The 474,314-nt window shown below is 34.7% G+C and overlaps 1 protein-coding gene across 1 annotated transcript; it reads right to left on the reverse strand.

Moving 5' to 3' along the window:
- Positions 1-39,691: 39,691 nt before the first annotated feature.
- On the reverse strand, positions 39,692-451,552 carry Prp8 (pre-mRNA processing factor 8). Its single transcript, XM_090407427.1, has 41 exons — positions 451,428-451,552; positions 439,580-439,853; positions 423,758-423,926; positions 404,574-404,738; positions 387,932-388,147; positions 376,131-376,343; positions 362,674-362,799; positions 349,602-349,707; positions 338,267-338,457; positions 320,018-320,137; positions 309,748-309,937; positions 303,531-303,785; positions 298,584-298,793; positions 285,215-285,331; positions 278,620-278,826; positions 267,513-267,676; positions 249,656-249,782; positions 247,122-247,314; positions 239,329-239,516; positions 238,917-239,155; positions 224,674-224,820; positions 224,345-224,555; positions 216,533-216,649; positions 209,947-210,194; positions 194,448-194,627; positions 188,398-188,533; positions 180,496-180,665; positions 171,535-171,664; positions 146,624-146,770; positions 146,137-146,297; positions 143,136-143,327; positions 130,455-130,692; positions 123,983-124,111; positions 112,313-112,426; positions 109,941-110,114; positions 95,836-96,029; positions 76,652-76,843; positions 64,860-65,049; positions 62,186-62,466; positions 47,514-47,716; positions 39,692-40,342 (listed from the first exon to the last, which is right to left on the reverse strand). Exons 2-41 carry the CDS (start codon positions 439,824-439,826, stop codon positions 40,188-40,190), a joined length of 7,152 nt encoding a protein of 2,383 aa, XP_090263553.1. The 5' UTR covers positions 439,827-439,853; positions 451,428-451,552; the 3' UTR covers positions 39,692-40,187.
- Positions 451,553-474,314: the final 22,762 nt, after the last annotated feature.

Consider the following 474,314-nt stretch of genomic DNA (forward strand, 5'->3'; position numbering starts at 1 on the left):
TCAGATACATCATATACCACTTGGAGTTCAATGTTCGTGACACCACAAAGAGAGTTCCGAAGCCAAACCAGGAAAAACAGGACCACACCATCACACTGCCACCTCCGAATTTCATAGTTAGGGTTACACGCTCTGGTAAACGACGTCACCGGGCATCCGCCATCCTCACACCCATCCATCTGCTCGTTAGAAGGTGTAGCGTGATTCGCTCCATAACACACCTTTCCAAGCTTCCACGCACCGCTGTATACGCTCTTTACACCACTGAAGACGACGCTGCATGTTGGTTCGGGTAATGTGGGACTTGCATATTGAAGTTCAAACAAATGAAACCCCATGTGGTGAGCTTTGGTTCTGAATGTTTTTGTGCAGAACTACGCATTCAGCGTGTCAGCTGAAGAATTGCAGTTTTTACATATTATCCTTCGTAGTACCCTACAGTCACATTCGGTGAGTGTAGTGGGTTGTCCACACACTTACAATTGAGTGTTGCTTACACTTGCAGTTTGTGTGTGAGTGTGTGTGTCATTTCTCCTAGATGGAGAGAGCTGACCCTAGAGGTAGCGCAACACCAGGCAAATGTAGCAAAGGATTTTTGGGGATAGGTATCAGATATTAAACTGATATTTGGAAGGCTGTAAAATGTTTGGAGCTAGCTTGCTCCAACTTTGCTGTGAGTTACCTGCTATTGTACAATCTCATTGCCCTTGGGATATCGCTTGTGTGCTGAGTCGAGAACTGAAATGTACTTTGTTCTGGGTTGCGGTCAGAAAAGTTGAAAAAACACTGCCCTAAAGGTTGATTTTCATCAATAGAAAATACTAAGTTTTAATGGTAGTCATTCTAGGGCAGAAGTGGATTCCAATTTTTTTGCTTGTTTGTTTTTGTTTTTTGTCAAGATCATCTTACTTGCGTTAGAGAAAAAAATATGTGAACACAGAAAGAAAACATCTCACAGATAACGCAATAGGGACGATGACTAATTTATATTGGTTTAGAAAATTGGTATAGAAAAAAAAATTAAAACGCTATTATAAATAAAAGCTGATAACACAAAATCTGCTCTTTGAAAGAAATAACATACGAATTTATTATTTTTAATTCTGAGCACCTGATCTATTGCTTGTTATTACTACACAAAATCATAACCTTTCATAAGAAAGTTTCCTGGTAATCAAATTTTCGAATCTTCTTTCATTAAGTGACGTATGTTGTTCTCCAAGAATAACCAAAACACAAATTCTTCTCCTCCATTGATTCGATACTGAAGGTACAAGTGAAAAAAATCTAAACAAACATACCATCCTCGCCATTAATTACGACACACTTTCGGAGTCCTAAGCAGCTGTCTCTGTCAATAAAGATTTTCTTGCATACTTTTCCCATTTCTGAGTCGAGATAAGTCTTTACATCAACTAAATCATTTAAAACCTGCGTGTTTTTTGCAAGATCGTCCTTCAACAGCTTAATTCTATCTCTTACTTGAGCTTCTTCGTCCAGAAGGCTGAATAAAAAAAAAAAAAAAGGTCAAATTTATTAGTTAAATAATTAGCACTTAACATGCATGCATTGCTTTTTCATCAGATAATAAGAAATAAAAATATGAAAGGAGGAAAGTAAAGTAATATAAAGTAAGCACTTTTTTTTACGATTTTATGTGATTTAATTTTATACTCGTAGTATATACTATACAGTTTATATTATAGTATATATTACTTTTTCAATAAAGGAAAAAGTAAGCTTCGCATTTTGTTTTAAAGCATATATGGATTAAAATAAAAAGAAAATTTGGACGAGTTCACTGCCTCGAATAACACTAGATCATTTGAAAAGAAGGATAATAGATTTTATTTCTAAAACGCTAATATCCAAAAACTTTCATTCTTACTAGATGTCGCTGTATGTCTTTGGAAACATTGCTTGGTTATCCCAACCTAAAAACTTAATTTCGCTATCTCTGTTTATATCTGCCGGTTCAATTAAAACGGCTGTTCTCTTATAGCACGAACAAACGAAGAAGTATGCAGGATCCTTACAAAATTCACTGATCAGTGCACGCTTTCGTCTTAAATTTTTATTTGTGAAACAGACGCATGCGTCAGTGATGAACCAAGATGTGGATTATTTCAAATTTCATAAAAACAGATGATAGCGCTGTGTGCAGTGAGTAATTCATTCTTATTTATAAAGACAAATATACGATCTATCTTTATTACTGAAGATGAACGCGTAAACTCAGACTGCTCAGAACGCAAACTCGAACATCGGAATTGTGAGCATATTTTGTACCAAAAAAAAAAAGAAAGAAAGAAAAAAGAAGTCTGCCCCCATCCCAACACACAAAAACATGCGTCAATGGAGTCTGTTCAGTTTTCTTTTTTTTTTTCGATTTAATGACAGAGATTCCCCGTGAATTCCGAGCAACACTACATAAATCCGCAAGAACAGTCTAGGAGCGACATACAGGATCATGCTTAACAACTAAGAAACGTCCCATAACAGTATCTGTCAGTGGTTATAGGAAAAGTAAGTGTTTGCTCATCTCCATTACAGTTCAAACCTAGTTCCCTCTGAATTTTATCTCTTCTGCTACTGCCAGAAAATGGTTTTCCTACCGCTAAATCATGGTACTATGGTGTGGACGTAATTTTACAATATAAATGTGGATTCATTCTTCAGAAGATGGAATTTCATATGTAAGTTTAATAATTTTTTGAATAAATACCTTTTCAGAATAAAATATTAGCTTGCTATACAAATAGTTCTCATAATATATAGTAAAGAAGAAGAAATATATGAGAAAGTCTGTTCTCTTACATAACTAAGACAATAGAGGAAATAGATAATGACTATTAAAAATTAAACTGTTTCAATTCAATCTCGGCTGTGCACAAAAATTATACGATTTCTTCCTTTTTTGACACATGTCTGGCTAAACAATTGTAAATCCTATTTCTTTGCCATCAATTTAAAATCCAAGAGTGGGCAAAATATTCTGCTTGAAAGAGATTGGATCACAGTTTTAATACTGAAACAGTCAATTCAGCAGTTGAATGATATCTTCAAATTAGGAAGATCACCAATTAGAAATGCTAGCGAAGAAACACGTAATGAAATGTAAAGGTCAGCAATTATGTGTTACACACTATTCGTAACAGGCCTACGTTCGCTTGGTGTGTAAGTGCTTTTCGCTCCCCAACATGTACTAGGTTCGAAGCCTAATGTGAGATGAATGTTTGTTAAGATCTTTAGGTGGTAGATGAATTGTATCATCCGGTATGAGACCATCTCCCCGCATATTGGAGCCTGAAGCAACTTGAAAATAAAGTACCATGCTTGTTCTCTTGGGCAGGATTCTCATATAAACGATTATGTAACCTACAATCCACTCGTGCTATAGCATATGAACATGTGATTGAACATATGAATATTTTTATGTGATTGGGATTCACACAAAAATCACTCTTTTCAGACAGAAATCTCAAACAAATACTCCAGTAAAGTCAGTGAAAATAAAGTACCATGAATTATTATTAGAGTGGTGATGAACTGCCGTATCGAAATCATATGAACCATAGTGAAGCTTTATGTAAAAGTAGATGCCAATCAAAGAGTGTTTGTTTACATAATTCCGATTTCTAATAATTCAAAGGATGTTAATTTTTTTTCATTGTCTCCTTTACATAGAACTTCACTCTGTTCACAGATGTTCCCAGTTATGCTCAACTTACTTTTGATAAGGATTATCGTTGATATGTTCTTGAGCAGGCCTGTAAGTCATTCTTTGTAGTCTCCACAGAATCAGTTGAAGACGATGTTCCTGAATGCTAAGATCTCTCTCTAATGAAGTAAGCCTATCTTGAGATGCAGTTCGATTACTTATTGCCTAATACAAATAAGAATATTATTATTAAATGTTCGTAAACCATCAAGTCATTTGAAAACGATGAATAAATTAAACAAAATGAATGGCAGTCGTAGGAAACGAAAATGAAGGTATGGCAAATGGCATTATATGGAAGTTAGAGATTTTTAATGGACAATTGAAAATTGTACTATATGGACTTTAGTTGCCTTTGTGCAAAAGGAAAGAAACTTACTATATTCTTAGGAATATTTGAAATTGCTTCGTTAGTAAGAATACTAATAAAGATGCACTTACAATAGCCAATTCCTTTCGGATCTTCTCTTGATAAAATTCATCCCTTTGAACTTCTTCGGCGAAAGCGTTGTTTGTCCGACACCAGGCTGCTGCTAAACTTGAAGCATTCGCTGCCATTTGGTTTTCTGCGTGGCGACAACAGTCCTTGCAATTTCTTCGCAATTCTCTGGAGTTGTCCATTCTATGGCTAACACCTGCTTCCCATTGTTCTGGTGTCCTGTGGAACATCAATATACAAGTGCATTATATGAAAAAGAGATCATACTAATAATTTTTAAGCAAGTAAAGTATTTTAATATAGCATTCTTATATAGTATAAATTCCAATATATATTGTGAATTACATCTAAGAATAAATTCTAATAAATTTTGCAATATAGTAAAATATACCTAATAAATAACCAATAATGTACACTTCGGGACGATATTTGAATTTCAGTAATATTAGAATTATCAAAGTTTCCTCCTATGTTTTATATTTTGTTTTTATTCCTATTATGTGATAAATACATACAGCATTATTTTGAAAACTATTCTTACTCTGGACTGAGAGGTTTGTCAATTTTTTTGTCTTCAGGGAAATACGGGAACGAGAGGAGAATTTCATGATGTTGGCAGCTCTTCTGGACTGTTAAATTCAGAGTTTTACCTTCTGCATCACTCATCAACGAATTACGAGTATCCTGGAGATATCTAAAATAGAAATTAAGATCATGAAACGAAAAATACATACTTAATTTTTTATTGTTTTTGAAATATATTAAAAATTGGTTGTATTCATTTTTTCTTCCTGTAGAGTATTTCATAATATTAACAGCGAACATGACTCTAAACCTTCGTAAAAATTGTCTATGTTACATTAAACCCCGTTAAGACGTTTCAAGGCAAATTTATTCGTCTGGCTTCAGATCCCCATTGCTTGTATATCGAATGGCAATCATCCACATGGTAAGCGGGATATGTAGCTTACTGAATACCGATTTTTCTAACATTACGCCCAGGCTCGTTCCGTACCGGGGTGCAATGAACCCGGGCGGCACAATTTTTTCGTCTTACTTAACCCATACAAATAAGGTTTTTTTACTATTTGTGTTTTTTCTTTATTTTAATATACATTCCTCTTAATGTGCAGTATAATAAAATGATTCGTAACGTGTTATTGTACCGAAGTACAATAACACGTTACGAATAGCTTTTAATTTTTAATGGAGGGTAGACACAAAAATTTTGCACTCAGGCGGCGCAAAAACCCACGGAACGGCCCTGATTACGCTGTATGTAAATCCCATTAGTTGTACCATAATTGAATTGTTGTACTCCTGAATTGTAATCAAGGGTAAACATGTTTTCACAGATTGTTTACTTCCGTAATAGAAGTTCCGAAAAATTGCTGTATGGGTAGGGAAATAAAAATGTATATCAGAAATTATGTTGGTTGGTTTTGGTTTTCATTGCTTCTCTGCAAATTATGTTGTACTTTATGCTAACTGTGTTTTGTAGCATTAACAGTCAGAATTTATTATTTTTGTAACACAAGTAGCATTCTTTTAAAAAAAGGAAAAAAAAACGTACAACCAAAGAAGTTCGAATTTTCGGTGGTAGATGATTTTTATTTCTCGGTGTGAGACAATCGTCCTGCTTATTGAATGCCTAAAATGACTTAGGAAAAAAATGCTATGTTTGGTTATCTAGAGAAGAATTCCTGGATTTCTAGCCTTTACCTCTTATCATACTAATATGTTGTAGATTTACACCTTGTCGTTAAGATTGTCAAAAAGTTGCCGATCTCTATTCTTCTAGGACAGAGATTAGTAGCGGTTAAGACAGTGAATGCAACCAATCTGAATCCTCTACGAGAATACTTCTAATTGAATCCAGTATATTCTTTCCTCTAATTTAGAATATTTTTATTGGGGTTGGTTACCATTAAGCTCAAAGCAACTAGGTCCAATGATTTGATTGCACAAGTTCTCTTCAGCTGAACCAAACTTATGAATATCATTATTACACTGTAATAATGATATTCATCCTTCCAGCGTAGGAAGCGAAATTGACCTTTCCATTAGAAATACCTGTGTTCAAATTTTATCTATGACGTAAGGAACTAAACTGAATAATAATTAGCCGGTCCTATCTGGATACTCACTTCGAGTGATGGTGGACAGCTTCTTATCTTCTATCAATGCAACTAATTCTGGTATTTCACAAGGAACTATTCTTTTGGCCACCCTTTTCCTTCCTTCTATAACTAAACGATCTACTCCAGCTGACTGCCATTCCAGCACGCAGTTTTGCTGATGACAGCACTTTGCTCTCCTCCTATTCGCTTGTTAAACCTTGCTAAGCACAAAAGAGGCAATTAACGATCATAATATACTGGTTATACATAGCTCCAGAATAATACCGCTCTGTTAATTCGAAAATAATAAACCAGATTTTTATTTTAGATGATAGAATGTTGAAAAGAAGCTTGATGTCTCCTGTGATATAAAAAAAAAATCCGTGAATACGTTTCATATTTTTATTTCTTTCTTTCTGTTAGAAGAAAAAAGCATGACAAGACAAGACAAGTGTGTGTGTGTGTGTGTGTGTGTGTGTGTGTGTGTGTGTGTGTGTGTGTGTGTGTGTGTGTGTGTGTGTGTGTGTGTGTGTGTGTGTGTGTGTGTGTGTGTGTGTGTGTGTGTGTGTGTGTGTGTGTAAACATAGCAATCAGTTTTCTACAATACACGTAACAATACAGACGTCTAAATTCTATCCAATAAATCAACAAAAGTAAATACCTCTGACGCTCTCTAAGCTGCTCAGCAAATGCTCGCATGTCATCCTTGTTGTTGGTTATAACAGACGTTTCCTATCAAGAAAAATTCGTCATGCTTAATGAAATTGAGATGTGTCTTTCGCAGTGAAATAAAGATTTTTCAATTTAAATGATAGAATTAAAACGCAAGTCTTGTTAGAAAGAAAGTATTGTTTTGGAAATATATGATAAATTTAGGAAAACACAGTCGCTGTGTTTTCAATCTTCGTTATCGTCAGTTCTGCTGTTACTTAAATCTATATCTCATCAAACATTATGATTATGCAGATAAACCAAATGAACAGCTCACTAAGAAAGTGGAGTTTCTGATGTCAAATATAATTTGGTATCTTTTCTGAAATTAAACTGACGAGAATCAGCACTAATCAATTTGGCAGAGTTGGCGCCCCGAGTGAAAATCATCGACTGCATTAAAAAAAAAAAAATTGCTGCTGAGAAATGGGAGAATATTTTCGCTGTACTATATTATGTATTAGTACAAAGTATTCCACATGCTGGACTGCAGGCCAAAAGGTGGATCTATGCCATATTAAAAGCATATATACATAATAATTCATTATTCAAAAAATGTCCTTGTTTTCCAGTATTTTTCGAAACATAATCAATATCCTAAATAGATAGAAATAAGGATAGCATTCTTCTTCTTCTTGATGGTACAGGCAACTCACTTCTTGGGAATCGAAAACATTAGAAGATAAGCGATACATAACCGAAAAGTGGACTTTGCTTTGCGTATACATATTATATTAAAATACACCTAGATTCATACCTGTGTGTGTGTGCATTTAAGTAACTGTTGTTTTCATCCAAAGTTAAAATATATATATATTTTTAATCTGTCTATTTCAGGCTGCTATAAACATTTTCATTTAAGTGCGAATCATAAATAACTATCTATGATTTAATAAAAGTACTCTTGTTTTAATTATATTCTTCTGGCTGCTTTTTTAATCTTTTATGACAAATAAAAGTTAGTAATCCAATCACAATGCAATTGGCGACTGTAACGGTCAGATAATCTAGAAGTTCTGTTCTTGTGGATAAATACAGTACTTTTTTTTTTCAATGCGGTTTTAGGACTGCACTGAGCAGAGACTTATACTAGATAATGATATTCATCCACCACCTAAGCGAAACATTTCTTGGAACAGCGGTTCGGTTCTCCCTTCCTTCCTTCGCAGCAAGAAACGAAAATATTTTAATGGGATATTTCATATTATTTTCATCTGCTTAGAATTTTTTTTTAATCCTTAACTCTTGTTACAACGCATTCTCGAAGTTTAACTCTTATATTTATCTCAAGATGAAATGAAGTCCAAATGACACAGTGTCCTTCATATGATACATTGGGATGAAATGTTTACGCTGAAGTCATTCTGGCTGGCAGAATTAAGAAAAGTTCCTGAAGTTAAAGTTGTCAGAAACTGATTGTAATATCCACTATTTTGAAGGGTTTTTTTTTTCAGTCATATGATAAGACTGAAAGAGAGAGAGAGAAATAAGATATTTGCTTCACAAACGATTCCTTCTCTTTAGGTGAGCTTAGCAAATGTGTAACATTTTCTTTTTGTCTGTCAGTCCGTAAATACATCAAACTCAGCTTTGACTAGTCGGAAATTAATAAAGTTAGTATTCAAAAAGATAGTATCCTACCTAAATTTGTCGTTAGAAATCGGTTTTAGTTTAAATCGAACCAGTTTTTAATGGAAAAAATCAGAAAAAAAACACCAATTCAGAATAGTCCAAAACAAAGCCCTAGATCCAGTTGTTGTGATAATAATAAACATGATTATAATAGAACGTTATTAAAAATGTACCTCTTTTATGGTCCGATCATTCCTACACTTATTCGTAAACATTCTCGATACCAACTCTCGGAGAAAGAGGTGATCTTATGTTACCAAATGACATACACTTCGATTTCCAATCAGCATAGAATTTCTATAGAAGAGAGCACCATGCACACTGGAATAATTGCCAATTAAGCGAGTGCTTATGCAGAATGCTTCTGATAATGAGGAAGTTATCATTTTCGCTCAGAATGTCAATGTCACATCCGGAGCAGCGATAGAATCAGACACATAGTATTACACATAAGAAACGAAGTTTCTAGTGGTCAATATTGAAACGTAGCGGGGAATTATACTAGCATGCAGAAGCGTAGGAACGCTATGGCATTGGTACAGTTGCCAAGTCTGTCGGTGTCAGAGGGGCGCCAGTGACAGGATATTTTATTTTACACTTATCGAAATTATAACAGCAAAAAAATAAAAAAATAAAACACTAAACCATCGTAATGCTATCAGTTTCGACAAGTTCATATTCTTAAACTAACCTGCCATAAGAAATATGAATATTTTATCAAAGCTTCAAATTTCATGCCTATTATTTAATATTATCTTTGAATCGTGTATTTTAGGTGATACACTCATGGCAATGATTGAGAAAACGCTGGCCTTCATGTTTTCACTTTTGAAAGTATTAATATTTTAAAACTTATTTTAATTTCATGTTATTAATGAAAAAATATTACCTCTTCCAGCAATTTATTCACTTTATCTTGAGGACCTTCGTTTTCCTCAATCTGCCCTCTAAGAGACAAGCACTCCTTGGATATCGAAAGCGGACGGTCTAAGTACTGATTGACTTTAAGAACATACCTTAGGCAGCTAGTAACAAGCTGGAATTCGTCATAGAGCCTGGGACGAAGAGGAAATAAATAAGAAAACCATTACTACAATGAAATATAAGGTAAGAAGGAATATTAAGAATATGGCAATCAATTCTTCATATGCGTTTTAATACAACAGAGGGATTAAAGTTTATGCTTTGATTCATTTAGCATTAAAAAAGTAATCTCACACCACGATTAGCACGGTTGTGATATGCTAATAGGATTATATGAACGCTATTAACTTTTTTCAGATTTTCTGGAATGAATCTTAAATTTAGAAATTTAAAAATAATAATAATGAACAAGGGTGCTTGTGATTTCAATGTGTTCATATGTTTCAGTATTATCTCTAGAGTTTAGTTTGTGCTTCAATGAATACCCAGAACCACCGTAGCTTAGTCGGTAAAGAAGATGCCCTTTGGTTGGAAAGATGTAGGTTAAAATCATGTCGGGAGTGTGAGTAGTAGTTATAATAAATTATGAATTATACTTATGAATATTTATAAGAGTTGAGTTAGCCTGTCAAATATGTAGATCACACTTTTTCATTTTGAAAAACAGGGTGGTTAATCTGAGAATATAACAGCGTGAACATATTGGAAAGTACATAAAAAAAAAAAATTGACACACAGTAGTGTTATGAATATTTTTCAAAGATACAAACGAAAAGTGAATACATATTAAAGGTTGGTAGAAGAAAATATACAATTTTCTTCTGTCAACGTTAGAGGAAACAACAACATGTTGTAATTTCGACGTGATAGATGATTTTCCTTGCTCGGTGTGAGACTACATGACTACTATATAATGTGGTTTAAAATATTTACATTTTAAGCCACGTTTGGTCTCTAGAGTAGGATTTTCAAATGATCTAACCTTGAGCCTACCCATGTTGCTAATCTCATCTTTAAATGATAATTTCATTAATGAAATTATCATTTTAAAACAATCTTACCTTAAAATGCAGGCTCCAAGAGCTTACATGCTGAAAGTGCTAAGTTGCACAGAAAACTTAATGCAGGAAGGAGGCCGAAAAATCATAGTTAACTGCAAACACAAACGTGGTTACGATTAATATTATAAATAAGTATTAGTTTATTATTGAGTTTTACTAATTAGAACTACTACTATTCTTGCAATATTAAAATGAAGTATCAATTTTGCTTTTGAATTTTGAAGAAGGTGAGGCCATTCCTTTATATGTTCATTTCTCTTGCGCGTTTTTTTTTTTTAACCTTACCTGGGCAGGCGAGTTAATTCTTTAAAATTCACTTGCCTATGAAGTCTAGAAGAGTTCAAATTCCATCTGATATTGGGGGATCATGTAGTTTTTATTTTATTTTATTTATTTTTTAGACATGTCTAAAGAAGTCGATCTTACACTAACACGGCAGGGACTTTCTGTAACTGGGTAAAAACCAATAATATGAACTAGCTAAATTATCATCCAATAAGGATTCTTCTTAGTCAAGTAAATTGGGGGGGGGGGTGATTGTAGTGACACTCTCTGATAGCAATATCAAGTATTTGGAAATCCCAAACACGAATTGTGTTATATGACCAGTAAGTTTGCAAGCACGAGGAAGCCGATTCTTCTAGTATTGCATATTTTGTCCTGCTTACTTCAAAACGAGTGATTTTCTTGACTTGTATTGCGTCACGTGTCTGCTTATTGGAACTGTCAGTACATTGTCAAGTATTCTACAAATAGATAAATTAATCAGAGCGATGAAATTCATCTACTATGATAAAATTCTATAAGCAGTATTCATTAGACTGAAATGCATACCTTTGAATCTCATCCTTTAAATTCATCTGCCAAAAACTAACTTTCTGGTCTCGTTCGGCATGGGCCTCACGAATGAAATGCTCCCCTCGCTTGTTTCCATCATAGCACCACTTCCTGGCATTGATAGCATCGTCTTTAGCCCAGGCTGCGTTCAAAAATACTTCATTCCTTGCACCAAGATCTGATGGAGTGGAGGAAAAAAATAGTGAAATCAATTTCTGCAGATCGCAACAATCAGATAATTTTGAAAATAAAAAATTACATAAAGAACTTAATCTGAGGAGTGATAACAACATTCAAAATTCATGTGTATATTATTATAATTGCTCAGATCCACAAAAATTATATCAGTGTGTGCAATCTTTTTCTGTAAAGAAACTAAGAACCTGATTCATTGGATGCATTTTTTGCACGATGTATAAATGCTTGTTGTGCTTGAGGTGGACGAATTTTAATAATTTGTGATATTAAAAAAAAAAAAATTTTTCGAGATATTTCAACTTTGGTTTAATTTTTACATTTTTTTTTTTTTTTTTAAACGATCGAGGATATAAACTGTTCAGATCAGTGCCGAGTGAATAATATCGCTGCTCTATAACCATGATTAGCTCTAGAGAAGAGTTCCCATATTATTTTATACTTAACACATGATAGGTTTATAATCTTGCATCTGTGTGATTCGCATCCAAAAAAAAAAAGAAAAAAAAAAAGGCGTGACGGTGCTCGTGCAGAGACCCCTTCTCACCTTCTGCCTGAAGATTGCAAATGGAAGATCAGCTGTTTCTTGTGTGAAGGCGATGTGCTATCATGTTTTTAGCTCACTGCCTTGGCTGTAATGAAGAACTATCTGTGGATTTGGTAGCTAAATGTATTTGGATAAGGTTCAAGTATTCATTTTCTGTGTGCAAACAGCCAGAGCCACACGTACGACTTGCAGCTTCCCTAGACCAATGGACCATTTTTTTTTTATTCACAAGACATTACAGGTGAATGTACAAAAAAAAATTCCAGTTTCATCACAGAAAATACATGTTTTTTATAATCCTGCTTATATTTGTATCATATTGCAGGAGCGGGAAGAACGTTGTGCCACATTCTCCATTGAATGTTAGTATCAGGTTCGCTGGCTCTATTATGCAAATCTTGTTCATATTGGTAAAGTGTAAATCTTACATACATTATCAGCTTTTATAAAAAGATAGTCACCAGGTTTTCTACCATTGGAGGTCGGAGTCCTTCGTTTATAGTATCAGACACAGCCATCTGAAATGCAGATTTCAATATCTATTTTTTCGGCTTGATTTCTGAATTCCAAGTTAGTGAGTAATTCTGGAAAGTGTTATGTGAGGCTCCAAGAAAAATTGTCACTCAAAAATCTCAAGTCTATGCAGGAAAGAAAATCTGTCAATTGTGATGAGATTTCTTAGCATCATGCTGAGGATCTCCGTAGCGCATTTAGTTTAGATGAGCCGTTTAGTTGGAAAGACCCAGGTTCGAATCTCATCTATGAAGGAACATTTATTGGTGTTTTTGAACTAATGGTGAGTTAGCATTTACATCGTGTTTCGGAAGATGAGCTCCATAAGGATCTCAGAAAGAGTAGCTGTCTTTACTATGTGCTGCATGTTTAGATTCTTCCATCTTCTAGGTCCTAAAAGATGGAAGAATCTAAACGTGCAGCACGTATTAATTGTGGAGAGAGAGAGAGTTCTAGTGGCGGAGACGAAGATATATTCAGCGGTACGTTTATGTGCCCTTTCCTGTTGTTGGGTATCGAGGAAGAAACTAGTACAAAACGTTGTTATTCTTATGGTTATGAAATTTTGGTGTCCTAATTTAAAAGAAAGACTTAGCTTGGAGTAAGAAAATCAGTTTGTTTGGTTCCATATGAATCGATAAATCGTCTCCTGTAATTTGTTGTGTAAATTGCTCTGGGGAAGTAAGAATCTTTAATCTGTGCCAAAGGATACTGGCCGCTATTGATTGATAATTATTATCCCCTCCCCCTCTCTTCTGGATGCAGAGGATCGTACTGCAGCCTAATTTCCTAGTAACTGCTTAAAGCATTGAATTAGTATATCCCAGTTCTAATTCACATAAGAAAGTATGTTTCTGAGTGAATTCCCGTGCAGACCATTGACCAGCACAAGGTGTCCGTTCGGCTTCTTAATTTGCCACACCACAATTCTGTAGTTTAATGTGTGTTTAGTTTGGCTCCTGAAGCTGCTGGATGGAAACTGCTGTTTCTTGTGTTGGAGAAATCTTCCTCTTGGCAAACTATAAATAAAATCATTATCATCATACGCTGTCAGGATTATAGCTTGGTGAGAAAGACTAGGACAGGTTGTCCTAAGCAACATAATTACGAGATACAAAAAAGTTCTATCGCAGTTGTGTAAAGGGGATCAAAGAGGACAATTGTGTTCTATACCTCAGTTGTATGGTATAGGTATAATGGGCCTGCTGTTTATTTTTATGCAGAATGAGCGTTAGAATATAACATTTCAATGGCTTGAATGGTGCCATGACCAAAACCGAAGGCTTTCAAGCAGCTGTTAAGAAAATGTGTTCAGTGTAGTTGAAAGTATTTTCTTAGTTTAGTGTTGTAACGTCCATGGCTCCACTGTTATTTTTATATATATATTTATCAGCCCCCTTATGATGCGAAGGATTTGAGTCCGTTAGCAATGACTTTTGATATTATTTTACAGTCGCTTATAATGGAAATGGGTCTCCAGTTTCCAAGGTTCGTAAGATCACCTTCCTTTGGGTTATGCGTGACGACAGATGTCATATTGGACGAAAGGCCATCGCTAGTTGCTTCGGCATACATTTTGTAGAGAATAGGTTCAAGTTGCTCCCAGAAAGATTCGAAAATTCAGTAGTAAATTTTCGAATCTTTCTATGCCAAAAGATTCGTTTAATATCAAGATGGGAAGCTTTCTTTGATTCTGCATCGATGATGAGTATCTTTTCACATTGAGAGAATTATTGAGTGCATCGATGGATGTTGCATTGGCTTTATATAGGTTATTGTAGTATGAAGGAGGATTTTGATGCAATCTTCTCTAATGCTCCACTAGCTGTTATTATATCAGAAATATTGGTGGACATTTTTTTTAAAATTAGTTTGCTTTGCAGTGGCGTATAAACGAAACTGTTACCACAAAGGGAGTTTAACTATAAATTTGTCAACAGCAATGTGGCTAGGTTTTTAGCATTAGCTAGGGGGAAATGCATTTTTACCCAACATTGGAAGTATTAAACGTATTTTTATTATTTCTCCTTTAAATTGTATTTGATATATTTAAGATTTCTGAACTAATCGCTGGAGGTCACATGCTAACATAAACAATGCATGTTATACATAGTTCTGCATTTGTTTTTCGATGGTGTATTCACCATTACTTCTAGCAAACGAATACGTTAGAATAAATTACAAGAATTTCCTGTTTGTTTACTTACCATCACCAAACTGCGGAACTAATTTTGATTCATGGGTATACGGTACCACTTCGTCATGCCTGTTTACACCAGGAATCTGCTGAACATATGCTGGTTCAGAAAAATCCCTTGTTTTTATCATAGTCTTTATCCTTGAAAGCCTATTGATTTATGAAATGACAATAATAAAAATATGAATTAAAATGACAATACAAAAACAATTGTAGTCTCTCTCTCTCTCTCTCTCTCTCTCTCTCTCTCTCTCTCTCTCTCTCTCTCTCTCTCTCCTCTATGTATGTATGCATGTGAGTGTATGCAGGCTCCATAGCTCAGTCGGTAATAACAATGTCCTTTGGTTGGAAAACATATTTGAAATCCAGTGTAGAACGCGAAGAACTTTTATAAGGACCTTGTGAGACTGGCTAACTGGAGATGAGTTATCCAGTTATCCACAAGCAATTTAAACAAAACATTCCAATGAACATGAGACTGACCACCTTATTCTAATAAATTAAGGTTTTGGAAACCAACGACACTTGATAGGCCATGGGTTTCAAAGGCCAGAAAGAATTAAAAGAATCTCATAAGCAAGAATAGCCCTAAAAATGCGTTCACCATTAAACAAGCACCATCCACTTTATTGCTACCAAGTTTTATTAATTAGTCTTGCTTGTATAGTGTAGTGTTTAAAGTTGATTTATCCAACAATTTATAGTGTTAAAATATTCCCATTCACATTCGTTTTATAATCATTAACGTACTATATTAAACAACAGTTCATATTGTTTGATAGAGAGTTGTGCATTTATCAATTATTTTCAATTGGCAAGGCTGGAATAAGTGTTAACAGAGTATGAAATCGCAAGTTTGCAAGGACAACAACGTGAAATTGAAGACGATGCAGAGAACGAGATGAACGATGTATTTTATGGGAAAACAAAAGTGTGTCGAAAGTAAGACAGCTGAGCAAATAGAACTTCGAAAACTGAACTTGTTCAGATTGTAACTTCGGAACAGAATGAACATCTTGAACAGAACAAGCTGCTAAATTCTAAGTTTGGCTGGATTAAAAATTAAGGACAAGCCAACTAATGCTATAAGGGCTGCACATTATGTCTTTATTTGTGTTTATTCTCTGGCTAGTTTGGGATGAAAAGCCAAAATTTCCAGCAGAAAAAACCTGCCACTTCCGTATGGTATCGGCCAACTCACTGTCAATTCAGAAATTCGATTCATCGTTTCGCTAAATTCAACCGCCGCCGGAATGGGAGAAAACGTCAATAAATACATTATCTAACAGACTCTCGGCCAACCAGGACGGCATCCTTACCCAGTGCCAGCTCTAGAGGTTCTGGCGCCCCGATGCAATTTTAAGTTGAGCGTCAGTTACTTTTTTACTTTTTTTAAAATTTTAAAACATTTTTTAAAATGCACTTAAATTTAAAGGTTAAAAAATCAAAACAGATATTTTTGTGTAAAAAAATGTGTATTTTAAAAAATACATATATTAACCTCCCAACTGGCGTCTATATACGTTCAGCAAAATATGGATACGATGCATGCTATATGTTGAAAGAAGATGGATAATGAGTGCAATTTAGCCGCGATCAATTTGCCTATAGCAAGAAATGCAGTTCTTTGTTCTATGCTGGGTAACTGGGTGTTTTAGTTATATTGGATACATTTTTTGTGATAATTTTTGTCAAATCCCTTAGTCGACAATACGTTTTCTTCTCGAAGAACTTAACTGAAGATAATTATATGAAAAAAAAAAAAAAACGGGTTGTCGACGTTCCAGATTGTTATTTTTATTTTTGTTCAAAATCAAAATTTGTAAAATACTTCACAGATTGCCTGAAGGACGCGCTTTCACGACTTTGCTTTGTAGTTAATAATATGAAAATCTTTAATCATATCAAATGTGAAGCGTACATACTGTGAAAGGTATGAAATACGAAATTAGAAGTAGATATTTATTTATAATTCAGTTACTATGAGAGGTGGTGGTGGCAGGGGGAAGCGTGTGTGTGTGTGGGGGGGGATTAATTAGAATACTTCAAGACAAACAAAATTTTAATCAATTCCGTATAGGATTATATATACTGTATGTATATATATATATATATATATATATATATATATATATATATATTGTGTGTGTGTGTGTGTGTGTGTGTGTGTGTGTGTGTGTGTGTGTGTGTGTAATAGGTTAAAATAAAAAGTGATGATAGGTAAAATAAATTTTGCTCGATAGCGGTTTTTTTTTTTTTTTTTTTTTTTCTTTCTGGAATATTTTAAAACAATTGTTTAACGCAAGCGCGGAAATGAGCGCGCAAATAATTTCCACAATATTTTCTGTAACATATCTTCCAAAATGAATATATACGCGTATATCTCTATCTTGGAAACAACCACAATGTTGACTTGAAATTTCCTAATGAAGGAAACTTCAGGTAACACAGGTTCAGTCTTCCAGGTCATAAACGATACAAATCAGCTACTGTTAGTCATTCTCATTATTTCCGATATTCAGTTGACAAAAATAGCAAGAAAATAATCACATGCAATTTCTTTTCAAAAAACACACAAAGAAAGTACATTATAAATCACACTTCATTCTGAAATCTCCACTGAGTGGAGATTTCAGAAAATATTATGTATTTTTCTTCTTACTATTCTTATCATCATCATTAGCTGGCATTTTATTTTAGTATAAAGAAGAAATCACCGCATATTTGGAAAAGACATTTATTGCTAGTTTAGATAGGTGGCAAAGTAGCTATACTTTGTCTACAATTTTAAACTAGAATTGTATGAGTATGTTCCCAAAGTGATTTATGTTTGTAACAATTGCCTTGTGAACGGTTTTGAAAATAAATTATTTCAAACATCAGCAGGATGAATAGGTGGGTCCTCTCCCCCCCCCCCCCAAAAAAAAAGCTGAACGCTTATGCAACACATATGCGCCTATTTTTATTTTTTTTAATTCAAATATTTCTTTCTTAAATAACTGAATAAGTTTTCGATAATAAAAGTGAAATTTTCATTATTATTATGACATAAATATTTAGACTGTAAAAGAAATATCGGTATTTTATTTAGGATATGATTGGAAACAAAACAAGACATTGCTGATGTATTATGCACTGCTGCTTGAGGCTCATTAGTGTGACTTCTAAAGAAGTGGTCTTTCTTTCTCAGTAGCACTGAGAGTAATCTAGGCTTTTAGACTTTACCTCCAGCTGAGAATATTATTGTTCAGTATTTCTAAGACAAAAGTTGTTTCCACAACAGCAGTAAAAGTCGTCATATTTGGAATTTTTAAAGCAAAAAATTAACACTACTGAACATTCTTTTTTGTTGCATACATGTAAACATTTTCATTTGGTGAAAATATAGAATAGAATTTCTAATTAAGAATTTCTAAGTCAACAGACAGCTAAACAAATGACTGTAGATTGCAAACAAATAGTCCGGAATTAGAAGTATCTGCATCGGCGGATACAATGATATTATTGGCTTACTTCTTTTATCAAACGGTAAAATGAAGTAATAGATATTGAATACTGTCTGTGGAAACTTTCAAACCAGTAGAAAATTAGATAGACTAGTTATTTACAATTCAATTCCAGGAGTTCCATTCTGAAATTAAAAAAATAAAATAAAATAAAAGCTATTGAACAAAAATTTGGTAAGACAAAAAATGAAAATAAATATTTAAAGAAATGCTTAAATTTTTCTTTGATTTGTAAAGCCTTAGATTACATTTTGAATATACTTACCTCGGTGTGAATTAACTACACATTCACTCTGTGTTTAGCAATCAACAATTTGATGATTTACAAACAATGCCCAAATGTAATAGAGGTTAAGCCCGATACACGTGCACGCCTCACGTCCTAACTGGCGAATGCTCACCGCATGTAAAAAAAAAAAAAAGAAAGTCGGTAGTGAAGGGCGTCCCTATAACGTGACACCCAGGCGAACGCCCGTCTTGTCTAGTGCTTCTGCTAGCTCTATACCACACACATAGCGAGAAACAACTTGCAGCTTTTGCTAAATGTTATTAAAACTCGCAGTATTTATTACAATATATTTAATGTATATCCATATTTAATAAACGCTAATATTAAAATGCTTTTTTTTATTTATTTTTTCTACTCATTTCAGCGCCCCTTGAAGAAGACGCCCCGATGCGACGCATCGTTCGCTTCTTATGTTTTGCCGGCCCTATCCTTATCGACACCAAGCTGTACAGCGAGTATCCTGTGATTATTCGGCTGTCATCGGCAATAATTTCCCTAACTTTCGCACATTTTCATTTGTCCGTACAGAAACTGGCCGTCCACAGCGTAGTTCATCCTCCAAGAACTCCCTCCCCCTCTTTAACACGTTCATTGCCAATCGCGCGATATCGCGTGATGCGAGTTCTCATCGGGCGGCCGATCACGTGTTATCGCGTGGATGTCGCTAACTAAATAAAAAAAAAATTAAAAAAAAAATTGGCCATCACACGAAATTCCAATTTTCGGCTTGGCAATGAACGATATCGCGCGATCACGCGATGCGAGTCCTCACCAAACGGCCGATCACGCGTTATCGCGTGGACGTTGCTAACTATAAAAAAAATAATAAAAATTTGGCCACCACACACGAAATTCCAATTTTCAGCTTGGCAATGAAAGTGTTAAACGCGGAACACCTGTGCACGGCTCTGAGAGTCATCGCCGCAAACACTTCTGTAGCAGTTTCCCCTAATTTACAGTAAAATTTTATCACAACTTTTGGCTCCATGACGCAACTTCTGACACGCTCCACACCTTTAGTTTGAAGGTTGCCACAAGAAAACTGCTGCATCACCTGACTCGAAAGTTGTAGCTGCGATTACAACACACTCTAGCAGTCAAAACTGTAAACATTTGTTACTTTTTATTCAAAGAACTGTCCTGTAAAAAATCAATCTCTCATTACTTAAAGGACACACACACAATATATATATATATATATATATATATATATATATATATATATATATATATATATATATATATATATATAAGTCATAATTAGCTAAAGATATATTTAAAGTACAGCTCATAATTTTCAATTTAACTTTCATACAGGATAAATAAGATTAATGTCGATCAGTTACCGAGTAGAAAGCCGCCGCCACCACTAAGCTCGAATTCAAAATTTCGTGGAACCATAGATTTGTATAAATCTATGTAAATATACTCGTAAATCATAAATAGAATTAAGAACTTCCTTGCCCACAGTAGTGTGATTAGGATTTTTGGTCTCTTAGTAACAAATTTTTGACGAACACTTTGAAACCTTGAGAATTTGTATTCAGTCCACTCAGCCTTGGTAAGATAGAAGAAACTAATTGTCTACATGCGCGACAATGTTCTTCGCCGAAGATAATTATGAAAATATAAAATGAGGAACTGTTTGCGATCACGATAAACGTGGTCAAGAGAAATTCCTTCAAAATAATGTAATTTAAAAAAAAACAAAACAAAACATGTAGGTATCCTGTATCGACATGCAGATACATCCCTCCCCCTTATTTTTGCAGTATTTCAGTACGTTAACATTCACGGTTTATTTAATTAACATATAAATAGTCATGATTGATCTTTTTTTGTGTGCACGCGCGCGTGTGTGTGTATTGCGTTTAGAGGGCTTATTTAAAATTCATCTGTAGTGATATTTAAAGAATGAGAAACACTAACTGCATTGCTACTCTAAAGATATAACATACAAAGCACCTTTGATTTATCTGTGTCTAATTTAAAAAAAAAAAATCTTGACGTGTGTGATAGGTTAATGCAGACAAAAGTTAACAAATGAATTATTTATTCTTTCCGTGCGTTTTATAATTTGTAACATGTAAAGAATTGTTTTTATTTAATTTTATTTGTGAAATTATATTCTCAAGTCAGCCTCATATATTCTCAAATGACCGCGATCACCATAAACATGTTCAGGAGACATTTCTTCAAAATACTGTAATTTATAAAACGGGACGAGTTTGTTTTCCTGTACCTACATGCATTCTCTCTCTCTCTCTCTCTCTCTCTTATTTTTGCAATTCTTCAGTACGTCAGTATCATATAGCGCCAGTGGCGTAGCTAGAGCTTTTGCCGCCTGGGGCGGTCCCTGAGTTTGTCCCCCTATCAATACTCACCAAAAATACTACAAAAAGTCAAAAACGTATATGGAAATGAATTAAAGCACTGTGTTTATTTTTGAAGTAAAACTTTAATTTCAGTATTCTAAAATGTTAGTTTTCTTGCTTTTCTGTTAGCAAAATCGTCGATGACATTGCGAAGTCTATTTCATAGTAATATAGGAAATTCTTAATCAGTTTTATTTAGAAAAACTCCTCTCACAACTAGCAACACTTACAGCAATTGTGAGAAAAATTCGCAGTAGTATTACAATATTTGGAACTGAGTTCTCGAGACTGTATTTTAGAATTAACTGCAAAAGTTCAAAAAGGTTCAAAGTGCCACCGGGAGCGGGCCTCCTCCCCCCCCCCCCCAGCTACGCCACTGTATAGCACATTTGATACAGTGGGTAGCCTAATGGATAACTTCTTAATCACATTGCATCATGGGTATTTGTGAATATCTTTAAGTGATACACGAATTTCATCGCTCCATAAGATTACTAACTTGCTTATTACGGGCTTGAAAATGTTCCATGTTTGTCTCTAGAGCAGGGTTACTTTATTTTTTTATTGGATTAGGTGACAAATGATTTTTATCGTCCAGTAAGTGATCTAGGTTCAAATCTCATCGAAGAAACAAAGAATCTTTGTGGAATGAAAAACACTCCCCCCCCCCCCTCCTCTATGAGACAAGTTAACTCACCTTTATTTGAAAACCCCTGTTAAAGATTCTTCGTTTCTTAGATGAGATTTGAACCTAGTTCACTTACTGGACAATAAAAGTCATTTGTCACCTAATCAAGTGGAGATGGAAATATTTCTTATAATATCAAATTAGAAAATTATTATTTCGATCCAAGAAGATCATGGTTTAAAAATACGTTAGTGCTTAGTTGAATATTATGCTGACGTGAGAGAACCACATATTATATTAGTGAACAGAGGAGCATTTTTCTCTCTGACTCAGTTCAGTTGATTCTAGAGTTATCTCTCTTTGGCGGAGAAAAAGATCTATCCTAGCTAGGGTGGCTATATAATTTATCATCCAAACTGGAATATTTTTGCAAGAGAAGGGAAAGAAGGGACTGTTAAAATGTATAATATTTTGAAATATTTATTGATTGACCGAAATATTGGTTTGATTATATTGGTGGACCTATAAAATAGTTCTATTAAAAACTATTTTCAAAACGAAAATTATTTCTAAAGAAAATAAAAACAGCGTATATCTGTGTACATTAAAGCAAAATAAAAAAAATCATTATACTGATTAAAGGTTAAAAAATAACATAAGTCGAATATTTATTATTGGTAAATAGTCACATACTTTAATCTTTTTTTTTTTTTTTTTGCAATTATAGTTAATCACATTGCATCATGGGTATTTGTGAATATCTTTAAGTGATACATGAACTTCATCAACCGCGCGGTTAGCCTAGTGGCTTTGCGCTTCGCAACCATATGCCTGGGGAAGGAGTGTCCCAGGTTCGATTCCCGTTGTAGACGTGATAGACGGAATTTGAGGATCTTCCTCAGGCATAGCCAAGTTAGCCGGGCTTGGGCGCGGTCAGTAGGGTTTTTTCCGCCAGTTTATCTGGCGTTTTTCATCCCGCAAACCGGCCCCGTGAACATACGCCTCTATAGTCAAAAATATATCCCCCCCCCACCAGCGGCAGACCAGGCGACGGGTCGGTTGGGAGTAGTACTAACAAGAAGTCGCATCTAAAAGTAACACGCGGACCCTGCATAGGAAGCGGGAATAACGCGTAAAAGAAGATACATGAATTTCATCGCTCCACGAGATTACTAGCTTGCTAGAAGGGATTTTCATATATATATTTATATATACATTGACCTAATTGAGAAGTATTGAGCATATCTGTTTCTAAAACCGTGGCATGTATTTTTCTGATGAATGTATTTTTTTCAATATGATTTTATTATTTTTAATTTTTTCATAAAATTACCTGAAATCTTCAAATTTGAATTTAATCATTAACAAATTTGAAATTGTTGACACTTTCAATTGACTCTTCTCTTGTGATAATATTTTAATCGAGAAAATTACAAATGCTGAGGTACCTGGTGAGCTCAGGGAAAAATCTACTAAATGAAGAATATTCTGAATTATATAATTTTTTTGTTGTTGCATTGAAATGTATAAATAATAATAAAAAAAAAACACTGGACACATGATAAACCGGACGTATGGTCACCCCTAATCATAGCTTGTTTGCACACATAAGAGTATTCAAATGAATACCTGGAGATTTTATCCCTAATAATTTCCAAAACGTTACGGACGAAATAATGTTGCTTATTTTCTTCATGGAATGAAAATGCGCTGGAGGATTTTGTTTTATACATATGTCTTGATATATATATATATATATATGCATTTATTTCTTCACCCTATGCATTTATATATATATATATATATATATATATATATATATATATATATATATATATATATATATATATATATATATATATATATATATATATATATATATATATATATATATATATAAATGCATAGGGTGAATCTTATTGATCGAAATAGTTACTTATCACAAATTTCGTACAGTCTCTGGTCTTAAAATATTTCCGAAGTTGTAAAAAATATACACAAAAATTATCACTATGAAAACGCTTGGAAAAAATTTTTAATTTTGAACCTGTATAAGCATTGCAAAAGAGATGAAGCTGTCTGATTTGTATTTACAATTTATATTTATATATATATATATATATATATATACATTGACCGTCAAGCATGTCAGTTCATTAGTATAATAGCCTCCTTCGTACAACTTCGTTTAGGAAACCAGTATGATATAGTTATAAATATATTAAATAGCTTTCTAAAAGGTATCTGATTATGATTCCACGACTGAATCACAATAGCTTTATTACCGAAGCTTCTACTATTTGCGAAAGATTCAATATTAATTTGTTGATATATATTTATTTATATATCACTTTGTTTAAACTACCTTACCTTTGTTTTTATGTCATAGTAATTACTATAAAAAATTCGCTTTCTTTGTCTACCTGAAACCGAATCACTTGAAACCTATGAAATTCGTCTTCGGTTATCAACCACTTGTATTTCACGAGCGTGCTCGTTACTTAGCAACAACATGAAGGCAAGTTTCCCATGCGAGAAAAAGAGGGCGTGGCATGTCTTTCATATATCTGATATTCACAACGCTCATGGCTAAAATATTTCATTTAATTGCATTATGAAACGAGATAACACTTTTACTTCGGCTTTAAATTACAAACAAGGTAAGAATTTTTTAAAAAGGCTAATATCCACAGATATATTAAAAAGTATATCTATTATCTATCTATCTCTCTCTCTCTCTTTCAAAACAATCGATATCCAGAGACATGCACCATTGGTTTTTTTAATGAACACGCCATCATTTTATTTTTTAAAGACAACTGATGGTGGCGAGAAGAATAACAATTCCTGTCGTTAAATTTTATGCTTAAGCATATAAAATATATAATATAATAGCACTTGGTCTTGGAAACTTTATAGTTTTATTTCTTCTCATTTAATTCAAAACTTTAATTAAATGACTTTAGATATAAATAATTTTTAACAAAATCTTTCATCAGGTTTCAAAGTTCAAGTTTCAAATCATATAACTTTGCTGTTTTATCGCAGTTATAGAATAGAATTAGATAACATAATTTATCAGAGGGGGATTTGTGAGCAACGGAGAGGGCGATACAGACTTTAGGTATATACGATTAACATATGTATAGAGCGCCTCCGTAGCGCAATTGGAAGAACGACGGTACATTGCGCCCTTCGATTGGAATAGGCCTAAGTTCGATTCTCGTCGCGACGGGAGGAATCTTTATCTGGTCGATTTCAATCGAAGGTGAGTTAGCCGATCTCATACGGAGGTAGCAGGGTTTTTTCTCCCGGAAACTCGGGTTTTTCATCCCGCATACATACAAATCGGCCCTTCAGAACACACGCAATTTACAGACAAAAATTACTAGTTGTGGTGGTGTTGGAGGTGGGCGGTAGATGGCGTTGATGGAGATGATTCGTAGTAGAGGTTAGGTGTAGAGACAGTTGTAGGTGTCCTCCCGCGATGAGTCTTCGGACTCCTTGGAGGTATCAGGAATAATAATAATAATAATAATAATATATTACACGGCCAAATTGAAATGATAGGGAAGGGATTTGATAAACACTTTATATTTTAATGCATTTTTAATATAATTAAATGCATCAATGTATTGAAACGCAAATAAATTGCTTTCTGTTTTGTCAAGAGATCACAGTATTATTTTGTTCAGATTTTTGAGAGGAGGATTCCCCTATCTTTTGAATGACATAACTGCTATAACTATTTTCAAGTGAAAGCGAGTCAGCAAGTCTCATATGGAGGCTGTGTGGTTTTTTCCGTTCTGGAAACTCGTGTTCTTCGTCACGCAACCTACTCCACGTGCGTTCAGGACATCAAAATGGAATTTTGATGTCCTAACTGAAAATATGAACCGTGTTCAGTAATGTTTATTTGCTCTGCTAATTTTCCACATAACTTCAAGTCATCCATATACAGCAGATAAGAAATTTTTTTTAGCATTTTCAGTAATTCCATATCCGAGTTTTGATTTCTTAAAAATTGGATAAAGATATCAAAGAAATGTTGAAGAATAATGGTGACAGAATAATCACCTTGAAAAATTCCACATCTAATATAATGCTAATATCTCCGGATGGAGTCAAATGTTTTCTTGCAGTCTATCCATGGCCTTTTGTTCAATCGGATAAGTCTCAGTATCAGATAAGTGATATGTAGAGTTTGCTATGACTTCAGTGAATAGCTTAAACGTAGTTCAACGTAGGCATGTTATCGGACGATTACTTGGGTCCGCACTCTTATCCCCATTTTTCATGAAAAGAAATGCACGCCCTGATATCAATGAGTCCGATAACAACAAATAATTAAATTGTTCTGCCATTTGATCATGTAGACCAGCACTTCCCAAATTGTAGGCCGCGGCCCCCTTGGGGGACGTAGGTTTTGTTGAGGGGGGCCGATAATGAAAACAAATTTAAAATGTTTTAAGACTAAGTTGATTTTTTTTATTTTAAAAGAAACGTATTTAACTTTTATTATTTATTATTTCTTTTTTGTTATTTTTTATATTTCAATGGAAAAATTCACACATTGGTGTTGGTTCACAAACTTTGCTTCCTGCGTATTTTGGCGCTTAATGAATATTAGTAAATATTGCTTATTCATATGCTTAATTTCAAAGCAGTGGTTAATTGTATTTACTTCGAAAGCTCTCCAGGGAAGCTCCAAATCTTCCTGTCCCTTTCATCACGCGTTCGTAATCAGGGACTGTTGATATTGACTTTATATACATATCAAAACTCATTTTATATTATCACTGTCATCCGAGCTAGTTTTCTGTTACCAATAAAAGTTTCGCATATACTTCACACATGAAAAAAAGCTTAAACAAGTTCAAGTGGGGAGATAGTAACTCGCTTGCAGTGGTAAACAACATGCCCTCCCTAACAACCACACAGCCACTATACTGCAGACACAATAAAAACAAGTACTTTTATTATGCCAGTGAATAAGGTATGAGCAGTCTGTGTAATATATTTCTCAACAAATAGTGCAATTAGAGACAACTGGGATAAAAACACACTAATTAATGAATCGCATGTCCCCTCGTACAGAAACTATGCTATATAGACTGAAACAAAACCATATGTTGCATGGGCAAACAAAGTATCTAACTAAAAACTATTGTTATTAATTAGATGTGTGTGAGTTCGATTTCCCAAGGCAGCAATAAAATTGAACCGAACGTGTTAAAATTGTAAACGTGTTAAAATTCATAAAAGTGTTAAAACTAAGTTATATATATATATATATATATATATATATATATATAAAATGAATATTATGGCAGTTTCACATATGGAATTCGATTGAAGAGAGTTAGCATTTTAACTCACAGAACACAGAACGATACTGTTTTAATGGGTGAAGCATAAATGCTTTTCATATTCCCCTCCATCTGAAAAGGAAAGTTCTTTGGGTGGAGAATTATTCAGCTTTAAGCTCGCCCTGAAAGGGCAGTGAGATTAACTGTGTTCAGCTGAGCATAAAATTGATTTGGGTCTCTTATATTTGTAGAAATATGCTTTATTATAGTCTGAAGCTTGCTTTATCAGTTTGTTCGGATGATTAATTGTCTTGATGAAGAACATTTCAGCTAGGTCATGAAGGAGAGATGTGATGTAGGGAACGTTGACGTCTCTATGAATTTGGGAGTTTCTGATAAACCCCAGAGCATCCAAACTCATTCTCAGACATTTGTTCTGTATTCTCTGCAGCTTTTGAATATTTGTTTTCGAAGTATGACTCCACGCAGGAGATGCGTAAGTTGTGACTGGGCGAATTACCATCTTGTATATGAGCAATTTGTTCTGAATATCGAATTTACTTTTTCTGTTGACCATGGGGTAGAGCTGCACTATTACTTTAGATGTCTTTGAACTTATGTGTTCTATATGATTGGTGAATTGTAGTTTTTTATCCAGAATTACTCTGAGATATTTGACTGTATTCTGCCATGGGATTTTAACATAGTAAATGTATATCTTCGTTGATTTGAGGCTTTTTTCTAGTGAACAGTATGGCTGAGCTCTTCTATGGATTGGACTAGATTCTCCAGTCCATCAATCATTTTTCTAATGTGTGAATACTGTTTCGGAGTCTCTTGATAGCTAGTTTGGGGCTGAGAGAGCTTGCTAATAATGCACTGTCATCAGCATATAATGCAGTGATTGTTGAGTTTGGGTTTTGAGGGATATCAGCAATATGGATAGAAAACAGCAAGGGGGGGGCCAAGAGCGAGCCCTGCGGCACTCCCGCCAGAACCTTGCATCTGGTTGATACAGTTTCATTTATTTTGACTTGCATGTATCTGTCTCTGAGGTAAGAGTGAATTATTTTAATTAGGTTAGTAGGCATATTGAATGTGATGAGCTTGTAGAGAAGATTCTGATGTCACACCATATCATAAGCCTTTGCAGCATCTAAAAAGACTGCAGCTGAATGAAGGCTCGAGTTGAAGCCTTCGGAGATGTATTCGATCAGCCTGTGGATCTGCTGAACGGTGGAGTGGTTTTTTCTGAATCCAAATTGCTCATTTGAGATTATACATAGTTGGTCCGTTTGCGATTGAAGCCTAGTAAGGACTACTTTTTCTGCGATCTTTCCAAGGTTAGACAGAAGACTGATAGGTCAGCAGCTTTCAGCGAGTTGGGCGTTTTTCCCCATCTTTTTGACTAGTGTGACATCTGCTACTTTCCATGTTAAAGGGAAATACTGGCATCTGAGGATGGCATTAATTATGTTGACTAGATGTACAATGGCTTTTCTGGGGAGTAGTTTAATTATTTTGTTTGTAATTCCATCTGAACCTGGAGCTTTATTGTTGTTCAGGTGGGTTATATTGTTGTTCAGGTGGGTTATAATGTTTATAACTTCTGTTGGAGAAGTGGGTGTGAGAGGTTCTAGGTCATATTTTTGTTGTGTTATGGCCTGCCTAACTCGGCAGTGAATCTTGTAGATGAGATTGATGTTCAAATTTTCATATGAGGGGTTGCATTGAGTGTCCAAGCTGTCAGCCAGAGCCTCTGCCTTTTCCTTGTCAGTATGAGCTATTCCTTTCGTGGTTTGAATTGGAGGTAAAAATTGTCTTTTAGTGCGGAAGGTTCTCAGAAACTTCCATATGGAGTTGTCTTCTGGGTTTAATCTCGTCAGCTTAGATTCCCAGTCTTGGTTTTGATATTTTTGGAGGGCTTCACGGACTTGTCTGTTTAATTTATTCAAATTTGCTTTATCTTGAGGGGCTCTTGTGTTATGATATCTCTTTCTGGTTTTGTTTTTCAGGCTAATTAAATCCATGATTTCCTCGGAGATCCGACCACTAGGGTGAAAGACTGTAGTTTGGGTAATTGACTTTATTGCATTTTTGATTTGACTGGTAAAGTTGTTTGCAGCCATTTCTATCTCTCCTTTACTGTGAACAGTAGGTACTGGGCCAATATAGAGAGTTTGTCCCAAGATATAAAAGAGTGGGGAGGGGAGAATTGTTCTTGTGTACCAAGTTGAAGCAGAATAGGGTTGTGATCGGACGAAAGTTCATTTATTGTTTCCAGCTGATATTGGTATCTGATGTTTTTGAAGACGACTATGTCTAGTACATCTGAACTTCCAGTTGAGCTGTGAAGGGTGGGCTCTGTGGGTCTAGTTACAATTCTTTGATTGTTGAGCTATGCCAGGCTGTATGTTTGGTAATCGTAAAGTTTGGTAATCACCAGCCATGATGATGGAGGCTGTGAAGCCGAGAATGGAGTCCAAGTCAGATACCAGCAATGGAATGCTGGGTGAGTTATATACAGCATAGATTTTGATATTGCCAGCATTGTTTGTATGAACTTCAATGCCTGTTATTTCTAGGTTCTTGGTTTTGGGATTGGTCAGAACATTGTAGCTTAGGTAGTTTTTAATGTATATATAGCTGTTCCTCCTCTGCTGCTGGTGAGTCTATCTGTTTTATACATAGTATAGTATAGTTCCGTAATTTGGGATTATTAGCTGGCCTGAGATGTGTTTCATTTACTAGTATTATGTCATTATGTCAGGATTATGCCTGTGAGAGAACTCTTGTAGTTCTAGAATTTTGTTATTGAGTCCGTTGGCATTCCATGCAGTGATCATGAGAGAGTTGGGATGGAATTTTCTTTTATTCATTGTTGAGGGCTATCAGAATTGAGTGGGTACCTTGTAGGAATTTTTCGTGGAGGATGGCGAAGGATTCGTCATACTGAATTCTTGTAACATGGTAGCTAGTGAGGCAGTTAGTACTAATGTTAGATTTGAGCCTATATGGTCATGAGATGGAGTAGCCTTTTTTCGTGCTGCCTCTGCATAAGTTTTAGGCATTTGTTTCCTTTCTTGAGTTGTTGAGCTAGAGATAGTTTGAACTAGGGTGTGACTAGCACGGTTGTCTTGAGCATGCTGAAATGTTTTGGAAGGGTAGTTTTTCCTAACCCTTGGTTATTTGGGTGTGTGATGCATCCTTTGTAGTTTGCAGGGTGAGGTCCTCCGCAATTGGTGCATTTAGCTGGAGTAGATCTTGGTTTTGTACACATGACGGTCTGGTGGCCCTTGCCACATTTTAAACACTCGTAATTTGCCTTGCAAGGTTTTTGGGAATGGCCAAACCTTTGGCACTGCCCAGCTGTCGACTTCTTCCTTAGTGGTTCAGTAGAAATTCTGAGGCCATATATCGTTATCACTTCTTAAATCTCTTTCTGTGTCTTATCAATTTCTACGAGTACCAGTGGCATTGGCCGTTTATCTGCCAATGCCACTGGTACAACAGCGAAAGTGAGCAGGAAGCTCACTTTCGCTGTTGTACCAGTGGCATTGGCGAAAGTGGCCAACAGCGAAAGTGAGCTTCCTGCTCACTTTCGCTGTTGTTAGGCTCCGAATCATAAGATCAGTGGTGATTTCTTCACAGGTGATACCCTCGGTCACTCCTCAAAGCACCACCTCGAGATTCTTCTCACTGGGTAAAGCAAAAGTGTGATATGGAAGACTCTTGTTATCCATTAATCTTGTCAGCTGTCTATAGTCAGTGACTAAGGCTGGCTGGATTTTCACTCCTTCATCTTGATTTTTAGCCCAGGAAAATGCAATTTTGTGTTCCCTAAGGGCTGTTGTGACAGTGGTCCATTTGTCCTTGTCCCTTAGTATTACTGGTGGAATCTTTTCGGTGTTCCTTGAGACTTCTAATGTTGGTATGTCTTCATCCATCTGGTCTTCTATGGTTCTTCTTTTGTTAGAGTGCTCCCCTTGAGAGATGATTTGACAGGGGGATTTTGGTGACAGAGCAGCAATGAGTTCCTCTCGTTAGATCTCATTCTCCTCCTCCTCTCCATCCTGATCATTACAGTGAATATATTCTTTTATGAATCCTGGCCAGTCAGATTCTAACTTGCTTATTATTAGTTTGGGTACCTCTAGAGACTGCTCCTTGTTAAGGATCTGGATCTGATCTTTGATGTTGTCCATGTCAAATTGGCGATTTCCTGCCAGCAGAAATTGGTTAATAGCAGTATAATAATCCCGGAGGGCCAGGAGCCTGCCAGCAAAGTATCCTGTAGACCTAGACAGACTACTAGCAGTGTATAATCCCGCAGGGCTTGAAGCCTGCCAGCAAATGTCCTGTAGACTGAGTTGGTCTACTAGCAAAGTCATCTTAGAACCTACTAATTGGGGAAAAGGAATATCAATATCTCACTTGGCCACAGTTTAGAAACCTACCTCCCTATAAAACCTTAATACCACCACTGGTCCTCATTGCGGGTGGGGCCTGCCGGCCATTTGACCTCTTGCACATTTCGTCCAGAGGGGGAGACAGTAGGAATCACACTGTGTTGGCACCAGTGCAATGTGAGATTACTGAGAAACCTTGTATGCAATGTAATAAGGCTCAGCCTAAAGTAACACGTCCGTTCTCATCAAAATCGCCGAGTCCTTCGCATTTCAACTCAATTGTCAGCTATGCTTTTATCTTTCGGTTGCACGATCTTTTGTTAATACCGCACCAATCATATGCATGCTTGAATAACCTGCCTTTGCTGTCGGTTTCGCGTTAGGCTTAATTACCGTAAAGGGAGAAAAGTCACAAAAGAGAAATGTTCCTGGTCCGGGGATTCCCTTATTCAGGTAATATTCACTAATTTCATGTTGTGAGTCTGTGGTGTGCCAGTATCGGTAAGTGGTGCTATTATTTGATCTGTTCCACGTTAAAAAATTAACCCTGAGATGGATAAGTGGCTGACAAGAAATAAAAAAAAAAATCCCACGAACAATCAGAAGCAGGCTCAAAAAAAAGGAAAGTATTTAATATTTTACCAGAACAGCCCGCATCGTCTTCAGAGGCAAAAAATGTAATATATATGCATTTGATTTTTGCGATATTCCCTGTGTATGTTTTGTATTGAATATAAATACAATAAATATAATAATATATCTCTCTATGACGATTTTTTTTCGAGGGGGGGGCCTGAAATATTTTAATTTTTGCAAAGGGGGCCCTGACATCCAGAAGTTTGGGAAGCACTGATGTAGACTACATGTAATTCGTCTGTGCCTAGGGCACTCATTTTTTTTGGTTTGTTTTTAAAAAAAAAAATTGTGCACTGACCATTTTTTCAATAATAACGAAACTTTGCATTTGCTTTTTGATTTTATTTCTTTAATCAATGAGGCATTTTTGTTATGTTCCATAGGATTGTCTGAAATTTATTTGCATTTATTTTCTGCATTTGTATTTCCCTGAAGAGATTGAAAGAAGTGATGTTGGTTCAGTCAAAATTGAATATTTTGTAAATATTGGTTGATTCAGAAGCCTGTGCAACTCAGTTGAAGTGGCGTTTCCACTCCGCGACGCTTGACCTCAGTAAGAAAGATCTAGTTTATACACACACACACACACACTAAGGGGGTTACGCATCTCAGAAAAAAAAATATATATTAGGGAGAACTCCGCCCCCCCCCCCGAGTTCCAGACTGGTAAGCCGGTAAGACAAAAAGCGTTTCAAATTTTGGCGCTTATCTTTTTATATAATTAGAATAGATAGAGAATATATATATATATATATATATATATATATTATATATATATATATATATATATATATATATATTAGGCGTTAGCGTTCAGTCTCCAAAAAGTTAGGGCTAAAACGTCCGTCCTCTCCTATTCCCTTTAAGGGAATCAAAGGCGTTAGCGTTTTGTTTATTGGTTGATTCTTTTTTTCATCTATATTTTGATTTTCTGTGCAGTCACATAATTATAAATTCTTTGCTTTGGCGCTACTGTAACGTCAGCAACTTTTTTGTTGGTCAAAGCATGTATTTGTAAGTTTATGATGAAGTTGCTCAGATCAGCTCGAAGTTCGTTGACTTTTCGTTCCAAACGGGTTTTCCATGGTGTAGATTGCTCACCTTCAGCTCTTGAGGTTTACAACCAAGCTTCACTGTAACGTTAAGAACTCATTTGTTTCCTTTAAATTTTTAGTTGTTTTTATTACTGCATCATCTAAAAGGAGATGATTTAGCCTAGCTTTATGGAGAGTTTTTTACCATTAAAAATGGTGGTAATCTTTTATGGTCATATGTTTCAATAGGCCAACTTCATTTCTGTCAAAGATGTGTTGTCAGCTTGATCACTAGGTTGAAGTTAAATATGGCTATCTTTTGTTGATTTATTTTTACTGGAGCTGTTGATTTATTATGTAACTATTGAAACTCAAGTTCAGTAAATATTTTTGAATATAACATTTTTTTGGACCATAAGTCTGTTCTGTTATTTCAGATTCTAGGAACTTTTCTTTCTAAATCATGTGCACATGCTTTCTAAAACCCCATTTTTCTGGCATTGATTCGTAAAACTATTTCATGACTCCCCATTTTCATTTATAATCCATTTTTACATTTGGTTTCTTCCAGTCACTTTTTCAGATTCCTCCCTAGTTGCCCAGCAAGGTGAGCTGGGTCCTGTAGCCTACTTATCATCTGATGTCCAGGATCCCCATCTGACCAAAGCGACAATTAATCCAGTATGGATTTCTACTTACTTTTCACCATAAAGATCGGATGCATCTGAACTGGAGCATTGAGTGAGGTCAAGGGATGTTCTCCCATAACAGTTCAGGACCTCATTACATGCCTAAAGGAAGAGTAATTCAAAATTCCCATTGATCGCTATTGGTGTTCAATTGTGAAAAGTATGTCCTTTAGGACTGCTAGTCATTGCAGCAAAAGGAGGTCCTATATCTTATCTTACGGTGGCACAATGGTTGTTTGTTCCTCACACTATGGTGTCTGTTGACTTCTTTCCAAGCAGTGTAGATGTGCAATCTGACACCACATGGAATCTATGCCAAACCACATGTGCTTTAATATGGGCTAAAAGATGTCCAACATGGTATTAAATAAGTTTCTAATTCAGTGGCCAGTATGTGTACAATCATCATGAATTCCACCTAATTTCTAAATTATGTCTTGTGCTACAGTAACATTTTTATGCTTCTCTATTATTAAAGGATTAATCAGCTTATCCTAGAATTAAGGTTGTGGCCACAAAACCTATCAGAACCACTGATGATGATAGAGTATTTATTTTTTTTTTTTTTTCAGATATCTTTTTCAGCAGAGCTTCCACAGCCCAGTTGGTAATGATTGTACCCTTTGGATGGAAAGCCTAAAGTTCAATTCTTTATAGGACATGAAGAATCTTTATAAGTGAAGGTGAGTCAGCCAAACTCATAAGTGGCAAATTTCTCCTTCTGGAAACTAAGGTTTTTCATCTTACAAAACAAGCAAACTGACCAGAGAATGCACACAATTTTACAGACAAAACTATGACCAATAGTAATATCTACCCTATACATATAAAATAAGCATTTTTGGTTCAGCTTCTTAATATATATATATATTTAATAGTAATTAATAATAATTTGGTATGGGTAGTGTAATTATTTTTATATAAAAAATTTGAGGAAAATAATACATTTTTTAAATAGAAAGATATTAAACGTTGCGCTATTTTTATATAATACATTTTTTAATAAAAAAAATATTAAATTAAACGTTGCACTATTTTTATAGATATATAAGACAAAGCTAATATTGAACAAAAATAGTGCAACAACAAGGCGAGTCAGGAGTAGTGCAAGAAAGGGCAACTCGCGGCAAAGGTGGAGCAAGCTCCGAGCATCTGATCCCAAAATAACCAGCCCGGAACTTGGGGGGGGGGGGACCCTTTCGCGTTTTCAAAATTCGAGTCATCAGAATTCAAGAACAGGCCTACCGGAACTCGGGTGTTGGGGAGGGGGGGGGGGAGGAACCGCCCTTTCTAGTCTTCAAAATTCAAGAACTGGTCTACTAGTCGAGAACTCGGAATCTCCCTTTCGGGTTTTCAAAAATCGAGGGGTTGGGCGCCAGGGAGGGGCCCTACCCCTCGAATTCAAGGAGAGCCGGCCTACAGTCCAGAACTCGGGGCCCATGCCAGGGGGAAGACCCCCCCCTTTAAGTCTTCAAAATTCAAGAACTGGCCTACCAGTCCGGAACACGGGGGTTTGGGCACCCTAGGTGCCAGGGGGACATAGCCCACCTAGTGTGTGTGTGTGTGTGTGTGTGTGTGTGTGTATATATATATATATATATACAGGGTGTTCGGGATAAATTTGACATATTTATAATTAATTATATTTTTCCATAAGTTACATGTATTAACACACACTTCTCTTCATTTAAAAGTTTGGACCCTTCTTCATTCATATACAAGATGTCAGAAAGGATGGATAGCTGGAACCCACCTGAATCATGGAAGAGAATAACTTGTATCATGATGATTCGTGCCCGCCATCAAAATAAGGATATTACGACTGCTGCCCAATGCTCCCTGAATACAGTAAAAACAATCAGGCATGAACTAGAGACTTGCAATGGTGACTACGAGGATGTAGCAAGAAGAAAGATCCCTAGCAGACGATCTGATTGCGTTCGTACAGCAGAATTCCTCGCAAATCTGCAGGAACAGGTGTTGAAGAACCCTGGCATTGGAATTCGGGCTTTGTTCGTGGAGTTGCTAACTGTAGTCAAGCCCTGGATAACAAGGGTAGCCAATGGTAGGCCGTATGTATGGCAGCAGGATTCGGCCCCTTGCCACACCTCTGGGAAAAGTCAAAAATGGTTGTCTGAAAATTTCTACGACTTCACCAGTCCAAATGTTTGGCCTCCAAACTCCCCAGACCTTAACCCCATGGATTATTTTGTATGGGGCGCAGTTGAAAAAGACACCAATCGCACTTCCAGTAATACAAAAGCCCAGTTAATGGATAAAATTAAAACAGTTTTTGCGGCCCTTCCCAGGGAGACTGTAGCATCAGCTTGTTCGAGGTTCCGAAGCAGAATTGAAGCTGTGATCGATGCTAATGGTGGTTATTTTGAGTAAATCTTGTTGATAGTATTGTAATTAACTCTGCCTGTAATGTTTTTTTGTCAATTCATTAAATTTAATAGATACAAAGAAGATTTTCTTTTTCCTTACGAAACTGTCAAATTTATCCCGAACACCCTGTATATTAATTTAATAAGATGGTGCAATACATACCTATGTGGCCCTCATTGTATCTTCTTCTTTGGCCTCTTTCCATCCACTACTGGATATTGCTCCTTAACTTTCCACCTGTTTACCTTTAGATCATGTCTACATTCTATGTCAAAGCTTTATAACATCATTCCTCTATCCTGGTTTTTGCAACCTTTCCTTCTCTTGGTATCCACTCAGTGCTTAATTTTTTATATATATGTTAAGCAGCTAACATGGCTAGCCCATCTCCATTTATGTGTTTTACAATATCATCTACTCTAGTTATCTATTATTTCTAATTCTATTCCTTTTTTGTTATGTGGAGCATTTTTCCCTGCACATCTTCAATCTAAACTCCATCCATCTACCATCACAAATAATTCATTTTGTTTGTAAATTGCACATGTAATAGGGCTGCATAAGATTAAAAATACAAGGCTCTGGGAGAAAAATCCTGCTATATTTATGATATTGAATAACTGAAAAAGCCCATATTGAGACTCCTCTCATCATGATGAGAATCAAACTCAGATGTTTTCCAATCAAAGATCACAATGTCCTATTCTTCCAAATGCACTTTAATGATTTAGCCAGTCACCAACAATTTCAATCTGCTAATTTTATCTGAATTTGTCATCAATTTTTAGTTATGCTAATTTTTAATTTTTAAACCTTTTTTTTTTTCATGCTGTCAAAGTCATTTAGCACTGCTGAGCTGCTTTTTTTTTATTTTTTGCTAACAGAATAGTGTCATTTGCAAAATGTGAATGGTTTAGAATTCCAGTGATGTTAATTCGTTTTCCCATGACACATTCCTAAAGCCTTCTCATGTAATAGGAAACAATGTTTATATCAATTAGTATAACAGAACAAAGATTTTTGGATAATGTACAACCATATTGAACAAATAGGCTTCAGATGAAGAATCTGTAACAACAGATTTTATCCACACTTTAACCAAGTAATAGATATCCTTGCCTCACTCCTCTCCCAAAGTCAAATTTGTTTCCCTGATATTCTAACTTTACACAGGCTGTTGCATTCTGATATACTTCTGGGATGGCCTGTTGTTGTAAGCTGCTTATTTCTTACTGATATAAAATATCAAAGGCTTTCTCAAATTCACACACATTAAATATGCAGGAGGAGGATATTAATTTTCTTTCTTTCTTTCTTTCTTTTTTTTTTTTTTTTTTTGTATTACTGGGGTAATAGCATAGATATCAATGGCTGCAGAGACTTATTTCAAAGTCTGCTTGTTCATATGGCTGTGCATTATCCAAAAATCTTGATTCTATTTAAAATAGTAGATATAAAAGTTTGTATAATCATTATAAGCTGATTGGCCGACTGCTGATAATAACATATTGCTGTGCTTTATATATATATATAACAAGATGATCAGTGATTTATGCCACGCCTGCAGAATTTTTTCTATCCTTAAAGTATCACTGAACATATTCAGTATGCCCTTATGAAACTCCTGATTTTATCTGTTCTGTGAAGATATCGTTCTCCAGGACTTGCAAAGAATGCAATTGTGTAAATCATTTAACTCTGTGTTAAAAGATCAAATAACAGTTCCAAACATATCATGATAACTTTACTAGAATACCAAGAGAATACATGACCTGTATACTTAGTTTCTATATACAGAAACCAAGCATATAGGTCAAAGTAAAACAAAATGTTCTGTATACTTCAAAGAGATGAAAATGGAAATATTTTTCCAAATAAGGCATGGAAATAGTTAACTAATTCATGTCACTTTCACTTGATTCATGCAGGAGCTATATAACAACATGAGGTTACACCAATCCGATGTGGCCTCATGCAACGTTCTTTCCTCAGATCTCTGAACTCCAGCCTATGTAATTTCAATTAAATTTAATTAATTTTAATTTTTATTTTATGTTTTTAAATGGCAATCCCAATTACAGGATGAAAAAAAAAGTATGTGTGTGGAGGCAGAGAAATATTCCTTTTGTCAGCCTATAGTATGGGCTCATCAGCTTCTAAGAGACCCCACCCCCCAACTATGTTAAATGGTTTGGGAATTGTGTTTTTTTTCCCCTTAGGAACATGAAATAAGCCTTCAGCTTTTCCCCCCTCACTAGCAATAACCTCACTTCAATATAAAATAAACTAATAAGATACTGCTATACAGACCTGACACCTTTTTCAAGCCATTTCAGACTTCCAGTTAAAAGAATGGTGGTCTGGCACTGAGCAATGAATATCATCTATCACCTAAAGGCATTCACAAACAATGCAACAGAACCCACAGTTGGTTAGAGAGTTGGACACTATTCACTTGGACAACAAAGGTGCTAGCATATAACATTTATGTTAATATTATAAAGATTAATCATGTTCTCTTATACTAGAAAAAGTATCTGAAAGTTATTTCAAATAAAATGAGTATAATTCATAGATAAACTTGTGAAAGAAAAACTTTTGAAAACAATCAAAGTTAAGCAGAGACTTGTTTTCAGAGTTAACCTGGTTGTTAATTATAGTAAAATTGATAGTCTGAAAACATGCATTAAAACTTATCATTTCTGATTAGTTTTGATATATGCTTTTATTAACAACCGAGTTAACTCTAAAAAGTTAACTTAGAAATTAAGAATAAGCATTAATTTGTTTTTAATGCTTTCTTCTTTATTTCTAAAAAGTAAAATGCATATGGACCTTGCCTTCAAAGGTAGAGTGAAGTTAGGTCTAGCTAACAATGATATGAGCATAGATAAAATGTAGCAGAAGTAAAGCCATATATTACACAAAATGAAAAATATTGCTATATAAAAATATTTAACGAATTTAATGAAGCCTTTATGAAAATTCTTTAATAAAGTGACTGTGTGTCTATTTGTAGAGATTTTTCGAAATGACATGCAATCAACAAAAGACTCCTGAAATAGCCATTTTTTACAGCTGCATATTCATATCATTACTGCAGCCATCTCTTATTATATATATATGATCTGAAAAATTTGGTTGCTACTACTATAAAACATTACCAAAATGAACTATTAAAACCATATTTTTCTAGTATGTATGCTTTCTTATGGCAGTTCAGCTATAGTTCGATGTCCAATGTTGAAAGGCCATCCTAGAGCCTCCTTTGACACTTCGTGAATCCCCTGCGGATCACCATGGAAATGGCTGGGGGCAGGACCTCTCTCCATCACTAGTAGTGTGCTCCTGATCTCAGGGTATCATCCCTCCTGGACTTCTATTTACTCAGCTATGTATTTTTCTGGTAAATGTGGGTTATCAATTTATATTAAAATTTAATATCGCGCATTCCTAAAGAAGTATATTTCGAGATGAAATAATTTTGTGGCTACAGTACACAAAGCATATGTAACATTTCTGAAGCGTATACCAACACAAAATTAAAGAAGTTTATTTTTATTCCTTTAATAATAAATTTATTAATTTTTACAGCTCAATGAAAAACAATGTATATATTTACAGAGATCATTATTACACTGGTATACATTTTATACCAACACTCATTTCCACATACAATACAATAAAATTATATATAAAAACAGGACATAAAACCATATACTAATCGATTAAAAAAAAGCTAACAGTGATCATGAATTTAATTTGAAATTACCGTACTTTGCATTAAAAACTGAGCAAAGAGTATACTTGTGTACAGATATATTATTAGATAATACATACATAAAACTATACGCTGTACAAAAACACTTTATTAAAGTGTACAAAATATGCCTCAGAGAAAGGAGGTATTAAGCTACCTCAGTATTCACAAGGATGTCACAGGCAAATGCTGTAACGAAAAAGTAGTCGGTATCTGTTCATTCTACTTTTACAAATTCTCTTCTCTAATTTTTTAAATGCTAAATGTTCACTGATAATGATCCTCTCTATCAGCACCTACTCCTTCACTATCTTCAAGATTGCTAAAATTAAGAAAATGGGATGGACGATGAACTTCATGGTAAAATTCCTTTGGATTTGCTAAATGAAGGTCGTATTTCATTCCAGGTTCATGCCGAACACCTTGAATATTGCAAAAACAAAATAAATTTTTATTTTAATAAATCGCTGCCTGACATAACAAAATGAGATATAAGCAAAGTAGAAACAAATCAGTGAAAATGCCCAGATATCATATGCTCCTTATGACATTGCTAATCAATGCAGGATAAGAAAGATAATACTAAAATTTTTTAAAATTATAATATAACAAAGAAATTAACTTTGTTGTTTCTTAATATCATAAGATAATTTTTAACTTTGCACTACATAACACAGTTGGAATGCTTTTCAGCTGGTATTGATTTCTAAGTCTGCAAATTATAAACTTAATACAGAAAACAACAATGCATCACTATACATAACAAATATTCAAGCATTTCACACAGCCTAGTTCCTAGATTTCGAGCTCGTGCTTCACGAAACAAATCAATAAAAGATTTTATTCTTGATTCCTTATTTTTTTTGGTCATATGTATGCAGACGTACTATGGCTCCTCACAATACACATTATTTTGGGATGCAGCAGAAATCAGAATGATGTTTACCTCCAGGCTATAATGGCACAAACACATCTCTGGCTTCTGCTGCAACATACAAACTCGGTGATATCATACATTCCAGATCAGTGGTTTTAACTTTTTTTGTTGCACCTAACAAGGCAATCATTGTTGTGAAGAATCAGCACACTGAACATTTTGATAACACTACATGAGAGTGAAAAGACTCATGCATACGCAGCTGCTTTTTTGTCAGATTTTTTGTGATTTCAAGGTCTAAAATATTTTGAGGTTAGTGAGTACATATAGACAAGTCTTAATTATTCTGTTTAAATTTGCTTAAATTGATTTTAAAATTTTATTGAAAAATCAATAAAACTTTAAAATTAAACTCAAATTTAATATGGATTTTTTTTTAATTAAATGAAAAAAGTGAATGATAAGTCAGTGACAGAAAGCAACAACCACAAAACACGAACAAAAACTAACCACCAGGGGTTCTTTGAAACTGTTTTTAAAAATGGAAGACGTTTATTTTGTGCATATCCCCTTCCCCGATATTATGTTGTCCCACACACTGGGCATACTGGTTCACGGAATATTATTTTCCAGAAAATTCATTGTGTGGTAACGTATCCTTTGTAGATGAAAAGACAGAAAACAGTTTCTGAGTTGGTTTAAAGATAGGATACTGAAATTCTTTTCACATTGGATTGTAGCCTGGTCAATCAATGATAACTATCAGAAACTTTCTGAATGGTAGTTTCATTGTAACCGTTAGACATCAGAGTGCTTTTAATTTGAATCATCCAACAAAATGGAATCAGAAGAGCAGATTGTATGAACCTCTGTGTATAAGCCTTTTGATAATACCTATCGTCTATGATGAATGTATTTCCCAGTAGAGGTTGGTTTTTGATAAACTGGAAATTCAACATGATCCGTAGGATTTTGAATTATAAAGGTATCTAAAAAGAAATAGATGGTTGTTGGATTCAGGTTGAATAGTGAACTTGATATGGGAGTAAAAAGAGTATTTTTTCCAGGAATTGAAACAATTTTGCCTCCCAGCCGAATCAGATCACAAAGACACCATCAATGAAACAAAGTCATATACAAGGTTCAGGGAAAATGACATGGATGAGTGTAGATGCTCCATAAAATAATCAGCTAAGGCAGATGAAATAGGACTACCCATCACTGTTCCTTTGATTTGTTTGAATAACTTGTTCCACCATGTAAAGAACAGCCTGCATTGATAATGAATTTAAGTTTACAATGTCTTCAGGAAAATGAAACTGTAAAATTGAAGTGTCTCTTGTAGTGGGATGTTGATGAAAAGGGAGACTACATCAAACAAAAGTACAATTTCATTATCAAATAGACACAGATCGTCAATTTTCTCTTCAAAGGTAAGGCTATTTTTAATGTAAGAACTAGTGTGGCCAGTGAGGTTTCAAAGAAGATGGGACAGATCGAGATGGAGTCTGGATTCGAGGTTATACTGCAAGTCACAAGTGTTCTACAGAAAGCTAAGTCTGTGTATGAAAAGAAACTGGCTTTGCTAGTTAAAGACAACCCAAAAGAATTCTATCATTATACTGCAAGTAAAACAAAGAATGAATTTGAAAGAATACCTCTACTGAATGTAGATGATATGTGGATGACTGATGCAGAAGTGATTATTAACTAATGAGCAGCCATTATTCTAAAAGCTATCAACCTGGTATATGCAACATTGAATTCACTGCTATCTCTTCACATATGGTAAACTCGTGGATGAGGAGTACTAGAGCTGTTGCACAAACTGAATACGAATTCTGCAATAGGAACTGATGGGATATCAGCCCAGATACTAAAAGAGTGTTCAACTAAACTGGCTATTCCCTTGACCAGGATATATAATTTGATTCTCAGAACAGGGAAGATTGCTGTTGGATGTTGTGTGTGTGCAAGTAGCACAAATGAATTCGAGAACAGGCATGAGAGCTGGTGCAAATAGTTTGACCTCCCTTGATGAGTTCATCAAGGGAGGTCAAACTGGCCAATCAGGAACTCATCAAGGGAGGTCAAAGACCTCCCTTGATGAGTTCCTGACTCCCTGGAGGCCTCTCTTAATAGATGTTTTGCAAGATAAGTGGAAGAGCCAGGAGAGCATACAGATGTGGTGAATGAGCATAATGAATTCGTAACTTTTCAACAGTAGTGGAATCCCAAGATTGTACATTGTACAATAATCTATTTAATTTTTTGATCTAACTCCTTGTCGGATCCCTGCTAATTACACTGTAGGTTAACCAATCCCTCAGTAAGATAATAATTTTATGACTTATACTCTGTTATGTCCATTACAACAGTAGCATTACCATTGTCAGCCTTTGTGATGAAAATATTGGTGTTTTGACATAGGGGGTGAGAAGCTTGTACTTCTGAGTAGGGTACATCCACCTCAAAGAAGGTGGTTTTACTTTGTATAATGTTTGCGCAACTTCGAATTGTAATTTATTAGCTTCATACATAGGTAACTCTCTGATGCCTTTTCCCACATGCACCATAATATCTAAATAAGATACACATTCAGGAGACAAAGCAAATAACAGACCTTTAAATAGAACATTTAGTGACTGACCTGTTCGTTAAATCACAGTTCGACTCAGGCAATGGTTGAATATTATGGAGGTTTCTTCATTCTGTTAGTATTTTGCTGTCCTCAGCCTAGTGAGTGCACTTCAAACTTGTGAATCATTCTATGATTATGATTTAAGTGTACTCGCCTGGCTAAAGACAGTGAAATACTAAAAATTAATTCAAATTGGTCTTGAATTAATTTTTAAAGTGTTTTCAAGCTCAAGGAGCTGAGCATTATCTGAAACTGTTTCATTTCATATATTTGATTTATTAATAGAGCCTTATAGTTTTTTTCGATAAAATTATTCATGCAGAACATAATTTGATGGTATCCTTGATTTTTTTTTTACAAAATTAGGAATATGAGCAGTTCAACAACAACACGTACAAAACATGTCTTATGTAAACAAGCTTTCAAATGCAGCTTACTGAAGCCTCTAACTGATATTCTTCACCAGTAAGACATTTTAAGAGCCAATATATTTCATCCAATGTAACATGGACATTGTCAGGGAGAACTACAGCAACTACATGCATCATAAAAATGAGTTCACATAAAGTAAAATTAATATCTTACTAAGAGATAGATCAACCTACATAGTGATTAGCAGGGACCCAGTAAAGAGTAAATCAATAAATTAAATAAATTATTGGACAATGTAAAATATTTGGATGCTACTATTTATAAGTTATGAATTCATTGTGTCCATCAATCTGTTATTAATATGAACTTTACAGAGACTATAATCTATACAGTAATATGAACTTTACAGAGACTATAATCTGTAGTCTCTGTAAAGTTAATAATAATATATATATATTTTTTAAATTTAATTTTAGGTAAATTGCAGAAACTTTTATATTTGTTCCTTTAAACTCTAACAGTGTAATCCTGTCAACCCAACTGTGAATAAGACAAGCCAGTATGCACATGCTACTTGACTCATTCTTATGATTCATAAGAATGTTTTGAATGTAGATGCCTCAGATCCATAAGTTAAAATTGGTTCGAGCACTGTCTTATATACAACTAGTGTATCATTTTGGCCAATTTATTTCTTACTTGATATAAATTTATTCCATTGGCCCCTGATATACAAATTGTGCTTATTCTTATCTTTTTCCATATTTAATTTGTCATCTTTTCTAAAGATTGCAACAAAACAGCTGTAATGTTTTATAGGTTTCCCATTCAGGATACAGCTGATGTCTTCAGTGTTCCTGCTTATTTTTAGTCTTTTTATTGCTAATATTCATACCTAAATTGGTTTTTGCAGTAATTCAGTTTAGGGAATGTAGACTGTACTAGATTTATTTTGGAGAATAACATCTGTATTTAACTGGAGATATTCATCAGCTGATTTGGATAATATTCCCAATTAAACTCTGTACCTTATGTCTTTAATTTAATCAATGGATTATGATAGCATAATATATCAAACATGCTGGCTAGGCTAGGTTACATTTAAACAATTCCCCCCACCCCACCCATGCTGTTTTTCATCAGTGAACCAGGGGCAAACAACAATAACCACTGGATCAATTTTAAAGGAATTCAACATAAGCACCATTAGAGGTAAGGCATGAATAATAAAAGAAGTGAACTACCAGAAGAATTAGAAATTTATCATGTGAACATAATTGGAATTACTGAAATAAAGGACTTCTTCTTCTACGCGTTATTCCCGCTTCCCATGCAGGGTCTGCGTGTTACTTTAGATGCGACTTGTTAGTACTACTCCCAACTGACCCATCACCTGGTCTGCCACTGGGGGAGGATATATTTTTGACTGTAGAGGCATATGTTCATGGGGCCGGTTTGCCTGTTTGCAGGATGAAAAACGCCAGATAAACTGGCGGAAAAAACCCTACTGACCGCGCCCAAGACCGGCTAACTTGGCTATGCCTGAGGAAGATCCTCAAATTCCTCACGTCTACAACGGGAATCGAACCTGGGACACTCCTTCCTCAGGCATATGGTTGCGAAGCACAAAGCCACTAGGCTAACCGCATGGTCCGCTGAAATAAAGGACTAAAACAGGTAATATACATCTAAATAATAAGTATAGAAAAATTTCTTCAGGAAACAGTGAGCAGAGTAAAGAATTATAGTGCCCAAGACTAAGCATGAATTAAATACTTGATATTATATAATTTCAAGTAGAGCAATACAGGCAACTTTTAAAATGAGAAATTGTAGAGTAAGACTTATTTGTGTTATGGATTTTAAAACAAATAGTTGAAAATGATGGGATCTGTGTTTATGTTTTGTAAATCTGGAAGAGCATATTGTAAGATGTCAAAAGAATATTACAATTATATGTTGTCAATGGGACATTATACTGAGCAATATAGAGTTTGTGCTGTACGTTGGCAGTTAGAAGTGAAGGAGGTATAGGAAGATGGTTTGGTGTCAAATTAAGTGTCATGCAATGCTGCATGCTATTGGCCACTGGTAGTCAACTATATAGCATTAAGCCTAATAATGAAGGTAAAGATATTAAACTCAGTTCTTGTTCTCAATCACTTGAAGCAGGTATGTTATACTCCTCACTCAATTCAATTAAGACTAATCATACTGTTAGCAATAAAAGGAAATTATGAAAATAGGAACAAATAAAAATTTTCATTTCACCTATTTATATGTAAATCTTAGCCAAGAGGACGAACTAAATATGAAACATATAACATAATCAAATCATGATGGGGTAGCTAGCTGAATACATTTATCTAATCTTTAAAGGTACCTGTGGCATAAATGTAATTTAACATACTTTGGACAAACAGGCCATTCTGTGGAAGAAAGAATGAATGAACATCAATATTATATCAAATACATGAAACCTCAAAAGTCTGGTTTGGCACAACATAATATTGACACTAAACACAATATTCAGTAGGATAAAGCTCATCTTCTCCATAGATGCAAGTTTAAATATGAATGCATCAAATGATTATCACTCTCTCCAAAAGTTTGGAAGATTCTTATCTTATGTAACCATCAAAGAAATAGTTTTTAAGAATGATTTAATAATATTTTATTAATATTAATTTCTAGCACGCGATAACAGTTTTTAATTGGTAATCCACCGACTATTATGAACTTTGAATTGCTTGTTGTCTACATTGATGATGTACTGTTAATTTCAGTACGAAATATTTGTACCTTTATTTCATTAATTAATTAATTATTTCATTATTACATTAATTTCGTTAATTACTATGGTTATCGTGTAATTTATTATTTATGAATACATTTATACAGAATAAGAGAGAAAGTCAAAAGACAAAATTAATGATATGCAGAACAGCACTCAAACTTATTTTAAATTATGAACAAGAAATAAAATAGGCGATCAAAGATGACCACTGACATGAAGGTTCAAATAGAAAATGAATGGATAGAATCAATGGCAGAATCATATTAAAATGAAGATTTGACAGGCACTTGTGATTATCAGCATCAAAAATGTGTGCATAGAGGTGATCCAAGATGATACTTAAAAAATAAATAAATAAAAAGAGTAAAGGTTATCATAGGAAGTCTGATGCCAGAATGGTAGAAGAGCAAAGAAAGATCAAGATTTAAGCAGACTGATGCAGTTAATAACGTTTTTGAAGAACATAACAGATTCCTTTGGAAGTAAACTGCTGTAATAACTTAAAGCTTACATTATTACTCACCACCTATCATAGAACTCAGATATCAATCAATATATTTAAAGAAATGATGATTATCATAGAATACAGAGAAGTGTATTTAATTACCATACTAGCATTAAAAACTTTTACTACAATTTATGCTCATTACAGCATGCATGCTTGTTATGTCAAACCACTAAAATCTCCAAACCAGCCCTATGGCATTAATTTCATGCTATAGAATATTTACATTCATTAAAGTAAGAGTTGGCTATATAATCATTAAAATGTCTATTATAAAAGTTTCCATTTCACTTAATTTTGTGAGATCAAGACATATTTAAAACAATTCAAATAAATCATAAAATAAATAAATAAATAAAACCCAGTGGATTAATAACAGTAACTTCTTGCTGGATACATACCCATGAAATTATAATTCCACGATCCCTGAGCAGGTACCATAAAAAATCCCAAGAAACGATCTGACAATAGCATTTGAACTCTTTCATAATGTGATGGTAGATAACCCTTGGGATTATTACCTCTGTCAGTATTCTGCCTGCCCCAGTCATAACCACTGGGTGTAAGTTTGTATGCAGTGAGTGAACATGATCCAGGTGTAAAGCTGAAAAAAAATAAATAAATAAAAAAATAAAAAAAATCAAATATTCATGAAAGCTTTACCTTCAAACATCACAGTTCAATTAATAGAAATGAGTTTTCACGAACAAAATAAGTTTATCACAAAACATTAATTATTTGATTAAACAGGTTGAGTTTAATAACAGTAAATTATAATTAATTTAACACCAATTTCTCTATATACCAAACAAGGGAGGAAATTCCAAACAAAGAATTAATTTGATTGATGGAGAACTTTTCTGAAGACAGCTGCCAATTTGACTTAGAAAGGACTCAGAGAAAATGAAGACAGGTAAGCACTGCCAGTGTAAAAAAACATCAATGAAAGAAAGAACAAACATAGGAATTAAAGAGATACACTGTCAACATTACTGGTGTTCCTGAGATAAAGAAGAAGACAAAAACAGTTAAGATTAAGGATGAGCCAAATATTCAGGCTTTGGCTGAATCTGTAGAAAGATTTGGTATTTGGCAGAAAAATTCCTGTTATATGAAATGCAACTAATCAAAAAACTCTTCCCCTTATCTTGCCTGACTGCATACAAAAACTTGTCATAATCATTTATAGGCATTTTCACTTTATTTTATATTATTATTATTTCATGACACCTCCAAGGGGTTCAAAGACTCATCGAGGGAGGACACCTACTCTACAACTCTCCGTCTCCACCACTATATCAAACCTCTACTACCATTATCCTCTCCATCAATGCCATCTACTGTTCCCCACCACCACTAGTATTTTTTGTCTGTAAATTGCATGTGTCCTGAAGGGTCGATTTGTCTGTATGCAGGATGAAAAACCCAAGTTTCTGGGAGATAAAACCCTGCTACCTCTGTATGAGATCAGCTAACTCACCTTCAATTGAAAAAATCCATATAAAGATTCCTCTCTTCACAACGAGAATCAAACTTAGGCCTTTTCCAATCGAAGGGCGCAACGTATACCATCATTCTTCCAACTGCACTACAGAGGTGCTTACACAGTCAAAAGTTGTTTATATTATGAAGTATTAAAATTTGTCTTAAAATATTGAAAAACAGTACAGTTTTGGCCATGAATGATAAAGCAATATTTGAAAGTTCTATTTATATGCATATTCAAAATTTGAAAAATGTAAAATATACAAACAAAATATCTAGATGATAAAAAAAATTTAAAAAAATACACGTGTGTGTGTGTTATGTTCCATCGAGTCGTTTCCGACTTCTGGTGACTCCACGAACATATACTCTCCATTCCGATCTGTCCCTGACCATGTCTTTCAGAACCTCCAAGCACACTCCATCCACCCATCTAATTCTTGGTCTTCCTCTTCTTCTGCTTCCATTAATTTAGCAAGCATCATCATCTTCTCCAGACTGTCATTTGCCCGCATAATATGTCTGAAGTATGACAATTTTTGCTTGATGATCATAGCTTCAACAATTTGCAACAGCTGCAAAAGTCATTTTAAATGAACCAGATGAAAACTTTCCCCCTGCTCAAAGGGCTTCTAAGCCCCTTTCTTTCAGTGTTACATGGTGATCAGCATTTATTTTAGAAATTATGGACTTTACAACCGTGTTATAAATAACTATTTTAATTTCCCGAAGTTTCGACCTTCATATTAAGGTAATCATCTGGAGTATACACAAATATACAAGGACAAGCTGAGTTACATTTCACACAGTATGCTAAATAGACAATGATTTGATCAATGGTTATTCTACTGGCATGCCCTCTAGTGAAAATATAATATATATATATATATATATATATAAAATACAAATAAAATTAAAAAAATAATTAATTAGAAACTACATCGAAGCTATATTCTATTTAAGATAACATCAGAGAAACATTCCTTCACATAGATAGTTTTCTTTCGGCAACAATGATATCCTAATTTAACATGACAATTGTTATATTACATTTAAGATTCTGGATTATCTACCGTCCTATTAATAGTTAGGTCTTAGGGAGAAAGGTTCCGTGGATAGGATATGTGCCTTTCATATGCTTGGGATTTTTAGACCATCATTTTATTGTTAAGATTAGAGTGGTTGATAAGAATCTCACAGGCTTCCTTAAATTTATGTTCATACCATGTTTTAGTGTGATGTAAACAGTTCACAATTGAGATTGAAAAGCAGAACACACTTCCATTTCTAGATACACTCACATGTCTTTCTTTTGGCAGTCTTTCTTTCACTGTTTACCTGAAATTGACACATACAGGCCAATACATACACAAACTCCTTCCACCACCCAACACAAAAACTAGGTGTCATTCTACGGTTCCTCTAGTGTTCACTCAGAAATAAGAATCTGGAATAGCTCAGACACCAGAAAGTCTTGGCCTGATGGGATCCTTTCAAATGCACTAAGAACTTGTGCTCCAGAATTAACACCTATCCTACATTGCCTTTTCAATCTTTCCAGTGCAAGCAGCATCTGCCCTACATACAGCATGGAAGCAAATCTATATTCAGCTAATTCAAAGTGGGCAGTTCAATCTCCAGCAGTAGCCAATCAAACACAGCTGACCCATATCTATCACTAATTAGAGGTGGCCATCAATGAAGAGACCAGCAAAAAAGTGCTGCCATCTCTTTGTACCAAACTCTAACAGGATATGTTACTGTCTGAAATAATGTGGGTTCTACAGATGATTTTCTTGAATTTATGGGACAAAAAAACCTGCTCCCCCTGTGAAAGAGATTGATTAACTCGGGAACCAGTCAAAGAAAGGCTTAGAAAAAATTCCTCCAGTTGGTGACCAGATTTGAATTATAAGTCTATCTTCGGTCAGCCTAGCACAGAGGATGCAAGAGCTACTTGGGAAAAGGAAGGAGCAGACATGGTATTCAACACACTAAACATGAAGAATGAACTTGTTAAATGGCAGCAGGTTTCTAGCAGGATAACGTAAACAAATTTCAAAATAGCCAATAAGACTTACTTATGCCAATATAGCTTTTTTTTTTTTTTTTTTTTTTTTTTTGTATATTCAAACAAAGCAAAAAAGAGTTTGCAAGTGGAGTAACTTATTGACTAGATTAGATGTATATGGAAAGATGACTTCATTCCTCCATATATAAGTAGGGAGGAATGACTTCATATCACCCTGATATCCCATTATGCACAGCACACTTCCTTTCAGATATGTTTCCATGCATTATGGAATAACCAGGACAATCTCATTGAGACTAGGCCACCTGTATATGGATGGAATCTGATTTCCCTCCATATACAGGTTGGTCTAGTCTGAAGTTACTTCAAGCTTTTGTTTGATCATGATTAGGCAAAGAATAAAAACAAGAATATAATTTCTAATCAAGTATAATTTATTTGTACCTATGGTTTCACAGAAGAATTTCCTAAGGAAGAAGAAAATTGTTTAATTTATTTGAGAGGGCAGCTGACAAAGGAAAAGCACACACTTGTTAGAGATTTAAACAGTAGAGTAGTAAATAAATAGCAGATATATAAAAAAGGTTTTAGGAAAATGCGGAGAAAGGAATAAAAACTAATAACAATCGTGAGTATCTGAAAGATTATGTGAACACATTACTATTACCATGTTCCAACATAAGATGTACATAACAGCACATAGAGAGAACACAAAGTCTTGTTGATTATGATATCAATATATTCATAGAGGATACAAAAGTATACAGGGGATTTGAAATAAAAAATCTTATGATATTCATTTTTATCATGAAAACATTTGATGATCAACAATTAGTTTTGAAGGATAAAAAGAAAGATCACCATAAAAAGAAAAATGTATGACAGTTTTAAAAATAATAACAACAAAACCAAAGAAAATATTGACTAATTCAGTAAAAAAAGGTATGTGCTAAAACTGTCTTTCATGATGAACACAAGTAAGTCAAGGAAATGGAAAAATCATATGAAAAATCAGTCAGTGCATGAAAAAAGTCATGAGAAGACTTTGGAAAGAATATAGAAGAGAAATAATAAAAGTGGCAAAATGTACCAGAGACTAATGAAAAAAAGTTTAGAAATGGGAAAAAGGAATCAGACAAATATGGTGACAAACAGTGAAGATATTCTGGACTGGAATAATTACTTTGCAAGACTTGTTAAATGGCATAAACAAGCAACTGAACAGTGATAGAAAATATTCAAGAAGATATAATCAGGAGTATATAATCAATACTTGAAGTAGGAAAATTCCATTAAAAACCTAAAATGTGACAACTGAAGATGATATTTGAACGGAAATGCTCAAACATGGAGGTATCTGCTTAATTCAGAAGGCCTGGTTAGAAGTTCTAAAAAACAATGTAAAAATTACAGAGAAATTTCGATTTTGTGTGTGTTTCCGATGAGATTTATGCATGTTTGAGAATAAACTAACAAAGATTTAAGTAGAGAAAACAAGGAAGAATAAGCTAGATTCAGTCCAAACTATGGTTATCAGGATTAATATTTTTACCTTAAGAAAAACAGATGAGAAATCATGGGAATATAACCAAGATCTATATGTAAGTTTTGTAGGTCTGTAAGTCAATAATATAATTAATTTCGTATGAAAATAAGTAATAGAAGGATAAATATTATGAAAACAGACAGGAATATGGAAAATGTCAACGGTACTCTCATTGGAGACTCTAAGGAACAAGTAAATACTTAAGCACAGTTTTCAGTGAAGACAGAAAGCTAAATATGCAAAAACAAAAAAATACAGAATAAACACAGTTGTTATGGCAATATGGAATAAGAGAAAAAATCAGCCAAAACACTAAACTAGTAGTATATAAAACAGTGTTTAAATCAATTTTACTTATGAATCTGATAACTGGGGTTACAAAAAAAAAAAAAAAAAAAAAAAGGCTAGTCATCACAGTAAATTAAAGATGTCAAGATATTATATTTTTGGTTTAATCCTTTACCAAGTGTAAACAAACAAAGTTTGCACATGAACTCACTCCATGACTGGGCTAACTTGTATACAGAGGCTAATGACTTCACATCAATTGCCTCAGTATCCCAAATATGATCTCTGCATTACTTCAACCTTGGTATCATTTCAGGCTCTGGCTCCCACTAATGAAACCTCAGCAAAGGTCGAAACTAGTCTGGGTAGTGGCTCTTTCTATAATGCATAGCATTATACACGTCTCTAAGGATATATACATCGCATTATGGGCTACTAAAATAACTGATGTGAAGTCATTAGCCTCTATATACAAGTAGCCCAGTCGAGAAGTGACTTCATGTGCAAACTTTGTTTGCTTCTACTTTGATAAAGGATTAAACCAAGAATATAATTTCTTATAATAATAATAAAATTTTCACATTTGGCGTCCGTAGACGCTGTATGGTCACTGCCATACCTCACATGGTTTTGGCAATGATGTCTTCTGCTAGAATAAGTGGTAGGGTTGCAGATTCCCTTTCCACACAAAGTTTGTAGGACAATCACAAACACCCATGGCCACAGCGGGATTCAAACCTACAGCCTCTTGGCTGAAGAGCGGACACGCTAACCACTTGGCCAACCAGGCCAGCTATATAATTTCTTGGCATCTTTAATTTATAGTACAGCCAAGTGAAAAAAAACTTTAAAAATAGTAATCAAATTGGAACGAATGGCAGAATCATATCAAAAGTGAATATATTAGAAAGGCATATGACACTATTAGCTTTCAAGAATATGAATCAAAGCTAAATCAAGATGGTATAGATACAAACAGAATGAGAGAAGAAAGGTTAATAAAGCAGGTATTTGATGCAATTCAGAGGAAGAACAAATCCAGGTGAACTGATATACTTACCAGTAACTCGGATGAAACTGAAATTTACTTTTGAAAACATTGGAGACTTCACAAATAACAGACTAATTTAGAAGAAAATTGTGATATCATACTATTAATACTGTAAAAGTAATTATGCACTATCGTGGTGTCCTATATACTCATGAAGGATACATATCATGAATTGATGATAATACCATATGTTCACATTACCAAAACATCTTGGAGCATCATCAGCAGTTCACAGCAGCCTGCTAGGAATGCAATTAAAGTATGTTAACCTATTAAGGTTCGCATATCTGAACCTATTAAGATATGCGACCATATCTTAAGTTCACATATGCATTGTTGGAATTGAAATTGTTGGGCAGTTGAGTTCAGTATGGGCTAGCAAACACTGTGTGTGTGTGTGGGGGGGTGATAATCGCAAGCTGAGTAAAACACATTTGGTAATGACTCCTAGATAAATTTGACATTTATTAATGAATATGTCAAAATATTTTGTATTACTAATGAAATAATGATACCAGAGGTCAGAAGCATAAAATTTTCCTTTGAATGTTATGAAGTGGAAGTGTTACATTAGTTCTTTGGACAAACTACAACTGAATGTATAGGTGTATTCTGAAAAAGTGTTTATATCCTCTAGAGATCAGTTCCCTGATGTGTGGCTCTGCATTATATTGGAAATAAAGCACCTTTGAAGTTGCATTACAGTACTAATCATTAAATAATGGATAAAACAATATCACATCAATATAATGTTATGGCCTGGCCAGTCTATCTAACTAATCCCTTAGCACACGGCTAACTCCATAGTAGCTGAAAATAAGCTCAAAACTAATTTTATATTTATTTTCTGTTATGAAACTCTCAAAACTGAAGCAATTGTAAGAGTAGGGTATCACATGATTTTAGCTAATTATGAAATTCCATACAAAATCAACACCAAGATCCATGCTATGATTGCCATTAAAGAACACACATTTATAAATAATGTCTGTAATGGTGAATTATCAGAGACAATATCATTAAAGGGGTGCTTAAGGGTCAAAGCTGTATAACTGAGAGGAGACCTCCACATAGCTATTAAGGGAATGCGGAGCACTGACCAGGGCTTCTGATCTAATGTCCAATCCCCACCTTCTCATGGTGCACCCTGTTAGACATCCAGGTTGTTCATTATCCAGATAGATACCTGAATACTGAATGAACGAGGATGGGCTGGCAATTTGGGATTTAGTTTATTGGCTTAAACTACACCTGTACCCCCCCCCCCCTTGAGCGTACATGGCATGAATTTGATGATGATGGCTTAAACTACAATATAAGATTATAAGATGATGGCACAACATGACAGAATTTCATGCCTGATTACACAAGGCCCCTTTATTTAATCGGGCATGAAAACAGGGAACCAGAGAAAAGTCAGCTACCGGAGCAAATCCTAACACACGTAAACTCAACATCACCAGAGTTCAAGATTGGTACTATCAACACAAGAATCCTAAATGTCAAAAAAATCGAGCTAGCTGAGGAAATGAATAAGTACCAAATCGCCATAATAGGAGTGACTGAAACAAAAAAACACAAAAAAAGGTTAGATCTTTCTGAGCAATAAACACAAAATTTTATCTTCAGGCAATGAAAATCAGGCAAAAGATTTTGTAGCCTTATATTCAACACAAGGCTAATCTTCTTGAATGGCAGGCAATATCAAGTAGAGAGATCATCATCAAATTCCTGCCATGTACCCTCAAGGGGTGAACAGGATATGATAGTACTACATGAAAAATTTACATCATTACTAACTTACTATCTACAATTTTCCTCCAAATCAGTCTATTACTTGTTAAGACTCCAGCATTATCAGATCTTATATTTCTATTGTCTAAGGCACTTTCTACAGTATCAATCCACCTATATCTTGGTGTTCCTCTGGGTCGTTATCCTGCCAACCTGGCAGAGACCATCTGTTTTGCTAATCTTTCCTCGTCCATTCTATTTAAGTGACCATACCACCTGAGATTAGCTCTGCTAACGCATTCCTGGATGCTGACTATGTCAAGTTTATCCTAATATCCCTGTATTTAATATGATATTGCCATTGATGCCATCTGTTCATGGTTCTCATCTTTCTCAGGACTCTCGTATCTGCAGTCTCTAGTCTTTGGTCAAGTGTTTTACTTCTTACCAAGCTCTCACATCCATAAGTTAAAACTGGTTTGAACACTGTCTTGTATATAGCTAATTTAGTGTTCCGACTAATTTCTCTCTTATTCCATATGAATTTATTCAATTGACTTCCTACCATACTAGCTTTGTTGATTCTGTTGCCTATTTCTATATTTAATTTATCATCTTCACTAAAAATTGTGTCTAAGTAGCTGAAATGTTTTACTTGTTCCACAGGTTCTCCGTTCACAACACAGTTGATATTTCAACACTTCTACCCATTTTCATTGTCTTTGCCTTTTTATTGCTGACCTTCTTACCATATCTATTACAACAATTATTCAATTTAGTCAGGGAATCTTGCAAACTTGTAGCGGATTTATTTAGAAGTATAATATCGTCCGAATAAAGATGAGCTGACATTAACAGCTCCAATTCTGATATCATGTTTAATACCACTTTCCTTCATAATGTGATCCATATAGATAATGCATTACAGAGGGGATAATGTACATCCTTGTCTCAAACCAGATTTAACATTAAACCATCTTCCTGTACTTCCTTCAATTCTAACTGCTGACTTACAACTCAAATAGAGACTTATTATTGTCTCTATTTGAGTTGTAAGTCAGTCTTGATATAATGCCCCATTGACACAATATAACTGTAGCATATTGAATAGCTTCTCTCTTGGTACCTTGTCACATGCCTTTTCCAGATCGACAAAACTTAAATACAGATCTTTGTTGTATTCCCATGCTTTCTCAACTATTTGTTGTAAAGTGAAGATGTAATCCTGACAGCCACTATTTGGCCTGAATCCAGTTTGTTCTTCACCAAGCTTTTTTTCCACAATTCTTCTCAACCGTTTCTCTAGTATACTTGCATAAATCTTGCCAGGAACACTCAGTAGGGAAATCATCATGCGTATCAAGGATTTAGGCCTAGCATGGCCTGTTCCGGCCTTAGAAGTCATCGTTGAATCTTTTAAGAGGACGTCATGGTTTTCTTTTTCCTAATGGCTTAAAGAGGTATTTCCCCAGTAGGGAAATACCACTGCAATTCTTACATTCTGCTTTATTTCCCTTTTTGTATATGGGTTACTATTAGAGCTCTACTCCAATCATCAGAAATTCGTCCCTCTGCCCAGGCCTTGATATAATGCCCCATTGACACAATATAACTGTAGCATATTGAATAGCTTCTCTCTTGGTACCTTGTCACATGCCTTTTCCAGATCGACAAAACTTAAATACAGATCTTTGTTGTATTCCCATGCTTTCTCAACTATTTGTTGTAAAGTGAAGATCTGGTGAAGAATGAGCAGAAATGGTGAAGTATGCAGCCACTGTAAGACTTTTATACCACCATACTTCACCATTTATGCTCGAATATCATCTACTCCTGCTGCCTTTCCACATGTCAAGCCTTTGATGGCTTTTTGTACTTGAAGTATGGATATGTATTTCTGACTATATGCCTTGAGTGTTTTTTACCACTGTGCTATCACTGCTTGTTTCATCTAGCAATTTTTCGAAGTAATTACTCCATATTTCAAGGATATCTTTTTCTAGAGTTTTCATATCACCTTTATCATCTCTAATTCCTTTTACAGCACTCTTTCCTCCATTTCTGAGCCTCTTCAACAATATTTCCAGAATATTTTGCCACCTTCTTAATATTTATTTTCTATGTTCTTGCCAAAGTCCTCCCATGACTTTTGTTTAGCTAGTTTTACAGTGTTTAGCTTTCTTACATTTGTCTCTGTATTCTCTAAGAGCACAAGCTGACTTATTTGCCAGTAACTTTTGATATGCTTTCTTCTTTTCCTTCACTGCCTCTTTAACTTCCTGTGTCCACCATGGAGTTCTAATTTTTCTATCCTTACAGACAACCTCACCATGACTCCCTGGCTGAATCAATCAGGGTTTTCTTCAAGGTTTGTGACTGAATCTCCAAGGTTTGGTTCTTGTTCTCAAACTCTTTCATTTTTTCTTCAATAATCTTTGTGTATACATGTTATTCTTTTCAATATGAAATTCAATTTTATCCTGCTCAAGACTAAATAGTGATCACTTCCAATTTCAAATTCTCTGTACACGCTGGTGTTCTGCACCAGGGAGAAAACATCACTATCAACAATAACATAGTCAATGAGACTTTTCTTATTCCTTGCCTCTTCTCTCCATGTGAATTTGTGCACATTTTTATGTTGGAACATGGTGTTAGTAATAACCAGTCCATGTTCTGAGCAGAAATCCAACAGGTAATTGCCATTATTATTAGCTTTGCTCTTTTCTCCAAATTTTCCCAAAATATTTTTGTGTCTCACAATCATTTCCTACTCTGCTATTTAGATTCCCGACAAGGAAAAACTTTTCCTTCTTCATTGTGTCAGTTGCTTTCTCGGAAGCATCAAAAAATTCCTCCACTTCTACCTTAGTAGAACCTTGGGACCATAGGCACAAAAAGTCTCATTGTCCGATTCCCCAATCTCCTATTTGCCCACATCCCTCCACTTGAGTCTGTCTGCCATTCAAGAAGATTAGTCTAGTATTTAGTGTTGAATACTATGGCTACTCCTTCTTTTCCTTGATTGTCATTAATATAACATTTTGTATTTATTGCTCGGAAAGATCTCACCAGTTTTTATCTTTTTTGTTTCAGTCACCCCTATTATGTCGATCTGGTACTTATCTAATTCCTCAGTTAGCTCCATTTCTTTTACATTCAGGCTTCTTATGTTAATACCGATGTTTAATTCTGGTGATGTTGAGTTGGGGTGTGCTTTCAGATTTGTTCCAGTAGCTGACTTTTCGCTGTTCGCCCTGGCGAAAACAACGGGGGCCTTGTTTTACAGATCGTCCGTCCAGCCGGCATGACATTTTGTCATGGTGTGCCATCATTTTGTATATTGATTTAAGTCAATAAGAATACAATTTGGTCGGCTAAATCCCAAATTGCCAGCCCATCCTCATTATTTCAGTATCCAGGTAGATACCCAACAGAGTGCGCCACGAGAAGGTGAGGATTCAACAATAGGTCAGAAGCCCTGGTCAGTTCTCTGCATTCCTTTAAAGGCTATGTGCAGGTCTCCTCTTAGTTATACAACTTTGACCCTTAAGCACCCCTGGTAGGAAGTTAACGGAATAATTTATATGGAATAAGAGAGAAATTAGTTAAAACACTAAATTAGCTGTATACAAGACTGTCTTCAAAGCAATTTTAATTTATGGCTCTGAGAGCTGAGTTAGAAACAAAACAATTGACCAAAGACTAGAGACATGAACAGATGGCATCAATGGCAATATCATATTAAAAACGAGGATATTAGAAAAGAACTTGACATTGTTAGCATCCAGGAATATGTTAGCAGAGCTAATCTCAGGCAGTATTCTCACTTAAACAAAATGGGAGAGGAAAGATTAACAAAACAAGTGTTCTCTGCCAGGTTGGCAGGAAAGAGATACAGAGGAAGACCAAGATATAGGCAGATTGATAAAGTACAAGGGTGGTCTGAAAAGTTCTGAGCCTCAACCATAGGTGGCAACACTATCGGCAAGATTCCCCCCCCCCCTCTAAGTTGATACATCTGTCATAAGCATCCATGTAAAATTGCAAGTCATTCAATCAAGTAATTTGTTTTATACAGCTGTCTGAAGCAAAAGTCTTGTCTGTATCTGCTGAAATGGATAAAATTGAGTATCGTGCAGTTATAAAATTCTTTGTAAAAGAAGGTTTAACACCAAAAGAAATTCATTTGAAGTTCATAACAGTTTATGGACACTCTTTTCCTTCATTTTTGACAATTAACAAATGGGCTGCCGAGGTTAAACATGGCTGTACCAGCCTTGAAGATGATCCATGTGTAGGAAGTCCACAAAATGTAACACCACCAGAAATCATTAATCAAAGGCACGATATGGTATTGGATGACCAGTAAGTCAAAATGCGTGAAATTGCTGAGATTATAGGCATTTCAAAAGAACATGTAGGATATATTTTGGATTAAGAATCAAATGAAAAAGCTTTGTGCAAGATAGGTGCCATGCTTGCTCACAGCAGATCAAAAACGCACTTGATGAAAATCTCTGAACAGTGTTTGGGGCGTTTTAACAAGAATAAAAGTGATTTTGTGCATCGATTTATGAATGAGATTTATGGATGACACTTGGATTCACCATCACACACCAGAATCAAAACAGCAGACAGAAGTCGGTTGTTCAGCACCAAAGTCAGTTACATCACAGGAAAGGTCATGGAATCGGTGTTTTGGGATGCTAAAAACACTTTGTTTATTGATTATCTTGAAAAGGGGAAAGCATTAACCGGGAAATATTATTCCGATCTTTTAACCAGACTAGACGAAAAAATTTGTGAGAAGACCCAGTTTGCAGAAGAAAAAATTCAGCTTTCATCAGGACAATGCACCTGCCCACAAAGGTGTTTTGGTAATGGGAAAATTAAGGGATCTGCACTATGAGTTGCTGGAACATCCATCCTATTCCCCAGATTTGGCTCCCTCTGACTTCTATCTCTTCCCAAAACTCTTACTTGCTGGTCAGTGTTTTTCTTCGAATCAAGAGGTGATTGCAGCTCTATTTTGCAGATCTTACTGAGAACCACTATATAGGGACAGGATAATGGTGCCATAAAGTATAAAGTTTTCATAACCTATTGAGAATACAGACCAATAAGTTTAATAATGGTGCCATAAAGTATAAAGTTTTCATAACCTATTGAGAATACTTTAGACTTTTGGATGTTATTCTGCAGACCAATAAGTTTAACCTGTGCCTCTAAGTACACCGAGATGTTTTTGTGCATTTGTTGGCTCCGTATCAATAAGTACAACATCGCCAGCAGAGCTAAGATCAGTTATTTTCATCTTGTGGGTGGATGTTCTAATGTTAAAACCAAGATCTTCTGTGTTGATGGTCCGGAAGATGTAGTCTAAGCATACCAAAAACAAATAAGGTGTAAATACATCACCTTGCAGTACTCCTGTTATTACTGGAAAGGATTCAGATGTTTTTGTTTTAAAGATTACTGGAGCATTATAATCTTTATAAGCTGAGGTTGCTTGATGATTTTTGAGGGTAGACATAGAAGCTGAGTATTTTAAACATTGCTTCTCTATTAATGGAGTCAAAGGTTTTTTTGAAGTCTATAAAGGTTAAAGTGAGTGGTTCATTATCCTTTTTCATTTACAGAAAACCACATATAGGAAGGTATTTACATAAGCAATCACATACCATCTATTCCAACAGTATGGAATCCTCAAAACATACACAGAGCAAGGGGTATTTGTTCAAATGCCACAGCCCTTGAAACTGAGCTCAGGGCCCTTTGCAACACCTTTTAGCCACCAAATTCAACCCTTATAAAATAGATAAAACACTGCAAGCATTTCCTCCCCTCTCTTTCCAACAACCAACACACAAGATCACAGCAAAACAATTCTCATTCATTATATTCAGGGCACGTCAGAAAAGGTAGCCAAGGTTCTCCACAAATATAATCTCCATGCCACTTTCAAACCACTCATTCAACTAGCTACCTTCATTCATTCTCTTAAGGCTCAACTTTATCCTCCTGCACATCTTGGAATGTATACAAGTTCCCTGTTTGCAGCTTAACTTATGTTCAAGAGACTAGTAGAATGGTTAATATCCATTTTGTTCTTCAAAATGATCGTGGATGTAACAAAAATTACATCCACGATCACCTATAAGACAAGTTATGACTGCCAAAACATGTTCAAGATATTCCATCACATGGGATTAAATGGAAGAAGAAGACAGCTTTGCTAGACAAACGTCTCTAGGTCTGAAAGATTATTTTTTAAAATAATTGTTGGCATAATTGTTGCAATTGAGAGTGCCTCATAGCCAATTATCATTGGCTATGAGGCACTCTCAATTGCAACAATTATGCCTGCGTTAATTTGCCAAAGATCTGGAAGACAGTCAACTCGACTTCTCCAAATGAACTTCGTGGTTATTTGACCCTTGAAAGGCATCTTGTCAGGACTTGTTTGTTTTTCCAGTTACAATTTAAAGTGTTTCTTCAACTATCTAGTCGAGTGCTATGTGGTTATAGTTGTAATTTGTGTTCTGAAGAAGCCCGTTAGAAAACTAAAGAAATATTAGCAAGTTCAATAAATAATTATATATTTTTTTTTTCTCCTGGTGCTATTTATGCCATGAAGCACTGCTATAAATAACCAACTCTTTAAACATAAGCATACACCTAAAGTATATTCTTCACCAGCTGAAACTCAAACATTTTATGTTTTACTGTGATATTACAATATAATCAGAATCATGCCAGTTAATGCACTGCAAACAAAGCTATTACTGTTTTTCTTTCAGGAAGCAGGACTAATTTAAAAAGTTTGAATATTCAACTAAATTTTTATATCAATAAAAATTTTTTTTGTTTTAATGTAAAAGTGCTTATTATTATTACTATTATTATATTTTTTCAAAAAATAAACTTTAATTACCTGCATGTGATTACTATTGTTTTTTCTCCATCCCAACTAGAATTCTCAACCATTACTTTAGCATGAGTTGTGACATCTTGGGGTGATAACTGTGGCAATTCATTAGGTTGAGTATGAACCCAACCAAGTGGTTCCATTTCAACCAGGTAGTCATGCTGTGGTAAAATATTAGGTAGATGAACTGTTTGGTGAGTTCCCCATTGTGGTGGCATAACAATGCAACGTATTTCCTTTACTTGAGGGTTATCAGAAGGACTGACACCATACAAGTATCCTGCAATCTAGAGAAAACAGTTATGTCACCACTATATAACTACATTTATCAAAACTATGTAAAAATAAAATGATTTCTCAATTATCCAATACTCAAATAACCAAATCTTCAGTTGACTCCAGCAACAATGACATAACTGCACATTCACAGTTATCTAAAGCTCAATCAACTCACTAATCCATTTCTTAATGCAACTGGATAACTGTGAGATCACTATATATATAACATACAAAAAATATGGTGAATTTTTAGTTTGAAATGAAGGCATTAATCAAAAGATACCTCAATCAAAATTCATAAAAGTTATATAAGTTTTTATATTAATGTCCCAAGAGCAATGCTTGAGAATGCATTTTCATACTCTGGTTTGAGCACAAAACAACTGAGAAAGATTTGGAAAAGAAAACAGAGAATTTTTTTGTGGGGGAGAGGGATATAAATAAATATCAACAAATAACACATGAAATGATTAGAAAGAATTCCATATACTTATCAGTTAAGAACTGCAGGATATATAGGAGGATAATATAATGTTAACTCAAGTGTAAGGAAAGGTATTTGCACATCTCTACTGTAATTTATAATCTCTATAGACCACATTTTTAAGGAACGTGATTTTAAACCTAAGATTCAAATTGAGGATATTAAGCTTAGTTATTTACATTGTGAAGATACCATTATCCTTTTAAATAAATCTCCTGAACGTCTTCAAGTTCTTTTAGCCAAAACTAACTAACTGCTGTGACGAAGCTGGCATGAAAATTGTCAATGAAATAAGGCTGATAGCCTTACTTACAAAACTAACAGTCTACCAGACAGCATTCAAGCCAATTTTACATACTGATCAGAGATGTGACCAAAGGGTTTTGAGGAAAATTAAGTGAAGAGGTGACATCAATAGCAGAATTATACTAAAAATGAAGACATCAAAGAAGTACTTGACATAAATGATATTCAAGAATACATAAATAAGCAAAACAAATATTTGAAACAAAAATGGTAGGAAGGAGATCCAATTGAAGACCAAGATAAAGACTGAATGCAGTTAGGAGGGCTTAGAAGACAGATAAGTAAAAGTTCTGGCAAATATTTATAAAGAGTGCTACGCATCCAGCCATTGAATTAGAAACTTTTATTTAATACTGCGTTGGACCTCCTTTAGCCTGAATTACAGAACATATGTGGTTTGGCATAGATTCCACAAGGTGTTGGATTGAATCAATGTCGACAAAATACCAGGTATTCACCAGACAGTCCTTTAAATGGCTCAGATTTTATGGAAGAGGACTTTGCTCCAAAATCTGTTTTTCTGACATGTCTCAATGGGGGGGTTTCAGTCTGGACTTTGTGGTGGTCAGGGAAGATGGTGGGAGTCACTTTTGTGTTCAGTGAACCACAGTTGAACAATTCTTGTGTGATGGACAGTAACACTGTTGTCCAAGAAACAACTGCCAGCTGCTGGATAAAAAGTCAAAATTGCAGGATGGACTTGATCGGCAACAATGTTCAGATATTCCTTGGAGGACACCTGACCTTCCAGTAACATCAGGCAACCCATTACATATCAACACCATGAACATACCCCACACCATGATACCACTTCCAGAATCATGAGTTGTGCTTACCGGCCAAATGGGTTCATTGCTTTGTGGGAGCTCCCGACAAACTCTTCCTACCATTGGCATAGAACAAGGCACACCATGACTTGTTGGACAAGATGACTTATTTTCCAATCTTCAGCAAAGAACTGAATTTCTGCAAAGAACCGGAAAATTCACTACAGGTGAACTTTCAAGTTCTTTGCAGAAATCAGTGGTTTCCGTATAGGTATGCAACTGCAAATATTGATCCTCTTCAATTCCCTGAGGTTCAGTGAGATATATAGGTCAGGAAGAGCCCTCTTTAAAGGCTTCAGTTCAATTGCTACACACAGGAAGTTCTGTTTATCCATACAAGCTTTCTCAGATGACAGTGATCTCATTCTTAACAGACTCTCTTAAGATCACAGTTACACTTCTTAGACAAGCAATACAAGTTATTTTTCTACTGATTAAACATCCGGGATATCTCACCTTTTGAGAAACCACTCAGCTCTACTATTTAAAATTGTGGCTCCACCCATAATAAGCCCTTTATCAAACTCCAAAAGATCCTTTGTTTTTCTCATTGTAATCAACCTTTTGATGATTACTGACCAGCAACATTCTTAAATAGTTGCCAAGAACATGTGGTGATGCATATGACCAAGTATTTTGCATATATGCTGCATAAGTGACATTTATCTAAATCTGCATAAAGGTTTCTAATTCAGTGGCCAGTATGTGTATAATATAATAGGCACTCTTTAGCTTTAAAACCATAAATTAACATGCTTTAGTTTTAAATTTACTATTTGCTTACCTGTGTTCGCAGATCTGAAATAATAATAAACTTTTTCAAGATATTTTTGGGAAGAATGTAGGTATATCCTGTTTCTTTTATGTCATCAGAAGACACATAAATATGATTGGTACGCAAGTGAAGATTCGTTGCAGAAATAGCACGAACTCGCCATTCTGTCCTTGATGAAAAGGTCTGTGTCTCATAGTTACTGAAAAGATTTTAATCATCATTAATTCTAGGATATAACTACTTTATACCAATGCATAATGCTAGAGAACAATATTAAAAGAATCATATTAAATTTATCTGGTCATCTCATAGGTGTTTTCCCCATTTTTGAGAGTAAATATATGTCTACATAAAATCAAGTTTTAATCTTGTATAGATTTACTTTTCTTCTCCATGACCTTCTGTTACCTTTCCACAGGCATTTCAATTTCATGTTTATAAAGTTTCTTTGGGTTTGATGCAAATGAAAGCCAAAGGAACTTTACTGGTCTAGTTAGTTGAGTGGGTTTGGAATCCCACTGGGTGTATGGATGTTTCTGAATGTGTCCAGTAGATGAATTTCATCATGCAGTGTGAAATAAACAAAACTATTTTGATTATTGGAGGCTTGAAAAAAGTAATGTGTTTGGTTTCTAGAAGATGGATAACAGATATATACAAAAGATTAAACCTATATACTATACGTTTAGTCTTTTATGAGTTGGGATTCACATAAAAATAAAATAAAACAGTGTGGCTGGAGCACTTTTCACTGCTTCAAACCAGTATGGTTTTGAACACTTATGAACAGGGAAGATGGTGCAATGTGTAGGTGTAATGAAAAGCAGTTTCTTATTGGTGAGAGAAAGAAGTTTTACTACAGTACTTAAATGTTGAGATTTCTGTTATCACTTTTGAAAAAAAAAAAAAGCCCACTGAAAATGATATAAAATACTTCTCATCTACTGTAATACAATGATTCAAACATAACATATTACTTTCACTAGAATGTAGGGAAATTCAAATATCAGTCTGATCTCTAAGATTGACTAGTGACAACAACGGAGAACATTCTTTCAAAGTTTTGAGACTTTTCCCCATAGCAACAGCAAGAACAAATAAACAACAAAATAGCTTACGATAAGCTTCTGAACAAAACTACAAACATTCAGACAAAGCATACTGAATTAAATTTTATAAACAAATACTTTGAAAAATTCTATATTCTCATCTCATCTTCCTTTTCCCTCTTTTACCTTGCGGTGTCGAGGGTTTATTAATCATCGGACCTCAAACTGTTCACAGGATAAGGTGTATCCTATGTCCGTAGCCCTAAGCCCCGGTGTATCCTATGTCTGTAGTGTTGAGTTCTCAAGGCTTGTTTGCTGCTTTGCGGGATGAAAAACCCCAGTTTTTTTGCGTTCAAAATATTTCTTTATAAAATTAAATTATGCTTTAACTGAATATTTGGTACTTTGGTCAAATTGCAGAATAAAAAAATAAAAAAAAATTAAAAAACACATGGAATAATACTTCACCTAATCATGTAACCAAATGAAAATAAATAAATGTATACATATAGAAACTTTGAAAGTTTTAAAACTGACCAGAGAGTTTATGAGAATATAATCTTCAGCATCAGAGTTGCCTTAGCTTGCAGTACTTAAAAGACAAGAGTGCTGTCGAGATGTCTGTATATTCACTTTTAATTCTTTTAAGGTTTCACTGGCCTGACAGCTGTTTTAACTATTGGTTCTCATCAGGCAGAAACCTCAAAATGACAAGAACCTTCATTGAGTACCAAGGCAATTCTGTTTCAGAGAATTGTATTTTTCATAAGTGAACAGCAATTGATGCTTAGCACATACACGTCAGGCAATTATAGATCTCTCACCATTACCCTAACTACCTGAGAAAGTAAGAGAAAACATTGTGCCCCATGGATATTTCATGCTTGGGTTTCAGCAGATGTGTTATGTAGCATGCTGGTTCTTTAATTGTAACCAAGTCTGCACAGAAGGGGTGGGGGGTGGGGGGGACAATGTATCTGTTTTAGGATATATTAGAAAACAATAATGAAGGAGAATGCTATATTTGGTTAGCATATTTTAATTACTCAAAAGGTATGTGAACATGTTTTGCTATAAAATATACATGTACCTGTAATATTTCCTATTATAGTATCTTATATAAGACAAATATATGCCTCTCATCTTTGTAGTCTAATATTTTATTATGCACCCAACTAGAAATCACTCATGAACTTAACTGTCTGACATAGTTTAGTTACAGCATTGACTGAGTTTTTGTTTTCATTTCCACTTGCAAGTTTTTTGAATTTGGTAAATCTGAAACCTAAGACTGCATCATCATCATCAAATTCCTGCTGTGTACCCTCAAGGGGTATACAGCATATGATAGTACTACATGAAAAAAATTACATCTTCACTAACTTCCTATCTACAATTTTCCTCCAAATCAGTCTTACTTGTCAAGACTCCAACATCATCAGATATTATATTTCTATCGTCTAAGGCACTTTGTACAATATCAATCCACTTATATCTTGGTCTTCTTCTCGGTCGTTATGCTGCCAACCTGGTAGAGAATACTTGTTTTGCTAATCTTTCTTCGCCCATTCTGTTTAAGTGACCATACTACCTGAGATTAGCTCTGCTAACGCATTCCTGGACGTTGACAATGTCAAGTTCTTTCCTAATATCCTCATTTTTAATATGATATTGCCATTGACGCCATCTGTTCATGCCTATAATCTATCTCAGGACTCTCATATCTGCGGTCTCTAGTCTTTGGTCAAGTGTTTTACTTCTGACCCAACTCTCAGATCCATAAGTTAAAACTGGTTTGAACACTGTCTTGTAAACAGCTAATTTAGTGTTCCGACTAATTTCTCTCTTATTCCATATGAATTTATTCAATTGACTTCCTACCATACCATACCAGCTTTGTTGATTCTGTTGTCTATTTCTATATTTAATTTATCATCTTCACTAAAAGTCGTGCCTAAGTAGCTGAAATGTTTTACTTGTTCCACAGGCTCTCCATTCACAACACAGTTGACAATTTCAATAATTCTGCCTATTTTCATTATCTTTGTCTTTTTATTGCTGACTTTCTTACCATATCTATTACAACAGCTATTCAATTTAGTCAGAGAATCTTGCAGACTTGTAGCGGATTTATTTAGAAGTATAACATCATCCGCATAAAGCAAAGAGCTGACATTAACAACTCCAATTTTGATATCATGTTTAATACCACTTTCCTTCATAATGTGATCCATATAGATAATGAATAACAGAGGGGCTAATGTACATCCTTGTCTCACACCAGATTTAACATTAAACCATCTTCCTGTGCTTCCTTCAATTCTAACTGCTGACTTACAACTCAAATAACGACTAAGTATTGCTTGATATAATGCCCCATTGACACAATATAACTGTAGCGTATTGAATAGCTTCTCTCTTGGCACCTTGATTTTGTCTTTTGTCTTGATTTTGTCTATTTCCAAATAGACAAAACTTAAATACAGATCTTTGTTATATTCCTATGATTTCTCCACTATTTGTCGTAAAGTGACGATCTGATCCTGACAGCCTCTATTTTGCCTGAATCTGGCTTGTTCTTCACCAAGCTTTTCTATCACAATTTTTCTCAACCATTTCTCAAGTATACTTGCATAGATCTTGCCAGGAACACTCAGTAGGGAAATACCTCTGTAATTCTCGCATTCAGTTTTATTTCCCTTTTTACATATGGGTACTATGAGAGCTCTACTCCAATCATCGGGAATTCATCCCTCTGTCCAGGCTTTCTGAACTATGCAGTGCAGTCACTGTAAGATTCTTATACAACCATACTTCAGCATTTCTGGTCGAATATCATCTACTCCTGCTGCCTTTCCACATTTCAAGCCTTTGATGGCTTTTTCTACTTCAAGTATGGATATGTATTCCTGACTGCATGCCTGGTCAGTGTTTCTTACCACTGTGCTGTCATCACTGCTTGTTTCATTTAGCAGTTTTTCAAAGTAATTACTCCATACTTCAAGGATATCTTTTTCTCCCGTTTTCATGTCGCCTTTATCATCTCTGACTCGTTTTAAAGCACTCTTTCCCCCATTCCTAAGCTTCTTCAATAACCTCCAGAATATTTTGCCACCATCTTGATATTTATTTTCTATATTCTTGCCAAAGTCCTCCCATGACTTTTGTTTAGCTAGTTTTACACAGTGTTTAGCATTCTTGCATTTGTCTCCGTATTCTCTAAGAGCACAAGCTGACTTGTTTGCCAGGAACTTTTATATGCTTTTTTCTTTTCCTTCACTGCCTCTTTAAATTCCTGTGTCCACGAGGGAGTTCTGATTTTTTTTATCCTTGCAGACAACCTCACCATATGCCTCTCTGGCAGAATCAATCAATGTTTTCTTCAGAGTTTGCCACTGAATCTCCAAGGTTTGATTCCTGTTCTAAAACTCTTTCATTTTTTCTTCAATAATCTTTGTGTATTTTAGTCCACAGCTCACATCTGAGAGCTGCTCAACTTTTATTCGCTTTAAAACTTTCTTACATGCCATTCTTTTCAATATGAAATTCAATTTTATCCTGCTCAAGACTAAATAGTGATCACTTCCAATTTCAAATCCTCTGTACACTCTGGTGTCCTGCACCAGGGAGAAAACATTACCATCAACAATAACACAGTCAATGAGACTTTTGTTATTCCTTGTCTCCTCTCTCCATGTGAATTTGTGCACATTTTTATGTTGGAACATGGTGTTAGTAATAACCAGTCCATATCTCACATGGACTGGTTTTTGTATGTCTCACAATCATTTCCTACTCTGCTATTTAGATCCTCAACAAGGACCAACTTTTCCTTTTTCATTGTGTCAGTTGCTTTTTCTAAAGCCTCAAAAAAATTCCTCCACTTCTACCTTAGTAGAACCTTCTGTGGGACCATAGGAACAAATAAATAAGTCTCATTGTCCAGTTCCCCATTCTCATATTTGCCCACATTACTCTACTTGAGACTGACTGCCATTCAAGAAGATTAACCTTGTATTTTGTGTTGAATACTATGGGTACTCCTCCTTTTCCTTGATTGTCATTGCCTGAATATAACATTTTGATTGGTGTTTCATAAATATTGTACTGTTACAACTTGTGCACAGGCACATACTGCTCAGAGAATTGCACAAACCTGGTTCCATTGGCGCCGCTGTGAGTAGCCAACATTCGTTTATATAGTTGTATGGGTTAACATGCAGTGGTGAGATTATGAGAACTATGTAGCTGTAATAGCACTTCACAAGGTTGGAATGCAGTCACCCATTATTTTCAACATGCTAAAAACGCTTGGGATGAGTAGGGCGTTTGTGTACCGGACTACTAACTGTTATAACGATACAGAAAACATATCTGACTACCAAAGAGTAGGTTAATCATGCTACATTAAGGATGGAACAGCTTGTGAGGTTTGCGATGGCATGCTTCTGCTGTAATCCTGTGCAAACACAGAACGTGATGTCGTGAGAAATGAAAGTTTTGCAGAGAATGATGTTGTGTATTAACTGATAATCTGGGGATGAGAACCTATCGTCATTCTCTGAGACACTTCCTAACAGGGAAATTTTATTACCCTCTGGCACAAACTTATGTGCCAGAGGGTAATAAAATCAAAAGCACTATGCTGGCAGTATGTGAACAACAGACACAGAGATATCCTCTTCACAGACGAATAGATTTTCATCACTGAAGAGTCATTAAGTACAAAATGATCAGGTATATGCCCTAGATGGTCACATAGCACCCAGGATTCAGAAAGGTTATCACCCAGCATCAGTGATAGTTTGGTGGTGGGGTATCCAAGTTGCATTTCTGCAAGCAGGTGGTCCCCACCAAAGTGTATCAAGACCTTGAACATAAGGTGTCAGTAGTGTGAAGGTTGATTTAGAGCAAGCAGTCGCAGTATTTCCATTGGATGCTGTGCATGCCGCCATCAATATGTGGCCTCAAGGACTCTAGCCATGCGTGAAGACAGAAGAGGGACATTTCGAAGACTGGGTGCTGATGTATGCAGATTATATGTGTGGCTTATATGTGCTGAAAGCAGCAAATAAGTTATTGATAAGTTAAAGGTTCATAAGCTGTTTAAGTTGTAACAGTATTTATGACTAGACTAGTATATGGATTGTTGGCAGAGTTCATGTTATTTAAATAGTGTGAGCCAAGACAACTCAGATTTTGGTCTTGGTCTCATAAGCTTACTGATAAATTTTCAAAACTTCACTTTCTTTCAACATTTGGCTATAAAAATGTAGATGGATCAATAATTTCCTTCATTTTGATATAGTAAAACTATCATTTAATTTCAGAGAAAACATTGTATTTAAAAAGCAATGCCGCATAAAATGAGAAAAACATATTGCACTTGTTTCTTCAAATAACAAAAATATTAATAGAACTTTATTATTGTTTTGTATTTGGTCACTTAACATTAAAACTGAGATTTTTTCTTTTGGTTTATTAGTTGACCATAATTAATAAAAGATACACACAAATTGTCAACAAGTTTCACCAGCTATTCTATCTGGCTTCTTCAGGACAAGTATTACATACAATAACGTTTACTAGTAAAAAAAGAAGAATGGAGTAACACGGTCAAATCAATTTGTCTTGGTCTTTCAACATCAGAGTTGCTCTCAAACCTGTCAAAACTATACACCACATTTTAAGATCACCTAAAGACATTAATGCCTTCTTCAAATATGCAGGTGTATACAACATCCCATGTTCCTGTGGATTAAATTACATAGGCCAAACATCAAGAAGCCTGGAAATTTGAGAAAAAAAAAAAAAAATAGGGGATGTGAACAACAACAACAATAGAACAGACACTTCAGGATTAGCCCATCACTTCTTGATCTCTCACCACACCATCGATTGGGATAACAGCTCTATGCCTTATATAGAAGAGGTTTTTGATGTAGAAACTTCAAAGAAGCCGCAGTTGTACTCCGTTTGGGAGAAAATCTAAACAGAAATCAAGAAATGATTCTGAAAGACATCTAGAAAAGCCTAATAAATTCACTTAGCTTACCGAAATTTCATTTCAATGATGAAATTCCGGTAAAAACTACACAACGTACTCAATAAACAATGACTGAGACACCACGCTCATGATGTTATGCGTCAGTTTTAATTTTAATTGATTTGACTGTTTACTCCATTCTTCTTCTTGTTTACTAGTAAATGTTATTGTACCATCATACTTGCCCTGAAGAAGCCAGACAGAATAGCTGGTGAAACTTGTTGACAATTTGTGTATATCTTTTATTAATTATGGTCAACTAATAAACTCAGTATTAATAGAACTTATTTTAAATTGTGGATTTAATAATGAAAATGAATTTGTGATAAATTACAACGTAGGAAAATTAATTTCTCAGCATTCTTTGTCTTTTAGCATATGTCTGGTTTCTTCGTAAACATTTCTGACTTCTGAAAAAAAAACCTTTAAGTTATACGCTGGCAGTTAGAGTCAAAAGAAATTTTCTGAGAAATTGTAATAACACAGAATAAGTTTACTCATTCTGTGTTAGCCTTGGAAACCCTTCTATTTGAATGGTTGTGCAAGATAAGTGGAGGTTTTTCCCATTATGTCACATATAACAGGAATTTTTATGCTTCAACTGAAGCCAAATATCTGAAAAACACACTAAGGTGGCCAAATACTGAAGCAAAACCAAATATTCAGTGCATTCCTAGATGAAAGCCATAATTATTAATTGTTTTATCAATTATTTTTGTATTATAACTGTGAGAGATGTAAGTAGCTCTGATAAATGACAATTCATTATTTAAAAGAGAATGATTCTGGCAGAAAGGCTTTATATGTTGGTTATTTATAACTATTATTTTTGAGGAAATTATAATGTTTACTGATTATTAATTGCAATAACTTTAATTAATACTTCCAATATTTCAGCAAAGTTAAATTGCCGTCATCAGAGATCATAGAACAGTGATGTGTGCACAAAGGCATTAACACTGGGTAAATGAGGCTGAAAAGAGGTAACCAAAACTGGGCCTAGAGTCCTAAATGGTATCCTCTAGTGGCTACATTGGAAAGTCTTGCCTGTTGGAGCTGAAGATCTGAGGATGAGTGATTACCAAATATGGGCAGTTTCATGTACCCAAATTTGCTGAGGTTTGGAAAGTTTCTAAGGGCTGAAGCAAATTCAAGGAATAGCGCTCTCTTATTGCTACAGTGGAGTAGGGTGGCTCTAGCATATCTTGTGGTGGGTGTCCAAAGCATGGTCAAGTACAGAGTGACCATAATTGTGGAACGGATGTGGTCCATATATTTGGAAATTCTGATACTGGATGTCCTGCTTGTCTGGCTGTAGGATAATTTGCAACTGCAAGAACATAGTAAATATCTGGCAGTTCAAGGGAATACGTGGCTGGTCTTTGATAGAGTAGACAAAGGATGCCAATTTTTTTTGGATGCATCCCAGATATGTGGAATGATGATAGATTTTGCACAATCTGTTCTGAAAGGGGGAGAGAAAGATTGCATTATGGAGGTTTAATATTTTTTGGATTTGGTGGGAACTGTAGCCATCAGATAAGAAAATGTTGAGAGATGTGGTCAAGTTCAGTAGTTAGCACATCATTATCAGAACTGATTAAATTTGCCTTGTTATATAAATTTTTATAATCCCATATTATTGGGGGGGGGGAATGCATCTACTACTAAGTGTGAGTTTTCTGTAAAGAAGAATGCCATGGATTCATCAGGCTGGCATGATATTAGGGTGCCTAGGAGGGGAAGACTGCTGTTGTTTTCCTTTACTAAAGAGAAATAGATCACAAGATGTTCATTGTTTAGATGTGTTAAGAAAATATTGACAGTATCATGTGATGAAATGGAGAACACATCATCTACATAACATACCCAAACAGTGACTTTATTGGGGGGGGGGGGGTTGGACCATTTACAACTGCAGGACCAACTTTGGCTGCCTTTCTTTAGCCTCATTTATCCACTGTCAGTGCCTATATGCAAATATCATCCCTAATGATGGTAATTTGACTTTGCCGAAATACAAGGTAGGTTCCAAAAGTTTCTGGTCTGACATACTAAATTCATGCCAATTTTAAAAACATCGTGCATGACAGATAGCATCATCTATGAGAGAGCTTAAGTGTACCAGTTTCAACTTTCTACCTGCATCATTCAGTTGGAGGTACTCATTTGACTAATATGTGACTGTAACGTTAATAATTGAGTACCATGCTGTGATAAAGTTTTTCACCAAAGAAGGGCTTTCTCCAAGTGCTATCAAACAGCAATTGGATGATGTTTATAGGAAAGTTACTCCTTCATATTCCATGATGAAGGAATGGGCAAAACAGTTTTGCCTAGGAAGAGAGCATCGAAGATGATCCTCCCGTGGAAGTGATGACTGAAGAAAATATCTCTTGCTGAGGAGGAACTGCTCCATGACAGACAGCTGAAGCTCAAAGAAATATCAGCAATGTTGGGACTTTTTATAACAACCAACTTTTGCATCATTCATGAGAAGCTTCACACAACAAAGGTCAGTGCAATGTGTGGGCCCTGACTTCTCTCTTTAATTCAGAAGGAGAATCATGTGACTTGTTCCCACAAATTTTTAGAGCTTTGCCAAGGGAATCAGAGAGAAGTGTTGAAATCCATTGTCACCGGGGATGAAACCATGATCCTTGATTACGATCCTCTTTCTAAAAGGGAATCAATGGAGCACTGCCGAGAAAAGCCAAGGTCACTCCACCCAAAAAGATCATGGAAACAATCTTTTGGGATTGTCAGGGAATTCTCTTGATTGACTTCAAGGGAAAGGAATACCACTGTGAATGCAGAATGTTATGTTTCACTCCTGCACAAACTGCATGATGACATAAAGGAGAAAAGATGAGGAATGCTGAGTCATAGTGCTCGCCTGCTTCATGACAATGCTCCAGTCCATACGGTTATTGTTGAGAAGGTGGCAGTGAAGGACTGTGGCATCCAGGAGATTGAACACCCAACCTACAGCCCAGATCTTAGCACCTCCTCTCAAAACTGAAGAACGACCTTTGAGAAAGAAAATTTGCAGATGATAATGAGGTGAAAGATGAAGTTCTAGGCCATTTTGAAGACAAAAGTACAGACTATTTTTTCAAGGGCATCTTTGAATGTCAATTCAAAGATGTGAAAAGTGTTAGAGCGAGATTATGTCGAAAAGTGACACAGTTGTTTTCTTTCTATCACCTCTAAAAGTTAGTCAGGGCAGAAACTTATGGAACCACCCTTGTATCACAAGTATTAATTAAAGCTATTATAATTAATATTCAGTATATGTTGTAATTTCCTCAAAAATAAAAATTATAAAAAAATCAGTAGAAACAATGAGTTTTGTAAACTAAAGTTTTAATCATACCTCATATTTCTGACAGTGGTGATGATGTGAAGCTGCATTAATATATTTACTATGAGTTGGTTTTCTGTATAATGAGATTTGCAGACTGACTGCCATTAGGATGATGTATAATGAGAACATCCAGAAAAGTAAGACAGATGTTATCTTCTACTTCCAGTGTAAATTTAATTCTTGGTTGTACTGAATTAATTTTCTGAAGAAATTCATGGAAAATGGACAAGGAAGAGTTCCACACAGCAAAAATGTATACCAGACATCTATCTGGTACATATTTGTACCAGACAGATGTCTTAGGTGAAAAAAGATTGAGAATATATTGTTCAAATTGTTCTATAAAATAAATTAACCCATTTATCCATCTTGTTTCAAATAATTAATAATTATGGCCTTCATCTTAATCCTCCTGAAAATGAAGTTTTTGTCCTGTCCTAAACTAAATTCTTTCCTAGTCTCTCCAAAAGACAAATACCTTCCTCCTTCTCTCTCTTTCTTATCCAGGAATTTACAGGATTCCTTGTTCTTGTGGTTTTTGTTACAAATACACCACCAATTTTCTGGCAATGGATGGCTGGCATCTCCCTTAATCTGGACAAAATTATGAGTGTGTCCTTGAAATTCCTGCGACAACCAAGCAAAGTCATCTGTGGCTGACTATTTCACTGGGCCACCATAGACTGTGTTGCCTGTGCACACACACACACTTACTTAATTATTTACACCTGCACTTCATGATGACTCAGAGGGATTCTTTACTTATTTTGTTTATATTTAACTGTAGCTAGGGCTTTTAGGCAAAAGTCAGTTCACAACTGTGGTGATAGTGTTAAGCATGAGTTCATATCTGCTTATACTGCATCATTTATACTAATGCCTTTCATTTAATAACTCAATTCACACATAATTTACATTTAATATTCAAGTTTCAGGCAGTTCATGATGTTTTAGAGATGTGCAAAAGTTTTAATTTGTGGGTCAGATGTACTGATCAATTATTATTATGTGACCTCCATCCGTCCAGCAAAAAGGCTAATCTGGCAAGATTCTGGAACCAACAGTGCGGGGGGGGGGGGGGGGAATCGGTTGTGTAACTATTACGGGGATGAGTCTTTTAGCTCAGATTTTCCAGGAGGAACATCAAGAGTATATTTTACTTAATTCTGGCTTATGACAAGGTATGATGGACATTGTTGGTTGGTGTGGACTTCACACGAGTCTTCAGACTCTATTAAGATATCCATGTAATAATAATAATTCCACACTAATGATTATGGTATTAAGATAGAAATTTAAAATGAAAATTACAGAAATCAAACAAAGTAAATGTTCTTACCTTGTAGTAGAGGTTATTATTTCATCTCCATGCTTATTTACAGTTCGAGTCGTTGTGGCTGTCAGTTGAGATTGTTCCTTTGTCTGCTTTTCAATTTCTGCTATTTGTTGTCTTTGAGCAGAAGGTGCAGAGATTTCCATTCCCAGTATGATATCTCTGATTTCTGACTGAGTGAGAGAAGCTACATTTACACTGAAATAAAGCAACATCAGTGAGAAGCAGAACTAACAAAATAATATAATAATACATAAATAAGTACAGATAGCTACTGGGAGAGAAAAAGCTATTTTATTCACCTTGTACAACTTCACATGGACTACTGTAATGCAGATATGCTATCCTGAGTTTGGAAGAGATTTAAAAAAAAAAAAAAAAAAGCTGCAGAAAGGGTGAAGAGAAGAGTAAGAGATTGGAATTATGGAATATAAATGAGGACATGAGAATATGTGAACAGAAAACATGAAAGAATAATGGAGAAAGGACAAGGAGGTATCCACAGAAATTAAATGTGCTAGATTTTTCTCTTACAGTGCAGTGAGTGAGTGGAACAGTTAACATTGAAGTAGTGAGTGCATTCAGTGTGAATGTACTTAGAGAATGTATGACAGCTGGTGTGGGTGATCTATGGCCTTCCCCAATGAGTCATTGACTGTCTGTAAGTCTCAGATGATGATCATAATGATGATAATATCCTTGTGTTAAGGCTTAAATATTGGAGGTTTAATGGAATATTGACAACACTAAGAAAGGATTAAAAACTAATTTTAATATATAGTAGATGCCACTGATGTTCCATGCTACAAATTATCAAAACAGCTGGCAAACTCTCTTACCCTCCCCCACCACTGGTCTTTCCACATCCTATATAAAACACTACCCATTTTAAAACTTCAACTGAAAATCTAACTTTAAATAATGGCAGATACATTTACAAAATTTACAGACAGACAGAGAAATGCTATGGGTTCTTCCTCCTCTCACTTGCCAATTTTTACATGAAAAACTTTGAAAAATGAGCCACAAACTCAATTCCTCTCAAACCTTCTATCTGGCTAAGATATCTAGATGTATTCTCTATTTGGCCTCATGGCCCAGACACATTAGACTCCTTCTGTCACTCAATAGTCTACATCTCCAGTTTATGATGGAAAAAGAAAACAACATTTTACCCTTCCTGGACACTTTAGTGACATGCCTTCCAAATGGTAACCTCTCCACTGTATACAGAAAACCCACTCATACAGGCAGATACATTCACAAACCCTCCTACTACCACCCCTCTCAACAATCTGGAATTATTAAAATTAACCAAGAGCCTACAATTTTTGTTCCAGTGGAACCTCTCAACAGAACTCAGTCACATACACAACACCTCCTTACCCAATGGCTAAGTTTGCATAGAATTAAAAATAATAATAATAATCAATTCCCCCCTGCCTCCCAATCTGCAGCTATCCCTTCAGAAGAATTTCAGAAATGTCATCACATCCCTACATCCAGAATACATCAGAAAAATAGTCAAGCCATTCAAAAAATACAGCCTCTGCATAAGTTTAAAGCCTCACTGGAAACTTGCTACCCTTATCTGTTTGACTAAAGATCAGACATCCTCTCTAAGTGCTTGGAGTATATAAACATGTTGCTGCAAGTTGGCATACTATGGACAGACAGATAGATCACCCACCATCTATTTAGATGAACACAAAACTTACATCTGCAATCATGACTATGGTCAGTCTGGTCTAGCAGACCATGTATTGGATGCAACTCACAGGATCTTCTGGAGGAAAACAACCACGCTTCATCATAGTAAACTTAAAAAAGAAACTCTTTTTGGAAAAATTAATCCTCAAAGGTTACAATTTACAATTGGGCATCTCCTTAACAACAATGAACTTATGTGGTGAAGTACTGTATTCATTAAATAGAGAGATGTGGTATGTTTAAACAGAAGAATATTAAAACTTAATGAAAAACTGAAATTTTATTTAAAAAATGGAAAATAATCATTAAAGGTTAAGATGAGTGAATGACTAAGAAAGCAGTTAGCTTTAAATTAAACTTTTAGTCCAACTTAGCATACATTTACTTCAGAAGAAAATACTAAAAATCACATTAGCTTCAATGGAAGCTGCAACAAATAACTGATAATAAAACATTAGACGGTACTTAAATTGTGTGAAAATTAACAATTTTAGTAAGACATTTGTAGCTAACATATTTTACTCTTGGTTAAAAATCACATCTTAATTAAGTGACATTCTAAATAACATATTTATATAAAAAATGAGAATCAGCTTTATTCTAACATTTAGTCTAAACAAAATGAAGTTCCTGCATGTGAGTAACTCAGTCAATTTGTGAGTGACTCAAAATCCAAGGAGTACTTGCAAATTCCATGACCTTAAAACTATCATGGCTACCTGCAATACAATTCAACATAAGCAGTAGTTGCCCAACATTGTTTTACAGTACAACTTCAAACATACCAATACTACTTTTCTTTTTCCATTCAAACTAACTATTCTGTTGAATAGTCTTCCCCACCAACTACAAAATTCAACTCTTCAAATAACAGTATGTTCCAGCTCGCCTAATTTTTCAGTTTTAATGGAATCCATGACACACCAACTTCATGGAAAATTAGCAAACAAATATTTCATACTTAAAATAACGGTATGTTATCAGTGTGTGAAACCAGCAAGCAATTAAAAGAAAGACATAACACAAGGCAAATACATAAATACAAATACAATTCCCAATAACTAACGACTTCTGATATTTACACAGGATAAGAATCGGCAATATTTTCAGGATGGATGCAAACATTCTGCTTTAAATTTTGATAACAGATTCTCTGAACTTTCTTTCGAAAACCCATTTTTATTTAAATGTGCTGCTTCTTGTGGAGAAATGACACACTGTTCCAGGGGATACCGATCATTTGATCTCAATACTGTGTTGTATGAGATCTGACTTTTGTGGTTTAAGGTACATATATAGTACTGATGCTCACTAATCTTTTTTCCACTGAACAGTCTGTTTGTCCAAAGAATGTTAATTACAATTGCAAAGAATCTAGTAAAAACAGCCAGAGACCATGTTGACAGTTGGTCTTTTGTAGTTCGTAAGAGATTAGAAATTTTGTTGATTGGAAAATAATATGTGTGGGTATCAGATGAAATTACAAGATCTTACTGTTAGATTCAAAAATGCTTGAAATGTATGGGATCAGAACCCTGCATTCTATTGGCAAATCTTTTGGAGTAGAAATGCAAGGATGTTTTATATGTTGAATGTGATAAGGATTATAGCCATTTAAATTTAATTCCATTAATGATCTGATTAGTGTTGCCAAATGAAAATTACTAAAAACAGCTAAATCTTAAAAAAAAGAGCTAAAAAGGAGTTAAAAATAAAAATTATAGTTAAAAATATAAATAAAAATAAAAATTGAAGCTAAAATTTTAAAATTTTAGCTTCAAATTTTTAATAAAGCTGATACTTTTAAGTTACTTACTTTATTCAAGTTGAAGTGATGCTTGCATATCAGTGGCTAAATACATCTTCCATGTGGTCTTCTGTGCTTAATTCGCCCACTTTTTCACTTAGATTTTCAGCTTTATTATATGTGGCCATCGTTCCAATATTACTCAGTATAGATGCTGGTAAATGATAGTCTGTACAATACTTGTTATGCCTGAGGCCCTACTTCACTGACAAAATAGCTGTCAGCATTGGCAATTCCATTTTGTTTCTTAATTTAGTTTTAACTACATTCATGGAACTAAAAATTCGTTCAATTTCCGCATTAGAATTTGGCAGTATTAATAAATTTATTGCACACTGAGCAATTTCTTTAAATGGATTCATTCCAGATGCATCGTTATATTCTTGTACTTCAGTCCAGAATAGCCCAGTGTTTTCTATATTTGTCCATTTATTTAAGTGGATAGTATTGTACTGGTATTTAGCAGCAGCAACATCTTTTTCTGTTTTCAGCATTATTTCTAAGATAGGAGTAACAGGTTCTTTTATGTGTTTTAGGGTATTGTCAACAGAAAAAGAAGACATCATTCTTAAAATATTCAAGTTTTCAGGCAACCTTTGCTTAAGCTGTTTGAAGAGACCAAGAAGAAACTGTCTTCCTCTACTTCTAAGATTTCGCTCATCATTTTGCATTATTTTCTTTTGGATCACCAACTCTGAAATGTTTCTTTCAAATCTGTAACCAAGATTTGGATTGGGATCCAAATAGTCATCAATCTCTGACTCTAGAGGGTCAACTGTGGATGATGGTAGCACTAATATATTAGCAATAGAGCGAATCAAACGAGAAAAGTCTTCGAATAATTTCATCTTATCTGCACTGTTATATTCGAAAATTTTGTTAACTTGCCGAACTTGAACAGGATGCAAAAATAAAAGGTACAACAGATCACTTTCATCTTTGTACATCTCCCACAAAATTTGAGCTTTGTAATATTTCTCAGTCACACTCACGACTTCGAAGTGAGTTTTTAATTCCAACCACTGGCTGAGAATTCTGTCTACTGCAGGTTCAATGGAGAGTCACCTTGTTGCACAATTGTTTACAATTTTCAGAGGAGCATCATTTTCGTTGATAGTTTGATACAGCTCTTTGTATGCTGCTTGTCTTGAAGAAGAATGAATGTGAAACCACTTATACGTTTCGGCAACTAAAAATTCTAATTCTCTTGGGAGAGATTCTGCACTAGTGCGAGACATTGCCAATTGTAGTGAATGGCATATGCATCTAATTAAAATTAAGGAGAGAATATATGCCTTCAGTTGTTTATAAATGCCATTATTGACACCCACCATAACACTGATGTTGTCTGTACCAATTGCACTGAGATTTTTAATGTCCAGTTTCTTGGCCAAGAGCTCTTTTTTCAGTGCAGCCACAATACTACTAGCGTCACACTTTTCTAGAACCACCATACTCAGAAATGTATGCATAATTTTGTTGAATGTCTTGCTATATTAAATGATGGCCATTCCTAAAATCTTATTCACTGTGATATCATTCGATTCGTCAATTAGCATGCTGAAAGTTTCATCTCCGATGTCCGCAATTAGATCTTCAAAATTCTCACTTAGAACATTCTTTACAATTGCAGAGCACTTAGTTCAGTGCATTTTTACCTTTGGCATAATTTGACTGTCTGGGATGATATTTTTGCAAAGATCTACTAGATGATCGCAACTGTTGAACGATGAGTGACAACAAAAAAATAATGCTAACCTACCTTCAAAGTTCGGGGTCTCATCAGACTTTTTATAATACAAGCATATTTGTAATAGGAACAGCTTTATATGGAATTGCAGCAAGATGTTTCTTAGTTTCACTATGCTTTACAAGCTGACAATATTTAGCAGCTATATCACATCTGCAAAACTTACAGTTTCCTTTTGTAGCGTCACCAAGAACTTCACACAACCATTTACTAAACATTCCCATTTGCAACCACTCTCTCCTAAATTTTTGCTTGTAAGCTTGATTTTTCTCTTTGCTCATTTTTGAAGAAGAGTATACAACTCTTTACTGCAACAAATTACGATCAGTCTTTGAAAACTTCCCACTCGCTATCATAACTACCAACCAGAACACTGTGCAAAGACTAACTTGTAGCTGTGCTATCAACTTTAAGGCGACAAAATGACAGACTGTTGGGCCACGTGACTGACTGCCATTATCATGCATTTGAAAAGTGTATGATGCTTGCACCAAACGTACAATACAATTCCTTATGAAATGCAAACATCTTGAAAACTTTTAAAACAATTTCTTTAACAGTAAGTTAAAATAACAACTAAAAAGAGCTGAAACTAGTTCTGAAGGAGCTAGATTTGGAGCTAGGTGCTAGATTAAAATTTTTGGAGCTAGGGAAGAAATAAAAGAGCTAGATCTAGCTCCAAAAGAGCTAAATTGTCAACACTGGATCTGATTATGAGAAGCTACTATTGTAAGGATGCAAGATAAGAAAGGGAGAAGAACAAATATTATGTGCTCTCTGTTAGTTAAGGATTTGACAACTGATTTTCTGGGATGCATGATGTGCAGAACTTTCATGTATATGTATCTGCCAATGAAAGTAAGTTTCTAATAACCTGTATTACCTTGCCACCCAGTGTATATCAGATAAGCGGGATGTCTAAGAAGGGTACACATCCAGAACTCTTCTTCACATAAAATAAACTGAATACAGAGACGTAGACTGCTGATTTTATATAGGAAGGTGTGACAGAAATACAAGATCTGACAATGTTGGAGTCCCGACAGGCAACAGACCGATTTGGAGGAAAATTGTAGACAGGAGGCCTATAATGATGTAACCTTCCATGTAGCACCATCACATCCTGCACAACCCTGAGGGCATATATCAGGAATTTGATGATGATGTGGTATCCCTAGATGCCACCAGTTGGAAGGCCTTCTCCTGAAAAGGCATCTGCAGTTACAAAGAAAGACCAAATTTTCTGGCCTTTTTATGTAAATCCCACACAGAAGAAGGCATATTATATCCTTAGTACCCACAGTACTACTGTGCATTTAGTACTGTGGGTATTAAGGATATAATATGCCTTTTCTCAAAAAGACAGATTCAAATCTGTTTAGAATGTAAAGAACCTTAACAAGGGCTTTTCAACTGAAGGAGATTTAGCAAGTATCATACAAAAGCAGCAAAGTTTCCCCTCGTAGAAACTCATCTCAATAAGAGACTATGCAGACAGGATAAACTATTCTAACACTGTCCTGATTAGGTTTCTATGAAAACTGAATTAAACAGGATTACTTCATTCAATGACCTCATAAGTAGCAACCTCAAGATAACTTCCAACATCATTTTAATAATGAGGCCAAATAGCAAATACATCATCTACATAGGAGACCTAGCAGGAAGGTAGGACATGAATGGTAGAAAACAAAGTATCTTCTAGATGGCTTCAAAAGAAAGCTCCCCATGTACCTTCAAGTCTGTTTATAAATCTTATTTTTCCAGATAAAATATGCCAATTATAACATAAATTCACTTATCTTCACAATATCTAGAGGGTAATCTTTGTCTAGACAGCAAAATGTACCAGCAATAGGATCTTTCCATCTATAAATGCACATATCAGACACATTGGATCATTTGCAAGAACCTACACATTTTCTAAAAGAGATCAAATATATTTCGTTACAAGCTGTTGATATTTTGGTCAGCTTGTAAAGGAATGTTCCATTCCATTAGCTGATGCCATTTTCCTATGGATGTTGTGAAGATAATTTGAATTTTTATTACTATAAGGATATTTTAACTAGAAAAATAAGATCTATAAACAGACTGAGTGTATGGCCATGGAGAGCCCCCTATCCCACCTTTAGATAATTATTATTTACACTATTTAGAGCAGTGTTTCCCAACATGTGGTATGCAAAGGTGTTTAGGGTGTACAAGTCACTGCTTTTTTAAAAATTTTGATTACTTTTTTTTTTTTTTGTCTCTGTATTGTTGTAGATAAGTGCATGTCTATTCTATAATTAATTTTTCAATAACTAAAAAATATAAAAGAGGTTATAAACAGTGACCTCCATCAGGGGCCTCATCTGGTTAATAGAATGATAGCATTCGAACTGTATGGTTCACATTATTTGCATTAATAGTTTAAATTCAAATAGTACAAAACATGTGGTTGAAGTGTGATGTGCAACCCAATTTATGACTAAAAATAACAAATATAGAAAGGGATTTCACCAAACTACCTTCTTCCTAACAGAAACGATTTCTGTTAGGAAGAAGTTAGTTTAAATTTAAATTCAAATTGTATAATTTTTATTTCTATTGCATGTATATTGGATTCGCATAACTGAAAATGTATTAAATAATATTAAAAATGATTTCAGATGTTTAATTTATTATAATGCTAATGATAAAAAAATAAATACCTTCTCCCAAAATAAATAACTTCTACCAAACTGCCTTTGCCTGAGATGGGGAATGCTGGTGTTACTAACATTTTAAAAGGGGTAATTGGGTACTGAATATTTGTGAAATATTGATCTAGAGAATACTTGGTTTTCCACCATTTATGTCTAACCCTCCTGCTGGAAGTGCTACATAGATGATACATTTGCCAACTGGCCACCATCATACTTCAAATCCAGTTTTCATTTATGTATTCAGTTCATTATGAAAAGAGTTCCAGGTGTTTACTCTTCTTTGACATCCTACATTTACTCAAGAAACTTCTAGTAGCATGCTAACCAGTGTTTATCAGAAACCTACCTTCACTGTCAGATATATATTAAAGTTTGGAGCATCATACCTACTAGAAAATGAGTTGCCAAATACTTAACAGAGAGAACATAATATTTGTTCTTCTCCTTCATCCTTATAACAGAAACTTCTTATAATCAGTGCAGTAATGGAATCGAATGAATGGCTACAACCCTCATCACATTTAACAGATAACACACTCTTACAATTTCATACCAAAACATACTGCAAATAGAATGCAGGGTTTTGATCCTATACATTTCAGGCATTTTTGAATCTTTCACCTGATACTCTCATATTTTCTAATCTCATCATCAACAACAGATTTTTTCAGTCCACTGCTGGATAAACGCCTCTCTACACTACTTCCATTTAGGACAATGTTGTGCATTTCTTCACCATAAATATCCACAACATCTTATCGTCTCATCTTACCACTGGTCTACCTGTTATGACACTTGTCATAAACTGTATAATCTGAGTAAGTGTCACGTCAACCACAAAAAAAATTTGTAACATTGTAATAGCCACCTGTGGCTGTTACAATGCTGATACCAACTCACGTGTTTTGGAAGCGACACCATGGACAAACTGCAACTGGTGCAGGGTCAGGCACAGACATTATATTCTTCTTCTTCAGCTTCATTCCAACTCAGCACTGCAGCAAATCAACTACCTCTACTCAGTTATGTCCAAGGTCATTTTCTCCTCTAATCCAAGGTCTTGGAGGTCCCCTCTGAAGTTGTTCAGCCATCATTTAGGTTTCCCCTTACTTATTTGGTCTGCTGGCTTCATCTCCAATACTTTCCTTCCCACGTAGCTTTTATCTCACCACATAATGTGACAAAACCACCTAATCTTTCCAGATGCTTGGGTTACCTTCATTGTTCCCCTGATTAGTGAGTTTTTGATTTTGTCCAATCTTGTTACACCACTTGCAAGTCTCAGCACTGTCATTTCAGCTATGTCCATTCTCTTGGTCATCTGCTGGGTCTCACTGCTATAAATCAGTGCAGACCTTACTACCATTTTGTAGTTCTTTCCTTTTAACTTGCTGGACACTTTTGTATCACACAAGATACCTAAAACCTGCTTTCCAGTTTAACTACCCTGATTGGATCCTCCTATTGACCAGGTATCCATCACTTTGGACACATGATCCTAGATATGTGAACTTAGACACTTGTGGCATGCCTGTGCCCTTGAATGTTATACTTTCTGCTGCTTGAATAAATACATGTACTCTATTTCTACTGATCTTCTAACACTGTTTTCCAAAGCTTTCCTCCATCATTCAAGTCTTTCTTCTACTTCCTGCTCAGGCTTTGTGCAAATCACTACATTGTTGTCCAGAATGGTTCAGTTCTTACTGTCTCTGTAACCACATCCAAGAGTATAACAAATAAGAAGGGACTCAAAGCTGACACCTGATGATCACAGATTTTTACTGGGAGTGCCTCAGTAGTTCCTGCTCAACATCTCACCCTTGTTTTTCCATCATCATATACGTCTTGTACCAGATGGACATACTTCTCTGGAATCATTTTTTATTTCATGCTTCTCCATATCTCTTTCTTGGGACTCTATCAAAGGCTTTTTTGAAATCAATGAAGACCAAACAAATTCGTGTTACTCTCACAGTACCTTTCTATGAGTTGTCTCAGAGTAAAGATGGCATCGATTGTTCTCCAACAAGGCATAAACCCAGACTGCTCTTCGTTAATTGACACCAAGTCTTGAAAATTCTTCTCAATTACCCTTTTCCATACCATCACAATGTGACTCATGAGTTTAATTCCTCTGTAGTTGCTATAGGAATGAATATCACCTTTGTTCTTATATACTGGAACCGATATACTCTCTCGTTCTCCATTCCCCTGGCATTTTCTCAGTTTCAATGATTCTGTTAGAAGCATCCGTTAAGAGAGTCATGCCCAATTCACCTAGTCACTTCCATACTTCTACACGGATGTTATCAGATCCCATTGCATTTTCATCTTTCTCAGTGCTTCCTCTACATTCATTCTTATGTTAGGAATTGGCCCCATGACCAGATCTTCTCCCTCCTTTTGTATATCCCTACTTATTCCATTCATTAATTTCTCAAAATGCACATAACATTATATATATGTGTGTGTGTGTGTGTGTGTGTGTGTGTGTGTGTGTGTGTGTGTGTGTGTGTGTGTGTGTGTGTGTATTGGAGGGGGGTGGAGAAGGAAACTGGAAAATGGAAAAACAACCATCATGAATTTTACACAAATATATTTGAGAAAAGATTGTGGGTATTGCAATATTTTAATAAATGCCAGTGTTTTTTGTTTTTTTTCCCCTTCATCTAGAGGATTAATACCTGGGAATAGGATTATATGGATATTATCATACTCCAAATTCATTTAATCTGAAATTAGCAATTTTTGGTCCTTTGAGCTTTGATTAAACTAGGATCAAATGTATGTGATAAATATTATCACAGATGACAAAAAAACTTGCTCAGAGATATTTAGATATATTTCTAAAAACTGGAATCAATGTTTAGGTTGTACTCTGTTAAAGAAGTTTGCAATGATGAAAAATTAGTGCCAAGTTTTATAAAATAATTATTATAAATGCACACAAAAATTTTCACATATCACTTTTTCTGTATCTCTTTGTTTCAATAATGCTTTATATTGAACATTCATTTCACTTTTTAACATATAGTTAAAGATAATTTCTGTTAATACTCTCCCAGATAATTTACCTATCCTTCTATCACGTGAAATGAAATGAAAGCAGCAATTATTGCCTGCAACTGCATTTATGGAATCAAAACAGTTCATATTTCAAATAATCAATTAAATCAGCAGACCAGCACATGCCATTTTCTTGATATCATTCTACTGCTGAACTGAATATAACTGACAATAAGCACTTCAATAGATCTTTGAAGTGTGTTATTCTGCAATGGGTGAATTCCAAAATGATAAATATTATAAAACAGATGTGCTACTATAACAAAATGAAATGTCAAAATTTCAAATGTAAATTAAAAGCAGTATGCAGTGCAAGTACACACTTAAAAACAAGTGGAATTCCTCCTCAAATATAAAATTGCACAAATGATAACTCCCCTTCTTTTTGTGTGTGTGTGTGTGTGTAAATGCTGCACTCAAATATAACAAGTTAGCAATTATTTTTTAAATTGTTGCTTAAAATAAAGCAGTACATATATCATGTGTGAATGTTAATCTTAAAATTAAGTTACAAGTAAGCATGGGCTATATTTGACAGCATCATTTGTATGATGAACATTTATGATTCAGAACAGAAACAAGGCCCATAAGTCTTACATAAAACCAGTTTTTCTACTGGAAACATTATATAAAAAATGGTTGAAATTCTGATTCATCCATCAACCCTAAAATAGGAAAAACTGTTTCACACTAGTCAGTCTATGAAGTCTGGAGTTAAAGCCAATATATAATATCTAGTTTAGTCATAAATACTGTTACAACTTTAACAGCACACAAACCTTTATCTATCAGTAAATCCATTACAGCTTTCAGCACATGCAAATCACATGTATAATATAGGCAGACTGCAAACAAGGGTATACTAAAGAACATGAAGGTAGATTATTATGTCTGTACACGAATGCTGAGTATCAGAAACAAAGGGGGTGAGTTTGTTGCCTTAGTCAATATGTTGCGACCTCAGATTGTAGGAAATAGTAAGACCTGGCTATCAGAATCAGACCTATTAACTGGTATCGAGTGTCATGGATCAGTATTTTTAGGAAGGATAGAGTGGATAGGAGAGGAGGGGGCATGCTGCTAATGATATTGGATGACTTAAATCCAGTTAGAGTTGAGACCTATGAATGTAGTAATACTACTAACAATATTTCAAGTGGCAGTGAGTTTGAAGCCATCTGGTGTGAGGTGGAATCTAATAAGACAAATTACACAGTGGGGTGTTGTTACAGACCTGGTGGATCGGATGCTGGTGATGAAGAAATGCATCACAAAATAGAAAAGGTGAGCATGAAAAGAGCAATCATAATGGGAGACTTTAATTATACAAATATTGATTGGATAGCAGTAGAATCTCATGAGAAGAATGAAAATGCATTTATTGAGCAGTTGCAGGACAACTTCCTCACGCAGCATATGACAGAAGGAACTCTAGATCAAAGAATGCTAGATTTGATTATAGCGTCAGAGGGCATTTTAGTTAAAGACGTAACTATTCTGCCTCCAGTTGGTGACAGTGATCATGTGGTACTTACTTGGGAAGTGAGTACCGCATGTTCGCTTCAGAAATGGGTTGACAGTGAATCTCTACTTTGCAATGAACAACATGGGTTTACTAAGGGAAGGTCACGTTTTAGCAACTTGCTCACATTCTATGACAATGTTACCATTGAACTAGACAAGGGAAATGGATATACCATGATACTTTTGGATTTTGCTAAGACTTTTGACAGAATACAACATGATAGACTGCTGCATAAATTGGAGAAAATGGGTTTGGGTTATACAACATTAGCATGGATAAGAGGATGGCTGACTGACAGATATCAAAGAGTGGTATACGGGGGATCTGAGTCTGCAAGGTTTAAGGTAACAAGTGGTGTACCACAAGGATCAGTGCTTGGTCCACTGTTATTCAATCTGTACATTAATGATATTGGGAAGGATTTGACAAGCGACATACAGTTATTTGCTGATGATGCAAAGATAGGCAGGGTAATCATGAATGCTGCTGATATGCAGTCCTTGCAGAATGATTTGAATAAGCTAGAATTGTGGGCATGGGAAAATGGGTGTCAGTTCAATGTCAATAAATGTAAAGTCATTCACTTCAGCATGATTACCAATCCAATGTCGTATTATATTGGTGGGATTAGGCTAGAAGAAACTGATGAGGCTAGAGATCTTGGAGTGTTAATAGATAGGAAGTTCAAGTTCAAGGGCCATGTGGCAAAGATTGAAAATACAACTCAAAAGATAATTGCAATGCTCAAACGAATATTCACATGTAAAGATAAGGATGTTATTTTACCTCTTTACAAGGCCTTGATAAGACCTCACTTGGACTATTGTGTGCAGGTCTGGTCTCCTGGTTTCCGATGTGATTCTGATATATTGGAAAGAGTACAAAGTCAAGTGTTAAAAATGATATCAGGATTGTGGAATACTGATTATGAAGACACATTGAGAATTTGTAGATTGCAGACACTAGCAAACAGGAGAAAGAGGCATGATATGATTGACACTTACAAACTGCTGAAAGGGTCAGTCATACAGGATTTCAACTGATGGGATTTTTCAATTTATGGAGGGTGAGGAAAGGACGAGAGGGCATCCTTGGAAGCTGCGAATGAAGGCTGCCAAGGAGAGTGTAAGGGCTAGATTTTTCTCTCAGAGGGTGGTGCCTGATTGGAATGGATTGCCATTGGATGTAGTGAGTTCAAGCAGTGTGAATGAATTCAAGAATAAGTATGATAGCTGGTGTGTGTAGTATGTAGCCTCCCTCGATGAGTCTCTGACTCCCTGGAGGTCTCTCTTAATAATAATGTGCACATAGCAGCACTCAATGTTCAAAATGTCTCCCTTTTGCCTTAACACATGCCCAAAGTCTGTGAAGCCACATATTGAATGGTGGCATGCACAACATCCAATGGACTGCTCACTCCAAATTGACCTTCGATGCTAGGTTGTAGTATCTTGCATGCTACTTTCTCAAGCTCTGACCACCATTTGAACTGCAATGGATTCAGGTTGGAACTTCCAGGCAGCCAATCAGATGGTGATATGTGGTTTGGCACGTTTGCCTCCAACCCCTGAAGACCACCACCCTTTTCTAGCAGAAATGCAACTTTGCTATGCCCCCCCCTCCCAAACCATCACTGACACAAAGTGATCATCTAACTGAATTCTGGGTGCTATGGCACATGCTGTGTGACCATCTAGAGCATGATTAAATGACTCAATGGTTAAAATCTCATCTGTGAAGAGGATATCTGTGTCTGTTATTCACATCCCAGCAGAAAAGTACCTTTCACTTTATCACTCTCTGCTGCATAAGTTATGTTGGGAAGTGTTCAGTAGAATGACGATAGGCTCTCGCCCTCAGTTAGTGCACATGACATCATTCTCAGCAGCGTTCATCTCTCATGGCATCACTTTCTGCATTCTCACAGGATTACAGATTCAATTTCAGACCTCTCCTTGGCAGTCAGATACATCTTCTCTATCGCTATAATGATTAATAGTCCAATATATAAACATCCTACTGATCCCAAGTATTTTTAGCATGTTGAAAATAACAGGTGACCACATTCCAACCTTGCGAAGTGCTATTACAGCTACATAGTTCTCATAACCTTCACCACTGAATGTTAACCCGTACAGCTAGAAAACTCTCTTTCTACTGATAAACATGCAAATGTCAGCTGGCACAGTGACACTAACAGAACCGGGCTCAGGCAATTCTGTGGGCAGTGTGTGAGTATGCAGAAGTTGTAACAGCATTTGTGGCAAGACTGTATAATCTGAACAGCTAAGTCCCAAACTACCATCCCATCCTAAATCTACAGTATTCAAGTGGATACATTACAATGGAGTATATTGGATGTTAGATTAGCAAGCTGAATCTGATCTCTGCATTTCTTACAAGCTATGTGACGGAATTCTTCTAATTATCCAGCATCTAGCTTCAACCGTTAAGCGATTTCTAATTGTTGATGGGAAGCTAATAATTTAACTCTAATGATATAGTACTATTATAGTATTCCATATATTCCTTTAGATTGCATATCAGGAAATGGTGGTGGTGGTGACTAAATATAGACTATGTCAGCATAACAAACATAAGGAATAATTTATGTGTTTCCATGAAGCTTAATCAAAATGGTTCAATTAAAAGACAATTTACCGAATCGCAATTCATCGAAAAAGCAATTTGTAAAACTACAGTTTATCACACGACAATTCAATGCAAATGCAATTGATTGAAAAAACGATTTACTGATAATTTTGTGATGAATTTTTTCATAAATCATTGAATGATGAGTTTTCTTGAAAACTATTATTTTAAAGTGTATAGTAAGAATACCTATCACCCAAGATGTAGACAAAATATGTAGGCAGTCAATGAGATGTTATAATTATTTGTTGTTTTTTACAGCATTATTCTGTAAGCATACCTGCTACTTCATTGTATAGATAGTGAAGTATCTTTAGGGAAAAAAGTTCGTTCTGTCCTAATTTTTTCAACAACAACAATGATCAGATTGAAATCAAAACTAACAATTAATATAGGTGTTAACTATAAAATTTCATTAAATTTCATCCAGCTAGATTGTAATTATTAATATCATTTTGAAATTTCTTTACCAAAATTTTCTAATAAAAGTGATCCTGTTGGAACTAAAACTGAACCGCACAGAATTCTTGTGCATTTCACAAATTCTGACGTTTGCACATATTCCACTAAATCAGAGAGTCATTGCAATATAAAATGTCGACAGGTTGACCCTTTGTGGCCATGAATACAGTTGAACTGAAAACTGGAATTTTTGTAAAAGTTTCAAATATCAAATCAGAGTAAAATTCATCTCATATAACTGGTGTGTGTGTGTGCACATGAGCACGTCACATATTAATACTTGAATCCTGTGCATGACGCAAAGAATTTTTATCAGTCATCTTCAACTGAAGGTGAGTCATCTGGTGTTCCCAGTTATCTGGAAATGGCACAGTTTTACTCCAGGAAACTTGGGTATTTCATCCTGCAAACCGGTCCCCATGAGCACACATATATAATTCATTTTTTGATGACATAAAACACTTACTGGGTAAGGAAGACAATGGGAAACCATCTTGTTCTTTAATTATTTCCTAGTAAAATAGCATTGCTACCCCACCAACCATTCAGTTGAGAAGAGAGATTGGAAAAGGAGGAATAATAATTATAATAATAATTAAGATATTTTACCAGATTGTGTAAAACACACATAAAATAAAGAAATGCATACTGACTGAAAGGAATATCCCTAAAAAATGCCACATGTCTACATAACATATATAAATAAAGGGAATATCATGCTAAGCTTCAATTATACCACTTCCAGTTAATCCAATTAAAACTGCAGTTCTTTTTGATAAATATACTTCACTTAACATGTCTTATAATTCATTTTAGGATGAACAGTTCATTTGATGATTTGTAGTTTTGTCAAATTGTGATTTTTTGATGAATTGTTGGTTTCCGATAAGATATTTTACAAAATCTTTTCCAGATTGTGTAAAACACACATAAAATAAAGAAATGCATACTGACTGAAAGGAATATCTCTAAAAAAATGCCACATGGCTACATAACATATATAAATAAAGGAAATATCATGATAAGCTTCAATTATACCACTTCCAGTTAATCCAATTAAAACTGCATTTCTTTTTGATAAATACACTTCACTTAACATGTCTTATAATTCATTTTAGGATGAGCAGTTCATTTGGTGATTTGCAGTTTTGGCAAATTGTGATTTTTTGATGAATTGCTGTTTTGATTAACTGTTTTTCGATTAATTGTTTTCAATGAATGTTCTGGATACCAATTTATGTAGATACAGCTGGGAAGAAATAATAATGGAATGCATTAATGTGCATTTACGTGGGCTGTTCAATGACTAATTTTACTGTGGCAAAACCACTCATCACAATATTAATTTCTGTGGAATAAAGAAATGTTGTTGTCTGTATTAACACAAGAGGCTGATAGATGGCGCATATGGAAATGTGCCAGATGTGCCAGAGTGTCACGTGACTAACCGCAAGCTTGTTTCGGCGAGGCTATGAGGCGTGACCAGTCGTCGAAATGGAAGCATCCTTGGAACGGTGTTATGCGATTAAATTTTGTGTGCGTTTGCAAAAATCGGCATCGGACACTTTAAACATGATACACGAAGCTTTCTACGATGAAGCAATGTCGAGGGCAAGTATTTTTCGCTGGCATAAAACTTTTAAGGAAGGCAAAATATGGAAGATCTTGAACGTGAGGGAAGACCTTCAACGTCCATCACAGAGACAATGATCAACACAGCAGCGATTATCATCAAGCATGTCAAAAGGAAGCATCCATTGCTGAAGAATGGCTTCTTATTGCACCACGATAATGCAAGGCCACATATTGCTGGTTGTGTAGAGGACGTTTTGCAGAAGAACAACACAGATATCCTACCACATCCTCCATACAGTCCTGATCTCGCACTGTGCGATTTCTGGCTGTTTCCTCAGCTCAAGAAACCACTAAGAGGTCGCAATTTCGAAAGCAACAAAGCATGTGTAAAAGCTGCGGAGGCTGTTTTGAAAGAACTCTCAAAAAACGGACTTTCATGTGTTTAAGAAGTGGACGCAACGTTGGGACAAATGCATCGCATCTCACGGTAGTTACTTCGAAAAAGACCATGTAAATGATGACGATTAAAGGTAATCTGTTTTCTGTATAAATATAGTCTTATTACTTATTGAACAGCCTATGTATATAAATACAATTGGTTTTGCCCACATTCCTATGTTGGTTTCACTATTATGAAAATATTCAGAATCCTCAAAGAAGAGAACATTTAAATATTATTCACTTCCTTTAATTATAATCCCTATTTGGGCCTGTCAAACTTAAGCATAGTACCTAAAATATTCTAAAGTTTATCAATTGTGGTGAGATTTTAATTCTTCACATGACTAAAAGATGGAAATATGTACTCAGCAAAACTATTAAAGAGCATGTAAGAGATAGAGTATTAGACTTGAGGCCCCATCTCTCAATGTACATTCTCCTCAATTAGCCCAAATGATGTCTTAGCCAAAAGATGAGTGTTCTGAACTCCTGTTAGAAGTTTAATGGAGTGAAAAAAACAGCACAAGAATTAAAAATAATATTTAGTTTTCCAATATTTCACCTCAGTCAGAGACATGTACAGTACAATATGAACCTTATAAACATACACACAACTAAGTCAAACATGTGGATGAAAGAGTAGAGTAGGGTACCCTCTTTGGGCACCTATTGTGACTTAGGATGTAAATTGGGATATTGAAGTATTAGTGTTTCCCATATTTTGGGAAGTTTTATGCAACCATATTTATTGAAATTAGGCTGGTTTTTGAGAGTAGCTGAAGATTCTAAAAATAGTGTTTTTCTTCTAAATTTGTTGCCATGGAGCATTAAACATTATTTTCAATGCTTTCTCGGTGCAGTTTTACTCCATTAAGCATCTAACATGAGTTCCTCTAAGCACTTAAGCTTTAACACATAAATGTTTCTCAAATCCTGCACCGATGCTACTGTATAACACAGAGAAATCTGAGTCCGCATAAGATCATGATCAAATCAGAGTTTTAAACATAAATCCAAGTTATAATCTTTCTGAGTGCTACAAAGCTATGCTGCAACTACTCTGCAAGATATAGACCACACACCCATATACAATGGTACATGCATGAGGACTATTTTAAATTATCGAAATCCAGTATACCATCATCATCATCAAATTCTTGCCATGTACCCTCAAGGAGTGTACATCCAGTATACCACATGTGTTAATTTTTTATTAAAGAATTAACAACTGGCTGCATTTATATAAACATATATTGGTAAATTCTACCTTTTAGTTATGCACTATTGGTTGCAATTGTCTTAAAAAAAGAATACTTGATATTTCCTTTGGATCCTGATAGAATTAAAAAAAAAAGTGTGCAGTTAGATTTAAGAAACCAACAAATCGGTATAAAAACTAAAGCTTTTTAAGTAAAAGATTTTCCTTATTTATATGTGCAAAACACAATGGAAATTTAAATGTCATATATTAAAGCATAAAATTTGCTTAGCACAAATATTTGTCCTTACTTGTTTTTTTTACCATAATCGGCCAAAATCAAGTCTTTAAGTTGAACTTCTACTTTAATCCATTCTTCATCAGTCAAAGTGGGCCAGATGTGATGAGGCTCAGTGACTGTTGTCTTGTCAGGCTTCAAGACTACTTTTGTGCGCTCATTATTTACATGGAGTGCCCTGAGAATAAGAATTAATCGAGAAAATGCCTAGGGGAGAAAGACATGATGTACAGTATTGTTCTCTTACATAATCAACACATTATAATCCTATTAGAAAGGACTACTATGAAATACAGTCAATAAAAGTAAACGGAAGTAAATGTTTATCTATGAATCAAAATTTTGAAGTAGAAAATATTGTCAGTACTCCTTATGCTCAATTCTTTGATAAAATTTTATTATAAGCATATGTGTGCATGCACGCACGTGCACACACACGCACACACACACAGCAACAGAAGATTATTTTTCACACAAAGCAGAAATTTTAGTTTTCATTCAGGGTACAGCATTTTCATTAGAAGATTTTTTTTTACAACTTCTTTGTTAATAAAAAAAAATAATTAAACAGTCATTTACTAAAGCATTGCTTTATGCAAAAGAGAAAATAAACACTTTAAAATGGATTATTAGGTCAAAAAATGTAATAAAAAACATAAAGCACTACTTTGCACATCATCAAAATCCTGATACATACCCTAAAAGGACGTGTCAGGATACTATGATTTTTTTTAATGGAGATGGGGAACCCATCCACAAGAGGTTGGTCAAAGTATAATATAACATACTGGCACCATGGATAGGCAAAAAGGAACGTTCACATTTACCTTGAAGAGCTGTGGATTGTATGCCATGGGAATACGCATAATATGGCTGACTATTATAGAGGGCAAGGATTGAAAGGGGTGAATGAAGAGTTGGAGAAATTTGTTCTGTGAGTTAGGAGGTGCATTGTGAGGGAGTGTTAATTAGTTGCTGCATGTTTTTGGAACAGATTTGTATAAAGTTAGAAGCTGTTAGAGTTTAAGTAATGCCTTGAATGAAACAGAAACCTAATTTTTTGGAAGCAGAGGAGACAAAATTTATAGCACGTTTGTACCAAGAAAGATGAGGTTAGTGTTATTCCAGGAAGATAAATCTCATCATGCACTGTGTTATCAAAAGTAAGGCTGGAAGAAGGTTTTTTTTTTTTTTTTTTGGGGGGGGGGGGGAGATAAGGCAGAGCAGTGTTTTACTAGTATCTACAAGATTATCCAAACCCCACTTTTTTGACGAAGGTGGTGATTTATGCATTGTCAGGTTTGTCAAATGAAAAGGAGGAACGTAATGTGCTGGGTTGCTAGTCTGTTGGTATAAAGCAGAGGAGACAATATTTATAGCATGTTTGCACCAATTAGCCAAAACACTAAAGCAGCAGTATACAAGACAGTGTTCGAACTTCATCTGAGAAGTTAGGTTTATCAATAAAACAATATCAGAGATCATTTACATATAGAAGCAAAATAGGGTGGGCAAGAGAACAGAGCCTTGTGGGATCCCTGCATTGGTTGTACTTAAACAGGAAACCCTTCATCTTCATACAAAGCAAGTGTCCAGTCAAAAAGCTGGTAGTTCTACAGTAGAAGTTAGTGACCAGACCCCAGTCAAAACACTTGGAGATATCAAGGGTAACCACTTGGGATTTGCCAAACTTTTCCATGTCCAGATACAAATGAGTGCGTAGATTGCCAGTGATGGAATCCATACTGGTGATCATTTATCAGTTGGGAGTCTTTAAAGTAGAGTAGTAGTTGAGTACTGAGTTACTACAGAGAACTAGAATAAGATAAAGAACTAGGGTAAGATGATAATATAATATGATTTTTAGGATTCAAGAATATCATGCTGACATTCTTGAATGCTAACAATATTACATTCCTTCCAAATATCATTTTTAATGTGATTTTGATATTATGGCCACTGCACACTCCACTAATTTTTCTCAAAAGTTATATCTGAAGTCTTGAGTCTCTGATTAATGTTTTATTGATAAACCTAACTTCTCAGATGAGGTTTGAACACTGTCTTGTATACTGCTGCTTTAGTGTTTTGGCTAATTGCTTTCTTATTCTATAAGAAATAATTTAACTGGCTCCCAATCAAACCAGCTTTGCTTGTTATAATGACAGTTTCTACATTTAATTTGCCATCTTCACTAAAAATCGTGTCTAAGCAGTTGAAATACTTTTCTGTGTCTGTTACTGAGAATGTAGTTGCCGCCTTGTAGCAAAAGGCACTGTGTAATGTGAAGTTTATGCAGTTTAGGTGGATGGTGGATTCCTAACATAACCCCACTGCTAGCTACGGTTATGTTAGGAATAGTAATTCCAGTTAAATGACTGGAATTACCATTGGGAGCCAGTTTGATTAATTCTTATAGAATAAGGAAGCAATTAGCCAAAACACTAAAGCAGCAGTAGACTGCAGGTAATGGTTCACGTTGTTTATTGTTGTTTAAGCCACAAACGTTGGTAAAGTGGATACTGAAACTTATTTTGTTGTAAGGGTTTTTCTGATTTGTTTTTGGTTGTATTTTTGTTCTTCATGATTTTTTTATAATTATTTTTTGTGGGAGAATTTAACCCTTTTTCTTTGAGTAGTAATCCATCATATAAGGGGAAGAACAGATAATAAAGAATACAGGCATGCTATGAGAGGTGGCAGACCTGCAACCATACCATCAACACATATAAAACCCGGTCTGTGCATGTGGTTTCTAACAAGGGGGAAACCTCAACAGTTTCCCAACCTCAACAGTCCCCCCTCCCCCTGCAATCACTGTACTTGGTCTCCTTCAATCATGAACTAGAAGAGTATGCAGCAGTAGCAGGATTTAGCACTAGCTGATCAGGAAGTCTCTGGATTCATTACTAACCAGCTTGTTCCTGTGCATTAAGCAGTGGCAAGCACGTGGAGGGTTGGGCTCATGCAGTGCAACATGCCGAGGGTATCACTCACTGCATGTGAAAAGAGAGAAGGATAGATAAAAACCAGAACCGTTTCTCTAACAACCAAATGTGGCTGCAGGCCACTTTAGGCCTCCAATAAACAAGGTGCTAGCATTTGTATATAGTGACTGTTGACTCTACATCAATTACCTTAGTATCCATAATACAAAGCACTTCCTTTCAGATGTGTATATTGCTATGCATTAAAGGAAGAGTCACTACCCCGACCAGTTTTGAACTTCAGAGGTCTCATCAGTGGAAGTTCAAAAGACTTAAAAAGATACAAAGGCTTAATTAATGCAGAAGTCATATATTTTCTATATACTAGTGGCCAAAGGATGTATTACCGTATACACATCCAGAAAGAAGTGTAATTTGCATTATGGGATACTAAGGTAATTGATATGAAGTCAATAACCTCTCTATATAAGTAGATATTCCAAGCACAAACTGTGTTTGCTTACACTTGGATAAAGGATTAAACAAGAATATAATTTTCTGTTAAGTATAATTTACTTTGTAACCAAGAGGAAATAACTTTATATACATCTCTCATCCAAAGTATTTTAATAACAAGGCAATACTGTATGTTTTTATAAGTGACGAATGATTTCCTTTCGATATTCAATCATCTATTTAAATTGCCAAAACACTAACCAAGTTCATCTCTTATGGAAATGCTATTATTGATCTCAAACTCAAGTATTTAACTCAATTGAAAGAACTTCAATCGTTCATTATTATAGCTGAAGTTAGTAACTAATTCAAGTATACTCAAAAATTAATTTAACAAAACAAGTCATTATACTGCAAATTATAAATATTAAGTCACTCTCACACACTTTCTTTCAAATTGAGTTTTTGTAGATAGTTACTGTAAATAACTGATTTATTCAATTAATTTTTGGGTGTACTTGAAGTGGTTCAATTTCAGTGAGCTGAAGTAAAAATTTAATTCACAATAACAAAAATATAGACCAAGATCAATCCATCCGTTGCACTTCAACAGATAGTTCTCTGAGTAGATTCGGCACATCAGGTAAGTTATATCAAAGGCCTATATTGCATTCTCAGTTCAAAGTTCATTAGTAGTCATCCATTCCACTTTCAATATGAGACTGGAGAATTTAACTGAGGAAACAAAATAGTCCTACCTTCCAGTATTTGAGAATATTCAAACAAACAGTGCTTCCATTGAAAATGAAGAATGTGAGTTCTTGCAAAACATAATGGAAGTACATATGAGTTTTTTCTGTTCAAATCACCAATGACAATAGGAATTATCACCTGTTCTTTTATTCCACCTGAACAAATCCCTCTAAGAACCTTGAAAATATCAGCATATATCAGTTGCCATTAACAGACAATGTTCATGTACTTCTTAAATAAAACCTCAATTTTATTCTTTAAATTTATGGAAATTCTGGCTCCATATTATTACATAACTTCAAATTTTCTTCTCTCTCTCTACTATTCATTCTACACTATCCTTTTCTCTCTCAGGTCTCCAGTTATTTTTTTTTAGCATTCTCTGCTATTAACCAAACAAATATATGATGTCATACAGGTTGCATCGTTCATAACCAGGTTCTTTTCTGTAAGTTTGGAGATATCTACATGTGTCTTTGTTCAGAGGTATATATCTTCCAAAAACCTCACTGAAATATTATTATTCACACTTCTCTTCAGTATTTTCTTGGAGCTATGCACCTAGAACTCCTCAACACACTAAGAAAATTTAACTGCTCTGCTACGATGCTAACAATGTAAGTTACCTTAATCAATTACATAATGCTGTAATGCTCTGAATATTTCCTTATACACTGTGTCGACCACTTTTACATTATCAATATTTTACAAAACATACATACATCATAACAAAATATTTATAGGTAATTAAAACAATGAATATTGTACTTTAATTATTTAAGAAATACACAATACACCTTTTGACTACTTGTATATGGAAAATATATGACTTCTGCATTAATTCAGCTTTAGTATCTTTATGGGTCTGGCCCCCACCGATGAGAACTCAACAAGTTTGAACATGGTCTGAGCATACTGACTTCCCTTAATGCATAGTAATGTACACATCTATGAAAGGAAGTGTTCTTTGCATTGCAGGATAGATACCTGATATGAAGACAACAACTTGAAGAAATTTTGAGTTCAAACTTTCTTCACTTAAATGTGGATAGAGGATTAAACAAGAATATAATTTCTTGTTAAATATAATTTACTTTGTAACCAAGTGAACTTTCTAAAACCCTGTCATGTGCTTTTACAGATCTCTCAGGATTACTCAATTCTCTCTCTCACTCTTCAAGAAGTGAGAATTTGATCTTGACCTTATATGACAATTCAGCTGTTGTGGTTTCCCATGTTTTTCTTCCATAATTTTTCTTATGTTTACATAAATATTATCAAAAATACTCAGTAGGTAAATTCTTCTATAATTCTTGTTTTGTTTTCTTTTTTAAAGACAAATACTATGAGAGATCTATCCAATCACCCAGAATTTGACTTTTCAGAAGATGAAATCCACCTCCTTGCATAATTCAGTATGCATAATTCTGTATTTTTTTTTTTAATCACTGGTCTTTCATTGCTTATCTAATTTAACAAATTTTCAGAGAAATAACTACTGCAGACATCAAGAATTTCCTTATCTTCTGATTTTATGTCACCTTTATCATCTCATTAATTCTATGATTGTCTCTGTCCTCTATTTTTAAGATTGTTTCAAGAGGATCCACAACATTTTGTCACCATCATGATATTTACTTTTGTATTCTGACTTAAGATCTCCCATGATTTGTGTTTAGTTACCTGACTTAGCTTTCTTACAATTTTCTCTATATTTTCTCAGAGCATCTAATGACTTACTTCCCGGGAACTTAAGATATATCATTTTCTTTTTGAAAGAATGTCTTCTTGGATCCACCACTCAATTTGGATTTTCCCATCACTGCATGCAACCCAGGCTGCATCAATCAATATTTCATTGATTGATTCAGTAAGTTTCCCAGATTTGGTTCTTGTTTTATGAAAGTGATTTTTTCTTGAAAACTATTTGTATATGGGGGGGGGGTGCTTAAGGGTCAAAGCTATATAACTGAGAGGAGAGCTCCACATAGCCTTCAAATGAATGTGGAGAACTGACCTGGACTTCTGACATATTGTCAAATCCTCTCATGGTGTACCTTGTTAGGTATCAACCTGGGTAATGAATGAACAAGGATGGGTTGGCAATTTGGGATTCAGCTCTCCAAACTGTATTCTTATTGGCTTAAACCAAAATATAAAATGCTGGTACAACATGATAGAATTTCATGCCGACTGGGGCATTGCCTAGTTAAAGAAGGCTCCATTATTTTTGCCAGGGAACCAGGGCAAACAGCGAAAGTCAGCTACTGGAACAAATCCTAAAACACACCCCAACTGAACATTACCAGAGTTCAAGATCAGTACTATCAACATAAGAAGCTTGAATGGCAAAGAAATGGAACTAGATGAGGAATTGAATAAGTACCATACCGACATAATAGGGGTGACTGGAACAAAAAACACAAAAACTGGTGAGATCTTTCTGATCAAGAAATACAAAATGCTATATTCAGGCAATGATAATCAAGAAAAAGAAGGAGTAGCTATAGTATTCAACACTAAATATGAGGCTAATTTCCTTGAATGGCAGGCAATATCAAGTAGTGATGTGGGCAACTATCAGGATGGGGAAATGGACAATGAAACTTATTTGTGCCTATAGTCCTGCAGAAGGTTTTACTAAGGTAGAAGAGGAGGAATTTTTTCAGGCTTTAGAGAAAGAAACTGACACAATGAAAAAGGAAAAGTTGGTCCTTGTTGGGGATCTAAATAGCAGAGTAGGCAATGATTGTCAGACATACAAAAATATTTTGGAAAACTTTCAAGAAATACCAGTTGGATTTCTAGTCAGCACATGAAGTGCTTATCACTAAAACCATGTTCCAACATAAAAATGTGTCCAAATTCACATGGAGAGAACAGGCAAGGAATAAGGAAAGTCTCATTGACTATGTTATTGTTCATAGTGATCTTTTCTCACTGGAGAAGGACACCAGTGTACAGAGGATTTGAAATCGAAAGTGATCACCATTTAGTCTTGAGCAGGATAAAATGAAATTTCTGAAAAGCAGAACATGTAGAAAAATTTTAAAGCAAATAAAAGTTCAGCAGCTCTAAGATGTGGACCGTAGACTAAAATACACAAACATTATTCAAGAAAAAATGAAAGAATTTGATAACAGGAAACAAACCTTGGAGATTAAGTAGAAAATCCTGAAGAAAACATTGATTAATTCAGCCAGAGAAGCATGTGGTGAGGTTGTCTACAAGAATAGAAAAATTAGAACTCTATGGTGTAGACAGGAAGTTAAAGAGGCAGTGAAGGAAAAGATAGCATATTGAAAGTTCCTGGTGAAGTCAGTCAGTTTGTGCTCTTAGAGAATACAGAGACAAGTGTAAAAAAGCTAAACACTATATAAAACTAGCTAAATAAAAGTAATGGGAAGACTTTGGTAAGAACATAGAAAATAAACATCAAAGCGGTGGCAAGATATTCTCGAGGTTGTTGAAAAATCTCAAAAATGGAGGAAAGAGTGCTTTAAAAGAAATTAGAGATGATAAATGTGAAATGAAATCTGCAGAAAAAAATATCCTTGATGTATTGGAGTAATTACTTTGAAAAATTGCTAAATGAAACAAGTATCGATGACAGCACAGTGGTAAAAAACACTCAATAGGCATGCAATCAGGAATACATATTCATTCTTGAAGTAGATAAAGCCATCAAAAGCCTGAAATGTGTAAAGGCACCAGGAATAGATGATATTCGACCAGAAATGCTCAAGTATGGAGGTATAAAAGTCTTAACAGTGGCCACACTTGCATAGTTCAGAAGGCCTGAACAGAAGGATGAATTCCAGATGATTGGAGTGAGTTCTCATAATATCCATATACATCATCATCATGAATATCAAGCATTTAGGCCTAGCATGGCATGTTTCGGCTTTAGAAGTCATCGTTAAATCGTTTAAGAGGACGTCCTGGTTTTCTTTTTCCTAATGGCTTGTACTTTAAGGCTTGTTTTGGTAATCTTTCTGTTTTCATTCTTTGAACATTTTCCATCCATATACAAAAAGGAAAATAAAACTGAATGTGAGAATTACAGAGGTATTTCTCTACTGAGTTCCTTGTAAGATTTATGCAAGTATACCTGAGAAATGGTTGAGAAGGATTGTGGAAGGGAAGCTTAGTGAAAAGCAAGCTGGATTCAGGCCAAATAGAGGCTGTCAGGATCAGATTTTAACTTTACAACAAATAATTCAGAAATCATGGGAATATAACAAAGATCTGTATTTAAGTTTTGTTGATCTCGAAAAGGCATATGACAATGTGCCAAGAGAGAAGCTATTCAAAACACTACAGTTGTATGGTGACAACGGAGCATTATCAAGCAATACTTAGGATGTACGTTACAAGGATGTACATTATTCCCTCTGTTATTCATTATCTATATGGATCACATTATGAAGGAAAGTGGTATTAAACCTGATATCAAAATTGGAAATATTAATCTCAGTTCTTTACTTTATGCAGATGATGTTATACTTCTAAATAAATCTGCTACAAGTCTGCAAGATACCCTGACTAAATTGAATAACTGTTGTAATAGTTATTGTATAAGGTCAGCAATAAGAAGGCAAAGACAATGAAAATAGGCAGAAACATTGAAAATATCAACTGCATCCTGAATGGATAACAAAACATTTTAGTTACTTAGTCAAGATGGTAATCAAATATGGAAATAGACAACAGAATCAACAAAGATGGTATGGTAGAAAGTCAACTGAATAAATTTATATGGAATAAAAGAGAAATTAATCAAAGCTAAATTAGTTGTATACAACACTTGACCAAAGACTAGAGATTGCAGATATGAGTCCTGAGAAAGATTACGGGCATGAACAGATGGCATCAATGGCAATATCTTATTAAAAATGAGGATATCAAGAAAGACATTGTTAGTATCCAGAAATGTTAGCAGTGCTAATCTCAGGTGGTGTGGTCACTTAAACAGAATAACAGAGAGAAGATTAGCAAAACAAGTGTTCTCTGCCAGGTTGGCAGGATAAAGACTCAGAGGAGGAAGATCACGATATAGGTGGAGATACAGTAAAAAAGGTGCCTTAAAATGTAGAAATATAAGATCTGATAATGTTGGAGTCTTGACAGGTAACAGATTGATTTGGGGGAAAATTATAGATAGGAAGTTAGTGGTGATGAAAGTTTTTCATGTAGTACTATCATATCCTGTACATCCATCCCTTGAGGGTACACGTCAGAAATTTTATGATGACTGATTAAATATTTGTATATTTGAGTCTACACTTCACTTCTGAAAGTTGCTCAACTATTTCTTTTTAGAACCTCCAGCAAAGAGAAAGTGCCCAGTTTCCAATCCACTGCATGGCTTCATTTTTATCCTGTTTAAAAGTAAATGATCATTTCCCATTTGAAATCCCCTGTATACAGTGTCCTAAACCAGTCTTCATATCACTATCAAGAATGACATAGTCAATGAGAGTGTGATTAGTACTGAATGCTATAAATTTTCTTCTTCCTTTCCCTGATCAATACTGACTGAATACATCATCTGACAGTTATGGTTTAGCTATACATCACCCATTTTATCATTATTATTATTATACAGGTATCTTCATGGGGTCAGATGAATCATTTGCAGGAGACCCATTATTCACATAATTCACCACCCTCCAAGTAAAATATCTGGTCCTGACATTCTTGCTAACCATACTCTTACACAATTTCCATGGTGATCCCTCCTTCTCTTCCTGCCTGCCAGTGTCAATCCTATAAAACCTCTTGAATAACATGTTTCTATCATGTTTCGTTTTTTGCCTATCGACTAGTTTCTGAAGCCCACACACCTTCAATCTATTCTCATAGGGAACATTTCACAGACCTGCAAAATCTTTGTTACTCAGCTTTGCATCTTCTCTACCACTTCTTCCATTCCTACTGAATCCAGATGACCAGATCTACAAGTGGTAGTCCAAATGTAGCCTTATTAAAGCTTTAGAAAGGGGAACAATAAGTGCCTAATCCCTACTTGTCAATATGTTCTTCAATCAAGTAATCTGATGGGCTGGTTTGGCTACCTTTGCAATATGCCATCTCAACTTCAATTTCCTGGTCTCATCAGTTTCTTGCAATTCATTTCCATCAATATAGTACAGAGCTTGTGATCCCTTGCTAAAGTGCATAACCTTACACTTGGCCAGATTAAACTGGCAGCCATTTACTTTTGTCCATAGTGCTAGTTTATTTAAGTTGTCCTGCAGATCTCTACATCCCTTCCCAGTTTAGCATCGTCAGCAAACAACTGACTATTTCTGTCAAATCTTTTCCTATATTAGTGATATACAAATTAAACAACAGAGAACCTAGTACTGAGTCCTGTAATACAACCTTAGTTATCTGCCTTTTTCTGGACTCAACTTATCCATAAACCACTCTTTAATATGTGTCCATCAGCCACTCTCTAATCCAAATTCCAGCAATATCAGTGAGTAACCTTTATCCAACTTGACTGTCAATTATAACAAGCAGGCAAATTACTAAAGCAAAATATACTTTTCACAAAACCATGTTGCCCCTTATTTGTTACTTCTGTCTTGGGCCCTCCTTTATACAGTAGAGTATTGTGTCCTCTTACCACTTCATTAGCACTTTCTGAGTACTCAGATTTAAATTAAACAGCTTAATCATAGAACCTTAATGCATTAAGGTTCTACAATATTCAAAGCACCTCCAATTCATCAACCTCCATTCTCCCATCAGTGAATGTCACACCTGGCAATACTATGATGAAGAGATCAAGATATCTCTGGATGACTGGAATAGAGACATACTGGCAGGCAGCCCAAGAAGTTAAGATATGCTGATAACACAGTACTAATAACAAAAAATAAAAATGGCACGAATCATAAACAAACCCCTTGAAAGCACAGAATGAATGGCATAGATTGGCGTACAGACTCAAGATTAATGTCAATAAAACAAAGAGTTGATGATTCTAGATAGGAGTTATATCGGAAAATACTTCAGGACTGCTTATTAGCATAGATAAAGTTAATCAATTTATCTATTTGAACTCACTGATCTCTACCAATGGAAGTCATATGGAGGAAGTAAGTTTTCAAATGCCAATACAACACAACCTGTGTTGTATTTATTTATTTATTCTTATGGCAAAAGAAATACAGAAAAGCTACAGGTCAATGTTCAGTCTGGAAAGCCAATCCAAGTCCTCACCTGTTAGCATTTTGACTAATCCCTCTTATGGCATATAAATTTATTCAGCTGACTTCCTACCATATCAGCTTTGCAAATTAATGAGAGGCAGAAGGGCCTATAGCAAATAAATGCTGCATGTGAGCAGGGGTCAGGAGCAGTGTATATATTCTGTCAATATTCTCCTTAAACCATTTCATCTCACCAAAAAAATTTGGTGGGATGAAAAGCCCGAGTTTCTGGGAGGGAAACCCTACACCTCCATATGAGACTGGCTAACCTCCTTTTGAAAAGCCCTCATAAAGGTTTATTGTAATCAAGATTGTGTTCAAACCTAGGGCTTTCCAACCAAAGTGCTGACTTCCATAGCTTAGTCAACACTGACTAAGCTATGGAGACCTTCAGCAAAGCAGAGAGAAAATACTGATGCATACACCATTAGCAGGAATGGAAGTAGAGAGTAAATTGCACAGAAAAACGGTGTTTGCACAATAACTATTTCCTCTAAGAATGAAAGGAAACTTTTACAGAATGCATAAAGCACAATTCTGGGGGGGAGAGGGGGAGTAGTAAACATTAGAAATTAACATTTGTAAATACAATAATTTTAATCAACTTTCATCACCAAGAAAAAATTTTCTAAATTTATTATAATGCCTTTAAAATGTAATTTACTCCAAAAAGCAGCAAAATTTTTCCATTACAGGGCAATGGAAAAAATCTTGCAATGTTTAAATTGGAATTTTTGGAATACATCATCATCAAATTCCTGCCATGTATCCTCAAGGGGTGTACAGGATATGATAGTACTACATGAAAAAACTACATCATTACTAACTTCCTATCTACAATTTTCCTCCAAATCAGTCTGTTACTTGTCAAGACTCCAACATTATCAGATATTATATTTCTATCATCCAAGGCACTTTGTACTGTATCCATCAACCAATATCTTGGTCTTCCTCTGGGTCGTTTTGCTGCCAACCTGGCAGAGAAGAATTGTTTTGCTAATCTTTCTCGCCCATTCTGTTTAAGTGACCATACCACCTGAGATTAGCTCTGCTAACGCATTCCTGGATGCTGACAATATCAAGTTCTTTCCTAATATCCTCGTTATTAATATGATATTGCCATTGATGCAATCTGTTCACGCCTCTAATCTTTCTCAGGACTCTCATATCTGCGGTCTCTAGTCTTTGGTCAAGTGTTTTACTTCTGACCCAGCTCTCAAATCCATAAGTTTGAACACTGTCTTGTATACAGCTAATTTAGTGTTCTGGCTAATTTCTCTCTTATTCCATATGAATTTATTCAATTGACTTCCCACCATACCAGCTTTGCCGATTCTGTTGTCTATTTCTATATTTAATTTACCTATTACAGAAGGTAAATTTACAAAACAAAATTTACCTATTACAAATACAAAAGCATAATGGTCTAAATGCTTTCCTTTAAAAAACTAGGAATATCAAATAATTACATAAAATTTCATAAATTGCATTTCCAAGCACACGTTTCCCATATCACAGATCGTTCTTGGAGGTGTTTGCATTTACTTCCAGTAACAGTTTCATCTTTTCACTTGTTTAAAATCTTAAAAAGTGCATTTATCTATGAAATCAGTATAGTTTAGTTGATGACATTAACAAAATAACAGACATAAATAAGTGAGTTATATTTTATCCAAAATTGCACTTAACTTGATATTGTTGCTATATGAGAATCATATAGAGTAGACCCTCACTATAGCAATCTCCTAGGAACCACAAGAATTGTTAAAATGGATGATCTATAACGAATTTCTCTAACACAGCACTGTACTTATTAGCCAGAACTTCTAGTAGTTTACTATAGTGAATGGGCTACTGTATCTATGAACCAGACTTATTTTATAAAATACTGTAATTAAAATTATAATATTATTTCATAAATGTCATATCCTGAAACATTATTTTTCAGTTTGTTTGAGACCAAATATTTAAATTTCAATCCATTTAACTGCCTGTTGAAAGAAGCATATTGCTGCTTTCATATGTTTCCTTTATTTTTTAATGCTGAATTTAGCTTCTATGAAGCTCATGCAATTAATGCCTCTTCTCCTTTTTTTTTTTTTTTTTGTATGTTTTACATTTAATTTCTTTATTTCATATTGTATCTTTTTTAGAGCAGTCTCTATAGTTCTAGTTCATTCACTAATTGGGGCTTTTTTCCCTAAACTGAGATTTTTCATCCTGCAAAATAGTCAAAACTGACCAAAGAATCCACACAAATGATAGAGCAAACTATACAGATAGGATTAATCATATTAACAAAGCATTAATTATTTAGGAAGGCAAGTTATTTGACAGTGACAGGTGACTGAGTTTAACTGTAAAGAAGAAAAAAATCCTTTAGAGCACCAAGATCCCATTTAAAAATTAGTCATGCATACACTATTAGTCCCTAAAATTAACGGAATTTAGTCTTTCCAGATGTTTTTTTTAATCTAATAAATCTATTTACTTTTTTATATATATCTGACTCACACATAAAAGGTCACCAGACCTGGAGGAGAATATCAGTACCATGTGTGTGGATAGTGGTATAGTATTTATTTATTTATTAGATGATATAACTTAATAAGTATCCACTTTAATGTTATAAAGGAAATGAAATTATTTGTTATTAGATCCAGTAAAATTTCAAATGTATTTTTCTTACTAGTCTAATCATTTAAATTACATACTAAAAAAATCTCTTTCTTTATTACCTATAAGCAGAAAACACTTACTGTATAGGATGAAATAGTCTTCAACCAATCATCATAGAGATTGAAAAGAACCATTTGAGGTTCGGTAGCTTTCAGTATGAGATCTCCAAATTTTTCAACTTTTAGACAAGCCTGGAATGGTAGCTGTAATTCACTACCCTTTATGACAATATTTGGGAAGTCCAACAAGTGTACCTAAAACAATTACTAGTTATGGTCACATTTTCAAATAATATAAAACATTATATGCATATATTTATGCAATTTATTTATATATATCATACATACAGCCAATTATAACTATAGCAAATCACTGAAAAACTCCACAGCATTAATATATTCTCTGGAGTAATTTTATGCTCGGCAGCAATCTATTCTTTTCACCATCATATCTGATGTGAACAGTTAACTATATATCTGTTAAAGTGAAAATATGTAAGTCATTTTAAAACACTACTGACTGCATAGAATTTGCTAAAAATTGGAGGTTAGGTGGCCGTGCTCTTGTTGAAGAGATGTCAGTTAAAAGCATTTTTTTTATAGTCAGGTTGAAAACTATATCAACTACATACTATGGATGAGGGGAATTGAGATGCTGATATTCATGCGCCATTGATTGGACAACAAATCCAGTGACTAGGTACCATCTATATCAGGATCCTCTATATTATAAGCTCCTAATCCAGGGTCACTCTCCAAAGCCCAACCCAGCATCCACGTCATGAAGGGTAGAAGCAGCATAAAGTAGAGGATTGCTTTGTAAGGTGAAGCACGGTGGGGACTTCGTGTGCCTAGGGCCAATATAGTAGCAACGAAGGCTTACAGAGAACCTTGATGGCAAAGATGTTTGGAGTGCAACGACATCTGTTTCATCATTGGCAAAAGAAGTCATATATCAACAGCAATGTGAAGCAACTGGCACACTGGTTATTGCAGGCATCAAAGAGATTGGGGCCTCACCACATTATTATCCTATAGTTGAACCATGGAGAAGCAGAAATATCTCACAAGCTATGCTCTGGAAGTTGGAACCTCTGCAACATCCCAAGCTGTAAATAATTACAAGGAAAAAGACACTGAAACTATGAGTAAAATGAGCACTGCAAATGCACTCCATGATGAAGTCAATTTAAATCCAAAAGGAAGGTCGGCATCTCTGATATTTCTCATTTGAAAACAAGAAACAGTTTTGAAAATTGGAACTTGGAATGTGAGAACATTATATAAACTAGGGAATTTGGACAACCTTATACAGGAAATGAAAAGATTAAAGTTGATGTGATGGGAATTAGTGAAACCAGAAGGCCTAACTTAGAAAAACTAAATAAATATGGCTTTTTATGTGTATATTCTGGCAGAGGGAAGCAAGAATATGGAGTGGGTTTCATGTACAAGAAAGGCATCTTTAAATCTGTAATAGGGCTGTGACACCTAAATGAAAGAATCATTCTTATTAAAGTAGTTGCAAAGCCTTTTATCATCATAATTATTCAGCTTTACACTCCTACGATGACTCACAATGATGATGAAATTTTATAACAGCATACAAAAATCTATAGAATATGTTAAATCAAATGAAATCCTCATAGTGATGGGTGACTTGAATGTAAAGGTTGGAGAAGGGGAAGAAAATTCGGTTGTTGGAAAGTTTGGATTGGGTGAAAGAAATGAAAGAGGTGAAAGATTTGATACACTTCTGCATTCAAAACCAACATATAACAAATACTTTTTTCAACATCCAAAGCACAGACTATATACTTGGGCAAACCCTGATAACTCTATAAGAAATCAAATAGATTTTATAATGACAAATAATAAATACAAAAATAATGCAACCATCAAAACATACCCAGGTGCTGATATAAATTTAGAACATAACGTGCCTACTTTAAAGATTACACTAATAAAAAATAAAAAAAATCTAAAAACAATCATACTGAAAAACTTGACAGCTCTGAATATACCTGACAACATAATGGTGTTTAGCTCATAAATGAGGAAAAATTAGATAATGTAGGATATAAAACAGAAGACAATATACTTAGCAACACAGGAGAAATTGAAAAAAGATGGTCAAAATTTAGAATCAATATTAGAATTAATGAATAAAAGACAAAAAGAAAAATACACAACAGTATAAAATACATACTCAGTCAAATGATAAATAATGAATGCAGGAAAGCTAAAGACAAGTGGCTAAATTAAAAATGATTTTATTTTTTTCAAAGCTGCCAGAATATACATTTTTGTATCTTATTGCAATTACAGTATTATCTTCTATGAAAATTATATTCAAAATTCCAATATATTTGAATATAATACTATGAGTATTATATTCAAATGCATAAGTAATTACTGCATTCCAAAATCAAATTCATTATAATTAATCCTACCTCCAAAGGATCAAGCATTCCTTTTCTCGTAACAATGATTTGTTTTGGCTGTTCTTCTACAGGAAGTGAGCGAATTAAAGCTGCAACTTCTTCTGCAGTCTTCCATTTAGCTAGCTGCAAATAAAAGTTATTTATAGTTATTTAATATTCAAGAGTTAATAAAAAATAAATGAATAAAAACTTTTGAGTATAAGATAAATGAGGAAAAAAACACTAAATAACAAAGAAAATAAATAAATAGAATGATTAATAGAATAAATAAATAGAAAATAAATAGAATGATTTGTCATTCTATAGGTCATTGAAAAAGCTTAGAAATGGAGTAAAAGTATTGTACAAGGAATCAGTTGACAAAGGTGACATGAGAACTAAAGATATTCTAGATATCTGCAGTAATTACCCTGAAAGATTGCTAGAGACAACAAGCAGTGACAGCACAGTGATAGAAAACATTCAAGAGGAACATTCAGATCACATATCAATACTTGAAGTAGAAAGCCATCAAAAGTCTGAAAGTTTTAAAAACCTATAAATGCATAATTCAGATGCTTAGTCAGAAGATCAAATTTCAGATGATTGGAATAGAGCTTTCCTAGCTTCCATCTATAAAAAGAAAAAAGAATGTGAAAATTACAGAGGAGTTTCCTATTGAGAGTTCCAGATAAGATTTACTCAAGCATACAAGGGTGGTCTGAAAAATTCTCGTCCTCGACCATAGATAGCAATACTATCGGCAAGATTTTTTTTTTTCTAAGTTGGTACGTCATAAGCATTCATGTGAAATTTCAAGGCCATTCTATCAAGTAGTTTGTTTTATACAGCTGTCTGAAGCAAAAAAAAATACAGCTATCTGCATCCCTTGAAATGGATAAAATTGAGCATTGTATGGTTTTAAATTCTTTGTAAAAGAAGGTTTAATGCCAAAAGAAATTCATTTGAAGTTCATAAAAGTTTATGGGCACTCTTCTCCTTCCTTTTTGACAATTAAGAAATAGGCTGCTAAGTTTAAACATGGCTGTACAACCTTAAAGATAATCCATGTGAAGGACGTCCAAAAAGTGTAACGACCAGAAATCATTGATCAAATGCACAATATGATATTGGATGACAGGCGAGTCAAAGTGCATGAAATTGCTGAGACTATAGGCATTTCAAAAGAATGTGTAGGATGTATTTTGCATGAAGAATTGCAAATGAAAAGCTTTGTGCAAGATGGGTGCCGCACTTGCTCACAGCAGATCAAAAACGCACTTGCACGAAAATCTCTGAACAGTGCTTGGAGCATTTTAACAAGAATAAAACTGATTTTGTACATTGATTTATTACTATGGATGAGACTGGATTCACCATTACACACCAGAATCCAAACAGCAGTCAACACAGTGGACAGAAGCTGGTTGTTTAGCACCAAAGAAGACAAAGTTGGTTCCATCAGCAGAAAAGGTTGTGGCATTGGTTTTTTTGGATGCTTAAGGCATTTTGTTTATTAATTATCTTGAAAAGGATAAAACAATAACTGGGGAATATTATTCTGATCTTTTAACCAGACTAGACGAAAAAATTCATGAGAAAAGACCTGGTTTGCAGAAGAAAAAAAATCATCTTTCATCAGGACAATGCACCTGCCCACAAAGGTATTTTGGCAATGGGAAAATTAAGGGATCTACACTATGAATTGTTGGAACATCCACCCTAATCCCCAGATTTGGCTCTCTCTGACTTCTATCTCTTCCCAAAACTAAAACTCTTCCTCGCTGGGCAGCATTTTCCTTCGAATCAAGAGGTGATTGCAGCTGTAGAGGGGTATTTTGCAGATCTTACTGAGAACCACTACAGGGATGGGATAATGGTGCTGGAGCATCGCTGGAATAAACGTGCTAGTCTTAAGGGAGAGTATGTTGAAAAATAAAAATAATTTTGAAATTATAAATTCGTTTTTTCATTGTTAGGCTGAGAACTTTTCAGACCACCCTTGTACTTGAGAAGTAACTCAGAAAAATTGTGGAAAAGCAACTTGGAGAAGAACAAGCTGTAGTCATGAAAAATAGCAGTTGTTAGATTAAGATTTTCACTTTACAACAAAAAGTTCAGAAACTGAGGTAACAGGGCAGAAAGAAAACAGCTATATAGAGAAAATTTGAACATTAATACAGAGCAACCATATCCACTTTTATTCATTATCTATTTGGATCACATTTGAAAGAAATGTGCCATTAAACTGATTATCAGAATCAAAGATAATCAAACTTAGTTCTATGGTTTATGCAGATGATGTGCTACTGAACAAATCTAGTGCACATCTCTAAGGCTCTCAAACTAAATTACATTACAATTTTGGCATGAAAATCAGCAATAAGAAGAAACTAAAAAAATTGGTAGGCACATGGTAAACTTCAGCTGCATTCTCAATGTAGAATCCATAGAACAAGTAATAACACTTCGGTTATTTACACACAAATTTTAGTAAAGATGGGAAATTAAATATAGAAATAGACAGCAGGATAGAAAGGCTGGTATGGCAGGAAGTTGAATGAATAATTTTATGTGCAAAAAGTGAGAAAAAAATTAGCCAAAATACTAAACAAGTAGTATACAAGACCACATCAAGCTACTTTCAAGTAATGAATTCAAGAGTTGGAGTAGAAATAAAGAACCTGATCAAAGACTAGAGACCATAGATACGAGAGTTCTGAGAAAAATTAGTGAAGTGAACAGATTGAATCCAGAGGTATAAAAGTTTTATAAGTATTTCTCATGATTGAATTCCAGGTGATTGGACTAGAACTCTCATAGAACCAGTCTTAAAAAAAAAAAGAAAAAAGAAAGAAATAAAACAATGTGAGAATTACAGAAGAATTTCTGTGTTGAAATAATTTCTGTTTCATAATACTTGAAAGAAGGCTAAGAAGAATTGTAGAAATGGAAGCTAGGAGAAGAGCAACCTAGATTCAGGTCAAATAGAGATGAATAAGATCAGATCTTAACTTTAAAAAATGAATTCTTGAAATCATGGGAATATAACAAAGACGTGTCTCTAAATTCTGTAGATCCCCACTCCCCAAAAAAAGCAAATAATACCAACAGAAAGACAGTTTTAAACCGCTATAATTATATCGTATAAATGGGACAACATATTGACTATTGTTTTTATGTTTTCCACTTAGAAAATTAGTGTTTTGTAGTATACTAGTGTATATTTTAGTGTTGTTCGGTGTATTTGGTATTTTATCACATATTTTTATTAGATATTTCAATATTTAATATACGTTTGAAATGGCGCCAAAAAAGGGCAAGAAATGAAATGCTAAAAAAAGCACCGCAGGCAAGAACAAGGTTAGCCCTGCTCACGAGGTTATTGAGGAGGTTAAGGAAAATGAACTAACCTCCAAAATTGCGAAGTTGAAGCAGATCATCAGAGAGACAACGTGGGAATTGCCAAAAGTTGAGAGGCGTTTAAATGAACAGAGGGAGAAAAAGAAAATTAAACAAGAAAATAAGAAACAACAAAGCAAGGAAACAGGTAAGTCAGGAAATAACGGAAATCAGGTAAGTGATGTTAGTAAAAAGAAAGAAGTTATTTAGTATGGTGACTCTATAATAAAACGTTATAGATGAGCGAGTTATAACATCAAGTTTTCCTGGAGCGAAAATTAAGAATATAAAAGGAAGCAATTTAAAAGCAGAAAAGAAAAGTAAACAAAATCATAGTAGTAGGTAAGAACGATTTAACTGGCGATAAGTTCAGTATGAGAGATGACATGAAAGGGTTGTTGGAAGAGACGAGAGTGAAGAGTGAGAAAGTGAAAATCATTAGTATTTTACCTCGTTATGATAAAAATGAATTAAGAAGAAGGGCCATGATGGCAAATGATTCGATGTGTGGAGTGAGCTTGATGGAAGATGGGATATGTATAAGAGGGACGGCCTACACCTGAATGCGTTTGGTATCAGGAGTCTAGAAAAACTAATAACTGGTATGAGACCTAACACAGAGAGTCAGGGAAACTAAAATTATAAAGGGAGGAATGGTGTGAATGTGAGTGTAAGAGCAAACAATGTTATATAACTGGGTTAATGACAGGAATGGGCTTTGTCACAAAAATGTTGACGAGGAGAGAACGAGTTCAGGTTTGTGTTCGTCCGGTTCAGAACCATCATATGTGTGCAAAGATGTCTACACACGTAAGGCATTAGAGAATAATAGAGATCTGCAATTTGTCCAACTGTGTCAGGCACACTGCAGACAAGACAATACAAAAGAACAAACAGTAGATTATTATGTCTGTATATGAATGCTAGGAGTATCAGTAACAAAGGGATAGAGTTTGTTGCCTTAGTCAATATGTTGCGACCTCAGATTATAGGTATTAGTGAGACCAGGCTATCAGAATCAGACCTGCTAACTGGTATCGGGTGTCAAGGGTACAGTATTGTTAAGAAGGATAGAGAGGATAGCAGAGGAGGAGCATGCTGCTAATGATATCAGATGACTTGAATCTGGTTAGAGTTGAGACCTATGATTGTAGTACTACTATTCAGGGCCGGCGGAAGCGGGCCTGCAATGCAGGCAGATGCCACTACAAGGTGGGTGCCGTTTCGAAGTGTTAGTATGAAGTTTCATTCTTTCTTTAAATTTTTGTAAATGAATTAAGTAATAATAATTAGGTAAGTCAATATAATTGCTGCAAATTTACATATTCTGCATAAAAATAGATCAGATTTTCTCCGACTAAGATTGTCATGAACGCGCCTTCTTAGGCAGCAAGTGCACTGCTTCGCTCGGTTAAGAGAGAATGCAACGACCCTATCCCGTAATGTATTTTCTACAGAACTTAGAGTCTCATTCTGCTGAAGCACTAGTAGTCGTTTGGCTCAGTTCAACCAGTGCAGAGCATGCAGAACTCTGTGAAATCATCATGTCGCCAATGTAAGTAATTCTAACAATTCTAACCAGGTGTAGGATTGACAACTATAATGGCCTGTTTCACTGGGATGGTTTCTATGTTGAAATGAAAACAATAAAATTCAGTTACATTTGCTCTGGTTATTGTTGATAAGTAGAATATATCAATTAATACATAATTACTATATTATTATATATATAGATAATTTCATTAATATCAAAACTAGGAAACTTAAATTTTAATTAATAAAATGTTTTCAAGAACAAATGTGTAATTTAATTTCTTTCTTCTAAATTCTTTCCACATGATTATGGCAAAAATAAAAATAAATAAATAAATATCACCATTTGTTTGAGGGCACCCATTTCAGCTTTGCAGGCGGGTGGCATCCAGCATAGCATCTGCCCTGCTACTACTAACAATATTTCATTATGTGGCAGTGAGTTTGAAGCCATCTGGTGTGAGGTGAAATCTAACAAGACTAATTACATAGTGAGGTGTTGTTACAGCCTGGTGGATAGGTTGCTAGTGATGAAGAAATGCATCACCAAATAGAAAAGATGAGCATGAAAAAGATGAGTAATCATAATGGGAACTTTAATTATCCAAATATTGATTGGGTAGCAGTAGAATTTCATGAGAAGAATAAAAATGCATTTGTTGAGCTGTTGCAGGACAACTTCCTCAAGCAGCATGTGACAGAAGGAACTGAGGGCAGAGAGTATTAGATTTGATTATAGTGTCAGAGGGCATTTCAGTTAAAGATTTAACTATTCTGCCTCCAGCTGGTGACAGTGATCATGCAGTACTCACTTGGGAAATGACTAAGTTTATGAATGTTCCATTCAGAAAAGGTTACATGCTGAACCACAAAGCAGGAAATTATGACCAGCTGAGGAGTATACTGAGTTCAGTGGAATGGGATTGGTTGCTGGATGAAAAGAATATCGACTGTGCATGGGAAGCATTTAAACAACACTTGAATGCGATATCAGATGTGTCCTGAGAGTTTGAAGAATAAATAAAGTAGGAGTCAAATGGATGTGTAATCTTATTAAGCAAGAGATTCGTAAGAAAAGGACAATGTGGAAGGAATACCGTGTGCATGAGGATGACAACCGCTATAAACGTTACAAACAGCAGGCTAGAATAGTCACAACTGTTGTAAGGAAAGCTAAGCCTGAGTATGAAAAGAAACTGGCTCTGTGTACTAAAGACAACCCACAAGAATTCTATCGATATGCTGCAAGTAAAAAAAATTCTTTCATACTTGCAGCATATCGATATGCTGCAAGTATGAAAGAATAACTCTTCTTAATCCTGATGGCATGAGGGTTACAGATGCAGAAGAGATTGTTCAGTTAACGAGTGCCCATTTTGTTAAAAGCGATCAACCTGCTGTACACAACATTGAGCTCACTGTTACCTCTTCACTTGATGAAGAAACGCAGGTGTATAAGGATGAGGTATTAGCACTGCTGCACAAACCGAATAAGAATTCAGTAATAGGGACTGATGGGATATCAGCATGTGTGCTAAAAGAGTGCTCAGTTGAATTGCCCATTCCTTTGACCAGGCTGTTTAATATGAGTCTCAGAACAGGGAAGATTATGCAGGAATGAAAGGAATGGATGGTAATTCCATTGCACAAGGGTGGTGCAAAGACCGACGTATCCAACTATCGACCAATTACTATCTCAAGAGTGATGGTGAAGATTTTGGAAAAATTGGTTAGGACTCGCATTCAGAAATGGGTTGACAGTGAATCTCTACTTTGCAATGCGCAACATGGGTTTACTAAGGGAATGTCATGTTTTAGCAACTTGTTCACATTCTATAACAATGTTGCCATTGAACTAGACAAGGGGAATGGATACACCATGATACAGGGTGGCCATAAATTAACTATCCCTCTTTGGAGGTATCTGTAGCTAAAACTAATACACAGAATGAGACCACATTTTATATTGAGACTTTTGAAGGCATGGGGAGATGAGTTTCATGAAAAAAAGATTTCGTACCAAAAGCCGCCGATAGGGGAAATTTTGGCACTTGCAGAGCTGAAAGCAGTCAAATATTTGCAGTAAATGGAGGTAAAAGGGATTATGCAAATTTTATTGTGCATACATCACAGCAGCACCACCAATTCCACTTAAAAAGGGATTGGGAACATTCAGGCAGTTATTGGAATGACTGATGAATTGTGCTCAATATGCATCCTACCTTGCCTCAGCATGCTTGTTAAGTTGTTTTACCTTAAACAATGCAATGCCATAGCGGCCTTTCGGGAATTTAGAATGGAATAGAAGGCTACCTCTGTACAGGTCCTACATCAGCTGTAGCACTGAGAGCTATGATTAAGAAGTTTGAAGAAACTGGATCACTAGGAGTTAGACCTGGCAGAGGAAGAAAGCAGTGCAAGAAGAGGTAACAAACCTTGCAACTTTGGTGTTCGACGACACAGGGACCAATACTAGTCCAAGTGCTCGTGACATAGCTCGCAAACTTGATATGGCTTATGGTACAGTCTGGAAAATCTTAAGGGAAATGCTTCGCTTCTATCTGTATACGTTCAGTCATGTGCAAGCACTAACTACCGCAGATTATGATAAGCACATGACCTTCGCACTAAAGCGAAGAATGAGTGACACGGCTGTCGCTTACACTGTCGAAATGTTATTATTCCATTTTATCAACCTTTAATGTAATTATCTGCTTGTTTTTGGCTCTGCCAGCACCAAAATTTCCCCTATTGGCGACTTTTGGTACTAAATCTTTTTTTTGCGGAAATCATCTCCCCATACCTTCAAAAGTCTCAATATAAAATTTGGTCTCATATCGTTCATTGGTTTTAGCTACAGATGCCTCCAAAGAGGGACAGTTATTTTATGGCCACCCTGTACTTTTGGATTTTGCTACGGCTTTTGACAGAATACAGCATGGTAGACTTGCATAAATTGGGGAATATGGGTTTGGATTATAGAATATTAGCATGGATAAGAGGATGGCTGACTGACAGATATCAAAAAGTGGTATATGGAGGATGTGAGTCTGCAATGTTTAAGGTAACAAGTGGTGTACCACAAGGATCAGTCCTTGGTCCACTGTTATTTAATCTGTACATTAATGATATTGGGAAGGATTTGACAGGCAACATAAGCTAATTGCTGATGATGCAAAGATAGGGTAATCAGGAATGGTGCTGATATGCAGTACTTGCAGAATGATTTGAATAGGATGGAAATATGGGCATGGGAAAATGGATATCAGTAAATGTAAAGTCCTTCACTTCGGCATGATTAGATATCCAATGTCATATTATATTGGTGGGATTAGGCTAGAAGAAACTGATGAGGCTAGAATTCTTGGAGTGTTAATAGGAAGTTGTAATTCAGGATTCATATGGGAAAGATTGAAAATACAACTCAAAAGATAATTACAATACTGAAACAAATGTTTGCATGTAAAGATAAGGATGTTATTTTGCCTCTTTACAAGGCCTTGATAAGACCTCACTTGTAATATATGCGCAGGTCTGGTCTTCGTTGTGATTCTGATATTATATTAGAGAGAGTACAAAGGAGATTACATAAAAAATGATATGAGGATTGTGGAATACTGATTATGAAGGGATTGAGAATTTGTAGACTCTAGATACTAGCAAACAGGAGAAAGTGTGGAGATACGATTGAGACTTACAAACTTCTGAAAGGGCCATACAGAATTTCAATTGATGGAATTTTTCAATTTATAGAGGGTGGGGAAAGGATAAGAGGGCATCCTTTTAAGCTGAGAATGAAAGCCGCTTAGAAGGGGTGAGGACTAGATTTTTCTCTCAGAGGGTGTTGCATGATTGGAATGGATTGCTATTGGGTGAGGCATGTGCAAGCAGTGTAAATGAATTCAAGAATAACTATGATAGCTGGTGTGTGTAGTATATGGTCTCCCTTGATGAGACTGACTCCCTAGAGGTCTCTCTTAATAATAATAATATCAAGTAACATGTGGTCTATATTTGAGTAATAAGTCTGCAGTTAGAAATGAATGAGGTACAGGAGTGAATATGGTATTAAACCAGGTATGAGAGATGGGCGCACATCATCTCCACTGTTATTCATTGAATATCAATATAGATTACATTGTGAAGAAAGTGACATTAAACCTATATCAAAATTACAGGTGTTAATCTTGGCCCTTTATGCAGATGATATTACAATCCTAACAAATATGGTACAAGTCTGTAGGATTCAATAATTAAATTGAATAACCGCTCTCATAATTTTGCTATTAAAATTAGCAATGATTTTTTATATCAAACATTAACTGAATAAAGAATCTGCAAAGCAAGTAAAACATATCAGCTATATAGGCATGTTATAATGAGGATGGTAAATTAAATAAGGAAATAGAACAACAGAATTAGCAATGGTATGGTTGAAATCAAATGAATAACTTTATATGGAATAATCATCATTATCACAAAATTCCTGATATGTACTCTCATGGAGCATACAGGATATTCTGATAATAATTATGTAACTTTTTCATGTCATAACTAAGTTCCCATCAACAATTTTGCTCCAAAATTAATTTGTTATCTGTCAAGACTCCAATATTATCAGATTTTATGTTTCTTTCTTCTAAGGCACTTCTTACTGTATTAATCCAACTAGATCTTGGTCTTCCTCAGGGTCATTTCCTGACATCCTGACAGAGAACAATCATTTTGCTAATCTTTCCTGTCAACATTAGGTTTAAGTGAACATACCATCTGAGACTAGCTGTTTTTTATTATAATTTTTTTTTAAATCTGGTCCACACACACGAAAGGCTACAAATCCTATAGCACACTAGTGCCATGTGTGTCTGTTCACATTTTGCTTGAACAGCTGCGGGTTGTAATATTTGTGGAAGGCAGAGTTGGGAATAGATGTTAACACATTCCTGAATGCTAACAATGTCAAGTTCTTTCCTAATATCCTTATTTTTAATATAAACACTGCCACTGATACTACCTGTTCACTTCTTAATCTTTCTCAGAATTGTCATATCTGGTCTTCAGCTTTTGATGAAGTATTTTATTTCTAACCTAGCTCTCAGATCCGTATATTTAAATTGGTTGGAACACTATCTTGTATAGCAAGTTTAGTGTATGACACATTTCTCTCTTCTTCCATACAAATTTATTCAGTTAACTTCCTAACATATTACCTCAGCTAATTCTACTGTCTATTTCCAAATTTCATTTTCTATCTTCATTAATTGTGTCTAAATAGCTGAAATGTTTTCAGCTATGGAGAGCTTATAGAACCTTGTTCTACATGTTCTCTATTTAGGATGCAGTTGATGTTTTCAGTGTTTCTGCCTGTTTTCATTCCTGATTTTTTATACAAAATTTATTACAGCAAATACTCAATTTAGTCCCGAATTCAATTTATTCAGAGTATAACATCATCTGCATAAAGAGCCAAGATTAACATCTTGGTATGGTCACCAATTTTGATATCAGGTTTAATGCCACTTTCCTTCATAATATGATCCATATAGATATTATTCATCATCTAAATGGATCATATTACCATATATGGAGTTAATGCACCCTTGTCTCGAATCTGATTTAACATCAAACCCTTTTTCTGTACCTGCTTCAATTTAACTGCTGACTTATGACTCAAATATAGACAATGTATTGCTTGATATAATGTCCCATTTACACCAGATAATTGCATTGCTTGAATAGCTTTTCTCTTGGCAATGTATTTTCCATATCTATAAGATTTAGAATCAGGTCCTTGTTATATTACCATGATTTCTCGACTATTTTCTTGGAGCAGAAATCTGATCATGACAACCTCCATTTAGATGAATCTAGCTTGTTCTTCTCCAAGCTTTCCTTCCACAATTTCTCTTAGCCAAAAAAAAAAAAAAAGCACATTTCAATCAGTAGGTTCTTATGAGAATCAGGTTTTCTGTATAACTGTGGTACACAAGAAAACTTAACAATTCACAATAATAGCCTCTTCATTATTTAAAATATTCACAAATAATTTAGGCATAGTTTCTGGAAAAATTCCCATGCTACTCCTCTTAAACACTATTATTATAATTACGGCTATTATAGCCTGTTTTTGTTTAGGAGTGTCCCTTATTTTAAATACATTGGCTATTATTACTCAAAAAACGAGTGTATATATATATATATATATAGTAGAATAAAAGAGGTGAATAAAAGAGATTTTGCCTATTTTTCTTTAGGAGTAGCCCCCTTTTTTTTATGATGTCATTGGCTTTTTACTCAATTTTTAGGATACTGTTTTAAAGACAGAGATACATGAAGAATCGTATCTGTCTTTTAATTGTAGATTAGTTATATCTGTGTTGTTTTTTTATTGGTCTACACCCAAGACAAAAAAACTAAGCAGACACTTTTCCCATAGGCTCTGAAGACGACACTCAGTTGAAATGGTTCACATTTCAACTCCCACTGTTACTCCCACCCCTAATTAGATTATGTTGAAAAATAAAAATTATTTTGAAATTACAATTTTTTTTTTTTCATTGTTAGGCTAAGAACTTTTGAGACCACCCTCATATATATAGGTTGACACACACACACACACACACACACACACACACACACACACACACACACACACACACACACACACACACACACACACACACACACTTATATTTCATGTTAATTATCAGATGTGGGAAGGGCAAAAATATATATATGAAATTTAAAAAAAAAAAAATTGCTTACCTGTCCAAGACGTTTCTGACCAGCCCATACCGATGTGTGGATAATTTTTAGAAATAACTGACCGGTTCTGGGATTGAAAATGAAGATGGCACCATTGATAGGTTTAGTAGTCAGGTTACCTTCAAATGTCTAAATAGTAAAAAAAAAAAAAAAAAAAAAAAAAAAAAAAAAAAAAAAAAAAAAAAAACTATTAATGTGAAATACAGCAATATAAAGTGTCAAATTTTTAGAAATTTTAATAATTATTGAAAACATTCAACCATAGGAAGTGTGTATATGCTTATTTTATTACAACTTGGTTATAAGTTATAAATTTATTCTTGTATCTCTGTTCATATGCTGAATGTTTTATTTAATTATTCTATATAAAAAATACCAGGTAAAAAAATCAAATCAATTTCAATCAATTACTTCATATACTGGATATATATAAAATATAGTTTTTTAAACAAGTTCAGCACTATTTAAGGGCCAATATCTAACTCTAAAAATACAGATAAACAGAAGAAATTAGCTTCCATCATGAACACACATGATATTCTGATTACTGGATTATAAGGAGTGAATCTGTATAACTTGGTAAAGCATGATCATTGATATCAGTGCTTTACTGAGATTTCACACATCCTATAGCTTCATCTTTGTGATTCAGCATACTATATGATTCTGATCATGTTGGGTTGAACAATAACTAAAGCATTATCTGCTTGGTTTTCTAATGCCGAGCCACTCTGTCAAATATAATTTACCACATATGCAGTTGATTTCTGTTGATTCTTATGAGATCTTAGTGGCACTTGCAATTTTAAAACTAATTTAAAGGTGACTTATGTCTGCTCTATTCATATTATGCTTATCTTTGCAGTATGAAAAGTAACAGCTCCAGCAAAAGAAATGACAACTGCACCACAAGTGGTTTTAGTGCTATCAGCTATTTCTCTTCTCTTTTTTGGGGGGAGTGGTGGTACAAGGAATCATATAAGTAGCATCCTGTGTACATAGGCTTTCAGGTTTATATCCAAAGCTATTAGACTGATTTTTCAATCAGAACATCTAATGGACAATCCATTATATAATCCTCCAAATCTTGAGGTGTCACATAATAATAGTAATTATCAATTTCTATTTCTATTTAAACTGGAATTTGAAGTGTATTTAACTTGAGGTAACAAAAAAGGTTGTTTAAGCCTTTAAGTCTTCAAATCTGTAGGGTTCAGATTAAAATTTGTGGGTTTTAGGAAAACTTCATATGCAGGGCTAACAAGAAGAGACTAAAGGTCAATCAATACTTTTATTTATACATTGTGTTTCGCCAGGGAACCAGGGTGAACAGCGAAAAGTCAGCTACTGGAACAAATCTGAAAATGCACCCCAACTCAAAATCACCAGAGTTAAAGAGTGGTACTATCAACATAAGAAGCCTGAATGGCAAAGAAATGGAGCAAGCTGAGGAATTAGATAAGTACCAGATCGACATAATAGGGGTGACTGAAACAAAAAAGACAAAAACTGGTGAGATCTTTCTGAGCAATAAATACAAAATGTTATATTCAGGCAATGACAATCAAGGAAAAGAAGGAGTATCCATAGTATTCAACACTAAATATGAGGCTAATCTTCTTGAATGGCAGGCAGTCTCAAGTAGAGTGATGTGGGCAAATATCAGAATGGAGGAACTGGACAATGACTTATTTGTGCCTATGGTCCCACAGAAGGTTCTACTAAAGTAGAAGTGAAGGAATTTTTTGAGTCTTTAGAGAAAGCAACTGACACAATGAAAAAGGAAAAGTTGGTCTTTGTTGGGGATCTAAATACCAGAGTATGAAATTATTTTGAGACATACAAAAATATTTTGGGAAAATTTGGAGAAAAGAGCAAAGCTAATAATAATGGCAAATAGCTGTTGGATTTCTGCTCAGGACATGGACTGGTTATTACCAACACCATGGTCCAACATAAAAATATGCACAAATTCACATGGAGAGAAGAGGCAAGGAATAAGAAAAGTCTCATTGACTATGTTATTGTTGATAGTGATGTTTTCTCTCTGGTGCAGAACACCAGCGTGTACAGAGAATTTGAAATTGGAAGTGATCACTATTTAGTCTTGAGCAGGATAAAATTGAAATTCATATTGAAAAGAATAGCATGTAAGAAAGTTTTAAAGGAAATAAAAGTTGAGCAGCTCTCAGATGTGAACTGTAGACTAAAATACACAAAGATTATTGAAGAAAAAATGAAAGAGTTTTAGAACAGGAATCAAACCTTGGAGATTCAGTGGCAAACTCTGAAGAAAACATTGATTGATTCTGCCAGAGAGACATGTGGTGAGGTTGTCTGCAAGGATAAAAAAATCAGAACTCCCTGGTGGACACAGGAAGTTAAAGAGGTAGTGAAGGAAAAGAAGAAAGCATATCAAAAGTTCCTGGCAAATAAGTCAGCTTGTGCTCTTAGAGAATACAGAGACAAATGTAAGAAAGCTAAACACTTTGTAAACTAGCTAAACAAAAGTCATGGGAGGACTTTGGCAAGAACATAGAAAATAAATATCAAGAAATTGGCAAAATATTCTGGAGGTTGTTGAAGAAGCTTAGAAATGGAGGAAAGAGCGCTATAAAAGGAGTCTGAGATGATAAAGTTAACATGAAAACGGGAGAAAAAGATATCCTTGAAGTATGGAGTAATTACTTCAAAAAATTGCTAAATGAAATAAGCAGTGACAGCATAGTGGCAAAACAGGCATACAGTCAGGAATACATACTCGAAGTAGAAAAAGCCATCAAAGGCTTGAAATGTGGAAAGGCAGCAGGAGTAGATGATATTCGACCAGAAATGCTGAAGTATGGTTATAAAAGTCTTACACTGGCTGCACTGCATAGTTCAGAAGGCCTGGACAGAGAGGCAAATTCCCGATGATTGGAGTAGAGCTCTCATAGTACCCATATATAAAAAGGGAAATAAAACTGAATGTTTTATAGGTATTTCCCTACTGAGTGTTCCTGGTAAGATTTATGCCAGTATACTTGAGAAATGGTTGAGAAGAATTGTGGAAGAAAAGCTTGGTGAAGAACAAGCTGGATTCAGGCCAAATAGAGGCTGTCAGGATCAGATCTTCACTTTACGACAAATAATTGAGAAATAATGGGAATATAACAAAGATCTGTATTTAAGTTTTGTTGATCTGAAAAATGCATATGACAAGGTGCCAAGAGAGAAGCTATTCAATACGCTACAGTTATATGGTGTCAACGGGGCATTATATCAAGCAATACTTAGTCTTTATTTGAGTTGTAAGTTAGCAGTTAGAATTGAAGGAAGTAAGTACAGGAAGATGGTTTAATGTTAAATCTGGTGTCAGACAAGTATGTGCATTATCCCCTCTGTTATTCATTATCTATATGGACACATTATGAAGGAGAGTGGTATTAAAATTGGAGATGTTAATGTCAGCATTTGCTTTATGCATATGATGTTATACTTCTAAATAAATCTGCTACAAGTTTGCAAGATTCCCTAACTAAATTGAATAACTGTTGTTGTAATACATATGGTATGAAGGTCGGCAATAAAAAGACAAAGACAATGAAAACAGTCAGCAGGGAAAGTTCTTGCCATTGTCTTTTAGGATATGGATGGTGTAATCCTTACCTTACCTCAAGAAATGAATTATTCCTTCAGAGCTGCTGTAACATGAAACTGTTACAGCAGCTCTGAAGGAATTGAAGGAGGTACTGAAGGAAAATCGGTTCAAGAAACTAAGCAGAGGCGTGTTGCTTTTGCAGGACAATGCACCTGCTTATGAAATCCAACAGACAATATACGACTTGGGATTTCAATATCTACCTCAAACACCATATTCACCAGGACTGGCCACAGGGTCAACCCTAGAAATTTTGTCGCCACGTGCAGTAGCATATTTTTCCGCCCCTTCCCCTTAAAAAAAAAATTCTTTTAATGACGTCTTAAAAGCCATGATATTAATCTAGGCTTCAGCATCTCTGATCATAAATTCTAAATAGCAGCATTAGCTAATAAAAATTCATACGTTAATGAAAAAGGATCAAGCTATATTTTTTTACAGAAAGAGAGAGAGATTTCCTCTTAATGTGCAGTATAATAAAATGATTCGAAACGTGTTATTGTACTTCGGGATCTTTTAATTTTTAAGGGGGGGGGGGGGGGGGGGCACAAAAATTTTGCACTCAGGCGGCGCAAACCCACAGAACGGCCCTGAAGATCAGTCACTAAGAGTTGTGTAGATTCTAGTTAATTGTTAAGAAAAGTTAATTGCTCTCCACATGTTTACTTGTGGCACCAAATAATGAATGAATGATTCCAAGAAAAAAAAAAGTTTCTTTTCCAGGCATTAAAAAATACACAGCTTATATATTTACAAATGAATTGTAAGAATAAATTGCCGGTAGACAGTGTCATTTCCTGATCATGTTATCAGGAAATGAAAGTTTATGCTAAGAAAGAAGATATATATATATATATATATATATATATACAGGGTGTTCGGGATAAATTTGACATATTTATAATTAATTATATTTTTCCGTAAGTTACATGTATTAACACACACTTCTCTTCATTTAAAAGTTTGGACCCTTCTTCATTCATATACAAGATGTCAGAAAGGATGGATAGCTGGAACCCACCTGAATCATGGAAGAGAATAACTTGTATCATGATAATTCGTGCCCGCCATCATAATAAGGATATTACGACTGCTGCCCAATGCTCCCTGAATACAGTAAAAACAATCAGGCATGAACTAGAGACTTGCAATGGTGACTACGAGGATGTAGCAAGAAGAAAGATCCCTAGCAGACGATCTGATTGCGTTCGTACAGCAGAATTCCTCGCAAATCTGCAGGAACAGGTGTTGAAGAACCCTGGCATTGGAATTCGGGCTTTGTTCGTGGAGTTGCTAACTGTAGTCAAGCCCTGGATAACAAGGGTAGCCAATGGTAGGCCGTATGTATGGCAGCAGGATTCGGCCCCTTGCCACACCTCTGGGAAAAGTCAAAAATGGTTGTCTGAAAATTTCTACGACTTCACCAGTCCAAATGTTTGGCCTCCAAACTCCCCAGACCTTAACCCCATGGATTATTTTGTATGGGGCGCAGTTGAAAAAGACACCAATCGCACTTCCAGTAATACAAAAGCCCAGTTAATGGATAAAATTAAAACAGTTTTTGCGGCCCTTCCCAGGGAGACTGTAGCATCAGCTTGTTCGAGGTTCCGAAGCAGAATTGAAGCTGTGATCGATGCTAATGGTGGTTATTTTGAGTAAATCTTGTTGATAGTATTGTAATTAACTCTGCCTGTAATGTTTTTTTGTCAATTCATTAAATTTAATAGATACAAAGAAGATTTTCTTTTTCCTTACGAAACTGTCAAATTTATCCCGAACACCCTGTAGGTTCTATTATGGTAATGGCAATGATGTATTCTGATCATTATGCATTACTCTTCAAATAATGTATAATGTGTCTAGAAATGACCAGGTTGTCTACTTTAGTAAGATTTCTGCTATAATGCAAATTTTCATTTTTTGAATTAAATCCCTAAACTACTGCTTTCATTTTATCTGAAACTAATTAGATCAGTACTCGATATATCAGTATTAGATCAGTACTAGATAGCTACAAGAAGAAAAACATCTTCAGAAAGGTACAGAATGTATATTTTATGTTGCTCCCACACAAGAGAGGGTGCAAGGCATGTTAGCAAATAAATGTTACACATGGGCTAGGATGGATACAGGTAGTCACTGATTTTACAAGTTAATTTGTTCCTAAGATGTGTTCATAAAGTAGGAATTTATTTCCAATAGATGTAATGTTTAAAACAGGGGTTATGTTCTTAACAATTGAATTTGAGCACAGTGATGTTAAATAAGTCAAGAAACAATTGTTTAATACTTTAAACTACTGTTAATAGTTTAAATAAATAAAGTCATATTTAAATAGTTAAATGTAACAAATAATTTAAATATGTACAATAGAACACACAACTGAACTCTTCACACTGTTTTATGTGATGTTAAGTGAAATGCTCTAAATCTGTCTGGACAAACAAGTGCACGAACAGCAGCACCATATTGTATAGCTATGTACTTGGTTTGAAATGCCATATGTATGAATGTTTAGCAGTTATTTATTACAAATAAATGACATTTTTGATTTTGTTAATACTTGATATTAGAAAAAATAACTCAAATCTGGAAACTATTCAAGAGCAAGAACTGCCTGTATATGAAGCAAATCAGTGAAAATGAATGGAATTACAAAAGTATTATGGCTTAAATCATTTTGCATAATTTATTTCCCTCTCCAATTTATAAAAGAAACAAAAAATCTTCATTAAAAAAATAAAAATAAAAATATATCTGATTATGAGACCAATGGTAAAACTATAAGGAACTGTAAAACATTAATCACAAAAAAAAAAAAAAAATCCTTACCTTATGTATTGTAACGCGATACACATTTGTATCATCAACAAACCAAATAATCTGATTTGAAAACAGTTCACCGTAGTTTTGAGAAGAAAGGTATGGTTCTGTTGGTTCAGAAGAGTACAGCTGGAGACCTTTACGTATTCGTTCTCTCAACACATAGAGTGCAGGATTTGCTTTCATGATTTTTGCCATAGCTTGTTGAATCAGAGGTTTGCATCCTGGAAACCAGTTACCATATGCACTGAAAATAAAAAGGGAATATAAATGTCTCTCAGTTGTCTCAAATATTAATGCAATAACCAACTAAGAGCTATTATTATTAAAATAAGCAAATAGGGTATACATTTTTAATTGCGTTAGTTATTTGTGCTGGTGACCATTTAATAGAATTTTCATTGACATGTTCCCTGAACATAGTTCAAGGACAATGAATGTACATAGTAATCACAATGTTCAATGTAGTACATGATAAGGGGTTGGTGTGTGTGTGTGGGGGGGGGGATATATGTCATTACCTAATGAATGGAAACATTACCTGAGTGGATATTTAGAGGAGAAAGTTAATTTAGTTAATTCATTAGTTAATCATTATCTAAGGATAATGATTAACTAATGAATTTATTTAGCCATTAAATTATTACACCAATGTTTCACTTAGTCACCAAGACATCATCATGGGTACAAAGAAATATACCAAGCACATGTGCACCAGCAGGAAAGCAAACATAGAGTGAGTAAAATGCAGGATCTTACAGTCCTAAACTGGCATCTGTTATAGGTATGGTGATGGAATCTTGCTGAAAGTCTCAAGATGATTTGGTAATGTAAGGCTGCCAAATTTGTTTAGTTTGAAAAATATAATACTGTGGTAGATTTCTAGACACTGTCTCTCAAATTTATATCTGTTTCTGTATAAAAGGTAAGTTCTCCCCCATTGAATCCAATGATCTGTATCCATGGCATGGTCTGCCACCCCAGAATGGTTGAAATGCAGTTAGTTTCTGTGGTCTTCTAGATGAATATCGGCTGTTCTTCCTGTTTTTCTATAAAATGTCAATTTGCAGGAGCAAGAGATGCTGTAGACAATAGGATGATCAAGAGAACAGAAAGGATAAGTGAATCTAATTTTTGGTCTATTAATATTATACTTTATAATATACATGCAATTTTTTTAAGGTGTCCTAAATATAAAGGATGATAATGGAATTTTTGTGCTATGGATTTCTGGAGGATTGGGTTTAGGAGGATAGCAGAGAGTTCTGAAAAATTTGTAAATGGGGAAGCCATTGTCTTAAAAAAAGTGTCTTGGATGAGAGTGATTTCAGTAGAGCTAGTGTGATCACAACAAATGATTTATTTGCTAAGAATTTAACAACACCATACTGCTGGAAGAGGTGGTTGTTCTGTCAGAGATGATGGATTAAATGTACCATTCATTGTGTAGGTTTTTATAAACAGAAACAGATAAGAACTTGTTAGACAGCCAGATGATCAAAGTGTCAAGAAGGTGCAGACAGTTACTGCTTTCCTTTTCAATGATAAAAGATCCTCAGGTGTTTGCTGTTTGGGTGTGCTAAAAATGTTTCCAACATATTCCAGGATGTGGCGAAATAGAGAACACTTCACCTATGTAGCACAGTCATATAGTGGGTTTGAGAGGGACATTAGTAAAGAGGGAGGCTATATCAAAACTGACGAGCAAGACTTGCAAAGAAAAAAAACTGATCCTATGCAGAATTATGCCAAAATCAGATTATTTTTCTAAGAAGGTAACGATAACACTATGGTAGAACTAGATCATTCTAAATGTAATAAAAAATGTCACTCTTACTCAGAGATCAGCCTATGTATTGCTTAAATGATGATCCTACCCAAACATATAACAAGGCACTCCTTTACACAGCATTGCATCCTGGGATTTCTGAAACTATCCAAAAACAAACTATATAATCCAAGGCCTCCCCAGATTTATGAATTATCAAAAATACACAAACTGAATTATGTCCTTGAGACCCAGAGTGGGCAATACTGCTTCCCCTACTTATAAGACAATCAAACACAGCCCAACAGCTTTCTCTCATTAAGGCACACTTTTTCCTGTGTTAAAACTCCATGCATTTTATATCTTGATTTTCAGATATTATCCTCAAAGAGACATGTGGGCAATACTATGAGTATTACCCATATGATATTATGAGTAGTTCTGATATAGCCTCTGCATTCACTAATGTACCCATAAAAGAAACTCCAAAATTAATTTAGATTCTCTTTCTCCCTCACATATCAGCCTTGTTCACTTTTACAATACACTCTGGTTATTTTACTTTTCAAGGAAAAACCTACAAGCAGATTGAAGGCATAACTATATCCCACTAATATTTTCATGCAACATTTTGAAAATACAGCTCTAAACTACAACCAATCAAACCAACAATATGGCTGGAGTATGTTGATAATATTTTTAGAATACTTCAACAGCCAAGAATCTGCTTCACTATCCACCCACACTGGAAAGTACATCCATCACCTTTGTCACATCACCACACCTCTGAGCAGAAGTGTCATCAAAAACCTAAAAGCTAGAAAAACTGCTCTGACTACATTAGCCTGCCGACTGAAATCATCACATCCAGGACACTTTAAAAAGCTAATGACCTCCTCCTTTCACAAAATCATCAGAACTCTTTGCCTATCCTCCAAATCCAACTTCCTGCACACCAAAATCTGCTGCCATCCTTTACAGCCAAAGCACCTCATAAAAAATTGCATGCATTCTAAAACGATATAACAAAGACTTCTTTCAAGCTATACCAAAAATTAGCTACCCTTGCCTCTCCAAAAGATCCCCAATCTGGTGTCTACAGCATCTCTTCCTTCTGAAAACTAAAATACTTTGGACAAACTGGAAGAAGAAGAATATCCATCTGGAAGAAGATGGAAGCTAGGTTCATTATTTGCAATACAGCCATTCTGGGTTGGCAGACCATGCCATGGATACAGATCAAAGAATTCAATGAAAAAAAAAAACAAAAAAACTCCTAATGTAGTACTGTGTTGAATTGTAGAAATAGTATTTCTACAATTCACATTTTCCAAATCTAAAAAAGGTTAATTCAAAAACAAAGACAGGTATGCTGCCCATTTGGTGGAAATCTGAGGAATGTACCATCAAGACCAATTTTGACTTTCAAATTTTCAACTATAATAATTAACTCATAACTTATTTTAATGATATTACAATACAATACAATTGATGAAAGTACACAGTACTTTCATCAATTCCACTGCCTAAGTTACTAGAAATGCTAAAGTATTTTAAGTCAGCAATAATTTGCAAATTTGCCACTATCCACCAGAATAATAGATAATTTTCACCATTCCTCCCAAAACTCTCTACCTTTTCAAATCTAGTTTTTCCCTCCAAACCTCAAAACCAACTAAATTATAAAAAAGTAACTATAGTGACAGCATGCTATTCTGTGCAAGACACTAATCAACACTTCACACTCCTCCAATAACATAATGCAATTCAGATCTGATTGCATCTGATTACAAACTTAAATAAATTGCTTATAAGGTTAAATGCTATATTATGCTTAGCACACATTTGAATTATCAAGTGTGCTGAGCATAAAAACTACTATTTTTATATTCACTGTCATCAATAAGAAGGATCAATGAAAAAGAGAGAGGCTAGCAGAGGAATTAGGGAAATAACATATAGTTGGAGGTAGTGAGATGACAAAAAAAAAGGTGACATTCCTACAATAAGATGTTATATTCAGAGTAAAACAGAAATCCGCAATAGTAAGGTGAAGTTATATGATTCAAAAGCTACAGGATGACAGACAAGCTGATTCTTGATGGACACCTGAATAGTGGATTAGAATGAATTTTAGTCATACAGAGAAATGTCTGCAATTCTGGGAAAAAAGAGCAATGGTAATAATAATGGTTAAGTACATATTTCTATTCTGGAAGCAGACTAATTATTGCTAATATATATATACACATATAAATTCAAATCTGAGAGTCACAACATCACTTCTGCATTTGAGACATGTACTTTAACTACTTTACTTTCACACTAAAGTACACAGTACTTTCATCACATGATTTTCACACTAGCTCAAAATTTTCTTGCTTCCTGCAATCTAACTATCCAAATTGTGAGATCATCTTCATGTTGATGGCATCAAAATGATGTGCACCACCACTTACAGATATCCAGACTCGACAGGCAAAACCATTGTTTGTTTCAGCTGCTACACTCAGCATGATTTCTTGTCAGCAGGGTCACAATATCATTTATGCATTTGTGACATCTAATATCTAACATCACATGATTTTCTCTGGCTCAAAATTTTCTTATTTCCTTCTGTTGCTTGTATCCTGTCTTAATCATTGCCAACTAATAATTCAGACCTCTTTAAATATTTATCTCTGAAGCAGCTTAATTTTCTGCACTCTAACTATCCAAATAGCCAGGTCATCTTCAAGATGATGACCATAACATTTCACAAGTCAAAGTTTGCCCTTTATCAATTCCACTGCCTAAGTTACTAGAAATGCTAAAGTATTTTAAGTCAGCAATAATTTGCAAATTTGCCACTATCCACCAGAATAATAGATAATTTTCACCATCCTCCCAAAACTCTCTACCTTTTCAAATCTAGTTTTTCCCTCCAAGTTTTTTATGTTGGACCCATACATGAGAGATTGGTTGATCAACCTATAGTATGTTAGTACCATATATGGGTAGTGGGTTGGGAAAGGAGAAACTTGTTTACATTTGACTTAAAAGTCTGTATATTGTATTCCTTGGGAAATACATCAGGGGAAAGACTGTTCCACAGTACAGCAGTAGCAAGGATGAAGGAGAAGGAAAAGAAACCTGTTCTGGGGATTTCAAGGTGTACTGTGAAAGGATGTTGGGTGGCAGCTGTATGTGTTCCAATGGGCTTAGTACTGAGTGGGAAATCATTGATGCTATATCAGATGAACATTTGCCATGGAAATATTTGTGAAATACAAAAATTGCAGAGACCAAACATCTATGTGAAAATGAGGAGAGTGAGTTGGTAAGAGATGAGTCATTTATTAACCTAATTGCTCTCCTCTGTATTGGGTCAAGCATTTTTAGGGAGCTTTTAGGAGCCCCACTCCAAATGCGAGAGGGGTATTCGATAACTGGGAAGACTTGTGACTTGTATAAGGTTAACAGCTGTTTAGAGGCAAAGTAATGTCTTGATCGAAAGAGAAATCCTAGTTTTTTGGAAGCCGAGGATGCAATGGTTGTGATGTGTTCATGCGAGGAGAGGCCTGATGTCAGAGTAATTCGAAGAAGAGAAATCTCTTAGTGTCTGGAAATTTGAGTGTTATCAAAAATAATATTGGAGGAAAATTGTTCCTTTGTGAGAAATAAAACAGAACTGGGTTTTACTAGCATTGAAGTTGACGAGGCTATCTAAGCCCATTGAAGGATGGCTTGGAGAAAAGAATTGAAGGCAGTGGTGGTTGATGTTCTGTAGGTTGAAGTGAGTTGTGTAGAGCAGCATTTTTCAAATTTTTCCTTGGAACACTTCACAAATCATGAAATTTTTAACGGAACATCCTGGTTAGAGTCGCAGCATTTAAAACTATTCCAGGCTCATATTAATATTAATTTTGATAAATTTTCACTGAACACGTATTCACTTTCTGCAGAACACTGGTGTTCCGCTAAACACACAATTTTTGAAACTCTGGTGTAGAGTAAGGTTTGTCAAATGACAGGGAGGAGTGCAATGTGCTGTCATCTGCAAAACTGTGTATTGGATTGGAGGTCAACTGAAGTAGGTCATTGATATACAGAAGGAAGACGATTGGTGAGAAAACAGAACCTTGCGGAACCCCAGCATTAGTTGGATGGTGAAAGGATAGGGAACCGTCTACCATCATGCATAGTGTGCATCCAGATAGAAAGTTGGCAAGCCAACTACAGAAGTCACAAGATAGCCCAAATGATCGAAGTTTGCTTAGTAAGTCTTTGTACCAGAAGTGTTGTTGCCCTGGGGAGGAAATGAGCGCTAGATTGTGGTCAGAATTACCCAGGGGGCTCACTATATTCACTGCATATTTGGAAGGGTCATTGGTAAGGAAGAGATTTAGGATATTTGGGGAGAGTTTCAGGTTATCTGATATTCTGGTTGGCATGTGAACAATTTGTGTAAGGTTATTAGTGATTGCAATCACTAACAACCTTACAACTAACACTAACAACTTGCAATCACTAACTATGTTGGTGATTGAAGTTGCAGCCTGCAAGATCCATACAAATGGTATTCTGGTTGGCATGTGAACAATTTGTGTAAGGTTATTAGTGATTGCAATCACTAACAACCTTACAACTAACACTAACAGCTTGCAACCACTAACTATGTTAGTGATTGAAGTTGCAGCCTGCAAGATCTGTACAACTGGAGGAGGAAAGCCAGTTGGTGTTATGGACATTAAAATCTCCTAGCAGGATAATTTCGCTGTTAGGAAAGTAGGACTGGAGAAAATCAATTTTTAAGGAGAGAAAATTAAAGAGCTCAGAGGAGTGGTTGGTGGCATTAGGAGAGCGATAGAGACAGCAGATGAATTTGACTGAGTGGGGAAGGGATATTTTTAACCAAAGAAGGCCAAAATTGGGCGATTCTAGGTTAGGTGCTCTCTGGCAGGTTATGTCAGAGTAGATATACATGCAGGCGCCACCCATGGGCAGAAAGAAGCTAAACAGTGTGTAGTTTGGAAGGTTGAGATGGATAGTGCTGGGGGAGAGGGGGAGATTTGAGTTTCTGCTAAAAAGAGCAAGTGGGGTTTGGTGGACTGCAGATAGTAGTGAACACTATTTAGGTTGGAGTTAAGGCCATGGATGTTGGTGATGTGGATATGCAAGGTTCTGTGAGGCATGTATTTCACCATAAGGGTCTTGCACATTTCCTATGCAGTGCCTGCATACATGTCTCCTTGGTGGCATCACTTGATTTTTGCACTAGTTTGGCTTGTTTGTAGTCTATGATCCAACTGTATTCTCTATTTTGGCATTTTCTTCAAGTTGTCTTTGAAGTTGGCATTTTTGTTCCCTCTGTGTAAATATTAAGTCAGGTTGAACAAACATGTGTGAACGGGGGCAAGTGTCCTTTAACTTGTTGTTTATTGCCATTATTAATTTGGAGGAGCGTATCGGTGTGTCACAGGTCACTTTCAGGAGATATGGAAAGTTCGTTCCATCCTTTCTTTTGTTTATGGGATCGAAGTTGCATTCTTCTGCTAATTTGCTGATGTCTTCTTTTAATGATTTACCGTTTTCCGTTGGAAAGTTCAGGATAACAATGTTAAGTCTCTTGTTTTCGGCCTCAATCGACTCAGGTACTGTTGATGCTATTAGGTTGCAGGGTTCATCAGTGGGCAAGGGTGCACTTGTAATCAGGCGCTGGTTGTCGAGTATCTCGAGCTTAGTTTCCAGCATTTGGATTTTGGAAGAGAAAGTTTCAATCATAGTATTAAGGTGTTGTTCGACGCATTTGCCTAAATTCAGTAGCTGTTTTACAGAAGGAAGGCACATTGAACAGAAGAAAGGCTGGTTGAGATCGATAAAAAGGTGCACTGATTCATCTATTTTTGCGCAGGAAGCATGTTGCCAGTGGCAATAGAAATAGCATAATATACCTTTTTTTTTTTCCAGTAACTTTGGTTTTACAACTGAGGCACTTCATATTGTAATTTGGTTTGTTGGCGATCGACAGCGATACTGATGAGACTCGAGATTCTCTTTCATTGTTGGCCTTTGTTGTCATCATCTTTATTCCATACGGTAGGCACAGCAGGCGCTTTCACGTGGTTGTTTAATAATTGTAAAGAGAACTGATTTGATCGACTATGGGTACTTACAAGTTGTGCAGAAATAATCGGCTCCTTAGTACTCTGATAGTTTTCCATTTACTGATTATTTTGCATGAAAAACACTTGCAATAAAAATAAAATGTGGGAGAACAATTTAACGTAGCTTATTCACAGACACCACCAATTGGAAAGTATACTGCGAAGATCAGGTTTACAGGCTATAATTTCATCCAAGTTTCATTTACCATTTTGTCCCATCCCCTTAAGCACTACAATAATAGTCATCGTCAAATTCCTAACATGAACCTTCCTATCTGCATTTCTCTAATTCAATCTGTTACCTATCAAGACTCCAACATTATAAGATCTTATATTTCTGTCTTCTAATGCAGTTTTTACTGCATTAATCCACCTATATCTTGGTCATCCTCTAGGTCTTTTTCCTGCCAACCTGGCAGAGAACACTTGTTTTGCTAATCTTTCCTCTCCCATTCTCTTTAAGTGACCATATCACCTGAGATTAACTCTGCTAATATATTCCTGGATGCTAACAATATCAATTTCTTTCCTAATATCCTCGTTTTTAATATATTGCCACCTGTTCGTGTCCCCAATCTTTCTTAGAACTCTCATATCTGTGGTCTCTAGTCTTTCAAATGTTTTATTTCTAACCCAGCTCTCAGATCCATAAGTTAAAATTGGTTTGAACACTAATGTATATAGCTAATTTAGTATTTTTACTAATTTTTCTCTTATTCCATATAAATTTATTCAGTTGACTTCCTACTATACTGGCTTTGTTGATTCTGTTGTCCATTTCCATATTTAACTTACCATCTTCACTAAACATTTTGACTAAGTAGTGGAAATATTTTACTTGTTTTATAGATTCTCCATTTAGGATGCAGCTGATATTTTCAATGTTTCTGTCTTTTTTCATTGTCTTTGTCTTGTTATTGCTGATTTTCATACCGAATTTATTACAAGAGCTATTCAATTTAGTCAGGGAATCTTGTAGACTTGTACTGGATTTATTTAAAAGTATAACATCATCTGCATTAAGTAAAGAGCTGAGATTAAGATCTCCAATTTTGATATCAGGTTAAATATCGCTTTCCTTCATAATGTGATCCATATAGATTATGAATAACAGAGGGGATAATGTACATCATTGTCTAACACCAGATTTAACATTAAACCATCTTCCTGTGCTTCCTTCAATTCTAACTGCTGACTTACAACTCAAATAAAGACTAAGTACAGCTCGATATAATGTACTATTGACACCATATAACTGTAGCGTTTTGAATAACTTCTCTCTTGACACATTGTCATATGCCTTTTCCAGATCTACAAAACTTAAATACAGATCTTTGTTATTTTCCCATGATTTCTCAACTATTTGTCGTAAAGTGAAAATATGATCCTGACAGCCTCTATAAGGCCTGAATCTAGGTTGTTCTTCACCAAGCCTCTCTTCCACAATCTTTCTTAAGTCTTCTTCTATTGCATCAGTCTAAATACTGGTAACACAGCAGCATTTCCTTCCATTCTTCTCTTCTGTTTGCTTTCCTCTTTATTTTGTAGTATGTTTTTAATCCACTGCTTTGTTTTATTTGATCAAAGTATCTTTTCTTTGGCCTTCCTTTTTCTCTTTTTTCTTTGATTTTGCCTTCTATTATTCTTCTTGTCAGACTTTCATGTCCTAAGATATGTCCAATCCACCTGTCTCTTCTTGTTATTAATGATTTTATCAGTGTTGTGGGTTCATTTACTTCCTTAAGCACTTCTTCATTAGATTTTTTGTCTGTCCATTTTATCTTTTGCATTCATCTCCAACACCACATTTCAAATGCATCCAGTCTTCTAATATCTCCTGTTCCCGTTGTTCATGTTTTGTTGCCATAAAGTGCTATACTCCATATATAAGTTTTTTTCCTTAGTTTTAGACTTAAGTTTCCTTTTAATACCTTTTCCATTTTATTGAATTGTTTTTTTGCTATGCCTATTCTTATCTTTATGTCTTCTTATGATCTTCCTTGCTCATTTATTGTACTCCCTAGGTACTTGTTTTATCTCTTTCCCATTTAATTTTCTTTATGATCTTTGGTTTCTTTCTTGGCAGTAGAATTTGGGTTTCTTCAAAATTTATTTTCATGTGGTATTTATTAAATATTTCATCTATTGTTTTGATTAACTTTTTTAGTCTTCTTCTGCTTTTTGCTATGAATGCAATATCATCTGCAAATCTGAGGCAAAATATTTCTTCTCCACCAATCTTTATGCCACTGCTTGTATTTTCTTTAACTTCTCTGATGGCATTTTCAATATATATGTTGAAGAGAAAGGGTGATAATATGCACCCTTGTGTTACTCCACATCTAATATGTACAGTTTCTTCCTTATTATTTGTTCTTATGTATTGCATATGTCCTACATATATCTGTTTCATTACTCTTCTATCATTATAGTCAATGTGACTTTTCTTCATAATATTCCACATCGTCTTCCAATTAACTTTGTCAAATGCTTTTTCTAAATCCATAAAGCATATATACGTTTTTTGGTTTAGCTCTATTCTTTTTTTGACTATAGTTCTCAGGCTTAGTATTTTCTCTTGTTCTTTTTCCTTTCATGAATCCATATTGGTCTTCCTCTAGTTGTGAATCTTATTTTATGTATTTGGTTTTGTATTATTTTTAATAGATTTTTGCTAATGTGTGTAATTAGGGTATTGTTTTGTGTTGGTTATATTGCAGAGCATTTGCTTTCTTGGGGATTGGTATTACAGGGATTTCATGAAGTTTCTCAAGTATACTTGTATAAATCTTACCAGGAACACTCAGTAGAGAAACACCTCTGTAATTCTCACGTTCAGTTTTTTATTTCCCTTTTTATAGATAAGTAATATGAGAGCTCCACTCCAATCACCTGGAATTCAGCCCTCTGTCCAGGCATTCTGAACTATGCCAAACAGCCACAGTAAGATTTTTATTCCTCTACTTGAGCATTTCTGATCGAATATCATCTACTCCAGCTGCCTTTCCACATTTCATGTTTTTGAAGGCTTTTTCTACTTTAAGTATGGATATGAATTCCTGATTGCATGCCTCCTTAGTGTTTTTTACCACAGTGCTGTCACTGATTGTTTCATTTAGCAATTTTTCAAAGTAATTAATCTATATATCAAGGATATCTTTTTCTCCAGTTTTCATATCACCTTTATCATCTTTAATTCCTTTTAAAGACATCTTTAATAATAACAGAACATGACGTCACTTCTTTCAAAATGTTTCAGAATAATGAAGTTATCATTTTTTTTTTTTATAAATTTTAATAATTATTCAAATTTGGTAGTTCTGTGGCACTCAGTTAATTATATATTAACAAATGAAGATACCATACAGATCTCTAATAGTACCCATCTATATAAAAAAAAAAAAAATAAATAAAATAAAAAAAAAAAAAAAAACTGAATGTGAGAATTACAGAGGAACTTTCCTACTTAGCATTTCTGTTAAGATCCATGCAAATATACTTGAGAAATAGCTAAGAAATATAGAGAAGGGAACCTTGGAGAAGAACAAGCTGGATTCCAGATCAAATTTCACTTTAAGACAAACAGTGGAGAAGTCATGGAACTATAACAAGGACCTGCTTTAAGTTTCATAGATATGGAAGCAGCATATGATAAGGTGTCAAGAGAAAAGCTATTCAAAATGTTACAGTTATATGGTGTAAATGGGACATCATCAAGCAATATTTAATCTATATTTAAGCTGAAAATCAGTAGTTAGAAGTGAAGGAGGTACAGACAGATGGTTTGATAAATAGTGCGTGAGCCAAGGATATACATTATCTTTCATATCATTCATGATCTATATGGGTCACAATATGAAGGAAAGTGGCATTAAAACTTATATCAAAATTTGCAGAAGGTTATCTCAGCTTTTTACTTTATGCAGATGATGTTAAACGTCTAAATGAATCCAGTACAAGTCTGCAGGATCTCCTAACCAAAATGAATAACTACTGTGATAAATTTGGTATAAAAATTAGCAATAAAAAGACAGACAATGAACATAAAAAGAAACACTGAAAAATCCAACAGCATTCTGAATAAAGAACCTATAGAACAACTAAAACATTTCAGCTATTTAGGCATATTTTTTAGTGATTATGGCAAATTAAATATGGAAATAGACAATAGAATTACCCAACCTGGTGGAGTAGGAAGTTAACTTAATAAATTTATGTGGAATAAGAAAGAAATCAATCAAAACACTCAACTAGCTGAATACAAGACAGTGTTCAAACCATTTTTAACTTATAAATCTGAGAGCTGGGTTAGAAATAAAACAGTTAATAAAAGACTGGAGATCACAGTTGTAAGAGTTCTGAAAAAGATTAGGGGTGGACAGATGACATCAGTAAAAGTATCATATTAGAAATGATATTAGTGTTAAACTCTGATTTCCAAGTAAACCATTCCCCAAAGTCAGAGTTGTTAATCAGAAGTGATGCTAAAAGATTATTTACTAATGTACATGTAAACTCTGTAAATATCCACTTAAACTTGTATTTGTAAATTGTAACTTAATATTAGTCTTGACAGATAACAGATTAATTTGGAGGAAAACTGTCAATAGGAAATTAGTAATGATGTAACTTTTTCATGTAGCACTATCAAAATATCCTGTAGACCACCTGAGGTATATGTCAGAAATTTGATGATAGTGAAGTGTACAACACAAACAACTATTTCTATTCTAATTAACACTAATAGCAAAGATAAAGAGACATAATTATAATTACCTGTGGAGGTTATAAGCCAGATCAATTGCAATCAGTACACCAGTTGGTGATGGATAAATACTCATATTGTCTGTAGTATAATCAAGAAATTTTGCACGTGCATATCTCTCAATGTCATGAGAATCATAATCACCCCAGCGGAGTTGAACATCAATCCAGAATTTTTGTGTGGTTGTTCCATCCATTGTATCTCTATATAAAAGCAAGTCAATTGCAAAACATTTATTACATTTGAATTGATTTCATCTTTTGCAATAAAATGTAAAAACTAAAATCAAAAAGAGTACAGGAAAACCTCTCTTAACGGGAATTCGATAAGCGCAATAATCAGCGCAATTGAGTGAAATGATACCATTTCCCACTTTAAGTGAGTGATTAATCAGTTTTTTTAACGTTAAATGAAATTTTTTGTAGCCAACCTGCAGCGAGGCTCATTAAGAGACAATGTTGGGAGTCATTAAAAGACATGATAGTGATACGATTGTGGGAGACCTAAGATACAGTGAGCCCACAGTTTAGACTACCATTTTCTGTATATAAGACGCCCCCATGTACAAAACGAACCCTACTTTGTCAAACCCAAAATTAAGAAATCAATATTTTAAATATCTCCACTGTCTAATCATACACTCAGTAAGAGGAGGTCCAAACTGTCTCTCTGAAGCTTTATTTCCATGTTCTTTTGTGTAATTGATGATTTTGAACTTGAATTTTGAAGAATGTAAAAAATCTTTTTTTATTTTCGGACATTTTTATGGGCTAATGCTAAAACAAAATATTATTAATGCATTAACTTACCCCGCCAACGAGTTGCAGCTTTCAGAGTTCTGATTGATTTATTCAGAATCAGCCGTTAATGATGTTAATCGACAGAGTTAACAAAGGCTAGTGATTGGCGGAAGCTTGTTCGCAGAGACAAGGTACCGGCAGTTTTGCCATGGCAACCACGGGTCTCTCCCCTCCCTCCAGTGCATAAGATGATCCCCAATTTTTGGTTTAAAATTGGGGATCATCTTATAGATGATCGATATATGGAATATAAATGAACGATATATGGAATAAGAGCAAAGAATACAAAGAACAAGGGAAAAGTTGCCATTGCTTCTTTAAGCATACAAATTACCCGACATAGAAGAATTTAATGATCGAGATGGAGGGTCTTCTATCACTCTGGATTGTGGATTATAACCAAAAAAGAATGCCTCTTACTACAGGGAATATTCAGGCAAAAGTTCTCGATATTTTTACCTCATTGAAAGAGACCAAATTTCAAGAGGAATGTAAAAGCTTTACTGAGAGTTTAGGATGGTTTGACCGTTTTAAAAAGCAAACTGGATTGCATAACATAAGAATAATTGGGAAATCAGCTAGTGCAGATAAAGATTCTGTAGCCAAGTTTCCAGAAGAATTATAAAGCATAATTAAGGAGGGTAATTATGACGATCAGCAAATATTCAACATCGACGAAATTGGTCACTTTTGGAAGTGCGTGTCAACAAAAACTTTTCTAGCTAAAACTGAAGTATCTTGACCAGGATACAAGGTATCTAAAGATCGTCTTACGTTTTTATTTGGAGGCAATGCAGAAGGTGACTTTAAACTCAAGCCTATTTTAGTTTATTGTGTGCAAAATCCAAGATCTAACATTATTGAAGAAATCAGCACAATTAGAAAAGAACTTGGATATAATGAATTGGGTAATGCACATGTGGGAAACTTGCTCAATTCACATTCAGAACAGTTAAGTGAGAATGATCTCCTTCAACTAGAAGAATAGTGTGCATATGAAGAAGATGAGGAGTGCGAACAAGAAGAGAATGTTACAACTAAGAAGTTAACTGCAAAAGAGCTTGAGCTAGTTTTCAATCACATTGAGAATGAAATTTTGTTTGATGCTGATCATGATATGGAATCAAGCTTTGAAATCCACCAAATTCTTTATAAAGCAATCGCCAGCTAATTGCATGATAAGATGAAAAAGTCGAGCACGATTCAAACATCTTTACTTAATTTTTTTGTAAAAAATTGGCTCAATCAAATGTTTAGACATTAAATAAAAATTTAAGCAATTGATTTTTATTAATCTTGATGATTTTTATACTCTAATATAGCTTATACAGTAATTTTCTTTCTAAATTTATGCTAACCAATGGATGAATTATAATAATTCCTATTGTTTATTGTATGTGCTTAACAGGATTTTGTTTAGCCTGCATTAATTGGATGGATTAATCACATTAATTAATGGATTAATTAATCGCATTAAGTGAGGTTTTCCTATATACATTTAAGGGATAGGCTGTAGAAGTTAGTACATATTTTCATATAAATTAAAAATCAACCAGTCATTTGATGAGTCCCCCCCACCATTACAGAAAGAATATCTCTTGGGTATGCTGATCAAAGCTTCATTATTCAGTCCCTCTATTTGCAATCTTAGAAAGAACTTTCCTTAATGTATATTTTTCAAATTTTTGTCTTACATATCTAATTTAAATAGGTGATTCTTTCAAACCTTCAACTCAGCCATAGTTCAAATATACTACTGTTAAACAACATTTTATGTTTGAGATGAGCATAAAAAATAAATAAATAGTATTTTTTGGCATTTTCAAGAAAATCCATATAGATATAAAAATGTATTGAAGATGACAAAGCTACTAAGTGGGAGAAAGAGTTCAAGTAATGATAAATTTGTTCTCACTGACAATGACAAGTTTGTAACACTGTTATTGTGGACTGAACTGATTAAATTCCTTGATTTTGTGCCCTTTGCAAAATATGAAAATGGAGAACTGTACCTATGTATAAAACAGTTTATCTTATATCTGAGAGATCCCCCACAAATTTGATCAGAAAAACATCAACATACAGACTGCAACTGAAAAAGTTTTCTTAATCCATTAAAGATGCAACATTACTGTTAGGCAACGATACAACCAACACATTAAGAATACTTATTTATCATTAATGACTAAGTATATATTAAAACAAAACTCACTTTGAATCTGCTAAAAGTGATGGTCTAGAAACATTCCATTTATATGCTGCAAAAAGTAATATATCAGCACAGGAACTATTCATCTTGTAAGACTTGCGAGGATGGATGGTTTCCTTCTGTACTGTTTCAATTTCTAACGCATCCAATTCTTGATCAAATACCTTATATTTTTTAAAGAGGAAAAATAATACACTATTAAGTTCCAACACAATTTTTAGCTATTTGAAGCTACTAACAGATGACAGAACAGCCAAATATTCAATGCTAATCTAATATTTACTGATAAAATTGGTTTTAAGGTACTGCGTTGGTAAAGGAGGATTTAATATTTCTTTACTGCACTAAAACTATTACAAAATTATTAAATAAAAATTAACCATTTTTATTTAGTTCTTTAATTACACAATGTCAATGTTGCACTTTTAACAAACACCTTAGAAATAGGCAAGCAAAAGTTTCCTGTTTAAAATAATTATGAAATTTTTACCTGACAGAGATCCATTACAATGCTCTCATGAATCTTCTGCCATAAGTGAGCTCTGAAAATCTGGATGAGAGATATCTTCAGGGTAGGAATTTTTCCATGCATAAAGATGCCAGTGAGATCAAGCTGTACTTGGAAACCAACATACACCTATATAAATGATAAATAAAAATAACAAAAATTAAAATTAACACCAGGTAGAGATAATACACATTGTGTACGTTAAATAATGAGACAAAATTTATATAAAAATAAAGAGCAAATATATAAAAAGCAAAGAGCAAATAAAAGATGAATCGTTTATTTATTTTCAATATAATTTCCATTTAACTCAATACAACATTTAGATTATTCATTGCAAATTTCAAAACACTGCTTGTGGGCATCTAAAGGTATGTAAAGAAATCTAGTAAGATTTCTAAAAAGGTGCAGGAACTAGGATATATATATTTTCCCCTTCCCCAAAAGTGTCTTTCTTCCTATGATTAGTTTCAGAGTCAGCTAGCCAAGTCCTTTCTTTCTTTCTAATCCCCCTATCCCCAATGGCTCAATCTTTCAATATTTTACACTACACAGGAATTTATCGCCTTCACCCTTTTTAAATACTGATCCTGTACAAAAGAGATAGAAGAACATATAACATAGCAGTGTCACGTGCAGAGTGTGGCAAGGATAAAAGGGAGGGAAAAATCTAACATTTTCTTGAGGAGTTGGAGGTTTCAGGAACGCTTCATGAGGAAGGTAGTTCCAAAGGAGAGAAGTAGATTGAATAAAACAGAAAGATGAGAAGCAGAGTTTGGTGTATTTGCAATTGTACTGAAAAGAGATGTTGGACAGTTGTTGCTTTTCTCTTAACAGACCCAAAAAATGAAAGTGGAGAACGAGTAGAAGTACATGTAAAAAAAAGACAGCTGCAAGAGTTTATCTGTGAAATAAAGATCAAACAAAGTTAATGAGAGGGATGACCTATCAGCTATACTCTGCTCTGAAAATTCTCCCTAAGAATTTTTAGGGAGATTGTAGATGCAGAACTCAAACATGCAAACAGTATTCTAAGAGTGGATTTGGGATTTATAGAGTAAGTAGCTGGATGGGTAAAAAGTAGCATCTTTAGCAGAAAAAAATGTCTAGTTTTCTGAAGCTGAGGAAGATACTGATGTGATATGTTTATGCTAAGAGAAGTAAGAGGTAAATGTCAGTTGAGGTCCTTTTAATGGGAGAAAAGGCAAGGCTGTATTTTGGTGGCATTGAAGGTGACCAGATTGCCATACCCCTCCCCACCCAATTGAAGGATAGTGTGGAGATCTATGTTTAAGGCACTGACTGAAGGTGATTTTTAAGCCTTGAATGCAGTGGCAGCTTGTACATAAGCACTGCAACACAGCAGCATCCCCAACGAAAAACAAAAAAAATTAAATTTTTTGCATTTATAAATAATAACAATGCTTATAACTATATATATGCAATACAACATGTGAAGGGTACAACTTATATTTTGACATTGACTGAATAGTTAATAATTGGAATTGCTTGATTAACCATTTCGTAATCTAAAGTACCAAAGTACTTTAGATTATGAAACAAATGCACTGTGATCTAACGCAGCGTCGGAATTATCACGTTTGGCCAGTTGCAGTTAAACTCTCCGATATTAGTTTGTACCTGTCACTGCATGTAACAAGTGAATCCGACACTGCTCATTGAGAAGTTTCACTACAGATAAATTGTGTGCTTGCGTGGTTTATTTCTGTGAGATATGAAACTTTTGTTATTGGTCTGTGTTCATGGCGAGGGCGAAATATTTTTGGTAAATCTTATTTTATTTTCTTCTGTTAAAATAACATATATAATTATTTATTTATTATAGATACAAGGCTGAATTATAAGAAGTGTCACTGTTGAAAATATGAAAAGAATTATATTTTCTCAATTATCATTACATGAAACCAATTCACTGCAATCTAACGCAGTGTAGGAATTATCATGTTCGGTCAGCTGCGGCTAGACTCGCAGATATTCGTTTGCACATTTGTCACTGCATGTAACAAGTGAACCGACACTGCTCGTTGAGAAGTGTCACTACAAATAAATTGTATGCTTGAGCATGTTATTTCTGTGAGGTACGAAACTTTAATTATTGGTGTGTATTCGTGGTGAGGGTGAAATATTTTTGGTATGTCAAAATACCAAAAATAAATCTTATTTTATTCTGTTAAAATAACATATGATTATTTATTTATTATAGATACAAGGCTGAATTAATGAATTATGAAATGATTATGAAATTGTGAATTATGAAAAAATGAATTATTTTTCTTATATGGATGTGTACAATGCACAGCAATATACACATCCGTATGAAAATGTGCTTTGCATTATAGGATACTAAGGTAACTGATATGAATTGAAGTCAACAGCCTCTATACAAGTCTATGTACAAATAATAGCCCAGTCGTGAACATACTTCACATGTAAACTTCATTTGCTTACACTTTGATACAGGATTAAACAAGACAAGTATAATTTACTTTATAACTAAGAAAAAAACTATTACTTAAATTAAGGGGATATTAAATCCCACATAGTTTTAAAACCGAATAAGAAACTCGAAGATTGGAATCTGAGAGTTTCTTGCTGAATGTAGTAAACTATAAAGTATCGGCGACACTAGCGTTAGCCAATGCAAGTGATCCTAGTACGTAGTACAATACCAGGGCAACTCGTTGCAAAGGTGGAGGAAGTTCAGATCACTATTCTTAGGTATTTTCCATAATTTAAAGACACATTTCCTAGGAAATGTATGCTGTTATTACATTATGGAGGGAGGTCATAATGTCGCCCGGTATTGTACTACGTACTAGGATCACTTGCATTGGCTAACGCTAGTGTCGCCGATACTTTATAGTTTACTATATTCAGCAAGAAACTCTCGGATTCCAATCTTTGAGTTTCTTATTCGGTTTTAAAACTATGTGGGATTTAATATCCCCTTAATTTAAGTAATGTTTTCATTGCCGAAATGAAGCTTATCAGCTCTTTATACTTAAGTAAGAAAAAAACTTTTTACAATATTGGACATTATAGGAAGGAATGGTAAAAACCACATTAAAATAAGAATGGACTAAGGTCAGTTGACTTTGTCCAATTCAATAATTTGAAAACAGCAAATTCCTTTTATAGGCATCATCATCATCAAATTCCTGACATTTACACTCAGGGGGTGTACAGGATATGATAGTACTACATGAAAAATTTACATCATTACTAACTTCCTATCTACAATTTTCCTCCAAATCAATTGTCAGATCTTATACTTCTATCTTCTAAGGCACTTTTTGCTGTATCAATCCACCTATATATTGGTCTTACTCTGGATCTTTTCCCTACCAACCTGGCAGAGGACACTTGTTTTGCTAATCTTTCCTCTCCCATTCTGTTTAAGTGACCATACCACGTGAGATTAGCTCTGCTAACACATTCCAGGATGCTAACGTCAAGTTCTTTCCTAATATTATTATTCTGCGACACCTCCAAGGAGTCCAACTCATCAGAGGAGGGCACCTATTCCACAACTCTCTGTCTCCATCATCTACACTAATGCCATCTACCATCACTAGTATTTTTGGTCTGTAAATTGCATGTGTACTAAAGGCCTAATGGTCTTTATGTATGAAAAACCCGAGTTTAAGGGAGAAAAAAAATCCTGCTACCTCCATATAAGATCAGCTAAATCACCTTCAACTGAAAAATTTCCATATAAAGATCCTCTCATCATGACGAGAATCGAACTTAGGCTTTTTCCAATTGTAGGGCGTAACTTACCATCATTCTTCCAATTGTGCTACGGAGGCGCCATTTCCAGAAATAACCAGAATATATTTCTTGAATGGAAATCTTTCTTATACATGACTTCAGTTCGCTTGTGATGTTTTCGTCAGCATTCTATGTATCACCAGTTGTACTCATGTAGTGTGTAAAGATCAGTCTAATTTCTCTATTCTTGTTTTTAATATGATATTGCCACTGATGCCATCTGTTCACATCCCTAATCTTCTCAGGACTTTCATATCTGCAGTCTCTAGTCTTTAGTCAAGTGTTTCACTTCTTCTAACTCAACTCTCAGATCAATAAGTTAAAATTGGTTTCAACACTGTCTTGTATACAGCTAATTTAGTGTTTCGACTAATTTCTCTCTTATTCTATATGCATTTATTCAGCTAACTTCCTACCATACCTGCTTTGTTGATTCTGTTGTCTATTTCCATATTTAATTTACCATCTTCACAAAAAATCATGCCTAAGTAGCTGAAATGTTTTACTTGTTCTATACAAGTTCTCCATTCACAATGCAGTTGATATTTTCATTGTCTTTGTCTTTTTAATGCTGACCTTCATACCATATCTATTACAACAGCTATTCAATTTAGTCAGGGAATCATGCAGACTTGTATCGGATTTATTTAGTAGTATAACATCATTTGCATAAAGCAAAGATCTGGCATTAACATCTCCAATTTTGATATCAGGTTTAATACCACTTTATTTCATAATGTAATCCATATAGATAATGAATAAGAGAGGGGATAACGTACATCCTTGTCTCACACCAGATTTAATATTAAACCATCTTCCTATACTTCTTTCAATTCTAACTGCTGATTTACAACTCAAATAAAGACTAAGTATTGCTTGATGTAATGCCCCATTAACACCATACAACTGGAGCGTTTTGAATAGCTTCTCTCTTGGCACATTGTCATATGCCTTTTCCAGATCTATAAAACTTAAATACAGATCTTTGTTATTCCCATGATTTCTCCACTATTTGTCATAAAGTGAAGATCTGGTTCTGACAGGTTCTATTTGTCCTGAATCCAGCTTGTTCTTCACCAAGCTTTTCTTTCACAATCCTTCTCATCCGTTTCTCGAGTATATAGGCATAAATCTTACCAGGAACACTCAGTAGAAAAATATACATCTGTAATTCTCATATTCAGTTTTATTTCACTTTTTATATATGAGTACTATGAGAGCTGTACTCCAATCATCTGAAATTCGTCCCTCTGTCGAGACCTTCTGAACTATACAGTTCACCCACTGTAAGCCTTTTATTCCTCCATATTTAAGCATTTCTGGTCGAATATCATCTACTCCAGATGCCTTTCCACATTTCAGGCTTTTGATGGCTTTTTCTACTTCAAGTATGGATATGTATTCCTGATTGCATGCCTGGTCAATGTTTTTTACCACTGTGCTGTCACTGATTGTTTCATTTTATTTGGTGGGAAGAAGTGGCCTTAAATCTGTAACTCAATACATAACAGGAAATTTAAAAAGAATAAAAAATTAAAACCTAATAACATATGCCAGAGTTTACATTTGGATATAGATAATTATACAGTTATTGGAAACATGTCAATACCTCCAAAACGGCGGAAGATGAAAATAAATAAAAACAGCAGAAAATATACAGTTATTGGAAACATGTCAATACCTCCAAAATGGCAGAAGATGAAAATAAATAAAAACAACAGAAAATATATTTAAAATAAAATTCTTACAAGAAGAAAATATTAGAAAACTGTATAAAGAAAAATCAAAACATATTTACTAGAGATAGTGGTCAATGAAAACACTAAAATAGAATAGAATAGAAGAATAGGTGCAATATAATAAGGAAAGTCGCCAGTGTTAGTCTAGGGGGGGGAAGAAAAATGGCAGAAAATGGGCATTAGAAACTGGAATGAACATAAAGAAAAAATGTTCAAATTTACAGAGATGACTAAAATGTACAGAGTTCAAATTACAGAGATGCCTAAGTCCATTAGATTCCAGATACAAAATAATATTGAAAAAGAAAATAAATAACTGTATTAGAAAAACAACATTAGTAGAAGGACAAAATGGATTTAGAAAGGGTTGCACATACGCTGCTTCAATTTTCACTTTAAAACAGCTAATAAAAAAATCCTATTCACAGATTCAAAAAGCCTTTGCTCTAGCAAAAAGAAACAAATGCTAGTTAAAACTATATTATCTTCACAACTGATAAAAACAACTGGCAATATATATATATATATGAAAATATATATAATAGCAGTAAAATCCACGTAGGTAGAAACAGCGAAGAAGTGCAGGGATTCAACTTGCCTCCAGTCCTTTTTAATATATATATTAATGAGATATTAAAAGAATGGCAATGTGTAAATAACAGGAATACAATTAGAACTATTGACTAAATATGTTATTATATGGATAATAAAATCTTAAATACTAAAAGAAAAGATGAACTACAATTAGCTCTATACAACCTGAACAAGATTGTTACCAAATATGGCATGAGAATATCTTCTGATAATATAAAACTTATTGCTTTTAAAGAATGAGTCATTAAGAAGTAAAACAGTTCTAAATAACAAACCAATTGAATATGTCAACAATTTTAATTATCCTGGCTCTAATATAAGCTATATTAAATAAACAGACCCAAAACATATAATATATTCACATTAATATATTATAAGCATGATTAATGATATATTTAAACAAAATTTATACAAAGAAATACAGATTAAGAATATTCAATTTTAGCTAAACCTGTTATATTACATGGAAGTGAAACATGGATGATGGAAAAATAGACCAACAAAGAATAATATCAGCAGAAATAAAATGTCGAAGAACAGCAGGTTACACTACACTAGAGGAAAAATATACTACAAGACTACAGAAAAACTACAACAAGAACTAACTTTGCAAATAGTTAATCATAGGAACAAAATGGATTCTACATGTGAATCTCTTACAAGCGATTGGTTGAAAGAGAATCTATACTATGTAGGAACAGCATGGGTTTACTGGGGGGGGGGGGGGTCTTGTTTGAGTAACTTGTTCACATTTTATAATAATAATAATCTTTTGACAGAATTGAGCATGATAAGTTGTTGCATAAATTGGAGGATATGGATAGCCCTAACAAGAATGGGATAAGATTCCCTGGGCCTGCAATTTTTAAGAGTCCAGGCTTAAGTTTTTTCCTGCTTTTTTTTCCACTTCTGAGGGCCTGGTAAGTTCTTTTCTCCAGGTGCAGCATCAGTTGTCCATGCCTCTTGATATGGGATTGGATTATAAACTAACAGTTTTGGATATAGCCACCTATCCTCTTATCCAAAGTGGTGTATAAGGGAATGTGAGTGGTCTGCAAGATTTAAGGTGACCAGTGGTTTAGCACACCAGGGATCAAGTCCTTGTTATCATTGCTTTAAATTAATGACATTGGGAAGAGTTCAACAGGAGAGATACATCTAATTGCTGATGATGCAAAGACATGCAGGGTAATTAAGAAAGCAACTGATATGCAGTACTTGCATAATGTTTTGAGTAAGCTGGGAATTGTGGGCATTTGAAAATGACTATCAGTTCAATGTCAGTACATGTAGTTATGCATGTGTAATGAGATATCTAGTGCTGTATTATATTGGTGGGATTATGCTAGAAGAAACTGACCAACTTAGGGATCTTGAAGTTTTAGTAGACAGGAAGTTGAGGTTAGTGGGCTATATAGCAAAGGTGTAAATACAGCTAATGTAAATACAGGGGATGCTTAAGGGTCAAAGCTGTATAACTGAGAGGAGACCTCCACATAGCCTTTAAAGGAATGCAGAGAACCGACCAGGGCTTCTGATCTAATGTCCAATCCTCACCTTCTCGTGGTGCACCCTGATGGGAATCTAACCCTGGATAATGGGGATGGGCTGGCAATTTGGGATTTAGCCGACCAAATTGTTTTCTTATTGGCTTAAACCAAAATACAAAATGATGGCACATGATAAAATTTCATACTGGCTGGGGCACCATCCAGTTAAACGAGGCCACGTTGTTTTTGGCAGAGAACAAAGGCAAACAGCGAAAAGCCAGCTACTAGAACAAATCTGAAAACACACCCAAACTCAGCATCACCAGAGTTAAAGATCGGTACTATCAACATAAGAAACTTGAATGGCAAAGAAATGGTGCTAGCTGAGGAATTAGATAAGTACCAGATCGACATAATAGGGATGGCTGAAACGGTATCTGGAGAGTTCATCGAAAAACAGTTTACCAAAAGACAATTAATCGAAAAAGCAATTCACCGAAAGACAATTCCCCGATGAGCAGTTAATCGAAAAGACAATTCATCGAACGCAACTGATCAAAAAACAACAATTCTTCGAAAATACAGTTCACCGAAAAATGAATTATAAGGCGTGTGGGCGAAGATGTGTGTGCAATTTTTTTTTTTTTTTTTGTTTGTTTTGGATTATTTTGAGAGGTATATATCTTTTTATTATCCTACTATTTATCCTGCTTCGTTCGGAAAGCGATTTTTTGGCGGGGCATACTGGTTGCAGTGAATGATATCCACTGAGGCGGATATAGTAGAGATGTTAAAAGAACATTTCATAAAGGGATTTCATCCTCGTGAAATTTTTTAGCTTATATTCTAACCGTTGATGAAACATGGCTTCGTCACTATGACCCAGAGGACAAACAACAGTCAATGGAGTGGAGACACAAAGGTTCTCCATGGCCAAAGAAGTTTCGAACCAAACAGTCAGCAGGGAAAGTTCTTGCCATTGTCTTTTAGGATATGGATGGTGTAATCCTTACCTTACCTCAAGAAATGAATTATTCCTTCAGAGCTGCTGTAACATGAAACTGTTACAGCAGCTCTGAAGGAATTGAAGGAGGTACTGAAGGAAAATCGGTTCAAGAAACTAAGCAGAGGCGTGTTGCTTTTGCAGGACAATGCACCTGCTTATGAAATCCAACAGACAATATACGACTTGGGATTTCAATATCTACCTCAAACACCATATTCACCAGGACTGGCCACAGGGTCAACCCTAGAAATTTTGTCGCCACGTGCAGTAGCATATTTTTCCGCCCCTTCCCCTTAAAAAAAAAATTCTTTTAATGACGTCTTAAAAGCCATGATATTAATCTAGGCTTCAGCATCTCTGATCATAAATTCTAAATAGCAGCATTAGCAAATAAAAATTCATACGTTAATGAAAAAGGATCAAGCTATATTTTTTACAGAAAGAGAGAGAGATTTCCTCTTAATGTGCAGTATAATAAAATGATTCGAAACGTGTTATTGTACTTCGGGATCTTTTAATTTTTAAATGAACTAGAGACTTGCAATGGTGACTACGAGGATGTAGCAAGAAGAAAGATCCCTAGCAGACGATCTGATTGCGTTCGTACAGCAGAATTCCTCGCAAATCTGCAGGAACAAGTGTTGAAGAACCCTGGCATTGGAATTCGGGCTTTGTTCGTGGAGTTGCTAACTGTAGTCAAGCCCTGGATAACAAGGGTAGCCAATGGTAGGCCGTATGTATGGCAGCAGGATTCGGCCCCTTGCCACACCTCTGGGAAAAGTCAAAAATGGTTGTCTGAAAATTTCTACGACTTCACCAGTCCAAATGTTTGGCCTCCAAACTCCCCAGACCTTAACCCCATGGATTATTTTGTATGGGGCGCAGTTGAAAAAGACACCAATCGCACTTCCAGTAATACAAAAGCCCAGTTAATGGATAAAATTAAAACAGTTTTTGCGGCCCTTCCCAGGGAGACTGTAGCATCAGCTTGTTCGAGGTTCCGAAGCAGAATTGAAGCTGTGATCGATGCTAATGGTGGTTATTTTGAGTAAATCTTGTTGATAGTATTGTAATTAACTCTGCCTGTAATGTTTTTTTGTCAATTCATTAAATTTAATAGATACAAAGAAGATTTTCTTTTTCCTTACGAAACTGTCAAATTTATCCCGAACACCCTGTATATATATATATATATATATTCAATATACTGAGTAATTTTATATTAACTTGGTTTTAATCCTATTTCCCAAGTAAGCAAACAGACAAGAAAGTCAAGTTTGCGCCTGTAAGCAGTGCAAGTCCAAGGCAACTCTTGGTAGTGTCAGTCGAGGCAACTCGTGGTAAAGGTGGATAAAGCTCTGATCACTTTTCTTAGTATACTTTATTAGTATATTACTTTTTATTAGTTATTATTTAGTTATATATTATTATATATATATATATATATATACATATATACATATATATATATATATATATATATATATATATATAATATATTATATATTAGTTAGTTATTAGTATAATACACACTAAGAAAAGTGATCATAACTTTATCCACCTTTACCAAGAGTTGCCTCGACTGGCCCTACTAAGAGTTGTCTTGGACTTGCACTACTTGCAGGCGCAAACTTGACTTTTTTGTCCGTTTGCTTACTTAGGAAATAGGATTAAAACCAAGTTTATATAAAATTATTTGGTATCTTGAATACATAATATACCCAAGTTAAAAAACGTTATATATATATATATATATATATATAGTTCTGTAGTAGGCAAGTTTACATTACTGAAATACATTAACTCAATTAAGAAAGGAATATTAGCGACATTTTTTTACATACAGAAAGGAAAGCATTCACTACGAAATTTCTTCACGTACCATGATGCACGGATGTCAAAAATAGACTGGAAGTATAAATGGTTGTAATCTTTTTTTTTTATACTAAATTTAAAAAATGAAAATAAATATCAATATTTCTTAGGCAACCAAAACGAAACGAGAGAGAGGGTTCGCTATGAAATAGTAAATTGACGGAAAGAAGAATAAACATCGATATCGCCCTACCTAAATAAACTCAAAGAGACCACACATAAAAATCAGAATTACATTAGTTGGGATGTCTTTCTAAATATAAAAAATGAATTCATTTACGGCGCCATACCATTTCTGCAGAAAATGTTGTGATATTTTCAGCTATTTTGCCTAGTTAAAGTTATGTTTGCAGCTTAGCATCATTCTACATGTCTAGAAAGAGTGATATCTAATGTTAAGGGAAAAAACAATAAATTGATAATTTCGACTGACTGCACAGGAGCCCCAAACTATCACAAGAAAGTGCAGTTTCTGTGGACATCTGACCTACGGTTCAAATCTTTGAACGATAGTTGTTTCAAATGTCGAAGCATACGTGTGTGTGTGTGTGTGGTGTTTTCGTTTTCTTCCCAACAGTAACCCTACCAGGAGGTTATTTATTGTTTATCGTATGGCAATCTACATAAAGTTATAAAAGTACATTTACAAAAATGGGTATTGATATGTAAAAAGTAAAAAAAAAAAAAAAAAAAAAAAGTGTAAATGATAAATAATTACAGTAAAACAGGCAGTTACACGTTTGACGGACAAAGCACTTATAAGTTAAGATCATGTTCTCTGATCCAGTCTATAGAAGGCGGTTCGCCTCTAGGAAGTCGCTCCTTTGACCTGTATATTCGCGAAGACTGCACTCAATGCAAATATGATGGATTGATTGGTTCTGGTGTCCACAGTCACACTCCAGTGAGGGAATTTTCCTCCACTTGTACAGAAATCTTGCACATCTTCTATTGCATACGAATCCTGTTCAGTGTTATCCATGTCTTTCCAATTCCACACCCGGGATACAGGGGCACGCCGGCCATATGTGCAATGTGTGCGACGCACACATGCACTAGGATAGTAAAGGCGCCAAAGAGGAGGAAATATTTAAAAAAAAAAAAAACGTTTTTTTAAAGTGATTTTTTTATTGGAGGGGAGGATAGGGGCACCAACTAAAGTTTTGCACACAGGCGCCAGGCACTACTGCTCGCCCCTGCCGGGATGTTGAGGCAGCAACTATCAAACTAAATTTTGAGTTGGGCATTAGTATTTATGCTCCACACTCGTTTCCATTAATTTTTAGTATTTTAATTAATCATTCTCAGATGTTTATCTTCACGAAGAGGGGGGGGGGGGCTTTCTTGATTTCAATCTGTTAAGCTATAGTTCTGATATGTCATTATGTATAGGCAATACAGTATTTCTGAGTACTTTGTCATATTCTCGTGACAGAGCATCACTTCTTAGATTTGGTGGTATTATGTTGCTTAGCATTGTAAGCCAATAAATAGGAGTTGTTTTAATGGTTCCAGATATAATTCGCATGGTGCTGTTAAGCTGACCGTCAATTATCAATGGTCGTATAGCTCCTGTATATATTGTTTTCAGCGCTCATCGGCCTAATCCCTCAATCTCAATTTTCCATCTCTTGTTACTCCTAGGTATTTTAGCTGACTGGCTACCTCGAGAACTTCGACCTTTGGAAAGACTGTTATGGGTTGTTTTGATTATTTGAGACAGATGTGGAGTATTTTAGTCCAGCGCTTCCCAAACTGTGGGTGTGGCCCCCTTGGGAGCCATTAGTTTTGTTGAGAAGTCTCAGATATAAGTTGTATTGTGCTGTTAAGCTGACCGTCAATTATAACTGACGGTCAGCTTAATTGTTTATTTATGAATAATTGTTTATATATGAATAATTATTCACTTAAAAGTGAATAATTATTCATGTTGCGGAAAAGGTAGATAATAGATAATATATTATTCATAAACTGTTATTTGTGTTTCTTTCTGGTTTATCTTTTAAAAGTTCTTATATTATCACATTTTTGAAATCAATGGCTGAAATCAACAGTTTCATCATTGAATATAAAGTTGCATCGTAAACGAAGAATTTAAAGAATTTTTGTAGAACGCACTTAGAACTTTTACTAGATAGCTACAAGCATCACAGTTTTCCATAGTGTCAATAGTAATGGGAAACCTAGAGCATGCCGCCTTTCCACAATTAAGAAAGAAATGTAATCAAAAATTATGAAATTAGCTCAGATTGAAATTTTAATGAGATACAACTACATATCCTATTCTCTGCAGTTAAAAGAAATCGTAGGGAGAACGCTGAAGTTATCACAAAGATATTTAATATTTAATATATTTAACATTTAATTTCATTTCCATCTCCTAATGGGGTATTAGGGTTGAAGTTATTTCCATTGTCGAAGTTCCTTCAGAATTCAGAATTTTTGTAGAATACACTTAGAGCTTTCACTAGAAAGCTACAAGCATCACAGATTCCATAGTGTGGCCCATATATTTATTTATTTATTTATTCTATCAAAAGCAAGCAGGCCAGAAGAACATATTTAATATTCACTTAGACATTACACAGTCATCGAAGCCTTAGTCCATTCGGCCGAAGCATATTTATGCCGCAGATATTTGCATATGGAAAGTCATTAGTGTGAAACCCATAAAATTCAAATGAACAAACTACACATATGGCATCCTCGAAAACATTTAGTTGACAATTAGGAATATACCCTAAGATAGCAGTTTGAGAGCGATCAACCACAAACAAAACAAGAAACCAAAAAAAATCACATCACGAAGCTGCAGACAAAAACTCAAAATAATTAACACAAACAGAAATCTTGAATGTTTTATTTAACGCGATGGATTTCACATCCGTTTGTATCTTATAGCTTGATTTGATTTTTAATAATTTGTAAAATTATTAAAACTACTACACTTTCAACTTGTGAACTACACTTTCCAGTTGTCATGGCGGATAATCAACAGCTTATAATATAATATATATAACACAGTATAATTATATGTAATATAATATAATAATATATATGTGAAAAGTTTTTTTAACTTGGGTATATACTATGTTAAAGATAAGATACCAAGCAATTTTCTAAACTCTGTTTTAATCCTTTTTCGCAAGTGAGCATACAGACAGATAAGTGAAGTTTGCGCCTGAGGTATTTTCAATTATGAGGCAACTCGTCGTAAAGGTGAAGTATGCTCTGATCACTTTCCCTTAGTATCTCCCCTAATGATAATAATCCTCTACTGACCACATGCAATAATCCAAAACCATAAAGCGAATTGGTATACAAATGCAGTGTTTTAAATGAGTAAATTAAAATGAATAAATAAATAAGGATGCACTAACAAAGATTATCGGAAACGAAAAGACGACTAGATTTCAGAAAAATAGGTAATAAAAAGAAGTATAGAAAACAACAAAAACGACTGTCTTCAGTTTACAATGTAGAGTAATAATACTTAAGAAACTTGCAGTGTTATGTTTTGAATAGTATTCTAAAATAAATGCACATTATCGCAAAAATTGAAATGTAACATAATGTATAATATAATAAGTATAATAATATATATATATGACATATGTCACTGAATAATTGTATTTCGTTACTAATTCTCATATGATTAATTTATTATCAGTATATGAAAGTTGCTGGTAATTGCAATTACATATGGAAAATAATGGAAATATAAAAGTAGGGCAAGTTTATTACATTATACATATAAAAGCAAGAGAAAATGCATCACTACCAGCCTAAGTGTAAATAAGTCAGGTAAACTGAATGAAAATGGAAAAGTTATTTGGAAGAAAAAAAAAGTTCAGCAAAATCAGATAACATACATATAAACTATATGATCCATTTACAGTGTAATATCACTGAAAATCAGTCCACGCGGTTAACCTCGTGGCTATGCGCTTCGCAATCGTACTCCTGGGGAAGGAGTGTCCTAGGTTCGATTCCCATCAATGACGTGAGGAGCTTAAGGATCTGCCATAGCCAAGTTAGCCGGTCTTGGGAGTGAACAGCAGGGTTTTTTCCACCAGTTTATCTGGAGTTTTTTATCCCGCAAGCAGGCAAACCGGTCCAGTGAACATACACGGATTACAGTCAGGAATACTGACCCAGCCATAGGTCTGATTCATCAGCTGTTCTGGAGCCCGGATAAAATTCTGGGGGGAATGAGATGGTACCGTACCTCCCCATAAAGGGGACTTACGACCGTGTATCATCATACGATTATTATTATTACTGAAAATCAATTAGTTTCAATACTTGGTAAATAAATTTGTTGACAAAAATGATAAATTTGTTGGTAATAGGAATTTTTATCTACAATATTGGTCTTAGCATAAAGATGATAACTAAAATATTTAAATAACATAAATAATATTTAAGATGCACATGCAAAAATCTTGTCTAATTTTAGTTCTTGGCTAATTCTCTACAAATGATATGTGAATGTATACTTGTAAATTCATAGTAAACAGTTATGTAAATTGCATAAAAATGAAAAAAAAAAAAAAAATAGAACAATTTCGGCTTACAGTAGAGGTCAATTTTTTTTTTTGCATATTCTTAAATAGTTTAAACACTTCTGCATTGGGCAGGAATGAAGTCTGTTGACTTGGAAGGTAAGATACAAATTGAAGTACAGGTAACTCTTGTATAACGCGGATGTTAGGTTCCACAAAAATACCGCGTTATATAAATCGCGTTATGCGAGACTCAAATCACATAGAAAAAGTAGGTTTAGGTTCCCAAGTCGTTTTTTTTTTTTTTTTTTTTTTTTTAAGATTATATAAACAATGACATATTCAGGTAATTCATGCAAGTTAAGAAAACATAAAAACTATGCAACAAATACATAGTAAAAAATTATAAATTGTATGTATACTTCATAGATGTTCTTTATTTATATGTATGCAATAGTTCTTATTGCATACTTCGGTTGGTTTAGTTATGAATTCAAGAAGTCAGTAATAAGACCTTGCTTACCACTATGCTACAATTTTTTATTAAGTTCATAATACGGAACTAAACAAATATCCAATTGTCTCGTAAATTTTCTTCATTGAGAGATCATTATCCATAAAATAACTTTCTTGCCAAGTCTAATCCTATTGCTAATTTCTTTAAACTGAATTCTTTAACGGACTCATCACAATCATAATCTTTGGCAGAACTTTCCCTGCCATTTGGTTCGACGTCATCTATTAATTGTACCAGTTCCTCCTCGTTTAATCCCCCCCCCCCCCCAAACCGGGCAGGACGTCTATAGACGTCCAGATAAATCTGGATAAGATGAATGCTATCTGTTGAAGTTATAAGAAGTGCAGTTCGGTCAGCATGTCCATTAGAAGGTGTGATAAACCCTCCCGCTGAAGAGAAGAGTTAATTGGATTATCTCAAGCTCATAGCTGCATCTCAGTTGTCTATAACAAGGAATGCAGTTCCTCGTTCTATGCTGGGTAACTGAATCCTAGTTATATTGGATAAACTAAAAATATAGAAATTATTTTTATTTTCTCTTTTTATTGTACAAATCAATTTTAATGCCTGGACAAAATAAAGGTTCTTGCATAGTTTCTTCATTTAAATATCGCCTTACCTTGGAACACTAATTTCATTTTTATTTATTTTTATTTTTTTGCTAATTTTTTCTAATCGCTTACTCCACAAAACATTTTCTTTGTTCTCGAAAAAAATTAATTCACAATAATTATTTTAAATATTTGAATTATTTTTGAAAAAAAAAACAGGCTGCGGAGGTTCAAGATTATGTTATATTTTTGTTCAAAATCATGTTTCGAAGAATACTTCACAGATTTCCTGAAGGACCTGCTTGAGCGACTCTGTTTTATAGAGAATAAAATGAAATTCTTTAATCATATCACTAATTTTTTTTCTTTATTTTCTTTATATTGTAATCTTCTTGGTTTTCCTGTATAATTGGTCATTACAAAATGAAATTAACGGTTATGATTTAAATTGATATGTATGCATTTTCTGCTAGTTCAGATATACTAATTGTATCAGATGTGTTATAGTGGCAAAAATAGTAAGAAAATAATCATTTACACTTTCCTTCCAAAACACAAAGAAAGGACATTGTAAATTCACTCAATGAAAAAGAAAATACTACATATTTTTCTTGTGTTATCTGCTTTTTTTTTCTTGTAGTAGAAAGAAGAAATCGCTGCCCATAAGATGGTAGAATAAAAGAGGGCAAAAATCTGTAGATTGATTACATTATAACTAATAGAGATATGTCAGAAAAAATTATTTATGTAAGAGTTCTAACATCAGCAGATTTATATCTGCTGATGTTAGAACATCAGCAGATGTTATTACTCTTGTATAAATGTTATTACTCCTGTATAAATATTTTTTTCTTCCAGTTTAGATACACGGCATTGTTGAAGTAGCTAAACATTTGCTACTATTTACACTAAAATGAATGGACATGTTTCCCCAAGTGATTTACGTTTGTAACAGTTGTCTTGCGAAATTTATAAAATAAATTCTCTGAAATATCTGCAGATTGAATAAGTCTATAATCCCCCCTGTTCCACCAAAAAATAAGATTATGCATATGTTCCTTTTCTCTCAAAAACAATTCAAATCTTCTTTTTCAAGATAATTTAAAGAAATAATTTATAATTTTTCGATAATAAAAATGAAACTGATCATTACAAATTAAGAACTTATTTTAGCATAAATACTGTATCAGCCTGTGAAAGAAATGTCTATATTTATTTCTATGTTAGGATGTCTACTAATCAACAATTGAAAACAAAACACGACATTCTTGATCTAATTCGCACTACAGCTTGAGGCACTTTAGTGTCCCTTCTGGCTAAGTGTCCTCTCTTTTCTTTCTCAATAGCACCCAGAGTAATCTAAGCCTTTACCCTTTTCCTCCAGCTAAGAGGATTACTATCAAATATTTCTAAGACGTAGTATTTCTAAGACGTAGATTACTTCAGAAATAGCAACCAGCATCAGAAGTAGAAGTAAAAATATTTAGATTATTTTAAGAAAAAGAAACAAAAATCTGAAATTTCTACAGAACTTTCTTTTGTGTGGTATGCATATAAGCAGTTTTACACGTTGAAAATATAGCATAGTGTTTCTAAAATTTCAAATAATTTCAGCAGACAGTAGAACAGCTGATTTAAGATGGCAAAGAAAGATTACAGAATTAGAATCTTCATGGTACAACAATATTATTCTCTTATTTCTTTTGTCAAAATGGAGTAATAGATTTTGAATACTATCTGGAAACTTTTTCAAACCTGTAGAAATTAAGAATGGTTATGTAATTGAATTGCAGGAGAAAATAAGGAGGGGGGACATAAGCATTAGAAATTCTTCTAAATAAGCATAAATTTTGAATCATTCTCTATATGATATCCTCCATATTATATTTTCAACATATCTACGGTGGTTACGCACTGGATATTATCGTATCCAGTGCGTAACCCTAAATAAACTGAATAAATGCTGTATTAAATTTGGTATGAAAATCAACAATAAAAAGACGAAATGTGAACTGCGTCCTGAATGGAGAACTTACAGAAGAAGCATAATATTTCAGCTATTTAGGCACAATTTTTAGTAAAGTTGGCAAATTTAAAATTTTAAATATGGAAATAGACAACAGAATTAGCAAAGCTGGTATGGTAAGAAGGAAAAAGAACAAAGTTTCATGGAATTAGAGAAATTATTCAAAACACTAAAACTAGCTGTATACAAGACAGTGTTCGAACCAGTTTTAAAAAATTATGGATCTGAAAGCTGGTTTAGAAAGAAAAAAAAAACACTATCAAAGTCTAGAGACTGCAGATATTAGAGAGAAAGATTAGGAGCGTGAATAGAGGACATCAATGGCAATATCATATTAAAAACAACGATATGAGGAAAGAACTCAACATTCTAGCATTGAACAATTTGTTAATCTCAATACATTAGGTTTTAGTTTATTTTATTTATTTATTTTTTACTGTCAGCAGCTCTTATGTCTTATCAATAATAGAATATATCTCAAAAATGCTAATATTTTGTTGTAAATCAACCTCTTATAACACACACAAGTATTCATTTTTACTCAGGAATTGATAAATTTTTACTACTTCTGTTTTGTCCGAAGACTACAATGAAAATGTCCATGTACCATTAAAGAAACTTTCACTTCAACAGATGCTATAATGCAGAAGCCAGAAAACAGGTGGTTTTGTTTAACACTGAATACAGTAAAAAGACCATTTATGTATTGTGATAGCAAATAAGTTTGTTCAGTTTATGCGTTAGTAAAAGTTTACGCCTTTACGAAATTTATCTTCACTGCAGTTACTTTTCATATCGGTATCAATGCAATATCATTTCAATTTTCTAGCGAATAACATTTTCAGCGAATTTTTTCTGCAATCAATAGTTCGCGAGATGAATTTTTCTGATTTTTCCTCGTGATGAATTGTTCGGTCACGAACAATTCATATGTAAAAATCAGAAAAAGTAATCATTTGGGAAAATAACTCTTTTACTTAATTATTTATACACGAATATAAATATATGCAAAAGAAGAAATCCATCGGAATCAAATCGGGACTGCGCGGTGGCCACAAGCAGTGGGATACGCGCAGTCGCCATAATGTGGAGTTGCTCCATCATGCTGGAAAATGAGGCCCTACACATTCTCAATCTGGGAAACACAAATTTCTCTAGCATATTTAGGTATGCCACTCTCGTAGTCGTCTCCTCATGGAAAAAATGGCTCAACAATGCGATTATGCACGATCGCATTGTTGAGCCATTTTTTCGAACCAACTCGAAAATTCCAAAACAGAAAAATCAACTTTAAGAAACATCTCATCTCTGGAAAATGGAAGACTATAAAAAAACTTGGCGTGAATGTATAAAAAAAAAGTCCTCCATCCTAAACTTATTTTCTACAAAACTGCAGAAACTGAGAAGAGAAAAATTCTACAGCTCATTTAATGAAACTGCTGAAAAAGACGTCAGCATCCTACGTTTATTAAGGATGTCAAGTGCCTTTATCAGGGCGTTTAACCTGAAGGTGAGTTAGCCTGTCTCATACGAGGATGGAAGGTTTTTCCTCTGAAATTATTTCTTTGTTTTTTTCTTGCCGAAAAACAAGCGAACCGAATAGGAAAAACACACAGTGATTTAAGGCCAGTTGCTTCTTCCTTAATTCAAAACAGCTCAACCCAATTCCAATTTCCTTTAGCACTGTGTTTTCTAACTGTGATCTGCCGACCACTAGCATCCTTCAAAAGTCGAATAAGACTTCCAACTGCTGCTCATCTAAATATAACACTAGATGAATATGCTTCTAAAAGGTTTATAGGTTTGTTTTTTAAGACTCTTTATTCATCATTCCTTATTTTATTATTTTCCTTTCCTAGAGAATATTTTAACCTTTTATTTATTTATTTATTATTATTTTTTTTTTTTTTTTAACAAACTGCACCCATCACCTCCTCAAAACCCAGAAATATACCCACACATATACTCATTAGTATTCTTAGCCTATTCCTTCCCTTATTAACTGCAATTACTTGCTTTCAGGGTAATTCGCGAGATAAGTGCATGTGGCACTCCTGTCGTTGAGGAATAACAGAAACAGGAGTGAATAAGTGAAACGTGATTGAAAAATCTTCAGGAATGAATTTTTTTCAAGTTTTCCAATATTTTTACTCTGAATTCCTGTATATTTTATTATTATATTGTGAAAAATATTTACATCAAAGAATCAATTTATTATTATTATTAGTAGTAGTAGTAGTAATATTAATGATTAATACTATTTTCCCTCATCATCCTCAATATAATGATTGTTGGTATAGCAATGCTGCTTTACTAAGGAATAATTACAGAACAATATGGATTCTTATTGTCTTTCTTGTCCGATTTGCCTATTTCCAGGAGGAAAAGCCTAGTCAGTTAATCCTACTAACTTACGTTCAGTAAATTTATTTATTTATTACATTTATTAATGAAAACATTTTATTTGGATTCCGTATTTGAAACTTTTACAAAAAAATGTCGAACCATTCCAGTTTTCAGTTCAGCTATATTCGGGGCGACAAAGAAAAATGTCGAAATTATGTATTACAATAACTTGCTGACTTAGCAGAAGTTTTCAGTACAAGAAGCTGAATGCATGGTTCAGTTTTAGTTCATAATGGATCACTTTTATCATGACATTTCCGTAAAGAAGTTCCGAAATGATATTAGCAACTCTGCTCTGGCTGGATGAAATTAACGAAATTTTTAATTTCAATCGACTATACTTATTGTGCCAAAATTTGGTAGAACGAATTTCTTAGCCTATTCCTCCCCTTATTAACTGCAATTACATGTTTTCGAGGTTATTCGGGAGATAAGTGCATGTGGTACTCCTGTCTTCACTACAGATAAATCGCTAACTGTACAATGAAGCAGGATGTACACTTACATTAAATGCTCTAAAATGCAAGAAAATAATTATTACGCTTCAATGACCGCTTCCATATGTTGTCTGTATCATGAGTAACGTTCCACATTGTTACTGACCATTTTCTAAACAATAGTTTGCAAGAAAAATGACTTTTCGGTGAATTATGAAAGAATTCATCGAAAAATTTTCGGTGAATTGTTTTTTCGACGAATTGCATTTTCGACGAATTGTCGTTCGAGGAATTGGTCATTCGATGAATTGCATTTTCGACGAATTGCCATTCGTTAAATTGTCGTTCGGCGAATTGCTTTTTCGATGAATTGCTGTTCGAGGAATTGCATTCGGTGAATTGTCTTTCGATTAACTGTTTTTTGATGAATTTGCCTGTAACCGGCTGAAACAAAAGACAAAAATTGGTGAGATTGTTCCGAACAATAAATACATAATGTTATATTCAGGCGATGACAATCAAGGAAAAGAAGGAGTAGCCATAGTATTCAACACTAAACACGAGGCTAATCTTCTTGAATGGCAGGCAGTCTCAGGTAGAGTGATGTGGACAAATATGAGAACCGGGAACATGAGAATGAGACTTATTTGTGCAGAAGGTTCTATTAAGGTAGAAGTGGAGAAATTTTTTCAGGCTTTAGAGAAAGCAACTGACACAATGAAAAAGGAAAAGTTGGTCCTTGTTGGGGATCTAAACAGCAGAGTAGGAAGTGATTGTCAGACATACAAAAATATTTTGGGGAAATTTGGAGAAAACAGCAAAGCTAATAATAATGGCAAATACCTGTTGGATTTCTGCTCAGAACATGGACTGGTTATTACTAACACCATGTTCCAACATAAAAATGTGCACAAATTCACATGGAGAGAAGAGGCAAGGAATAAGAAAAATCTCATTGACTATGTTATTGTTGATAGTGATGTTTTCTCCCTGTTGCAGGATATCAGAGTGTACAGAGGATTTGCCATTGGAAGTGATCACTATTTAGTCTTGAGCAGGATAAAATTGAATTTCATATTGAAAAGAATAACATATAAGAAAGTTTTAAAGCAAATAAAAGTTGAGCAGCTCTCAGGTGTGAACTGTAGACTAAAATAAACAAAGATTATTGAAGAAAAAATGAAAGAATTTGAGAACAGGAACCAAACCTTGGAGATTGAGTGGCAAGCCTTTAAGAAAACTCTGATTGATTCAGCCAGAGAGGCATGTGGTGAGGTTGTCTGCAAGAATAGAAAAATCAGAACTCCATGGTGGACACAGGAAGTTAAAGAGGCAGTGAAGGAAAAGAAGAAAGCATATCAAAAGTTCATGGCAAATAAGTAGGCTTGTGCTCTTAGAGAATACAGAGACAAATGTAAGAAAGCTGTTTAGCTTTCTTACATTTGTATTTAGCTAGTTTTACACTGTGTAAAACTAGCTAAATAAAAGTCATGGGAGGACTTTGGAAAGAACATAGAAAATAAATACCAAGAAGGCTGCAAAATATTCTGGAGTTTGTTGAAGAAGCTTAGAAATGAAGGAAAGCGTGCTGTACAAGGAGTTACAGATGATAAAGTTAACATGAAAATGGGAGAAAAAGATATACCTGAAGTATGGAGTAATTACTTCGAAAAATTGCTAAATGAAACAAGCAGTAAGTGATAGCACAGAGGTAAAAAAATACTCAACAGGCATACAGTCAGGAATACATATCCATACTTGAAGTAGAAAAAGCCATCGAAGGCTTGAAATGTGGAAAGAAATGCTGAAGTATGGTGGTATAAAAGTCTTAGAGTGGCTGCACTGCATAGTTCAGAAGGCCTGGACAGAGGGATGAATTTCTGATGATTGGAGTAGAGCTCTCATAGTACCCATATATAAAAAGGGAAAAACTGAAAGTGAGAATTATAGAGGTATTTCCCTACTGAGTGTTCCTGGTAAGATTTATGCCAGTATACTTGAGAAATGGTTGAGAAGAATTGTGGAAGAAAAGCTTGGTAAAGAACAAGCTGGATTCAGACCAAATAGAGGCTGTCATGACTAGATCTTCACTTTATGACAAATAGTTGAGAAAGCATCGGAATATAACAAACATCTGTATTTAAGTTTTGTCTATCTGGAAAAGGCATACGACAAGGTGCCAAGAGAGAAGCTATTCAATACGCTACAGTTATATGATGTCAATGGGGCATTATATCATGCAATACTTAGTCTCTATTTGAGTTGTAAGTCAGCAGTTAGAATTGAAGGAAGTACACTATCCCCTCTGTTATTCATTATCTATATGGACACATTATGAAGGAGTGGTATTAAAATTGGAGATGTTAATGACAGCTCTTTGATTTATGCATATGATGTTATACTTCTAAATAAATCCGGTACAAGTCTGCAAGATTCCCTAACTAAATTGAATAACTGTTGTAATAGATATGGTATGAAGGTCAGTAATAAAATGACAAAGACAACGAAAATGAGCAGAATCGTTGAAAATGTCAACTGTGTCGTGAATTAAATAAGGAAATAGACAACAGAATCAACAAAGCTGATATGGTAGGAAGTCAATTGAATAAATTCATATGGAATAAGAGAGAAATTAGTCAGAACACAAAATTAGCTGTATACAAGACAGTGTTCAAACCAGTTTTAACTTATGGATCTGATAGCATCCAGGAATGTGTTAGCAGAGCTAATCTCAGGTGGTATGGTCACTTAAAAAGAATGGGCGAGGAAAGATTTGCAAAACAAGTGTTCTCTGCTGGGTGGGCAGGAAAATGACCCAGAGTAAGACCAAGATATAGGTGGATTGATACGGTACAAAGTGGCTTAGACGATAGAAATATAAGATCTGATAATGTTGGAGTCTTGAGAAGTAACAGACTGATTTGGAGGAAAATTGTAGATAGGAAATTAATAATGATGTAAATTTTTCATGCAGTACTATCATATCCTATACACCCCTTGAGGTACATGGCAGGAATTTGATGATGATGATGTAAATACAACTCAGAGGATAATTGCAATGCTGAAATGAACATTAATGTGTAATTATAAGGAAGTCATTTTGTCTCTTTACAAGTCTTTCATATGACCTCATGTGGACTGTTGTGCACAGATTTGGTCTCAGGTTTCCAAGGTTATATAGACATGGTGGAGAGGATGCACAGGGGAGTGTTAAAGACTGTTGGAATGTAGATTATGAGGAGAGATGGAGAATTTGTGGACTGCAGACACTAACAAAACAGGAGAAAGAGGAATGATATGATAGTATGTTAATAATATGTCTGTCTAGCAATCTGTTAACATTCTATTCACATTAAACACCCAACCTGCAATTTCTTACCAACTTTTCCAAAATCTTCACCACCACTCCAAAGATACTGATAGGTCAAAATTTAGACAGATCTATCTTTGCATCATCCTTGTGCAAGGCCTTTCCCATTGCAGGAGAGTTGGGTCTACTTCTCCCATGGTGACCCACTCCATCTTGAGAGTGTGTTTACATATTTGTCTGGATGAATGTATGAAGGTGAAAGACAATCACAAACATCCATGCCCTAGGTGGGATTCGAACCTGCAACCTCTTGGCTGGAGAGTGGATGTGCTAACCACCTGGCCGGCACAATGGAATCATCACACATTTTTACCACTCCTGTGAAATATTCCTTGTGCTGAGACTCAAATTATACAGCCAGGTCAGATGAACACTCTTTTAGCATCCAGGTTGATATCTCCATCACTCCCTACTTTCAAATATATACCCTACATACCTTATCTGAGTTTCTTCCCGTCTTATATGCATATCTTTGGTTGTTTTTTTTTCTGTAATCATGTAATCAAGTCTGAATTCATAGAAAAAAAAGGAAGAATAGTTATGAACACATAGAAGTTATAAACAGTTAAAATGCCAAGTACTTACATTTGCTCTATTGATAGTGGGTGACCACCATAATGTAAATCGCCGATTGGGAATCTGATTAAGACCCGATCTCTGTGCATTTGTCAATTTCTTGTATTTCATGGACTCTTCAAATCCACTAGCTTTCTCCCTATAAACACAAAGGATATTATTATGATCTTTAGAAATGTACAGAAAATATCCACACGTCTGCAAGAATAGCCAGAAAAAAAAAGCTCAATCATAGTATGCGGTATTTTTTGCTTTATTAACTAAAAATTCAACTAATTACATTCCATGTATTGCTTTTATTACACAGAATTCCAGAAAATTTAGAAAAATATTATGCTTAGTTAAGCCATAGCAAAGGAAATTTTATGTATTCAATACTATCCAGAATAAAACACTTGAAATCAAACTGCAGTCAACATTCTAATGAACTCACTTATAATAAAGTCCCTAAATGGCATTTTGCTATTTGAAATGAATTCATAATAATGTTTTACAGTATAAACAACAACAACAAAGAAAGGAAAAAATATATTTATTAATCTACCCAACATTTCACATTGGTTTTCTAACCAGCATCATCAGAGCACCCATTATAACTGTGATAGGCACACAGAACTAAACTACATAACTGAGGAAAACTATTTAAATTGTACCTGACAACAGAACTAATGTCCTTACATGTCATCCTCTATTGGTCAGATAATCACAAAGTTAATTTAGAGAAGTCAAGCTATCAGGATTTAAAATGACAGCCACCCAAATCTTTAGTAGTTTATTATTGTGTGCCTATCACATTTATTAAATAAATATTTTTTCCCATAGTGATGTTTCATAATAATGTTCATAAAACATTATTATGAAACATCAACGACACCTAAGTTTAATTAAAATGAAAAGCCAATCTTGAGTTTCACTTACTGGCTATATAACAACATAGGATTTTTATCCCTTTGACACCTAAGTCTTTCTATAAATATTCTAAATGAAATTTGCTATAGCATACCTTTCACCTTTGCAGCTATTATTTGGTTCACTGTAGTAAGAGTTGACTATAACCATTTAGGCAAAATGAAGAATAATTATATATAAATGTTTAGATATCCTGTTTAGAAATTCCTTCAGATTAAATGAGAATTACCAAGTAAGAAAAATAAAGATCTGGAGAGTAAAATTTCCAGATTCTCTAATTTTTTAATTTAACATTTAATGATAGATACACATTTGTCTTCTTCCAGTATCAGTTTGAATCACTCCTAATTTACAACCTCAATATCTGCCCTTTGACTATTTTGAATGTCTTTCCATGGGAGATGAATTTAACTGTCAGGTATGAGACTACCTCCCGGCTTATTGGAGTCTGAATTGGATGGAAAAAGTCCCATCTTAGGTATCTACAGTTGGCTTTTTCAATCCATGATAATAATGTACTACTTTTTATGAGTGGACTTAACAAAAGTTTTCCCTCCTTAGTCCAGCTAACTGAATGTAATCTCATCAATATAGCTAAGAAGATAGTCTTTCACTTGTATCTTAAGTTTTTCAAGAAGCTACATCTTCAACTGTCAGGTATATCTGAATAAATATGACAAATTTTTTCTTCACCTCAATTTTCTGCCCATTTACAGTACTGATGTACTATAGGCTAAACAACTCACATGTATGCCATATTGCAGGGGTGGCCAACTATGTGTCCTTTTGGAGCCAAAATAATTCCAGTAAGACTTAGAAAAGTCAAAACTTTGACTAATACAATAGTATGGGAGTAAGTAAGTGTGTGCATGGCGAGGTGGGTGGTAGGGATGCAGAAGCTATGCCTGCCCGCCACAACACATTAGTTAAACTTCAAGTGCTCATCTATCGGTATCGTTCAAGATATTGTTGCATGAGGTCCATTGACAGTGCTTGTTATCGCTGAACTCTTTTTCAAGTGCTTAGAAATGTCACATAAAAACATAAATATGAAGAGGAACACAGAAGTTTTAGGCCAGAGTGGGAAGAGGAATTTCATTTTGTGAAACGAAAAAGTAAACCAATTGTGTAATAAGCCAAATAACACTTACTCAATTCAAAGCAAGCAATCTCAAAAGTCATTATGACATGCATTACAGTAATTTTAGTAAAGAATTTCCTCTTGGCTCTGATCTGAGGATAACTAAACATTCAACTTTGAAAGAACAACTCAATGGTGAGAGTAAATTTATGTCCGTGTAAATTGATGACCAAATAATTTCAGTTTTTGATCTGGATAATAAAAATAACTACTCAAACTGATTGAACAGTTGCCAGTCTTGGCATAAATTGAATGGAGAATTTCCATTATCAGTGCTGATATTGTAAATAACCAACACCATATTTTGAAAAACTGTACTGCATTTAGTCTGACTGGAGGAATCTATAGATGTTCAGGACAAACCACAACAGCTACATTTGTCTGTTTTGTATCTCATGACCTGAACATCAAGGAAAAGCTATTGGACTTGATAGCGCTGAAAGATACAACATGTGGCTATGACATCAAAGAAGCTCTCGATGTTGTACTTACAAAAGCTTCGGTATCGTGCAAAAAATCATCAGCATTGCAACCGATGATGCTCCTGCTATGAGGGATAAAACTAAAGGGCTCGTGGGGCTCCTTGAGCATGATGAACCATATCCTGCTTTCCTACCTGTACAATGCATTATTCACAAGGAACATCTAGTTGTCAAGTGTTTTAAATTTGAATACGCAATGGAAGTACAGTCATCTCTTGACTTACGTCCGCTCGAAGATACGTCCGTGATCCCATAATGGGATAAATAACATTTTCGACTATACTTTCAAACAAGATGCAAGCAAGCGTAAAGTAAAAAGGCTTTCATTTAGCAACAATGCAGAGGCAGCAGCACATTCAGCAGCAACCTCCCTCGGTAGTCGGCAAGCAGCTTCAACAGTTCCTCTGTTGATTTTGTGTTTCAAAAATAGGTTATCTGTGTATTTATCGTTAAATATTTCGCTATATTTTGTGCAACATGGTCGCTACACACCCAATTAAGAAACTTAGTGAAGAATCACAGAAAAAAGCAAGCAATCAATCTTGAAATGAAGTTGCAAGTTCAACGACAAGGTCCTATCAATGATTGGAAAACCTACTTCCATCATGCATAGAGGACCTGAATCAAAAACGCATGACCGTAACCACTTAGCACTTCAACATGTTGAAGGAGAAAGGAGAGCCCGATTACTACGAACTCAATGCTTCTTCCGGTTGGTTCATGAGATTCAAGCAGCGTTTTGCACTGCATAATGTGAAAATATATGGTGAATATGCAAGTTACGATGAGAAGGCTGCCAAGGAGTTTGTGGAGAAACTGGATAAAATTATTATGGAGGAAAATTATTTGCCATAGCAAATATTTAACATGGATGAGACCTCCTTGTTTTATAAAATAAAATGCCCAAGCAGACAATTAACCCACAAAAAGCTAAAATCTATGCCTGGTTTCAAAGCTCTTAAAGACCATGTTACAATTCTGTTAGGGGTAATGTGGCTGGATATAAACTGAAACTATTTGTGATATGGCACAGTGAGAATCCACAAGCTTTCAAAAACATTAGGAAGCATACTCTTCCAATTCATTAGCAGAGATGTAAGAAGCTGCGGATGACTCAAAAATTGTTTGGGGATGCTTAATCAACTGTAATGCGAGTGAAATGGAAAGCTATTGTGTGAAAGAAAATGTAGAATTTAAACTGTTATTAATTCTAGATAATGCTCCAGGTCACCTGTCTTATATCGGTGATCTACACTAAATTCAAGGTCATGTTTCTCCCTTCAAAGGCTACTTCACTGATCCAACCGACGGATCAGAAAGTTCTAGTAGTGTTTAAGGTTTATTATCTATGGAGAACTTTTTCACAAGCCATTTCTTTTTCACAAACGACCAGACTCCCATGCAATTTTGGAAAGCGTTCAATATTTATCATGCTATTAAAAATATTGCTGTGGCTTGGAATGAAGTGACCTCTCAGTGTATGAGTGACATATTGAAAAAGACATTAAAAAGGTTTGTGCACAATTTCGGAAGTTTTTCTAAATTGAATGAAAAAATAGTGGACCTAGCAAATGATAACGACATAATTCAACTCATAGAAAGTGCCCCTGAAGAACTGACCAACGAAGAATTGGTTGAACTGGAGGAACAGCGAGAAAAAGAAGAGGTGAAAGAGAAACATGAGGTAGTTAAACAATTCACAGTAAAGGGTCTTGCAGAAATGTTTCTCTGCAGTTAGAGATGTTCTCAAAATGGCTGAAGACATGAACCCAAATGTTGAATGCTAATTATTAGTAGGAAAAAAATACACGATGTGTTTCCTTGCTATAAAGAAATTTATGATGAAAAGAAGAAGAGGAATAAGCAAAGCACATTGGACAATTACATTAAAAAAAAATCAAAGGTTACACCAGAAGAGTCGCAGCCTGGTGTGATTGTGGAAGAAGATTTGAATATTCTCCTGTTTTATAGTGGCAGTAATGCACAGTACAGTTTTATAAAGTTTAAAAAATTACAATGACAGCATACTTATTACGGTTAAGTCCCCAACCCCCTATAACTCTGTTGATTTAATGTATCGACTTAGTTCCTGCCAGATGGAATGGAACCTCGACATAAGTCAAGGGATGACTAGTTCTAAGAATTGTCAATTTCATTCATTCAAGTGCTAAAACATACAGAATTTCAAAGCTTTCTAGATGAGTTGAATTGTGATGAGATTCCTAATGAAGTATCGTGGTTTTGCTTAGTAGAGTGGCTCTCATTTAGCAATGTATTAAACAAGTTTTTTTTGTTGTTGTTGTTAGACCCAATCAAACAGTTTCTTAGAGAAGGAGAAAATTTTCCCTCATCTTGAAGACATTCAGTGGTTGTTGCACATGGCATTTTTCACTAATGTTTTCTATCTACAGATATTAAATGCATCACTTCAAGAGAAAGAAAAATTAATAATTAATCTCGCACAGACTGTGCTTAAGCTTCCAAAGCAAACTGCATTTTTTCCAGAGAGACTAAGAAAATAAAACTTATACATGAATAACTAACTCTTATTTAGAAGTATTGGTCAAGTGTTAATAAACTATTTAAGTTTATTAAATAGAAGTCGGCTTCTTCATATCAAATATGAAGAAGCCGACAGCAATAGCTGGCGAAACTAGTTTTGCCGGCTTCTTCAGGGTACATAAGGTAGGCAAAGTAAATTACAAGCTAAACGTTAACTGACAATTCTAATTCAATAACAAAATAGTACTGAGCATGAAACAATACACGTGTCGCGGATACCTGATTTACTTGTTGAGAAACATTTTGTAGTTGCACTGAAGTTCATTTCATGTGTGTTTAGTGATCTGATTAAGGTCTTCCACATATCAGGTAGGATTAAACCTTGGTTCCTATTGAGGTTTTTTGTGGAACAAGTGACTGTAGCTGCTTCTTTGAAGATTCTGGAACGGTAGTTTTCTTCTATATAAGGCATATAACTTTTATTCCTTTCAATAATGTGGTTGGTTGTAGAGAAGTGGGAAGAAAGGCCAGATATATCTTGTCTGTTGTTTCTTACATAACCGATGCGTTCCCTTTGTCTCATTTCCCAACGACCTACTCTTAAATGGCTACCCTAGAAGACTCGTCAACAAGATTCTCTTCTCTGACATACCACAAAGACAACGTGATGTCACCCAATATATCACCACTATAACTATTCCATATGTTGGTACCATTTCCAAAAAACTGGCTCTCCTCCTAAAACCACACAATATTAGAGTGACCTTCAAGTCAGTTGAAACTATTCAGAAATTTCTAAGATCACCGAAAGACTTCAATCCTTTCTAAAAGTATGCAGGAGTTTACAACATCCCTTGTTCCTGTGGTCTTAGTTACATTGGTCATATGTCTAGAAGCTTCGAAATGAGACAAAAGGAACACATAGGTTATGTAAGAAACAACAGACAAGATATATCTGGTCTTTCTCCCCACTTCTCTACAACCAACCACATTATTGAATGGAATAAAAGTTATATGCCTTATATAGAAGAAAACTACCATTCCAGAATCTTCAAAGAAGCAGCTACAGTCGCTCGTTCCACAAAAAAATTCAACAGGAACCGAGGTTTAATCCTACTTAATATATGGAACACCTTAATCAGATCACTAAACACACATGAAATGAACTTCAGTGACAACTACAAAATGTTTCTCAACAAGTAAATCGTGTATCAGCGACATGTGTATTGTTTCACGCTCAGTACTATTTTGTTATTGAATTAGAATTGTCAGTTAACATCTAGCTTGTAATTTACTTTGCCTACCTTATTGTACCGTGAAGAAGCCGATAGCAATAGCCGGCGAAACTAGTTGGTGATTAAATAGTTTATTAACACTTGACCAATACTTCTAAATAAGAGTTAGTTATTCATTAATCTCAGTGGTCAAGAATTATAAATTTCAAAATTTATACATGTCTGCAAGGAGAGCTGCTTTGCATTATGGAAGATACTAAGGCAAAAGATGAGAACTTAAACCACCTTTACCACGAGTTGCCCCAGTCCTGAAAATACTTCAGGCGCAAACTTTGTTTGCTTACACTTGGATAAAGGATTAAACCAAATATATAATTGGTAGCATAGCCAAGCGAGAAAACTTCCATCAACTTATCTAATCCAGAGAATTTTAATAATAAGGTGTGACATCTTTTGGCAACTGGTATAGGTAAATATGACTTCTCCATTACTTCCAACCTAGTATCACCACCTCTGGGTCTGGCTCCCACTGATGAGACCTCAATAAAGGTCGAAACTGGTCTGGGTAGTGGCCCTTCCTTTAATGTATAGCATTAAGGGGCATTATGGGAGATATTAAGGCAAGTGATGAGAACTTATACCACCTTTACCACGAGTTGCCCTAGTCCTGAAAGTACTTCAGGCACAAACTTTGTTTGCTAACGCTTGGATAAAGGATAAAACCCAATACATAATTAGTAGCATAGCCAAGTGAAAACACTTCCATAAACTTATCTCTAATCCAGAGAATTTTAATAATAGGGTGTGACACCCTTTGGCAACTGGTATAGGTAAATATGACTTCTCCATTACTCTCACCTTAGTATCACCACCTCTGGGTCCGGCTTCCACTGATGAGACCTCAATAAAGGTTGAAACCGGTCTGGGTAGTGGCCCTTCCCTTAATGCATAGCATTATACAAGTCTGCAAGGAGATATGCTTTGCATTATGGGAGATACTAAGGCAAGTGATGAGAGCTTATACCACCTTTACCACGAGTTGCCTCAGTCCTGAAAGTACTTCAAAACTTTGTTTGCCTACACTTGGATAAAGGATAAAACCCAATATATAATTAAAACTTTCATTCACTTTGTTTGTCTGAAGAAAATACTGACAAATTCACCAGAGTGGAATTAGAAATGAGATCATATGTTAGCAAATTAAACGACCTGGCCAAAGAACTCAACAACCTATTTTGCGGCCTTTGAGAACTTAAGCCAACGTTCACTTTTTTGGAAAATCCTTTCCTCATGAACATGCTTGCGCATGGTGATGGATGTTGCAGCTGCAGAACTGGAGTGTTTGGAATTTGAGGATGAAGAACTGAAGCTAGTGAAGCAATGTGGGTGTTGAGTTTTGGAAGCAAGTTCCGAACCAATAGTATCCAACACTTAAGCAATGTGCCAGGAAACTGATCTTCATTTTTGGGACCACATATTTCCACGTATTTCTGTGAAGTGCTATATTTGACTCTTAAATTAATTAAATCTAAATATAGATTTGTTTTAAATGATGAACATTTGAATGAGCTAGTAAGAACTGTTTTGACTAATTACACACCTAATTTTAAGGGGCTAAGAAAATGGATACAAGGAAGGTCTCTACTAGTAAATAAGTAACTAAAATTACTGTTTCAACTTTAAAATTATTCTAATCGTTCAAAGTAAACCAAATTTTAAGAGGCTAAGAAAATAGATACAAGGAAGGCCTCTACTAGTAAATAAGTAACTAAAATTATGTTTCAACTTTAAAATTATTTTAATCATTCAAAATAAACCTCATTTAATGTGTTTCAAATTAAACTTTTTTTATTGTAGTAATTTTTATTAATCCTGTTTTTCTCTCCCTCTTCTCTCTTTTTTTTTTTTTATTTTTGTCTCCTCTTCTCTTTTAATTTTTTTCCTAGTAGAGCGTGATGAGCCGCATAACACGTGGATGCAAGCTGCATGCAGCTCGTGAACCATGTTGCAGCCACCCCTGATATATGGGAATACTTGAAGGGGGAAAAACTTTACAAGTTGGGATCTGACTTTTGTGCAATATTTGACAAATTGCAACTATACACAATGTAGTGAATAAGAAGTTTTCAGTCTGTAGGGCAGGAATAACAAATTCAACCTTTTGGCTTCCAAAATCACTGAATTTAATACTTTTCCCCTCTTCTTCTCCAGGGGTTATATTAAAGATAGTGATGTACAGACAAAATGAAGTAGATAGTGAAAATACTAAAACATCACTACATCTGTGTTGGGGCTAAAACTGATTAAAAAAATGTTAATAGATAAATGTCGACATTTACTTATTAACATGACCTTTTAGAGCATCTCTTCGTTTGACTGTATTATTTATTCTAATATGATAGTTTTGAAAATACAGACTCCTAACCAATATGAATTAATGGGCAGTCCATATTTAATTAATTTACACACTATAGAGATGACATTTTCAATGTTCAAAATCCAGATTACTTTGGTTGCATATTCAAATTCCAAAGAAATAACTTTAAAAATTATTTTATTAGAAACTCATGATTTTTTTCTTGTAGTTTTCAATACACACAGGTCAGACCATTTGTTTGAGTTTATTAAAAGTTAATTATATGCAAGTATAGATGGGGGAAGGGAAATGAAAAGAAGAATTTAAAGCTGTATTCAAACTTACCAAAATAGACCTTCCCAGGTAGGAAAATAAGTGCCTTTGAATAACGTGTGTTCTAGAATTCCTTCAACACCACCTAGTGCCTGAATCATGTCTGTTCTGTAATTATTCAGGTTCCAAAGTTTTCCATCATGACGCTGGTGAGTCCACCAAAATGGATTTTGCTTTAATACCTGTATTAAAGAAAATGTAATGCTATTAAATCAGAATTAGAAATAATAAATGAAGGACTTTAACATAAATGCAGTCATGTATGAGCATATATATATATATATATACACACATATAAAACAAAAGAACTATATGCAACTCTCTTTGTACTGTATGTTATACTATAACACCAAATCAAGAATGTAGTCTCATTTGAATGTTTATAGATCTTGCTTAAAAAGTCATAATCATCTTTTATGACCCACAAACACAGATATTTCTTAAAATGAAATAATTGTGAAATCTAGAAATACAACAATGATAAAGTGATATTTTCCCTGTGAAATGGATTTAATGATTAAGTGCCTTCATGACTTTCAGAAAAATTTGCAATTGGTTGCACATATGCTGCATACTATTTCGTGAGTGCGCGCGTGAGCACACGCACACACAGCAGGAGATGACAAAGAAATGGAGCTAAATGAGGAATTGGATAAGTACCAGATCGACATAATAGGGCTGACTGAAACAAAAAAGAAAAACTGAGATCTTTCTAAGCAACAAATACAAAATGCTATACTCAGACAATAATAATTAAGGAGTAGCTATAGTATTCAACACTAAATATGAGGCTACTCTTCTTAATTGGCAGACAGTATCAAGTAGAGTGATGTGGGCAAATATCAGAATGGAAAGTTGCACAAAGAGACTTATTTGTGCCTATGGTCCCACAGAAGGTCCTACTAAGGTAGAAGTGGAAGAATTGAGGCTTTAGAGAAAGCAACTGACACAATGAAAAAGAAAAGTTGGTTCTTGTTGGAGATCTAAATAGCAGAGTAGGAGATGATTGTTAGACATACAAAAATATTTGGGGAAAATTTTGAGAAAAGAGCAAAGCTAATAATAATGGCAAATACGTGCAGGATTTCTACTCAGGATATGGACTGGTTATTACTAACACAATATTCCAACATAAAAATGTGCATAAATTCACATGGGGAGAAGAGACAAGGAATAAGAAAACTCTCATCGACTATGTTATTGTTGATAGTGATGTTTTTTTCACTGGTGCAGGACACTAAAGTGTACAGAGAATTTGAAATTGGAGGTGATCACTATTTAGTCTTGAGAAAGATAAAATTGAATTTCATATTGAAAAGAATAACATGTAAGAAAGTTTTAAAGTGAACAAAAGTTGAGCAGATCTCGTATGAATTGTAAACTAAAATAAACAAATATTATTGAAGAAAAAACGAAAGAGTTTGATAACAGGAACCAAACCTTGGAGATTCAGCGGCAAGCCCTGAAGAAAACATTGATTGATTCAGCCAGAGAGGCATGCGGTGAGGTTGTCTGCAAGGATAGAAAAATCAGAACTCCATGGTGCACATTGGAAGTTAAAGAGGCAGTGAAGGAAAAGAAGTAAGCATATCAAAAGTTCCTGGCAAATAAGTCAACTTGAGCTCTTAGAGAATACAGAGACAAATGTAAGAAAGCTAAACAAAAGTCATGGGGAAACTTTGGTAAGAACATAGAAAATAATATCAAGAAGTCAGCAAGATATTCTGGAGGTTGTTGAAGAAGCTCGGAAATGGAAGAAAGAGTGCTGTAAAAGGAATTAGAGATGGTAAATGTGACATGAAAACTGGAGAAAAAGATGTCCTTAATGAATGGAGTAATTACTTTGAAAAAGTGATAAATGAAACAAAAGTGACAGCACAGTGATAAAAAACACTCAACAGGCATGAATCAGGAACACATATCAATAATTGAAGTTGAAAAAGCCATCAAAATCCTGAAATGTGGAAAGGCAGCAGGAGTAGATGATATTTGACCAGAAATGCTCAAGTATGGAGTTAAAGTTTTGCAGTGGCTGCGCTGCATATTTCAGAAGGCCTGGAGAGAGGGACGAATTCCAGATGATTGGAGTAGAACTCTCATAGTACCCATATAAAAAAGTGAAATAAAACTGAATGTGAGAATTACAGAAGTATTTCCCTACTGAGTCTTCCTAGTAATTACAGTATGAAGGTGTCATACTGTAAATGGTCGAAAAGGATTGTGGAAGGGAAGATTGGTGAAGAACAAGCTGGATTCAGACCAAATAGAGGCTGCCAGGATCAGATTTTCACTCATGGGAATATAACAAAGATCTGTACTTAAGTGTTGCAGACCTGCAAAAGGCATCTGAGAGGTGCCAAGAGAAAAGCTGTTCAAAACTTTACAGGTATATGGTGTTGATGGGGCATTATAACAAGCAATACTTAGCCTTTGAGTTGCAAGTCAGCAGATAGAATTGAAGGAAGTACAGGAAGATGGTTTGATGTTAAATCTGGTATTAGACAAGGATGTACATTATCCCTCTGTTATTCATAATCCATATGGATCACATTATGAAGGAAAGCAGTACTAAACCTGATATCAAAATTGGAGATGTTAATCTCAGCTCTTTACTTTATGCTATATGACGATGTTATACTTTTAAATAAATCCAGTACAAGTCTGCAAGATTCCCCGCAGACTATTTAAAAATTTTAATTAAATCTAAAACTTAGACTAATTTGAATAACTGTTGTAATAAATTTGGAATGAAAATCAGCAATAGCAAGACAAATACAATGAAAATAGACAAAAACATTGAAAATATCAACTGCATCCTGAATGGATAACCTATAGAACAAGTAAAACATTTCAGCTACTTAGGCATGATTTTTAGTGAAGATGGTAAATGAAATATGGAAATCGATAACAGAATGAACAAAGCTGGTGTGGTAGGAAGTCTACTGAATAAATTTATATAGCATAAGAGAGAAATTACTCAAAACACTAAATTAGCTGTATACAAGACAGTGTTCAAACCAATTTTAACTTATGGATCTGAGAGCCAGGAAAGAAAAAAAGCACTTGACCAAAGACTTGAGACCACAGATATGAGAGTTCTGAGAAAGATTAAGGGCATGAACAGATGTCATCAATGGCACCTTGTTTTCAATATCATATTAAAAACGAGGATATTAGGAAAGAACTTGACATTTTTAGTAGAGCTGATCTCAGATGGTATGATCACTTAACCAGAATGGGAAAGGAAAGAAGTGTTCTTTGCCAGGTTTGCAGGAAAAAGACTCAGAGAAAGACTAAGATATAGGTGAATAGTACATTAAAAAGTGTCTTAGAAGACAGAAATATAAAATCTGATCATATTGGAGTCTTGACAGATAACAGATTGATTTGGAGGAAAATTGTTGATAGGAAGTTAGTAACGATGTAAGTTCTTCATGTAGTACTATCATAATATCCTGTAACATCTCATCATCAAATTCCTGACGTGTACCCTTGAGGGTACATGTCAGGAATTTGATGATGTTATTTAGTACAGAAAATGAAATTTCAGAAGAAGTCATATGATTTCATCAACATGAAATTTTATAAAAGAAACATATCACAAAGAGGAATCCCATTTAGTGTATTTCAAAAAATCAAAATTAGCACATAACAGAGAATAAATATCCTGTAAGATAATTTTGTAGGTCACACAGGCTTTAATACCCATTCTTTCATACTTGCAGTAAAACTCAAATATAAAAAGGAAACTTCAATTTTGGAAAGACTGCAGGTTTGATTCCTATTATTGGTTAAAAACAAATAATGAAATAATGAATTGTATAACGATAAAAATCAATCAGGACATATTTACATATGTTTAAAAATAACATAAATTAAAAATAATTTACATTATTTCTGCGTAGTCCAGAAACCCTGTCTCTGAACATGGCACATTTTCGAGCCATTTCAAGTGTCTGATCAAGAAGGGTGGTAGTCTCACAACGTTATGAAATTCATCTCCCACCTAAAGACAATCACAAATATCCATGCCCACAGCACAGATATTTGGAGATACTTTAACCACTTGGCCAACCAGGCTGTCATTTGCTGATAATGTGAATTATGGGAAGGTGACGGGGCATATCTTATAATGCAGAATTCCTGCAGGCTGATTTGAACAGACTGGTTCTTTGGGAAAATGATAATGAACATCGTTTCAATGTTAGTAAGTGCAAGGTATATGCATTCTGAATTCAGGACATTACAGATTAAGTATTACATTAATTGGAATTTGCTACAAGTGGTTGATGAAGCCAGAGACCTTTAACAATCAGGTCAGATAACTGGATTATCTAAGATGAATTTAATGAGTTGGTATATAAGAAGTCTTTAGACAGCATGCTTACTGAAACCATTTTGTAAAAATAAGGTTTTGAAAAATAAGAATCATCATCTCATTAGTAATGAGGAAGAATCTTGTTCCCAGTGTTGCAATTATGCACAATTTTTGAGGTCTGTAATTATGAAATCTCTGTCATGTCAGTCCATCAATATGGGTTAGTTTGAAAGAAAAAAACGTGAAGCTGAGGTGTTCAAGGAACTCAAAAAGTAATAACTGCCAGTGGCTCCAGATTAAAAAAAAATGTCAATATACTTTTCCACATCATTTTAGATTTGCGATGGTATTCTTCCCAAACTTTTTTTTTTAAAAATATTTGTAAGGATTTGCTAAAACAAGAAAAAGAGGACTGCTCATAACTAGCCTTGAGTTTTGTTTATATAAGGAATCATTGTAAATATACCCAAATGAGATACAGTGTTTTAGAAATACCATAATTTTCTTGAAAATTTATCAGCTGAGGCAACAGTTGAAAAAAAAAAAAAAAAGTTGTATCAAACTGACTGAAATGTATATCTGTTCATCAAAAATGATGTTGCTGATGGTAGAGTTGAAGTATTCCAAGTTTTTAATGAAACACAGCAACTGTTCAGGCATTTTGGTAGTTTAGCTAGCTGTTTTGCAAGATGATATGTAAGGAGAGTCTTATACCTTTAACTATTGGGCAGAGAGTAATGCCTTTGTGAATTTTAGTAGCCCTGTACAGGAATGAGAGAAGAGGGAAGAAATTAGAGTGCAAGGCTAGTATCTCTGATGAATATATAAGTAGTTTTTAGTACATTCTTGGTGTGATTTTCAAACTCTCTAGTAGTAACATGATTTAGTATAGTGTATGTATCCATTTTAAGGAGTTGTCTGATTTTGTTGTCATACTCCTCTGTATTGAGAATAACTGTAGCAGTGCCATTATCTTTTGGAACGTTACCTATTTTTTGTTTTTTAACCTTCTTAGGGCAGCTCTTTCTAGAGGCATAAGATCGTTTGCTGAAGTTCTGCATTTTTCACTGCAAGAACAAATTTAAAATGGGCCAAAGAAACTTCTTGTGGAGTTAAGAAAGAAATAGTGCATTCAATTTTAAAAGTAGTTCTTTTGGTACTTTTTTCTGGGAGACAAACTGCAAGATTGAGATCTTTGCTAAGAACAAGTTGCTCTCCTGTAGATAACACATATTTTGACTGTTAAAATGATTTTTTCCTATGAAAACAAAAAAAAAAAAAAAAAAAACTGATCACAAGGTTTTTTAAGATGTGTATTTACTCAGCTTTTAAGATATTAAACTTTTTAATAAGGCTGGCTTAATTTTATTCATAAATTCTATCCACTTGTATGTTAAACATATACAGTTGCATTCTGCCATAAAGTATCATCTAATCTATTTTCAATATCATCCACCAGATTGTTTCCAGTCTTTTAGTTTACTAAGGGATTTTGTGTTCATTCAATAGTGCTATTTTTGTTTTATCATAAATTCTTGAAGCTCTTGGGGTGTAAAACTTCTTTTTAAAATTAATGAATTCAGGAATAATTCCGGAATCCTTACATTGTCTTAGGAATAATAACCTGTTGACACCTTTTGCAATCTTGTGTCTAGCTCTCCAATGTTCTATGTAGTCTACACTCAGTATAGTATAGTTGAACGTATATCTTGCCAGTACATGGATAAATATATGACAATTTAAAGGGAATAGATCATTAGAAGCACAGAAATAACTAGTTTATTCAGAGACAGAATGTTTTGTATTAATTAAATAAGATGTTTTCAGGTGTATGAAAGAAAATCAATGGATAGACAAACAGCAAAAGATTAGTAAGGTGACTACAACTAACAGAATTATGTAGGATTCTAATAGCTTTAAATTATATGTGAACACAAATTTATTGTACACGTGAATGTTCTCATTTGAGTCTCTGACTAGTAAAGCTAGAAGGCATTCAGATAAATTAATAAATTTATTAATAAATCTGGAGGCCTGGATTGGAAAAATAGAGGAATTATGGTAAATGGAATGAATTAATCACCAATGATTTTTTGATGACATTGGTATTTTAGGAAACTCTGCAGAAGAACTTCAACAAATGATCAATGAATTGGTTTCTAGAGCAGGGTTTTTAGATCATGGAAAATAAAATTTTAAATATATGTAAAAAATTTTAAAAAATATATATAACCTACATAATCACTGATCACTTTCAAAACTTGACAAGTTTCTTAGTGCATACATCAGATTATACAGTTAACCTGTAACTCTGAGAAATTCGAAAGAGATGGAGTCGTATACTCCATCTCTTTCGAAATACATATATCAATAAAGGGAATCATTGAATCATTCTCTCTGTGCTTTTTTTGTTGCAATAATAATTCTTAATTGTCATAAACCACATTTCTTTCTTCTTTTTCAGTAATATTAACCAATATACGGGAAATAACATACATTTTTGTTAAATTTAAGAGTTAAGCATAGTAAAGTCATTTTTAACATCTGTACTGTACTCTAAATTAAAGGTGCCCGAAAATTATATTCTTGTTTAATCCTTTATCCAAGTGTAAGCAAACAAAGTTTGCACAAGAAGTATTCCATAATGCAAAGCACACATCTTTTCAGATGTGTGATGTGTTCTTTGCATTATGGGATACTAAGACAATTAATGTGAAGTCATTAGCTTCTATATACAAGTAGCCTAGTCTTGAAGACGCTTCTTGTGCACACTTTGTATGCTTACATTTGGATATATAACCAAATATATAATGTATAACCAAATAAAAAAACTTTCAACAATGTACTGTATTTTGCTCATTGCAGATTTAAACAATACATTTCATGTCTTTTTGTGGGGGGGGGGGGGGACAAACTGTAAAATTTTATCTATATCAATGCTTAAATATATTTTCAAGCTTATAATCTCCCAATATTGAATAGATCTTAATCATTTGCAATTCCATGTTTTCTACACTCAATAATTCATTGTATCTCCTTAATGTCCAAAACATTTCTCATGGAAAAATGTCTATGAACAGTACCACAGAGAGACCATAAACTTGTAATGATTCTTTTTTTAATGTATAATAATAATGAATTTTGTTTTTGGTAAATTAAATTTTTATTTATATGAAATGATAAGTTTAAAATGAAGTTTACATAAGAAAGAAGTGAAATTAGAATTGTATTTATATTTGAAAAGTCATTTTAAAAAGATCACTTGTATCCAGTAATACGTTAAAATTTCAATTTTAACGTATTACTGGATACAAGTGATCATTATTAGAATGCAGAAATAAACTGCTTGAATATCATGAATTACTGATTACAAATTAATTGGCACAAATACTGATAATTTTTATCTTGTCTGTGTTTTATTTTTAAATACCTGAGAATTATTATAAGATTGATTACAAGAGTGATAACATAGCTAAAGCAAATTCAGAAATCTTCAAAATTAAAAATTAATTATATATCTATCTTAAATTCAAACAAATAAGACTGCTAATACACATAAAAGAATCATACAATCATGGCCTATATTCTTAAATTACCTGATATTGCTTAAAGTCAGTTCGCACTCTCCAACCTTTGTCATATGCTAACGTGTGCCTATCCTTCTGAAACAATGTGTTGATACGTGGAATTCCACGATCCCAACTATCTTCAAGATCTTCGAGTGTTAGCCGCCTAAAATTATAGAATCGAATGAAATATATTTATACAGTCACTTCATCTGAAAATAGCAAAATATAATTTGGAAAAGTGTGGGGGGGGGGGAGTAAACAGTAAAATTTCAATTTTAACGTATTACTGGATACAAGTGATCATTATTAGAATGCAGAATTAAACTGCTTGAATATCATGAATTACTGATTATATTTAAATAGATTTTATTAATCAAAATACCTGTATGAAAATACAAAAAAAGTAATATAACACAAGTAGTTAAAGTCAAACAGATAGTTCATGGTTTTTCAAAGAAAAAAATTGCTCTGGAGGAGGTTAATTTAACAACTAAATTTGAAAATGAAAGTAATTAGGAAAATATTTATTTGAAAATAAATAGAAAATGTATAGGTAGGCTTGAATTCTCGGCTAGTGTAAGTAAACTATAGTAGTATCATATGCTAGCATATTTACAATTTTTGGAATTCCTATATCAATGATAGTTTATCAATCCCACACTTATGTGGACCTGATAAACTTTTTGTGATTTAGGAATCAATCCCATAGAGGGAGAAAATAGGCATCTAGTGGTTCCACATTGACTTCACATTAATTACCTTAATATTCCATAATACATAACTTCTTTTGGATGTGTAGATATTTACGCATTATGAGAAAGTCACTACCCAGTTTTGACAAGACACTGAAGATATTGAATCAATGCACAAGTCACATTTTCCATATACAAGTAGCAAAACGGTATATCACCATATTATTAAAATACTCTGGATCAGATTTAATTAAAGAAAAGTTTTTTTCCTACTTGGTTACAAAGTAAACTATACTTCACTAGAAATTATATCCCTGTTTTGAGTAGTGCCCCTTCTCTATATAATGCATAGCAATACACATATCTAAAACAGTGTTGTGCATCATGGGATACCAATGCAACTGATGAGAAGTCATGAGATTCTACATATCAGTAGCCCAGTCCAGTGATGGCAAACCTTTCAGGCTCGGCATGTCAAAAATTCAGAAAATGCTTTGACTGCTGTTTTTAAGGGTGCTAAAAGTTTCTGGTATTTGGTTCCAAGCATTCAAAATTTTTTGTTTGTACTGGCACTCTTCATTCTGCAGGTGATTTCTTTCCAGATCCTCAAGTTGAGACCTCAGGTCAACAAACACTTGAATCCAGATGCTGGCCTAGAACTCTGCTAGCTGTAGCTTTAATCCTTCAATTTGTAGCGATTGGAAATCATTTAATTCCATAGTAGTGTATACTACCACATCCGGATACTTTGTCTGTTCTAAACTGATTAAATCTAATCATTTATTGAGTTTAAAATGAGCTGGTACTTTATATGCAAAGGCTCCATTTCATTTTGCACACCTGAGCTGACCTCCTCGAAATGCTTTTTTTGTCCCCACATTTCGTTTAAAAATTTGAAGTTTAGTTTCAAAGACTTTTATGTATCTAAATGTAACATCAATACTTTTTCCAAAACCTTGTAACCTTAAAAAGTTCATTTCATTCATATGAAGTGAAAGGTCTGTAAAAAAAAACATCAGTGTGCTGATCTCCATGCACAATCTCTGAGCTGAAGAAACTGTTCCAAATTTTTATTCTCAACACACCTTAATTTCTTCATAGCACTCCACAAATCTTCCAAAGACTTTTCCTCAGTTTAACCACCTCACATTGTTGTGCATCAGCAGTCCACTGTAAGTTGATTCAACATCATGCAATAGAGCAGAAAATTCTCGCCTATGAAAGGGTCGGTCGAGCAACTATTAAATTCACTCTTTTGTTACAAATGTCATTATATCATGTAGTTCTGTGAATCCTGCCTTGGCACACAACACCTCCAGGTTGTTAATGCAATGAAATGGCACAACTAGATATCCAATAGCTCCCATAAACATTTTCACAAATCTGACCTTTTTTCCCACTTTGATGTCCCATCTGTTGTTACAGACACGACTTTAGACATATCAATGCTTAGGCCATGGAGCATTTTTAGAAAATGCATATTTCATTCCCTGATATACTTATTGGCACTGTTTCTAGCTTTACCAGCTCCTCTCTCATTATTGTCTGATCATTGAAAAATCTAGCAATGACAGCCAACCGAGCCAATGAGGTGACATCAGTAGTTTTGTCAAGACAAATCAAAAAATATTTACAATTATTTAAGTCTCCTTTTAATTGATGTTGTACATTGGAGATCATTGTCATCACTCTGTCTTTAATGGTATTCCTGCTGACTGTTAAATCAGCAATATGCTTAATAATAGCATCTTTATTTTGCATATCTTGAAACAAAAAAGGTGCACATTTCAGAAGAATTTCTTTAATAAATTCTCCTTCACTAAGGGCCTTTCCATACTCAGTTTCCATGCTAATAAAAATATACCATAATGGGGCTAGAAAATTAAAGAAATTTCACAAGAAATTGAACTGGAACAAATAATTCAATGCACTTTGAGTTTATCTTCAACAATTTCTCTTGTTCTCCTCAAAGCATGTTAGCATAAATTTTACCTGGAACACAGAGGGAAATTCTCAAATTTTACACTTTGAAAGGACTCAATGCAGAAGCTTGCTTCCTACACTGGCAGTTGTTTTTTCTGGTTCCTCTGGTCTATCACTTGATCTCAGGGTATTATTAATCTCATTCAACTCATGCATTGATGACCATGGAAATTACCTTTACATAAAACACTGTATGATTTAGTACCCTTACAACAAAAAGATATCAAAAAAAAAAAAAAAAAAAACTTGATCAACTTGGACACCAAAGAGATTAGTCTTAATGGTCCAACAAAGGATCATCAGGACCAGATCTCCAAAACCAACATTCACCTTTATCACTTCTACACTATATAACAGAGCCTCAGTAGCTAAGATATAGACAAGCCCTTTGGGTGGAAAGGCCCAGGTTTGAATCCTGTCTATGACGTATCAAGCTTTTCAATCAAATAGTGAGTTAATTGGTCTTATGCAGAGGTTGGGAGGCTCCCCCTCCTCCCTCCAAAAGGAAATGGAGGGGGAGTTGAATTAATGCAGTGCCGGGATTTTCTTCTGCTGCATTCCCTAAGGGCATAGATCTGTAGATCAGTAACCACACGGATCTACAGTCACAAATATGCCCTTAGGGGATGCAGCAAAAGAGAATTGTGGCATTGCATTAATTCATCCTGACACCTAATAAGGAGACTCTATTCATCCTAAGGCGACAGATCAGTTTTAAGAAGACACTATATTATTATATCTAAGTGGCAACGACTCCACAGAATGGAAGCAAGTCCATATTCAACCGATTCCAAAAAAAGGGGAGATTAAGCACTTCCTATCAATGATTGACCTATTGTTTTTGCTTTAGTGCTGCAACAGTAAACTTCAACTAATCAGTGGCTACCAATATAGATTCTGCTGGTCAAGATTGACAACAAATCTCAATATCTACATCACTATCTCTGAACATGTGATATGGAGAGGTCTGGAGAAACCAAAATGTTGCACTCAACATTTCCAATGCATCTGATAGGGTTTGGCACCATGGGCTTCTCAGCAAACATGTGGTCTGCATCCCACCCTTTGTAAGTGGATTGCAATTTCTCTCTTGGATCATTCACTGCATTTAATGGTGAACGATGCTTTACTAATTTCCTACTAATGCAGGTGTTCTTCAGGACCCTGTTATTTCAACCATTCTTTTCCTTACATATATCACTTTCTCTCACTAACCACAAACTATCCACAGTTCTGACAATGATGGCAGTCTTCATTCCTCCTACCCATACAACACACCTTACAGTGTTCAAGCATTTCAAGTCATCTATAATCAGTGACCTAAATTCTGACTCCACACACTCTACACCACAACCACCCTTCAATGTTGTGATGACAACCTAGTCATCTCCAAAGTTTCCAATAATGCTCAGATTTCTCTTCCCAGATTACACACCTAGTCTTTCATGGTACAAACACATCACTCATGTAGCATCTTCAGCTTTACAAAACTTGGCACTTAGTTTTCATCCACTTTTTTGATTTAAGATATTTTTCATATGTCCAGCTACTAACTCTGCGCAAATCCCAAATTTGTCCAAAGATGGGATATACTGCTCTTACATATGGAACAGTGCATCGAAAACTTTTATAAACATTCTTGATGCTATCCAGAAGAAGATCCACTACCTTGGGAAAATTATGAGAATTCTCCAGTATTCTGGTTAACAGATGGATAATTTGTGTTACATCACTGCTAACACCAAACACTTCCCATCATCCGAGACTTCTGGTTTCTTACCAAAGCGACTGGCCATAACTATTGTCCAACCATGTTCCCATTGTACATTGGTGGTTCTACGATTCTATTGCATCAACATCATCCATGGAAAAAATATTCTCCAGCTTCATACTTGTTCTCAAATGTCTGAGGAAAATTTTTTTCCAAATGTTGGTGTGAAACCACCACTCTTTACTAGAGGCTTGAAGTGGCATGAAAAAGTACCGTATTCACTTTTTCCAGGGGTTTCCAGATTTTTTTAATTAAAAAAAAAGTAAACAATTTTTTTTATTAAAAAATAAAAAACAGTACTAATGTACTCTAGCTTATCTTATGTGGGTGAATCATAAAAAAAATTAAATACAAGGTTTTGCATTATCAATTAGAAAACAACTATTTTATTTGAAAATCCATCATGAAGTAATAATATATATATATATTTTTTAAAGACAAGGCTTTATAAACTCAAAAAGCTATACAAGCTCATCCAGTACAGGCTTTTACAAACATTCATGCCCACAGTGCGACTCAAACCCACAACCTGTTGTTTGAAGAGAGAGCAGGTGTACTCCACTCGGCCAACTAGGCCAGTAAAACTATATAAGCAAAATCGCAGCAGAAAGTGCTTAGCAACTACTGAGTAAGGTTATATATATATAATGTTATAATATATAATTTTACTGTATATATATATATATATATATATATATATACACACACACACACACACACACACACACACACACACACACACACACACACACACACACACACACACACACACAGTAAAACCCCGTTTTTACGTTTTCCTGCCATTTACATTGGTCCCATCTTAATGCCTATTCTAACGATATATATTGTTTACCTGCCATTAATAACTTGATGTGGACGTTATTTCCCGTGATTTGCATTTTTTCTCAGGTGGCAATACTGATTTTCGAATTGATTTCTGCGGAAATCTGCGCATCTCTATTCCCAGGTGGCATTGCTTTCGGCTGTAGTTTCGCTTCCGCCATCAGGTGACCTGCACGGTTGCAGCAGTAATGTAGTGATACCGTGATTTTTCAATCACAGTATGAATTGATATTGCAGAATTTCTGCTATGTAATTTAGCATGTGAAAGTTGCTTTCCAGTTGCAGTGATGGATTATCCATATTAGTAACATGGAGAAAAAAGGCAGAAAATGTATTTCGGTAGAAGAAAAGATGGCAATTCTGCAACATGTAGATTGGATGCCGGAACATGTGTGCATTCAGCAAAAGATCTTGGACTCTCCGTGTCAACTTTGAATACGATAGTAAAAAAAAAAAAAAAAACAGGTCAAGTATTGAACTCAATTCAAAGCAATCTGGTGCTAAAAAAGTAATAAAATAAAATAATAAAAATAAAAAAATATTTTATAAATAGATAAATGTAAGTAATTGTAAATTCATTTATTTTCGGTTATTAAATTTTGTAATCGAGTAGGTACTCACATACTAGCAGTAAGTCATCTTTTTTAATGTTTTTTTTTTTTTTTTTTTTTACATTTCCTGCTACTTACACTTTTTTTTCCCATCAGTCCCCTGAAAAGTGTAAAAAAGGGGTTTTACTGTGTGTGTGTATATATATATATATATATATATATTTAAAAACATAATACCTATTTTGTGCTAAAGCCTCTTGTCTCTTCAGAGCATACTCAGCCCATACTCTTTGAGAATCAATGAACTCACTCTCCCATGGCTGTATGTATCGATACAAGTTGGGGATCACTTGGTCTTCATCATGACTCATACCAGAACGAAAATGGGTAATGCCCACATCTGTCTGCTTAGACCACCTAAATGAAAGTAAAAAGATTGCATTTCACATGAATTTTTACATACTATTTAAGCCATGTAACAAATAATTCTATCTTTCACCACAATTTTTAATAATATTACATTAAAAAATAAAACATTTTTTGACTGCATTAATTCTCAATTTCCATGGAATATTCTCTTGTCCTCTTCCCACCCACCATGATATTAAAAATTCCATTTACTGGTATCGTATATGAACTTTAAGTTTGTAGGACTATCATTCACCACAAATTCTCAATCTGTCCCATAACCTACATCAAACAGTCCCGATATAATGTAATTTTTAACACTCCTTTGCACTCTTTCCACTGTATCTGCATCACCTTGGAAAACAGATGTGTGCACAATAACAGATGACATTGTATCAAATCCTTGTGAAGAGGGAAAATGACTACCTTATCCTTACATTTTAATGTTCATTTCAGCACGGTAATTACCCTCTGAACTGTAGTTGTACCTTAAACCTGGCTATTCATTCTGATGTGTCATGGATGTAGAGGATGGTGATGGCATTTCTAAAATCCTTCTGAAGGGATTTCAGAAGAATCCTTCTGAAAACTCAAAGGAAATTAATTTTTCAAAGTTCGTGAACACTTCAGGAACAGTAGCCTATCTATCTTGCCTGAGTATCCCAGTTTTAAATGCTGACAATGACAGTTTTTAACACTTCAGTAACAGTGGCCTATTCATCTTGCCTGAGTACCCCAATTTTAAATGCTGACAATGTCAGTGTTTAACAATGGGATAATCAGGGAAGATACATAGGCCACTGTTCTCGAAGAGTCCACAAGCTTGGAGTCGCAGCCTTTTGTAGAAACATATTTCATAAATGATGTCTTAATTGGGGTAGATATCCATTGGGATCAACTTGGATTTTCCTAGTGTGTATTTGGCATGATGGAGTGTTTATTATTGTGAAAAGCACTGGGTATACTGTTTGTGGCTTGTGTATATATAGGGAAGGGAACAGTATTTTGGTTGTTTCTCTGCAGGTTGGATTCATCAAAGCATTTTTGATTTGTGCATGGTTTTGAAGGAGTAGTCTCTCCTTTGAAAGAGTGAAGCACTGTTATTTCATGTTGGGGATTTCAGGGGTTGGTTGAGTAATGCATTATGAAACTGATACCCATGGTTTTACTAAAAATAAAGAGCCAAAAGGATTCACTTTGGCGATGCAAAATTATATAAATTAAGTGGATATTAAATCTAATATCATTTCAAAGCCAAATACAGAAACTATAAAAGTTCTGTGTGAAAATTTGACCAGAGAACTTGCTGGAATACACTCGACGTCATACTACGAGTTGCCCTAGCTGAACCTTATAGGAAGCATGAACACTCAAAGTGCCCGTATATTTGCCTCCTATCAAAATGGACCATTAGGAGGTGAATATACAGGCACTTTGAGTGTTCATGCTTCCTATAGGCTTGGGCAACTCATAGTATGGCAGCAAGTGTATTCCAGCAGGCTTTCTGCTTCATTTTTGCATGAAACTTTTATAGCTTCTGTGTTCGGCTTTGAAATGATGTTAGATTTAATATCCACTTAATTTTGCATCGCTGAAGTGAAGCCTTTTGGCTCTTTATTTTAATAAATACTTTATGCACTGGCTGAGAATTCGCTTACAGAAAATACAACTCTTCAACACTTCGAGTTCCTTAGTACTGAGAGTTTTTGCTCTCTTAGGATTCTGCCTGGTCTCTGACGAAAACCAATGAGTGTGAAACAGCTGTCAGACCAATGAAACCTTATCAAAATGGACCAATAGGAAGCGAATATACAGGTTTATTAGATTTAATATCCACTTGATTTATATGATACCCATGATATCATATAAATTAAGCTTCTTCCGCTTTACACAGCAAAAGTAGTAGTTGTTTAGAAGTAGCTGGAAGTTGTTCACACTGATTTTAGGATGGCCTTTTTGGGAAGGGGTAAAACAATTCAGAATAGCAGAGCAGAGGTTATATCATTCTAACAAGAAACTTGGATAATGAAAGAGCATATTTATTTTATGGATTTGATATTCGAGGATACATAGTGGTTGGTAGACGAATTTAGTGCTGTAAAGTTGTTGATTTTTATCTGTTTTTCCTTAGAAAATTAGTGTTTTGTAGTATACTAGGGTAGAGTTTAGTATTTTATCATATATTTTTATTAAGACATTTTAATATTCAGTCATCATCATCATCAAATTCCTGCCATGTACTCTCAAGGGGTGTACATGATATGATAGTACTACATGAAAAATTTACACATTACTAACTTCCTATCTACAATTTTCCTCCAAATTAGTAAGTTACTTGTCAAGACTCCAACATTATCAGCTCTTATATTTCTATCGTCTAAGGCACTTTGTACTGTATCAATCCACCTATATCTTGGTCTTCCTCTGGGTTGTTTTCCAGCCAACCTGGCAGAGAACACTTGTTTTGCTAATCTTTCCTTGCCCATCCTGTTTAAGTGACCATACCACCTGAGATTAGATCTGCTAACGAACTCCTGGATGCTGACAATGTCATGTTCTTTCCTAATAACCTCATTTTTAATAAGATATTGCCATTCATGCCATCTGTTCACGCCTCTAATCTTTCTCAGGACTCTCATATCTGCGGTTTCTAGTCTTTGTTCAAGTGTTTTACTTCTGACCCAGCTTTCAGATCCATAAGTTAAAATTGGTTTGAACACTGACTTGTATACAGCTAATTTAGTGTTCCGAGTAATTTCTCTCTTATTCCATATGAATTTATTCAATTGACTGCCTACCATACCAGCTTTGTTAATTCTGCTATCTATTTCCATATTTAATTAACCATCTTCAGTAAAAATCATGCCTAAGTAGCTCAAATGTTTTACTTGTTCCACAGGTTCCCCATTCACAACACAGTTGATATTTTCAACAATTCTACCTATTTTCATTGTCTTTTTAATGCTGAACTTCATACCATATCTATTACAACAGTTATTCAATTTAGTCAGGGAATCTTGCAAACTTGTAGCGGATTTATTTAGAAGTATAACATCGTCCGCATAAAGCAAAGAGCTGACATTAACATCTCAAATTCTGATATCATGTTTAATACCACTTTCCTTCATAATGTGATCCATATAGATAATGAATAACACAGGGGATAATGTATATCCTTGTCTCACACCAAATTTAACATTAAACCATCTTCCTATACTTCCTTCAATTCTAACTGCTGACTTACAACTCAAATAAAGACTAAGTATTGCTTGATATAATGCCCCATTGACACCATATAATTGTAGTGTATTGAATAGCTTCTCTCTTGGCACTTTGTCATATGCCTTTTCCAGATCGACAAAACTCAAATGCAGATCTTTGTTATATTCCCATGCTTTCTCAACTGTTTGTTGCAAAGTGAAGATCTGATCCTCACAGCCTCTATTTGGCCTGAATCCAGCTTGTTCTTCACCAAGCTTTTCTTTAACAACTCTTCTCAACGGTTGAGAAGAATTGTTTGTCGCAATTCTTCGACATTTTTATTCAGTTTCATTTCACTTTTTATATATGGGTACTATTAGAGCTCTACTCCAATCATTGGGAATTTGTCCCACTGTGCAGGCTTTCTGAACTATGCAGTGCAGCCACTGTAAGACTTTTATAACACCATACTTCAGCATTTCTGGTCGAATATCATCTACTCCTGCTGCCTCTCAAGTCTTTGATGGCTTTTTCTACTTCAAGTATTGATATGTATACCTGACTGTGTGCCTGTTGAGTGTTTTTTACCACTGTGCTATCACTACTTGTTTCATTTAGCAATTTTTTGAAGTAATTACCCCATACTTCAGGTATATCTTTTTCTCCTGTTTTCATGTCACCTTTATCATCTCTAACTCCTTTTACAGCACTCTTTCCTCCATTCTTCTTCAACAACCTCCAGAATATCGTATCACCTTCTTGATATTTATTTTCTATGACTCCTCCCATGACTTTTGTTTAGCTAGTTTTACACAGTGTTTCGCTTTCTTACATTTGTCTCCTGTATTCTCTAAGAGCAAAAGCTGACTTATTTGCCAGGAACTTTTGATATGCTTTCTTCTTCTCCTTCACTGCCTCTTTAACTTCCTGTGTCCACCATGGAGTTCTGATTTTTGTATCCTTGCAGACAACCTCACTCCATGCTTCTCTGGCTGAATTAATCAGGGTTTTCTTCAAGGTTTGGTTTCTGTTCTCAAACTCTTTCATTTTTTCTTCAATAATCTTTGTGTTAGTCTAGAGTTCACATTCGCTTTAAAACTTTCTTACATGTTATTCTTTTCAATATGAAATTCAATTTTATCCTGCTCAAGACTAAATAGTGATCACTTCCAATTTCAAATCCTCTTTACACTCTGGTGTCCTGCACCAGGGAGAAAACATCACTATCAACAATAACATAGTCAATGAGACTTTTCTTATTCCTTGCCTCTTCTCTCCATGTGAATTTGTGCACATTTTTCACCATACGTTTAAAATGACGCCTAAAAAGGGCAAGAACGGTAATGCTAAAAAAAGCACCGCAGGCGAGAACAAGAAGGTTAGCCCTGCCAACAAGGTTATTGAGCACATGGAGGAGGTTAATGAAAATGAATGAACTGCCAAAATAGTGAAGTTGAAGCAGATCATCAGAGAGACGCGGGAATTGCAAAAAGTTGAGAGACTTTTAAACGAGCACAGGGAGAAAAAGAAAAATGAACAGGAAAACAAGAAACAACAAAGCAAGGAAACGGGTAAGTCAAAAAATAATGAAAATCAGGTAAGTGACTTGTTAGTAAAAAGAAAGAAATTATTTGGTATGGTGAAAACATGCTATAGATGAGAGAGTTATAACATCGAGTTTTCCTGGTGCGAAAATTAAAAATATAACTCAAGTAATTTAAAAACAGAAAAGAAAAGCAAATAAAATGGTAGTTGTAGTAGGTACGAACAATTTAACTGGTGATAAGTTAAGTATGAGAGAGGACAAGAAAAGGGTTGTTGGAAGAGGCGAGAGTGAAGAGTGAGTAAGTGAAAATCATTAGTATTTTACCTCGCTATGATAAAAATGAATAAAAAAGAAGGGCTATGATGGCAAACGATTCAATGCGTAGGCAATGTAGAAGGAATGGATGAGAGTTTTTGGATGTGTGGAGTGAGTTTGAGGGAAGATTGGATTTGTATAAGCAGGATGGCTACACCTGAATGTGTTTGGTATTAGGAGTCTGGAAAAACTAATAACTGGGATGAGACCTAACACAGAGAGCAGGGAAACTAAATCATAAAGGGAGGAATAATGTGAATGTGAGTGTAAGAGCAAAATGGCATATATCTGTGTTAATGATGGGAATGTTGACGAGGTGAAAACGATTTCGGGTTTGTATTCATCCAGTTAGGACTAATCATATGTGTGCAAAGATGTCTACACGTGTAAAGCATTAGAAAAGAATAGAGATCTGCAAGTTGTCCAATTAGGTCAGGCAGGCTGCAAACAAGGGTATACTAAAGAACATGAAGGTAGATTATTATGTCTGTACACAATTGCTAGGAGTTTCAGAAACAAAGGGGTAGAGTTTGTTGCCTTAGTCAATATGTTGCGACCTCAGATTGTATGAATTAGTGAAACCTGGCTATCAGAATCAGACCTATTAACTGGTATCGAGTATCATGGGTACAGTATTTTTAGGAAGGATAGAGTGGATAGGAGAGGAGGGGTGAGCTGCTAATGTTATTGGATAACTTAAATCCAGTTAGAGTTCAGACTTATGAATGTAGTAATACTACTAACAATATTTCAAGTGGCAGTGAGTTTGAAGCCATCTGGCGTGAGGTGGAATCTAATAAGACAAATTACACAGTGGGGTGTTGTTACAGACCTGGTGAATCGGATGCTGGTGATGAAGAAATGCATCACCAAATAGAAAAGGTGAGCGCGAAAAGAGTAATCATAATGGGAGACTTTATACAAATATTGATTGGGTAGCAGTAGAATCTCATGAGAAGAATGAAAATGCATTTATTGAGCTGTTGTGGGACAACTTCCTCACACTGCATGTGACAGAAGGAACTCGGGGTCAAAGAGTGCTAGTTTTGATTATAGTGTCAGAGGGCATTTCAGTTAAAGTGTAACTATTCTGCCTCCAGTTGGTGACAGTGATCATGCGCGGTACTCACTTGGGAAGTGACTAAGTTTATAATGTTCTATTCAGAAAAGGTTACATGTTGAACTACAAAGCAGGAAATTATGACCAACTGAAGAGTATACCGAGTTCGGTGGAATGGGATCGGATGCTGGATGGAAAGGATATCAACAGTATATGGGAAGCATTGAAACAATATTTAAATGATGTGATATCAGAATGTGTCCTGAGAGTTCGAAGAATAAATAGAGTAGGAGTCAAATGGATGTCTGATCTTATTAAGCAAGAGATTCGTTAGAAAAGGACGATGTGGAAGGAATACCGTTTGCATAAGGATGACGTCCGTTATGAACGTTATAAGCAGCAGGCTAGAATTGTCACAACTGTTGTATGGAAAGCATAGTCTGATTATAACAAGAAAATGGCACTGCGTGCTAAAGACAACCCACAAGATTTCTATCGATATGCTGCAAGTAAAAGAAAGAATGAATATGAAAGAATAACTCTTCTAAATCCAGATGGAGTGAGGGTTACTGATGCAGAATAGGTTGTTCAAAGTTAATGAGTGCCCATTTCGTTAAAAGCTATCAACCTAGTGAACGCAACATTTAGTTCATTGTTACCTCTTCACTAGATGAAGAAATGCAGATGCGTGAAGCCGAGGTATTAGAGCTGTTGCACAAACTGAATAAGAATTCAGGAATAGGGACCAATGGAATATCCGCATGTGTGCTAAATGAGTGTTCAGCTGAATTGATCATTCCTTTGACCAGGATGTTTAATATCAGTCTCAGAACAGGAAAGATTCTGCAGGAATGGAAGGAATGTATGGTAATTCCATTGCATAAGGTGATGCAAAGACCGATGTATCAAACTATCGACCAATTAGTTTCTCAGGAGCGAAGATGGTGAAGATTTTAGAAAAATTAGTTAGGGCCCGCATTCAGAAATGGGTTGACAGTGAATCTCTACTTTGCAATGAACAAAATGGGTTTACTAAGGGAAGGTCATGTTTTAGCAAAATATTAGCATTGAACTAGACAAGGGGAATGGATACACCATGATACTTTTGGATTTTGCTAAGGCTTTTGACAGAATAAAACATAACAAACTGCTGCATAAATTAGAGAAAATGGGTTTGGTTTATACAACATTAGCATGGATAAGAGGATGGCTGTCTGACAGATATCAAAAAGTGGTATACGAGAGATCTGAGTCTGCAAGGTTTAAGGTAACAAGTGGTGTACCACAAGGATCAGTGCTTGGTCCACTGTTATTCAATCTGTACATTAATGATATTGGGAAGGATTTGACAAGCGACATACAGTTATTTGCTGATGATGCAAAGATAGGCAGGGTAATCATGAATGCTGCTGATATGCAGTCCTTGCAGAATGATTTGAATAAGCTGGAATTGTGGGCATGGGAATGTGGGTATCAGTTCAATGTCGGTAAATGTAAAGTCATTCACTTCAGCATGATTACCAATCCAATGTCGTATTATATTGGTGGGATTAGGCTAGAAAAAACTAATGAGGCTAGGGATCTTGGAGTGTTAATAGACAGGAAGTTGAAGTTCAAGGGCCATGTGGCAAAGATTGAAAATACAACTCAAAAGATAATTGCAATGCTCAAACGAATATTCACATGTAAAGATAAGGATGTTATTTTACCTCTTTACAAGGCCTTGATAAGACCTCACTTGGACTATTGTGTGCAGGTCTGGCCTCCTGGTTTCTGATGTGATTCTGATATATTGGAGAGAGAGTACAAAGGAGAGTGTTAAAAATAATATCAGGATTGTAGAATACTGATTATGAAGACAGGTTGAGAATTTGTAGATTGCAGACACTAGCAAACAGAAGAAAGAGGGGTGATATGATTGAGACTTACAAACTGCTGAAAGGGTCATACACGATTTCAATTGATGAGATTTTTCAATTTATAGAGGGTGGGGAAAGGACAAGAGGGCATCCTTGGAAGTTGAGAATGAAGGCTGCCAATAAGAGTGTAAGGGCTAGATTTTTCTCTCAGAGGGTGGTGCGTGATTGGAATGGATTGCCATTGGATTGCGAGTACAAGCAGCGTGAATGAATTCAAGAATAAGTATGATAGCTGGTGTGTGTGTAACATGTGGCCACCCTTGATGAGTCTATGACTACCTGGAGGTCTCTCTTAATAATAATAATAATAATTTTAAAGAAATTTCCATTTAGCAGTGAGTTTGAAGCCATCTGATGTGAGATGGATTCTAAGAAGATAAGTGCATAGTACGTGTGTTCCAGACCTAGTGGATCAGTTGCTGGTGACAATGATATACCAAATCAACTTGATGAATGCTAAATTTACCAGCAATCATGGGTGATTGGGTAGCAGTGAAATCTCATCAGAAGAATGAAACCAAATTTATTGAGATACTGTGAAACTATTTCCTCGAGCATCATTTGACAAAAGGAACTCAAGGTCAAAGAGTGTTAGATATGATTATAGTGCCAGGTGGAGAGTTTCAGTTGGAGTTGACTGTTTTGCCTCCATTTGGTGACAGTAATCATGCTGTACTGACCTGGGAAGTGGCTAAGTAAATGATGTTCCATTTAGAAAAGGTTACATGCATAACTATAAAGTAGAACATTATGACCAACTGAGGAGTATGCTAGGTTCTCTCCTATGTTACTGGTTTCTAGATGGGAAGAATATCTGCAGTGGATGGAAAACATAAAATACATGCTTTCCATGTATTGCAAATATCATTATCAATATTGGAATGTGTCCTTAAAGTTTGAAGAATTATAATAAGGTAGTTGATTAATAGGGCATGTGCAGTAAGATAATAAGCAAGAAATTTTTAAAGGAAAGATGATATGGAAAGAATATTGTTTGCAAAAGATTGATGTCAGCTATGTCTAAAGCTACATCAAACTATGTCAGCTACGTCAAAAGCCTAGCAAAGAATGGACTTTGCTAGGCTTTCGTTATTGGATTATAAACTGTTAGCTTGGATAAGAGGATGGCTGGCTGACATATCAAAAGTAGTGTATAGAAGGGGTAACGATTTAAGATGACTAGTGGTGTACTTTAGGGATCAGTCCTTGGTCCATTATTATTCAGTCTTTACATTAATGACATTGCGAAGGATTTGGTATGTGGCATACAGCTGTTTGATAATGATGCAAAGATAGGCAGAGTAATCAGGAATGTAGCTATGCAATAATCGCAGGTTGAACCTAATAGGCTGTAATTGTAGGTGTGTGAAATGGCTATGAGTTCAGTGTTAGTAAATGTAAAATTATGCTCTTTGGTATAAACTATGATAACCAGTGGCATATTGGTGGGATTATGCTAGAAGAAACTGATCAGGCTAAGGGATCTTGGAGTTTTAGTAGGTGGGAAGTCGAGGTTCATGAATAAACATTTCATCTTCTGACATCCTCACCAGTCTGGACAAACTAATGTTCCTGCTCATGGTGTTTACCGTTATTGGAGATCTCTTTCCACTGCCCATCATTATTTGACCACTGCCTCTGATCCAATTTCTTTCAGTGGAATAATGTTTTTATAAACAACAGTTTGAATTAGCAATGGGTAGTCCTTATCTCCTCCATCAGCTGATCTCTTTGTGGAGAATTTTGAAAAATGTTTTCTGTTAACCCATCTTGAAATCAGCCATGATGGTGATATGTTGATATTTCTTCACTCTCTGAATTCATTTAAACTTACAACTAATTTCATAATTTCATATCAGAACTAGAGAAGATGGCAATTTTCCTTTTCATGATGTCCTTATCATAAAGAAACCTGATAATGATGTCACTTTGGAGGTATAATGTTAGCCTCCATACATTGGGATGCTATCTTCATGCTTCATCCCTTCACCATTCTTCTCAAAGGCTAGGTGTTATCCAAACTCTCAAGAATCAAGCAGTTTCTATTTTGCAAAATGAAGATCAACTTAAGATAGAACACAAAGCCCTTTCTGATTTATTTGTTCTTAATGGATATTCTGAAACAGTTAACCAGATTTTATTTTCAAACCAGCCCTCTATCCATAATCAGAACATCCAGTGCAGATATTTGATTGCCATTGGCAATCTAGTTTGCTGCTCTTTTCAAAGAACATAACATCAGATTCACTCTCAAGCAGACTCCGACCAGTTACAGAATTCTCAGATCTCCTAAGAACAACACCCCTTTTACAAATTTGGGATTCTATGGGATATATACCAACAAATTCAGGAATCTATGGCATATACCATGATAGTGGTTTTGTCACGTACAGTAGTCACACCATGATGAATAAGATGGAATATGCTGGAGACATTGAGCACCAAAGAAAGGATAGATCTAGTCACACCTTACTTCAACTACTAGACATATAGTAGAGTAGACTGGGATATTTCCACAGTGCAATATTTAGAAGAAAATTTTTACTTTAGACACTTCTCAAAGAATATGTTAGTTATCCATTCACACAGGTCTCTTCACAGAAACTAAGTACTTGTACTGAATGACATCTGGAAATATCTCCTTACATCTTTTAACATGTTAGGTTTCAATTTTTCCCAACAATTATCTTCAATCTTAACTGAATGACAGCTGACACATACCATGCAAGTCTGCATTCTCATTAGGATGAATTTACTCATTTCCATGGCAACAATTTTCTTTAGTATCAAATAACTTTGTAGTTATTTTTTATATGCAATTTTACTTTTTAAAATCCCTAAAGAGCCACCAGTTGAGTGTGGGTGAAACTAGTTCAAAGATTTTAAATTTACAATGACGAATAATAGTAATCACAAAAACTTTCTTGTCCTAATTTCTTTAGTCATAAAAAACTCAATTCTAAAGTCAGTGCACTGTCTTAGGAACCATTATCTATAAATAATTGAATTATTTAATTTAAATTAAAGAATTAAATATTAATTTTACTTTGAGTCCTCATATTATGTAAAGGCTACACAACTATTTTTCAATAAAAATTACAGGTAGGCCTTGATCAGTGTGAATTCCATAAAGTGGTAGCTTTATTTGAATTTGCACTATCAGCTAATGCTGTTTATTCCCTTATAGGAGTAGGCAAGGCCTTTATACCCTATCTAGCTTTTGGAGACTGAGTGGGCAGTTCAATTTCCACTGGTAGCCAATCAGACATGGGCCAGCTATCTCCGATAGCTGGCCCATGTCAACAGCCACTGATGAAGAGGCTTGCAAACAAGTGCTGCCATCTCTTGGTACCTAACCCTAACAAGATATTCTTGTAGAAAGGCTTATATGCTGGTTAAACATGATAATTAATACTTAAGGAATTGACAGCGTACACTAGAAATATAAATTAAATCAACATTAATATATACTTTCCGATATTTCGGCAACGTCATGTTGCCATCTTCATGAGAACTTAAGATAAAGACACGTGCACGCAAGTACTACATAACAGCAAATGAGAAACGAAGTGAGGAAGCTACCGTTTTCCTAATGTCCTGATGGTGCTCCCTGGCGGGCTATGTTAGGTGTTCTTGGCCTTTGGGCTGAAGTCCTTCTGATGTATGTTTCCCAAATTTGGGGACATCGCATGCATACAAATTTGTTGAGGTTTGGCATGTTCCTAAGGGCTGAGGCTGATTCCATGAATAGTCTTTCATATTTGAACTTGCTGCGGTGTATTACTGTGGCTTTCTTCCACCTTATTCTGTGGCGAGTATCCAGAGCATGGTCTGCAAGCCCAGAGTGGCTGTACTGGTGAAATCGGATGTAGTCCTTGTGACCTGAGATTCTGATATTTGCTGTCCTGCCTGTTTGGCCAAAGGAGGACAATTTACAGCTGCAAGGGACCTGGTATACACCAGGTAGGTCTAGGGGAAGTGGTTAGTCTTTAGTGGAGCGGATAAGGAATGCCAATTTTCTATATGGTCTGTAACAAGTGGTCAAGTCATATTTTTTTAGGATTTTGTTGATTTTTTCTGAGGTGCCTCGGATGTAGGGAATGGTGATGGATTTAGAGTAATCTTTTTTGTGAGGGGGGGGGAGGGGGGATATCTGGTTTCAGTATTTTTTGGATTTTTTGGATTTTTTTTTGGGGGGGGGGGTAGCCATTGACTGAGAAAGTGTTAAGGATGTGATTTAGTTCAGTGGTTAGGGCTTAATCATTTGAACAGATTAGTTTAGCCCTGTTGAATAGTGTCTTAATAACTCCAGATTGTTGTGGGGGGGAGATTGTTAGTGAATGTATCTGCCTGTATGGCTGGGTTTTCTAAAAACTGAGAAAACCAAGGTATCATCAGGTTGGCAGGTGACTAGTGTGTCTAGGAAGGGGATGCTATTGTTTTCCTCTTTTTCCAGGGTGAACTTGATTCTAGGATGTTGGTTGTTTAAGTTGTGTTAGGAAGGAAAGGAGTGCATCCGGGCCATGTGGCCAAATAGAGTACACATCATCAACGTAGCGAAGCCATATGGTAAGTTTTTATGGGGCAGAGTTTAAGACTTTCTCTTCAAAAGTCTCCATAAAGAAGTTGGCCAAGGGTGAGGAAAGTGGTGGACCCATGGCTGTCCCCTCTATCTGTTTGTAGAATTTTTCCTGCCAAACGAAATAGCCTGAGTTCATTGTGAACTGAAACAGGGCTGAGATATCGGGAGGAAATTTACAAACTTACAAACTAGCTAAATATTTAGCCAAAGTGCTCTCACATTATACTGGCAACACACCATCACACATAAAAAACTCAGCCCACTTCAAAGCCAGTATAGAAAACCTTACACTCCAACATAATGACATAATGGTCAGTTTTGCTGTCTCCTCCTTATTCACAAATGACCCCCTCAAAGAAACCGTAGAGCTAATCCAAGCTAAATTTCCTCTGGATATCTCTTAATTCTTTAATTTAAATTAAATGCACTATTCTAAGTTATAATTATATGTAAAATGTGGTAATTGGTTCCAGCTGGAAGGAAATAGACAATGAAAAAATTTAAACATAAGGTTTTATATATGTTTATTAACAAAATATTGCAGTAAAGGATAAAAATAATATATTTAAATTTATTGTTAGCAAAGTCACAGAGCAGTTATTAAAATATATATATGTCATTCCTAAAGGGAAGCTTATGCTGAAAACATCTTGTCTTTTAAAATATTTTAGCAATTGTTTTTGCTTTCTTAGAAATGTAAATTCTGGAATGCATCCTTTTAAAGAATCTGATCAGTGTATCCACCAACTTCAATTATGTTTTAAAACATCAGGATATTTAGATGTTGCATGCTTATTTGCACTTGCCACCTCACAGATAATTTTAACATTATGTAGCTGAACTCTATTTCTAAATCAATCAAGCCAACCAACACTTGCACTAAACGTTTTTTCTAATTCATTTTTTTTCTTTCAGTCTCTTAAACAAATTTAAACCTTTTGTCTGAATGGCTGCTCTGCTAAGGATATTACATTTTTGATTTCAATCCTCAATCCATATAACTAAAATACACTATTTTTTATCATTGTAACACTTCTATTCTTTGCAGATGTTTACAAAGACCACAAAAAGATGATACAACTTTATCTTTTTCTTTCAACTTCCCTGCATGTTTTAAAATATTTCATACCACAGATTTGGGCATTCCAACATCTCATCCCTTTAAAATAGGATTTTAAAATTGCTACAACCACTTTCATGTCATTCAGTAACATCAAATTTTTTTCTCTAATGTAATAATGAGCCTCTTCTTTTTGGGGATTATAGTAATTTAATCTGAAGGAATCTTTCTTTTGTCTAATTTGTTAGAGGCTTCTTAAAACGATTATCTTGAAAACTAACGTGCAATCTGAATTTTGGTTTGCATTAAACATAATTGGTATTACTGTACAATTTGCACTAAATTGAACATCGCATCTTTCAAACTCGCATTAATAATGACCTATGCTCTGTTCCACCTTAAGATTACAACAGGCTCACCACATGGAAGAGGCATATTCCTCCATGCTCAAAGATATAGATGTCACTATGCAATTACATCCTCTCATTTTACGAAGGCCAATGCATGTTTATGTTTTATGTACCCAAAGCCGAGATCCTCCAACATCTGATAAAGCATCATTCTTGATATTTGTGGCAGATCAGGGTCATTGTTGATTTCAACAATCAGCTTGCTCAGTGTGGGCTGCTCATTTCTGAGGGAGAAAAAAAAAAAAAGAAAAAGAAAAAGAAAAGCATGAATTTTTTGGCTAATAGCACACTGAATGAAGTCATCTTGTCATCAAGTGCTTTGCATTGGATTGGTTGAGTTCAAGTCCTCGTAATGCCCACTTTTTGGGTGTTGTCTTCGATAAAGGCTCAGCTTTCACAGTAAAGATAGTTCTCACCGAAAAAACAGTCAGCTCATTCACCATTGCTCCTTGGTCTTGCAAGGGTGTGAAGTTCTCAGTTTCACATAAACATTCATCAAAATTTGCTTTGACTGACTTGTCAATATTTTTCCCATTAGAATTTCACAAAAATAAAAAATATCTGGAATCACAATCAAAGTACCTGTCTTGTCTGAATGTTGTTTGTTCTGATTCTGTTCTAAATAGTGCCATGTGATCGGTCAAAACAATCAGCCACTTTATTTAGCTATTCATTTACTTTTGTAGTTTTTTAAAGTAGTACTCATTTTTTAAACATTCTGTTTAATTTAAAAAAGTTTAAGGCTAAAAACTTTATCAAAAAGATATTTTCATTTAAATTTTAAATTAGCAAATTGGACTTTATAAGAATATGATTTTAAACTAATTTTGGAATATTAATTCTAACTTTTGTTAGAATAAGACTAGATCAGTATTAATTCTCAAAACTTTTTTGATCATGGGATATCAAAGAATTTTTGAGAAGTAATATGCTTCACGTCTTTTGGCACAAAATGACGAAACAAATCTTTACACAAGTTGACTAGAATTTAAAAAAGAACATTCTTATGTTATACAGAGTATGCAAGGACACATGATTTGAATTAAATATTTCGCCTTATTTTTTTTTATTTTTTTTTTTTTAAACACACAAAAGTTCAGTATTTAAAACCAAAGATCAAGGCAATGAGACCAGTGCATTTTGTGTTGATTAATCGTATGTGTTCACTGGTTAGTTTGCTGTTTTGGGGATATGAAGAAATCATTTAATCAATTTCACATATATTAAGAACTTACCTCAAATCTGACTGGGGAATAAGAACATGTCCCATCGAAAGCATTCCAAGGCCTCCCAATTCTTTAGGAGTATAAAACACGACTGGTGGGAAACGACTAGGCATTTTTGAGTTAAGCCCAATTTTTATACGCGTTTGAATCTTATTTTCACATTTCACTAATAAGTCCAACAGCTCTTGAGTATTCACTACAGCTTCACGGAAATAGGTCATCAAACCAATAAGAGCTGTGTTCCACTTATTCACAATCTGAAAACAGAAAAGAAATAATTGAAATTGCATAATACTTGTCAGAATAAGACTAGATCAGTATTAATTCTCAAAACTGCTTTGATCATGGGATTTCAAGTGTATATATCATTTAAGTCAAAATGAAGGTTGAGTGAACTTTCTTAAAAAGTTCACTTCTAATTTTTTTTCAAATATTTTATTTTTTGTTCAAAATATCTGCATGTTAAAGGTTGGAAAACCTACAGCATAATCAGTGCTATGTACAGGCAGTCAATCCCTAATAACAATCATTTATTTATTCTCAATATTAAAATTTTATCTCTACATATCTCTAAAGCATTTCTATTTCTTCCTTACATATTAGGCTCAATGTCCTCTGAAAGCCAAATAACTTGACTTCTTTGAAACCTAATTAATATACTGACAAAGTCGTTAATCTTATATGTATGTATGCATACTGTGTCATGGCTAAGAATAGAATGTGTTCTGGCTAATTTTCTTGTTTTGTGGGATGAAAAACCCAAGTTTCCAGGAGAAAAATCCTACCACCTCTTTATGAGACTGGGTAACTCACCTCAATTGAAAAGCCTTGATTCAGAGAGAGAATTCAAATACACGTCTTTCCAAATAAAGGGTATCATCAAACCAACTAAGCTATAGAAGCACGTTTTCCAAACAATGCATTAATAATCTAAATAATACCATACTCCAATTGGTAACTGTAGCAAAATGTATGCACATTTTTCTCTATATGTGGCAGATGAGTGGTGTTCACTGACAGGCTGCTTAACTGACACTTGAAAGATACTGTTTGTTCAAAGTCAGAGTAGAAGTTCCTTAGTCATTGTGATAATATGCTATAAACTTATCTTTTGAGGGTGGAATAACAAGAGAAAAAAGTAACCGCTTACAATTAATTTAGTGAGATTCTAATTTCACTAAAAATTCTACAGCTGAGAAACTTTTGTTACTCTGTAACACACCTATTAATGAGCAAATCTTCACATAAGTCCACGGGGTTAGCCTAGTGGCTATGTGCATCGCAACCATATGCCTGAGGAAGAAGTGTCCCAGGTTCAATTCCCATCGGTGATGTGAGGAGCTGAAGGACCTTTCTCAGCCATAGCCAAGTTAGCCAGTCTTGGGTGTGGACAGCAGGGTTTTTTCCCCAGTTTATCCTGGGGGTTTTCATCCCGCAAAGCAGGCAAACCAGCCTTGAGAACTCAACACTACAGGACATAGGATACACCGGGGCATAGGCCTGACCACCTTATCCTGTGAATGGTTTGAAGTCGGATGATTAATAACCCCCCGACACCGCAAGGTAAAAGAGGATATAAAGAAGATAAGATCTTCACATAAGCCAATAAGGAATGAAGGGAACCAAATGGGGGTGTATGACCAAATATCCAATATTCACTTTCCTATAATGACATTATCAGTAGTTATCAACTAGTACTAACCAAATGAGGATGCCTGGCAATTCAGAACTTAGCTCAACACAATCAAAAATCATGCCACTGAGGACATCTTTGACAAACTAGACTTACATTATTTCTTCATGAAACTAGAACAGAAAGTGAAAAATCAGCTACCTCCCAGAGCAACACAATAAAATTGAAAAGAAGTAGAGCTAGTAGAAGTATCAAAGAAATACCAGGATGACATAAGTGTTACCAAGACAAAGCAGATGAAACATGTGAAATCTTTCTAAATAATTAACATTATTAAGCATTGTTGCTAAAACAATAATTACAGGAGGAAAAGAAATCCTAAATATATTTCAAATTTAGTCAAATGTTTGCTTAGAAATATTAAAAAGTGGTTAGCAAATTCTGAAGATATCTGTTGTCAAGAGGCAGATACCATGTTACCAGCTAATTCTCTTCTCATACACATAAGTGACCCCCTCCCCCTCCTGAAGTCAAACCATATTCATTGTTTTGCTGAAGATGGCACTCTCCATTCCTCCTACTTATACAATAAACCTAGCAATGCTTTAACATCCTGAACCTCAAGATCATCTACAACAGTGCCCTAACCAATGTTTGCCATACCATTTTTCAATGGGATGAATGACAACCTGGATATAACTTTCAATGCTTCCAAAACGTAACAGTCTTTTACTCAGAAAAGAGATGTTTCATAACACTCAGCTCAACAATCTGGACATCTCCCTGAAACCTTTAGACAGAGACTTATCTTTGGCTTTTCCTGGTAAAAACACATCATTTCTAAAGTAGCTTCCGCCCTCCCCAAAACTTTTTTTTTAATCCAATGGCAATCCATTCCAATCACACCACCCTATGAGAAAAATCTAACCCTCACTCCCTTCTTAGCAGAATTTATTCTCAACTTCCAAGGATGCCCTCTTGTCCTGCCCCCAATCTCCATAAAATAAAAAATTCCTTCAACTGAAATCCTGTAGGATTACAAACAAGTTGCAATGAAAAACTAACCAGCCAGGAGAATGTGAATTACTTAACCAGGATTAATAGGTATGTGTGCATTTTTCTACATGCACTTCTTGGAGTACATCTGGAATTATACTTTTTTATAGTATTTTTATAGTATAGAATGATATTTTTTTTCTGTAGCTCAATAGAAGTGGCGTTTGCACTCTATGATGCTTGACCGCACAAAGAAAATGGTAGATGGCTAAGTCTGTATATTAAATTTCAGTTTATTATTGACTCATTCAGCCTCAGTTATTACTATAACAAACCTATAAGTTCAAGTCTAGTCGCTGACTGGAGGAACATTTTCCAAGGCTTTTTTCGACTGGTTCCCGAGTTAGTCAATCTCTGGCAAGGGTAAGCGGGTTTTTTCTCCCGGAAACACAACAAAATTGGCTGTCAAACCCACACTATTTTCAGACATTAAAAAAATATTGTGTTAAGGACCACGAGATGGCGGCACTTGTTAGGTGACTTCACTGCATACCGATTAATTAGTGATAGCCTTGGACCAACTATCTCTGATTGACTACCATTATACCATTTTAGTATACTATTTTTTTTTTTTAACTTATTGTGTTTGCATGATTTTTGGCCTTAGGGAATTGTTACTAACTTTATTAATTGAAATTTTTGAATCTTCCCATCTTTGAACACAATGGCAGTTCTCACAAGGTCAACCATGCAGGTGTCAACTGGTGCCACCAGGTGAGCATCACAAAAATTAAGTGCTGGTAAACTAGATTTTTCAAGAATGGTTCAATGTCATGAGTGTAATATGTACACGTGGTGTAATGTGAGAGATGTGTTTGTGGAGAGACTGAGCGGAAGACGAGAAGAATGCGGATTTGTAGGAAGGGCAATATTTTGTTAGACTATGAATTAACGAATGTGAAACAAACTGACGGAATGAAAGAAACAGAACAAAAGATGTGATACATAAGGAGTGAAAGAACACAAGAATGTAGTGAAAGTTAAGTGATAAGGGAGCAAAAGGAGGAAACAGAGAAGTCCTATTATAGGCACTATTTAGGACTTTAAGCCTACTTTCAGTTGACATGCCTTAGCTTCATTACTTGGTGTAGTGCTTGAGTGCACACAGGCATATAATAAGAAGTGCCTATGTGCACATCTTATTATATTGTTCCCAAATGATGGCAATTGGAATTGGCTGAAATAGTGGAAATATTAAATTTATTTTAGTTAATATATTGGTCTAAGTTATAATTTCCTTAAAAAATACAGTTATGAATAGCCAATGTATAAGCCTTACCAGCAGAAATCCCAAATCAGCTCAACCTTAGAGTACAGCTCTTACATTTGCAGTGGTGTACCAAACACCTCTCTCTCTCTGTGTAAAAATTGTTGATCTGTCCAAAAAGCGGATAGTTTTGGGCTAACTGACAACTTCCTGCCTCACAGATTCTCTCCAGCCAATGTCTTACAAATGGTCTGTTTCCACACTGTCCTTTCTACAGATACTTCCATGGGTGCAGTTTGGCAGAACTGACATCCATCATCCCACTTAATTTCTGCTAAATCTACAAAAACACTGGCTACAGTTGTCCAATATCCATTTACGTTCAAATGCTAATCCAACAAATGTGCTACTCCATGACTTCCACCTCTTCAAAAAACAGATTCCATCTCTTTCTCTCTCAACTCACATCCACATATGCATCATCGATTTGCTAAAACTCCAAACACCCAAAAGCTACTATCCCTTTCACTTTTGGTTACATTAGATCACAATACATATGTGGCTATTATAAACAAAATTTATAAAAAAACCAAACAACTTATTAGTATCTAATTAAACAAGATGAGAGAGATTCATAAACTACAAGAAGCTTTAAATGCTGAGAATGCAACTGTTTCAGTTGGTTGTAGAAAATTCTCTAGCTAGATGGCATAAAGAGACTGGGCAAGATAACAGATATCACATAAACAGAATACCCAGTTTATTAAATACACTATCTGCCAATAACTGTCTGGATACCTTAGCAATTTACAATTGATACCAGCAGACAAACCCTAATTTCAGTTATGTCCATCTTTGGGTTTGATCACCTCCTGCACCCTTTCAGGGAGGATTTCTGCCAATGTATGGCAGATATCAGGTGGAATTTGTCTCCATTCCTCCATCAAAGCAGAACTGAGTTCAGGGACAGATTGAGGACATGCCACTCTGGACCTCAATAGCTGCTTGAGGTCCAGAGCAGCAGTCCCACAGGTGTTCGATGAAGTTGAGGTCAAGACTATGCAAAGCCAAGGCAGTTGTTTAATGCCCACCTCAACAGCTGCATCTTTGTGGCATGGGGCATTGTTGTCTTGAACATGAGTCTGTTCCATAAAAAATCCACAGTGTATGCAGCACCTGATTATTTAGAATATCAAGGTACTGAGCTGCCTTCATTGAACCATGGACAACGACCAGTGATTCCACTTCAAACCAGTTGAATGCACCCCACACCATTACTCCTACACCACCAAACTTTACTGTGGATACAACACACACTGTGGTAACAAGCGTTCACCAGGCTGCCTCCACACCCTGCCATCAGACTGGAAACAGGTGAACCTTGATTCATTGCTCAAAAGTACCGTTTTCCACTGGTCAACTGTCCAGTTCACACACTCTTTGCATCAGGCCAGATGAGCCACCTTGTTCGTTGTTGTGATGTTCGGTTTGTGTGTGCCACTGCTCTTCCATGAAAATTCAATAAACGGAGTTCTTTTCATACAGTATTAGTGCTCATCATGGCGCTCTGGAACTCATCACAGATGGTCTTTGCCGATTGTAACTGCTTTTTGTGTTTCTATTGGATGATTTCTTGCACTAGTGATGACAGAATATCTCCATTTATTGATCACATCGCCAACCGTTGATTTTGGATGCTCCAGTCGAGTAGCAATGGCATGTGTGGACAAGCCACCAATGTAACAGCCCACGCTGACACCTCTCTCGAAGTTACTCAGTTCACATCATGTGACAACTCCCCCCCTCACAGATTCTCTCCAGCCAATGTTTCACAAATGGTCTGTTTCCACACTGTCCTTTTTACAGACGTATCTGTAGAAAGGACAGTGTTGTAGAAAGATACTTCTGTAGAAAGGACAGTTGAATACAGGTGCCATACCACCTGTATTCAACTGCTACGATGAAATACTGCTTCCTACTATCTGTACTTTAGTTTTTATATTATTAACAAACTTGGAATGATCCATAACTTCAAATAACAGATGTGTTCAGACATTTATTGGTAGATAGCATACATACCCATAATCTATCATTTCAAAGACAGTATTAAATGTCTATAATGGGCCAGCCTGGTTCGCCTAGTAGCAAGCATATCCACTCTCCAACCAAGAAGTTGTAGGTTTAAATTCTTAATGTGAGCAGAGATGGATGTTTATGATTGTCTTTAGGTAGATAAACTTTATGATGTGGTGGAAGATCACCACAACCAGCCTGCTTACTGGAAACCTGAAATAGTTTGAAAAAGTTTCATGTTTGATCTCTAGATCATGGTTTCTGGATAACGTGAAAAATAAAAATTACATAAAATTAATAAAAACAGAAAATCTTCATCTCATTTGCATTAATATACTAGATTACAACCTTTCATTGGTGAGAGTTGCATATATATTTATGATACACTTAATAAGGCCAGTACACAGCACATGTATGTATGCAAAAGTGTGTGAGTGAAGTTCAGTGTGAACTTCACTCAGTTTAGTTCACATTAAATTCATAAACATTATAATGTTTACGAACTTAATAAAACTGCAGTTCATGTGATAAGACAGGGTAAGTCATTAAACATGCAATGAATGAAAATTTTCTTGAAAGAAACTATTAAAATTATACTAATACATCCAGAAAATAATAAAAATCACCTTTGTAAAAGTTGTTGAACCAGAAGCCATCAAGATTTGCCTAACTCGATTATGGAATCTCTGCATAGATTCATCATCAACTCTGAGAAAACACTGTGCAGTTCTTTCTTTGGTAACCTTAAAAAAAAGTAATAAATTAATAAATTAATATATATATATATATATATATATATATATATAATCATAGTCAATTTCCTGATATGTACCCTCAAGGGGCGTTCAGGCTATTATGACAGGAAATTATTATTAATTTCTATCAATAATTTTCCTCCAAATCAGTCTATTACTTGTCAGCACTCCAATAATGTCATTTCTAACATTTTGTGCTTCTAGGGCATTTCTGACTGAATCAATCTACCTAAACTTTGGCCTTCATGTGGGTCTCTTTCAGGCCATCTTGGCATGAAGCACCTGTTTTGTTAACATTTTCTCACCCATTCTATTTAAGTGACCATATCATATCACATTAAATTAGTTCTGTAAAGTGAAAATCTATCTTGACAACCTCTATTTGGCCTGAACCCAGCTTGTTCTTCTCCAACTTTCTCATCCACAATCATTCTCAACTCTTTTCAAGTATGCTTGCATAAATCTTACCTGGAACACTTAGTAGAAAAATTCCTCTGTAATTCTCACATTCAGCTCTATTTCCTTTTATGGGAATAAGAGTTCTACTCCAATCATCTGGAATTCGACCTTCTGATCAGGCCCTCTGAATTATGCAATGTAGCTACTGCAAAACATTTTTACCTCCATCATACTTAAGCATTTCTGGTTGAAAATCATCTACTTCAGCTGCCTAAAATACACACACACACACACACATGTATACAAAATATGATTGAATATAGATTTCATTGGTATACAGGTGTAAGGAATTATTTATGTGAATAATGACTGAAGGAAACAAATATAGTTTAAATATAGTTAAACTTACATAGTTTATAAACTATTTACTATTCTATAGCAGGTATTATTGACATCATACGGATTTAAATGTTCTGACACCTCCCCCCCACCACCACCAGTAACGTTTAGTAAAAAACAAACTATTTTACCAAGGGAAAAGACTGCTTGATAAGCAGTGTTCCCTCCTTCCTTGATAACTTAGGTTTTCTGAGAACAATAAAAGTTAAATGGAGACCTTGGCTGTTGTTATATTTCCAAGATAAAAAAAAGTTGAAAGTAAAATTCTAGCTACTGTATTATGAAATTACTATAAAATATACCTTATTTTAATCTGAATTAAACTTGTTCGTATTTTCTCTTACAAATGTAGCTGATTGGTGGGTTATGTTGCCACTGCCACTCTCCAACTAATAGATTGTCAGCTCAAAACCCACAGTGGACAACAATGTTTATAAATGTCTAGGTGGCAGATGAATTTCTTGCTGGTGTGAGACTGCCACTTTGTTTATTACAGATCTGATGTGACTTAAAAAATAAAAGCTCCGTGTTTGGTCTCCAGAACTTGGTTTCATCAAAATATGCTTACCTAAATCTTTTCTGAAACACTCAGACAAATTCTTCTATAATTCTCATTTTTCACAAACTGGTAAAATGAAAGCAATATTCCAGACATCTAGCATACACCTTTGCTGATCATGCTTACATTGCATTCAATACATAACTTGGCCACTGTAAAACTTTTACTAATCCATATTTAAGCACATTTCAGGTAATATATTATCTACACCAGCTGCATTTCTACATTTCACACTTCTAATTGCATTTTTTCCCATCTACCACCAGTATTTAAAAGTATAGTGAACTTAATATCCCCCGGATATTTGCTATTACAGTTCTATTGCTAATATAATATTTTTTAACGTAACTACTCCAAACAACCAGAATATCTTATTTTATACCAGCCTTAGTCAAGTGGATAACATCGTTAGGTTTATGATTCCAAGCTTTCATAATACCATTATCATAGTAGGTGAATAAATTCCATTTATGTCCTGCCATGCAATCTTTCCTACTTCCAACATAGCATATATTATTATGTTATGTTGGACGTTCTGCCATAACATAATAATTACTCGACCTGAACTCATCATGCTAATTTGCTGATGCATGTCTTCCATTTTCCATGTGCCAGGAGGATACGCGGAAGATGTGGAAGACATCTTCCACATCAGCTGTATATCTTGTCCTACTAGCCTCTGTTGTACATCAGATTTCTTCAAGTGAATTGTCTTCCACCTCCCTGATGATCAACTACTTTTTCTGGCTGCAATTCATCTGCTATCATTAGCATTACCTCTCCTCCAGTCCTATTCCTTTCATCTTTTCTGAAAATATTATAACTCTCACTTCTGATTCCTGTAACAACATCTGCTGTCAGTCAAGTCTAACTAATGTTCATAACCTTTGGCAAGATTGTACTAACCAATACCAAAAACTCCACTAAGTGCTATTGAAGAATTGCAACTAAACAACATTAAGATTAACCCTAAACTTGCAACCAATAAGAATACCTCTGGCTCTTTGATGCCATCTATTTCTCAGTGTTCTCATTCATTCCTTTAACTCTCTCTCCCTTTGAGAATAACTGCACAGTTAGAAATGGCTTGCACACCATAAATTGTTCATTTCCGCATTTACTTAAATTTTATCATATTTAAGAATTCAGATGGAAGAAATACTGTTGTTCATAAATTTTGTTTAAAAAAAAAAAAAATACACACACTAATTACAGATGATTATTTCTTTTCTTCATGATTTCTATAATCATCTATTACACAAGAGTTTAATTTTTTCATCCATATGATCTTTGCCATTTTATCCCACAATACTTTAAGCTTTTATTTCTTATATTCATCCACTTTAAATATTTTGAATGTTCTGTTTGTTCTTTACCTCAGCATTTTAACTAACTTTTTACTTCATTGATATTATACAAATTTCTATCTATATTCAATATCTATATCCTATATGTGTGCAAAAGAAAAGAGAAATTGCATTGCTCTTCATTTCATCTTAAAAGGTATAATGTCTTATTTCTTAATTTATATTAATCTAAGAATTTAAGAGTACGATATGCTTTATTCATATCATGATAAGGTAACAGATAATGAGGATAACCACGTAATGGTGTTCCTTAATCCATCAAGCTTGCCCTTATAAACATACTTCATCGTAGATGGGATTTGAACCCAGGTCTTTCCAACAAAAGAACAGTCAATGCTGACTGAGCTAAGCAGAAATGGGCAAGATGATATGATCCTTTATGGAGGATGACATGGCATAGGATAGTTCTTGATTTAACAATTGACTTATATTTTACTACAAAATGACAACAAGGTGAACAAGGAAAATGGATATGTACCGTGATATTTTACACTCGATGAGGATGAAAATTAGGCTGGTGATGTAGTCATTTGAGAAATGCAGTTGAAAAACAAAAGGCAACAAAGTCAGTGTGTGTGTGGTCTTCTAGCTGGTTTTTTCTAGCATCAACTTTGTGGTATGAAGATACAAGCTTCACAAAGAGGAAATCCTTGCTACTGCCATACATGACTGGATAATTCAACTTCTGTTGAAAATACCTTATAAAGGTTCTTTGCATCCTAGATCGAATTTGGATCTAACCAAAGGGCATTTTCAATTGCAAATAAACTCCAAAGGATCAACATGATGTCTTCGCAGCACTTAAGCCTCTACATACTGCAGATCCCTTAATTTTCCCATTGCCAAAACATCTTTGTGGGCAGGTGCATTGTGTTGATGAAAGATGATTTTTCCTTCTCCAAACCAGGGTCTTTCTCATTAATTTTTTCATCTAGTTTGGTTAAAAGATTGGAATAATATTCCCTAGTTATTGTTTTACCCTTTCTAAGATAATTAATAAACAAAATGCCTTTAGCATCTCAAACACTGATGCTATGACCTTTCCTGCTGATGAAATAGACTTTGTCTTCTTTGGCGCTGAACAACCAGATTCTGTCCACTGTTTTGACCGCTTTTTGGATTCTGGTGGGTGTGTAATGGTGAATCCAAGTCTCATCCATAGTAATAAATCAATGCACAAAATCAGTTTTATTCTTGTTAAAAAGCTCTAAGCACTGTTCGGAGATTTTCATGCAAGTGCATTTTTGATCTGCTGTGAGCAAGCGTGGCACCCATCTTGCACAAAGCTTTTTCATTTGCAATTCTTCATGCAAAATATATCCTACATGTTCTTTTGAAATGCCTATAGTCTCAGCAATCACACATATTTTGACTCGCTGGTAATCCAATACCATATCATGCACTTGATCAATGATTTCTGGTATTGTTACACTTTTTGGATGTCCTTCACGTGGATCATCTTCAAGGATGGTACGGCCATGTTTAAACATGGTAACCCATTTCTTAATTGTCAAAAACGAAGGAGAAGAGTGCCCATAAACTGTTATGAACTTCAAATGAATTTCTTTTGGCATTAGCCCTTCTTCTACAAAGAATTTCATAACTGCACGATACTCAATTTTATCCTTTCAAGGGATACAAACACTTTTGCTTCAGGCAGCTGTATAAAACAAACTACTTGATAGAATGACTTGCAATTTCACATGGATGATTATGACAGATGTATCAACTTAGAAAAAAAAAAAAATCTTGCCGATAGTGTTGCCATCTATGGTTGAGACTGAGAAATTTTCAGCCCACCTTCGTACCTAAACCCACAGCTGTATTTGCTTTCAGATTCTGCAATATCCTAAGTTCCTCCAATATATCAACATTGTTTTTCCTCTTTGTAAGGAATGCTTTGATAAGACTAGATCTTTGAAACTGTTCTCAGATATGATCATCTAGCTTTTCAGAAGGATAAGAAGATGATGGGAGAAGGATCCAGAGGAAAATGACTGAGATGATATTTAGTCCATGGAATGTCAATTATGCGGATGAATTGGGGGGAATGCAGGCTTCACAGTTAGGCAGCTACATGAATGAAAAGGAATAAGACATAAATGCATAAAGCAGTAAGTGCTACTATAGAGATGAAGGGAGAGTTTTCAATATTTGGTATGTTGAAAAGCAGGGTAGGGAACTATTCCTCAAAGCTTTGAATAAGCGTGCATCTAGGCTTTTCTCGGAGTGAATGGAATGCTTGTAAATTGATAAATATTTTTGAGCAAATGAGCTCCAGAAACTGCATCCCATATGCTATACAGACTTAGGAGCTCGCCTACAATGAATCCACAAAGGTTCCTGATCAATAAAAAGTGTATAACATCCAAGTGGCCACTATTTGATAGTCTAGATGTCATTTTGCTTCTCACAAATATGTCATTAAGCAAAGCTATTATAGATTACATTTTCTGGGCAGACGCCTTTAAATGGAAGAATAAGATCTTCAAAGAGAAATATGGCTTAACCATAGGATCCTCACTGTGGCTATATATTATATAAAACTTTGAAAAGGCCATTCTAGACCATTAAAACCAAATGTATGCTAGTGCAGTAATGCCATCTTGAGTGCTGAACATATGACTTGAAAGAACAAAATAACTGTGTATCACTCTTGAAATTATGGCATAACAGATTAACATGGAGGAATATTGTTGATTGGAAGTTAGTAATGGTGTAACTTTTTCATGTAGTACTATCATAATTATCCTGTATGCTCCCCACTCCCCGGATACATATCATGAATTTGATGATGAATGGGTGACAGGTATAATGAGATAAAAATACTAACAAAGTTTGCCAATGAAAATTTATAGGAAGTCAAAACTCATAAAATACATTGTTCGTATGCTTCATAGATAGCAATAAACACAACCATGTTCAAATATGAAATGAGAACATTTAATGTTATTGCAAAAAGGGAAAAAATAAAGGAAAACAAAGAGTTGGACTGCTTCTTCAGAGAGTTAAGAATGAACAGTACTACAAATGATTTTCATAAAAACACCATACAGATTACTGAAATAATGTGGGATTTAATATCCCCTTAATTTATATAACCATACAGATTGTTCTCAACAAGAACAGTCACTTTTTTTTTGTAACAAATGCACCGTTGTAAGTCCACAGGCCCATGGTATTTAAAACATTTATTTCCAGGGTCCTCCGAGAACATTACAGGTTAATGATATTCAAACCTGTCTAGAAATTGAAGTCCCTATCATGCTCCCAAAGGATCCGCATCATTTCAAAAATAATTTTGGTATTTAAAATAGTGTTCATGCAAAAAATGCCTATACTGGATAGACTAGACTGGATACTCGCTTGAAACCTGAGCCAGTGAGCACATCAGCAATGCTGAATATGTGCAGTCAGAAATAGAACACAGTATTAGAACAGAGTATAATTTAGCATTTATTGACTTTGAAAAAGCATTTGGCAGAGTTAAAAGAAACATATTATTTAACATATTAAAAGAAAGACAAATACCAAATAATATCCTAAAAGCTGTCACAAATATATATGAAAATAATCAAATACAAATAAGATTAAATCATGAGCTATCATATACAAGAGAGATAAACCAAGGGGTCCAACAGGGATGTCCCCTCTCAGCAACTCTTTTTAATATCTACTTAAATGAAATAATAATAAAATGGAGTAAAAATTTACATCAAGGAATTAAACTTTCACCTTAAACACTCTCCTCTTTGCAGACGACCAAATAATAATTACAAATTCTGAAGATAACTTACAGAAAGCTATTTTAAATCTAAATGAGATATCCAAAGATTATGGTATGATAATATCAACAGAAAAATCAAAAACTATGGCCTTTAAAGGACAAGATCCAGCAAGAACTAAAATAGTATTAGATAATAAGATCTTAGAACAGGTGAATTCATTTAACTACCTAGGATGTATGATCACTTATGAAAATGAAAAAGATATAAACATAAAAATTGCAAAATATTTAAAAATAACAGGAGTAATTAACTCTATATTTAAACCAAACCTAGTTCAAAAACAAACCAGGCTAAAAGTATACCATACATTAGCCCTACCGGTCTTAATGTATGGAAGCGAAATCTGGACAATAAAACAAAAAGACAAAGATTAACAACAGCAGAAATGAAGTTTATGAGAAAAACTGCAAAGTATACCCTATTTGATCACAAAAGAAACGAAGATATTATGAAATTATTAAACCAAGAACCAGTAATTGAAAAAATTAAAAAATATAAACATAGATGGATGGAACACGTTCAAAGAATGAAAACAGAAAGATTACCAAAACAAGCCTTAAAGTACAAGCCATTAGGAAAAAGAAAACCAGGACGTCCTCTTAAACGATTCAACGATGACTTCTAAGGCCGGAACAGGCCATACTAGGCCTAAATCCTTGATACGTATGATGATGATGAGAAATAGAACACCATCTGCATACTACCTTTTAGAACAGTAATCAGTAGAGGTAACTCGATCATACCAGATTCTTAACCAGAATGGGAGTGGGATTAAAACTATGTGACATCCAGAAATCTTTTATTATATTCCAGATTGACTATACAAAATGTCATTTGATATGGGTCCAAAAATCAGTCTGAGTTATGCCCCCCCCCTCCCCCCATGAATGATATATCCAACTTTAAAACAACAATCATGGAAATAGGTTTTATAGTGTGGTATTTTCTAGGATAGCATGTTTTTCCACACTACCCATGAAATCCTGATGACAACAAAAGTGTATACTGATAACTCTCACTATAACAATGACTGCTATTTGAGAACCTACATATCACTGTAAATCTTAATAACTTCTTTGATTAAACATAATGAGCATAACACAAAATTTTTGCTAAGAAGAAAAATTCAAGTAGTGTTTAGGATATTCAAATTCATGCTTTCTATATTTACCTCATTTTGCAAATTCCAAACTCCATCCTTATGAGTGAATTCCTCATGTGTCATGCGACACTTAGGCAAAATACGACATTCAAAACCAGACATATTGAATAATAGATTTGGATTGTCTTTACTATACACTGAAACAAAACTACTTTCCCACTGAACTGTAGTGACTGATCTTGGTAAGCGGTTCTTAATATCCCAAAAAACAGCACGGCCACTGAAATGGAATGTTGCAAAAATTTAGAACCCACCAAAATATAAGCCTCTTTTGATTTATTAAAGGAAAAATTCATACGCCAGTTTTTATTAAATACTTTTTAATAAATAATACTTACAGATTAACATCATGTTTCATAAGCCTCATGCGAGCATCTCTAGGCCAGCATTTCTTATTATTATAACCCACAATATTTTCATTATTAGGATCTGGATGTTCAGTCAAATAACGCTGAATTAGGTCTCTAGCTTCTTCTGCCGAAAATCTTTAAAATAAAAATTGCATTTGGTTTAAATGCATGAGAAACTTTTAGGATAATAAAATTACTCTGCTGTAAATGCAATTATTATATTTATATTCTCAATTTGTTAAATGAAAAATATACAGTTAAACACATTGAAATATATGACATATATATTTTAATCATTACTATATTAGCATACAACATGAGTGTGCGCATGCATAAACTTTGATATAGTAAATCTGTTTACCAATTCCTACCAAGAATCTCATTGTACTCCTACAAGATAAATTCTCAAAGAAGGTTATAGAACTCCTTAAACATTGTATCTCATCTGGATATTTCAATTATAAAAACATAATATACAAACAGAACTCAAATCTAGTAATGAGCAGTACTCTTTTGCCAGTTTTAGCAAATCTTTATATGGAAGAATTTGCAAAAAAAAAAGTCCTAGAAGAATACCAGCACAAATCAAAATACAGAAAAGGTATATTGACGATATATTTTAATCACCATGAACTACCTTCACTTCACTTTTGCTTTTTAATGAGTACATTAATCATCAATGCCCTAACATAAAGAACCATGGAATATTCTCTAAATGTAGTATAGATGGCTATAATTTTGAATCAGTAAATCATTTTAAACATCTAAGATCCTAATAACAATAATGAATAATATAGCAGAAGAAATAAGTAATAGAATAATAGCTGAAAATAAATGCTATCACATGCATAAAGAATGATTGGATAGTAAAGCCGTAGATAAGAATTCTAAACTAAAAATTAGTTTAGAATTCTTAGTTCTAGTTCCTTTCAAGTCTTCAAAATTCGAGTCATCAGAATTCAAGGAGAACCAGCCTACCAGTCCGGAACTCGGGGGGGTCTCTCCTAGTACATCATGAGTGAACAGCAAAATGTTCATGCCAGGAAAAAGTACAATTAATGCAATTTATGAATTAAAAACTGTTACTGAAACATCAATATAAATAAATAATAAATCTATCCTTTATAGACTTTCAAAAAAGGAGATGTGGATGTGTCAGAACATGGCCGGAGGGGTTTTACGTAAATATGTCACACCAGCGGATTATATATGTGTTGGGAAGTGTAAATAAATGAAAACAAGTTTAATAATTGATTATAATTTTATTTATCATAGGTCTATGGTAAGAGAAGTAAGATACAAACGGTAGACAAGATACATCCAAGTTTTTGGTGGAAGTCAAATGAATACAAGTGTTACCTAGCATGGTCACCGTGGTCTGAAAGTAAGTGAGATTAAACCTCAAGTGCCATAAAGTCTGCAGTCATTGGTTTTGTGACACATCGACATTGAAGTCACCAGTGATGATGATGGGCGTATGCAGGTCTGGCTTGATACTGGAGATTATTTTCTTTATGCTTTTTGAGTATTGTAACAGGGATCGACAGATACAACATTCTATCAGTGGCGATGAAGCGTTCGGATGAATGTACACAGCTCCGAGAACAATTTAGATACACCGTTGATCGTTACATTGTCCAGGCATATATCTCCCACTGATAGTTCTTCAACTCTAAGCTTACGACTGACATCAATGGTAACAATATGTTGACAACCTGTGAAGCTGTTGTGGTTCCTGTATATGCCAACTCTACCAGCGGTGAGTTTGGATGATGATGAAGTTGACGATTGTTGCGTTGCCTTTCTATGGCTGTATTCTTATATGCTTTAAGTTCGAAACCAGATACATTCACAGGTGGCATCATCCATCCAGGTTTCACTGATGACCAAGTAGATCAGATCTGTTCATAATGGACTCAGTTTCGATATCTTGTTGTGTGTTGATTGCCGAGACAAGTAGGACTCCCTGCCGTAAGTTTTCGCCGTTGTCATGATCATCATATACGTTTAATATCTGGACCTCCTCTGTGATCGCAGCAGTCGACAACAGAAACTATCAACTTGCTTAACCAGCGTTGGTAAGTGGTGTTTCTTCATTCTCTCGTATTCGTCATGCTGACAGTGGATGCCGAATTTCCGTAAACCGTGATAAAATTTATAATCATCTCTCTCATTAGTCAAATACAGCCCGTCGATAGAAGTGACTCGGTGCAATGTACACCAGTTGAGACTTGTCTCAACTGGTGTACATTGCATCGAGTACACCAGTACATTGCACAATGTTCTCAACAAAATCTGTTGAGACAAGTCTCAACAGATTTTGTTGAGACTTGTTGTCGTACTGAAAGACGACTCGATCGAAAGTGCCTCCTTGCGATTTGTGAATCGTTATGGTACAAGCAGATTTGCCGACCTCCAATGCTCTTCCATTGTCACCGATCTTTCGAAATCCACATCCATTTCATTCAATCCATCTTCCGAAGCAGTGGCATAGTCACGTCATTTACATCCATGGGTTTGTGTGCCGCTGGTGCTGTCAACTGCGCTGCTTCCAATTTCTTTCGCTCCCGATACTTCCTTATTCATTCCGACCCAGACATTGGGATATAATATTGGAAAGCTGATGAGCTGCTATTTCCCGTTGTATGCATTCAGCATATTTCAGGCTGGCTTTCCAGCGAGCATAGGTGGACATTGTGAAATTTCTAAAATTTTTCAACTTAAATCCAGATTTTCTTCACCAACACTGTGTTGAAATTTTAAGAATTATGCATTAAATCAATAGATATCAACGAAGGCTGTTGATTGACACTAAAACGAGCATCGTACCACGAGAGAGAGCGAAGTTATACTGAGTGGAAGTTTCCAGGGTGTGGTGGATCGTACACAAAATAGTGGAGCACCCACTGCCACCCATGAGGCACAGCTCGCTATCTGAAGGTCACTGACAAATCTTTATTCCCTTAGCTATCAAATGATATAAGTTTGGTTTGGCTACCGTTAATACTTTAGAAACTATTAAGCCAAAGCTTATCAAATGATTTCGTCACACTCAACTTTTCGTCCCGTACCCCCTAGTACTGTTCTGAATTTAAAGACTTATTCACGTCAAAAGCATTTGACACAGTAAGGCCATGAAAAGTTAATGATCCCAGTATAATTTTGTATTCAAATTGATACAAAGGACCTCAGAATAATAATAGAATTATACTGGAATCAGAAGACACAAATTATAAATGAAATTAATAATGAAACAACAGACATCAAAAGAGAAGTGAGACAAGGGTGTATAATATCCCTTATACTTTTCAATATATATACAGTGAAACGATAATGAAAGAACACAAAGAAATTGAAATGGGAATAAAAATAAATGATGATAAAATTAACAATATTAGATTCACTGATGATTTGGTGTTAATGAGAAATCATAAATAGTTAAATGTGGTTGAAATACTAATCAAAAAGACAGAATTATGGCTTGGTATTAAATACAGATAAATCCAAGTTATATGGTAATAAGCAAAAAACAGCAACAAAACACAAATTTAAGAGTATATCAATGAGATTCATTCAAAATGTAAAGGCTTATAATTATTTAGGATTACAGAAGATGGAACAACAGTTATGGAAATAAAATCAAAAATAGCTAAGGTAGCATTTTGGAATAATAAATTACTGATGACCTCTGGAAAAGACAAACAAACAAAATCCAATGTATAGTCCAGACTGAATAATGGATGTGATACATGGACATATATAAAATCCATAATCAGAAAATTGCAGGCCTTTGAGACCTTTGGTACTATAGGGGAGCATTGAAGATTTCTTGGAAGCAGGGAAAAAAAAAAAAACTACTGAAGTTAATGGGGACCAAAAGAGTATTCACAGAAGACCTTACTGTAGGACTCATATTAAGAAGATGAGTAGAAAAAACATCTCTGGGGAAATACTAGAAGGAAAATTAGAAGGAAGATCTCCTAGTAGACCAATAACTTCTTGGGTTGATGATGTAAAGAAATGGATGGGTAACAAGCTCTATTATGAGAGTAAAAGGATGACAGAGGAATGAGCACTATGGTGAACCATGATTGCTAACCTCCAAATTAGACAAACTACTTAAAAAGATATTAATTTCCTAATCTGCTGTTTATATCTTCAAACAAGAACCAGTTTTTTCTTTAAGATTAGATGCCTTCTTTAATTACTTGAAAAATTTCTCCACTTTTCTTTAGTAAAATCTTCTGTGGGGCCATAAGCACAAATGTTTCATTGTCCAATTCTCCATTTTGAGATCTGCCTAGATCACTACCTGGAACTGTCTTCGAATCAAGTTTATCTCCGTGTTTAGTTCTGACTACTATAGTATTCCTCGATTTTCTTGGTCATTATTACCTAAATGTTATATGCTATATTTATTATTTTGCAGAATTTCACATTTTTTGTCTTATTTTTCTCATGTCGATACGGAGCTTCTCGGGTTATTCTGCCAGTCTGACACGTTTTTCCACTGATAACTTCTAATGTTGATGGCTCTTAATCTTCGGTTCGGCTAATAATGAGTTTGTTCTAGAAGCTGAGCTTTCAGTGTTTGCCCTATCCATGAAAAAAACATTGTGACCTTATTTAACTGGGCTAAGTAACTGGTGGCATGACTTTTCACCTTGTACATTAATTCTGTTTTTGGTTTAAACCAATACAGAATATAATTTGGTTGGCTTACTTCCACACTGCCAACCCATCTTTTTTCATCTAGTATTCCGGAATATACCCAATCAAAGGGTGCACTAGGTGAAGGTCAGATTGGATATTAAGTTGACAGCCCAGAATGGTTCTCTTCATTCTTTCAAGGCTACATAAAAGGTTCTTTCCAGTTATCCAATGTTTGTCTTTAAGCAACTCCAGAGTTTTTGTCATCTGTAAATCCAAAAACTGTCAGTCCAAATGAAATTAACTACTGATATATAATGAAAGGCAGAAATTTACTGTTCTATTTCTAAAAGATTAGTTTTAAAATAGTTCTGTCTACTCACTGTGGGGAATAAAAGAGTAAAAGTATTACTTTTATGGAAAATATAACACAACTAAATGTTATGTTAGCTGATATGGTCATACAGAGAGGAAACAATTCAGAGAAATATAGAAGTAAATATACCATATGAAGTATTCTAACAATATTCACCTTGCCATAACCCACATTCGAACAACAGCTATATCTCCTATTAGTAATCCCAGAAAAAATAAGAAAATAATCCTTAATAAGGGAAAGGCTACCATAATAATAAATACTTCAGAATAGGAAGATATCAACTGTTTTGTATTTAAGTTTTGTACAATACGAGAATATCAAATGAGGAAGTTTTAAGATGAGTTGGGATGGAAAGAACACTGCTCAAGAATATATAGCAAAGAAAGACCAGATTTGCAGGACATCTTCTGAGAGGTTCTTCTGGACACCTGACAAGAACTATATTACAACAGAAAGTTGAGGAGAAGAGACGACGTGGAAGACCAACTAGAGAGTGGTTTAATGACATCGTGGAATGGACAGGTTTAAGAATGACGGAAGCGACAGACAGAGAGAAATGGAGAGAGCTGCTCATCTGCTGCAACTCTCTTGCTAGAGGATGCTACCGGACGACAACAATAAGGATCTTATTTCAGTTTCATACATTTAGGAAAGACATAAAGGTGCCAGGATAAAAGCTGTTTGAAATGATACAGTTATATGATGTAAATGGTACATTATATTAAGCAATACATAGCCTCTGAGTTGTAAGCCAGCAGTTAGAATTGAAGAAGGCACAATATCTTCTTGTGCCTTCTTCAATTACTCGATGTAGCTTGGAAATACCAAAGTGCTTTTACATCGATTTTTACAGAGGTCAAGTCTCATGAGAATGTTACAAAAATAACCTTGTTTGTCTCTATATGTTTTATATTTTTTATATATGTTTTATATTTATGTTTTATATTAGTAAATACAGTTAATGGGAATTAACTGTATTTACTCCTTTAACAAGAATATTTTAGAATGTCAAAAACAAAGGCAATACTCACCGGAACTTTGTATAATAGCTCTATATGAGGGCATAAGAAAGTTGTTTACGATTTTAGTGTATGAGAAAGTTGCTTACGAGCTCTGCACATAAACACCTTCAAAGTCAGTGCCTGAGAGATCTGAAAGGTTCAGACAAGTTTTCGTTGCCCGACAAGATACAATCAAAGGAATGCACAGAGGAGAAGAAAGAATGGGTCGGTCTTAAAAGAAGATCATGGAGTCATGCCGAATTCTTCAGGGGTTACAACCTTTCGTGCAAAGTCCCGCAGAAGGTGAAATAAAAAGGGACTGAGCCGGACATTGAGAGCTGGAGTTTTCGTCGTCGGCAATCAGTCAGAGCGACAATCAGAGTTATCGTCGTCGGCAGTTAGAGGCAAAAATACCAGGAGTAGGATCCAGAGGACCAGAAGTTACGGCTAACCCATGCAGGAGAAAAATGGGAATGACGAGAGAGAAAACAGCAAATGTAAATACCAGAGGCAGTTTCGCTCAGAAGTTTTTCTTTTAGCCACGGAGATCAACCGAAGCCAGTAACCGCAGAAGCGAACTTCAAGCGTCGGAGAATTTGCCTGTATGCTGAAACCTTTTGCCTGAACTATTCGAGCATCGCAGGTTGCAGTCCACAGCCCGCCAATTCCTGACGAGATACTGCTAATGCAAGACACTCCTGAAGGAAGCCTAAGACCTGAGATGAAAGAAAGGCCATAGAGACTTTAGTGCAAGACTTTTGACTGAATGCGATACAGAGCCTCTGTAAGTTTGTTCTAATTTTTTTTATACATTTCCTTTTATAATCTAGGAGATATGTCATAGATAGACTGATAAGAATTAGCTTAATAGTAATAAGAAGTGTCCATAAGAGTCATTTGGAATGGTAATAATTGGCATAAGATTTGTGAAATAACTTGGCATAGTTAGCTAACCTTTTAATGAGTAAATCAGTTTTCAATAATTTGATTTAATAAGCAGAGAGGTAATTGAGTAATTGTATTGTATAGTTAATTAGTATTGAAAAGGGAAAGTTTGTTTCTTTATGCTGAAAGTCTAACAGATAGGTAGAGAGAGTAACCTCCCTAACGTTAATTAATGTACTTTGATATTAATGTAAATAAATGTGTTTTATTTATATGTCAATAGAGTGCCACCTGATTCTTTATATTACAACGCACTGTTGCTAAATAAACTCGGACTTGTGAGCGGGAAACAACTAAGGCATATCAAGTGTAGTTTAAGTACTTGAGAACCACGACCGTTTATGTTAACTTTAGTGAAGGAATTTATGCTAGTAAGAGAGAGATCTACCGGACGTATTACTAAGTCTTGTGCCGATATAGAAATACTGGTGGTGCAGTCATAACAAATAAATTTTCCAGTGTTCATAGGCATATGACTAGTAATTACGAAAGGTGGATAAACATAGTACGCAATTGAATAAGTAAGAAAGGTTAGGAAAGCAAAAGCGCACTGCCAATTAGAATAAAGATATTACAATAACGCATTAGACATTAATCGTTACAAAGGTGCAGTAACCAAGCAGGCCTATAAATAGCAATAAATAGCCATAGTTTACACCATTGTTATTCATCACTTATATGGATCACATAAAGAAAAGTGGCATTAAATCGAATATCAAAATATGGAAACATCAATCTTCAGTTTTTTATGCAGATGATGTTATATTCCAATAAATCCATCAGTACAAGACTGCAGGTGAAAATGGGCAGGAACATTGAAAATATCAATGGCATCTTGAATGGACAACTTAAACAAGTAATCATTTCAACAATTTAGGCACAATTTTTAGTGAAGATGGCAAATTAAATATGGAGATAGACAAGAATTAGCAAAGCTGGTATGGTGGGGAACCAGCGAATAAATTTATATGGAAAAGAGAAAAATTAGTCAAAACACTACACAAGCTGTATACAAGACAGTGTTCATTTTTTTTTTTTTTTTTTTTTTTTTTAACCTATGCATCAAGGAGCTGGGATAGAAATAAAACACTTGATCAGACCAGAGACCACAGACATGACAGTTCTGAGTAAGATTAAGGGAGTGAACAGATTATATCTATGGCAGTATGATATTATAAATGAGGATATCAGGAAAGAAACTGTGATTGTCATCATCATCATCATCATCATCAAATTCCTGCCATGTACCCTCAAGGGGTGTACAGGATATGACAGTACTACATGAAAAAATTACTTCATTACTAACTTCCTATCTACAATTTTCCTCCAATTCAGTCTGTCACTTGTCAAGACTCCAACATTATCAGATCTTATATTTCTATCGTCTAAGGCACTTTGTACCGTATCAATCCACCTATATCTTGGTCTTCCTCTGGGTCGTTTTCCTGCCAACCTGGCAGAGAACACTTGTTTTGCTAATCTTTCCTCTCCCATTCTATTTAAGTGACCATACCATCTGAGATTAGCTCTGCTAATGCATTCCTGGATGCTGACAATGTCAAGTTCTTTCCTAATATCCTCATTTTTAATATGATATTGCCATTGATGCCATCTGTTCACGCCTCTAATCTTTCTCAGGACTCTCATATCTGCGGTTTCTAGTCTTTGGTCAAGTGTTTTACTTCTGACCCAGCTCTCAGATCCATAAGTTAAAATTAGTTTGAACACAGTCTTGTATACAGCTAATTTAGTGTTCCGACTAATTTCTTTCTTATTCAATATGAATTTATTCAATTGACTTCCCACGATACCAGCTTTGCTGATTCTGTTGTCTATTTCTATATTTAGTTTACCATCTTCAGTAAAAATTGTGCCTAAGTAGCTGAAATGTTTTACTTGTTCCACAGGTTCTCCATTCACAACACAGTTGACATTTTCAATGATTCTGCCTATTTTCATTGTCTTTGTCTTTTTATTGCTGACCTTCATACCATATCTATTACAACAGCTATTCAATTTAGTCAGAGAATCTTGCAGACTTGTAGCGGATTTATTTAGAAGTATAACATCATCCGCATAAAGCAAAGAGCTGACATTAACATCTCCAATTTTGATATCAGGTTTAATACCACATTCCTTCATAATGTGATCCATATAGATAATGAATAACAGAGGGGATAATGTACATCCTTGTCTCATACCAGATTTAACATTAAACCATCTTCCTGTACTTCCTTCAATTCTAACTGCTGACTCACAACTCAAATAAAGACTAAGTATTGCTTGATATAATGCCCCATTGACACCATATAACTGCAGCGTATTGAATAGCTTCTCTCTTGGCACCTTGTCATATGCCTTTTCCAAATCGACAAAACTTAAATACAGATCTTTGTTATATTCCCATGCTTTCTCGACTATTTGTCGTAAAGTGAAGATCTGATCCTGACAGCCTCTATTTGGCCTGAATCCAGCTTGTTCTTCACCAAGCTTTTCTTCCACAATTCTTCTCAACCGTTTCTCAAGTATACTTGCATAGATCTTGCCACGAACACTCAGTAGGGAAATACCTCTGTAATTCTCACATTCAGTTTTATTTCCCTTTTTATATATGGGTACTATGAGAGCTCTACTCCAATCATCGGGAATTCGTCCCTCTGTCCAGGCTTTCTGAACTATGCAGTGCAGCCACTGTAAGACTCTTATACCACCATATTTCAGCATTTCTGGTCGAATATCATCTACTCCTGCTGCCTTTCCACATTTCAAGCCTTTGATGGCTTTTTCTACTTCAAGTATGGATATGTATTCCTGACTGCATGCCTGGTCAGTGTTTTTTATCACTGTGCTGTCATCACTGCTTGTTTCATTTAGCAGTTTTTCAAAGTAATTACTCCATACTTCAAGGATATCTTTTTCTCCTGTTTTCATTTCACCTTTATCATCTCTAATTCCTTTTACAGCACTCTTTCCTCCATTCCTAAGCTTCTTCAACAACCTCCAGAATATTTTGCCACCTTCTTGATATTTATTTTCTATATTCTTGCCAAAGTCCTCCCATGACTTTTGTTTAGCTAGTTTTACACACTGTTTAGCTTTCTTACATTTGTCTCTGTATTCTGTAAGAGTAAAAGCTGACTTATTTGCCAGGAACTTTTGATATGCTTTCTTCTTTTCCTTCACTGCCTCTTTAACTTCCTGTGTCCACCAGGGAGTTCTGATTTTTTTATCTTTGCACACAACCTCACCACATGCCTCTCTGGCAGAATCAATCAATGTTTCCTTCAGAGTTTGCCACTGAATCTCCAAGGTTTGATTCCTGTTCTCAAACTCTTTCATTTTCTTTTCAATAATATTTCTGTATTTTAGTCTACAGTTTACATCTGAGAGCTGCTCAACTTTTATTCGCTTTAAAACTTTCTTACATGTTATTCTTTTCAATATGAAATTCAATTTTATCCTGCTCAAGACTAAATAGTGATCACTTCCAATTTCAAATCCTCTGTACACTCTGGTGTCCTGCACCAGGGAGAAAACATCACTATCAACAATAACATAGTCAATGAGACTTTTCTTATTCCTAGCCTCTTCTCTCCATGTGAATTTGTGCACATTTTTATGTTGGAACATGGTGTTAGTAATAACCAGTCCATGTCCTGAGCAGAAATCCAACAGATATTTGCCATTATTATTAGCTTTGCTCTTTTCTCCAAATTTTCCCAAAATATTTTTGTATGTCTCACAATCATTTCCTACTCTACTATTTAGATCCCCAACAAGGACCAACTTTTCCTTTTTCATTGTGTCAGTTGCTTTTTCTAAAGCCTCAAAAAATTCCTCCACTTCTACCTTAGTAGAACCTTCTGTGGGACCATAGGCACAAATAAGTCTCATTGTCCAGTTCCCCATTCTCATATTTGCCCACATTACTCTACTTGAGACTGACTGCCATTCAAGAAGATTAGCCTCGTATTTTGTGTTGAATACTATGGCTACTCCTTCTTTTCCTTGATTGTTATTGCCTGAATATAACATTTTGTATTTATTGCTCAGAAAGATCTCACCAGTTTTGGTCTTTTTTGTTTCAGTCACCCCTATTATGTCGATCTGGTACTTATCTAATTCCTCAGCTAGCTCCATTTCTTTGCCATTCAGGCTTCTTACGTTGATAGTACCGATCTTTAACTCTGGTGATGTTGAGTTGGGGTTTGTTTTCAGATTTGTGATTGTCAGCATTCAAAAATGTATTAGCAGAGCTAATCTTGGGTGGTATGGTCACTTAAACAGAATGGGAGAGGAAAGGTTAGTAAAACAAGTGTTCTTTGACAGAATGGCAGGAAAAAGATCCAGAGGAAGATAAGGTGTAGATGGACTGACACAGCAAAAAGGGCTTAATAATCTAATAATATAAAAATGAAAAAACAAATTATCTTGTTTCACTGCAATGATGATTTAAAAAATAAAACATGGGATATTTATTTAACAAATATATTCGTTGCTAAGGCTGATCTCGTCTTCTTTCAAAATAGATTATTTTCACACAGTGACATTCATTTTTATCCTTGTAAATAAACAGTAATGCTTTAATTTCAGTGGATACAGAGATTGCTCTATTCTAGTTAACCCATTAATAGTCCTATAATCACCATTAGAGGATTAATGGCAAAGAAAAGGAATTACATGATAAAAAGCAAAAAGCTGCTCATAACCTGATCCTTGAAAAATCCTTTGTCGAGTAAGAAGGTTAAAACCAAACCAAATTACACACCTAAAGCAAGATATGTAGGAGAGCCCGGATTACATCTAAAATAGCCTGAGTTCTCCCACATAGAAGCATACTGATCATGAATGCAAGTTGCACATATTTTCATGATCAATAATGTGCATATTTCTTTCAGAGATTTCAATGTTACATTTTGTTTATTAATTATCTCGAAAAGGGTAAAACAATAACTGAGCAATATTATTCCAATCTTTTAACCAGACTAGATGAAAAAATTCCAAGAGAAAAGACCCAGTTTGCAGAAGAAAAAAATCATCTTTCATCAGATCAATGCACCTGCCTACAAAGGTGTTTTGGCAATGGGAAAATTAAGGGATCGGCACTATGAATTGTTGGAACATCCACCCTATTCCCCAGATTTGGCGCTCCCTCTGACTTCTATCTCTTCCCAAAATATGTTTCCTTGCTGGTCAGAGTTTTTTTTCAAATCAAGAGGTGATTGCAGGTGGTATTTTGCAGATCTTACTGAGAACCACTACAGGGATGGGATAATGGCGCTGGAATAAATGTATTAGTCTTAAGGGAAATTATGTTAAAAAATATAAATAATTTTGAAATTATAACTTTGTTTTTTCATTGTGAGGCCGAGAACTTTTCAGACCACCCTCATACAGCAATATTAATAATTAAACAGATATAACATGAAATATTTACTTTAGCAAAATCTCTATTGCATTTCCTGTCATTATCAGTAGTATGGTAAGATAAAGTTAACAAGCAAAGAGAGCAGAACAGAAGGCTTAAATATACAGAAATTAATGAAATGATCATAGCAAAAAAAAGTTGTTTTCCTTCTCTATTTTGATGTTTAGATATTGTTTTGTGCATTAATATTTTTTCTTAAATTTATTTTGGGAATGTTGTATATAGTGCATGTATAATCTACATGTATAAGTATGATGTTACTCAAATGTGTATTTAAAAATAGTCAGGCTATTATCACACCAATGCAGTTGTTTATCCTAGTTATAAATTAAATTTTTTTTATGAATGAGTGCAACATTTTTGTGAACATTAATAATAAATGTGCAAGATTATCATCAATGATGCAATAATGGTCATTAACTGAAGTGCAGTTAATGACCAATTCACGTTGCTAATCGTCTTAAACAGAGAAATATGTGTGGAAAGAGGATGACAGTATACTGGTTTCCATTTTTTTCTACAGGTTAGTTACCAACTTTTGTTTTCTATGTAGGACTTTCCAGCACTGCCTAAATATAATGGTGATCATTGTCCATGCAGTTAGCCAAGTGGTTACATGCTCTGCAACCATATGCCTGGGAAAGGGATGTCCTGCATTCGATTCTCGTCGCTGACGCAAGGAGCTAAGGATCTTTCTCAAACATGGCCAAGTTAGCCAGTCTTAGGTGTGGACTGCAGGATTTTTCCCCCAGTTTATCTGGGTTTTTCCTCATGCAAAGCAGGCAAACCGGTCTTAAGAACACAATGCCTCCCAGACGATTACACATGGTTGAGCGTGGGGATAACGACCCCACCTTGTAGTGAGTTATGAAACCCAGAAATGGGAGACCAAGGCCCTACATGAGGCTGTAGTGCCAAAGAAGAAAAAAAATTTTCATTCCTTTCCCATTATCAAGTTATAGTAGGTGGATACAAAACTGACTGCATAACTACTACACAGAATTTTATTCTGATTATATACTGGAGTTCATTGTTTACTTGTTCAAGTAAAGGCAATATTTCTATTGCATTTATAACTGCTCTTTTAACTATCATATTATTATTCATACAGTTCACTGTACATTCAGTCCTCAAGGATTAAGGATGTCAAATGCACTGGATTTTAACTCTGCCACTATTGGAATATCTTTAAGAGCATCAAGTACTTTGGTAGCTTGCAAACATGCCATACATAAAATTCAACAATACGTACACAGATTTAAAAAACTAGTGAAATGATACAATGCCCATAATAAAAACCAAGGTGTCATCTTAAACCAGCTTTGGTCAGCATATACTAAATACCTATATATTAATGAATTAGGCTATGAGAGAAGTTACAACAGCATATTGAAATGATGAGCCACATGTCTGACATCTCATTACTATATTCAACATCTGGTTTATGTTCCTTCAATGTATATTAGTTATTAATCTAGAAATCTCTCCGTAATACTTTTTTCTATTTGTATTTAATATTTTAATCTAAAAACGTGCATGACAAGATGTACAAAAACTAGTAATTACACGAACATTTTCTTCCTAATAAGTTGTAAGCGGTGCTCACCAAACAAAATAAGTATGTGTAATTTAAATAGAAAACCTCAATTTGCAAAAATCAATCATTTCTCATTTTTCCATAGTACAAAAAAATAAAAAATAAAATAAAATATAAATTTTCCATTTCCTGACAATATCTATGCTTCAGTAAAGATTCAATTACATAAGCAACACCACAAACTAAATCATAATAATGTATGCTAAAGTAACAAATACGTGAAAAATTTACCTGAAGAAAATGTGAACACGATCAATATATCGTGAATACAAACGTATAGGATGTGCAGTTTCTGTACTAACATCTTGGTAAGTTAGGAATTCATTTGGCATTTGTGGAGGCCCTGCCATTTCGCTTGCTCGCTGTAAACCTAAAACAAGCAAATCAAGCACAAGACCATAATATTGCACTATAAATGATGCAAACTGCAGGCCACGAATGATTCCATACGAATTGGTGTGATTCATATCCTATTAAAAACGGAAAAAATTATTTCAATAAAATTCTATGTAACTATTTAAATATCAACAATTCACTTATCTTATTTAATATACAACTTTTTTAATTAATTGGTAAATTAATCAAATATTTGGGTTGCTACAAATTCAACTTTTACCAAACTGCAGTAACCAATTTTACTCACCTTGTAGTTAATGACAACATTATTTTTTGCTGTCATATAATCAGCAATGTTATGATCTACAATCAAACGAAGAAGCCTATTCAGAAGTGTTAAATCAATCTTCTCATACATTTTCTCAAAACGAGATTCCAACATAACACTGCATTCCCCTTCTGTAGTATCCCAAACATCTTGAAGATTGTTGATTCCTAAAATACATATTTTTGAAAGGTTTATATCTAATAAACATTGTCATATACTTTTTTTAAAAGAATATTTCATGTTACAAATAAAATACTTATAAATTATACTGCTGTAAGCCAATACTTAAGTGAAATTAAAAAACCAGCCCCCAACTATAATATGTCAAAAAGCCATATGCAGAAGGATCAAGGATGGAGTATGACAATAATTGAATGGACATTAAAGTTCATGGTATTTTGACACCAGTTTTTAAAATTTGATAATTTTCTGAACAAGTATTGTGATGTTAATTATTGCACAAATTCTTTTGAGATACATGTTAATGTGCCTAAATTCTATTTGCAAACCCTCCTGTTAATCTCTCCTCAATATCCAGCTAGCTCCAAGTATGGCCAGAAGATGTCATTTCAATTGGAAGCAATAAGAAGTACATGTAGAAATAAACAAATACATTCAATTAAGGACACTGTGTCTGAACAGCAAAGAGAGTAATACAAATTATCTATATGATAAATCATGTTAAGATCTCATACAGCACATTTAGGCTTTAAGGTACCAGCTGATTTCAGCTCTCCCCTCCCCATCTCTTTTAATTGCATTGTTCAATTATGTTCCATTCTTTTAGTGACAAAATTTCTATTTCCGATTGAGTTAAGCATGTAAAAAAAAAAAAAAAAAAAAAAAAAAAAAAAAAAAAAAAAAAAAGCCATAGATACAGGAATTTAGTAAAATTAGTTTAATCCTTTATCCAAGTGTGAGCAAACAAAGTTTGCGACTGGGGTAAGGTGGTACAACACCAGGGCAACTCGTTGCAAAGGTGGAGCAAGCTACCAACACTCCTATCTCAGTATCTCCTAAAATGCAAAACACATCTCCTTGCGGATATGTCTAATGTTATGTATTAAGGGAAGGGCCACTACCCAGACTAGTTTCGACCTTTATTGAGGTCTCTTCAGTGGGAGCCAGGCCCAAGTGGAGATACCAGGCAGAAGCATTAGCAGGTCATCTCTACCTATAGGAGTTGCTAAATGGTGTGCCATCCTTTTGGCACACCATTTGGTGGTATCTTGCTCCACCTTTGCAACGAGTTGCCCTGGTGTTGTACCACCTTACCCCAGTCCTGAAGATACTTTCAGGCGCAAACTTTGTTTGCTCCCACTTGGATAAAGGATTAAACTAATTTTATTATACTCTAACCAAGTGAAAAATAAACTTTCAACATCTTTCTCTAAATCCAGAGTAATTTATTAAAAAAGGGTGGCACACCATTTGGCAACTCCTATAGGTAGAGATGACCTGCTAATGCTTCTGCCTGGTATCTCCACTTGGGCCTGGCTCCTACTGAAGAGACCTCAATAAAGGTCAAAACTAGTCTGGGTAGTGGCCCTTCCCTTAATAACATTAGACATATCTGCAAGGAGATGTGTTTTGCATTATAGGAGATACTGAGATAGGAGTGTTGGTAGCTTGCTCCACCTTTGCAACAAGTTGTCATGGTGTTGTACCACCTTATCCCAGTCCTGAAGATACTTTCAGGCGCAAACTTTGTTTGCTCACACTTGGATAAAGGATTAAACTAATTTTATTATACTCTAACCAAGTGAAAAATAAACTTTCAAGATACAGGAATTCTCATCCAAACTTGGTTTTTTTATTGCAAAACAGACAAAATGGCCAGTGAAACACACAACATACAGTCATTTTATGCATATTTAAAAGTTTACAGCGATGAAAACTTAGCCAGCAACAATTGATGTTTCATCTGATCTACTACAGAGCACAGTAATGGATATGAAAAACTGATATTACATTAATAAGATTGGATTGCATTTTCCTTAATTCTTAGTAAGTTAAAAATAAAGTTAACATGGGGTATAATGAGTAATTTCACATCCATATAACATTGCTCTCTCTCTTTCTCGTGTGTGTGTCAGAGGGTGTATATTCCAGGTGTGCTAAGTGTGTGGTGTACACCTACGGAATAGCAATATCACTGATATTATATTCTTGCATTTATTCCTCTTAAAGACTCCCCTAATTATTTCCCGGCTTTGTATTATCCTTAAAATGAAAACACAATATACTTATGCTTCATGAAGAGGACACTTTTCAATGCATAAACATTGAATCACAGTTGCATTAATAACCCAGGTGTGTATTCACAAATATGGACGCTTTTGAGCCCTTTGAACAGACATACAGATGGCGCACAGGTCAAATTTTAAGTGTTCCAGCAGTTTTACACCATCCAGAAGGCAAGGCAGGATGTACACTGACAATAGCACCCAGGAATCAGTGGCTGTCATTGGTTATTGTGTCAACCAATCCAACTGAACATAGTCATTTGTCATGAGTTGCTATTTTTGTTTTCTGACTTTCATCTGTTTTGTGTGTATGAAGTGTTTAAGACACCAACATGACAGCACACATCCAACCTAAATGAGCACGAGATGCCACTGATATATATATATACATATACAAAAAGTCTCACCATGAACTTGACTAAAGTTAACAGAGTGACAATGCAAACTGTTGCCTTGATTGAATTTGTTTGACACTGGCTAAAAAAATATTTAGTTGTGAATCAATTTTTGTGCTAATGATGTCACAATGATTTGGCAGCATCAAAGCTGTTTGGAAATGCAGTATGAAAACAGAAAACATAAACAAGGCAATAGGACTGAAACAAACATAGAATGTGTATCACCAATCAGGTGACACAAATAAGGTAAAAAAAAAAAAAAAAATGAATACAGATTGCTGGGACTACAATCAACAAAGAAAGTAATTAAATAATCTCTCTGGACAACAAAGAGATTACCAGAGTGGCTTTGACATAGATCCCAGAAGGAAAAACAGAAAGGCCAAAATTAACTTAGCAGAGAATTACAGAAAAAGAAAGAAGACTGGGCAGCTGGATAGAAGCTGAACTGGTGACTTCTATCCTGAGTCACCAGTTCAGCTTCTCAGAAGAAATGGATCTCAGCCTTATGTGCCATGAGACACAAAGAGGATTTTGGATTTCTCAGTTAGCAAGTATTAACAAGTTAATACATGTTAACTGAGAAATCCAAAGTGATTAAAATATCAGTTAACCTGAAGAGGCTACAGTTCAACAGCATCCTGGATATTTTTCTGGCCTCCACAATTTCTAGAAAGAAAAAAAAACCAACAATGATAAAAGCAAGACCTCATAAAATCTAAACTGGAAACTAAGAATCTGCCAGAATTTTAGCTAGTGTTCTTTAGTTTGCAAGATACCTATTTAAAACCTTTTGAAACAACTTAATAATTATTAATAATTAATTAAATATTAATAATAGTAACTTGTTAATACTTAATCATATACCATATCTGTTTAAGCTAAGTAAGGGGATGGATACTCCATAATGATATGCAAAATACCTTAGCTCCACTCACCACCACCATCATAAGCAATGGGAATGCAGAGAAGGCTCATTTTTATTTATATATTTACTTACATTATCTTCATTTGAAATGTTTGAGGGCATTTTAAGAGCTCACACATGGAATACCAGTGCAATTAATTTAAGAGTTCTTCAATCACTGCTAAAATTCCATATAGGTTTTTTTTTTTTTTTTGAATAATTTTGTGGATTTCAGATGCTTCTTTTATTCTTTTGAATTTTTATATTATCTTTCTTGTAAAAAAACTTTTAAGATTTATTTCAGCAATTTTCTAGATTACTTTCTACCGTAAAAATCTGTATGAAAGTATGATTTCAATATAGTGATTTAAAAAAAAAGTACTGATGTTCTAATTAAAAAATAATATAATATATATATCAATCCCATGCGAAAGGTGGCAAAACTTTAGACCATTAAATAGCAGAGGATGTGAGTCATGTGGAGTTGAGTGCTCTCCAATGATGAGTCCCTGTACTCAATAACATTGTTAATGTTGCATGTGGAGGTTAAGGGAGAAGGAATTTGTTGATATCCTTTGGAAACAGCTAGAAGCTGTTCACAAAGGATATTACATGTATCACATGCTACAAACATATATCACATGCTACAAACTGACAACTTCTGACAATTCAGAAGTTGTCAGTTTGCAGCTTGAGTCTGCAAGATGCTTTTTCAAAAGGTTTTACATAGGTATCTTTGCAAACTAAAGAAAACACTAGCTGAAATTCTGGCAGATTCTTAGCTTCCAGTTTAGATTTTGTGAGGTCTTGCTTTTATCATTGTTGGATTTTTTCTTTCTATGAATTGCGGAGGCCAGAAAAATGTCCAAGATGCTGTAGAACTGAAATTTTAATAATTTTGGATTTCTCAGTAGATAAAAGTTTTCTGACTTAGCTTCTCACAATAAGAGAGTTTCTAATACTAATTAATGAGAGGTCACTTAAGTAAAATCTGTAAATTTTTAAAACATTTTAAATGAATAAGAGGGTTTACCACTAGATGTTGTGATACTTCCTCTACAAGGTGATTCCTCCTTATGATACCATCTTTGTATGTCTGGGAATAGGTAGAATGCAGTTTAAACACTTGTGTTTTCTGGTTTTGTGCTCACTCCTGTCAATCAAATGCATTAAATGTATTTCCAGCACATGAAGCACCTCAAGGAATTTGGAAATTAGAGTCTTGTATTGTTTAAGAATCTTGTATTAGACTCTTGTATTGGTTAAGATAGCCTACTTTTGATCTTGGAGGTTTAGAGATATTAAAAGTAAGCATAATATTCCTTGCTAGAACAAGATTATCAATCTCTATGTATTGAGGATTCTTCTTATGGCTGCCCTCACTTCTTGATCTTTCAATTCAGAGTAAATCTCATCTGGAATACTGAGAAGATCCGACTCCTCAATGTTCTAGATATTCCTCTTCAGTTTTATGAGACAATTATATAATTATATAATTCCCCCCCCCCCCCAAAAAAAAGAAAACAGAACTGGTATTCTAGAATACCAGTTCTGCTCACACATAGCAATGTTGTGTTTATAGGTTTTTGACACCCATATGTGGAGTTGAAGGCAAGGGAAGTTGCAGACACTAGGCTGAATACCCCCCCCCCCAAACAACAAAAAAAAAAAAAACAGTTTTGTTAGGGCATATGGTATATTATTGTGTTTCTCAGACATTTTTCTGTTTCTTATTGTCAGTTGTTTGATATGCCAATAGTTTCTGAACCTGGGTGGGATGTGGTGAGAGCTCAATAAATATAAATTCAGCACAACTCTCCAACCACCACAGACACATTGCTTGCCACTATCTGGCAAGCAATGACTGTGCTTGGAAGTGAAATAGCAAGGCTATCCTTGAATGCTATACTGGCATCATAAAATCCTTGAATGCTATACTGGCATCATAAGCAGTGTCTCCTTAACAAGGTCTTTGACCTTGTTAAGGAGACACTGTGATACTATGGATTCTTGTAGAAAAGTTCACTAACCAAATGATCCCAGCTGGTTCATTCAGAACCACCCATCTTGCCAAAACAGTAAACACATGCTACTAAGATCCTACTTTCTGGATGTCCATGGTCACGGTGATCTGGAGAATAGGAAAGTAAAAAAAGCTCAGTAGTAAAGAACATGGGGAGAAAGGGATAATAATAAAAAAATAAAAAAAAAAACAGCACAATCACCAGAAAGTCCCTTCAATTTTGCAGGATTGAGCACCTGGATTGGGATAGTGGGTTTAAGCTTAGACCTGAATTTGGTGATGTTGAAAAATTTGAACCTTGGACTTGGGATTGTAAATATAGACATCCAAAAATAGGAAGGCATCTAGCAGGATATCTATATTTTACAATCCTAAGTATAGGTTTCAAATATTTTTTCACCATCACCAAATTCAGGTCAAAGCTTAATCCCCCCCCCCTCTAATCCCAATGCAGGTCCTTAAACCTCAGATATCCTTAGCTATCTGTGTGCTCTAGTCTCTTATGTACCTAATGAACATTCTGATGTCCACTGCTGAATTTTGCTTGCGGGTTTTCAAGATGATTTATCTGTTTAAGAGATGAAAATTTTCATTTAACTATTTCAGAGAAACATTTCTCATACCAGCAATAGGAATCAAACTCTGGTCTTTTCAAACAAAAAAGATGCATGCAAGCGAGCAGGAGTTATATTCAATGATTTTCTCAAGGAATCAGAAGACATGACAACTTGTTTGTACACAGGCGTTTTTTCAAGCATTTGATCCTTTCAAAATCAAAGATTTTAGATTAATTGGTTTAGATTTGTTTTAGTGAGCTTCATTGTTAGGGGAGAATGAAGCTGGAGTTTTGATATGTTAGTTTTGGTTCTTAGTACTACCCTTGAACACCACCTTACAGTTTTTCTATTTCCAGTGGAGTCCTTCGGGAACTCTTTATAATCACATCTCTTCATTATTACCCTCAAATGATTTGTAGGAAGTAGGCACAGATTATCTCTTGAAGATCTTGAAGGACAAACTCACACAAGCAACAGTTGCTTTGCAGATGACATACTAATTGACTGACATTCAGACTTCCCAAAACTGCCTAGATATCTGTGTAAAATGGAACATTAATTGGGTTTACTTAAATTTAAAAAATGAAAGTAGTCTTTTAAGTAAAAAGGAAACATTAAAAGACCACAAAGAGGAAGTAGACTTTTGATAACTTGGTTCTTATGTCATGACATAGTGAAAAGAAAGCACAAAGCTAGCCAATTTTCATATCTGGTGATCCAAACTCTTCACAACAAATATCAAAATTCATATCTAAAAAGTCATGCTTATGTAGTTTGCATAGATGGAACATCGCTACTGAATATGGAAAATTGATGTCATCAACAGATTTGGGAAACTCTCAATCAGTATTAGGATAAACAATACAAAACTATCTATAATATTGTCCTTCATGAAGAAAGCCAACAGACTTAAAAGAGAATGAATTCAGAAAAGTCGACTAAGGAGGATGGGATAACTTAGAGACGTGTTTTTATATCAATATTTCTGTATATGTTTTCCAGACATACCTGTGATTATGAATAAACTATGATGATGGTAACCACGGCATGCTTGTTAGAAAACTAAGGCATGTAACATAGGTCTGATTTCTGAAATGCAATGGACTTTCATTTCAGAAAGAATTGAGTGTAAACAGTTCAACACTTCAAAAAATTGTAGAATGCCTGGATGTCATCCAATTTGACACCATTAAAGGGACCAAAAGGATATGAGGTTATTCTATGATTAATCTAAAGTAGAGCTGATTTTTATGATACACTGGAAGAACTGTTAGGAAAAGATCAACAAGAGCATTGGAAGATGGTGAGGCTTTTCTGATAAGCTAGCAGAATATGCGCTTTTTCATTAACTCTTGATTTGATTTTCACAAATCAAGTAGCAAGAAATAACTATGTGATTTGTGATAGTCAAATAAAGGACATCCAAACTGCCATTAAAGTACATTATGGGGTAGGATCATAACCTCTTTAATAGCTTAAGTGAAAATACAAAGGAGTGACAGAGCAGACATGTAATCAAAATTATGTTTTTCATGAAATTCTTAAATAACAATACTGAAATTAAGTTACCATCACTTTGACAAATTAATTACTTTTGTCAGCAATCAACAGTTCTGATCAAAAAGAGAAACTCAATTTTACCTTGGCACCATTTATATACCAAAAGTGGTGGAGGTTCTGAGTCTGCAGGCTTTATCCATGGAGGAAACAGTCTTCTTTTGTCGGCTTCATACCAGAGATACTGGTCTAAATAAGCATCAGTAATCTTCTCTAGAGGTTCCACATCATACACAGGGATTAGATGACTATATAGGTCCATGAATTCAATCCCAACCTACAAGATGTAAATATATATATAAAATGCACCGTGTATATGCTTTTGTTACACAATTTAACACAATTTTAGTGGTCAGTTTTTTTTACCATCTCGGTCTGTTTACATTTACATTAATTTATTATGCATTAATTTAGAATATGACTCGCCTTGAGATTTAATAAAGTATATTAAAAATAAACCAATACATTCAATATTATTAAGAGAAGGAAGTCAAGGAAGTCAAGAAGATCCAGGAAGTCAAGGACTCCCTGGGCCATACATCATACACACCCAATTGTTCTGTTAAATACAAATAAGTTTGATAGAGGTATTGATATTTTGTAAAACTATTAAAACATACTTGGAATATATGTTTCAAAATCTGACAATATACATATATGATTATCAGAAAAAATAAAATAAATAACCAAGCCAACTGCTCAATGGAGAACCCTTAAAACAAGTAAAATTACATAAGGTGGATATTAAATCCAGCATTATTTCAAATATTTTCAAATTTGAAATAATGCTGGATTTAATATCCACTTTGCTTATATAATTTTGCACTGCCAAACTAAAGCCTTTTAGCTCTTTATTTTAGTAATAAACAAGTAAAATATTTCAGCTATGCTTTGAGAAGAAAAGAAATTCTGATATTTTTCACACAGAATTGATTTAGAGTTGCTTCCTAATCATGAATTCCAAAGCTTTCTTTTTTTTTCAGTCTTTTTTTTTTAATGAAGATGGCATATTAAATATGGAAATAGACAACAAAATAAGCTAAGCTGATATTGTAGGAAGCCAACTGATTAAATTTGTATGGAATAAGAGAGAAATCTGTCAAAACACTAAACTAGCTATATATAAGATAGCGTTCCAACCAATTTAAACACATAGACCTGACAGGTGGATTAGAAAAAAAGCACTTGATCAAAGACTAGAAACCACAGATATGGAAGTTTTAAGAAAATTAGAGTAATAAACAGATGGCATCAAAATATTTGGAAGGAGCTTAACAATGAAGCTTTCTCTTACCTTGTCTTTCATACAAGGTAAGAGAAAGCTTTATTCACAACTTTTTAGTGAAAATGACAAAACAAATAAGGCTGGTAGAATAAATACCAGTTGAATAAATTTATATGGAATAGGAAGAAAATCAACCTAATGACTAAACTAGGAAAGATAATGATTTATAAGTGTCTAAACTGATTTCAAAATATGGGTCAGATACCTGGGTTGGAATTAAGAATTGATCTTGTATATGTGTAGACTCTTATATCTGTATTAAAATCTCAGAAAAGGACTTGACATTATTGATATTCAAGAACAGGTAAACAGAGTTAATCTAGTATGGTTGCTTAACAAAATATTAGATGAAATATTTGCATGACAAGTGCTCAATACAAAAGCAGCAGCAAAAGATTCAGAAAAAAAGACTTAGGATATAGATGTGAGTTGATGTCCTAAGGAGGAGTGCCTTTTTTTTTTTTTTTAAATCGAAATATACAATAAAATCAAATCAGACAAAGATCAGAACCAATTTGGAAGAGAGATGGAGTTCAGAAATTAGTAATGAAATATTCAGTTGATTATCATAATATATACCAGAAAATGGTAATGGAGATGACAGAAATTAAACAAGGAGAAAGAATCTATAAGCAGCCACTGTATTCACTGGATGCCCACAGGAAGCATACATGTTGCTCTCTTTTTGATATTTAAGACCAATGTCAAATGTTAAGATTAAAGGTAAAAGCTCTTCAGTTTGTACTTATGTGTCACACATGACAGCTTGCTGTTGAAAATTATAAAGAAAATCAACAGAAGAAGAAAAAATCAAAAGGAAAATTCAAAGAAGATAAATTTTCTAAGTTGGTAAAATATCGAATTTTGATATGATCAAATCTTAATATTAAATGGGGTGGAGTTCGTATTTGAAAAGCATGCAGAATCATATTCAACCTGCAGAGATGGGATCCACTTTGGATTAAAAGACGTTATGAAATACCAGAGGTTCAATTAAATGATATTTACTCTGTGTGTGTGTGTGTGTGTGTGTGTGTGTGTGTGTGTGTGTGTGTGTGTGTGTGTGTGTGTGTGTGTGTGTGTGTGTCAAAAATGTCAATTAAAATAATAAAAAATAAGAGGAAAAATTAATACTGAGCTACTTGATGATATAAAATGACCAGCATATAATGAAAATAGATCATGATTTTTGGTTTCAGTGGAAATACTGGTAGTAGCGGCAGCTTCAGACTTCATGAATCTTTACCTTCATATAATGTTTCTTTTAGTGTGAGTGAGAAACTGTGACAAAAATTTAAAACATCTATTCACAAAATACAACATATAAACTTACTTCTTTAAAAGCTCTCTGTGTCAACAAATGACGTTTTATACGTGATAATGCTTCATGAGGATTGTCATATGCCTGTTCTATTAATCCCAATTCTTCTCGCTGACTCTGATTCAATCTACTTTTCACACTAAGTAAAACAAAAAATAACAATGATATTCACAAAGCATTAAGTAATGAGATACAACGGAATAAATTACAACAGAAACATTTGTAGGGAATAAGAAATTTATTCTTCATTCATACAAATGTTTAGTGAAATAAATAAATAAAAAAAAAAGCACTTCATCTGTTAGAGTTATAAGTTCTTTTATCAAAGCCCCATGAAAACCACCTGGTTAAGATCCTCTATCTGCAGTAAAAATACCTTATTTGCAATGAAACTGCCATGGATTCTTTCCACTAGAATGTGATGCAAATATCTGAATATATAACCATCCATCCATCTTTTTCTGTAAAATCTACTTTTCTCTCCACACTTAGTGCAAGAAGAAATAATATAAGGAACAAGAGGTAATGGATGTAATGCAAGAGCTTTTTTAAAACTGTATGAAGGAAATTGAAGAATATGCTAAGGAAATTCCTAAGACTCACACACAAAGGAAATTTCAAAACTCAATTCAAATTTATAAGGCTAGCAAAAGGACATTTATATTGTATATAATAATTAACAATATACCTATTTCAAACTATGTAAATATTAACAACGAACTGACTCAGAGGTTCAAATTCTGATTTATGAAAGAAGAAACTTATTTGACATAAAGACAAGAGATGGCAGAAATTTAAAAATGAGAAAACACCAAATTCAACAATATTTACCTACTGACCAACTCTTAATAATACCTCAACAGTATTTGTATTATTTAAGAACTATTCTGCAGTGGATAACTCTTTATGGCTGCTAATAAAAACAACACTAAAATATATTGTGAAAATACAAAAAAAAGTTTCTAAAGGCTGATTTACAAAATACTGATATATTTCCACGTCAACTGAAAATAACAGTTCAAAATCAGTTATTAACATAAGAAGCCTGAATGGCAAAGAAATGGCGGTAGCTGAGGAACTGAATAAGTACCAGATCGACATAATAGGGGTGACTGAAACAAAAAACACAAAAATTGGTGAGATCTTTCTGAGAAATAAATATAAAATGTTATATTCAGGCAATGACAATCAAGGAAAAGAAGGAGTAGATATAGTATTCAACACTAAATATGAGGCTAATCTTCTTGAATAGCGGGCAGTATCAAGCTGAGTGATGTGAGTAAATATCAGAATGGAGAACTGGACAATGAGACTTATTTGTGCTTATGGTCCCACAGAAGGTTCTACTAAGGTAGAAGTGAAGGAATTTTTTAAGGAATTAGAGAAAGAAACTGGCACAATAAAAAATGAAAAGTTGGTCCTTGTTGGGGATCTAAATAGCAGAGTAGGAAATGATTGTCAGACATACAAAAATATTTTGGGAAAATTTGGAGAAAAGAGCAAAGCTAATTATAATGGTAAATACCTGTTGGATTTCTGCTCAGGACATGGACTGGTTATTACTAACACCATGTTCCAACATAAAAATGTGCACAAATTCACATGGAGAGAAGAGGCAAGGAATAAGAAAAGTCTAATTAACTATGTTATTGTTGATAGTGATGTTTTCTCCTTGGTGCAGGACACCAGAGTGTACAGAGGATTTAAAATTGGAAGTGATCACCATTTAATCTTGAGCAGGATAAAATTGAATTTCATACTGTAAAGAAGAACATGTAAGAAAGTTTAAAGTTGAGCAGCTCTCAGATATGATCTGTAGACTAAAATACACATACATTATTGAAGAAAAAATGAAAGAGTGAGAACAGGAACCAAACCTCGGAGATCCAGTGGCAAGCCCTGAAGAAGACATTGACTGATTCAGCCAGAGAACATGTGGTGAGGTTGTCTGCAAGGAGAGAAAAATCAGAACTCTATGGTGGACACAAGAAGTTAAAACAGGCAGTGAAGGAAAAGAAGAAAGCACATCAAAAGTTCCTGGCAAATAAGTCAGATTGTACTCTTAGAGAATACAAAGAGAAAAATGTAAGAAAGCTAAACACTTTGTAAAACTAGCTAAACAAAAGTCGTGGGAAGACTTTGGTAAGAACATAGAAAATAACTATCAAGAAGTGGCAAGATATTCTGGAGGTCATTGAAGAAGCTCAGAAATGGAGGAAGGAGTGCTGTAAAAGAAATTAGAGATGATAACGGTGACACGAAAACTGGAGAAAAAGATATTCTCGAAGCATGGAGTAATTACTTCGAAAAATTGCTAAATGAAACAATCAGTGATAGCACCGTGGTAAAAAAACACTTGACAGGCATTCAATCTGGAATATATATCCATACTTGATGTAGAAAAAGCCATCAAAGGGCTGAAATGTGGAAAGGCAGCTGGTGATGATATTAGCCCAGGAATGCTCAAGTATGGAGGTATAAAAGTCTTACAGTGACTGCACTGCATAGTTCAGAAGGACTGGACAGAGGGACAAATTCCAGATGAATGGAGTAGAGCTCTCGTAGGGAAATAAAATTGAATATGGGAATTCCAGAGAAATTTCTCTACTGAGTGTTCCAAGTAAGATTTACGCAAGTATACTTATGCAATTAGATTAAGAAGGATTGTTGAAGAAAATCTTGGTGAAGAACAAGCTGGATTCAGGCCAAACAGAAATTGTCAGGATCAGATTTTCACTTTACAACAAATAGTTGAGAAATTATGGAATATAACAAAGATGTGTATTTAAGTTCTGTAGATCTGGAAATGGCATATGATGTGCCAAGAGAAAGGCTATTCAAAATGCTACAGTTATATGGTGCCGATGGGGCATTATATCAAGCAATACTTAGTCTTTATTTGAGTTGTCAGTCAGCAGTTAGAACTGAAGTACAGGAAGATGGTTTAATGTTAAATCTGGTGTCAGACAAGGATGTACATTATCAGCTCTGTTATTCATTATCTATATGGATCACATTATGAAAGAAAATGGTATTAAATATGATATTAAAATTGGAGATGTTAATGTCAGCTCTTTGCTTTATGTGGATAATGTTATACTTCTAAATAAATCCACTACAAGTCTGCAAGATTTCCTGACTAAATTGAATAACTGTTAATAAATATGGTATGAAGGTCAGCAGTAACAAACACCATGAAAATAGGCAGAAACATTGAAAATGTCAACCGCATCGTGAATGGAGAACCTATAGAACAAGTAAAACAATTCAGCTATTTAGGCATGATTTTTAATGAAGACGGTAAATTAAATATGGAAATAGACAATAGAATCAACAAAACAATTATTGGTAGGAAGTCAGCTGAATAAATGTATATGGAATAAGAGAGAAATTAGTCAAAACACTAAATTAGCTGTGTACAAGACAGTGTTCAAACCAATTTTAACTTATAGATCTGAGAGCTGGGTTAGAAGTAAAACACTTGACCAAAGACTAGAGCTGCAGATATGAGTCCTGAGAAAGATTAGAGGCATGAACAGATGGCATCAATGGCAATATCATATTAAAAACGAGGATATTAAGAAAGAATTTGACATTGTCAGCCTCTGGGAATGCATTAGCAGAGCTAATCTCAGGTGGTATATGGTCACCTTAACAGAATGGGAGAGAAAAGATTAGCAAAACAAGTATTCTCTGCCAGGTTGGCATGAAAAAGACCTAGAGGAAGACAAAGATATAGGTGGATTGATATGATAAAAAGTGCCTTAGAAGATAGAAATATAAGATCTGCTGAAGTTGGAGTCTTGACAGGTAACAGATTGATTTAGAGAAAATTGTAGATAAAAAGTTAGTAATGATGTAAATTTATCATGTAATACTATTATATCCTGTACACCCCTTGAGGGTACATGGCAGGAATTTGATGATGATGATGAATGAAAATAATGTTAAATGTTGTTGAAACCTGATGGTGATAATTCTTGAAAATTTTACTACAGCATCAGCATGTCATATAACTCATTTCAATAAGTGTCGTGTTTCTTTCCATACCAGAAATGATTGATAATATGCATCTGACAGTTATATAATTGTAATGGATCGCAACTATTACAAAGAGAAGATTTGAGGCATTATTTGGACATTGCCAGGCACTTACAAGAAACATGCTTCATTTATCCAATTAGTCTGAAGATAAACATTCTTTGTCTAGCAACTGTTCTCCAGAAAAAGTTGTTATACAGTCTAGTCCAAGAAAATATCTTGAAAAGCAGCTGGAATCTTGGAATATGCTTAAATTTCATTTTAAATGTTTCTCTACAAACTTTCAATGTCAGAGAAACTTTCCAAACATGATAAACATAAAAGACTTCACCCACATACTAAGAAAAGAATAGTTGTAATGCAGTTAGTCCAGGAAAATATAAAAAGAAGCCTGTATTTGTGAACTTGAAATATCTTGGAATATGCTTAAAATATGATTTGAAAATACTTCTCTACAAACTCTTAATGTCACGGAAACTTTTCCAGCTTCATAAACAAAGAAGCCTTCAATTATCACATGGACTGAGCAAAAATATGCAGTGTTGCATGAACTTGGTTTTCATACAAAGCACAATATTAATTTCAATAAAACAATGAAAAAGCAGAATATAATACATCTGGATATATATTTATTAAAAAAAAAAAAAAAAAAAAAAAAAAAAAAAAAAAAAAAAAAAAAACGCCAGTCTCATGAAAAGTGGTCATGGATGGAAAATAGCCATGTCAAGAAATGGCTATCCAATGGCCCATCTTTAATAAATCAGATCTGTCTTCTTCAATCAAAAAAACTGGAAGTGCAAGATCCCATAAAGCATTTAAGCATACAACATGCTCAAAAAATCATTAACATTCACTCAATAATTTTTTTTTGTTAAACTCTTGCAACATTCTGTGCACTACTCTGTAATAATGTTAACAATATTTCACTTAATAACAAAATCATTACCATCCACTCAATAATTTTTTTTAAAACTCTTGCAACATTCTGTGCACTACTCTGTAATAATGTTAACAATATTTCACTTTTCTCTGGTAACACTGAAGATAACTGGGAGGAAACCTATGTAGTCATTAAAGAATGCAGAGAACCAACTAGGATTACTGACCTAATGTCTGAATACTTTGTAGTGCATCCTGAAAGAATGAGGATGGGATGGCAATTTGCAATTGTATTTATTAACTTAACCAAAATGATCGTAGAACATGAAGAAATGTCCTACCAGCTGTGATAGATTATATTTGAGAATTTCTGACAAAATATCAAGATATAAAGTAGCTACATGGCATAATTCAGAAGATCAAATTCGAGATTAAGTGGAACTCTCAAAGTATTCATCAACATTCATTCATTTCTCACTGTAGCAAAACTCACAGGAACCCATGAGAGTTTGAAGCTGAGTTCAGGCCAAATATTGGCATAGACTTTTCAGAATAAGATTTTTACTTTAAGACAAACTTTTAAGATATATCAAGCAACATAATCTATTTTTAAATTGTAAGTCATAGTTAGAATAGAATGAGGTACAGTGGAACTTGGTTGTCTAACGACTCTCATCTCGAACAAATCAGTTCCCAAACATATTTTTCGAACAAAAAACGCACCGGTTTCTGAAAAGAATCTCAATTCCCGAACAGGCAAACTGGCAACCACATGCTCCATGGGCTGAGATGTACAGCGGGAGAGCATCAGTTACGCCGCAGCCTCCACTCAGTGCAGACGCCTGCTCGAATTTGAAGTGCCTTTCTTGATTTTTTATATATATATATATATATATATATATATATATATATATATATATATATATATATATATATATATATATATATATATATTATTATTATTAAATAAGCCACCATGGGGCCAAAGAATAATAGTGATAGCAGCAAAACAAAGTAAAAAGAAAAGTTGTTAGAACCACGATAGAGGTGAAAAAAGAAATCATATCAAAACACGAAAATGGTGTCCATGTCTCAGATCTCTATGCAGTTCAGTATGGCAAAATCAACTATCTGTACAATACTCAAAAATAAAGAGGCAATCATGGGAGCTGATTATGCAAAAGGAGTGAAAGTTCTTACTAAACAAAGATCATAGACGACTGAAGAAGTGGAAAAATTGTTGCTAATTTGGATAAATCAGCAATGAAAAACAGTTAGCTGGTGATAGGGTTTCTGAGGCTGTAATTTAAAAGTGGGGCAATTACATGATGACCTGTTAAAGAAAAACTCTGGTACAAGTGGTGATACTGATATGTTCAAAACTAGTAGAGGAGGTTGGAGAAATTTAAGAGGAGAAGTGGCACACAGTGTGGTTAGGCTTGGGGAGACTATGAGTTTGAACCAAGAAGTTGCTGAGAAATATGTGCAAGAATTTAGCAACTTTGTAAAGGCTGAGGATTTTCTTCCCCAAACAAGTGTTCAACTGTGATTAAACTGGCCTATTTTGGAAAAATTGCCAAGAAGGACCTACATTGCTCAGGAGGAAAAAGCATTGCCAGGACACAAGTCAATGAAGGACAGGCTGTCTTTTGCTATGTGGAAACGCAAGTGGGGACTTCACTCTGAGAATCCGAGGATGTTTAAGAAAAATAATATGATGAAAAGTAAATTGTCTGTTATATGGAGGGCTAATAGTAAAGCTTGGGTAACCAGGCAATTTTTTATTGAATAGAACCATGAAGTCTTTGTCCCAAGTGTGAGAAAATACCTTCAAGAAAATAATTTGCTAATAAAATGCCTTCTTGTGATGGACAATGCTCCTGCTCATCCTCCAGGCTTGGAGGGAGAGTTGGTGGCGAAGTTTGGTTTTATCACAGTGAGTTCCTGTCCCCAACACAACAACTCTAATCCAGCCCATGGACCAGCAGGTCATTTCGAACTTCAAGAAACTCTATGCCAAAGCACTGTTTCAAAAGTGTTTTGAAGTGACCTCTGACACAGAATTAACACCGAGAGAATTAAGGAAAAATCACTTCAACATCCTCCACTGCTCAAATATCCTTGACAAAAAGCCTGGGTGCAAGTGACTTACAGGACCATGAACTCTGCCTGGAGGAAATTGTGCCCAGACTGTGTAGCAGACAGAGACTTTGAGAGCTTTGAGGCTGAGTATATTGCTGTTGTCGATAATATTGTGTCTCTGGGCAAAAGCATGGGCTTGGAAGTTGCCTACTGATGTGCAGGAGTTAGAGTGGAGGACCATGATGAGCTCACCATAGAAGAACTGGAACACCTTCAGAAAGGAGCAGCAAAAGACGGTGGTGGAGGAAATGCCTTCAGAGACAGGGGAAGGAAGAGAGGGTAATCCTAGTTCTTTGATCAACGAAATGTGTGTGAAATGGGGTGAGGTGCAAAGTTTTGTGGAAATATATCATCCTGATAAAGCTGTAGCAAACCACATCATAAACCTTTCCAATGACAATGCCATGTCTCGTTTCAGAAACATTTTAAAACGCAGGTAAAAACAAATCTCATTGGACAGGTTTTTAGTGAGACAGAGGCCCAGTGTGGCTCAAGCACAGTCAAGTGGTGCCAAGAGACAGAAAACAGAGGGGAAAAAAATCCAGAAGGACAATTACCTTATGTTTTTATGGAACGGGATTCCCATTCCTCACCATCTTCCACTTACACCATCAACTCTCCTAAATACAGGTAAAGTGAAGTTAATTTATTGTGTTTATTCTTTTTGTGTAAGATTTTATGCATGAAGTACTGTTATAAAAGTTTAAATAAGCAATCATCTGGGGTATGGGAACAGATTAATTCATTTTACATTAATTCTTATGAAAAAATGGTTTCGGTTTTCAAACAAATCATTTCCAAGCAGCCTTTAGGAACGAATTATGTTTGACAACCAAGGCTCCGCTGTACATGAAAATTTGATGAATCAGGTGCAAGACAAAGTACACACTGTTATTGATCAAATATCACATTATGAAGAAAAGTGGAATTACAAATTATATCAAATTGGATATGTTGATCCCAGTTTTTCACTTTATGCAGATGTTATACTCTTAATGACATCTAGTACAACTTTAATCATATAATCATTGTATGAAAAATCCACTACAAGTTTGCAGGATTCCATAACTAAAATAAGTAGCTGCAGTAAAAACAATGGCGTGAAAATCAGCAACAAAAAAGATCAAAACTGTGAAATTATGCAGGAACATAGAAAATTTTAGCTGCATTCAGAATGAAGAATCTAGAGGAACAAGTGAAACATTTCAGATCTTTAAGCAGAATTTTCAGTGAAGATAGCAAATTAAATCTGGAAATCATATCAAATTTCTAATATGTACCCTCAAGGGGTGTACAGGATAATTATGATAGTACCAAATGAAAAAGTTACACCATTACTAACTTCTAATCACTAATTTCCTTCCAAATTCATCTGTTATCTGTCAAGACCCCAATATTATCAATTTTATATTTCTGTCTTTTAAGGTACTTTTCTATATCAATCTATCTACATCTTAGTCTTCTGTTGGTTCTTTTTCCTGACAACCTGAAAAGAACACTTGTTTTGCTAATATTTCTTCTGCCATTCTGTTTACATGACCATACAACCTGAGATTAGTTCTACTAATATACCTGAATGCTAACAATGGCAAGTTCTTTCCTAATTCATATCATTTTTGATATGATACCCATAGATGGCATCTGTTCACTCCACTAATCTATCTCAGAGCACTCATATGAGTTCCCAGTCTTTGATCAAGTGCTTTATTTCTACCCCAGCTCTAAGATCCATAAGTTAAAATGGGTTTGAATATTGTCTTGTATACAGCTAATTTAGTGTTTTAACTAATTTCTTTATTCCATTTAAATTTTTTCAGCTGACTTCTTACCATACCAACTTTGCTTATTCTGTTGTCTATTTCCATGTTTAATTTACCATCTTCACTAAATATCATGCCTAAATAGCTGAAATGTTTTACTTCTTCTATAGGTTTATCATTCAGAATACAATTGATGTTTTCAATATTTCTGACTATTTTCATTTGTCTTTTTATTGCTGATTTTAATACCAAACCTATTACAATAGTTATTCAATTTAGTCAGGGAATCTTGCAGACTTGTACTGGATTCATTCAGAAGTATAGCATCATCTGCATAAAGTTCAGAGCTAAGATTAACATCACCGATTTTGATATCAGATTTAAAGCACTTTCCTTCATAATGTGATTCATATAGATAATAAATTACAGTGGAGATATAATGTATACCCTTGTCACACACCTGATTTTACTTTAAACCATCTTCCTGTACCTCATTCAATTCTAACTGATAACTTTCAACTTAAATAGAGACTTTGATGTAATGTTCTATTTACACCATATAACTGTAGTGTTTTGAAGAGTTTTAGTGGCATCCAGTCATATGCCTTTTCAAGTTCTATAAAACTATAAATACAATTCCTTGTTATATTCCCAAGATTTCTTGACTACAGATCTTTGTTATATTTCCATGATTCCTCAACTATTTGTCTTAAAATGAAAATATCATCCCGACAATCTCTATTTGGACCAAATTCAGCTTGTTCTTCACCAAGCTTCCCTTCCATAATCCTTCTCAACCATTTCTCAAGTATACTTGTATAAATCTTGCCAGGAACACTCAGTAGGGAAATACCTCTGTAACTCTCACATTCATTTTTATTTCCCTTTTTATAGATAAGTAATATGAGAGCTGTACTCCAATTGTCTAGAATTCAACCCTCTGACCAGTCCTTCTGAATTATGCAATACAGTCACTATAAAACTTTTATACCTCAGTATTTGAACATTTCTGGTTGAATTTCATCTACTCCACTGCCTTTCCAATTTTAGGTTTTTGATGCCTTTTTCTACTTCAAGTATGCATATGTATTCCTGACTATGTTCCTGTTGGAAGTTTTCTACAATCATGTTGACACTGCTTGTTTCATTTAGCAGTCTTTCAAAGTAATCACTCCAGACATTTAGAATATCTTTATCTAGCTTTCATGTCACCTTTATCATCTGATTTCTACAATATTCTCTTTCCTCCATTTCTAAACTTTTTCAATAGCCTCCAGAACATTTTTCCACCTTCCTGATATTTATTTTCTAAGTTCTTGTGAAAGTCTTCTCACAACTTCTGTTTGGCTAGTTTTACACAGTGATTCACTTTCTTACATTTTTCTTTGTATTCCCTAAAAGCATAAACTGACATACTTGCCAGCAATTTTCAATATGTTTTCTTTGACTTTTCTTTTCTTTAACTTCCTAAGTCCACCACAGAGTTCTGATTTTTCTGACCTTGCAGACAGACTACTGCATCACATGTCTCTCTGGCTGAGTTAATTTACTTCAGGGTTTACACAATGAATTTCTAATGTTTGATTCTTGTTTTCAAACCCTTATTTTTTCTTGAATAAAGTTTGTGTATTTTAGTCTATAGTTCACCTCTGAAAGCTGCTCGACTTTGAGTTGTTTTAAAACTTTCTTACAGATTCATCTTTGAATATAAAATTCAATTTTATGCTACTCAAAACTAAATGGTAATCACTTCCAATTTCAAATTCTCTGTTATATTATTGTGTCCTGAACCAGTAGAGATACATCATTATCACCAATGACACAGTCAATGAGACTTTTCTTTCAGCTTCTCTCCATGTGAATTTGTGTACATTTTTATGGTGGAACATGATTAACTTAATAACTAGCACATGTCTTAAACAGAAATCCAGCAGGTAATTGCCTTACTCTTTTCTTCAAATTTTCCCAAAATATTTTTGTATGTCTGGAAATCATTTCTTACTATGCTGTTTAGATCTCTGACCAATGATACCTTTCTCTTTGTGTCAACTGCCTTAATGTCTCAAAAAGTTCCTCCACTTCCTCTTCGGTAGACTCTTTTATTGGGAAAGCACAATAGTCTTATTGTCCAGTTCCCCATTCTGATATTCGCCCATGTCACTTTGCTTGATATTACCTGCATTCTAAGAAAATTATCTTCATATTTAGTGTTAAATATTGTAATCGCTCACCTAAAATCAATATTTTTTGCATGTACGAAAACACATGAATAAAAATTATGTAGATTCCTGAAGTCCTTAGTTGATGTAGGATATTGCATACTAATTTAGTATTGCTTGGTTTTTGTGAGATGAAATGCTAGTCATGATTTTAACTGTTATTATAACCTTAAATGGTTTGAACGTTTTTCACCAGATCAACAGCAATAGGATAAAAACACTTGCCATTGTGTTGGTTAAAATATTTTTATTGTTGAAAATAATAACTTTGGAATGTTTCCACACAATACCATGAGTGGGATACTTGCAAATAAAGGCCAATCAAAAGCAAAACAAGATATCTCTTATAATTCTAGGGACAAAAATTGAAGCAAGAATTTCTAACCTGTGCAAGTGCTAAGAATGGGGATGACAGATCCATGCATTTTTAAACTGCATCACTGCATTTGTTGGATGATGGGGAATTGGTAACTTTCACTGAGTACAGGGAAAAGTTTCTCTTCCAAATATAATCTTATGACTACTTTCAAACATCTTAAATATATCAGTAAGTTTTATGCTCAGTAAAGGTTCATCATCATGATCTATATCTTATCCCAAGATATACATACTCCCATCTAGACTAATAAATCAAACACTTCAAACATTCCATATTTCAGGAAGTTGTTATAACAGCTTTTATTAGAATTGAAGCACATAATCTTATCTCATATTCTGCAAAAATAAAGCACTTAAAGCTTAAAGCACTATGAAGTATGATGGAAGCAAACTAGAGTGACTACAGGTAAAAAGGTAAGAGGCTTAGAGAATTTGCACAAATTAACAGGATTGATTCTCTTTTTTTCTCCCTCTCTCTCTAGTTATCTACTGTACCATCTGTACAGTATGCATTGCATTAATACTCTACACTTTGCATATAAGTTTTTTTATTTATTTATTAATTTTTATTAACATTAATCTCCATGGGAGTCAGATTAACTGTGAGAGGTACACATCATCACACACAAAGCTCATCCAACCTTTATTTATTTTTTTTTTCATTTTTATTTATTTATTTCTTATATATGAAAGGGTTGTTGGAAGAAGTGAGAGTGAAGAGTGAGAAAGTGAAATTTGTAAGTATATTAACTCAATATGATAAAAATGAATTAAGAAAAAGGGCTATGATGGCAAACAATTTGATGCATAGTCTGTGTAGAAGTAATGGATGTGAGCTTTTGGATGTGTGGAGTGAGCTTGACAGAAGATTAACTTTCTGTAAGAGGAACGGCCTGCACTTGAATGCATTTGGTATCAGGAGTCTTGAAAAACTAATGACTGGTATGATATCTAACACAGAGAGTCAGGGGAAACTATATTATAATGAAAGAATGGTGAGAATGTATGTAAGGCAACAATGATACAATGCGATACTTTGTGTAAGAGGAACGGCCTGCACTTGAATGCATTTGGTATCAGGAATCTTGAAAAACTAATGCTGATATGATACCTAACACAGAGAGTCAGAAAACTATATTATAATGGGAGGAACGGTGAGAATGTGTGTGTAAGAGCGACAATGATACACATCTGTGTTAATGACAGGAATGAGCATTATCATGGGAATGATTATGAGGAGATAACAATTTTGACTTTGTGTTCGTCTGGTTTGGAACCACAAATGTCTGCATATATCAAGCACTAGAGAAGAACAGAGATCTGAAATTTGTCCAACTGTGTCACACAGACTACTGACAAGAATATACAAAAGAATATGCAGGTAGCTTACTATGTCTGTACACAAATGCTAGGAGTATCAGAAGCAAAGGGATAGAGTTTGTTGCCTTGGTCAATATGTTAGGACTTCAGATTGTAGGCATTAGTGAGACTTGGCTATCAGACATACAAACTTGTATCAAGTGTAAAGAGTACAGTATTTTTATGAAGGATAGACAGGATAGGAGAGGAGAGAATGTGCTGCTAATGATATCAGATAACTTGAATCCAATTAGAGTTGAGACCTATGATTGTAATACTGGTAACAGTTTTTCATGTGGCAGTGAGTTTGAAGCCATCTGGTGTGAGGTAGAATCTAATAAGAAGATCAAATAAATAGTTTAATTTAAAGCATAAGGTTATGCATTATGGAATGGAAAGATTACAAGCAGTTTTGTACTGGAAATGCTCTGGAGGAAACTGATGAAACTATGGATTTTAGGATGGTGATCATGGATTTGAAGTTAAAGTTCAGAGGAGATACTGAAGAAGTGGGCAAAATAGATTATAAGATAGCTTAAATATTGAGGAACACACTTGCAAGTTGAGATAAATTATTATTCCTCTTTATAAGGCTCTGATAGTGCCACATCTCAATTACTGTGCACAAGTTCAATCATCTCGATTTATTCAGGATAGGAAGTGGTAGAGAAGATCCAGAGGTGAATAACTGTATGTTGGGTGATGGGTATGTGAAATGCACTTTATGTGGAGGACAAATTGAAGTTGTATGGATTACAAATTTATTTAGTAACATGCACAGATACATATTACTGAAAGGATTTTATGAGACTGATGCAGAAGAAATTTTTCAATACACAATAAGTAGGAAGAGAAAATAGGATCAACTCAGGAGATTATGTAACAGTGTGGTTAGTAATGGCATGAGAACTAGATTATTTTTGCTTTGACAGTTATGAACGAGTATTCAGAATTATAAGTGCTCTCTCAGTGGTGAATGAGTTTCGTGGGTGGGGGGGGTTTGCAATGCACATTATAATAAATGGTAAGTTGGGTCTTCCACAATGAGTGTTTGGACTTACAGAGATGTCTCTGTATAATAATTTATTCTGGGGATGAAAACAGTATACTGGTGAAGCAGAACAGTATCATATCAATAAAATAATCATATATTTACCATTAAAAAAAAAAAGTGTCATGCCAACAAAAGCCTGCAGGAAAGAATCAATCAAAGGTCAAGAACAAATTATCCTTTGCACATATTATCTAAAACATTAAGAGTCAAGAATTACCCATACTACCAAACTACTGCCCAAATTTTTAAAGTTGAAGCAACAATTCAGGTCCGCACGGTTAGCTAAGTGGTTATGCACTTCACAACCATATGCCTGGGAAAGGAGTGTCCTGGGTTCGATTCCCATTGCTGATGTGAGGAGCTTAGGATCTTTCTCAGACATAGCCAAGTTAGCCAGTCTTGGGTGCAGACTGCAAGGTTTTTCTCCCCAGTTTATCTGGGGTTTTTTCATTCCTCAACCAGGCAAACCGGCCTTGAGAACTCAACGCTTCTACAGACACAAGATACACTGGGAGGCATAGGGCTAACCACCTTATCTTTGTGTACAGTTGTGGTTAAATGAATAGAAAACCTTGACACTGCAAGGTCAAAGAGAGAAAAAGGAAGAAGAAGCAAAAATTCAGAACTGCTAAAGCCAAGCAATAAATGAAAGAATGCAAGCAACTTTACAAAACAGTGAAATGTTGAAGCAAATATGATAAAATTTCATACATGGCTATTCTGAAGTTGGGGGGGGGGGGGTTTAAATTCAAGATCAAATGCAGAACAAATAATGTGTATGATACTATTTGGCTGATTTTAAGTCCCATTTGGATTTTCTAGTAGCTCACAGGTTTATATAAAGGGCTACAGATATAAAGTACTTTTTTTAAAATTTTGTCTCAATACACATGAAAATAAATGATAATATTATGGAAGATATTTGTGTATAATCCCTTCAGCATCAAAGACTTATGAACCTTTCTTTTAGTGTTATATGGTGATCAGCATTCATTTTCGAAATTATGGATTTTACAACAGTGTTATAACTAACTCTTTTTATTATCCTGACATTTCGATCTTTGTATCAAGATCATCACCTGGAGCATACATAAATATATATACAAGACAAGCTGAGTTACATTACAAACCGTAAGCTAGAGTAAAACAATGATTTGATCGCATGTTATTATTCTACTGGCATGACCTCTAGTGAAAAAATCACGGTTGTATAACACAGTTGTAAAATCCATAATTTCGAAAATGAATGTTGATCATCGTATAAAACTAAAAGAAAGGCTTATGACAATTCATGGAGATTCGACCCACAAGCGATGCAATCAATGCGGTAAGCTGAAGATTCATGTTTCTAATTTATCAATCGACTGGTCATTCTGAATTGCATCAGGCTAAAGAGAAAATGCAACTCAAAGGCGCAACGAATATACTTCCACATGGAGACAGCACTACTAAGAGATTTGAGCTACCAGAAAGAACTTAGTCGCTACACAAAACCAGCTACAAAAGGAAAAAACAGAACTTTAAAGCTACATAAACGCAGATATCTGGATGATCTCGAAAAGATTACGGAAAAAAGTGAACCACATCCTCCAAATGAAGAAAGAAAACCTAATTTCCAAATTCCAAAGACTAAAAGTTCGACAGAACCAGTCGCCATATTCAAATTTCTCCACAGTGAACAATAACCAACCAACCAGAAGCAAGAAACAATAGGAGCCACCAATCGCCTACAGGTAACAGTAACATCGTTAACCTATCCAACCATGCTTTAAACAAAGATGAAATCTTGATACTAAATAAAGCTTTAAATTATGCTGTAACACCCAGATCGATAAACAAACTTGAATTTATTTGTAATATTGAAAGAGGCCTAAGGTTCATCCCAAATAACATAGCAGAAAAAAAAAAAACGTTTAGAAACCGCCGCCAGCTTTTAAATCATAACAAAACAATAACAAGTAACCTAACCAAACACGAAGTAACAGTGAAGAAATCACTAAAGCCAAATCCAAACAACATAATAACTAGAGCAGATAAAGGAAGTGCCACTGTTATTATAAACCAAACCACTTATGTAGAAAAAATGAATCTGCTGGTCTCAGACAATAACACATACCAATTAGTTAACTATAACCCAACCAATAGAATAAAAAATAAAATAGAGAAACTACTTAAGTCAATTACCACATCGTCCAAAGATACGGTCAAAAAACTATTTCCTTGCTACACTCGTAACCTAAGAATTTACGGACTACTGAAAATTCACAAAGAAAACACACCGTTAAGGCCTATAGTTGAAGGGATAGATAGCCCGACTTATCACTTAGCCAAAAAATTAGCGGCAACACTCAAGGTGTTGGTAGGTCATTCCCCCCTCCTATATCAAAACCATACAACACTTCATAAACATCATCAAAGACATTACATTAGAAAAAGATGATTTATTAGTCAGTTTTGACATCTCTGCCCTCTTTACGAATGTACCAATCAATGACACAATCCTTCTTTTACAGAACAAATTCCCTCCAGACATCATGGCGCTCTTTGTGCATGTATTACGTTCCGGTTATTTTGTATGGCAAAACTCTTTCTACCTACAAAAAGAAGGAACAGCCATTGGCTCGCCATTATCTGCCCCCCCCCCCATTGCGCATTTTTACATGGAACATTTTGAGCAACTTGCTTTAGGTTCCTCCCCTTTAAAACCCAAAGTCTGGATACGTTGACAACGTTTTCGCGATCTGGTCCCATGGTCGCCAGACACTAGACACATTCCTTAGCCATCTAAACAAACAACACAAACGCATACAATTCACAATTGAGATTGAAAAACAGAACACACCACTTCCGTTTCTAGATACACTTGTCACATGTCTTCCTTCTGGCAATCTTTCCTTCACGGTTTACCGAAAACCGATACATACTGGCCAATATATACACACCAACTCCTACCACCAACCAACACAAAAACTAGGTGTCATCAATACTCTAAAAAAACAGGGCTCTAAAAATCTCCTCCAGTGAACAGCCACTGAAAGATGAATTTAAAGTGATCAGTAATACTTTCCAAAAAAATGGGTACAGCCAAAACACTAATAACAAAATTCTTTACAAGACCTCAATAAAAAACAGACAAACCAGACTACAACAAAACTATAAGCATTCCCTACATTAAAGGGACAACAGACAAAATAAACAGAGTACTACAAAAATACAACCTCAAACTACCTTTAAACCCTCCTGCAAAATTAAAAAGCTTACTCAACCCATCCAAAGACACTCCCCCCCCTGCTGGCCCACCCTGGAGTATACTGTATTCATTGCACCTGTAACATACCATATATAGGAGAAACAGGATGCACAATTAATAAAGAACAAAAAGACAAAAAGAACATAAACGATACATCAAATATAATAATTACGGTGAAGCTGGCCTTTCTGATCATGCCCTGAACACCTTACATAGAATTCACTGGAAAAGCATTAGTTGTCTACATCACACCAAACATGGTATGAATGCAAATTTAAGGAAGCCTGTGAGATCATTATCAACCACCCCAATCTGAACAATAATGAAGGTCTAAAAATCCCATACATATGGAAGGCATATATTCGACCCATGGAACCTTCCTCTCTAAGAACAACTATAAACAGGACTGTAGTAAATCCAGGATCCTAAATCAAAATTAACAATCGTAATACTAAAATTAAGACATCATTGTTACTGAAAGAAAACTATCTATAAGAAAAAATGTTTATTCATGTTATCTTAAATTAAATCTAGCTTGATGTAATTTATAATTTTTTTTTTTTTTCCACTAAAGGTCATGCCAGTAGAATAACATGTGATTAAGTCATTGTTTCTCTAGCTTACGGTTTGTAACGTAACTCAGCTTGTCTTGTATATTTGTGTATGCTCCATATGATGATCTTCATATATGAAGATCGATACGTTGGGATAATAAAATGAGTTAGTTATAACATGGTTGTAAAATCCAGTTTCGAAAATGAAGACTAATGAACTTTACATTACTTACCTGTAAGCTTCTTTTAGCCTTTCAAGTGCAAGAATCAAAAGTTTTGTATCATGTTTATATGAGAGAGGGGGAAATGGTATTGGAGAAAACCTTCTACTCTCTAACCAATGCACAGTTGTTGTATATATAGCCACAGCCTCTTCTGCACTAATATATGGCCCATCCTGAAAAAAGGGAAATGGTATTAAAACTGAGATTTATTCCTGTTTATAACAATATGGTACAAAAAAGTACTGAACTTCAACACCCCTCGTTCCTTTAGTACACGTGGTATGAGATATGTCGTTCAATACTTTTTTTTTAAACCATACTGTATTAGAATTGTTAAGATAAATTTTAAAATATGTAATATTTACTTTTAAACTTTCGAAATGAATCAATTAGGTAATTTTACTTAACATATGCAATCCATGTCAAAAAATTAAACTGGATAAAAATATATAAGTGTGTGGTGTATAGGGGATTCCAACAATCAAGGAAGTTTAACATAATCACACTTGAGATTCAACAATCAAGCTTATCAATTCTATTCAATTAGAATTCTGTAACAGATCTTCACAAACATTTTTTTTTTTAAAGAAAATGACTCTTGTGGATAACTTCAGTTTTATTATAGTGTAAAAAACTACTAGAAAGTTGTCTAACATCTGATTTTTCAAGCTTATGGTACTCATATATTGGTGATGTTTCTATATAGACATCAGTTAACCTCCACCTGTGAAAATATTAGCATTTGAAAACCAATCATGAAAAACTCCTGAGCAAATTAAAAGATCAGCAGGATAACAATTGAAAGAAAAGTCAAGATGGCTTCAATTTAGTGTTAAAAGCTATTGTGTAGATATGTGCATCATTCAATATATAAGGAATGATATAGTAAAATACTTTAGCTATTTAGGCACAGTTTTTAGTGAAGATGGCAAATTAAACATGGAAATAGACAACAGCATAAGAAACTTTAGTATGGTGAGGAGCCAGTTGAAAAAATTTATATGAAATAAAAATTTATATGAAAAAATTTATAAGACAGTGTACAACCAGTTTTAAGTTATGAACACAAGAGTTGGTTAGAAATAAAGCATTTCATCAAATATTAGAGACCATCAAATATATGAGAGTTCTCGGAAAAATTAGAGTGAAAAGATGGCATCAATGGTCAAAATATTAAAAATGAAGACATTAGGAAGGAACTTAACATTGTAAGAGTAGGTTTAATGTAAGGAGGTAGGTTACTTGCACAAAATGGGAAAATTAAGGCGAGCAAAACAGGTGTTTGATGCCAAGAAGGCAAGAAAAAGACTTAAACGAAGACCAATGTATAGGTAGATTGAATCAATCAGAAGTTCCCTTGTTGAAGAAAGTATTAGATTTTACAATATTGGAGTGTTGACAGGTAATAGATTAACAAGTAATAATTAGATGACAATTAATTTCGAGGAAAAATAGTGACAGGAGATTAATATTAATAATGTGAATTTAATCGTGTAGTGCTGCCATAGTTGCTTGAACATCCCCTTTGAGAGTACATATCAGGAAATTAATGATACCATCATCATCAAATTCCTGACATGTACACTCAAGGAGTGTACAGAATATGATAGTACTACAAGGGTGGTCTGAAAAGTTCTCGGCCTTCACAGATGGCAACACTATTGACAATATTTTTTTTTTTCAAATTTGGTACATCTGTCATAAGAATTCATGTGAAACTGCAAGTCATTGTATCAAGTAGTTTGTTTTATACAGCTGTCTCAAGCAAAAGTGTTGTCCTTTTAATCCCTTGAAATGAATAAAATTGAGTATTGTGCGGTTATAAAATTCTTTGTAAAAGAAGGTTTGATGCCAAAAGAAATTCATTAGAAGTTCATAAAAGTTTATGGGCACTCTTCTGCTTCCTTTTCGACAATTAAGAAATGGGCTACTGAGTATAAATGTGGCCGTACCATCCTTGAAGATGATCCATGAGAAGGACGTACAAAAAGTGTAACAATACTGAAATCACTGATCAAGTGCATGATTTGGCATTGGATGGCTGGTGAGTCAAAGTAGGCGAAATTGCTGAGACTAGGCATTTCAAAAGAATGTGTAGGATATATTTTGCATGAAGAATTGCAAATGAAAAAGCTTTGTGCAAGATGGGTGCTGCACTTGCTCACAGCAGATCAAAAACACACTCACATTAAAATCTCTGAACAGTGTTTGGAACATTTTAACAAGAATACAAGTGATTTTGTGTGTCAATTTATTACTATGGATGAGACTTTGATTCACCATTACACACCAGAATCCAAACAGCAGTCAAAACAGTGGACAGAAGCTGGCTGTTCAGCACCAAAGACAAACTCGGTTCCATCAGCAGGAAAGGTCATGGCATTGGTGTTTTCAGATGCTAAAGGCATTTTGTTTATTAATTATCTTGAAAAGGGTAAAACAATAACTGAGGAATATTATTCTGATCTTTTAACCAGACTAGAGAAACAAATTTGTGAAGAAAGACCCGGTTTGCAGAAGAAAAAAGTCACCTTTCATCAGGACAATCCACAACGGTGTTTTGACAATGGGAAAATTAAGGTATCTGCACTATGAATTGTTGGAGCATTCACCCTATTCTCCAGATTTTGCTCCCTCTGACTTCTATCTCTTCCCAAAACTAAAACTCTTACTCACTGGTCAACGATTTTCTTTGAATCAAGAGGTGATTGCAGCTGTAAAGGGGTATTTTGCAGATCTTACTGAGAACCACTACAGGGACGGGATAATGGCGCTAGAGAATCCCTGGAATAAATGTATTAGCCTTAAGGGAGATTATGTTGAAAAATAAAAATTTTGAAATTACAAATTCGTTTTTTTTATTGTTAGGCCTAGAACTTTTCAGACCACCCTCGTACATGAAAACTTACATTTACTAACATTCTATCAACAATTTTCCTCCAAACCAATGTCAAGACTACAACATTATCAGATCATATATTTCTGTCTTCTAAGGCACTTTTTACTGTATCAATCCACATATATCTTGGTCTCGCTCTTGGTCTTCTCCCTGTCTGACTGGCAGAGAACACTTCTTTTGCTAATCTTTTCTCTCCTATTCTGTTTAAGTGACTATACCACTTGAGATCAGCTCTGCTAACAATGTCAAGATCTTTCCTAATGTCCTCATTTTTAATATGATATTGCCCTTCTGATGCCATCTGTTCATGCTCCTAATCTCTCAGGACTATCATATCTGTGGTTTAAGTGTTTTATTTCTAACCAAGCTCTCAGATCCATGAGTTAAAACTGGTTTGAACACTGTCTTGTATACAGCTAATTTAGTAGTTTGACTAACTTCTCTCTTATTCCACATAATTCAACGAAATTCAATTTTTTCCTGCTCAAGACTAAATGTTGATCATTTCCAATTTCCAATCCTCTGTGACTCTAGTATCCTGCACCAGGGAGAAAACATCACTATCAACAATAACATAGTAAATGAAACTTTTCTTATTCCTTGCCTCTTCTCTCCATGGTAATTTATGCACATTTTTATGTTGGAACATGGTGTTAGTAATAACCAGTCCATGTCCTGAGCAGAAATCCAACAGGTATTTGCCATTTTTATTAGCTTTGCTTTTTTCTCCAAATTTTTCCAAAATATTTTTTGCATGTCTGACAATAATTTCCTATTCTGTTATTTAGATCCCCAACAAGAACCCAACTTTTCTTTTTTCATTGTGTCAGTTGCTTTCTCTAAAGTTTCAAAAAATTCCTCGATTTCTACCTCAGAAGAATCTTCTTTGGGACCATAGGCTCAAATAAGTCTCATTGTCCAATCCCCATTCTGATATTTGCCCACATCACTACTTGTTATTGCCTGCCATTAGAGAAAAGCTTCACATTTCGTGTTGAAAACTATAGCTACTCCGTCTTTTCCCTGATGATATTTAATATATTTATCAAAATCAAAGACTAAATCTTTAATCATACTGTTGGTTTTGATGCAAAACCATCTTGTTGGGTTGCAGTTTAGTGGTATATAGGTATTTTATCATTTGGCAGAATTAATTTTTTTTTCGTGTAACATTCATGAAGACTGTGGCATTGTCCTTGTCTGTTTTTGAAGATTTTGTTAATTGGCCCGAAAACACCAAAAAACATTTCACATGAAGATACATCCAGGTTTCAAGAATTTATCCATCCATCTGTTCACTGGACATCAACAGATACTGTATAGTCACTCTGATGCTCAGTGATGTGCCACACCAATCCTTGCTATGTGGTCCTGTTGTATGCTTTTCTTGATGCTTCAACTCTCTGAAGATCAGTTACACTATTCATCCATCCATCTCACTGATGATCTACCACTTCCTCTTTTTCCCCAGTTACTTCACCTTCTATTACTATTTTGAGAAGTTTCACCTTTCATCCTCGCAATGTATCCAAAGTATTTCAACTTTCTTCTCTCAATATCATTATGGAGCCTAAAAGTTCTACTGATCTTTTCTAGCACTCATCCAATAGTCCATCTTTCAGTATATAATATCCTCAACAGCCACATCTCAAAAACAGCTATCCTTTTCCTATCAGAAATTGTTTAGGTTCCAAGTCTCACATCCATAAGTCTCTGTTGGAAAAACAGATGCAGCCAAAATCCTCAACTTTGTTCCCATGACGATAGATTCATCCTTCCAGATTTTAGACAAGCTTCTGACTGTTGTTTTAACCATTCCTAATCTTCTTTTGACCTCTTCTGAATAGCAATTCTTCACATTAATAATGGAGCCCAGGTACTTGAACTTGCTGACTTCTTAAAATCTTTTTCCATTAAGATATACTTGTTTCTCAGGAGCTTCCTTGTCCGTATTTCCTTGGAGAACAATAATCTGTCTTGCTAGGATTGAGCTGAAGTCCTCTGTTCTTACTGATCTTGTTAACTTTGTCTAGGATTTGATTTAGTTCTTCCCTGTCACAACAGAGGAGTACTGTATCATCAGAACACCTTGGATTACTAATCAATCTACCACCTATCCTAATTCCCTTCTTGAGCTCATCTAATGCTACATGCATGATGTCCTCAGTATAGATACTAAACAAGTGAGGAGAAAGTAGGCACCCTTGTCTAACTCCCCTTCCAACTTGAAGTCAATCAGTTAATCCAACACCTGTTCTTACCATGGCTTCTTGCTCACTGTAACATTTAGCTATGAACCTGAGAGTGTGTTGAGAAAAACCCATTCTTTTCATTACTTCCACAGTTCCACATGCTGAACACAGTCAAAAGCTTTAAAGCAGTCTATGAAATACATTACCATAGGGAGTCTAAATTCTTTGTACTTTTTTATGATTTGTCTAAGGCAAAGAATCTAATCTCTGGTACTCTTAATTTTCGCAAAACTGCTTGTTCTTCAGATATCTTTGCCTCAACTTTGGCCTCAATCCTATTTAGAATGATCTTTAATAAAATCTTGCATGAGAGATTAAACTAATAGTTCTGTAGTTCTTGCAATCCTTCGTATCTCCCTGCTTATGTAATATTATGAAAACAGACTTTTTCCAGTCTCTAGGTCATGATCCTATCTTCCTTATCCTTGTAATCAATCTACAAAACACTCTTATCCCCCATAGCATTAATTAACTCTGCTGGGATTCCATTTACACCTTGGGCCTTATTGTTGTTAAGCTGTTTAACTGTTCTTTCAACCTCTGCCAAGCATAGGAGGTTCCAAATCAAACTTTTCCTGGTTAGAGGGCTCCTCCAAATTTTCCTTCTCCACTCTGCTGTACAGTTCCTCATAGTATTCTTTCCATTTCTTCTGTTAGTGCTGCTGTACTCCGGTCTTTGATAACATTCAATTTGGTCTTAAACTTGTGTTTTAGGTCACAAACTAAATGAAACATCCTTTTATAATTGTGCCTCCTCATCTGGAAATCTATCTCTTCACCTTTATTAGTATAAAACTTTTCCTAGTCCTGTCTGATGGCTCTTCTGACTTCTGGATATAATCTCTTATATTCCTCGTTCCTTATGTCCTCTCTTATATTCTTCATAATTGTGCCTTCTTCTCAAACATGACCCTCTGTCTAAGCCCTGAACACGGCTCTGATTATTCTGCACGACAACCATATTAGCATTTTGGAGTGTAGTAATGAAAGAAAAAGTGGTAGGGTTTTAGGGGCTCTTTCCACATATCTGGGAAGTTTTGGCCCCCAATTCATCCTATGTTGGCCAGGTGGGTTGGGACTCCCACCGCATAAGACAAAATGAAATAATAAAATAGAAAAGATTCACTGGGGGGAAATACCAAAAAGAAAAGAAAGAAGGGAAGGGATCAGTCTACAGGTAATAACAGATGTATAAAAAACAAGAGGTTAAAATAAGATTATCAAAGTGCCTCAAAAAGGAATGTGGTCAATCCCCCCCCCCCCCCCCACACACACAGCACTCCTAATGTTTCATACTGTCTCTATAATAGTGTCTGGGAGTTCAATTGGTAACAACAACCACTGCTCCTGCAAATCTCTCCTGAGTCCCTCAAAGCTTAGAGATGAGAGTAGCATGCAATATATGGACACTTGGCTGATCAGTCCATATATATGACAGTCTCTTCTTGAAGATGTTGGTCCATCAGCTTCTCTCAATGAGAGTGAGCATTACCATCTTGCAAGGTAATGTCTCCCCTATTGTATCTGCATGGGGAAACATAGGGGTGCAGAACATTGTCTCTATAAGTTGCAACATTCATGGTTCTACTAGGAAGCACATACAAGGATGCATCCACCAATCAGATGCAACACTCCAAACCATGACTTACCTCCATCATAAGTATCTCTTTCATGGATATTTGAGGGATAATATGTCTGGTTCTCTCCAGATCAATGAATGCCTGGTATCACTTTGTAGAGCAAATTGGGACTTTGTAAACAATACTGACTCCCAATGGTCTGGGGGTCCAGTGAATAGACCAGGGAATAGGGACATTCACTCCAGTGAATGAGAATAGGGACATGCAGATTAACGTCACCTGAATCCATCTTCGTGAAACCTTCTGTGCACAATGGAAATGGATGTAAATAAGTTTCTCCTTTTCAAACCGACTAACCATATATGGTACTAACGTACTATAGGTTAACCAGCCAACCTCTCGTATATGGGGACCCAACATAGAAAAAAAAGCAGATAATCAGAGATATTAGTCACCCACTGCAAATGTAGCCTGTGGCCTTCCTTCACTATATCTCCAGGATGCTGCTTTTGGGACTGTTGGAATTGGTTCCATGCTCTGTGAATCATAGAATGACCCAGACGAAACATCTGGCTATCTCTGTCTGACTTTAGCTAGCCTCTAATCTTACAATGACCCATCACCTGATTCCTTGGTTAAATGATGACTTGCAGCCATATTCCAAGAATTATAAAGGGGATAAAGAAGCTGTGGAAAGGCGCAAAGAAGAGTTACAAAGATTATATTCAGATTATGAGGACAGTTTGCGAGTATGTGGATTGCAGGCCTGGTTAACTGGAGAAAGAGGTGTGATATGACAGAGGTCTATAAACTTTTGAATGGGTGTTATAGTATTTCAAATGATGAAATTTTTCATTATATGGAAGGCAGGGAGAGAATGGGGGGGGGGGGCATTCATGAAAGTCAAGGTTGTTCTCAGTCAAGAAAGGGATAAGAGCTAGGTTTTTCTCCAAGAAAGAGTGAGTGAGTGGAATAATTTGCCCTTAGGGGGTAGTGAGTGCATCTAGTGTAAATGAATTTAAGGGAAGGTATGATAGCTGGGTTGGGCCTCCCTCGATGAGTCCTTGACTCCCTGGAGGTCTCAGATAATAATAATAATGCCCATTTTTATGCTGTGTCTCATTTGCATATCCAGCTGGCAGTGCCACTCATTTGTAAGCCCCACTGACAATGCTATTATAGACAACAATATAATCACATCCTGTAACCAAGATGCAGGTTCAAATCCTGCATGATCATGAATGATTGCAATTGCTCTGGGCATGGGGGGGGGGGGGGGGGAGAATTTCATTGTCTTGTGTAGGACCACGATCCCAATTACTAGGGTGGGGAGTCTGAATTGGCTTGAAAAAGTTACAGACTATGTAATCAAAAATAAATAAAAATACAAAGAATAATCAAAAATAAATAAAAAATCCTTCGCTTGCCCACAATACTAATGTACTGTAGGTTAACAAAAAGTTTACAATATAAAAAGAGATCATAGGAAGACTGGTAATAATATTCAATATAAATTGTCAGATAGGTGTAAATCTGTTCCAAATGATATTATAAAAGCTAAAAAATAGAGTACAGAATACTCTAAAAGAAATCAGATAAGACAAAAACTGAAGATAAAGATATTCCAATATCTGGAATAATTACTTTAAAAGACTACTAAATGGAAACAAGCAGTGACAGAACAGTGGTAGAAAGTAGCCCAGAATTCATATCAACAATTAGGTAGGAAAAGGGCATCAAAAACTTAAAATGCTGAAAGGCAGCTGGAGTAGTGATATTCAACCAGAAATGTTCAAATATGGAGATGGAAAAAGAAAAAAAAGTTTTACAGTGGTTGTACCATACTTCAGAAGGCTGAACCCTAGAGGAATGGAATAAAGCTCTCATAATATCCATCTGTAAAAAGGAAAATAAAACTTAATATAAGAATTAGAGAGGAATTTCTCTAATTACTGATCAGTGTTAGATTTATGCAAGCATATTGACAAAAGATTACGAAAAATCAGTGTAAGAAAACTTAGGAAGGAAGGAAAACTTAAGTTGGATTCAATCCAAAAGGGTTATTTAGAATCAGATTTTCACTTTAAAATGAACAGCTGAGAAATCATGGGAATAGGAATTGGTATTTAAATTTTATAGCTTTAACCACGTCGCCATCAATATGGATAAAATACATCACTCCTCTACACTTCATATTCATCACATATTTCAATGAAATATCAATGGTATTACAATTTCAATATGCACTTCGCATCCATGGTAACTTGTACGTATATATATATATATACGTCCTGGCCAGTTGGGTGGTTAAGCAAAAAAGGTATTCCAACATAAATCATTCAAGGGGACCGTAAACAAATTCTTCTATATTCTCACATCCAGCTTGCTTTCCATTTTTAAAAACAGGTGCAGTCAATGCTGGGCTTCCATCATCTAACATTTGATCTTGTGATCTAGCTTTCCAGATTACAAAAAAAAAATTTATATTTCTAATTCAGCATTCCAGGTATCAAATCTCTATTCCAGCTGCATTTCCAAATTTCTGATGAATTTTTCTACCTCTAGTACTGATATGTAATCCTGACTGCATTATATCTTGTTATCTCTATGAAGAGATAACAAGATATAAAAAGAGCTATAGAATAGCTCTTTTTTACTTTGTTTAAAATTTTTTAAAAGTTCTACATGAATATGAATCCCACTCACAAACAGCTATATACCCACAATGCATTAATATATTCTTGAATGTACTAATCCACAATAACCTGAATACCCTGCAGTGTGTGTGCAAAAACTGAACACTGAACTTTATCAAGCAACTTCAGGCTGCCAAATTAGAAGGATAGCAGTTTCACAGAGCAATGAAAGTCGTCTACCACCTCAAGACATTCAAAAATATCCATAGAGTGGTAAAATCATTCCCCATCTTTCTTATCTTCAGTTTTTATATCGCCTTTAAGATCTTTCAATTCTTCTTGTGGCATTTCTTCCTCCATTTTTAAGCTTTTTCACTAGCCTAATCTAAAACATTTTGCTAACTTTCAGTATATGTTTTATTCTTTCCAAACTCTTCCTATAATTTGTTTAGCTACTTTTAAACATAACTTTCTTATATTCTCTAAAACGACAATGCAAGCCAGGAATTTTTTTTATATGATTTCTTATTTCCATGGACTGTCTAACACTGATGTGTTAATTCATTTCATTACTTACTTGGTCTCTAAAGTCTGGTTCTCAGTCAAAGCTAGACAACCAGGCAATCTTTACATAATATATAAGGAGATTCCATCTAATCACCTTAGACATGAGGCTAGAATATTATATTCATTAACTGCATTTGTCCTTTCGCAGTTTATTTTACTGGAGAACTCAAGTACCTTAGAAACATCTGCCCAATACCCATGAGACTGCCAATTCACCTTCTGCTGAAAAGTCGATACCATTCTCATTGTGAAATTAATAACTGTGAAAGGAGGAAAATTATTTTCATTTCCAAAAGTAATTCCAAAAGTGAATCTTCTTACTGAAGTCAAAACTATTTAAACAAACTGATTATTTATCACTTAGGAATAAACAACAGAAGATAAGATAGGATAAATTACCATTTCCAGGTGATAAAAAAAGTGAAATATAAGTATTCATGGAATGAACTAATTCATGCCATATTAAGAAACTGCACTTTTGTTTCATGGCAAATTTTAATGTTTCATTCAAAGGTATGAACAATAGAAAAAAAATTATTTTTTTTTAATATAATGAAACCTGTGGTGAATTCATCACTAAAAAACACACATACCACAGTGATAAGTTTTAATACGTAAATATTTCATCCCAAGTATCTTGGGACATCCTCAGTACAGTAATGCAAACAATACTAGGAATAACACACAGTTAGGGTGCATGATTACAATGGAATCTCAATATGCGTGCAGTAACGTGTTATAGAAGTAAATTAAAATATAATTGAAAAAAAATAAAATAAAATAACAACATATATAAAGAGACTATTTTACACAATTTTGTATGACAATTTAAATTTGTAAAACCAAATTTAAAACACGAGTTCCTTGCTATCCCTAAAGTATGGGAAATTGTCATACAAAATTGTGTAAAATAGTCTCTTATTATATATATATTTTTTCTTTTTTTCAGTTATATTTTAATTTACTTCTATAACACGTTACTGCACGTATATTGAGATTCCATTGTAATCATGCACCCTAACTGTATGTTATTCCTAGTATTGTTTGCATTACTGTACTGAAGATGTCCCAAGATACTTGGGATGAAATATTTACGTATTAAACTTATCACTGTGGTTTATGTGTGTTTTTTAGTGAGAAAAAAATCAGAAAGTAAATATATGTAAGAAATATGCCTTTTACCTTTAGATAGTTGTGCTGCCTTTCTTGTTCAGCTTTTAGGTACAATCTGGTCAAACGGCCCAAATTCTTTTTGCAGACTGTTTTATCAACTGTAGCTCCTCGTCTTATACGTTCACGATTATAATGTGCAGTATTAGTCCACCAATCTGCTTTCATTTTTACATACCTTAAAATCATACTTTCAATGGGAGTTGGTAAACCTGGAACCTTAAAAAAAAATGATTTTTTTTTTTATTAATTGCAAAGGTTTTCATACTTATCTAAATCGATAAAATTTTTGATGAAACTGCATCAAAAAATATAATTGGTAAAAAATATATAACTTAAAACAATAGAAATGAACTAAAAAAACAATTTTTCGAACTGTTAATTCGATTAAAAATGGATTGGAACTTTTTTTTTCAGAGGTGGGGGGGAGGAATAAGAATAGAGATAAAAATATATAAAAATATGAAAACTAAAAAACAGAAAAATACATAGTGATCCCATAATGGGCGTGTACAAAGAATGAACTAATGAAACATTTCTACATAAGTCATCTTCAGAGCTTGGGGGAAAATGGGGTCTAGGTCATGTCATGCCATGCCACAAGAGTACACAAAAATAGATCAATTGCCGGCAATAAAAAAATTTGCTATCATGCACACAGAGCACTTATAAAACAGGCCTTAAAAGAGATTGTTCCAAAGGGGAAAAAACTGACATACTCATACGTTCATAGACAAAAAATAGAGTAAAAATGTTATTAAGTCTGGATGCTGGGACACAACTTTCAGAAAATATTCAATCCCAAATTAATGATCACACAAAATTGAAATTTATCGTACAAAAAAGGAACACCATGACAGACCCCCATAAAAATCAGTGTAGCTTCCAACTCTACTGAAAACACTATCACAGTTTACACCAAAATATAACCCGATAATAAATTTATTAAACTATAAACCTGCACCTGATGAAATTACCATTTTAAACAAAGGTTTAAATTTTGCACGATCCCCAAAATATGTACTAAGCAAAGATATCATCATTGAAATCCAGGCTAAAGTAGAAACAGATCCTAGTAATAAAGAAGTAACATTTCATAAAATAATATCAACAGCAAAATAAAGATAGTCTAACATTGCACCTAACCTACAGGAAGCTATGATATCACTAAAAAAAGAACCCAAACATTATGATCAACTAAAGCGTACAAAGGCAACATAGTGGTCATTATAAATAAAATGATCATTACAATAAAATAGGAATTTTGAATGATCAAAAGATGTACTAAAAAATTCCAAATGACCCTACTCTAACCTCATAAAACAGATTGATAATGTATTCACTCCTGATTCACACTCGCACATAGACCTACACTTTTTACCGTGTAGGCATTCAGAACTGAAATTCTGCGGAATAGGTTGGTTACTCCTTATTCCAGGAGGTATCCTATGTCTGTAGAAGCGTGTGTTCATGGGGCTGGTTTGCCTACTTGCAGGAGGAAAAACCCCACATAAACTGGGGAGAAAGACTCTGCTGTCCATGCCCAAGACTGACTAACTTGGCTATGTCTGAAAAAGATCCTAAGCTCCTCACGTCAGTGATGGGAATCGAATGCAGGACACTCCTTTCCCAGGCATATGGTTTCTAAGCGCATAACCACTCAGATCAATAATGTATTACATGAATTAAAAAATCAAAGTAAGATAGATAAAACAATAATGAAAAAAACAGTACCCAAGACCACTTGCTTGTACTCCATATATATTCAAACAAATCAAAATTCACAATGTGGGCTGCCCAATAATTTCATTTAAAAACACTACCATGTCATTTTTATCCAAATTCATAGTAAAATTACTTAAACCATTATTAATCACATCTAAATTTATGATTAAAAATACTGACTTATTCCAAAAAATATCAAACATAACTTTATCTCATAAAGTGTGTGAGGTTTGGTGGGTTTTAGGAGGTTTGCCAGTTTTTGGCTTGTGGTGATACCAGTTTGTAGTCAGTGTGTTTGAAGATGTATTTATAGGCTTTGTATGTGTTTTGGGTGTATGGTAGTTTGATAATTTTTGGTGTAGGGAAGTTCGTTTTGGTACTTGGGTTGTTTTGGCGTTTTTTTGCCGTCTTGTTTGCGTAGTTGTTATATGTTATACACAACTGATTAACTACGCAAACAAGATGGCAAAAAACCGCCAAAACAACCCAAGCACCAAAACGAACTTCCCTACACAAAAAATTATCAAACTACCATACACCCAAAACACATACAAAGCCTATAAATACATCTTCAAACATACTGACTACAAACTGGTATTCACCACAACCCAAAAACTGGCAAACCTCCTAAAACCCACCAAACCTCACACACAAAAAGAAATATTTGAACAGCACAATGTAGTCTATAAATTTCCCTGCCAAAAAGACTGTGACATCACCTACACAGGTTCCACCATCAGGTCTTTATGGGCAAGACTACAAGAACACTTCCGTGACTGTAACATCCCTATTCCAGAACATTTAAACACTAAAAAACACAACATCAAAAAGAAAAATCGTATACAAAACACAGGAAAAACGGAAATAGCTGTTCACGCCCTTGAACAAAAACACACCCCGCAGATAGACAAGGCCATCATAATAGACAGACAAGACAATGAAACAATGCTCAGAATATCGGAAACAATAGCTATAAAGTGTGACGTGAACTCTATCAACGTACACAGGCCCTACATAATCTCCGAGGTTTGGAAGCTTCACAACATAAAATTGAGGTCACAACCCCGACCAATAGGAGACAACACAAACACCTCTAAAGCAGAAGCACCCACCCGAACTGACATAGCTTCCACTTTCCCAATGTGTTCAGATGACGACCACGAATAGTCGAAACGGTCCACACCCCGTCAACCACCTTTCCCCTTCCCCCTCCCTATTTTAAAAAATTAACCCTTTCACTTTTTTCCCCACCCTATATAAAAGTATATGTTTCTATATATTACGAAAAAAACCTGGGTTTTTCTAACTTATTCTACCAAACTGCCCCCCCCCCCCCCCCACACACTCTGCAGTTTTCGACATCGCAGACTGAGGAAAAGCCACAACACCCAGAAAAAGGTATGTGCAATTTTCTATTCCTTAGGCTACATATACTTTTTAGTACATCTACACTCATAATGCCCTAAGAATCCATGAGTAAATAGCCAATGACATTTAAACAGGGGTACTCCTAAACTGAAGCAGGCAAAATAGCTGTAATTATAATAGTTTATAAAGAGGAGTAACATGGGAGTTTTCCCAGAAATAATATACTTAAATTCTTATTTTAACTCTTTATCCAAGTGTAAGCACAAGTATGAATTATTTTCACAACTAGTCCACTTGCATATACTGACTAATCACTTCCCATCAACTTTTTCTTTTTCACCGTGTCAGTTGCTTTCTCTAAAGCCTCAAAAAATTCCTCCACTTCTACCTTAGTAGAACCTTCTGTGGGACCATGGGCCCAATAAAGCCTCATTGTCCAGTTCCCCATTCTCATATTTGCCCACATCACTCCACTTGAGACTGCCTGCCATTCAAGAAGATTAGCCAAGTATTTAGTGTTGAATACTATGGCTACTCCTTTTCCTTGATTGTCATGAATATAACATTTTGTATTTATTGCTCAGAAAGATTTCACCAGTTTGCCTTTTTTTGTTTCAGTCACCCCTATTATGTCAATCTGATACTTATCCCATTCCTCAGCTAGCTCAATTTCTTTGCCATTCAGGCTTCTTATGTTGATAGTACTGATGTTGAACTCTGGTGATGTTGAGTTGAGGTGAGTTTTAGGATTTGTTCCAGTAGCTGACTTTTCACTGTTTGCCCTGTTTAAACAGAGGCCTTGTTTAACCGGGCAAAGCCCCAGTAGGCATGAAATCGTGTCATGTTGTACCATCATTTTTTGTTTTGGTTTAAGCCAACAAGAATACAATTTGGTTGGCTAAATCCCAAATTGTCAGCCCATCCTCGTTCGTTCAGTATCCGGGTAGATACCTAACAGGGTGCACCACGAGAAGGTGAGGATTGGACATTAGGTCAGAAGCAGTGATCGGTTCTCCACATTCCTTTAGAGGCTATGTGGAGGTCTCCTCTCAATTATAGCTTTGACCATGCTCAGATACAAGATTAAAACAAGAGTATAACTTCTTGTTAAGTATAATGTCCATTATAACACTGAGGTCATTTACATGTTGAGCTTAGACAGTGAGTAAGGTGAACATTAGCAAAATAGAGCTTTTGTAATTTTTATCATTATGTCTGTAAAGAGATTTTTATTCTGAGTGTTTAGTATTTACACAAGGGTTCAATTCCGATTGCTGCAATGACAACTATTTCTTTTAGAATCCGGAAAATCACTGCCTCAAGACCAGATTAAAAAAATATATACGTTTAATGAAATTAAAACATGATATACATTTAAATAACATTATATAAATAACTATAAAATTAATTGGATCCAAGGTCTAAAAAAATAAATCTACATTTTAGATATCTCCTTATCTTAAAATAGTACAATCATGCACTCTATAACTAGTTTGTTTAACATATACTTAACCATGTCTACCAGACCAAACTACACCAAACATCTTCACAACAAAAAGTTAGTCAGTTTCTTTGTTAGGGCCTTTTCCAAAAATATAAAATTTTCTTCTTTTCCATGGGATCCTTTTTTTTTATCTCTCTTATGTAACATACAATATTTTTCCTCCTGTCTCACTTATTATTTCTATTTGTCACACAATTTACTAATTTTTGTACCAGAGAAAGAAGTGTCTTCTACTACTTCATAAACTACATATCTAAGTTGAGATCTTTATGTTAATCCACTTTACAGTTTCAAATTTCACCAATTGCCTTTAGCATAGTAACCCAATGTCCTTAAGATGGAAGATAAATCTTTCCATTCGGTTTCCTTGAACATTCGATTAGAACGTTGATTGCTATATCTTCTTATATTTACTAAATACTTTTGACACTCTCAACTCCTCCAGTTTAAAGACTCACAGTTCTATGATTCCTTTTTGGAATCTTCTATTAATATTCTCCCGACTGTCACGTAAAACTTCTAAGAGGAAAATTCTCCAGTTGCCATTCTCAAATTTCCATTAGCTCTCTACTTGTTTTCCTCATTACTCTGACACCGAAGCTGTCAGAGTAATGAGGAATCACCCATCAAACTCCTTGACGAACAGCCGCACTCCATGTAAATGGCAAGCGAGAAGTTATGTATAATGGCTATCATAGCATAAATAGAATGTCTCCAGAAACCACAATAAATATCAACACCAATTTTATATCACAACAAAGAAGATTAAAAATTATTACAAACTATTAGAATCTGGTAAGTACATCAATTTCAAATGGTTTACATATCAGTTTGACAACAATAATATCAATAATGGGCAAATCGCAAGTGACAATATATGTGATATGAAACCAAAACTAATGATATATTAGCATATAGAAATAATTGTAAAAGGTTCATAATTGTAAATTATGATTATTTTTAATTTCCATGTTGAGCCAGCTTAGACAGTAAGTAAGGGGAGCATTAGCAAAATAGAACTCAAAGTTGTTTCAAAAAGATGTCATTCTCTAGTAACTAGTGCTTTCTTCTATCAAATTCAGTAAAACAAAGTTATTTATGAAAAAATGGCCATTCCATGTTATTTATTCAATACGTAATGCATGATAGTATAATGAAAGCTGAGGAAGTTTCGGAACATTACTCAAAATCATCCCGATGTGTACTGTCAATTTCACTGCAAAAATATTTTGTATATGAAAGGACATTTCACTTATACAAGATAGGTATTTTATTTGTAATTATTTGTCATTTGCAGGTAGGAAATATTTTCTCTAGTTATTTATTAAACTGTCTAGAAGTGGTGTACTTAGTTTATTCTTTTGATTATTTTGAAACAGTCAGTTATGAAAACAATTTATTATTGCCTAGAGAAACTGTAAAGAATTGTAATGTGATGGTCATATGAGAAGATGTGTAACTGAGTTGCTAATTTACCAACTAAGATTCTAAATCAATTTCAATTATATGTTTAAAGTGAGAATGAAGGACTAAAGTTCATACAGAAATTTTATTAACTGCAAATATTTGTTTTATGTTAATAGATGAATGTCATGAATGAAAGAACAGATGTAACAACTGGTGCAAATAGTATGGCCTCCCTCGATGAGTTCCTGACTATACTAGGTGAATTTTTATGCAATTTATAAACCAGATGCGAACCATTATGATTTACTGGAAATATGTCCTCTTCATGGTTTATTAATAATGAAGGTTATAAAGAAATAATTGAAAGAAAGAGCATATTATAGGTGCAATCACAAATAGGACTGCCAATTTAAACTTGCACAGTGATTGACTGAATGCATCAAAATTTTACAATGCAATATTATCTCAGGTAAATAAAATACAAATAGACATTTAGTTTCTGCACTTTGACATTTTTTTTAAAAATTAGTCTGCTCTGTACATACCAAATGTCACAGTAGACTGTGTAATGTATTATAACTGTAAGAAATATCTGAAACTTGCCTTCCAAGGAATGTTGGCCTTCCAACATCGCCAAGCTTCACTGAGATGTTGCAAAATTGTCCGGGCTTTATTCTGTTTAATTCCTTCTGGCATCATGTCCAAGATATCATGCATTACCTACAATAGTTCAGTATTATTAAAAATTTCATGTCAATTAGATAAATTACAAAATACAAAAATATGTATGAATAATGTTATGAAATTAAACTTGGTTCTATACTGTAGGCAGATCTACTAATCTGATAGCAATAAAAATATATAATTTGGACTAGTGAATCTCATCACTTTCCTAATCTATACTGAGTAACTCCTCTTGCAAAATATCTCAGATGAAAAGATGCAATAAAAAAAAATAATATCGTGCATTTCACAATGAAAAATAAGAGAACACATTTCAGCTGTTATTCTAAGACAATAAGGAAAGTTTACATGTTCCATCAGTTACTACTGATGAGACAAGTAAACATTTCTATTAAAAAAAAAAAGATTATGAATGAATGAATGAATGAATGAATATATCTCTAAACACTTTTTCATTCACCAAAGGGGGGAGGGGAATCTTTTAGCCTAAACTTTTGGAACTCAGTATGCAGATGGTTTATAGTCTTGATGAACTTAGTCATCATCAGGTTTGAGTTCATCTCTACCAATGATTTTAGATGCCTAGATGACAAGAGTATGATGGACAACTGTTATCGCAGGTTCCTAAGCTTTACAAGTAGGTAGAGCAGACATGCATTACCGATTACCACTATCACAAACTAAGGAAAAGATCTGGCCTAAGTCTGCGCTATTTTAAGTTCACTATTGCAAACAGTAAAAATGTAATAGCTTTCATGATAGCAACTTGAATTTCCTCACAAATGACATAAAAAAATATAGCTATTGAGAGAGCAATTTGGTAGGAAACGCTGCAGGAAATTTAATTCATTTCCTGGTGAACAACTAGCCTGCATTGTCAGTCTAAGGCAGGAGGAGGAGGGGAATTGAGTGACACAGTTAGTGTAAACAAGTGAACTTCCTAACTGGACAGACTTGATGTAAATCATTAGGTCTCTGTTTACATAATAAACTGATTTCTTCATACAAGTTTTCAATATCTGTCATTAGGCTTACTAAAGCTGGCTAGCTGTTAATCACTTGTGCCCCTTCCCTCTTTCTAATTGGAGGTGACCAATAATATGGTTGACTGCTGCTGAAATTTGAGTTATGTTTAATTTTAATAGTGAATTAAATGTGTATACTGCATTTGCATTTTTCTATGTTATCATTTTTTGTGCTTTATGCATGATTCTTGCTAATCATTTGTGCTCAGTTATCAAAATGCAATTTCCTTGGTTGTCTAAGAATGGAGTGTTGGAGTGTGTGTGTGGGGGTGGGGGGTTATGCTTCTAAATTTTCACTATGGCAAATCTTATCATCATCATCATGCGTATCAAGGATTTAGGCCTAGCATGGCCTGTTCCGGCCTTAGAAGTCATCACTGAATGGTTTAAGAGGGCGTCCAGGTTTTCTTTTTCTTAATGGCTTGTACTTTAAGGCTTATTTTGGTAATCTTTCTGTTTTCATTCTTTGAACGTGTTCCATCCATTTCTTATGGCAAATCTTATGCTATAACAAAATATTTTTCTATTCTCTAGAGCTTACTGCAACAAGTCTATTGTCTTAAATAGTGTGAGCTCAGGTGATTTTTTCTGTGTTGTTGGGGTTTAGAGTTTGAGTTTCTGGGAGGCAAAAAACCATACTGGTCTCATTCAAAGATCAGCTAACTTGAGAACTGGCTGAAAAAAAAAAAAAAAAAAAAAAAAAAAAAAAAAAAAAAAACCTAGATAACCAAGTTGGCTGAGTCACTGAAACAGGAAGATTAACTGAAATGGAGATAAAACATTAAAAAAAGAAACATTTCATTGAAGCAAAAATAACACAGGGAAAAGCCCCACTCTCTTGTCTTTGGTTGAATTAGTTTTTCCATCTCTTTCTGAAACAATCATTGGCTCTATTCCTCCTGTTGTCTCATCTTCCCTTTTCCTCTTTTACCTTGAGGTGTCGAGGATTTATTAATCATCGGACCCCAAACCATTCACAGGATAAGGTGGTCAGCCCTATGGTGTATCCTATGTCCGCAGTGTTGAGTTCTCAAGGCCGGTTTGCCTGCTTTGCGGGATGAAAAACCTACTGTCCATGCCCAAGACCAGCAACTTGGCTATGGCTGAGGAAGATCTTTCAGCTCTTCATGTCACCAACGGGAATCGAACCTAGGACACTCCTTCCCATGCAATGGTTGAGAAGCACACAGCCACTAAGCTAACTGCACGGACGTAAGTTTCCATCTTTAATTTTTCTAAGTATGTCAACTTACATACCTATATTAATGCAAAATTCCTTCTGTTCTGCTGTCATTAATTAACTACTAGTTCTGGAAAATCTTGTGTCAAACATTCTCTCCATATGTTTCTTCAGTTTTGCTAATATATCTATATTTCATCAATGCATTCTGAATCTTCTGTTTTTCTGATGTCTGCATTCCTTGATAACCAAATCTTGTATAGTAATACCTATTTATTTGATCAGATTCTAACTTTTTAAATTTTATTCAAAATCCATGTCTTACCTACCATATTCTGTGCACTGAAATAATGATTCTTTCATTGTAATTTTATATTGTGGTCCATTATTATCGTGCTGAGGATGCCTATGACACATAGGCAAAAAACTGTCACCTTTACACAAATGATGGTCAATATCTGTGATAGTAGTGATTCCACTAGATGTCTTCAAATGTCTGGAAAACATTCCAGTTCCTTAATGAAGCAATATTTACTTGAGATGTAATAAATAATGTTACTCATAATAAACATTTATGCAATAGTGAAAATCCTCACTGTAATAGTTGAAGCAAAATTTTAAATGCAGGTTTCCATCAATGTATGGTATAAATTTACTGGAAACCTACTAGTCCATGCATGTTCAATAATAGTCTTACTCAGTGGGGAAACAATTTATGCAATTTTATGAAAAATAAACTGAAACCTGGAGAATGTTTCTTTTGCTACAATGGAGTATGTATTTTATCATCATGTAGCTCCACTGCATTTTTTCTAACAGGTTTCTCAACCTCAAAATTTGAAGTTGTGCTTGAGGTACTAGGTGTAAGTACAAAAGTTAATGATAATGCATTGCACCTGGAAATTTTGGATACTACAAACTATTTCTGAAATGATTTACAGCAGAAAAAATAACACAAGTATTAATACAGAATTTCTTCTCTGCTTTGTTCTGCAAAACCCAAGCAGATCTTTTGAACTATTAAAATAACTTTGCTAAAATTCATTTCTTAAAATAATTACTTGATATACCAACTTAACAGCAAGTTTCCAGTTGATATCAATGCATTAGTGCATTAGCAATTCCAAAACAGATGTTTAATAAGTCTGATATCTAGTTAACATTTAGCAGATCACTATACAAAAACTGCATCATTATCAATATGCATTTCTAATTAAAATAACATGACAAATCAATCACTAAAAGATTGGTAATTCTTCCAAGCAGTTTTGCTAGGAGTTCAGTTGTATTATGTTTCCTAGGTTATTATGCCATTTATATGATATACTGTAATATATTATTATTATACGGGCACCTCCATGGAGTCTGAAGACTCATCATGGGAGACCCAATCTATCCACACACAATTTATCATACCTCTCCTTGAACCCATTAACAGAAAAAGCACTCACAAGTGACTCTGCCAACCCATTCCACTCATTCACCACTCTCCAAGCAAAAAAATCTAGTCATTACACTCCTACTAACCACACCTTTATTCAACTTCCAGGGATGACCCCTTGTTCTGGCCCCTCTAGCCAAGTGCTGAAACATTTCCCTGCATCTATCCTATGAAATCCTTTAAGCAACTTAAATGTTTCTATCATATCCCCTCTTTTTCTCTTATCAACGAACTTCTGCAATCCACATGCTTTCAATCTATCTTCATAGGGAACATTCCACAGAACACTCACCATTTTGTCACTTGCCTCTGAATCCTCTCCCACTTCCTCATCCACAAGAAACCCTGGGGACCAGACTTGAGCACAGTATTCCAGATGTGGGCATATCAAGGCCTTATAAAGAATTTCAACTTCCTTATCTCTACTTGTTAATATGTTTTTCAATAGCCAAGTAATCTTATGGGCTACCTTAGCAATATGTCCTCTAAACTTTAACTCTGTCTGCCACCAAACTTAAATCTCTAGCTTAATTTATTTCCTGGAGTACAGTGCCATCAATGTGATACATGGTTTCTAATCTATTTATCCCAAAATACATAACTTTACATTTCTCCACATTAAACTTACACCCATTATGTTTTGCCAACACTGACAGCCTATTTAAATCATCCTGCAAACTCTCCATCGCCTTGATTAACTATTACTCTACCTAATTTTGCATCATCAACAAACAACTGAATATTTCCCCTTCAGGTTATTTCCTCTATCGCTTATGTACAAATTAAACAGCAATGGTCTCCCAGCACTGATCCTTGTGGCACACCACTAGTCACCTGTTTTCGCCTCGATTCTGCCCCTCCATATACCACGTTTTGATATCTGTCCAGCAGCCACCCTCTTATTCACTTAACCGGAGTCATATCCATTCCCATTTGTTCTAATTTGTGTAACAGTGTTCCATGTGATATTCTGTCAAATCCCTTTGCAAAATCCAGCAAAATCATTGTGTAGCAATTTCTTTTATCCAACTCGGCTGTTACTCTATTACAAAAAGTAAATGTTATATTAGTAAATTATGTTAAGTATGTTAGTAAATTACTAACACTGACCCTTCACAAAGCCATGTTGATACTTGTACAGCATCTTATTTTTATCTGCCCATTCTTTAATTCTCTCTTTTTACCAATTTTTCTAGTATTTTTACCACTACACCTGAGATACTGATTGGCTTATAATTTGCTATATTTATCTTCAAATATTTTCAATGGTGTTTTGTGAATGAGACTGGATTTTCATAAAATAAAAATAAACAATTTAAAAAATAAACTTTTAAATTAAATTGGGGTTTGGTTCCAGGTTATTTTGAGTGAGATGGATTATTTTGAGCTTTTCTTTAAGACAGTCATTAAAAATAGCACCAAACACCTGTTAGAACAATGTGGTATTAAAAGCAAAAGTAAATACAGATGTTAAAAAATGTTAATTTTCTTGACCATAACAGTTATAAAAAGACTTCTAATGGGACTATATTGATCAAGTAAAATAACATAGCGCGTAACAAAACATGCATTGAGCGTGCATGATCTCACTTGTTATTTAGGAACGCTTTATGGTTGGCACTGTAATTCAGTTCTGGTGAGTTAAGAGATCCGATAAGGTTCTTCCATATCACAGGCAAGATTAGTCCTTGGTTCCTGTTGATCCTTGTTAAGGTTTTGTGTACAGCGGGCAACTGCTGTGGCTTCTTTAATAAATCGAGAGCGGAAGTCCTCCTCTATATAGGGAATTGTGCTTCTATCCAACTCTATGACATGTTTCGTTCTTGAGAAGTGAAACGCTAACCCCGATTTTTCTTCTCTGTTATTATTGACGTCACCAATGTGTTCTTTTGCCTAATTTCAAGGCTTTGAATTATATCGGCCAGACTTCAAGGAGCCTTGAAATTAGGCAAAAAGAACACATTGGTGACGTCAATAACAACAGAGAAGAAAAATCGGGGTTAGCTTTTCACTTCTCAAGTACGAACCATGTCATAGAGTGGGATAGAAGCTAAATTCCTTATATAGAGGAGGACTTCCACTTCCAATTTATTAAAGAAGCCACAGCAGTTACTCACTGTACACAAAACCTTAACAGGAACCAAGGACTAATCTTGCCCGTGATATGGAAGACCCTTATTAGATCTCTTAACTCACCAGAACTGAATTACAGTGCCAACCATAGAACGTTTCTAAAAACAAGTGAGATCATGCACACTCAATGTATGTTTTGTATGCGCTATTGTTACACCCTGATATCTTAAGAATATAGAATTCTCAGCTATCATGGTGTAACATGAAGAATAAATAAAATAAATTAAAAACCCTGCATAAAATATAATAGTTGAATTAATTAAAAGAAAAAGAAAGATTCTTGCATCCAATAAAATATATAAAAAATATTGGTGTTTGTAAAACTAACTAACAAAAGAAAGAATATATTAATATTGTGATATGATTTAAATGAGAAAAGTTAAATAAATAAGACAGAAAAGGATTAGTCATAAGAAATGGTATGTGAGAGGCTAGAGATTAAGTTATTAAGTAAGTTCATAAAAAAAGATTTGGTAAGGGGATTAAATTAGAGGCTAGCACAGAAAAACAACAGACTATCGCTCAGGGCCGATTCCCGGATTGAGACATCGTCACGGGCTCGCCGATCAAAGGACGTTTGGCAGAAAAACGCACCCTAATTGGTCGGTGAAGTAAAAACAAGTAGGGGCGGAGAAAAGAAGTTAGAAAAAGTGCCGTTAGGAGAACAGGTATAAAAGGGTTGGAACCCCTTTTATGCTCCGGACATGGACTGGTTATTACTTACACCATGTTCCAACATAAAAATGTGCACAAATTCACATGGAGAGAAGAGGCAAGGAATAAGAAGTCTCATTGACTATGTTATTGTTGATAGTGATGTTTTCTCCTTGGTGCAGGACAACAGTGTGTACAGAGGATTTGAAATTGGAAGTGATCACTATTTATTCTTGAGCAGGATAAAACTGAATTTCACATTGAAAAGAAAGAATGACATGTAAGAAAGTTTTAAAGCGAATAAAAGTTGAGCATCTCTCAGATGTGAACTGTAGACTAAAATACACAAAGATTATTGAAGAAAAAATGAAAGAGTTTGAGAACAGGAACCAAACCTTGGAGATTCAGTGGCAAGCTTTAAAGAAACCCTGATTGATTCAGCCAGAGAGGCATGTGGTGAGGTTGTCTGCAAGGATAGAAAAATCAGAACTCCATGGTGGACACAGGAAGTTAAAGAGGCAGTGAAACAAAAGAAGAAAGCATATCAAAAGTATTTTTTTGGCAAATAAGTCAGCTTTTACTCTTAGAAAATACAGAGACAAACGTAAGAAAGCGAAATACTGTATAAAACTAGCTAAGCAAAAGTCATGGGAGGACTTTGGCAAGTACATAGAAAATAAATATCAAGAAGGTGGTAAGATATTCTGGAGGTTGTTGAAGCAGCTTAGAAATGGAGGATAGAGTGCTGTAAAAGGAGGTAGAGATGACAAAGGTGATATGAAAACAGGACAAAAAGATATCCTTGAAGCATGGAGTAATTACTTGCAAAAGTTTTTAAATGAAACAAGCAGTGATAGCACAATGGTAAAAAACACTGACCAGGCATGCAGTCAGGAATACATATCCATACTTGAAGTAGAAAAAGCCATCAAAGGCTTGAAATGTGGAAAGGCAGCAGGAATAGATGATATTCGACTAGAAATGCTAAAGTATGGTGGTATAAAAGTCTTACAGTGGCTGCACTGGATAGTTCAGTATGCCTGGACAGAGAGATGAATTCCTGATGATTGGAGTAGAGCTCTCATAGTACCCATATATAAAAAGGGAAATAAAACTGAATGTGAGAATTACAGGGGTATTTCCCTATTAAGTGTGCCTGGCAAGATCTATGCAAGTATACTTGAGAAACGGTTCAGAATATAATAAATTTAGTTTAATCCTTTATCCAAGTGTGAGCAAACAAAGTTTGCGCCTGAAAGTATCTTCAGGACTGGGATAAGGTGGTACAACATCAGGGTAAGGTGGTGTTGTACCACCTTACCCCACTCCTGAAGATACTTTCAGGTGCAAACTTTGTTTGCTCACACTTGGATAAAGGATTAAACTAAATTTATTATACTCTAACCAAGTGAAAAATAAACTTTCAAAACGGTTCAGAAAAATAGTGGAAGAAAAGCTGGTGAAGAACAAGCTGGATTCAGGCCAAATACAGGCTGTCAGGATCAGATCTTCACTTTACGACAAATAGTTGAGAAAGCATGGGAATATAACAAAGATCTGTATTTAAGTTTTGTCGATCTGGAAAAAGCATATGACAAGGTGCCAAGAGAGAAGCTATTCAATATGCTACAGTTATATATGGTGTCAATGGGGCATTATATTAAACAATACATAGTCTTTATTTGAGTTGTAAGTCAGCAGTTAGAATTGAAGGAAGTACAGGAAGATGGTTTAATGTTAAATCTGGTGTGAGACAAAGATGTACATTATCCTCTCTGTTATTCATTATCTATATGGATCACATTATGAAGGAAAGTGGTATTAAACATGATATCAGAATTGGAGATGTTAATGTCAGCTCTTTGCTCTATACGGAAGATGTTATACTTCTAAATAAATCCGCTACAATTCTGTAAGATTCTCTGACTAAATTGACTAACTGTTGTAATAGATATCTTATGAAGGTCAGCATTAAAAACACGAAGACAATGAAAATGGGTAGAATTGTTGAAAATGTCAACTGTGTTGTGAACAGGAAACCTATGGAACAAGTAAAACTTTTCAGCTACTTAGGCACGATTTTTACTGAAGATGGTAAATTAAATATGGAAATAGACAACAGAATCAACAAAGCTGGTATGGTAGGAAGAATAAATTGAATAAATTCATATGGAATAAGAGAGAAATTAGTCAGAACACTAAATTAGCTGTATACAAGACAGTGTTCAAACCAGTTTTAACGTATGGATCTGAGAGTTGCATCAGAAGTAAGACACTTGACCAAAGACTAGAGACCGCAGATATGAGAGTCCTGAGAAAGATTAGAGGTGTAAACAGATGGCATCAATGGAAATATCATATTAAAAACGAGAAAATTAGGAAAGAACTTGACATTGTCAGAATCCAGGAATGCGTTAGCAGATCTAATCTCAGGTGATATGGTCACTTAAACAGAATGGGCGAGGAAAGATTAGCAAAACAAGTGTTCTCTGCCAGGTTGGCAGGAAAATGACCCAGAAGACCAAGATATAGATGGATTGATACAGTACAAAGTGCCTTAGATGATAGAAATATAAGATCTGATAATGTTGGAGTCCTGACAAGTAACAGACATATTTGGAGGAAAATTGTAGGTAGGAAGTTAGTAATGATGTAAATTTTTCATGTAGTACTATCATATCCTGTACACCTCTTGAGGGTACATGTCAGGAATTTGATGATGATGATGAGAAAAAATCTACAAGCAAGAGGAGGGAACAGCTATAGGGTGTCCCTTATCACCTAACTTGGCAGACCTGTTTATAGAAGATCTTGAAGAAAAAATTTTCGTGTTTCAGCCAAAACCAAAAACCTGGCTACGTTATGTTGATGAATTCTTTGGAGTGTGGGATCATTCCGAACAAGAGCTATATCTGTTTCTAGATAAATAAACCTTCTTCACCCCCACATCAAATTTACGTTAGAAAAAGAATCTCCACAGGGTATCTCTTGTTCCATCTCCACTTCTGTCTATCGAAAGCCGACCTTTTCAGGTCGCTACATCCACAACTCTTCTGCTCATCATCCTTCTCAAAAATTTGGCATCATCAAATCAATGGTAACCAGAGCACACAAATTTTGCTCCTCTGAGGAATCTCTAAAACAAGAATTGGAAATAATCAAAAACACATTCATTCTAAATGGATATAATCCTAACACTACTCAAAAAATCATGATCCAATTCTCCACACATCAACCTAGACAAGAACAAGCCCACAGGATTCCCATACCCTATATCAAAGGCATCTCAGAGCGACTTTCAAAAATTATGAAAAAATACTATCTTGCTGCGACCTACAAATCCATCAACCAGATCTACAACTTGTTACCTTCGCCTAAAGACAAACTGACAAACTCCCACCTCTGTTACTACCTGGTGTGTACATGGTACCATGCTCCTGTAAATGGTTGTACTATGGGCAGACAGGCAGATCTGTTCTTAAGTGCATCTCTGAACATCAAGACCACATCCGTCTCATCAAGCTGCAGAAATCCGGCCTCTCCCAACACGAAGTTGAAAACCCAAACCATAGGATTCACTGGGAAAAGACCAAACTTCTACACAGATCTTCATACAAACATGAACGTTTATATAAAGAAAGTGCTTAATCCATACTTCACAGACCCAATCTAAACTGCATTGATGTTCTTGCTATTCCTAAAGTGTGGGAAATTGTCATACAAAATTGTGTAAAATAATTCAATTTTAATGTAATCTTTTTTTTTTTTAACGCTAGAAAGTGCTGCTGCATGCATTTGGATTCCATTGTATTCATGCACCCTATCTGTATGTTATTCCTAGTATTGTGACCAACTGTACTGACGATGTACACTTAGGTTGAGATATTTACATATTAAAAAACCTATTACTGTGTTTATTTAGTCATTATTATTATTATAAAAGGAAATATTATGATATACTAATTAAATTTGAACCTGATGGCAGAGTCATATTTCAAAATTTCTGGGAAGAACAATTAAGGATGTGACAAATACAATCAAGAAAATAGAAGAGATGGTACTGCTTGAAGAAACAAATGAATATGAGAGAGAATATGAAAGGACTGAAAGAAGTGAGGAAAAAGGGGAGAAGAGAATGCTGGGGGGACCCTCCTTCCCATCAACTTTCTCCTCTTTTTTTTGGAAAGAACTATCAGTTTACTACCAAAAGATTACGGAAAATTATTCAATGCACAGGTAGCATAGAAAAAAATGGGTGTAAGTTTTGGTATGTGCGGAGTAAATTTGGTAGAAGATATCTGTATATGAGGGATGGCCTGCATTTGATATGAGATCAAAAGCCTGGAGACATTATTGGCTAAAAGAAAAGACAATGGTGGAATATCAAGATTAAATGTCATGCCAGTTGTCATTTAAAACAGAACAAATTTAATGTTAGGAAGACAGGAAAAGACCCATAGAATGGTCAAGATTTAGGTGGATTTAGAAATGCCTTAGAATTCTGACCTAAATACACTGGACAGGCTGTAGCATTCAGGTATTGTTGAACTTGTATTCGAGGAACTAATGTGTGGCATTACATTTCCCACACCACTGAACCCCCAACCACCACCACGAGCTGTTGTTACCTGACAGGAAGAGTCTGCAGCCTCATGCCACCATATTCTGTTTCTGGCATCAATATGATACAGTATAAACTGGGACTCATTAAACCAAGTGACATTTTTAGTCATCGACAGTCCAGTGCCTACTGAAGCTACATTTGTCTGTTCCTTAGCTAACAGTATCAGGACATAAGATGGTCATCTGATACTGTAACCCTATTCGTGACAGCTGCAGCGAACTGTGCACGAGGAATGTTCTTACCACCACTGCTGTACTGAGCTGCAATTTGACTTGTTGTAGTCCATCTATCATGTTTCACAATCTTCGCGATTCTACCCCAATCTCATGCATCTATGAGCCATTTCTGTCCACGGGTCTGCCACTGACTTGAAGACGTGTGGTTATCACACCACTCCTAATGTACACTTCGACTACTGTTGTGGGTGAAAAGCCCAGAACAGTAGATATTAGATACTGGCACCAACAATTATACCACAATCAAAGTGATGCATTTTGCCCATTCTGATGCATCAAACATTATATAGCAAACCGCAACTGCATTACTTAAATAATGTGTGCATGTGTACACAAATGTAAATATTTATACATTTATTTATAAATAGGTTAGATGCAAAATAGATATGGTTAATGCTTTCAAATTTATTAAATAACTTCATGTATTAATATTTAAAGTAAGGTAGCTTAAATATTAATACACGTTTCTTTTTTAAAACATATATATAATATATATATATATATATATATTTTTTTTTTTTTTTTCATTCTACTATTAAATGCCTTGAAATCAAGAAAATACTCAAGAAGTTATAATACTGAGAAAAACTCTTAACATTCTCAATTTTCTATATGAATACTGGTGTGAAATTAGGGTAATGACAATAAATGTATTGCTTAAGTAATTCTCACCCCATGAGGAGGATGGGAGCTAAGGATTAATTAATTTGCTGCTCTATAGACCAACCATTTACCATTTCAAGCTAATTCACGTCCCAGATAAATCACAGTTTCAGATAAGCAGGTGGAGATGTTCAATTGTATTTTAAGACAAATGTATTCTTCATACGTGATTTACAGCAATTAAGAAAATTTGCAAGAATAGTGGAAAGGTGCTTAGCCCAAGCAGATGACCATGTCAGCCTGGCTGGCATATCTGCTGTCCAAAGAACAGGCTGTGGGTTCAAATTCTGCTGTGAGCATGGATGTTTGTGATTGTCTTTAGGTGGGAGATTAATTTCATTAGTGCCACCCTGCTTACTGAAGGCCTGAAGCAGCTTAGAGTTCAATGTTTGGTCTCTAGAACAGAGTTTCTGGATTATTTAAAAAATAAATGAAAAAATACACAAAAAATATTAAAAATGAAAAAATCCTTGGTCTACCCTCAGGATGAATGTACTATAGGTCTATACAAGGCATTTTCTGGGTGGGAGCGAGCCCCATAAAAAAAAAAAAAAAAAAAAAAAAAAAAAAAGATGAACCAATGTATTCAACACAAGTCTTAAGAGAATATTCTTTTTTTTTTTTGTCACCTGTGGAAGATCAAACAGGCATTGAACTAACATGATTCTCAACTTACAATGATATAACATTCCATAGGAGCATTTGAAACCCTAAAAAATTCACACAATTCTTTTAAAAATAATGTACCTTTTGCAATGATTTTTTGCACAATTGATGCTCTTCATTTACACTTCTTTTTCAAAACAAAGGTTAGTTATATATGATTTTGAATTACATAATTTTAGAGTAAAATTACACAATCAAACATAGGACAACAATTTCATAAGAAAAAATAAATAAAAAATACAGAAATAAAATGTACAATATACACTTTTGTGTAATAATTGGAACTATGGTCCAACACACACACACACACACACACACACACACACACACACACACACACACACACACACACACACACACTTCAAAAATGGTAGTGACTTAAAAAAAAACATCAGAATAACATAACTAAATTTATAAAAGAAGAACCAAAAATACTGTTCAAATTCTGTGTTCGTTACAGAATTTGAACAGTATCAAATTCTGTAATGAAAATTACAGAATTTGTTACCAAACAGAATTACAAATTCTGTCTGGTAACTGTTTTAGCAACTGCTTTACACCATCTTTACACAGTAAGATGATTTCACAGTCAAAATATTAATATGTAACATTCACACATGTACACCTACATACATATATGAAACATGTCTTATTATTATTACTTACTGAAGCTCTTAATTCAAGATCAAAATGGCTTTCAACTCTCTGTTTGGTAACTGTTTTAGCAACTCCTTTAGAATGTCTTCCTTCAAACTGACGAGACAGCAAGTTTCCTAACCATCTTTCTAGAAGTGGAGTCACACCTCGCATAAAGAATAGCCATACTCTCCAACTTGGGGCCCAGAAACCACATCCTGGCCCTTTGCCTACTGGACCCTAGGTATAAAAAGATATAAAGTCATATATGCATATACAATAAAATACATTATGAAATTTGCCATGTGTATATATAATTGTGCTAATTAAATGTCATGTGAACAACACCATCAAATCCATTTCCAAAACCTTGTGAAAGTTGAACACAAAGTGATGGTGGAGTAAAAAATAATCAGACATATAGAAATGACCTGGGAAATTTTGAGAAAAGTGCAAAACAAACAAATCTACTGGATGTTGAAAGTTTATTTTATACTTGGTTAGACTATAATAAATTTAGTTTAATCCTTTATCCAATATTTTCAGGACTGGGGTAAGGTAGTACAACACCGGGCAACTCGTAGCAAAGGTGGACCAAGCTAACATCCCTCCTATCTCAGCATCTCCCATAATGCAAAACACATCTCCTTGCGGATATGTCTAATGTTATGCATTAAGGGAAGGGCCACTACCCAGACTAGTTTCGACCTTTATTGAGGTCTCTTCAGTGGGAACCAGACCCAGAAGTGGAGATACCAGGCAGAAGCAATGGTGAGGTCATCTTTACCTACAGGAGTTGCCAAAAGGTGTGCCACCTTTTTATTAAATTACTCCGGATTTAGAGAAAGATGTTGAAAGTTTATTTTACACTTGGTTAGACTATAATAAATTTAGTTTAATCCTTTATCCAAGTGCAAGCAAACAAAGTTTGCGCCTGCAAATATCTTCAGGACTGGAATAAGGTAGTACAACACTAGGCAACTCGTAGCAAAGGTGGACCAAGCTAACATCACTCCTATCTCCGCAAGGAGATGTGTTTTGCATTATGGGAGATACTGAGATAGGAGTGATGTTAGCTTGGTCCACCTTTGCTACAAGTTGCCCGGTGCTGTACTACCTTACCCCAGTCCTGAAGATATTTTTAGGCGCAAACTTTGTTTGCTCACACTTGGATAAAGGGTTAAACTAAATTTATTAAAATCTATTGGATCTCTGCTCTGTACAGATTAATTGTTACTAATATGTTGCAGCACAAAGATGTGTGTCAAGTGCTATGACAGAACAAACAATGAAAAAAAAAAGTTTTAGTTGATTATACTACTGGTAATGGCAGCACCTTCCTAATGATAACAATAAATATTATTATTGGATAAAGGTTACGAAAGCAAAAGTGTGCTTTTGCTTTCGTAACCTTTCTTACTTATTCTGTTGCGTACTATGTTTATCCACCTTTCATATTTACTAGTCATATGCCTATGAACACTGGAAAATTTGTTATGACTGCGCCACCAGTATTTCTATATTGGCATAAGACTCAGTAATACATCCGGTAGATCTCTCCCTCTCTCTTACTAGCATAAATTCCTTTAATAAAGTATACATAAACAATCGTGGTTCTGAAGTACTTAAACTACACTTTTAATGCCTTAGTTGTTTCCTGCTCACAGATCTGAGCCTATTTAGGAACAGTGCATTGTAAAATAAAAGATCAGGTGGCACTCTATTGACATATAACTAAAACACATTTATTTACATTAATAACAAAGTACATTAATTAATGACAGGGAGGTTACTCTCTTTACCTATCTGTTAGACTTTTAGCATAAAGAAACAAACTTTCCCTTTTCAACACTAAATAACTACAAATAAATTACTCAATTACTTCTCTGCTTACTAAATCAAATTATTGAAACTAATTTACTCTCAAAGAGGTTAGCTAGCTATACCAAGTTATCTCATAAATTACATTCCAATTAATAACAAATCAGAGGACTCTCTTATAGACACCTCTTATTACTATTTCTTATCAGTCCATCTATAATGTATCTCCTAGATTACAAAAGGAATGTACAACAAAAGATGGAACAAACTTACAGAGGCTCTATGTCACACACTCATCCAAAGGTCCTGCACTAAAGTCCTTATGCTTTTCCTTTCATCTCAGGCCTTAGGCTTCCGTCTGGAGAGTCTTGCTTCAGGGGGTGTTTCGTCGGGATATTGGCTGGCTTTGGACTGCAATTTTCCAGTACTCAAAAAGCTCAGCAAGAGGTTTCAGCATACAGGCTTGAAGATCGCTCTGAGGCTTTTGGTTTTGGTTGACGTCCCGTAGCAAAAAGACATCCGACTGACACTGCTTCGGGTATTTACATTGGCTGTTCTCTTGTCATTCCGATCGGCTTCTCCTCTGGCATGGCTCACTGTAAGGTCCTGTCCTCTCGATCCTACTTCTGGAACTTCTGCCTCTAACTGCCGACCCCGATGTTCGGCTCAGTTCCTTTTTATTTTGTGTTCTCCAGGACCTTGCACCAAAGGTTGTAACCCCCCCCCCCCCCCGAAGAATTTGGCACAACTCCTTTATCTTCTGTTAAGACCGACCCGTTCTTTCTTCTCCTCTGTGCACTCCTTTGATCCTATCTTGTTGGGCAGCAGAAACTTGTCTGAACGTTGCCAATCTTTTTGACACTGACTTTGAAGGTGTTTATAAGCAGAGCTCGCAAACAACTTTCTCATACACTTAAATCGTAAACAACTTTCTTGTGCCCTTATTTATAGCTATTATACAAAGTTCCGGTGGCAAAGGATTGCCTTTGTTTTTGACATTCTAGAAATTTTTGTTAAAGCAGTAAATACAGTCAATTCCCATAGGGTTATTTACATTAATATTTAGCATAACATATATAGAGACATACAAGGTTATTTTTGTAACAATCTCATGAGACTTGACCTCTGTAAAAATCGATGTAAAGCGCTTTGGTACTTCCAAGCTACATTGAGTTTTACACCCTTAATGGAGTGCTCCGGAAAATTCACGAGACAATTGGATATTTGTTTAGCTCCATATTATGAACTTAATAAAAAAATTGCAGCATAGTTGTAAGCAAGGTCTTATTACTGACTTCTTGATAACTAAACCAGCCAAAGTATGCAATGAGAATTATACAAATGATGTGAAAGAGATTTCAAGTGATGACGACGTCCGGCTACTTGTAAATAAAGAACATGCACAAAATGTTCATTTTGAAGACAGTGATGATGATTAAAATATGCAATTTATTTTATTTTGCCTTATGTGAAGTTTACGTAAAATTTATAATTTTATAAGTTTACATTATGTATTTATTTCATAGTTTATATGTTTTCTTAACTTACATGAATTACCTGAAGTAAATAAAAATATATTTTGTTGAGTATGTCATTACTGTTTATATAATTTTTAAATAAAAAAACGCTTTTGGAACATAACCCTACCTTTTCTATGTGATCTAAGTCTCGCATAACGCGATTTATATAACGTGCCATTTCTATGGAACCTAACATCCGCGTTATAGGAGGGTTACCTGTAATTAGATTTAAGGCAATGACGAAAAACGTGAGCCATATCTTCAGGGAAGAGATTGTATAGGATACTGATAACTTCTACTGGGATGTTGGTAAATAAAGATACCACGTCCAAGCTAGTGAGAATGTCTGTCTTTAAGATCGAGATGTTTTTCAATTTTTCAATAAAGTGCTTTGAATTCTTAATGTGTCAGATTTTCTGATATGTCCTTTTAGGAGGCTGGAGAGGTGTTTGGACAATAAATATGTGGGAGCATTTCTTCCATCAATGATCTGGCATAGCAGAACTCCACTTTTGTAGACTTTCAGGGCTCCATACAATCATGGCATCAATGGGTGTAGTGACCTCAGATTAACCTTCTATATATTTTCTAACCATACTCGAGCAAAATTTAAGTTTGGGAAACCCAAATTGCTTAGCAGAAACAGGTCATTTGGCTAAAACTGTCAACTCTTATTCTATAATCATCACAGCACACAATATCATAGCAAACTGACTAATCGAATGCAAAAGTCACAGACAACACTTTAAGGAAACTGATTGTGGTACACCCTTCCAATATAACAATTTCTTTGATCACTATAAATTCATTATAATGAAATGATGAACTCATAGGAAATTATTGAAAAATTTCTCATGCGCTGAAGCAGTGCATTTTAAGTATGGAATACTTAAAATTTCAATGAAATTAAGAGTTGGGCCATCAAGAACCAATTTCAAATTTGACTACTGTATTGAGCTTCTCTCTCTCACACATATATATATATAGCTATATATGCTCAGTATGAGAAGCGTTTCCTTTCATTGAATTTGCAAGTATTCTATACTTACAAATTTAATGTTTAATGCAAGGTTATTAAACATCCATGCTTCTTGTACTGAGCGTGTGCATGCACGCACATGTGCGCACACACACAGTACGAGAAGCAAGGATGTTTAATAAATTGTTTAGCATCCATTCTTTTATGAAGCAGGTGAATTTCTTTAAATACTTCTTTTTAGGTAGGAATTCATATTTATATATATAAAATCTTATTTTGAATAAAATTGATATGTCTTCTGAATATAACCCTATTTTAAATATGAATATGAAACATTCATGTCGAAAATAAGGATTACATTCAGACATATAAAACTATGAATTTTCAATTTTAAGCTTAAAATCACTGCTTTAATGAAGTAGTAAAAATTTCAAAAACAATTAAAGAGTATAATTAAAAAATTATACTTTTTCTGTATAATTTTTAAAATCTCAATAATAGTATTATTGATAAATGAACAGCGATGTTCTTATTTAGCATTATGTGAGAATAAATGTAAGAAACACTTATAAAACTTCTAAAACTAAAGACAACTTATAGTTAGATATCAAGATGAAAAAATGCAAATCATTTCTACTAAAAAAGAATTATGCTTACAGTATTGAATCTATAATAGATGAGATGCTTCAGATCTTTGCACATACGAATCTGTCTCATCAGCTTGTATTTATAACGATACATGCCAGTAAGCTGTCCAACATGGGCAAAGATATACTGAAGTCCGTCAGATAACTGGAAAGCGTCCACATTATTTAAACGATACTGCACATGGCTGTCCACTACTAACTTTGCCAGGCGTAAAATTTCTCTACACAAGTGGAAGGCATTTCCAAAACGAGATTTTTTCCTTTCCTGTTGCATATAACATGAAAGATAAAAATATTATTTAAAATTCTTTATTTTAAAGAATCACAACTTTTAAAAAAATAATAATAATGATATGTATGTATTTACAAATCTTAAGGGCATAAAAGAAAAAAAGGAAAATTTTCTTTTTATGATACTTACTCCAAATGTAAACAATTAACAATGTATGCACTCAATAAAAATATGTTAAACTGTAATGTAAAAATGAACTTTAAATCTCATGCATACATAAATCTTTATATGACTTGAAAAAATTGATCAAATAAAACCCATACATATAAATAATAATGTGAGAGTTATGAATGATTAGATTACTACAGCAATTAAGTAATGTGAACAACTGACAGCTATATATAGGGAGTCATGGGAAAATAAAGAATGAAAATAATCTGAAGTTTCTGGTGAGAAATAAGAAAATTAAGATGCTGAATGAAAAAAGCATTTGAAATTAAACATATTAAGGATTGTAAGCTGGAACATTCGTTCCTTAAAAAAATAAAATAAAGAACTAAAAGAAGAATAAGATATGCACATTATAAAATTAGTATGCATATCAGAAAGAAAAAAAAAGAAAGGTAAAGGAATGTATAAATTAAACAAATATCACATTTTTCAGTGGAGTAGAGAAACAGAACAAAAGCAGGTATAAGAATAATATATGCGAGAATTTTCAAAATGAAGAAAATATAATGGGACTATGTATTTAAAGAATAATGAGAATAAAAATATAAAATTATAAAATAAAACTCTAAATATAATCATTGCCTATAGTTCTGAAGAAGGAAAACCAAAAACACAAATTGAATTCCTTCTTTCAAGGTGATAACATGGTGGTCAGGATTCATAGTGCACAATTTATGGAGACAAAAACACAGGTGTTACAGCAATTACTGTACTTATAATTAAGAAATAACATTTGACATTTTGGCCCCTATAGCGAGGTCATCGTTACGAAAACATACATATGAACAAAACACAAACTACATGACACTACACAAAAGTAAGCTAAGCTTAATCTAACTGCTTTGTTAATCCTTGATGTTAGCCTGACTCTGGTGGGTGGGTGAGCGATATATATATTTCCCCACACTCATGATCCAGCAAAGTTCACACACATACACAGAGATGTTTGGCAAGAAGAATGTCGTAGGCGCTATCCCTTCTACTACTGGACATACAGATGTGTCTACTTTATTTAGGGTGTCCCATATAGATGTGGAAGAAGAGGATGAATAGAATGGGGAGCTAGTCTGGTTTCTTGTTAAATTCATAGGTTGTTTTTAAAACGTTATTGGTGTGATTTTGAAGCTCTCTAGTAGGATCATGATCCATAATGGAGTAAGTGTCAATGTTAAGAAGCTGTCTAACTTTGTAGTCATAATCATCTGAGTCAAGATAACCAAAGTGTTTTCTTTGTCTGCAGGTACGATCACTATGCCAGAATTGTTTCTAAGCTTATTGAGAGCAGCTCGTTCTAAAGGTGAAGGATTATCAATAAGAGTTTTGGCTGCATTTTTGGCAAGTGCTGATATGAATAGAACCAGTGATGCCTCTTGTGAAGATAAGATAGATGTAGTTCAACTTTTGCTAATAAAATTTCTTTAGATACTTTCCAGGGGTAGACTGCAAAGTTAAGGCTCTTGTTGAGAATGATTTGTTCCACTGCAGACAAGACATGCTTGAATTTAACTGTTTTTTCAATTAAACATAGATTATGAGATTTTATATTCCATATTTTATCTGACATTAAGATATCAAATTGTTTTAATGAGTTTTATTATATTCATAAATTCTATCTGCTTGTCTGTAGTGAATGGAAGTTACATTTTTCCAGAGATTAATGTCAAATTTATCTTGAAGTATATTAAAGTATGTTCTCAAGAATGCCAAGAAGATGCTTGGTATTCATTAAATAGCACTATTTTTGTTTTATTATAGATTCTAGATGCTCTAGGTGTGAAACTTTTCTTCATCATCATCATCAAATTCCTAACATGTACCCTCAAGGAGTGTACAGGATATGATATTACTTCATGAAAAATTTACCTCATTACTAACTTCCTATCTACGATTTTCCTCCAAATCAGTCTGTTACTTGTCAAGACTCCAACATCATTATTAGATCTTATATTTCTATCATCTAAGGCACTTTGTACCATATCAATCCACCTATATCTTGGTCTTCCTCTGGGTTGTTTTCCTGCCAACCTGGCAGAGAACACTTGTTTTGCTAATCTTTCCTCGCCCATTCTGTTCAAGTGACCATACCACCTGATATTAGCTCTGCTAACGCATTCCTGGATGCTGATAATGTCAAGTTCTTTCCTAATATCCTTGTTTTTAATATGATATTGCCATTGATGCCATCTGTTCACACCTCTAATCTTTCTCAGGACTCTCATAATTACAGTCTCTAGTCTTTGGTCAAGTGTTTTACTTCTGACCCAGCTCTCAGATCCATAAGTTAAAACTGGTTTGAACATTGTCTTGTATACAGCTAATGTATCAATAAATATGGGAATAATTCCAGATATTTTATACCTGTGTAGAAATACTAACCCGTTGACACCTTTGGCAAGCTTCTGTAACAGTCTGTCCAGTGTTCTAACATAACTGTAAATAGCCTCGTCATGTAGGCACACTATAGAAGTATGTAAACTTTGCTGGTTAATGAATATTTGATTAAAGTTTATAAGGCAGAACACCGGAATATGTTGATAATATTTATTTACTTAGTAATATGATGTTTCATCCCAATTGCACAGATTTCTTCAGGTGTAAATAAACAAACTAGTAGACAAAACAGCAAGGACTAACAAAAGTAACAATTGTTATGCAGTTATACAAAAGAGACCTGTTCTTTTTTTTTTTAAATTATTTTTAATTGTTCTGAATGTTCTGTATGTATGCATTCACAAGAACATTCTTGATTAATGTATTCAGACAAGTTAATACTTTGGATAATATTTAAATGCATAGAATCTAATGCTATTTCCCGAGATTCCCATATGTTTCTTTCTGATGTATCATAGCAATGGGGTAATTTTTGTGTGTGTGTGTGTGTGTGTGTGTGTGTGTGTGTGTGTGTGTGTGTGTGTTAAAATAAATTAAAAATTAAGTAAAATTTAAAAATAAAAAAAAATAATAAATACTTTTTTTTATACATAAGTGTAATAACATACTGATGATTAAAAAAAAACATTACAGTGGAACTACAAAAATGCATTTTACAGCCCTATTTTGGGGTTCTTGTTGAATTCTGATTATGTAGAGATTAGAGTAATTATTATTCGCTTCAGAATCCAACTTGATCTTCCATCACAAAGGTTAGACTTGTAAATATTATTTAATGTAAGCAACTTATTTTACAATTTAATATTCATATAACTACTTTAATTTTGTCTAATATCTAATTATTTAATCAAAGATATATGTATTAATAGTGATAAGACTGTATTAAATATTATTAAGCTATTTTAATTATTACTATGCTAATATTATGAGAGTTTGTATTTGATAATTTAACTGTGCATTAATTGAAATGTAAATATTCTTTATTTATTCCTATTTGTAGAAGTTTAGCATTATGCAATACCTCAATTTTATTATGTTTTGTTTTGTTGTCATGGAAACGTATGTTAGATAGCTTGCACATTTTTGGAAAACCACGTGAGGAGAAGGTTTATTGAAAAGAGTTTTAGAAAGAAATCACGAGAATAATTTAGGCGGGAAGAACAGATATATAAGCGATGAACACTGAAATTATTAAGGAATTGGGAGATTAGATTATTAAGAGAGAGAGAAGGGAGAGGATTGGCATTAGGTTGGAATCGGAGCATTCGGCATCAGGAATCATAGTGCGATAATAGCGAGTCGGCAAGTCACTCAAGCAGCTAATAAAGTCTACTAGTCGAGAAGCAGTTAGCTAATAAGTTGTAGAATAACAATTATAGCTACGGAAGACAGCTGAGTGACTACTAAATAGACTAGCAATACTTGAATTGAGATTTAATTTCAGGGCCGACCTTTCAAGGACACACAGAACCTTGAAGCAAAGCATGACGTTACTAAAGAATAGTAGAGTTGTAAAGTTGAAGTTTACCAATAGCTGTGTTTAGAATCGTAGTGTCTAAGAATTAATTGAATGCTGGAAGAGTGAACAACTGTGCATATAAAACCTAAAGTTAAGGAATTATTGTGTTGCCCTATTTCATGAGTGATCAGTAGCACTTTATGCAACGTTTGTTTATGTGTATTGCGATCAATGATTAATTCAGTTATTGCTTAGAAGAATTATTTTAATGAGTGCCGTTTACTGTTTAAAGTGTTTACAGTTATAAAAAGTGTATATGTTTGTATAAGTAGATGAAGATAGAAGATTATCGGTAAGATTATTCCAACCGTTAATATTTCCATACAGAGAAGTGTGCGAGTTTCATCCTAGAATTTCCTTATACTAACAGTAACTAAGTTAGCTAAAGTAAACTTAAAAGTGTTTGTTTGTGAAGAGGTGTGTTACTGTAATTTTTATTGTATTTGGAACTTAAGGAAATGTAAGAAGACTGTATCAGAGATAACAGACTTAACATTGTCTGAGTTTGAATGATTGTACTTATCAGAGAAACTAAAATGTTTGTGATATTTTAATTAGTGATTTGAAGTTAAGTGTAAAATTTGTGATTTTAAAATTGTTTGTTTTTGTTAATCAAAAGTTGTATTTTGTCTGAATCTTTTTTACTGCACCATTCATAAAATATTCGAACTAAAGCGGGTAAATTAAGTAAGTTAAATATTCTCAGCCAGTATATATAATATTAACACCTAAAAGGAGAGATAGTTGTGAGTTGGTTTATCTTCAATTCTTGAACTAATTCAGATATAAAGTGGCACAGTCTTTAAATATAAATTTTCTTTATATTTGAATTAGAAATCAACCAGCAACCTTCTATTTTGTTTAAGAACATCATAGTAAATAACATGTCAGATCCAAGGTATAGATTAAGACGAAGTAGGATCCAACAGAACTACAACAAATGCATTTTACATAGGGTTCTGCCATCATGATCTGGATCCTACATAGTTTGCAGATTGGTCTTCCAGATTCTTGGAATTACTAATCCAACATTCTTGATGAGATCAGGATGATGAATCACATCTCACAAGCTTCCTTGAATTTTCTTTCCAGTGAGGTTTTGTTGTGGTGTAGGGACTTGGTGCCTTTCCAGTTAATTCTGTGACATGTTTGGAATGCATGGTCTGACAGGCCTGTTTTACCATAGTGAAAGAATTTGGTGTGGTATTTGCATTCATCTTTTGTTGTTGGAATTGTGCGTCCTGTTTCCCTTATGTAGGATAAGTTGCTTAGTCGATTATTACATGTCATTGTGGATAGCATCCTTTCCTAAATCTCAGCAATACAGGTAAGGCTCAGCACTATTCTATTGCCTATCTCTTTCTCCTATACATAAATGACCTCTCAATGACCAATCATAATATCTACAGTTCTGCTGAAGGCGATAGACAGTATTACCTCACTCAATTCCTTCTACTCATCTGACAAACCATGACATCTATAAACATCACAATCTTCAAGATTTTCTACAACTAGTACCTTAAACTCAGACCTTGCTGACTTAGTCGACTTGGGTGCTACCCAAATGGTCTTTAGTTCTCTCTCTCACTCTTGAAAGATTCCTAATTCTCCTTCCCTTACCTTCAATAATGCACAAATTACCTGACAGGTTCAGATCACTCTTCTAGACAATGTTCGCCAAATTGCATTCTGTGTTAGCTTTTTCTGTATTATGCAAAAAAAAAAAAAAAAAAGCATAAGATATGATATATTATATAAGAAATATTTAAAAAGAAGTTAAAAAACTACATATAGCAAATCAATTTCCAAAAAACGAACAGTAAGAGATCAAAAATTATGTATGATTTTACGAACCTTAGTTGTAAGTGTTTTTACTGGTTTCAAATTAAAATTATAATCCAGATGCAAATAATTCAGATTTTTACGATGAATAAGCAAATTAAGCATATTGTAGCCTTGCCTACAAACTTGAAGCCCTGCTTCTACCCAATCCAAAGTAGTCGTCTGAAAGAATTTTGTAGCCTTGAATGATCGGAAAAGATGCCTGCAAAAAATAAATTGACAAATAATTTAATACTATATATAAAATATTTAAAAAAAAATTGTTATACATATCAAAAGTGCTACATGTAATATAAAAATGATTTAACTCAGCTTCTGTGTAGTTGGCACACATACACAATTTCATGAGAGAGAGAATCAAAGTAATGAAGAAGGTTTTTAACAGTCAACTTCTTTGACACACAGAGAACTGTCATCTAATTAGTGACCATCAGTATGGATTTTTGACAATCCAGATCCACAGATGGGGTGCTTAAGGGTTCAAGCTGTATAACTGGGAGGAGACCACCACCACCACATAGCCTTTTAAGGAATGCAGAGAACCAAATGGGACTTCTGACCTAATGTCCAGTCCTTGCCAACAGCCTGTTAGTTATCTACCCAGATACTGAATGAATGAGGATGGGCTGGCAATTTGGGATTTAACTCACCAAATTGTATTCTTATTGGCTCTTAAATGACAATATAAAATGATGATACGACATGGCAGAATTTCTTGCTGGTTGGGACAACACAAGGTTAGACAAGGTACCCCATTGTTTTCATCAGGAAACCAGGGCAAAAGCACAAAATCATCTACTGGAACAAATCCCAGAATATCTGAACTCAACATCAACAGAGTTCAAGATTGGTACCATCAGTGTAAGAAGCATCAATGGAAAAGAAACTGAACTAGCAGATGAATATACCAGACATGACTGAAACAAAGAAGACAAAAACAGGCTAGATAATTCAGGCAATAACAATCAGGGAAAATTTGACATTAGTATATAGTATATACTAATTAGTAGATATTAGCTATAGTATTTGACACTAAATAGAAGGATAATCTTCTTCAATGGCAGAAAATATCAAGTAGAGTAATGTAGGCAAATATGAAAGTGGGGAACTGGACAATGAGACTTATTTGCGCTTATGATCTCATAAAAGGTTTTACTAAGAAAGGAATGGAGGATGATTTTTTTTTTTTTTTTAAGACATGCAGCTGACACATGATCGGAAATGTGTCACGATGAAAAAGGAAAAGTTGGTCCTTGTTGGAAATCTGAACAGAGTAGGAAATGATTACTGAAATGTTTTAGTCAAATCTGAAGAAGGCACAAAGCTAATAATAATGTTTGTGGATTTCTGTGCAGGACATGGATTAGTTATTACTAACACCATGTTCCAACATAAAAATGTGTACAAATTCAGATGAAGAGAAGATACAAGAAATACAAGTCTCATGGACTATGTTATTGTTGATACAATGTTTAAATAGCCTTCAATTATGAAGTCTATTTAAGCTGGAAGTCAGCAGTTAGAATTGAAGATAGATAGGGGTGTGCATTACCTTACTGTTATTCATTATCTATATGGTCATTATCTACATATTATCTATATGGATCATATTATGAAGGAAACTGGTATTAAATCTAATATCAAAATTTGGCAATGTTAATCTTAGTTCTTTAAATATACAAGAGATTCCCTGATTAAACTGAATAACTGTTGTAATGAATTTGGTATGAAAATCAGCAAAAAAAAAAAAAAAAAGACAATGAAAATAGACAGAAACATTGAAAACATCAACTGTACCTGAAAATAGTGAACCTATAGAACAAGTAAAACATTTCAACTTTTTAGTGAACATGGTAAATTAAATATGGAAATAGACAACAGAATAAGTAAAGCTGGTATGGTAAGAAGTCAGCTGAATAAATTTACATGGAATAAAAAAGAAATTAATCAAAACACTGAATTAACTGTATACAAGACAATATTCAAACTAATTTTAACTTATGGATCTGAGAGCTGAGTTAGAAATAAAACACTTGATCAAAGACCGGGAACTCATATATATGAGAGTTCTGAGATAGATTAATAGGGTGAAGAGATGGCATCAATGGCAGTATCACATTAAAAAATGAGGATATTAGGAAAGAACCTCCATTGTTAGTATCCAGGAATGTGTTGCAGAGCTTATCTTAGATGGTATGGTCACTTAAACAGAATGTGAAGGGAAAAATTAACTAAACTAGTGTTTTCTGCCAGGTTGGCAGGAAAAAGACAGAGATAGAAGATCTGATAATGTTGGAGTCTTGACAGATAACAGATTTGTAAGGAAATTGTTGATTGGACATTAGTAATGGTGTAACTTTTTCATGAACATAATTATCCTATACACCCCGTTGAGAGTACATATCAGGAATTGGATGATGATGAGATCTATAGATCTCCTGGCCTACATCATGCACCTCTGAGTTCATTCCATGGAAAGATTTGAAGAAACCTCTGCTGTTACACTTGACATCTGCAATAGGGTCTGATATCAAGATTTCTCTACAAATCACCATCATATGGACTACCTTCTTCATTGAGTAACTAAATTACCTGTTTTCTCTCACATCGATCTCTCTTCAGATTTTGCTCTTAATGTTGGTATTCCTCAGAGCTTTCATTTCACCATTGTCTTTTTGATCTCCTTTTACTTTGTCATCCAGATGGTAGCCTTCATTACTCAGTTCTTAATTTAATTACTCTGTTCTTAATTTACATAAATGATCTTCTCTCATTGGCTGCAAACCCTACTCATAGTTTTGCTGATGATAGCACTTTCCACTTGTATTACTCATAGAAGCTTGCAGCACTCAACCATCTCATGATTCAAGGTCATCTGTAATCAGTGTGCTGAACACTGATTTTCATGGTATCCTTGATTGGGATGAAAACAATCTAGCCAACTTCAATACTTCAAGAACCCAGTTTTGCTTGTTTTCCCCATTAAAAAAAGACCTCAGATCTTCTCCACTTACTTTTGATAATGCTTGGCTCAACAGGCATAATCAAATCTCTCTTGGACTGACTGACTCCAAACCTTTTTTTTTTTTTTTGGCATAATCACATCACTTCTATAGCATCCTCAGCTTACAAAAAACTTGACATCCTTGTTTGCTCAAGATGGTACTTCTCCTCTGACCAGTTACTTACTTTGTATGAATCGCAAATCCAGCTAACCTTGTAATACTGCTCTCGTGTGTGGGGTGATGCACCTAAGACCTCCCTAAAAATTCTTGATGCTGTTAAGAAGAGGATAGTTCAGTTGATTAATGACATCTCTTACTGACTCTCTTTAACCACTTTCCCATAGATGATCAAGGTGCCAGATTTTTGGCAAGTAAATGTGCGAAAGAGGATGAACGTAAGGTACAGCATGGGTTTTCTTTCTAAAGAACGGAGTAATGAAGGCTACCATCTGGATGACAAAGTAAAAGGAGATCAAAAAGACAATGGTAAAGATATGTCGATGATATCCTGATGGTTTGGCATGGTTACATTACAGGTCTCCAAGAGTTTCATCAAGAAGATCAGTAGTTTTTACCATCACATCCAGTTAACTTCTCAGGTAGAAGAGGTTAATCATAAATAAATGATTTATTATCATTTAGGTAGCCTTCATTTCTCAGTTTTTAGAAAGAAAACCTAGTGGACTTCATATTCATACTATCATAATTCCCAAAAATCTGGCACTATGAAGGCTCTGGTATATTGAACTCACACTCTCTGCTTTACTGAAAAGCTGCTTTCTCTCTGAAAATAAATCACATCCACTCTGCCTTTGTTGCTAAAGGCTTTACCAAATCTTATGTCAAAAAGATCCCTGATAGTTATAAGTTTCCTTCTCATCTGCCTCTGATCACGATTGTAATACAGAGTTGGTGCATCATGTACCATTCCTTATGTTAAAGGAGTTGAAGGTATAGCCGAACTACTTAAACCAGTTGCCCTAACAAGCTTCCTCCTGTCCAATCAACAAAATTTCTATTTTCTGAACCCTGCAAAAGCTAAACTTTGATGCACCCAGGAGTGTATTAAATTCCTTGTGGTATATGGGTCAGATCTTCCCATTTGGCCAAATGGGAAGATCAATGGCCATCATGATGAACATTTAGACCACAAGTTCCATGGGGCAGAATAATCAGGACTTGAAAAACACGCTATATCCACCAGACATTGCATCGTTTGGAAGAAGATTTGTTGCTAAAGGCTTTACCAAATCTTATGTCAAAAAGATCCCTGATAGTTATAAGTTTCCTTCTCATCTGCCTCTGATCACGATTGTAATACAGAGTTGGTGCATCATGTACCATTCCTTATGTTAAAGGAGTTGAAGGTATAGCCGAACTACTTAAACCAGTTGCCCTAACAAGCTTCCTCCTGTCCAATCAACAAAATTTCTATTTTCTGAACCCTGCAAAAGCTAAACTTTGATGCACCCAGGAGTGTATTAAATTCCTTGTGGTATATGGGTCAGATCTTCCCATTTGGCCAAATGGGAAGATCAATGGCCATCATGATGAACATTTAGACCACAAGTTCCATGGGGCAGAATAATCAGGACTTGAAAAACACGCTATATCCACCAGACATTGCATCGTTTGGAAGAAGATTTGTTGCTAAAGGCTTTACCAAATCTTATGTCAAAAAGATCCCTGATAGTTATAAGTTTCCTTCTCATCTGCCTCTGATCACGATTGTAATACAGAGTTGGTGCATCATGTACCATTCCTTATGTTAAAGGAGTTGAAGGTATAGCCGAACTACTTAAACCAGTTGCCCTAACAAGCTTCCTCCTGTCCAATCAACAAAATTTCTATTTTCTGAACCCTGCAAAAGCTAAACTTTGATGCACCCAGGAGTGTATTAAATTCCTTGTGGTATATGGGTCAGATCTTCCCATTTGGCCAAATGGGAAGATCAATGGCCATCATGATGAACATTTAGACCACAAGTTCCATGGGGCAGAATAATCAGGACTTGAAAAACACGCTATATCCACCAGACATTGCATCGTTTGGAAGAAGATTAAGGTTCTCCATAAAAGTAATTATCTCATGAAATGCTTATATAAAGAAAATTATGAAACCATGCTTCATCATCCAAATCTACACTGAAGTGATGGACTGAAATTATCCATTATATGAAAAATAGTTCTTTAATTTTAAGGAATTAATTTTTTTTTTTTAATTAACTCTCTCGTTTTAAATTTATTTTATTAGAACCTATATGTATTTATATGGGGTGCTTAAGAGTTAAAGCAATATAACTGAGAGGAGACCTTCACATAGCCTTTAAAGCAATGCTGAGAACCGAAATGGATAGGGCTTCTGACCTAATGTCCAATTCTCACCTTCTCATGGTGCACCCTGTTAGGTATCTACCTGGATACTGGACGAATGAGAATGGGCTGGCAATTTCTGATTTAGCCAACCAAATTCTATTCTTATTGGCTTCAACCACAACATGACAGAATTTTATGATGGCTGGGGCGTTGCCTGGTTAAACAAGGGCCCCTGCTATTTTTGCCAGGGAACCAGGGCAAAAGGCAAAAAGTCAGCTACTGGAACAAAACCTAAAACACACCCCAACTCAATATCACCAGAGTTCAAGATCGGTACTATCAACATAAGAAACCTGAATGGCAAAGAAATGGAGCTAGCTGAGGAAATGGATAAGTACCAGATCGATACAATAGCGGCGACTGAAACAAAAAAGGCAAAAACTGGTGAGATCTTTCTGAGCAATAAATACAAAATGTTATATTCAGACAATGACAATCAAGGAAAAGAAAGAGTAGCCATAGTATTTGACACTAAATATGAGGGCTAATCTGATTGAATGGCAGGCAATTTCAAGTAGAGTGATGTGGGCAAATATCAGAATGGGGAATTGGACAATGAGACTTATTTGTGCCAATGGTCCCACAGAAGACTCTTCTAAGGTAGAAGTGGAGGAATTTTTTGAGGCTTCAGAGAAAATTACTGACACAATGAAATTGAAAAGTTGGTCCTTGTTGAGGATCTAAATAGAGTATGAAATGATTGTCAGACATAAAAAATATTTTGGGAAAATTTGGAGAAAACAGCAAAGCTAATAATAATAGCAAATATTTGTTGGATTTCTGCTGAGAACATGGATTGGTTATTACTAACACCATGATCCAACATAAAAATGTGCACAAATTCACATGGAGAGAAGACACAAAGAATAAGAAAAGTCTCATTGACTATATTATTGTTGATAGTGACGTTTTCTCTCTGGTGAAGGACATTAGAGTGTACAGAGGATTTGAAATTGGAAGTGATCACTATTTAGTCTTCAGCAGGATAAAATTGAATTTCATATTGAAAAGAAAGAATGACATGTAAGAAAGTTTCAAAGCAAATAAAAGTTGAGCAGCTCTCAGATGTGAACTGTAGACTGAAATATACAAACATTATTGAAGAAAAAATGAAAGAGTTTGAGAACAGGAATCAAACCTTGGAGATTCAGTGGCAAGGCCTGAAGAAGACATTGACTGATTCAGCCAGAGAACATGCGGTGAGGTTGTCTGCAAGGATAGAAAAATCAGAACTCCATGGTGGACAAAAGAAGTTAAAGAGGCAGTGAAGGAAAAGAAGAGAGCATATCAAAAGTTCCTGGCAAAAAATCAGATTATGCTCTTAGAGAATACAAAGACAAATGTAAGAAAGCTAAACATTGTGTAAAACTACATAAACAAAAGTCATGGAGAGACTTTGGTAAGAACATAGAAAATAAATATCAAGAAGGTCGCAAGATATTCTGAATATTGTTGAAGTAGCTTAGAAATGGAGGAAAGAGTGCTGTAAAAGTAATATCCATACTTGAAGTAGAAAAAGCCATGAAAAGTCTGAAATGTGGAAAGGCAGCTGGAGTAGATGATATTCAACCAGAAATGCTCAAGTAGAGGTATAAAAGTCTTACAGTGGCTTTACTGCATAGTTCAGACGGCTTGAACATGACTAATTCCAGTTGATTGGAGTAGCGCTCTCATGGTACCTATATATAAAAAGGAAATAAAGCTGAATGTGGGAATTACAGAGGTATTTCTCTACTGAGTGTTCTTGGTAAGATTTATGGCAGTATACTTGAGAAATGGTTTAGAAGGATTGTGGAAAAGAAGCTTGGTGAAGAAACAAGCTGGATTCAGGCCAAATAGGGGCAGTCAGGATCAGATTTTCACTTTATGACAAATAGTTGAGAAAACATGGGAAAAAACAATGATCTGTATTCAAGTTTTGTAGATCTGGTAAAAGCATATGACAGGGTGCCAAGAGAGAAGCTATTCAAAACAATACAGTTGTATGGTGTTAGTGGGGCATTATATCAAGCAATACTTAATCTTTATTTGAGTTGTCAGCCAGCAGCTAGAATTGAAGTATAGGTTTAATGTTAAATCTGGTGTCAGACAAGGATGTACATTATCTCCTCTGTTATTCATTATCTATATCAGTGGGTCTTAACCTTTTTAGTGATCGGCACCCCCTTGAATCTAAAAATAAGTTTCTATTTTTTTATTTAGGAAATTACATCTATTGCAAGATAATTTATTTATAAAAATAAACACATACATTTACATATACATACAAAACAATATCTCAACTTTTAATGGCTATGTTGTTGTTGTTTATTCATAATACTTTGGAAGCGAGGCTCCTTTTTTGAAAGAGCCACGCATAAGTTATTACTTGCATTTAAGATCCCATTTCACACAGGTAGGTGGTGGTAAATGGTAAAAGTGTCTGCAATACTGCTTTTGCCAGCTGTGGATAAGGTTCTAACTGTGTACACCAGAATTGTTCTAAGTCCAGTTTTCCAAATTCCATTTGAATACGTGCATTGGCTCATATTTCAATAAGATTGTCCTTTATTAAATAGTTATTGTCCATGGACAATAACTTTCTAAATTATATAATAAATTTAGAAACTTCTCTCGCACCCCCAGTGTGTTAAGAACTATAAATCAGTGGTTCTTAACACACACCCCAGGTTAAGAACCACTGATTTATATGGATCACATAATGAAGGAAAGTGATATTAAACCTGATATCAAACTTGGAGATGTTAATCTCAGCTCTTTGCTTTATGCAGATGCTGTTATACTTCTAAATAAATCCGCTACAAGCCTGCAATATTCCGTGACTAAATTGAATAAATAGATATGGTATGAAGGTCAGCAATAACAAGACAAAGACAATGGAAATAGGCAGAAGCATCGAAAATATCAACTGCATTGTGAATTGAGAACCTATAGAACAAGTAAAACATTTCAAATACTTAGGCACGATTTTTAGTGAAAATGGTAAATTAAATATGGAAATAGCCAACAGGATCAATAAAGCTGGTATGGTAGGAAGTCAAGTGAATAAATTTATATGGAATAAGAGAGAAGTTAGTCAAAACACTAAATTAGCTATATACACGACAGTGTTCAAACCAGTTTTGACTCATGGATCTGAGAGCTGGATTAGAAGTAAAATATTTGACTAGAGACCACAGATGTGAGAGTCCTGAGAAAGATTAGAGGTGTGAACAGATGGCATGAATGACAATATCATATTAAAAATGAGGATATTAGGAAAGAACTTAACATTGTTAGCAGAACTAATCTCTGGTGGTATGGTTACTTAAAATAGAATGGAAAAGGAAAGATTAGCAAAACAAGTGTTCTCTGCCAGGTTGGCAGGAAAAGACCCATAGGAAGACCAAGATATAGGTGGATTGATATGATAAAAAGTGCCTTAGAAGATAGAAATATAAGGTCTGACAATGTTGGAGTCTTGACAGGTAATAGATTGATATGGAGGAAAATTGTAGATAGGAAGTTAGTAATGATGTAAATTTTTCATGTAGCATGAAAAGTGTAAATGTCAGGAATTTAATAATGTATTTATTATGTAATTTGTAACTTATGTAATTTGATAAAGATAATGTTGGGACTATGGAAAGTAGATTATGAGGAAATATTAAGAATTTGGAAACTGAGATGCTAGCAAAACATGAGAAAGAGGGATATATGATACAGACCTCCAAATGTCTGAAAGGATTATACAGGATATGAGTAGACAGAATTTTTATTTTATGGAGGGCAGGGGAAAAGGATGACAAAAGGGCATCTGGAAGTTGAGGTACGTTGTACATAATAATTATTATTATTATGTAAAACCTCCAGGGAGTCCAAGGACTCATCATGAGAGGATACCTACTCCACAACGCTGTCTCCACCACTCAAACCACCAACTACAATGAACCGCAACTACCATCATCATCATCTACACCAATGCCATCTAACGCTCATCATCATCAACACAAGTATTTTCACAGACAATCATAAACATCCATGGCGGGATTTGAACCCACAGCCTTTTGGCTGGAGAGACTTTTTTTTTTTCTGGAGAGGAGAACACTTATTCTGACATACTAACAAATATGTGCCAAAATGAAATGGAAAACAGGATCCTAACAACATATTTTGAATAATGTAATACTGAGCCAACTATCGCTAATAACTCCAAGGTGCATCCAAACTTGCACAGTATTTTCCAGTATGACACTTATAACATACTGTTTTAAGTGTAGGCTGTATATCAAATTCATTGGTTCTAATTCATATCATTCAGGATAAGTTGTTCAAACAAGCAAACTTTAAATGCAAACTGCAATCAGCTTAATCGTTTAAATTTGTTTAATTAAATGGTTTAGAAAATGCTAGTCATTTATTCAAATGTCAATATGAAATCAGTTTTTGAATGGATTTTAGTATCAAAATCTCATTACATGAAATTAATGAAAAGAGAGGGGAAAAAAAAAAATTTGCTTCATTGATTCATCAGTAATTTAGAGTAACTGCATTTTTACCAGTCATCATTAGAGTAAATTCAGTCACTATAACCAACTGCCTTAAACGTCTTGACAACAGCAACACGTTTTAAAGGATATTCACTACATCAAGCCAACTATAAACTAGTTTTTTGCTTCTAGGTTTGTAATAAGCGATGACATTAGTAACATTATAGCTACACATTAACAAAGTTCATGTAATTATTTTAATTTGGTCTCTTCACCTAATTATTACTATTTATAAATTACACTGAATCACATTCTAAAAATTTTTAATTTTAAAAGTTCTAAAAATATCAAAACTGATTTTCTGATATATTTTTGCAAAAACTATAACATTCCTCTGCTGATATTTCATAATTAAATTATTCATTGACATTACCTTTTCTTTTGAGGTTTAGGTGGCCTGTGTTTCAGCGCATTTAGCACATGGTATTTCAGAAGTTTCTGATATGAAACTCTCACTTTCACGGGCATACCTGGAGGACAATGTTCTCGATACCTGGAAAAATACAGTATACATTTTTGTTGCAAATATATTGAACTGCGTTCATACACATTCTAAAAATATTCATTCAGGACTAATTTACCAGCAGCTATGTATTAGCATATCTGTATAACTAATACCCACAACATGAAACTAGCATTAAAATCAAAGAAAGATTAATTTCAAAGTGAGCATAGAAGGTGTGTATTACAAAACTGATTCCCTAAAGGTTGTCTTAATAAAGTTTGAAAGTTAAAAATTTGTTATTTTAAGGTGATATAATGAAGAGTTACCACAGCACACTCTAATAAATTAAAGATCGGTTGCATTTGTAAAACTGAATTTTTAGGTATAAAACAAAAATGCAGCAATAAATTAAGTGAAATTAGCAACAAATGTTGTCTACTGACGAATAACAGTACATTATCAGCATAGCACAAACAAGCAATTCAAAGATATAGAATATACAAAGTAAATACAACAGTCAGTTAACCAATAACAGAAGCCTGATAAAAGAAATTAAAAAGAGAAAAGTCAGCTATTTTGGACATATTCTTAGACACAACTGCTTACAAAGTATGCTTCTTGAAGGAATTGTTGAGGGAAAGAGAAGGAGAGAAAGATAAAGACGGCAGTGGATGAAAAATATAGAAGAATGGACCTATCTTTCATGCATATAGTAGACAGGTGCAGAATAGAACATAGTGGAGATGCATGGCAGTCATCCTCCTGGAGGGAGAAGACACCTGACAGGACAACATAAGCACCTGTTATCATAAGGAAAACTGCATCCTTTTACACATTTGCTGTAACAGATATCAGGTGTTGGGATAGTATTTACATAACTATTTGAATGGTATTAACTCACATCATAACAACAAGAAAATAAACCAGCTAATTTAATAAGCTGCTAACAATTCACAGAATTTTAAACTAGCATCCTCAAAGAATAAGAGCACATGTCACAGGATTTCAATATCACCAATGTCCTGGCATGATGTGTAGCAAAACATTTCTGAATTATTTCCACTAGTCACTTTCTAACCAGTGGAAAATTATAACTTAAAAAGGAGAGAACTGAAGTCTAGCAAGTATCTTCTAGAGCAGTATTTCTCAAAGTGTGGTACGCATACCCACTGGGGTACGTGGCAATTTTTGGCTATGCATCATTAATGCATAGAATTATTATTAAGAAAAAAATAATTATTTTAAACATATATATTTCTTAATAAATTATATATTATGTATGAAGTCTCCTACTGCTTCATTTGAACAGTTTGCAAATTCTCAGGCGATCACTTATGAATCTTCTTTAAGCTTCGTATATGAATGTACATTGCAAGCCTGCAACAACATGAACAGTGTACGATAGCGACTCATTAGTAGATGTAATTAAGACAGTTAATCAGATATTAATCAATGTGCTTCATTATTTGATCATCTGCGTGGTTAGCCTAGTGGCTTTGTGGACACTCTGAGGAAGGAGTGTCCTGGTTTGATTCCCGTCACTGATGTGAGGAGCTTAAGGAAAAACCAGCAGGGTTTTCTCTCCAGTTTATCTGGGGTTTTTCATCCCACAAGCAGGCAAACCGGCCCCGCGAACACACACAGATCTACAGCCATAAATACTTAACCCCCTTGAGGGGGGGCTCAACTCGCCCCAAAAGGGACTTAGGAGAAAAGGGAGGAAACTCCATATGAATAAATAAATAAATTATTTGATCATATTACAAATTTGTTGTTAGTTAAAATAACGCTCATAAGGTTTGTATCACTTTTACAGTGATATAACTGCTTTAATAATGTACTGAAGTTATAATACCTATAATAAATATTATAAATTTTTTCCTAGGAAATGTGTTTTTACATTATGGAAAATACCAATAATAGCGATCAGAACTTTACCACCTTTGCTGCGAGTTGCCTGAGATTGTACTACGTACTAGGACTTCTTGCATTAGCTCACGCTAGTAATCGCCGATACTTTTCTAGTTTACTATATTCGGCATGAAACTCTCTGATGATTCCAATCTTTGAGTTTCTTATTCAGTTTTAAAACAATGTGGGATTTAATATCCCCTTAATTTAAATAATGTTTATATTGCCGAAATGAAGCCTATTGGCTCCTTATATTTAAGTAACTTAAAGGTTGCACCTTTTTGACAACTCGTATAGCAGAGTATGTAAGTTCTTTTTGCTATACCCTTTGGTATCTAAATGGTCTAGCTACTCACTGATGAAGCCTCAAAAAAGGCTGAAACTGGTCTGGGTAGTGACCTCCCACCATAATGTAATAACAGCATGCATTTCCTAAGAAATGTGTTTTTACGTTATGGAAAATACCAAGAATAGCGATCAGAACTTTACCACGTTTGCTGCGAGTTGCCCGAGATTGTACTACGTACTAGGACTACTTGCATTAGTTCACGCTAGTAACCGCCGATACCTTTATAGTTTACTATATTCGGCATGAAACTCTCTGATGATTCCAATCTTTGAGTTTCTTATTCAGTTTTAAAACAATGTGGGATTTAATATCCCCTTAATTTAATTAATTTTTGCTTTCAAATTCTTAAGTATGGATCATTGGTTAAAGACTGGATTTATAAAATGCACAAAAGAGTGCAATATAGTAGATAATATAGTCGTCATCATCATGTGTATCAAGGATTTAGGCCTAGCATGGCCTGTTCCGGCCTTAGAGGTCATTGTTGAATCGTTTAAGAGGAAGCCCTGGTTTTCCTTTTCCTAATGGCTTGTACTTTAAGCCTCTCGGGGGAACCCTGTAACCCCTAGAGAGCACATCCCCTGGGTGGCAGATAGGGGACGTGCTCACCATGTGTGTGTGTGTGGCGGGGTGGTCCGATATACGGAATAAGGACTCGTGAACCAACAGGGCCATAAGGGGCAATAATCTTGACTGCAAGAGAAGTGGCACTCCCATGGACCCCTAGCTGGATCTATCCTCTTCTTCTACTTTGAGGAAGATTCACTTACTTTAATCTTTTCTATGAAGCCTTATCAGCCAACTCTTCTTATTTTATGATCCTTATGCTATTAGAGTACTCGAGGGCCATGGGGTATTTTCATTTCTGGCCTTACAACTATGCCCTCTCTATAAACCTATAAATTCTTCTATAATCTACTCTCTATAAAGAGTAGATTATAGAAGAATTAATCTACTCTTTCCCCCTTCAATATACCCTATACCTCCTATGGGTTTAAATTCGGAAGAAGGCTAGTTCAGAAGCCTTAAGGTAGCAGCCCTACAACTGAACTATTCCATCATCAGGCCCTGACATGGAGAACATAATTCTACTAGTAAGCTGACAGAAAAAGATAATCGGATTGAATCTATGGAAAATGACCCTAGATAATATAATAATACATATTATATATATAGTAGATAATATAGTAATATAGTAGATAATATAGTGCAATATAGTAAGCAACAAGTAGACGATACTGTATCTGGATCAAATGAAATTGATGAGGGTATGTCCTCTGACATCTCAAAAGAACCAACTAGGAAGATGAAAAAACTTCGTAGGTACAATATAAATTACTTGATGTCTGGATTTTCGTGGATGGGAAATGAAGAGGAACCTATTCCATTATGTGTTATTTGTGGTGAAACTTTAAAAAATGAAAGCATGAAACCATCTAATTTAAATTGCCATTTTGAATCAAAACATAATGTATACAAGGCCAAACGTGTAGAATTTTTTTTTCAAAATAAAAAAATTAAAAGAATCTCAAAATGATGTCAATCATGTCAGTAGGTGGAAATAAGAAGGCTTTAGAAGCTTCATATTATGTATTGCTATTAACAGCAAAAAGTTGTGCAGCAGAAACAATTGGTGAAACTTTGGTCAAGGCTGCAGCAAAAAAAATAGCAGAAATTACGATCGGAGAAAACGCAGAAAGGTCTTTTTGATCAGATTTGCCTTTCAAATAGTACTGTTCATCAAAGAATCACTGAAATGGCTTAAAATATAAAACAAACATTGTTATCTGCTATGCGTAAGAGTCGTTATTGTGTGTTACAGGTCGATGAATCCACTGACATTACAAATCTTCTAGTGTTCATTAGGTACAAAAAAAATCAAAAACTTCACAATGACCTTTTATTTTCCCACCCTTGTCAGAACATACAACAGGAGAAGAAATAATCAACAATATAAATACATTTATGCATCAAAATAAGTTTGATTGGAAAAGTTGTATTGAAATAAACACAAACTGAGTGAAATCCATGGTCGAATCTAAAACAGGGCTTGTTTCAAGGATTCAAACTGTTGCACTAGATGCAAAGTCGACACACTGCTGCATACACAGGGAGGCTTTGGCTATACATATGATATCTACAGATCTAAGGAAAGTTCTGGATGAAGCTGTAAAAATCATAAATTATATAAAAGGCTGTCCTCTAAATGTCAGACTTTTTTCTCAACTTCACAGTGAAATGGGAAGTAATCATACAGAACTTCTTTTCCATACTGATGTTCGTTGACTTTCTAGTGGAAAAGTCCTTACTCGTTTATTTGAAATTCAGAATGAACTACAAGTTTTTCTTGATGAAAATTGGATGTTGCTATAGGCCTGGAAATGTGGAAGGTGGTGATCAAGAAATGTATAAACAACTTGGATTAGTGAACAAAGGAAGGGTAATTATTATGGGTGATTTTAATTATGGTGGTATAGATTGGAATGAAGAGATAGCATTTGGGAATAAGGAAAATGAATTTCTCGCATTTTTGAGAGATAACTATCTCAGGCAGCACATAAAGAAAGGCATGCGAGGACCAAGAGTTCTAGATCTCATCATTTACATCTAACAATTACATCAGAGGATGTAATTGTTAGAGGGGGTTTCACATTTTTCCAGTTGGTGAAAATGATCATGAAGTAATCACTTGTGTTGTGGCTAGTCATATGCAGACTTTTGTGAGGAAAGAATATATGTGGAATTACAAGGCTGGAGATTATGACAAGCTTATAACATGGTTATAGCAAGCTTACAACTTCGAGCTATAACATGGAACGAGGAGTTGGGCAGTGAGGAAATAAATGCTGCATGGGAACTTAACAAAGAAATACATAACAGCATCAATGTACGAATGTATCCCAAAGGCCAAACGGCTGAATAAGGTAGGTGTAAAATGGATGAATGTGGAGCTTAAGCATGAAACCTGGAAAAAGAAAGTACTTTGGAAGAAGTACAAAATGAATAACGGTAATCAGTTCACATGAAGAATATAAAGAACAAACCAGGAGAGTGACTCAGTTAGTAAGGAAAACAAAAGTAGAGTATGAGCAGAAATTCGCAAATCAGGCTAAGAAAAACCCTAAATAGTTTTTTTAGACATGTGGCAAGTAGAAGGAAGAATGATCATGGAAAGATGAAGTTAAGGGATGAAAGTGGTAGAATGGTAACTGCTGCAGAAGATGTTGAGGTATTCAGTGATTAATTTATAAGGGTGTTTCATCCTGATCAAGGTGGAATCATGAGGAACTTAAGTGTAGAGGATAGTTTAATTGTGAGTGAGCAGGAGGTATTTGAAGAAATAAATAACCTTGATGTTAATAAGGCGATAAGATTTGATGACATATCACCACACATCTTAAGGGAATGTTTCAGGGAACTGGCAGTAACATTGGCATGCCTGTTTAATAAGAGTTTTGCAACAGCACAGGTTCCAAGGGAGTGGAAGGAGAGTAAAATTGTTCCACTGCATAAAGGCGGTGATAAGGCTGTAGGTTCAAATTATAGGCCAGTCTGTATATCTGGAGTTGTGGTGAAGGTCCTGGAGAGAAGTAGGATACAGAAATGGGTTGATAACAGCAGTATTCTTTGTGGTTATCAGCATGGGTTTGTTAAGAGGAGATCATGTTTCACTAACTTGTGTACTATAACAAGGTGACAAATACCTTGGACAAGGAAGATGCATATACAGTGATGTACTTGAATTTTGCAAATGTTTTTGATAGACTGTCACATGACAAGCTCTTAAATAAATTTAAATAAACGGGATTGGATAACAGACTTCTGTATTGGATCAGTGACTGGCTGTCGGATAGGTATCAGAAAGTTGTATATGGGGGTGTAGTATCTTGAAAGAGAAAGGTCAAAACTGATCCCCGTGGTGTGCTGCAGGGGTCAGTTTTGGGGCCATTGTTGTTCAATTTGTATGTTAGTGATATTGGGTTGGATTTAACTAGTAATATCCAGCTGTTTGCGGATGATGCAAAACTGGGGAGAGCAATACACAATAGTCAGGCTGATGTTAATGTCTTACAAGAGGACTTGAATAGATTGCATGAATGGGCTGGTAAGTGGAACTGTCGGTTCAATGTTGCCAAGTATAAGATTGGCAACACTGGTATTTGAGATTTGGTAAGCAATAATGGGATGCAAAGTATACACTTTGCATCCCATGGGGAAACTTTAACAGAAGTAGAAGATACGAGAGATATCTAGGAGTGATGGTGGACAAGGATCTGAAATTCAGGGGCCACATTGCACAAGTTGTGAAGACATCACATTGAATAATGGCAAGGACCCTGACATGCAGAAAGAGAGATTATGATGCCATTGTATAAGGCCTTGATCAGGACTCATATGAATTATTGTGCACAGATTTGTTCACCGGATTTTCATGGTGATGAGGATATGTTCAAAAGGTACAGAGAAGATTCACAAAGGTAGTCAGTGGTCTTTGGAATGTGGAGTACGAGGGCAGATTGAGAGAATGTAAGTTGCAGAGCCTCGTGAATAGGAGGAGGGGGGGGGGATGTTATCAGGTAGACATGGAAGAGATTTTTCATAGAATGGGAGAGGGGAGTAGAACAAGAGGCCATTGCTGGAAACTGTATAAGGAGGGTGTGAGCAAAGGAGTGAGAAGCAGGTTCTTTGTATGGAGGGTGGTTGGCAAGTGGAATGCATTGCCTGAGTGTTGTGGATGTGGACACATTGAATCAGTTTAAGATGCGGATGGATCAGCATTGTGTGCAATAGTGAGTACCTACCATGATGAGGATCTGACTCCATGGAGGTCAAATGTTAATAATAATAATAATAAAAATTTTGAAAAAACATTTATATAATTGCAAGTGGCTCAGTCAATTAGCATATCTGGCAGATATATTTACTGTATTAAATAATCTTAATTTGTCTTTACAAGGCAAGGAAATTTCTATATTTCCTGTCCAAGATAAAGTGAATGCCACATTCGCAAATATGAAGTTATGGCAAAAGCGGGTTGGTAATTTGATGCATTTCCATCTCTTCATGAATTGCTCACAAGTTCAAATGAACAAATTGATGATGTGAAAATTACTATCATGAAGCATTTACAAGGCTAACAAATGAATCTAGAAAAGTATTTCCCTGAAGTGGGCATTAATATTGAGTGGATAAGATACCCTTTTAATATCAACAAATCTATGTCAAAGGGTCTGTCACCAATAGAAGAACTTTTAGAACTAGCTTCTGATGGTTTCCTAAAAAATAAATACGAGAATATGTTATCATCATTTTGGCTACAAATACAGAATGAATTTCCTGAATTAACAGATAAAGCCTTAAGGTTCATTTTTCCATTTCAAAGTTCATATCTGTGTGAAGTTGGATTTTCAGCCCTTGTATATATTAAGACAAAGAAGAGGAACCATATTATAGATGTACCACATCTGAGATTGAAATTAACTACAGAACCAAATTTTGCTGAAGTTTTATTCAATCCTCTCATTGATGATAAATTATTTCAATTAAGTAAAAATGAATAGTTTTAAACCCAAAACTGTGGTTTATTTTCTCTTTATATCATCTCTGAATTTACAGCAAACTTAAAACTGAAAAACAGTTAAAAGCCATCATAATTTGAAATGTAAGACTCCAGCAGTGTATAGCAGTGAGGATGTCCCCTCTCAGCAACTCTTTTTAATATTTATCAAAATGAAATAATAATAAAATGGAATAAAAATTTCCATCAAGGTATTAGACTTTCTCCTACTGTGAACTTAAACACTATTCTTTTTGCCAAAGACCAAATAATAATTACAAATTCTGAATATAATTTACAAAAAGCTATTTTAGATCTAAATGAGATAGTCAAAGATTATGGTATGATGACAATATCCAGCAAGAACTAAGATAGTAATAGATAACAAGATCTTAGAACAGGTGAATTCATTTAACTACCTAGGATGTATGATCACATATGAAAAGATATAAACGTAAAAACTGCAAAATATTTTAAAATAACAGGCGTAATCAACTCTATATTTAAACCAAACCTAGTTCAAAAACAAGCCAGACTAAAAGTATACAATACATTAGCCCTACCAGTCTTATTGTATAGAAGAGAAATCTGGACAATAAAACAAAAAGACAAACAAAGATATACAAACTGCAAGGTATACTCTATTTGATCACAAAAGAAACGAAGAAATTATGAAAGAATTAAACCAAGAATCAGTAATAGAAAAAATTAAAAAATACAAACACAAATGGATGGAACACATTCAAAGAATGAAATTAGAAAGATTACCAAAACAAGCCTTAAAGTACAAGCCATTAGGAAAAAGAAAACCAGGACGTCCTCTTAAAAGATTCAACGATGACTTCTAAGGCCAGAACAGGAAAGCAAATCCTTGATATGCATGATGATGATGATGAAAAATTTATAGTATCTTGATAAATTTTGTTCTATTAAAAATAAATAATATTTTTTTGTTTACATGTACATCTATATTAAAATAAAACAGACATATACAATAATTTTTATTTATTTATTTATTACTTATTATTTTGATAATGGGGGTACTTGGTAATAATGAAATTTTAAGAAGGGGTACACGGATATCTGAAGTTTGAGAAACATTGCTCTAGAGCATCCTATGGATGTTGGAGATGTGGTTCAAAATGAAATTTGGTAAATGGAAGTGAAATTGATACACTGACATAGTAGGCTAACCTTAAATAATAATAGGACAATAATTCTATATATTCTGAAACCTAATATTTCTACTAGTGTGAAAATAAAGCAGAAATTTCAGTCAACAAAATGCAAGTTATATAGTAATGAGCAAGTTTGCACTAGTATGAAAACAAATTGACACACTCTTATAGAGATTTCCAGAAGCAATAACAGCATTATTGCTTCTGGAAATTAAGGCTTTGAAGAGCTGTACGAAGTTTTAAATCCAAAACTGTGGTTTATTTTCTCTTTATATCATTTCTGAATTTACAGCAAACTTAAAACTGAAAAACAGTTAAAAGCCATCATAATTTGAAATGTAAAAGACTCCAGCAGTGTATAACTTGCAGACCACAACTACCTTAGGACAGCACAACAGTAACTGTGTCATCAATACTGACAACTGAGGAGTAAACCATCCATGTCCTCACTTAAGGTTGCTATGATACTCAGAAAACTATCTAAATTAGAAATAAAAATTAATATTGAAGTGGAATGTATTATCTACCACACACACACACAGTAATAACTAAAAATGTTTGTTTTATACAATAACAAAATAAATATGATGATGTATAAGCTGCTGATTTTTATGGGATTTTCAATCAGCATCCTCAGAACATAACTTGTTCATAGATTAAGGACAAAATCTAATAATTGTGGAAACAATTCGAAACTGTAATAAACAATTTGATTTGAAATCCAGCAAAATAGCAAAAGTTGATATTTGTTTCATTCTTGGGCAGTATTATGAGTCAATACCATAAAGAGATTAATGGTTTATTTGCAATTGCAATAAATAATAGCCACAATAAACCTTTCTACATGCCAATGTATGTTTGCTTGTCGGTTCATTAAAGTCAATACTCTATAAAAAAAAATAAATAAATAACAACTCTGAAAAATTTATACAACAAAGGATTGATATAAGCATTCTGCTCAGTTGGTAGACAATGAACCCCTAATACACACAAGTTACAGTCTGGCCAAAAAAATTAAAAACTAAAACCTTACTATATACAGGATATAAAATATATGCACGAATATTAAAACAGAAGCTAAGCTAAGCAGTTTTCTAGTAGTTTGTAGAGGACAAACTACTAGAAGAACAAAACGGTTCCCAAAAATGCTGATCCTGCATAGATCCAATTTTTACTTTAAAATTATTAATAGAAAAGAGAAGAGAATTTCAAAAAGAAACACATGTGGCCTTTATTGATTATGAAAAAGCCTTTGACAAAATTAGTAGACAAAAATTGTTTAAAATATTAATGGATTTAAACATACCAAAGCAACTTTTACAACCCATCCAAGAAATATATGCAGGAAATAAAATAGCAGCTAAATTAGAACACATCTCAGAATGGAAAGATATATCAAGGAGTACGACAAGAATGTACCTCTGCTTTTCAATATATATATATATATATATATATATATATATTAATGTTCATTATTTACTCGGTAGAACTGTATATAAAAAAGGAAATTAAATGACTTTATACCGAGAATGACAAATTTATTGTTAAGATACAACTAGTTTCGTTGAAATACAACTTCTTCAGGTATCATGGGCAAAGAATAAAATAAAAAATAACAGACACATGAAAAAATACATTAACAGATATAGTATAAAACAAGTACATTTAAAAAAGAATTTAAATTTGTCATTCTCGGTATAAAGTCATTTAATTTCCTTTTATATATTACAACAATCTGGAAACAGTATAACCCATTTGGTATACAAATAACCCCACAAATGACGACAGATACACTACTATTTGCAGACAATCAAATAGTATTAGCTACATTAGAAGATGATTTACAAAGATCATTAAAATCATTAAATGATATCTCAAAACAATATGACAATATCTAAAAAAAAAATAAAAATAATGGCATTCAAAGGAGAAAACCCAATAAGAAGTGAAATAGTGATAGATAATAAAATATTAGAACAAGTAAATACTTTCAGATACTTGGGATGTGATTTATCATACGAAGAAGAAAAAGAGACACTAAAATATCAAAATTTGTCAAAGTAAATGGCATAATAAATAATATATTTAAGCCATCCCTAGTAAAAAACACACTAGAATCAGACTATATAATGTCTTATAATAACCAACTCTACTATACGGAAGCAAAACATGGACCATAAAAAGGAAAAATGAAGAACAAATTCAAACAGCAGAACAGCTGGATATACCAAGTGGGACCATAAAACAAATGAAGAAATCTTACAATCCCTGAAAATAAAACCAATTAATTACTACATAAGACAGTATAAAACATTTAAATTGAATGGACAACAGCAGACTACCAAAAATATTATACAGATACAAAATAAGTGTTAAAAGAAGAATCGGAAGACCAAGAAAGAGATGGCACGAGACCGGAACAGGCCATTTGACTTAAAATCCATGCTAGGAAGAAAAAGAAGCCCCCCCCCCCCCCAAAAAAATCATACAAAAATTATTTCCATTCTCTGATAAGATGTATATAGATAAAGTGCTGCATAAATATACTTTTCACCATTTTTTTTTTAAATCAAAATACAGATATTTCAATCTAAAAATTATCATTAACCAATGTGACTCATTCAAAACAATGAACACAACAATGGATTTTATAATGGCTAGTTAGAAATAATAATAAAACATTCTTATGATAGGATGTTCATTAAAAAAAAAAACATTTCCAGTTGTTCAAAATAAGAATATCTCAAACTTTTGGTAAAAAAACATAGTCATTATGATTTAAGTTTGTGCTATGTAATAAAGCTTCAAAGCTCTTTAGATAATCATTCCAATTTAAAACAGCACTTGCAGGAAAGATGTATCTTTGACTAAAGTATTCTTTGGCCTGCACTGACTGTTATAGAAGTCTGGAATTATGGGATTTTCTGCAGCACATGCAGTATTATATTCTTGAAGTCTGATTCAACCAAATGCCCATTTTGTCCAAAACACATAAGATGGCATACACAAGGCACTTGGTAAACTCCAGGATTTTGGCTCTGCAGTTAATGAAACAAAAAAAAATCTCGCTTTCAATCTGTTTTCAACAAAATCAACTTTGAATTGGTAAATGTGATGTAGCCCATAATATTCGCATTATTGCAAAACCACACTTATTGGTTCTCCATTCAACAACATACTAAATATCATACTACAGATTGAGATAATCTCTTATGCGCTAAGTGAATAAATAAATACATATCCTATCTTTCATAGTTACATGGTGATCATCATTCATTTTAATAAATTATGGAGCCAACTACCATGTTATAATAATAACTGCAGTTTAATAAAAACCAAAATAATCACTCAATGTTTCAGCCTTAATACCAAATTCAACATCTAATACAAAGAAAAACAAGTTACATTACAATACACATAGTATTATACAGTCACACTAATTTGCTCAACCATTAACACTACTGACTTGACCTCTGGTGGAAAAAAACTTACTACATATATATAGTGTATAGTGCTGTATAGTGTATATAGGGTATAGTGCTGTTATCTTTTTGGCTAGAAATTATTAACAGATAAATTAACGAAAGTTAGACTAAATATTACTCACAGACAAACTGAACAAGAATAGTATTGACAGTGGCCAATATATATGAAATCGTGGCCAGAAAATTCGCCATAAATATTTTTACAGTAAGAAAATTCAGAGTAAACATTTTCGCTGTAAAAATTTAAACTAACAATCTAGTGACCTTATCAACCAACTAGTTAGAGGAAGGTAATTTATTTCAAATTAAGCTTTCTAACTGACAATCTGCTTCCATTGATTTCTGATTTCGTCTTTAGCAAATCTGTGTCGGTAATATTAGATGGAGGAAAAACAAAGGCCAAGCAACCCCTATCCCAAATGAAAGAAGTGGATATATAATTCCAGATGAGTATAAATTTCTAGAAAATGGTGAGCAGTTTTTATTATATGATAGTGGTGAAGATGATGAAGAGAGAATTTTAGTGTTTGGTATACATAAGCAGGATTAGATGACCTTGAAAATAATAAGGATTGGGCATGCAACGGTAGTTTTAAATGCAGCCCAAATAGTAATAGGAAGTATTAGCATTCCATGTATTTTTGCTTTCATCAGCATCATGAACCATGAGCTCACTGCCAGTTGATGTCGGATGCCTCCTTCACTATCATCTTCCACCTCTCTTTGTCTGGTGCACAGTGTCGAAGTTTCTGTACACCCATTCCACACCAGTTCTTTATGTCGCCTATCCATTCTCTGTATGGGCTACCTCTTCTGTTTACACCATCCATAATACCAAACATAAATGTCTATCTTCTGATCCTCACTCATTCTGCAGATGTGACCAAATAATTGCAGCTTCCATTTTATAATCTTCTGCATCTCTTCATTTGTTACTTTCTGTACCCATCCTATTCTTAGAATCTTCCTAGAACAAGTTCTTTCAAATAGCAAAATTCTTTTTCTTGATTCCTTATTTATTATAACCCTTATTTGGTATAACCCAGGGGCTACCCTGGGTTATACCAAATTAATTTTATAGGTGATTTAAAAGTAACATCAAGTCTGTAATGGCATAGTATTCTATTTATTTCATCTGATAAACCTTTAATGTATGGAAGAGCTATGGCCTTATTGCAATCTATTATTTGCATTTTTAGGTAGTTTCATGAAGAATTTTATTGATAGTAGTTTTGCTATAACCACTGATTAAACATATTGCTAATATTAATTCTTACCACTACCTTCACAAAAACTCAGGAGTTTATTAAGGGTGGTTGTGGTAAGAATTAGGAAGTACCGTATAAGATGAGGCCTAAATTTTAGGCTATTTTTGGGTTTTAAGCTTATGTTGGTTGTATAAGATGACCCCCCCCCCCAATTTCTTCTTTTTTGTATTAATGTAACATTAGGTATTGTTGTTATATCCGTTATTTTTTTGCATAGCACAGATTTAGCATTTATGCGAATTACCCTAATTAAAAGTGATTAGCCTCAATTTTAATTAATTATTAATTTTGTATTTTTTTTTTAAATTTTAGGATTATTAAAATTGTTATCATTTAAAATCATGGAACCAGCAACAAAACGAAGAAAGTATGAAGCTCGATTTAAAATAAGGGTAATTGAAATGGCAAAGCAAACTAATAACTGTGCTGCTGCAAGAAAGTTTGACATAACCAAAAAGATGGTAAGAGAATGGAGGAAGAAAGAAGATTTTTTAAAAAATAGCCAAAGAAAAAAATGTGCGATGAGAACGGGGATGGATCACATGATGGCCGCAACTGGAAAATCACTTTGCAGAATGGGTGTTCAAACAAAGGCAGAATGGTTATCTTGTTACAAGAAATATGATTAGAGTATATGCACTAAAATAGTCAAAATTGAATCCAGATGAAAGTATAGAATTTCAAGCTACTTCAGGATGGTGTAATCGTTTTATGAATAGAGAAAATCTGGTAATATGACAAAAAACGAAAATTGCTCAAAAACTACCAGCAGATCTTGACCACAAACTTACCAGTTTCCATAAATTTATTATTCAGTTGAGACAAGAACATAAATTTCTATTGTCAAATATTGGAAATATGGATGAAACTCCTATAAGCGTTAAGGATCATAACCTATAAGGATATGATAAGCAATAAAACAGTGGAGCAATCCTAGATGTCTGCTTGAAACAAACCATTTAAAGATCACATGCAAGATGAGTGGAATAACTATGTTGACTGGTGAAAAACATTTATAAACGGTGGATCTATGCATGCTGCATCACTTGATATGTTGTGCAATTTTGTGATCAAAGCATGGAATAAAGTAAAAGTAGAGACTGTAATAAAATCATTTAAAAATTGTTATATCTCTAATCTTATGGATGGTACAGCAGAAGATGTTGTGGGACACTGATGACGATGAAAATGAAATCAATTCACCGGATTCAAACTGGGATCCATATGACGATCATTTAAACAATGAATGTGAAGAACTATTTTGAACAGATGATGAAGAAAATTAACATGAAAATTTAGGTTAATAATTATTTGTTTTTTAAGACTTACATCTATTGTAATATTTTAAATAAATTTATGTAAAAAAAATAATCTGATTTGTTTATAAACACTGCCTATTTTCTTATATAACGATGTATTGTAACTACCTAAATGTTCATCCAGGAAATTAAGCTTCCCTTTTTATACTCGCCATATAAGACAAACCATGATTTTGAGGGATTTTCTGTAGTATTTGAGAGTCGTCTTATACGGTATGTATTGCCCAGCTTGTGTGGGCCTCAGTAGATAGTGCAGGATAGACTGCCTAAGGGAAGATGTGGAGACAATAATGGAAACTACAGAAAATTATAGAAAGAACAGAAAAGTGTGATGAACACCCAGGAAGATGACAAATTGCATAGGGATAAAGAAACTGAGGCATACCAACGAAATGCTGTGCTGTGTCAGGTGACCAAAACAGTCATCTGACCTAGATTCATGTAAGGAGGAAATGGATTAGCCATTTGCAATTACAAAAAAAAAAAAAACCTACGAAGGGTAGTAATAGAATACAGCCGAATACAAAGCTGGATCAACTACATTTCCACTAAAAGCAAAATCATTATTGGATGGAGTCATCAGCTGGTACAGTGACACCATAGAGAAACTTAAAATTAATTTTAGAAGAACTCCCTTACTTCTATAGCCTACCAAAAATAAATAAGGAAGACAACTTCTGAGATTCAGTGTAAATCACAGATTCATTCATGCTGAAGTTTCTGGAAGAATTGGTAATAATGAAACAAATAATTTGCTAACAAACAATTACATAGTGACATTCCACCAGTTCAACATTATGTAATAACTTGACTGGCATCCTCTCAACAAATATTTGTAGAGCAAGGACAGACACATACAAGGAAGCAGGAGGCAAGAGTTATGCTCCTTATGATCTTCTGTAGCTAATGCTGATGAGAAAATAAGACAGTACTCCAAAATTTGTGTAAAATAACACCATCAGTTCTACTGCAGTTATCAGGGGTCTGAAATACTCAAGCTGCTTCCAAGAATAGCAGTTGTGGCTTGTACATAAGCACTGCGACACCCTCAAGGAAAAAACGAAAAAATTAAATTTATATTTAATTTTTTATAAAATTTAATTATTAATAAAATGTTTATAAATAATAATAATGCAATACAACATGTTAAAGCTTATGTTTCGATTGATTGAATAGTTAATTGGAATTGTTTGATTAACACTTTAGATTATGAAACAAATGCACTGCAATCTAACGCAGTGTCGGAATTAACACGTACAGCCAATTGCAGCTAGATTTGCCTATATTCGTTTGCACTTATCACTGCATGTAACAAGTGAATCCGGCACTGCTTGTTGAGCAGTGTCGCTACAGATAAATTGTATGCTTGTGCACATGATTTCTGTGAGATATGAAACTTTTATTATTGGTGTGTGTTTTCGTAGCGAGGGTGAATTATTTTTTATAAATCTTATTTTATTCTGTTAATATAACATAATTACTTATTTATTATAGATACAAGGCTGAATTATGAGAAGTGTCACTGTTGAAAATATGAAAAGAATTTCATATTTTCTCAATTATTGTTACATGAAACAAATGCAATGCAATCTAACGTAGTGTCGAAACCAACACTGCTCAACTAGCAGTGTCGCTACAGATAAATTGCATGCTCACATGCATTATTTCTGTGTACGAAACTTATTACTGGTGCATATTCGTGGTGAGAGTGAAAATTTTTAATAAAGAAATTTTTTAATATGTAAATTTACTTATTGATAAATTGGTTACTTATTAGGAAAAAATGAATTATTTTTCTTATTTTGTAGATGCAGCACCCCCACTTAAAATTTTCACTGACCGTCACTGAAGAATAGCCTCTGTAATTTTAAGTGCAATTTGTGTATAAGATCTAATGCAACATCTTCAGCTCGCTCTATGAAACTAAATATTGACATAAGAGAAGATTTAAAGAAAAAGCAGAGACTAATACACATCAACCTAACCTCAAAAACAACAACTGTTTGAAATTATTTAAGACATGATAATGATGGTTAGAATTCAACTGAAGAACTAAAGTTATGGGGTCAGAAGCATATTATGTCTCTTTACTGTATGTGCACTTTTCTGGCCAGTTTGCCTGTTTTGCAGAATGAAATAGACCAGCTCAGCTTCAGTTGAAAAGAACATACAAAGGTTCTTTGCATCCTAAATGGAATTTAAGTACAGGGTCTTTTCAAATAAAGGGTATTGTCAATATGCCGAATGAGTTATGGAAACTCCTCTTTTAAGATTTGGATGGCATAATCCTGTCAGAACTATTTAATAAATGATCAAGAAATTCACCTAAGCAGATTGTTGACTAGGATTCTATGCACAAATTTATTCTAACCTGAAGATTCAAACATACTTGAATTAAGAACAAACATAATTATTGAATTCTACCTATTCATTTCAAGCAATCCCATATGACTATGGGATTACTTGATATTTTTCTCCCTTAAATTTAAACTGAAATGCATAGCCAGCAAAGGTTGGCAGATTGGTAGAGCATCTGCTACTAATGGCTCACGAAAAAAATTAAGCAAGTTTGAGCGCCGCTAGTAGTAGTAGGAAGGGGGATCAATCTCTCGATGCTGTTGGCACACTCTCCCGCAATGAGTCCTTGGACTCCCTGGAGGTGTCACATAATAATAATAATTACTGGCCACTCTCTCTCTTGAGACACAAAGTAATCCACAATATACTGTTTCAAGATTCTGTTTTAATATCTGGATGGAATAATTTGACCAAATGCTAAAACATCAGTTAAATTGGCACATAATTATTTTTACTTTATGACTCGCCCAGCTTCGCCTCCCCCACCAAAAAAAAAAGAAAATTAATACAAAGGATCATAGCTGACCATACTATCCTAAACAAAACCTCCTAAATTTAAGCTTATACTGGCATCACTAATGGTTTGTGGAGTTTATTATTTTCTGGTAACTTGATGCTAACAATATGGATGATGAAATATGAAGTGTAATATAAAGTTATATTTAAACTAAAAAAAAAATTCAAGAATTGTGTTTCATAGTTATAATTAAAAACAAAATAAAGCAGGAAAACTTGACATTTCAAAAACTTACCATAATTTAACTAATGGTATGTCTATACTTCGACGTGTTCTTCCAGAACGAAGATTAAATGGTCGTGGTGCCCATAATAATGCAATTCCATTTGCAGTGTTATCTGTATATAATGGACAATCTTGAAGAAAAGGCTGAACATGTTCAGGTAATTCAAAATCTTCATCATCATCAGGAAGTGGTTCTGTTCCCTGCAGAAATAACCAGAGGATAAACATAAATGGAAAAAAAAAAATTATACATATGAAGGGAAAAGGTCAAAATGACTTTTCTATTCAATACAAAATAATAAATATTAAAAATGTATTTGAAATTCATGAAAATCTCATTGGTCAGAGTACCTCCTCACTGGTTACTAACTCAAATACTTCCATTATCTTAACGTCATTCTCTCTCTCTCTCTCTCTTTTTTTTTTTTGGGGGGGGGGGAGTCCACATCTTGCTTGCATAAATAACAACACTAATAAATTCCTGCCAAAATGGGCACACATTACTTTTAACAATCTCTTCTGCATCTGACCTACTTAACCCTTCACATTCCTGTCAAATTCTTTCCAATGCTCTTCTTATGCTAAAATCTGGGGAATTTAGTTAAAATGTAACTATAATCAATATTATACATAACTGCATCATCGTCATCATCAATTCATGACATGTACCCTAAAGGGGTGTACAGGATATGATAGTATTACATGAAAAATTTACATCATCACTAACTTCCTATCTACAATTTTCGTCCAAATCAGTCTGTTACTTGTCAAGACTCCAACATTACATGATCTTATATTTCAATCGTCTAAGGCACTTTGTACCATATTATCCATCTATATCTTGGTCTTCCTCTGGTCATTTTCCTGCCAACCTGGCAGAAAACACTTACTTTGCTAATCTTGACTCGCCCATTCTGTTTAAGACCATACCACCTGAGATGAGCTCTGCTAATGCATTCCTGGATGCTGACAACGTCAAGTTCTTTCCTAATATCCTCATTTTTAATATGATAGTGCAATTGATGCGCCATCTGTTCATGCCTCTAATCTTTCTAGACTCCATATCTGCTGTCTCTAGTCTTTGGTAAACTGTTTTACTTCTGACCCAATTCTCAGATCCACAAGTTAAAACTGGTTTGAACACTGTCTTGTATATAGCAATTTAGTGTTCATACTAATTTCTCTCTTATTCCATATGAATTTATTCAATTGACTTCCTACCATACTAGCTTAGTTGATTCTGTTGTCTATTTCCATATATAATTTACCATCTTCACTAAAAATCGTGCCTAAGTAACTGAAATGTTTTACTTGTTCCACAGTTTCTCATTTCATAACACACTTGATATTTTCAACAAGTCTACCTATTTTCATTGTCTTTGTCTTTTTATTGCTGACCTTCATACCATATCTATTACAACAGTTATTAAATTTAGTCAGAGAATCTTGCAAACTTGTAGCGGATTTATTTAGAAGTATAACATCGTCCGCATAAAGCAAAGAGCTGACATTAACATCTCCAATTCTGACATCATGTTTAAAACCACTTTCCTACATAATGTGATCCATATAGATAATGATTAACAGAGGGGAAAATGTACATCCTTGTCTCACACCAGATTTAACATTAAACCATTTTCCTGTACTTCCTTCAATTCTAACTGCTGACTTGCAACTCAAATAAAGACAAAGTATTGTTTGATATAATGCCCCATTGACACCATATAACTGTAGTGTATTGAACAGCTTCTCTCTTGGCACCTTGTCGTATGCCTTTTCCAGATAGACAAAACTTAAATACAGATGTTTGTTATATTCCCATGCTTTCTCAACTATTTGTCGTTAAGTTAAGATCTGATCCTGACAGCCTCTATTTGGCCTGAATCCAGCATGTTCTTCACCAAGCTTCCTTTCCACAATCCTTCCAAACCGTTTCTTAAGTATACTTGCATAAATCTTACCAGGAACACTCACTAGAAAAATATCCCTGTAATTCTCACATTCAGTTTTATTTCCCTTTTTATATATGGGTACTATGAGAGCTCTACTCCAATCATCAGGAATTCGTCCCTCTGTCCAGGCTTTCTGAACTATGCAGCGGAACCACTGTAACACTTTTATAACACCATACTTCAGCGTTTCTGGTCGAATATCATCTATTCCTGCTGCCTTTCCACATTTCAAGTCTTTGATGGCTTTTTCTACTTCAAGTATGGATATGTATTCCTGACTGCATGCCTGGTCAGTGTTTTTTACCACTGTGCTGTCATCACTGCTTGTTTCATTTAGCAGTTTTTCAAAGTAATTACTCCATACTTCAAGGATATCTTTTTCTCCTGTTTTCATGTCACCTTTATCATCTCTAACTCCTTTTACAGTACTCTTTCCTCCATTTCTAAGCTTCTTCAACAACCTCCAGAATATCTTACCACCTTCTTGATATTTATTTTCTATGTACTTGCTAGCTAGTTTTAAACAGTGTTTCGCTTTCTTACATTTGTCTCTGTATTCTCTACGAGCAAAAGCTGACTTATTTGCGAGGAACTTTTGATATGCTTTCTTCTTTTCGTTCACTGCCTCTTTAACTTCCTGTGTCCACCATAGAGTTCTGATTTTTCTATCATTGCAGACAACCTCACCACATGCCTCTCTGGCTGAATCAATCAGGATTTTATTCAAGGTTTGCCACTGTATCTCCAAGGTTTGGTTCTTGTTCTCAAATTCTTTGTGTATTTTAGTCTACAGTTCACATCTGAGAGCTGCTCAACTTTTATTCGCTTTAAAACTTTCTTACATGTCATTCTTTTCAATATGAATTTCAATTTTATCCTGCTCAAGACTAAATAGTGATCACTTCCAATTTCAAATCCTCTGTACACTCTGGTGTAATGCACCAGGGAGAAAACATTACCATCAACAATAACACAGTCAATGAGACTTTTCTTATTCCTTGCCTCTTCTCTCCATGTGAATTTGTGAACACATTTTTATGTTGGAACATGGTATTAGTAATAAAGAGTCCATGTCCTGAGCAGAAATCTAATAGGTATTTGCCATTATTATTAGCTTTGCTGTTTTCTCCAAATTTTCCCAAAATATTTTTGTATGTCTGACCAACACTTCCTACTCTGCTGTTTAGATCGCCAACAAGGACCAACTTCCCTTTTTCATTGTGTCAGTGGCTTTCTCTAGAGCCTCAAAAAATTTCTCCACTTCTACCTTAGTAGTGCCTTTTGTGGGACCATAGGCACAAATAAATCTCATCTGATATTTGCCCACATCACTCTACTTGAGAATGCCTGCCATTCAAGAAGATTAGCCTCGTATTTAGTGTTGAATACTATGGCTAAATCTGAAAACAAACCCCAACTCAACATCACCAGAGTTAAAGATCGGTACTATCAACGTAGGAAGCCTGAATGGCAAAGAAATGGAGCTAGCTGAGGAATTAGATAAGTACCAAATCGACATAATAGGGGTGACTGAAACAATAAATACAAAATGTTATATTCAGGCAATGATAATCAAGGAAAAGAAGGAGTAGCCATAGTATTCAACACAAAATACGAGGCTAATTTTCTTGAATGGCAGTCAGTCTCAAGTAGAGTAATGTGGGCAAATATGAGAATGGGGAACTGGACAATGAGACTTATTTGTGCCTATGGTCCCACAGAAGGTTCTACTAAGGTAGAAGTGGAGGATTTTTTGAGGCTTTAGAAAAAGCAACAGACACAATGAAAAATGAAAAGTTGCTCCTTGTTGGGGATCTAAATAGCAGAGTAGGAAATGATTGAGACATACAAAATTGAATTTCATATTGAAAAGAATAACATGTAAGAAAGTTTTAAAGCGAATAAAAGTTGAGCAGCTCTCAGATGTGAACTGTAGACTAAAACACACAAAGATTATTGAAGAAAAAATGAAAGAGTTTGAGAACAGGAATGAAACCTTGGAGATTCAGTGGCAAGGCCTGAAGAAAACATTGATTGATTCTGCCAGAGAGGCATGTGGTGAGGTTGTCTGTAAGGATAAAAAAATCAGAACTCCCTGGTGGACACAGGAAGTTAAAGAGGCAGTGAAGGAAAAGAAGAAAACATATCAAAAGTTCCTGTCAAATAAGTCAGCTTGTGCTCTTAGAAAATATAGAGACAAATGCAAGAATGCTAAACACTGTGTAAAACTAGCTAAACAAAAGTCATGGGAGGACTTTGGCAAGAATATAGAAAACAAATATGAAGAAGGTGGCAAAATATTCTGGAGGTTGTTGAAGAAGCTTAAGAATGGAGGAAAGAGTGCAGTAAAAGGAATTAGAGATGATAAAGGTGACATGAAAACGGGAGAAAAAGATATCCTTGAAGTATAGAGTAATTACTTTGAAAAACTGCTAAATGAAACAAGCAGTGATGACAGCATAGTGGTAAAAAACACTGACCAGGCATGCAGTCAGGGAATACATATCCAAACTTGAAGTAGAAAAAGCCATCAAAGGCTTGAAATTTGGAAAGGCAGCAGGAGTAGATGATATTCGACCAGAAATGCTGAAGTATGGTGGTATAAGAGTCTCACAGTGGCTGCACTGCATAGTTCAGAAAGCCTGGACAGAGGGACGAATTCCTGATGATTGGAGTAGAGCTCTCATGGTACCCATATATAAAAAGGGAAATAAAACTGCGTGTGAGAATTACAGAGGTATTTCCCTACTGAGTGTTCCTGGCAAGATCTATGCAAGTATACTTAAGAAACGATTGAGAAGAATTGTGGAAGAAAAGCTGGGTGAAGAACAAGCTGGATTCAGGCCAAATAAAGGCTGTCAGGATCAGATCTTCAGTTTACGACAAATAGTCGAGAAAGCATGGGATTATAACAAAGATCTGTATTTAAGTTTTGTCAATTTGGAAAAGGCATATGACAAGGTGCCAAGAGAGAAGCTATTCAATTCAATACGCTGCAGTTATATGGTGTCAATGGGGCATTATATCAAGTAATACTTAGTCTTTATTTGAGTTGCAAGTCAGCAGTTAGAATTGAAGGAAGTACAGGAAAATGGTTTAATGTTAAATCTGGTGTGAGACAAGGATGTACATTATCTCCTCTGTTATTCATTATCTATATGGATCACGTTATGAAGGAAAGTGGTATTAAACATGATATCAAAATTGGAGATGTTAATGTCAGCTCTTTGCTTTATGCGGACGATGTTATACTTCTAAATAAATCTGCAAGAAGTCTGCAAGATTCTCTGACTAAATTGAATAGCTGTTGTAATAGATATGGTATGAAGGTCAGCAATAAAAAGACAAAGACAATGAAAATAGGCAGAATCATTGAAAATGTCACTGTATTGTGAATGGAGAACCTGTGGAACAAGTAAAACATTTCAGCTACTTAGGCAAGATTTTTAGTGAAGATGGTAAATTAATTATAGAAATAGACACCAGAATCAGCGAAGCTGGTATGGTGGGAAGTCAACTTAATAAATTCATATGGAATAAGAGAGAAATTAGTCAGAACACTAAATTAGCTGTATACAAGACAGTGTTCAAACCAGTTTTAACTTATGGATCTGAGAGCTGGGTCAGAAGTAAAACACTTGACCAAAGACTAGAGACCACAGATATGAGAGTCCTGAGAAAGATTATGGGCCTGAACAGATGGCATCAATGGCAATATCATATTAAAAACGAGGATATTAGGAAAGAACTTGAAATTGTCAGCATCCAGGAATGTATTAGCAGAGCTAATCTCAGGTGGTATGGTCACTTAAACAGAATGGGCAGGGAAAGATTAGCAAAACAAGTGTTCTCTGCCAGGTTGGCAGCAAAACCACCCAGAGGAAGACCAAGATATAGGTAGATTGATACGGTACAAAGTGCTTTAGATGATAGAAATATAAGTTCTGATAATGTTGGAATCTTGACAAGTAACAGACTGATTTGGAGGAAAATTGTAGATAGGAAATTAATGATGATGTAATTTTTTTCATGTAGTACTATCGTATCCTGTACACCCCTTGAGGGTACATGGCAGGAATTTGATGATGATGATGATGATGATACTATGGCTACCTCTTCTTTTCCTTGATTGTCATTGCCTGAATATAACATTTTGTATTTATTGCTCAGAAAGATCTGACCAGTTTTTTTTTTGTTTCACTCACCCCTATTATGTCAATCTGATACTTATCTAATTCCTGAGCTAGCTCCACTGCTTTGCCATTCAGGCTTCTTATGTTGATAGTACCGATATTTAACTCTGGTGATGTTGAGTTGGGATGTGCTTTCAGATTTGTTCCAGTAGCTGACTTTTTGCTGATTGCCCTGGTTGCCTGGCAAAAACAATGGGGGCCTTGTTTAACTGGGCGATGCCCTAGCCAACATGAAATTTTGTCATTTTGTATATTGGTTTAAGCCAATAAGAATACAATTTGGTTGGCTAAATCCCAAATTGCCAGCCCATCCTCGTTCGTTCAGTATCCAGGTAGATACCCAATAGGGTGCACCACGAGAAGGTGAAGATTGGACATTAGGTCAGAAGCCCTGGTCCGTTCTCTGCATTCCTTTAAAGTGCTATGTGGAGGTCTCCTCTCAGTTATACAGCTTTGACCCTAATTGCATGACTTTTTTTTAAAAAAAAGTTGCCATTTTATCAAAATACTACTTGTTACATACTTCTTACATCTTACAACTATGACAAAGCATATGCAAGTTAATTGAATTATGATATATCAGCAGTGTTCATTTCTGAAAGAATGAATAAAAGTTTATTCTAAAGTGAATGTTTTATTTCTGTTATTTCTTTTAAATGCAACTTTGAATTATTTTTACCTTCTTACAACTAACTTTTAATGATCAACAGAAATACAGTCAACTCTTAATGATATAATCACGTAATCACAAGAAAGATATTTCTTTAACCAAATATTTCGGTCTGGAAATAGCAGACCATCGTCGGTGGTATTACAAGAACAGTTTAAAAAATATACAAGCTAGAATACTAACAATAGATCGTTGAAATTAGAACATGCCGCGTGATGTTATATCACTAAGTATGAAACGAAATATTTTGAAGTAGAAACATGATTGAATTTGCTATTAAAAAAAAAAAAAAAAAAAAAAAAAAAAATTAATGAGTAATCTTGATTAGGCTTTCCCAGATTTTTGATATAGATATGCAGTCATTACGATTCAGGTTGGGATGATGGAGCAAGGCCTCCACGCTTTCCTTGAACAAACGTTCGAACCTATAACGGGATCTATGTAAGAGGCGCGTTTTGGACCAAAGGATGCTGTGGTCAGTTTCAATCCCGTGTTGAGCCAAACCAGACTTTTCAGGTTTATTGTGAAGAATGGATGATTGATGTTCTTGGATTCTTTTTTCAAGAGAACGTCCAGTCTGTCCAAAGTAAGAGAGATCACAGTTGCAAGGAATTTGATAAACTCCAGGAAGAGATAAAGTTGAGCGTTTGTCTTTAGGAGAAGGAAAATGAGAAGACAATTTGTTAATAGGAGAATATGTAGCTGTTAAATCATATTTCTTCAAAATTCTTGCGATAGGTTCTGCGATAAGAATCCAAGAACATCAATCATCCATTCTTCACAATAAACCTGAAAAGTCTGGTTTGGCTCAACACGGGATTGAAACTGACCACAGCATCCTTTGGTCCAAAACGCGCCTCTTACATAGATCCCATTATAGGTTCGAACGTTTGTTCAAGGAAAGCATGGAGGCCTTGCTCCATCATCCCAACCTGAATCGTAATGACTGCATATCTATATCAAAAATCTGGGAAAGCCTAATCAAGATTACTCATTAATTTTTTTTTTTTTTTTTTTTTTTAATAGCAAATTCAATCATGTTTCTACTTCAAAATATTTCGTTTCATACTTAGTGATATAACATCACGCGGCATGTTCTAATTTCAACGATCTATTGTTAGTATTCTAGCTTGTATATTTTTTAAACTGTTCTTGTAATACCACCGACGATGGTCTGCTATTTCCAGACCGAAATATTTGCTTAAATAAATATCTTTCTTGTGATTACGTGATTATATCATTCAGTCTTATGTCGCAAGTATCCTTAAAACAACACAGTCAACTCTTATTATTGCTAATTCACAAGGACAAAAAATGGTTATTATTATCATCATCTGGGTCCTTGGGGAGGTAAGGACTGATCAAGGGATGCAGTAGATAATCCACAGCAGCTGTCATACCTGCTCTTAAACTAATTCAACAGGCAAACTGTCCCATTCACTAAGTGCTTTGTGAGAGAAAAATCTTGCCCTTATCCCTTTCTAAAAAACACACAAACTTAACTTCTGCAGATGTCGCTTGTCCTCTTCCCACATTCTATATAATGAAAAATTTCATCAACCATCTTATATCAACCATCAAATATCTTACACCCGTTCAGAAATTATATACCTCTTATCATATCTTTCTCCTGTTTACCAGTGTCTGCTGTACATATACTCTCAAATTTTTCTCCATAATTCCAATACAGAAAAATTTCAGTATATCTTTGTGTGTGTATGTATCATAAGAGCATCAGAAATTCGATGCTGTAATGAATATATACTGTACAATTTATTACTGTGGATAAGTAGGCTAAGTGAAAACTTTTAAGTTACTTCAGGGCTGCAGTAAACAAGGCCATAGTGTCACGATAATTGTCCAAAAATAAAAATTTATTTATACATAGAATTTTTCCTTGGAATAAAAATGACAGAAATGCTGCTTAAGTGAAAGGACAAAAAAAAGATGAAAACTGCATTTTAAAGATAAAACTTTTTATGGATTCTCCCAAGCAAAGAAAACTTTGCTAAGTCTGTTATTTCTATTACAAATTTAATTTGCTCTAAAGAAGAAAGAGCAAAAATATTCTATTATATTGATATTTGTGAGCCATGCTTAAACAATGCTTTTTATTTTCATTTTAAAAACTTAAGTGTAAAAAAAGGAAGTTACATTAATTTTAGACAAATCATGGAGACTACAACTGTGTTAGAATTACTTACTTTACTTTCCTGACGTTTCAACCTTCATATTAAGGATCATCATCTGGAGCGAATACATGTATGCATGCACACACACAAATTATACTACATTTCAAACAGTATGTCAAAAAGACAATGATTTGATCAACTGTTATTCTTCTGACCTGACCTCTAGTGGAGTAAAAGCTATATCAAAGCTATAGTCTATTTATAACATCATCAGAGAACAAATTCATATAGGCAGTTTTATTACCTCCTTAAATTTACATTCATGCCACATTTTGGTGTGATGTAAACAACAGGTGCCTTTCCAGTCAATTCTATGTAGAATATTCAGGGCATGATCAGAAAGTCCAGATTTATCATAGTTATTATATTTAATGTGCCATTTATGTTCCTTTTTTTTCTGATAGGAATTGTGCATCCTGTTTCACCTTTGGGCAAATTACAGGTGCAATGAATACAGTACACTCCAGGGTGGGCAGCGGAAGAAATGGGTCATTGGATGAGTTGAGCAAGTTCTTTAATTTTGCAGGTTTTAAAGGTGAAATAATATGAAGGTTGAAATGTTGGAAAAATGAATGCTTATTGCCGTGTAACACTAAAGGAAAGGAAGTTACTTAAACTATAGACTTGAATATTCTAAAGGTATTTTAATACCAAAATATTTTTCCGAGATACATTTGCCAGATTACGAGTTCCACTAGGTGCTGTTTGAATTTTTAATGCATAATTATCAATATCCTGATAAGCAGTAAGAGGAGCTTATATTTGTAGATATTGAGGGAAAAGTAATATTTTTCCTTGATGTTGTTTATTCAGCAAATCTAATGGTAAACAAAGTCTGAAATAACAAAAACTTCCAGTCTTTACATTTTGATGTGAAAGGACACTGTTGATGAATTTGTTCCTATATTCACAAAAATCATAGCACTATGGGTGATAAGTATAAGTGGAATTGTTTTTTATATTTTATTAGTTCCCTGCAAACAAGTACTCTGAGATAAAAATTTAGGCTGCATTCCGACAAAAGGATTTGAGGATACCCATATTAATCAATAATTCCATCTATTAATGGTCCTAAAAAGTTGTAGAGGTCTTTCATTTTGAAGAGAAAACTCAAGATATCTGGATAGCATTCCATAACCATCAGAATATATTTATCTCGATTGTAAGACAATGGGAAATGATCTATTATTTCAAATTATTCCTGCTCATGGGCTTTACCATTAGATGAACCTTTCAAAGGCAAAAGGAGCAAGAGTTTATTTATTTTTTTTTTTTTTTTGACACAAGATCTCAAGATGACCCTTCACATATTCTCAGCATTTTTTTTTAAATTTAATATTCAGTACACTGTTAAAGGAACTGTAAACTAAATAATTTCAAGTTTATGTTACTCTATTAGCATTTTTAAATATATACTCTAATTTTCTCAGTGGAAAAAATGACTAGGGTCTCCTCAATTATCAAATCATTTCTGTTAATCAATTTCCTCTATGTGGGCAGTAGTCACAGAAATCATAAGAGATGTAAAATGTCTCTCCTAATTTCTGATGAGCAGAGGACTTCTATAAAGCAAAATCTAATGAATTCCAATGCTTTTTTGTTCTTTTATTTTCCCTCATACATTTTCTGAAATGTATTATTCACCAAAGCTACTCACTAGCTTTGCTCTTCAAGAAATTCAAAAGATGAACATTAACTTTCTCTTTGTCAGGTCTTAATCCATTCTAATCAATCACATATAATTTATGTAAATCACACTCACAAATGGCTGTAAACCTACCATACATTTCATGCCATAGGGAGGGTTAAATGCTAAACAAGTTAGGGATCAATGCCTGAGAGACAACAAACAAAGCACTTTGTCATGTCGCTTAGAAACAGGGCAGTGGCCCATTCGCACAAAGTCCATCGACCACCTAGACTTTCACAAACATTCATGATACAGTGGGAATCAAAACCAGAAAATGCTGGATTTGACTCCCACTGTATGGAGATAGAGAACAGAGGCACTATCTATTCTACCAATCAAACCATCTGTGTTATGTAAATCAAATCCACAACGGGTTATCAACCTATTGTACATTAGCACTACTATCCTAGTTACTCTCTTAGCATTTTTACCTATATACTCTAATTTTCTCAGTGGAAAAAAAAAAAAGACTAAGAAAATTCATTTAGTTAATTCTTATTTTTATTTATTTAAATCACAATGGCATTAGTTACAAACATTCCTGTGGTGCTATTCTAGTAAACTAGCTCCAAAGAATGACTTTGGAGCTAGTTTAAACGACTCTAACATTTTCTAGGAATATACAGATTCTGTAATAGAAGAACTTACCTTCACTGCATGCCTATGTGAAATAGGATTAATTAAGGGGTCAAAATAAAAAGCAGGCAAATCTGGATCTTCAGTTTTGATAAATACAACATTAGGAGTATGATACCTAAAAAAAAAAAAATGATATATTTCCATTAATTAGTGTTACAAGACATTTTCCAATATTATGTTAAAAGCTTTAAATATGAATTAAAAATTAAGGCAAAATGTTTAACTGTTTCACTTGTATGAAAAAATAAAAAAAAGCATAGCGCCAAAATGCTTCTGAAAACAATTTTTTATTGAATATTTTTTTAAATATCATCATCATTATTGTAATATCCTTACCCTTAATCTTAACATTGTTGACAATGCGAGTTTTCAATGGTCATCATTTTAATATTCATAATATTATTTAATATAACAGTTTCTAGAAATTAGCAGAAGAGTTTGTATGTCCGCATCCTCTCATTATGGAAGAGAACAAGAGCTGAATTCAGGGTAAATAGGGATTTATAAGGATCAGATTTTCAATTTAAGGAAGACAAACAGTTGAGAAATCATAGAAATATAACATGGATGTCTAAGTTTTTCAGATCTAGAAAAGGCCAAGAGAAAAAATGTTCAAACACTATAATTTTATGCAACATTGAGTAATATGTAGCCTATTCTGAAGTTGCAAGTAAGCAGTTAGAATTAAAGGAGATACAGGAAAGTGGTTTCATGTAAAATCAGGTTTAAGAGCGTGCACACTATTTCTCCTCATTATGGGTCACATTATGAAGGAAAGTGGTATCAAACCGGATAATAAAGCTGAAGGTTTAAGTTTTTTTTTACTTAATGCAGATGTTATACTTGTAAATAAATCCATTTCAAGTCTTCAGTTTCTGTTGACTAAACTGAATAACTTATGTAAAAATAAAAAGTTTGGTATTAAAATCAGCATAAAATGACAGATGATGAAAATAGGCAGACACTTTGAAAATATTAGTTGCATCCTGAATAGAGAACCTACACAAGAAGTAAAGACTTTTGAGTACAATTTTTAATGAAGACATCATCATCATCAAATTCCTGCTATGTACCCTCAAGGGGTGTACAGGATATGATAGTACTACATGGAAAAAATTACATCATTACTAACTTCCTATCTACAATTTTCCTCCAAATCTATTTGTTACTTGTCAAGACTCCAACATTATCAGATTTTATATTTCAATCGTCTAAGGCACTTTGTACCGTATCAATCCACCTATATCTTGGTCTTCCTCTGGGTCGTTTTGCTACCAACCTGGCAGAGAACACTTGTTTTGCTAATCTTTCCTCGCCCATTCTGTTTAAGTGACCATACCACCTGAGATTAGCTCTGCTAACGCATTCCTGGAGGCTGACAATGTCAAGTTCTTTCCTAATATCCTCGTTTTTAATATGATATTGCCATTGATGCCATCTGTTCAGGCCCATAATCTTTCTCAGGACTCTCATATCTGTGGTCTCTAGTCTTTGGTCAAGTGTTTTACTTCTGACCCAGCTCTCAGATCCATAAGTTAAAATTGGTTTGAACACTGTCTTGTATACAGCTAATTTGTGTTCCGACTAATTTCTCTCTTATTCCATAAGAATTTATTCAATTGACTTCCCACCATACCAGCTTTGCTGATTCTGTTGTCTATTTCCATATTTAATTTACCATCTTCAGTAAAAATCGTGCCTAAGTAGCTGAAATGTTTTACTTGTTCCACAAGTTCCCCATTCACAACACAGTTGATATTTTCAATCCTTTCTTTTAGACTTGCACGATGATCCGAATGCATTTTTGAAAATTATGGAGACAACTACCGTGTTTGAATAAAAACTTTAGTTTAATATAACTAAAATCTACATTCGACATTTCTACCTTTATGTCAAGGTCATCTTCTGGAGCATACAACTATACACAAGTAACAAGCTATACTACAATCAAACTGGTTTGTTAAAGACACTGACCAACCGCCACAACAATTGTTGGCCTGACCTCTGGTGAAAAAAAAAAAATAAATAAATATAAATAAAAAAAAATATATATATATATACAAATAAAAAAATAAGAAAAAATAAAAAATTATACATCCACGCTAGAGTGCTATTATTAGTGTTGTCTACTATATACATATATTAACATGTTAATATATGTATATAGTAGACAACAGTAATAACAGGACTCTAGCGTGGATGTATAATTTTTTATTTTTTCTTATTTTTTTATTTGTATTTATTTATTTATTTATTTTTTATTTTTTTTCGCCAGAGGTCAGGCCAACAATTGTTGTAGCGGTTGGTCAGGGTCTTTAACAAACCAGTTTGATTGTAGTATAGCTTGTTACCTGTGTATAGTTGTATGCTCCAGAAGATGACCTTGACATAAAGATCGAAATGTCGAATGTAGATTTTAGTTATATTAAACTAAAGTTTTTATTCAAACATGGTAGTTGTCTACATAATTTTCAAAAATGACATTTTCAATGATTCTGCCTATTTTCATTGTCTTTGTCTTTTTATTGCTGACCTTCATACCATATCTATTACAACAGCTATTCAATTTAGTCAGAGAATCTTGCAGACTTCTTGCAGATTTATTTAGAAGTATAACATCGTCCGCATAAAGCAAAGAGCTGACATTAACATCTCCAATTTTGATATCATGCTTAATACCACTTTCCTTCATAATGTGATTTATATAGATAATGAATAACAGAGGGGATAATGTACATCCTTGTCTCACACCAGATTTAACATTAAACCATCTTCCTGTACTTCCTTCAATTCCTACTGCTGACTTACAATTCAAATAAAGACTAAGTATTGCTTGATATAATGCCTCATTGACACCATATAACTGCAGCGTATTGAATTGAATAGCTTCTCTCTTGGCACCTTGTCATATGCCTTTTCCAAATTGACAAAACTTAAATACAGATCTTTGTTATATTCCCATGCTTTCTCGACTATTTGTCGTAAACTGAAGATCTGATCCTGACAGCCTTTATTTGGCCTGAATCCAGCTTGTTCTTCACCCAGCTTTTCTTCCACAATTCTTCTCAATCGTTTCTTAAGTATACTTGCATAGATCTTGCCAGGAACACTCAGTAGGGAAATACCTCTGTAATTCTCACATTAACTTTATTTCCTTTTTTACATATGGGTACTATGAGAGCTCTACTCCAATCATCGGGAATTCGTTCCTTTGTCCAGGCTTTCTGAACTATGCACTGCAGCCACTATAAGACTCTTATACCACCATACTTCAGCATTTCTGGTCGAATATCATCTACTCCTGCTGCCTTTCCACATTTCAAGCCTTTGATGGCTTTTTCTACTTCAAGTATGGATATGTATTCCTGACTGCATGCCTGGTCAGTGTTTTTTACCACTGTGCTGTCATCACTGCTTGTTTCATTTAGCAGTTTTTCAAAGTAATTACTCCATACATCAAGGATATCTTTTTCTCCCGTTTTCATGTCATCTTCATCATCTCTAACTCCTTTTACAGCACTCTTTCCTCCATTCCTAAGCTTCTTCAAAATATTCTGGAGCTAGCTCCAGAATATTTTGAAGAAGCTAGTTTTACACAGTGTTTAGCATTCTTGCATTTCTCTCTATATTCTCTAAGAGCACAAGCTGACTTATTTGACAGGAACTTTTGATATGCTTTCTTCTTTTCCTTCACTGCCTTTTTAACTTCTTGTGTCCACCAGGGAGTTCTGATTTTTTTATCCTTACAGACAACCTCACCAAGACTAAATAGTGATCACTTCCAATTTCAAATCCTCTGTACACTCTGGTGTCCTGCACCAGGGAGAAAACATCACTATCAACAATAACATAGTCAATGAGACTTTTCTTATTCCTAGCCTCTTCTCTCCATGTGAATTTGTGCACATTTTTATGTTGGAACATGGTGTTAGTAATAACCAGTCCATGTCCTGAGCAGAAATCCAACAGATATTTGCCATTATTATTAGCTTTGCTCTTTTCTCCAAATTTTCCTAAAATGTTTTTGTATGTCTCACAATCATTTCCTACTCTGCTATTTAGATCCCTAACAAGAACCAACTTTTCCTTTTTTCATTGTGTCAGTTGGTTTTTCTAAAGCCTCAAAAAATTCCTCCACTTCTACCTTAGTAGAACCCTCTGTGGGACCACAGGCACAAATATGTCTCATTGTCCAGTTCCCCATTCTCATATTTGCCCACATTACTCTACTTGAGACTGACTGCCATTCAAGAAGATTAGCCTCGTATTTTGTGTTGAATACTATGGCTACTCCTTCTCCTTGATTGTCATTGCCTGAATACAACATGACAAATTTTTAATGAAGTTGACAAGTTAAATAAAGATGTGCTTGATGGTAGGAAAAAGATCTGGAGGAAGACCAAGATCTAGATGGCTGATGCATTAGGAGTACCTTAGAAGACAGATATATAAGATATGACAATACTGGAGTCCTTGACAAATAAGACCAATTTAGAGAAAAACTGTTCATAGCAACTTAATAAAATCAGTGATGTATCCACTCATCAAGATATACAAATATAGAGCTTACGTCCGAATATTTGTCTACTTCTCCCCTTTGTCTCATGGAATATCCAGCAGAGTATTCATACAAGATCTGTTGACATATCTTACTGAATGCAATTTCTTTTCTACATACTCAAGTCAAAACACAGCAGTAACAACTGCAGGGCTTCCAGTATCTAGCAATGTGTAGAACTTAATCATTTTAATAATAACAGTTGTCAGGGTCATTAAAAATATTAAAATTGTTTCAATAATCAATGGAACTTATAAAATCAATTTTTTTACACTTAGAAAGGACAAAAATCATGAGCATGTTGGTAAGATTAGCGTCCTGTGACATCTCATACCACAAGCTAATACGCTCTCACCATCAGTCTTTCACACGACTCTTTACACACTAATGCAACTTTCCATTAGTGTGTCCAATACCCACCAGTCATATGATACAATTTAGAGTAAAAAAAAATATCTTCAGTTAAATACATCTTTATTAAATACATCATTTTATAATTTCATTAATTTTTCTAAACTACATGAATTTCAATTAATGAACATAAAGGGATACTTGATTTATCTGCATAGAAATAACCAAAAACAAACTTTATATATTTAAATATTCTTTTTAACACACATATATATAAGATCTGACAATAATGGAGTCTTGACAGATAAGATCAATTTGGAGAAAAATTGTTCGTAGGAACTTAATAAAAATATTGTACTTTGCTTTCTACTGTGTAAAGTAGTAAAAGGCATAAACGATACTCGAAATTTTGTTTTCCATGACAATTCAGATGCCTCATTGCATCCCTAACTATGTGTGGGGGAAGTAACCTATACAACAACTACTGAATGAAGCATGCAAATACTGTAATCCCCTCCCCATATAACTATGTGAAGTAAACTCAAATTAGACTTCTTTCATTACTTGTTGAATAAGTTCTAGAGCTGTCTGTTCTTCATTCTATATCACCATATACATGACATAGGCCTACATCTGATGTAGCTATTTCCTTATGAACTTGTGAAAGTCTAAAATTCAAACTGATGCTTGTCTTAATTTTCTTGACATCTGAGATGCCTGCCTATATCTCATATAGCAGTAACATGCAATCCAGCAAGTTACTGTTGCTGGATTGCATGTTAGTTTCTAAGAATGCCTGCTGTTGATATGTCCAAATAGCGAGGTAGTGTTCCGTTTCTTAAATTCTACATCTATGTTATGCTGATTTGCTCTGTTCAGTCTATCCTAGTATCTTGCAAGAGCACAGGATGCTGTATACTCTGGGAGATTTCAATAGATTGTACTGAATAATAAACGACCTCTTGTATCTTTATGCTGATAATGTACTTCTCTCTTCTGGACAGTCTAACACACAATCTATGTCTTTTTTTTTTTTTTTTAACTCAAAAAGAGAACTGCCAGTGTTTGAGAAACATTCCATAGATATGGAATACCTCTCACTAAATGCTGGCAATTAATTTGTAAACTCTTTGTCTTATCTTCTGGTTTATGAGGAAAGAGTTAAGATAATCTTACTCCTAATGTTTTTAATGATACAAATGGTTTTTGCTAGCTACTAGTTGCCAAACAGATGACCCAAGACCAAGTACAAAAACATACAAATAAGAATCTATGGAAAAGCTATCCACACAAATTATTATCTGGATGCCCAAGTATGCTGCTATAAACTTTTATGGATTACTCTATGTTCGTGAATAAATCAACAGTTAATCAAAAAAGAACAGGCACAGTTCTCCTCTTATAGCATTTTTCATCAGAAAAAAAATTCCAGTATTCATTTCCGTTGGGTGAAGGGGGAGGAAATATACAGTTGATGCACTTAGGTCTTTAAGAGAAGTGCCTACAAGGAATGAGCAAATTTGTCTACATAACATTTCTTTTTATACATAAAGCAGTAAGTAACTGTTAAGTACACCTATCAGATGCATCTCACAGGTATATTCAATAAAGTGGATTCCATAAGATGCAAAGGCAGTGTAGATTCAAGCAGACATGACTATCCAGCATTTACCTTGGATTAGGCAGTATATATTCCTGTTGCAAACAGCTCATTCCATCTTATCCCTAAATGGGATGACATCTTTTGAAGTGAATAGACAAATGAAGTAACCACTCTTGAACATTATGCTTTGTGATATGGTGTATTATTCTTCTGGAGTGTGTGTGTGTGTGTGTGTGTGTGTGTGTGTGTGTGTGTGTGTGTGTGTGTGTGTGTGTGTGTGTGTGTGTGTGTGTAACTATCTGTTATATTAACTCGAAATTGGGATATGTTCATATCTTTATATACTGACTTAGATCCGAGAGTTAGAACAAACAATTAAATTAATTCACAACGCAACATGTTTTGTTGTAGGCCGACTTCTTCAGACGTTAAGAAACACAGAAAGCAAATAAAAAACGCTATAAAGAAACATTGTGTCATTGAAATTCGACTATTATAAACTTCAGTTAACTTTGAACTGGAGCTACAGTCCATGTTAAAGTTCTATTGTTAGGCATCTGTGTGCGTATGACTTCACGAGTGCGCCAATATCTGATAGCAGAGTTGAATGAGTCCTGTAAATTGTAACTAAAGTTCCTGTTTATATGATGCGGGTCCATAACAATTTCCTTAGACTCGACTATGCGTGTTCTACCTCATTGGCATAAATGAAGGTTTGAAGTTGTTGTCCAGTTTATCATGTTGGCGGCCTTCATTATTTGTGTTTACTGAAAACAGGACATGGCTTGATAGGGCACTTGCTATAGTTCTTTTGTAGGCAATGTCTCTCTGTTGTCCTTTGGGACGTAGGAGGATGGATTTCTCAGTCTGCCCATAGTATGGCTTACCGCAGTCACACATAATTTTGAACACGCCTGGGAACTGTAGATGGTTGTGAGCTAACTAGTGTTCTTTTAATTGATCTTAATTTGGGAAGAGTAGAGAAGCATGTTTTTATGTTAAACTTTCTTAAAATTCTTTGTAGTTTCTTGGATAGTGAGCTGATGTATGGTAAAAAGATAACCTTTGGAGTTGTCCTGTATAAGCATCTATACCACCGCCATCAAAACAACTCAGAAACGCAGGACAACTCCAAAGGTTATATCTCCTTACCATACATCAGCTTGCTCTCCAAGAAACTACAAAGAATTTTAAGAAACTTTAACATAAAAACGTGCTTCTCTACTCTTCCCAAATTAAGATCATTATAAGCAAACACAAACCAGCTCACAACCATCTACAGTTCCCAGGAGTGTACATAATTAGGTGCGACTGTGGTAAGCCATACTATGGCCAGACTGAGAAATCCATCTTCCTACATCTCAAAGAACACCAGAGAGACATTGCCTACAAAAGAACTACAGCAAGTACCCTATCACCCTATGTCCTGTTTTCAGTAACACAAATAATGAAGGCTGCCAACAGGAGATAAACTGGACAAAAACTTCAAACCTTCATATATGCCACGACGAGGTAGAACATCACACAGTCAAGTCTAAAGAAATTGTTATGGATCCTCATCATATAAACAGTAACCTTAGTTACAATTTACCGGACTCATTCAACTCTGCTATCAGATATTGGCGCACTCGTGAAGTCACACGCACACAGATGCCTATCAATAGAACTTTAACACGGACTGTAGCTCCAATTCAAAGTTAACTGAAGTTTATAATAGTCGAATTTCAATGACACAATGTTTCTTTATAGTGTTTTTTATTTGCTTTTTGTGTTTCTTAACGCCTGAAGAAGTCAGCCTTCCAACGAAAAACATGTTGTGTTGTGAATAAATTTAACTGTTTGTTCCAACTCTCGGATCTAAGTCAGTATATAAAAATATGAATATATATATAGTTCGCCCACCGATTTGAGGTCCCTCGACACTTCTGTGCATGTCAGAAAAAGGAGAATTCATTCCGATAATAGGGTAAATCAGTCTGTCTTCTGGGATGTAATAATAAACAAACTGAGTTTGTTTATTATTACAGGTTGGAAAATTTAGCTTTTCTTTTACGAACATTGCTGTTTTTAAAGTGTAACTATTTTGTTTGTATAACAGTTGGAAAAATGTACGTAGAGTGTTAATACGTGCAAATACTGCGTTCTACATAAAACAATGTCACTTCACTCCATGATAAGTTTCCTTTTATTCTGTGACTTTTTAAAACAAAATCCGATTTCATGAAGTATTTTCCTTAAAGTTTCTCTTTTCCAAGGAAAATTAATTTTTTCTTTAAGCACAGGAATCAATTTCGGAACAGTTGGCACTCTTTTCTCGACTACGTAAAATTCGTGAATAGTTCTTCTTATAATAACATCTACATCAAAATCATTCAAAGTTACGGTTTCGATGGTTTTCTTTCTCTGGCGCTTTTTTTTTTTTTTTAGGAGATTTAAATTTTGGCTTACCTTCACCTTTTGATTACCTACGAATTCTTTTAACAGTCACCCCCGATACGCCCGCACTTGCACGTTTTATGACTTGAGAAAGGGGAACAAGAAGACGGCCTTCTGACGATTCTTTTTCGCAGAATGTCAGCACATTATTCAATATTCTTTTGCAAGAGCTACTGAAACGTGTAACAATAGAACTTGTGGACTGTACTGGATCCATCATACAAATTAATAATAAAAAAATAATGCAAAAAGAGAACAACAAAAATCAAGCTAGTACTAGTACAGCGACAGACAAGAAAGCACGTGATTTCGCATGTTGGCGACCAATTCATACATCTTTCATTTCTTTCTCCCCTTCAGCATGAATCGACTATTCTTGGCACCAAGCCAAGAAGGGATCTAGAAATGGTGCACGAACTATATATATATATTTCCATCTTGTATACATTCTTATGATGAATATACTGTGAACTCGAGTTATACCTGGTTATTCCAGTGTGTTATACATGTGCCAAGAAAACATTTTCCACCTAATCCCACCACCTACAATGTTGTCAGCTGGCATGGTGGACCATTAATACATATAGTTGTCATTAAACTGCTTGTGCCTTTCTCTATTTTTTTTTCCACTCCTTAAATGTCAATTGTTAATGATGCTGCGCTCACTGCATTCATAGCTGCTTACACAGGAATGGAACTTGGTGAGATCATCTGCTGCTATATATACTGAACAGAATCAGACACATTGAGAGGTTAGATATGTTTCTTAGCAGATTGTTGTATTTATCCATTTAATTGACTAAGTTGTGTTAACTTTTCATCAACTTTTTTAAATAACATGTCTCTAGCCAGAGCACTTCTGATTCTTCTAGTTGTAGGACTATTTTTTGTATTCTAGATAGATATTACTATGTGACACCTCAAAAGGAAGTAGTTTCCATGATCTTACCAATGCTGCTGGCAATGAATGTCAGCATGCTCAAGTCACTTAAGTCATGGTATTAGTAATTATTGCATTGAATTGTACATGTACACACAGAAAAACAAACAAAATCATTACTGTCTCTCTTTATATAGCCTAGAACTGTGAAGGGACACTTATCTCTGATAGAATGGTGGATTTCATAAATGAGATGAATATAACTGACCACTCAGCTTATTACAATGTCATACTTTGTAAAAGTTCAAAAATATATGCATAAATTGTTTCCTTTAAAGCACAGTTTGCATCCCACTTCTTTCTTAAACTATCTTGACTTATTGCTCTTTACACCTATAAGGTGCATGAGGCGATGAGTTTAGTGTGCCCTCCTCTTCGGTCCAGTGATGCTTCTCTTGCTTTTCCCCAGCTCACCCATCCTAGTTTGTTTCGTTCTTGGATTACCATCCGCCGCCATGTCATTTTGGGTCTTTCCCTCTTCCTTTTACCATCAGGCATCTATATCAATGCTATTTTTGTGTGTTCTGATGATGGCATTCTCAATACATGGCCTATCCATGTCGATCTGTGTTTCTTTAACTCTATTAATGGATTTGGTTTTGTTGTAAATTTCAAGATTTGAGATTTTATTTGGCCAGTAAATTTTGAGAATTCTGCAAAGACATTTTATTTGGAAGGCATCTATTTTATTTTCTTGTTGTTTGGTTAATTTCCATGATTCACTTCCATAAAATAATACAGATTTAACAGTTGAGTTAAAAATTTGCACCTTTAAGTTTGTTTTTATATTGGATGATTTCCAAATTTTCTGTAAAGTTTTAAATGCGTAGCAAGATTTTTTTATTCTTATTGCAATGTCTTCGATGTTGACAGTTGCTCTGAGGTAATTAAAAGTGTTTGTCACTTCTACTTGATTTATAAAGATTGGGTCATTCTTTTCACTGTTGATTTTTAATATTTTGGTTTTCTTCTCATTGATGCCTATTTGTTTAGCAGTTTCCTCTAACTTTGCCTGTTTTAATTTTCACGTCTTCAAATCTAGACGATAGTAGTACAATGTCGTCAGCACACCAAATCTTCTAATGTGGTGTCAATGTTCCATCTTATTCCAGTTTTCAGATTTTTCAGAGTATGCTGCATTATCCAACCTATGACAATGATGAAAAGTGTTCCACAACCTTGCTTAACACCAGTTTTGATGTAAAAACTTTTGGAAGCTGTTCCATTTAATAGAATTTGTCCTTTACTTCCATCATACAAATATTTTATAATATTTATTATTTTGTCAGGAAATCCATAAATTTTCAGGATTTTCCATAGACATTCTCTGTCTATGCGCTCGAAAGCTTTGGCAAAATCAACAAAACTGAGATACATAGTTGAATTTACTTCGACACTCTGTTCAATTATGTTTCTGTTTCTATGAATAAAAATTTGATTCATTGTGCTTCTTCCATTTCTAAAGATGTGTTTCTTTAGAAATGGAAAAAAATGATACTATTTCCTGCTTTATGCGAGTGATTAATCAGTTAACTCGATTTTTTTACGTTGCACGAAATTTTTTGTCGCCAATCTGCAGCGAGCAGAAAAGCTGGAACTCATTAATAGACCTTAAAGTGGCGCTAGTGAGACATAGGATATAGTGAGTCTACAGTTCAGACTATATTAAATAAGAGCAAAGAATATAAAGAACAAGGAAAAGTTGCTACTGCTTCTTTAAGCATGCAGATCACCAAAAAAAGAAGTCATTTAATGATCAAGATGTATCTTCTATCACTCTGGATTGTGGATTATAACCAAAAAATAATACCTCTCAGTACAGAGAATATTCAGGCAAAAGCTCTCAATATTTTTACCTCACTAAAAGAGACCAAATTTTCAAGAGGAATGTGAAAGCTTTACTTAGAGTTAGGATGGTTTGACCGTTTTAAAAATCGAACTGGACTGTAAAAATAACTGGGGAATCAGCTAGTGCTGATTCTGCGGCCAAGTTTCCCAAAGAATTGCAAGGCATAATTCAGGAGGGTGATTATGATGATTGACAAATATTCAACATTGACAAAACTGGTCTCTTTTGGAAGCATATGCCAACAAAAACTTTCCTAGCTAAAACTGAAGCATCTCAACCAGGATACAAAGTATCTAAAGATTGTCTTATGCTTTTATTAGGAGGCAATGCAGAAGGCAATTTTAAACTCAAGCCTATGTTAGTTTATTGTGCGCAAAGTCTAAGATCTAACATTATTGAAGAAATCGGCACAATTGGAAAAGAACTTGGATTTAACGAACTGGATAATGAAGTTGTGAGAAACTTGCTCGATTCCCATTCAGAACAGTTAAGCGAGAATGATCTCCAACTAGAAGAACAGCAAGCATATGAAGAAGATAAGAAGTACAAACAAGAATAGAGTGTTACGACTAAGAAGCTAACTGCAAAAGAACTTGAGCTAGTTTTCAATCACATTGAGCATGCTAATGAAATTTCGTTTGATGCTGATCCCGATATGGAATGAGCTTTGAAGTCTGTCGAAATCTTGATAAAGTGATCGGCAGCTATTACAAATTGCACGACAAGATGAAGAGCACGATTCAAACATCTTTACTTAATTTTTTTGTAAAAAAAGTAGCTTAATCAAATGTTTAGACATTAAGTAAAAATTTAAGCAACTGATTTTTATTAAATTTGATGATTTTATCCTCTAATATAGCTTATACTGTAATTTTTTCTCAAATTTACCATAACTGATGGATGAATTATAATTATTCCTATTGTTTACCGTATTTGCTTAACATGATTTCACTTAGCACACACACATTTATTGATGGATTAATCAATTGTCTTAAGCAAAAATTTCCTGTACCCTCTTTTGAAACACCCCTGTATTATCATTGCCACATGCATTTTCACATTTCCTCCACTTTTTGTTCTTTATTTAATTTTTCAACACTGGTTATTCACATGTAATATTTAAATCTATATTTATAGGAGGTTTTTCCTTTGTTGAACATCTTGTTATGTCAATTATATTGTTTTCTACAAAATACCTTACCAATACTAATAATATCGATGAAAGTTAACAATGGACACATTATACTTGGTAATATCACAAATGGAATTTTTAGCAAGCATTTTTAATGAACCTAAAACGAAGAAAGATAAAAATAAAAATGAAGAAAGAAAATGCTTACATACCATGACAAATGCACATATTGTGGTATATTATTATACAGATAAGGAAATGCTATCCTATACTCTGTTCGAATAGGTTGGCGAATGATAATTTTGTTAATATCATTAAATTCATTCCAGTCTTCATCACTGTAAGGAATAAAAATGTACAAATTAAAAGAACTATTCAATTTCATTTAATAAAACATTTAAATCATTAAAATGTTAAAATAAAGTCAGCTAATAACTACTTCATAGTTCTGTTACCAAAGGACCTTATTTGTAAATCTTGTGTGATTCTATGGAAATGGCATCTGTGGTGCTAAGTTCTCCTAGTCACAGGCAATAGGAACTTTTTCTAAGCCTTTCTTCAACTGGTTCCCAAGTTAGCTGATCTGAAACATATAAGTTGGGTTTTTTGTCCTGAAACTCAAGAAAATTGACTCTAGAACATACTCTATTTCAGAGAATAATATACTGCATTGTCAAATGTCAGCTTCAGTTCATTCGATCTTTGCATGTTTAGCTGCATTGATGATGATTGTAGGAGAGAGAGAGAGAATCAAAACTAAAGTTTAACATTTAAACTCACCAACTGTATATAAAATTATCACAAATTACTGAAGTAATAATAAGAAATGGATATGCACACTTTTCTTCAAAAAGAGTTTGTATCTTCTTCCATTTCTCAAAAGCAACTTTTTATTATTTTATTGAAGTATCTTCAGATGTAGAATTTATGTCACACAAGTTCATAATGCTAGCTATGTGCAGTGCAACCTCAACATTGCAGGTTTAAGATGGGCAGAGGAGAAAACTACTGATTTTTAATGATTGCTTTTGTCTTTCTGTTGTTATTCTGGTAAATAATATAGGAGGAAATAAACATTAAATTGAAATAATGCTGGGAATTCATATGTACTTACACAAATAGATACACACTATATAAAACACCACTATAATCAATCACCAAAAAATACTTTCTTAAGTCCCACAAAACTAATGATATTTTAAGCTAACTATTTCAAATAATAAAAGCTTGAAATCTTCACATATTCCCAATTGACAAAGAAAATGATGATAAATCATACATTGATAACAGAACACAAAGGAAAATTCTGGAAAATTACAGGAACAAAATCATGGAAAGTTTATTGATTGGTAGAGCCTCTACTACTAATGGCTCATGCAAAAAGTTAGGCAAGTTTGTACGCAGTTAGTAGTTGGAAGGGGATCGATCGTTCAATGCTGTTGGCACACTCTCCCTCGATGAGTCTTTGGACTCCCTGGAGGTGTTATATAATAATAATAATAATAATAATAATAATGGAAAACAGAACAAAAGAAGAAATTATGAGAAACAGAATGAAGATGCTCATAGAGGAGAAAAAACAATGAACACTGCAAGAATAAAACAAAAGAAATCATTCAAAAGAGAATGAAGAAAATGATGGAAATTGTACACTAACTGCAAAACACAAGATTGTCTGAAACCATAAAAAGAACACAAAATGACATGAGAAAGTACAAATAACAATGGGAGACATAAAAAATAACTAATAGAGTTATAAAACATAAAAATGAAAATCCAGAATTAATGTTTACATTTTTGAAATGTTCACATTACTATAAATTAATGTCAATTACCTTAAATTTTCATATGAACTATATATATGCAGACTCAACCATTAAAATAAAAAAAGATCATTCTTGTTTTATTTCTTGAATTTTTTTGTGTATTATTTTCTACAATTTTCATGTTTCCCATGATCTCCTTTGTTTCACATTTTGCGAATTCTTTTGTTTTATTATCATAATTTCTCTTATTTCTTGCAGTTTTCTTTGTTCTCTTTCCTACCATTTCCTTTGCTTCATGGGAATAGAGTAGTATGATCAGTATTTTTTCCATAAATTCACTATAGCAAACCTTGAGCTATCGTAAACATTTCACTAGAATATTTAAATATTTCACTAGATGCACAAACTGTTTTATGTAATACACATTTCAAAAGCCTTTTTTTAAATTACTTGAAACATAACATTACATTTGACATTTCTATACTTAAAACATTCAGAAACAAGGAAAACAGATTTGCTATACATATTGAAAAAAAATGTAGAAATGTTCTTTCTCAACAATGAAGAAACATGATATACAATAAAGCAACATCCCATCTTCAAATGCAATATGTGAGATAACATGGAGTAAGTATGATAAAATAATGATTAACAGTAGTCTAGATGCATGCATGCATATCTATCCATATATAGAATATGCAAAACTGAGCTGAAAATTAAATTCCAAATGAAATTATCATTCTTACTTTCCAAACATACTATTGAGTGTGTTGCCAGGGTACTATCATACCTTGGCAACACAATCGGAATTTTTTCTCTCTCATTCTTTCACTTCACTACACTTGCAAATCACGTACTACCTCATTCACACTTTCTCACATACCATTTGTTCCAACCAGCACAGTCAACCGCTCTGCATTTCCTCTCCTCTTCAGTCTCAGTAACTCTTCCTATTGTTGGTCCTCTCAGACACACTTTTGACACCTACTCTGTTTTCTCATCTTTCACCACAGAGCCCCCCCACATACAGCACTACACTACTGTCATCATTTCATTTCAATCATTCATCTGACTCATCTACCATTGGCACCCTCCAACTGCACATCTCAATTAATTCCTCAACCTTATCAATTCTTTTCTGATATCCTCACTTGTGTTCATATCTTTTGTGCTATCTTCTTTGCCATTCTTCATTTGGTTCTTCTACTATCCCTCCATCTTTAACATCTTCCTATGTCTTACTACACTCTACAAGTGTCATTCGCCATATTTGTACTACTCCAATCTTTCACTATGCTCATATTGTTAAATCATTGATACCATCATCGATTGCTTCTTTCAGCAGATCACTCAATCACTTTTTCTTAACTTTCTTAGTACTAATTCACTGATCCTTTTATAGCATCACTCTTCAATATCAGATGAGCACTCATTCTTCATGTTGCATTCTCACTACTATCATGCTCAGTCACCAATACATAACTTCCCATCAACTCTGTATGCATGTCAAACTTCACACACTCTCCTTCTATCTGCCTTAAAAATCCATAATTTATCAAAATTATCAAATGAATACAACGTAGCACACTTCACATTTCACAAAATATTTAATATCAAAATTTAGCACATGTATAGACAAAGCTGTCACCATCTTGCTTTCAAAATGCCAGTGAGTATAATTCACAAGTTAAAAGATTTTATAAACAAACTCAAACAAACATAGTTACACATTGCAAATATACAACTTCTACAGAAACTTTCATAAATGACATGAAGCAAAATAAAGCATTTAATATATGACTTATTTATAACACCTAAACACAAAAATATCCAATTAATTAGTTAAAGAAACAGCTGAATCCACAGCCTTCTTTTAGAAGCCTACCCAAAAACTGCTACCTGACAGAATATTCGTAAATACAGAAAAGCGTACTGTAAAAGGTATCAGAGATTTAAAATAAGTCCATCAGGACATATTTTAAATGACAGTGCAGTCATTCAACATTACAAAAGATATTTTACAAATAAGCAGATCATAATTATGAGCTGCAGAAATCAATGAAATATGAAAACAATGAATTTAAAATTTAAAAGGAAAAGAAGGAGTAGCCATAGTATTCAACACAAAATACGAGGCTAATCTTCTTGAATGGCAGGCAGTCTCAAGTAGAGTAATGTGGGCAAATATGAGAATGGGGAACTGGACAATGAGACTTATTTGTGCCTATGGTCCCACAGAAGGTTCTACTAAGGTAGAAGTGGAGGAATTTTTTGAGGCTTTAGAAAAAGCAACTGACACAATGAAAAAGGAAAAGTTGGTCCTTATTGGGAATCTAAATAGTAGAGTAGGAAATGATTGTGAGACATACAAAAATATTTTGGGAAAATTTGGAGAAAAGAGCAAAGCTAATAATAATGGCAAATATCTGTTGGATTTCTGCTCAGGACATGGACTGGTTATTACTAACACCATGTTCCAACATAAAAATGTGCACAAATTCACATGGAGAGAAGAGGCTAGGAATAAGAAAAGTCTCATTGACTATGTTATTGTTGATAGTGATGTTTTCTCCCTGGTGCAGGACACCAGAGTGTACAGAGGATTTGAAATTGGAAGTGATCACTATTTAGTCTTGAGCAGGATAAAATTGAATTTCATATTGAAAAGAATAACATGTAAGAAAGTTTTAAAGCGAATAAAAGTTGAGCAGCTCTCAGATGTGAACTGTAGACTAAAATACACAAAGATTATTGAAAAGAAAATGAAAGAGTTTGAGAACAGGAATCAAACCTTGGAGATTCAGTGGCAAACTCTGAAGGAAACATTGATTGATTCTGCCAGAGAGGCATGTGGTGAGGTTGTGTGCAAGGATAAAAAAATCAGAACTCCCTGGTGGACACAGGAAGTTAAAGAGGCAGTGAAGGAAAAGAAGAAAGCATATCAAAAGTTCCTGGCAAATAAGTCAGCTTTTACTCTTACAGAATACAGAGACAAATGTAAGAAAGCTAAACAGTGTGTAAAACTAGCTAAACAAAAGTCATGGGAGGACTTTGGCAAGAATATAGAAAATAAATATCAAGAAGGTGGCAAAATATTCTGGAGGTTGTTGAAGAAGCTTAGGAATGGAGGAAAGAGTGCTGTAAAAGGAATTAGAGATGATAAAGGTGAAATGAAAACAGGAGAAAAAGATATCCTTGAAGTATGGAGTAATTACTTTGAAAAACTGCTAAATGAAACAAGCAGTGATAAAAAACACTGACCAGGCATGCAGTCAGGAATACATATCCATACTTGAAGTAGAAAAAGCCATCGAAGGTTTGAAATGTGGAAAGGCAGCAGGAGTAGATGATATTCGACCAGAAATGCTGAAGTATGGTGGTATAAGAGTCTTACAGTGGCTGCACTGCATAGTTCAGAAAGCCTGGACAGAGGGACGAATTCCCGATGATTGGAGTAGAGCTCTCATAGTACCCATATATAAAAAGGGAAATAAAACTGAATGTGAGAATTACAGAGGTATTTCCCTACTGAGTGTTCCTGGCAAGATCTATGCAAGTATACTTGAGAAACGGTTGAGAGGAATTGCGGAAGAAAAGCTTGGTGAAGAACAAGCTGGATTCAGGCCAAATAGAGGCTGTCAGGATCAGATCTTCACTTTACGACAAATAGTCGAGAAAGCATGGGAATATAACAAAGATCTGTATTTAAGTTTTGTCGATTTGGAAAAGGCATATGACAAGGTGCCAAGAGAGAAGCTATTCAATACACTGCAGTTATATGGTGTCAATGGGGCATTATATCAAGCAATACTTAGTCTTTATTTGAGTTGTGAGTCAGCAGTTAGAATTGAAGGAAGTACAGGAAGATGGTTTAATGTTAAATCTGGTGTGAGACAAGGATGTACGTTATCCCCTCTGTTATTCATTATATATATGGATCACATTATGAAGGAATGTGGCATTAAACCTGATATCAAAATTGGAGATGTTAATGTCAGTTCTTTGCTTTATGCGGATGATGTTATACTTCTAAATAAATCCGCTACAAGTCTGCAAGATTCTCTGACTAAATTGAATAGCTGTTGTAATAGATATGGTATGAAGGTCAGCAATAAAAAGACAAAGACAATGAAAATAGGCAGAATCATTGAAAATGTCAACTGTGTTGTGAATGAGAACCGGTGGAACAAGTAAAACATTTCAGCTACTTAGGCACAATTTTTACTGAAGATGGTAAACTAAATATAGAAATAGACAACAGAATCAGCAAAGCTGGTATGGTGGGAAGTCAATTGAATAAATTCATATGGAATAAGAAAGAAATTAGTCGGAACACTAAATTAGCTGTACACAAGACTGTGTTCAAACCAATTTTAACTTATGGATCTGAAAGCTGGGTCAGAAGTAAAACACTTGACCAAAGACTAGAGACCGCAGATATGAGAGTCCTGAGAAAGATTAGAGGCGTGAACAGATGGCATCAATGGCAATATCATATTAAAAATGAGGATATTAGGAAAGAACTTGACATTGTCAGCATCCAGGAATGCGTTAGCAGAGCTAATCTCAGATGGTATTGTAAAAATAATCATATTAAAAATTCTGAATATTTTTACGTATTAATTTTGCTTGTTAGTTTTTGTTTTCATACACGCAGTGTCTGCACTTGTGATGTGCTCGTTATGAAAATATTATATTAGAAATAACATGTAAAGAAGTAAAAATATTGAAGTACTTACTAATTGATTATTTGTATTATTTATAAGAAAGTTTGTTGTATTTTAAATGTTGAATTTTGTGTTTATGAAAGACTTTCTTCAGCGCTGGTGGATACAGCGAGTCAGCCATATTTTTACAATGCGTAGTTTCTGACGTTGTTGAAGTGCGCATGCTCCCGGAGTGAACTTGATGTTTGATTGACAGCTGACAAGAAAGCGTTGCGTATCCAAGTTACAGTGGTAAACAAGGGAGCGTTCGGAAAGTTTTTTAGAACACTGGCCGAGGAATATTCAAGTTGGGAGGAACTTGATTTTTTGTGTGCGGCAGTCAAAAGGAAATTTCATATTGTATTCCGAAAAAGGAATAGTGGAAATAATATGTTTCAAGAAGGAATAAGTACAGAAGAAAAAGGAAATCTTGAAACTAAGTTTTTATAAACTGGCCGAGGAATATTCAAGTTGGGAGGAACTTGATATTTTTTGTGTGCGGCAGTTAAAAGGAAATTTCATATTGTATTCCGAAAAAGGAATAGTGGAAATAATATGTTTCAAGAAGGAATAAGTAAAGAAAAGGGAAATCTTGAAACTAAGTTTTTATAAACTGGCCGAGGAATATTCAAGTTGGGAGGAACTTGATTTTTTGTGTGCGGCAGTTAAAGGAAATTTTATATTGTATTCCGAAAAGGGAATAGTGGAATTAATATGTTTCAAGAAGGAATAAGTAAAGAAGAAGGAAATCTTGAAACTAAGTTTTTATAAACTGGCCGAAGATATATTCAAGTAGGAAGGAACTTGAATTTTTTGTGTGCGGCAGTCAAAAGGAAATTTCATATTGTATTCCGAAAAAGGAATAGTGGAAATAATATGTTTCAAGAAGGAATAAGTACAGAAGAAAAAGGAAATCTTGAAACTAAGTTTTTATAAACTGGCCAAGATATATTCAAGTAGGAAGGAACTTGATTTTTGTTTTGTGTGAGGCAGTAAAAAAGAATTTTTAAAGGGATCTTGAAAAGAGCCTTAACAGGAAGAGAATAAGACTATGAACATTTTTTTTGTGATTGTAAAGAAAAAGTGTTTTGTCTTAAGAGTAAGTTTGTATTTTTTTAATAAGGCCTTGGATCCATATAATCTGTATTTGTAGTTATGTATTTTACTAGAAGTGTATATATATTGTTTTAAGTTTTATTAAATGTGTTTATTTTGTACTTGGTGTTGAGTCAATGATTAGCTGGATTCTGAAAAAGTGAGTTAAAGTCATTGCACCAATTGGAGTGAACTCTTTGTGCAAATATAATAACATATAGGGACACTCGGAGTCAAAAAATAAAAATAATTGTTAGTAAATGAAATATTATTTATAATACACATTATAAATAAAAAATGGCGCAGCCTATAAAGGATAAATCATTAAATATTAACAATGGCGCAGTCGCCTACAGGATAAATAAATTCATTAAATATTAACAATGGCGCAGTCGACGACAGGATAATTGGTTATGACTAAACTATTTTAGAATCCAAAAGGCAAATCTTGACTCAAATCAAAAAAAAAAAATGGCTACAGAAAATAGTAATATTAGTAGTAAAGTTCCTTCAGTTAATGATGAAGAATTTTTTAGGTTAATAAATCCAACCTTAGTAATACCTTCTTTCTCAGGTGATAGTAGTGAAAGCATAGAAACATTTTTTAGGTATGCAGAAAAAATTAAAGATTTAGGAAATTGGTCAGATTTTCACTTGTTAATTATACTTCGTAATAAATTGTTGGGAAAAGCCAAAACATTCTTAAACACATCTCCTTTACTAAGAGATACTGACAATTATGCAACCTTTAAAAGTTTGCTAATATCAGAATTTTCAAATGTAAGAGAATTAGGGCCTAACATTTGGAAGATTCAACAGTGTATCCAAGGTAATAAGGAATCTGTTTCTGAATATTATCATAGATTGTGGACCATTGCTCATGGATTTAATATTTCATCTGAAGAGAAATTCTCTTTAGAATGGTTGCTCTTTAATCAATTTAGGCTTGGCCTCAAGGATAATTTAAAAGAAACAGCGTATAAGAAAAAAGTTAGAAACCTTGAACAATGTTCTGAGCTTGTTAAAGAAAAGGAAGAAAGATTAAGAGATATTTTTCATTCCTCAAGCAATAAGCAAGTAAATTGTTTTCAGCATAATCAAACTCATTCTTCTAGCATTGTGGGTACTGATAAAATGAGAGAAGAAAAGCTTCAAAAGGGTAAAGCTGAAAATAAAAAGAAAAAGTCTAAGGAAACTTCTGTGAATTTTACTAAAGATATTCCAGAATCTGATTCCAGGGTAAAATTACATGATTTGGAAAAATATGAGGAACTGAAAACATTTCTGAGTGAAGAAATAGAAAGACAACAGAGACCCATAGTACAAGGACAGGAACTTCTGTTTAAGATGATGTCGGATTTATCAATATCCAAAAATCTTACAGATAATCAATCTTTTTCTTGTAAATCTGATAGCATTAACAGGAATAAAGCATCTCATAGGAGATACATTCCAAAATGTTTTAGATGTAATAAACAGGGTCATTTTGCTAAAGATTGTTATGTTAGAGATAGATCTTGTTTTCAAAATAAGAAATCGGAGAATAAAGGTAAATCTGGAATTAATTATTATTCCAATATTATACTGGCAAGGACAGAAATGTCAAACTATTCACTAAACATGGGTAAAGCCAAAGACAGCTATAACCATAAAAGAAAGTTTGATGTAGCATTAGCTCCTTATGCTAATGAAAGTAATCCTTTAACAGTATTACAAGGATTTATTGAAGATGTACCTTGTGATATCTTACTTGACACAGGTGCACACATTTCACTCATTTCTTATAGCTTATTTAACAAAATTAAATCTCTAATTCCAAATGATATTTCAGTTTTAAGCAATCCAATTAAGTTAAAAGGAATATTTGAATCTGAAATTTCAGCTTATAGGCAAATCAATGTCTTTATTTCAATTCCTTGCTTTCCATTAAAAGTTTCTCATTCATTAATTGTTCTTCCAGAATCTTCAAATCCAAATGTACAAATAATATTTGCAATTGATTTTCTGAAACGTCATGGGTTTGTGTGTAATTTTGTTGATAATACAGTATCATTGTGTGGAATAGAATGCTGTTTGGATAGGAAATCAGGTGACAGTGGAAAATTAGAGCAGTCTCCTGAAGTTTTTCTAGATATTAGTGATAGTGATCAAGTATTTAATATTGAAACTCTAAAGAATAAGGATCCTAGTATACAAATTTGGGAAAAGGATAAGATTATCCAAGCTCAAAAGGATGATCCCATACTAAAAACTATTTATGAGGCAGTATTGAAAGAGGAAACTCAACTAGATACATTTTTGAATCTGGATAACTTGTATTTAGATAAAGATGGGTTACTCTTATCTAGACAAATGGAAGATGGAAAGTTGAAGGTGAAAATATTGGCACCAACTGAAATGATTCCTTGGATTATGTATACTTTCCATGATTCTGACTTAGCAGGACACCAAGGGTTTTCTAGAACTTTGGAAAGAATAAAGGATCGTTACATCTGGAAAGGTATGAAGAGTGATATACTCACGTATGTCAAGTCATGCCATAAGTGCCAAATAAGATCCCCTTTTAGAGGAAAAGCTCCTTTACAACCATTTCCAATTCCAACTAGACCATTTCAAGCTGTTGCTATTGATGTAGTAGGTCCTCTACCAATTACTAAAAAAGGAAATAAGTATATTCTAGTAGTCATAGACATGCTAACTAGATTTCCTGAAGCAGTATCAATGAAAGACCAATCTGCAAAAACTATTGCAAGAAAGATTTTTAATATGATAGTTTGTAGATATGGAACTCCTCAGACCTTACTTTCAGATCAAGGAGCAAATTTCACATCTGAACTATTATTACAGTTATGTAAATTGCTTAATGTTAAGAAGATTTTTACAACACCTTATCATCCGCAATGTAATGGTATGTGTGAAAGATTAAATAGAAACATAAAGCAAATACTTTCAAAGTTGGCAAACACCAAAATGAATGATTGGGATACACATATCTCTCAAACATTATTTGCATGTAGGTCTGCTTTTCATTCTGCTATCAAGGAAAAACCATCTTTTGCATTATATGGTTTTGACCCAGTTTTTCCTAATGAACTTGTTTCAGTTATTCCAAATACAGGATACAGTGATATAAATGAATATTTAGAATTAGTAATAGATAAGTTTTCCACTACTCATAGACTAGTAGGTGAGATAAGTAAATTAAGTGCTCAGAAAACTAGACAATATATAAATCGTTTTAGAAAATATAAATCTTTTGTACCAGGTGATTTAGTATTGTTAGATGATAAATCTAGTATTAAAAGAGTTGGGAAATTAGGAAAGAAAGCCTTAGGTCCATTTAGAATTTTAGACAATTTTTCTCCTGTAAATTTCAGAATTCAAGATGTCAATAATCCTAGTAAAATTTTAAATGTACATTCTGATAGATTAAAAAGGTACTTTTTGGGAAATAAAAATTTAGTTACTTTAGGTGATAATATGAATAAAATATTGAAGGATGAATGTAGTTTTCCTGATACTAATTGTGAATCTTATTCAAAGTTAAATGATAGAAAAGGGAATAGATCTAATATTCATAATTCAAATATGCAGCGAAAGAAAAAATTAAACTTTGGTAAAGTGAACCAAAATACAAGAAATTTTAGAATTCCCAAGACACATGTTTCAGATGATGTACAATGTAGGAATAATGATAATCAAATTGATTCTAATATTGATGAAAGTATAGCGGAATTTCATAGGTTGATAAATATAGGATTAAATAAGAAGAGGGAAGTTAAAGATACCTCAAATTTAGTTAGTAAGGATAAGAAATCCCAGAAACTTTTAGAATCACAAAAACCTGTAGAAACTGATTCTGATAGTGATGATTCTATAGATTTAGGACATCATTCAAGTAGTTTAAATGAAGTGTTTGAAAGGTATAAAAATGAAATATTTAAGTATACTAATTTGGAAGAAGAAAGTTCAGAATTATCTCTAGTGTCAGATGATTCTGAAACTAGTGATTCAGAAGATATACATAATGATTAGATAATTAGATTAGAACTTAAAATATAACGATCTTGAAATAAATATTAAAATTTTGTTTAGACGTAGGTTAAATATAAAAAAATTTTTTTTAAAAAAAAAAAAATATTTTTTCACAGAAAAATGAAACTGATGTAAAAATAATCATATTAAAAATTCTGAATATTTTTACGTATTAATTTTGCTTGTTAGTTTTTGTTTTCATACACGCAGTGTCTGCACTTGTGATGTGCTCGTTATGAAAATATTATATTAGAAATAACATGTAAAGAAGTAAAAATATTGAAGTACTTACTAATTGATTATTTGTATTATTTATAAGAAAGTTTGTTGTATTTTAAATGTTGAATTTTGTGTTTATGAAAGACTTTCTTCAGCGCTGGTGGATACAGCGAGTCAGCCATATTTTTACAATGCGTAGTTTCTGACGTTGTTGAAGTGCGCATGCTCCCGGAGTGAACTTGATGTTTGATTGACAGCTGACAAGAAAGCGTTGCGTATCCAAGTTACAGTGGTAAACAAGGGAGCGTTCGGAAAGTTTTTTAGAACACTGGCCGAGGAATATTCAAGTTGGGAGGAACTTGATTTTTTGTGTGCGGCAGTCAAAAGGAAATTTCATATTGTATTCCGAAAAAGGAATAGTGGAAATAATATGTTTCAAGAAGGAATAAGTACAGAAGAAAAAGGAAATCTTGAAACTAAGTTTTTATAAACTGGCCGAGGAATATTCAAGTTGGGAGGAACTTGATATTTTTTGTGTGCGGCAGTTAAAAGGAAATTTCATATTGTATTCCGAAAAAGGAATAGTGGAAATAATATGTTTCAAGAAGGAATAAGTAAAGAAAAGGGAAATCTTGAAACTAAGTTTTTATAAACTGGCCGAGGAATATTCAAGTTGGGAGGAACTTGATTTTTTGTGTGCGGCAGTTAAAGGAAATTTTATATTGTATTCCGAAAAGGGAATAGTGGAATTAATATGTTTCAAGAAGGAATAAGTAAAGAAGAAGGAAATCTTGAAACTAAGTTTTTATAAACTGGCCGAAGATATATTCAAGTAGGAAGGAACTTGAATTTTTTGTGTGCGGCAGTCAAAAGGAAATTTCATATTGTATTCCGAAAAAGGAATAGTGGAAATAATATGTTTCAAGAAGGAATAAGTACAGAAGAAAAAGGAAATCTTGAAACTAAGTTTTTATAAACTGGCCAAGATATATTCAAGTAGGAAGGAACTTGATTTTTGTTTTGTGTGAGGCAGTAAAAAAGAATTTTTAAAGGGATCTTGAAAAGAGCCTTAACAGGAAGAGAATAAGACTATGAACATTTTTTTTGTGATTGTAAAGAAAAAGTGTTTTGTCTTAAGAGTAAGTTTGTATTTTTTTAATAAGGCCTTGGATCCATATAATCTGTATTTGTAGTTATGTATTTTACTAGAAGTGTATATATATTGTTTTAAGTTTTATTAAATGTGTTTATTTTGTACTTGGTGTTGAGTCAATGATTAGCTGGATTCTGAAAAAGTGAGTTAAAGTCATTGCACCAATTGGAGTGAACTCTTTGTGCAAATATAATAACATATAGGGACACTCGGAGTCAAAAAATAAAAATAATTGTTAGTAAATGAAATATTATTTATAATACACATTATAAATAAAAAATGGCGCAGCCTATAAAGGATAAATCATTAAATATTAACAATGGCGCAGTCGCCTACAGGATAAATAAATTCATTAAATATTAACAGTATGGTCACTTAAATAGAATGGGAGAGGAAAGATTAGCAAAACAAGTGTTCTCTGCCAGGTTGGCAGGAAAACGACCCAGAGGAAGACCAAGATATAGGTGGATTGATACGGTACAAAGTGCCTTAGACGATAGAAATATAAGATCTGATAATGTTGGAGTCTTGACAAGTAACAGACTGATTTGGAGGAAAATTGTGGATAGGAAGTTAGTAATGATGTAATTTTTTCATGTAGTACTGTCATATCCTGTACACCCCTTGAGGGTACATGGCAGGAATTTGATGATGATGATGATGAATTTAAAATTACATATCAGACAAATACTTACGCTGGATTTGCATCTTTAATCAGAGGTTCAAACTTTGGTCCTCCAGGAATAGACATGTTGAGTGCCTTGGCTGTGAAGAATGATTTTAGATCAAACAAGTAAAAATAATTGTTATCAACTAAATCAGTTAGGAGTTGATTGGCTAATCGATAGAGGGTGGCCATCTGTGGTAATGTTAGATTCCATCTTCGGTATGTAGGACCATTAACATGCCTATGATAGAAGAAAACACGAATTTTCAAAAACAAAAATAGATTTCATTTAAAAAGAAGGGGAGGAAAGCAAATTAGTTTATTCAATTCAAAATTTATGGATAAAAAACATACAATCTAATATTACTACACATAATTAATAGTACAACCACTTGGTAGTACAACCCCCTTGTACCACCAAGTGGTCACTTACACTTGGATTCGCCGATAGTTCTTCGGCATATAAAACTTGTAGATCGTAGAGTTTCGCATACTGGCTGTAAAATAATAAGGGATTTTTATCCCCTTAAATTAATTAACTTCGACAGAAAATATAGCCGTTTGGCTTTTCATCTTAATTATAATATAATATATAATATATATGGGCACACCACTCTGGAATTCGTATAGTAAAAGTATGTAAGTTCTTTTTACTTAAACTTTGATATCATCCAGGTCTACCTACTCACTGAGGAGACCTCAAAAAAAGGTTGAAACCGGTCTGAGAGTGACCGCTCCTCATAATGTAAAGCAGTATTACATCTCCTAGGAGCTGTGTTTTCACATTATGAGAAAATATCAAGGATAGTGAGGGAGCTTGATCCACCTTTGCATCGAGTTGCCTTGGGGTTGTACTACCAAGTGGTCACTTATGCTTGGATTTGCCGATAGTTCTTTGGCATGAAACTCGTAGATCGTAGTTTCCAATCTTAGAGTTTTGCATACTGGCTGTGAAATAATAAGGGAACTTTATCCCCTTAATTTGATGTCCCATTCTGTTTAAAAAGGAAGACATTTAACCAGTGTTTACTTCCAGTCATCACATACAGTTGTGAAACTTTGCCTCTAACAAAAGCACTGGCAAATAAACTAGCAACAACTCAAAGAAAAACGGAGAGGCTGATGCTATGCATCACATTAAAAGATAAGCGAAACACCTGGATAAGAAGACTCATATCACTGATGTCATTCTTCACCACAAGTGACTAAAATGGAAATGAGCCAGACATCTATCCAGAAGAGATGAGCGAAAGACTACCATACTAATGAACTGGATTCCAAAAGAAGGGAAACGAGGCCAACAATGTCCTAAAAGAAGGTGGAGCAATGAATTGTTAAATTCTGTTGGGAAAAATTGGTCAACCATTGCCAATAACAGAGAAAGGGGGAAGGAACTGGAGGAGGAGGCCTTCATCCAGCAGTAAAGAAGATATTCTGAGGAAATGAAGAGATGACACAATGAATGAAAGAATGAGCAAAAACAATCAAATAAGTGCTGAAAAATAAGTTCTCATATGGCAAAGTGAATCTACAGAATTTTTAGCTGAATGATGTGTCCAGTTTTTCATATATAACATTTGATAAAACTAAGATTTGAATTTTACTGTAAGAATGAAGAATTTTCTTTGAACTCAAAAAGTAGTTCTAGAATGGCCATATAGTTTTGCTCTATATTTAGTAAGAATATGAAAGTAAGATATATAGAATAGTAGAAATTGTTGACTAACTGTAATTCTACAGAGAATAAGGTCTCTTTAGAGAGAATAAAGAGAATTACTAAATATACCTAATTTATCTTTTTCTTCATTTTTGAATAAACACAACATGCTGATTTTCAAGTTCTTGCACCCACACAGGTATTAATCTGAAACATTCTAACCAACTATTTAATAATATATAAAATTATATATAATTATTATTATATTTATATATAATTTTACTATTGTACTGAATAGATCATATTCAATCAAAAAACCTGCTTACTGAAAAATGCAATGAATACAACCCTCCTCTTCACATCGCCTTGATTTTAAAAAAGCTTTTGATTGCATAAAAATATCATCAATAATAGAAGCTCCTAGAGATTATGGCATTGAGAAACAATTTATTGACATAATAAAATATATTTATGGAAATGCTATATCAAATATCATTCTTAATGAAATAAGCAAAAATTAATGGTGCTGTGCACTGCCAACATGCACATGCTTATCAGCAGAGAGAGTTGTCTAGTTGTACAGGTTAACATGCAGTGGGGAGATTATGAGAACTGTGTAGCTGTAATAGCACTTCACAATGCTATTAATGTAACACAATGTAATAACACTTCACTTTGGAATGTAGCCACCTGTTATTTTCAACACACTAGAAACATTCAGGATTAGTAGGATGTTTGTGTACTGGACTATTAACTGTTATTACAATACAGAAGATGTATCTAACCACCAAAGAACAGGTCGACCATGTTGCATTAGGATGCAAAAACTTATGAGGGCAGCGAAGACATACCTCCACTGTAATCCTGTGAGAGAACTCAGGATTACAATGGAAGAACGAAAGAAAGAAAGTTTTGCAGAGAACAATGTCACGTGTACTGACTGATGACCAGAGAGTAAAAACAAATCATTGCTCTACTGGACACTTCCTAACACAACTTATGTGTCAGAACATGATAAAATCAAAGGCACAGAGATCGACCGCAGAGTTGTTTAACTACAAAAATGATCGAATATATGCCCAAGATGGTTGCATAGCACATGCCATGGCATCCAGGATTCAGAGAAGTCATCAACCCAAGTCAGTGATGGTTTGGTGGTAATGGGACATATCAGGGAGTATCCGACTTACATTTCTGCAGGAAAGAGGCCAAAACTTCTGCCAAAGTGTATCAAGGTTATGCTGGAATTTGCAGTAAAGCCCCTGAACAACATCTAGTTTCACAGTAGGCAGCAGACCTTCCAACGGGATTCAGCCTTTGTACACAAGACGTGGATTGGTGGATGCAGGTGAATATGCTCGACCACATATCACCATCTGATTTGCTGTCTGGAAGTCCCAATTTGAACCCATTTGTCTTCAAAATTGTGGTAGAAGCTTGAGAATGTAGACTGCAAGAGATGACACCCCAGCATCATAAGCACAAAGGTGGATTTGGTGTGAGCAGTAGCAGCATCTCCATTGGTTGTTGTGCATGCTGCAATCAAGTGTGAAGGCAAAAGGCTGACATTTCAAACATTGAGTGCTACTATATGCAGGTTACATATGTGGTTTGTTTTGTACTGAAAGCTGTAAATGATTTACTGAGAGATTAAAGAATTATGCACTGGTCAAGTTATCATAGAATTTATGAATAGACTAGGTAGAACAAATAAAATATTTCATATATTTAAGAACAGTTTTTAGTAAATGAAAAATGAAATCTGGAAATACACAACAGAATAACCAAGGGTATGGTGGAGAACTAACTGAATAAATTTATATGAAAAGAGAAATTAGCCCAAACAAACTAGCAGTATACAAGACAGTGTTCAAACTAGTTTTAAGTTATGGATCTGAGAATGGAGTTAGATATAAAGCACTTGGGTGTGCTAAAGGGTCAAAGCTATATAACTGAGAGGAGACCTCCACATAACCTTTAAAGGAATGAGAAGAACTCATCAGGGCTTCTGACCTAATGTCCAATCGTCAATTTCTTGTGGAGCACCCTGTTACGTATAGACCTGGATACTGAACGAACTAAGATGGGATGGCAATTTGGGATTAAGCCAAACATGTATTCTTATTGGCTCAAACCACAAATAAAATGATGGTACAACATGACAGAATTTAATGCTGGCTGGAGTGAGCACTGCCCGGTTAAACAAGGCCTCTGTTTTTCTTTCGTCAGGGAACCAGGGTGAACAGTGAAACATCAACTGCTGGAACAAATCCTGAAACACACGTCAACTCCAACATAAGAAGCCTGAATGGCAAAGAAATGGAACTGGTTGAGGAACTGAATAAATATTAGATCGACATAATAGGCTGAAACAAACAAACAAAAAAAACTGGCGAAATCTTCTGAGCAATAAATACAAAATGTTATATTCAGGCAATAACAATCAGGGAAAAGGAGTAGCTATAGTATTCAACACTAAATACGAGGCTAATCTTGAATTATAGAGGTATTTCCCTACTGAGTATTCCTGGATGGATTTATGCAAGTATACTTGAAAAACAGTTGAGAAGGATTGTGGAAGTGAAGCTCGGCAAAGAACAAGCCGGATTCAGGACACAGAATCAGATTTTTACTTTATGACAAATAGATGAAATCTGAAAACAAACGCCAACTCAACATCACCAGAGTTAAAGATCGGTACTATCAACGTAAGAAGCCTGAATGGCAAAGAAATGGAGCTAGCTGAGGAATTAGATAAGTACCAGATCGACATAATAGGGGTGACTAAAACAAAAAAGACCAAAACTGGTAAGATCTTTCTAAGCAATAAATACAAAATGTTATATTCAGGCAATGACAATCAAGGAAAAGAAGAAGTAGCCATAGTATTCAACACAAAATACGAGGCTAATCTTCTTGAATGGCAGTCAGTCTCAAGTAGAGTAATGTGGGCAAATATGAGAATGGGGACCTGGACAATGAGACTTATTTGTGCCTATGGTCCCAAAGAAGGTTCTACTAAGGTAGAAGTGGAGGAATTTTTTGATGCTTTAGAAAAAGCAACTGACACAATGAATAAGGAAAAGTTGGTCCTTGTTGGGGATCTAAATAGCAGAGTAGGAAATGATTGCAAGACATACAATAATATTTTGGGAAAATTTGGAGAAAAGAGCAAAGCTAATAATAATGGCAAATATCTGTTGGATTTCTGCTCAAGACATGGACTGGTTATTACTAACACCATGTTCCAACATAAAAATGTACACAAATTCACATGGAGAGAACAGGCTAGGAATAAGAAAAGTCTCATTGACTATGTTATTGTTGATAGTGATGTTTTCTCCCTGGTGCAGGACACCAGAGTGTACAGAGGATTTGAAATTGGAAGTGATCACTATTTAGTCTTGAGCAGGATAAAATTGAATTTCATATTGAAAAGAATAACATGTAAGAAAGTTTTAAAGCGAATAAAAGTTGAGCAGCTCTCAGATGTGAACTGTAGACTAAAATACACAAAGATTATTGAAAAGAAAATGAAAGAGTTTGAGAACAGGAATCAAACCTTGGAGATGCAGTGGCAAACTCTGAAGAAAACATTGATTGATTCTGCCAGAGAGGCATGTGGTGAGGTTGTGTGCAAGGATAAAAAAATCAGAACTCCTGGTGGACACAGGAAGTTAAAGAGGCAGTGAAGGAAGCATATCAAAAGTTCCTGTCAAATAAGTCATCTTGTACTCTTAGAGAATATAGAGAGAAATGCAAGAATGTTAAACATTGTGTAAAACTAGCTAAACAAAAGTCATGGGAGGACTTTGGCAAGAATATAGAAAATAAATATCAAGAAGGTGGTAAAATATTCTGGAGGTCGTTGAAGAAGCTTAGGAATGGAGGAAAGAGTGCTGTAAAAGGAGTTAGAGATGATAAAGGTGACATGAAAATGGGAGAAAAATATATCCTTGAAGTATGGAGTAATTACTTGGAAAAACTGCTAAATGAAACAAGCAGTGATGATAGCACAGTGGTAAAAAACACTGACCAGGTATGCAGTCAGGAATATATATCCATACTTGAAGTAGAAAAAGCCATCAAAGACTTGAAATGTGGAAAGGCAGCAGGAGATGATATTCGACCAGAAATGCTGAAGTATGGTGGTATAAAAGTCTTATAGTGGCTGCACTGTATAGTTCAGAAAGCCTGGACAGAGGGACGAATTCCCGATGATTGGAGTAGAGCTCTCAGAGTACCAATATATAAAAAGGGAAATAAAACTGAATGTGAGAATTACAGAGGTATTTCCCTACTGAGTGTTCCTGGCAAGATCTATGCAAGTATACTTGAGAAACGGTTGAGAAGAATTGTGGAAGAAAAGCTTGGTGAAGAACAAGCTGGATTCAGGCCAAATAGAGGCTGTCAGGATCAGATCTTCACTTTACGACAAATAGTCGAGAAAGCATGGGAATGTAACAAAGATCTGTATTTAAATTTTGTCAATTTGGAAAAAGGCATATGACAAGGTGCCAAGAGAGAAACTATTCAATATGCTGCAGTTATATGGTGTCAATGGGGCATTATATCAAGAAATACTTAGTCTTTATTTGAGTTGCAAGTCAACAGTTAGAATTGAAGGAAGTACAGGAAGATGGTTTAATGTTAAATCTGGTGTGAGACAAGGATGTACATTATCCCCTCTGTTATTCATTATCTATATGGATCACATTATGAAGGAAAGTGTTATTAAACATGATATCAAAATTGGAGATGTTAATGTCAGCTCTTTGCTTTATGCGGACGATGTTATACTTCTAAATAAATCTGCTAGAAGTCTGCAAGATTCTCTGACTAAATTGAATAGCTGTTGTAATAGATATGGTATGAAGGTCAGCAATAAAAAGACAAAGACAATGAAAATAGGCAGAATCATTGAAAATGTCAACTGTATTGTGAATGGAGAACCTGTGGAACAAGTAAAACATTTCAGCTACTTAGGCAAGATTTTTAGTGAAGATGGTAAATTAATTATAGAAATAGACACTAGAATCAGCAAAGCTGGTATGGTGGGAAGTCAATTGAATAAATTCAATTTCTCTCTTATTCCATATATTCAATTGAATATATGGAATAAGAGAGAAATTAGTCGGAACACTAAATTAGCTGTATACAAGACAGTGTTCAAACCAGTTTTAACTTATGGATCTGAGAGCTGGGTCAGAAGTAAATCACTTGACCAAAGACTAGAGACCGCAGATATGAGAGTCCTGAGAAAGATTATAGGCATGAACAGATGCCATCAATGGCAATGTCATATTAAAAACGAAGATATTAGGAAAGAACTTGACATTGTCAGCATCCAGGAATGCGTTAGCAGAGCTAATCTCAGGTGGTATGGTCACTTAAACAGAATGGGCGAGGAAAGATTAGCAAAACAAGTGTTCTCTGCCAGGTTGGCAGGAAAACAACCCAGAGGAAGACCAAGATATAGGTGGATTGATGTGGTACAAAGTGCCTTAGATGATAGAAATATTAGATCTGATAATGTTGGAGTCTTGACAAGTAACAGACTGATTTGGAGGAAAATTGTAGATAGGAAGTTACTAATGAATTAATTTTTGTCATGTACTATCATATCCTGTACACCCCTTGAGGGTACATGGCAGGAATTTGATGATGATGATGAGAAAGGATGGAAGGGGGGACTTCACAGAACAGTAATAGAAGGTAAAGTTCCTGGAAAAAGAGGAAGAGGTAGACCATCAATGAGATGGATGGATGGTGTGTGTGTGGAGTGACTGATCTTCAGAGCGCTGAGGCCACCAGAAAAATAAACAAAAGGACAACATGGTGAGAACTGGTGTGGCACATCACCGAGCATCGGAGTGACCATATGGCATCTGTAGATGCCCAGTGAACATAGTGGGAGATGTTATACTTTTAAATAAATTCAGTAGAAGTCTGCAAAATTCCCTGACTAAATTGAATAACTGTTGTAATAAATTTGGTATGAAAACCAGCAATAACAACACAAAGACAATAAAAATAGGCAAAAACATTGAAAATTACAACTGCATCATGAAGGGAGAACCTATAGAACAAGTAAAACATTTCAGCTACTTAGGCACAATTTTTATCGAAGATGGTAAATTAAATATGGAAATAGACAACAGAATCAACAAAGCTATACCAGCCATATCACCATACCAGCTTTGTTATGGTAGGAAGTCAACTGAATAAATTTATATGGAATAAGAGAGAAAATAGTCGAAACACTAAATTAGTTGTATACAAGTGTTCAAACCAATATTAACTTATGGATCTGAGAACTGGGTTAGAAATAAAACACTTGACCAAAGACTAGAGACCATAGATATGAAAGTCCTGGGAAAGATTAGGGGCATGAACAGATTGCATCAGTGGCAATATCATTAAAAAAGGGGTTATTAGGAAAGAACTTAACATTGTTAGCATTCAGGAATATGTTAGCAGAGCTAATCTCAGGTGGTATGGTCACTTAAACAGAATGGGCAAGGAAAGATTAGCAAAACTGGTATTCTCTGCCAGGTTAGCAGGGAAAAGATCCAGAGGAAGATATAGCTGGATTGATACAGTAAAAAGTACCTTAGAAGACAGAAATATAAGATCTGATCATGTTGGAGTCATGTCATAACAGATTGATATGACAGTACTACATGCAAGCTCTTCACATGTAGTACTATCATAATATCCCATACACCCCTCGAGGATACGTCTGGAATTTGATGATGATGATAAAGCACTTGATCGACCACAGATATGAGAGTTTTGAGAAATATCAGTGCAGTGAACAGATTGTCAATGACAGAATCATATTAAAAATTAAGATTCTGAAAGGAACTTGACATTGTTAGTATTCGAGAATGTGCGAGAAGGGCCATTCATGGTAGAAGAAAGGTAAGCAGAATAGTTGTTTGATGCCAAGATGGCACAAAAAATACCCAGAAGAAGACCAAAGTCTAGGTAGATCGATTCAGTCAGAAGAATTATATCTAACATTTTGTGCCTTAGAAGCACAAAATGTTAGATATAATACTGGACTGTGGATAATAATTAGACTAATCTGGAGGAAATTGTTGATAGCATATTAATAACATACACTTAATCATGTATTGCAGTCACAGTAGCCTGAACACCAGAAAAAAAGGAACAAAAGTGGGAAAAGTGAACCCATGAGTAAATGCATGAAAATTCCTCTAATAATGAAAATGAAAATTATAAAGAAAAAAATAATCATCTGTTAATTATATTTTAAAATCTTCTGTACCTTCTGCATTTTAGAAGATTTTAAAGTTGATTTTTGTCATATCTCAGGAATTAAAAACCTCCTGTAGGATCCCCTTGCTTTGAGCATGAATTCTGGATAGCACCAGTAAATTTATGTTTTTAATTTTAATACGAAGGCAGATAAACTGGAGGATGGATCCTAAAACCTCATGGCTTAAAATTTTAGAATATTAAAGTATATTAAAGTAACAATGAGTTATTTGTCCTATGATTCTACAGAAGTTTTTACTAAGGCAAAAGTAGTTTTTCAAGTCACTAGAGAATGCAGATAATAAAGATAAAGGAAAAGCTGATGCTTGTTGGAAGCCTACATAACAGAGTAGGAAAGTTTTGGGAATATTCAAAAAAAGAACAAAGCTAATAATAATGTTAAGTACCTACTGAATTGTTCAGGACATGGACTAGTCACTATTGATACCAAGACTATACTAAGTTGTTTGCTAATGATGCAAAATTGGATAGTATAATAGTTGATCAAATCAACAGTTTATGCAAATTTAGTATGGGCAAAATATACTGGATGGTAGTTTAATGTGAAAAAGTGTACAGCTACACATTTTTGGATAAAATATTACAGGTTTTATAATACACTGATGGAAGTGCAGTACAGGAAATTGATGAAAATAGGAATTATGGGATATTGGTAGATGAAGTTCAGAGGCATACTTTAGTTATTAAAGAACACCCTAACAAGCAGAGACAAACAAGTTATCATTATTCTGTATCAAGTATTGATATGGCCACATCTGGATTACTGTGCTCGAGTCTGGTCATCTACATTTCTCAAGCATGAAAAAGTAGTGGAGAAAATCCAAAAACAAGTGACAGAGAGAGAGTAATTTATAGAATGCTCCCTAAAACTACGGACTATGGCTTGTGTTGCAAAAGTTGTTTGACAGGCAGCAAAGAGAGGACGTGTTAGAAATAATTAAGTTAGTTTATAGGTTTTATTGGTTGCATAGGTTTTATTTTATTAATGCAGAAGAAATATTTCAGTACTTGGCTAGTGAAGGGAGAAAAGGAGTTATCCCTGGAAATTGAGAAAGATTTTGGTTAGCAAGATTGTGAGGAGTAGATTTTTTGCTTAAAGTGCTGAATGAGTGGAATGGGTTGTCAGTTTTGTGTGCAATTTGTTGCCAAATGCATGTACTGACAAAGCACTGCATTAACTTGGACTCTGTTATCCTTAGGTTAACAGAGTCAAAGTTAAGGTTTCAATATTATATTAAGAGGGCTATTACTAAGGTGTTAACTTTCAATTACAATTGTTCAAAACATTCTTCATCTAACTTTTTAAGATATTTAGATCCAGAGGAACTTAAGTTTTATTGTGACAGTCGGAGGAAAATTAATAGTATATTCCAAAAAAGGAATCGTGGATCTCTTAAGTTTTAATGTGGAATAAGTATGTGGATAAATAAAAGAAAATATTGTTATATGCGTTTTAAAAGAAATACTGGAGGAAACGCTAATTGAAAGATTTATAGTAGGTTCCGAAAATGAAATCATAGAACTGCAAGTTTTTTTTTAAATGGAAAAGTTAAGACTGTCAATAAGAATTAGTGAATAAAAGAAGGATTTGCTATTGATGTTCTAAAGGAATGTTCGAGAAAACTCTGATTAGGAAGTTTCATCTGTATTAAGGATGCCGGATCTAACTATTATTTCTACTAAAAAGAGACAGAATTAAATCAGGAAGATTTTATGTGTGCTACATGAGTGATGAAAAAGGATCCTGCGAAAATGAAGAATAGAGTCATAGATCTTCGGAAAAGGGCCTTGACGGAGAGAGAAACTGGCTATGAACATTTTGTGATTGTGCAAACAAAGTGTTTAGTCTAGTTTTAAGTGCAAGTTTATTTTTAAAAGGCCTTGGATCCAATTAATTTGTAGTTAGTTGGGTAATATTTGTTTGAAGTGTACATATATTGTTTGTGTTATATTAAATGTATTTATTTTGTATTTTTGGTCTTGAGTCAGTGATTATTTGGATTCTGAAAGAAAGAGTTAAGATCACTGCACCAATTGGAGTGAACCCTTGTGCATATAATAATATATAGGTACACTCGGAAATAAATTAAAAATAACTGTTAAACAGAGATCATCTCTATGGTAGGATTAAATATTAAGATAATATCTATGAATATCCTATATATAAAAATCAACCAATTATTAACAGAATGCCTGTCGAGTGTTTTTTACCACAGTGCTATCACTGCTTGTTTCATTTAGCAATTTTTTGAAGCAATTACTCCATGCTTTGAGGAATGTCTTTTAACCAGTTTTGGTGTGTAGTATGTGGCCTCTCTCGATGACTCCTTGGAGGTCTTTCTTAATAATAATAATAAGACTGAAGATAAAAATATTCTAGATAAATGAAACAAGCAGTGACAGTGTGATGGTAGAAAACTATATTAGTCTTGGCACATAAAACATTAATGTGGAGAAAAGTTGATCAGAAGTCAGTAATGGTGCAATTTTTTCCATGTAGTATTATCATAACATCCTGTACACCCTTAGACGGTACATGCCAGGAATTTGATGATGAGAAGGGAAAGGGCAAGTGAGAGAGAGAAAAAAAGTTACTAAACTCTTGTTGCACAAATGCTTACACTAAACACCGAAATGTGTAGAGTTCTGTGTTTTGCAAATCTATCCAAGCAACCACAAGTTAAACATTTACTAACATGTTCTGTTTAGTATTTGTTTTTAGTTTTAGTTTATGTTTTTTAAATCTTCACCCTTCTCAAAAATAAACTTTAAATATATACACAGTATGATTTTCAAGAACTATTAATGCATATTATGCTATCTATTAAAGAATAATTTAAAACTTCTGCTCCACTACTGTAACTTACTTAGTATCCATAAGCGGTTTGTGATCATAAAACCATTTAATGACTTGTGCATCTTCATCTTTATCTAAATCCATCTGAATGGCTTCTAAAGGCTCCACATCTAACACATTATCAGCATAGTCTAAAGGTGGTTCTTCATCATCAAATGGAGGAAATCTCATTCTCTTAAAATGTCTTCTGTCTCTTTTTTCTCTTCTCATCATAATCCACATTGTTCTTAAACAGAATCAAATAATAAAAATATTCATTGAAATAATAATAAAGTTTTTACTTAGTAATACTACAATTCATGATTAATTTATTATATTAGATTTTTTTCAATGACAATCACATTTGTAAAAGGTTTTAAACCTACTATATGCTAGTACTATTGGCTCACTATAATTAGATTACTGGTTCCCAAATCATGGGGGGGGGGGGGACTGGGAGAGGCTGGGGAAATGCCAAGAGGCAGCACATGGTCAGAGGGAGTAGATTCTTCTTAGTGTGATGACGGCTCGTTTTATAACTTTCTTCAAATCACATTTGAAGATGTGTTCTTATCACCTTCAAAGCTTTTCAACTAAATAGTTATATATATATAAATATTTTATACTATAAATTTCCCTCACCTAATAATGTTTTCATTAGTAAAAATTCACATAGTATTTTCATTCACATAATGTTCACATAGCAGTCTGATGACAGTGTGGAGAGGTGAGGTCGTGTGGTTGCAAAAGTTAAGTACTATTGGGAATGAATAAGCCACACCACTTAATTACTGCATGGAACGTAACCATCTTTTTTATCAGTTCATGGCACAATATAATATAAAAAATACTAAAAACTTCAATAACAATTTGTTGGTTGGTTACTGCTTTGATAACGTATTTACTTTTGTATTGTGATACATGTGCATTTATTGTAATATTATTTCATTAAAATTTAATCATTAAATTCCTAAATTAAATTTCAGAATATAAAATCAAAGAAACGATAACAATATAATTTGGAGTATCTCAAGTATGGATTGAATAATAAACCAACATTTGCCAATGCATCTAATAGACAATTTTTTAATAAGGCAATGATGCATTCTAGACTGACCAAACATCTAAAGACAGCATTTCCTAACAAAGTATACTTTTTTTCCCAACCACTTCAAGTGAATGAAGTTCAAAAGTGGCCAGCAATTTTAGCATGTTTTGCAATACTTTGAAATAAAACACTTATGGTTTGCATGCATCATACAATATTTCATTACTGATTGAAATAACAGCGAATGAAGTTCTGAGTACTGTTTTACATAAGTTACCACGTGATATAATGAAGATGATTTCTGAGCAATAATTTAGTGGAAATATACAAAGAAGATATAGCTAAAAATGTGGAAGTGGAAATGGGCTGGGCATTTATCCATAAGAGAAGATGAGAAATGGCCCACCATACTAATGAAGTGGATTCCATAGGAAGGAAAAAGAGGCCAAGGTCATCCTAAAAGAAGAGGGAGTGACGAACTGTCGAAATTTGTGGGAAATGAGTGGTCATCCATAGCCAGGAACAGAGAGAGAGAGAGATGGAAAGAACTGGAGGCCTTTGTCCAGCAGTGGACTGAAAATGCTGGAGAGAGAGATTTTGCAGCATACTAAGGAATAAGCATTATAGCTGGATGAGTCAATTATTATTTTTTTTAATAAAAAGTTTATTTATAAAAACTGAAAGGTTGGTTCGCGAGTGATTTGCAATGTAACTAAAAACAGATACTAAAGTGACATCAATATTTCATACTGCTGAGTAGTTCTAAAAGAAAATGAAATTCCACTTAACAAAGATGTTTGTGCAAATGATGGAGCACGATCAATGAGAGATTGCTGGTGCAGGTTACCTGCTTATTTCAAAAAGCAATGCCATATGTCTTATCACTGCATTATTTGTGTTGTTCATTACCAACATTTGGTTGCGAAAAAACTCAGTAATTTAAGTTTGTGCACATTTAAGAAAGGGGTAAGAACTAGATTTTTCTTGCACAGAAATGGGAATGAGTGGAACAGTTTGCCTGTTGAAGTGATGATGGTATCTACTATGAATGAGTTTAAGAGAAGGTATGACAGTTGGTATGGGTGATGTATGTCCTTCTTCGATGAGTCCTTGACTCCCTGACACTCCCAGGAAGTCAAGGACTTGCATCCATATTTATTTAAATTAGGCTGATTTCTGAGGGCAGCTGCAGATTCTAAGCAGTCTTTCTTTTCTAAATTTGCTGCAATGGAGAATGTTTTTTTTGTTTGTTTGTTTCTTTCTCTCACCCCTAGTTGATCCTATGAGTAGTATCCAATGCACAGTCTACAAGCAGACTGACAACAGTCATAATTGCCAATGTATTTTTTGTGTTCATTTATGCTGATGGTGGCTGGTCTACCTGTCTGATCTTTAGTGAAATGAGGGTAGCTAATGAAGCTTAAAGGCTGTGCAGAGGTTATATTTCTTTAAGGGACTTGACTATTGTTTCAGATGTATGGTAGACATAGGGGATGTGATGGCCTTCCTAAAATCCTTTTGAGATGGTCATAGATTGGGGGAAGGACTTGTTATTTTTTTAAATTATATAGCAACTATATACACAACAACTTCTTATCCATTGGCTACTGAATTAAAAAAATCATCAACCCTTCCCCAATCCACATGAGGTGAGGAGTAGTGACTGCAGTTGACAAGTTCTTTTAATATTCTAGGCAAGATTCAAATCCATGCATTTCAGGTAAAGGACATATTCTTCCAAATGTGATAAGGAGAATCAATAAAGATTAGAGGTCTATAATAGAGCATTAGCTGCAAAGTTTGAGGTTTTTCACCATTGCATGCTGAATGTAGCCAAAGAGATATCAACTACCTAACTGCAAACAGACCACAACAGTAGGATCTAGCAAAGTCCTTTTGCATATCATTATGAAAAATCATGATATCTATCAGACATAATCGAACTGAGTAATCCTGTTTCTTCCAACTTTTCCATGGAATTTATCTAAAAGTAGAAAGTACAATCACTCCCCATGGATCAACAATGAAAGAATCCACAATGGTATTACTAGTTGAGAGGTTTCCAATAATACTGAAATGGTCTGTTTCACCATTATTTTAGACAGCATTAAAGTGAATTAACAGAATGATAATTTAACAAAAAAAGATCTAATTCCCTCAAGAACACAGCCAATTTCAAAGTTATAGGGAAAATGCAGAGAAAAATGAACATAACATAGAACAAAAGCCCTCAGAGCAACTGGACAAATTTACTGAAATCAAAAGATTTTCTGGTATCTAGGCTAGTTATGATTCTCATCAAAGGACACAGTGGATGTAATAAAAGAAGAAAGATTGAAAAAACAAGAAGGTGCATTTTTAAAATATCTTTGCCAAGAAGATTGTAATCACATACAAGAAGAAAATCTTCAAGATTATTCGTTGGATAATTCGTCTATAGTTTCGATTAATTAATTGGAGAATTCTACAGATACCAAAAATTGGATTAAAACATCGAAGGAGAAATCTATAGATCACATGAGTATAGTTGATTCTGAAGCTGGTTGTTCTACAGATCCAATCATAAAAGGATTTGATTTTATAAATTTAAATTATAATGATCCAGCAACTTGGTGTCCTGTAAAATTTTCCAATATCAATCGATTACGTCAACTATTAGTTGAACATGGAACCGAACAGATTCATAATTTTGATTTTCCGAAAGATAATAATAGAAGATTTTCAATGACTCGTTACACTCTAAGACTATTTAATGGCGAGACAATGCAGCATCTGTGGTTATTGTACTCAAAAGCCACGGATTCTGCATTTTGCTTCTGCTGTTTATTATTTGATCAATGGCAGATTAACCTTGCTGATTCTGGATTGAGGGACTGGGAAAATGCTTCTATTTTAGCTGCGCATGAAAAAAGTCAAAGACACGTTGAAAATTACCATAAGTGGAAAGAATTAGAAATTCGAATAAAAGAAAAGAAAACCATTGATGAAGAGAACGTACTAGTTATTAGAAATGAGGAGAAACATTGGGTGCAAGTATTAGAATGACTCTTTGCTTTAGTTCAGATGTTAGCTATTCAAAATTTATCATTTCGAGGAACAAATGAGACATCGTTTTCGCATGGAAATGGAAATTTTTTGAAATGTGTCGAATTTCTAGCAAAGTTTGATCCAATAATGAATGAACACCTTTGAAGAATAAAAGATACATATGTGCATTATCCTGGAAAAGATATTCAAAATGAAATAAACATCTTCGCCAATGCGATAAAAAAGAAAATTTTATATAATCTGTTGCTGCCGCAAAATATTATTCCATAATTATTGACTGTACGTCCGACATTGGTCAGATGGAACAAATGAGCATAGTACCTCGATTTGTAGACACTAGTAATAGCACGGTTTCTATAAAAGAATACTTTTTGGGATTTATAGAAATAAAAAATACCACTGGAGAATTTTTATCAAATGAAATACTAGGAACTCTAGACAAATTTTCATTACCAATACGAGATTTACAAGGTCAAGGATACGATAACGTCAGTAATATGAAAGGTGATGTAAAAGGTGTGCAGCGACGAATTTCAAATATTAACCCATGGGCAATGTATGTACCCTGTAGTTCACATTCATTAAATTTAATAGTGAATTGCACTGCTAATACTTTAGATGGCACAGCATTTTTTGACGTGGTACATCATCTATATGTATTTTTTTCCAGTTCGACTCGTCGATGGGAATACCTCAAAAGACAAGTAATTTTACACTCGAACCAGTTTGTGATACACGATGGGAGAGTCGAATTGACTCATTAAAGCCCCTAAGATATAATTTGTCCGAAGTTTGCGAAGCACTGCAAGAAATATCTCAAGATGATAGTTTATGTGGATTAAGTAGAAATACCATGAAATTAGATGCAAGTAGTCTTCTTAAAACTTTAAGGAAGTTCAAATTTTTCACATCCTTAGTAATGTGGTATAATATACTTTTTGAAATAAACTTTACAAGTAAACAACTTCAGAATACAAGTCTTGATATAAATGGTGCCATAAATTGTATTAATGATACAAAGAATTTCTTAATGAAAATCTGAAATGAGGATGAATTTGAAAAGATGTTAACAGATGCAGAAAAAAATTAGGTGTTACATCTAAAAAAAATTTTGGAATGTAACGCCTAATTTTGAACAAGAAAGAGTTAGACTTAGAAAAAAAAGAAACAATTTGTGTATGAAGCAGAGGATGAATTCATAACAGATTTTAAACAAAAATTTAAGGATTAAAGATTTTTATTTTTCAATTATTGATACCGCAATTGCATCTGTTGGTGAAAAATTCAAGCACCTGTCTACAATTAACGAAAAGTTTGGTTTTCTTTTAAATATACATGAATTTCAAAAAATTACTTCAGCAGAACTGCTTAAAAAATGTTTGATATTGGAAAATTATTTAATACATGATAATTCTAGAGATATTGACGGAACAGATTTATGTAGTGAATTACAAATAATAGCAAGGCGAATTCCAGAAAATACTTCCTCATTAGATGTCCTGTCATACATATGCAAAAATAATTTAGAAAATAGTGTTCCAAATGTGTTTATTGCTCTGAGAATTTTTTCGACATTGCCAGTATCAGTATCAAATTCAGAAAGGAGTTTCTCGAAATTAAAACTTACAAAAACTTACACTCGCTCTACGATGGCTCAGGAACAACTCACTGGTCTAGCAATAATATCTGTAGAGCATGAAATTGCATCTACAATCAATATAGATGAATTAATTCAAAACTTTGCCAAAGCAAAAGCCCGAAAGATTAATTTTTCATAATTTTTGTATTCAAGATTACAAATGTATTGGTTTTGATTAATAAATTTTATATATGAACTTTTATATATAAATGTTCTTAATGATATTTTTATAAATATCCACATGTGTAGGAGTACGTGTGCTTGTGTGAGTATCACAAAATATATATACAGCAATCCCTCAATTAGTGCACCTAATGCATTCTTTAAAACAGGCGCATTAATCGAAAACACACTAATCGAATATAATTACTTATGGGAAAAAGTATAATTCGTTTCTCAAATTTCTTTTTTGAACCTTAATTTTTTTTATAAAAGAATGAAGGTATGTCTCAGGTCTCAGGGTGTGGTTAAAGGAAAATCATGAAGCTTGAAGACAATAAAACATATTCAGAATATAAATTTTATTATTCTACTTCTTAAGAATTGAGCAAAATTTTGTACAAAAAATATTATATGCCACCATTTGTAATTGCAGGCAATTTTTATGATCGGTCATAAACAGCAGTATTCCCTTTCCCAAATATTGAAAGGTTTCGATGTGTAAAAATTAACGATACACAAATATTAGGCGTTCTGGGTCTGAGCTTTGACATATTCTCAAATATTATTCTCCTCACAATATTTCCACTATAAAATATTTATTCATAAAAAATGCTTAGAAAACTAAAATGACAAATTCCAGGAACTTCTCGCAGAACACAGTTTGAGAAACCCTGGTATACATAGTGTACATGGAAGTAGTGTAATATGCCATTAAAAATAACTTTGTAAAATGTTTTAAATAGGTAACTAAATTATTTCATGCTGGTGAGTGATTTTTTAAAAGTTAGATAGAAAATTTTTAAAATCTGTAACATTTATTTTTAAGATGTATATAGGCGCACTAATCGAATTTGGGTATCGAAAAAATGATTACTGCATAGAGACAATGTATAGGGACGCCTAAATTTTCTTTGCCTAGTGGCGCCAGATACTCTCACACCGACCCTGGACTGAAGTAATACGTAAATATGTAAGCAAGTAGAACAAGTGGATGTTATGATTGCAGGAAAGAAGATGAAAGGAGAAAAGTACAGCATGAGAGAGGATATAAAAGTTACAGAGGGACTGTGAATCTATGATTATGGTAATGCAGAAGTGAGTTCAGGAGAACGGTGATTGCATAGGTGGAAATAGTTTGCAGTATGTAGATATATAGAGTGACTTTGATAGTCAAAAGGATTTGTACATACAAGATGCAGTGGTATCTAAATGGTTTTGATGCTACTCATCAGTGAAAGAGTAATTGTCAGGGGAAACTAGATATCTATAAGATTGCATGAAAGCATGGATATGTGCATTAAGTGGTAGAAATTGCAATTACCATCACTCGCTCATTGCCTGACACCAAACCGATTCAGATACTACCTGAATGGATTTGGTATCAAGGCAAATCCTTTGTTAAGAAAGAAAAATATTAACTGCAGAAATAGGACGGGGTTGTTTCCAAATTCAACTCATCAACTCAACTATCATTATGGGTAATTTCAACTATGAGAGGTACACACTGGATGGTAGAGAAATCTCTTAAGACAAGGAAATATAAATTTACAGAAGTATTCAGAAATAACTTCTTAAATGTGAAGGGAAGTAAAGAACACTGGATCTAGTAATAGGACCTGAGAATGGCTATAAATGAGTTGACCGTTATGCCTTCAAATGATGAGAGTAACAAAGAGTTGATTTGGGAACTGACAGTGTATGTAAAAGCTTTGACTAGGACGAAGCACAAGAAACTACAACACACACAAGTTAGGTGATTATAATAAACTGAGAAGACAGTTTGCAGCAATCCCTTGGCATTGGAAGCATGGTAAGAGGAATCAATAGGAGGTGGTCAAAAGCCTAAAAGAAGCTATATCTGATTGCATCCCAAAAGTTAAGAGAATTAATTGCACAGGAGCTAAATGGATGTGTAACATTTTACAACAAGAGCTGCATAAAAAGAAAATACTCTGGTATCAAATACTGTGAGGAAAGTAATGCTGAAACTCTGGAGTACTTTAAACAGTAGGCTAAGAGAGTGACAACCATGGTGAAGAAGGTGACATCAGATTATGAAAAGAAGACAGCCAAACAGACCAAGGAAATGGAAGAATAACTTTAGTGAAAGCAGATGGGAGAAAACTGTCAGATAAACAGGAATAGCTGATTCACTAAGTGATCGCTTAGACATTCCTTTAAAAAAGTATTCAACATATTTCTTCGATACCTGGAGAACTGTAAACTAATCAATGACCACCAATATGGATTTAACCAATTAAGATCTATAGCTGATTTTGCATACATCACCCACCTTTGGACACATGCTACGGACAAGCTTATGCTGTTGCATTTCCAAGGCATATGATAGGGTTTGGCATCAAAGACATCTCAGCAAACTGTCATCTTATGACCTTAGCTCCTTTATAATTGGATTGCTAGTTTTCTCTGGGATCATCAAGCATACATAATGGTAGCAGATGTTATCTCTTCAGATTTTTTAATGCTAGTGTTACTCAGGGTACTGATGTTTCAATCCTCTTTCTCATATACATAAATTATCCTCTCTCATTAACCTCAAATCCTATCTCCAGTTTTGCTGATGATAGCACTCTCCTAATCATACAACAAATCTTGTAATTCTCAAATATTTCAAGCTTCAAGATCATCTATAATAAGTGCCCTAAAAATCAATCTCAATGCCATTCTTCAATTGGATAATAACCTATCATCTTCAATGCTTCTAAAACATAGTTTTGACTTTTTCTCCTTACTTTTAATGATGCGTAACATTCAAGGCCAAATTTCTCTTATTAGACTGACTCTTACTTGAAACCATTCCTGGAATAAAAACATCACTTCTAAAAAGCTTGCTATCTTTTTTTGCTCAAGCTTACTTTTCATCTGTCCAGCTATTTTACTCTGTACAAATCCTAAATTTGCCATACTAACCTTGGAATACTCACATGTGGGATGACACCTAAAGTCTCTCTGCAAATTCTTGATGCTGTTTCAGAAGACGGCATTTCAGTTAAATGACAACCCACACTCTTTCTTTCTCACAGCATTTCTTCAACCACCATCTTATAGATGGGCAATTTCTACATTTTCTATTCTACAGCTGTATCCATGGGTTCTGTAAATGGAACTTGCTTCATGCCCCCCCCCCCCCCCCATTTCTGTTATATCTACAATAACACATAATTTGAAATGTCGCCTCCCCAAACCTATTACTCCCATTCATTTTACACTCCACCTACCCCAGTTCTCAGGAAATGAACTTTTCCATAAAGTATTCCCTAAAGATAACAATCCCCAGATCTTAAAAGAATGTCAACAGATTACTTTGCTCTTGATTCCAAATTACATATGGCATTTATTTGTAATAGGCCTTTAGTCCTCTCTTATTTCAGGGTGAGTTGTTGCTAATATTGATGCAACAACTTACAGGGCTAATTAGTATCTCCTGTGTGGTTCATCAAGGTACTGATTAGGAATTACATCTAAAGATGAGTAGACAACACTAGAATCTTCTGTTGAGAACAGTATTATTTTTCTACCCATATGAGCATGGTTTTGTGAAAAGGTCTTGTTTTGCAATATTCGTGCTCCATAATAGAGTAGCAAGAGATGGATAAGGAAATGGATGTATAGCGAACTATGTGTAATCCGAATAGCTTGAGAAAGGGTGGCCTCAGGTAATGGATTATTCTGCATGTCAGAGGCCCCAAAAAATGATGTTTTGCCATGATGCACAAATGTGAGAAGTGAATTTCATTATCACAATACTAAAGCTCTTGGTCACATCATGAATTTCATTAAAAAAAACTATTAATTTATAATGCATACTGAAAAACAAAATTAGTGGGGGAAAAGGATGAAAGAAATAAAAAGAAAATACCTGAGTTTTAGTTTTGTTTGGAATGTGAAATATTAAGCCTCTTAAAATTAATACAGAATGCTTGCAACATTAAACAAATAGCATATACATAAGAAACTGAAGTGCCACTTCCATCGTCATCTTCTGCTTAAGTGAAGTAATAACAAATCAAAGTTTCCACTATGAAACGGGAAATTTTCTCCAATAGTGCTGACAGTTATTGTTAAACAATAAATTACAAGATAACCACAGTAATTAGCTTTAATGAAAAGAAAGTACAGATATTTTGTACTGAAAATAACAGTACATCATCAGTGCATAGAAGCAAGCAAATCAAAGAAAAGGGAAGACAAGGTACATGCAGCGGTCCATGGTTTCCCAATTAAAAACTATTGCTATGTGCTAGAAATTAATATTAATAAATAATATTATTAAAAACTATTTTTGATGGTTATATAAAATAAGAATCTCCCAAACTTTGGGGGTGGGGGAGAGAGAGAAACAATTCAGATTTGGCCAATGTAAAAGGGATCTTTGAAAAGGTGTTCATATTTAAACCTGCTTCTATGGAGAAGAAGAGCTTCATCCACTGGATATTGTGTTTAGTGTCAATACTATGTTGTGCCAGACCAGACTTTTGAGGTTTCATGTATTCAATATAATAGTGATGTTCATTAATCTTTTTTTCCACAGAATGGCCTGTCTGCCCAAAGTATGTTAGATTACATTCACAAGGTATGCCAGCTAATGAAAGAGGTGACAGTTTGTCTTTGGTAGATAGCAACATATGAGAAATTTTGTTGATAGGAAAATATATGGGAATGAGATGATATTTGTTCAAAATTCTACCAAGTGGTTCACAGATGCTAGAAATATAAGGGATTGGAACTCTGCAGTCTGTTGAAGGCTCCTGAGGTGGTGGAACATAGGAGTCAATTATCCGCTAGATTTGATTAGGGTTGTAACCATTAAATTCCACTATCGTTTTGATAGTGAGAACTTCTTGTTTTAAGCTTGAGGGAGAGGAGCACACATTATGTGTTCTATTAATTAAAGACTTCATAACACAAATTTTTTGAAAGGTGTGATGAGCAGACTTTTGATGAATGTATCTGATAGTAAAAGTGGGTTTTCGATAAACACTGGAGGCTGTGCGCATAAGAAGGATGTCCAAGAATAGTAAACTACCAGCCTTTTCTTTTCCCATTGTGAATTGAATGTGTGGGTAAATGCTATTGATCTGTTGTAGGAAAGTGGTAAGTTCATTCTCAGAATGAGGCCAAATAGCAAAGACGTTTGATGATGCCAAATGTCATCAACATAACGAAAACAATGAATAGATGAGAACAAGGTATTTACCATATGGTTCAAAATATAGTTTGCCAAAGGTTGAGACAGAGGGTTACCCATGGCAGTGCCTTCAACTTGTCTAGAGATCTTGTTTTTCCAGCTGAAATATCCTGATTCCATAACAAATTCAGAAATCTTTGCAATATCAAGAGGGTAATCATCATATAGAAATTAACAGTGTCAGATAATGGAATTAGTAAAGAGAGAAACAATGTCAAAACTGACTCCTGTATTTGAATATCCTCGTGGAATTCTTGATGAACGATCTGGATTGTTCAGTGGGCAGTTAATAAACGTGACAGAAATTTAGCAATTTTATAAGTGGGAGAGTCAATACAATTCATGATGGGGTCTTACTGGATAACCTTCTTTATGAATTTTTGGGAGGCCATATAAATGAGTTCATCCAAAATGAGTGTACAACTTGCTCAAAGTATTTTGATCCCAACTAACAACTTCATCAAGCAGGTTATTTAATTGTTTGTGCTTTTGTAGGGTTATAACTAATTTCTTGATAGGTGGAGGTATCCTGTAAAAGGCAGCCTATCTTCCTCTCATAATCGGCCTTATCCATTACCACTACAGCTTCTTTTGAAATAAATATATGAAAACAGTGCACGGGTTTCAGAACTCAATAAATTACATACAGGTAATTTGCTTTTAAAAAGTAAAGCAGCAACTTCAAAGCGTAGTTTATTAGCATTTTTGCCAGAAAGTCCTGACAGATTGCATTCTATGTTATACAAAAAAAAAAAAAAAATCAAGATAAGGATGCATTTAGGTACCACAACAAAATCATGGCCTTTAGCCAATACACTAGTTTCAGCATCAGCCATAGGGCATTCAGAAATATTCACAATCCATTTATTAGTAGGATGTTATCAGAAGTAATTTTTTGCTTACAGTGTAATGATTCATAATTTTGCATCAGTCTGCAGGAATGTCTTTCATAAGAATGGGTTAAAGATTGTTTAGAAACATGTAGAACAATATCCAGTAATTTGTCATCCAGAGTAGCTGAAATCCTTTTTTCACAATCTAAAATACACTGAACATTAGATGCTAAATCTTTTTTAGTCGCTTGAAGTTGGTTCCATATCAAGGAAAAACTTGTGCAAATATAAACTGTGTGAGCTCCAGGCAATCAAACAGTTTCTCTAAATCTAGCAAATAGGAATAACTTTCATATCACAACATTTTTTTAAGAAAGGCAATCTGAAAGCAAAGCTTATCTTCAAGGGGAAGAATTCACTAAACAAACAGGCAGGTTAGGAAAATTATCGGTTTTACAAGGTAAAGGTTTTACGAATGTTACAGCAGTACATAAGATATTAATAAATAGTCAAGGATAAATTGGTAAGCAATATGTATGTACAAAAAAGTTAAGCAATGCAGTATTTACATATAAATAAAATTTATAATCAAATGCATTTGTATAAATTAATTCTTCGTAAAAAAATTAATAATATTGTGCAATTGTAGTCTGATAACATCTACCTCCTGAGTGTATATGAATAAGCTAGATAGGTAAAAATTTCATTCCTCTCTTCTGTGAAGTGCTGGCTGTCCATCATATGACGAATGATAAGATGCATATTACATTCTGCACACATAAGTGGATTATCACCTCCACAGTAAACTTATTTATTTATGCTTATGGCTACATGAAACTGGTAAGTGAAGAGTACAATCACAATTTCCAGCAACAAATGATGAAAATCTTAACATATAAAAGTTCATTACATAAAAGGCACAACCAGCTTTCTAAGTCTTTCCTTTTTTTTTTTTTTTTTAAATAAAGCAAAAGTAACTTGTCATAATCAAGCCAGGGGCAATTATCGTCCTACTGTAACAGGTATGACAAGGCTGCATGTTCTCACAACACTTCACAACATAAATGTAGCTGTATCCTAGGTTTAATCAGAAAGCACATTACATCATCTTCTAACATGAGGAGGAGTTCTGTTGATACCATGACGAGGACTATGAGAGTGACTACGAGAATAACGTCTTCGTGGTGAGACAGGACCGTGATCTTCTGTTTCCTCCATAACGACTGCCACATCAACTACAAGTCAATGTCCAGGCTGGAAAGCCAATTTAAGGCCTCATCTGTCACTTTGTGGATGTCCTGTAGGCCACCACCGTGAAATTGGTGCCTTGGGCAGTCGTACACAATGAGTAATTGTCTGAGTCACGGGAGAACAATCACAATAAGGGTGAAGTGGTACAAAAGATGCCCTAGATATTACTATGGTGTCTCCAGATATTCACAACAAAGCTTTCTGGGTCTGTTTTGGAACACAGTAAGAAGCGACCATAAACCAATATTAACTAACCTAAACCCAAAAATGACCAGACTCACCCAAAAAAGAAAATTTCATTTGAACTTCCAAAAAGCAACTTGGGAGAAATACAAGTATGAAATAAACAAAATACTGAAAGATCTGGGCAACTACCCAGAGTCTGGGTAGTGGCCCTTCCCTTAATGCATAACATTATACACATCCACAAGGAGATGTGTTTTGCATTATGGGAGATACTGAGATAGGAGTGATGTTAGCTTGGTCCACCTTTGCTACAAGTTGCCTGGTGTTGTACTACCTTACCCCAGTCCTGAAGATATTTTCAAAGCGCAAACTTTGTTTGCTCACACTTGGATAAAGGATTAAACTAAATTTATTATAGAAAGAAGACTAAATATCATTAAAAGTATCTCTGGTAGAGAGTGGAGGAGCCGATGGTAAAACCTTAAAAGTTACATACATCTCTATTATCCGACCCATAATGGAATATGCTTTGCTCATCTGGATGAAAACAACAAAACCAGTTTAGACCAGCTTATAACAAATCAGAAAAATGCAGCTAGAATCATATGTGGTCTAAGGAATACTATGGTGTCTCCAGATATTCACAACAAAGCTATCCGGGTCTGTTTTAAAACACAGTAAGAAGCGACCATAAACCAATATTAACTAACCTAAACCCAAAAATGGCCAGACCCACCCAAAAAAGAAAATTTCATTTGAACTACCAAAAAGCAACTTGGGAGAAATACAAGTATGAAATAAACAAAATGCTGAAAGATCTGGGCCACTACCCAGAGTCTGGGTAGTGGCCCTTCCCTTAATGCATAACATTATACACATCCACAAGGAGATGTGTTTTGCATTATGGGAGATACTGAGATAGGAGTGATGTTAGCTTGGTCCACCTTTGCTACAAGTTGCCTGGTGTTGTACTACCTTACCCCAGTCCTGAAGATATTTTCAAAGCGCAAACTTTGTTTGCTCACACTTGGATAAAGGATTAAACTAAATTTATTATAGAAAGAAGACTAAATATCATTAAAAGTATCTCTGGTAGAGAGTGGAGGAGCCGATGGTAAAACCTTAAAAGTTACATACATCTCTATTATCCGACCCATAATGGAATATGCTTTGCTCATCTGGATGAAAACAACAAAACCAGTTTAGACCAGCTTATAACAAATCAGAAAAATGCAGCTAGAATCATATGTGGTCTAAGGAATACTATGGTGTCTCCAGATATTCACAACAAAGCTATCCGGGTCTGTTTTAAAACACAGTAAGAAGCGACCATAAACCAATATTAACTAACCTAAACCCAAAAATGGCCAGACCCACCCAAAAAAGAAAATTTCATTTGAACTACCAAAAAGCAACTTGGGAGAAATACAAGTATGAAATAAACAAAATGCTGAAAGATCTGGGCCACTACCCAGAGTCTGGGTAGTGGCCCTTCCCTTAATGCATAACATTATACACATCCACAAGGAGATGTGTTTTGCATTATGGGAGATACTGAGATAGGAATGGTGTTAGCTTGGTCCACCTTTGCTTAACTTGTGATAAAATAGCAGAATTCGAATCCAACCTTATTCCTTCAAGAATTAGGTGACAAGAAAATCTTACTAAATTTGTAGAAAAAAGAGCCAACCTTGCACATCATACAAGTGAACTTTTTAAAAAGTAGCAACCAACAAACAGAATAAAGAAAAAATCGACAATGCATAAAATCATGGAAAATAAAATTCCCTTGGATTGTCCAAATGAAATAGCCAACTAACCAGCATTTCCTCCAAATAAAGAAAGGAAAAATATAGTTATTAATTCTGAAATAGGTAAACATGAGAAAAAAAGGCTAGAAAACCCTGAAATCATTAGCTCTTTCAAAAATAATGAAATAAGGACCTGACTCAATAAAGATCTACATAGATGGCTCCAAAAATCCAAATGGCAATTCTGGGAGTGGCATACTCATCTGTGGCACTCAAAATATAGAACTAAAAACAACCAACAGTATAGGATGCAATTCATACCATGCAGAATCAGCCCTTCAAACTATCAAGAACTGGTATACTAGCCATCAAGAAATACTTAGGGACATATATCAAAAAAAAAATTCCAATGGATTCCATCCCAATTTCCCTTTAATCCTACGTATGAATGTAGGATTAAAGTTAAACGAAACTGCAGATGAAGTAGCAAAAATTTCTGCAACATCAAGTGATTTTTTATCTTTTTAAAACTATTCATAAAGAAAATGTAAAAGAATGATTCTCTAGGGCATCACTCACCATGGTATTCAACAGAAAAACCAGGAGCTACCATCAACTCCAAGTGTAATCACTGTGCCACTACCACGATCTCTCGCCTCAACCGGCCCACAAGACTAATCAACGTTTAACAATGGCATAAAAGTCTTCCCCATGTGCAAAATCTGTAACATCGAGAAAGGATCAACACTGGATTTACTAACTTGTATGAATATTTCTAAATGTGAACTTTATAACAACCCAGAAATGTGCTGTATAAAATACATGAATTTGACCTCTATGATATAGTGTAATAATACCACGGGATTAAAAAAAAAAAAAAAAATGCAGAGTAGATGCTGAATCTAACTTCAAGGCAAACCATATCAGAGTAATAAAACTTTAACCACCTATGCTTACCACAATCAGATGACAGCAGACTGCTAAAATTCTTATCCAATTGTAGTTTTGCTAAACCCAAGCATGTGTAGTGTATATGAAGATATATTATAATCACAAACTAAGGTGGTGATGTCATAAAATAACCTTTTTTTCATCATGATGGTATTCAAACAAACTATGGAGAAGAGAGAGGGAATTTAACACAAGAATAAAAGATAAACTAACAATTAAAGATATGCCATTTCATTCCTTTCAAATTCTTCTCTCTGGAAGAATAACTTCAATATTTCAGAATTATGATCTGCAGTATAAATAAGTTACTTCTCACTTTATTACCAATGCCAATGGTATCAATGTAAGAAAGCCAGCTATTACTATAACTGTTTAATGAAAAGCCATACTATAATCTTACAGCATCAATGCTATTCTAAAGAAAATCCACTACAGCAATACTTTACCTTTGGATCCCTAAGAATTTCTAGAATGAGTTTTGATCATGTTTTACAACCTATCATGTACAAGATTGCTATTAAAAAAATAAATCAAATAGCTCAAAGAAACAATGTTTTACAAAATAATAATAATAATAAAAAAAAATAGTACTCACCCCCACTGTGCAATATAAACTGGCTCAATCACCCAAGGAATTTCATTAACAAAGGTTATGGCACCAGTAATATGATAGAGAACTTTTACATCTCTAATCTGTTCCCATGGCATAGGCATATTTTCCATAAGTTTCAAAACAGCATGTGGCATATACTTCAGAGAACTGAAGAAAAATATAACAACTTAATTCACATTTTGTTCTAAAGTTATTAATGCTAAAAATTGCTAAGAAAGCTTATTTTTATGAAATTATAATATAAAAGAGGAGGGGCAAGTAAATAAATAGTGCAATTTGTTTCAGAATTATCAGAACAAAATAACATTTATCATGTACACTGATATAACGTAGACATTCCCCTCTCGCACACTTTAAAAGTATAATAAATATAAATAAAATTATACTGATTTCCATCCATTAAGATTGTATCTAGCATATACCAGCATATGCAAAATGCACAAAGAAAACCAAGAAGCCTGATTAGACATAAATTCCTCTGCTTTCCAATCAATAAACTCTGATCAAATTCAATTTTGATATGGATGTGTGAATGTCTCTGGATGACAGATGGTATGAGCCTACTACCTACTCATTTGGAAGCCTGAAGTGGCTTGAATACATGGCATATGCAGTACAGGTAACTAACCTTTAGTGAGTGGGAATTATATTATAATTATTGCACCCTGCATGGAGTCAGCAGACTCATCGTGGGAGGTTCATTCATTTCATAACATATTTATCACACTGAATCTTAAAATACTTAACACTCCCTGAATATGTTGTTAATGTAGTATTTACATCTATATTGCATTCACTGACAATTCACAATGTAAAAAAATATATACTTCTCACATCCCTCTTCACCACACTCTTCCAAAACTTCCAGGGATGGCCTCTGGTTCTTTCCCTCTCACCTTCTACTCTTTTTATTAATCCCCTCTGGATTAATTCAATAAAATCCCCTCACTAACTTTAACATCACTATCATATCACCTCTTTTCCTCCTATCCACCAAACTCTAAAATTTAATCTCTCTCTCTCTCTCTCTATATATATATATAGCTCCAAAGTAATGATACTGTCTTAATCACTCATCTCTAGAACTTCTCCAGTGTTTCCACTGAAAACCAGGTGACCAAATCTGAGCACAACAGTACAAATGTGGTCTGACCAATGCTTTATACAGTGGCACAACCACCTCCTCATCCCTACATATTAGTACTTCTAATCATAGTGGCACTACATTGTGCAGCCTTTGAAACACTTTGAATATACCCTCTAAACTTCGGTCTACTGTCAATCATCACTAGCAAATCTTAAATCTCGTCCACTTCCAGCAGTACAGCACCACCAATACAGTACACAGCCTTATATTTCTGCACTCCAAAATGCAATGCCTTGCACTTATTAATATTAAAACTACAACCCCACTCCTTTTGACCTTCCTGAAAGGAACTAACATTAGCACGTGCTACTTATAATTCTTCCCAATTTTGCATCATCAGCAAACAACTAAAAATTCCCAGTCAGTCTGCATGATATATTAGTTACAAAAAAAAGTTAAACAGCAGGGGCACAAGAATAGAATCCTGGGGCATGCCACTGATTACCCCCTTCTTTTGAGACACTGCTCCATCATAACACAATCACCAATCCATCTAACTAATATACTATCTATTCCCATCCTCTGCAGCCTGCACATCAACTTATCATGTGGTAATCTATCAAATGCATTTGTAAAGTCTAAGAATATCACTGTATATGATTCTTCATTATTTAACACATTTCTTAAATATAAACATGGGAGTAGCTGAATCCTGAGAAACGAAACATTAGCACCCACTATAACAGAAACATCCTCTCCTCAATGAGCATGCATCTGTCTTTCATTATAATTCAGATATTTCTTTCTCTCTTTCAACCATTTTTAAAGCCACTTCTCACTATAGGTGTCTCCCAATTCTCTTCATCTGTTTCTATCCTGAGCTTCTTGTTGGTGCCAGAGTTCCAATTGTTTTCCTTATGTCATCTGACCATCTTTTTTTCAGGTCTTCTGGTTGATCTTTTACCTTCATATGGCCACCACTCATGTATTTTTGTCCATCATTGTCCTTGAGTCTTGTAATGTGTCCCACCCATTTCTTTCGAAGCATGTTTTCTCCAATATCTAAAACATTTTGTTTTAGCTCTTATTTCTATATTTTTGATTTTATCTTTGCATCTTATGTTCAGCAGACGTCTTTCCATTCTTCTTTCTGTTTATTGCATTTTATTTATTATTTCCTTTTTGACTGGTCAGGTTTAAGCTCCATATGTCATAACAGGCAATACACATTGGTTGAACAGTCTTGCTCTGTTCACAGGTTTTATTTTGCTGTTTAAAAATCTCTTCAATTTTCCAAAAAATGACCATCCCATTACTATTCTTCTTTTCACTTCTTCAATGACAACTTGTTTCTTCATTGTTAACAATTTTCCTAAGTATACATACTCACCAGCTATTTGAGCTATTTTCAATCTCTTTATTGTTTACCTTAATAACGTTGTGTCTTTTGTCGTATCCTTTTCGGTTTGTCATTATTTTGGTTTTCTCAGAATTAATGTTTAATCCAATTTCTATTGATTTAGTTGTTAGATCTTTTGTCATTTCTTTTAAATCTTTCATATTGTTTGTAATAATAAGAATATCATCAGCAAATCTTAGGTTATTTAATTTCATTAATATTGACTTATTGGACCAGTCTAAATTACTCATCATATGTTCTAGTGTTAATGTGAAGAATTTGGGAGAAATGATGTCTCCTTGCCTTATTGCTTGATTTATGTGAAATTTTTTTGCTTATTTCACTGAGCATATTTGTTGTAGTATTTGCATAAATATGTTATGTCAATAAATTGTTTTTCAATGTCATAATCTAAGGGCTTATATTATTGATGATGTTTTTATGCAATTTATTTATTCATTCTTATGACAAAAGGAATACAAAGCACATACAGATCAATGTCCAATCTAGAAAGCCACTCCAGATCCTCATCCGTCACCTCGTGAATGTCCTGGAGGCCACCAACATGAAATTGGCAGCTTGGGCAGTCATTCAATATGAGTAATCATCTGGGCCACGGGGGGGAACAATAAGGGTGATCTGACAGTCTCCATTTATGCAGTAGGTAGCCACATCTGCTCTGGTTAGTTCTGATTTCTGCTGAAAGATGACCAAACCTTCCTAGGAAGGGCAAAACCCGGCTGCAGAGCACAGGGATCTTCAACCAGGAAGCCATTTGTGGAAGATTGTTGGACCAGTGTTCTCTCCACATGTCAGGTGTTGATGGTAAGGCAGCTGAAAAGAGTTCGTCCATGGAGCAGAAAGGGTTCCTTGATTTTAGGCGAAGACTAGGAGGATTTATGAGAGTCTGGTTCAGGGGCAGGTTGCTCATTACTTTAATAAATTCTTTAATCGAGACTTGTCTTCTCTGTATATTTGGTGGAGCAATATTAGATAGGCAACCAAGGGAGAGGGGTGCTTCTCAGTGTCCCACTAATTGGGCACATTGTAGTGTTTAGCTGGGTGTCTATAATAGTAGTGTGCACACTTCCTTCCCAGGCAGGGGCACAGTCTTCTGCTGTAGAGAATGTGAAGGCTAGTGCAGACGACTTCGAACTTCTGCATCACAACCCCAGGTTGTTCCAGCAAGCCTTGAAATGATATTATAAGTTTTAATTTTGTTGGACAGGTTTGGCAATGTGCCTTTTATAGATTAGGCTTCTGGCTCACTTCCAGGCTCACTCCAATGTATTTCGGGTGAGGCTCATGTTCTACCATTTAAGGTGTCGATTTGCCTCTACATTGTTCAGGTGAAATACCGTGGACAGTTTTTGTAGTTTTGGCTTCAGGTACCACTGCTTGAAGTACTCTTCTAGGATGGCAAAGGAGGCAGATTGGTGTAGGATCGCTAGGTCATCAGCATACATACATTTGCTTGAGCTGGTATGTGGTAAGTCGGACATGTAGATGTTAAAGAGTAAAGGGGCTAACACAGAGGCCTGTGGGAGACCGTTGTAGAGGAATCTGGGCCTGTTTTTTTTTTTTTTTCACCAATATGGACCCAGATCTTTCTGTTGGAGAGAATGGATTCAAAAAGCTGGAAAGTTTTTTTGCGCCTTATAATATTGCCTAGCTTTAGGAGGAGACCCTGATCCAGACTGTCATAAGCTGATGTTAGATCAATGAAAGCGACTCCAGATTTAAGTTTCTTCTGGACCTGGTCACAGCAACTTCTTCCTGGTCTGAAGCCAGCTTGTTCGATTGAGTGCTCTTTCAATGAATGGTGAAATTCTTTTAAGGCAAATTCTTTCAAAGAGCTTAAAGGTGGAGCAAAGCAAGAAGATAGGTTGTAGATTTTTGACATCATTTGGATCTTTCCCTGGTTTGGGCACCACAATTATTTTGGCTTCCTACCACAAATTTGGTAGTTTTCCAGTTGCTATAATTTTTGAGAAAAGGGCAGCCAGCCATGTTTCTTGAAACTCAGGGAGGATACCATCCACTCCTGCAGCCATGCCATTCTTGGTGAGTTTTAAGGCTTCCTGTATATCTCTTCCCAAGATACTAGGTGTACAAGTTCAGGAAGCTCGGGCCCATCTGCAGGTTTTTTCTGATGGAAGATTGCACAGTTATTTTCCTGATAGAGATGTGACATATCTTGGAGGTTTTCAGTAAATGATTAGTCATTTTATCAGGAGTTATCTCTGGTGGTTTGTGTGTTGTTCTGTAGTAATTAAAAAGGAAGTTTTAATTTACTTCCTTTTTTTATGCAGTAAAATAATGTTTGCATTATTCCATATTTGTGGTGTTTCTCCATTTTTGATGCATTTATTGAAAATAATATATAGTTAAAAGATACCACTACAATATTTCAATACTTATCACAGTTATTGCCAGTGGGGTAATAACCCCACTTAGGTCTTGTCAACTTGCAGCATACAATAAAACAATCGCAATATTTTCAGTGGCATCTGTATTTGAGACAGCTGTGTCAAAGTTTTTTTTTTTTTACTACTTAGGTTACAATATATAAGAAATTATATGCTTGTTTTCTATTTCTGTGCAATCAGTGTATATTAAGAGCCACTGATAAAGCTTAGAGACCACAGATATGAGGGTTCTGAGAAAAATTAGAAAAGTGAACAAATGGCATCAATGGCAGAATCATATTAAAAACAAAGACATCGGGGACAAACTTGACATTGTTAGCATTCAAGAATGTGTACGTAGAGCTAATCTAAGGTGATGTGACTACTTAAATAGATGATGAAAGCATAGAAAAAACAGGTGTTTGGTGCCAAGATGGCAAGAAAGAGACTCAGAGGAAGACCAAAGTCTAGGTGGATTGATTCAGTCAGAAGTGCCTTAAAAGTATGAGATGTTAGATACAATATTGGAGTGCTGGCAAGTAACAGACTAATTTGGATCAAAACTGTTGAGAGGAGATTAATAATAATGTAAGTTTAATCATGCAATCACACAGTAGCCTCAACACCCCTTGAGGGTACATATTAGAAAATTGATGATGATCTTACAAGTTTTCCTAAGTATCTATTGCAATAAATAGCACATTCCTTAGTAAATTAAGTATTGCATTATAAAATATTTAAGAGAATTGCCATTCAGGCAAGGAGCAGTTCTCTTTAATAAAGGTGTTTCATAATAGCTTTTATATGGGAACATTAGTCATTGTAGTAATAACTGAATCAACAGTTACTTTTGACTTATGAGCTGCAGAGATATAATTTTATTTTGGCTAAATTTGCTTCTAAAAACTATACACTATCTACAACTCTCACCCTAATACGATTTGCATTAATATGTAGTCAGTCTATTCTTTGCTGTTATAAAGCCTTCAATCTTCTGGAAACACCTTCCACTAGATTTGGTATGTTGCTGCAGTAATTCCCATTCATTCATCTAGTAGAGTATTAGTGAGGCCCATCAATGATGTTGGATGATTCAGCCTGGCTTGCAACTGGCAGTCTAATTCATCTGCCACAGGGCTCTGTGCAGGAGAGTCTTCTCCAACATCCATATCATGAAAACATTCCTGCACACCTCACTTTGTGGATGGGGTCATTGTTGTGTTGATAAAAAATACAGGCCTTCACTGAACTGTTGCCATAAAGGTAGGATACACAGAATTGTCTGGAATATCATTATATGTTATAGTATTGATTCCCTGTTGGAACTAGGAGGTCCAGCCCAAGCATGAAAAGCATCCCAGACCATGATCCATCTTCAAAAGCTCACAGCTGGTACAATACATTCAAGCAGGTAGCATTGTACTGACATCCATCAAACTAGGACTAGTGCATCTGACTGTCAGATAGCAAAGTGTGATTCATCACTCCAAAGAAAACTCTTTTTCTCTGCTCCAGAGTCCAATGGCAGCAAGCTTTACACTCTGCCCAATGCTTGGTGTTGCTCTTGCTGTTAGGCTTGTGTGTGACTGAGCAGTCATGGAAACGTTATTGGAAGTTTTTCCACTTGGTTATACTATAAATTAAAGATATCATGAAGTTATATTCTTGGTTTAATCCTTTATCCAAGTGTAAGCAAACAAAGTTTGCACCTGAAATAATTTCAGGACTGGGCAACTCGTATCCCATATAGAAGCTAATGACTTCACATCATTTGCCTTAGTATCCCATAATGCAAAGCACATATCCTTACAGCCATATAAAATACTTTGCATCATGGGAAGGGTCACTACCCAGACTGGTGTCGACCTTTACTGAGGTCAACACCAGTCTGGGTAGAGACCCTTCCTTATCACTTCTAGGTCGACAGATCTAGAAGTGATATGAAAGTTGAAGTAATGACTTCTGCATTACTTCAACCTTCTTATCACTTCTAGATCTGGCTCCCACTGATGAGAGTGCAAAGAAGGTTAAAACCGGTCAGGGTAGTGACCCTTCCCATGATGCATGTCTGTAAGGATATGTGTTTTGCATTATGGGATACTAAGGCAAGTGATGTGAAGTCATTAGCTTGTACATACGAGTTACCCAGTCCTGAGATTACTTCAGGTACAAACTTTGTTTACTTGTACTTGGATGAAAGATTAAACCAAGAATATTTCTTGGCATCTTTAATTTACAGTCATGGAAACCCATGTTCTTCAGCACCCAAAGAACAGTTATGGTACTGATGTGGCTTGCAGAGACATTTCAGAATGCAATAGCAAGTGAGTATTTGAACCAAGAACAGGTGATTTTTTAGCGCCATGCTATTCGGCACTTGGCAGTCCTGCTCTGTGATTTTATGTGGCTGCTCCACTACAGCCTAGGTAGTGACCCTTTCCATAATGCATAGCAATATATGCACTTTGGAAAGGAAGAGTGATTTGCATTATAGAATACTAAGGCAACTGTGAAGTCACCAGTCTATATACAGAAGCAGCCTAGTTGCAAAGACATGCACAAAAACTTGGATGAAGGGTTAAACAAGAATATAATTTCTTGAGAAGTTTAACACTTAAAAAAGAGGCATGAGTATATAAGTGGTTAGAAAATCACTAGGATGTGTTGCTCTAAGTAGTTTTCTGTTTAAGTGCATCATCTTGGTTTTATTTCCTATTTTAAATTTCAATTAGGTATTATATCATTAAGTCATTCCTGATGGCATAACATAACAGAATATGTTAAAAATGCACATTATGCATACCTCTCAAACTTAGGGATCAAGATCACTATTAGACAGCATAAAGTTTTCCATGTTTGAAGAGGTGACTAGTGAGATAGCCTCAAACAGAATGAAATCAGTCATAGCCTGGAAAGGAAGGATGGCAGGAACAAGAGAATGACAATGACAAGTAAGTGACTATATATGGGTTTTCAAATGGAATATTATTTTTGTTTACTAATGAAAGGAGTATTAGAAATGAGAATATACAAACAGAAACAAAAGTTTCTGAAGGGTAAAATAAAATTGAACATAGACTACTGTTATTGTACATAGAGGAATTATGTTTGCCCAAAGTGAAAATGAAAGCAATACATTTAATAACTTTGAGACTGAACAACCTCTTCTGAATCTGTCACTCTCACATAATCTGCATGCAGTAGAGTTATTCTTTCAAATTCATTATTTCTTTTACTTACAGCATATTAACAAAATTCTTTGGAGTTGTCTTCAACTTGCAGAGCCAGTTTCTTTTCAAACTCAGACTTAGCTTTCTGTACAACAGGTGTGACTCTTCTGGCCTACTGCTTATAATTTTAATAATGGATATTATCATTATGTACACAGTATTCCTTCCACATCATCCTTTTCTTATGAATCTCTTGTTTGATAAGATTACTCATTCATTTCACTACTACCCCATTTATTCTTCAAAGTCTCAGGACACATGATATTGCATCATTTAAGTACTTTTTAAATGCTTCCCATGCACTACATGCTGGATATTCTTCCCATCCAGCAACTCATTACCATTGCACTGAACCCAGTAAACTCCTCAGTTGGTCAAAATTTCCTGCTTTGTAGTTCAGCATGTACAGTAAACCCTTGCCGAGTGAGGCTTTGCAGAATGCGATTTTGCACATACACGTTATCTTAAGTGTTTCCATTTAATTTGCCCAACGCTAGAATTTCATTCATACACGGTACACTGCAGAGCGTCAGCCAGCAACCCTGCTTAGCGCTGCCTGCTAGCTGAGTGACCCAGGCCAGGTTGCGATCATTTCACTCACGTTAGCAGAGCTGTAATCACGTATTTATCAGTGTTTATCCTCTTCTCCTTTTGCATTTGTATTTCTTTTAATTTCAAAAATTCAATATGACATCTAAGAGGAAGAATGAAGACAATAAAGCAACAAAAAGACGCAAAGTTTTGACATTATCTCAGAAAACTGAAATTTTAGATAAGTTGGAAAATGGTACATGTGTTTCATCGCTTGCAAGAGAACTAGCTATAAACGAATCAAGCATAAGAATAATATGGGAGAATGAAGAAAAGTTTTGGTCTAGTGTCAAAGCTTCAGGCGATACTTCGGCAAAGGTTGCTCAAGTTTCAAGAATTCCGCAATTGGAAAACATGGAAAAAATATTAATAGCTTGGATTGTACAAATTGCAAAAGCAATTGGCGGCGAAGGATTTTCAGATATGGAAGAAGGAGGAGAAGTCAAAGAATTAATCCAGAATGACGATTGAGAAATGACGAATGAAGAATTGGATGATCTTGTAACACCAGCCAACAGTGAAAGCAGCGATAGTGAAGAAGATAAAACACTTTTAACTTACAAGAAGTTAAACGAATTGTTAAAAAAGGCACAGGAACTGTATGATTTTGCAATGGAGATTGACCCAAATGAAGAAAGAAGAGGACACTTTATGAAAGGCATTGAAAAACTCTGTGCTCCTTACCGCAAAACTTTTAAAGAGTTGCGTCAGTCATTGTCCCAAGCAAAAATCACTAGCTTTTTAAAAAAATAATTGCATCATGTACTTATTAAGCAGTAATAAAAATCTTTTCAATTAACATTTGTTTCATTTTTCCCTTTTAATTACAACAATATTTAGGTTAGTTTAAATTATACATACATACTTTCTTAACTATACTAACACATTTTTTTCCATAGAAAGTTAACTTTGCGGAACGCAAGTTTGTCGTGCATGCAAAGTATTAATGACATAACCCCTGCATTCAGCAAGGATTTACTGTAGTCTTTTCTGAATGGAACATTCATAAACTTAGTCACTTCCCAAGTGAGTACTGCATGATCACTGTCATCAACCAGAGACAGAATATGTTAAAGATACCAGGAAATTTTATAAACTTGGTTTTAATCCTTTTTCCCAAGTAAACAAACAAGCAGGTAAGTCAAGTTTGCACCTGAAGTACTTTCAGGTCTGAGGCAACTCGTGGTAAAGGTGGAGTAAACTCTGATCACTTTCCTTACTATCTCCCATAATGCAAAGCATCTCTGCTTGCAGACACTGATGAGACCTCAATAAAGGTCGAAACTGGTCTGAGTAGTGGCCCTTCTCTTAATGCACAGCAACATACATGTCATCAAGGAGATGTGCTTTGCATTATGGGAGATACTAAGGAAAGTGATCACAGCTTACTCCACCTTTACCATGAGTTGCCTGAGACCTGAAAATACTTCAGGCACAAGCTTGACTGACCTGCTTGTTTGCTTACTTGGGAAAAAGGATTAAAACCAAGTTTATAAAATTCCTTGGTATCTTTAACGTATAATATATCCAAGGTAAAAAACGTTCTACATCTTTCTCTCATCCTGAGATTGTTATTTAATAAGGCCAAAGCACCTTGTGGCAACTTGTATAGGTAAAATTTATAAGTTCTGCATTACTTCAACCTTGGCACCTCAGGGTCTGGCTCCCAGTGATGAGACCTCAATAAAGGTCGAAACCAGTCTGGGTAGTGGCCCTTCCTTTAATGCATAGCATCATACATGTCCACAAGGAGATATGCTTTGCATTATGGGAAATACTAAGGAAAGTGATCAGAGCTTAATCCACCTCTACCACGAGTTGCCTCAGACCTGAAAATACTTCAGGTAGAAACTTGACTTACCTGCTTGTTTGCTTACTTGGGAAAAAGGATTAAAACCAAGTTTATAAAATTCCTTGGCATTTTTAACATATAATATACCCAAGGTAAAAAACTTTCTACAGAGACAGAATAGTTATGTCTTTAACTGAAACATCCAATGACATTATAATCACAAATTAACACTCTTTGACCTCTTGTTCCTTCTGTCACAATGGATATTAATCTGTCCAACAACAGTTTGGTGATATTTAATTAAAGCAGATGCTGTTTTAGCAAAAATCTTCCTGAATGTCAACTGTTTGCATCCATTATATTCAAGAACATCTGCCTTTCATTTTTATAGATTTTATCCCATACTTCTTTGCTCTCAGTTGCTATGGTTATAGATGTATATTTGATCCAAGATTCCTTCTGGCTCTGACAACAGATGTATCCATCGAAATTGTGGGATATTTATTGAAGATACTCCATGATTTCTTTTGAGCTTTCCTGGCTGCTGTGAAAGCGCCATTCGACCATGGCTTAGAAAAACAGAACTGAGAAGACGTTTTAGGAATTGCATTTCTTAGAACTTGAGTAATGCACTGTCATGTGATTGACTGCATCATTAATAAGAGATAACTTACCTGCCACAGAATTGAATTATGCTAAAGTAGAGAAGGTGGGCCAGTCGGCTTGCTCAATTTTCCATCATGATATCTGTGATGTAGTACATGTAATGCTGCTCATGTAAAAAAGGTCAAGCAACCACCAAACAACTCTTCCTCTTTTTGTTTGGGCATTACCCTGCAGTGTGTTGTCTCTATTTAAATCCTCAATTAAAAGTAAGTGGTGGTAACTGCAATATGTCATCCTGAGAGTTATATGAGACAGAAGGAAGGAAGGTAGATGCAGCATGTTGTAATGAATTTTCTAACTGACAATCGGATGCAACTGCCTCTACATTTGTATGAAATGGGGCTTGCTGGAAGTAGGTGTGGTAGCCAACTAGGGACAGATGCATATATCCTGTCCATATAAATGATAATTATGTTTCATAATGCCGGATCATCATTGGACTACAGGTATATTTGCAGTAGGCAGAAACATATTGCTTTATACTTCTGTAAGAAAGCCTTGGTGTTGTTGATGTTTTAATGGAATCCATAAGAGTTCCCCTGTAGAAATGTTTTCATTTCTTTTTGATGGTATCATCTGACTTCCTTTGTCGAGGTTGTGTTTCCGTTATCCTTGGATTTTTTGTTTTGGAGAATTGTGGACAGCCAGTGTCCATTTCTTAATCAGGAAAAATATCCAAGATGCCATCAAATTGGACTTCCAATTTGATGGCATCTTCAAGGCAGTATGTATATTAACTGTTTTATCTTCTTTGGGGGGATGCTTGTGTCTATTACCTCTATTAATGGGCAATCTATTAACAGGTCTTATCCTCTGTGGTGCATGTTTCATTATTTTCTTCATTAGCGGAATACTGTATAGGGGGGGACCATTTCTTCTTCATTAGTGGAATACTGTGTAGGAGGAACCATTTCTGTCATATCCTCAGGAGTGAGTCCATATCGATTTCTTTGATTCGCTCTAAGGAGACAGTGAGCAAGTTCAGGGATGTTTTTGTAGTTGTGAGAAGGCAGGATTGACATATGTGTCATGAACCCTACTGACCCTTTCTTTACAGTTGCCTATTTGGCGTAAGAGGGTTCACCAGATGTTACTTCTGTAGTGTACTGTCTTTTCATCTCCTGATAAGTAATGCACTGTTCAGTTTTTATTTTTTGGATTTCCTTTTCATCTTTCCACTTTTGGAATGCTCAGTGGTCTCCTCATAATTAGGGCACTTTGGTGTTTTGATCTTACAGTCTTTGTTCTCATGATTTTTACTGCCACACTGAGCACAAAGGACAGAGTCATGACAGGCAGTTTGAGAATAACCATACTTCTGACATATGAAGCAGTGCAAAAGGGTTTGGGAGTAAAGCATTACTGAGAGCTGAGATAACCAGCTCTGACAGATGTTGGTGGTTTTGGTGTGTTGAAGGCAAAGACGACATTCCTTGTGGGAACCAAGCGCCCATTTCTACATATGAGGATATTCCACATGGCTGTCACTCTTTGGTCCTTCAATTCAAAGAAGATTTTATCAAGTACATGAAGAGGTTACACTCTGATATTATGCCTCTAGAAAAGTTCAAAGTTTTGTGGGAGATACCCACAAATGGGCAATCTATTCACAGGTCTGGAGGCATACCTGTTAAGACTCTGGGAAATACCATAAGTGGTATTTCCCAGACAGATGTTGCACGAAACAATTTCTCTTTGTGTCACTGCTTCAATGAGAATATCTCCTGAATGAAGATTGTTCACAGATTTTGAAGATCCTTCCAAATCTTTCTGGATGAAGACAGGCGACATTTTTTCCAAGTGGACATATCCCCTCTCCCCTCTGAATGGTGTATTAAATGATGTATTTGTTACTTTATTGCTTCTGATGTCTTCTGTTTTTTTATTTTGGTTTTCTGTTGATGTGTCAGTGGTTTCTGAACATGGTTAGGATTTGTTGTTGGGGGGGGGGGGGCGCTGATAAACAAGAGGATGAAAAATTATACATTCTCATGAGAAAGTTAGTTCAGCACCAGAGACAATCCCCACCTACCATGGAGCCACACATGGATGCATACTCTCTCCCAAGCAATGAATGTGCTAGGAAGTGGAATGTCTTGCTAGGATTTACTGAAGAAGAGGCCAAAGCAGTGTTAGACTTCCAAAAGCCCCTTTCTGAGTGTCCATGAGTCACACCACATAGTGAGAAGTTGGATCCCAGTGATGGTGGTCTGAAAGACAGAAGAGTAAAAAAAAAACTTCAGGAGAAGTGAAGTAAAGAATATGGAAAGAAAAGCATAGAAAAAGAAAAGGGCTAGTAAATCAGTAAGAGGTCCCCTCAAGTACGAACAGTAAGTTCACATGAAGGAGAACAGGTAAAGGAAAGTTCCCAATACTTTGTTTCCAGTACAATGATTACCATTAGATTGTACAGAGAACAAAGTGATCACATTACAACAAAGTTATAGTATAATTTTTAATAAGCATTTTATGATATATTTACTACTGGTGAGAGTGATGCTGTACAACACCAGAGGGAAAAGAAATATTAGAAGGACCATAAATAAATGAATTGGAGGCATAATAGATGTTGATTAGGCTTGATATTAAGTATGGTATTCTTGATGATACATCACTGTGCATTCTTGGAGAATGTATGAAAGCATTGAATATATCTCTGTTGATTAATTTCAGACATGACTCATGTCCTAAGAAGATTTGTTTCATTCCCTCCTTGATAAAGGAAAGTAATAGTGTCATTACACCATTGTCAGACAATGAAAACATTTTCACGTATCTAAGCCAAACTCTAGGTTTTAAAGTAAAGGAATCTAGAGCACATTGCTCAAAAGCCTCCATGTAAAAGTTAGCAATTGGGGAAGGATAGTGGTGATCCCATGGCTGTGTCTTCTTTTGGTAGGAAAAAATTATTTTGCCATGCAAAGTAACTGGAACACAGCACGTGAGCAAAGAGAGCCACAATATCAGGTGGAAATTTGTTCTGTAAGAGAATTATGTCCCTGATTGTGACATTTGTGAAATGGGCAGAAATGTTATGTCGATGATGTTTTTGTTATATGTCCACATGGCCGCTAAACTTTAAACACCATTCTCAGCTACCTGAACAAACAGCATGAGCGCATACAATGTACTATTGAAATTAAAAATCAAAACTCACTTCCTTTCCTGGATATACTGGTCCCAGATCTTTCCCCAAGCAGTCTATCCTCCACTGTCTACCACAAGCCTACACATACCAACCAATATACAGTCTCTTTTTTATAAAAATTTATAAAAATTCAGGAAAATAAGAATGCCTAAGTTTGCTTTAAAGCTTTATTCATATAATTTTATTGAAAAGTGACAATTTTTTTACATTTTTTTCATCAGAATTATCGTCACTATTAGACAATATTCGGCAACATTTGCAAACTGGTGCGAAATCACTTTCATCACCAGAAGAGATAGTCAGTGCATCAGATCTGTATGTTAAAGGCAATGGTTCTTTGCAAACAGAATTAGCTTCAACCTCATTCTGTGCAGATTTTTTTCTTCTGACAATGTAATCAGTGATTAAACTTTGCAATGATGATTTTTACTTTTTATACAGCTCACGATATCCAGACTTACAGTTCTTTAGCTCACGTTGGAATTTAAAGGCTCGTTCAGAATTTGTATCATTAACAAGAAAATGATTTTCCAATTTATTGCACAGTTCAAGACCTTCTCGAATTATATTTGCAGTCAGGGGACAGGTTTTTCTTCCACTTAACTATCATTTTCTGGATCTTTGACGATATCTAAAGTTATTCGATATCCAATAATATCATCATCACTTAAGGCATTATCCACAAGCAAATTCATCTACATCATTCTGGCTAAATGTATCAAAACTTTCTCCACCAATTTCATATGCCAAAGTAATGATTTCAGCTGATAATATAGATGTTTAAATGGTTGCACTGTTTGCAGCACATCCAGGCCAAGCTGCTTTCCAGCAGGGCATTTCAAGTTTGTGGTCTTATTTCAGCGATAGCAGATGCAACATGATTTTAAGCAGTCCAAAATAGAAAAATTTTTCTAAACGTCAGTTGCTGTTAATGATTCATTTTCTAGTTTATCCAATATAAATTGAAAAGTGTGCTTAAGGTAATATTTTTTAAAAATAGCAATTATGCCTTGATCTAATGGCTGAATAATGCTTGTTGTATTGGATGGAAAAAACACTACCTGCAGAATTGGATGACTTGGTTCATTGTCAAATTAATAAAACTTTAAAATCAAGAGTTCTTTGCTTCATATATGTTTCCACTTCTGGGATAAAGCAGTTATTGAACCATTCAGTAAATACAGCAGTTGTTATCCAGGCCTTTGTATTAGCCATTCAATGTACCGGCAGCTGTTTTAGATCTCTGCTTTGTAGAGCACGTGGTCTTAGAGATCGATTTACTAGGAGGGGTTTCAACATTCGATCCCCTGATGCATTGCTACAAAGTAACAACGTTACTCGATTCGCTTTAAACCCACTTGCTTTTTTCTCAACTTTGCAATGTAAGTTTGACTAGGCATTTTCTTCCAAAACAATCCTGTTTTGGAAGCGACACTTGATCAGGACAATATCAACCATCTTCAATCATTTTAGCTAACTTCCCTTGATGTGCATTCCTTTTTAAAAATCCGGTTAGCCATCCTTTTCTAGCCAAAAATGCTTTATCAGCCTGGGAAGCAGAAGTAGATGGCTCCAATTGCTTCATTTGTTCGTAAAACTGAAGTGCCATTTGTTTAATTAAATAACCACTTATAGGAATTCTTCTTTGAGTTAATTCTTCAATCCAAATTACGAGCATCGTTCCATTTTTTCTAATTAATAAATCATCTCTCGAGTATGATGATAATTTGCACTTAGTTTTGTGCCAGAAATGACAGATTTTATTTCGGGCTCATTCTTTTTAATTGCTCTTATAGATAGTAGATTCGCCTAAATTAAAATGTTTACCAATTGCCATAGATCCCTCTCCTTTTGCTAAGTGATCTAAAATTGCATTTCTTTGGTGGTTTTTTTTTTCTCCATTGGACCAAATTAAATCTTTAAAATAAAAATTAGCAAAATTTAGACTTATGATAATGAAAAGACAAAGACTTACTCACATGCAAAATTAAACTTCACAGACACTCACTGCTTACACGTTACTCACATTAGGCCAGAGTGTAGAAATGATTCCAAACTTTTGAGGAGGATAATGATGGGATTGACTGTGGAGATATCTGTTGGTGTGGGTAGCTTTTCTGTAAATCGAAATTTTTAATTTCTCTGAGGAAAGGGTTAGTTTGATGTCCAAAAAAGGAAGAGAACCATTAGCTTCAAACTCAGCCATAAATTTTATGTTCAGATGTTGATTATTTAGATGTTCTAGGAAGTTCAGGAGAGATTCAAGGCCATGGCTCCAAATCAGGAAAATGTCATCAATATATCTTTTCCAAATTCTTGGTTTTAAAGGATAAGAAGAGATGGCTTGAACTTCCAGATCTTCTAAATAGATGTTCGCAAGTACAGGTGACAACGGATTACCCATTGCAAGGCCATAATTTTGTTTATAGATGGTGTCCTGAAACTTAAAGTATTCTGAGTGGATGCAATGAGTAAGTAAGGCCATGATCTTTTTAGATAATTTATCTTTGAGTAATACAAGAACTTTGTCCATAGGAACAGTGCAAATAAGAAGACTATATCAAAACTAGCCATGATTTCATCTTCCTAAATAATAATATCCATTTTCATCATCAATAATGCCAAACCCCCTACAGACAATATCTATTCATCGGAATGACAGGCTATTAAGAAGTTACAAAACAACAAAAATATAATTATTCTTCCTGCGAATAAAGGCAATGCCACAGTTATTCTTAACATTGATGGAATTGTTACAGAATGACACGTACTCGATCCTCGAGAGAGATCCCACCAGCGAACTCCACAACTGGACCAACAATCTCCTGAGAACTACCTCTGAACTACCTAGAAACATACGCCTTTCTCTTCGTTCTCTCCATCCACTTATTCCACGATTATATGAACTACCTAAAATTCATAAGGAAAATACCCCACTTTGACCTATTGTAGAAGGAATTGATTCTCCAACATACAACCTTCCAAAATATCTCAAATGTTCCAGTAAATCATTGTCTTTTATTAAAAATTCTGCAGATTTTGTTTCATGTATAAAAGATATTATTAAGGAAGATGAAATTATGGCTAGTTTTGATATAGTCTCCTTATTTACCAATGTTCCTACAGACGAAGTTAATGCTTCATCTGTAGTCTGTATTTAGAAGTTAAAACCATCTCTTCTTATCCTTTAAAACCGAGAATTTGGAAAAGATGACATTTTCCCAATTTGGAGCCATGGCCGTGAATCTCTCCTGAACTTCCTAGAACATAAAATTTACAGCTGAGTTTGAAGCTAATGGTTCTCTTCCTTTTTTGGACATCAAACTAACCCGTTCCTCAGAGAAATTAAAAATCTCGATTTACAGAAAAGCTACCCACACCAAAAGATATCTCCATGGTCAATCCCATCATTATCCTCCTCAAAAGTTTGGAATCATTTCTACACTAGGACATTGTGCTTGCTCTCTTCTTGATGATGAGACAGAACTTAATAAAGAACTCAATTTTCCCAGGTCTACTTTTCAACTAAATGGTTATTCACAAAAATCAATTGACAAATTCCTATTAAATCCACCCACTCACAATAATGAAGAGACCAATAGGGTGAAAGGTAATATTTCTGAGTGAAATATTACACAAATTGGCCAAGGTTCTTAGGAAATACAACATCAGAACTTTATTTACTCCTCTCCGAAAATCCGCTCCTTAGTGAGCTGTCCAAAACCTAGACATCACAACCTTAAATATCTCAGTGTTTACCAGATTGGGTGCAACTGTGATATATACCATACTTTGGCCAAACAGAGAAATCGATCAAGTTATGCACTGAAGAACATAAGAGAGACGTCAGTTACAGGAGAACGTGAGCCAGTGCTTTGTCTAGTCATGTTCTGTTCTTGGCCGATTCCGATGAAGAAAACCTTAGCCATACAGTTCTATGGGACAAGTCTAATAACATTTTCTGCTGCCATGATGAATTAGAAAGAAAGATAATAGAATCAAAAGAAATCATTCTCAACCCCCTACATCTCAACAACGGGAGATGCTATATGCATGTATATGCCCAACAACGAAGCCAACGAGGGAACAGTTTTGAATGCGCAGACTTCAACGTTTCAACGTTGAATATATATACACTAACTTTCCATGATGTTTACTCCTCTATGTTTTACTGGTTATTTCTTTTTTACCTGTGTACCTGAAGAAGGCTGATACATTTTATGCAATATAATATATATATATATATTATATTGCATAAAATTTTATGCAAAAAGAAATCTTCCAAAACATCAAGTTGAGAGAAATAAAACAAATCATGAATGTATGGACACCAAATTTATGAATTCTAAGGAAAACAGGGGCACAAAGAGACTGTTCATAGCAGAACCACATTTTAAATGAAGTTTCAGGAAAAAAAGCTTAATATTCAAAAATGTATAAGCAGAGCTAAACTAAAACGGTACAATCACTTAAACAAAATGAGTGATGTAAAATTAGCCAAACAAGTGCATAAAGCAAAATTGGAAGGAAAAAGACTCAGATGAAGAGTAAGATAAGGTGATGACCAAGCTGATATAGTCAGGAGTGCTTTAGAAAAATTAGGTGTAAGAGCCGATGAAATCCAGAGCAGACCTCACAAATAATAGAACAACCTGAAAGAAAGTTGCTGCGTTTTGTCATGATATACACATTAAATTATCACAATATCACCCCTTGTAGATATATACCACAAAATGAAGATAACGATCATGTTGAGAATGTGATATTAATAATATGTACAAAGTGAATATTATATATTGAGAGAAAGTTATTAATTTTATTAATAAGAAAAAAAGTGCATGTTACCCTAAATAAACTCTCTTGTCGTGTCGATATTTCCTACTGCTCATATCTCCATGATCCCTAATTATTTTCCGTATATGCTCAGGTGGCATTTCCTCCTTCTGAGCATCAACAAATCCATACTTTCTTTTTTCAGCATAACGTTTGGACTGTAGCTGTTGCCATTTGCGTGCTAATATTGAAAAGATAAACAACTTTCAGTTTACTGCTCATTTTGGTATGGTGTAAACACACATGAAAATTCTGTAAAATATGAACCTAAGTTTAAATTATTTTATGATACTAGAAAACATTAACAAAAGGCAAGTTTTTAATGGCACTTGTGACATAATAAAACAAATGAAACATGTGGAAGCAAGAGGTTTAATAACACTTTAATAAATCAAATATTTTGAGGGGAATATATCATATCATTGTATCATATTTTCACCATATGGCCTCAATCCTGAAGATGCTGTACCTACATTCCTAACCAAAATCATCAGCTTACATCTCCATATCAATCACTTTGGAGAAGGAAAAGGATGGAAAATTAGTCTTCTTGAACATCTTCCTCTTCTGCTCTCCTTTTGGTGTACTGACTACTTTTATCATAAACCTACCTTCATTGGCCATTATACACAGCATCATCCTTCTCAAAAATATAGGCATCATTATCATAACTTTGCTGAATAGAGCTCATATCATTTGCTCCAACCTTTATGATCTTAAACTAGAACTTAACATCCAGTACAGTGATCTTTAACTAAAACTTAACAAAATCCAATGCAGTGGAATGACTTCTTTCTGCAGAAAACTCAGCATACCTTACAAGCCCATTTGTAAGAACCTTAAAACTGCACAGAGACAGCAACTATAAAAATAACTGTAGATGACAAACCGGTTATGTGTGAGACTGCACCTGAAATAAATATGAGCAGATGAGTGAACGAGAGGGTACCTTCTTCTGGGTATCATTAAAGACTTCTGAATATTTTTAGTGTCCAACTTAAATGTAAAAACAGTATTTTAAGATTTAAAATGGTCAGATTTAAAAAACTGACCATTTTATTGTTTTTGTTAGCTGGTGTCATAAGATTTGAGATCGGTATATGGTTAACAGTTAGCCAGGAAGAAGCTAGACTTGAAGATAAGGAGGACATGAGGACTGAGCTATTATAATGGCTCAAGAAACTCTGAATAAGTTAAGGAAACATATGTACAATGTAACAATGCAGATGTTAGTAATATTAAAATATATTACATAAACAAAAGGTAAGAAGATAAATGTGAGATTCTGTGTAATGGGCACAATTATAATCACCACATCCAAGGATAACTCCAATGTCATTACTCAAAGAGTGAAGTTCCATCACTAATATAGCAACAAATGTATTTTGATGTTCATATAAAGTGACAGTTATTATTGTGAGATTTTAACAAAAATTAAAACTATATGACAATTTGGAAGATTGAACAGGTGAGATGTGTTGAATGGAGTAGCATGCCCTCTCACGGTGAGTCCTTGGAGGTGTAGAGTAATACAGTAGTAGTAGTAATATTTATCTTCAGTCTTAAGATGGTTTCATTTGATGCAGAGAAGAAGAATTATTATAAAGTTAACAGATGATGTCTGCTTGGGAACACAGCAAAAAATGAGAACATCTGAGAAGTGATCTGCAGCAATAGTAACGTAAGGTTCAAGATCAACTGCACAGAGCTGAATTTTTTCAAAACAGAACTCAACAAAATTTACAAAATGGGCATTTGTACTACTCAATCATGTAATTGTACTTTAAAAAAAAAAAAAAGAACTAAAATTTGATCAGTTATCTCTGCTAGACAGTTCATTATGAATGGGGCGTTCAATGTTGCTAAAACATTAACGAGAAGAAAGGAGGGCATAGAAAACAAAGCCAATGTTATGGCTCTAGAAGCATTTGAAGAGGTTGGTGTGAACAATGAGTGGAGACCAGCAATTTAAGAATGTGAAGTGCCAGGTTTTGAAATATAGAAGATACTGACTGCATGACGTACGAGGGTGGTCTGAAAAGTTCTCAGCCTAACAATGAATTTATAATTTTAAAATTATTTTTATTTTTCAACATAATCTCCCTTAAGACTAATACATTTATTCCAGTGATGCTCCAGTCCCTGTAGTGGTTCTCAGTAAGAGCTGCAAAATACTTCTCTACAGCTACAATCACCTCTTGATTCGAAGAAAAATGCTGACCAGGGAGGAAGAGTTTTAGTTTGGGGAAGAAATAGACGTCAGAGGGAGTCAAATCTGGGGAATAGGGTGAATGTTCCAACAATTCATAATGCAGATCCTTTATTTTTCCCATTGCCAAAACACATCATCAAAACATCAGGACAATGTAGGTACATTGTCCTGATGAAAGATGATTTTTGTCTTCTGCAAACCGGGTATTTTCTCACAACTTTTTTCGTCTAGTCTGGTTAAAAGATCGAAATAATATTCCCCGGTTATTGTTTTATCCTTTTCAAGATAATTAATAAACAAAATACCTTTAGCATCCGAAAACACCGATGCCATGACCTCTCCTGCTGATGGAACCGACTTTGTCTTCTTTGGTGCTAAACAACCAGCTTCTGTCCACTGTGTTGACTGCTGTTTGGATGTTTGGATTCTGGTGTGTAATGGTGAATCCAAGTCTCATCCATAGTAATAAATCAATGCAAAAAATCAGTTTTATTCTTATTAAAACACTCCAAGCACTGTTCAGAGATTTTCGTGCGAGTGCATTTTTGATCATCTGTGAGAAAGTGCGGCACCCATCCTATGCAAAGCTTTTTCATTTGCAATTCTTCATGCAAAATATATATTACACGTTCTTTTGAAATGCCTATAGTCTCAGCAATTTCATGCACTTTGACTCGCCGGTCATCCAATACCATATTGTTCATTTGATCAATGATTTCTGATGTTGTTACACTTTTTGGATGTCCTTCACGTGAATCGTCTTAAAGGTTGGTATGGCCATGTTTAAACTCAGCAGCCCATTTCTTAATTGTCGCAAATGAAGGAGAAGAGTGTCCATAAACTTTTATGAACTTTGAACGAATTTCGTTTAGCATTAAACCTTCTTTTACAAAGAATTTTATAATGCACAATACTCAATTTTATCTATTTCAAGGGATACAGACAACACTTTTGCTTCAGACATCTGTATAAAACAAACTACTTGATAGAATGACTTGCAATTTCACATGGATGCTTATGACAGATGTACCAACTTAGAAAAAAAAAAAAAAATCTTGCCGATAGGTTGTCATTTATGGTCGAGGCTGAGAACTTTTCAGACCACCTTCGTATATTCAAATTGGTGAAAATATGGACTGATGACAGTGGAAGAGAAGGAACCTCAGAACAAGTGGAAAAGAATTTAGGAGCCACAATAAGAATTTGAATAAAGCACACTGGACATGGCAATAATGAGGACATTTTCATGGCAAAATAAAGAGGTAAGTTCAACTAGGAGTCACTTAAAGGTCGAAGCTGGATAACTGATAACCCAACCCACCTTTTAAGTATACATTTTCCCATTATATTTTATTATTATTATTTGACACCTCCAGGGAGTCCAAAGACTCTTTGAGGGAGAGTGTGCCAACAGCATCGAACGATTGGTTCCCTTCCAACTACTAACTGCGCTCAAACTTACTTAACTGATCCATTAGTAGCAGAGGCTCTACCAATCGACCAACCTTTCCTGGCAATTTGTCATCTATACGGATCACATTATGAAGAAAAGTGTTATTAAACCTGCTATTAGAACTGGAAATGTTAATCTCTGTTCTTTATATGCAGATGATATTTACTAAATTATTTACTCCTTTTAAATAAATCCAGTACATTTGCAGGATTCCTTAACTAAATTGAATAACTGTAATAATAATTTTAGTATATAAATCAACAATAAAAATACAAAGATTATGAAAACAGGCAGGAACGTAGGAAACAACTGCATTTTGGATGGAGAACCTAATACAAGTAAAACGTTTTGGCCATATAGACAGTGGTAGGGAAGAAAGTCAAGAAAATAAATGTACAGTCATACCCCCGACTTACGCAAATCTGGAGTTACATGGTTTCTTATATGTACGTATTCCCATCCCGCTTCACGCCTCACCACTAGTCGTATCTTTCAGGTGCCGGCTGCATTCGCCAGTGTCACACATGCTGTGAACAAGCACTGACGTGTTTCGCATGTTCTCCATTCGTACACAATTTTTATAGTCTACAAACCTTGCGATTGTTTAATGTTATGTTCTTGATAAAAATTTTATCACATAAAAAATAATAATGTCATCCAAAAGAAGCAAGTCCGATTCTTCTACAGCTAGCAAGAAAAGAAAAACATTGACTTTGGAAACAAAACTCAACATTATTAAGGATTTTGAAGGCGGAATGAAAATTTGTGAGCTAACAAAGAAGTTCGATCTACAGGAATCCACAGTAACAACAATCATAAAAGAAAGGTTTACAGATTTTGGAGGACATAGATTCTAACGAGAAACAAATTTTAGCCACAAGGCAAGGAATAAAAAAATCATTAGCTTGCTATGAAGAAATTTTGCGTGACAAGAAAAAGACATTATGCCGTCAGGCGAATCTATTAGATTTTATGAAACCATTGACATCGAAATAATTTTTTTTTTTTTTTTATGTACGAAAAACTACAATTATGATTATATTTCTTAAAAAATATAGGTGTTTTTGTAAACCTTTGGTCCCAATTGTATGTTTGTATATACAGGGTGTTCGGGATAAATTTGACATATTTATAATTAATTATATTTTTCCGTAAGTTACATGTATTAACACACACTTCTCTTCATTTAAAAGTTTGGACCCTTCTTCATCCATATACAAGATGTCAGAAAGGATGGATAGCTGGAACCCACCTGAATCATGGAAGAGAATAACTTGTATCATGATGATTCGTGCCCGCCATCAAAATAAGGATATTACGACTGCTGCCCAATGCTCCCTGAATACAGTAAAAACAATCAGGCATGAACTAGAGACTTGCAATGGTGACTACGAGGATGTAGCAAGAAGAAAGATCCCTAGCAGACGATCTGATTGCGTTCGTACAGCAGAATTCCTCGCAAATCTGCAGGAACAGGTGTTGAAGAACCCTGGCATTGGAATTCGGGCTTTGTTCGTGGAGTTGCTAACTGTAGTCAAGCCCTGGATAACAAGGGTAGCCAATGGTAGGCCGTATGTATGGCAGCAGGATTCGGCCCCTTGCCACACCTCTGGGAAAAGTCAAAAATGGTTGTCTGAAAATTTCTACGACTTCACCAGTCCAAATGTTTGGCCTCCAAACTCCCCAGACCTTAACCCCATGGATTATTTTGTATGGGACGCAGTTGAAAAAGACACCAATCGCACTTCCAGTAATACAAAAGCCCAGTTAATGGATAAAATTAAAACAGTTTTTGCGGCCCTTCCCAGGGAGACTGTAGCATCAGCTTGTTCGAGGTTCCGAAGCAGAATTGAAGCTGTGATCGATGCTAATGGTGGTTATTTTGAGTAAATCTTGTTGATAGTATTGTAATTAACTCTGCCTGTAATGTTTTTTTGTCAATTCATTAAATTTAATAGATACAAAGAAGATTTTCTTTTTCCTTACGAAACTGTCAAATTTATCCCGAACACCCTGTATAAATTACATGCAAAATTATACCCTGAGTTACGCAAATTCAACTTACGCACTTTTTGTTGGTCCCATCTACCACGTAACTTCAGGGTTTTACTGTATACATAACAGGAAAGATTTTAGTCGACACTAAACTACAGCAATCCCTTGATTAATGCACCTAATGCGTTCTTTAAAACAGGCACATTAATCGAATATAATAACCAATGGGAAAAAGTATAATTCGTTCCACACTTTACAGAGCTTCGCTTGGCTTGGTGCCAAGAATAGTTGATTCTGCTGAAGGGGAGAAAGAAATGAAGGATGTACAAATTGGTCGCCAACATGCGAAATCACATGCTTTATAGATAAAATTTCCCGACTGTTATACAAGCAAAATAGTCATCACTTGAAAAACTACAATGTCATAAAAGAGAAGTTAATGTTCCAACATGTAATAATAAACAACTCATTCCAGAAGATGGATTGATTACCCTATTATCAGAATGGATTCTCCTTTTTGTGACATGGGCAGAAGTGTCTCGAATCTGTGGGCATACTATAGAAGATGACATAAATTTTGGTAGTAAAAGTTTGGAACATAATGTACATGGAAGTAGTGTAGTATGCCATTAAAAATAACTTGGTAAAATGTTTTAAATCGGTAACTAAATTATTTCATACTGGTGAATGATTTTTTAAAATAGTTAGCCATAAAAAATATATAGAAAGAAATTTTTTTAAATCTGTAACATTTATTTTTAAGATGAATATAGCCTCACTAATCAAATTTGGGTATCGAAAAAAATAGTACACCAATCGGGGCACATTAATCGAGGGATTACTGCACATGTATACAAAAGAGTGTTCAAACCAATTTTAACTTACGGATCTGAGACTGGGTTAGAAATAAAGCATTTGATCAATGACTGGAAGTTATGAGTTCTGAGAAAGATTAAGGAAGTGAACCGATAGTATCAATGGCAGAATCGTATTAAAAACAAGGATATCAGGAAGGAATCTGAAATTGTTAGCCTTCAAGAATGAGTGAGCAGAGCTAATCTCAGCTGGTATGGTCACTTAAACAGAATAGGAGGAGAGAAAAGGTTAGCAAAACAAGTTTTGCCAGGATTGTAGGACAAAGACCCAGAGGAAGACCAACATCTAAGTGGAATGATATCCTGTAAAACCCTGGGGGTACGTATGAGTTTGATAATGACAGTTACACTATAACTTGCCAGCCTGGCCGGCCTAGTGGTTAGCGTGTCTGCTCTCCAGTTAAGAGGCTGCGGGTTCAAATCTTGCCGTGGGTTTGTCATTGTCTGTGGAAATACTAGTGGTGGTCGGCGATAGTTGATGGTGGCGTTGGTGTATTGTGAGTGATGAAAGCAGAGTTGTAGAGTAGATGCCCTCCCTCGGTGAGTCTTTGGACTCGCTGGAGGTGACTAATAAAAATAATAACTTCTTTAGTCAACAGAAAATGCAGCATACATAAGCATCATGCACAAGGTTGCTTAAATATAGTATTAATACATGCAGTTTTTTTTTTTTTTTTTTTTATTTATTAAAGATGAAGAGATTTTGGAAAGGAACCAATAAAGTGCAACTATGCTATATTAAAAGTTTTGATGAATTGATAGAAATTTAGAAAATTAATAATGTAAATAATTCTGGTCATACAGAAGGTTTTACTTGGAAAGAAGTGGAGATTTTTTTTTTTTTTTGAGTAAGCAGAAAAGGCTTACATAAAAATCCTTATTGGGAATCTAATTAAAAGAATAGGAAATGAATACCATACAAATAGAAGCACTTGGGAAAATTTGGAGAAAATTGCAATGTGTCAATAACAACAGTGAGTACCTGATGGATTTCTATTCTCGATATAGACGAGTTATTACAAATATCATATTCCAACACAAAGGTAAGCATAAATTCATGCAAAAAAAACACAAGAAACATCTCAGTGACTGTGCTACTCTTCATAGTGATATTTTTATGCTGGTTCAGGACACAAGACAGAGTATACTGGGGATTTGAATTAGAAGTAAACTTACTCAATATACAAATGTTATTCAGGAAAAAAATGAGTTTCGAAACAAGAACCAAACCACGGAGATCCCATGGCACAACAGGAAAAAAAAAAAAAAAGTTTAACAGGTGAAGTTACATGCAAGCACTGAAAAATCAGAACCCTATGAAGTTCAAGAGATAATCATGAAAAAAAAAAAAAAACATACAGAAAGTTGCTAGCACGTAAGTCAGCAATGGGGGCGATTCAGAGAATATAGCAAAAAAAATATTAGAAATATGTGAAAGTAGCTAAACATGGTAAAACTTTGGTAATAAAATAGAGGTCATAAATATCAGGAAGATGACAAAATGTCCTGGAGGCTACTGCAAAAGCTTAGAAATGGAAGTAAAGAATACAGCTAATTACCTTAACTATAACCTTGCTAATATCGTTAATTATATTTGGAATTAATAGTTATTCAGGTGATATCATTTTAACAATGTATAGTCACTCCAGTATCTCACTGGGTTTTGGAAGTGAAGCTGTCTGCTACAAGTGGCAGGATTGCAGATGTCCTTTCCACAAAGAGTTACTAGGACAAACACACTCCTCCAGATTGAATTTGAACCAGCAGACTCTTGGCCGGAAAGTGGATATTCTAACCACTCAGCCAACCAGGCTGGCATAAATAAATAAAAATAAAAATCCTCCTAGGATCGTAACACATCACTCAAAACAATAGTAAAAAGATATGGCATTAGACTTTTCTGAATGCGAGATTCATGATGCTCTTATTAGGTTCTATACAAGTATACATAGCAAGGCTAGTATTTTATGGTGCACCCAAAAGAGTGAAATATGGTGAGTTAAGTGACATATGGAAATTGCTTGTTAAATCCTTTAACATAATAGACTTCAACTTCCCTAACACTCACCATCAATCATTAACTGCAGACACAGCTGATACCACACAACACTACATTTTATTTGTTAGCATGACTTTATTTTCTTGTAATTGTTTTTCAACATTTGTAGAACTGTTATCTATTAACATATTTTTGATGTTTAATAAGCCCTGGTGGAACCACTAAGTCTTTGACAGTGTGTAAAAATGGTATGTTTAAGTTTCAAATTTTAATGACCAATTAAATCTCAATTATTAGGGCACATTCTTTACTCATAAAACATTCTCTTAAATAGTTTTTTCATGTACATTCTGAAAATTTAACTGTCACATCTTATATGCTGAATCACATTCAGGTTAACAAGGAAAACAGTAGACCACACAGACAGTCCTAATCAAATATGTTATTTCCTGTTGAGATTCTGAACAGATCTGTTAATTTTTGGTTAGTCAAAAATATACTCCATATATTTAAAAGAATCTTATATGCTTTTTAGATGGTATGAACATAGGAAAAATTTAATATTTCAGTTTCTTTAAAAAATTTTAATATTTTAAAACTGGGAGGGAGGTATTATCAAAATGAATAAGTTGTTGGATATAATCAGTTGAAGATCTGTCAAGATTTTCTTTACCCACTCTGAGCTGTTTAACTTTCTCTGTTTAAACTCTGATTTTCTCTAGGTCCTGCTTTCCTAACAGAGAAATCATCCTCCTAGGACAGTGGTGGCAAAACCATGGCACGCGTGCCAGAGGTGGCACGCCTGAGAATTTTGCTAGCACGTCAATGATTTACATATGATATCCTTTTATACGCTTATAAATTATTCCATCTTTTTTTTTTTAATTGTTACAATACGTACAAGCTAAATTTTGTTTTACAGGAGAGAGCAACTATGAAGACATGAATTCGATTGGTGTGGTATTAACAAAAGATCAAGCGACCAAGAGACAAATGGAACTGACAATTTTTGAGTTGAAATGCTAATTCTCTTCAACCGAATTCCATAACACCTACAACTGTCATAACAACATTCACTATATATTTCTTAGTTTTAAGACATTCACGATGGGGTGTCGTTTATCGTTCCGACAGAACCTCTCATTACCGGCGGGCTCAGCTCACACAAAGTTTCATCCCATGGTTGATTTTTATTGCCTTGTTTGCGTTTTAGCTGGAAGGGGAATTCACACAAGCATTATATGGCATGTTTCAATTCGTGGTAGAATTTTAATTGAAGTTAGCCTTCGTGATCTGTCATAATGACATCGAGAATTTCAAATGCAATCAAACACATTTATTTCATGTAATTGAAAAATTGGACAACAGTTTTAGTTAGATACTGTGTTTCCGGTGAAAGTGCACCATATGGTTTTGCTTGCCTATACAGCTTAGTTTCTGTGAGAGGGGTACATGTGATTCATTAGTTAGCGCAGTTTTTATTCCAGCTGTCTCTAATTGCACAATTTGTTGAGAAATATATTACACAGACTGCAAAAGACTCTGTACCTTATTCAGGGATACAATAGCACTATTTTTTTTTTCCCTTACATCTACAGTATATAATGGCTGTTGGGGAGAGCATGTTGTTTTTTGTGTGGGAGGTATATATGCAAAACCTTTTAATGTCTTTTTTCGTAAAGTGAAATCAGGGGTGCCAGTTATACGCGAGGGCAAGTTATATTAGACGGTAATTCGCCGACAAGTCGACATCCTTCTGCTGATTCCTCTGCTCTGCTGACTTCTATGGTGAGTTACAATGCATAAATATTTTTATCACTACCATTTTTTTTTTTTTTTCAAACCAACTTCATTAAAATCAAATTAATAATACAATAATCAATTTTATACTGAATAATATTATAAATTTTTGGTGATCAGAATAGGATATGTCATTTATAAATTTAATGTTGGCCTGGGTAAACTACAATATTGTAGCATCAGTCCTGTGATTGATAACTAATTTAAATGCGTACTTTTATATTTGTCAACATGCTACACCGTATACGTTAAGTGTATTAATATTCTTTATGATTATGCCATAATTAATTATTAATATAATTATTTACTAAAATAAATAGCCAAAAGGCTTCACATCAGCAATACAAAATTATATAAATTAAGTGAATGTTAAATCCAACATTATTTCAAAACTGACTACAGGAACTATAGACGTTTTGTGCGAAATTTCAACAGAGATCTTACGGGATTACAACTGGTTGTAACTTTTGTCTAACACTACTCCCACCTCTATACCCAGATGGCACTATTGTGTTGTCACCCACAAAAAAAGCCAATCTTCTGCTTCACACTTCGCCTCCAATGCATGCATAATAACTGACCATTGTAAATGTCCCCAGCATTCAAAATGTCCAATACTCAATGGCTCCACTGTCCTTTTGCCAGAAAGAGATATCTCATTCACCTAAGTCCTATCTAAAGTAATTGAGAAAACCATCAATTCTCAATTCCTACACTATCTTGAATGTACCCAGCTAATAAATGACCACCAGTAATATGGATTCTGTCAGTGCCATTCAACAGGAGATCTACTCACATGTCACCCATCTCTGTTCAAATGTCAAGAAGTTTAGTGATTGCACTTGATATCTCCAAAGCTTTTGACAGGGTCTGGCACAAAACTGCCCACTAAACAGCTTCCATCATTAGGTCTGCCACATAACTTCTGAAATTGTATTGCCAGCTATCTGACTGGATGCATGCTATGTGTGATGGTGGATGGTTCCTTATTCTCTCACTATTCAAGTAATGCTGGGGTTCCACAAGATTCTCACCAACCCTCTTAACAAACAGTACTCAATAACCTCTCGATAAACAGTGTTGAAGTTGACAGCACATTGCATGCCACCCTTTCATTTCACAAACCTTACTCTACACAAATCACCTCAACTTACAGAATGTCAACCACTACTGTCCTCAATTCTCATCTGCAAGCCATCATCCATTTGGGGTTCAGATAACCTCGTCAATTTCAATGCTAGCATAACCCAGTTCTTCCTGATTTCCCACAAAAAATAACCATTTTCCTCCAATATTATTCTTGCCAACACTCAAATTTCTAGACAAGATGAGATTTCTCTTCTTGGAATCACCTTGACATCAAGCCTCTCCTGGTATAAACGCATCACAACCATTGCCTCCTCAACTTCTAAAATACTAGGATTCGCTTAAGATATTACTTCACCTCTACTTAAACAGTTGTATAAATCACAAATCTGCCCTGGTACTGAATACCATTCTCACATCTGGGATGGTGCAACTAAGAGCCCCTTGAAATGCTACAGAGGAGGGCAATTAGATTGATTAATAACCCATCTCTTACCAACTCACTCCACCCACTTTTGCACAGGCATTTGGTTTTTGCAATATGTGTGTTCTATAAATATTTCCATTTCAAATGTTCACATGAAATAGCATCAATTCCCTTACTAGGTATTAAATCTGTTGGAATACATGCAGCTACTGCCCAACGTCCCTTCAGAGTGCTGTATCGTGGAACAGACTTTTCCCTTGTGTTTTCCAAGGAATACCTTGAATACAAGAATTCCTTGAATACAGAAATACAGACAGTAGGTAATTATTGATGCTAATTCTGACTAACTGTGGTCATAGAAGTATTTATAGAAGATGCAAGCAACAGAACCTGAATGGCTGTGCAAAAAATGAGTGGAGTGTATTAGTGAGAAAGGATACATTAATCAATCTAGCAGCCCTTTTCAGTATAAATTCCAATATTTTTAGGAAGCTCTTAGGTGCAGCATTTCAGATGAGAGCAACATTCAATGGTTGGACAGATTTGCAATTTGTATTGAGTTAGGAGCTGTTTGAAGTCCAAGTAACACCTTGAGAGAAAGAGAAAATCTCTAATTTTCTGGAGACAATATTTGTAATGTGTTTGTGCCAAGAGAGATTTGAGGTTACAGTTATTCCAAGAAGATAAATCTCATCTTGAATAGAGATCCTAGTAAGACTGGAAGAATATGGTTTCTCTTTTTGTGAGAAATAAGGCAAAACTATGTTTTGATAGCAATGAAGTTAAGGTTATCTAAATACCATCGTTTTGAAGATCAGAATTTAAGGTAATGGAGGTTAAGGTTTTGCAAGCTGCAGTGATTTTTGCATTGCAAGGCATCAAATAAAAAGGAGAAATGCAACTTACTAAGATCAAAAAAACTGTGTACTGGATTGACTGTCAGCTGAAGCAGATCATTTATATACATAGAAGAGAGAGAGTGGGTGAAAAACCAGAGCCTTGTGGGACCCCTGCATTAGTTGTATAGTTTTAAAAAAAGGAGTGATCTGCCCATGAGTGTCCAGCCAGGAAGCTGACAACCCAGTTGTAGAAGTCAAGGGCAGGTCAAATGATGGATGCTTACTTAACAGTCCTTTGTGCTAAACCTGGTCAAAAGCTTTGGAGATATCAAAGGCAACTGCTTGAGATTCCGCAAATGTTTATCCATGGTGTTTGTCTAGAAACAGGTGACACAGGTAAGGAGATCCCCTGTTGATCAGTAGTGATAGAATTGATACTGGGTGGTCATTTATTAGTTGAGCCTTCAAGGTAGCATAGGAGTTGGATATTGATAGTTCCATTTCTATTACTTTAGAAAGAACTGAGTAAGGGAATTGGATAGTAATCCGAAAATTTGTTAGCCTTATTAGGAATAGGATGCATGTGGGCTAATTTCCAGACTGCAGGATAGTGAAATAAGAGAACATAAAAAGGTGAAAAAAAAAAAAAGGACATTCAGAGGAATGTCATCAAGACCAGGAGACTTTTGGTATCCAATCTTGACAGAGATTTCTCTCATCTCTTTCTGGTGAAAGGTCAAACAAGGCATTGAGTCTCTGGAATGTTGGGGGACATTTACTATGATTAGTCATAAAGGAATTGGAGGAGAAATAAGAAGCCAGGAGGTTGACTTTTTTTCTATAGGTGGTGATGTAATAGTATCACCTGGGTGTAAAAGGGATGGAAGTAACATTGGACAGAAGTTATGGCCAGAAACCTATGGCTGTTTTTGGACAGGATGCAAGTTCCTGCATTTAGCTCTCTCAAAGTCAGATTTCAATGCATTGACAGGTTTTTTTTCAGCTATTCTGAGCTTTGGTATAAGCAATACAGGAAGATCAAGTTTTGGATGCAAGTCATTTTTATTAAGCAGTTTCAGTAAGCTTGACTGTTCTCTTGTACCACCTTCACACACCTGTGGGAGAAGCAGGGCTTAGATAGTGAATGAGAATTTAGGTTACAGGATAAGGAGTGAGGAATGTTTCCATGCCAATAAGAATTATTTCAGTGATTCATTCAACACACAAATCTATATCAGATGGCCAAGATCAGTAATCTGACTAAAGAAATGAGGTGTAGAAGTTATGATAATCATCCTAGCTTTCTTGTAATGCCATACAATGTGGATATGAGTGGCTGTGTATCTGTTGCTCCATGGGGAAAGAGATCTACACTAGATTATGGTCTCAGCTGCCTAGAGGAGAGCATATACTCATTGTATACTAAGCTGGATCATTAGTAAGGAATAAGTCCAGAGTATCTGGAGTGGTTGGGATTGTTTGGTATTCTAGTGGGCATGTGAACAATTTGTCAGATTGTTAGTGATTGAAAATGTCTTAGCCTCTCTACATGTTTATTCTATGTAGGTGGAAGAGGAGAGCCAGTTCATGTTGTGAACAAGGAAGTCTCCAGAAAGATGACTGGGAAAGTCGGATTGAAGAAAATAAACATTCAGGGAAAGTAAATCAAAACGTTTGGACTGGTTGTTCACACTGGAAGAGTAGTAGAGATAGCAAATGAATTTGACAGAATAAGGTAGAGTGATTTTCAATCAAAAGTAGTCGAAATCAGGAGATTCTAGGCAAGATATCCTTTGATATGGTATACTGGAGCAAACATATGCACAAATCGCACCTCTGAGGTGAAAAGAATTAAAATGTGTAATTTGGTAAGCAGAGATGAGTGGTACCTTGGGAGATTGAGATTTGGGTTTCAGGAGAAGTAAGTGAGGTTTTGCAGACTGAAGGCAGAAGAACTTTTATTAACACGTTCGCTGCCATGCTACTTCAGCATAGTCTGTTCCCATACACTGAGCAATTTCACTTCTTCAAGGTCAGTACGGTAATCTCGTTGCCGGTGGTAAGTGTCATACGAGTATACTCGTAGTTGGCTTGTGCAGAGCACATACCATCTATGAGTATACACAGTTTTGCTGCTAGCTCCACAAAACAAGCATTTTCACTTCTTCAAGGTCAGTACAGTAATCTCATTGCCGGCAGCAAGCGTCCTACGAGTATACTCGTAGCTGGCTTATGTAGCTCATATACGAACTATGAGTATACTCGTAGTTGGCAGCGAATGCGTTAAGGTTGGAATTGAGACCACATATATTTGTGAAATGGATTTGGAAGGTTCAGTGAAGTTCATTGTTGACTTCATGGGTCCCACACACTCCTTATGGAGCACTTGGGATTCTGATTTTTATGCTAGTTATTAGTAGAATTAGATTTTTCACCCCCCACTAGTATCTCTTTTTATAGTTAATTGTCCATGCTTTGTCTCCACCTTGACATTTTCCTTCCAGTTTTTGTTACAATTGCTAGCCTTGTTCCTACTTTATAGGCAAGGGCTTTTGACTTGTTTGGCCAATATGAATGCAGATCTAATCATCAGAATATGCTGGTGTTGTAGGTGGCAAGAATGTTATCTTAAAGATGACCATGAAATGATGAGAATATTCTTTGATCTACATCAATTTTCTGAGAGAAAGTTTCATCAAGAATGATAACGCAGTCTTACAGGCCATCCAGAAATTTCTGAGATTTAGGAACTGTTTACCAGAGGAGAGAGGAGGCACAGGAGACAAAAATAGCTGGCTAAGGTTGATCAGGAGTCTGAGCACTGATTAGATTTTGGCACAGTTAGAATGAGCCCCTGGCAACAAAAAATCACATAGAACGCTATTTTTCTTTTTCACAATGTTCAACTTATAGCTTCAGATTGCAATAATATATTTTTCCAAGGGTCAGGATACTTGTGGTTGGTATAGCATTTTCATGTCCTTAAAAAACTGTTGTTGTAGTTTCATTTAGAATGGAAGGTTGGGTAAAATAACTTGAGTGGATGACTTGTACACATTCATTATTTTTTGTAATATGAGTATTTCATATTCTATGAAAATTTACTTGGCATTAACTTAATAACCTGCAGGCTTAAAAACTACCTTACCTTTTTCCTGTAGCTTTTCTACACTTAAATACTCAGGTGGCTTGGGCTGCTGTTGTTGCTGCTGCTGTTGCTGCTGTTGATGATGTTGCTGTTGAAGTTGTTGTTGTTGAAGCTGAGCTTGAACTTGAGCTTGAACTTGTGCATGAGCCTGAGCTTGGGCTGCTAACTGAGCAGCAGCCACAGCCTGCTGCTGAGCTAACATGCCCATCATGTAGGGCTGGCCCAGCATGAAAGGTGGCAAAGCCATTTTGATCTCTTTGTTGTATAATTATCTCTAGGATGGGAAAAAAAAAAAAAGAAAAGAAACAAATTTCAATATCTCAAGAATATGTCCACAGTTTAAAATAATTACAAAAAAAAAAAAAAAATTAGATTAGAAATTTTCATGAACCTCTCCACAGTCTGGGTGAAACTGAACAGTGCATGATTATTTGTTCACGTGCAATACTTTACACATGAAGTATTATTAAAATATAAATTGATATCCATGGATTACTCACAAAAAAAGTTGGTTTAAATCATTATTTAATATAAGTAGATTTAATAGATTTAATTTTAAATGATATTTGGAATTTCAGGTAGACCACTATTAGTACATCTTGTTCACATAGTAACAATATTCTCTATTATGGTCACTCTGATAATTATGACAACCATTTATAAATATTAAGTGTCAAACAATAATGGAAACCTGCATAACATGCATGTTAATTTATTAAATCCAAAAATATGAAGAATGAGAAAAACATTAAAACATCATTCCTTGATGATTCATTCTTAACGACTCAATTTTTATTCAAATGTTTTAACCTTCGTATTTTCTATTTCATTTTTTTTTAAAACCTAGTTATTCCCTGCTTTTGTTCAAGCAAGCATGCTCTTGAAATATTAGTAGTAGTAGAGATATCATCAAAAGCTTTACAAAGAGAATTTCATTTTTATTATTGCAATTCTAGTAATTTACATTTTAATACTGAGTAGAAGGCAACGAAAGCATACAAAGAACATGGAACAAATTTGAGACTAAGCATATAGCTTCTCTAATGGCTTTTTTTTTCTTCTCCCAAATGTATTACTGAAACTATAGATAGAAACAAGAGATACGAGACCCAATATCCCAATCTGTTTTCGTGCTTTTTAGAAAGAACAATGTATGTCATAAAGGAAATTGCAATTCAAAGTACAAAAATAAATAGTTTGCAATATGCAGATGACACAGTCATTGAAGAAGATAAGAACTAGAAAGAACAGTGCTGAAGTGAAGAGGGAGAGAGAGATAGAGGTTAAAGAATATTGACAAAACAAAAGCAATAATATTCAGAGAGAAGAGAATGAAAAAGCATATAAAGGTCAACAGACAAGAGCAGAAAGAGGTTAGGAACTTCGTATACCTAGGGAACAACATGATGCATGATTTAGACTGTAAAAGAGAGATCTCAGATACCAAAAGCTAAAGTAAACCTACAAGCAATGGAAATTTAACTCAATGAGCCTTCTCATAAAGTAGTGACAGCTTCACAAAAGCTCTCTATGGCTGTGAGACATAGCTAATGATCAAAGACTCTGAGAGACAAATATTGACTTTCAAAAGAACGTTATAGAGAGGGAAAAAAAAAAAGAAAAAGAAAGACAGAAAGGGTAAAAAGGGAGGGACTGCTATGGGTGGTAGAACAATAATCTCTGGAACATTCCCTCAAGACACGAAATGATATACCATCATGTCCCATGCCTTTGTTGAAATTAAGCTTACTCAATTCCTCATATACCTCCTGCTCACTCATTATTATTGGTTTTCTCCCCTCCATTCCCACTGCTCTCAAGTTCTGCATTATGTTACAATCACAAAGATGGAATACTTCAACTATTCATTTAACACCTCTACTATATCTTCCTCAGTGTTTATCATTCTCCCATTATCACTGACCAACATCATCCTCTCATAATCATTATTCCTTCTACAGGCCACATATTGAAAACACTCTCTAGGATTTCTTTTAGCATCATTTGCTAACTGCTCATACTGCACTTTTGCTACTCTTACCAAGCATGTCACCTTCCTTACTTGCTCTGTACTCCTCACGTAACTGATTGCCACTCATCTTGTGCTGCCTCTGCAATGCCTTTTTCTACCAGATTGCATGTTTCGCCTCTTCAGTCATCCATTTGCCAATACCTTGTTTAATCTCCTGACCCTTAAATACACTCAGTCATTGCCTCTGCCAGATACTTCCCAAGCAGAGATGAAGCATTGGTTTCCTTCCCACAAAATTCCTCATTCCATGATTATGGCCACCTCCTGAGCTTGCCATAATCACCTGCCCTATAGTTCCACATATAATCCTTTCTCATAAAAATGCTGATATGGCTGGCCATCATCCAAGTAATCACTTCATCACTTTCACCAACTGGAGAAAGATGTGACACTTCATTTACAATAATATCTTCTGACGACATAATCAAATCCAAGACCTTCAATCCAAGTGTGGCCTCTGTTACGCATTGCTTAAGGTAGTTATCCTTTAACAACTCAAAAATTCATTCTCTTTGGTTCCTGATGCTGTCTCTTCGTTTCAAGTGTGGTTCATATTACTATAACTGAAATTGTCCATAATGATCACCCTTTTCTTATTAGCCAGAGCAATTTGCCTAAACATTTCCTTCTCACTGCCTTCCAAATTACCATAATCACCTGCCCTATTATAGTCTACAGCAACACACTACTAAACATTTCATCCCGTCCACCTCAAAACCACTGTCAGTATTCACTACTGGAATCTCCAACCCTAGATTGGCACAACTCCTCTGCCAATCATCAATAACCCTCCTCCTCCTCCTCTCTTTTTGCTTTGTCTTCGCAAAAGACTACATATCCCTCCATCTCTATTCCTGTCAAAATATCAGCAACAGTTTCTCCAACTGGCTCACATCAAATCCATTCAAATTTAGCCCATCTCTTATACAGCTCTATCCACCCCTCAAACTCTTCTCTCAAATTCCCAAAATGTACTCCTTTCTCCTCACACAACTCTGCATTAGCATATCATTAATAATCTTTGCTCATCTTATCAACTCATCATTATCATGCATAGGACATAGGGCAATACAAAACACTAACTACCTTATCTACCACACTATTATCTTTCACTCTCCTTAACAGCCTCATGATATTCCTCCTTACATTCTTCTTGTTACCAGCCAAATCATTTGTGCCAACTACCGTACCTAATCTTTTGCTTGCATACCCCTCTTATTCAATGCTTCAACAACCCTGCTCATTCTACCTCCAGGAAAACAGACTTTTGCACCTTTTCACTCACCACACCTCTTTATCATGGAATCTCTGTACACTGCCACTCTCAAATCATTTGATATTTCTTTCAAATCTTTCATCCCATTCTTTATTACATTTACATGCAAATCCATAATTCTTTGTTCATTCTTCATATGTTTAATCTCTTGCCTCATCTTTACCAACTCCTCTTTCATATCTTCAATTAATTCAATGCCATTTATGCAAATGACATTTTCACTACTTTGCACATCTGCTGTCTTACGGCTTAATTTGCTGCTATCTATGCATGCTGTCTTACTTATCAACAGTGCTAATTCATCGTCATGTTCCAGGCAGTCTTGCAATTGTTGTAAGACAGCCATACTCTCAGCTCTGCTTGCTCCCATTGCTATATAAAAGATCTTCTGCCCACTACTGCTACATTCAATGATATTGAATATGCGGATTCTCCTTGAATTCCAATGACTCGACACTCAGGGTAGCCCCTGAATTTCAAATAACTTGACAAAAACATTACAGCCTACATCCATTTCAAGTCGACATCACATCTGTTGCCAATTCCAGCTTATCATTTTATAGTATAGAGTAGACATATATACACACACACACACACACACCCTCTGCCCAAAAAGAAACCGAACGTTTCGAAAATAGAAGAAACTAGTGGCGCCACCTGTTGTATCTTTTTGTTGTCGAAAGCGGCAACCTTCATTAGTGTTTTGTCAATTTATGATATTTGTTTCATTAGAAGCCGAGTTATAGTGTCAAGAGTGACAATGTGTTTGGACAAAAGGTCAGAAAATTAGTTTCAAACAGAGAGCTGTGATCGACTTGTGTTAAACTTGGTAAACGTTTTAGCGAAACACATCAAATGCTTCAAAAAACATACGGTGATGAATGTTTATCCTGTACTCAAGTTTACGAGTAGCTTAAGCGATTTCAAAGTGGTCGTGAGATGCTTGAGGATGACGAAAAGCTGGGCCGTCCAAAAACTGGACTGAGTGAAGTTAACATCCAAAAAGTGCATGATTTCATCAAAGAAAACCCGAAATCGTCCATGAGACTGATTGAAGATGAATTGGGGATTCCAAAATCAACTGTGCACAACATTTTGACTGAGAGTTTGGGCCATCGTAAATTGAATTCGCGATTTGTTCCCCACAAGTTGACAGACGACCAAAAAATGCATCGAATTGAACACTGCAAGGACCTCATTAAAAACATAATTAAAGCTTGTAAGGACTAAAACTTCCTTGAAAGAATTGTTACTGGTGACGAAACGTCACCAGTATTTTGAGTATGAGCCCGAAACAAAGTGCCAGAGTGCTGAGTGGAGACCACCAGAAGAGGGGCATCTGAAAAAAAAAAGTCACTTGGAGAAGAAAAGTAAAGACAATGCTGATTTGTTTCTACGATTCCAAGAGCATTATCCAAAGAATTCGTTCCACCTGGCCAAATGATCAATGGTGAGTTTTATCTCGAAGTTTTGAAGCGAACGATAGCGAGAATCCGTTGCATACAGAATGAATATCGTGATGCAGGCAGCTGGTTACTTTTGCACGATAATGCAACATCTCATCGTTCAAACATTGTGAGACAGTTTTTGAGCAAAAACCAAGTTTGTATGTTGGATCACTTGCAATATTCATCTGATTTAGCACCTTGTGACTTCTTTCTCTTTCCCCCTGCTTCATTTGCTGATGAAAGGAAAGCGATACAACACCAATGAAAACGTTCAAGCAGCAGTAACCATGACCCTCAACAATATCCCAACAACCAATATAAAAAAACTCATTTAACGAATTAACTGACCGTGCCAAATGCTGTATCAAAACTGAGGGAGAGTATATTGATTGAAATAAATGATTTGAATAATTATAATTGGCTTGTCAAAAATTGGGTTTCTTTTTGGACAGAGAGTGTACATATATATATATATTTTTATATCAAGAAAGTCTTTAGTACAATACCACAGTGCATTACAATAGACAAATTCTTGTTTTAATCTTACATCCAAGTGTAAGCAAACAAATTTTGCTCACGAAGTATCTTCACAACCAGACAACTTGCATATAGAGTCTGTTAGCTTCACATAAATTGCTTCAGTTTCCCATAATGCAATGCACATCTTTTCAGATAGGTGTATTGCTATGCATTATGAAAAGGGTCACTAACCAGAATAATTCTGACCTTTACTAAGGTTACCCCAGTGAGAGATAGACCCAGGAAGATACTGAGATTAAGTCAATGCAAGTAATCTTTTCTACATATGAAGGGATAGTTTAGAAAGTTTTTTCTACTACATAAATTTTAGGTTTAATAGGTTTTTGGTGGTCCTTGTAATGGTGTGAGGTGCTAAACTTTGTCTAGTTTATGCTTAAATCTGGCCATGCATACAGATTATACAAATGTAGTACAGACTAGGAAATTCAAGGTATCACCCTAGAATTTGAATGAACTAGATAACAGAGCCAAGACTGAAAGCCAATTGGTTGAAGTTCAATTGTTTTTCACTCATTGACCAAGCAGAAAAGCTTTCTACAAGTACTGCACACAGCATCAACTGGCATTTCTTGAGCAAGTACATCAATTTAAAGAACAATTGAACTTCAACCAACTGGCTTTCAATCTTGGCTCTATCATCTAGTGCATTCAAATTCTAGGATGATACCTTGAATTTCCTAGTCTGTACTACATTTGTATAATCTGTATGCATGGCCAGATTTAAGCATAAGCTAGACAAAGTTTAGCACCTCACATCATTACAAGGACCTCTAAAAACCTATTAAACCTAAAATTTATGCAGTAGTGAGGGGCCTATGGAAAGTTATAGCTTAGGGACCACAGCAACCTTAATCCCAGTATATATATATATATATATATCATTTTCATGATGATATAGACAGTAGTGACTAATTATTCAGAACACACATTAAAACTTTGCATTTCTTGCAAAGTTTTAATTTTAAGGAAAAATTAAAACTTTGCAAGAAAGTAAGTAAAAAAATTAAACTTTATCTAATAATTTATACATGCTCCTCTGTATTCCTAATAAGTTCATTAATTTGCTTTTGCATGGACTGAAACCAACGTAGCACACAATTTTCATAATTCTGAATCTTGAAACCATACTTTTATAATGGATTGTATTAAGTTATCCTTTGTATCACTATTTAATTTTCCAAGTCACTATGGCCCACAAATTTTCTATTGGGTTAATGTCAGGAGAGTTACCTAGCAACTGAAGCAATTGGATGTAGTGATTTTTTTTAGGAACTCTTTCACTTTTTTTTTCAAGTGTGGCATGGAGTAAGATGTCGAAAAATAACTTCTTTGTCTTTCTGGATCTGTGGGACCATTCTTTTCTCTAAAATTTTCATGTATTGGTCATTTTTCATCATACTATGAACAGGCACAAGTGATCCTGGACATATGTAAAACTATCATATGTAAAACAACTGCAGAACATCTTTTTAGCTGGGTGTTTAGGACCTTGTTGAAGGTGTGCAAGAGAAGTCATCTGGACTGCTTATTTGTGAACATAGGATCCTCACTCTTCTTGGACAAAGAAATGGCTCTAATCTGAGAATATGACCTCCTTCCACTTCCCAACAGTCCAATTTGGTGCACTTTTGGTAACTGGAGCCTCTTTTTCTGCTAGTCTTCATCAACAGTTGTTTCGTGTTTGGTCAGTGGACAGTCCACCCTGCTTCCAACAATCTTAAATGGACTGCCATGTAAGAAACATTAATCCCACTAGCTGCCAAGTCGATTTAAGTCCACAGCAATCTTGGATTCATTTTGCTTTTCCTAACTAGTAAACAATCTTAAGTATAATTTTCCATTTCTGTCAGGAGAAAAGGTACCTGTCCATATAAGCTTCTTTAAAATCCCATTAACAGTACCCAAACCAACAGCACACTCAAATGCAATTTGTCTTTGAGTCATAGATGTGTGCGCTGAGAAAGAGTACATATTTTTGAATGCTTTCTTGGAGATGTATCTATTTAATAGCTACAAAAAAATGAATAAAACCCAACAAATGTCAACTTGTTTACACTATTAAAAAATGCACAACACTATTAATAAACATCCTAGAGACAGTTAAAGCACGTAGCAGTCGACCAAAATAGTGAACTCAAACCAAACCCAAAACTATTGTGAACAGAAACAAAAACCAAGCTAAAACCAAAAACTTGACAAAAATTCGGCTTGTTCAGATTAATTTGTTCGTTATTGTGTGTGTATATATGTTAACATATATATATATGTGTGTGTGTGTGTGTGTGTATATGTTAACATATATATATGTGTGTGTGTATGTTAACACATATATATATATATATATGTGTGTGTGTGTGTGTGTGTGTGTGTGTGTGTGTGTGTGTGTGTGTGTGTGTGTGTGTGTGTGTGTGTGTTAACCGAGTTAATGATCATTCTTTCATATATATATATATATATATATATATCAGTGTCATTGCATGCCCATTTTGGTTGAGTGTGCTTTCATGGCTTATGCAACATGCGCTACAAAATTCATGTCAATTTGACCACATTTTTATCAATATATGAAAGCTTTAAGAGTGCATGGAGCATCAGTGCTTATCTTAATTAGTCCAATGCAGTTAATTGTAGGATAATTTTTAATACTTTAATTTATCAATTAATTGTAACCAAATCTGCACACAGTGGGAGACAATGTGTTTAAGATACTGTATATTAGAAAACCATGTGTATTTTGCTGATGCTCAGCTTAACTCCATTATGCGCCTTCTCTCTGGAACTATAAAATCAACCCCAACCTACTGCCTCCAGTGCTAAGCAACATTCTGCCTCCACACATCTGCAGATCCAACTTTCTTCTACATGAATACAGCAAAATCATGGAAATCCAAAATCTTCCAATCCACAAAGACATCCCACCCCTAGAAATAAACAGGCTAAAATCAAGACACCCTCTAATCTTAACAGCAAAAAATCTTGCAGACAAATTTCAATATGAAGGAGAAGTGGAAAGAGTCCTGGTCTTCCATGAATTAGTGGCCCAACACAGATACCTTTGAGTTTTGACCTGCCTCGGAAAACTTGGTCTGTCCTTAACCGAATCCATACCAATCATGGCAGATGTGCAGACAACCTTTACAAATGGATCATGATTGCCTCACCCAGATGCGACAGTGGATCACCCCACCAGACAATTAATCATATTGCAGCAGAATGTGTCCAACGTGCATAGAGTGGAAACCTGTCAGACTTCATCCATGCTACACCAAGTGCAGTTGACTGGATAACCAACCTAGACATTCAATTGTAGCCTATTCTTGGGTGTCTCTTTTATGACTATTATGTCTTATAATTGTACATGTGTCTATTACTATGTCCATATATATTAAGGATTAATATAATGTAACTTTTCATGTGTGAGCCATACACTAAATAAATAATAATGTTAGAAAACAATAATGAAGGAGAATGCTATATTTGGTCGGTATATTTGAATTACTCAAAGGTGTAAAATTTGGAAGAGGATGATGAGGCTTAACTCCTTTGACTACAATACTTTTTCCCATTGTAAATATGGGCAAAAAAGTTATAAATTTATTGAAATTATATATTAAAAACTTGCCTACCAAGTCAGTTTACACTTCGCGCAGGCAAAAGAGATGAAACTCAGAAAACAAAAACAGCAACTCATGACAAATGACAATGTTCAGTTGAATTGGTTGCCACAGTAACCAATCACAGCCTCTAGATGCTATCGTCTCAGAGCTCACCCTGCCTCACCTTCTGAGTGGTTTAAAACTACTAAATGCTAAGAATTTCATCTGCTGCGCCATCTGTACATCTTTTCAAATGGCTCGAAGTTGTATGCATTTTGAACACACACCCGAGCTATTAATGCAAATATGGTCCAATATATACACATCAGAAAGTGTCCTCTTCATGAAGCATTAGTATACTGTGTTTACTTTTAGGAATCACGCAAAGCCTGGAAACAATTGGGGGGGGGGGGGGGGTCTTTAATGGGAATAAATGCAAAAATATGATATCGGTGATACTGCTATTCAATGGATGAGCACCGCATGCCTGGAATATTCACCCTGATATATATATATATATATATATAGTGCTGCAAATGAGAAAATTAGTCTTTGTCTACTCCACAGACAATTTTCTGGATATTAAAATTAAATTAAAATTAGATGTTGGAATAAAATCTGAATTTTAAGAATGATGCACAGTGATAGTGCACTATATAAAATATAAATTGTGTCCCAGAGTCAACGTAGAGATGTGCATGCAGAATGATTTAAATAGCCTGGCAGTATTAGAAAAAAGATATGAGTAACATATTAATCTGGAAAAGTGTATGTGCAGTTTGGGATTACCAGCTTTGTAATACACTGATGGAAATGCATAATTTTCCTCATCAGGAAAACGATGAGGCTACAGTTCTAGGGGTGACTGTGAACAGAGAACTGAAATTCAGATGGCATACTGTGAAAGTGAACAAAGTAACAGGATTACTGGTTACTGAATTTGGAGATAAACAGAAATATGGAAGTTATTATCCCTCTTTACAAGGTTTTGAAACAGTCACATCTGGATTACTGTAGACAAATCGAATCATGTGGGTTTCTTGGGATGAGAAAACAGTGGACAGTATCCACAGGTTAGCAACCAAGATAGTGAGTGATCTGTGGAATGCTTCCTATTAGGAAAGACTGGAGTTTTGTGTGTTGCAAAAGATGACTGAAAGGCATAAAAGAGGAGAAACATAATAGAAATGCCTAAATTACTAAAAATGTTTTACAGGCATGTAGAGAAAATTCTTCAGTATATAACTAAACGGTGGAGAAAAATAAGTATAGAGATGCATCCCTGAAAAGTGGATAAGTATGGTTGGCAAGAGCATCAGGGGATTTTCTGGCTGATTTTTTGGAAAGCAGTAAATGTATGGAATGGATTACCTGGGTCTGCTGAAAGTGTTGTATCAGTGAACAGGTTCAGGGAAATATATGATAGGTAACATGCAAATACAGTTAGTATGGAACTAATTAACCTCTAGACTCCATGGAGATGTTCATGTATTAATACTAATAATAATGCCGTGAATGTCCAATAAGATTTATTGAATGGGCTCTGCATACGTAAAAGTAATTAAGGACCCAATGATGTGCCACAGGCCTCTCAACTTAAGCACCTCCATAGCACAATTAGAAGAACAGTATATTGCACCCTTCGATTGGAAAAGCCTAAGTTCAATTCTCGTCATTAAACGAGCAACCTTTACATGTGCTTTTTATTTGAAGGCAAGTTAATCGATCTCATATGTCTCATATGGAAGTAATAGGGTCCCCCCCCCCCCCCGAAGCATCCTGTGTAAAGGCAAATCGGCCTTCAGAACATGCAATTTACAGACAAAAAAAAAAAAAATACTGTTGATGAGCCGTAGATGTTCTGTGTAATAAAAGAATTAAGTAGTAGGGAAGGTGGTTAGATGAGTGTAGTGGACTGGAGTAGAATGCCCTCCCACAATGAGTTCTTTGACTCCTTAGAAGTGTCATGTAATAATAATAATATTTGGACCACTGATATTTAATTTGTATATTAAATACAGGAATTATGTGAAGGGAAACATTCAATTGTTTACAGATGATGCTAAACTGAAGAAGGAAAATAATAAAGGTAATGTAAATGGAGATGATGCAGGATACTGGTTTTTATGTTTAACATAGCAAAGTATTAGGGTAAGCACTTTTAAATCAAAAGATAACATGATTACTGGTTAATCCTGTTATCTTTTGATTTGATTTGTGTATCTGTATATTATAATGATGAAACAAGACTGCATGATACTGACAAGGCTAGGAAATTACTGGAGAAGATATGGAGGGAAAGTGGCAAAACGATGAGTGTTCCCTATTATGAAATCAAATTAGGTTGAAGGTTTGTCAGTGACTAAGTTTAGTTGATAGACAGAAAAGAGAGGATATCACAGTAACATAAGATAAAGAGGTTTCATGGAGTACATGCTGAAGGAAGAAATGTTTAACTACATGACGGGATGGGGGGGGGGGGGAAACAAGGAATCACACCTGGAATTTGGTTATTAATGTAGCTAGCTTTTTTGACAGTAGTGAATGAGTTGAATGGGGCAAAAGGTAGTCAAGAGTACTTTGGCAGAGTTTAAATAGGCGACAGATTTTGCCGAAAAGGAATAGTCACGATAAATCAGAATACCGGGAGGTTCTAATTCATCACAACTATAGTAATGAAAGTTCTCTTCGTAGTTCGTACTCTTGATCTTCGAAACTTTTAAGAATTCCGAGAATAAAAGTGTTCACCAACTGGTTATAAAGCAATAATGAATGATTATTAGTATGTCTTTTCACAACCTTTAATGCATTATAATAAGTAGTGATTACAACTTCTATCTGAAACTCATTCTTGGATGCTAATTTTTGTAGAAGACACGAATAATTTTTGTACATACAAATTATTTTTAGAAAAAAAAAAATGATATTTTGCAAGGAAGGCCGAATCATTTCTTACCTTAAAATTGAAACTGCATTTCCTTCACCAAAACAAATACCGTTTTATTTATTTTTATGGCTTAAAAAAAAACTTACAGTACATACACTACACAACCATCGCTCACATATATTATTCACCTAAACTTAACAATCGAATGTAAACGGAGGTTAGCATCAAAGGATTAAAAGGAGAAAAAAAAAAAGCAAATTTATAGTGGGAATAATTAGCCCAACAGAGCCCAACAAAAACATGATGGATTCGAATAGTTAAATAAAAAATATCACAAGAACGATAACAACAATTTTAACTAATGGAATGCATAAATTAACTTACTTTTTTTGGAAAACGATTTAAATATAAGTTTTAAAAACACAGATTATGCTATAATAGTTTTTGACTAATTCGGAACACTGATTAGAAATGAAGAAAAAAGAATTTTAAAAATCTGTAGCCCGTTTTTTTTTTTTTTTTATCATTTAAAGAATATAGTTTCCGAAAAAGTTACTTAGGATTTAAATATTAGTTATTTTATTTAAATTAAGGGGATATTTAATCCCACATTATTTCAAAGCCGAATAAGAAACTCTAAGATAGAAATCAATCAAAGTGTGCTTGGACTCCTCGAACTTTTATAGTTTGCTATATTCGGAATGAAACACTCTTTCATTGATTTCTATCTTATAGTTTTCTTATTCGGCTTTGAAATAATGTGGGATAAAATATCCCTGAATTTAAATAATTTTTACATCGCGGAAGTAAAGCCTATTCGCTCTTTATTTCATTAATTTATTAGTTATTTATTTTATGGCTATTTTGCCTGTTTTTGTTTAGAAGTATCAATTTTTTATGATGTCCCTGACTTTTACTCAATTTTTAGGGAATTATTGATGTTTAAAAGAAATAGATATATGACGAACATAAGGAAGAAATGATTTTGAACATACCCTCGTAGTATCTTCCTAGTTCTCATCTAATTGAATGGCATCTGGCGATATTACTGAATTATGACTGAAAGGAAGGGGAGAATTGGAAATGTGAAGATAGGAATGTGGAAAAATTGCGGGTAAGACACAAGGTATGTGAAATTTAAAACCCGGGTTTTCAGTGTGGACGGTGTGTTCATTGGGAAGAGGGTGAAAGATAGAAATTTTCTTGGAAAAGGAGAAGGATAGAATATGATAAAACAAGATTAGGGGTGGGAGTAACGGAATGTGTGCCGTTTCGACTGTGTGTCGACTTCCAAGCTCGTGGGAAAAGTCCTTTTCCAAAAAAAATTCCAGAAATAATATTTGAAATATTAGTATTATTTGAGGCGAACGAACAAAATCCGAGTAGATAAACAAGATACTTGAAAGCTTTTCTGTTACGAATAAAAGATGGATTTCTATATTGGCGTTTCTTAGTCTTGATTAAGAAACCAACAAATAATATGCCGAAGAAAAAAATTAATTTTAATTAATGTTTTAATACTTTGTATATTCATAGTGGTTTTAGCAAACTCATCATTAAATATTATGGTAGTTGATTTTTTACTGATCTATTATTCAGCAAGAAACACGCACAAAGGCAGGAAAATGAATGTGTCATCCACAGTCTAATTTCAAAGACAATGCTGAAGAGCTATAATATCATACAGCATTATAGCTGTAATTGGTGAACTGAGTGGTGGAGATGGAGAATTATAGAGTAGGTGCCCTCCCTAATGAGACTTTGGCCACCTTGGAGGTATCACATCTTCTTCTTCTTCTGCTGCTGCTGCTACAGCTTTTCTCACTTAAGTGGGGTCACTGTTGATGATGAGTCTCCTCCGCATCCTCCTGCCTTGGGCTATCACCACATCCTCAGGTCTTCCTCCACCAACTCCCTCCATCTCTTCTTTGGCCGACCACGCTTCCTCCTTCCTTGCACATCCATTTGCATGACCATTCTTCCCACATATTCGTCCTCCCTCCTCATCACATGACCAAACAACCTCAACCTTGCCTCCTGTATCTTAGCTCCTAAGTTCATAACTTTCACTGTTCCCCTCACATAGTCATTTCTCAGACGATCCTTTCTGGTCACATCGCACATCCACCTAAGCATTCACATCTCTGCTACTTCCATCCTGCGGATGTTCTTTTTCCTCAGGACCACAGTTTCTATAGCATACGTCATAGCTGGCCTCACTACTGTCCTGTAGATTTTGCCATTCAGATTGATCGGCACCCTCTTATCGCATAACACTCCAAATATCTCCCTCCAGTTCCTTCAACCCGCTTGTATCCAGCATCCCACTTCCTTCTCAGCCCCACCATCTTCTTCCACTGTTGACCCCAAGTATCTAAAGTCCCTCACCTTCCTGATGACATTTCCTTCCAGCTCCAGATCTGTCTCCTGGCCGCCACCCACTGTGCAACACATATACTCTGTCTTACTTCTGCTCAGTCTCATACCCCTCTCTTCCAGTGCTTTTCTCCATCTTTCCAGTTTAGTTCCCGCTTCTTCTCTTGAATCTGCACACAGTAAGATGTCATCTGCATACGACATTGTCCAAGGCGCATCTTCTCTTACCTCCTCCGTCACCACCTCCATCACAATATTATACAGAAACGGACTTAATGTTGACTCTTGATGCAAGCCAACTGTTACTTGAAAACTTTCTGTCAGTCCCAGACAGGTCCGAACACTTGTCTTCAGATTTCTGCACATCTCCCACACAAACCTGACATATTTCTCCGGAACCTTCTTCTCTCACAGACACCTCCAGACTTCTTGCCTTGACACTCTATCGTATGCTTTCTCCAGATCAATAAATGCCAGATGTACCTCCTGTTGTTTCTCTCGAAACGTTTCCATCATGTGCCATAACCCAAAGATAGCATCTGTTGTTGATCTACCTCACATGGAGCCAAATTGTTCCTTTGCAATCTCCGCCTCATTCCTCAATCTTATTAATAATAATAACATTCATAAACAAAATGACACTACAACAACAGGAATAAAGATAACATAAAATCTGAAGATAACGACGACTTTGAATGTCAAAAGTAATTACTTTAAAAAAGGTATTGGTAAGTAGCAATTAATAGCATCAGTAGAAGAGGTACAGGTGGAAAGCAATGAGCAACATAAAAAATATTCTGAATACATTACTGACATCAGCAAGAATTTAACAGGTGATAAAGAACTGTTTGGTAACAACTCATAGAAGGCAAGGTAATGTGGTATACAACTGATATGCAGCACTTAAAAAACGTTCAGAACTGGTTGTGATTTAGGGTATGTGAAAATGACTAACAGTTCAATGTTAATAAATGCAACACAATGTACTTTAGTGTAATCAGATAGCCAATGTTATATATTATTGATGAGATTATGATAGAAGTAACTTATCAGGCAAGGAATCTTGGAGTTTTACCAGATAGGAAGTTGCCGTTCACAGACCATATAGCAAAGAATACAAAATCACTTCTACAGATAATCGAATACTGAATTGGCCTAAATATATAACGATAAGGAAACCATTTTGCTTCGCCTGTGAGACTGCACTTGACCTAATATATGAAGGTCTGGTCTCCATCTTTCTGTGGCGATGCTGAAAGGGATGAACGAGTGAAAAGGAGGGTGCTAAATATGAAATCAGGACTGCTAAATATTGCTCATGAATATAGTTTGAGAATATGTGGCTTAAGGACTTTATCAAGCAAGAGAAGGAATGTTGATAGGATTGAGCTTAAAAAGAAGGGGTAACAGAGTATATAAATATATCTATTATTTGTTATTTGTGACATCTTTGTGGGGTCTGAAGACTCATCGCCGGAGGGCAACTACTGTAAAACTCTTCGTCGCCACTAATACACAGAACCTCTACTAACAATCACCTACATCAACGCCATCTACTGCCAACAATCACCAGAGCTAGTATTTCTGTCTATAAATTGTGTGTTCTGAAGGACCGATATGCTGAATTTCATTTTAAGGAGGGGAAGAAGAGAATAAGAGGGCATCCATTGAGACAATGATTAAATTAAGTCAAAAAAATACTAATTTTAGTTTTTTCTCATAGTGTGGTGCGTGATTAATCGACAAAACAGCTGATTTTCGTTGTAGCCAATTTCTGTCTTAAACCCTAATTTACAACATCCAATAAGAATATATACAAATCCCTGTTAATCCAAACTCTCGTACGAAAGGCATTAATATGGAGTTGGACAGAACATTATGCAACAGTCATTAATCTTCAGGGAAGGCATACCCTGGGACACTGGTAGGCTGCTGCAGTCATTCCTCTCCGTTCATCCGAAACAGCAATGGTGATGTCGTTATGGGTGTCATATGATTCGGCCTAGTTCGCAACTGGCGCTCCAATTCAATCCCTCACCCTTCCATAGGTACAGATCAGTGATATGTGCAGGTAAGTCAAGTTTTTCAGCACCATCTGTCAAATCAAGGCTTCATTGTATGAAGTTCATATGGTGCAAAATTGGATTTTAGAAGAAAGTGTGGAAAGAATGTGGATAATGTAATAAGGCAGTGGTGTCGCGTGCCCATTAAGTTGGATATACTGTCGTGTGGGTTATGCAACCCGTGCTACAAATTTCACATCAATTTGATCATTCACAGAAAATTTTCCACAGACGTCCACAGAAAAGTTTCAAGGGGGGGGGGGGCAAATCTTGGAGACAAATTATTACATTAATACGTTTTTATAATAATTGATTTAATTAAATAATTATATCAATAAACGTCATTTAGCATATATGATGTAATTATTTGTAGATGTAAACTATAAATACATTATTTTCATTTTACATCGATTTTAATGATCTTTAATTCTTGTGGAAAAATATTCAGAATTAATGTAGTTTTTAGCACAATTTCATATATAAAAAAAATTGACGAGCATATTTTATTAAAATCAACTAATTAATTAACCCCAAAATCCTAAATTAAATTATTTCAGTTTAAAAGCAAAAAATCATAAAACTAACAAATAAAATATAACAAATTACATACACTTACCTTTTAAAAATGTATTTTTCTGTTTAAATTTGTTTCGCTATAAATTTAAAATTCACACTTCACCCAGTGACACACTAGAAACAGAGGGAAAACGAACTGGTCTCTGTTGACAACAGTAATGAACATTTTTTTCCACAAATCACAAAAAGATGAATCAAAAACAGAAACATGTGTTTTATTGCTGCAATAAAACACGTGTTCTATGGCCACCTCACCGTGGACCAAGACAGGCCAACCGATAATAAAATTTTAAGACAGACAAAGTATCCCAGGGTCGAGTAGTAACATATCTTAATCACTTTTACGATTATAATTTGTGAAATTTTTTTACTCGATTCCGGAGGAGAATTCCCCATTCTCCCTCCTCTGCAGATGCCCATGACTAAGCAATTGCATTTTTTATTGATGTATGAAAGTTTTGAGAGTGCATAGCGTATCAGCGCTTATCTTAATTGGTCTAATTCAATTAATTGCAGGATAACTTTGAATACTTCTGCACAGAGAGGTGGAACAATCTGTTTGTTTTAGAATTTATTAGAAAACAACAATGAAGGTGAATGTTATATTTGGTTGGTATATTTGAAATACTCAAAGATGAAAATATATGAACCATCATTTATAAGACATGGTAGAATAGGAAAAAATAAATGTGAGTAGAAACACTTTCATTAATGGTAAACGAATTATTAATAATTATCATCAGAGCCGGCCCTAGGGTCTTTGCCGCCCACATGCAATGTCTATCTAAACGCCCCTGTAACGATCCCGGCTTGTGTGGTTCTTTTACGATAACAAAAATGTAAATTATATGAAATTTCTTAAATAAATTTTGACAGAACAGCCACACGTTGGTCCGCTAAATGTAACGAACCGCGAGTGTTGACTGAACAGGATAATCGTTAAAAACCCGAATATTCAAAAAATTCTCAAAAGTTAAAGCAAATGTTGATAAAGCCACCTCACTTTAATCGGTGAATATAATGATATATGGATTATAACCTTCTCGCCGACACCCGAATCCCTAACAAAATTGAAATGAATTTTAATTAAAGTTAAAATTTATTTGAACTAAAGTTTTAAAAATTCTTGCATTTTACAAGTTACTAAATTCTTAGTAACTTGTAAATATTTTTTAATAATTTTTATAAGTGGAACTATCTTTTAGGAAAATAAAAGAAACTCAAGATAGATGAGAAAATATGAAAAGAATTCAGAAATAATTAGAACATTTAATATAAGTATTCAAAAATTAACATGTTTACAGAATAAAAAAAAAAATCAGCTATCGCCTTTTTATTCCCGTATACGGGAGTAGGCGAGGCCATTTAGCCTTATCTAACTTTTTGGAGACTGAGTGGGCAGATCAATCTCCACTGGTACCAATCAGAGATAGATGGCCCAAGGCTATCACTAATTAAGCGGTACTCAGTGAAGAGAGACGGCTCAAATGTGCCGCCATCTCGTGGTCCCTAACCCTAACACAATATATTTAATGTCTGAAATAATGTGGGTTCTACGGTCGATTTTCTTGGGTTTACAGGACGAAAAACCCGAGTTTCCGGGAGGAAAAACCCGTTGCCCGTGCCAGAGATCAACTAACTCGGGAACCGGTCGAAAAAAGGCTTAGAAAAATTTCCTCTAGTCGCCGACTAGACTCGAAACCAAGTCTTCCTTCTTGCGGCCAAGCGCCGTGGTATGCAAACGCCACATCCACTGAGCTACACAGTAACAGAAAATAAATTAAATAAAAATTTTTAATTAAAATTTTAGGGTTTTTGATTGCAGTTTCATAAAATTAGAAGTAATGGTCTTTACGTCTAATTCCGCACATACATCATTTTCAATAGCTATTGACACCTAACTAACAAGCCTTTTTTGTGACATACTTCTTCTTAAGTGGGTTATAAATTAAAACCTACTTTTAATCAATTTCAACTTGGAAAAGGAACGTACACCGCTCGCTACACTAACAGGTAAGGTTAATAGTATTCTTAAAGCAATTGAAAAGTTAGGGAAAGATAAATTATTGGACAAAATAAAATTAAGAATTTCGAAAGGGTTTTGAATATTTAATTTATCCTTCCGAAAAATATCCCGTAAAGTACATAACCCGTCATATAGTTCTATTGCATTTATCTTTACTGTCGCCGTCCTTCAAAGGAATCTCTAAATCGTCATAATTTTTTCTTAAATCTTCTTTATTAATTTGTAGTAATCGACACAAAAAATTGAAATTATCATAATATGTTTTAGAGAGCCTGTGTAGCTCAGTGGATGTGGCGTTTGCACACCACCGCGCTAGGCCGCACGAAGGAAGTCTTGGTTTCGAGTCTAGTCGGCGACTAGAGGAAATTTTTCTAAGCCTTTTTTCGACCGGTTCCCGAGTTAGTCGATCTCTGGCACGGGCAAGCAGGTTTTTCCTCCCGGAAACTCGGGTTTTTCGTCCTGTAAACTCAAGAAAATCGACCGTAGAACCCACAGTATTTCAGACATTAAATATATTGTGTTAGGGTTAGAGACCACGAGATGGCGGCACATTTGAGCCGTCTCTCTTCACTGCGTACCGCTTAATTAGTGATAGCCTTGGGCCATCTGTCTCTGATTGGGTACCAGTGGAGATTGAACTGCCCACTCAGTCTCCAAAAGTTAGATAGGGCTAAATGGCCTCGCCTACTCCCGTATATACGGGAATAAAAAAAGGCGTTAGCTGATTTTAATATGTTTTAGTTGTTCTAAACGTTCTGTTAACGAACACATTGCAACGTCTAGAAGTGTATAAAACGTTTCGTCATGATACTTGCAGTCAAATTGCCGTGTCTTCTTTCGTCGTCGGACTTCCGTACCAGTCTTAAATTCTTGTTCTCCGTTCATCTCTTCACTCAGTAATTTTGCCGTTTTAGAACTTCTTTAAAATTTGTATATGATCGATACTCTTGTAAGAATATTTTTAAGTTTTCGATAGATTCTAAAGCAATTGTAATGTTCATATTTTTGTCTTGAAGCATTTTACTCACAGGGTTTATTCTGTTAAGTAAATCATGCCGAGTTATAAGAGAGCAAATAAATTTGTAGTTCTTTATTTTAGCACATAATGTTTGCGCTTCGTGCTGAATTTCTTTATTAAAATCTTCATTATTTAAAATTTCAAAAAGTGCATCATAAATTTCTCCTAACAATTGTATCTACATTCACTTTGGCTGCATCGTTAATGATTAAATTTAGAGTATGAGCAGCACATGGCACGTAAAAAGCTCGAGGATTTTTGTTTAAAAGCAAATTTTGGAGCCCATATTTTATCCCATTCATATTTGCCCCATTGCCATACCCTTGACCTCGCATGTCGTCAATGGGAATGCTCCATTTTTCCAATCGTTCCATTATTGTTGCACATAAACCACGTCCTGTGGAATCTGATATATCTGCAAAACCTAAAAAGTTTTCCCTGATCTTAACAATTCCATTGTCACAGGAAAACAAAACGAATAATAATGGTCATTTGTTCTGTTTTACATACATCAGGTGTGCAGTCTAAACTTATGTAATAATATTTAGATTTTCGAATTGATAATAAAATTGTATCCCTGATTGAGTTATTTAAAGTTTCCAATATTTCATTTTGACTATCTTTACTCAAATAGTGTGCTGTATTGTTTCGTTGTAGGGTCGTTTCAACATGATCTTCCATAACGGGATCAAACTTTACAAACAGTTCGACTAATTTAGCAGGGTTTTTTCTCCCGGAAACTCGGGTTTTTCATCCCGCATACATACAAATCGGCCCTTCAGAACACACGCAATTTACAGACAAAAATTACTAGTTGTGGTGGTGTTGGAGGTGGGCGGTAGATGGCGTTGATTCGTAGTAGAGGTAAGGTGTAGAGATAGTTGAAGATGTCCTCCCGCGATGAGTCTTCGGACTCCTTGGAGGTATCAGAATAATAATAATAATAATAATAATAATAATTTTAAAAAATTGCCCTTATTCCTTTTACATAATTTATCAGATGATCCGCGAAAAGTTAAATTTTGGCTACCAAGGAATGAATTTTATAATTTCAATCAATCGTTCTAAAACACTCGTTCAATGTTTCTTTTCCACTGAGTATCTCATTCAATAGTAGTTTTTTTTTTTTAAATTTTTATCAACTTCCTTCCATTTTAAGAAATTTTTCATGTGAGTTAAACTAGTCTCATGTATATGCAAAGTTCTACTTACATTTCTTCAATCGTTATAGACTTCTACAAGACTACTTGATTCGGTAGGTGCTAAAGGTTTGCAACAAAAGCAAAAAACATAATTTAAAGTTTGAATAAACGAGCCATATTTTTGGCACGCGGTCACCGTTTTCCATTATTCTATTATAATACGTGTCGCCAAATTTATGACCATATGTATCTCTGGGATATATTATATTTTTTTTTTAACAGGCCCCATTTCAATTAAAACAACTCGTAATTTTTCATCAATATTTCCCCATTCACCTGGATCTTCTAAATTTACAGAGACCAGCAATGTGTTAGTTTCGTGGTCAACTACAACTAAATCTTCTCCTAACTATTTTTCACTTAAATCATGCATCTTGTTATCTTGTTCAATAGTTGCAATAGTACTTTCATGCAAACTGGATGATGTACACGGTTCTTCAACTCGAATTTCTGATGTATCAAGTTAGTTATAATCTGCTTCAGAATATTTTAATATTTTAACAAATTTATTAAGAGCCCCAATTTGTTTCTTAACATCTGCTTCTTTCGCAGCATGACGCTTACGATTTTGTCCACCGGATAACTTTTTTTTTAATTTTTGATTCCATTTCTATTTTATACCCACAAGAAATTATTATACAACATGACACAGAGACGAAATAATAGTCCGCACTGCGCTACTGTCAGTAGCCTACTGAGATGCGTACCATATGACTGGTTAACTAGCAAAAATGTTTTCTACGAAAATTCATTTCTGCATATAAAAAGCGTTCACCATTTCACTTTAGATAGATTGCAGTAGACACAACATTCTGCAGGCAAGCATTTAGCTCTCGTTGCAAAATTGTAAACAGCCGGCTGATTAAAGAGGCGGCAATATACAATTTTTTTAAATTTTTATTCGGTGTATCCGGCCAATATTTATTTTAATATTGATCCTTCTAAGATTTTTTTGTTTTCATGATAAAAATTTTGTTTCTTAAAAATGAACTTATGAACGGTGCCCGCATACTTTGCATGCCCGCTTCCCCCGGTCCTAATTATCATTTGTGATAGGTGTGTGTGTGTCCTATAAGTTGCTAGGTAGAGCGAATATCACGATTCTATAGTCTAAACATGAATAAATGAATTTTTGATGGCATAATTAAAAAAAAAAACTTATGAAGAGAGAGAGAGAGAGAGATTATTGTAGGAATAAATATGGTCGGATGGAGCAGCATATCATCTCATAAAATTTCTGGCATATATTATGTGTATTTCTCTGGTTTGTGTATATTTCGCTCCGTTTTCCAAGAATTTTATTTTGTTTCCTGAGACACATTGTGCATAACATCCCATCATTATCGGAATTATCTACACTTTCAGGAATCCTACAATCATCATTTTTTTAATTTTTTTAGTATCAGCTGTTCTTCTGACTTATCGATCTCACACATGCTGGCATTTTGTTGTAGATCAACAACTTCTTATAATACACAGAATACTCATTTTTATTCAGGAAGAGAGAATTTTTAATGTCTATTGTTTCCGAAGACTAGAATAAAAATGTCTCTATATCATTAAAAAACTTTGCAACATCAACACATGCTATACTGCACAAGCAAAAGAAAAAACAATTAGCATTTTTCGCCTAACATCCAATTCCAAATCTTCAGTTCCAGAAAACATGTGTAACAGCTGTTGGTAATAAGCCATCAGATACAGAAAGCACTGAACTGATGACAAGTGACAACATTCTATTGGATTAGTTGACACAATAACTAATCTCAGCCGCTAGGTGCTGGGTGAGCTCAAAATGTTAGCTCATCCAGCTCTGCCTTCTTAGCGGTTTAAAAATACTAAAACGCTAAGAATTTGGCCCCCAGCGCCCTCTTTACATATTTTCGAAGGGCTCAAAGGTGTGTGCATTTTGAAAGCATACCAGGGCTATTATCGCAAATGTGACGCAATGTTTACGCATCGAAAGTACCCTCTTCATGAAGCAGTAATGCTTTATTACCCTCGTGAAGAGGAGAATGAAACATTAGTATATTGTGTTCAATTTTAGGAATCGCACGAAGTCTGCAAACAATTGTGGGGGTCTTTAACGGGAATAAATGCAAAAATATAATATCAGTGATACTGATATTTCATGGATGAGCACCGCACACATTGTACACCCAGAATATTCGCTCCTGGTAATAGGTATAGTTGATGAAATGAAAAGTTCAGAGGAATCAAGTAGCATGAGAAGTGAAGTTAGTGTTTAGAATTATCCAGCAAAAGAAGGGTAACAGTTAAGATTGTGAGCATATGGCCTAAATATGACAATGTAGAATGGAGATTAACAGCAATGATGAATGATATGACATGACACCAAGAATGTGTCAAAAGTCAGGTCAGGTCTTTAATATGTGTATACTTGCAGTGATATAAAAGTTCAAAGCATTCCATGCCCGTGCGAGTAAGAGAAACACACATACATACAAAGAGAACACCCTTTTTAATATGACAGGACACACGAATTTGAAGAGACTGTTCTCTTGAAAGTAGTAAAACATTGAAATAGTTTTGCCAGCAGTTACATTGCAGAGACGACATCTTGGAGAATTTCTCTTCATCCACTGGATGAAGAGAAATTCTATGACATATTCATACAACAATCAGAGGGGGGACAGTCAGTAAGAATTGCAAGCATTGTAGTAGGTTTAAAAATCTATTATACAATGTACTGTATACTAATGGCAGAAACATTCTGAACAAGAGGGTGCAATTCTTGGGATTATTCAGTTCGTCTTGACAAAAAGAAAGTTATATAAGTGAGGCGTCGCTTACAGATAATTTGATATTGAGATAGAATGTAACAAGTATAGTATTTTCAGATAAGGAGAACTGAGTGGAGGAGGGTGTTGGTAATTCAAGCAGATGATATGCAGACAAAAAATAGCAGATGAATATTAGGTCTGGAATACATTTGAGGCCAACAGAATTAAATATACACTTGGCTATTATAGAGAGAGAAAATGCAAAGGTTCGTGTGCAATGGCTAATATGATCAAAGACTGCAGGGTAGGTAATTATTATGGAAGATTTTAAATAGAAGATTGGAAAGAAGGATGCAAACATGGATGGAAAGAAATGGAATTTTTTCAGAGAGTAAGAAATAAAATCTTGAGAGAGCATGGATTTAAAGACGTGTATGGTAGGGATTGTGAATACTAGATCTTGTGACTACTTCTAAGTATTTGTCTGTAACAGATATGACTACTTCATCAATCAGTGAAAGCACTTCCAGGATCTGGACCCAAAACATGGCTAAATGAAAGGATTTCTTGGTGAAGAAGTATTATATGAAGACTTATATACCAACTAATTATGACAAACCTAGAATACAGGTAGAAACACTGCTATGGGATGCTAAACTGCAAGGGAAGAAAGCTGGTAATGTTTGGTAAATGGTTAAATGGTCATTGATGGAAGAAACATCGGAGTGCACTTCTAGAATTAGGAGGATAAATACAGTAGGAATTAAATAAATAAATAATATTACTAATATAATTAGTGATAGCCTTGGGCCAGCTATCTCTGATTGGCTACTAATGGAGATTGAACTGCCCACTCAGTCTTCAAAAGTTAGATAGGGCTAAAACGGCCTCGCCTATTCCCTATACGGGAATAAAAAGGAGTTAGCTGATTTTTTTCTAATATCAGGAAAGGTTTGTGGAAGGATTTTAAGAAAATAGGTAAAGAGCCAGTTCATGAGAAGGATGAAGACAAGTCAGGAAGGCAAAAGAAAGCACAAGAAGAAATTTTTAATGAATTACTTCTCGTACTTTTAGTTTTTCTTCATCAAATAAAAAAAATCAGCTAACGCCCTTTTATTCCCGTATACGGGGAGTAGGCGAGGCCATTACATTCATAAAATACTTGAATATTTAGTTTGTGAAAAATAAGAGAAAGAATCAATGAAGATAAATAATTTTAATTTTTCTGCGCGAGTGAACGAAGATGTTATTTTCAGTTGCTGAATAACTATCTTGCAAACTTTCGTCATCCAGGTGGAGGTGAAAATATATTAAATGATGAGAAAATGACTGATGTGGAAACAGAGTGGCAGTATTAATGCTTAGGTTATTACACTTTAACTCAAGCTATTGGCAAGCATGGGATATTAGATTGCGTTTTGTGTACACGAGGGCGGTCAGAAAAGTTATCGGCCTCGACCATACACGGCAACATTATCGAGAATATTTTTCTTTCTTAGTTGGCACATCTGTCATAAGCATTCTTGTGAAATTTCAAGTCATTCTATCAAGTAGTTTGTTTTATACAGCTGTCTGAAGCAAACGCGTTGTCTGTATCCCTTGAAATGGATAAAATTGGGTATCGTGCAGTTATAAACTTCTTCGTAAAAGAAGATTTAACGCCAAAAGACATTCATTCGAAGTTAATAAATGTTTATGTGCACTCTTCCCCTTCGTTTTCCACAATCAAAAAATTGGCTGCCGAGTTTAAACGTGGCCGTAGAATCCTTGAAGTTGATCGACGTGAAAGACGTCCAAAAAGTGTAATAATACTTTTTGGACGTCTTGTTACATTGATCATTGATCGATGTAATTATTGATCAAAGGGAATTCAAAATCTTGTATTTCTACTTACTACTCTGCGAGGGATGAAATAAAACATAGAATATAATATATTTGTATTATTTATAGAACGCTATCTTGTGATAACACTCATTGAGGAGGTCAAGTTCTCTGAAAGAGACAATACACATGATACTTAAGCACGAATACACAGGGTGTCATATAATTCTGCCCGGTTTTTAACGGATTCCATTAATTCGCTCATTCGCACCCGTATAATATCAAGAGTATCTTTTTTAAGTTACACTGAGCACTAAATGATTCTTCCTAATTCAGGAACAGATTCTTCTCACTATTTAAAACTCTCATTTTCTGTTTTATTTAATCTATGCATATACAGTTTCAACTACCATATGATCTCTAATCCTGATTTTTTTTATATTATTATTAACCCATGATATTATTACGCGAGATCATATAGGTTCTATTCATATATTTTATAAAGCAAATTTTCTGGGTTGTTAATAAGTTCATATTTAGAAATATTCATACAATTTAGTAAATGCCGTGATGCTTCCTCGATGTTACAGATTTTGGAGATGAAGTGGACTTTTATGCCATTAGTAAACTTGATTGGTCTTCACGCGAGAGAGATGATGGTAGCCATAGCGATTAAATGTGAACTTGATGGTAGCTGCTGGTTTTTATGCTGAATATCACTAGTGAGCCATGTCCTGGAGAATCATTCTTTAAAGTTTTCTTTTTGAGTAGTTTTGAAATTATGAAAATCTGTGTTTTCACTTGATTAGCAGTTTTTATTTGATACTTCATCTGCAGTTCATTTTCCTTTAATCCCATATTGGATGGAATCCATTGAGACTTTTTTTGGAAACTTTATGTAGTTCTTTTTTTTTTCTTTTTTTTATGTCTCTAGGTATTTCTTGATGGCTAGTGTAGTAGTGTTTAATAGCTTGAGGAGCTGATAATGCGAAAAATATAAAAATTCAATTGGGGTTTGTTTATCCAAATATTGATGTGCTGTGTTAATGGCTATTAATTCTGCATGGTATGATTTGCATCCTATTACAGATGGTTCTTTTTAGTTCTATATTTTGAGAGCTATAGATAAGTATGCCACTCCCGGAATTGCCATTTGGATTTGTGGAGCTATCTGTATTAATCTTTATTGAGTCAGGTCCATATTTTATTATTTTTGAAACAGCTAATGATCTCAAGATTTTAGGGTTTTCTAGCCTTTTTTTATCTCAGGTTTACTTATTTCAGAATTAATAACTATATTTTTCCTGTCTTTATTTGGAGGAAATGTTGGTTAGTAGGCTAGTTTATTTGGACAATCCAAGGGAATTTTATTTTCCATGATTTCATGCATTATCGATTTTTTCTTTATTCTGTTTGTTGGTTGCCACTTTTTAAAAAGTTCACTTATTCTGTGATGTGCAAGTTTGGCTCTTTTTTCTACAAATTAAGTAAGATTTTCTTGCCACCTAATTTTCAAAGGTACAAGGTTGAATTTGAATTCTGCTATTTTTTCAGCAGTTGTATTTGTGAGTCCATATCTGACTCTATCTGCATTTTCCATAAGTTTTATAAGCGTGTCTGAACTGCTTTGTTATCTCTGCATCCCGATGGCCAAAACATTTTGGGTCGGATAATATAGGTGTATGTGATGTTAATAGCTGGTTTTTTAGTTCTATATTTTGAGTTCTATAGATGACTTGGAATGATTGGTGGAAGGTTTTAGCATCTCTATTCTTCCAGCATCGAATAGAGTTTGTTTTAAAGCATTCGCCGTCAACTGGCAACGATGATATTCGTTCAGAAAAAGATATGGAAAAACCTTTCCTTTAGCTTCCTTTTTTAAATCTCTCTTATTATTCTATGTCATATCGTGCCTGCATCTACTAATATACTTTTATCATAGTCTCAGTCTCTCGAATCATGTTTTTCTGCTTCTGTCTGCCAAGAAATGTTGGGCAGATTCACACATTCGTTCTAATACTCAATATTCCACTGTCCATAGATAGTCTTAGTCACGCCCCTCTGCACTGTATCGTATATGTCCACGCAACCAAATCCCAGAAATTTACATGGCCTGTTCAGTATGTCTACAAAGGAACTATCACCACCTTTTCTGTACTTTTATACGAATTCTCATTATTTAAGTGCTTTACGAATAACGTTGCCAAAATTTGATGTGTGCCGTTTCAGCTTAATATCAATCAATACACAAATGTGCCTGGCATATTCGTCTAACTGGAAAAACTCTCTCTAATATAGACTCTTTCATTTTTACATGGCCTGTTCAGTATGTCTACAAAGGAACTATCACCACCTTTTCAATACTTTTATACGAATTCTCATTATTTAAGTGCTTTACGAATAACGTTGACAAAATTTGATATGTGCCGTTTCAACTTAATATCAATCAATACACAAATGTGCCTGGCATATTCGTCTAACTGGAAAAACTCTCTCTAATGTAGACTCTTTCTATCTTCTCGTTCAAAGTGCACACTTTTACAAATAGCAACATTGAAATGACATCCTCATTCATCCTATTAAGTCACCAACTTATGCAAATTCACTTATAGCAACATGATATCAGAACAAAATTGACACTACCCTTCCCAATTTAGCATAATCATAAACAAAACTTAAATATGGTTTTCTTTCAAACTATTTTTATATAAATTGAAAACCAACAATCCCAGAAGAGAATTTGTATATTTCGGTTTGCCTTCTTTCTGTTTTGAGACAACGTATCCCTATAAGACTTAACGGTTCTGTCACATAAATCTGTCTAAAGCCAAGGTAGAAATTGACAATTCGCCTCTGTAGGCGGATTGTCAATTTCATTTACGTTTTTAATTTTGGGTTAATAGTATAATGCAATTTTCTATCAGATGCCGTTGCGAAATCTATAAAAATTAATATCTTTAAATTTTCTTTTCCCAAATCGCTTTTCATGTTATTATGAAATGTAAAGTAGCTAACAACTTAATCAGAACAAGCCGAATTTTCGTTGAAAATTGAAAGATGTGTATTCTTTCAACTGTCTCTATTATGTTTATTAATAACTGAGCATTTTTTTCTAGTGTGAATGTGAAAGAACTGACATTCGTAGTGTTTTATTCATTCTGTATAGCTATTAAATGGATGCATCTCCAGAAAAGCGTTCAATGACGTGTTTTCTTTCTCCACTCATATTCATGATTCAAAGACAAATTGCTAACGAGTGTGATATTGGTTGGGGTACTGTCGATGTGATTTTAAAGACGTTTAGGGAGACAGGTGCCTTTTCTCCTGAGAGAAAAGGAAAATGTGGGTGAAAAAGGAAAACCACGCATACACTTACTTTTATTAGTTAGAAAATGGAAAATGAATCCACGATTGTCTGCTGAAAACTTAAATAGAGATTTGGCAGCTAGTGGGATTTATGTTTCTGACATTCTGTAGAAGATTGTTGGAAGTAGGGAGAACTGCTTACCGGCTCCAAAAAAATGTTAAAGATGGCTATACAGAAAAAGAGACTCCAGTGGGCAAAAGTGTGCAAACGAGGACTGTTAACAAGCGGAAGAATGTCATATTCTCAGATGACAGCCATTTATTTGTCCGAGGATTATTCTATGTTCGTAAATTAGCTGCTGAGAAGACCTCCCGTCTGACCATGAACAAGCTCCAAACACCGAGCTAAGAAGATCTTCTGAGGTTGTTCTACACATGAGGGCCCAGTATCACTTGTGATTGTTGAAGGTATGATGAAAAGTGACCAATACATAAAGATGTTGGAGAAAAGGGTGGTACAACAGAACCAGAAAGACAATGAACTCATCTTCCAACAGGATCTCACTCCATGCCACACTTCAAAAGAAATGAAAATCGCAAAATCCTCAAAATCGCAAAATGCAATTGTTTCTGTGGCTAGCTAACACCCCTGCCATTAATTCAATAGAAACTTTATGGACCAAAGTGAAAAAGAGACTTGGAAAATTATTTGGTGATACAAAGGATATCTTATTACAATTGATTATAAAAGTATGGTTTCGAGATTCAGAATTATGAAATTTGCGTGCTTCGTTGGTTTCAGTAAATGCAAAAGAGAAGTTATAAATTTCTCAGGAAGAGGGGATAACATATAAATTATTAGGTGAAATTGGAGTTTAATTTTGGTATTGTTTTCTTGCGAAATTAATTTTTCTTCAACAGGTGAGTGTTCCGATTAATATGTTTGCTACTGTAACCGTCATGAAGTCTCATTAACAGATTCATGAAAGGTTTGTATTCTCATCTATCTGTTTGTGTTCCCTTTCTATTCGGCGTCTCTAATAGCTTCATCCCTTACAATAATATCTAATTCACAAAGTGGGCCCACAGATTGACATCATTAAATCCTCTCTTATGCAATCGCATAGTTCCTCTCGTCCACAATTTTGGAGCTGTTTCCGTTATCAGTCTCATGTAGAATCAATCCATAGGCACCTTCCCTTAATATGAAGTTCATATCACGTTTAGTCCCTCAGCCTTATTCATCATCAATGTTACTTAAAATTCTAAATTCTGCACATCTTCAACTTCCTCTATCCACTTTTCTTTCCAGTTATCATCCAACACAAATTCCTATCTCCCAAATTGAAATACAGGGTGGCCATAAAATAACTTTCCCAGCTCAGTGGATGTGGCGTTTGCCAACCACGGCGCTTGGCCGCACAAAGGAAGACTTGGTTTCGAGTCTAGTCGGCGACTAGAGGAAATTTTTCTAAGCCTTTTTTCGACCGGTTCCCGAGTTAGTCGATCTCTGGCACGGGCAAGCAGGTTTTTCCTCCCGGAAACTCGGGTTTTTCGTCCTGTAAACTCAAGAAAATCGACTGTAGAACCCACATTATTTCAGACATTAAATATATTGTGTTAGGGTTAGGGACCACGAGATGGCGGCACATTTGAGCCGTCTCTCTTCACTGAGTACCGCTTAATTAGTGATAGCCTTGGGCCATCTATCTCTGATTGGTACCAGTGGAGATAGAACTGCCCACTCAGTCTCCAAAAAGTTAGATAGGGCTAAATGGCCTCGCCTACTCCCCGTATACGGGAATAAAAAGGCGTTAGCTGATTTTTTTTTTTTTCTCTTTGGAGGGATCTGTAGCTAAAACCAATAGACAGAATGAGACCAAATTTTACATTGAGACTATTGAAGGCATGCGGAGATGATTTCCGCGAAAAAAAAAAAAACCAGATTTAATATCAAATTTCGGGGATAGGGGAAATTTTATCGCTGGCAGAGCTGAGAACAAGCAGATAATTACATTAAAGGCAGATAAAATGGAATCTGAATGTTCCCAATCCATTTTAAGTGAAATTGGTAGCGCTGCTGTCACATAAGCACAGTAAAATTTGCATAATCCTTTTTACCTGCGTTTACTGCAAATATGCTTCGGGATCCTCCAGCACCAAAATCTCCCCTACCGGCGACTTTGGGCACTAAATCTTTTTTTTTATCGGAATTCATTTCCCCATGCCTTCAAAAGTCTTAATTTAAAAATTGGCCTCATTCCGTTTATTGGTTTTAGCTACAGGTGTCTCCAAAGAGGGAAAAGGCCACCTGTACATACATACATACATAACAACAATTTTTATGGATATGAACCACTTATCTTCTCACAACTAAATTCATTGTTCCATATAGTGTGTTTGTTTTGCGACCACATTGCAGTAGAAGCACCTCCGTAACGCAATTGGAAGAACGACTGTACGTTGTGCCCTTCGATTAGAAAAGCCTAAGTTCGATTGTCATCATGACGGAAGGAATCTTTATATGGACGATATCAATTGAAGGTGAGTTAGCCGATCTCCTACGGAGGTGGTAGGGTTTTTTCTCTCTGAAACTAGAGTTTTTATCCCACATACAGTAAAATCCTCCCTCCAGAACACGCGCAATTTACAGACAAAAATACTGTGGTGGTGGTTGTGGGCAGTAGATGGCGTTGATGTAGCTCATTGGTAGTAGTGGTTCTGTATAGTAGTGGAGACAGAGAGTTCTACATTAGGTGTCCTCCCGGGATGAGTCTTCGGACTCCTTGGAGGTGTCACGAATAATAATAATTTATAAAATTTTGTGTTTCATCCTCAGTCAATTTCTTTCCATGTGCGATTTCTTCTTCTTTGCTATTTTTCTTTTAAACTTCCCCAATATTCACTTTTCCAACCTGATTTTTTACTTCAGTTTACAGGCCTCTGTATCTCAGTGGAAGTGACATTTTTATGCATTCTGCTAGGTCGCCTGAAGAAAGACTTACATTCAATTCTGATCGTTGACTGGAGGAATTTTTTTCTAAGCCTTTCATTGACTGTTTCTCGAGTTAATCGATCTCCGCACAGTCAAAATGGCTTTTTCTCCGGGAAACTTGGTTTTTTGTCCCGTCAACTCAAGAAAATCAACCGTAGAACCCACACTGTTTCATAATAACATATGCTGTTTGGGTTTGCTACCTGGTGACAACAGCATTTGTTTGCCAGTCTCTTATTTGGTTACACCTTGTAATTAGTGATTATCATGGCCAGCTATCTCTGATTGATTGGCTACTGCTGAAGATTGAAATGCCCACTCAGTCCCCAAAAGCTAATCAAGGTTTAAAAGCCTCTGCATTCTCGATATATAAGAAAATAAAAGTGCTACTGATTTTTAAATACAGTAATTCGATTTCAGATTAAATTTGCCAGCAGTTACTGACCTCCAGTGAATTCTCAGGCATAAGTGAATACTTCAGTTTACAGGCATCTGCAGCTCAGTGGAAGTGAAAATTTTATCCTCTCTGCAGTGATTTCTTTCTCTTTTCAATTGGCTATGCTACAGCTTGTTTTCCCACTTGTTTCATTAATTAGGTATAATCGTTTTTCTAATTCTCCACATTATTATTTTTCCCCCCATGAAATTTCGCTTTCATTGTCTATCTATGTTTCATGTGAAGCCGTGCGGGTCCCTCTCTCATATACTTGTACATTCATTGCTTCATCTATTATTCATCTGCTATTCTTAACTAGTGAGGAAGTTCCCTTATTTATACATGGTTCTTGCAATCAATACTTTTAAAGTTCATGACACCAATGATTTGCACTAGTCTTACACTCAGTAGTCTTATCTATTTGAATATCCCGTTTCAGACTACCGAGTGAAAATTTACTGGTCTCATCTACTTGAGCATTGCATACACTCAATTAACTGCTTTTATCTGCTGTTGGCCAAGTCTCACCTATGCCTGTATCTTTTGGCGAGGATGCAGTATCCAATGCCCAAAACTCCTCTCTCTTGTTCTTGATATTTCTGGCATTAGTATATAGAAACTGCAGCATCTCTTTATCCCCCAACCCACCATTAGTTTCTGATTTAACTACCTTATTCAATATTTTTGCATGAGAGACTAGATTTCTCAAGTGGTTATTCTCGCACTCACTCACTTCATGGATGCCTTCACACAAACTCACTTGCAGTGAGTTTGTGTAAAAGAGTTGAAATGCTATTTCTCTTTAACAGAATTCCTTATATAATATCTGAAACACATTCACTATTTTCTTCGTTTTAACACGTTCACTCAAACAAAACCATATCTTGCACTGGCAACATATGGTTTTGCTTGAGTCATACAGCATTTGGTCTCTATTTGCACTGTTTGTTGAGAAACATATTGCACAGCCTGCAGTTGTCTCTGTACTTTATTTAGTGATACAATAGGAACATTTTATGATCTCGAAAACTTCAAGGATACATTGAATTTTATTCTATGCTTTAATGATGCATAGCCGAAAATTGCCACCGATCTCCTGAAGACCTTTCACGTACCACACTTTGATGTGGTACGCATCAAAGTGTGGTATGCGCATGCCCTGACATCGACGATCACAGCTGTGTTCTGTTCGTTTAAACTTTCCAATTGTTGTCACAGTTGTGAAAGGTAAATTTCTGCTGTTAAATTTTCTCTAAATTTCTTGGCAAATTATGGCTGAAAAACATCGGCAACTTACAATATTGCATACAAGCTACGTGTGATTGCGTCTCCTAACCTGGAAACAGGGCTGCAGAAAGTCAGGTCTAACCACACCTAATTGAGAAAAACGATAAGAACTTGACGGAATGAAAAAGAGGATTTAAAAAAAGCAACTCACAGTAAACATAACCTACGAAGTGGAACTGCAAAATGGCCAGAACTCGAGGCAGAACTGAATACTTGGATTTTAGACCACAAAAAAGCGGGAGTTTCAGTGTCTACAAAAATGATTAGTCATCAAGCGAAAGCGATAGCCACCAACAGTGGGATCACCAACTTTACTGGATCAACATCATGGTGTTCATGTTAAAGATTCATGAAGAGCAACTAGCTATCTATGCAGACTAAAACAAAAATATCAAAAAAGATGACAACTGAATATGAAGAAAAAAATGATCGAATTTCATCGATTCGTCATTAACGCAAGGAAACGAGAAAATTTTGAACTTGCGCAAATAGGAAACATGGACGAGGTTCCGCTGACTTTTGATGTGCCCTCAAACAAAATTGTAGATTTAAGGGCATAAAAGTGTTACTAATAAAACTTCTGGGCACGATTGTACTCATTACATGGTTGTTTTATCCTGCTGTACTGATGAGACAAAATTGCAGCCACTATTGATTTTTAAAATGAAGACGCTACCTAAAGAAAAACTGCTTAAAGGAGTGTTTGTACATGTTCACGCAAAAGGCTAGATGGATGGATAAGGAATGAAGTTATGGATAGATTAAATTTGGTCTAGGCGCTGGTGGACTGTTGAAGAAACCTGCCATGCTAGTATAGGATCAGTTTCGTTCTCACAGAACAGACGATGTTACAAATAAACTCAAGGAATTGAAAACTTAGTTAGCTGTAATTCCAGGGGATCTAACTAGTGAGCTTCAACCTTTAGATGTCTGTATTTATAAACAATTTAAGGGATTTATGAAGAAGTGGAACAGCTAGATGCAGTCTTCAGACTTTGAGGTTACGCCATCAGGAAGAAGGAAGAGACCTAGCATTTCGCAAGTTTGTTAATGGGTCAAAACTTCATGGGAAGTTGTGAAAACTATGGCAATGGTTAAATCATTTA

This window comes from Typopeltis vanoorti, chromosome 17 (assembly GCF_054136105.1).
Source record: "Typopeltis vanoorti isolate ZY-2024b chromosome 17, IOZ_Tvanoo_1.0, whole genome shotgun sequence".
Classification (NCBI taxonomy): Eukaryota; Metazoa; Arthropoda; class Arachnida; order Uropygi; family Thelyphonidae; genus Typopeltis; species Typopeltis vanoorti.

What these genes read in the sequence shown, in the direction of transcription:
- Prp8 (XM_090407427.1), bottom strand. Translation starts at nt 439,826, where the DNA reads ATGGCTTTGCCACCTTTCATGCTGGGCCAGCCCTACATGATGGGCATG. An exon ending in TAAAAACACTTACAACTAAG is followed by an intron (nt 303,786 to 309,747) that starts GTTCGTAAAATC and finishes TATATGCAACAG; the next exon opens with GAAAGGAAAAAATCTCGTTT. An exon ending in CTGACTTTAAGCAATATCAG is followed by an intron (nt 180,666 to 188,397) that starts GTAATTTAAGAA and finishes TCTTTAATACAG; the next exon opens with GTATTAAAGCAAAATCCATT.